A 550,651-nucleotide genomic window follows, 5' to 3' on the forward strand; every position below is an offset into this window, starting at 1 on the left:
TTTTTTCAACTACAGGGTGTGCAAGGGACGGAAGTGTTCCACAAAGGTTGTGGACACCTGCTGAAATTGGTTACCTTCATCCAGGCTTGTCTTCTGAGTATCATACGATGGGCCATTTGCCTGAAGCCAGATTCGGCCACGTCAACGGCTGTGTCGATCATGTGATCGGATGTGGCCTTACCATCAACTACAATCTCTTTTGTCTCATCTTGGAATTCCACTGTCAAATGTCTAGTCAGTCTGGACAGCCTCAGCTCCCTATCAAGCCTTGCCGTCATTACCAATGTGTTAGCTGCTCTTACTGTAAGGGAAACTGAAGGCAGCACTTTCCTGCCTATTGCTTCCAATTTGCAGCCTTTTTATCCGGGGTGCTGTCAACCTTGAAGAATGGTTAGTCAGCTTTTTCTTTGCTGCAACCATGGAAACAGGCTTCTGGTTGCCCCTTACGCAAAGAGGGCTGCATCAGGTGCTTTATATTTGTTTTCCGGGAGAGGTTAGACCATGAGGGAGTAGACAAGGCATTCGATCAAATCTTTTCTCCTGCTTTCTATAGTGTGTCTAAAATTGGTACAGTCGTCACTGTTTTTTGCATTTTTCCCTGTGCTCATAGAGCACCAACTTCTTTTCCTCAAAGGCAACCTCTGATGAAATAGGTCTACCGCCTTAGCTATTATAGTGTGGAACTATATGAGATCATTTGGTGGTGAAGTAGCCCCTGGGGAGTCCCGTCTCTGTTGTTTTTCTATTACATACTCATCACATTCACTATGTTGTTCTGGTGCATCCCAAGGCAGCTCTCCTTCCTCAGGGTCATTGTCTGGATCTGAGAAGTCCTTGTACGGGTCATATGCTAGGTCTTGTATATATGGATCATCCTGCTAATCCGACACTGATACTGTGGATGGGCCTGCTCTGTCCCGATCCCTTGGATATGGGGGTCTTTTAGGTGATACATTTCATGGTATGGACCTGTCACGTGATGTGGCACGTGGTATAGGAGAATGTTTACGGTTTTGAGGCCTACTGGGTGGTGGGGCTCTGCCCAGAGGTGGTGGTGATCCCCAAGATGATACGTGTGAAAGCGTCATTAGCTGGCACCGAGATGATGTGCCTCGTGATCTGCCATCCACTCTTGTTGGAGATGAACTCCTGTGCCTATTTTCCCTTGTTTTTGGTGGTGAGAAACGCCCCAGTCCCTGTAGAAGGTACTTAGAATCAGGATCTTTGTTGTCTGTTTAATTTCTCTAAGATCCTTTGCATAGATGGCATAAGTGCCGGGTCAAAGGGGTCAGAGACTTCCTATGTGGTAGGCTGTCAAGGTGGACTGTTTTGTTTTGGTGTAGTGGTTTCTTCGCCAATTTCCTCAATATCAGAAAACTCGTCCTGGAGTATGATATCTGGCAGTTCCGCCATCTCCTTGATAGGGGACAGGTTCAGTGTAGGTATTGTCAGCATTTCCTTCTGCCTTCCTTCCGTGGACAGAGCTCCTTCCTGCTGCACATTGGCTGTTTCTTCTTTCCCTCTGTCAACAGTGATTTTCCCTTTGACGGGACATCCGTCAACGGTCTTTCAGCACTAATCTTTGTGGACGGCTCTTCCATCGAGGAGGTGCTGGTTAACGGTTTAGTTGATGACAGCTTTGTGGATGAACAATGTTTCTCCCTTACCATAGATTCTTTCGCTGGTGACGAAGATTTCGAGGACGAGGTCTTGCTTGTGGACGAGGAAACCTTAATCGTCGTTGTGGATAGATGTCCCTCCCTGGACGGCTTGGATGCCAATGGCACACTCTCTTTCGTGGGTGTACCGTCGCTCGTGGACAGAGAACCCGTTGACGGTGGGCACGTGGACCACTGTCCCAAAGATGAGAGCTTAGGGGCAGGTTCCTTTCATTTAGAAGACGTTTTCCCCTCATGGTGGTGGCTCTTCAGGCTTTCAGTGCCCATAGGAGTCATAAGTGAGGCATTTTCACTCTTTTTCTTGCTAAAGAAGCTATTTTTTTGGAAGCTTGCTTCTCAGTACTTTTATGAGATCAGGCAGGGGCTGTCTTTGCAGATTCCTCATCTGAAGACTGACATTTGGTTTCCAGATGTAACAGGTGCCTCCTATGTCTGTCTAGTAAGATTTTGTTTGAGAAGGCATTACATATCTCATAATGTTGAACATCATGAGGGTACAAACAGTAAATAGACTGTTCATGTGGGTCCCTCATATATACCATCTTTATCTTGCAACTACTGCAGTACTTGAAGAGGGAAGGCTTCTTGATGGATCCTTTCACTGGTTCTGCGATGGCTCTGAGGTGCTTTCACTGAACGATAAAGGACGAATTGTGACTTTCCTGAGGCGAGGAAACACACAATGAGTAGCACTCACACTTTGTGTGCTAATGCAGATGGAAAAGTAGATACAATTTGTAGAAATCTGCCAAAAAATGATGAAAGCTCAGACAGCTGTAGAGGATTCCCCTTGTCTGGTAGACTACAGTAAATAATCTGAAGATGGCTGCCTGGGGTGGAGCTTAAACCCTGCCACCTCATTGGTTGCAGTCACAAAGGACAAATGTGAGTTGGAGCGACTACACAAGTGTGTGCCTTTCAGGTATAATGGACGATCTGTATTGCTTTTTTCCTTTGGGAAAAATGTATATATTTATTTATTTTAAATTACTGGGGATTCCCAGTCTGACGATGGGGAATAGTCAAGCACGGGGAAAGATCCAATACTGGAGAAATTGAGAATCCCCTGGCTTCTTGGTGAGACTCCTGGGGAACCTCATGGTGCTCTAAACAGGCTTCTCGATGCAGCCCTGTAACGAGGGGCCAACTCCTGTGAAGTAACTGCCTATGAGAGGTTCTATGTATTCAAGGAGACTTTGCAGCTCTATGCCCCAATTCCTCTCTTTGTGATGTCGGTTGGGGAATTGGGTAACTGCCTGAGGGACCCGAACACTCCTCGTATAAGCTGTCCTGTGCTCCTTGTTCCTGTATGCAAGGTAGAATTGTATCTAGTTGATCCACTAGTGACTGCATTGAGGCTAACACCTGGAGGGACAGAAACGCCTGCTGGTTGATAGCAGGTGGCTGTGGAAGCATAGGCCTGGCAGGTGTCTGAGGCTGTTTAATTAGTTGCGGCAGGGCCTCCAGGGTAGGCAAACATGGTGTAGGAAGCGCCGGTGAGTGCATCGGCACTGGCAAGCATATTCATTTTCCTCGCAGAGACAGGTGTCCTGGGTCTGAATAATCACCCTGAGAATTCGGGTGAATAACCCTGCTCAAACTCAGTCTCTGTGGTGCTCAAGGATTTGTTTTGGCAGCACTGAGAATGGTGAAATGGAAGGTGAGTCCCTACCAATGGTTGGGGTTTTCATTACTGCTTTATTAGTAAGTTGCTGTTGATCCTTACCAGTCTTGAAAGACTGAAATGATTTCAGAGGGATTTTAATCACTATGGGCTCATCCGGAGCGGCCTCCGTGCTTTTCCCCTACCTTCGAGAATATTACTCACCTGGAGATGTTGTCAGTGGTTGCTGTCTGGATGTTTTTTAAAATTTTTTATGGTCCAACAACAGCTTCATCAACGGGGGCCCAATTGCCTTTTTATGGCATCGACAAAGGTCTTGCTCTTCGCCATTGTCGTCGACAAGGTCGTCGTCATGACCCCTTTCTTGGTCACCTTTTTTGTCATCAAGGAGGAGGTTCCCGTCACAAGTCATCAGCGGTATGCCATGTGCGGTTAGTGACGGAGTCATTATCATGCCACCCGTTCTCATCAACAAGGACTTTGTCGACAGAGTTGTCACTGGCTTTGGCATCAACGAGGTTCTCCTCGTCGTCGTTGACGTGGTTGTCGTCTTTGTCATCGATGAGGTTTTTCCCAATGTCGCTGACGAGGATGTCGTAGATGGTATAGTGGACGTGGTTACCGTTTTCGATGCAGGTTTTGCCTCTTTATGTTTCACATCGCTTGTTGATGGTGGTTTCGTGGACAAGCTCGTCCATAATGCCATTGACAACAGTCGGACGGATTTGATGGAGAGATTTGATTTTTCTCCTTTTCTCTTTTTAGCGAAAGATGGTAATTTCTCAGACCTTCCCCTTTCAGGCACTAGGGACTTGTCAGCCTTTGCAGCTCCCCACTTTTAGAGGACTCAGACTCAGAAGGGGGGTATTTACCTTCATTCAACCAACATACCAGGTGCCTTTTCATAGGCCGATGTGTCCAGGTCCGCTCGGTTTCTGTCTTAGATGGATTTGGTGCCTGGATAGGCTCTGGGATCCTTGTCCTATGTGTTGGAGTCCTCGTTTGAGATGGCTGCCATTGGCATATACAGGAACCAACACCCAGGAACCATCCGGGCCAACCTATCTACATGATAAAGACCCTAGTGGTCGAACCATGTGTCGACTGACCACAATAGACTATGGCCCTCATTACGACCCTGGCGGAAATCGAAAAACGATGGCGGAAATGCAATACCGCCATCGAATAGCGCTCGGTGCGACTATGACCCGTCACCGCAAAGTACGAAGCCATTAGCGACACCGTAGTGAACGCCAACGCTAACTGCACCAAGCACGCGCGCGCGCGCCATGCCAAACCGCAAACACCACCATGGTGCAACGGTACGCCAATTCCGACCCTAGCGGACATGTACCTAACGCCATCAGGCATGGCGTAATGTACCATTCCGCCATGGCGAGAAGTACGGCATCGCGAATCAACCGTAAACGGCCCCACTGAGTGCCTGTACACCGCTCCCTGCCCACAAAGTACAACTCCCCGTAGGTGCAATGAAGCCACAATGCAACCATTGAAATGTACAAGTCACCCATGCATGCCAACGAACAAAAGAAACACAACAGGGGCCAATGGGAGCTGCAGGGCACAGATGGCACGAATACAGAAGCCATCCCAATGGACATGACCACAGTCCCCCACCAAGAAACGCACGCAAACACAGGCACCTGTGACCAGCAATATTCCGAAAATCACATCATTCCACCAGTCCACCTGGCTGACCGGCATCTGTCACACAAAACCCAATCCCCCGCCCCTGAGCATGACAACATTCAAACTGTCATATTGCCAGCCCCCATCCCTGACCTCACTGGGCTTCGTAGGCAAACGCGGCCAGTACAGTACCACGCAACTAAACCCCGAAGCCGGAACCCGATGCAGATCTCCTCACAATACATCGCCCCCCAAATTGGCATATGCCACATCACTTGCAAAGAAAAACGCTACACGGGCCAAATCCGAATAGAAATTTAATGCACATCAAAATCACCAAGCCCATACAGCCATCAGGCCATGAACTCCAAAACACCAATCACCATTGTGGGCTGCTTCCGCAAGAAATGACCAGCCACTACCTGTGTGTCGCCCTGTTCCCCCATGGTACACAGAGCCACAATCACGTACGAAAAGGCAACATGGAAGCGCACAGAACCGCAGGCCCGTCCCAATGGGGAGGCACTAGTCCAGCTGAAAGGCCGAAATGTTGCTCCGAGCCACCAGTACTGCGTAAGGGCATGTGGCCCATTGGCGATCGTCCCATAAGATCATAATGCTGCTCCACTGATTAACACGAAGCAGCAGGTGTCGGGAGTAAAATCCATCTGCAGGAGTGGCATACAGATGGCAGTGGCAAAAGGGGAGGAGATACCTGTCAACCAAAAGAAAAGAAAAAGAACAGAATGGCCATCAGAACTACATTCCAACTACTCACTTCAATGATCACACGAAATCCACAGCCATATGCATGCTAGCCCAACCAAAAGGATCATCACCACCCCAAAACCACTTGCGACTCATAGCCATCTATATCAAGGTGCAAACACCATCACAAACGAGTGTACCTGTGCATGCGTCTGTCAAAACAGATTCCATCAGATGGGAATGTTAACGTGCATGGACACAAGTGTCTGAGGGCGCCTCGAGACAGGGAGGGCTCAACAAGGCCAGATGGACGATGGTCCCACAATGGCAGCCCTGCATCACATAGCGTAGGGGAGGCGGATAGATCCCAAGAAGCCCTGTACATGGCAAACTCTGTATCAAATCACCTGCCCATGCATCCATCCATCATTCCCTCATCCCGGGATCAAAATGCCTGAATAATTACTCACATAACATTAGAAACATCCATTGAGTCCGTGCGTTATGCAGCCTGCTAAATCCACAGTGCCCCAGCCCGTAATTCCAGTGTTGTGAAGTAACATGTTTTTGGGAACGGACGGCCTCATCGCCCACGTAGCTATTGCGCATCCCAAACTATTCATATCAATCATTGCTCCCTCGCCATGGGCCCTGTCTCAAGGACATAGAACAATAGAACGTTACATTTGCAGTCAGACCTGTGGGCATCTCCTCGCCGCTAGCTGGAAACCGAAAGCGCCGCCCCTCGAATTCCTCATTTGCAACATCACGTCGAAAAGGCATCTGTGGCCGTTTGAAATCACTAATTATTCCATCGAGTGCGGCTGTGTGTGAAAATGGCAACTGCCTTCACCCACGAATGGGATGCACTGCCCGTCGTTGAACCTCGGTGCAGTGATGCATGAGGGTCCACCGTTACTCGAGTACTACGTTCCACTGACCCCTCACAAGTCAGTTCGCGACTGCACAGATAGTATGTGAAACAATGGGACCACAGCAGAATGAACATATCAACCAATCTTACACGGCCATCGGGTACAAATACATGATTGCAATAGCAAGATACAATTCCCCGATTTGCAGCGTTGTGCGCGGGACGTGCTCGGCCAAAGGGGAGAGCAGTTTGCACAGGTGGAATCAATCACCACAGGTGGAGGCCATACAGCCTGAAAACACATGAATTGCACAGCCAGTCTCCTCCCACAACCACACCGAAATGCTACCGGCAGGACTCGCGATGTTGGCCCTGGGGGACCTGATAGCACTGCAAGCGCTCCGACTCCAAGAAGAAGACGAACACCAACTACAACCAGCCGCACGGAGGAGACGCAGGAGGAGGAGGAGGCCAAGGCAGGGCCAGCAAGGGCTGCCAGCACAGCCACTACCACCACGCAGGCAGCCCGCAATCCCACGCCTCCGAGCACATCCGTTCAACCTCACTGATGAGCAGATCCACACCCTCTACCGTCTGGACCGGGACACCATAACCGCCATTGTGGACATGACACAGGCTGACCTTGTCAGCATGATAGATAGCCCAACCGCCATCCCACCCCTACTGAAGGTGGTGTCTGTACTCCACTTCCTGGCCACAGGCATCTACCAGCACACAGTCGGACAGTTGCATGGCATTTCTCAGCCACTGTTCTCACGGACACTATTGCAAGTGCTCGATGCCCTCCTGAAGCACGCAGACGACTACATCTCTCTACCACGCTCGGAGCAGGAAATAACCAACACAAAAGTGAGATTCCATGCACTTGCCGGCATACCGGGTTGCATTGGTGCCATCGACTGCACCCATGTTGAATTGGTCGTCCCACATGCCATGGAGGCCCAGTACCGCAACCGAAAACAATTTCATTCCCTGAATGTACAGATGGTGTGTGACTCCAACAGGATCATTACACATTGTTGTGCCCGATTCCCTGGATCAACCCATGATTCGATGGTCTTGAGGAACTCTACAATACCACGCTACATGGAGCGACACGCAGGGAACAGATCCTGGCTACTCGGTGAGTCTCATTACATGCATGATGATGTGGGGTATGTGAATTGGCATTGACCTGCCAGGAAGGGGGGGGGGGGGTGTGCGTACGTATCAATGGCATTCCACATCATACGTTTCTCGTCCTCATACAGGTGATGCTGGATATCCACTGAAGAGATGGCTCCTCACACCAGTCCGGAACCCACGGGACCAGCATGAGGAGGACTACAACCATGCCCACTCACGTACCCGTGTAGTCATTGAACAGGCATTCGGCCTACTGAAGACCCGTTTCCGCTGCCTCAGCAGGTCTGGCGGGGCACTCCTGTACCGCCATGAGAAGGTTGCAAAGATGGTGATGGCATGTGTCATGCTCCACAACATGTGCGTACGTAGAAATGTGCCCATGCCCCCTGACGCAGAACTGCAAGCACCTGATGATGGTCATGATGAGGGTGGGGATGTGGCAGCACCTCATGGAGTCTGCGAGGCACCGGAGGCCCGTGACATTCGTCAGCATCTCATTGATGTATGCTTCTAGCACTCACGCCTGGTGGCTGATACATGGACACGGGACTCGTGGCACTGCGTGTGTCTGGGACATGCACAATATGGACTGTACGCCTATGATGGCCTAGTACACAAAGATCAATGTCCACACTTCTCATTGGTTGATCGTGCACTTTTTATGGCATATGTGATATCATGTTGAACACCCTATCGACCCGCCACCCAAGTGAGCCCAACACACCCCCTCCACCCTCCTACCTCCCCCCCGAACACCAGTGTCCAGAGATGCTCATTGTAAGTGGGCTGTCGCTATTGCATGCCCCCTCTGCGGGTATCAGGGGCACCCCTGCCTGTGGAGCGCAGGTTCCTCCCAGATCTACGTTGGGGGCTGCCCTGGACGGAACTTGCAACGGATGATGTGTCTGCCTGCTCACGTCCATGCATGTCCCTAAGGGTTTGCGAGAGCTCAGTGAGCACACGGCGCACTGCGGCAAGTTCGGCACATACGTCTTTGGACGTCGCATGCAGTTCCCCCCTCAGGCTCTCGGTGCTTCTCTCAATTTGTGCCCTTAGCGTCTCTGTACCTCTCGCCATTTCTGCCCTAAGTGTCTCAGTTGATGTATCTATGTCTGCCTTAGTGCCCCCACATTCATCGGCATGGTCCTTGAGGAGTGTGGCCAGTTGCTGCTGTTGTTCGATCAACTGGTCGAGGGACTGTTGCCTCTGCTGGGCCATGGCCATTTGCGGGGGTGTCACAGAGGGGCTGTTGTCCTCATGTTGCCTTGCCACAGGGCTTGTGGGGGATGGCCAGTCGTCGTCTGGTGGGTGCCCCTGCGTGGTATCCTCATGTTGTACGGGATGGAACAGACAGGGGGATTGGGACAGGTCATGGATGGATCTGACTTCGGCATCCCCGTTTTCTGTGTCCGAGCATGCTGCCATCAATGGGGTGTCACCTATGGTGCTGCTGCCACCAGAGGCAGTGCCTTCTGTGGCATCCATTGGGGGGACCTGTGGTGGTGGTGTTGTGGGCATGCTGGCTGCTGGGGTGCCTGTTGATGTTCCCTCCTCTGTGCTGCCACCTGATTTGTGCTGCTGCCGTGTCTTGATGCGTGCAGCTGAGGTGGAGGGTCTCTGGCCGTTGGTCTTGGCCCTCTTTGCAGGTGTGCTGGTAGGGGTGTCCTGTAGCTCGTCGTTTGGATCGGACCCTGTGGTGGAGTAAAGGAGGGCGAGGGTTATTGATGGGTCTGTGGGAATTGGAATGGCATTGTATCACATGCATTGGGGTGGTACCTGAGGGTGATTTGGGTCGGGGCCTTGGAGGTGCTTTGATTTGTGTGTGGAGTGAGGGTGCAGTTGTCTGGCAGCCTGCAGTTAGGGTGTGCCTGCTGCACGTGTAGTGCGTGTATTAGGGGTTTTTAATTATTTATGTATTTATTGTGGGTTTTAACGTGCGCTTGCAGGCCGATGTGTGTGGACGTTCTCCTGGACATGTGTTTCTGTTGCACTATGTGGACGCATGGTACTTCACATGGATGGACTGTGTGGATTTGGCATTGTTTTATCTGGCCCACCTACCTGAATCTTCGGATGTCTGCACTCCTTTCTCCATCCCTCCGACTCCCTCTATGCTCTCCATTCCGATGGTGGAGGCACAGATTTCTTCCCAGGGGGTCAACTTGATGGGTGATTCAGGACCTCCCCCGGTGGCTGTGGCAATGTTGCGGTTGGCAGAGAGTATGCTGCGGACGCGTATCCGCAGGTCGTCCCATCGCTTGCGGCATTGCTGTGGGGTGCGGGGTGCGGTCCCCACCGCACTTACCCGCTGTGCCACCAGAGCCCATATGGCCTTCTTGTTTGCAAGTGCCGTCCTGGTCATTTGCGTGCAGAAGACGACGGCAGCATTCTCCTGGAGGGTCTCTGTTAGCACGGTGAGTTCCTAACGGGAGAAGTGGACCTGCCGCTTGCGGTCGCACGCTTTCTTCGCTACTTTTCCCATTTTTCTTGGTTTCGCTAGGGTGGTTGACGGGTTGGGGTGTGTTTCAGGGTAGTGATTTTAGTGGTTGTGTGGTTTTAGTGTATTTATAGGTGTACGCCGGGATGTTTCCCGTTCCGGGCCCATGTTTTAACTTCCGTTTCCGTATATTTCCGGCCACCGTACTTTCCGGTAGGCGCACACTGCGGTGACCGCTAAGAGGGGTGGCGGTATTGCACCTAGGGCGCCGTACGGCGGCGGTGTGGGCCGTTTTGGGGTCATTTCCGCCATCGCGGACTTTGCACTTCCGCCATGCCGTGGTGCTCGTGCCCGATGGGTCGGAATGGGCCGCACTTTGCTCCTTCGTGCAATGGCGGAAACGCTATTTACGCTGTGGCGCTCCGGTCAGTCGCTTTCCGCCAGGGTCGTAATGAGGGCCTATATGTCTTATTGCAAATAAATACCAGTGAAATCTCTGAAAAAACTGTGCAGATATTCATCCTTTTTAGAAAAACAAGTGCGAGGTAATCGGGACTGTGCATTTACTCTTTACAAAAGGAGGTGGGGGCACCACCTCCTACTACCCGTGCCCTTGCAGCTATCTCAACCAACTAACCAACCAACTAACCATATTTCAGGGTGAAGCATTGGAAGTGTTCCAAACTAAGGCCTTTTCCATGAATGTTTTATTATATGGTCTAATACTGAGATTATCAAGGATTGCCAGCCTGTTGGCGGGGAACATTCAAAGCATGCAAATCCATGAAAGATCCAATGCTGGCGGAATGCAATTGATCAATTTCCCGAACTGGCAGGGTATTTTATGGGGGGTACTTTTAAATTGCAAGTGGTCATTTTCTCAGGAAACTTGAAACCTATGTCTTAATCTTCTAGAGACAATGTGGCAACTTTATGTGGGCAGTGTCAAAATGGGGTGGTAATTGATTGAGATAGGGGAACGGCATGGCATGGAAATGTGCTGAACTGGCAAACTGTTAAACTGGTATGGTATTATTAAAACAAACATACTAGTTCTTTTTGGAAACTTGTCTGGTGCAATGTTCTAGGAGCTAACGTGAAAGAAGCATTTTCTTTTTCTGGAGTTTAATGTGAAAGTGCTATAGTAGTCTGCTCATTGGGACACTGTTATAGTTCTTTTTTCAGGCAATGCAAAACTAGCACAGTAAGCCTCTGGGGCAGGTTAAGCTGGTTTGGCAATTTCTGGGACAGTGAGAAACTGGCATTTTTTGTAGGCAATGTTAAATTATTATGGAGCAGTCCTTGAGGCAACATTTCTCAATGTTTTATACATTTTCTGGCTAGAGAGCTTGAAATATCTGTAACATTCCCAGACATATTAAAATAAATATTTATTACTATTAAATAAAGTGTATGACAGTTTTTTGTAAGCCTACATTATTATGAGGGGCAATTATCGAGGATACAATGTTATGTTATAAGGGGATTTTATAACATGCACGTATACTTGAGGATTTGATTGTACTGCTGCACAGCCTGGGGAGAAGGAGGACTAGCATAAAGCTAGATAAAGCTATGGAAAGGAGGCGGGCAGAAAGAGTGCCTACCCGGGTATGACCTACGGAAATGGGGTGCGTGTAGAAGGAGAAGCAGAGAAGATCTCAGATGGAACAAGGCAGAAAAACAAGTTACTTCTTACCTTGTAACGTTCTTTCGATGGGATGTTCCTCCGACGTATTCCTTATCTTGATAGATTTCTTCGAGCTTGCTGGCCTCGGAAATTTTTTTCAGTAGAGGGCGCTGCGCGTCGGCGTCCCTCGAGTTGGTGTCCCTCGACAGCCTCCATATCGGTGCCGACGCCATCATGCATATAAATAGACTTGCGCAGCGTCCGTTGCTCAGTTCCATTTTGAAGCTTAAGAATAGCTGTGCATGATTTGGTTATTGACCTTGAAAGAGTCTAAGCTGCAACTACAAGGGAAGTTTTACTGAGGGGATAGATAGGAGGGGCGATAAGGAATACGTCGGAGGAACATCCCATCGAAAGAACGTTACAAGGTAAGAAGTAACTTGTTCTTCGAAGGGATTGTGTCCTCTGACTTATTCCTTGGGCCTCATTACGACCCAGGCGTAAAAGGTTAACGCCGTCGTTAACCCTTAACGCCTGATTCTGATTTTAACGGCTGCTTTTAGCAGCCGTTAAAATCCATGGCGCTAACCTGCCATGATGCTAATTACGCCACCGTAATTTACGGTGGCGTAATTAGCGCCTTCCCCATTCCCATTATGCCCTATGGGGCAAAAATGGGAATGGGGAAGGGAAAATGGGAAATGGGGATTTGCCGCCCCACTCACCTTGGAATGGGGCGGTAAATCCGCCATCCACCATGGTGTAAACGTAGTTTACACCATGGTGGTAATGTTGGCGCAATTAGCGCCTGGGTCGTAATGACCCCCCTTATCTTGATAGACTCCCATAGCAGTGGTGTGTAAACAGAGGTGGGAGTAAAATAGCCACATTCCCCGTTAAGAATGAATAGAGTGTAACACAGCTTTGCCAAATCTAGTCTCTTGGGTAGAGGAGGAATCCAGATTGTAGAATTTTGTAAAGGTATGTGCGGACGACCATGTGGCAGCCGCACATATGTCTCGAATCGGTACCCCTCTTTGGAGGGCCGAAGAGGCTGCGATACCCCTGGTTGAATGAGCCCTAAGATTTTGAGGGGCTCTTTCCCTGCCAATTTGTAGCATTCTAGAATGGCTAAAATAATCCATCTGGAAATGGTCTGTTTTGTTATTGGCAATCCTAATTTGTGCCCTGTGTAACCTATGAACAGTTGGTCTACTTGCCCAATCCTAGCAAGTCTGCTGATATAAAAACTCAAGGCTCGCCTTGGATCCAGCCTATGTAGCCTCTCTTCCTCTTTCCCAGGATGAGGAGGAGGATAGAATGAAGGTAAGGTTATCTTCTGAGTGATGTGGAATTCAGAGACTACCTTTGGGAGGAAATTAGGCTTCACTTGTAGGACAACTTTGTCTTTGTGAAAAATTGTATGAGGGGGTTTACAAGATAGAGCTTGTAATTCTCTCACCCTCCTGGCAGATGTCAAAGCCACTAATAAAACAGTTTTAAGGGTGAGAAATCTTAACGAACAAGAGTGGAGTGGTTCAAAAGGAGTGCGCATCAGTAAATTTAAGACTAAATTTAAGTCCCACAAGGGAACTTGGAACTGTCTCGGGGGATAAACATTAGTTAACCCCTTCAGAAATTGTATTACTAGGGGTAATTTGAAATATGATGCCTCCTCCGCCGTACGCTTGAAGATCGATAGCGCTGCGAGGTAGCCCTTCATCGTACCAACTTGAAGACCTGAATTCGCCAAATAGAGTAGAAAAGATAACACCATTGGTGTACCGCATGAGAAGGGTTTTTTGTTTTTTTTTCTCTACACCAGCTGCAAAACTTGTTCCAACGGCAGCGGTATGAAGTCTTTGTTGCTGGCCTTCTAGCCGGAAGCAACACCTCCATGACGTCATCTGAGAGGTCCCAATCCTTGTATCTCAACCTTTCAGAAACCAAGCGTGAAGGTTGAGGGTTCTGATGTCTGGATGGAGAACCTGACCTCCCTTCTGCGAGAGAAGATCCTCCCTGTGTGGAAGACGAATCGGAGGGCAGATAGACATGTCCAGAAGGTCCGGGTACCACATTCTCCTGGCCCAGTCTGGGGCAATTAGGATCATAGTCTTCCGGAATCTTCTCAACCTCCTGATCATCTGAGGAATGACAGGGAATGGAGAAAACGCGTACAGAAGTGGAAACTCCCAGTCCACTACAAACGCGTCCCCCAGAGCTCCTAAAAAAAAAACTGATGGAACTTCCTGTTGATACTAGTTGCAAACAGATCCACTTGAGGGGTTCCCCAAAGGGCGAAGATCTCTTGAAGGACTTCCTGAGCTATCTCCCACTCGTGAGAGACTGTGCTCTGCCTGCTCAGAGTGTCCGCTGTCAAGTTCTTCTCTCCGGCTAAGTGAACTGCCGATAGAGAGAATTCTTCTTGAATTGCCCAAAACCAGAGCTGCATCGCCTCTCTGCACAGTGGCAGTGATCCTACGCCTCCTCTTTTGTTGAGGTAGTGCATGGCCACTGTGTTGTCCGTCATTATTAGGACATTTTTCCCTTGTACAGATGGCAGAAAAGACTTCCGCGCTAGTCTGATAGCTCTCAGCTCCAACAGGTTGATATGTAGTCTGGACTCCGATGGAGACCAACGACCGTTGATGGTCAAGTCGTTCGCATGGGCTCCCCACCCCATGAGTGAGGCATCTGTGACAACTGTTATCTCCGGCCATGGTTGCCAAAACAGTTCTCCTTTCAAAATGTTCTCCCGACAGGCCCACCACTGAAGGTCTCGAGCCACTTTGTCCAGAACCTGAAGGAGATCTGTCATTCTTCCTGAGAATTGTGACCACTGAGTTCTTAGTGCCCACTGGAGGTGATCTCATTCTCAGGCGAGCCTCTGGCACAAGGAAGATGCAGGATGCCATGAGGCCTAGCAACCTCAAAAAGTCGAAGGCTGGGAGACGTTGGGCATTTTGAAACTTGGTGACCATCTGCAGACTATCTTGAGCCCTCACCTCTGGTGGCGAGGCTTTCCCCAGGGAAGTTTCCAGGACCACTCCGATGAACTGGAGTCTCTGTGATGGTATCATCTGTGACTTCTTTAAATTGAGGGAGAAGCCCAGTTTGTGAAGGAAGTGGCAGACATAATCTAGTTGGATCTGAGCTTTTTCCGAAGATACCGCCCTGATCAACCAATCGTCTAGGTAGGGGTAGACGTGGATCCCTTCCCTCCTTAGACTTGCAGCCACTCCCGACATTAGCTTGGTGAAGACCCTCGGGGCGGAGGTCAGCCCAAATGGCAAAACTTGAAATTGATAATGAGAGTTGCCAATTGCGAACCTCAGGTATTTCCTGTGTTTGAGATGGATTGGCACATAGAAATAAGCATCCTGAAGGACCAGAGATACCAGCCAGTCCTGCAGCTGGAGGGCCTGAAGGATCTGAGAGAGAGTTACCATCTTGAACTTGTCCTTCCAGAGGAACTTGTTCAATTCTCGTAAGTCCAAGATAGGTCTCAGTCCTCCGTCCTTCTTCGGTATTAGAAAGTAGGGGGAGTACCAACCCTTGTTCCTCTCCGCTACAGGTACCAGTTCTATGGCACCTTTCTCTAGCAGGTCTAGAATCTCCTGCAAAATGAGCGGATCTGGAAACCTCAAAGAGTTGTTCCCCGGTGGATGACTCTGAGGGGTGCGTAGAAAAGGCAGGCAGTAACCTTGGGCAACTGTCTCCAATGCCCAAGCATCTGACGTAATAACCTGCCATTCTGTCAGATGTTGAGTTAGCCTGCCTGTAAGGGAGAATTCTCTCTTTAGGCTGAATTTCCTAACCTAGTGAGTCCCCCAGCAGCTTTGCTGGATTTCTGGAGTTTGTTTTTTTCTCCTGCCAAGAGTGAGACTCTTTTTCTCCCACTCTTGGACATGATTTATGGTGTTCCTTTGACTGTTTATGTGTTATATGGGCTATGGAGTCCTTTACTCCATAGGGTCTCATGTGTTTTTACTATGTGTGTTACACAGCACCCTCTGTGTAGTAACACAGGGGTGTCATAGTGACACCCCACCATAGACTCCATACCATGGGACTGACTACTGTCTCCCAGGACATGTAAAGTCACCATTGGCTTTAATAGTCCCAAATTATGAACAGAAACCAGTACAAACCATCATATTGTGGACGTACTGGTCGGGGCAATTCGATTGCCCCGGGGTCTGTTAGTCGAGGGGGCACGTCTCCGTCTCCCCTGATCGAGTTTTGGCTGGTGGCAGTGGATACTACTTTTTATATTCGACCGCGAATATATCCCTATGGGATTTTCCCATTGTTCGAGGCTACCAACTTTAATTATTTAATTGTCATAGCCTCGAACATACCGCCGGTTTATTTATTTAATATTAATTCGCCGGTTGGTATTTTTTGCCAGGACTCGATTCTAAAATGGCGTTTGTGTTCTCTTCTGTGACTCCAACCCAAGTCGAGCCCTTTGTTCCACTTTTTGGCGGGCTTCTCCACAGAAGCCTCCAAAAGTGGTGCCACTGTGTCTGGGTACCACAGGGGGTGTGGGGGGGGGGGGTTTAGGCACCCTGGACTGAGTTACCTTGGTAACTCAAGTCGCACTCTTGTGTGATTGGCCCAAATGGTGAGCCGGTCGGCTCACCACTTAGCATGTTTGATTGACAGCTAGGCTAAGTGAATGGGGTGTGCTGCATAAAAGCAGGGCTTTGGGGACTGGAACTTCAGAAGTCGCCACAGGACCTGAGAATGCGACGAGGGAGAAGCTGAGCCGACGTACCACGACGACACCACCAGTGGAGCCCTGCGGAACCGACTCACCACTTCGCGACGACAGAGAAGATCTCCCGGCTGGAGAGGCTTCTTCCCCTGACTGGTGGGCACAACCAGTTTACCTTCATCTCTTCGCATCCCAGGCCGTCTTGTGGTCGAATTGCCCGTGGCAAGCACCCCGGCAACCGGATAACCACTTACCACTGGACCGCAAATAAAAGGACCGCTCCTGTAACGCTCACCTGATTCTCGCAGAGGCGCCGGTCTTGACTGGGCGACTACCGTATCTTCAAAGGTGATGTGCAGCACCCGGTTGGCTCTTTGGGCTGGACCTCTGTGCCCTGTATGCCTGACGTGCAGAGTAAGCTGTCTTAGGTAAGTGAATGCCGAGCTCTCCATCTGCCTCGGGGCAGGGTGCTGTAACCAGTTTCTTCACTGGATAGGTAGCGCAGGCCTCTTGACTTCAGAGGACTGCTGTCCGTCGTTTACTGCACGAACGGTAAGTTTCGAGTAACTCAAATGTCTTTAAAGTCTTTAATAACGATGTCTCTTGTTTTGCAGGGTTCCGGCGATGGCGGATGACGGGCTGAAGTGAGTTGAAGATGGAGCCCGTGTGATGAATAGAAGCGCCTGGAAGCACGTAAGTAAGCGCTTGTTGCCAGCTTCACGATGCGCTCTAACTGTCTTTTTATTTTGCAGGTACAAGTTGGGAGCGGCTGCAGGGTGCCGGGATACCCACTGGGTTAGATGTGGAAAGGAGTAATGGCACGTGAGTATTAAAGTTCCCCAATGTCTTTAAACGCACCTTGTTTTGTCTTTCAGATGCGGGATGCAGCGCCGACGGCCTCCGGAGCGTGCGAAGAGTTGGTAAGCTTTTGTCTTTCAGATGCCGGAATGCAGTGTGAAGACATCCGGAGCGCACGAAGAGTAGGTAAGCCTTTGCCTTTCAGATGCCGGAATGCTAACCTGTTCTTTCTTGTCTTTATAGGTGTTGCTGAAGACTGGATTCAGGATGGTAAGCCTTTGCCTTTCAGATGCCGGAATGCTAACCTGTTCTTTCTTGTCTTTATAGGTGTTGCTGAAGACTGGATTCAGGATGGTAAGCCTTTTTCCTTAGGCCCAGGACCGGATGCAGAAGACACGATGAGCGTTCTGCTGCAGAGGGTGCAAAATAACGCAAAGCAAGATTCATCCACCGGGTGTGGTTTAAATAGCCTCCTGTAGTGCTTAGGTGTCTCCTTCCACAGCCACGCCTAAGTAAGAAAAGAGTTCCTGGTAAGAAAAGAGTTCCTGCCTTCCAGAAGAGTTCCAGTGTTCTGAATCTAGGGAGTGGCTCCAGCCCCACCCAACAGGAAAAGTAGTTCCAAACAGAAGAGGATCAGAGGCTCAACTGGCAGGCAAGTAAGCAGCATGGTCTGCTGCAGGTAAGTCCACCCAAGCATTATGAGCCCGGCGCTTCCAGCGCTGGGACTGGGCATATTTATGAGCCTGGTGCCACTGGCGCCAGGACTGGGTCCAAAAGGTCCCAATTGGGACTGGCTGGCACTCGGAACCTGGGTTATGGATCTGCTTCCAAGGGAGTTGGGAAAACCTTGACCTTTTGGAAGCAGAGATCATGACAGTACCCCCCCTCAAGGCCCCTCCCAAACCGGGCTTCTCCGGGGGTTTTGGCTTGTCAGGAAATGGTCGGTGAAATCTTTTGATTAGTCGAGGAGCGTGGACATATTCAGCAGGTTCCCAGGATCTCTCTTGGGGGCCGTAGCCTTTCCAGTCAATTAGGTAGAATAGTTTAGATTTGGAGATCTTGGAGTGCAGAATGCTTTTGACTTCAAACTCGAGTTCTCCATCAACTAGGATAGGTTTTGGAGATTTGGTTAGTCGGGTTTGAGGTTGCACGGGTTTTAATAGAGAGACGTGGAAGACCGGATGTATCTTCATGTGCGGGGGCAAGTCCAACTTGACCGCTACTGAGTTTACTATGGTAGTGATGGAATAGGGACCAAGGTATCTTGGGTTGAATGTGCGTGGCCCTTTTAGAGATAGATATTTGGTGGATAACCAGACTTGATCCCCTACTTGATAGTGAGGGGCTTCCTTCCGATGTTGATCTGCTCCTTTCTTGTATTGTTCTTTAGCCCTTTGAAGGTGAGAAACAGCTTCCTTAAAGGCTTGGGTGATTGTAGAATGCAGGTAGTCTACTGCTGGTGTTTCAAGATCTTGGAGGGGATCCAACTCCGAGGTTCGAGGGTGACTGCCGTACAAAAGAAAAAACGGGGTTTTCCCAGTTCCCGAATGGACAGAGTTATTGTAGGCATACTCGGCTATCCAAAGGATATCTTTCCAAGTTTTTTCAGTTTGTTGCAGCATGCAGCGTAAATACTGTTCCAGAGTTTGATTGGTCCTCTCGGTTTGTCCGTCGGTCTGAGGGTGGTGACTGGTCGATAGTCTCACATCAATTTGAGCTGACCGACAGCAACTTCGCCAAAAATGAGAAATAAATTGACTACCTCGATCCGAAATTAGAACCGAAGGAAAACCGTGCAGTCGGATGATGTTTTCGAGAAATTCTCGGGCCAGAGTTGCTACTGTTGGCAAGCCTTTGAGCGGAATGAAATGCGCCATCTTGGAGAATAAGTCCACGATTACTAGAATCGTATTGTATCCGGAGCATGGAGGTAGATCGGTGATGAAGTCCATAGAAAGCGTATGCCAAGGGCGAGGTGGGATGTCAATAGGGCGTAAGAGGCCTGCTGGTCTTTCCTTTTGACTCTTGTTTTGGGCGCATACTCCACAGGACATTATAAAGTCTCTGATATCTTTTTTCCAAGACGGCCACCAGAAGTAGCGCTTGATCTTTTCTGAGGTCTTGGCTATACCGGGATGACCTTCCATTAAAGAGTCGTGATAACAAGAGATTACTTTTTTCTGTAAATCTGTGCTGGGTAGGTATAATCGTTCTTGGAAATACAATAAGTTGTCCTTTACTGCAAAGTCCTTTCCCTGCAGATGCCAATTCTGTATGTCTGCTGGAGTTACAAGTTGCTTGGCTTTATCCTTAACTTCCTCTATGGATCCTGTGGCGATTACACCCAGAATTCTTTGTTCGGGAATGATTGGTACAGGTTTAGGGTTGATCAAGTGTTCTTCCACTCCCATCCGAGAAAGGGCATCGGCTTTACCGTTCTTTGTACCAGGTCGATAGGTAATTATGAAGTCAAACTCGGCAAAGAATAATGCCCAACGGAGTTGTCTAGAGGATTGGGCTTTTGCAGTTTTCAAATATTGCAGGTTTCGGTGATCCGTAATCACAGTAACGGTGTGTCGGGCCCCCAGCAGATAATGCCGCCAAGCCTTAAAGGCAGACTTGATAGCCAGAAGTTCCTTGTCAGTAATCGTGTAATTGACTTCAGGAGGCGAAAATTTGCGGGACCAAAATGCCACGGGATGCAACTGATTGGTTACCGGGTCCTTTTGTGATAGAACTGCCCCCATGGCAAGGCTTGAAGCATCAGTTTCCACGATGTAGGGGAGTTCGGGGCGAGGGTGTTTTAAGATTGGTGCAGAGATAAATTTAGTCTTCAAATCCTGGAAAGCTTGTTCCGCCTCGGTAGACCATTCAAAACGTTTGTTTTTCTTTAACAAGGCAGTGATGGGCTGGACTATTCGAGAGAACTCGGGGATAAACCTGCGGTAAAAGTTAGCGAAGCCTAACATGCTTTGCACACCTTTTACGGAGGATGGTGATGGCCATTTGAGAACTGCATCGACCTTCTTTGAATCCATACGCACTCCGCCAGGTGATAATATGAATCCCAAGAATTCAACTTCAGTCACGTTGAAAACACATTTTTCCAACTTAGCGAAAAGTTTGTGTTGACGCAATCTTTCGAGGACCATTTTCACGTGTTTCCGATGTTCAGATTCCGATGAAGAATAAACGAGAATGTCGTCGATGTAAACAACAACACACACATCTATGAGCTCTCTGAGGACATTGTTCATAAAATATTGAAAGGCGGCCGGGGCATTGCAAAGTCCGAAGGGCATGACCTGATATTCAAATAGCCCATACTTGGTGCGGAAGGCCGTCTTCCATTCATCGCCCTCTTTTACTCGTACCAAGTGGTAAGCTCCTCTAAGATCCAGCTTTGTATATATGCATGCTTTTCTGACTTGGTCCAGGAGTTCAGGGATCAAAGGTAACGGATATCTATTCTTAACGGTGATCTGGTTCAGGGAGCGATAATCGATACAAGTTCTAAGGTCTCCTTCCTTTTTTGGAACGAAGAACAAAGCTGAAGAGGCAGGGGACTTGGAAGGACGAATAAACCCATTTGCCAGGTATTGATCCAGGTATTGTCGAAGGTGAAGGTTCTCAGGCTCGGCGAGGGCATAAATTCTACTACAAGGAGGAGTAGATCCAGGTATCAGGTCTATCTGGCAGTCATAAGACCTATGAGGAGGTAGAGAGTTAGCCTGCTCCTTCCGGAAAACATCTTGGTATTCTAGGTATTCGGGAGGTAACTGGGGAGTCTCTGAAGAAATTGCTGCCAGTGCAACACCAGGTGGAGGGTGACAAGTAGAGACACATTCTGGAAACTGGACCGTTCTTGCTCGCCAATCGATCAGAGGATTGTGTTTCTCTAACCAAGGTATTCCTAGAATAATCTGGAACTGAGGGGCCTTGATCACATCGAACACGATCTTCTCATGGTGTCCATCTTGACTTACTAGCATCACCTCTTGAGTGGTATGCGTTACTGGCCCGGAGGCTATCTCCGTACCATCCACCGTTGTAATGACGTCCTTTACTGCCTTGGGACAAAGAGTTAGATTCATCCTCAAAACCATTTCATGATCCACATAATTGCCGATGGCACCGCTGTCGACGTAAGCTTCAATTGCATGTAATCGATCCGGATTATCAGGGCTAATGAGGACCATAGGTATCACGAAATGCGAGGTCACGGAACTGGTTTTCACGCTCGGCAAGAGGACCTCTATTCTTGTCGGGCGAGGTCGTTTCCCTGCTCAGAGTTTGTAACTGTGGTAACTGCAGCTCCTACTGCCTTCTTGGCAGGTTTCACCGGACAGTCTCGAAGAAAGTGCCCTGAGTTTCCGCAATATAGGCATAATTGCAACTGTTTTCTCCTTTCCCGCTCCCTTTGTGTTAGAGGACCTTTCAGACCCCCTATTTGCATGGGTTCCCCGGAGTCTACTCCCTTGGAAGGAGTTGGTGGTTTGGAAAATACTCGAGCATCAAACTTGGAACGATCGGCCTTCCTGTTCTGCAGTCTGTGATCTATTTGAACGACCAAGTCTATATAATCCGAACAGTCTTGTGGGGGGTTCACTACTTGGGCTAAAACGTCTTTGAGCTCTCCACGTAGACCTCTATAAAACAGCGTAATCCTTTTGTCCTCAGGCCATTGAGTTTCCACTATTAGTCTATTGAAAGATGCAATATAAGCCAAAAGGTCTTGATTACCCTGTCGCAACGAAAGAAGCTCATTGTCCAAGGCCTGCCCCTGTGCATGTCTTGCGAACAGTTTTTCCATACTAAGCTGAAAGGCTTGAAAATCATGGAGAACCGGATCATCTTGATTAACTAGAGGGATCGACCAGTCTGCCGCATTGCCACTAAGGTACGAAAGTACAAAAGCTACTTTAGCTTGATCAGTTGGAAAAGCTGCTGGCCGGCATAAGAAGTGCAACCGGCACTGATTGATAAATACCGCAAACCTCTTTGGGTCACCAGAAAATCGTTCGGGCGGAGCCAGAGGTACTTTCCCAGGTAGGTTGATCTGCACTGGATTCATAGAGGATGTTGAAGGAAGATTTGCCCCTGATGCGGGTAGCGGGGTCTGTCCGGCTTGTGACTGTAGCAATTGTCTAGCAAGATCATCTGTCCTCTCCTTGGAAATAATTAGTTCCCTTCTTAGAGCGTTCGTTTCCTGACGAGCTGCATGCACTTCTGCCCTTAGTTCCCCAAGTAACCGGGCTAGGTGGTCAGTATCCGAGGTTTCCATAGCGCCTGGGCGAGAGTTTTGCGGTAGTCTTTGCGTTCTGTAACGCTCACCTGATTCTCGCAGAGGCGCCGGTCTTGACTGGGCAACTACCGTATCTTCAAAGGTGATGTGCAGCACCCGGTTGGCTCTTTGGGCTGGACCTCTGTGCCCTGTATGCCTGACGTACAGAGTAAGCTGTCTTAGGTAAGTGAATGCCGAGCTCTCCATCTGCCTCGGGGCTGGGTGCTGTAACCAGTTTCTTCACTGGATAGGTAGCGCAGGCCTCTTGACTTCAGAGGACTGCTGTCCGTCGTTTACTGCACGAACGGTAAGTTTCGAGTAACTCAAATGTCTTTAAAGTCTTTAATAACGATGTCTCTTGTTTTGCAGGGTTCCGGCGATGGCGGATGACGGGCTGAAGTGAGTTGAAGATGGAGCCCGTGTGATGAATAGAAGCGCCTGGAAGCACGTAAGTAAGCGCTTGTTGCCAGCTTCACGATGCGCTCTAACTGTCTTTTTATTTTGCAGGTACAAGTTCGGAGCGGCTGCAGGGTGCCGGGATACCCACTGGGTTAGATGTGGAAAGGAGTAATGGCACGTGAGTATTAAAGTTCCCCAATGTCTTTAAACGCACCTTGTTTTGTCTTTCAGATGCGGGATGCAGCGCCGACGGCCTCCGGAGCGTGCGAAGAGTTGGTAAGCTTTTGTCTTTCAGATGCCGGAATGCAGTGTGAAGACATCCGGAGCGCACGAAGAGTAGGTAAGCCTTTGCCTTTCAGATGCCGGAATGCTAACCTGTTCTTTCTTGCCTTTATAGGTGTTGCTGAAGACTGGATTCAGGATGGTAAGCCTTTGCCTTTCAGATGCCGGAATGCTAACCTGTTCTTTCTTGTCTTTATAGGTGTTGCTGAAGACTGGATTCAGGATGGTAAGCCTTTTTCCTTAGGCCCAGGACCGGATGCAGAAGACACGATGAGCGTTCTGCTGCAGAGGGTGCAGAATAACGCAAAGCAAGATTCATCCACCGGGTGTGGTTTAAATAGCCTCCTGTAGTGCTTAGTGTGTCTCCTTCCACAGCCACGCCTAAGTAAGAAAAGAGTTCCTGGTAAGAAAAGAGTTCCTGCCTTCCAGAAGAGTTCCAGTGTTCTGAATCTAGGGAGTGGCTCCAGCCCCACCCAACAGGAAAAGTAGTTCCAAACAGAAGAGGATCAGAGGCTCAACTGGCAGGCAAGTAAGCAGCATGGTCTGCTGCAGGTAAGTCCACCCAAGCATTATGAGCCCGGCGCTTCCAGCGCTGGGACTGGGCATATTTATGAGCCTGGTGCCACTGGCGCCAGGACTGGGTCCAAAAGGTCCCAATTGGGACTGGCTGGCACTCGGAACCTGGGTTATGGATCTGCTTCCAAGGGAGTTGGGAAAACCTTGACCTTTTGGAAGCAGAGATCATGACAGCTCCTTTTACCTGAGAACTCCGCGGCTGGTTTCTTCCCTGGCAGTGCAACGGACTCCTGTCTTCCTCCCCGACGAGATCCTCTCTTCCCCGGACGAAGCACCGACTTGCATCCGCTGCCAGGAACAACTGCCCCCGCTGGAGTATTCTCATCACTTTAAGGTACCGTGTCCGCCAGGCCTCCCTTTCCAAAGATTGCTACAAGGTAATAATAACCCCTTAACCTTCTGGACTGGGCTGGCCGCCTTGACCCTCTAACTGGTCCCTTTCTTTTGGTCCAACTCTTTTTGAACCTTTGCAAGACTCTTGTGCACTGCAACCGTGTGACCTTGGACACATTTCGTTTTGATCCTCTTAAAGTGGAACCGGCCTACTGACTCTAAACTCACGGTTTTACTTTGCCTTACTCTCTTGTCGTGTTCTTAAGAAAAGTGTTGGTATCCGTTTCAATTTATACTCTGCTTTTCTGTCCCTTTTTAAACAAATTATTAGAGTTCCATCTGTGTTAAGCGCTCACCGCTGTCTGAAAATAAGTGGGGCTTTACTAAAGAATTGTCTAATATTATTTTGAGGGAGTGTATATCTTTTAGTGACCGTGTTTTTGAATTGCTTACTATTAGTGCCTGTGTGTTTTTCTAGATGTGGTTTTAAATAAATAATTTTATCTCTTTTACACCAAGCTCTGGTCAGTGTTTACTTGTTCTACTGTGTTCTTTTTGACCTATTGTGAATACTCTGTATACTGCCTAACTCTTCTTGAGGGAGGTCTGACTGCTCAGCCACAGCTACCAAGTGAATCTGTGTGATACAGACTGCTACCAAGTGTGTTTACTGCCAAACGCCTGTAGTCTTAAATCTTTTGCAGTGGTCCCAGAGGGAACTGCACAGGTTTCTGCCTAACTCTGCCCCCTAATGGTGTCTTGTGAGGAGAGTCCTCAGAGTGGTTTAGAGGCGGCTGATGCAGATGCCGAGGGTAAAGAGGCCCCTGCTGCTGCTAAGAAGGGTTGATTATTGATGCACACCTCGAAATTAATGGCAATAAAGGGTACATTCAATAAATGTTAGAAGTTAATTTTAGGTGCGGGGAGGAACTGGGGCCATGGCACAAGACCCCAACAAATAAGAGACAAATAGGATGAGGATTCAACATGGGAACCCTCCCGTCCCCTGCACACTTTCAGGTGTTTGGACTAAGTCCACTAGTGTAATTTAATATTAATACAAAGAACATATAAACCAGGAAATCCAGTTTTATGTTTTTATAGTAAGATTTATGTCTTGGGTATCAAATACATATTATCAAAAGAAGAAACATTTACAAATTCAAGAAGCAAAAACAGTGCAAGAATAGGTCACAACAAATTTAAGGAGACAGTGGAATCCAATTCATGTGGCGACGCGTTTCGAGGATACTTTCCTCTTCTTTATATGGCCAAAATTGAATTCTTAATACAAAAGGGAAAAAGAAGGAAAAACATTTGTTCAAGTTTTTTACCTTAAGACAGTTCATGTTACTCATGCTATACATTTCAATGTCATTTGTTTGGCAGAACAAACATTATTGCTAGAGTAGATATAATCCACCCTGTACCCCTAGGGCACTCTCATTCCTGTTTCAATTCAGGGTGAGGGGAGGGGGGAAGGTTCAGAACGACGATTCTAGACCAGTGCGGGAAAGGTAGTCACTCAAGGAGTTTAAGAAGAATAAAGTTTGGAAGAAAACCATATAAGACACAATATAGAGAGGTAAATCTTGAGTAAAAATGAATTACCGGTGAAAAATGTATTCAGGAACACCGGGTACAGATTTTGATCATAGGTAATGAATCAGACAATATGTAGACCCTCCACAGGTAGGTTAAGCCACTGTAGTCAAAGAGAACACAGACGAAAAAAAAGAGAGCATGTAAGTCTAAAGAAAACTGTATTTAGGAGAAAATTGAACAATAGGCACTTGTTAAAATATTGTACCTGTGAAGTGTGCAGGAAAAAGGTAACAAATGCGGAAAACACCAAATATTCAAACGACATGAAAGTCAAATAGACTCAGGGTCATTCACGTGTACCACTATGTAACTTCTGTTCAACGATTGACATAGGTCGGTAGAATACTCTAGAAAATATAATGACAGACATCGGAAAAATAATTTAAAGGCATGTGCTTATTCAGTACTGTCCGAAACTAGGATAAACGCTGGTAAGTGGAATACCTTTAAGTATTAGCTTTGAAGTTACAATGCGTAGGCTGCAAGGCACAACGGGCTGGTGATGCGGTTTCTAGGCCATGCGGCTCGAAAAAATGTCGATCTGAATGAGAAGATGTTCAGGCTAAATGGCTCGATGTACTTGTAGACTGCAGGTCCAAGTATACGAGTGGAAATCTGTGGAAAGTGAGGCAGGGAGTTAGCCCGGCTCAAGGGTGAGTGAATAGTTCAGATAGATATCTCAGTTGGAAAGAGTATAGACAGCTGTATGCGCTTACCTGCACGGGGGGAGGCAGTTCAGAACGACTGCTGCCGCCGGTCAACGCGTCCTAGCAGCTATGGAAACGGCGCAAGTTCTAAAGGATCTAGTTTACGGCCCCTGCTGCTGCTGCCGCTTTTGTACTTTTAACCCGTCCACCTCGGGTGAATCGTTTTTGGCCTATTTGAGCCGGCTGTCCTCTGCCTTTTCCGAATGCGGAATAAAAACGAAAGGACCAACCTCTCCAAGAGGTTCCTGAGGGGCGATAGGGAGTTTGGCAGATTGCAGCTCCAAGGGATTTCACTGCTGCCTTGGATGTTTTTAACCTCTCTAGGCTGTCATCAGCCTTCTTACCAAATAAAGAAGAGCCGTCAAAGGGCATATTCAAAAGTCTGGCCTGTACATCTGGTGCAATACCAGACATTCGCAACCACGCAAATCTGCAGATTGTAGTACTTGCTGCCATGGCCCTGCTGATACTGTCAGCAGAATCAATGCCAGTTTGAAGGGATTCGCACATTGCGTCTTTACCATCTTTAATGATGTTCAGAAAAGCTTCCCTTTCTTCTCCTTCCGGGAGACAGTCAGCCGCAGACGAAGCACACTCCCAAAGTGTATGGCTGAATCTTGCGAGCGTACAAGTAGCATTAATGGATTTAAGCGCCATGCTACACGCAGAAAAGACCTTTTTTGACATAGCGTCAAATCTCTTATCATCCCTGTCTTGTGGAAGAGTAGGGTATACAGATCTACTGTTCAATGAAGTTGCTGTCTGTACAACCAGTCTCTCTGGAGTTGGATGTTTGGACAAATATTCAGGGTCAGAAGCAGATACCCTATATTTGGCAGATAGTTTTTTGTTAACTGCCGGGATAACCTCAGGAGTTTCCCAGTTGGCTGATATTTTACTCTGCAATTCAGTATGAAAGGGAACCACAGGATCTTCCTGTGGGCCTTTAATTAAAATGTCTGTAAGATCATCTTGTTTAAAAGAAGGTGAAGGTGTAGACCAACCCATGAATTCTGTTATTCTGGCCTTTAAAATTCTGTAAGGGGTCTCAGCATGTTCCCCTGGGTCTGGTTTAGCAAATTCTACTTCTGGGGAAGTATCTAAACCACTTGCATCATGCAAGGATTCTTGAAGGTCCTTCAATCTATTCTCTTCAGAGATAAATTCCTCTGGTACAGGTGTTGTAGTCCTTTGCAACCAAAAAGGTCTTTCATGATCAGAATCCTCCCCTTCCTCATAAATAGAGGACAAGGCTCTGAAATAATCTGACCTTGGGAATGGCTTAAAACCCATTTCTAGAGCAGAAGGGGCCAAGCTTGTAGTAACCGGTTGAGAAAACGTCAAAGTTGTAGACGCGGAAGTCAAAGACTTCGATGAAACCGAAAAAGGCATCAAAAAGGTATGAAGAGACCTCGAAGAACTCGAGAGGATCGGAATGATACTCGGAATCGTCGAGGTTATCGACGACATTCTCGAGGTCATGGTCGAAGCCCTCGGTAAGTCTACTGACTGAGAAGTAGTGACAGCAGTAGGTTTGTCCTTTATCAGCGTCGACATCGGCGTCGAAGACGGCGTCGATTCGACCGATCTGTGTGACGATGGGCCCTTCGATAATGGCTTCGATGACACAGATTTATGAGTCGAAGGGACTTTCGATGACTGCATCGATGACGCAGTCTTACTGCCTTTGCTCGAGGGTCCATGACGCTCTCGGGCAGTTTCTTTCGCCGGGTGCAACGACTCGCAGAGTTTCAATTTTTCGGGTCTTTCACCCAGGGTATCACCTTTAGCCGTCTCCGAGTGGGTGGAGGCCGCTTTCTCGAAGACGCTAAGCATCTTTTTATGGAATTCCTCCCACTTAGCTGGAGAGCTGTGTTTCGTGGGGCAGGTGACCCTTTCCGGGGAAACAGAAGAAGACGAAGAAGAGGGTGATCTACGACGCCTCTTTTTCGAGTGTTTGGATCTCGAAGACTGACAGGAACCGCTTCAAGACCTCGAACGGGAATGTTTCCTGTGACGGCGAGGAGACGAATGTCTCGACCCTGCTGAGGAAACCTTCGAAGGAGTAGAAGTTTTAAGAGTCTTACCTCTTTCGAGCTTCCCCTTACGCTCCTTCAAGGCTTTCGCCGTCATGGACATGCAGTCCTCGCATTCTGAACAATGGTGCTCCGATCCTAGGCACCACAAACAGATCCTGTGAGGATCCGTCAACGACATTTTCTTTCCACAATCACAACACTTTTTGAAGCCGGACCGCGAGGTTGACGGTTCGGATGAGGAAGCCATCGAATAAAGTATGATATCTTCGAGGAATAAGTAGAATCTACTTGAAGAACGAACTGAGCAACACGATTCCGAGGCTCACGGAGCGCGGAAAAACAGAACTGAGCAACGGACGCTGCGTGTGTCTATTTATATGCATGATGACGTCGGCACCGATACGGAGGCTGTCGAGGGACACCAACTCGAGGGACGTCGACGAGCAGCGCCCTCTACTGAAAAAAAATTCTGAGGCCAGCAAGCTGGAAGACATCTATCAAGATAAGGAATACTTCGGAGGGCACAATCCCTTCGAAGGAGAAATTACTTATCATTAGTGTTCTTTCTATGGATTCTTCTCCTGCAGATTCCTCATTAGATAGATAAGCTTCCAGAGTCAGCTGCTTGGAAACTTTTTTGGGTGGAGGTGTAGTATGACTCGACATAGATCGTCGACTCCTCTTGACTCAACCATGCTACTCGTCAACTCCAGACGTGATGTGAACCATATATATATATATATATATATATATATATATATATATATATATATATAGAGAGAGAGAGATATATATATGGGATACATTACTCACCGTAATCGTATTTCTGATGCTTGTATCTGCTTAGATTCACATGCTGTGCATAGGCCGACATCTAGTGGAAGCTGCGGATTATTACAGTTTGTTTTTCGAAACTCGAAAATGGGCGTCGACACAGGCGTGCCAGTAATACTATCCCTAGTGTGACGTCCACTGTACCCAAGATCCCTCACGTGTCTAGGATCCTCAGATTGTATTTTTTCTGACATGAGGAAGCATGAGGAGTAGCGTGAGTACTGATAATCCAAGCAGATAGACAGAAAGGTAAGACTACCAGCAATCATGCGCCTTCTCTCGGAGGGGAGGAAGGGTGGGTCGCATGTGAATCTAAGCAGATACAAGCATCAGAAATACGATTACGGTGAGTAATGTATCCCTTCTGAGGCTTGTGGAATCTGCTTAGATCACATGCTGTGCATAGATTAGCGAGCAGTACCAGAAGAAGGAGGTGGGATGTGAGAAGAGTCATGAGGAAACAGGTGTCTCAGAACCGCTTGTCCCACTTGTGTATCTGTCTTGGAATGAGTGTCAATGCAGTAATGCTGAGTAAAAGTGTGAATAGAGCTCCAAGTAGCTGCTTTGCAAATGGTGTCGAGGGGAACATTTGCAATGAAAGCCAGAGTGGCCCCAATGCCTCTAGTAGAGTGGGCTCTTGGCGTAAAAGGCAGAGTTTTTTCAGAAAGAGAGTAACACAGCTGTATACAGTTGATAATCCACTTCGAGATAGCGCCCTTAGAGACGCGATCTCCCTCTCTGCCTGTAGCTACGGAGACAAACAGTTGATCTGTTTTCCTTAGCGGTCTGGTTGTGTTTACATAGTAGAGGACCGCCCTACGCACATCTAGGGTGTGTAGTTTCACTCAGCCGAGCTTTGCGGGTTCTGGAAGAAAGCCGGAAGCTCGATGGACTGGTTTACATGGAATTTAGATATAAATTTAGGTGAGAACCTAGGGTGTGTGCGTAAAACCAGTTTGTCTTTGTGGATAGTAAAGAAAGGATCCTGCACTGACAGAGCCTGAATTTCACTGACCCTTCTTATAGAGGTAATGGCTACTAAGAAGGCCGTTTTATAAGTCAGGTGTTTGAGACTACTTTTATGCATGGGTTCGAAAGGGGGGCCCATGAGCTTAGCTAGCACCACATTGAGGTCCCATCCTGGCGGTGGGTTCGAAATAGGAGGGTGAAGTCTCTTTACTCCTTCCATGAAGGCTTTAACTACTGGTACTTTCCACCACGATACCTTGTTATGGGATGTGGTGTAAGCCGAGAGGGCTGCCAGGTGTACTTTCAGAGAGTTAAAAACCAAACCTGCGTCCAGCAGGTGGAGCATGTATGTTACAACGTTGGAAGGAGTGCAATCAACTGGGTTGATTTGTTTATTCTGGCACCAAATAACGAATCTCTTCCACTTGTCAAAGTAACAGTGCCTTGTGTTTGGTTTCCTGGATTCTTTTAGGATGTCCATACACCTCTGTGGTAAATTGAGATGGCCAAACTCTATGACTTCAGGAGCCATGCTGCCAGGTTCATTGAGTTGGGTTCCTGGTGCACTGTTTGACCTTGTTGCTGGGACAGTAGGTTGTACCAGGCTGGGAGTTTGATGGGCTCGCACACCGCCATCCTGCGTAGGTGTGGAAACCATGGTTGTCTCGCCCACATGGGAGCAACTAGGATGAGCGTCATCGATTCCTTGTTCATCTTGTACACCACCTTCCTGATGAGAGGAGTTGGTGGAAAAGCGTACGCAAACATCCCTGACCAGTTCATCCACAGGGCGTTCCCTTGGGAGTCTGGCTGGGGGAACCTGGATGCAAATCCTGGGCATTGTTTGTTTTCGCTTGTGGCGAATAGGTCTATAGTGGGGAAACCCCACTGAGAGAAGAGATCCTCTACGATATCTCTGTGAAGGACCCATTCGTGTTCTTCTGGGAGGGAGTCTCTGCTTAGGGCATCCGCTAGGGAATTGAGCTCCCCTGGAACATGTTGTGATGACAGGAAGATGTTCCGTCTGAGTGCCCATATCCAGATTTTCTGGGCAAGCTTGGACAGATTTGGCGAACAAGTCCCTCCTTGTTTGTTCAGATAGAACATGGCTGTCGTGCTGTCCGTCCGGATCTGCACCGACAAGTTTAGCAGATGGGGCTCGAACGCCCGAATCGCTCGGAATACTGCCAGAAGTTCCAGCAGGTTGATGTGGTTCTTGGCTACTGAGTGAGACCAGAGACCCTGAGCTGTGTGGTGGAGATGGTGAGCTCCCCACCCAGTCAGGCATGCATCTGTAGTCACCACTGCTTGTACTTCGGGATCGTAAAAGGGTTTTCCCCTTGCGAGATTCTCTCTTGTCCACCAGTGTAAGCTCTGTACGAGTGTTGGCGAAACGACCACTAGATCGTCCCACTGACCACTTGCCTGAGACCACTGTTTCGCCAACCATTCCTGCATGGGACGCATGCGCAGACGCGCGTGGGGGACCAGGTAAATGCATGACGCCATCATGCCCAGTAACCGCATTGCTTTGCGTACCGTTATTTGTTGACCTGACTGATAATGTGGAATCTGCAGTAGTATATTCCGAATTCTCTCTTCCGAAGGGAAGGTCAACCCTTTCTGAGTATCTAGGATTGCTCCTAGGAACTGTTTTGAGGTGCTTGGCACCAGACTTGACTTCTTCTCGTTGATAGAGAAGCCTAATTCGTGGAGGAGGTCGATAGTCCTCTGAATGTTTGACCTGCAAATTCCTGGGGTTTCCCCCGTTATGAGCCAGTCGTCCAGATAAGGGTACACTGGGATTGCCTCCCTGCGTAGGTGTGCAGCTGCCACCGCCAGTACCTTGGTGAATACCCTTGGTGCTGAAGCTATCCCGAAGGGCAGTACCTTGAATTGGTAGTGGCGACTGTCTACCTTGAAGCGCAAGTATTTTCTGTGGGCTGGGAGCATGGAAATATGAAAATAAGCATCTTTCATATCCAAGGTTGCCATGTACTCCCCCTTTTTTAGGAGGGGGATTACCTCTTGTAGCATGGTCATACGGAATTTTTGGGGCTTGACATACTTGTTGGCAGGCCGTAAGTCCAGTACTGGGCGCATTGTCAAATCTTTCTTTGGCACAAGGAAGTAAGTTGAATAGATACCCTTGTTTACCTGGTGTCCTGGGACGAGTTCTATCGCGTCCTTTTCTAGCAGAATGGCGATCTCCTCGAGAAGGATCTTCTGATGTTCTAAGGAGTGTATTCTTTGTCGTGGAGGGTGGTTCCGGGGACGCTGCAGTAATTCTATACAATATCCTGTGGACACTGTTGACAGCACCCATCTGTCTGAGGTGATCCCTTCCAAGCCTGGGTGAAGTTGGAAATGCGTCCCCCTACTGGGGTTGCGTGAGAAGGGACCCTGAACTGAGCGTCACTGCTTTGGTGGAGGCGTGCCCCCTCCCTTGTTGGGGCTGCCTCTGCCTCTTCCACGACCTCTCTTGTTACCCCTGCCGTAACTTTGGGTAGACTGCTGGTTGTTGTTCCATTGTGTACCCTGTCCTTGGGCATAGTTGCCTCTTTGTGAATTTTGGCCGCGTGGGCGACGAAAATTACTATTCCCCCTCTGGTTAGGGGGTTTGTTGGTAAACTGGCCAAGGGATTTGAGAGTCTCGTACTCGACCTTGGCATTCTTAAGTGCGTCTTCGACCGCTTTCACAAACAATAGATCGGGTTCCACCGGCTTGTCTATTAATGAAGCCTGGGTTTCTGTTTTGAACCCTGACTGCCGTAACCACGCATGTCTCTTGATAACAGTACCTTCTGCTATCAATCTTCCTGCGTTGTCCGCGGCGTCGAAAGTTGCTTTTAATATGCAGCCAGACACGGCTCTCCCTTCTGCCGAGATCCGAGCCAACTGGCCCTTTAACGGTTCAGGAGCAGAGGCTATGAGCGCCGCGACCTCTTCCCATTGATGGCAGTTGTAACTTGCCAACAGGGTGGTGGAGTTTGCGATCCTTGCTTGGTAGGCGGACGTTGAGGCTACCTTCCTGCCAAACCCGTACAGTCTTTTGCTCTCCTTGTCGGGAGGAGCTTCTGACGACGATAAGGGTGTCCCAGCCCTCTTCCGAGTGTTGGTAACCACTATGGAGTCTGGTTTAAGATGTCCTCTTATATACAGAGGGTCAGACTGGGCTGCCCGAAAAAGTTTTTCGACTCTGGGGTTGACGGCTCTGGTGAGGTTAGGATTCACCAGGGATGGATCTATTCTACGTTGGATGGATTTAAGGATAGGGATGGTCTGAGCGACCGGCCTCCTCTCTCCCACCAACTCTTCTGCGAAGTCCCTTTCCTCCTGTACACCGTGGGTGTCGATGTGAAAATGTTCTGCTGCACGAGCGAGAACTTCATTAAGGAGGGGCTGGTTATCAACTGGCGAGTCGGTAACTGGGGCTTCGCTCTCTACCGGGGAATCTACTCTGTAAATTTCCTGCTCATCTTCTACCTCCTCCAGGTCCTCATCATCCGCATAGTATTCAGTCCCGGTGAACTCCTGGTCCCCTTCAGGGAAAGGCTGTCCTTGGTATCTGGGGTGTGGAGTAGAGTATGGAGTAGAGTAAGGCTGCACCTCGAAGGGTTCAGGTCTTTCGAACCGGGCCTTTTTACTTAGGGGGATAGGATCAGAGGAGCCTGAGGGTGTGGCCCCTTGAGGGTCATACGAAAGGAAATGTTCTGGGTTTTTGTCATAAAAATCAGCTAAGGAAGACATCCTTGACATGACCCTGTCTATGTCTTCACTGGACCATTCTTTGGAACAGGGTATGACTTTAGTAGGCAACTTAGAGGACTTATCAAGGGTACCCTTGCTGGATGTTGATGTCCCAGTAGATTTATGTGTGTCTGTCTGCTTAGGGTGGAAGGATGGTCTTACAGGAGTGGAAGGCTGTGCTTTCCACTGTTTCCCCCCCTCCCCGTGCGTGGAAAAATGTTTTCCCTGCCCCTTGGAGGCCCCAGAGACTTTCGACGCCTGGCATCGAGGGTCGGGAGAGGTAACTTGTTTCGAGCGTGGGGCCTCGCTGGTGTTAACTGCGGCCTCGGTCTCCTGGAGCGCGGCCTGGGGGTGGAAGTCGTCTTCGTCTTCCGACGATCGAACTTCCGTTAATCTAGGGAGCGAGGCACTCTTGGCAAGAGTGGATGATTGCCTTGCGTCATGAGGCGATCTCGATCGAGAGCGCCCAGAGGACACCGAGTCGGACCGTTCTATCTGTGCCTCTTTCAAGTATGGCTAAGGCCAGGGGACTCCGCAAGATGCTTCCGACCAGTATGGCGGAAAAAAACAATCTGAGGATCCTAGACGCGTGAGGGATCTTGGGTACAGTGGACGTCACACTAGGGATAGTATTACTGGCACGCCTGTGTCGACGCCCATTTTCGAGTTTCGAAAAACAAACTGTAATACTCCGCAGCTTCCACTAGATGTCGGACTATGCACAGCATGTGATCTAAGCAGATTCCACAAGCCTCAGAAATATATATATATATATAGATATATATATAGATATATATATAGATATATATATATTTCATCACTACATCCAGTACCTCAGTTCGCCACCTTTTTTCCCTGGCGTTCAGCAGCCGTGCAGGAACAATTCATAGGATTCGGCTTCAAGACAGCCAAAAAACATTTTTAAAATGTATCATTTATTTTTTGTGAGGAACAGAACATACTAGAAGCAACCTGCGAACAGTACTTATAAAATGAGGCATCAAATTGTGCCTCGCACATAATCACCATAACCTCGTCTCATTAGAAGAGAACAACCCGATTTAGAAAGCAGACCAGTTTCAAAGCAGGGCATAATGCGAGGGTGATGAGGAATCTGCGGCAGAAGAATCCATAGAAAGAACATTACCTATAAGTGGTTTCTCCTTCAATGGATTGCATTCTTCTGCAGATCCCTGATCAGGTAGACTCCCAACTCAGTACAGAGTGCAAAGACAGGATGAAAGCCCTCAGACAAGGAAGCTCGGCAATACCGCTCTCCGAATCGAGCATCCGAACCGCATGCCACATCTAACCAGTAATGCTTTGTGAACGTGTGGAGCGACATATTTCCTTCACCAGCAAACCGCTCTGCGATGCGGGTGATGCTGCCACAACCATGGTGGAATATGCTCTGATGCCTGGTGGCAGATCCTTTTTTTTGTTCTTTTTTGTGGTGGAAGATCTTTACCTGCTCTCTGATAACAGAGAATTACCCAGCAAGCGATTGTCTGTTTGGCACAGCTAGATCCTTCCTGGACAGAGAGAAAGCCACAAAATGTTGGTTGTCACGCCTACATTCTGGTTTCCTAGCTACGTAAAAAGCTGGGTGCCCTCTTAGGGTCCAGGCTGTGTAGCCTTTCCTCATCCTTAGAGGATAAAAAAAAACGGCAAATCAATGCTATGGGACACGTGGAATTCAGAAACCACTTTTTGGCAGAAATTTCGGACGCACCTTGAGCGTAGCCTTCTCCTTGAAAAATCATATGAAAGGTGGCCTGAAGCTCACTTACATGTCTTGCTGGAGTGATTTCCACCAGGAAAGCCATTTTCAGGGTAAGCAGCCTGATAGGGCAAGAATGCACAGACTCAAACAGAGCCACCATCAAAAATGTCAAAAGCAAGTTTAGGTCCCAGTCCGGAACCAAAAACAGAGTAGACGGCAACTTATTTACAAGGCCTTTCAGGGATTAGGTCCTTACCACAATCGTGAAAAAGGATCCTTGATCCGCCGACCTCTTAAACACAGACAAAGCCGCCAAATAGCCATTGACTGTGCCTATCTGAAGGCCTGCAGAGGACAGTGACAGAAGGAACTCCATCACTGTAGTGGTGGGACAAGCGATAGGGTCCCACCACTACATTCCCTACACCACACCTCCAGTTATCTCGACCTGCACGCATACAAAGATCTTGTAGAAGGTCTGTGTGCAGGTAATAGCACCTCAAATACCTTTTCTGAGAGGTCCCAGTCATCATAACTCATCCCCTCAAGTGCCACGATCGAAGGTTTAAGGATTCTGCATTCGGGTGAAACACCCAACCTTCGGACTCGTATTGGAGGTCTGGTCGTCAAGGCAACCAGAGAGGTGGGTATATGATCAAATCCAGAAGTTCTGAGTACCATGTTCTTCTTGGCCAATCCAGGCTGATCAAGACCATGGTGGTTCAAAGCCTCAACCTGAGAACCCAGAGTGACAGGTATCTGACGGGACACATAGTGGAGGTTGAAGACCCACTCAACAAGGAACACGTCCCCATTGCACCCTCTGCTCGGAATTCCCTCAAGCAAAACTGTCTGCACTTCCCATTTGTCCTTGTAGCAAATAGATCCACTGTTGGGGTACCCCACTGAGCGAAGGTCTTTTCAAGTACTTTTCAAGAACCTCCTGGCACACTTGCCACTCACGTGAGACTGTGCTCTGCCTGCTCCGAGCATCCACCAACACATTCTCCACTCCTGCTAAATGGACAACTGAAGCACAGATCCCAACCCTTAAGGGCTTGGGGCCTCAGTGGCCAAAAGGGTTCCCAAGCCATCATGTTTTTCTCTCTGTCGGCCCAACAAGAGAGGTCGCTGGCCACTGACCTTGACACCTTGAGAATGTTCTTCATGGTATCAATGTATTATGACCACTGATCCCTCAACAGCAGCTGCTGCAGAGATGGCATTCACAGTCTGGCCTATGGCACCAAAAAATGCAGGAAGCCATGAGAACTAAGAGGCAGAGGAAGGAAGCCTCTGGTAGAATGTCGTAGCTCTGGAAAATCTCAGCCCTTTGCCAGACACTGGTGACACTTTCTCCGGTGGGAAAAGCCTTCCCCACCCATGTATCGAGGACTGTTCCGATGAATTGGAGCTTCTGTTCTGGCGTGACATGGGACTTCTGGAAATTTAGGGAGAAGCCCAAATCCTGAAGCAGAGTGCGGGTTTCCTCGAGCTGCGTCGATAACAGCTACAGAGACCTTTCCCAGATCAGCCAGTCGCCCTGGTATGGGAATATGTGAACACCGGTTCTCCTGAGGTGCACCACCAACACTGGTGTAAACCAGTGGTGTGGAAGTTAAGACAAAGGGGAGCCCCTTAAAGTGGAAGTTAAGACATAGGGGAGCCCCTTAAATTGATAGCGAGTGTCCCCGATCATGAATCTCAAGAACTGCTTGTGCTTCCGATGAATTGGCACATGAAAATACGATCCAGCAACACCAACCAGTCTTGGAGTTGCGGAGCCTGGATAATTTCATTCAATATCCCCATCCTGAACTTGTCCTTCTCCAGGAACTTGTCCAAGGCCCTGAGGTCCAGCATGGGATGGATCCTCAACCTTTTTTGGGTACCAGAAAATAGCAAGAGTACCAACTGATCCTCTCTGCTCGGGTGTCACCTCTTCTACTGCACCATTCAACAACAGGGCTCTCAGTTCTTCCTAGAGCTCCACTTCTGGTGGTCTGTCAGGTAGTTTTCTTAAGAAAGGTAGAGAGTACATCCATTTGACATCCTGCAAAGCCCAGGCATCGATTGTTATCTCCTTCCGCCTGTCCCAGTGCTTGGAAATTCTCCCTCCAGCCAGAGGAACATGTGAGGAGAACTCAAAGCGGCTTAGTGGGAGGGACACGAAAAATTCCTCTGCCCTTGCCTGGCTTCCGGGAGCTGTGCCCTCTTTCCAAACAGAGTGTACCGTCTGTACCCTACCTTTAGAGGAGAAGCTGAAAGACTGCTTTGCTGCTTGCTGCACAGCTAGGCCCGTTGACTTGGAGGCTAACTAGGAGTCCTTGAACTTCTCCAAAGATTCGTCGGCCTTCAGGCAGAACAGGTGCTCACTATCGAAAGCTATGTCCTGAGGTTTAGCTTGGAGATTGGGTGAGAGTTCTTAACTGTGACGATAAACTGACCTCCTTAAAACAGTGGGCGGTCCCACTGCAGGGACTACGTAATCCGCAGTGTCCAGGCCTGACTGCAGTGTTTGGCATGACACCTCCTTGCCATCGTCAATGATACGTAGAAACCCATCCCTCATTTCACCAGTTGGGATTTGTTCTGCCACTTCCGCCACAAGCCTCCACAGTCCATGAGAACATTTGGCGTATGCACACGATGCATTGACTGCCTTCAGGGCCATGATCCCTGGGGCGAAGATTTTTTTGGCCAGGGCATCCGTGTTCTTGCATTCCCTCTCTGTATGAAGCTTGGAGGTTGATGTGGCTTGTCTAGAGGTCACTGTAGAGGATTGTACCACTAGTCCTTCTGGCATGGCGTGGGATAACTGGAAGGGTAAATCCCTCTTTGCCGGCTTGTATTTTTTTGTGAGTTCTGCATTCACAGCTGGGACATCCGTTAATTCATAGGCAGACAGGGGTTTAGCCGGGGAGCCTAGATCCAAGGCTTCGACTACCCTTTTGACAGTCCTTCTGTACTGTGCATTGGGGTGGCCATAATGAGGGCCTGTTGCAGATCCAGTTCGGGAGATTCAACTAACCTGCTTGCGTCATGCAATTTTCCGGCCAGAGCAAGCAAATCTACTTGATCACAGAAGGAATCATATTCTCCAGCCACCTAACCATAGGCTCAAAGCCATAAAACACTTGGTCCCCCTGGACATCGCAAATCAACCACTGATCGAGATTCGGGAACAAAGGAACTTTTGACTTTCAGCTCTGACTTCGACGCCGATGGAGTCGTTCCTACCAGGCCTATCAGCGCTGCTGCCCCTCAAAGCTACAGCTGGTTTCTGGGTCATCATGGTTGAGCGCAAGGGTGTAAGACCAGACATGGCTCCGTTGGGCCTGAACCTCTGGGCATAACTAGTGCCCTATTCGGATGCAGTGTCAAGACCGGAGTCGTATCGGCCGTGGCTTTCTGGAAAAGCCGGAGCATTTGCTCTTTGAACGCCTCCCACTCTTATCTCGACATGACCGATGACAGGCAGATCTTACTGTGTTTTTCTAACTAAATGGAGTCATGTCTGCATTGATGACGTCTCTTGTCCTTATGTGAAGATAAAGATGACGAAGGGCTTCGGGAGTGGAAACGTTTCTTCACCTTCTTGTGGTGCCTGTCCTCTTTTTCAGGATTGGGGCCGTCGGTCTCTTGGCCCGACGACCTGACGGTTGAACATGCCAGGGACATCGATAGAGGCTTCCCATGCACTGATTTCACCGATCACTTCCTAAGGGATTTCAGCTTCATTTGTTGGCAGGGAACCGCACTCCTCAATATCGTGACACCACAAGCAGATGTCATGCTTGTCGGTGATCAACATTTTCAAGTTGCAGTCCTGCCAACATTTGAATACCGAAGCCTTAGGGCCCGACATTTTGACGAATGTCAAATGGAACATTTCTCTCATGAGAACGTTCTGAAAATCAGCGTGCTGAGTGCGTGGAAAAAGGAACTGAGGTACAGGGGCGTAATGACGTAATATATATACAGCCAATGTCACTTCTGAAGTCGCCGAGTGGCGCGGGCGTGTCAAGAGGAGTCGATGGTGGATGTCAAGTCATACTATGCCCCCTTTCGATAAAGTTTCCAAGCAGATGATGCTGGAAGGATATCTATCTGATGAGAAATCTGCGGGAGAATGCAATCCATTGAAAGCCTCATTACGAGTTTGGCCGTGCAAAAAGAAATGGAGGTAAATAATTTACTGTAGAATTGTTCTCTGGGATATAGAGGTATCATCTCTACTTAACCTCCAGCTATTAACTGCAGCAAAATTACTGCTTGTGTTAACTCCTCCAAAATCCCAATCAAGTCCTATACACTCCAAAAATAGGGACAAAGTCACTGTTATTCCAGTGTCAGTAATTTCGCCAGACCAAGTAGAGGTAATGTTAAACCAGTTCGGCAGTAACTCGTCAGAATGAATGGCAATCTTGTGATGAAGACCAAAGAGATTTGAATAAGATCCTGAAATGGGCAGGGAGAAGGTGGAGAAATAGAAGAGGGGGAGTGGCAGGAGCAAACTTCAAGGATTTAGCAATAAGACAAGCAGCTGTCTTTTGAACTTTCTGCAGGTGATTTAGGCGTCTCCCAGGGAGTCCAGACGACACTGCACTAGCACTGTAACTGCAGAGGTGCGCGCAAAAGGGGAGAGGAAGTGGAATATTTGATAAAGGAGATGAAGCCAATGAAAGAAGAAGGAGACTACCTGATCTATTTGGGCAATGAAAGTGAGAGAGAGAGAGAGAGAGAGAGAGGAGAGATGGAGAGAGACAGAGACAGAGTCTAGTTTGACCCCATCCTTTTTAACAGAAGAGATAGGGGGTAATGGAAGCAGATGCGGGCTCAGGAGGGTGAAGGGGCCACTGACGATCATCACCTGTTTTGCCAGAAGTGAGCTTTAGAGAACTGGGGCTCATGCAGTTTGTGATGGCCAGCATACAATTCTGAGGTGGACTAGGAGCTGAGTGTCATTGCTTTTTGTGAAAAAAGAAAACCTATAAAATTTGAACAATTGCAGGGGTCCCCGGGTCTTCGCTGGCGGCTCCCACTCATTTTCAAAGAAAAGCATCAGCGGGGTTTCCAAGGAATCGTTTTCTTAAAAAGCAGCAGCAGGAGACACAAGGGCAAGCCCCTGTGAACTCAGTCCCAGTAGGACAAGACCCAGCGACCCCGACAATTGTTGCTGGGGGGGGGGGGGTCGCCAAATCTTGCCCTGGTGCCCTCCACCACTCATTTAAAAAAAGTAGCATCAGCGGCCGTCAGAGCAACAAGACACGGGGACCCCTGGAATTGTTGCTGGTGGGGGGTTTTGCCGGGCCTTGCCCTGTCGGCCCCCCAGGTCATTAAAAAAAGCAGCAATGGGGGACACATGTGCAAGACCCGGGGACCTTTGAATGTGTTGCAAGCCCAGTTTATGAGACTTTCAGCTCTGAGTGAGTACTCTACCCGGCAGGCATTCGGCTGAAGTCGAATAGCTGGATTTTGGCCAAATTACAGCTGAGTTCTCACTCGCAAAGACTAAATTCGGTATAAGGGGGGAGGGGAGTAATGCTGTTACAAGCTGTTAATTCAGTCATAGTGACATCTGACCCTGGGAGTGTGGGGGCGTGGGGGGAACACTCTTGAAACTCCACTGGAAAAATACCAGAAGAAAGAGTATGACCCAAGATAGCACTGAAGTTAAGTAAGTTAAGTAAGCTAAAGAGATTGTTTTTATGTCATTGAATGTGAGTGGTTTGTGCGATAAGGAACAAGTTACTTACCTGTAACTGTTGTTCTCCAGCATGGGTCTGGCATGGATTCACATGCTCATGAATATTCCCCGTCGTCAGGCTGGGAATCCTCGGTAAAGAAAAAATCAGTATCAGTTTCGTTTCTGATCTGTCTTTCGTAGTAGTAACCAATCACTGATCTCGGCGTCATACTGACCACAGCCAATGACTGCCCTCTACCTAAGCCCTGCCTCTGGCAGCCATCTTCAGATTTGGTAGCACGTGAAGAGGCAGTATGACCAAGTGAAGAGCCGCAGAGGGGTAGGCGGGAGGGTTCGCATGTGAATCCATGCCAGACCCATGCTGGAGAACAACAGTTACAGGTAAGTAACTTGTTCCTTCTCCAGCATGGGGTCTGGCATGGATTCACATGCTCATGAATATAAGAATAAATAGCAGTACACACATGCACAACCACGGGAGGTGGCAAAAGGCTCAACATAAAGCAATACAAAAAAAAACTCAACATTAAGCATCTCTTACCTCCTCACCAGGCTCACCTTCAGGCGAACAGGTTGCGCAGCACTGCTTGGCCGACCCTGGACTCCTCCCTGGAATCCCGATCGACGCAGTAGAATCTCGTGAAGGTGTGCGTCGACCTCCACGTAGCAGCCCTGCAGATGCCCAGCAGGGGCACACCAGATAAGAACGCCGTAGTAGCAGCGATCGCTCTGGTCGAATGGGCTCTCGGACGGCCTGGCAGCGGTCGGTTAGCCAACCAGTGGCAGTGCATGATGCAGCCGGAGAGCCATCTGGAAATAGAAGACTTCGAGAGAGCCTTCCCTTGATTCACAGGTCCAAAGTTCACAAACAGCTGTGATGTCCTCCGGAAACTCTTCATGCGGTCCACGTAGAACTTCAGCGCTCTAGCCATATCCAGCGAGTGCAAAGTCCTCTCGGCCGGCGACGAAGCAGACGGGAAGAAAACAGGTAACACCAAGGGCTCATTAAGATGGAAGTCCGACGGCACCTTGGGCATAAAGGAGGGGTGCGTCCTAAGCACCACCCTCGAGGCATGGTAAGTCAAGTATGGTGCTTTGCAGGATAGGGCCTGGATCTCTCCCACTCGTCGTGCGGAGGTAATGGCCACCAGGAATGCAGTCTTCCACGACACAAACTTCATCGGTGCGGAGTGCCTCGGCTCGTATGGGGGCCCCATGAGCCTGGTCAGCACCACGTTAAGTTCCCACGCCGGAGCCTGGGCCTTCACCGGCGGGAACGACCGGAACAGTCCTTTCATAAACTCTTTTACCAGTCGATGGGACCACAGGGACGTCCGTCCTGTGGTTCTGGTATATCTGGAGATCGCCGCCAGATGAATCTTAATGGAGGCATGGGCTAGCCCAGCCTTTGCCAGCGATAGCAGGTACGGCAGCACTTGAGGGGCCGTAATCCGTAGGGGGTTGATCTTCTGTGCTCGGCACCAGATAGAGAACCTCTTCCACTTATGACTGTAGCATTTGAGAGTCGAGGACGCCCTGGCCTTTGCAAGAACCTCTCTTCAATCGGCCGGTATATCGTAGCCTCCAAACTCTAGCGCTGCAGGAGCCAAGCCTGCAGGTTCAGCGACGCCGGGTCGTGGTGGAAGATGGCGCCTCCTTCTCTGGAGAGAAGGTCCGCGTCCGCTGACAGCTTGATGGGAGGGGACGTTGACAAGTCCAGAAGGTCCGGGAACCAGATCTGCCTCGGCCACGCCGGTGCAACGAGGATCATCCTGCACCGGGACCTCTTGAGCTGGCTGATGAGTCGAAGCAGCAACGGCAACGCAGAGAACGCATACAGGTATAGGCCATCCCAGGGGAACGAGAACGCATCGCCCATGCTTCTCGGCTGGGGAAACCTGCTGGCGAACCTCTTGCACTTCGATTTCGTCGCTGTTGTGAACAGGTCGATTTGGGGTTTGCCCCATCGTCGGAAGAGTTGATCCACCTGATCCTGGCGCAGTTCCCACTCGTGACACGCGCGCAGCTCCCTGCTGAGCGAGTCGGCGATGGTGTTGCTTTCTCCTGCCAGGTGGAAGGGAACCAGGAACATCCCCTGGGCGACCGCCCAGTGCCACAGATCCTGTGCCTCCTTGGATAGGGCTGGGGATCTGGTGCCTCCCTGCTTCCGTATGTAAAACATTGTCGTGGTGTTGTCCGTGAAGATCTGCACCACCTTGCCCTTGAGCGACAGGAGGAACGATTTGAGAGCCCAGAACACGGCTCGGAGTTCCGGGACGTTGATGTGCAGGAGCCTCTCCTCCGGGAGCCAGAGGCCTCTTGCGTGGAGATCTCTGGTGTGGGCACCCCAACCTTCCAGGGAGGCGTCCGTCGTCACCGTCTCCTGGTACGCCGGCGTCTGAAAGTCCTTGCCCGCCGTGAGGTGCGCTCGAACGCCCCACCACTGAATCGCCCGCCGGAACACCTCGTTGAGGGGGACCCTGTCTTCGAAGGTGCCTGTCGCCTGCATCCAACGGGCGTCGAGAAATTCTTGAAGAGGGCGCATCCGTAGTCTGCAGAGACGCACCAGGTAGATGCAGGAGGACATCATCCCCAGGAGGGACTTGAGGGACCTCACCCTGGCCACGTCCGTGGCTAGCAGGCGCTGCACTTTGCCTAGAATGGTCTTCGTTCGTTTTTCCGACGGGGCCGCCAGGCGCCTCACTGTATTGAGCTTCGCTCCCAGAAACAGGGCCACCTGCGACGGCACCAGGTGGGACTTTGGGTAGTTTATGGCGAATCCCAGGTCTGTGAGTAGCTGGACGGTCCTCGCAGTGTGTTCGACGGTGAGTTCCCTCGTTCTTGAGCGGATGAGCCAGTCGTCCAGGTAGGGGTAGACGTGAATCCCCTGCCGGCGCAGCCGGGCCGCCACTGGTGCTAGGCACTTGGTAAAGACCCTGGGGCCGACTTCAATCTGAACGGCAGTGCTCTGAATTGGTAGTGGCGTCCCTGGACGACGAACCTGAGAACTTTCGGTGACTTTTGAGGATGGGAACGTGGAAGTATGCATTCTCCAGGTTCAACGACGATAGAAAGTCGCCTTCCTCCAGCTGTCCCAGTACGTGCTGGAGGGTGACCATCCTGAACTTTTGTGATCTGATGTATTTGTTCAAACGACGAAGGTCCAGGATGGGGCGCCAGCCGCCCGTCTTCTTCCTGACGAGGAAGTACCTTGAGTACACCCCGGAGCCCCGGAGCCTCTTCGGGACAAGCTCGATGGCGCCTTTCCTGAGCATCGCCCGTACTTCTAACAGCAGTTGCGGGATGTGATTTTCCTTCCTGGCCACAGGTGGAACGTGAGGGCACTTCTTCAGGAATTCGATAGAGTGTCCTCTTGCCAGGGTATCCAGCACCCAACGGTCGGTGGAGATGGACTTCCACACGCCGACGAAATTCGTCAGCTGGCCTCCCACCGGGGTGCTTCGGTGGGGGCCCGAGACCACGGCCGGTTCAGTCCTACTTGGAGGTGGTGGCCTTGCCGCCCTGGCCACCTTGAAGACGGCGGCGAGGCGCTCCCTGCTTGCCGCGACCCCTGTAGGCCTCCTGAGACGAGGAGCGTGCCGCCTGGCGGTAGGACGACGAGCCACCGCTGGATCCCTTGGAGGCACCCTGTCTGCCTCCGGAGCTCCGAAAGGGCCGTCGTTGCTGAAGGGCTCCTAGGGCGCGGGCCGTCTCTGTGTCCGTTTATATGGCTTGGAGGGATTCGTCCACCGCCTTCCCGAACAAGTTGCTGCCGTCGAACGGCATGTCCAACACCCTGGTCTGGACGTCCTGACGGAAGTCGGTCGCCCGGAGCCAACTCCGTCGTCGTAGGCAAACACCGTTGCCCAGCTGGCAGAACCCGGTATCGGCAATATCGGTTGCCACCGTTATGGCGTGGTCTGACGCCACCTCGCCCTCTTGCAGTATTTCCAGGGCCTCGGACCTCTTGCCGTCCGGCAGGAAGTCCAATATGGGGGCCAGCTTAAACCAGAGCTCCCTCTCGTAACGGGCCACGATCGCCAGGGCGTTGGCCGCTTTGATCGGCGTCGCCGCAGACGAAATGACCCGCCGCCCCATGGCGTCCAACTTCTTTCCCTCGCCGTCCGGCGGGGAATTCGACGTCGAGGCTCCTGGCCCCGCCGCTTTCTTCTTCGCTGCCGCCGAGACGACCGAGTCTGGCGTTGGCTGGGCCCTGAGGCACAGGGGAGAGGTTTCGGGGACCCGGTAGTTCTTCTCGTACCGGTCCTGTTTGGCTGGTGCTGTGGAGGGGTTTTTGAGAACCGACAGGCCCTCCTCCCAGATGTCATCGATTAGAGGCACCGCAATGACAGTCTTCCTCTTGGCCTCCCGGCGCTGATAGAGGAAACCTTCCTTTTTCTGCTCCTCCGGGCAGAGCTGGAACAATTCGGACGCCCTGGCGATCATGGCGTGGAATGAGCCAATCTCGTTGGGCGGCGAGGCCCGTGCGACGGGAGACGGGAGACCCGTTCCGTCGTCGCCCTCAGAACCCGTCGTCGAGCCCAACGCACCGTCATCTCCCGACTCGTGGGAAGATGAGGAGGGAACTGTAGGCCTTACGGGGGCGAGCGGAGGAGAGGGTTGGGTCCTCCGTCGTTTGTTCTGAGGACTTCCCGACGGGCCAGGCTGCGGGTCCTCCGGCCTGGGCCGTGGGAACCTCGTCCTTATCTCAGAGCATAAGGACTGGATCGCAGACAAAATGGCCGCCGAGCCATCCTGAGGCCTAGGTTCCGGCTGCGCCGGAAGGGAAGGCTGCTCTTCCTCGCCATCGTCGTCTTCCTCGGTTATCTCCCGAGGATCTTCCTTATGGGATCGAACCTTCTCGAATTGGACTTCGAGGTTCCTCACGGCCTCGGTCAGTTCCTCCTCCGAGGCTGACTCCGAGCTCGAGGAGGCTACCGTGCCCCCCCTCGCTTCTTCCATCATGGCGGCCACGACGATGGGCTGAAAAGAGGATTCCCTCCTTGGCGGCAGGGAAACTCTAGTCCCGGAGGCAGTCTCTGCTGGCGGGGTCTCTGCCGGCTTGGCCAGAGTCGCCGCGATCGCCTCGATAGAGGCCTTTGCCTGCTGGGTAGGGGCCTTCACCACCTTAGGTGCGTCTCGGGCCTTCTCTTTCGGGGAGGGGTGACGCCTCGCTCCCCCTCTTCCGAGATCGGACGGGGCTTCTCACGAAGCTTACCCGGGGTCTCGGACTTCCTCTTCCCCAAACCGTAGCGCTGGCTCGTGGTTGACGGTGCCGGGGAAGGTGCACCCTGCCTGGCGACCGAAGAGCCCGACCTTTCGGCGCTCCCGGAGCCAGCGGACTCGCGGCGCTTGGCCTGGTGTTGGGCCCTCGTCGCCGGGGCGCCCGCACAGGACTTAGAAGCCCGCTCGGACCCTTTCTTCTTCTTCTCACCCGTTGAGCCCTTCTCCAACCAGCTGGCGAGACGGGATCGACGGTCCCTCATGGTCTGCTCCGACAAGTTCTTGCAGAACTGGCAGTCCTTCTCTACATGAGTCTTGTCCCCATGAAGACAGTAGAGGCATCGCGAATGTTCGTCTTCCTTAAACACATTCTGCAGCCCGCATCCAGGGCAGCTGCGAAACAGCTTGGATCCGGGCGACAAACTCGCATCCTGGGCCATCTCGAAGTAGGCCGCGAATCTTCTGGAATCCTCCAAGAAGTTGATTCGATGAAATCTTCACCCTTGAGGAGCATAGGAAAATCCTGCAACGGGTAGCCGTTAACAGGAGCAGAAACGGTGGAGCTTGAGGCTCGATTAACCAAAAAAATGTGAAAATTCACCTGAAAAAGCGCGAAACACGCAGTAAAAGCTCGAGAGCTAAGCACGAGGACTCCCAACACTTGAACGTGCGGTAAAAATCTGAAGATGGCTGCCAGAGGCGGAGCTTAGGTAGAGGGCAGTCATTGGCTGTGGTCAGTATGACGCAGAGATCAGTGATTGGTTACTACTACGAAAGACAGATCAGAAACGAAACTGATACTGATTTTTTCTTTACCGAGGATTCCCAGCCTGACGACGGGGAATATTCATGAGCATGTGAGACCCCATGCTGGAGAAAATCAAATGAGGTACAGTGGCAAAATTCTGAGCACAGCACCACCCAGATACAGTCATGCTCCAGGAAACCGTTTTGGCCAACTGCTGCAAGATTCTAAACAAAAGGCAATACACAGTAGTAGAACATGCAGTCGCCATAAAACACTACCATTACTAATCACAAACTGGGTTAAAGACATGAGTGGCAGATATATCCTGGCAAAGGGTCTCTATGGGGGAACAACTGACACTCCTTAACGTATATGATCCACCCGCTGAATTGTATTTACACCTACTATAAGAATATTACTAGAATATAATGCTGACTAGACTTAGGGATGATTTTAATGATGCCATGGGTAAACAGGCTGACAGGTGGACAACCACCAATAGGAAGAATCACAAGCAGACTAAGCTATTTTCATTTACACAAGCCATGGGGCTGAAAGGTGCACAGAGAGAACTTTATCTAGATGGAAGGGTTTATTCATTTCACTCAGGTGTGCTGCTCCTTTGTCCAGATTAGATGCTAGGTCACCGGAATTCACATGGTGAAAAGAATATAATATCCACCATGGGGAATTGCCGATCACTCCCCCATCATAGGCACTGTAACGGAAAACGGGAACAGAGGGACCAGAACTTGGCATCTTAATGCATACCATTTGGGAGATACAGAAAGTGAAACGGAGGAATACTCTAGCCTCTACAAAGGTTCTGTTCATGGCGCCCTTTCCAACTTGGAGTCATGTAAGTCAGTTCTGAGAAGGAGAAATATATCCAAGACTGCAGCTAAACATAAAGAAAGAGTGAAGAGAGTGTTTGAAGTGATATTGCAGAAGACATACATAACAAGTGGGTCCTTCAAAGCCCTCAGAGAGCTTGAAAAATACAGGCAAAATATAAAATAGCCGCGAATGACACGGCTAAGCAGGCATATTGGGATGCAAAGAGTCTGCCTACAGAATGGGGGATAAATCTGGGAACATTGTTGCTTGCATGGAAAGGAGAAATTAACCTCTCTGCCGCAAATGGCAGAAGAACAAACAGCAGAGTAAGAAAAAGACATCACGATAACACAAGTCGAAGATGCAATAAATGCCTTGCAATCTGAGGGATCTATGTGATTAATGTGAATTTAAAATGCCTAAAAAAAAATGTCGAATTCCTTTCTTTTTGCATGTAACTGCAATTATATGCGGGAGGCTGGGGCTGCAGCCCTCTCCATAGACCCCTCATATTTGTTATTAACCTAACCCCCGCCACCCCATATAATTGTAGTCAAATGTACAGTAAAAACATCGAAACATTTTTTTTCGGAATTTCCAGCTGCGCAGTAATGGGGTGATAGATACCCGATCTGGGAAAGTCTTAGGTTCTAATGGATATGCGGCAGATATGTGGAAAAAGTTGGGGTGGGGCATCAGCTAGTGTCCCCTTTATATGTACAAGGCAAGTAAGGACATCAGATCTCTGCCCTTAGACTTAGGAGCTGCCGAGATTGTTTTGATACATAGAAAAGGGAAACCCCCAGACTCGTGTTCAGCATACTCCCCCATTTCACTGTTCAACAGAGAATCCAAAGTACTGTCCAAAACTTTGGCCGGTAGGTCCATTAAAAGAGCATCCGGTCTAATATACTTTGTCTAATCTGGGTTTCTTACAGCGTGTGCCATTCAAATGAATATAAGAATGCTCCATAACGCCTTATTAACGGGAGAGGTTCTTGAGGCGCCAGCGGGGATAATGGCACTGGAATGAGATTCAGACATAATTAACTGTCATCGGTTCAATTACTTTATAAAGATCCTTTAGCCAGAGTTCTGGGGAATGGCCACATATCTAAATGCTTCCCCTAGAGCGGCACAAGGTTAGATGTCTCCTCTCCCCACTCCTGTTTATGGTAGCAATGAAACCCCTAGAAAAGTGGATTAGGAGCAACATCGAGGGATTTAGATGGCCGGGAGGCTAGTAATCGTCTCTCTTTATATGCTGATGATCTTCTGATATTCCTGGGCACACCGGCAACACTTGGGCCCAGAGCTATGAATATGATGAAGGAATATGGCAAATGGAATACACTCAAGTTTGTGTTGCTGCCTGTGGTGGAGGGGGTTGTGCAGGGGGGAGAGAAGAGCAAGCAACATCAGAACCCTACATCTTAAAGTTTGCAAGGAACCAATTTAAATATCTAAGGATCTAAACATGTAAAAACGAAGAGAAACGTATAGCCGAAAATATAAACCCCATTATTATCACACTCAAAGGTGATGCTGTTCACTGGTCGACACTGCCAATCACAGCGATGGGCCAATCTATTTAATTATAATTCTTCTTTTATAACGCTATTCCCCCTCACCGATTTAAGAGGATCTCTCTCCCCAGACTCGCATATGTCCTGCAAAACACCTCAGGAAAGGTTCCAGCAGCAATTTTCCAACAAATGGAAGGGCTAGCCAAGAAGGTATTTTGGGCTGAAGGAATCCTGCAAGTGGCAATCAAAACCCTATATCAATTCAGCATGGGAAGGGGCTATCGGACAGCCCTGGACACCCACAAATATTCCTGGGCCTTTAAGCTTGCAGTAGCCAACAAATTGTTACACAATGCACAATCTAAAGACTATCGAAAGTTAGATATTTAATTCATGAGAGGCTCATCACCATGTCAGGTGTTTTAAAAATCTCTACACAAAACAATCATACCTCAAGCGACCAAACAGATTTTACGAGCAAGGTTTGAGACACTAAAGGTTATGGGATGGAAGGGCAGGATTACACTACAAGCACTACAGGATTACACTATGGAACAACCATGGCATCTCAGAGGTGAAAAAATAGGGGTCTTCCCCAGTTGGGAAGAGATCATTTTCAAAAATATAGACGACATTTGGGAGGAAAATCGAATGTTATCCTTTGGAGAATTATAGAATAGATACCGTTTGGACCTCAGAGAGCAATTTGCTTATATCAGACTGAGATCTGCTATAAAGAAGCAAATCTGAAATCTGCAGAAAGCAAATTGCTTCCCTCCCGAAGTTAACCTGGTAACTAATGACATCCTAGCCAAACCCATTGCAACATTATACCAAGCTACACTAATCTTCTGCGCCCCTCCACTATTCCAACTCTGACTTAAATGGGAAAACAACGTTTGTCATCTCGAGGAGGAGGAATGGATGGAGGCCTTAATGTTAAACAATGGAGCAGGAATCAGCAACAGATTCTATCTTATCCAATTCAAAATAATACATAGGGTGTATAATACCAGAGCTCCTGTGTAGATGGGTAACACGCCTCAAATGTCTGGCTGACAAGAGTTCCTTTTTTCCATGCAATATGGTCATGTCCCAAAATCCAAGAATTCTGGGAAAGGGTGTTCACTAATATTGATAGGGCCCTATTGGCAGCACCGACCAAATGCTCAGAATTGGACTGCTAAACATCTGGAATGAGGGGGAGACTAATAAACATGTGAGACTGTTAGTGACAGCTGCTATTATGGTAGCTAAAAGAGATGTTGCAGCAAAATGGGACACAGGCGAGAAGCCAAGCTTGATGGAATGCGAGATTGGGGAAGATTAATGTTGCTCTCTGGGAAAGCGGGTATACAGAAAAGAATTTCCACACAAGCAAATGAAAACATGGGGGAAATGGCAGGAGCTTTCCAATGATTAATAAAGTCACTTCAAAGATTGGGGAAAACAAGTGTGAGTAACGTGCCTCACACATTAGAGGTAACACAGGTTACGATAATGCAGGAGGTGAAGGGTGTCAATCTAGTTTGTATAGTTTTGTTGAATCTGTTTTGTTTATGTGATGACCAGCTCATGATATTTTCGAATAAGGTTAAAAGCTTTGCAAAATTACACAAGTGTAAGAAGTGACACCCCCACACAATTGTAAATATCAAATATCACGTCCTGGGGAATTATAAAGGAGGTGTCAATCGGGGGGATTTGTATGATTTTTGTTGCAGTTATTACATGAAAATACCAATAAAATGGTGTTATAAAAAAAGAAGGGAGATTGTTATGCTCTGTTCAATTATATTCTGTTGGCAGATTCAAGAATAAGGAAGGACAAAAAGAGAAGTTACCTATGAGTTGCAACTGCAAAGATCATCTAAAAGAATCCCTGTAGCACTTTGTTCTACATATGAGGACAAGAATATGGCTACTTGGAATAAGGGATGGGAGGATACACAATGCCAAACCTACAGTTGCATGTCTGTTGGCAGCCATAAATCCAACTATAGGAAACATGGTGAGGCTCTTAAAAGCAGTACTGAAGAGAAAAGCAATAGTGTCAGAGGAAGTGACCAGTTTAAATTAGAAACTACCAATGATAATGAACTAAAGTAGCAATATATTGAAACATCTGTGGTGCAGTCCCCTACCTGCTGTTGGGGATTGCCAGGACAGTTACCTAGGTCAGGTGCCACCCGAAGCCAGTGGATATTGGACCCAGGGGTGGGATGTGTAGAATCCCTTGGTCACAAACGTCCTGGTTATTGGCCCTTGGCAGGGGACCGTCACATTTCTTTACCATAAAACACCGGCAAGGCTCTGTTCCAGGGCTGGGCAAACTACCTGGGAACCGTAAGTGTTGATCCAGATCCTCCCTACACACAAATAGAAGGCCTCCATCTCCCCAAGTGACCAAGCATGAAACAGAGCCTAGCCACACCCAAATCCCCAACCGTTGAACATAAGGTTTTCCCTTTAAGGAGAATTTTAGTTACTTAGCTGTAACTGTATTTCTCCAGCATTGGTATCTTTCATAGATTCACAAGCTTGAATATTCCCTGTCGTCAGACTGGGAATCCTCAGTGATTTAAATAATTATTAAAAAATTAAATATAAATACATTATTTCCATAGAAATACAATGTAGATTGCCCCCTATGGCCTATGAGCCATTCACTTGTGTAGTCCCTCCACCTCACTTTGGTCCTTATGGCCCTAACCAGTGAGGTGGCAGGATTTAAGCTCCGCCCCCGGCAGCCATCTTCAGATTTTGAGCCATAGAAGACTACAGGAATAGATGGCTGCAGGAAGATGGGACAGCCTCTCAGGGGCGCATATGAATCTATGAAAGATACCAATGCCGGAGAAGACAATGCATTACTTACCGTAAAAGCATTTCTGATGGTTGTATCTGCTTAGATTCACATGCTGTGCATAGGTCCGACATCCAGTGGTCACTGCGGAGTATTTCATTTTGTTTTTCGTAGTCGAAAAGGGGACGTCGACAAGGCGTGTCTGTAACACTATCCCTATAGTGACGTGCGTTGTACCCACAATCCCTCACGCGTCGAGGTCCCTCTGTTTGTATTTTTCTGCCCTGAGGGAGCCTTCTAGACGTGAGTGGGTACAGAAAAGAGAGAAATATAGTAGAGGATGTCTATGTTCCTTCCATCCGAGCGGGGAGGAAGGGTGGGCGCATGTGAATCTAAGCAGATACAACCATCAGAAATGCTTTTACGGTAAGTAATGCATTGTCTTCTGATGTTTGTTAATCTGCTTAGAATCACATGCTGTGCATAGACTAGCGAGCAGTACCCAGAGTTGGCGGTGGGTTATGAGAAGGAACAGTAGAGAAAAGATGTCTTAATACTGCCTGTCCCACCTGGGGGTCAGATCTAGAGTGTGCATCTAGACAGTAGTGTTTTGTAAAGGTGTGCACAGAACTCCAGGTAGCCGCTTTGCAGATGGACTCAAGGGGAACATTTGCAATGAACGCTATGGAAGCCCCAGTGCCTCGAGTGGAATGTGCTCTTGGCTTGAAGGGTAGTTCTCTCTTAGCAAGAGTGTAACAGAGAGTGATGCATTGAACAATCCATCTACATATAGTGGACTTTGAAACTGCATCTCCTTCTCTTCCTGCCGCCACAGAGACAAAGAACTGATTAGTCTTTCTCAGTGGTCTGGTTCTTTCCATGTAGAACATGACAGCTCTGCGTACATCTAGTGTATGCAGACTTTTTTCTCCCAAGCTGGAAGGGTTTTGAAAGAACGTTGGTAGTTCTATTGACTGGTTTACATGAAATTTCGAGATGAATTTTGGTGCAAACCTTGGGTGTGTGCGTAGAACCACCTTATCCTTGTGAACTGTACGAAGGGGTCTAGTACAGAAAGAGCCAGTAGTTCACTTACTCTCCTAATGGAGGTGATAGCTATTAGGAAAGCAGTCTTAAGAGTGAGGTCTTTAAGAGTTGCCTTGTGCATGGGTTCGAAAGGAGGGCCCATGAGTCTAGAAAGTACCACATTTAAGTCCCATCCGGGAGCTGGGTTAGCTATCGGAGGGTGTATTCTCTTTACCCCCTCCATGAAGGCCTTGATAACTGGTATCTTCCACCACGACACTTTAAGTTGGGAAGTGGTGTATGCAGAAAGTGCCGCTAGGTGGACTTTAATGGAATTGAAGACTAGACCTGAATCCAGTAAATGGGTCAAGTACAGAACAATGTTAGTGGGAGAGCAGTCAACCGGGTTGATGCTCTTACCTCTACACCAGATGACAAATCTTTTCCACTTGCTAGAATAGCAGTGGCGAGTATTAGGTTTTCTGGCTTCCCTGAGGATGTCCATACATCTCTGCGGGAGTTGTAAATGTCCAAATTCTATGATCTCAGGAGCCAGGCTGCTAAATTCATGGTCTGAGGGCATGGATGCAGTGTCCTGCCCTTGTCCTGTGACAGCATGTTGTACGGGCAGGGAAGTTTCACTGGGGGAGATAGGGACATCTCCATCAAGTGAGCGAACCATGGCTGCCGGGCCCACATTGGGGCCACTAGTATCATGGTAACCTGCTCCTGGTGCATCTTGTGTACCACTTTGTTGAGAAGGGGAGTCGGGGGAAAGGCGTAAACAAATTTCCCTGACCATTGAATCGACAGACCGTTCCCCTTGGACTGGTTCTGGGGGTACCTGGAGGCGTAACTTTGGCATTGTTAGTTCTCCAGAGTTGCGAACAGGTCTATTTCCGGGAACCCCCATTGCGTGAAGACGTCTAAGACGATGTCTTCGTGCAATTGCCATTCGTACACTTCGGGTAGGGGGAAGTCTCTGCTGAGTTTGTCTGCTAGCAGATTGAGTTCCCCTGGTACATGTTGTGATAGTAGAAACATGTTGTGTTTGAGAGCCCACTTCCATATATTCTGGGACAGCTTGGACAGTCCTGGAGAGTGAGTGCCCCCTTGCTTGTTGAGGTAGTACATGGCTGTGGTGCTGTCTGTGAGGACCATCACTGTCTTTCCTTGTAGGTGTTCCTGAAAGGCTTTCAGTGCTTTGAACACCGCTAGTAGTTCCAGCAGGTTTATATGCTGGGATGCTAGGCTCGGAGTCCACGCTCCGTGAGCAGTCTGATGGTATAGGTGAGCCCCCCATCCTGTAAGGGATGCGTCTGTGGTTAGAGTGGCTTCCACTGCGGGTGTGGCAAAAGTTTTCCCTAATAACAGGTTTTCTTTTGTCCACCACCGTAGCGAGAGAACCAAGGCCTGCGAGACCACCACTAGATCGTCCCATTGTCCGCTGGCCTGACACCACTGGCTGTAGAGCCACTCTTGCATTGGGCGCATGCGCAGGCGCGCGTGAGGTACCAAATAAATACATGACGCCATCATCCCTAGCAAGCGCATTGCTTTGCGTACCGTCACCTCTCGACCTGCCACATAATGGGTGATCTGAAACAGCATGTTTTGGACCCTCTCGTTGGAGGGGAAGACGAGGCCGTCCTTTGTTCGAATTAGAGCCCCTAGGAATTGTTTGATTTGGCTGGGGTCTAAGCTGGACTTCTTTTCGTTGATGGAGAAGCCCAGTTGGGACAAAAGGTCTACGGTCTTTTGGGTATTGGAGAAGCATGTTTCGTAAGAATCCCCTGTTATTAGCCAGTCGTCGAGGTAAGGGTATACCGGGATGGATAACCTGCGTAGGTGGGCCGCTGCCACTGCCAGTACTTTCGTGAATACCCTTGGTGCAGATGCTATCCCGAAGGGTAGTACTCTGAACTGGTAGTGCTTGTTCTCTATCTTGAACCTGAGGTATTTTCTGTGCGCTGGCGACATTAAAATATGAAAGTATGCATCTTTCATGTCTAGTGTTGTCATGTAATCCCCTTGTGATAACAGTGGGATTACTTCCTGCAAGGTCACCATACGAAACTTTTGGGGTTTGACAAACTTGTTCGCTGGGCGCAGATCTAATACAGGGCGCATGGTTAAGTCCTTTTTGGGTACAAGGAAGTACACTGAATACATACCTTCTGTTACCTGAGATAGGGGGACAGCCTCTATAGCTTCTTTTTTCAGTAGCTCTTCTACTTCTTGAAGAAGAATGGTGAGGTGTTCCGGTGTCATGCGTCGGTTCCGTGGGGGTCTGTACTTCGGGGAACCGTTGAATTCGATGCAGTATCCGTGGGCTATGGTGGATAAAACCCAGCGGTCTGACGATATTTCCTCCCATGCTGATAGGAACGATGTTAGCCGGCCCCCGACGGTGATGCATGGGAGGGGACCCGAATCTTCGGGTCATTTGTTGGTATTGGGCATGGAACCTTTGGGGCTGGAGCCGCGACCTCTTCCTTTGCCACGGCGTTGGCCTCTTTGACTGAACTGGTTGTTACCCTGGTTAGAGGGCCAGTTGGTAGCAGAGTAAAATTGCTGTTGGTTTTGCTGGCGTTGGCCACGAAAGGAGCGTCTATTGCCATAGCCGCGTCTGTTAGGGGGCCTAGAAATTTGGTCAAGAGTCTTGATGGTATCAAACTCCTTCTTCGCATGTTCTAGGGCCTCATCAACTGCTTTCCCAAACAGATGTGTTTGTTCTATGGGCTTATTTATCAGGGAAGCCTGGGTTTCCGGCTTAAATCCCGAATTGCGCAGCCAGACATGGTGTTTGAGAAGTATTCCCTGAACCAGGGAACGGCCAGCCGTCTCTGCGGCATCTAAGGAGTTCTTTACGATGCCCTGGTTTACAAGAGTTCCCTCTGAGATGATAGCTAACAGGCGTGAACGCAGGGGTTCTGGTGCGTCCTCTGCTTCGCTGCGCAGCTTGCTCCACTGTGCATCTGCGTAGCTAGCTAGTAGGGAATTGTTATTTGCAATCCTAGTTGAGAAGGCTGCGGAGGTTGTGATTCTCTTCCCAAGTGCATAGAGCTTCTTGCCCTCTTTGTCAGGTGGTGCCTCACTAGTGGATAGTGGTACCCCCGCTCTTTTCCTTGTATTAGTAACTACAAGGGAGTCCGGAATAGAATGTCCTCTGATGTACAAGGGGTCAGAGGACGAAGGGCTGAAGAGCTTTTCTATCCGAGGGTTGACCCCTCTGACTAATGCAGGATTGGAAAGGGAAGGAGTTATTCTTCTCTTTATAGAAGCCAGGAGCGGAATAGACTGACTAACAGGGGCTTTTTCTTTAATAACTTTTTCTACAAAGTCTATGTCAGGAAGAGTTTCCCCTGTGTCTATTTCAAAATGCGCTGCTGCCTTGCGCAATAGTACATTAAGTGAAGGTTGGTCATCTATGGGAGAGGTGTTTCCAATAGGTGAATCCTTGGGAGGAGAAGGGTGAAAGGCATCAGGGTCTGAGTGCACTGATGGGGATTGCCAAGGCTGCACTGATGGGGATTGCCAGGGCTGCGAGGTAGCTGTATCTTCTTCAAAAACTCCTGCACTAGTGTAAGGATCTTCTTCAAACCCCTCTTCCTCATGTTCTTCCTCTCCACCCAAACCCTCCTCATCTTCCTGGAGGTATTGCTCCTCTTCAGTGAGGTCATATACGTCTGCAGAAAGGGGAAACAGCCTAGGGATCTTGACCCTAGGGTCATCCTGGGGCCATTCTCTTGGTCTTTTGTGTGTGGGTGGGTTTTGGCTTCCCAAAAACCTTTCCATTTTCTCCATACAAGAATGGAGTCTTTCAAGGGTCTCATGGGGGACCCCTGAATAGTCGAGAGGGGGGAAATCAGTGTTTTCACCTTCCAAACGCTTAGAACGCTCCCACAACGTCGAAGAAAGGTTTCCGTCGCCCTCAGAAAAGCCCTCCGGTAGTTCAGAAGTGCCCTTAGATGAAGGGGGCAGTTCCTGGCTACTCTTGTGCTTTTTCGGCGTTTCTATAGCTTTTTGTGCAGTATTCGACGTCTGTTTCGTCGTCTGCTTACGTTTGTCTTCGGAAACAATTCTCGCCAGGCTCTCGACAACGAGTTCGTCAGTAGAGGGCTCTGGTGTCGACGTTGCCTGTGTTACGCGTTGTTTCTCGACGGCCGCTCTATGGAGCGTTACGTCGGATGATTTTGAGGTAGCGCCCGTGTTTGATGAAAGCCCAATCGCTGGTCGCGGCTGCGTTTGCGGGTGGGGCTTGAGACCCTTACGGTCTGAGGTAGACGCCGGAGTGTCCTGCGTCCCCTTCGGCGCTGATGGATCCTTTGTCTTCGACGAAGAAGAGCCGTGGGTTGTGTGCTTAGGCCTATGGGGTCTATGTGCGTCCTTGTCGCCGGGGTGTTCATCCCCATAAGCAGGGCGTGAGCCGAGCCCGTCGGGGCCGGGGATGGACGTCGAGGAGCGCGAGCGCTCCTTCTGGGGGTTAATGACTTCCGTAACGGACGTCGAGTTATCACCCTCCTCGTCACTTTCTGTAACAGCGGCGGCGGGTGAGGAAACTGACTTCGACATAGCGTAGTCCGCCCACCTCTTAACTTTCCGTTCTTTAAGAGTTCTTCGTTTCAAGAGCTTACAGGCCGCGCAGCTGTCCTCCTTATGATCGAGGGGCAAGCAACGATTACAGAGCTTGTGTTTATCCTTCCAAGTGTATTTGCCCCTACAGCGTGGGCAAAACTTAAAAGGTGTCCTCTCCATAGCTGAGGCAATAATAACTGGTGATAACAACCCCAACGGAAAGATAGGGGAGAAAGAAAGACATTCTCAAAGAGAAGATAAAAGTTCGAACCCCCACTCTCCCTACTGTATGTTGGCCGGCGAGGCCAGGCCACGTGTTCGGCAGCGCCGAAGGATCCCCTCCGTCTCTTCCCCTCCGTCGAAAACTTGCTCGGCGGAGAAACAGCTCCACAGCTAACGTCGAGTGGAGGGATCTTTAACAATATAATAAGTATAATTAAGGACCGAGGTCCGTAGTAAGTATTTTGCAATGTCTCTCTAGGAGCACCGCGTAAGCCGACCAGAAGCTGGGCGGAAAAAAACAATCTGAGGGACCTCGACGCGTGAGGGATTGTGGGTACAACGCACGTCACTATAGGGATAGTGTTACAGACACGCCTTGTCGACGTCCCCTTTTCGACTACGAAAAACAAAATGCAGTACTCCGCAGTGACCACTGGATGTCGGACCTATGCACAGCATGTGATTCTAAGCAGATTAACAAACATCAGAAATACAGTTACAGGTAAGTAACTAAAACTTCTCCAGCATTGGATCTTTCATAGATTCAGATGCTTGAATAGAATACCAAGCAGTTAGGCCATGCTCATACCTTATGAACATTCTACAGATCCTTCTACTCGCCTCATTATACAACAAGTAACAGGTTACATTATCAGGGAAGGCGGAAAGAGAAGGCTGCTCCTACCTTACGCAAAGAGATGGTGGAAAAACGCTTGTCCCACTGCTCACTCTTTGCTGGTATCTTCTGCTAGGCAGTAATGTTTGGCGAACATATGCAGAGTGCTCCAGGTTGCAGCTCTGCAGATGTCTTTCAATGGTACTCCAGCGTGAAATGCAACCGAAGCTGCCCTCCCTCTGGTGGAGTGATCTGAAGGAGGTCTAGCAAGTGTATCGTCTTTAGACTGATGGGTGTGACTGATAAATTGGGAAACCCAACGCGCAAAACTCTGCTTTGAAATGTGTTTTCCTTTAGTCCGGCCAGCAAATGCGATGAAGAGTCTAGTTGAGGAGCGGAATTCTTTAGTTCTCTGAATGTAGAACTTTAGGACACTTGCAACATCGAGTGAGTGTAAGGATCTCTCTGCATCGGATGAGTGATTCATGAAGAAGGTAGGAAGTACAATGTGCTCAGTGAGCGGCATTTCTGACAGTAGCTTAGGTTAAAATTTCGGGTGCGTCCTTAGTATGATGCAGTCTCTAAGAAACAAGGTGAAAGGAGGCTCTGAAAACAGGGCTTGCAGCTCGCTAATCCTCCTGGCTGACGTGGTAGTTACTAAGAAAGCTGCTTTCCAGGGTAAAAACTTTGAGTCAGAGCTGTGAATTGGTTCGTATGGTTGCTCCATGAGCGCTGCTAGGACCGTGTTCAGGCTCCGGGCAGGAACTGGTGTAGGAGTTGCCGGGAAAGTACGCATCAGTCCTTTTAAGAATATTTTGACAGCCTGTTTGGTGAGCAAAGATTGTTGACCTGGGTTAGTCGTGTATGCCAATATGGCAGACAAATGCACCTTGATGGATGAAAGGGAAAGCCCTGCTTTCGCTAGTCTGACCTAGTTCCCCCTTGTTTGTTCGTTTAGTGCATCAAGGCCGTGTTGTCTGAACGGTCACCGCCTGCCCTGAAAGTACCGGCAGGAAGGCTTTCATCACCCATTGAATTACCCTGAGCTCTAACACATTGATGTGCAGTTGAGATTCTTGGGTGGACGAAGTGCCTTTGGTTTGTAGATCTGCTAAGTGCGCTCCCCAGCCCGATAGCGAGGCATCCGTCCTGAGGAGAAGGGTTGAAGTTGGAGCTTGGAAAGGCTTTCCCGTATGCAGGTTTTGAGGTATGCTCCACCATAGGAGGGCTTTGTGAAAAGTAGCTGGTAGTTGTATGGTATCCTCCCATGACCCGATTGCCTGCTTCCATTGGTGGTCCAGGGTCTCTTGGATTGGCCTCATGTGCAGTCTGCAATTTGGTATGAGGCATATGCATGAGTACATGATGCCCAGAAGAGATTTGAGGGAGAGGACCATGGTCGTCCCGTTGCTTTGAAACCATGAAGACCGATGAGTTAGTGCAGATATTCTGTCTGCTGACGTTCTTACTCTGGGTATGCTGGTGTTGAGTTCTGCTCCCAGAAACAGCACTGTCTTGCTGGGAACGGGGCAGATTTCTACTTGTTTATCAAGAAGCCTAACTCTTTCAAGAGTTTTATTGTTCTGTCCACTGCGACACATGCCAGTTTGGGAGGACACGAAACTGAAAATGTGACTCCCCTACGGCGAACCTGAGGAATTGCCTGTGGGCAGGATGAATGTAAATGTGGAAATACGCGTCCTCCAAGTCGAGGATTGCCAGGAAGTTGTACTGGTTGAGCCAAGGGCGAACGCTCTGAAGAGACGTCATCTTGAATTTGATGCGCTTGATAAACTTGTTGAGAGCTCTCAAATCCAGAATCGGTCTCCACTGACCGTTTTTCTTCTTCACCAGAAAAAAACTAGAGTAGAAGCCTCTTGCCATTTGTTGGTATGGTACCAACTCTATAGCTGCTCTTAGGAGTAGCTTGTGAACCTCCAGCATGACCTGCTTCAGATGATGCACCTTGCGCGGAACGGGGGCAAGAAATGGAGGTTGGTCCAGGAATTCGATGGTGTGACCTTTGCGAACGTTGGTAAAAACGGCTTGCTCTGCCTCCCACCGGGGAGCGTCATGAGAGGTGAGGAGGAGGATTGTCCGTTTTGCTTGATCTGGGTCTTGGCGTGGTTGGAGCCACGCTTGCCCTTATGGGTGTACCTGTTTGTTGACTGATGGTATCTGTCTTGAAAGGTGTAACTGTGCGTTTTTTGATTGTAGGAGGGGCGGCTGAAACCCTTGTATTTTGAGGACGCACCTCGAATGATCGAAAGGATCTACAATCTTTGTCTTTGTCCTTAAGGGAACTGATGGCTTGTGCCATATCAGTGTCAGCCTTTATACCCTTTAGATGGTCGTCAATCTTCTTTCCAAAGAGGTCTTGCCCATCGAAGGGCATATCTAATATCTGAGCCTGAACCTCTGGTCTAAAGTTCGTAGCCTTCATCCAGGCTTGCCTCCTCAAGACTGTACCATGGGCCATTTGTCTGAAACCCGACTATGCTATGTCAACAGCCGTGTCGATCATATGGTCGGAGGTAGCCTCACCATCTGATATGATTGCTTTGGCATCTTCTTGCAGATCCGTAGGCAAATGCTTGGTCAGTTTGGACATACGGAGATCCAGCCGTGCAGTCATGGCCAGTGCATTTCCAGCCCTAATGGTGACAGAGGCCGACGATGATACCTTCCGGCCCATGGTTTCCAATTTACGCCCTTCTTTGTCAGGTGGAGCTGAAAGAGGCGATGATGGATTAGCCAACCTTTTCCTGGCTGCAACCGTTATGACGGAATCCGGTTTTTTATGTCCTCATAATGTTTGCTCCAGTGTCCCATATCGTGTCCAAAAGAGGGATCGTAGTGACTGTCCTTCTACGTTTGTCTCTATGGTCATAGAGCACCGTTTTTTCTCTTCTGATGCAACTTGTAAATTAAAGAGGTCCGCTGCTTTACCAATAATGGTATAAAAAGACACTAGATCAATGGGGGTGAAGCGTCTCCTGAGGAGTCCTTCTTCTTAGGCTTCGCTACAATGTAATCGTCCCACTCGCTCTGCGCCTCTGGCTCCTCGGTAATCTCCCCTTCTTCAGGGTCTGAAAAATCCCTGAAAGGATCTTCCTGCCAGTCGGAAACGGATGCAGTGGATGGAACTATCATGGGGTTCCTTGTGGGTGGTCTCATAGGATCCCTTGTGGGTGGTCTTGGTGTAGGCGATGATCTAGAGGGGGAGACCCTTGTCGGCAAAGCAATGAGCGTCCTGCTCCTGGACCTGAGGGGAGATTTTGGCAAATGTGCTTTCTTCTGAGGTCTGCTCCTGTTAGGAGAGCTTCTTGTAGAATTATGGGGCAGTGAAAACTGCCTTCGAGGAGATCTTTCCATCGGTGTAGAGGAACAATGCCTCTGTCTCTGATGCCTGTTAAATTCATCAATGATCCACTACATCGAAAGCATGAGTTTTGGATCATATGGGTCTGTGGGTTCCTCTGGGGTGGGATGCCAGGGAGGACCATTCTCCTTGGGAGTGATGGTCAGTTTCTCAGGAATGAGTTCGGAATCTGAGAAATCCTCCTGTAGGATGATGTCAGGAAGTTCTGCCATCTTATTTAAAGGAGATAGTTGGGCTCCTATTGGCAGAATGAGGGCTTCCGGTGTATGTAGGCCTGTGTCCATTGGCGCAAACGATTCCCTTTCCTTGAAAGGCTTGTTTGGGATATCCATGGACGGTGCCTTGGACTTATTCTTCTCCGTCGGCGAGGGGTCAATAGTCGTCGGCGGTGCTTTCGTCGACAGTGGTTTGGACTTCGTCGAGGGTTTCATGGATGAAGAAGGCTTCGTGGACGACAAAGGCTTCGTGGACGGGTGGTGCTCCTTAACGGTCGACGATAGCTTTGTTGACCAGTGGTGAGATTCTTTCGTCGACGATTGCTTGGATGTGGCCAATTTCGACGATGATGCCTTAGTCGTGGACGACGAGGATTGGAGAGTTGTCATTGATGTCTTGGGTTTCGTCGACGGTTTACTCGTCGACAGGCCTTTATCGCCGGTGCTGCTCGTAGACAGCATTTTCTATGACGACTGCCCCCCCCCCTGGAATTTTTTAAAACGTCTCCTTACCTTTGGAAGAGGTTTTCTCGTCAGGGTGCTTTTTCTTTTGGTCTCCAGAACCAAGGGATGGTGATAGAGCTGTCAATTCCATCTTTTTCCTGCTCCTATGTGAAGGAGAGGAGTTTCTTAGGCCCTTCGTTTTGAGGTTTGCCTCTCTCAAGGCTTCATAGACAGTACAGGAGCTGTCTTAGCTGATTCTTCATCAGAAGAGTGTCCTCTAGATTCCAAATGTAGAAGTAGTCTTCCATGTCTGTCCTGGAGATTTTGTTAGAAAAAGTCTTACAAATATCACATTTGTGAATGTCATGTGGATAGAGACAGTAAATGCACTGCTCATGAGGGTCTTTCGTGTAGACCAGCTTCTTCTTGCATCTTACACAGTCCCTGAAAAGGGAAGGTTTCTTGGTAGTAGGTTCCTCTGACATGGTGTGGAGAGAGGATTCACTTGACTATTTCGAGTGAAAACAAGTGTTTTCTGAGCCCAGAAACACTGTAGAGGACGAGTTTGATCAGGAGATCAGGATAAAGCTGTTTATTGAGAAAAATTATTAAGCTAACAGCAAAGAAAAATCGAAAAGCTCAGAGAGCTGAGGATTCCCTCTAGTCTGTTAGACTGCAGTGAAAAATCTGAAGATGGCTGCCGGGGGCGGAGCTTAAACCCTGCCACCTCATTGGTTAGGGTCATAAGGACCAAAGTGAGGTGGAGGGACTACACAGTGAATGGCTCATTGGCCATAAGGGGCAATCTACATTGTATTTCTATGGAAATAATGTATTTATATTTAATTTTTTAATAATTATTTAAATCACTGAGGATTCCCAATCTGACGACAGAGAATATTCAAGCATCTGAATCTATGAAAGATCCAATGGTGCAGAGCCTGTTTAACTAATTACAGGGGTCAGCGAGGACAGCTTTTCGATTACCCCTTCACTCAGTATGCTGGGAAGACTTTCATTGGAAAACCCTGGGAATGGTGGCGAGTGCAGTGGTCCCAAGGATAGTTTTTCAAGCCTACGAAATTCAAGCACACACACACACACACACACACACACACTCACCAGAGAAGCAATGGTTCCATTGCAATGGTTCCCAGTCATAAAATGTAATGCCCCGCTCCCTGCATGCACCTGGCCAGACCTGACTCACACCATACTGGAAGTTTTCCCATGTGGTTTGCAACCAATGACTCACATGCTAGGGACACCACAGTCATCAGTCTAGTGCTGATAGCCTCAAAGGTGAACTGAACCACAGGAATAGAATGCAAGATGGAGGACAAGCGAGATGTAAAATTAGGGTCCATGAATGCCCCGAGCTTCCTGCAGCCCCACCTGTGCTCAGAGGAAGTAGAGATTCACAGCTCTCATTCTATCAATTTTCACAGTTGCAAATCATCAGGTTAAGACCCATCCTGTGGGAAGAAGGAACCTGCTATGAAAACAGCCAGCCTCAAGTGCTATGTGTAGGTTGAGGAGCAGGAGGCTCAGCAGTGGAGGAGGCTGGAAGCATGAGGGTGGCGGTGTAGCAGAGGATGGAGTGTTGGAAGAGGCTGGTGGTTGTGGAAGTGGCAAGCTGAAGAGGGCAGAAATATTGAGGACAGAAACTGAGAAGAAGGAGGTCGTAGTAGATGGAAAGTCCAAGGAGGTGGTGGTAACATAAGGGAAAATTGTAGTATTAGGAGCAATCCAGTAGCAAATGGCTACATCAAGAGTGGAGAGCATAAGGAAAAAGGTTGTAGCATCAGGCGGAACCCCGGAAGAGATTGTTATATCAAGCGTAGCTGCTGGAGAAACACAGCATGTGGTGGTTACATCAAGGGTGGAGAGTACTCAGAAGGAGGGGCGGGTAACCACCATCAGGGACAGAGGAAGAAGAGGAGGATGTAGTAGCAATAGAGATCTAGAAGTACACAATAACACCAGGAAGGCAAAGAGCATAGAAGGAGGTGGTAGTAGGAGCAAAGCAGGAGGAAAGGGTAAGATCAAGAGCGGAGATGGGACCAATGGCAGTGACAGCAGTAAGAGAGGACGAGCCAGAAGTAGTAACATCTGAGGTAGGACAAGTCCAGGTGGAGGGGGAAAGGACAACCTTGTGACCCAGATAAAGAGAGATGGAACAAAACTATGAGGAGGAGGTGGAGATAAAGGACAAGGGGGTAGTACCCCCACTGGGACCCAGATAAAGAGAGCAGCACAGAGGGGGTTGGAGAATGTGAGAAAGACCAAAAGCTGAAGGAGACCATAATACCAGGGATTAGGAAGGATGCATAGGAAGGTTCCAGTGGGCCAAACTGGTTTTAGGCAGGATCAGAGAGTGGGCGTAGAAATGAGACAGCAGCAGGGAGGTTATGTAGAAGCTATAGGGAAGAAGACTTAAGGACACAAGTCTGATGCCTGAGGGCTCTGGCGCATAATAAATGGACAAATAAATAACCCAGATTCCATACTCTAGCTCTGGAGCCATTCTATTGACTTGGCATTGGGCGGTAGTGAGACAAACTGAGATTTTGTCTCCTCGACAGTCAGTAATTTTGGACGGACCAGCTGAAGTCCTTGGCCTATAAAACGTAGTTGCTAGTGATTTCACCTCTTTATATCTAGCATAATGAATTCTTGTGGCTGGTTTTCATCATTAATGTGATCCCTTTCTAGCTCTCCATGCAAACAAAATCAGGAAACGCCTAGTTATATGATTTGGCGCCAGAGACAGTCTTTGGGCAAGGGAACCCAGAAAGACACAACTAGGTAGAAGAAAGAAGAGGGTTTGGACACTGTTGAATCGTGAGATTCTGTCACTTCTCCCAAAGCAGGAGCCTTTCCTCATGAGATTAGGGAGGTGAGCCCGCTACGCAACACCTTCCCTAGGGGTAGAGGCAAGCAAGACCTCACCAGGAGAAACTCCCCCTTTGGGGACAAGGACTGCCGTTCGAGTGAGGAACTCCCTAGGTCAAATATCAATTCCCCCTCTTCAATAAGATACTATGAAGGAAGTTATGAAGAACAAATTGAACATTAATGTCTATGAGCAAAAGCTTAAAAGAAACTGGGATGAAGAAGATCATTCAAACCATATTGAATGTAAATCCGAAAGGAAAGAAGGACTTGTACAACATACTAGGGAAGGCCTATGAGTATGTAATAAAACAGGAAGGTGGAGCCCTGGTAACAGAGAGAGACCGGGAGTTTCAAATCACCTAGCGCTGCCCCGCTCAGAGCCCTGGATGAGCAGTGTCCAATGGGAGGACGAGAATCCAGCAAACCCACCGAAGAGAGGCTTTGGGAAAAGGAATGCGCTATGAATGCTGAAAGGAGGAACGAGCATCCCGAGTGGAAAAGGGATTGAAGCAAGTCATCAACACACAACGTTGGAAAGAGAAAGAGATAGAAAATGCTGAAGTGAAGAGAGGGCGAACCAAGAGACGCCCTGAACTTGAAAGGAGGAAAAGTGGTGGTGTGACCATAGAGGAGGCACGGTGGAGCTATGGATCCATAAGCAATGTCAATACCACGGCTGAAGAGCTATCGCAGAAGGAAGCGAGTGAAAGAGGAATGAAACAGCAGTCCCAGACGTTGATAAAAAGGCGAGAAGCCTATCTGACATGAAGAGACGAAGATTCCAGTCCACATAGGATCCCAGTGGCGTTGCCCCTAAAAAACACAGGTAAGTGGGAAAACAGGAGACCCAGGAGGGGGACACACTCCTACTCGCGCCAGTCAAAGGAAGTATTGAAAATACTAAGGAATAGACATTCATTACTGGAAAGCTCCAAGTAGACCCAGTCAAAAGGAAGTACTGAACATACAGAGAGATAAAGATAAAGAGAGATAGAGAGAGAGAGGGAGAGAGAGAGAGAGAGAGAGAGAGAGAGAGAGAGAGAGAATTATAAGATGCTAATGGAGAGTGAGATTAATTATTGGAAAGCTCATACTTGTCCCAGTCAAAAGGAAGTACTGAAAATATCAAGAGAAAGTGAAAATCATTACTGGAACACTCTAACTAGTCCCAGTGTGGAGGAATTTATAAAAAGGAAGTGAGAAACAATATTGGGACTTTACAGCGTGTGTTGATGAGGATGAAAAGTCAATAATAAGAGACTGGAAGAAAGTTTGTGACAGTAAAGAGAAAAGTGTTTAAACATTCTATGACAGAAATGAGATAAGAAAGGGAGAAGAAGAACAAATGAGACAGAGAAAGCAAGTGAAGGAACATATTAAGACCTGGAAGAATCCAGTACCTAAACTGCATAACTTGATGAGAGTGGTGGCAAATAGATATTTACGAATTGCATATTGAACTGAACTTGGGATGAACCCATATAATAGGAGAAGGGAGTCATTCTCCTGTACTTTAGTACTTGTAATAGTGGTAGGGTCAGAATAGGTTAGCTTTGGACAGAGGACTGAATCTGATTTAAGACTTCCACTGATTGACCTGCACCTTAGTTAGTTTGTTAGGTAGGGAACACCCATAGGTCAGGGAATGTTAGGAGTTTGCATCTTTCTGTTCAATAGAACAGTCGTGTTTGGCAACGGCGAGAGCCGTTGTTGCTGCATGGACATTGTTTTCTGCAACACTAAAAGTCGATGGCCATAAGAAGGAAGGATAGGCACGGCGCGCCGTAAGAGGGGAATGCAGCGCAGTGAAGTTGTGGCAGATGAGGACTGGGGAGCGGGAAGCGGGCAAAGAGCATGTTGACATCTTTGCTGGGAAGGTAAGCGACAATTGCTTCTTGGTATCGTGTTATATCTGAAGCAACCTTTAGTGTTACCTGAGTTTTCTGAAACAAAAGTGGTGCCATAGCAATGGCTGACTTCACCTCTCACCCATAATATCATCTGCATAGTGGCCCGACAACTGCTCTGAGGAGCGGGGAAGTGTTGCTGATGCTGTGATAGACGATACTCTGAGTAATATTTTACATGCCGCAATTTCAGCAATCGATTCCTGGCAGCAACAAACCAGTGACAGCACGCAAAGGGGTCAACAGAAGGGGGCAACAAAAGGCTGGGAAGAACGGGAGGAAGATTGGCTCTGTAAAGAACACCACTCATCTGGTGTTGAGCATGGGAGGCCCCGAGGACCACCCGGAGGAACATGCCATAGGCAAAAGTGTTGGGACAACCCCTAGGACAAATCGTCCATTGGAGGAAGTAGAGAAATCATTCCTCGTTCTGTTGTGAGGCATCAGAGTGTCTCACTGGCTCGCCAAACTTGTTGACTCTGTAGATCCTCTGGCTGATTCCACGATTATAACCATCAAAGAATCTGGGCCGGTAAAAGGGAAAACTCCAACGACAAAGGCAACAGATTGAGGGATCCCATTATTTAATAGTTCTCTAATGAGGACCTCCCTGACTAACACCTCTAACTTGGCTATCCATATCACCTTACAGACATTGGTAAGACTATATGACATCTTACGTGAGGATATAAAATATCTTGTGTACTCAGTGTCGGAGATAAAAGTGATGATGGAAGATAAAACCATTCACAAGGAAAGGGAAGCTCTTACAACCAATGTGTGTTATGTTGAGAACTCAGCACCTGTCAGCGACTCGAGGTGCATGCAGGAGAAAGGGCAAATGAGAGATCTAAGGGCCATTCAGAATAAGGGCTCAGAAATGAGAAAGCCTTATGTAGGTGATTCAGTCGGCCCTCCGTCCTCGGGTGAATGTCTTGAAATAATAAGGGACAAGGAGAAACAGCAGCCTCAGATGATAAGAGCAAGGCATAACCAACAAAGATGTAGGGAGAAAAAGAAAAAAGAAACAACAAAAGCAAATAAAAGGTGTCACTCCAGGAAATTCCTGAGAAATTTGAATTTAGAGGATGTGGACAAAAGAATACTACCTCGAGGAGCTGATGAAAGGGGAAGAGGAACTACCCCAAATAAAAAAGAAGGGCAGTTAAGTGTGGATACCTCTGGCGATAGTAACATGGACAAATCTCAGGAAGACATGGTCGACCTAATAGTGGTTCCAACTGGAAACCCTGAGGTGGTAAAGAACACAATGTTAAATCCAAAAAAGAGATGCCAAAAGAAAAATACTGCCGAGAACAGAGAATATAGCATCCTGCCCTTTCTAACACAAATTCCAAGGGCGGCACAAGAAGTTGGAAAGAATTTGGGAAAACATACTCTTGAGGCAAAGGTAATTGATGTGGGGGAAAGGGCCAGTACAAATTCTGAAGTCCTGGAGAGTGGGGCAAGCACTTTTTGCGGATAGAGCCACTGAGATCTGGACAAAATAGCAGGTCATGTGTTGGAAGGGTGTCTGAGTCTATTTCGTCACCAAAAGGACTGGGGGCCAATCAGAAGGAAGTGTGGGGATTACTTGGCACCCAGACTTAATTAAAGACTCTGAATTGGTTTCCTTTGTGGATGGAACCTCTAAGGAGAAGAAAAAACATTACCTGGGTTCCATATCTGGCAGTGAGGAGAAAGTTGGCATTAAATGGCACATTGCGGCCTTGAAGGGCCCAGACTTCTTGAATTCTTTAACATGTATGGTGAAGGAAATGGTTTAAGAGACAAGTCTAGGTATTTTCCTGAGGAAGTAGGGAGCCTAAATCTCCTGAAGCCTCAACCTCCCCCTCAAGGGTTGACAGTCCCAAAGGCTGGGAATAATTACTCTGGTCACCCTGTGTTGGTTTTGTCGGCACTTGCAAAGTGAAATGTAAAATTAGTACTGAATAGATCGTTTGTATTGGAACTAATTATGAACATCTTTTGTCTTTGTTCGATTCGGTCTAGTGACATTGACCGGGTGGAATTCATGCACGCTGACCGTACAGACATAGTACTACTACATTTGAAAAGCAAAATGATTTATGACTTACTATTAAGCGAGGCAAACTCCTTTGGGAAGTTAGTTTTGCCATTGCCCCTTATGAAGGCCACAAAGAGATGGCTATATCGTTGCCAACAACTGAATCTGGTCAGCAGGCAAGGGTTGATTTGAAAGTTCCTTTAACCTGTATAAGTGGAAATAACAAGGAGAGGTCGGTGAAGATATGGCTTGGTAGAGAAAGAGTGAAAGAAAATGTGGAAGATTGGTCATAGGTGGCATCTGTGCTTGCGCCAACAGACAGAGGGAAGAAGTCTGTACTTTAGGTGGTAGTTATTAGAGGTCCAAATTGCTGTCTTGGAACAGTTGGAGGCACACATGTTTTATAAATCCATTTCGATATAGTGGCACTCCAGGAGGTCTGGTTAACATAAATTCCTAACATTAATGATTACACGATGGTCCTAAGGGAGCCGGTAAAGGGGGCTATGGGTCGCCAAAGTGGTGGACTCCTCTTTGGAATTTAAAAGTATTTTTGTCGAACGATAGAAAAAATATCTCTTGATTCTAAAGACCTCCTGGTCTTAAACTTTAAACTATCTTGGAGGAACACGAAAGGTGGGCAGGACATGGAAGTATTTTCAGTGAGCATATAATGGAATGCAGCTAGAAAGGAAGAGGACGAGTAGTTTGAGAGTATGAATGCTTTATTGACCAACTGGCATTGCAGAAGATCACTACCAAGGATAGTTGTATCGAAAGGAAATAAGGTAGCGTGGATTTGATGCTCTTGTTGCGCTCTACCCTATTGAAGTGATTCGTGATTAAGATGCTTTACTTGCTAGAAACTCTTAAAGAAAACATCAATACACTGAGTTGTGATTATACAATCAGTTTTATACAGTTTAATGTAATGGTTGTTGGTCAGCCGACACGTGTTTCGACAAAGAGTCGTTTTCAAGGCTATCTCTTTTATTATTACTCGCTTTAACCTGGTGCCATGAATCACTCAGTTAGATCTGGATGTGGCTGTCGATACTGTTGGTTTTTAAACGCAGATTAGTGGTGTGGAGCCTAACACAGGCGCTCTTTTCAACAGCACTAAGTACCGATCAGGGATTGAGCCCTCTAAATCAGGTCCTCCATTACTATCATCCACCCAAAGGGATTTATGAAAGTTGTTCCGAAATGGCGGGCCACTAAATGATGCTTTATTAGCACATCTAACCATACAACTCAATACCGTCATAGAAATAAATCTGCGTTTAAAAACCAACAGTATCGACAGCCACATCCAGATCTGAGTGATTCATGCCACCAAGTTAAAGCGAGTAATAATAAAAGAGATAGGGCCCCATTACACGGAATGCGGTAAGGGTTTACCGGTACCGGTAGGGGCACTGGTACCAGTAAACCCTTACAGCCTTACTACGAGGTCCCTTTGCGGGACCCGAACTCAACGGCTGGTTTTACCAGCCGTTAAGGAACGGGCCTGCAAAGGGACCTTGTTGCTAATTACGGTACCGCAATTTGCGGTACCATAATTAGCTCCTTCCCCATTCCCATTGAGCCCTATGGGGGCAAAAATGGGAATGGGGAAGTGCCTTGGTGAATGGGGAATTACCGCCCCCACTCACCTTGGAGTAGGGCGGTAATTCCGCCATCCACCAAGGCGGACACGGTAAAATACCGGCGGCAACCATGGCGCTAATAGCCCCATGGTTACCGCATACCGTGTAATGAGGCCCGTAGCCTTGAAAACGACTCTTTGTCGAAACACGTGTTGGCTGACCAGCAACCATTACATTAAACTGTATAAAACTGAATGTATAATCACAAATCAATGTATTGATGTTTTCTTAAGGAGTTTCTAGCAGGTATAGCATCTGAATCACTAATCACTTCAATAGGGTAGAACGTGACAAGAGCATCAAATCCACGCTACCTTTTCCACTTTACCAGGTGTTAGTGGGTACACCTGGCCCTTGATGCCAGCAACGCAGCTCGATCCCACCCATACTTCAGGGGTAGGCAAAGCGCATACTGAGGCCTTTTACCCGCCCTCATACTGTTCTTGAAAGGAAATAAAGGTGGGGGAGAATGGTATAAATTGAAAGAACAAAAAGAGGAAGTTTGATAAAAACAACAAAACCTCTGCTATTTCCAGAGAAAGGGGAAGAAAGTGGGCTGGTCTTATGTCTACTTAGAATATGCACAAGTTGAACGGGAACATTGCTGGTGATTTGGTTGGGGAAGTGACATGGAGGAGGGGTGCAACTAAGTCCACTTTGGTCTACATTTATGTTTCAGAAAATGTTCTAGGTGTGGGGAACACAATGCACATAACACAGTGCCTAGTTAGCGATTGCTCATACCGCTCGGTTTCTCTCTCTCTGCAGGGATATAGAGCAGAGTCAAGTATGGCTTTGTGAATTTAGAAATAAACACCCCAAAAGAACCACATCAGTTGGTCAAATTCCATGATGTGTAAGCTTAATGAATACGTAAGGTGAATAAAGGACAATTATATACATAATAATAAAGACATCAATTGGACAAAAATCCTGTCCGATCTTCAGAAGAAAAGGTTTTATGAAACCGGTAAAGTTAAACACAATGGAATGATTGGAAGAAAGGGATATGACCCAACTGTACAAGAAAAGAAGAATTTACTGAGCCGAGCAATTTGCAGTGTCCAGAAAACAACTAGCTGCCCCTAACTGAGAGAGAGTGAAATAAAGAAACTGGATGAAGTATTACAGAATGCATTTGGCAAATGTGGCTGCAAAAGAAATGTTGGGCCTTGTTACAAAGTTTAACACAACAAAGTTTTGGAGCGCAATAAATAGCCTGGATGGGACTAAGCAAAGGGGCGATGAGGTCACTGCTAAGATTATCTCGGAGGGAACGTGGAATGAATCTATGGGGGAAAAATGCAGTTCATGCCAGAGACACGCCCAAGTTTCAATGTTGACATGTTGCCAAGATGGACAGTAACATGGAACTGGGATGACCTGGAGACGCTAATTAAAAAAATCTAAATCATCCAGCGTATCAGGCACAAATGGGGTACCAAACCTATTATATAGGTCAAACTGTCATCGATGGGCATACAAACTATGACGGGAGTTCCCAACCATCAGAAAAACAGGGCAAATTCTAGAATCTTGGAGGAAAGCTTACGTCGTTCCCATATTAAAAAAGTAGACACGAAGAGTCCGGGCAATTACAGAACAATTGCGATATTAGACTCTTCATCCAAGCTATTTGCCGGTTTACCATTGAAGACTTAACATCTTGGGCCAACAGTGTCGGCAAGCCGAATAAACAGCAGACAGGCTTTCGGAAGAACTGTGGAACCACATTAAATGGTTTCATCTTTAAAAGCAGTTTGCATGGCAAGAAAGGGTTACAAATATGCGAAAGAGAAGCTGCCACCAGCCCTGTCCAAGGCACATCTGCACTTCTACAAAAAAATCCTTTGAGAGAGTCTAGGACCTTTGGAAACAAAAGGAAGACCCAAGCACACTGTACTGCAAGGTACCTTGTACACTTGTAACATGTTGCAGAAACTTTGCAACATAGGAAAGTACTAAGGGAACCAATGTCTCCCAGTACTGACTGTCTTTAAGAGCATGTCAGTTTCCCCATAACAAAGTGAGCGAAAACCCAGCGGAGTGCAGCAGGAAGCATAAGAGAACAATAATGACAATCACAAATATAAAAGCTAGGATCTATGTCCCTTGGATTTTGGGAAAACAGCTTCTATAAACTTCAAATGATTGGTATTTTATTTTATTTTTTAATGTGATATAGATTGAAAATAAATTCAAACTTTACTACACATAATAAACAGATTATATACATTAATAACAGATCAAACAAAGAACAAGCAATCAACAGATATTATACAGGAGAAAAGAAAAAACGAAAATATTTAAATGGGCAGATAATACTCAATCTAATGTTTCATTTAAAAATATCTATATAGAGCTATCTTTTCCCGAAGTTCTGTACAGACTTATAAGCACGAGATAATAATAATAAGCATCTTTCCAAAAAGCTACTCATTTCAAAATCGTGTAAAGCTGAAATTAGCGATATACCTACCGCAAGTCCATATGTAACATGTGTTTTCTTGGGATTGCGATTCTCAAATTACTCAGATCAGTGAGCCCAGTCTTACCTCAATTTGTTGCCAGACATTATAAAGTGCTATAAACAAATGCATATTGCAGGTGTTAGTGCAATATAACCAAAATGGCGTTTCACAGATGGTTAAGGGATTATGTACAAATTTGCCCAGGTGTAATAATATTGTACAAGTTAATGTCTGACATTCAGTTAAAATGTGTTTGGCTGTCTCCAGATATTCTGCTGATTTACACAGACGGCAGACTCGCTCTTGGGCAGGAATATTTTCCCTAACTCCCAAGTTACTCAGGGTGGGTAGTTGTTCCAATCTGAACAAGATGATAAAGTGTCTGAGGCCCTCATTACGACCCTGGCGGAAATCGAAAAACGATGGCGGAAATGCAATACCGCCATCGAATAGCGCTCGGTGCGACTATGACCCGTCACCGCAAAGTACGAAGCCATTAGCGACACCGTAGTGAACGCCAACGCTAACTGCACCAAGCACGCGCGCGCGCGCCATGCCAAACCGCAAACACCACCATGGTGCAACGGTACGCCAATTCCGACCCTAGCGGACATGTACCTAACGCCATCAGGCATGGCGGAATGTACCATTCCGCCATGGCGAGAAGTACGGCATCGCGAATCAACCGTAAACGGCCCCACTGAGTGCCTGTACACCGCTCCCTGCCCACAAAGTACAACTCCCCGTAGGTGCAATGAAGCCACAATGCAACCATTGAAATGTACAAGTCACCCATGCATGCCAACGAACAAAAGAAACACAACAGGGGCCAATGGGAGCTGCAGGGCACAGATGGCACGAATACAGAAGCCATCCCAATGGACACGACCACAGTCCCCCACCAAGAAACGCACGCAAACACAGGCACCTGTGACCAGCAATATACCGAAAACCACATCATTCAACCAGTCCACCTGGCTGACCGGCATCTGTTACACAAAACCCAATCCCCCGCCCCTGAGCATGACAACATTCAAACTGGCATATTGGCAGCCCCCATCCCTGACCTCACTGGGCTTCGTAGGCAAACGCGCACAGCACAGTACCACGCAACGAAACCCCGAAGCTGGAACCCAATGCAGATCTCCTCACAATACATCGCCCCCCAAATAGGCATATGCCACATCACTTGCAAAGAAAAACGCTACACGGGCCAAATCAGAATAGATATTTATGCACATCAAAATCACCAAGCACATACAGCCATCAGGCCATGAAATCCAAAACACCAATCACCATTGTGGGCTGCTTCCGCAAGAAATGACCAGCCACTACCTGTGTGTCGCCCTGTTCCCCCATGGTACACAGAGCCACATTCACGTCCGATAAGGCAACATGGAAGCGCACAGAACCGCAGGGCCGTCCCAATGGGGAGGCACTAGTCCAGCTGAAAGGCCGAAATGTTGCTCCGAGCCACCAGTACTGCGTAAGGGCATGTGGCCCATTGGCGATCGTCCCATAAGATCGTAATGCTGCTCCACTGATTAACACGAAGCAGCAGGTGTCGGGAGTAAAATCCATCTGCAGGAGTGGCATACAGATGGCAGTGGCAAAAGGGGAGGAGATACCTGTCAACCAAAAGAAAAGAAAAAGAACAGAATGGCCATCAGAACTACATACCAACAACTCACTTCAATGATCACACGAAATCCACAGCCATATGCATGCTAGCCCACTCCAAAGGAACATCACCACCCCAAAACCACTTGCGACTCATAACCATCTATATCGAGGTGCAAACACCATCGCAAACGAGTGTCTGAGGGCGCCTCGAGACAGGGAGGGCTCAACAAGGCCAGATGGACGATGGTCCCACTATGGCAGCCCTGCATCACATAGCGTAGGGGAGGCGGATAGATCCCAAGAAGCCCTGTACATGGCTAACTCTGTATCAAATCACCTGCCCATGCATCCATCCATCATTCCCTCATCCCGGGATCAAAATGCCTGAATAATTACTCACATGACATTAGAAACATCCATTGAGTCTGTGCGTTATGCAGCCTGCTAAATCCACAGTGCCCCAGCCCGTAATTCCAGTGTTGTGAAGTAACATGTATTTGGGAACGGACGGCCTCATCGCCCACGTAGCTATTGCGCATCCCAAACTATTCATATCAATCATTGCTCCCTCGCCATGGGCCCTGTCTCAAGGACATAGAACAATAGAACGTTACATTTGCAGTCAGACCTGTGGGCATCTCCTCGCCGCTAGCTGGAAACCGAAAGCGCCGCCCTTCGAATTCCTCATTTGCAACATCACGTCGAAAAGGCATCTGTGGCCGTTTGAAATCACTAATCATCCCATCGAGTGCGGCTGTGTGTGAAAATGGCAACTGCCTTCACCCACGAATGGGACGCCCCGCCCGTCGTTGCAACTCGGTACAGTGATGCATGAGGGCCCACCGTTACTCGAGTACTACGTCCCACTGACCCCTCACAAATCTGTTCGCGACTGCACAGATAGTATGTGAAACAATGGGACCACAGCAGAATGAACATATCAACCAATCTTACACGGCCATCGGGTACTAATACATGATTGCAATAGCAAGATACAATTCCCCGAATTGCAGCGTTGTGCGCGGGACGTGCTCGGCCAAAGGGGAGAGCAGTTTGCACAGGTGGAATCAATCACCACAGGTGGAGGCCATACAGCCTGAAAACACATAAATTGCACAGCCAGTCTCCTCCCACAACCACACCGAAATGCTACCGGCAGGACTCGCGATGTTGGCCCTGGGGGACCTGATAGCACTGCAAGTGCTCCGACTCCAAGAAGTAGACGAACACCAACTACAACCAGCCGCACGGAGGAGACGCAGGAGGAGGAGGAGGCCAAGGCAGGGCCAACAAGGCCCACCAGCACAGCCACTACCACCACGCAGGCAGCCCGCAATTCAACGCCTCCGAGCACATCCGTTCAACCTCACTGATGAGCAGATCCACACCCTCTACCGTCTGGACCGGGACACCATAGCCGCCATTGTGGACATGACACAGGCTGACCTTGTCAGCATGATAGATAGCCCAACCGCCATCCCACCCCTACTGAAGGTGGTGTCTGTACTCCACTTCCTGGCCACAGGCACCTACCAGCACACAGTCGGACAGTTGCATGGCATTTCTCAGCCACTGTTCTCACGGACACTATTGCAAGTGCTCGATGCCCTCCTGAAGCACGCAGACGACTACATCTCTCTACCACGCTCGGAGCAGGAAATAACCAACACAAAAGTGGGATTCCATGCACTTGCCGGCATACCGGGTTGCATTGGTGCCATCGACTGCACCCATGTTGAATTGGTCGTCCCACATGCCATGGAGGCCCAGTACCGCAACCGAAAACAATTTCATTCCCTGAATGTACAGATGGTGTGTGACTCCAACAGGATCATTACACATTGTTGTGCCCGATTCCCTGGATCAACCCATGATTCTATGGTCTTGAGGAACTCTACAATACCACGCTACATGGAACGACACGCAGGGAACAGATCCTGGCTACTCGGTGAGTCTCATTACATGCATGATGATGTGGGGTATGTGAATTGGCATTGACCTGCCAGGAAGGGGGGGGGGGTGTGCGTACGTATCAATGGCATTCCACATCATACGTTTCTCGTCCACATACAGGTGATGCTGGATATCCACTGAAGAGATGGCTCCTCACACCAGTCCGGAACCCACGGGACCAGCATGAGGAGGACTACAACCATGCCCACTCACGTACCCGTGTAGTCATAGAACAGGCATTCGGCCTACTGAAGACCCGTTTCCGCTGCCTCAGCAGGTCTGGCGGGGCACTCCTGTACCGCCATGAGAAGGTTGCAAAGATGGTGATGGCATGTGTCATGCTCCACAACATGTGCGTACGTAGAAATGTGCCCATGCCCCCTGACGCAGAACTGCAAGCACCTGATGATGGTCATGATGAGGGTGGGGATGTGGCAGCACCTCATGGAGTCTGCGAGGCACCGGAGGGCCGTGACATTCGTCAGCATCTCATTGATGTATGCTTCTAGCACTCACGCCTGGTGGCTGATGCATGGACACGGGACTCGTGGCACTGCGTGTGTCTGGGACATGCACAATATGGACTGTACGCCTATGATGGCCTAGTACACAAAGATCAATGTCCACACTTCTCATTGGTTGATCGTGCACTTTTTATGGCATATGTGATATCATGTTGAACACCCTATCGACCCGCCACCCAAGTGAGCCCAACACACCCCCTCCACCCTCCTACCTCCCACCCGAACACCAGTGTCCAAAGATGCTCATTGTCAGTGGGCTGTCGCTATTGCATGCCCCCTCTGCGGGTATCAGGGGCACCCCTGCCTGTGGAGCGCAGGTTCCTTCCAGATCTACGTTGGGGGCTGCCCTGGACGGAACTTGCAACGGATGATGTGTCTGCCTGCTCACGTCCATGCATGTCCCTAAGGGTTTGCGAGAGCTCAGTGAGCACACGGCGCACTGCGGCAAGTTCGGCACATACGTCTTTGGACGTCGCATGCAGTTCCCCCCTCAGGCTCTCGGTGCTACTCTCCATTTGGACTCTCAGGCTCTCGGTGCTACTCTCCATTTGGACTCTCAGGCTCTCGGTGCTACTCTCAATTTGTGCCCTTAGCGTCTCTGTACCTCTCTCCATTTCTGCCCTAAGTGTCTCTGTTGATGTTTCTATGTCTGCCTTGGTGCCCCCACATTCATCGGCATGGCCCTTGAGGAGTGTGGCCATTTGCTGCTGTTGGACGATTAACTTGTCGAGGGACTGTTGCCTCTGCTGGGCCATGGCCATTTGCGGTGGTGTCACAGAGGGGCTGTTGTCCTCATGTTGCCTTGCCACAGGGCTTGTGGGGGATGGCCAGTCGTCGTCTTGTGGCTGCACCTGCGTGGTATCCTCATGTTGTACGGGAGGGGACAGACAGGGGGATTGGGACAGGTCATGGATGGATCTGACCTCGACATCCCCGTCTTCTGTGTCCGAGCATGCTGCCATCAATGGGGTGTCACCTATGGTGCTGCTGCCACCAGAGGCAGTGCCTTCTGTGGCATCCATTGGGGGGACCTGTGGTGGTGGTGTTGTGGCCATGCTGGCTGCTGGGGTGCCTGTTGATGTTCCCTCCTCTGTGCTGCCACCTGATTTGTGCTGCTGCCGTGTCTTGATGCGTGCAGCTGAGGTGGAGGGTCTCTGGCCGTTGGTCTTGGCCCTCTTTGCAGGTGTGCTGGTAGGGGTGTCCTGTAGCTCGTCGTTTGGATCGGACCCTGTGGTGGAGTAAAGGAGGGCGAGGGTTATTGATGGGTCAGTGGGAATTGGAATGGCATTGTATCACATGCATTGGGGTGGTACCTGAGGGTGATTTGGGTCGGGGTCTTGGAGGTGCTTTGATTTGTGTGTGGAGTGAGGGTGCAGTTGTTTGGCAGCCTGCAGTTAGGGTGTGCCTGCTGCACGTGTAGTGCGTGTATTAGGGGTTTTTAATTATTTATGTATTTATTGTGGGTTTTGACGTGCGCTTTCAGGCCGATGTGTGTGGACGTTCTCCTGGACATGTGTTTCTGTTGCACTATGTGGACGCATGGTACTTCACATGGTTGGACTTTGTGGATTTGGCATTGTTTTATCTGGCCCACCTACCTGAATCTTCGGATGTCTGCACTCCTTTCTCCATCCCTCCGACTCCCTCTATGCTCTCCATTCCGATGGTGGAGGCACAGATTTCTTCCCAGGGGGTCAACTTGATGGGTGATTCAGGACCTCCCCCGGTGGCTGTGGCAATGTTGCGGTTGGCAGAGAGTATGCTGCGGACGCGTATCCGCAGGTCGTCCCATCGCTTGCGGCATTGCTGTGGGGTGCGGGGTGCGGTCCCCACCGCACTTACCCGCTGTGCCACCAGAGCCCATATGGCCTTCTTGTTTGCAAGTGCCGTCCTGGTCATTTGCGTGGAGAAGACGACGGCTGCATTCTCCTGGAGGGTCTCTGTTAGCACGGTGAGTTCCTCACGGGAGAAGTGGACCTGCCGCTTGCGGTCGCACGCTTTCTTCGCTACTTTTCCCATTTTTCGTGGTTTCGCTAGGGTGGTTGACGGGTTGGGGTGTGTTTCAGGGTAGTGATTTTAGTGGTTGTGTGGTTTTGGTGTTTTTATAGGTGTACGCCGGGATGTTTCCCGTTCCGGGCCCATGTTTTAACTTCCGTTTCCGTATATTTCCGGGCACCGTACTTTCCGGTAGGCGCACACTGCGGTGACCGCTAAGTGGGGTGGCGGTATTGCACCTAGGGCGCCGTACGGCGGCGGTGTGGGCCGTTTTGGGGTCATTTCCGCCATCGCGGACTTTGCACTTCCGCCGTGGCGTGGTGCTCGTGCCCGATGGGTCGGAATGGGCCGCACTTTGCTCCTTCGTACAATGGCGGAAACGCTATTTACGCTGTGGCGCTCCGGTCAGTCGCTTTCCGCAAGGGTCGTAATGAGGGCCTGAGTCTTTTGGCGGGACAGAGATTCAGATACGCTTGGGGCTTCATAAAGGTGTATAATCTGTACTTTATAAATTGGTAGCTCTTTAAAGTACTCAGATGTGCAAAGTTCTCGAGCCAGTCCCACAGGTCCACCCTTTTCCTAAGTGCATTTTGGACTTCCTTGGTAAAGGATACCCCTCTATGTGTCCAACCTATGTCTGCAAGAAATGTTGTCATAGATTTAAATAGGGGTGAAGTCGTATGCTTTTTAATCACTTCCTGGTGAATCACAGACAGTAAGGGATTGGTACAACAGCTAGTCATCTTGAGATAGAGCCCTGCCCTCCTTTTGAGTACCAATGCTTTCAGGAAAGGGAGACCCAGCTCCAGTCAAGGCCATAGGAACTCCAGAGGACAACCCCAGTATCCGGTGCCAGAATTTGCCCTCCATCACTTGAAGCCAAGCCAAATCGGAGGAAAGGAGGGCCTCAAGGCCGTAAATGATCATCGGAGTAAACACTTGAATATATAAGTGACGTGTCCCCCAGAGAGTGAAGCCACCTTGCTTGTTAGTGAATGCAGAAATCAATGCAGTAACCTGCATCGCCCTGATTTTGCACCCTTGTTTGCAGTAATGGTAATCGCCATTAGGTTAAATTTCCACTCCGAGATAACGGTAGGAGGGAGCATAAGGTATATTGTTTTGGTCCACCATCAGGTCAACTCGGGATGCTCTTTTCCCGGTGAATCTGAGCACTTTGGTCTTATCTAAGTTGATAGTCAGGCCATTGGCTCTAGCGTATTCCCAAAAGAGTGGTAGCGGAGCGCCGAAGCCCACGAATGGTGTTATCAAACACCACCAAGTCGTCAGCGTACGCCAGTACTACGCAAGGTGCCTCACCAATTTTAGGAGGGCAATTGTGGACCTCAGCTAATGCTGCCGGGATGTCGTGCACATAAAGATTATAAATGAGGGGTGCAGTAACACATCCCTGTTTTACCCCCCTATTTTGGACTACTTTTTTGGTCATGTTGCCTTCATGGTTTAATCTGAGTCGGGCAGTGGTGTTCTGGTGCAAGAGTCTCAGATAGTATAAGAGACCTGCCGGGCATCCCATTGATTCAAGCTTCACCCAAAGTCTAGCTCTGGGGATAGAATCAAAGGCAGCCTTGAAGTCAATGTATAAGGCATACAGTGGGGGCTGCCCCTTATTGAGGGCCTGTGTGCGGAGTATATCCATCACCAGTAGATTGTGCGAGGTAGAGAAGTCTCGCCGAAATCCACACTGAAATCTACTGAGCATATTAGCCTCATCTACCCATTTCTGCACTTCACCTGTAATGTCTAGCATAGAGAGGAGCCTGTAGTTACTAGGGTCTGCACGATTGCCCTTTTTCAAAATAGGAATGAGGATTGCTGTTTGCCAAGATTGGGGAATTGTCCCCTGTGCTAAGATCTTTTCAAAGAGTAGGGAGAATAAGTCAGCCCAGAATTCAGGGTAATTCTTAATTACTACATTATCCAGCCCCTTGGGGCCAGGGGCTCTAGAAGACTTAAGAGCTATTATTTTCTTCAGGATGGCCGCAGGTGAAATGTCAAAAAGCGGATGGATCGGGGCCTTATGCGGGGATATGACAAAAGACTCTGTCTCCCCTGAATCACGGCCTAAGAGAAATTTTACCCAAACTTCCTCACTAATAGGGTTGGCTAATAGGCCTTTATCCTTCTCCCTAGTCTCATTTAAGAGTAACCAGATACTGCGAGAGTTCCTAGAGCAGATAGTCTGCACTAGCCTTTGATGGGCACTATTTCTATCTGCTTTTTTTATGATCTTAATGCTAGTTCTATATCTACTTTTGGCTTTTCTTAATCTCTCGCAGTAAAGGACTACCTCTCAACCCTCTCTTAGCGTCCCTAATTCCTTTACTGTAGGGAGGTTTAATGCCCTCTGTTTTTAACATGTAGCCCATTTTCGCCGTGGCATGTTTACCCGAAAATGCCAGAATCCAATCTTCAATGGCATTAACGGTCATGAAGTTGAAATCAGGAAAGCCAACGGAGAAAAAAGGTTTGAGGGCTTCAGTGGCCGATCTTATGTTCTTTTCTGACCAGGTTATTCTAGACCCCGCACTTGGTGTTAATACTGCCAATGGTCAATGAGGAAATGGGAGGACTTGGAAGACGGAGCGAGTAATGGAGCATGGTCACTCCAGTTGTTATTAGTCACTCTCATATCAGCAATTTAAGACTGCATCTCGGGGGACATAAATATGTAGTCCAAAGTGCTGGATGATGTTCCATTTGTCCAAGTATGTTTCAAATGAAGTATCTAGGCTTCCTAATCACTAACAGAGCACAGTTTAGTTCACTGCCAATAAGATTGAAACAAAAACAAGCGCAACTAGTTGCCCAAAGTAGGGACATTTTGTTGAAATATTGAAGATATACACTAAAACCGACTATAAGCCACTACAACGGGACGATTACACCTATGGGCTGGAACTAGGAAAAATAGATTGGTCTAAAATGGTACAGCTAGAAAGCACCTTCTGGAAAAGGTTATTAAATGACCTATGTCGAGCCTGGATGTTCTAATTTGGCATGAGTTGGACTTGGTCTCATGGAGGAGACTTATACAAATTGCCAAACGGAGGCTATACATTAAGGTTTTGGTCCCTCCACAAGGAATTCTTTGATTGAGAATCTTAAAATAGTTTTGGAAAGGAAGAACAGGGTACCAATATTTAAATGTGTGGGTGAGTGTGAACTAATACCGGAGGATGCAGGAATGAATAAGGATATCATGGCCAGCAACCCAGCGAAGGTATATAGAAAAATCTAGTTAGACTAAAGGAGTGAAGACCAGGACTTACTCACCAAATATAGGCTACACTCCTTGTTGGCAAAACAACATAGACTCTACATGAAGCTTCCCAAATATATTGAAAATTCCCAGACTACAAATGTAGGTATGTTTACATGATATTCATATTTAATCTGTTGGGCACTTTGGGGAGATGAGGAGAACAAGAGGTACACCAGCAAACGAATGGTCATCTAGATTATGCAAAGAAAACGTGTTGGAGAGTTTAAAGCATTGGGTGTCTCACTGTACAGTGGCCAAACCTCTTAGGATAAAACACCTGGGGAGATTTGTGGCAAAAGAGGAGAGTTTGGCGGAGGAATGGTTTTGCAATTAGTTAATGGAGGGGAGACATGTATCTTTGATGCTTGCCGTTGTAAGATTTTTAAGAGCTATACATTCCCTGTAGATGAAAATGTCTATTTATAAATGAGTAGTCTTGTCAACATTGTTTTAAGGATACTATGGTATACAAGATGAAATGATATGAAAGATCATGAGCTTTATTTTTTGGAAATGTGTACATTTTTCTTTTTACGGGTGTTCAAGTTTTTTGTAAACTAACGACACAAAATACATTTTAAGAAAATAAAAAGGAAAATCAGAGTCCATGTCCTTCTCTGGACCAGTCACAGCACCCAAAAAGGCAGAAGTAGGCAAGTGAAGAAACATTCCAGAGACCTGCTGAAAGGTATGACTTTTGCTTTTGGATAAGACCATTGTGAATGTTATTTCATTATTATATCATGGGGTAAGATCCCACTCTTAGAGTTATAGTCCCTAATAAACAGTATTCTAATTTGAGAATATTTGGTATGGTGTTACTTTGATCCCAGATTTCCTAAATTAAACGTCCTATCCATTCAAACAGGCAAAACTCAGTCACAATTTATGAATTGTGCTTAGAGATGCAGAACTGTGATTTAAAGGTACCTGGAAAAGGGTGTGCCAGAATCAGCCGGATGGAAATTAACATGCCTAGAATAGTCAGAAGAACGTGTCCACTGGTAATACTGAGTACTGAGTTGGCATTGGTGTGTGATCATGAGATCATTGGAAAGAAACAACCGTCTGTGAAATGTTGTCTTTGTCACTCCAGTGTCCTTTTGCTTCCCATAGGCACTTCTCCCGAAACACACTTTACTGTTTTGATTCAAAATAACGCGGGAAGTAAAGCTGTCTCATAATTTCTACTGGCTCAATAACGTTATCCTGTTCTCTTGTTTCAATTGTAATCAATGTTAAACTTTTAGTAGAAAAAATATAAAAAATGTATTTCCTTAAACTGTAGAAATGCTGACTTGAAGGCAGACGATGAAGATTTTAAGAACAATACAATCTACCGTGCAGGTTTCCTGGCTGTACTTCTTTTGACAAACCTCTAGCATTTTTCGATTCTGTCACTCAAAACGTCTGCAATTAATTACCTTAAAAAATGTCATGTTAAAATAAAATGCTTCCTGGTGTACACTTGACATTCCCATTCACAAACACCTGCTCCAAGAAGCTGAAAAGTGATGCAAATGCACCAAGCCTTTCGCAGTCAAGTATAATGGTTACATTGGTCCCATAAGCTCCTAACTGCTACTGTCAAATCCAACTGTTATTTTACCTATATTGCTAAAGTGGATGGTCATAATCGGTTACTCTTTCAAAAAATAGAACACTCCTTCAAACCCCCTTCCTCTGCAACAAATCCTCCACTCCTGCCACTTGCCTCCAAGACATCACAATTCTTTATCAACAAGATATTCATCCTCTTACCCGCTATCACAAATCCACCTGTAGGTAGTACCTGCTTTCAGAATGTCTAACTCCCCTGTGGGATTCACTCTCTCATTTAACTCACTACACAAATTCGTGGATACATGTACACTGGTAGTTAGAGTGATGACATTACTTCTCCCCAGTTCATTAAGAATCGTATTGCCTCTGCACTGGCAGTTTTACATACATTATTAACTCTATGAGTGTTGTTCCTTTTCTCTCTTGCCAAACCCCCTGCTTCTCAAAAAGGACAATTTGTACAGCTGTTCCCCATCAATTACATCCCATTACTTCCTTCCTCTTCCTGGGTACAATACTGGAATCTCCGTCTGGCTATAAATAACCTTCTTTGTAACTGTAGCTGTGCTGGCCTTTGCTTGATGTACAGTACTAAAACACCTCCCTTACATTGTGGAAAGTGTATTGAGTATTCTAAATGGTGGGAAGTATTGGATTTCTTTGCAGCATTGCACACACTCACTGAGATCTCTTTTTTCATCTCAGAATGCTAAATGGGTATAGAAGGTGGAGTGCTTGTCTAGTTCAGATCCTCCATGACCGGACAGTCACAGTTCGTAAAGATGAAATTCTCCCACACCCCTTTTCTTTCTGCTCATTGTGGTGTTCCTCGGCCTACCATCATCACCCACACTTTAAAAAAAATACATGGAGCCATTTTAAGTATTTAATGAGGCATGGGATCACTGCACCAAAGTACACTGAATATATCCACCATTACTTAAAGATTTAATTTGACCACTTCACCCAGCTCCCTTATTTGACCTTAAACTCGATCAACCTAAAGCCAAGTACTTGTTAGTTGTTAGTTTTCACTCCAACATCTGTGCATAAAGTTCAGGATAGTTTATCTACTCTTGCCACGGACAATATCACTATTCAACTTTGCAAAACGTCTTGGCTCTTTCCTAGATTCTTCTCTCAACTTCTAAACACATATACACAAAAAGGACCAGTCTGCTACTCAATTTAAACTTCTCGTGTATTCCCCCTCTTTGATTTTCTCCTGAATAACCAGTTCTTTGCTCTCCCTCATATTGATGGCGGTACAGCTGTTTGTCATCTTAAGTCATCTTAAATCTGCTTTTCTGCAGACGTGTATATTGAAGGGGTGGTGACGTTTGAAAACATTACACCTATCCACTGTGGTCTCCATTGACATCCACCACCTGCACGTATCCAATTTTAAATCAGCTGCCTAATGTTCAAGGCTCTGCAACGTAGTCATTCACATGCTTTCACGAGCAAACGTTACATCTGGAGGTCTGAGAGTTTCACACTTTGCTGAATCACTTCTCCTCAAAATTCCTTTGACAGAATCATCTAAACCTCGCAGGATCATGGCACACATATGGCTCCCAAATCCGCAACATTCGTATTTGTCTTTCAGCACCATTGTGGTCTTTTGGCTGAAAAAACGCTGGTTTCTGGGGCTCATTAGGTCCCAGCTAAGTCACCCTATGGACTAACGGATGTGTTCTATTTTCTTTAATCGATCTACATTCCTACCTCAATCAGTGGGACTTTTGATTACTCTTTTAAATGTTTTCATTTCAAGACTTTGTATAAGCCTTCCACTTAGTTCATGATATATATATATATATATATTCCTAAAACAAATACTAATGAGAGAAGATATACAAATAAAAAGAACATGCCGAGGCTGAGATGGGGAAAAGGGGAAAATAGTGCCACATACTCTGGTGGTCGTTTAGATGACCATCTAAAAGACGATCAAATTACTATTTACCACAATCACCATTTTAATGCACTTATGCATGTCCGGCGCAGTGTTTTTATGTGCTGCTGCCTGCTCCTACAACCACACGTGTTGCCCACTCCCACTTTGACCGCCTTGCTTCTTTCTGTCACATAATAGCAGGCAGCCAGCAGGACCATGTCCAAGGGGAGAAGACCGAACTTGTAAGACAAAGGGCTCATGGTCCTAATAGATCCTGTTGCGAAGGAGGTGCCATATCTTATTGGGAGGATTACGCCAAGACCCCCACCCAACGTACTCCAAACTCTGAAAGGCCCTCTTGGCCAGCGTCAATGTCAAGACAACCACCTCATCCAAGGGAAGACAAATCCAGAAGGGCTGGCAGGACCTTAGGAGACGTGTTTCTTTAACTATTGCAAGGAGAGTCTACAACAATGATTATGTAAGAGGCAAATGCAATGACCATGTCGATGGGAAAAAAGAGGAAAAAAAATTTGAATTTTCATCAAAATGGGAAAATACAAATCAGACTCTGCGTGACCGAAACAATTACAAATCTACGTGGACAAGAAAAGATAGAATCAACTCTACTGACAGATGGGAAGATCCAAGGAAATTGCAAACGTACCATCAGAAGCAAAAAGGTGCCGAAGGACCGTGGAAGTGGCTGGCTGAAACGTTTGGACGCTCCCATAGCAGCGACCAGAAAGTCCTTTCCAAGAGTCTCCGGCGTCTAGTGTGAAACTGGCCCTAAATTTGACCAAGAAAGATCTGGTAATGGCATCCTGGAATATCAGAGGTTTTAATCACCTGACTCGCCCGAGCGACATTAATTTAGGAAGTTTTGACATTCTATGTCTACAGGAAACATGGTTAGGTTAGTAGATTGTCCAACATTAGACGGATTTACAATTGAAATCTCGCCAGCTTGCAGATCGTTATTGGGTAGACCATCTGCGGGCCTATTAACAGCTATTCGCATTGGCTCCGGTATTACACCAAAGACTAAAATCATGGAAGCCTATGGTATGCTTGGTACCCTTACCTCATGGCAGCGCTATGATCCCGAATCAGCTAAATGGATTACAACAGACCTTGCAATTATAAATCTATATTGGAACCCGGAGAGAACAACAATAAGACACTTCTGTGATAAAGTAACGGAAGTTATTGATATCATCTTCGCAGATGGTAACATCGAGAACCTCATAATTTGCGGAGATTTAAACGCTAAATGCAAAACCGAAGTAACATCTGAAAAAGCATTACAGACTTACTCTTCTGCTGATAAAAGAGGGTGTGCATGGTCTAAGTTGATGAAATCAAGAAATCTCTTTAATACTGCTACATTAAAAGATCAGGGATCCCAGATTCCAACGTGGGAAAAAGATAATTCTTCCGCTACCTTAGATTACATCTATGTAACTGAAAGTTTGATCCCCTATGTCTCATCTTTCAGAGTTGTGAAAACTTTAGAAAGTGATCACAATTTGTTAGAGTTAACTTGGAGATCAACGGCTCCGGAAAGGTCTATATATACAGCGGAAGTAGAGTCAAATGAACAACAATCCAGATTGCGCCTTACGGCGGAAAATATAAGAACTATAAAAGACAGGCTGAGTACGGATCGTCAACACAGTACAACGAGCTCTATTGCTTAAAGGCCAGATTACATTCCTCTATTGCTTCCTTACAGGGTGGCCTTCTCAGGAGGTAAGGGAAAAAAATCTGTACATAACCACGCCTATGATCGGTTGGTGGTTCTAAAGAGGCGTGAAGTAAGAAATTTTAATGACTTGGCGGTAAGGCACCAAACAGTGGAGGCATGGGCTGATTATTATGAGGGCACATCCCACTACAAATCATGGATAAAACATCATGTGGCGAGTTTGTACCAGAAGGACGCTGAAGCGATGCAAAGGTCTCTTGTATCAAAAAATACAAGAGATTTTTGGAACTTATTAAAAGCTACCAACGGTCAAAGTGCTCCCTCTACAGCAAATGCAGTCTCGGAACAAAATTGGTTAGTGCACTTCACTGCACTTTTTCAATCACCTTCAACGACTGTAGATAAAAAAAACTCAGTCCTCAGATGACGATTGGATCCCGCTGACAAACATGGAGGATATACTGAGAGTAATATCACAACTAAAAACCTCAAGAGCCCCAGGCCCTGACGGACTGTCCAATATTGACATTAAACAACATCCGGATGAATGGGCCGCAGTATTAAGGGAAATTTTCATTCACTGTCATAAAATAAAACAAATTCCAGTATCTTGGACAGAAGCAGTGGTGGTACCAATTTATAAAAAAGGCCCTAAAGAAAATCCTTCTAACTATAGGCCTATCGCACTATTGGACATCCTGGGGAAAATATTTGCATCCCTATTATTAACCCACTTTCAGAAGTGGGTTAAGATTTCCCCAGCGGCCGACCATTTTCAGACGGGATTTCAGAAGGGTACAGGGACGATAATCAACATCTTTATCTTAAACATCATTAAAGCAAGGATGAAATCCGGCACTCCTAAAGTCCATCTGGCTCTGGTGGACCTGTCAAAGGCCTTTGATACTGTGGATCGTGAGAAACTGTGGGCCAAACTGAGAGCCTGGAATTGTCCGGCGCAAATTTTGGATCCAATCATGGCTTTACATACTCAAACATCAATGCGGGTCTGATTAAGTCAGCAAGGTCATTTATCACACTAAATCCCTACAAATAGTGGGGTCAAGCAAGGCTGCCCTCTAGCACCGGCTTTATTAATCGCCTTTATAGGAGATTTTCAGTATACTGAGGGAAAAATTCGCTCATTTCCACCAAAAGTGGGATTGTCACAAGTGTCCAGACTATGGTATGCGGATGACCTAATTTTGATGGACCAGACAAAAATTGGTCTCCAGCGGCAACTATCAAACCTTTATGCCTACATGAGTAAAAATAATTTAGAAATTAATGTTCAGAAAACCAAAATCTTGATTTTTACCAAATCGTCAACTAACCGAAAAACACCATTGGCTTGGTTTTTGGAAAACAGAAAATTGGAAGTGGTCAATGAATATAAATATCTTGGAGTATGGATAGACAATTCCCTGAAAGAAAACACCACTATGGAAGCTATGTGGGACAAAGCCAGAAATCTGACAGCTCAATTAAAAGCTGTAGACAGAAAGTTTGGAAAATTTTCATGGACACCGGCTTTGAATTTCTACAAGGCAAAAATAGTGCCGGCTTTAACGTACTGAATGTGTGCAAACTTAAGCCTTCCAGAAGAATTATGGCAAAGACTGGAAGGCTTTTTTATATGGAAGTCGGTATTGGGTCTCCCAAAATCAGCACCGATAGCGGCGATTCGTAGAGACCTTGGCCTTACGTCCCTTGCAGCATCAGTGGAGCATGGTGCTCTTCAACTTTTCAGAAAAATTGTACGCCCAAATGCCCTCCCAATTTTTCGAGTGGTAGCAGACGAAATTCAAAGAGGCGGGTGTAAGCCTCTAACTGCCTGGGTCAAGAAACGAAAAGATAAATTGGAAGAGATAACCTGCACGGAAGAACTCCTGATTGTTAACCCAAGCAGAGTAAAAGAAAAACTATTGCAGCAAGATTGGATCTGGACAAACGAAAACATTTCGTCATATAAACTGTTGAAAGACCTTCCACCTGGCCACAATAAACCAAAAATTCCACTGAAATACTGTGAAAAATTTCCGGAAAAAGCTTTAAGAAAAATGTTCATGCAAGCTCGGCTAAACACTCTTCATACAAGGGAAATTTTATATATTAGATCAAAATCCCTTACAGCCTCATGCCGACTATGTGAAAATCCTGACCAATTGGAAACTGTCAGACACCTTCTGACGTCTTGTCCAGCGATGTTTCTAGAAAGAGAGACGTACTTGACACCGCTATTATCCCATTCATCGACATTAACTGAAGAGGTGGGCTGGTGTTGGCTCATTTCTGGCGATTCCGCCAGATGGTCGAGGGCTGCCGCAAAACTACTGGACATTGCTTTAAAAAAGGCAAACCTGGAAAACTACTTGACAGGCTAAACGAGTTCACTCCAGTCGGATGATGACAGGGCAAAACCCGCCCACGGAATGACCTGTGACTTTTGAAAGAAAGAAAGAAATGGAGAGCGGTGTGTCAAGTCGTCTACTTAAAAACTGTTCATGAAAAGAATTTTAAAAAGACTGTTTTTGTAAAAAACTTTTTGATTAAATGCAAATAAAAAAAATAAAAACAAATGCAACGAACTTGTGGGGCAGGACTAGAGACCTACTACCAACAACCGGGACCACTGCACTTTACAATGGAAAAATAATATTGAGAAAGGGGGACAGAGCACCCAATTTCGGGACAGTCCCAGCAAAACCAGGACGTCTGGTTAGGGTACAGGAAAGTTATTTGCAAGAAGGTTTGAACGTGTGTATGTGTGAGGGATTGGTGTGTAAGAGTGGGTATGTAATAGGTAGCATGGCAGAACTGGGTGCTTTTACCTTTTCATAGCATATAATGACAATAATTAGACTTACAAAGCTGTGTTTGGCATATGATAGCAATACATGTGCACGTGAAGCTGTACAAAGCACATCATTGCAGTATATAGTCATATATTTTAACTGACCGTAAAATATTTACAAAGCAGGCCATCACTGGATGAAATAGACTGTCCATGGGTAAAATATGCTCTATCATATCAGATATGGGAAGGGTACACGACGCTGGAGATGTGCATATTTGGCTGTATTGTTTAGTAGAAACTGGGCACTCTAAATGAGGCTGTTACTGACAAATCTGGCTGTTCCTGGCATATGATGGTTGTAACTGGGTAACCTGTCACATAAGGCTGTACTTGGACTCTGTCTGCTTTTCAGCATAATACTCTTTCTGGGGCAAATAGGTCTCGTCTTGGTCATACGAGGCGATATCTTCAGAGATATTCTAGACATGAGTTGGATTTACTTGACACATTATGATTTTACAGTGTACAGAAAACTGAACATAGGAGCCTGTATCTGGGTGCAAGATTATTTCAGGGCACCCACGCCTGATTTTGTGCATTTAAAGTTATTGTAGGGTATGTTATGAGGCTTTGGGCCATTTGGTCCTGGGCAACGATTGCTGTGCTAAGTGTGTTTCAGACATATTACGGTTGCAAAGCGGTTATATCATGACAATGACCTGGCTGATGTGTAAGGCACTTAAATCGTCTTTTATTTGCACGAGTAGCTTTTATGTTAATGCATGTGATGTCACTGGGATTAAACTTCATGCAACATCAATTCCGGTGGCATCATCTCAGTCAGAGTTCAGGTGATGTCACAGGAGGGGGTGCCAAGAGGTGCGTGATGCCACTTTTGCTACCCCTGGCATTTTGGAGAATTGGCATCACTTTTGATGCCTTGTACGCTCAGAAATAAACGACTGGATCGCAGTATTTAACGATTTCCTTGAGACAGCCTTATCGTCACTTTTTTCTACAAATGATTGTTGGCATCATGGAAAGAGTAGATGCAATTCCCTCTCCTGTAGAACCAACGAAATCTAGACTAGTGCTGTGTTTAGTGTTGAGGCATGTGATGTAGTGTTATTCCCACTGCCAAGTGGCACACCAGGATTTTCGTTGAGGAAGAAAGGAGGCAGAAATTATCAGGGCGCGGTCAGGGCTCCTTACACGGCTGCCACCGTTTGGTTTTCACTGCACGGGCAGATATTTTCCCAGCCCGGTATGAGCAAAGAACTGAGCGAATGTGACAATACTCTGCCCACTTCAAAACATTTCAGCAACACTTAACCCGCTGCGCTATCTTTGCGCTATCTTTGCAGCTTGCTGGTTTGTGCTTAGCACAAAACATTCAAAGAATCCAACATCGGCTGTGGATTGCTGATAAACTGCACAAAATCACTGCATGGCACAGTTAACCTACATGTCTTAAAAGCCAATCGCATTTTATCTCCAGCATTATTGGCACTTCACACACATTTCGGATGTATGGTCAGTAAGAAACAGAAAACTTTGCCCCCTATACTTTGCCCTACTCCTTCTTACCGTTGCTCTTCGCTCTCATATTGCCCACCAGATCGGACAGCAGACCTCAACACTCACACGCTTTTGGCGGCGGTGTCACTCACCCTGGAATCACTTCACTTCACGTTCCCGTCTTCACTCACCCAACAAGCACCTAAGCAGTCCATATACTACAATGGGCTCCCACCTGCCAAAAACAAAATCGTATGTTTTCACCCATCTTGGGGACACAAAAGGCAAGTTTGAGAGGTATGGGACAGACAGCCGGTAAAGAGGAGCTTATGGAAGTACAACCTCCCTGCTCTCTTATCCAACCACCCAGCTCCCAAACGGATCTGACCTTTTCTGCCGGGCTGGGGAGGCAGGTGGTGGGTGATAACACGGATGCTCTCTCTTCTTTCACTGGGTCTCACAATCTGTGTATGTTTAGGTAAGAGGCACAACATTCCTATATTCTCATGCAGCCCTAACCTGGCCCAGCCCTTGGCATACGATGCCAAAACCCAGCATATGCTACAAGAACTGGGGCCTTTGACAGCAACACCTGCCACATTTTGTGAGTACCTCAGGACGTGATGGGAAACCCTACTAATGGCAGGAGTATTTGGGCAATCATACCAATGCAAGGCAAATTATGTGAGTACTTGGCCATATGAAGACAATGCTTGCAAGTAACTGGCAAGTGGTGGGAACATATGGAACTATGACAGCAATGTGGTACCTGGCCATACAATGCCAATTCCTGACAAATGGGCATATGCGGCCAGTATCTAGCAAATGATCTGAATACCAGCAATTTACAGTCACACTAACTGGCAAACAGAGTAAGTATTCTGGCATATAATGGCAATAGATGGCACATGGGGGGGGAGTATGTGGCTATGTGCTGTCAATAGCTAGCCCATTGCGTGAGTACCTGGTCACATGAAGACACTAACTGGCAAATAGGATTTGTATTGATTTAAGAACATGGTCTCATTTTGAATACAAGTTGGCCATAACGGAGAGCAGAGGAAGTCCTAGTTTAAGGTGCCTTTGCATAAGAGAATTATTGGATTATATGAACTATGAAATGTGGTGAAGGAGGAAGATTAGGAACATAAACCAGGGACAGAGACTGGAGGACTTTAAAACAATTTTTAAATTAAGAGCTTAAGGCAAGTATTTACATCTTTGCAAATTACATAGTGTAATTCCGAGGACAGAAAGCAGGAGAGATGGGTTGTGCGGGTAGTTTAAATAGGAGAGAGAGTAGGTTGGGGTGGTGGTTCTTCCATTGCTAGCAGGTGGAGTTTAAATCTCATTTTGAAGAGTTCAAGTGAAGAGATGGGTTTCATGGCAAGAGGAAGAGCATTTCAGTGGAAAGGAGCAAGTATTATTATTATGGTATTCTTTGAGCGCTGACCGAGCTTCGAGAAGCAACAGCGTGCTTCACAGAGGTATACAACAATACAGATATATAACGGAGGACTTTTCAGAGGTAACAACAGAATAGATATAGAGCAGGGGGTGGGATACAGAGGGGGGGTACAGCTGTACTGGGTGGAGGGGAGGAGACGGGCCGGCAGGGTCTAGTGAGTCAGGTGGCGTGAGCGGCGATGCAATGGCCTAGGTGTTGAGGTAGGGAAGAGGAGCAAAAGCGCAAGGAGGCACAGGGTGGGCCGAGATGGGAAGCAGAGTGTTAGAGAGGGAGAGTACAGTGAAATTAATCATCCAGTGAGGTAGTGGGGCGGGGCAAGAACATTGATGTATTTATAGATAAGTAGCAGGAATGTAAAGAGAGAGAATGATTTGCATGTCCAGTCATCCAGGGGGTGACGTTAAACTAAGGTAGGGGAGGATCTGGCTAGGTTGAAAAGGGTGCATAATGCAAATGTAAGGTCTTTATTGAGAGGTGCAAAAGGGCAGAGAGGTAGACCAAGAGTAGGCTTGCATATTAGTCCCGTTTGCTGAGCACAAGAGTAGAGATAAGGGTTTTAGTTGATTGGTGTGTGAGGTGTGGGCAGATTTTTCTAATGTTTAGGAGGTAGAGTCTCCCATCAGTGGTATGGGCCATGGTGAACTGTAAAGTTTCAGGTCACTGTCAAAGAGCATCCGAAAGTTGCAAGCCATGGGTAATGGAATGAGAAGGTCAGGTAGGAAAATGACGGGAGAAGGGAGAGTGGGTTTGGCGTTGGAAGAAGGTAGAAAGATGACTTCCATATTTTAAGAGATTAGCATGAGGCAACACAGAGCCAGCCAGTAGCAGATGGCAGATATGCAGTTGGTTATTGGCTCGATATTGCATGGAGGGAGGAGGGTAACACAAATATTTGAAGCTTGAAGGAGAGCTGAGTGTTGTCCACATAACACTGGAAGTTAGGAGAGAAGGCAGAGATCAAATGGGCTAGAGGGGCAAGGTAGATGTTGAAAAGCCAAGGTGAGAGGATAGAGCCCTGAGGGACACCACATGTGGAGAGTGAGATGGAGGAGAGAAAAGGGCCCAGTTGAACCTGATCAGGTCGGTCAAAGAGGAAGCAGGTCAACCAGTACAGAGCCAGGTCTGTGATGCCAAGTGTATCACAGAGCCGATTTATAAGGGTGGCAGGAAAGAGAGATAGGTTGAATGTTTTGTATGTTCCTTAACCATTTGCGGTGCAAAGGGTGAATTGGAGCCCAGGATTGGTTGGCAGTTCGTAGGATACATGGACGTTTAGTGGGGAATGTGAGGGAGAAGTAAAAGACAGAGCAGAATGCGGGGAGACAATACGAGGCGGAGAATGAGAAAGGGCTTTGGAGAGATAGACGGGTGGACAAGTGTCCTATATTTGAGTGAAATTATTAGAGAAGAGGCAAGCTCATCAGCAGAGAGAGGAGGATATGGATTGTTTTTAGGGTATCAGGTAATAAAATTGTGGCAAAAATGCTATGGTTTGACCTGGTAAATGTGTACCCCATTATACCATTTAAGGGGAGCAAGGGTTGCGGTGGTGTCCCCGCTCCCCTTAAATGGTATAATAGGTCCAGGGGTTGCGGGGGTGTCCCCTGCATCCTTTACATGATTGTGGCAGCAAAACCACGGCTTTTCTGTAGCAATATTTTGTATACAGGGCCATTTCTGCCGCGATTTTAAGACATGGAACCGTTTTTAGGGAGAAGATTTTGCAGTGAATTCCAGCTGGCAGCAGACGCTGCGGTAAGCGCCAGCCGACTTAAAATATTTGTTGTGTTTTTAGCAGGGACAGTTAAGACTTTTCTCATGTACTGTGCAGATGTGAGGTTTTTATATGATTTAGCTCATTTTATCAAGGCGGCCCTGGAGGTGGTTTATGAAAACAGGACACTGGTAACGTGAAATGTATAATGATTTTTAAATATTATGTTTTTATGATGATACTGTATAACAGGGTAACTTTTATTGCTGTTTTTGTAATTGTGAGTGTTTTAATGGACTGTGCAGATGAATAAAATAATTAACTAGTACTTCAAACTTCCCTCATCTTTCGATTATGTCACTCAAAACGTCCGCAATGAATGACGTTCAAAAATATAATGTTAAAATGCAATGCTTCCTGGTATACACATGACATTCCCATTCACAAACACCTGCTCCAAGTAGCGAAACGTGATGACAATGCACAAAGCCTTCCACTGCCATATATAATGGGCACACTGGTGCCTTAGGTTCCTAGTTGATACTGCCAAATCCAACTGTTACATGCCCTATATTGGTAAAGTAGATGATCACTCTTTCAAACAATAAGACTTTTTCAAACCCCTCCCTCCCCCAAAATATCCTACATTTTATGCAACCTGTCTCCAAAACATCACAGTTCTTTATCAACAAGATATTTATCCTCCAAACTGCTATCACTGTCACAAATCCACCTACAGGTAATACCTTCTTTCAGAATGTCTAGCCCCTTTGTGGAATTCTCTCTCTCATGCACACTGGTAATTACAGCAATGACATTCCTTCTCCCCAGTTCGTATTGCCTCTGTACCTGGCAGTATTAAATACATTCTTGTTTCAATCTCTCAGTGTTTTTTCTTTTCTCTCTTGCCAAACTCCCTGCTCTTCAAAAAGGCCAATTTTGATTGCTCTGATCCCAACAATTACACCCCATTACTTCAGTGGAAGGGCGTAAATATTTCCCCCCCAATAGGTCTTACCGACCGAGGTAGCGAAGGAGCCCGAACCTATTAAGAGGGCTTGGGGGGTGGGGAGTGAGATCTCTCCTCGAGAATTTATTTTTAATTAATGGGCTAAAATGTTTCATTTTACAGCACTTTTTGAAAACATGGGTAAAAAAGGCAAACTGTTTGAAATTGGTTTTGTAGGGTAACTCATGAAAATAATCCAGTGGATGCAAGTCACCAAGGTGCAAAGGAGCATTTCTCTAACATATTTTCATGATTTCTTTGCCCACAATATGTGTAGGTATAAAAACATGTTCTCGCTGGCTGTGCCCATGCATTTCCATACTGGCTGCACCAATATACGTCAGTATTCCCATATAAGAACATGCTCATGTTTGCTTTGTGCATAATTCCAGTAATGATGCTATAAGAAAATATGTCCACGCTGGTTCTGCCAAAATATGCCAATAGCCCCACAACATACTCCTGTTGGCTTTACCAAAATGCATGCTGCAGTGTGAAAATATATCCCAACTAGTTGCATTAAAATGCCAGTCTAGCTACATAATAACACTTATCATGCTTGCTTTATTGAAGATGTCAATACAAAATGTCATCCCACTATAATAAATGGCTAGACTAGCTGCACCAAAATGCCAGTCCAGCCACGTAAGAACACTTATCATGCTTGCTTTATCAAAGACCCCCAATGCAAAATGTCATGCCACAGTAAGAAATGGCTTAACTGGCTGCATTAAAATGGCAGTCTAGCTATATAATATCACTTATGTTTGCTTTATCAGAGATACCCAGTAGAAAATGCCATGCCTCCCCCCTGGTGCATCAGCGCCACGCACTCACATATAATCACATTCATTATGAATGTGATTGCGTGTGTGTGCGAGTCACTGGGATCCAAGGGGACAGCCATGGCATTTTTACTGGACATATATGCCATGCCTGCCCTCTTGTGCCCCCAGTGCCTTGCAGGCACACAATCAATTGTGTGCATGCGAAGTGCTGGGGGGGGGGCAGGCATGGCATTTCTTACTGGGTATCTATCATAGATGTCCAGTAAAAAAAATACCATGCCTGTCCCCCCTGGTCCCCACAGCGCCTCACAGAAGCACACAATCAACTTGATTATGTGTGTGTGTGTGAGGCGCTGTGGGGCCCAGGAAGGCAGACATGACATTTTTTACTAGACATCTATCATGGATGACCAGTAAAAATAATACAATTCTTGTCTCCTTGCATGGCTCATTGAGCATGCACGGCTGAGGAACAGAAACAGTTCAGCCAGCCAAGGAGTGCTGCCTCAGCTGTAAAAAGCAGCCAAGGGAGCGCTCAGTGTTTCACTGGGCTGGCTCCTCAACTCCTCCATAATGGGCGAGGTGGGCAGTGGGACGACGCTCCCTTGCCCATTATTGACGAGCCGCCCCTGCATTACTTCCTTACCCATCTCAGGTACAATTGTGGAATCTCTATCTGGCCAAAAACAATCTTCTGTGTGGCTGCCAACCTGGTCTCCTACGACACCCCTCTTACATTGTGGAAAGTACATTGAGTATCTGCTTCCTTGCCATATTGGATGTCTTTGCAGCATTTCACACGATCACTAAGATCCCTCTTTCCGTCTCGCAGTGCTGCATGGGTATAAGTGGCTGGGTGCTGGACTATTTCAGATTCTTCCTCAATGGGCGGTCCCAGGAAATTCTCCCACTCGCCTTTTCTTTCTGTTTATTGCAGTGTTTCTCAGTTTCAATCATCTTTTATTTGTTTGAATTGGTTTATTTGAATAAAAATGTGCACAATAGCAAACACAAAAAACAGAAACATAATTGACCATTGCAATACCATTATACAAAACATTTGCAAATTAATAATATGTTCATCCCACACGTTTCTATTTCCCAGCTGTGTGCGAAGCTGTGCCTTTCGTTGTTCTTGGAATAAGGAGAGATCCTGTTATTGGAGCTGCCTTGAGTCTTTTCGATATTGCCATTAAGGAGCAAGGGAGGGCTTTACTACAAAAACTCTGAAGCAGTGTGTTTCGTGGTTGAGAGGCAGCAGCGGCTATTGCGAAGCCAGGAACTCCGTATCCCCTCCCAGTTAGAAAGAACTGTATGTGTTGTTGTTTTGGCGCTCCAATTATGATTGAAGTTGTCCTTCCTTAGACTCACTTTAGAAACGTTTGGAAGACTCTTTGGGAGTTTGGGAGTGTGTCATGATATTTGGCACATAGCCCTACTCTCTCCTCGTTTAGTACTATTAATATAACGGAACACAGCGATTTACAGCCTCCAATACTCAGCATTATGTTTTTCTTTACTTTTATGACATTTTACGTTAAAAGAAATGTGTGCTAATATACCACGTGATTTATTATAGTGTGGGACTGATGGTGCTTTTTGTGGCATTTTCCACAGGTATAATTTAAGTAGAGGAAAAATGGTAATGTCACAATACTACCAACCAGGTTACATCTCGGGTGCTGGAATACTAGTTGCCGTTAATTTACCACTTCCGCTGTATCAGGAGGTGTGCTCCTTAGAGATTTCCACACATGATTGATCTAGTGAAGAGACGACAGGAGTGGAGATGTTGGAGAACGTAAAAGCTGACTCCATACTTGCATACCATACCTGACCCTACTGTTAAGAAGTTAAACAAGAAGATTACATCTTTCTTCTTTCCAAGAAAGCGCTCAAGTGATCTTTCGTCTTCATCTACATCATTAACTGTGAACTCCTCTGAGCCAAGAGTGAATCTGGCTTCTTTGTCAAAGTCACCATAAGAAACAGTTCGGGACAAGGCCACAATCTGTAATAATGATGATTTCGAGGAGGTTAGTGCGGTGGACTGCACCTGATTGGGCAGATTGTGCTGACAAATCAGCTTCTGAATCTAACTCTTCTTTTTTTGGTTCATCTCCTCCTCCTGAATTTTTTAGATGTCCATCCATTGATGTTCCCAGTTTTCGTTGGAATGTTAAAGCCAATTCAGTTGTCCTTGAATCACTATTGTTTACATTTAACAACATTAAACTGCATGCGGCTGCAAAATAATTTTTATTCCAACATGAAGCTTCCAATGCCATTGTAGCTTCGAATCCTGTTCAACTTACTCATGTTGATATAAATGATGTAGCTACGGTGGTAAAGGTTCAGAGTTCATGTAATGACATTAACAATTTATACATGAACCCTAAAACTTGTGGCGCGGTTCGATCATCTGGGGGGGGGGTGCCAAGAGTTGAAGTCAATTAACACTGTTCAGGTTGCTCTGGCTCCTGAGAATCAATGTGCAGTGATTTGTATATCATCACAGTCCTCTTCTTCTACTAACTATACTGACCCTGGGTAGACATATTTGTAGCCACTAATCAGAATTCCATCTTACCCATTATAGTGACTCGTACATCTATGAAGACATTACAGTCTAAGAAAGGCGAGCATATTAGGAAAACAATGAATTGCTTCACTCCAAGAAATAATAGTAGTGCCTTGAAACACTTTTTAAATACCTTTGTGAACCAATTTATTGTAAAGACTATTTTGGCAAAATCGGCATCAAATGATACTCAGACTGCATCTGTTAAAGTTCCTTCTGTTACCCCTCTTTCTGTTACAAGTACACCTAAACTAAATATTCAATCCAAATCTGACGTAGTGGTTAAACATTGGCAAGCGAAATATTGTTGTCTTTCCACTAAACAATTGTTAAAGGACTTATCATCTTGGGGCTCATATGGAACTTTTGCTTAACCCTGTTGTGGTCAAACCGAGCAGATGGCATAGATTCCTTGGGTTTGAGTGGGCTTGAATTGGGAGTGCCGCTTAAGGATGCCAACTCAGCATTAGTACCACAAAGCGTACATCAATTGAGGCTGGGGGAAGGGCAGAGTGTTAATTTTGTGGGTAAAATACCTGCTTTTACTAGTTCTTTAAAGCACTTACTCTGCCCTTCTCTTGGAATTCAGAGGCAAGGTGAGATGCGGACCCCTCTTCCACCTAGATTAGAAGAGCAAATGCAGTTTGGCTACGTAGAGGAGGGGGGATGAATTTGGTTACTTTGAGGTCCCCAAATATGCCTAATACTCAAATAGTCGCCCCTGATGTGATGTATCAGGGTGGACTTGCTTTTTTTCAGAGGGCGGATGGGGTTAGTGGTTTGAGGAAACCAGTTTCCTCTGAGCGGTTTCCATTAGGTTCAGAAACCTTGCAGGGTAGGGGGGGGTTAAAGTAATAATAGGGGCAGCAACAAGATCATATGGCAGGCAGCTCCTCATTGAATGGTGAGGACTATCCCTATGCAATATTATTGGAAAGTCTTCTACCTGAAAACAGATGCGTGATTTTTAGGCGGCATGCGATTTTACAGCTGCTCTCTGCGATTCCTAGTTTGTCAAATATTACAAGCAGTGACTTGCAGAGAGTTGATTTTATTGATCGGAACAGGACCAATCGAGTATTTGATTTAATTATGCGGGAAAAGGAGATTATTCGAAAATTTTGTTTTGATCTCTCGCATCATAAAGAGACTAGCAAATTAGCCTTTAAGGAAAGAGGAAGGGATGGAGATAGCATCCCAAGCCTAGAAATTCAATATTTGAAACAAAAAATACAAACCTCTGTAGAAACTAATAATTGGTCCAGGCTATTGAACACTATGCAGCAAAAATGAACACCTGCTGCTGCAGAAGCGAATTTGAACGCTCAGTTTAACTTGTTATCATTGGACACATGGGGCCACAGAAATTTTTCTTTTCTAATCCAGATCTAGACCAAAAACTCCAATCATTTTTTATTATTGCCCTACAGGAAACCAGGTTAACTCAGCCGCTAGTTTAGATGGATTTTGATGTTTCTTGTCAGTTAGCCAAGCACGCAGATGTTGGTCGACCAGCAGTGGATTACTTACTTGTATTACTTCTATCGGTGTGACAGTTGTCAGCTCTCATGATGTATGTCTTGGCACGATGGCCACCCACATCAGAATTTTAAAAGTTGACCCTGCTGACTTCCTCATTTTGAATGTCTACTGGCATTGTGGTTTGGGGAATCTTGATGACATATTAGATTGTTTATCAGAAGCTGTTCAGATGGACACATCCTGTTAGTATGTGATCTGAACTCGGATTGTATTTTCCCAGAACTTTGGGAAGAGGTTTGTAAGAGAGGTGAGTGGGGTACGCAAAAATATTGTTGGTTGTTGTGTATGGATGCTTTAAGTTTGAGTTTGTTAAATGATTGTTTTTGTGCTCCAGCAAATGTGGCTTCCACATAGACAAATGGTCACACACATTGTACTCTGGATTATGTTTTCTTTGATGGATGGATGTCATGAAGGTGCTCTAAATGTGAAGTTACTTCCAATGTTTATAGTGACCATTCCATGTTGGAAGATACATTTTACATTGATTGGGGGGAAGCAGATCAGTCCGCTAGGGGTTTGAGTTACTGCTCAATTAATTGTGCTGATGATAGGATTTCTTGGAATGTGTCTGTGGCCAAGAGAGTCAATGTTAAACTAAATAGTTTCTTGGATGCCTCTTTGTTAGGCTGGAAACTATATACTTTGCTGATTGTTTTGGACATTTTGGGAATTCACTTTTGGTAAGCAGTAGGGTCATGGGTACAAATAATCATGGAAGTAATCATGCTCGACAATTGCACACTTATGATATGGAACTTGTAATCAGGTACAGATTCGTAAGATTCGCCAATCTTATAAAAATTGGCTACTTCAATCACGTGTCACAAGGATACAAACGGACATGGATGCAATGCTTAAAGAACAAGAAAGCTCAGGCCTTTTGGAAGTTAATCAATGCTATTGATACCCCACAATATATGATGCAGTTTCTTAGTCAGCCTATGTAACACATTTTAGCCAGGCTTTTTCTGGCCAGGCTGAGGAAGGGACTGGGTTTGTGAATGAATTTGGTAATCAAGGTGAATTTAGTCCCTTGCACTTTGGGTATGCAATTGTATTAGACAGTCTTGCTAAAATTAGCGTTTCCCAGTCTCCTGGGCTCAATGGTTTATCCAACGTTTTATTTAAGTGTGATCATTTTGTGTGGGCACAGGTATTATCAATATTGTTTCAAAACATTGTGGTTAAGGGTGTACTTCCTGTTATATGGTCCATTGCTTACATAGTTCCGATTTATAAAAGAGGAGAGGGATCGAACCCCTTAGCCTATCGCCGATGCAGACAGCAAAGTTTTTGTTTCTATACTACTGTCCCATTTAGAGACCTGGATTGCTGCTACTAAGTGTTAGGAATCAACCTACCACTAGGCTCCGTTCACGCACACAGGGTTTAAGGGGCTCTGCTAATCTACAAGATACCTCGCCATATAGCAGGAAACATACTCTCTTCGCACCCAGGTCTCACGTAACTGCCAAACGCCTCGTTCTGCATAGGAACCTGCGCCGTTTTACACATAGTCCTAACGTACACTACATTTCCCAGAAGGCTCAGCATATGGGACGTTACGGGCGTTCCTGGCGGTTGGCCTGGAAACTGTGGCGCCTGTGATATTTTCGTCATCACGTTCACATTCCTGTCATGTAACTTGGTGATACTTAGTCCCCGTTTGCTTTGGATTCAGCGCTTCTGATTTACGCAGAAGTGAGCTTTGTTTCCTGCTTCGTAAACAGTTTGGATTCCTGCTGCCTTGACCTCGGATTTCGTTTTTTGGATTTGTCCTTGCTTTATCCTTGTCTGCTTGTTTGCCTGGATTATTTCGGAACTCTGGCTCCTCGACCTCGGAACGTTTTCCTGGATTGCCTGGCTACTTCCTTGTCTGCTTCGTGTGCTGCTCGTACTGTGCAGTGTTTTCTGTGCTTCCTACGGATCAAGTGTACCGGACCTGTTTGACCTTCTCTTCACTATGACCTTTCAAGTTAGGTGCCTGTATCCCAGCGTAACTTCAGCCCTTTAGCGTTTTCCCCAGACATACACCTTGGACTAGAGACTTCACTTTGGGTGTATTTTCTGTGCGTCCTCGTTTCATCGGTTTTTCCATGTGGAACTAGTGACTCTACGAAGGCGTCCTCGTGTCATCGGGCACAGTTGGGCTGTTGCTACCTGGATACGGCATCTCTTGATTAACCTCTCTTGCTGACTTCCTGGGGTCCATGAATTTAGGAGGATAGATTTCCTTGTACTTCTTACCGGTTCCTGTTTTCCTACCATAAAAGGTTGGTTCTAATACTTAGTACTCTACGACTGTTGCCTTGCATTGTGCTGATAATTAATCGGGGTGTTTTCTATAGGTTTCTGGAGTTGGCTGACATCCCTTGCTGTTTGATCCTCGGGGCGGACATCCCTTGCTGTTTGATCCTCGGGGCGTCTTCTGGGTTCCTCCGGACTATTCGTGGATTTCCATCTTTCAAAGAATGTCTCAGTCTGTCTGATATTTGGCGGCCAGTCAGTGACATTGTTAGGAAGATATCTTCGGCTACACTAAGTGGTCAAGTATTTGCCGAGGAAATCTGACATAATCAGAAGCCTTAAATGAAAATCCAAGACACCCTAGCACAACTCATGCAGTTGGTTGCAGATTTACGCAATGATATGGCTACGGCTCAAGCTAATACGGAACAGCGTATTAACGCTTTGCAAGCGGGGTTGCAACCCCCTGTCGCAATGCCTTCAGGCTCTGACCAACCCGAGGCTTCTGGGTTCCAGCCACAGAACCCGGGCCCAGTTATCATGACCACACAATTCCCGCTGTCTCCTCCGGAAAGGTTTACACGAGATCCGAAGTCATTCAGGTCTTTTCTAAATCAATGTCGATTGCATTTTTTGTGCCGACCCACGTCCTTTCCGTATCACACAACTAAAGCTGCGTTCCTCCTCTCCCATCTTGGTGGAACGGCAGCATCTTGGGCCAATCCGCTTTTGGAGTCGGGAAGCCCACTCTTGTTTGATTGCGACGCCCTTATCCAGGCCATGAGCAGAGTGTTTGACACAAGGTACAAGACCCAGGCCACGGATCTAGAATTATTGGGGTTGCAACAAGGAACCTTACCTCTTCTATCATATCTAGCCAAGTTCAATCAGTTAGTTGCTGAGACTGGCTGGCCAGAGGAAAAGAAGGGAGCTCTTTTTTATAAAGGGCTATCTGATTTTAGGTCTACCTTGGTTGGTGCGGCATAACCCTATTGTGGACTGGGGGTTGGGCACCAGTGAATTTGTCTCGGTTCATTGTGAAAAATCATGTTTGGGGTTTTCTACCACAGTGAACAGTCCTTGTCGACACATGTTGGTTCATGCATCAGCTATTGGAGCAGTCTTGCCTTCTTTTTTACCCCCTGAATATGAATCTTACAGGGACGTGTTTGATGTGAAGGGTGCGGAGACGCTGCCTCCTCACAGGGCCTACGACTGCCCTATCGATCTAGTTCCAGGAGGCAAAATACCTACGGGAAGAATATACTCCTTGACCCAGAAGGAAGATGTGATCCTTAAGGAATATATTGACAAATCCCTCAAGTCCGGTTTCATACGACCTTCACGTTCACCGGCATCAGCTCCATTATTCTTTGTTCCAAAGAAAGAGGGGGAGCCCCGCCCATGCATTGATTACCGGGCATTAAACTCGGTTACTAAAAGAAATCAATACGCATCCGGAAGTGCCTGCGAAGTGTGGCTGTTGGGCTGTGTTCGCTGCTTCGCTGCCCTTTGGATCTTTTTTCCCGCAGTGCCGTCGGCAAGAAGAAGGACTCGATTTGAATTTTGCGCGTAACGCGCACCTTATTGGACTAATGTGGACCTTCACACTGGGTATTTGTTGAGGACTCTGCACCCCATACTTTAGTGTCCGCGGGTTTCCCGCGGGTTTTGTATGTTGGGCAACCCATTGACTCTATTCTCTTCTCTTTCCCCCTTTAGCCACGCCCCCCTGAACCCGCCCGTTTGCCCGCCCACAAACTCACCGACCACTTCCTTAATTGCACTCGGACCCGCGCATCCGGCGCGCGCATCCGGAAGTGCCTGCGAAGTGTGGCTGTTGGGCTGTGTTCGCTGCTTCGCTGCCCTTTGGATCTTTTTTCCCGCAGTGCCGTCGGCAAGAAGAAGGACTCGATTTGAATTTTGCACGTAACGCGCATCTTATTGGACTAATGTGGACCTTCACACTGGGTATTTGTTGAGGACTCTGCACCCCATACTTTAGTGTCCGCGGGTTTCCCGCGGGTTTTGTATGTTGGGCAACCCATTGACGCTATTCTCTTCTCTTTCCCCCTTTAGCCACGCCCCCCTGAACCCGCCCGTTTGCCCGCCCACAAACTCACCGACCACTTCCTTAATTGCACTCGGACCCGCGCATCCGGCGCGCGCATCCGGAAGTGCCTGCGAAGTGTGGCTGTTGGGCTGTTAGGCGGTAAGGTGGCTTGGAGGTAGGGTTACTTTTTGTGCCCCTAATATAGATTGTCAAATATTGCTTGGAGGGGGTTATAGCGAGCTAAAGTGGTGTGATTGCATTGCCCTTTATTTCCTAGTCTATAATTGCAATCAGAACTGTTTTGGTCATGGCAGAGGGGCTTCGCAGCATAAAAAAAAAAGAGTCCCAAACTAATCCTAAAAAAACAGAGGCGGACTCTAATGTAGTAAAATCGTCCGCTGCAATGCCCTTAAATCGGCCTGAAAAAGAGATGAACAAAGAATGACTCCAATCATAGCAGTACATTGTTGCCTGAAAATCTTACAATGGCCCTAAAATCAGAAAGCAATGTTGAGAATAAAGTTATTCTCACACCTGCCTCTTTTGAGTATAACAAAAATCAGGAATGGAAAAATAGATTGGATTCTAAGAAACCTGCTTCTTTGTCAACGAAATATACGACAGAGAATTTTCAATGTGATGATTTACAGAAATCTAATAAGGATGCCCCTGTCGATATAACCCCTGAAGACCTTGAGGAACAAATTCTCCTGAAAAAACGGTCGGTGTATATTGACTGTGAGACTCCTAAAACTACTTTGGCCGGAAAAAACATGGATTCCAAAATTAAACCAGTATACATGTCGGTCAAAGAAGTGAATGAAAGCTCCTCAAAGGATTGGGAAATTGTTGATTGTAACTCTGATCAGAGTCTTGACAGAGATGAAATAAAAAAAATAATGGGAATTGAGCAATTTGATCTGCGTACTGCAGATGTCTCCATATTAGCCCCGGCAATTGAAATAGAATTAGGCAAACGGATTCGTCTATCCATCGAACCCTCAACTCCAGTGAATAGAAGTAAGTATGGGATTGAGAATGTGTTCCTATTTAATAATCCCCAAGCATACACCTATTCTGTACCTTCACACTTTAGTGCACAGAAGGAAGCACGTATTCTTGGGGGAATTAACACTCCGAGTAATAACAACATAGGAGGGCCCCCCTTGATGGTAAATAGCTCCCCGATCCTGGAACAACCAATGATCCCTACTTGCCAATATCCTTCTAGTCATGAAGGAAATAGAGTACCTAGTCTCGATTCCAACGAGTCTACTCACTGTAAGATTCGTCCACAGCCTAACTGTCCTACCGCTGAACAAGAAAAATGGAATGCCGAACTGCAGCACTCTTTCGAATCTTTTCCGGTCATGACCAGAATTCTTAATTTACTTGATAAAGGCCATGAGCAGACTCATGAGGCAATAAAATTCCTACAGATTCAAATGTCTGACCTCACGAGTTCTCTTGGCAAAATGGAGGGCATGATATTTGCCTGCCATATGTTTTCTTCCATCTTAAACAAAAAAGATTCGATGGCCCATGTTCAAACTATAGGCACTCAAACTAAATTGTTCTCAGAGGTAGTGACAGAAGAACCATCTATTAAATTAGAAAACAGTAAGGTTGTGAACCCAAAGGTAGTGAACTTGGAAAACACCAATGAATCTAACCTTGCTGTCTTGACTACCCTTGTAAAGGAAATGGCAACTAATCTTGCCACACTTTCCAAGTCAATCATCAAGGAACCGCTGATAACCCCGTGTGTAGAAGAAAGTGTTCCTCCAGACAGTCCTTCAGCTTTAACTGATCTTATTGATCTAACTGGAATAGATCATATCCCTCAGGAAACAATAGAAACACATGATATTGAAGAGGTGCATTATCAAACTCCTCCCATTGCCCTTACTAGAAAACAAAGAAGGGCTTTTGCTCGGGCTCAAAAGAGAAATCTTCTAACCAAACTACAAAAGGGAAAACAGAAAAAAAAAACAAAGAACCAATCACGTGACAAAAATGATACTCATAACACACATATTAAAGATATTTGCAATCTTTCAGAGGGAGATAATATCATTGACTTAAATCAGTTGAGCGAGGAATCTAAGGCCCTGCTGAATCTTTCAGAGCCAGATTTGAATACTGAACTACCAAAGCCCCCTGCAAATCTTTATTAAAAAACAAAAAAATTAATGAAAATGAGGATTTGTTTAATGAACCAGCTTGGCAAGAATCTAACAAATCACGATCTAAGGCAAACAAGGGAAAGGATAAAGAGGAGAAGGGACATATTGACCTCGGGGTGGTGGCTAACTCAACTGCAGGGCCCCCACACTGCGTTCAAACTGACCTCTCCAAATATTATCCAATGTTGAAAATTAAAAAAACTGCGAAAGTGATTTTGGGTAAAGCTAATGGACAAAGAGAAAATAAAATACTCACTTGTCCTAATAATCCAACTGAATCCCAAAATAAAAATTTGGAGGGTGTAAGTTCAAGCGAGCCGGAAGAAATAACCTCAGATAATAATGTTGACCCTAGTAATCAATTAATTACTCATGAAACTGAGAACTTAGTTCATCAAAGTACTAGCCCAAAGTTACCAATCTTGAGTTTGCAACGTCCACAAGTCAATGAGTGCTCCAAATTGACCAATCTGAAATCCATTACGGATAATCAGGAATCCCTGACTAACCATAATTATGGCGACCTAAAATCTGCTATAATTATGGGCTGGGAAAGCGATGAAGCTCGCTATGGTAAGGCTCGCTTGAACCGCACCTTTATGATGACTGTTTTTCAGGATATCCCTGCCCTACGAATTATTAGATCTGACGACATAGATTGGGTGAAATTGGCTGATATTAACAACAATTGAATGATTTGTAAATTTATGTCTCCTTTTATTATGAAGATGTTATGGGATCACTCCGATGACTTGGCATTTATTGGTTTAACTGCATTATTTTTTTCATCTTTTGATGACGCACAAAGTTACCTAGAAACTACTCCTCTAAGCGTCGAAAGTGTCACTGATAATGTAACCCAGGGTACTTCTGTAAATATTGATGCTAATACTATGAAACAATTCATGTCATTCATGTCTGCTTTAAAGGAGATGTCTTGGAGGGACCCAATTAACATCACGCAATCAAACCAACAAAAGGCAATGAAACATTCGTAGCCCACTCCGACTCCACATTTTTTCGTGGAATTCTTGTGGTATAAATAACTTCAAAAAATGGTATCACCTAAATCAGCTCAATCGACCTGATCTCATTTTCATTCAAGAGACCATGAATCAATCCTCCTTCTTTATAGACGGATACTCAGCATATATTCAGATTGCAAGGCGAGGCAGCGAAGGTCGTCCTTCTGGCGGCCTGGCTATATTGGTTAATTCTGCCCTTCAATGCTCTTTGGAGAAGATTAGTAGTTCAGATTCCATCTTAGCAATCATTATGAAAGATGATTTGGATCCCTCTATTATTCTTTTATTGGTCTGTATTTATTGGAATAAATTGTCTACACCAATTGAGATCATTATTGAGGAAATGCATGATGTATTAGAAAAGGGACTGATATTATACCCCACGGCGAGAATTATCGTAGGTGGTGACTTCAACTGCTACTGCTATGAAATAGGTGTTCATAAAAATGCAATTAGGGAAAAGCACTCAATTACTTCCCAAAAGCTCGGAACTATATGGAATTCATTTTTCCTTGAATGGGATATTCAAACTCCTTATTTCGCTCTAGACGATTATTCCTATACATGGACTAGAGCAAACCTCAATTCTCTCATTGATTATTTTTTCATCTCTTCGAGTTTATATTCGAATATAGATGCCCTTAAAATTATTGATCCATTTCTAGGAGACCATATGATTATTTCCATGCAGATGAACATTCCTTTGGCTCGTTTCAAAGACAATTCTTTTCTATCTCTGGTAGAAACTGACCGGCCTCACTATACAGTGAGATGGAATCCTAAAGTGTGTGCAATATTTATTCGGAATCTAGAATGTGATCCTGGTATCTTCTCACATCTTTCACCGTCCAGCTTTTCACTCATTCATTTAGATCATCTAAATTCTACTAGAATTCAAATCCACCTAGATGCTATGCTTCATTCAAGGGATAAGCACGAAAAAGCTATCCAGGTTCATGCGCACAAATTTAACAATCAAGTCGCTCACTTAAAATCGCAAAAAAATCACGAAATTCGTCAGATTAATAGAACCTTTCTCTCTGACTTCACTCGTGATAAATTGATCAAAGCAGTAAGACAAAGATTCCGTAATAAATTAAAATGGCTAAAAAGACATCTTCTCTATGCAGATAATCAAAAATTATTCTACCATCTACTAAAGCACGACTCAAGGAAAACCTGGAATATTCTTCGTTCTATCACCTCGGAAACCACAACTAATTTTGATTCTGTAATCTCTGCCGGAAATTGGGTATCGTATGTAAAACTCAAATATACCATGCCCGAGCGCTTTCACTTCCTAAAGGGTAGTGAACCACGCTTGGAATTTGATTCTCCTTCATTATGGTCCATAGAAGACATCATAGATGCCATCGGTAGATTGAAGCCCTCTAAAGCGCCTGGTCCCGATGGTATTCCATCTTGTGTGTATAAATCGAACCCAGTATTCTGGGCCCACATCCTTAAAATCAAATTTGATCTGATTTTACAAACAGGACATATCCCCATAACATGGTCTTCTGCGTTAGTTATTCCAATTTATAAAAAGGGCTCTCCGGATTGTCCCTCTAATTATCGCCCTATTGCCTTAACTGATTCCTCTTCCAAAATATTTTCTATTCTACTCATCCAACAATTACAAACTTATATGAACGATAAAAATATGTTGTCTATTTATCAGGGAGGATTCAGAAAACTCATTGGTTGTCAGTTAAACGCCACAATTCTTTCTCATCTCCAGGCTCATTCCTTGGCTAGTCACTCAGGGCCAATTTATATGGCTAGTTTGGATTTGACCGCAGCATTTGATTGTGTTATTCGTGAAATCTTGTGGAAAAAAATGATCCATCTTGGCATTCCGACTAAATTAGTTGCCTTGATTGCAATACTCCACAAAAACACAAATTATCGCATGCGACTTACCAAGGAAGGAGCCCTGACTGACCCCATTCCTACAGAGATCGGGGTGAAACAAGGCTGTAATATGGCAGCGATATTGTTCAATTTGTATTTGTTAGGATTGGACGAGAAATGGATTGCTGGGGAATGCTATTCTGTGAAGTTTGGTTCTCTGAACTTAGATTGGTTAGGCTTTGCTGATGATTTGCTATTTTTTGATCGAACGCCCTTTGGTCTCCAACGAAAGCTGGACTTATTCTTGGAATTCGCTTCCAATCATAATCTCACGCCTAATCCAACGAAAACTTTTATATTGATTTTCTCCAAAAAAAAATTAGGATGTCATCGATATTCTTGGCATATGAACAATGTCAAAATTGAATACTCTCCGATGCTTCGCTATTTGGGATATCCTTTAGCTGATCAATATTCAATTACAATGTGGAAAAACTATCTTAACCAAAAAGTTAGGGGGCTGACATCTCAGATGAAAATTATTCATCAGAAATATTGTATGTTCTCCTTAATACCTTTAATTCAATTTTATCTGCAGAAGGTTGAACCTGTTATTCTATACTCCCTGGACATTTGTACATATGATTTAGATGCCTACTTAAATATCTTACAGGGGAAATTATGGAAAACAGTTCTGGGACTATCACTGTCGATCCCTAACGTTATGATTTGCCACGAATTAAACTTACTACAATTGTCAGTAAAACACACATGGCGTAAAATTATCAATCTATCCAAGATCTATAATCCACCGAAAAACACTCTTTATGTTAAACTGAATCAATTATTGAGTGAATCACATATTAAATCACTCAACACCTACTCGCTTAAACTTACTAAAATATTACTTCTTATCAATGAAACTCCGTTATCCATGAGTATGGGGTTACCAAGCCAAAAACTTAAATTTCAAAGATTTTTTTGGTGTATAATGCTGGATGAAATGGGTAAATATACTTCCTTCAAAGAATACAATGAAGTCCGCGGCAGATGGGGAATCCGAATAAAATATCTCTTACAGTTCCCTTCAGCTCGCTCAAGGAACATTTATATGCGCTTTCGACTCAACCAATTTCACACCCGCGAACGATTCAAACATTGGACTGGTTATCTAAATAGCAACACTGACACTAGTTGCCGTTTCTGTAAAAATTGCATAGTACTAGAAACCCTTAAACACTTAGTGATTAGCTGTCCATTCTTTGAAGGTCATCGCATTCAATTTTTTGAGTACTTCTACTCAAATTGTGTAACCGCAAAGGAACTCTTATGGAAACGCTGTATGGAAGGTTTTAGTCAGAATCTTACTCTCCGTCTAACTAACTTGCTGGCATTTATAGAATCGAAGTTGGCAGAAGACCTGTAGGCCAAACAAAAACGAGTAAATCCTACTATTAGATCATGTAGATGGGTGAGAATGAACACTTAATATAATAATATCAAACGGCATTATTATGACTCCTAGGTAATCACATTAAGTACCGAATTGTAACCTTATTTTTTTAATGTTATTTGGATGTTGTTTTCAGAATTTGTTCGATTGTGTTTGTCTCTATTTTCTTTCAATTGTATTTTTTAATTTTCTTAGTTTTACTAATCAAATGGAAATTCGATACTATCATTTTTTGTTTATTCAAAATGATGTCAAAGTTTCTTTGTTAGGGAAAGCCTTCTCTTCTTTTTAATTGTCAAGGTGTAATGTTATGTCTTAAATTATTGGTGCTTAGTATTTTTTATTTTAATGTCAAATCTATTTGTAAAGGTTTTTACTTCAATAAACCAAATAAAAATTAAAAAAAAAAAAAGAAATCAATACCCCATTCCACTAATCTCTGTCCTTCTGGATCAGTTAGGTTCTGCAGCGTTATTCACCAAATTGGACCTGGGAGGGGCTTACAATTTGGTTTGGATCCGGCATGGGGATGAATGGAAAACGGCATTTAAAACCAAATATGGATTATTCGAGTATTGGGTAATGCCATTTGGGTTGTGTAATGCTCCTGCTACGTTTCAACATTTCATTAATGACATTTTCAGTGACATGATGGATCGTTTTGTTGTTGTATATCTTGATGATATTCTGATATACTCAGCTTCAGTGGAGGCCCATGTTCTACATGTCACACAAGTGTTACGCCTGCGCGAGAACTCTTTATACGCCAAACTGGAGAAATGTATTTTCCATGTTACCAGTGTTCAATTCCTTGGGTATGAGATCTCAGACAAAGACGTTCAAATGTGCCAGAGCAAAGTCAAGGCGGTTTTAGATTGGCCAGTACCTAAAACCCTGAAAGCTTTGCAATCATTCCTTGGTTTTGCAAATTTTTATCGACGTTTCATCAAGTCTTTCTCCAAAATTGCAGCTCCCCTCAGTCGTCTTACCAGCTGTAAGAATAAATTTGAATGGAATTCCGAAGCTGATCAGGCCTTTGAAATGCTGAAACAGGCTTTTACCACGGCTCCGGTTTTGCAGCACCCTGATCTCAAGAAACCCTTTGTGGTGGAGGCGGACGCTTCCGATTCAGCCTTAGGCGCAGTGTTGTCTCAAGTATGTCCTGATACGGGTTTGTTGCATCCGGTTGCTTACCATTCTCGAAAACTGTCTTCATACGAATGCAATTATACTGTCACGGAGAAAGAGCTGCTGGCAGTTTGTGATGCCTTCTTGACTTGGAGACATCATCTGCTAGGCACCAGCACACCCGTCACTGTGTATACAGATCACAGAAATCTTCTTGCCCTTCAATCAGTCAAATGCTCTACGGCCAGACATGCACGTTGGCATGAATTATTTTCCCAATTTTCTTTTGTTATCACGTATCGACCTGGTTCGTTACACACCAAGGCGGACGCCTTGTCGCATCTGGATGGTGATTTCACCAGACGTAGACCTACGGGATCTGTGCTGCTACCTAATCAAGTCGTTTGTGCTTGTACACTTCAGGATTCTATGAAGGTCGCCATTCAAGATTGGGTTAAGAAGAATCCGCAGCTATAAACTAACGAAGAATTTCAGGTCGTTCACTCCCTTCCTTATGTTCAGGGAAAACTATCTCCCGGACACCCCTACAAGACAAAAGGCTTTGGCGTGGTGTCACGATTCTAAGCTGGCCGCACACCCGGGTATAAAGAAAACATTTGAGCTCCTCCATCGCTGGTGTTGGTGGCCAGGGATGCTCAAAGATGTTCAACTTCATGTTTCCTCTTGTGCCGTTTGTGCCCAAGCAAAATGTTTACGCAGTAAACCAGTGGGTTTGTTGCATCCATTACCGATCCCTGAACATCCTTGGTCCATGATCTCTATGGATTTTATAGTCGAATTGCCGTCCGTACAAGGCCATGATACCATATGGGTGGTTATTGACTATTTCACGAAATACACCTTGTTTGTTCCATGTTGTGGTCTTCCGACAGCTCCTGTTTTAGAAGATGTGTTTCTGAAGCACGTATTTCGTCCCTTTGGATTACCGTCCATCGTAGTGACGGATCGTGGTTCGCAGTTCACTTCTCGATTTTGGCGAGCTCTGACCGGTTGTTTTGGAATTGAAGACCGTTACTCGAGCGCCTATCACCCCCAAACTGATGGGCAAACGGAAAGATTGAACGCTACTCTGGAACAGTATCTCCGTTGTTTGATGATTCATCATCAAGATTCCTGGTTGTCGGCCCTACCATTGGCTGAGTTTGCCTACAATAACGCAGTTCATACGGCCACGGGTACCTCTCCTTTCTTCGCTACTTATGGTCGTCATCCTCGGGCCTTTCCAAGTCCTTTGACAATGACACCTTGCAACCCTGCCGCGGCTACCTGTGCCAACGGATTAAAAAGGACCCATGAGCTCATCAAGCAGCATCTTGTGGAAGCTCAGGCTCGTTGCAAGTCTTACGCTGATGCTCATCGTTCTGCCTCTTCCTCTTATTCAATTGGGATGAAAGTTTGATTGGCTACTAAACATCTCCGCCTACCTGGATGTGCGTCTTTGCAACCACGCTACGTTGGTCCTTATGAAATCACCGCCATAATCAATCCTGTGGTCGTTCGGCTTGCTTTGCCTAGTTCCTGGAAAATTCATCCTGTGTTTCATGTGTCCTTGCTCAAACCTGTACATGCAAATCTTCGGCTACTTCCTCGTTCTAGACCAGTGGCAGTTGGGAATTCTGATGAGTATGAGGTTAGTGGCATTTTGGACACTAAGGTCAGGAGGGGTGTGAGGATGTATTTGGTGGATTGGAAGGGTTATGGGCCGGAAGACAGCACATGGGAACCAGCTGGGAATATACATGCACCTGCTCTTGTTTCTGATTTCTGGTCTATCCGTAGAGTGAGGTGCTCTTTGGGAGAGGGTACTGTTAGGATTCCACCTACCACTAGGCTCCGTTCACGCACACGGGGTTTAAGGGGCTCTGCTAATCTACAAGATACCTCGCAATATAGCAGGAAACATATTCTCTTCGCACCCAGGTCTCACGTAACTGCCAAACGCCTCGTTCTGCATAAGAACCTGCGCCGTTTTACACATAGTCCTAACGTACACTACATTTCCCAGAAGGCTCAGCATATGGGACGTTACGGGCGTTCCTGGCGGTTGGCCTGGAAACTGTGGCGCCCGTGATGTTTTCGTCATCACGTTCGCATTCCTGTCATGTGACTTGGTGATACTTAGTCCCCGTTTGCTTTGGATTCAGCGCTTCCGATTTACGCAGAAGTGCGCTTTGTTTCCTGCTTTGTAAACCGTTTGGATTCCTGCTGCCTTGACCTCGGATTTCGTTTTTTGGATTTGTCCTTGCTTTATCCTTGTCTGCTTGTTTGCTTGGATTATTTCGGAACTCTGGCTCCTCGACCTCGGAACGTTTTCCTGGATTGCCTGGCTACTTCCTTGTCTGCTTCGTGTGCTGCTTGTACTGTGCAGTGTTTTCTGTGCTTCCTACGGATCAAGTGTACCGGACCTGTTCGACCTTCTCTTCACTACGACCTTTCAAGTTAGGTGCCTGTATCCCAGCGTAACTTCAGCCCTTTACCGTTTTCCCCCAGACATACACCTTGGACTAGAGACTTCACTTTGGGTGTATTTTCTGTGCGTCCTCGTTTCGTCGGGTTCTCCATGTGGAACTAGTGACTCTACGAAGGCGTCCTTGTGTTGTTGGGCACAGTTGGGCTGTTGCTACCTGGATACGGCATCTCTTGATTAACCTCTCTTGCTGACTTCCTGGGGTCCATGAATTTAGGAGGATAGATTTCCTTGTACTTCTTACCAGCTCCTGTTTTCCTACCATAAAAGGTTGGTTCTAATACTTAGTACTCTACGACTGTTGCCTTGCATGGTGCTGATAATTAATCGAGGTGTTTTCTATAGGTTTCTGGAGTTGGCTGACATCCCTTGCTGTTTGATCCTCGGGGTGGACATCCCTTGCTGTTTGATCCTCGGGGTGTCTTCTGGGTTCCTCCGGACTATTCGTGGATTTCCATCTTTCAAAGAATGTCTCAGTCTGTCTGATATTTGGCGGCCAGTCAGTGACATTGTTAGGAAGATATCTTCGGCTACACTACGTGGTCAAGTATTTGCCGAGGAAATCTGACACTAAGAGACAGGCAAAATGGCAAGTTGGGTTTAGGCGTAACATGGGGATGACTCTTAATGGCTTAATGCTGAATTGTTTACAACATTTAGCCTGGAGCAGGAACTATTATTCTATTTATGTTGCCTCTCTCGATCTTACCGCGTATTGGACCGCTCACTCCTATGGTCAAAATCACATTCGTGGGGCATTCCATCAGGCTTACTAAAATTAATTATTGGATTATACTCTAATACTAACATCCAGGTATGTCTGAATTATACCGGTGGCCTCTTTAGGACTATTCCAACTGTCAGTGGAGTCAGGCAGGGATGTGTTCTTGCTCACTGCCTGTTTAATTTATACATGGCAGACATTGACGAGTATTTGACCCCAGTTGCTTTTAGTTCACGCAAGTTATATGATTTAAGAACAAGTTGGTTGGCCTACGCAGATGATTATCTGATATGTGACTGTACTGCTGTGGGCCTCCAACGTCTAATTAATGCATTTGAGCACTACATAGACATTCATGCTTTGAAAGTTAATCCTGAAAACACCAAGGTGATTCAATTTACCAACCGCAGGAATATGAGTAAATTATGTTGGAAACTTGGGGGCATTCCACGTAAAACTGTAAATGCGTTGACCTATCATTGGTTTCTAACTCTGCCATTCACTATTATGAAAGTAAAATTGTCCCTAAACTATTGTATGGTATTGAGACTTACCCTTTGTGTGTCTTGGATTTCCTCCCTGTTGTTGAAGCAATGATATGGGGAAGAACGTTAAGACTCCCGTACTCTTTACCAGTAGATGCCATCAGATATGAACTGGGAATTACATCACTAAGAGCGGCGGCCTTTGATTTGGTAGAGCATAAAACTGTATGCCACCATCTCACCGCCTCAGCTCACTTCTCAACCAAAGCATGTGACTGGATCTCCTCATTCCTTCAGGAGAGAGTAATGAAGGTCTTCTCAGACTCCGCTAATGCCACACCCAGCCCTATCAAATGTGGAGTACCACAGGGCTCCTGCATAGCCCCCATACTATACAACCTTTTCACAAGACCTCTGTTCAGGATACTTGACACTCGTGGCATCTCATATACCAATTATGCAGGTGATACACAGGTTCTCATCCCCCTGTCGGGTGATTACACTACAGACCTGAACACCCTTAACAGTATCTAGTCCACCATTCAATCCTGGATGGCAGAGAATTGGCTCTGCCTTAATAGTGATAAGACCGAACTCTCCATCCACACTGGGCAAACTTGATAAAAAGTACCAAACCTTCACCATTGATAACATTCCCATCACAGTTTCTCAAACTATTAAAACACTGGGTGTGTACCTCGAACCCAGCCTCACCACGGCCAGACAGGTCAATGCCGTCGCCTCCTCCACAGCATATCACTCCAAACTCATCAATGCCATTAGGCCCTCCCTATCCCAGCAAAACTGCATCTCAATAGCCAGAGCCATCATCGGATCCAGACTGGACTATTGCAATGCCCTGTTCATTGGAACCTCTCAAAAAAACCTTGCCAAACTCCAGATGCCCAAAATAATGCCTTAAGGCCTGCTACAGGCATCTCGCGCAAGGAACACATCTCAGGGGTCAGGAGACAGGTACACTGGCTCCCCATCAAGGAAAGGGTGGTTTTCAAAACCTTGGCCCTAACACATAAATGTCTTCATGATCAGGCTCCTCCATATCTTGCACAAAGGATCACCAAACAAACAGCTTCCAGACCCTCGAGGACAGCCTATGCCAACCGCATCACGGTTCCTCACCCGCGCAGAGTACGTGCAGGAGCCACCAGTTTCCCCACTATGGCTGCAACCCTATGGAACAACCTCCCAGCTCAGATTAGAACAATAAACTCACACACAGCATTCCGCAAGGCCCTAAAAACCCAGCTCTTTATCTAAAGAGCATATCCCCATTAGATCTGTACTACTTTGTCACCATGTATATGAAATCTATCTGTATTGCATTCTGTTACCTGGATAAGAGTATGAGTGAACAACTGTAATGTTCAAATTGTAACAACTGTAACTTTACAAATGTATCTAAGTGAATGTATCTATGCATAATTTCTTGGGCCGCTTATTGTAACTCGCAAGCAAGCCTCTGTAAACTTCCTTAAAGCGCCTCGTTGCCTCTGGGCTGTAGTGTGCTCTACAAACACAAAATAAATAAGGAACAAGTTACTTACCTGTAACTGTTGTTCTCCAGCATGGGTAGGGCATGGATTAACATGCTCATGAATATTCCCCGGCATCAGGCTGGGAATCCTCGGTAAAGAAAAATCAGTATCAGTTTCGTTTCTGATCTGTCTTTCGTAGTAGCAACCAATCACTGATCTCTGCGTCATACTGACCACAGCCAATGACTGCCCTCTACCTAAGCCCCGCCTCTGGCAGCCATCTTCAGATTTGGTAGCACGTGAAGTGGCAGTATGACCAAGTGAAGAGCCGCAGAGCGGTAGGCGGGAGCGTTCGCATGTGAATCCATGCCAGACCCATGCTGGAGAACAACAGTTACAGGTAAGTAACTTGTTCCGTCTCCAGCATGGGGTATGGCATGGATTCACATGCTCATTAATATAAGAATACATAGCAGTACACACATGCACAACCAGGGGGGGTGGCAAAAGGCTCAACATGAAGCAATACAAAAAACTCAACATCAAGCATCTCTTACCTCCTCACCAGGCTCACCTTAAGCGAACAGGTTGCGCAGCACTGCTTGGCCGACCCTGGACTCCTCCCTGGAATCCCGATCGACGCAGTAGAATCTCTTGAAGGTGTGCGTCGACCTCCACGTAGCAGCCCTGCAGATGTCCAGCAGGGGCACACCAGATAAGAACGCCGTAGTAGCAGCGATCGCTCTGGTCGAATGGGCTCTCGGACGGCCTGGCAGCGGTCGGTTAGCCAACCGGTGGCAGTGCATGATGCAGCCGGAGAGCCATCTGGAAATAGAAGACTTCGAGAGAGCCTTCCCTTGATTCACAGGTCCAAAGTTCACGAATAGCTGTGATGTCCTCCGAAAACTCTTTGTGCGGTCCATGTAGAACTTCAGCGCTCTAGCCACATCCAGCGAGTGCAAAGTCCTCTCGGCCGGCGACAAAGGAGACGGGAAGAAAACAGGTAACACCAGGGGCTCGTTAAGATGGAAGTCCGACGGCACCTTGGGCATAAAGGAGGGGTGCGTACTAAGCACCACCCTCGAGGCATGGAAAGTCAAGTACGGTGCTTTGCAGGATAGGGCCTGGATCTCTCCCACTCGTCGTGCGGAGGTAATGGCCACCAGGAATGCAGTCTTCCACGACACAAACTTCATCTGTGTGGAGTGCATCGGCTCGAATGGGGGCCCCATGAGCCTGGTCAGCACCACGTTAAGTTCCCACGCCGGGGCCGGGGCCTTCACCGGCGGGAACGACCGGAACAGTCTTTTCATAAACGCTTTTACCAGTCGATGGGACCACAGGGACGTCCGTCCTGTGGTTCTGGTATATCTGGAGATCGCCGCCAGATGAATCTTAATGGAGGCATGGGCTAGCCCAGCCTTTGCCAGCGATAGCAGGTACGGCAGCACTTGAGGGGCCGTAATCCATAGGGGGTTGATCTTCTGTGCTCGGCACCAGATAGAGAACCTCTTCCACTTATGACCGTAGCATTTGAGAGTCGAGGACGCCCTGGCCTTTGCAAGAACCTCTCTGCACTAGGCCGGTATATCGTAGCCTCCAAACTCTAGCGCTGCAGGAGCCAAGCCTGCAGGTTCAGCGACGCCGGGTCGTGGTGGAAGATGGCGCCTCCTTCTCTAGAGAGAAGGTCCGCGTGCGCCGAAATCTTGATGGGAGGGGACGTTGACAAGTCCAGAAGGTCCGGGAGCCAGATCTGCCTCGGCCACGCCGGTGCGACGAGGATCATCCTGCACTGGGACCTCTTGAGCTGGTTGATGAGTCGAAGCAGCAACGGCAACGGAGGGAACGCATACAGGTATAGGCCGTCCCAGGGGAACGAGAACGCATCGCCCATGCTTCTCGGCTGGGGAAACCTGCTGGCGAACCTCTTGCACTTTGAGTTCGCCGCTGTTGCGAAAAGGTCGATTTGGGGTTTGCCCCATCGTCAGAAGAGTTGATCCACCTGATCCTGGCGCAGTTCCCACGCATATTTAAGTAACTTTGGGTCTCACCCTAAGTTACTAGGGGAATCCAGACGTGGACCCCTTGCTCACTATTCTTAGAGAGGCACAGATCCACCCTACTGATGAGGTCCAACCAGACCGAAACACGTGTCTGGGGTTTCTGTTGGTACTCTTGTTCAGAGGAGAATTGCCTCGCATTTCGGTGCTGGACTGCCCCAGGGCAGGACAAAGACTGATATGTTTGGGATATTTCTTCTCTGTGAAAGATAGTGAGCTAAAGACTCTGGGTAAGTCCCTCGTAACCAGGACTAATGTCTGGCAGAGGGACTCCCAGGACCCCCCTTGTTAAATCTGCATATTTAAGTAACTTTGGGTCTCACCCTAAGTTACTAGGGGAATCCAGACGTGGACCCCTTGCTCACTATTCTTAGAGAGGCACAGATCCACCCTACTGATGAGGTCCAACCAGACCGAAACACGTGTCTGGGGTTTCTGTTGGTACTCTTGTTCAGAGGAGAATTGCCTCGCATTTCGGTGCTGGACTGCCCCAGGGCAGGACAAAGACTGATATGTTTGGGATATTTCTTCTCTGTGAAAGATAGTGAGCTAAAGACTCTGGGTAAGTCCCTCGTAACCAGGACTAATGTCTGGCAGAGGGACTCCCAGGACCCCCCTTGTTAAATCTGCATATTTAAGTAACTTTGGGTCTCACCCTAAGTTACTAGGGGAATCCAGACGTGGACCCCTTGCTCACTATTCTTAGAGAGGCACAGATCCACCCTACTGATGAGGTCCAACCAGACCGAAACACGTGTCTGGGGTTTCTGTTGGTACTCTTGTTCAGAGGAGAATTGCCTCGCATTTCGGTGCTGGACTGCCCCAGGGCAGGACAAAGACTGATATGTTTGGGATATTTCTTCTCTGTGAAAGATAGTGAGCTAAAGACTCTGGGTAAGTCCCTCGTAACCAGGACTAATGTCTGGCAGAGGGACTCCCAGGACCCCCCTTGTTAAATCTGCATATTTAAGTAACTTTGGGTCTCACCCTAAGTTACTAGGGGAATCCAGACGTGGACCCCTTGCTCACTATTCTTAGAGAGGCACAGATCCACCCTACTGATGAGGTCCAACCAGACCGAAACACGTGTCTGGGGTTTCTGTTGGTACTCTTGTTCAGAGGAGAATTGCCTCGCATTTCGGTGCTGGACTGCCCCAGGGCAGGACAAAGACTGATATGTTTGGGATATTTCTTCTCTGTGAAAGATAGTGAGCTAAAGACTCTGGGTAAGTCCCTCGTAACCAGGACTAATGTCTGGCAGAGGGACTCCCAGGACCCCCCTTGTTAAATCTGCAGTTCCCACTCATGACACGCGCGCAGCTCCCTGCTGAGCAAGTCGGCGATGGTGTTTCTTTCTCCTGCCAGGTGGAAGGGAACCAGGAACATCCCCTGGGCGACCACCCAGTGCCACAGATCCTGTGCCTCCTTGGATAGGGCTGGGGATCTGGTGCCTCCCTGCTTCCGTATGTAAAACATTGTCGTGGTGTTGTCTGTGAAGATCCGCACCACCTTGCCCTTGAGCGACGGGAGGAACGATTTGAGAGCCCAGAACACGGCTCGGAGTTCCAGGACGTTGATGTGCAGGAGCCTCTCCTCAGGGAGCCAGAGGCCTCTTGCGTGGAGATCTCCGGTGTGGGCGCCCCAACCTTCCAGGGAGGCGTCTGTCGTCACCGTCTCCTGGTACGCCGGCGTCTGAAAGTCCTTGCCCGCCGTGAGGTGCGCTCGAACGCCCCACCACTGAATCGCCCGCCGGAACACCTCGTTGAGGGGGACCCTGTCTTCGAAGGTGCCCGTCGCCTGCATCCAACGGGCATCGAGAAATTCTTGAAGAGGGCGCATCCGTAGTCTGCAGAGGCGCACCAGGTAGATGCAAGAGGACATCATCCCCAGGAGGGACTTGATGGACCTCACCCTGGCCATGTCCGTGGCTAGCAGGCGCTGCACTTTGCCTAGAATGGTCTCCGTCCGTTCTTCCGACGGAGCCGCCAGGCGCCTCACTGTATCGAACTTCGCTCCCAGAAACAGGGCCACCTGCGACGGCACCAGGTGGGACTTTAGGTCATTTATGGCGAATCCCAGGTCTGTGAGTAGCTGGACGGTCCTCGCAGTGTGTTCTACGGCGAGTTCCCTCGTCCTTGAGCGGATGAACCAGTCGTCCAGGTAGGGGTAGACGTGAATCCCCTGCAGGCACAGCCGCGCCGCCACAGGTGCTAGGCACTTGGTAAAGACCCTGGGGGCCGACTTCACGCCTTTCCTGAGCATCGCCCGTACTTCCAACAGCAGTTGCGGGACGTGACTTTCCTTCCTGGCCACAGGTGGAACGTGAGGGCACTTCTTCAGGAATTCGATAGAGTGTCCTCTTGCCAGGCTATCCAGCACACAACGGTCGGTGGAGATGGACTTCCACACGCTGACGAACTTCGTCAGCCGGCCTCCCACCGGGGTGCTTCGGTGGGGGCCCGAGACCACGGCCGGTTCAGTCCTGCTTGGAGGTGGTGGCCTTGCCGCCCTGGCCACCTTGCCGACGGCGGCGAGGCGCTCCCTGCTTGCCGCGAACCCTGTAGGCCTCCTGAGACGAGGAGCGTGCCGCCTGGCGGTAGGACGACGAGCCACCGCTGGATCCCTTGGAGGCACCCTGTCTGCCTCCGGAGCTCCGAAAGGGCCGTCGTTGCTGAAGGGCTCCTAGGGCGCGGGCCGTCTCTGTGTCCGTCTTTATGGCTTGGAGGGATTCGTCCACCGCCTTCCCGAACAAGTTGCTGCCATCGAACGGCATGTCCAACACCCTGGTCTGGACGTCCTGACGGAAGTCGGTCGCCCGGAGCCAACCCCGTCGTCGTAGGCAAACACCGTTGCCCAGCTGGCGGAACCCGGTATTGGCAATATCGGTTACCACCGTTATGGCGTGGTCCGACGCCACCTCGCCTTCTTGAAGTATTTCCAGGGCCTCGGACCTCTTGTCGTCCGGTAGGAAGTCCAATATGGGGGCCAGCTTAAACCAGAGCTCCCTGTCGTAACGGGCCACGATCGCCAGAGCGTTGGCCACTTTGATCGGCGTCACCGCCGACGAAATGACCCGCCGCCCCATGGCCTCCAACTTCTTTCCCTCGCCGTCCGGCGGGGAATTCGACGTTGAGGCTCCTGACCCCGCCGCTTTCTTCTGCGCTGCCGCCGAGACGACCGAGTCTGGCGTTGGCTGGGCCCTGAGGCACAGGGGAGGGGTTTCTCGTACCGGTCCCGTTTGGCTGGTGCCGTGGAGGGGTTCTTTAGAACCGACAGGCCCTCCTCCCAGATGTCATCGATTAGAGGCACCGCGATGACAGTCTTCCTCTTGGCCTCCCGGCGCTGATAGAGGAAACCTTCCTTTTTCTGCTCCTCCGGGCAGAGCTGGAACAATTTGGACGCCCTGGCGATCATGGCGTGGAATGAGCCAATCTCGTAGGGCGGCGAGGCCCGTGCGACGGGAGACGGGAGACCCGTTCCGTCGTCGTCGCCCTCAGAACCCGTCGTCGAGCCCATCGCACCGTCATCTCCCGACTCGTGGGAGGATAAGGAGGGAACTGTAGGCCTTACGGGGGCGAGTGGAGGAGAGGGTTGGGTCCTCCGTCGTTTGTTCTGAGGACTTCCCGACGGGCCAGGTTGGGGGTCCTCCGGCCTGGGCCGTGGTAATCTCGTCCTTATCTCAGAGCATAAGGACTGGATCGCAGACAAAATGGCCACCGAGCTATCCTGAGGCCTAGGTTCCGGCTGCGCCGGAAGGGAAGGCTGCTCTTCCTCGCCATCGTCGTCTTCCTCGGTTATCTCCCGAGGATCTTCCGTACGGGATCGAACCTTCTCGAATTGGACTTCGAGATTCCTCACGGCCTCGTCAGTTCCTCCTCCGAGGCTGACTCCGAGCTCGAGGAGGCTACCGTGCCCCCCCCTCGCTTCTTCCATCATGGTGGCCATGACGATGGGCTGAAAAGAGGATTCCCTCCTTGGCGGCAGGGAAACTCTAGTCCCGGAGACAGTCTCCGCTGGCGGGGTCTCTGCCGGCTTGGCCAGAGTCGCCGCGATCGCCTCGATAGAGGCCTTTGCCTGCTGTGTAGGGGCCTTCACCACCTTAGGTGCGTCCCGGGCCTTCTCCTTAGGGGGAGGGGCGACGCCTCGCTCCCCCTCTTCTGAGATCGGACGGGGCTTCTCCCGAAGCTTACCCGGGGTCTCGGACTTCCTCTTCCCCGAACCGGAGCGCTGGCTCGTGGTTGACGGTGCCGGGGAAGGCGCGTCCTGCCTGGCGACCGAAGAGCCCAACCTTTCGGCGCTCCCGGAGCCAGCAGACTCGCGGCGCTTGGCCTGGTGTTGGGCCCCCATCGCCGGGGCGCCCGCACAGGACTTAGAAGCCCGCTCAGACCCTTTCTTCTTCTTCTCACCCGTTGAGCCCTTCTCCAACCAGCTGGCGAGACGGGATCGACGGTCCCTCATGGTCCGCTCCGACAAGTTCTTGCAGAACTGGCAGTCCTTCTCTACATGAGTCTTGTCCCCATAAAGACAGTAGAGGCATCGCGAATGTTCGTCTTCCTTAAACACATTCTGCAGCCTGCATCCAGGGCAGCTGCAAAACAGCTTGGGTCCGGGTGACGAACTCGCATCCTGGGCCATCTCGAAGTAGGCCGCGAATCTTCTGGAATCCTCCAAGAAGTTGATTCGACGAAATCTTCACCCTTGAGGGGCGTTGGAAAATCCCGTAACGGGTAGCCATTAACGGGAGTAGAAACGGTGGAGCTTGAGGCTCGATTAACCGAAAAAATGTGAAAATTCACCTGAAAAAGCGCGAAACACGCAGTAAAAGCTCGAGAGCTAAGCACAAGGACTCCCAACACTTGAACGTGCGGGAAAAATCTGAAGATGGCTGCCAGAGGCGGGGCTTAGGTAGAGGACAGTCATTGGCTGTGGTCAGTATGACGCAGAGATCAGTGATTGGTTACTACTACGAAAGACAGATCAGAAACGAAACTGATACTGATTTTTCTTTAACGAGGATTCCCACCCTGACGACGGGGAATATTCATGAGCATGTGAATCCATGCCAGACCCCATGCTGGAGAAATAAATAAATAAAATAAGAGTCGGGGCACAATGGAGGCTATTATCTTTGCTTCGTAAAATCTTGTGCCCTACAGAGGGACCTTTGTATGCAGATCTTAAGCATATCTTGGACGAACATGGTTGTGTCTGGATGAAGGCCGTCTATAATGCTTGTATTGCAATTCTTGATGCCAGTCATAGTTCTATAGATGGACTAGTGGATCGCCTTGGTAAAGTAAAGCTATTTCTTTATCAGCAGGATTGGATTAATGCCATGGACTCTATGCACACTTATACATCTTTAGCTCATTTACAGGGTGACCACAAAAACTGGGAATTTTCACACCCTTTCCCAGCATCTATCCTGATGGGCTCACTGGGTCCAGTTGTATTTGCTTTCGCTGGAATCTGATTCATACTAAGCAGATTCTAGGGAAATATGGTATGAGTCTGAATGACTTAGTTTATTGTTGCTTTTGTAATAAAAGTGAACATTCTGAAAATGTAATACATTGGCTAACCATATGTTCAGCATAAATGTGCAACTTGAATTTTTTAAGAAAGTTATTACTTGAAACAGTGAAGAGGGGTTTAGTTTCCTGTGGCATACATGTTTAGCTGGGCGTATAACATCAGTAGTAGTGGCAGTACTGGCTTCATAACCTTTTTGAAGCTGAATGTGTTTTCTCCTGATTAGTTTTAACAGGAATTTGCAGCTGTAATGGAACAAGGTGAACGTATTGGCTTCTCATCAGTGGTCTTAATAATGATGATTTGTGATTTTTAAATTGTATTTAACGTAATTTTGTTATGGTAATGATTGCGATATATGATATGTATTTTCCATTTTTTTTCTCTTGATGTGTTTCTATTGTATTAATATGAGATTTTGGGAAATTATAATTCCTTTTACCATTGAATGTATTTTTTATTCTTTTCTTGTAGTATTGTATTAAAGGTTGAATGTATTTTTAACCAAACAATAAAAAAAAGAATTCACATTAAAATGAGTCTTTAAAATAAACGTATTTACAAGATCACCATTTCAAATTAATACGATACAAATATTTGATCACTGCTAAAGACAGAGATAATTTAATGGCCTGCTTAAAGCTGTTGCCAAAATTCATTTGAAGAGAGACAATCTATTTTATGAACAAATCTTCCAAATAGAGTAATCCTCAAATTGGTTAAAACTGGACACTGAATTATTGAGTGATATAGAGATTATCTAGTACTCTGCTCACAATACATAAAACTGGGATATTTTTCTTTTAACTTCAAGTAAATGGTTATAATTCCTCTCGCTGGCAACAGGTTGAGCATAAACCGTAAAAATGAGTTCTCTAGTAAGCATTAGGAAACTTGCATAAGATGTCAAAGTTTGTTTTCGCCCCAAAGTCAATGGCCTGACACTGCTAATCTCTTAATATCCTCGATGGTATTAATCCAGTCACTTTCAAATGGTTTCTATTTCACTTTGAAGGGCTGTTGGATTAGAACACCAGCTATTTCCCCAATAGAAGCTAAGAAACTAAAAAGGACAACAAGCCATATTTCCCTTTATTCAATGCAGTTTGGAGATCCTTGTACAATGATTCCACCGAGATCCTTGTACAATGATTCCACCGGTCGAGATGAACAAATTACTTACCCCTGGTAATGTTCTTTGGACTGAATGTTCCTCCCACATATGCCTCATTTTTGATATATTCGTAAGTCTGCTTGCAGCTTCAGAAACTTTTCTCCATAGTATTGGGTGCCATGCACACTCGAGTCATGGCCCTCAATGGCCTTGGTCCTGTCCTTGGGCATGGCCTTGATGCTGGTATAAGAAGCTCGCGTGTTGGTGCCTGTTGCCTCAGTTATAGTTTTTTCCCCCAATGACCCCCTCCCCCAATGCTCAGCTGTGTTAAGGGTATGACCCGGGCATTGAAAGGAAGGAAGGTGTAATAAATATGGACATTCTCGCTAAGATAGAGGGATAGGATGGGAGGGTGATGAGGAATATGTGGGAGGAACATCCAGTCGAAAGAACATTACTAGGGTTAAGTAATTTGCTATTCAAATGGAGTGTGTCCTCACACTTAATCCTCCTCTTTAATAGTCTCCCAAAGAAGTTTGATGAAGGAGGTGGGCGAGGGAATTTATTGAGGCGATATGCGCCAAGGTGGCGGGCCCACCCTGTGGCTAACGGGCCGTGGCCCAAGTTAAGGGCCTGAGAGAAGCGACCATATCGCCATTAGCACCTGTGTAGCATGCTACGTGGGTGCTAATGGTTTTTGTTTTAAAATGGAAAGTATTTTCTGTATGTGCACGGGAAACTTCACAGCGTCCCGCTCACAGAGATAAAATACTGTACCAACATGGCCACCATGGAATAGGAAGGCGGGCTCCTTATGGAGCCTCTCTTCCATTTCTATGGCGGCCATAGCAAGGACAGGAGCAGCTGCAGCGGTGGGACTCGCCGTCGCAGCTAACAGGTAAGTGAAATTGGGGGTGGGATTAGAAAAAAAGCGGGGCTGGTGGGGGGAGATGGCAGGCGGGGAGCTGGCCGTCAGGTGGCATAAAACGCAGGCTTTCACTGGTAGTGTCAGCCCGCGTTCCTAGCCAACTGATTAGCTGGCTCCCCCGCCCAGGGTGCTAATACTGATTAGTGCTGTTAAAGGTACAGTCTTGTCAAATATTGCCTCTTGACCTGACATTGAATCCAAGCAATAGTATTTGCTGAAAGTGTGCCAAGAGGACCAAGTTGCTGCACTGCAAATGTCCTGTATGGGCACCCTACGCTGAAGAGCCGAAGAAGTGGGCACTTCTCGGGTAGAATGCGCTCTTAAGACATTGGGCAGATCTTTGCCAGCTAAGTAATGCATACAATTATACAGAGAGAGATGGTTTGTTTGATGATGCCCTGTCCCAATTTGTGACATGAATAGCCCATGAAGAGTTGAGTTGATCATCTCGCCTGATTTTGGACATTCTGGTAATATAGAAGCTTAATGCCCCCTTTGGGTCTAAGCAATGTAACCTCCCCTCCTCCTTAAAAGGATGAGAAGGCGGGTAAAAAGCAGACAAGACGGTCTTCTGAGCCAAATGGAACTCTGATTCTACTTTCAGTAAGAAAGAAGGATGCACCCTCAAAACTACTTTATCTTAAAAAATGGAAGTAAAGAGTGGTTTAGAAGAAATAGTCTGACACATACTGACTCTGCGGGCTGATGTAATTGCAATTAGAAAAATAGTCTTAAGGGGTAACAATTTAAGTGGACAAGACTGCAAGTATTCAAAAGGTGCTCCCATTCGAAACAACACCAGATTTCAGTCCCAAAACAGAACAATAAAAGGACTGGGGAAAGATATTTGTCAATCCCTTTAGGAATTGAACTACTGTATGGACTTTGAAATAGAAACCCAGATCTGGCGAACGCTTAAACATGGAAAGTGCCGCTCAATAACCCTTTATGGTGGAAACCTGAAGTCCCCGATTGGCCAGATGCAGTAAAAATGATAGTACAGAATGCATTTTGCAAGTAAAAGGATCAATACTCTTATCCCTGCACCAGCTGCAGAATGTAGTCCAACCGCAGCAGTACAGAGATTTAGTTGCTGGCCTTCTGGGCAAAAGCAACACCTCAATTACATCTTCCGGAAGATCCCAGTCTTTGTAGCTTATCCTTTCAGAAACAAGGCGTGAAGATTCAGAGTCCTAATCTCTGGATGAAGAAGGCGACCTCCCTACTGCGGGAGAAAATCCTCTCTTTGAGGAAGATGAATTGGACGGCAGATGGCAATTTTTTAGACGTTCCGGGTATCACGTTCTCCTGAATCAATCCAGAGCAATCAGGATCATGGATTTTCCGAACTTCTCAACCTCCTGATAACATGTGGACTGACAGGACTGGTGGAAATGCGTAAAGAAGTGGAAATTCCCAGTCCATTACGAACGTGTCCCCTAGAGTTCCTCAATGAGGAAAATCCCTGGAGCAGAATAGGTTGCACTTTCTGTTGACACTGAACACATTCCCCAAAGGGTGAATATCTTTAAAAGACTTCCTGAGCTAACTCTTGCTCGTGGGAGACAGTACTCTGCCTGCTCAGAGAGATTGCCACTTGTTTGCCTAGGTGAACTGCCAGTAGAGAGATTCATTCTCTTAGTGCCCAGAACTAGAGCTGCATTGCCTCTCTGCACAGTGGCAGTGACCATACACCCACTCTTTTGTTGAGGTAATACATGGACACTGTGTTGTCTGTGATTATCAGGATAGTCTTCCACCGTACAGAAGGCACAAAGCTCTCAGCTCTAAAAGGTTTATGTGAAGTCTGTACTACGACGGAGACCCAAGACCGCTGATAGACAGGTCGCTCATGTGGGCTCCCCACCCTGTGCGGGAGGCGTCTGTCACACAGTTATCTACGGCCATGGTTGCCAAACAGGTTCCCCTTTCATCAAGTTATCTGACAGGCCCATCACACGAGATCGTGTGTGACCTTGTTCGGGACCTGAACAAGGTCTGTCATTCTGCCGGAGAACTGTGATCACTGGGATTGGAGGGCCCATTGAGGGGACCTCATTCTCAAATGGGCTTCACCAGAAAAATGTAGGACACCATGAGGCCGAGCAACCTCAAAAAATGGAAGGCCGGAAGATATTGGGCACTCTGAAAGCATTGGACCATCTCAACTCGGAGGGCAAGGTTTACCGAGGACAACTGCAGGATCATTCCAAAAAATTGAAGCTTCTTTCATAGATGGTGTCAAGTGCAACTTCTTGAAATTCATGGAGAAGCCCAGCCTGTGGAAGAAGTGGCAAGTCTGACTGAGATGATCCTGGTCTTGCTCAGAAGAACAAGCTCTGATCAGATAATTGTCTAGGTAGAAATAGATGTGAATCCCTGCCCTCCTTAGACGTGCTGCCACCACCGCCATGAGCTTGGTGAAAATCCTCAGGGCCGAGGTGAGGCCAAATGGCCGAACCTGAAACTGAGAGGGAGAACCGGCAATGTCGACCCTCAGGTACTTTCTGTGCTAGGGATGAATTGGCGCATGAAATTAAGCTTCCAAAGACACCAACCAATTCTGGAGTCGAAGGTCCTGAAGTATCTTCAAAAGAGTAACCATCTTGAACTTGTCCTTCCTGAGGAACTTGTTCAGGCAACTTAATTTGGGTTGCAGTCCTCTGTCTTTCTTGGGGATTAGAAAATAAGGCGAGTACCAACCTTGATTCCTCTCCTCTACAGGTACTGACTCTATCACACCTTTCTCCAACAGGATGAGAATCTCCTGTAAGAGGAGCGGATCCAGATTCTTCAAGGCTTGGCCTCTTGGAGGACAATCCGGGAGTCTTTTTAGGAAAGGGAGGCAGTAGCCGTGAGCCACTGTCTGCAGTGCCCAAGCATCAGTGGTTATTCCTCGCCAACTCTCAAAATGCTAAATCAGCCTGCCCCCCACTACAGTCCTGTGAGCCAAGGACTCAAATGAGTTTTGGGGTTGCAGCTGAAGCCGAGGGCAAAGAAGCAGAGGCTGAGAGAGGAGTTTTCCCTCCTCGTCCTCGTGAGCCACAGGCAGCTCTTCTTTGGCCCCTAGGTGCGGCCTCTTCCTCTACCAATTGAGGAGTAGAAACGAAAATGCCAACCCCTCTAACTGCGGGAAGACCCTTGGAATTGTTGAGGCTGACGTATCGCTGCTCCCAGTGATTTAGCTGCCACATTGGATGCCTGTAATTGTTCTAGGCTCTCAACGGCCTTGGAGCCAAAAAGCTGTGAGCCATCAAATGGCATGTCCAAGAGTCTTCACTGGACATCTGGTGCGAAACCTGACTTTCTTAACCAAGCGAATCTTCTGGTGACAGAACTCGCCACCACAGCTCTGCTTACCGAGTCTAGTCCAGACTGGAGGGATTGGAGGGATTGGAATATGGCATCTTTGCCATCTTGCACCAGGTTAAGAAGCCCCTTTCTCTCCTCCCCCTCAGGGATATGCTGCACAGCCAAAGGTATTATTTCCCACAAGGTGCGCGTATACTTGCGCATGGCACAAGTCGCATTAATGGCCTTCAGGGCCATGCTGCCTGCAGAAAACACCTTCTTCCCATAGCTGTCAAACCTTTTATTGTCTCTATACGGGGGCATAGTAGGATAGGCTTCAGCCTTAGAAGTTGACATGGCTGCCTGGACCACCGAGCTTACAAGAGTTGGGTATTTTGATAGGAAACTTGATCTACTGTGGCAGACCTCTATTACTTGGCCAGATTCTTGTGTCGTATTCAGTTTTAACAGTTTTCCAACAATCTAGTTCTCAATGTGGTTTGGAAGGGTAACACAGGCTCCCTTGGGGGCCCCCTACCCAGAATGTCTGTAAGGTTATCCTTTTCCAGGATTGCCACAGGTTTTCCCTATTCTTGATATTCTGTGACCTTACCCATCACTGATCTATATGGGGGTCTGCATGACTTGAAGAGTCAGGAGTGGCTGAAATCTGTCTCAGTGAGGTGTCTAAAGCCACTAGCATCCTTCAGAGTGTCCACAAGATTTTGCAACCTGGACTCCTCTGAGGTTAACTCATCAGGTACATTGGGAGTGCCATACCCCAAGCCAAAAAGTACATCCTCTTCTTCCTCCTCAAAATCGACACTATGGTCTTAAAGAAGTCGGCCTTGGGTAAAGGCTTATAAGACTTGACAAATCAATAGAAAGCTTTGAAGTCTTCGAGGACATTAATAGCGTCGAAGGCACCGTGGGTGTTAACAAATTTAACGGCTTCACCAGCAACACTGGCTTCGATGGGCCAGGTACCCGCTCCTTTACAGGAGTCAAGGAGGAAGACTTAGGCTTGAATTTGTGAAGAGACAAAGACTCCTTCGACAGATGTCGAAGAGACTTACTCCTCGGTGTGCGAGTAGTGGTCTCAGAAGACAGCCTGATGGTATTACCAGACGCAGTGGGGTCTGAAGCCTTCTTGGGCTCTTTCGAAGGGGCGATTGGAGCCGCCTTTTGAAAAACATCCAGCATCTGGAGACAAAATCTGGAGTCTAACAAAGACGACTGCGTACAATGGCGTTGTTTCATCGTCTGTGTGATGAGGACGAAGACAAATGACGAGATATGGCTCTCAAGCACATCAAACGTTTGGAGCGTTTTTTCACAGGGGAATCCTCTCTGGAATCGTCCGACACACTCTTGTAACGCTCACCTGATTCTCGCAGAGGCGCCGGTCTTGACTGGGCGACTACCGTATCTTCAAAGGTGATGTGTAGCACCCGGTTGGCTCTTTGGGCTGGACCTCTGTGCACTGTATGCCTGACGTGTAGAGTAAGATGTCTGCAGATAGAAAATATGGGGTTAATGAACTGGGGTTATTGGGGTGTCCCTATCTCTTTCCTCTTCTCCTCTCCTGTAGACCCCCAAAGGTTAACGCTCTCACCTTAGGTAAGTGAATGCCGAGCTCTCCATCTGCCTCGGGGCAGGGTGCTGTAACCAGTTTCTTCACTGGATAGGTAGCGCAGGCCTCTTGACTTCAGAGGACTGCTGTCCGTCGTTTACTGCACGAACGGTAAGTTTCGAGTCATTCAAATGTCTTTAAAGTCTTTAGTAATGATGTCTCTTGTTTTGCAGGGTTCCGGCGATGGCGGATGGCGGGCTGAAGTGAGTTGAAGATGGAGCCCGTGTGATGAATAGAAGCACCTGGAAGCACGTAAGTAAGCGCTTGTTGCCTGCTTCACTATGCGCTCTAACTGTCTTTTTATTTTGCAGGTACGAGTTCGGAGCGGCTGCAGGGTGCCGGAATACCCACTTGATTAGATGTGGAAAGGAGTAATGGCACGTGAGTATTAAAGTTCCCCAATGTCTTTAAACGCACCTTGTTTTGTCTTTCAGATGCGGGATGCAGCGCCGAAGGCCTCCGGAGCGTGCGAAGAGTTGGTAAACTTTTGTCTTTCAGATGCCGGAATGCAGTGTGAAGACCTCCGGAGCGCACGAAGAGTAGGTAAGCCTTTGCCTTTCAGATGCCGGAATGCTAACCTGTTCTTTCTTGTCTTTATAGGTGTTGCTGAAGACTGGATTCAGGATGGTAAGCCTTTTTCCTTAGGCCCAGGACCGGATGCAGAAGACACGATGAGCGTTCTGCTGCAGAGGTTGCAGAATAACGCAAAGCAAGATTCATCCACCGGGTGTGGTTTAAATAGCCTCCTGTAGTGCTTAGGTGTCTCCTTCCACAGCCACGCCTAAGTAAGAAAAGAGTTCCTGGTAAGAAAAGAGTTCCTGCCTTCCAGAAGAGTTCCAGTGTTCTGAATCTAGGGAGTGGCTCCAGCCCCACCCAACAGGAAAAGTAGTTCCAAACAGAAGAGGATCAGAGGCTCAACTGGCAGGCAAGTAAGCAGCATGGTCTGCTGAAGGTAAGTCCACCCAAGCATTATGAGCCCGGCGCTTCCAGCGCTGGGACTGGGCATATTTATGAGCCTGGTGCCACTGGCGCCAGGACTGGGTCCAAAAGGTCCCAATTGGGACTGGTTGGCACTCGGAACCTGGGTTATGGATCTGCTTCCAAGGGAGTTGGGAAAACCCTGACCTTTTGGAAGCAGAGATCATGACAGTACCCCCCCTCAAGGCCCCTCCCAAACCGGGCTTCTCCGGGGGTTTTGGCTTGTCAGGAAATGTTCGGTGAAATCTTTTGATTAGGCGAGGAGCGTGGACATATTCAGCAGGTTCCCAGGATCTCTCTTGGGGGCCGTAGCCTTTCCAGTCAATTAGGTAGAATAGTTTAGATTTGGAGATCTTGGAGTCCAGAATGCTTTTGACTTCAAACTCGAGTTCTCCATCCACTAGGATAGGTTTTGGAGATTTGGTTAGTCGGGTTTGAGGTTGCACGGGTTTTAATAGAGAGACGTGGAAGACCGGATGTATCTTCATGTGCGGGGGCAAGTCCAACTTGACCGCTACTGGGTTTACTATGGTAGTGATGGAATAGGGACCAAGGTATCTTGGGTTGAATGTGCGTGGCCCTTTTAGAGATAGATATTTGGTGGATAACCAGACTTGATCCCCTACTTGATAGTGAGGGGCTTCCTTCCGATGTTGATCTGCTCCTTTCTTGTATTGTTCTTTAGCCCTTTGAAGGTGAGAAACAGCTTCCTTAAAGGCTTGGGTGATTGTAGAATGCAGGTAGTCTACTGCTGGTGTTTCAAGATCTTGGAGGGGATCCAACTCCGAGGTTCGAGGGTGACTGCCGTACAAAAGAAAAAACGGGGTTTTCCCAGTTCCCGAATGGACAGAGTTATTGTAGGCATACTCGGCTATCCAAAGGATATCTTTCCAAGTTTTTTCAGTTTGTTGCAGCATGCACCGTAAATACTGTTCCAGAGTTTGATTGGTCCTCTCGGTTTGTCCGTCGGTCTGAGGGTGGTGACTGGTCGATAGTCTCACATCAATTTGAGCCGACCGACAGCAACTTCGCCAAAAATGAGAAATAAATTGACTACCTCGATCCGAAATTAGAACCGAAGGAAAACCGTGCAGTCAGACGATGTTTTCGAGAAATTCTCGGGCCAGAGTTGCTGCTGTTGGCAAGCCTTTGAGCGGAATAAAATGCGCCATCTTGGAGAATAAGTCCACGATTACTAGAATCGTATTGTATCCGGAGCATGGAGGTAGATCGGTGATGAAGTCCATAGAAAGCGTATGCCAAGGGCGAGGTGGGATGTCAATAGGGCGTAAGAGGCCTGCTGGTCTTTCCTTTTGACTCTTGTTTTGGGCGCATACTCCACAGGACATTATAAAGTCTCTGATATCTTTTTTCCAAGACGGCCACCAGAAGTAGCGCTTGATCTTTTCTGAGGTCTTGGCTATACCGGGATGACCTTCCATTAAAGAGTCGTGATAACAAGAGATTACTTTTTTCTGTAAATCTGTGCTGGGTAGGTATAATCGTTCTTGGAAATACAATAAGTTGTCCTTTACTGCAAAGTCCTTTCCCTGCAGATGCCAATTCTGTATGTCTGCTGGAGTTACAAGTTGCCTGGCTTTATCCTTAACTTCCTCTATGGATTCTGTGGAGATTACACCCAGAATTCTTTGTTCGGGAATGATTGGTACAGGTTTAGGGTTGACCAAGTGTTCTTCCACTCCCATCCGAGAAAGGGCATCGGCTTTACCGTTCTTTGTACCAGGTCGATAGGTAATTATGAAGTCAAACTCGGCAAAGAATAATGCCCAACGGAGTTGTCTAGAGGATTGGGCTTTTGCGGTCTTCAAATATTGCAGGTTTCGGTGATCCGTAATCACAGTAACGGTGTGTCGGGCCCCCAGCAGATAATGCCGCCAAGCCTTAAAGGCAGACTTGATAGCCAGAAGTTCCTTGTCAGTAATCGTGTAATTGATTTCAGGAGGCGAGAATTTGCGGGACCAAAATGCCACGGGATGCAACTGATTGGTTACCGGGTCCTTTTGTGATAGAACTGCCCCCATGGCAAGGCTTGAAGCATCAGTTTCCACGATGTAGGGGAGTTCGGGGCGAGGGTGTTTTAAGATTGGTGCAGAGATAAATTTAGTCTTCAAATCCTGGAAAGCTTGTTCCGCCTCGGTAGACCATTCAAAACGTTTGTTTTTCTTTAACAAGGCAGTGATGGGCTGGACTATTCGAGAGAATTCGGGGATAAACCTGCGGTAAAAGTTAGCGAAGCCTAACATGCTTTGCACACCTTTTACGGAGGATGGTGATGGCCATTTGAGAACTGCATCGACCTTCTTTGAATCCATACGCACTCCGCCAGGTGATAATATGAATCCCAAGAATTCAACTTCAGTCACGTTGAAAACACATTTTTCCAACTTAGCGAAAAGTTTGTGTTGACGCAATCTTTCGAGGACCATTTTCACGTGTTTCCGATGTTCAGATTCCGATGAAGAATAATCGAGGATGTCATCAATGTAAACAACAACACATACTTCTATGAGCTCTCTGAGGTCATCGTTCATAAAATATTGAAAGGCGGCCGGGGCATTGCAAAGTCCGAAGGGCATGACCTGATATTCAAATAGCCCATACTTGGTGCGGAAGGCCGTCTTCCATTCATCGCCCTCTTTTACTCGTACCAAGTGGTAAGCTCCTCTAAGATCCAGCTTTGTATATATGCATGCTTTTCTGACTTGGTCCAGGAGTTCAGGGATCAAAGGTAACGGATATCTATTCTTAACGGTGATCTGGTTCAGGGAGCGATAATCGATACAAGTTCTAAGGTCTCCTTCCTTTTTTGGAACGAAGAACAAAGCTGAAGAAGCAGGGGACTTGGAAGGACGAATAAACCCATTTGCCAGGTATTGATCCAGGTATTGTCGAAGGTGAAGGTTCTCAGGCTCGGTGAGGGCATAAATTCTACTACAAGGAGGAGTAGATCCAGGTATCAGGTCTATCTGGCAGTCATAAGACCTATGAGGAGGTAGAGAGTTAGCCTGATCCTTCCGGAAAACATCTTGGTATTCTAGGTATTCGGGAGGTAACTGGGGAGTCTCTGAAGAAATTGCGGCCAGTGCAACACCAGGTGGAGGGTGACAAGTAGAGACACATTCTGGAAACTGGACCGTTCTTGCTCGCCAATCGATCAGAGGATTGTGTTTCTCTAACCAAGGTATTCCTAGAATAATCTGAAACTGAGGGGCCTTGATCACATCGAACACGATCTTCTCATGGTGTCCATCTTGACTTACTAGCGTCACCTCTTGAGTGGTATGCGTTACTGGCCCGGAGGCTATCTCCGTACCATCCACCGTAGTAATGACGTCCTTTACAGCCTTGGGACAAAGAGTTAGATTCATCCTCAAAACCATTTCATGATCCACATAATTGCCGATGGCACCGCTGTCGACGTAAGCTTCAATTGCATGTAATCGATCTGGATTATCAGGGCTAATGAGGACCATAGGTATCACGAAATGCGAGGTCACGGAACTGGTTTTCACGCTCGGCAAGAGGACCTCTATTCTTGTCGGGCGAGGTCGTTTCCCTGCTCAGAGTTTGTAACTTTGGTAACTGCAGCTCCTACTGCCTTCTTGGCAGGTTTCACCGGACAGTCTCGAAGAAAGTGCCCTGAGTTTCCGCAATATAGGCATAATTGCAACTGTTTCCTCCTTTCCCGCTCCCTTTGTGTTAGAGGACCTTTCAGACCCCCTATTTGCATGGGTTCCCCGGAGTCTACTCCTTTGGAAGGAGTTGGCAGTTTGGAAAATACTCGAGCATCAAACTTGGAACGATCGGCCTTCCTGTTCTGCAGCCTGTGATCTATTTGAACGACCAAGTCTATATAATCCGAACAGTCTTGTGGGGGATTCACTACTTGGGCTAAAACGTCTTTGAGCTCTCCACGTAGACCTCTATAAAACAGCGTAATCCTTTTGTCCTCAGGCCATTGAGTTTCCACTATTAGTCTATTGAAAGATGCAATATAAGCCAAAAGGTCTTGATTACCCTGTCGCAACGAAAGAAGCTCATTGTCCAAGGCCTGCCCCTGTGAATGTCTTGCGAACAGTTTTTCCATACTAAGCTGAAAGGCTTGAAAATCCTGGAGAACCGGATCATCTTGATTAACTAGAGGGATCGACCAGTCTGCCGCATTGCCACTAAGGTACGAAAGTACAAAAGCTACTTTTGCTTGATCAGTTGGAAAGGCTGCTGGCCGGCATAAGAAGTGCAACCGGCACTGATTGATAAATACTGCAAACCTCTTTGGGTCACCAGAAAATTGTTCGGGCGGAGCCAGAGGTACATTCCCAGGTAGGCTGATCTGCACTGGATTCATAGAGGATGTTGAAGGAAGATTTGCCCCTGATGCGGGTAACGGGGTCTGTCCGGCTTGTGACTGTAGCACTTGTCTAGCAAGATTGTCTGTTCTCTCCTTGGAAATAATTAGTTCCCTTCTTAGAGCATTCGTTTCCTGACGAGCTGCATGCACTTCTGCCCTTAGTTCCCCAAGTAACCGGGCTAGGGGGTCAGTATCCGAGGTTTCCATAGCGCCTGGGCGAGAGTTTTGCGGTAGTCTTTGCGTTCTGTAACGCTCACCTGATTCTCGCAGAGGCGCCGGTCTTGACTGGGCGACTACCGTATCTTCAAAGGTGATGTGTAGCACCCGGTTGGCTCTTTGGGCTGGACCTCTGTGCACTGTATGCCTGACGTGTAGAGTAAGATGTCTGCAGATAGAAAATATGGGGTTAATGAACTGGGGTTATTGGGGTGTCCCTATCTCTTTCCTCTTCTCCTCTCCTGTAGACCCCCAAAGGTTAACTCTCTCACCTTAGGTAAGTGAATGCCGAGCTCTCCATCTGCCTCGGGGCAGGGTGCTGTAACCAGTTTCTTCACTGGATAGGTAGCGCAGGCCTCTTGACTTCAGAGGACTGCTGTCCGTCGTTTACTGCACGAACGGTAAGTTTCGAGTCATTCAAATGTCTTTAAAGTCTTTAGTAATGATGTCTCTTGTTTTGCAGGGTTCCGGCGATGGCGGATGGCGGGCTGAAGTGAGTTGAAGATGGAGCCCGTGTGATGAATAGAAGCACCTGGAAGCACGTAAGTAAGCGCTTGTTGCCTGCTTCACTATGCGCTCTAACTGTCTTTTTATTTTGCAGGTACGAGTTCGGAGCGGCTGCAGGGTGCCGGAATACCCACTGGATTAGATGTGGAAAGGAGTAATGGCACGTGAGTATTAAAGTTCCCCAATGTCTTTAAACGCACCTTGTTTTGTCTTTCAGATGCGGGATGCAGCGCCGAAGGCCTCCGGAGCGTGCGAAGAGTTGGTAAACTTTTGTCTTTCAGATGCCGGAATGCAGTGTGAAGACCTCCGGAGCGCACGAAGAGTAGGTAAGCCTTTGCCTTTCAGATGCCGGAATGCTAACCTGTTCTTTCTTGTCTTTATAGGTGTTGCTGAAGACTGGATTCAGGATGGTAAGCCTTTTTCCTTAGGCCCAGGACCGGATGCAGAAGACACGATGAGCGTTCTGCTGCAGAGGTTGCAGAATAACGCAAAGCAAGATTCATCCACCGGGTGTGGTTTAAATAGCCTCCTGTAGTGCTTAGGTGTCTCCTTCCACAGCCACGCCTAAGTAAGAAAAGAGTTCCTGGTAAGAAAAGAGTTCCTGCCTTCCAGAAGAGTTCCAGTGTTCTGAATCTAGGGAGTGGCTCCAGCCCCACCCAACAGGAAAAGTAGTTCCAAACAGAAGAGGATCAGAGGCTCAACTGGCAGGCAAGTAAGCAGCATGGTCTGCTGAAGGTAAGTCCACCCAAGCATTATGAGACCGGCGCTTCCAGCGCTGGGACTGGGCATATTTATGAGCCTGGTGCCACTGGCGCCAGGACTGGGTCCAAAAGGTCCCAATTGGGACTGGTTGGCACTCGGAACCTGGGTTATGGATCTGCTTCCAAGGGAGTTGGGAAAACCCTGACCTTTTGGAAGCAGAGATCATGACAGTTCTGTTTGGAAGGTGTAAAGGGGCCTACCTGCCACGAGTTTCCCCTTTTTTTTCCTTAAAGGCCTTCACTGTCATTGACTGACAGGAACCGTAGTCGTCGACTCTGTGGTCCACACACAGACACCAAAGGCAGATCCGATGTGGGTCTGAAATTGACATTTTAGTGCCCCAATTTGAGCACCATTTGAAACTGGTCTTCAGTGTAGACATTCTCGACGAACTTCGAAATTTGAAAATATGCAATGAGAAATTGCTGAAGCGATGAACCCCTCAAAGCCTGCTGAGCATGAAGAAAAAACAGAACTGAAGCAATGGGTGTCACGCAAGCTTCTTAAACCAGCATCAAGGGCCAAGGACAGGACAGAGGCCGTCGAGGTCCACGGCTCGACGATGTCTGGCACCTGATACTATGGATAAAAATTTGGGAAGCTGCAATCAGACTTACAAATATATCAGATGAGGAATATGTGAGAGGACGCAATCCATTTGCAATAATATGTTTATACAGCAGGAATAATTTCCATTTAAAACAGCCGTCTAATGAGCATAGGCCTAGCTCATAGCGTACTCTCGCTGTTGGGATGGAATTGGGTAACCGCAGAGTTTGTCTCCAAATAGAACCTTTTATTTTATCCAATGCCATGCTCTGTACCTGATGCAAAACTTCAGATCCATAAAGTATCTGTTCTCTGTTATTGCCTACTTTGTAAGTTATTTCTATTCACAATGACACCTTGTTCTTAAATAAAATACAAATAAAATCCTATTTGCTGTACCTTTACGGAATGTAAGCAGGACTTGGCACTTTTGGAAACTGGATAGAATGGAATATTACCAATTGCAACATTAGATAGCCAGCTCGGCGGGGAGGGAAGCAGCGGGGAGAGATCTTCCTATGTTTGAAAAATGTATTACCACACACACCAGTAACAAACAATTAGTGTCAAAATTGTACTTGATTTTACAGGGAGAGGACACAGCTCAAACTTGAGGATATATGCATAGTTTGGAAAAGACATTTGGGATTGATATACCAAGGGATCATTGGGCACTTTTATGGGCAAATATCCCTAAACTGACATGGTCAATCCAGGTTAAAGAAGCTTGGTTTAAAATTATGTTCCAATGGCACTATACCCCAGAGAAGTTGCATCAAATATACCCAACGAGCACGGACCAGTGTTGGAGGGACCGTGGCTTAAAAGGTGACTGGAAACACATATGTTGGAACTGCCGGTAATTGAGGGATTTTGGGAAGAGGTTACCACCCAGATAAAGTCGATACTACATTTGGATTTAGTTCTGACTCTGAAGGAATGGATGTGTGGGTTATTTGATTCTGGGGTCGGCATGCCCTCTAGGGCACATATCAAAGCAGTAATGTTGATGATTATAGCGGCATGGTTGGTTAGTGAGAAAAGTTGGAAACAGAAAAAATCGCTAACATAAAGGGATTGGTTGTTTAAATTGTGGGGCTTTATGTCAATGGAAGGGATGACGTATTAGATACAAGGGGAAATAAGTACATTTCAACATGACTGGTCAATGGTTTTGGACTTCCTTAGAGGAGACTATGTACGTCAATGGTGCCCACAAAAACTGAAAATGTTGGACGTTATATAATAGAATGTATCCTGCAATCTTCCAGAATGGTAAAATGGAACAGGACTCTTGCTTCTGTAGGATGAGGGCAGGGTGTTAGGGGGGAGGGGGAGTTTAGTTTAGTTTATTTACGTGTATAGCGCACCCCACCCAAGGGTATCTGGGCGGTAAAGCTTAGGTACATGGTAAGTTACAGTAACAATTTAAGTACAAAAATTCACAAAAAATCAGTTTCAGCGAATGAGGTGGGTTACAAATCACCTTGCAAACACGAACAACATGATTCATAAAAGAATCAGCTAGGCAATCAATCATATTTACAAAGAACAATGCTTTTTACAGTGAAAAATACTTACAGGTACAGGTAATAGGCTGGTTCACACAATGGGGAATGAGAAAAATTGAGTTGCCATTGTTGTGTTGTGCTAATGAAATTTTTGGCATATAATTTTTGACACTGTGAGGTGGCATGATTTTAAGATGTATATGACTATGTTATGTGTATATGTTTTTTAAACAAATGAGTGTATTACTTGTGCTGAAGAGAGATTAATATATTAAAAATGATATTTTTTTGGTAATACTGCCTTTGATGATTATTGAGAACACATAATGCAGCCCATATTTGTTTAGTGGTTGCTACAAGAAATTGCTGTCTGAGGGTATATACTGTTTGATGTAGTTTGTTATATGTTCCTTCCTTTTGTTTAAATACAGGTAATAGTCCTCAATCATAATTAACAGATTACAGATTAATATACAATACAATCAATGTACAAGCTCCGTGCCAGTGATCAGTTAGATTATGCGGTGAGATACCTTGAACAGAATAGCAGGAGCGATGGACATGCTAGGTAGTCGTTTGAGCTAAGAGCCATGCTTTGGTCTTGGCTCTGAAGGACCAGAATGATGGCTCTGCTCTAATGTCAGAGGGGAGGGAATTCCAGCATTTGGCCGCTAATACTGGGAAGCTGGACCCTCCAGCTGTTTTTAAGTTATAACTTGGGATCTTGTGGGTCTGTTGGTCTGATGTCTCGAGCATTTAACTGACAGGTATTTATGAGCCGTGTTCGCCAGACACTTGTGGGTAATGACAAGTGACAGTAGTGTGATTCTTTTGCGAATGAGAAGCTAACAGGCTTCTCTTCTAAAGGAGGAAATGTGGCTGGAAAGAGGGATATTGAGGGCCGATCTTAAGGCATTGTTCTGAAGAACTTAAAGTTTGTTTAGGTTCCGCGCGGATGATCCCAGGAATAGAGTGTTACAGTAGTCAAGCTTTGAGAGGATCAGTGTTCTAGCTAAGGTAATGACACTGTTGGTAGATAAGTGGTCCCGGGTAGCGGGCCGACATAGGGTGCGCGGCCCGTCTTCCAGGGGGAAGAACACCAACAATCGCTGAGGGCCCCATCCGCCCATACCCTGGTGTCTCCACCTGGGAGAATTGCTCTCACCGAATTCAGCAGCCTGGGACTTCCTGATTTACAGCCCCCAGACAGTCGGCCAAACCCCCCCGGGGGCTCTGACTTGGAATCTAGAACCACACAAACTATCTGGCCTCCCAGGACCCTGCCGGAAGGAATCCAAATTAGCAATCTCCTTAACCATAGTAATCCACTGTGCTCTCTCTCGCACTGCATTGTTTTCACCTATACAGCACGAGACCCCTTGGTCTCCTATCCAGCTGGTAGCCACGGCCCAGCCGACAGCCCCGTTGGTAGAAGGCTGGTCTGGATACCGATATTTGTTTCCTGTTTCAAGTTTTGTTCTAGTTTCTTTTGTTGGTTCATCTTGGTCAGAGGGAGAGGGGGAGCTGGAGTTGAGGAGAGGGCTGGAAGCAGGGGGGAATCGGGCATCAAGACACAAGATGAAAAGGGGCTCATCCCTTTGCACGGAACCACCATAACAACGGCAATTTGTCCCACCGGGGGGTCTCCAGCCCTGCAAATAGTAAAATGCAGGGTAAATCAGCTATCCAACCTAACCACAAATGGCCCGGCCGAATAGGGAGCTCTCGATCCTGACCTGGAACGTCCAGGGTCTGAATGCCCCTCGGAAAAGGAAATCCGTGGAGCACAGGCTCGCCCAACTGGCACCCGACATTGTATGCTTGCAGGAGACACACCTCCTCAGGATGGACGAGCGCCGTATAGCCCTTCAATGCTACACAAAACGGTACTTTGCCTCTGCTGGTCTCAAGAAGAGAGGGTCGCCATACTGTTAAGCCGAGACTTACCCTTAACAAACATTACCATCAAGAGGGATCCAGAGGGACGGTACCTTCTGCTGAAAGATCTACTAGTTGAGCTTCCCATCACTATAGCAGACATATACTGCCCAAACACAGCGCAAAGCCCATTCCTTCGCAACCTCCTCCCTATACTCCTCTCCTTCACTGAAGGTCGGCTGCTCAAAGGGGGTGATTTCAATTTGACTCCAGACCCAAACCTGGACAAAATGCTCCCTCCATCCAAGGAGGACTTTGGTAAGGCTCTCGTCATGGCAGAATTCCTGAGGGAAACCGACACTATAGATGCATGGAGATGGGCCAACATGGGGGCAAGGGATTACACTTTCTTCTCCCACGCCCACCTGGGGCATTCTAGAATCGGCCTACTGCTACTCTCCAGCGCTCTCATCCCCTGCGTCAAATCCATCCAAATTGGACACAGAGCCCTTTCTGACCATGCACCAGTCACAATAAATCTGAGGGTAGAGAGCTTCCCTGAGCCGCCTCAGCGGCAATGGAAACTACAAGACCAGATCTTGACAGACATCGAGATCAGAACGGAAATGGCAGCAGCCCTCAAGAACTACTTTAGGGAGAATACCGCCGAAGACACATCAATTGCCAGGATCTGGGATGCCATGAAGCCCGTCATTAGGGGCACGGCAAACGACTGTACTGCCCGGCTCAGATGGCTGCGCAAGCTGCAACAAGACGCACTTGAGGCGGAAGTGACAGAAGCGGAACACATCCTCAAACAAGGACAGAATAGGAAAGCGAGCCGCATGCTCTAAAAAGCGAAACGCTCCCTAGAAATGCACTTAGCAGACAAGGCGGCCAGAGCACTAACATATACCAAACAGTTCTACTATGTGCACAGCAACAAAGCAAACCGGCTCCTGGTCCACAAACTGAAAAAGCTGCAATCGAGAAACACTATCAATGTCTCCAGAATGCACAAGGGACTCCTCGCTACTCCAACACGGAGCAAATAGAAATCATGACGGCACATCACAAGGGTATCATGTCGGGCACCCCACGGCCGCACCTGCACAAGCCAAATACCTAGCAGGAGCACACCCGGATGGCCCACACCCACAACTGAAGGCTCTAGAAGCCCCTATCTCGGCAGAAGAAGTGAGCGAAGTCATAGCAGGACTGAAGAACTCAACCTCAGGTCCGGATGGGCTCACGGAAATGTTCATATATACTCGCACCCCAACTGGCGTCCCTCTTTAATTTGTTCCTATTATCGGGGACGACCACCCCCTCAATGGAAGAGTCCTTAACCGTGTTGCTACTGAAAGCTGGAAGGGACCGGAGTCACTGTGCCTCCTACAGACCCATCACCCTCCTGAACTATGACGCAAACATTTTCACCAAAACCCTTGCAACCAGGCTGGCTTCCCTGCTTCCAGCCATTATCCACCCGGACCAGACCGGATTCATTCCCAGCCGTAGCACCCATGATAATATAAGGAGAACCATAAACATCATCGAATCAGCCAGCAGGAAGGGGCTGGAACTGAAGGTACTATCCCTCGACGCTCATAAAGCATTTGACATGCTCGATTGGGGTTACATCCAAAAAACATTACGACATTTTGGCTTTGGTAAGAATTCCATAAAATGGACACTAGCGAACTATCAGCATCCCTCCACCAGACTAAGAATCAATTGGTCCAGGTCTGACACAATCAACATCTCAAGAGGCACAAGGAAAGGATGTCCCCTGTCCCCCCTAGTCTTCGCCCTCTCCATGGAGCCATTCGCGAACAGGGTACGACAAAATGCAGAGATCCAAGGCCTGACAATCAAGGCCCAAACATATGAAGCCACCCTGTACGCCGATGACGTCCTCCTCACGCTGACCAAGCCAAGGGAATCTATGAAGGCCCTATGGAGGGAATTGATGGAATTTGGGGAAGCATCGGGATTCAAGGTCAACCTATCCAAGTTGACAGCACTGAGCATTAACCTGCCTAGATCTCTTACTACAGACTTGGAAAAACAATATCTTATACCCTGGGCGAAAAAGCAACTACCATACCTAGGGGTCCAGCTGCCATGCGCACCCAGTAGACTATACAAAGCCAACTTCCCGGCGCTTCTCAAAGAATTCAAGAGCGACCTGATACGATGGCAGAAACAAGAGATCTCCTGGTTCGGGAGAATCAAGGCCCTGAAAATGAACCTTATTCCTAGACTACTTTACCAGTGCTCAGCCTTACCCACCACCACCCCGAAACAAGCTGTCCAGAAGTTGCAAAAAAAATTATGAGGTACATTTGGGAAGGTAAAAAGCCACGAATCCCAAGGAAACTCATGCTCCGAGGAAGGGCGATGGGCAGATTGGGAGCGCCTGATGTTGCCAGATAGATCCTGGCTGCACAGCTCTCGTATGCGTTCGCCTGGCTGCCCTCCACCCCAAAACTCCACTGGCTGGAGCTGGAAGAGGCCTGGAACCCAGCCCCGATAAACTCTCTACCACACATGAAACGCCCCAGCGAATGCGAGGGCAGGGGGCCTCTGTCGGCAACCGGAAACATGGTGGCGAGCTGGAGGAAGGCGGCGCGGCTGTGGAAAGTCAGCCGCACAACAGGCCCACTCACCCCGGTCTAGAGGAACACGGAATTCACACCGGGCTACAATCCCAAGAACTTCATGAGGTGGAGAAAAGGAGGACTGGAGAGGGTGCAAGACTTTTATGAGGAGGGAAACCCCCTGGATTTCGAGGCCTGCAAGATGAAATTTAACGTTCCGGAAAACGAGAGGTTCAGATACACCCAGCTTTGTCACTGGCTCTCGAACAGGGACATGAAGCACTTCGGAAGCAGAGACCTCACAGCCCTGGAACACACCCTCACAGCATCCCCCCCAAAGGGCAGAATATCAACCCTCTACAAGATCCTCGACAGAACGGACCCGACCCGGAAGGAGCCGTACATGCTCAAACGGGAGAAAGACATTGGGAGGCCCATTGAACGGAGGAGCGGGACCACATCTGGACGAGAGCACATAGAAGCTCGAAATGTGTATCCAACAAGGAGGGGGCATTCAAGGTATGTTACAGGTGGTACTGGACCCCAGAAACGCTCAATAAATGCAATCCGTCAATCCCATCGACGTGCTGGAGAGGATGCCCAGACAAAGGCTCACTATACCATCTGTTCTGGACATGCCCCAAGGCCACCCAATTTTGGAAATCCGTGTTAGATCAAATCAACAAGATCACAGGCCTGACAATCCCATGGGACCCGGGTATTGTCCGACTAGGATCGAGCGGCGAGGGCCAATTCCCTCTATCAGGGCACAGAGCTGAACTATGCGCCCACCTGCTAACAGCTGCAAAGATTTCTGTGGCTAGGCATTGGAAAAATCCAGAGGGCCCGGCAGTACAAATGTGGTGGACGAAATGTTGGGACATAATTGCAGCGGAAAAAATAACTGCCCTCCGGTTTGGGAATAGAGACAAATTCTTCCAGACGTGGGCCCCTTTCCTGGACTACACTCAGAAATACCCAGGCCCGACAACCACCCGCTCTACGATGGATGGATAAAGCTGACTGAACAATGAGGTCGGAGGGGCACAACAGAGGTGTTGACCGGGGGAGTTCCTCCCCTGCTCGAAAGCCCAGAGACAAAACAATGAAAGCCCAGGCCTCTGTGGAACCCTTCTTCCGCCCCCTACACGAGCCTGAAGCATGAACAATCCCCCTGCTCACCTTCACCCAACTGAGAGCTAAAATCTTCGCACCTCCCCCCTCCTGGCCTTCCCCACGAACATTTCTCTGACCTGCTGTTGTTGTTTATGTTCTTTCTGTTTATTAAACGTACTTATAAGCACTGTAACGCTGCTCGCAGCGCTCTCAACTCATATGCCAGAAGTTATATGATGCGTGTATAAAATCAATAAAAATATATTTGGGAAAAAAGAAAGGCTGTAAACCGTGGAAGAGGCTGTAGAGTTGACCTGTTTTTTTGCGCTAGAGTGGAGTCTAAGTAGATCCCAGTGTTTTGACTTCATTTGAGGCTTTTATGGTGTTGCCATCAACGATAAATGCAGCATAGGATTTGTCTAATTTGTTTAAGCAAGCTTGGGAACCAATGATCAGTAGTTCAGTTTTATCATTGTTTAAACAAAGACTGTGAGTGGCCATAGAAGCTTGGATATCTAGATAGATGCCGTTGATCATTTTGCTGTCTTTAGTGCAGCATCAAGTGAGTGTGATGAGAATCTGGGTGTCATCCACATAATTGGTGTAGGTGACACCCAGATTGTCGAGACGGTCGAAGAGCAGCTTCGTAAATATATTGTAGAGTGTGGGCGAGACGCACAATCCTTGTGGAACTCCGCAAATGATGGGGACTCGAGGCGCAGAAGCTGAGGGTGAGAAGACCCTGGTGGTTCTCTTAGAGAGGAAGGATTGGATCCAATTTGCTGCACTTGGTGAGAATGCAGCTGCTGAGGTTAGGTGTTGAGTAAGGATTTTATGGTCTACCAAGTCAAAGGCTGCTGATAGATCTAAGAGAAGGGGGGTGGCTAACTTGCCTTTGTCTTTAAGTTTGCCCATCTGTATCTTTACATCTAACAGCGCCGTCTCAATGCTGTGTCTAGGTCTGTGGGAGGAGGTGGGTAGGGTAGAAAATGTTTATTACCTAAATGCTAATAAAAACACGTAAAAAAAAATCCTATTTGCCAGTTAGTGTCATCATGTGCCCAGGTACTCCAGCAAACGGGCTAAATATTGACCCCACATATCCACATACTCCCACCATGGGCCATCTATTGCCATTATATTTAATTTAATTTATTAATAATGTGTTACAGTTTATATTTAAACTTTTCACATACTGATAAATTATATAAGATCAAATATAAATACATTATAGAATATAAAACTAATAAAAGAAAACTGCATAAGGAGAATAAAAAAAGAAAAACCTATTACATATTACATATTAATACTGACTAACTAAAGGAGATTTAAGTTACCATTAGGCTCATCTTAGTTTAAGACTTATTGCTCTTACTGTTCTTCTGATCATTAGACATTAATAACGATTACCCATATTGAGGTACATGGAACAAAGGATCATAAGTCTCTGCAGAAGTCAATGCCATAGTGTTTAACAGGTTCATACAAAGATATTCAGAGTTCTTTCAATTTCCAACCATACTCTAAAGGTGGCAATCTGCAGCTGCTTACTTTGATTGCCATTATATGCTCAATTACCTACACTGTTTGCCAGTTAGTGTCACTGTAAACACTGGTATTCAGATAATCTGCTAGATACTGGCATCATATGCCTATATTCTCATGGTTTTAAATGGCCAGGTAGATACTCCCACCACTTGACAGTTACTTGCAAGCATTGTCATCATATGTCCAAGTACTCGCATCATTTACCTTGCATTGGTATGATTGCCCAAATACTGCTGTCATTTCTAAGATTTCTTATCATGTATCCAGGTACACACAATATGTGCCAGGTTTTGGCATTATATCTCAAGAACTTGCATCATATGTCTGTAGGTATCAAATGACCAAGCACTCACACTTCTTCCAGGTATTGCCATCATGTATCCAGTTACTCACACAAGTTTCCTAGGTACTGACACTATTTGCCAGGTGTTGCTAGGTATTGCTATTAGAGGACCACATTCGCAAACCACTGAAAAGTGAATGCAAGAAAGGTGTTCCTTGCTGTCTCTTCCAGCATGAGGTTCCTCTATTTTTGAAGATGGGTGGGGCCAGGCTCAGGATGCATGAGAGAGTAGGAATATTGCGCTCCTCACCTAAACATACACATATTGCGTGACCCAGTGAAAGAAGAGTGACACATCCCTGTTATCTCTCACTATCAGCCTCCCCAGGATTGCAAAAAGGCAGAGACCTCTGGGAGGTGGGTAACAGAGCAGGGATGCTGTACTTCTATCGAATTCCTCTCTGCTGTCTTTGTGCACCCAGCAGAGCGGAGGATGAGGAGCCGGAGGATGAGGAGCAGGTGCTAGTGGATCTAGGTCACCTGACCTAAGCCCTGCCCACCTGTCAATCACTTTAAACTGTTGGTGCCTTCCTGGTTGCTGCTCTTCTTTTTCCCTACTTAAGCAGCCCTCCAGCCTCTTTTCCTTTGCAGATGGGGAGCAGGTGCAAGTGGATCTAGGTCCCAGGCCTAAGCACCACCCACCTTCTTAGCCCTGCCTCTTCCTATCAGCTCTTAACTCTTAGATCAAGGGCCTCTCTCGCCCGGGCATCCAGATAAAATGCAATTCCTGTTTGGACCTATTTGGGCCAGGAGTACCCAGGGCCCAAACTCCTGCTCAGACAGCAGGTAAACATGCACCAACATGTGTTTTCTCCTTGTGTCTCCACAGGCCATCCCCACCATCATCAGGCAATACCAACGTCAAGTTCTCCAGTGCTGGGGAGAGGACAGGTGCTCCGTGGCACAGTAAGTTGTGCATTTGTAAAAGTTTTATTCTCGAGCTGCTGCAAGTGTGTGCTCGCTCCCCCCTCTCTGTGTGCCGGTTGCTTCCTTGTTTATTGGCCCTCCCTTCATACCACTGCGCTCCCATTGGTTGGCGGGCACTTTAAATGGGCCACCCAAGGCACCCCCCCTGCCGTGGCAGCTCTCTTGCCCTTGGACCAGAGGCTAAGGACAGCTCCTGGGGTGTCTGCCGGGGTAGCACCTATCCAGCAGCCGTCGACCTGCTGCGACTGATGAGGTAAATTGTTGTATTGTGCTTTGCTCAAAAACTTAGCCTTTTTCCCCCTTTCTGTGTGTGTTGTATTGTGCTGTGCTCAAATACTTAGCACACAACTTGGCCGTGTGTGCTCCCTTGCTTCTCTAGCCGCGTGCGCTCCCTCGCAACATAGGTTCCTGCATCCTGTTCCTTCCCCCTGCGTTTCCCTTCCTACTTCTCGCATCTCAGCCCTTCCCTTTTCAATCTATTGTGTAATATTCTGACATTGCCTCGTGCTCCACTGTTTTTCTGGGATTAATCTGAATTGCCTGCATTTTTCTTCTAGGTTCATGTTGTGTTCTGTGCCGTGTTAACTGTATTGACTTTGTGTTTGCTCTCTAAAGTTCTTGATATTGTGTTGCTGACCACGGTTTGTGGCATCACATAGCAATTGCCTGCATTCTTCCCTTATAGGTTCCCTGCTGACCTCTGTGTTTTGCTTTTGTTCCTGTATTGCATCTGCTTTCTTACTTCCAGGTTCCCTGTTGTGCTTTGTACTTTGCTTTGGTTCTGTACTACATCTGCATTCTCTACTTTGTTCTGCTCTTTTCTTTTGATTGTTCTGTACTGCATCTGATTTGTAGGTCCGTTGTTTTTTGTTGTGCCCCCTCCCTTTCATGTCCCCCCTGTGCCTCTCTCCTATCTGCCCCCCCACGCTACCTTGCCTCCCACCTCCCCTGCCTGGACTCCCCTCTCTCTACACCTCGCCCTCTTACCTTCCTGCACCCCCATGGTGCTCTCTGTCTCACCTACTTTTTCTAACTGCTTTTCTATCGACTATCCTATCCCACTCACAGTCTTGCAGAAAAAAGCTCAAAAGGGACATCCTGGTCTCCAACCCAGGCCTCCCTATTGCTGATACGTATACCAGTGCTTCCTCCAGACAGACCCTTACCGACATACTCTTTGTCGCTCTCTATCCAGGCCTATGGACCCCCCACCCCAATATGGTCTCTGTTCGCTCTCCTTTATCCTCTTCTCCCATTAATGGCGGCACCCGGTGGAAGGCCCTCCTGGCCCCCTTCCACTCCTCTAAGACTGTCATTAATGTCTACTTAAATGGCACTGTCTTGGTCCAATGTCCTCCGGCCAATCTCCTCCTCTTTGATAGATGCTTACTATGGCTATCAACATCCTTTCCTCTCCTGCTATCCCTTCTTACCCCTCTCTAGCCCCTCTGCCACCTCCTTCCTCGGCCACCTCTTCAGCACCCCCTGCTACTTATCTTGCCACCCTGTTGTCTCCCCCCTCTGCCACCCCTCTGGCACTCTCATCTCCCTCTCTGACTACCCTGCTTTCTCGTCCTTCCTGCTCTGCCCATCCTCAGGCACCTCCCAAAACTTCCACAGGGTGCACCTCTGGCCTGTACCCCCTCCCCGGAAGTCCTTTAAATTTGGCAACCTGCTCCACATCGCCACTCTCAACTCTCGTTCAGCTGTCAAACACTCACCTGACATCTGCCGTCTCCTGGAAGAGCTTGATTTGGATGTACTCGGTCTCACCGAGACTTGTTTCATGGCCAGCTCTGTCACAGGTTTCGACACTCTCCTTCCCTATGGCTACAAGATCCTCTCCGAACCCAGAACCAACCGTCCCGGTCGGGGTGAAGCCTTGATTTTACCAGAGCGGATCCCTGCTTCTATCATTTCCATGCAGCACAACTCCTCCTTTGAATGCCTGGTCTGCAGGCTATCCATGTCTCCTGGCCTCTCTCTCACTGTGGCCACTATCTACAGGCCGACTGGCTAGGTTGCCCTCTTGCTCTCTGAATGGGATGACCTCTCCTCCTTGCTCCTTGCCTCTACCTCTCAACTTTTCCTTGGAGATTTGAACATCCACCTGGATGCTACTAGCCCTTCTTCAGGACTCTTTCGCAATGCGATTCTCTTTCTATTGTTCCCTCTGGCCCGACTCACTCTGCAGCGCACACCCTGGATGTTCCGATCTCCTTAGACCTCCCCTTCTCTAACCCTCTCACCACTCCCCTCTCTTGGAGTGATCACTTTCTCCTTTCTTCCCACCTCTCTGTCTCTTCTCCACAGGTCAAGCCAACTCCAGCACTGCCACCAGCATTCCCGGTCATCCGACCCATGAAACGTGTGTCAGTTGAGGCTTTCACCACTACTTTCTCTCCTCCTCCTGCACCTTTGGCTGATGCACACCCTGACACAGCCCTCTCTAACCTTCATCTCTCGATCTCTAACACTCTGGATGTCCTTGCCCCTGTCATGAGGATCTGCTTTAAGCCCACATCCAAGTGGAACTCTTGGTACGATCCCAACCTTGCTGCCCTTGAACGCAAGTGTAGGGCGGCGGAGAGGAAGTGGAGGGCATCGGGCGCACCTCGTGACAAACTGACTTGCTGCCTGCTAAGGCAGTACAGACTCTCTGTACTGTCTAAGAAGAGAGCCTACATCCAAGCCTGCATCTCTCCGGCATCTAACAACTCGGCTAAAATTTTCAAAATCTGCAAGGAGCTGGTCAATCCTGCTGCTGTTTCTACCTTTCCTGTTCCCTCCCAGTCCCTCTGCACCGCCTTGGCCTCGCAATTCACTACTAAAACTCAGGATGTCCTGTCCACCCTCTCTTCCTCTACCTCCTCTTCCCCCTCCTCTACCACTCCTGACTCGTCTGAGGCCGTCCCTCCTTCTCCTTTCTCCTGTTCACCCCTGACAATGTTTCTAGACAAGTCTGATCTATGACAGTCTCGTCAAAGCAGGTTCTCCCCTGCTCATCCAGAACAATCAAGGACCACATCAACACCCTTGCTCCAGCCTTGGCCGATTACTGCAATCACTCCTGTGCCACTGGAACTTTCCCCTAAGCACTTTCTTGTGCACCCCCTTCTAAAGAAGCCCTTGGCCAATCCATCCTCTCTGGCTAACTATCGCCCGATCTCCATCACTCCTATTTGGACAAACTCTTGGAAAAGCTGGCCATCTCCCAGCTTAATCTACATACTGAATCTGTTAGTTGCCTCCATGACCACCAGTCTGTCTTCAGAGCTGCCAGAATCACGGAAACTGCTCTCCTGAACACCTGTGAAGACTTGCTCTCCAATCTTGACTCTAATCTCCCTTATGTCATCATTCTCCTCAATCTATCCTCTGCTTTTGACATGGTCAACCATGCCATCCTGCTCAATCGTCTCCGCAACAACCTTGGTATTACTGATCAGGCCCTGGCCTGGTTGACCTCCTTTCTCACTGACCGACCCTCTCAGGTCCAAATGGGATATTTCCTCCCTCTCTCTACTTGTAGTGTTGACCAGGGGTCTAACCTCTCTCCCCGGATCTTCAACTACTATCTGGCACCTCTTGCCCACCGCTTCGCTACTTTCTGCTCCAATTCTCAATGTTATGCCGTTGACACTCTGCTCTCTTTTAGGCTCCCCTCAGCCACCTCTGCTTCTTCTTTCATACCAGACTGTCTGGCCGCAGTTCAGGAATGGTGTGCCGCCAATGATCTCTGCCTTAATGCCAGTAAGACTTAGATCATCCTCATTGGGATACCTGCTCCCTCCTTTCCTCTCTCCCTGTGGCCGCCCACTCTGCACAGTCTTCCTGCTCCTTCCTGTAAAGCTAAGAACATTGGTGTCATTTGCGACTCTACCCTCTCCTTCTCTCCTCACATCTCTGACGTCTCTAAGAAGTCAAACTATCAGCTGCACCTCCTCAGAGGTATTCTTCCTTTTCTCACTTTCCCCCTGAAGTTCACTTGAGCAGAACCACCTCCAGATCCGGAAGCAACTCAAGACCTTCCTTTTCACTTCCACTTTCTCTCTTCCTCTCCCCTGCTGATGCACCTGACTACTCTGCGGGTACTGGTCACCTGGTCACCCTCTGAACCTGTGCGCAGACTCGTGGATGTCCAGTTTTTTTTATTTTTATTTTTTATTTAAAATGATTTAGTTTATTTCGAAACTTTTCATTTCATTACATTTCATTTTCGAATTTACAAATTTACAATGTTAAGATGCAAAGTCTTGACGTTCTAATTCTCTAAATTCATAGCGTTGAATATTTCTCCAGAATTGAATAATCGTATATGTTAGTTTTTGTTATTTCCTAATAGGATTTGTTCCCATCGATCTTTAGGACTTAAAACTAGTGATGGATTCAAATACATTCCTTTGAACAGATTTCTTTTTTCAAACAAATCTTCACATTCCATCATAACATGGTAGATGGATTCAGTCTGGTCGTGCTGTTTACAGAATATACAAACCGCCTCAGCCTTTGTAATCGGTCTAGTCTTGGACAGATACTCACAGGTAGGGAGCAAGTTGAGACGTAACCTCAAAACTTGATCTCTGATATGTTTATCCGGAAATTGTCTCAGATATTCAGGAAGCTGATTAACCACTCTTATCTGGATATCACAGTTGAGGTTCATACTGTATTGTCTCTTTTCTTGCATTGTACTAATCCACTCATTTAGGAGTATTCTCTTTTTCGCATGTTGCAGTCTTTGGAACAACATTTCCATCTAGATCTCCTCCTTCTCAAGACTTTTTTCCATTTTCTTTTTCCAATTGCATGTCCAGTTGCATTTGAACTGCCTCTGGGCTTCCCAGCACTTAAGTGTCTGTATCTGCAACCCTACACTCCCTTCTCTCTGCACCTATGAGCCACCGGCTGGCTGCACGTGTGAGTTAACTGCACTTTCCCCTTCACCTCCTCCCTGGCACTTCTACCCTTCTCCGCACTTGCACGATCTGAATGACACAAGGCCTAGTACGATCATTAGTTTGTCCTCCCTTTGTTTCCCCCTCCTTGTCCTGTCGCGCCTAAAAACACTTGTGCACAGGCGCATTATAAATGCCACATCATATCACCCTGTCAACATACCTCTCAACCTTTTGTGTCCCCAAGGTGGGTGAAAACATGCAATTTTGTTTTTGGCAGGTGGGAACCCATAAAATTGTCTCGACTGATTAGTTGCTTTGTTGGGGACTGGGGACGCGTTAGGGGCTTGGCAGGAAAGTGAGGTGTTTGCAGGGTAGGTGATACCATCCAAAAGAGAGTAGAGGTCTGCTGTCCAATCTGCTGATTAATATGAGAGCGAATTGCAAAAGTAAGAAGCTGTGGGCACAAATGATGTTGGGGCAAAGCTAATATAGTCTTCTATTTCTTTCTGACTGTACATCCGAAATGATATGTGTGAAGTGCTAATGATGCTGGAGATAAAATACTAAAGGTGCAGTTTATCAGGAATCCACAGATGTTGAATTGGGGATCCACAGCCGATGTTGGATTCTTTGAATGTTGAGTGCAAAGTGCAAACCAGAAAGCTGCAAAGGTAAAGCAACAGGTTGAGTGAGTGTTCCTAAAATGATTTCAAGTGGGTAGGGTATTGTCTCGATTCGCTCATTTCCATGCTCATACTGAGCTGGGGGAATTTCCACCTGTGTAGTGAAAATCAAAGTTGGCATCCACTCATTCTCTCATGTCTGCCTCCTGATCCTTTCTGCCTTCTTTCTTCCACAGCCAAAATCCTGGTGCAACACTAGGCAGTGGGAATAACACTGCATCACATGCCTCAACTCTAGACACTGTACTAGTCCTAAATTCGTTGTTTCTATGGGTGAAGGAATTTTATCTACTCTTTCCATGATGCTAACAATCATTTGTAGAGAAGAGTGATGAGAAAGCTGTCTCGAGGGAATCATCACTAAAAGCTGCACTGAAGTCTTGTATTTCTGCAGCAGGACTGCAGGATGCAGCAGACCAGGCACCAAGTGGGGAGTAACGCTGAAATTAACTAAAGGTACTGGGGGCCATTCTGTATTACTGCCTATGTTGCCATTATAGTCTTCCATACCCCAAAGAGATTATTCCACTACAGGCTAGAGCAGTTGCAGCTGGTGAATTTGTAACATTGAGGGGTGTAAATATTTTCCCTGAATTGAACCAAGCGGGCACACATAAACTAACAGTATGATTTTGGCTGGTGCTTCCCTCACGTTTTTTTTTTTTTAAATGGGTTGCAACTGCACATTTTTCACAGGAAAACAATGGTTGACAATGCAGTAGGTACATTCAGTTCTGCAGGGCAAAATATGAAACACTCCAACAGTAAACAGGAATATTTCGTAACCGGGTTTGATGCTGGCTGTCACCAACGAAAAACCAGGAGGCCTCGCTCAACAATATAAGCCAATATTGCCCCACTTTGAAGCAGCTTCTGCCCAAACCAAATAATGAGGTCTGTGCCCCCTTCATGATTTTTGTGACCACAGTAAGTTATTAGGCTGGTCTTGAATAAATAAATGCCAGCATTACCCCTGTGAAACACATTCTCATGCTGCTGGTGCCCAAAAAGAGGCCGGTTCTCTGCACACCATTCATGCTTCTAGTGCCTAAATCAGATACTTCAGTCTCTTTCAATATATTCCATCGCCACCCCCAGTTGTGCATCATGTGGCTCTCAGTGGGCAAAAACTGCATCTTTGCTCCAGCCACATACACACACAAATGCATACATTTAAAAATACAATAGTTTTTTGTTTTATCAAAACCTCTATACAAATATAATACAAAAACATTACACATAAATTACAAGTTACATACATAAAATTCATGTAAAAAAATCTATCAGTATTTACATAATGTTCCTTAAAATTCCATTGCTTTTATAAACTAACATATCAAGCCATGGCAGCTATGTTTTAAAAGACGACCTTTCAAGCATCCAGTTTCCCCCTGAAAATGGATCAACCTTTGATAACAAAGTATTAAAACAATTATTTATTTAATTTGCGATCTGTCCCACAAGCGGCCCCACAGATTATCTACATCTACTGTTCTAAAATCACGTACTAATTGGCCGAAGCCATCTGAGCGCAAATCCTTCATTTCCTGACACTCCAGGATCAAATGTCTCCAATTCTCAGGTCTAGTCATATCTTTACATATTCAATAGTTGCTATTTTCCTTCTCTATTCCCCTCCTTGGACCTCAAATATCCAAAGTACGATGTTGATTTAGCCTATTAAGTAAATATGTCTATTCACAGGGTTGGAAAAATGTTCTATGTATTTAGGCAGATTAACTCTTGATCTTGTTATTTTAGCAGATTCGCGTAGTAGAGCATATCTGCATTTATTACCAAGCGGTTTCACCCAATCATAATCTTTGATTTTTACCTTCATTTTTGTCAAATTCAAAGCCAATGACTTCATGGTGGAGCCTATTTCGCCGAGAAAATCCCTGCACTCTATACAAAACCCTATTAAGCACGAATGAGGATTCTGTGACTAGGATCTCCTTCAGCTTCTCATATGGTAAATCTCTAGGAGGGTTCATTATTTTGTACAGTGTCAATATTTTCTTTCCCCAAATGATGGAATCAATGGGCTGGAGTCCAAACTCAAGCCTAATTACTACTGCTAGGTAGACACCTGCTTCCATTAAAAACCTTCAATCTTTGTTGTTCCCTCCTCATATATGTGCTCATCTACCTACCTCCAATCCGTAGGTTAGGGGTGGTACCACCTTTTTTTATATAGAGGCTTTTAAGAGGGGCCAACGAAAACAATATTTCGTACAGATTTTTTTCATCTGTGCCAAAAGTGCCAATAACTTGACAGTAAGTCTCTTCATCAAGTTGGCAGAGTTCTTGACACTCAAAATCGAGTAAACAAGATATCTAATTTGATTGCATGTATACATTCTTGATTGCTTGAAGAACTAGGAGAATTTTATCATTTTCATGGTGTTTTTAAAAGACAAAAGGGAAGATGTTGCATTAATTGATAAAATATTCCATACTAAATAATTTTCGACACAACTCAATAGCCTCTGTAGGCCAATTGGAGTTGTGTCTAGTAGTACTACATTGTCAGCAAATGCCATGATATACCAATACAGATGACCAATCTTATATGGGAAAGCACAAACGTTGCTCAATTCCTCCTCTAGGCTGCTCAGATAGAGATTGAAAAGACAGGATGCTAACACACTTCCCTTTCTCAACCCTATTTCGGAAGCTATCTTTCGAGCCAAGCCCCCTCTCATATTGTGCCTTACTTGCAAGATTGTTCTTGAATGTAATGTTATCAGTATATTCAACAATCCAGGCGGTACACCTTTCTTCCACAGCTTGTTCCATGGGCTATTTTGATCAATACGATCGAAAGCAAACTGTAGGTCCCACGAATGCAATGCAGACCCTGTTTATTTTATTTATCTAATTTTGATTTTTGCATTTATTTCAGCGCACGAAGCCCTAACGCATCTAGGAGCTAGTTACTGAAAGTGCATGTTACATGGTATAGTTCACAAAGTGCAAGAATACACATATAGGTTACAGCGTGTCTGTATAAATACTGGCACAGCCTCACCTCATAGTGGGGGACTGTTTCAAGCATGCACAAAGCCACAATGGGTAAGCATATATATAATGGCACAGCCTCACCTCATGGTGCGGGGGACTGTTTCGAGCATGTACACAGGCATAAGAGTCACAATGGGAACGCATATACATACTGACACAGCAACGCCTCATGGTGACGCATGCAGATGGGCAAAACGTCACAATAGGTGAGCAGGTCCATACTGGCGCAGCCTCACCTCCAGCACGCAGACAGGCCTAAGAGTCACAATGGATCAGCGTATACATATTGGAACAGCATCTATCGTATTGCTGGGCAGATGAACAGCAGTCAGGAGCAGCAGATGTTATTTGCCGCCAGCGTGGAGCGTTGCGGTGTACAAGCTTGGTGGAATCTGTGGCCTGTTACGGTGTGAGGTCGAAATGGAAAGAGTGGAAAGTCACATACTGGGAAGGTCGCGCCAGGAGTGCTGGGCACACATTGGTGGGGCAGTGCGTCGTATCGAATGGCAGTTGGTACGATGGTCACAGTAAAGTGAGGAAGATGGATATGCATCAGTGGGGAGGCGCAGGGCTACTGGGGCCACAACAGTGTCGCAGGGAAGCATATTGCACATTTATGTGGATGTGTGGAGAGCCTTAGGATGTACCTGGGAGGCTCGGAGGAGCAGGGGCAAGAATAATATAGTGGATGAGGTTAGGGTATGCCCAATAACAGCTGTAGTAGAGATGGGAGCGGTGGAGACAGATGAGGAGACGCTCATTTTACCTGCAGGATTTATTTGCAAGACTGGGACTGCATCTAATAAGCCCCGCTGGTAGGATGGAGGTCGCAAGGGCTTTTTGGATGGAAGGAGGAAAGCTTTGATGAAAAGGGCAGCAGGACAGGCCAGACATTCATCTGCAAGGGCCTTATTCTGGGGCCTTGCTCATGTGCCGGCTTTGACTGCCGTCTTCCAGGGCAGAGTGAAACATGAATTGGAGACGCCCAGTCAGGGGTCTCCTTGGTGGATTCCATTGCCCCTGTTATTGGTACAGCCCAGTTTAAAATAAAGCTAACTTCTGAAAATAAGAATCCGTTAAGATTGCTCTGTAGCCAGTAAGATACTGCAGTGGTTTGAGCACTCGCTGCTGTAATCGGTGTGCGATCCGCAGGTCACAGGTATGAATCCCAACATGGCCAACTCAGCCTTTCATCCTTTCCACAAAGTCAACAAATGAGTACCAACTTCGATTGGGTAATATTGTATGTACATATGTTTAATGTAAAGCTCTTTGGCGAAAGTGCTATATGAATAACAGATCATTATAAGAATTCATTGGGTAACCAAATGAACAACTTAAAAGTACAGCTCAATGCACACTTTCACAGAGTCATGCAAATTAGATGAAGAGCTCGCCTGTCAAACTAATTAAAAAGCACACTCGAATTACCTCTGAGTCAAATACACACATCTACACTATTAAACAACCTTATAAAATGGTTAAACAAAGTGAAATGGGCTTGTATCGGATTCTAAGGCAATTATCCTCAATGTGGAGGATGCACAGCTCATTGTGTACTTTGATGCAGTTGGGTGTGGTTATGCAAATTACCTAACTATGCAAATGTTTGGAGGGCGGGCCTGGGAATATGAGAAAAGCACCAGAACTCGGGGGCACTGCCAGGCCTTTGTGGGGTAGCTCCAGGGTGATAATTTGGAGACGCCTCTTAGCTGCCCCGTGCAAGCGGCCTCCTCACGCCTCTCTCATCTTCTTTCCCAGCTTGGTGAGGGCGCGAGGAGCCGGGGTATGCAAGGAGGCGGGCCGCGCTGCCTGCCTCGCCCAGACCCCCCATTCAGAGGCATGGGGCCAGCTCCTCCTCCACTGAGCACGGTTCCAGGCGAAAGGCCGCCGCAGAGGGGCAAAAACAAACTTGTTGGTCCTGGATTGTTGTTTCAGGATTTTTAATATGAAAGCGTTCAGTGAGCAGCCCACACCCTTACTAAAGCCTGTTTGGAACACAGACAACTGCTTTGTATTAGAGGCCCAGTGTTCCAAATCCATAAAAACCAAGGAGGCATATCATTTTCCAGTAGAAACTTATCAGCTTTTTTTTTTCAACATTGTTTTTATTGTTTTGACATAACAAGCTATACAAGTTACGAACATTGCATGGGTTTCCGCTTGTTATAATGTTTAAGAGAAGAAAAGGCAAAAGAACAAAAACATCACAAACATAACTGAGATATCGCAAATCATGAGATTTCATCGGAGTACCAGTCCAAAGTAACAACTAGGGAGGGGGGGGGGGTCTGGGAGTGATTGGGGGAAGACTGCTTTATTCAGCGTTGGCGAATCGACGAGGTTTCGAAATTACTTTGTAGCTGGGTGTAGGATGGATTCTCTCTATAGAGACTCTGCTAAGTTCGTGACTCCAGTCTGTTTAATCTTTGGTGACTTGGGGGTGTTCAGGGGTCTCTACCACTTCTCGGCCCTCACTTCAGTTTCCTTCCTTTCAGTCCTGGGTTTCCATCCAGCGCAGCGTCGGGGGCTGTCTCGCCAAACCAGGGAATTGCTGCACGAAGTCTAGAAAGGGGGCCCCAAGTACGTTCAAATTTGGGCTTGTTGCCAAGTCTAATAGCCGTGACTTTCTCAGATGCCACAATGTCCCAGCATTTGGCCCACCACATTTGCGTAGACGGGCCCTCTGGATTTTTCCAAAGTCTGGCAATGGAAATTTTAGCGGCAGTGAGGAGATGGGAGCAGAGATCCGCCATGGCGCCTGACAGGGGGCATTGGCCATCTCCGGTCGCCCCGAGCAGCACGATTCCTGGGTCCCATGGTATGGAGAGTCCAGTAATTCCCCTGATCTGGTCCAGGACCTTTCTCCAGAATTGGATGGCTTTCGGACAGGTCCAAAGGAGGTGGAACAGGGTTCCTCGGTCCGGGCATCCCCTCCAGCACTGGGCGGGGATGGCTGCATTGCATTTGTTTAGAATTTTGGTGGTAAGGTACCACCTGTAGCAAACTTTAAACGCACTTTCTTTATTAGTCACACACTTTGAGCTCTTTTGTGCGCAAGACCAGATGTGCTGCCATTCCTCGGGTTCAATCGGTCTACCGATGTCTTCTTCCCATTTAAGCATATAGGGCTCTTTTATCGAGGGATAAGTCCTGTCCAGAATTTTGTACAGGGTGGAGATTTTCCCTTTTGGGGGACTTGCAGACAGAGTGTGCTCTAGTGCCGATAACTCTCTGCTGCCATGCTTCCTGACTTGCTCGCTCGACATCCAGTGCCTCAGTTGTGTGTAACGAAACCTTTCCGTTTCCGGGATCTTGAACTTTGTTTTGCACTCCTCGAAGTCTAGTGGGCGGGCGTTCTAGAAGAAGTTTGCTAAGGTCTCCGGGCCCCCGGCTCTCCACGCCCCGAACTGGTTTGGTGCGATTCCCGGGGAGTAGTCTGGGTTGTCCCAGACCGGAGTAAGGGGTCCCATTGTGCTCCTGCATTTCCATAGGCGGGCTGCCTTTCTCCAGCTGGCCACCGTGTTCCTGGTTTATGGTAATGGGCCCTCGTCTTGGGGCACCTTGGGATCTTTGCTGTGGGGCAGCCGTTCAATTGGGGTTTTGCTCCAGTCTTCTTCAAGCTGCAGCCACCGGGGGTGGTTGGTTTGGAGCTTCCAGGAGAATGCAGGGCCAGCTGGGCTGCTAGGCAGTACCTCGCCACGTCTGGGACCCCCAGCGCAGCACTCCGGAGCATGATGCGTTTTGGGATTCTTGACTTCCTTCCTTCCCAGACGAGACTCAGCACTTCCCCCTGCAGCTTACGCAGGGCCTTCTCTCGGATCGCCACTGCGCAAAATATAGCAGCCGTGGGGTTAGGTTCATTTTTATCGCTGTGATCCGGCCAAACCAAGAGATCTCCTGGTCTCTCCAGTGGCTGATGTCTCTTTTCAGTTCTTTAAAAAGTGCCGGGAAGTTGGACTTATACACCTTCTCGGTTTTGTTGGGGATCTGGACTCCCAGGTAGCTGATACTGCCCTTTGCCCAGGGGATTTGGAGCTCACCTTCCAGTGTGTTTTTAATCTTCTTTGGGATGTTGATGCCCATGGCCACGGATTTGTGGATATTTACTGTGAACCCCGAGGCTGCTCGGAATTCTTCGAGGGATTGCCATAAGGCCCTTATGGATTCTGTTGTTCGAGTGAGCGTGAGCAGCACGTCGTCTGCATATAATGCTATTTTGTATGACTCCTCTTTGACCGTGAGCCCGTGTGTTGATGGGTTCAGGTGGATCCTTTCCGTGAATGGCTCCATTGATAGGGCAAAGATAAGGGGGGAGAGTGGGCATCCCTGTCTTGTGCCTCTGGTTATTTTAATTTTGTTGGATTTGGCTCCGTTGAGTCGCAATCTCTTGTGGGGACTTTGGTAAATGGCTAGGACCCACTTTGCGAAGTTCTGGGCCGAAGCCAAAATGTCTTAGGATTTCCTTCAAGTACCCCCAATCCACCATGTCGAAAGCCTTGTGTGCATCAAGGGAGAGGACTGTCATCTTTAAACCCATCCTATTTGCTGAGTCTATGATGTTGATAGTTCTGCGGATATTGTCCTGGGTTCCCCGTCCCGGAATGAAGCCTGCTTGGTCCGGGTTGTTCATCCCTGGGAGGAGCGGGGCCAGCCTGTTCACCAGGATTTTGGCGAATATCTTTGCATTGTTGTTTGCATTCGATCTTTCCCCAGTTTCGGGATTAGCACTGTTATGGACTCGTTTATGGATGCAGTAGTAGAGCCAGTGGATAGGAATGAATTGTATAGACTTGCCAGGTGGGGGGCTAGCAGGTGAGCAAACTTCTTAAACTTCTTATAGAATTTCGTGGTCAGCCCGTCTGGCCCAGGTGTGGTATTTTTCGCTGAATTCTTCCACCGATATTGGGCCCTCCAGATCGGACATTAGGTGAGATGGTTGCGGCTTTGGGATTGAGGCTAAGAACTGGGCGATGGAGGGTCCTGGGGTTGGAGGTCCCCCCATGATTTCCTCGTGATGTTGGACCATTATCTCAAGCTTTTCCGGGTCTAGGCTGTGTAGGGAGCCATTTTTGTCCAGCAGAGCTTGGATATGGTTCCTGGTTTGGAGTTTTTTCAGTTTGTGAGCTAGGAGCTGGTTCGCTTTGTTGCTATTAAGATAGTAGAACTGTTACATATAGGTTAGTGTTCTGGCGGCCTGGTCTGCTAGGTGCATCTCCAGCTCTTTGCTTTTTTTAGCTCACAATTCGTTGCCTTGGTGAAGCGTTGTTTAAGCTTGTTTTCCAGTTCCACTAGCCGCTCCTCCAGTTTTCGTTGCTTCAGCAGATTTTGCCACCTGAGTCTGCCTGTGGTGTTCATTGCCACCCCTCGGATCACCGGTTTCATGGCGTCCCACACTGTCGCCATCGAGGAGTCTGGGGTTGTATTCTCCGCAAAGTAGTTTTGGATCGCCTCGGCGAGGTTGGAACTAGCCACTCTGTCGGTTAAGACATAGTCCTGCAGTTTCCACTGCCGCTGGACAGGTTCCGGGGCTCCGTGGAGGAGCAGTGTCATCGTGGCCGGCGCATGGTCTGAGATCGCAATGTGCCCAATTTGGGTTTCTTCCACGCAGGGAGTGATGGCGCTGGCGACTAATAGGAGGTCAATCTGTGAATACCCACTGTGGACGAGAAGAAGGAATAGTCCCTTTCTCCCTGGTTGCGCAGTCTCTAGATGTTTATGGTTTCGGTTTCCCGGAGGAATTCGGCTAAGGCAAGGGATCTGCTGAAGTCTTCCGTAGAGGCTGGAAGCGTCTTATCCATATTCGGATCTGGGGGGAGGTTAAAGTCACCCACGATTATTAAGTGTCCGGTGGAGAAGGCGGTGATGGTCGGGAGAAGGTTGCAGAGAAATTGGCCTTGGTCTTTATTTGGACCATAGAGTGCTACTAGGGTGATCGCCAGTTCGACTAGGAGGCCTTTTAGGAGCAGGAATCTTTCTTCCGGGTCTCTTTTAACGGTGATCCGGGTTAACAGTAGGTCTCGGCTTAACAGGATTCCGACTCCCCTTTTTTTCTGTGTGGCTGAGGCAAAGTAGCATTTCGGGTAGTGTCGGAAACTGACCCGTTTTTCATCTCCTCCTATCAGGTGGGTTTCCTGGAGGAAGACAACGTCGGCTGCTAGTTGGTCCAGTCTGTGTTCCACCGACTTCCGCTTTCTTGGCGCATTGAGACCCTGAACATTCCAAGTTGTGATGGTGAGTGATTTGTTTAATGAACCCATCCTTTGAGCCCAGGGGAATTCAGCTCATGGTCTTCCCCAGAGGTTGAATAGTCCGAAGTACTCGGTGCCTTTTGGCAGCAGTCCCCCCCTTTTTAAGGGACTCCCCCCTCCCCACCCCTCAAACAGTAACAAGGTTTCCGGACCAGCCCTCGACCAACGGGGCAATTGGCCGGACCGGTGTAACAGCTTCAATGGAGGCATGGCATGCCTCTTCAGTTGGCCAGAAAAATGCAGGTTGAAGATATTCGGCCTTAGTCCGATGGCGGGATTGGAGCTCCATTTCCAGCCTCGTGAGGGTGGCCCGCCCTGGTTTAGGGAGGCGGATGGGCGAGAGCAGGTAATTAGTTCTTTCGGAGGAGCCACCGGGGAAATTCGGTTCCGTTACCCTCCGGGACAGCGATCAGTTCTGGGGAGAGCGCCAAGTCTCCCCCCCGCATAAAGGCTGTGGTTGGAGGGGAATTCTTCCTTAAAGGTTGTTGTCCCGTTTTGTCTTACTCGGCGGGCCTCTGGGTGTGCGGCAGCCCGTCAGCCTGGTCCATGACCCAGAGGGGCCTCTGTGGGGTCTCCCCGAGGCTTCCCCGGCCCCTTCGGGTATCTCCCCCTCGGCATCCGGGTTCATAAGGCACTCGGCTTCCTTGAGGGAGGGGATTAGTCGTGGCTTGCCCTCCCAGTTGAAGATTAGGGTTGTGGGGAACGCCCATCGGTAGGTTATTTTCCTGTCCCGTAGCCATTCGGTGAGTGGCCTGAGGGCTTTCCTTTTGGCAAGTGTGGCTGCTGCTAGCTCCTGGTACAAGGATATTTCGGCATCTCTGAACCCGATGCGGGCTGAGCTTCTAGCTTCCCTCCTGATTTCTTCCTTGACACTGTAGAAATGGACTCTTGCTAGGACGTCTGGCGGGGAGGTTGTATTTTGTCTGGTTCTAACCCTGTGAACCCTGTCCAGCTCCAGGGGGGGCTCCGTCTGGGAGCGTGAGTATGAAGCGGAATAAGTCGTTGACATAGTGGTCAAGTTCTTCTTCGGGGACCGAGCACGGGATTCCTCTCAGTCGGTTGTTATTCTGCCTAGACCTATTTTCCGCTTCTTCTTGCTTATTTTCCAGGGCTTCACATCTGGCCTCCAACGCGGCAAGTCTGTCCGCCCCCTCTCCGATCTCGAACGTTTGCTTGCACAGGGTTGTTTCTATTTCTTCTGTCCTGGTTTCGACTTCCCCTACTCTCCTGTCTAGGGACGAAATTTTGCCTTTCAATTCTTCTGTCCCTTTTTGGTATTCCTTGTTTATGGCAGATAGAAGCTCCTGGAGGTCAGCTTTAGTGACAGCTTGGGCTGGCATCTCAGTATTGGGGTCAGAGGGTGCTCCTGCAATGTCTTGATGCTCCCCTTTCTTCGTCTTCTGCCCCGTGGATGCTGCCAGCAAGGTCGCTATGTCTGTGTGTTTTGGTGTTTTTGGGTTCCTGGACATTGTGCCTTGTATGTGTAGTGGGGGCGCAGAGCCGCCTCGCCCCCTCCTTAGTGGGCTGTTTTTTTTTTTAGTCTCGTTCACCAGGGAGACCCTGGGGGTAAGCTGGCCCGCCTTGTGGCTCTACTTTTAGGTGCTTGGCTTAATTGGTCGCTTTATTGTGTTGTTTTGTAGGGGCCCTGGTGAGGAGCGGACAGGCTACCAGCCGAGGTCAGGGTGCCCCGCCTCTATGGGAGCCAGGGAGAGTCGTCGGATTGCCGGATGAGGGTATGCTGGAGTCCACGGGCCTCGGCACAGGATGAGGGAGGAGGGGCCCAACCTCCTATGTGCATTCAGGTGGGGGCCCCGCTTCTGTGGCAGACCGCTGCCACCAGGGCCCCGCGTGCTCTCCCCTGGGAGCTAGGGGTGGGAAGCAGATGGGTTGGACCGCGGCAGGCTTTATTGATTGCGCCAGTAGCCGCCCTACCTTGCTCCAACTCGAGCCCTAGAACGTGTGACGCTTAGGGTGCAGTCCTTCGCAGCTCCGGGGCTCCACTGACTCTGGGCTGAATCAAGGCGGCGGCTTCCCACATCATCAGCCCGCCCGCGGGGGCTTGTCGGGATCCGCTGGACTTATAGGCAGGGGAGAAGAGGCCGAGGAGACCCGTCCCGACCCTCTCCGTGGTGGACCCTCCTTCGTCGCCGCCGGATGAACTCCGTGCTCAGTTTTGCAGCGCTGCAATGTTCCCAGTTGAGGCAGCCCCCGTGCTCCTCTCTTTGCTGGCTGGTGTGCTGCCCTCCCGCGGGGAGTCGATGGTAGGCCCCTCTGCTCCACCTCCAGTGCCTCCGATAGGCGTCTGTCCCCCTGCAGGAGCGGGCTGCCCGGAATTACTGCTAGGGTTGAGGAAGCAGGGGGATCTGGGGTTGAGGGGGGGCGGCGGAACGCCGCTCTGATTATCTCTGCTGCAGGGATTCGTTTGCAGCCGGTAGCCCAATCCTCTCCCGGGCTCTGGATGCAGTGCTGTCTGCTTGGGCCCGTATGGTGGGTTCCCGTGGGGGAAGGGGGACACCCACTGCGCCGCCACCGGGTCCCGTCACTGCCACCAGCCGGGGTGCTGCCCCGCCACAGAACGGCGCCGGGGGACTCCGCAGCTCCTCGCCTTGGTGGAATCACTCACCGCCGGCTCCCGATCTTGCTGCTGCAGCTCCCGCTCAGATCTGGTCATCCACCGTAGGAGGGGCGGACCGCGTAATACAGCAGGCCGCCATCTTGAGGTCGCGCTGATGCTGCACCTTCTCGCCAGGCTGCCTCGACAGAACTCGGACCCCCACCGGGTTAAGGCAAAATTTTTAAGGCAATAGTTGGGGAAACCCTTGGGCTCTGCTGAGTGCCGGTTTTGCTTCCTAGAACCTGAGTTTTACCGGGGCATCTTCGGTTTAACGCGGTCGCGGCTGGGAGCTCTCACCGGACCAAACCGCTCATCATGGCGCCAAGCCACGCCCCCCACTTATCAGCTTTTTTAAATGTTAGCACAATTTAACTGTAGCGCCATGAATCGAGCAAGCGAGATTCATTAAGTATTTGTTCAGATAACAAGTTGAAATGTGCCCCTAAGAACTGGAGGTTCCTTTCAACATGTAGTTGGCCGGCTCATCACCCATGACTCTTTAATTCCTACAAATATGTTTGCAATATCATCATGTGTGAAGTCACAACCCCAAGCCGTCAGTTTATAGATATTAAACACTAGCAGGTTTCTCGAGATGTAAGCAAACTTGATGTCCATATAAGAGATGCAGGTGTGGTACCTTACTGGGTATTTTTCAGAGTCTTTGATAAGGTCCCAACCTCTCCTAGCATCTTTTTTTTACCAATGTTTCCAGCGTTTTAGTACTGCTGTGACAAACTAGAGTTGCCTTATACCTTTTGCACCATTTCCTATATTTTTGCCTTAGCCATTTAACAGCATCCTGTAAATCCTGCGATCTGCATCTAAATTATCTTTCACATATTTTATTTTCCTTCTAAATTGTCTCTTTTTTAACCACACATTTTTCATCAAGTGCATGCTTGTTTGAAATAAATGGTAGAGAATATACTGGACCTTTTTTTTTAACTTGCTGCTTAGCAAACTGGATAGTATCATAGAGTAATTGTCTATTGAAAGGACACGCTCTGTTACAATATCTTACTTATTTCTCGGCCATTTCTCAATTCTCTATTCAATTCTCCTATGAGATGATTTTAATCTCTTCCCCTGCAAATTACTCTTCAAGCAAATAAGGGATTGGTTACATTGAACCAGGGCTATCGTCAACCCTAACCGAAGAATGAGCATTACATGATCACTTCTTGTGCTTGCCCTTGTTTGTAGGGAACCTATCAAGCTGAACAATGGCTGGGAGAGGAAAAGATATTGAAAAGTAGATCAACTCGAACCCTGATTCCCTGATTCCAAGTAGGTTTCGCTGGGATATCTTGTTTTGCATTTCCATTCCCTTTCAGGAGATTCCGGCTTTCCATACTTTTCAACCATGCCTTGGCTCTTGCTACCACCTTTTGGTTCATTTCAGCGGTCAGCAATCCTTCTCTCATAAACCTTTCATTGTGGAAACACCAACAATTGAGGTCACCCCCAATGATGACCCAATCAAAGGCAGTGGCAGAATACCAATCCAATTAAAGATTACAGAGTGCTGTCACTATTCTCCTTGTGCTAACCCTCACTGAATTCCAGTATATGTTTACCACTAATAGGAGAGTACCGGCCCATCCCAAGCCAATTGCTAATATGGATTCTCCCTCAGATGGCCATTCCTTGATCTTGAAGCCCTCCACATTGGCAACCCCTGTAAGGAGTCCCCCAAAGGGTCTGCTCATGTTGCCTTAAAAAAAAATGGTAGGACCATCAAGAGTAGGTTTTGCACACAACCACACTTCCTGCAGTAAAGCAATTGTAAAGTTCCCTATATTCTCATCTATAAATTGGTTCTGTAAGCAACTGTTGAAACCTCTCGCATTCCAAAACATGATTCCCACAGAATTACTGCTAAAGATTCAGTTGCTGGTATAAATTCTCTGTCTTGGTGGATAAAGAGGTAGACAGCCAACTCCAGTCCTATATTTTCACACTCTCCACTTCTGTTTTGACCCGCCATTTGACTTGCCTTGACCCATTCTTTTGGATAGTACACCTTATGTTCTGATGCAAAAGATTTGTAGCACTGAGGCCCACCCTGTTGTTATTGGACCCAGTAAAACGGCTGCTTTCTAGAAATGTATCTTTCACTATCAATAACTGGTTAGCTAGATAGATCTCAAAATCCAGTGGCAGGAGTGATGTAGTCTCCTTGAAGATCAGATTACATACTATTTTGGAATTCACATGGATAAGTACCAAATCCAAACAGTCGTTACACACAAATTCCACTTGTACATCACTAGATTCAAGTACTGCCAATGCAGGCACCATTGCAAATAATGTAAATATCGTACAACAATTCAGAATCAAGTTGCATTGCTCTATAAAAATACATCTATCGCAATTGTTAAGTTCTTCTGCGGAACTGTGCACCTTAGTGGTTTAGAAGAAAGGTCCATCTTTAACTTCCTGTTCAAACCCACTTGAGATAACTAGCTATACATTGTGCTTATCTTCTACAATATAGCTCCCGGATTCAGTTGTTTGGAATTCAAAATAATATCAGATGTAGATTCTGATTGAGATGGGTGATCCTGGCTTGGTGTAATAGCGCTTGTTTCTGATTTGGTAAAACTGAGTTCAGCTGCAGAGGATATGATTTTTCTGTCCGATAACGATATTTCAACCCCCTCCTGTTGCTGTATTAGGTAGGGAAATATTTATTCCCTTTTGCCATTACTCCTAGTATTCGCCTACTCATTTTCTGCTTTTTTGGGGGCCTTATCTGTCCTCTTCATTTTAGTTAATTAGTATGTAAGTCATAGGCCTTTGCTTCAGGGCCTTTGATAAAGGTTTCTCCTGGAATTCCCAGCACCCCATTTGCTGCAATGTCCAGATTTCTAAGGAATTTTTGAGAATTACATTTACAAACACATAATTTGGATACTTTTTGCTCTGAGTTGTTTCTTGTTCACCCTTCCCTTGTGAATTCTTGATGGAGGAAGAGTTTTATTTTTTTAATCTAGTATTTCTTCCAAAAAAAACTGATAATTCTCCATTTGTTGAGGCAGAGGCACTTGCAATTGCAGTTTGAATCATCAGCAGTGAAGTCACCTGTAGCTCTCTCTCCATGGGCTTATGCTCAAAAGAGTGGGCAGACTCCCCAAAAGTCATGCTTTCACTATGCATGGGATTGGTGCAGTGAGACAATGTTTTCCACGTCCCTTGTCTGCCTCACTGAAGACTGCAATACAACGTGTATCCTGGCCGTAAAATGCGATTCCATCTGCATGAAGAACTGGTAGTTATTGGATGTACTACTCTCATTGTTGCCTCCTACTTGGAGGTTCTGAACCCTTTGCTCACCATTGGTCTTGCTGGTTGAAATAAGCGTTTTTTTAGCAGACGATAAGGAGTTAAACAGATGGGCTGTGTTAGATAGGGATCTCTTCTTTTTCCCATCTCACTTGGGTTTGCAGGCTGCTGCACAAATTCAGAAAAGAGTTCTCAATTTCTGAAAGTGGCCTGTCCTCTTGAAGATTGTACAAGCCTTGATTCATTATGAATGCATGCGTATACATACACAGAAACACATTCACATAACAACATAAATGCAAACAGAAATACTTTAATTGTATGTTTTTTCTTTGTTATGAGCCTAAAAGCCAGGAATGGTTAAATATGTCACAACTGACATTGGACAATTTGAAATTTCCTTAAACTTCCCTACACATCATAATAAGTTCAAAACGTATACAGCTCCTCTGATAAAGCCATCGGTGTGTGTCATCGTTGGACAAAGGTGTGCATCACGTATACAGCTTTTTGTTTTTTCACATCAAACTATCATCTGTAACACTTCAGGAGAGCTGAGATTTTTTTTTAGAAGAAACGGCTACTCCTGCTTTGTTTGCCGTGCTTGTTGCCAGAGGTGCAACTATGCCAACACTTCTGGGGGTCAGGGATAGGCTAACACTTCAAATAGTGGCTTTTTCAATTGCTAGTTCATGGTGCGTGGCAATCTGCATTTTACCATTTTACCATAATCCCATGAGTGACACTACAATTTGTTTGTGTATGAGGTGTCACTGGGCAGTCAGAAGGGAGGTCCAGGACAACTGAATGGAAACGGGCCCCGGTTTGCTTCTGGTTTCACCTGACCTAGTATCACTTAGCCTAGCATCATATTGTATGGTATAATAAGGCACAGAAGCTGGAAAAATAATGTTTTACAATTATATGAACAAATAAATGTGACCCCCTCTGATGTTTCAACAAAAGGGAAATGGGTTTCTGCAGTAATTGGGTGGTTTGATAGGCAAGACATGATAACAATAACAACCTCAAAATCATTCTAGCTCCTACCCTAACAGACATAATCTCAACACGCAATTCCAGCACCAAAACAACACAGGTTACACAATGCAACGTATGCCACCTGAAGAGACAGGTTTACACTAACTTTTCCTACTCACCACAGAGACCAATGCAATTCTCCACACTCCTTACACACCACTCTAACAGACACCAACGATGACCACACAGAGAATTTACATAAGTAACCTAGGGCGTACATTAACCGCTGCTCCAAGTAACTCATAAAATATCTACAACGTACACACTACAAAAAATCATATATTTTCAGATCTGCACAACATTGCAACAAATCAACCATATCCTGCTCCACCTAATCCGACACCAGCAGCCTATACCACCTCTTGCAGATCATAAAGCACCAAGAACCTGTAACAACAGCAGGTCTGCAATACAGGACTAAATAACATAGCATTACAGGGCATTTTAAAGAGTTTCATTCATTCGCCTGTCGGGAGTTATTCTGGATAGTCCACCCAACTTCAGTGATTGGCACAGGAGGAAATTAACATTGATTCTACCACAGTTCTTCCTCGATAATAAAATCTCGGGTGAGCCAACTGCCTAGAGAGTTTGTCTAACTTCTTGTCAAATGATAGTTTCAGGGCCACCAACAGAGCACAAGCAGACACCAATTGTTTCATAAAACTATGAAATCTGCACCATTTTAAGGAGGTTTTGATATAACAGTGTGAGCCTAATAATTTCTAAGGACTCCAGTTTTTGCAGTTAGAGCACAGAGAGATTTAACTATTTCCCCAAGATCACCCACTTTGGTTAAATAAGAAAGCCGGTATATCAGCTCATTCTGCAATTTAGGCACCCAATCACATACTTTCTAAGCTTTACTTGCTACAAATATTTATGTTTTTGTTTCCAAGGAATATAATAATACTGTATTATAGTGATTACTTGCAAAATACACACATTGCACAGTAAAATAACCTGGCAATATGTAAACTCTCATAGAAAAAAGTTAAGTCAAATGAAGATCATTGTGGCTTAATTTCCACATCCTGAATGGAAAACTCCAATTCCCAGAATGGAAAATAATGGAAGTTCAAACATTTCATGTTTTACATCAAAGTATTTTTAGCACTTTGATACACACGCTAAAATACATTTTGTAGTAGGAACATCCGAGTATAGAGATTGTCCCAAACTTCCAGCTTGTTGTTACACATGATGTTTACAACATTTTCACTATCCAAATAAAAGAAAACCCTTGTTTTGCATGTCAAGCTTGTAGATATAATGATTATTAATTAATCATTAAAAGGAGTGTCATGGAGTGTCATGAAGTTCCCTGCCTGGAGCTTCATCTCTTGACCACGAGCCAGGCAACTCAGGGAGCCGAGTGACGAACTGTTAGGGAGAATTCTCTGTTTAGGCTGAATTTCCTAACCTAGTGAGTCCCCGAGCAGCTTTGCTGGATTTTTGAGGTTTATTTTTTTCTCCTGCCAAGAGTGAGACTCTTTTACCCTCACTCTTGGACATGATTTGAGTGTGTTTCTTTGGATCTAGATGTGTTTAATGGGCTATGGGGTCTTTTACCCCATTGGGATTCATGTGTTTTTGTGATGTGTGTTACACAGCACCCTCAGTGCAGTGACACAGGGGTGTCATATTGATCCCCCAGTATAGACTCCATACTCTGGGACTGACTACTGTCTCCCAGGGCATGTAAAGTCACCATTGACTTTACTAGTCTTAAATTCTGAACAGAACCAGTACAAACCATCATATTGTGGACGTACTGGCTGGGGCAATTCGATTGCCCCAGGGTCTGTTAGTCGAGGGGGCACGTCTCCGTCCCCCCTGATCGAGTTTTGGCTGGTGGCAGTGGATACTACTTTTTATATTCAATCGCAAATATTTTCCTATGGGATTTCCCATTGTTTTAGGCTACTATCTTTATTTAATTATTTACGGTAGCCTCGAACATACCGCCGGTTTATTTAATTAATATTAATTCTCCGGTTGGTATTTTTTGCCAAAACTTGATTCTAAAATGGCGTTTGTGTTCTCTTCTGTGACTCCAACCCAAGTCGAGCCCTTTGTTCCACTTTTTGGCGGGCTTCTCCACAGAAGCCCTCCAAAGTGGTGCCATTCTGTCTGGGGTACTTAGGAGGGATGGAGGGGAATTTAGGCACCCTGGACTGAGTTGCCTAGGCAACTCAAGTCGCACTCCATCCTGATTGGCCCAAGTGGTGAGCCGGCCGGCTCACCACTTAGCATGTTTGAGTGACAGCTAGGCTGAGTGAATGGGGGTTTGCTGCATAAAAGCAGGGCTTTGGGGACTGGAACTTCAGAAGTCGCCACAGGACCTAAGAATCCGACGAGGGAGAAGCTGAGCTGACCTGCCACGACACCACCACCGGTGGAGCCCTGCTGGACCGCCTCACCACTTTTTCCCAACGACAGAGGAGATCTCCCGCCGGAGAGTCTTCTTCCTTTGACTGGTGGGGATAACCAGTTTCACCGTCTTTTCGCCTTCCCGACGTACCTCGTGGCCGCCTTGCCTGTGCCAAGCACCCCGGCAACCGGGATACCACGTTTTACCACGACCGCGAAACAAAGGTACCACCTTTAACTGGAAAACTCTGCGGCTGGTTTCTGCCCTGGTAGTGCAACGACCTTCATCTTTCCTCCAAGTCGAGATCTTCTCTTCCCCTGGACGACGACGCAACTTGCACCCACTACCAGGAACAACTGCCACCGCTGGAGGATCCTTCCCACTTAAGGTACCGTGTCCCGCCTGGCTTCCCTTGCTACCGACTGTACGGGGTAGATTTGGCCCTGGCTTTCGAACCTGGGTTAGCCTGGGACACTCTGGCTAAACTTCCCTAAGCCTCTCTAAACTCTTTTTGAACCCTCTGCAAGACTTTCAAAGCCTAGTGTAACTGTGTGATCTTGGGCACATTTGTGCTCTGCTCTCTCCAAGAGTGGGCCCAGCCTTTGGACTTTGGCTCACCAGTGACTTTTGCTCTTCTGCCTTGCTAACAGTGTTCCTGAATCTTAGAGTGGTGTACCTTTCCATATTCTGTCTTTTTCCCTCCCTTTCTCACAAACTTATTGGAGTGCCACCTAGTTAAGCGCTCACCTCTGTATAAAATAAGTGGTGTTTTACAGTGACTATCTGATAAGGGAAAAGGGGTGTATATATTACAATAGTAACTGTGTTTAGAATATTTTACAATAAGAGTGCTGGAGTGTTTCAAACCGTGTGTTTTTAAATAAATAATTATATACTTTGATACCAAAGCTCTGGTCAGTGTTTGCTTGTATTATTGTACCCGAGTGCCTATTGTGTATACTTTGCATACTGCCAAACTCTTCTTGAGGGAAGTCTGACTGCTCAGCCACAGCTACCAGGTAAATCTGGGTAGTGCAGACTGCTACCAAGTGGGTTTACTGCCAACACCTGTAGTCTTAAATCTTTTGCAGTGGTCCCTAAGGGAACTGCACAGGTTTCTGCCTAACACTGGTGTACAGCGGTGGGATTTGTATTGAGTATACACTTTAGAGTGCTTGAGGATACCTTAGTACAACTAACCACAAAGCTTAGCACTGAAAAAGTAATCTTTCTAACATGTCAACTATGGAAAATTATAGTCAAGAGTCCCTTGCTACAAAAATTGCTGATTGTTTAAGAGTATTATGTAAGCATAAGAACCACCTCCTGACTAAAGGCAAGAAAATGGAATTAATAGAAAGGTTGTTAGCTAACCAAAGTCTGGATGATGGTTCTGAGGAACCTACCATGACAGAAAATGTAGATAACAGTATAGAAATTGATATTGATCACAATGTTGATAATCTTGAGGAAGAGTCAGAAGAGGAGGGTGAGGCTGTTGTGACTGTCCCCCCTATGCCTCTGCCTGCTCTACCTGCTGTACCTACTGGGCCTTTGCCAAGTCCCACACTTAGTCCTCAATATCTCGAAATAGAGAAAATGAAACTTGAACTAGAGTTCAAGAGACTGAATACTCTGGCTGAACAGAGACATCAGGAAATTAATCAAGAACTAAGGCTAAGGGAAATGGAGCTCAAGCATAAGCTAGAAATGAAGAAATTATCTGTCGAAAATGCTTCTCTCTCTGGCTCCTCTAGAAGTTCCAGTCCTAAAAGACCCCGGATGCCTGTAGAATTGGTTGGTATGTATGAGCCTAAGTTGGACGTGTTGGATTGGTTGTCTCTGTTTGAATATAATCATGGGCTCCAGAACATCACAGGAAATGACTTACTCACCTGGTTGTTCTCTAGGCTTCCCCCTGTTGCAACTGATGTGGTAATGGAGTTGGGGGAGGAGGATAGGAAAGAGTATGAATGTGTGAAACTAGCTCTGATAGCTAGATTTGGGAAGACCCCTTCCCAGTATCTTAAGAGGTTTAGAACCCTCAAAAAGCATGATGTTACCCCTTGAGCTACCTGGGTGAGTGAAGGGTTGAAAAACTTAGAGGGATGGATTAAGGGTTACAAAGTGAACACTTATGAAGGTATGAAGAACCTTTTCATGTAGGAGTCAATTTATGATGCCTGCTCTCCTGAGCTCAGACAGCACTTGGCTGATTCAAAGGAATTAGATTCCCGAAAGCTAGCTAAGGCTGCTGACTTGTGGGTTGCCAACAGGGCCACTCACAAGGATTCTGGGGTAACTCAGAAAAAGGATGAGGGGAAACAGCCTAAAAAGGACTCCAAAGAGAATTCTAATACTGCAAATTCCAAAGAGGGCCCCAAACAAAACCAGAAGGGTAAGCCACCAGGGAAACCACAGCAGAATAGTGTCTCCTCTGGTGCCAAACCAGAGGGAGGTCAGAACAAGCCTCCATTCCAGAAGGCATTTGGTAAATGCTTTGTTTGTGGCTCTACTGACCATGTGAAAGGAGATCCCAGATGCAAGGGTAAACCTTCAGGGATCCAACTTGCCTCCCTAGCCTTCGCTCCAGAAGAGGAAGTCCCCATGGCAAGTGGAAACTTTCTACTGCTGGCTGATGAACCCTTTGGTGTCTCAGCCAGTGTTTCTTTAGTCTCTCTGGGGTTGTGGGAACAACATAATTTAGATGTGTATAATTCTATCCCAGATAATACTAAAGAGTATTATAAAGACAGTGTCCGGGTGAATGGTCAGGAGACTCCTGCCATTAGAGACACTGGGGCCAGCATAACTGTGGTGGATGAATCATTTTTCAAGGCAGAGGATGTTGCTAATGCACCCAAATGCCTCACCAAGTTAGCTGGAGGGCCTGTGCAGATGTGTCCCCAGTTACCAGTTCTCATCCAGTGTAATGACATGGCTGTAAAAATACCTGTCAGTGTACAATGTGAAGTGCCAGGTAAGGTTCCGTTGGGTAATGACCTGAAAGCTCTTGGAGTTGTGTCACATACCCCCAGAAACCCTAGTAAAAGGTTACAGGAGTTCACAAAACCTGCAAGAGAGAAAACCCTGCGAGGATTATCTCAGGAGATGATGACAGAGATCACTCCTTTACCACTGGAGCAACTCACTGCAGTAACTACCAGATCAGGAGCAAAGGGGCAACCCAAGACTCCTAGGAAAAAGTCAGCAGCAAGCACTCCAGTGCTTCCAACAGTTACACCTGTAACTCCACCTCCAGCTGAGGCTGAGAGGGAGGTACAACCCTGTATGGTTGAACTAGACTCTGAAGAAGAGCTAGTGGGAGGCCAAGAACTTATTGGAGATCTAGACCCTGAGGACCATCCTGAGCTGCAGTCTTTACTGGCAGAAGGTGGGCCCAGCAGGGCAGCTTTCCGTAAGGGACAAAGAGAATGTCCAACTCTGGAGGGTCTCCGCCAACAGGCAGCTGCTCAGGCTGATGGGCAAGAGCCTGGGAAGTATAGGTTGAACTGGGAAGATGGCCTCTTCTACAGTAAACCAACTGAGTCTGAAACTGGAGACTACAAACGCCTTGTAGTACCTCAAGAAAACAGACAACAGTTCTTGCACTTAGCCCACGAGATTCCTTTGGCTGGTCACTTGAGCTTCAAGAAGACCAAGGAAAGGCTCTCACTCTACTTCTATTGGCCAAAAATGGGGGCCGAAGTAGATAAATTTTGCAAGAGCTGCCATACCTGCCAAACTTCTGGTAAGGTTGGCGCCAAGAATGTGGCTCCCTTAGTGCCTCTCCCAGTTGTGGGAGTCCCATTTGAGAGGGTAGGGATTGACATTGTTGGTTCCCTTGACCCCCCTACCTCCTCAGGCAACAGGTTTATCCTTGTTGTAGTAGACCATGCTACTAGATACCCTGAGGCAATTCCTATGAGGACTGTTACAGCTCCGGCTGTGGCTAAGGCCCTCCTTGGTATTTTTACCAGGGTTGGGTTTCCTAAGGAAGTAATAACCGACAGGGGGTCAAACTTTATGTCCCACTACATGAAAGCCATGTGGAAAACCTGTGGAGTTACTTACAAGTTCTCAACCGCCTACCACCCCCAAACCAATGGGTTGGTAGAAAGATTTAACAGAACCATGAAGAGCATGATAGGTGCTTTAGAGGAACCTCTGAAAAGAAAGTGGGACCTTCTACTGCCATGCCTTCTCTTTGCTTAGAGAGAAGTCCCTCGGGAGGGAGTAGGTTATTCTCCCTTTGAACTTTCCTATGGCCATCCGGTCAGAGGTCCATTGGCCCTGATTAAGGAGGGTTTGGAAGGCGCTCCTCCCCTCAAGCCAGTCAGAGTGACTGACTATGTGATAGGTCTCCGAAGGAGAATGTCACACATGATGACAGAAGCTAGTGATAACCTGAAAGCTGGACAAGCTTTGGTCAAGCATTGGCATGATCAAAAGTCTAACATGGTTGAGTTCACTCAAGACCAGCTAGTTCTCGGTATGCTCCCAACAAGGCAGAGGGCCTTGCAAGACAAATGGATGGGACCCTTCAAAGTTGTGGGAAAACTTGGAGAGGTCAACTATCTGGTGGATCTGGGCAGACCCAGGGAAGATCCTAGAGTCTTCCACACCAACCGACTGAAAGCGTTCATCTCCAACCCTGAAGTAGGAGCCTTGCTTCTAGCTTCAGCAGCAGAGGAAGAAGAGAGTGAGACTCTCCCTGATCTCCTCAGAGGTGTACCTTTGGATGAAAAAATTGAAGGAGTCAATCTCTCTTCAGATCTGACACCTGAGCAACAAGAGGAGTGCAAATCTATGTTAAATCAGTTTGCCTCCCTGTTCTCACTCTCACCAGGCTTGACCCGTTGGGGACAGCACGAGATACTCACTGGTGACTGTCTGCCAGTCAAAAGCAGAGGATACCGAATGTCAGAAAATGTGAGAACCCATATCAAGGGGGAGGTCAAGAAGATGCTTGATCTCGGGGTAATAGAACCCTCTACTAGTCCATGGTCTAGCCCAGTGGTGTTAGTAACAAAGGCAGGATCCAAAGACTTGAGATTCTGTGTTGACTATAGAGCTCTTAATGCAGTCACCAAGACTGATGCCCACCCTTTACCCAGGACAGTTGAGTTGGTGGATAAACTTGGTGCAGCCAAGTACCTCAGCATATTTGACCTTACGTCAGGCTATTGGCAAATAGCCTTGACAGACCATGCCAAGGAGAAAACTGCATTTTCCATGCCAGTTGGCTTGTACCAGTTTAAGGTCATGCCTTTTGGATTAAAAAATGCACCTGCTACATTCCAAAGGATGGTAAATCAAGTTCTGGCTGGGATGGAGGACTTCTGCATGGCATACTTGGATGACATTGCAGTCTTCAGCCACTCCTGGGAAGATCATGTGAACCACCTAGGGCATGTTTTGCAGGCTCTTGGACAGGCCAATTTGACTATCAAGGCAAGTAAATGCCAGATAGGTCAAAGCAAGGTGGTCTACCTTGGGCATGAGGTAGGAGGTGGAGAAATACGGCCTTTGCTCAGCAAGATTGAAGCTGTGCAAAATTGGACAACACCTACTACTCAAACCCAAGTGAGAGCTTTCCTAGGCCTCACTGGGTATTACAGGAATTTCATTGAGAACTATGGGACCATAGCTTCTCCACTGAATGTAATCTCCTCTCCAAAATTCCCTAAAAAGGTCAAATGGAATGAGGAGTGCAATCAGGCCTTTGAAAAACTGAAGAAAGCTCTTTGCCAAGCTCCAGTATTGAGAGCTCCTGACTACCACCAAACTTTCATTGTACAAACTGATGCTTCCAATGTAGGTATAGGTGCAGTTCTAAGCCAATGTCATGATCCGCCCCTGGAAGCTATGGCACGACTGGAAAGCACTGCCACGAAGAACCTGACAGTAACGGCCTAGCCCTCAATCAACATGGCGGCCACCGTTACTTAAACTAGCCCCGCCCACCTACCCGCGCGTTGTATCTGTGATTTTCTACGATACGCTCGCTCGGCTACTCCTCCGAGTAGCCTCCTCCCAGCCTTCTACAGTTTTCTACCCGCGCATTACTCTACTTGCTCAGCCTACGATTTAGCCTTGCTTCCTCTTTTCTGCGGCGTCTGCCGCTCGTCATTTCTATCTGTTTCCTTACCTTCGGCGCCTCGCCGTTCTGTCACGCGGTCTCCTCCGCCACTCTCGCGCCTCCTCGCGTTCTCCTCTATTCGCTTCGGGATTCTGTCTATCCTTTGGGTTAGGGACTATACCTGGCTTCTACGCTCTCTCTCTCTCCTTCTATCCTTTCTGCTTATCGCTCTCTTTGGAAATTGCTACGGATCCTTCTGTAACAGCTTACAGTAGTCTACAACTTCTCCCAGTAAACCGGACACTTTATTTGTACACTACTCCTGGGGCTTTGCCTGTTTGCTTCCTTATTTGATCCTGAGAAGAGAAAGTCACCCCAGAACCTTACTGGCCAGCCTCTTGCAACTATACTCTACGCGAGTATCCTTCCTGGAACAGTCTGCAGAATTTTTTGGTGCCATCCATCAGCTTTTTCCCTGTCTTTTGGGGCTTGGCTCCTCGGGGCCCCCCTCAAGACAGGTCCCACTCCCTGTCGAGGTGGCCTCCGAGGGAGCCAGGCCTTACTTGCATGACAGGAAGTCAAAGGAGAAACCATCTAAGGAACATCCCAAGGTACTACGGAAGAAGCCATCCTGTGTCCAAGAAAGCCAAGAAGAATCTTCAGGTGAGGAGCAGGGGGCGGAAGGTGATCAACGTGACAGAATACAATGCCCGAACGTAACCATGGCTTCCTTGGAACAGTACCAGGAGTTGGTTGCCGCCTTACAGGGTTTAACCATAGAAGTTCAAGCCCTGAAAACTGAGAACGCCGCTTTACGCCAAGAAGTGGTCCTCCGTAGAGATGACCAAGGGGACTTGCCGCCTATGCCTCTTACATTTGGAAAGTATGATGGTTATCCCAGCGGTCTAAAGGAATTCTTAGACGCCTGCCAAGTTCACTTCATCTTTCGACCTCATGCATTTAAAGCTGCCAGAGCTAGGGTCGGTTTCCTTATCAGCAACCTAACGGGGAATGCCTTGGCTTGGGCCACCCCTTTGGTGACCAGAAACGATCCCGCTCTGACCAACTATGACCAGTTTGTGGATCTCTTCAAAGGGAGAATCGATCGACCTGAGGTCCTATACACCTCTCTTGAGGCAATACTCGATGTGAAACAGGGGAACACAGACATGCAGACCTACATATCCCGATTTCTGAGACTAGCGGCGAAGACAGACTGGCCTGATTCGGCTAAGCAAACGATATTTAGGAGAGGTCTCCAGGACGAACTAAAGGACGAGTTGGCTAGGGTAGCTCGCCCACCGTCGTTCCAAGATCTCATGACACTGACCCTACAATTGGAATACCGGCTATCTGAACGCCGACAGGAAAGAAGGAGACCTCGGCTCAATCTACCGTCACCTAGCCCTGCTCCCTATCCTCCCAAAGACATGCCTACATCAGAAGAACCAATGCAGATAGGAACAGCCCGAGGTCCTTTGACGCCTGCAGAACGCAAAAGAAGGAGAGACTCCGGTCTCTGTTTATATTGCGGTTCCTCGAAGCATTTACTCAGGGACTGCCCTGAAGTACCTCCACGAAGAAAGGAAAACTCCAACCCTCGGTCCTTTGCAAGGGTGGTCTTGGGGGAACAAGAAGCAGCCCTTGCAACCTTACCCGACCCTCGGAACTAAGGGAAGACAACAGTCTGATGATCTTTCGGGTTCAACTATGGACTACAGAATCCTCCCCCATAGAAGTTCTTGCTATGCTGGACTGCGGAGCCGCAGGAAACTTTATGGATATTGAATGGGCTAAGGCACAACGAATCGCCATTAGACGTAAGGAGAAACCTATCCCTGTAGAAGGGGTAGACGGTGAACCCTTGTCTTCAGGCCCCATAGATTCCGAGACTTTACCCTTACACTTGGTCGTGGGAGAACACCATGAATCTATGATATTTGACCTAATTCGAGCAGCACATTTTCCTTTGGTGATAGGTATTCCGTGGCTTAGGCGTCACAACCCTCAGATCAATTGGACTACCAATATTGTGCGTTTTGACTCTACTTATTGTAAGGACCACTGTACCATCAATCCCCCTTCCCAGGGAGAGAACAAGGAGCACCGAGCACCCCAGCTTAAGGTGGTAGCTGCCATTCCCCTGCTATACCAGGAATATGCTGAGGTGTTTCAGGACACTGTACCCAAGCTCTTACCTCCCAATCGACCAGAGGACTGTGCCTTAGATCTCCATCCAGGGTCCATGGTTCCCTTTGGTAGAATGTATCCTTTGTCTCCTTCCGAAAAACTAGCCTTACGGATCTACTTGGACGATAACCTTCAGAACGGACTCATTCAGGAATCCCGATCGTCAGGGGGAGCTTCGTTATTCTTCATCCCCGAAAAAGACACCACCGAATTGCGCCTTGTATAGATTACAGGGGACTCAACCAGATCACTGTTCGTGACCGCTATCCTATGCCTTTAATCAGAGACATTCTGGAAGCGGTCAGAGGGGCCTCTTATTTCACGAAACTAGACCTCAGGGGAGCCTATCATCTTCTCAGGATAAGGACAGGCGACGAATGGAAGACCGCATTTCGTACCCCATTTGGGTTATATGAATACCGTGTCATGCCCTTTGGTCTCGTGAATGCCCCAGCTGTCTTCCAAAGATTTATAGATAAGATCTTTTCTGACATGTTGTTTGTGTCTGTTGTCATTTATCTGGATGACATCCTTATCTACTCTGCAAGGCTTCAAGAACACCAAGAACATGTTAGACAGGTGCTACACCGACTCCAGTCTAACCACCTTCTGGTAAAACCCGAGAAATGCCAGTTCGAAGTAACATCTGTTTCTTATCTAGGCTATATCCTATCCAAGGAAGGAATCCAGATGGAACCCGAGAAGATTAGAGCTATCATCGAATGGAAAGAACCTAGAGGAATAAAGGAGGTTCAAATATTCTTGGGTTTAGCCAATTTCTATCGCCAGTTCATCCCTAACTTTTCCGACCTGATGTTACCTATTACAGGTCTTCTCAAGAAGGGAGTTAAGTACGTTTTTGGTCCAGAACAGAAGATGGCATTTTTACGCCTTAAGGAGTTATTTACTTCGGCTCCCATACTTGTACAACCTGATCAAACAAAACCCTTTATCGTGGAAACAGACGCATCTGGAGGAGCACTGGGAGCCGTACTTCTACAAAGAACGGACGATGGCCTCAAACATCCAGTCGCCTATTACTCAAGGACTCTGACGAAAAGTGAACGTAATTACTCAGTTCAAGAAAGAGAATTACTTGCCATAAAATCAGCCTGTCAAGAGTGGAGGCACCTACTCCTGGGAGCAGCCTATCCTTTCCAAATACTTACAGATCACCGCAACCTCCGGGTGTTGCAGCAGATGGAGTGCACCAATGCTCGACATGCCAGATGGGCCTATTACTTTTCCCAATTTGAGTTCACCATTTCATATGTACCTGGTACTGAAAACAAGATGGCAGATGCACTCTCCAGATGCCAAGGAGAGGAAATCAACCTACCGAAAGAGCATGACCTCTTGTTCCCAAACCTGAAGATTATGGCTAGGGTCGTGCCACTTCTACAAGATCTGGTAACCCAATACAGTCATCTACCGGCCATACCAGCCTCTGTCACACAGGCCAATGACGGTCTATACTACCATGGTACAGAGCTGTTTCTCCCTTCCAGAGAGCTTCAAGAACAGATATTATCATGGTGCCACGATACCCCCCTGGCGGGACACCCAGGTATCAAGAAGACACAGGAACTCATAAGCCGCAGATTCTGGTGGGCAGGACTACCCAAGGATGTAAAAAGATATGTAACCACCTGCCCCGTATGCGCCGCCAACAAATACCAAACAGGGAAACCTTTGGGCCAGTTGCAGCAGCCCATCCTACCCACTAGACCCTGGGAACTGATTTCCATGGATTTTATTGTTGACCTGCCGGAATCCGAGAATAAGACAGCAATTATGGTCACTGTAGATACCTGCAGCAAGATGGCCCATTTTTCTGCACTTCCAGGTCTTCCGTCAGCTCCAGAGACGGCTTCGATCTTTCTCAGAGACTTCTTTCGTCTCCATGGATTGCCTCGGACCATCATTTCGGACTGCGGAACCCAATTCACCTCCAAATTCTGGACATTACTATGTCACCAATTAGGTATCAGCCGAGCACTTTCCTCTGGGTTTCACCCCCAAACAAACGGTCAGACCGAGAGACTCAATGCTGGGTTGGAGCAATATTTGAGGTGTTTCTGTAGCCACAAACAAGAAAGATGGTCAGCCTTTCTCTCTCAGGCCGAATTCGCCTATAATAACAATTACCACACGTCCATTTGCATGAGTCCATTCTACTGCACTTACGGGTATCATCCACAACAACTGCCCTGGACCGGAATGCAACCTACCAGATCTCCCGCCATAGACGACAGGTTGTCTGAACTCAAGGAAGTTCATAGAATGGCTAGAGAAGCACTGGAAGGCAGTCAGCTCACACAGGAAGGATGGGCGGATAGAAGTCGACGGTCCAACCCAGAATGGAAGCCAGGACAGAGAGTCTGGTTGTCTACCAAACATCTTCCTAGATGGATACACACAGGCAAGTTTGCAACTCGATTCCTGGGTCCTTATCCCATCATCAGACAGATCAACCCCGTAGCTTATGAACTACGCTTACCTAAGGGTCTTCAAAGAGTACATCCAGTCTTCCACACCTCATTACTCAAGGAATACAAGGAGGATCCTTTTCACAGCAAGACTCAGAAGACTAAGACTCCGGAGGTAAAGGAATCCCAAGAATACGAGGTTGATTACTTAGTGGATTCACGTTACCACCGAGGGAGACACCAATATCTGGTCCATTGGAAAGGTTATTCCGAAGATGAAAGGACGTGGGAACCCAGGTACCATCTTCACGCACCCAGACTCGTAAGAAGGTTTCATCTGAGGTATCCAGGAAAACCAGGGGGTTCCGGGGAGGGAGAGGCCATACTGTCATGATCCGCCCCTGGAAGCTATGGCACGACTGGAAAGCACTGCCACGAAGAACCTGACAGTAACGGCCTAGCCCTCAACCAACATGGCGGCCACCGTTACTTAAACTAGCCCCGCCCACCTACCCGCGCGTTGTATCTGTGATTTTTTACGATACGCTCGCTCGGCTACTCCTCCGAGTAGCCTCCTCCCAGCCTCTACAGTTTTCTACCCGCGCATTACTCTACTTGCTCAGCCTACGATTTAGCCTTGCTTCCTCTTTTCTGCGGCGTCTGCCGCTCGTCATTTCTATCTGTTTCCTTACCTTCGGCGCCTCGCCGTTCCGTCTCGCGGTCTCCTCCGCCACTCTCGCGCCTCCTCGCGTTCTCCTCTATTCGCTTTGGGGTTCTGTCTATCCTTTGGGTTAGGGACTATACCTGGCTTCTACGTTCTCTCTCTCCTTCTATCCTTTCTGCTTCATCGCTCTCTTTGGAAATTGCTACAGATCCTTCTGTAACAGCTTACAGTAGTCTACAACTTCTCCCAGTACACCGGACACTTTATTTGTACACTATTCCTGGGGCTTTGCCTGTTTGCTTCCTTATTTGATCCTGAGAAGAGAAAGTCACCCCAGAACTTTACTGGCCAGCCTCTTGCAACTATACTCTACGCGAGTATCCTTCCTGGAATAGTCTGCAGGGTTTTTTGGTGCCATCCATCGGCTTTTTCCCTGTCTTTTGGGGCTTGGCTCCTCGGGGCCCCCCTCAAGACAGGTCCCCCCCTCAAGACTGGATGAGAAGGGTAGGGAGCACCCCATTTGCTTCATCAGCCGTAAGCTGAAGGATCCTGAGTCAAGGTGGGCAACAATAGAAAGAGAATGCTTTGCTATTGTGTGGGCACTGAAGAAGTTTAGGCCATGCTTGTATGGTTCTACTTTTGTCATTCAGACTGACCACCAACCCTTGGAATGGTTAATGCAAATGAAGGGAGAAAATCCAAAACTATTGAGATGGTCAATCTGCCAGCAAGGGTTTGATTTCACCATTGAGCACAGGTCAGGGTGTCACCATCAAAATGCTGATGGACTCTCTAGGATGTAGGTCATCGACTAGAGGTATGAGGTTCATCCAGGAGTGGATTAAATCCTCCTGTCCCTTAGTCTGGGGGGGACGAGTGTTAGGGAGAATTCTCTGTTTAGGCTGAATTTCCTAACCTAGTGAGTCCCCCAGCAGCTTTGCTGGATTTTTGGGGTTTATTTTTTTCTCCTGCCAAGAGTGAGACTCTTTTACCCTCACTCTTGGACCTGATTTGAGTGTGTTTCTTTGGATCTAGATGTGTTTAATGGGCTATGGGGTCTTTTACCCCATAGGGCTTCATGTGTTTTTGTGATGTGTGTTACACAACACCCTCAGTGCAGTGACACAGGGGTGTCATAGTGACCCCCCAGTATAGACTCCATACCCTGGGACTGACTACTGTCTCCCAGGGCATGTAAAGTCACCATTGACTTTACTAGTCTTAAATTCTGAACAGAACCAGTACAAACCATCATATTGTGGACGTACTGGCTGGGGCAATTCGATTGCCCCAGGGTCTGTTAGTCGAGGGGGCACGTGTCGTCCCCCCGATCGAGTTTTGGCTGGTGGCAGTGGATACTACTTTTTATATTCAACCGCAAATATTTTCCTATGGGATTTCCCATTGTTTTAGGCTACTATCTTTATTTAATTATTTACGGTAGCCTCGAACATACCGCCGGTTTATTTAATTAATATTAGTTCTCCGGTTGGTATTTTTTGCCAAAACTTGATTCTAAAATGGCGTTTGTGTTCTCTTCTGTGACTCCAACCCAAGTCGAGCCCTTTGTTCCACTTTTTGGCGGGCTTCTCCACAGAAGCCCTCCAAAGTGGTGCCACTCTGTCTGGGGTACTTAGGAGGGGTGGAGGGGAATTTAGGCACCCTGGACTGAGTTGCCTAGGCAACTCAAGTCGCACTCCATCCTGATTGGCCCAAGTGGTGAGCCGGCCAGCTCACCACTTAGCATGTTTGAGTGACAGCTAGGCTGAGTGAATGGGGGTTTGCTGCATAAAAGCAGGGCTTTGGGGACTGGAACTTCAGAAGTCGCCACAGGACCTAAGAATCCGACGAGGGAGAAGCTGAGCCGACCTGCCACGACACCACCACCGGTGGTGCCCTGCTGGACCGCTTCACCACTTTTTCCCAACGACAGAGGAGATCTCCCGCCGGAGAGTCTTCTTCCTTTGACTGGTGGGGATAACCAGTTTCACCGTCTTTTCGCCTTCCCGACGTACCACCTGGCCGCCTTGCCTGTGCCAAGCACCCCGGCAACCGGGATACCCCATTTTACCACGACCGCGAAACAAAGGTACCACCTTTAACCGGAAAACTCTGTGGCTGGTTTCTGCCCTGGTAGTGCAACGACATTCATCTTTCCTCCAAGTCGAGATCTTCTCTTCCCCTGGACGATGACGCAACTTGCACCCACTACCAGGAACAACTGCCAGCGCTGGAGGATCCTTCCCACTTAAGGTACCGTGTCCCGCCTGGCTTCCCTTGCTACCGACTGTACGGGGTAGATTTAGCCCCCGGCTTTCGAACCTGGGTTAGCCTTGGACACTCTGGCTAAACTTTCCTAAGCCTCTCTAAACTCTTTTTGAACCCTCTGCAAGACTTTCAAAGCCTAGTGTAACTGTGTGATCTTGGGCACATTTGTGCTCTGCTCTCTCCAAGAGTGGGCCCAGCCTTTGGACTTTGGCTCACCAGTGACTTTTGCTCTTCTGCCTTGCTAACAGTGTTCCTGAATCTTAGAGTGGTGTACCTTTCCATATTCTGTCTTTTTCCCTCCCTTTCTCACAAACTTATTGGAGTGCCACCTAGTTAAGCGCTCACCTCTGTATAAAATAAGTGGTGTTTTACAGTGACTATCTGATAAGGGAAAAGGGGTGTATATATTACAATAGTAACTGTGTTTAGAATATTTTACAATAAGAGTGCTGGAGTGTTTCAAACCGTGTGTTTTTAAATAAATAATTATATACTTTGATACCAAAGCTCTGGTCAGTGTTTGTTTGTATTATTGTACCCGAGTGCCTATTGTGTATACTTAGCATACTGCCTAACTCTTCTTGAGGGAAGTCTGACTGCTCAGCCACAGCTACCAGGTAAATCTGGGTAGTGCAGACTGCTACCAAGTGGGTTTACTGCCAACACCTGTAGTCTTAAATCTTTTGCAGTGGTCCCTAAGGGAACTGCACAGGTTTCTGCCTAACACTGGTGTACAGCGGTGGGATTTGTATTGAGTATACACTTTAGAGTGCTTGAGGATACCTTAGTACAACTAACCATAAAGCTTAGCACTGAAAAAGTAATCTTTCTAACATGTCAACTATGGAAAATTATAGTCAAGAGTCCCTTGCTACAAAAATTGCTGATTGTTTAAGAGTATTATGTAAGCATAAGAACCACCTCCTGACTAAAGGCAAGAAAATGGAATTAATAGAAAGGTTGTTAGCTAACCAAAGTCTGGATGATGGTTCTGAGGAACCTACCATGACAGAAAATGTAGATAACAGTATAGAAATTGATATTGATCACAATGTTGATAATCTTGAGGAAGAGTCAGAAGAGGAGGGTGAGGCTGTTGTGACTGTCCCCCCTATGCCTCTGCCTGCTCTACCTGCTGTACCTACTGGGCCTTTGCCAAGTCCCACACTTAGTCCTCAATATCTCGAAATAGAGAAAATGAAACTTGAACTAGAGTTCAAGAGACTGAATACTCTGGCTGAACAGAGACATCAGGAAATGAATCAAGAACTAAGGCTAAGGGAAATGGAGCTCAAGCATAAGCTAGAAATGAAGAAATGATCTGTCGAAAATGCTTCTCTCTCTGGCTCCTCTAGAAGTTCCAGTCCTAAAAGACCCCGGATGCCTGTAGAATTGGTTGGTATGTATGAGCCTAAGTTGGACGTGTTGGATTGGTTGTCTCTGTTTGAATACAATCATGGGCTCCAGAACATCACAGGAAATGACTTACTCACCTGGTTGTTCTCTAGGCTTCCCCCTGTTGCAACTGATGTGGTAATGGAGTTGGGGGAGGAGGATAGGAAAGAGTATGAATGTGTGAAACTAGCTCTGATAGCTAGATTTGGGAAGACCCCTTCCCAGTATCTTAAGAGGTTTAGAACCCTCAAAAAGCATGATGTTACCCCTTGAGCTACCTGGGTGAGTGAAGGGTTGGAAAACTTAGAGGGATGGATTAAGGGTTACAAAGTGAACACTTATGAAGGTATGAAGAACCTTTTCATGTAGGAGTCAATTTATGATGCCTGCTCTCCTGAGCTCAGAGAGCACTTGGCTGATTCAAAGGAATTAGATTCCCGAAAGCTAGCTAAGGCTGCTGACTTGTGGGTTGCCAACAGGGCCACTCACAAGGATTCTGGGGTAACTCAGAAAAAGGATGAGGGGAAACAGCCTAAAAAGGACTCCAAAGAGAATTCTAATACTGCAAATTCCAAAGAGGGCCCCAAACAAAACCAGAAGGGTAAGCCACCAGGGAAACCACAGCAGAATAGTGTCTCCTCTGGTGCCAAACCAGAGGGAGGTCAGAACAAGCCTCCATTCCAGAAGGCATTTGGTAAATGCTTTGTTTGTGGCTCTACTGACCATGTGAAAGGAGATCACAGATGCAAGGGTAAACCTTCAGGGATCCAACTTGCCTCCCTAGCCTTCGCTCCAGAAGAGGAAGTCCCCATGGCAAGTGGAAACTTTCTACTGCTGGCTGATGAACCCATTGGTGTCTCAGCCAGTGTTTCTTTAGTCTCTCTGGGGTTGTGGGAACAACATAATTTAGATGTGTATAATTCTATCCCAGATAATACTAAAGAGTATTATAAAGACAGTGTCCGGGTGAATGGTCAGGAGACTCCTGCCATTAGAGACACTGGGGCCATCATAACTGTGGTGGATGAATCATTTTTCAAGGCAGAGGATGTTGCTAATGCACCCAAATGCCTCACCAAGTTAGCTGGAGGGCCTGTGCAGATGTGTCCCCAGTTACCAGTTCTCATCCAGTGTAATGACATGGCTGTAAAAATACCTGTCAGTGTACAATGTGAAGTGCCAGGTAAGGTTCCGTTGGGTAATGACCTGAAAGCTCTTGGAGTTGTGTCACATACCCCCATAAACCCTAGTAAAAGGTTACAGGAGTTCACAAAACCTGCAAGAGAGAAAACCCTGCGAGGATTATCTCAGGAGATGATGACAGAGATCACTCCTTTACCACTGGAGCAACTCACTGCAGTAACTACCAGATCAGGAGCAAAGGGGCAACCCAAGACTCCTAGGAAAAAGTCAGCAGCAAGCACTCCAGTGCTTCCAACAGTTACACCTGTAACTCCACCTCCAGCTGAGGCTGAGAGGGAGGTACAACCCTGTATGGTTGAACTAGACTCTGAAGAAGAGCTAGTGGGAGGCCAAGAACTTATTGGAGATCTAGACCCTGAGGACCATCCTGAGCTGCAGTCTTTACTGGCAGAAGGTGGGCCCAGCAGGGCAGCTTTCCGTAAGGGACAAAGAGAATGTCCAACTCTGGAGGGTCTCCGCCAACAGGCAGCTGCTCAGGCTGATGGGCAAGAGCCTGGGAAGTATAGGTTGAACTGGGAAGATGGCCTCTTCTACAGTAAACCAACTGAGTCTGAAACTGGAGACTACAAACGCCTTGTAGTACCTCAAGAAAACAGACAACAGTTCTTGCACTTAGCCCACGAGATTCCTTTGGCTGGTCACTTGAGCTTCAAGAAGACCAAGGAAAGGCTCTCACTCTACTTCTATTGGCCAAAAATGGGGGCCGAAGTAGATAAATTTTGCAAGAGCTGCCATACCTGCCAAACTTCTGGTAAGGTTGGTGCCAAGAATGTGGCTCCCTTAGTGCCTCTCCCAGTTGTGGGAGTCCCATTTGAGAGGGTAGGGATTGACATTGTTGGTTCCCTTGACCCCCCTACCTCCTCAGGCAACAGGTTTATCTTTGTTGTAGTAGACCATGCTACTTGATACCCTGAGGCAATTCCTATGAGGACTGTTACAGCTCCGGCTGTGGCTAAGGCCCTCCTTGGTATTTTTACCAGGGTTGGGTTTCCTAAGGAAGTAATAACCGACAGGGGGTCAAACTTTATGTCCCACTACATGAAAGCCATGTGGAAAACCTGTGGAGTTACTTACAAGTTCTCAACCGCCTACCACCCCCAAACCAATGGATTGGTAGAAAGATTTAACAGAACCATGAAGAGCATGATAGGTGCTTTAGAGGAACCTCTGAAAAGAAAGTGGGACCTTCTACTGCCATGCCTTCTCTTTGCTTATAGAGAAGTCCCTCGGGAGGGAGTAGGTTATTCTCCCTTTGAACTTTCCTATGGCCATCCGGTCAGAGGTCCATTGGCCCTGATTAAGGAGGGGTTGGAAGGCGCTCCTCCCCTCAAGCCAGTCAGAGTGACTGACTATGTGATAGGTCTCCGAGGGAGAATGTCACACATGATGACAGAAGCTAGTGATAACCTGAAAGCTGGACAAGCTTTGGTCAAGCATTGGCATGATCAAAAGTCTAACATGGTTGAGTTCACTCAAGACCAGCTAGTTCTCGGTATGCTCCCAACAAGGCAGAGGGCCTTGCAAGACAAATGAATGGGACCCTTCAAAGTTGTGGGAAAACTTGGAGAGGTCAACTATCTGGTGGATCTGGGCAGACCCAGGGAAGATCCTAGAGTCTTCCACACCAACCGACTGAAAGCGTACATCTCCAGACCTGAAGTAGGAGCCTTGCTTCTAGCTTCAGCAGCAGAGGAAGAAGAGAGTGAGACTCTCCCTGATCTCCTCAGAGGTGTACCTTTGGATGAAAAAATTGAAGGAGTCAATCTCTCTTCAGATCTGACACCTGAGCAACAAGAGGAGTGCAAATCTATGTTAAATCAGTTTGCCTCCCTGTTCTCACTCTCACCAGGCTTGACCCGTTGGGGACAGCACGAGATACTCACTGGTGACTGTCTGCCAGTCAAAAGCAGAGGATACCGAATGTCAGAAAATGTGAGAACCCATATCAAGGGGGAGGTCAAGAAGATGCTTGATCTCGGGGTAATAGAACCCTCTACTAGTCCATGGTCTAGCCCAGTGGTGTTAGTACCAAAGGCAGGATCCAAAGACTTGAGATTCTGTGTTGACTATAGAGCTCTTAATGCAGTCACCAAGACTGATGCCCACCCTTTACCCAGGACAGTTGAGTTGGTGGATAAACTTGGTGCAGCCAAGTACCTCAGCATATTTGACCTTACGTCAGGCTATTGGCAAATAGCCTTGACAGACCATGCCAAGGAGAAAACTGCATTTTCCATGCCAGTTGGCTTGTACCAGTTTAAGGTCATGCCTTTTGGATTAAAAAATGCACCTGCTACATTCCAAAGGATGGTAAATCAAGTTCTGGCTGGGATGGAGGACTTCTGCATGGCATACTTGGATGACATTGCAGTCTTCAGCCACTCCTGGGAAGATCATGTGAACCACCTAGGGCATGTTTTGCAGGCTCTTGGACAGGCCAATTTGACTATCAAGGCAAGTAAATGCCAGATAGGTCAAAGCAAGGTGGTCTACCTTGGGCATGAGGTAGGAGGTGGAGAAATACGGCCTTTGCTCAGCAAGATTGAAGCTGTGCAAAATTGGACAACACCTACTACTCAAACCCAAGTGAGAGCTTTCCTAGGCCTCACTGGGTATTACAGGAATTTCATTGAGAACTATGGGACCATAGCTTCTCCACTGAATGTAATCTCCTCTCCAAAATTCCCTAAAAAGGTCAAATGGAATGAGGAGTGCAATCAGGCCTTTGAAAAACTGAAGAAAGCTCTTTGCCAAGCTCCAGTATTGAGAGCTCCTGACTACCACCAAACTTTCATTGTACAAACTGATGCTTCCAATGTAGGTATAGGTGCAGTTCTAAGCCAATGTCATGATCCGCCCCTGGAAGCTATGGCACGACTGGAAAGCACTGCCACGAAGAACCTGACAGTAACGGCCTAGCCCTCAATCAACATGGCGGCCACCGTTACTTAAACTAGCCCCGCCCACCTACCCGCGCGTTGTATCTGTGATTTTCTACGATACGCTCGCTCGGCTACTCCTCCGAGTAGCCTCCTCCCAGCCTTCTACAGTTTTCTACCCGCGCATTACTCTACTTGCTCAGCCTACGATTTAGCCTTGCTTCCTCTTTTCTGCGGCGTCTGCCGCTCGTCATTTCTATCTGTTTCCTTACCTTCGGCGCCTCGCCGTTCTGTCTCGCGGTCTCCTCCGCCACTCTCGCGCCTCCTCGCGTTCTCCTCTATTCGCTTCGGGATTCTGTCTATCCTTTGGGTTAGGGACTATACCTGGCTTCTACGCTCTCTCTCTCTCCTTCTATCCTTTCTGCTTATCGCTCTCTTTGGAAATTGCTATGGATCCTTCTGTAACAGCTTACAGTAGTCTACAACTTCTCCCAGTACACCGGACACTTTATTTGTACACTACTCCTGGGGCTTTGCCTGTTTGCTTCCTTATTTGATCCTGAGAAGAGAAAGTCACCCCAGAACCTTACTGGCCAGCCTCTTGCAACTATACTCTACGCGAGTATCCTTCCTGGAACAGTCTGCAGAATTTTTTGGTGCCATCCATCAGCTTTTTCCCTGTCTTTTGGGGCTTGGCTCCTCGGGGCCCCCCTCAAGACAGGTCCCACTCCCTGTCGAGGTGGCCTCCGAGGGAGCCAGGCCTTACTTGCATGACAGGAAGTCAAAGGAGAAACCATCTAAGGAACATCCCAAGGTACTACGGAAGAAGCCATCCTGTGTCCAAGAAAGCCAAGAAGAATCTTCAGGTGAGGAGCAGGGGGCGGAAGGTGATCAACGTGACAGAATACAATGCCCGAACGTAACCATGGCTTCCTTGGAACAGTACCAGGAGTTGGTTGCCGCCTTACAGGGTTTAACCATAGAAGTTCAAGCCCTGAAAACTGAGAACGCCGCTTTACGCCAAGAAGTGGTCCTCCGTAGAGATGACCAAGGGGACTTACCGCCTATGCCTCTTACATTTGGAAAGTATGATGGTTATCCCAGCGGTCTAAAAGAATTTTTAGACGCCTGCCAAGTTCACTTCATCTTTCGACCTCATGCATTTAAAGCTGCCAGAGCTAGGGTCGGTTTCCTTATCAGCAACCTAACGGGGAATGCCTTGGCTTGGGCCACCCCTTTGGTGACCAGAAACGATCCCGCTCTGACCAACTATGACCAGTTTGTGGATCTCTTCAAAGGGAGAATCGATCGACCTGAGGTCCTATACACCTCTCTTGAGGCAATACTCGATGTGAAACAGGGGAACACAGACATGCAGACCTACATATCCCGATTTCTGAGAATAGCGGCGAAGACAGACTGGCCTGATTCGGCTAAGCAAACAATATTTAGGAGAGGTCTCCAGAACGAACTAAAGGACGAGTTGGCTAGGGTAGCTCGCCCACCGTCGTTCCAAGATCTCATGACACTGACCCTACAATTGGAATACCGGCTATCTGAACGCCGACAGGAAAGAAGGAGACCTCGGCTCAATCTACCGTCACCTAGCCCTGCTCCCTATCCTCCCAAAGACATGCCTACATCAGAAGAACCAATGCAGATAGGAACAGCCCGAGGTCCTTTGACGCCTGCAGAACGCAAAAGAAGGAGAGACTCCGGTCTCTGTTTATATTGCGGTTCCTTGAAGCATTTACTCAGGGACTGCCCTGAAGTACCTCCACGAAGAAAGGAAAACTCCAACCCTCGGTCCTTTGCAAGGGTGGTCTCGGGGGAACAAGAAGCAGCCCTTGCAACCTTACCCGACCCTCGGAACTAAGGGAAGACAACAGTCTGATGATCTTTCGGGTTCAACTATGGACTACAGAATCCTCCCCCATAGAAGTTCTTGCTATGCTGGACTGCGGAGCCGCAGGAAACTTTATGGATATTGAATGGGCTAAGGCACAACGAATCGCCATTAGACGTAAGGAGAAACCTATCCCTGTAGAAGGGGTAGACGGTGAACCCTTGTCTTCAGGCCCCATAGATTCCGAGACTTTACCCTTACACTTGGTCTTGGGAGAACACCATGAATCTATGATATTTGACCTAATTCGAGCAGCACATTTTCCTTTGGTGATAGGTATTCCGTGGCTTAGGCGTCACAACCCTCAGATCAATTGGACTACCAATATTGTGCGTTTTGACTCGACTTATTGTAAGGACCACTGTACCATCAATCCCCCTACCCAGGGAGAGAACAAGGAGCACCGAGCACCCCAGCTTAAGGTGGTAGCTGCCATTCCCCTGCTATACCAGGAATATGCTGAGGTGTTTCAGGACACTGTACCCAAGCTCTTACCTCCCAATCGACCAGAGGACTGTGCCTTAGATCTCCATCCAGGTTCCATGGTTCCCTTTGGTAGAATGTATCCTTTGTCTCCTTCCGAAAAACTAGCCTTACGGATCTACTTGGACGATAACCTTCAGAACGGACTCATTCAGGAATCCCGATCGTCAGGGGGAGCTTCGTTATTCTTCATCCCCGAAAAAGACACCACCGAATTGCGCCTTGTATAGATTACAGGGGACTCAACCAGATCACTGTTCGTGACCGCTATCCTATGCCTTTAATCAGAGACATTCTGGAAGCGGTCAGAGGGGCCTCTTATTTCACGAAACTAGACCTCAGGGGAGCCTATCATCTTCTCAGGATAAGGACAGGCGACGAATGGAAGACCGCATTTCGTACCCCATTTGGGTTATATGAATACCGTGTCATGCCCTTTGGTCTCGTGAATGCCCCAGCTGTCTTCCAAAGATTTATAGATAAGATCTTTTCTGACATGTTGTTTGTGTCTGTTGTCATTTATCTGGATGACATCCTTATCTACTCTGCAAGGCTTCAAGAACACCAAGAACATGTTAGACAGGTGCTACACCGACTCCAGTCTAACCACCTTCTGGTAAAACCCGAGAAATGCCAGTTCGAAGTAACATCTGTTTCTTATCTAGGCTATATCCTATCCAAGGAAGGAATCCAGATGGAACCCGAGAAGATTAGAGCTATCATCGAATGGAAAGAACCTAGAGGAATAAAGGAGGTTCAAATATTCTTGGGTTTAGCCAATTTCTATCGCCAGTTCATCCCTAACTTTTCCGACCTGATGTTACCTATTACAGGTCTTCTCAAGAAGGGAGTTAAGTACGTTTTCGGTCCAGAACAGAAGATGGCATTTTTACGCCTTAAGGAGTTATTTACTTCGGCTCCCATACTTGTACAACCTGATCAAACAAAACCCTTTATCGTGGAAACAGACGCATCTGGAGGAGCACTGGGAGCCGTACTTCTACAAAGAACGGACGATGGCCTCAAACATCCAGTCGCCTATTACTCAAGGACTCTGACGAAAAGTGAACGTAATTACTCAGTTCAAGAAAGAGAATTACTTGCCATAAAATCAGCCTGTCAAGAGTGGAGGCACCTACTCCTGGGAGCAGCCTATCCTTTCCAAATACTTACAGATCACCGCAACCTCCGGGTGTTGCAGCAGATGGAGTGCACCAATGCTCGACATGCCAGATGGGCCTATTACTTTTCCCAATTTGAGTTCACCATTTCATATGTACCTGGTACTGAAAACAAGATGGCAGATGCACTCTCCAGATGCCAAGGAGAGGAAATCAACCTACCGAAAGAGCATGACCTCTTGTTCCCAAACCTGAAGATTATGGCTAGGGTCGTGCCACTTCTACAAGATCTGGTAACCCAATACAGTCATCTACCGGCCATACCAGCCTCTGTCACACAGGCCAATGACGGTCTATACTACCATGGTACAGAGCTGTTTCTCCCTTCCAGAGAGCTTCAAGAACAGATACTATCATGGTGCCACGATACCCCCCTGGCGGGACACCCAGGTATCAAGAAGACACAGGAACTCATAAGCCGCAGATTCTGGTGGGCAGGACTACCCAAGGATGTAAAAAGATATGTAACCACCTGCCCCGTATGCGCCGCCAACAAATACCAAACAGGGAAACCTTTGGGCCAGGGGCCAGTTGCAGCAGCCCATCCTACCCACTAGACCCTGGGAACTGATTTCCATGGATTTTATTGTTGACCTGCCGGAATCCGAGAATAAGACAGCAATTATGGTCACTGTAGATACCTGCAGCAAGATGGCCCATTTTTCTGCACTTCCAGGTCTTCCGTCCGCTCCAGAGACGGCTTCGATCTTTCTCAGAGACTTCTTTCGTCTCCATGGATTGCCTCGGACCATCATTTCGGACCGCGGAACCCAATTCACCTCCAAATTCTGGACATTACTATGTCACCAATTAGGTATCAGCCGAGCACTTTCCTCTGGGTTTCACCCCCAAACAAACGGTCAGACCGAGAGACTCAATGCTGGGTTGGAGCAATATTTGAGGTGTTTCTGTAGCCACAAACAAGAAAGATGGTCAGCCTTTCTCTCTCAGGCCGAATTCGCCTATAATAACAATTACCACACGTCCATTTGCATGAGTCCATTCTACTGCACTTACGGGTATCATCCACAACAACTGCCCTGGACCGGAATGCAACCTACCAGATCTCCCGCCATAGACGACAGGTTGTCTGAACTCAAGGAAGTTCATAGAATGGCTAGAGAAGCACTGGAAGGCAGTCAGCTCACACAGGAAGGATGGGCGGATAGAAGTCGACGGTCCAACCCAGAATGGAAGCCAGGACAGAGAGTCTGGTTGTCTACCAAACATCTTCCTAGATGGATACACACAGGCAAGTTTGCAACTCGATTCCTGGGTCCTTATCCCATCATCAGACAGATCAACCCCGTAGCTTATGAACTACGCTTACCTAAGGGTCTTCAAAGAGTAAATCCAGTCTTCCACACCTCAGTACTCAAGGAATACAAGGAGGATCCTTTTCACAGCAAGACTCAGAAGACTAAGACTCCGGAGGTAAAGGAATCCCAAGAATACGAGGTTGATTACTTAGTGGATTCACGTTACCACCGAGGGAGACTCCAATATCTGGTCCATTGGAAAGGTTATTCCGAAGATGAAAGGACGTGGGAACCCAGGTACCATCTTCACGCACCCAGACTCGTAAGAAGGTTTCATCTGAGGTATCCAGGAAAACCAGGGGGTTCCGGGGAGGGAGAGGCCATACTGTCATGATCCGCCCCTGGAAGCTATGGCACGACTGGAAAGCACTGCCACGAAGAACCTGACAGTAACGGCCTAGCCCTCAACCAACATGGCGGCCACCGTTACTTAAACTAGCCCCGCCCACCTACCCGCGCGTTGTATCTGTGATTTTTTACGATACGCTCGCTCGGCTACTCCTCCGAGTAGCCTCCTCCCAGCCTCTGCAGTTTTCTACCCGCGCATTACTCTACTTGCTCAGCCTACGATTTAGCCTTGCTTCCTCTTTTCTGCGGCGTCTGCCGCTCGTCATTTCTATCTGTTTCCTTACCTTCGGCGCCTCGCCGTTCCGTCTCGCGGTCTCCTCCGCCACTCTCGCGCCTCCTCGCGTTCTCCTCTATTCGCTTCGGGGTTCTGTCTATCCTTTGGGTTAGGGACTATACCTGGCTTCTACGTTCTCTCTCTCCTTCTATCCTTTCTGCTTCATCGCTCTCTTTGGAAATTGCTACAGATCCTTCTGTAACAGCTTACAGTAGTCTACAACTTCTCCCAGTACACCGGACACTTTATTTGTACACTATTCCTGGGGCTTTGCCTGTTTGCTTCCTTATTTGATCCTGAGAAGAGAAAGTCACCCCAGAACTTTACTGGCCAGCCTCTTGCAACTATACTCTACGCGAGTATCCTTCCTGGAATAGTCTGCAGGGTTTTTTGGTGCCATCCATCGGCTTTTTCCCTGTCTTTTGGGGCTTGGCTCCTCGGGGCCCCCCTCAAGACAGGTCCCCCCCTCAAGACTGGATGAGAAGGGTAGGGAGCACCCCATTTGCTTCATCAGCCGTAAGCTGAAGGATCCTGAGTCAAGGTGGGCAACAATAGAAAGAGAATGCTTTGCTATTGTGTGGGCACTGAAGAAGTTTAGGCCATGCTTGTATGGTTCTACTTTTGTCATTCAGACTGACCACCAACCCTTGAGATGGTTAATGCAAATGAAGGGAGAAAATCCAAAACTATTGAGATGGTCAATCTGCCAGCAAGGGTTTGATTTCACCATTGAGCACAGGTCAGGGTGTCACCATCAAAATGCTGATGGACTCTCTAGGATGTAGGTCATCGACTAGAGGTATGAGGTTCATCCAGGAGTGGATTAAATCCTCCTGTCCCTTAGTCTGGGGGGGACGAGTGTTAGGGAGAATTCTCTGTTTAGGCTGAATTTCCTAACCTAGTGAGTCCCCCAGCAGCTTTGCTGGATTTTTGGGGTTTATTTTTTTCTCCTGCCAAGAGTGAGACTCTTTTACCCTCACTCTTGGACCTGATTTGAGTGTGTTTCTTTGGATCTAGATGTGTTTAATGGGCTATGGGGTCTTTTACCCCATAGGGCTTCATGTGTTTTTGTGATGTGTGTTACACAACACCCTCAGTGCAGTGACACAGGGGTGTCATAGTGACCCCCCAGTATAGACTCCATACCCTGGGACTGACTACTGTCTCCCAGGGCATGTAAAGTCACCATTGACTTTACTAGTCTTAAATTCTGAACAGAACCAGTACAAACCATCATATTGTGGACGTACTGGCTGGGGCAATTCGATTGCCCCAGGGTCTGTTAGTCGAGGGGGCACGTGTCGTCCCCCCGATCGAGTTTTGGCTGGTGGCAGTGGATACTACTTTTTATATTCAACCGCAAATATTTTCCTATGGGATTTCCCATTGTTTTAGGCTACTATCTTTATTTAATTATTTACGGTAGCCTCGAACATACCGCCGGTTTATTTAATTAATATTAATTCTCCGGTTGTTATTTTTTGCCAAAACTTGATTCTAAAATGGCGTTTGTGTTCTCTTCTGTGACTCCAACCCAAGTCGAGCCCTTTGTTCCACTTTTTGGCGGGCTTCTCCACAGAAGCCCTCCAAAGTGGTGCCACTCTGTCTGGGGTACTTAGGAGGGGTGGAGGGGAATTTAGGCACCCTGGACTGAGTTGCCTAGGCAACTCAAGTCGCACTCCATCCTGATTGGCCCAAGTGGTGAGCCGGCCGGCTCACCACTTAGCATGTTTGAGTGACAGCTAGGCTGAGTGAATGGGGGTTTGCTGCATAAAAGCAGGGCTTTGGGGACTGGAACTTCAGAAGTTGCCACAGGACCTAAGAATCCGACGAGGGAGAAGCTGAGCCGACCTGCCACGACACCACCACCGGTGGTGCCCTGCTGGACCGCTTCACCACTTTTTCCCAACGACAGAGGAGATCTCCCACCGGAGAGTCTTCTTCCTTTGACTGGTGGGGATAACCAGTTTCAATGTCTTTTCGCCTTCCCGACGTACCACCTGGCCGCCTTGCCTGTGCCAAGCACCCCGGCAACCGGGATACCCCATTTTACCACGACCGCGAAACAAAGGTACCACCTTTAACCGGAAAACTCTGCGGCTGGTTTCTGCCCTGGTAGTGCAACGACATTCATCTTTCCTCCAAGTAGAGATCTTCTCTTCCCCTGGACGATGACGCAACTTGCACCCACTACCAGGAACAACTGCCAGCGCTGGAGGATCCTTCCCACTTAAGGTACCGTGTCCCGCCTGGCTTCCCTTGCTACCGACTGTACGGGGTAGATTTAGCCCCCGGCTTTCGAACCTGGGTTAGCCTTGGACACTCTGGCTAAACTTTCCTAAGCCTCTCTAAACTCTTTTTGAACCCTCTGCAAGACTTTCAAAGCCTAGTGTAACTGTGTGATCTTGGGCACATTTGTGCTCTGCTCTCTCTAAGAGTGGGCCCAGCCTTTGGACTTTGGCTCACCAGTGACTTTTGCTCTTCTGCCTTGCTAACAGTGTTCCTGAATCTTAGAGTGGTGTACCTTTCCATATTCTATCTTTTTCCCTCCCTTTCTCACAAACTTATTGGAGTGCCATCTAGCTAAGCGCTCACCTCTGTATGAAAGTAAGTGGTGTTTTACAGTGACTATCTGATAAGGGAAAAGGGGTGTATATATTACAATAGTAACTGTGTTTAGAATATTTTACAATAAGAGTGCTGGAGTGTTTCAAACCGTGTGTTTTTAAATAAATAATTATATACTTTGATACCAAAACTCTGGTCAGTGTTTGCTTGTATTATTGTACCTGAGTGCCTATTGTGTATACTTTGCATACTGCCTAACTCTTCTTGAGGGAAGTCTGACTGCTCAGCCACATCTACCAGGTAAATCTGGGTGGTGCAGACTGCCACCAAGTGGGTTTACTGCCAACACCTGTAGTCTTAAATCTTTTGCAGTGGTCCCTAAGGGAACTGCACAGGTTTCTGCCTAACACGAACCAACAATATAAAAATACATTTCCCATAATTAGTTAAACCTGGCAAAATACCCAGTCCGGTCACTTAAGCCAGGGACAGCATCAGGAAACCTGTCTCAGGGTCCAAATACCGACGTGGTTTCAGGCAAGCCACCCTCATGTGGACATCCCCCGCAATTCCCTTCTCTCCCAACTGGAAAAATGGAATGGATCAAGGAAATTAAATTATCCCTACCTGGAAATAGGAAAGCCCTCCAAGGACAGGAAGACCCTAGGGGAATCCTAAACACCTCTAGAGTCCACCTAACACACTTGGTGTACCAACAGCAGCACAGCAGGATATCCTCCACACAAGCAGCCAATGCAGCCTCTTTGTGCACACAGTTTGAAATGGCCATCAGGACTCTCATAGGTTTAAGCAAGCCCTAAAGTTTCATTCTGAATATAAGGAAGGAACAAGTTACTTACTTGTAACTGTTGTTCTCCAGCATGGGTCTGGCATGGATTCACATGCTCATGAATATTCCCCGTCGTCAGGCTGGGAATCCTCGGTAAAGAAAAAAATCAGTTTCAGTTTCGTTTCTGAACTGTCTTTCTCCTAATTACCAATCACTGGTCTCTGGGTCATACTGCCCCCAGCCAATGACTGCCCTCTACCTAAGCCCCTCCTCTGGCAGCCATCTTCAGATTTGGTAGCACGTAAAGTGGCAGTAGGACCAAGTGAAGAGCCGCAGAGGGGTAGGAGGGAGGGTTCGCATCTGAATCCATGCCAGACCCATGCTGGAGAACAACAGTTACAGGTAAGTAACTTGTTCCTTCTCCAGCATGGGGTCTGGCATGGATTCACATGCTCATGAATTTAAGAATACATAGCAGTTCACACATGCACAACCACGGGAGGTGGCAAGGCTCAACATTAAGCTTTCATCACTCAACATTAAGCATCTCTTACCTCCTCACCAGGCCCACCTTCAGACAAACAGGTTGCGCAGCACTACCTGGCCGACTCTGGACTCCTCCCTGGAATCCCGTTCGACGCAGTAGAAACTCGTGAAGGTGTGAGTCGACCTCCACGTAGCAGCCCTGCAGCTGTCCAGCAGGGGCACACCAAATAGGAACGCCGTGGTAGCAGCGATCGCTATGGTCGAATGGGCTCTCAGACGGCCGGGCAACGCTCGGTTTGCCAACCGGTGACAGTGCATGATGCAGCTGGAGAGCCATCTGGAAATGGAAGCCTTTGAGAGGGCCGTCCCTTGGTTCAAAGGTCCAAAGTTCACAAACAGCTGCAATGTCTTCCGAAAACCCTTCATGCGGTCCACGCAGAACTTTAGCACTCTAGCTACATCCAGCGAGTGCAAAGTCTCTCGGCGGGCGATGAAGACGACGGGAAGAAACCAGGTAACACCAAGGGCTCGTTGAGGTGGAAGTACGACGGCACCTTGGGCATGAAGGAGGGGTGCGTCCTCAGCACCACCCTAGTCTTGTTACAAGTCAGGTATGGGGCTTTACAAGAGAGGAAACAAACAGGGAAGTAAGTGGGCACCACTAGTTTAGAAATGTTTATATATCCAGGTAGATGTAGAGGTAAAAAATGTATAATAGTAGATATTTGAATGGAGCTGGCTGTGACAAGTCTGGAGACACCCGGACTTCAAAATACACCAACAGCTGAAGACCAAGTAAGAATACAAGGTCACACAACCGCTCTCAAAAAGGGCCTGGATCCGGGCATTCAATCAAGACATTCAAAAATATAGTTCTTATCAGGGTATCACAGGAGTACTTCAAGGTTGGTAAATAATAAAGATGAGGTTGTCAGTTGATTTTCATATAGTATTTTATCGGAAGAATAAAGCTGTCACTAATATTTCCTTAGTGAGGGAGCATTTGCCGCAACCCATATATATTTCAGACTAAAGCCAATGCATTTCGGAAAATTTTTCCTTCATCAGGGCAAGTCTATGTAATTCAACATTGAAAAAATAATATGCCGATTATAATACACACAATACAAACAGTGATATAAATAATGAAAACATACCGATCAGTAGCAAGTCCACATATGTTCATAAAATAGAGAAAAACAAAAATGTAACATAGTAAGTGGATTAATGGTAACCAAATACAAAATGAGAATCAGAACAACAACTGGTTTTACCTTGGAAGATTTGTATGGGAGCTGACAAGCGTTAAAGCTGCCCACAGTAGGGTGCAGCGGTGCGGCATGCAGCAGGCAGCCGTAATGTTAACACGTACGTGTTTCAGAGTGAAATCTGTTTGGAAACAAAGGTCGGGTTCAGAATGTCAGCGTGTCTGACAGGATCTTTGATAAAGGCAGAGTGAAATGGAAATGCTAGCGAAAATCGCGGCGAGAAAGTCGCGTACCTTAACGCATCTGGAGCACAGAAAAGCTCCTGCGTGTAGCCGCCGTGCTTAAATTCCACTGAGCAGTGTTTAGGCGGTTGCCTGGACGACTGCTCGTGTTATAGCACACGTGACTCACGAGCGCCATTAAGTGGCCGGTGCTCGCGGATCACGCTGCATTACAGGTGTGGGCCTGCAACATTACACAAATTAACCAATTTAGAGGCATGCTAGGGTGAAATGCATCCTAAAAATCAAATTTAGCTAGAACCTAAAATGTGGAGATTTTCATAGAAATAGAAAAAACACTCAAGTAAGATGAACATGGGTGATGACATATCTAAAATATTGGAAGTAAAGCAGAAAACAAAACAAAATACAAAATGCAAAATACAAGTTTTAGCGGGATGCACTATGTTGAAAATTAGTGCATAGGCAAGGCTGGTACAAATATGTGCAGTCATGAAAAGTAAAGAAAGGTCAACAGACAGAATTCATTAGGCATATCCTCGTCCAAAGTGGTGTTACCCATAGGAGGCAGCACCTTGGGTCCCAGACCAAGGTCCGGGAGGTTGGACGAGGAGAATACAAAGATCACAAGCAATCCTAGTGATGCATGATGTCTTAAACGTTTTAAACATATTGGTCAGTATTGGTATGAGCACAACAGGAACATCAACAGCCAGCACAATAAGCGTGCAGAAATGGATTCAAATACAACAATGGTAATTTATCTCTTTGTTCAAACCAACGGGGTCCAAACTACAGAGTTTATCGATCCAGAATGTTTCTCTACGATTAAGACGTAGGCCCAAGTCCTCGTGGGGATTGTTTCTGGTTAGAACCTCTAACACCAGGAATTTGATCTGTGACAAATTATGGTTATTCGTGGCCCAATGTCGTGCCACAGCAGAGTTTGGATTGGAAGTTCGGATGCAGGATCGGTGTTCGTTCCATCGGATCTTTGCAGCTCTGGTGGATTGGCCCACGTAATATTTTCCACAAGGGCATTTAATGCCGTAAATGATGTTGGTGCTGTCACAGGTACCAAATGTTTTTAGAAAAATCTTTTTGCCTGTTCGTGGGTGAAAGATAACGTTTCCTTTAATTACCGAGTTGCAGTTAATGCAATGGAGGCAGGGGAATGTACCCATGCGCTGTGTGGACATTTTGGTTGGAGGTAACCTTATCTGGACAAGTTCATCCCTAAGATTCCTGCTCCTCTGGAAGGCAAATACTGGTGGTTCACTAAATAGATCCTGGACTCTTGTGTCGTTCTTAAAAATGTTCCAATGTTTCTAGATTGTGTTCTTGATTTTGTTACTTTGAATTGAAAATTTCGACACATACACCGGTGATTTCAATTCTCTAACCGGTTTCTTTAAAGCAGAGAGTAGGGTGTCCCGATCGAGGCTATTGATTCTATTAGCAGCAAGATCCAGTTCCTCCTGGCGGTAGCCTCTCTGAAGAAATTTCTCTTTCATTACCAGTTTTTGTGCAATGCAGTCTTCAGGGTCACTAACAATCCTTTTTACTCGTAGTAGTTGGCTGAATGGTAGATTCCTGAGAAGGCTGGGTTGATGGAAACTCAGCCTGTGGAGAAGATTATTACGATCGGTTGGTTTCCGGAATAATGTAGTCTTGTAGGTCATATCTTTCACTGTAATTTGCACATCAAGAAATGTAATTTTCTCTCGTGATTCTCTGGTAAACTGTATCCGTGGGTCAATGCTATTGATGTATTCATGGAACTCATCGAATCGTTGCTCAGTGCCTGTCCATACACCGAAGATATCGTCGATATACAGGTCCACATGTGGATGTCCTTCTTCCATTCTTGTTTGGTCAGTATGTGATCCATCTCATATTTAAACATGAAACAGTTGGCGTAAGTTGGTGCCATGGTGGCACCCATAGAGGTGCCTGAAGTTTGTAAATAAAACTTATTGCAGTATTGAAAATAGGAATTTTCAGAGATGAATTGCAACAAAGCTAGGATAAATTCTTTTTGTGCGCGTACATCCGGTGATTGAAGTAACAGCCATTCAACGGCTTCAATGCTCATACCAATACTGACCAATATGTTTAAAACGTTTAAGACATTATGCATCACTAGGATTGCTTGTGATCTTTGTATTCTCCTCGTCCAACCTCCCGGACCTTGGTCTGGGACCCAAGGTGCTGCCTCCTGTGGGCAACACCACTTTGGACGAGGATATGCCTAATGAATTCTGTCTGTTGACCTTTCTTTACTTTTCATGACTGCGCATATTTGTACCAGCCTTGCCTATGCACTCATTTTCAACATAGTGCATCCCGCTAAAACTTGTATTTTGCATTTTGTATTTTGTTTTGTTTTCTGCTTTACTTCCAATATTTTAGATACATCCACACTTGTCTGTTTATTTCATCACCCATGTTCATCATAATTGAGTTTTTTTTCTATTTCTATGAAAATCTCCACATTTTAGGTTCTAGCTAAATTTGATTTTTAGGATGCATTTCACCCTAGCATGCCTCTAAATTGGTTAATTTGTGTAATGTTGCAGGCCCACACCAGTAATGCAGCGTGATCCGCGAGCACCGACCACTTAATGGCGCTTGTGAGTCACGTGTGCTATAACACGAGTGGTCGTCCAGGCAACCGCCTAAACACTGCTCAGTGGAATTTAAGCACGGCGGCTACACGCAGGAGCTTTTCTGTGCTCCAGATGCGTTAAGGTACGCGACTTTCTCGCCGCGATTTTCGCTAGCATTTCCATTTCACTCTGCCTTTATCACAGATCCTGTCAGACACGCTGACATTCTGAACCCGACCTTTGTTTCCAAACAGATTTCACTCTGAAACACGTACGTGTTAACATTACGGCTGCCTGCTGCATGCCGCACCCTACTGTGGGCAGCTTTAACGCTTGTCAGCTCCCATACAAATCTTCCAAGGTAAAACCAGTTGTTGTTCTGATTCTCATTTTGTATTTGGTTACCATTAATCCACTTACTATGTTACATTTTTGTTTTTCTCTATTTTATGAACATGTGTGGACTTGCTACTGATCGGTATGTTTTCATTATTTATATCACTGTTTGTATTGTGTGTATTATAATCGGCATATTATTTTTTCAATGTTGAATTACATAGACTTGCCCTGATGAAGGAAACATTTTCCGAAATGCATTGGCTTTAGTCTGAAATATATATGGGTTGCGGCAAATGCTCCCTCACTAAGGAAATATTAGTGACAGCTTTATTCTTCCGATAAAATACTATATGAAAATCAACTGACAACCTCATCTTTATTATTTACCAACCTTGAAGTACTCCTGTGATACCCTGATAAGAACTATATTTTTGAATGTCTTGATTGAATGCCCGGATCCGGGCCCTTTTTGAGAGCGGTTGTGTGACCTTGTATTCTTACTTGGTCTTTAGCTGTTGCTTAACAAGAGAGGGCCTGGATCTCTCCCACTCGTCGTGCGGAGATGATGGCCACAAGAAACGCTGTTTTCCACAACAGGAACTTCAACTGTGCCGAATGCAGAGGCTCGAATGGCGGCCCCATGAGCCTGGTGAGCACCACGTTGAGTTCCCACGCCGGAGCCTGAGCCTTCACCGGCGGGAAGGATCGGAACAGTCCCTTCATGAACTCCTTCACCAGGCGATGAGACCACAGGGATGAGCGCCCCGGAGTTCTGGTGTAACGGGAGATAGCCGCCAGATGGATGTTGATGGAGGCATGTGCCAGCCCCGCCTTGGCCTGCGATAGCAAGTACGGCAGCACTTGTGGGGCTGTAATCTGCAGAGGGTTAATCTTCTGTGCACGGAACAAGACAGAGAACCTCTTCCATTTCTGTCCGTAGCACTTGAGAGTTGAGGACGCCCTGGCCTTTGCAAGCACCTCCTTGCAGTCTGCCGGGATATCGTACCCTCCAAACTCTAGTGCTGCAGGAGCCAGGCCTGCAAGTTCAGCAACCCCGGGTCGTGGAGGAGGATGGCGTCTCCTTCTCTGAAGAGGAGATCCGCATCCGTCAGCAGCTTGACTGGGGGGGACGCTGACATGTCCAGAAGGTCCGGGAACCATATCTGTCTCAGCCACGACGGTGCGACTAAGATCATCCTGCACCGGGACCGTCTGAGTTGGTTGATGAGTCGCAGCAGCAACGGCAATGGCAGGAACGCATAGAGGAACAGGCCATCCCAGGGGAATGAGAAGGCATCGCCGATGCTCCCTGGCTGGGGAAACCTGCTGGCGCACCGCCGGCACGTGGCGTTCGTCGTCATTGCGAATAAGTCGATCTGGGGATTGCCCCATCGTTGGAATTGCAGATCCACTTGATCCTGCCGCAGTTCCCACTCGTGGCATGAGCGTAGCTCCCTGCTGAATGAGTCTGCGATGGTGTTCTTTATTCCTGCCAGGTGGAAGGGTACCTGAAACATCCCTTGGGCAACGGCCCAATGCCACAGATCCTGGGCCTCCTTGGATAGGGCTGTGGATCTGGTGCCTCCCTGCTTCTGGATGTAGAACATTGTGGTGGTGTTGTCGGTGAAGATCCTCACCACCTTGCCCTTGAGGGATGGAAGGAACGACCTGAGGGCTCAGAACACGGCTTGGAGCTCCAAGACGTTGATGTGTAGCGACTTCTCCTCCAGGAGCCAAAGCCCTCTTGCGTGGAGATCTCCGGTGTGCGCTCCCCATCCCTCCAGGGAGGCATCCGTCATCACCATCTCCTGGTGTGCAGAGGTCTGGAAGTCAATCCCCGCCGCGAGATGCGCGTGGGTGCCCCACCAGCAGATCACTTGGCGGAAGGTCTCATTGAGCGAGATCCTGTCTTCAAAGCTGCCCGCCGCTTGCATCCAACGGGCGTCGAGGAACTCTTGCAGTGGACGCATCCGCAGCCTGCACAGGCGCACGAGGTAGATGCACAAGGACATCATGCCGAGAAGGGACCTGATGGACCTCACCCTGCCCACGTCCATGGCCGACAGTCGTTGCACCTTGCCCAGGGTGGCCTTCGTCCTTTCCTCCAACGGAGAGGCCAATCACGCCACTGTGTCGAGCCTGGCTCCCAGAAACGGTGCGACTTGTGACAGGACCAAGTGGGATTTTGCGTAGTTGATGGAAAATCCCAGATCCGTGAGCAGCTGGACAGTCTTCACTGTGTGTCCGATGGCGAGTTCTCTTGTCCTTGCTCGGATGAGACAATCGTCCAGGTAGGGGTAGACGTGGATCCCCTGCAGGCGCAGCCGCACCGCTACCGGTGCTAGGCACTTGGTGAATACCCTGGGCGCCAACTTCAATCCGAAGGGGAGGGCCTTGAACTGGTAGTGCTGGCCTCGGACTACGAATCTGAGGAACTTTCCATGTCCTCTTAGAATGGGGATGTGGAAGTAAGCATCCTCCAAGTCCAGCGACGATGGGATGTCGCCCTCCTCCAGCTGTCTCAGCACGTGCTGGAGAGTGACCATCTGGAACTTTTGGGACTTGATGTGCTTGTTTAATCGACGAAGGTCCAGGATGGGTCGCCAGCCGCCGGTCTTCTTCCTTACAAGGAAGTATTGCGAGTACACTCCGGAGCCCCTCAGCCTTTTTGGGTCGAGCTCGATGGCTCCTTTCTTCAGCATCGCCCTTACTTCCAGCAGCAGTTGAGGGACGTGGTTTTCCTTCCTTTGCCAGGGGAGGAATGCGGGACACTTTTTTAGAAACTTGAGAGTGTGCCCGCAGGCGAGGGTATCCAGCACCCATCGGTCAGTGGAGATGGACTCCCACACGCTGACGAACTTCGCCAGCCGGCCTCCCACCGGGGTGCTCAGGTGGGGGCCCAACGCTACGGCCGGTTCAGTCCTGCTTGGCAGTGGCCTTGCCGCCTTGGCCTCCTTGATGATGACGAGATCCTCCTGACTTGCCACGTCCTCTGCAGGCCTCCTGTGACGAGGAGCGGGCCACCTGGCGGTACTGTAACGCTCACCTGATTCCCGCAGAGGCGCCGGTCTTGACTGGCCGAATACCGTATCTTCAAAGGTGATGTGTAACACACGGTTGGCTCTTTGGGCTGGACCTCTGTGCACTGTATGTCTGACTCGAAGAGTAAGATGTCTGCAGATAGAAAATATGGGATTAATGAACTGGGGTTATTGGGTGTCTCTCTCTTCTTCCCTTTCTCTTCTCCTGTAGAACCCCAAAGGTTAACGCTCTCACCTTAGGTAAGTGAACGCTGAGCTCTCCATCTGCCTCGGGGCAGGGTGCCGTAACCAGTTTCTTCACTGGATAAGGGTGCAGGCCTCTTGACCTCAGAGGACTGCTGTCCGTCGTTTACTGCACGAACGGTAAGTTCCGAGTATTTCAAATGTCTTTAAAAGTCTTTTGTAATGATGTCTCTTGTTTTGCAGGGTTCCGGCGATGGCGGATGACGGGCTGAAGTGAGTTGAGGATGGAACCCGTGTGAGGAATAGAAGCGCCTGGAAGCGCGTAAGTAAGCGCTTGTTGCCTGCTTCACGATGCGCACTAACTGTCCTTTTATCTTGCAGGTACAAGTTCGGAGCTGCTGAAGGGTGCCGGAATACCCACTGGGTTCGGCGTGGGAAGGAGTAATGGCACGTGAGTAATAAAGTTACCCAATGTCTTTAAACGCACCTTCTTTTGTCTTTCAGATGCGGGATGCAGCGCCGAAGGCCTCCGGAGCGTGCGAAGAGTTGGTAAGCTTTTGTCTTTCAGATGCCGGAATGCAGTGCGAAGACCTCCGGAGCACGCAAAGAGTAGGTAAGCCTTTGTCTTTCAGATGCCGGAATGCAGCGCGAGGCGTTGGTGACAGCCGATGGACCAGGTAAGAGAAGCGCTGTCACTGAAGACTGTAGTGCTAACCTGTTCCTTCTTGTCTTTATAGGTGTTGCTGAAGACTGGATTCAGGATGGTAAGCCTTTTTCCCTTAGGCCCAGGATCAGATGCAGAAGACACGATGAGCGTTCTGCTGCAGAGGATACAGAATAACGCAAAGCAAGATTCATCCATCGGGTGTGGTTTAAATAGCCTCCTGTAGTGCTTAGGTGTCTCCTTCCACAGCCTCGCCTAGGTAAGAAAAGAGTTCCTGCTTTCCAGAAGAGTTCCAGTGTTCTCAACCTAGGGAGTGGCTCCTGCCCCACCCAACAGGAAAAGTAGTCCCAAACAGAAGAGGATTAGAGGCTCAACTGGCAGGTAAGTAAGCAGCATGGTCTGCTGCAGGTAAGTCCACCCAAGCAGTATGAGCCCGGCGCTTCCAGCGCTGGGACTGGGCATATTTATGAGCCTGGTGCCACTGGCGCCAGGACAGGGTCCAAAAGGTCCCAATTGGGACTGGTTGGCACTCGGAACCTGGGTTATGGGTCTGCTTCCAAGGGAGTTGGGTAAGTCCTGACCTTTTGGAAGCAGAGATCATGACAGCACCCCCCCTCAAGGCCCCTCCCAAACCGGGCTTCTCCGGGGGTGGGGGTTTGGGCTTGTCAGGGAATGTTCGATGAAATCTTTTGATTAGACGAGGAGCGTGGACATATTCTGCAGGTTCCCAGGATCTTTCTTGGGGGCCGTAGCCTTTCCAGTCAATTAGGTAAAATAGTTTAGCTTTGGAGATCTTGGAGTCCAGGATGCTTTTGACTTCAAACTCGAGTTCTCCATCAACTAGGATAGGTTTTGGAGATTGAGTTAGTCGGGTTTGAGGTTGCACGGGTTTTAATAGAGAGACGTGGAAGACCGGATGTATCTTCATGTGAGGGGGCAAGTCCAACTTGACCGCTACTGGGTTTACTATGGTAGTGATGGAATAGGGACCAAGGTATCTTGGGTTGAATGTGCGTGGTCCTTTTAGAGGTAGATATTTGGTGGATAACCAGACTTGATCTCCTACTTGATATTGGGGGGCTTCCTTCCGATGTTGATCTGCTCCTTTCTTCTATTGTTCCTTAGCCCTTTGAAGGTGAGAAACGGCTTCCTTAAAGGCTTGGGTGATTGTAGAATGCAGGTAGTCTACTGCTGGTGTTCCAAGATCTTGGAGTGGATCCAACTCCGAGGGTGACTGCCGTATAGAAGAAAAAACGGGGTTTTCCCAGTTCCCGAGTGGACAGAGTTATTGTAGGCATATTCGGCTATCCAAAGGATATCTTTCCAAGTTTTTTCAGTTTGTTGCAGCATTCAGCGTGAATACTGTTCCAGAGTTTGATTGGTCCTCTCGGTTTGTCCGTCGGTTTGAGGGTGGTGACTGGTCGATAGTCTCACATCAATTTGAGCCGACCGACAGCAACTTCGCCAAAAATGAGAAATAAATTGACTACCTCGATCCGAAATTAGAACTGAAGGAAAACCGTGCAGTCGGACGATGTTTTCGAGAAATTCTCGGGCCAGAGTTATTGCTGTTGGCAAGCCTTTGAGTGGAATGAAATGCGCCATCTTGGAGAATAAGTCCACGATTACTAGGATCGTATTGTATCCGGAGCATGGAGGTAGATCGGTGATGAAGTCCATAGAAAGCGTATGCCAAGGGCGAGGTGGGATGTCAATAGGGCGTAAGAGGCCGGCTGGTTTTTCCTTTTGACTCTTGTTTTGGGCGCATACTCCACAGGACATTATAAAGTCTCTGATATCTTTTTTCCAAGACGGCCACCAGAAGTAGCACTTGATCTTTTCTGAGGTTTTGGCCATACCGGGATGTCCTTCCATTAAGGAATCGTGATAACAAGAGATTACCTTTTTCTGTAAATCTGTGCTGGGCAGGTATAATCGTTCTTGGAAATACAATAAGTTGTCCTTCACTGCAAAGTCCTTTCCCTGCAGATGCCAATTCTGTATGTCTGCTGGAGTTACAAGTTGCCTGGCTTTATCCTTAACTTCCTCTATGGATTGTGTGGTGATTACACCCAGAATTATTTGTTCGGGAATGATAGGTACAGGTTGAGGGTTGATCAAGTGTTCTTCCACTCCCATCCGAGAAAGGGCATCAGCTTTACCGTTTTTTGTACCAGGTCGATAGGTAATTATGAAGTCAAACTCGGCAAAGAATAGTGCCCAACGGAGTTGTCTAGAGGATTGGGCTTTTGCGGTTTTCAAATATTGCAGGTTTCGGTGATCCGTAATCACAGTAAGGGTGTGTCGGGCCCCCAGAAGATAATGCCGCCAAGCTTTAAAGGCAGACTTGATAGCCAGAAGTTCCTTATCAGTAATAGTGTAATTGATTTCAGGAGGCGAGAATTTGCGGGACCAAAATGCCACAGGATGCAACTGATTGGTTACTGGGTCCTTTTGTGATAGAACTGCCCCCATGGCAAGGCTCGAAGCATCAGTTTCAACGATGTAGGGGAGTTCGGGGCGAGGATGTTTTAAAATTGGTGCAGAGATAAATTTAGTCTTCGAATTCTGGAAAGCTTGCTCCGCCTCGGTAGACCATTCAAAACGTTTGTTTTTCTTTAACATGGCGGTGATGGGCTGGACTATTCGAGAGAATTCGGGGATAAACCTGCGGTAAAAGTTAGCGAAGCCTAACATGCTTTGAACACCTTTTACGGAGGATGGTGATGGCCATTTGAGAATTGCATCGACCTTCTTTGAATCCATACGCACTCCGCTAGGTGATAATATGAATCCCAAGAACTCAACTTCAGTCACGTTGAAAACACATTTTTCCAACTTGGCGAAAAGTTTGTGTTGACGCAATCTCTCGAGGACCATTTTCACGTGTTTCCGATGTTCAGATTCCGATGAAGAATAAACGAGGATGTCGTCAATGTAAACAACAACACACACATCTATGAGCTCTCTGAGGACATCGTTCATAAAATATAGAAAGGCGGCCGGGGCATTGCAAAGTCCGAAGGGCATGACCTGATATTCAAATAGCCCATACTTGGTGTGGAAGGCCGTCTTCCATTCATCGCCCTCTTTTACTCGTACCAAGTGGTAGGCTCCTCTAAGATCCAGCTTTGTATATATGCATGCTTTTCTGACTTGGTCCAGGAGTTCAGGGATCAAAGGTAACGGATATCTATTCTTAACGGTGATCTGGTTCAGGGCGCGATAATCTATACAAGTTCTAAGGTCCCCTTCTTTTTTTGGAACGAAGAACAAAGCTGAAGAAGCAGGGGACTTGGAAGGACGAATAAACCCATTCGCTAGGTATTGATCCAGGTATTGTCGGAGGTGAAGGTTCTCAGGCTCGGTGAGGGCATAAATTCTACTACAAGGAGGAGTAGATCCAGGTATCAGGTCTATCTGGCAGTCATAAGACCTATGAGGAGGTACAGAGTTAGCCTGATCCTTCCGGAAAACATCTTGGAATTCTAGGTATTCGGGAGGTAACTGGGGAGTCTCCGAAGAAATTGCTGCCAGTGCAACACCAGGTGGAGGGTGACAAGTAGAGACACATTCTGGAAACTGAACCGTTCTTGCTCGCCAATCGATCTGAGGATTGTGTTTCTCTAATCAAGGTATTCCTAGAATAATCTGGAACTGAGGGGCCTTGATCACATCGAACACGATCTTCTCATGGTGTCCATCTTGACTTACTAGCGTCACTTCTTGAGTGGTATGCGTTACTGGTCCGGAGGCTATCTCCGTACCATCCACTGTAGTAATGACGTCCTTTACAGCCTTGGGACAAAGAGTTAGATTCATCCTCAAAACCATTTCATGATCCACATAATTGCCGATGGCACCGCTGTCGACGTAAGCTTCAATCGCATGTAATCGATCCGGATGATCAGGGCTAATGAGGACCATAGGTATCACGAAATGCGAGGTCACGGAACTGGTTTTAACGCTCGGCAAGAGGACCTCTATTCTTGTCGGGCGAGGTCGTTTCCCTGCTCAGAGTTTGTGACCTTGGTAACTGCAGCTCCTACTGCCTTCTTGGCTGGTTTCACCGGACAGTCTCGAAGAAAGTGCCCTGAGTTTCTGCAATAGAGGCATAATTGCAACTGTTTTCTCCTTTCCCGCTCCTTTTGTGTTAGTGGTCCTTTCAGGCCCCCTATTTGCATGGGTTCCCCGGAGTCTACTCCTTTGGAAGGAGTAGGTGGTTTGGAAAATACTCGAGCATCAAACTTGGAACGATCGGCCTTCCTGTTCTGCAGTCTGTGATCTATTTGAACGACTAAGTCTATATAGTCCGAACAGTCTTGCGGGGGATTCACTACTTGGGCTAACACATCTTTGAGCTCTCCACGTAGACCTCTATAAAACAGCGTAATCCTTTTGTCCTCAGGCCATTGAGTTTCCACTATCAGTCTGTTGAAAGACGCAATATAAGCCAAAAGGTCTTGATTACCCTGTCGCAACGAAAGAAGCTCATTGTCCAAGGCCTGCCCCTGTGAATGTCTTGCGAACAGTTTTTCCATACTGAGCTGAAAAGCTTGAAAATCATGGAGAACCGGATCATCTTGATTAACTAGAGGGATCGACCAGTCTGCCGCATTGCCACTAAGGTACGAAAGCACGAAAGCTACTTTAGCTTGATCAGTTGGAAAGGCTGCTGGCCGGCATAAGAAATGCAACCGGCACTGATTAATAAATACTGCAAACCTCTTTGGGTCACCAGAAAATCGTTCGGGCGGAGCCAGAGGTACATTCCCAGGTAGGTTGATTTGCACTGGATTCATAGAGGCTGTTGAAGGAAGATTTGCCCCTGATGCGGGTAATGGGGTCTGTCCGGCTTGTGACTGTAGCAATTGTCTAGCGAGATCGTCTGTTCGCTCCTTGGAAATAATCAGTTCCCTTCTTAGAGCGTTCGTTTCCTGACGGGCTGCATGCACTTCTGTTCTTAGTTCCCCAAGTAACTGGGCTAGCTGGTCGGTATCCGAGGTTTCCATAGCGCCTGGGCGGGAGTTTTGCGGTAGGCTTTGCGTTCTGTAACGCTCACCTGATTCCCGCAGAGGCGCCGGTCTTGACTGGGTGAATGCCGTATCTTCAAAGGTGATGTGTAACACACGGTTGGCTCTTTGGGCTGGACCTCTGTGCACTGTATGTCTGACTCGAAGAGTAAGATGTCTGCAGATAGAAAATATGGGATTAATGAACTGGGGTTATTGGGTGTCTCTCTCTTCTTCCCTTTCTCTTCTCCTGTAGAACCCCAAAGGTTAACGCTCTCACCTTAGGTAAGTGAACGCCGAGCTCTCCATCTGCCTCGGGGCAGGGTGCCGTAACCAGTTTCTTCACTGGATAAGGGTGCAGGCCTCTTGACCTCAGAGGACTGCTGTCCGTCGTTTACTGCACGAACGGTAAGTTCCGAGTATTTCAAATGTCTTTAAAAGTCTTTTGTAATGATGTCTCTTGTTTTGCAGGGTTCCGGCGATGGCGGATGACGGGCTGAAGTGAGTTGAGGATGGAACCCGTGTGAGGAATAGAAGCGCCTGGAAGCACGTAAGTAAGCGCTTGTTGCCTGCATCACGATGCGCACTAACTGTCCTTTTATCTTGCAGGTACAAGTTCGGAGCTGCTGAAGGGTGCCGGAATACCCACTGGGTTCGGCGTGGGAAGGAGTAATGGCACGTGAGTAATAAAGTTACCCAATGTCTTTAAACGCACCTTCTTTTGTCTTTCAGATGCGGGATGCAGCGCCGAAGGCCTCCGGAGCGTGCGAAGAGTTGGTAAGCTTTTGTCTTTCAGATGCCGGAATGCAGTGCGAAGACCTCCGGAGCACGCGAAGAGTAGGTAAGCCTTTGTCTTTCAGATGCCGGAATGCAGCGCGAGGCGTTGGTGACAGCCGATGGACCAGGTAAGAGAAGCGCTGTCACTGAAGACCGTAGTGCTAACCTGTTCCTTCTTGTCTTTATAGGTGTTGCTGAAGACTGGATTCAGGATGGTAAGCCTTTTTCCCTTAGGCCCAGGATCAGATGCAGAAGACACGATGAGCGTTCTGCTGCAGAGGATGCAGAATAACGCAAAGCAAGATTCATCCATCGGGTGTGGTTTAAATAGCCTCCTGTAGTGCTTAGGTGTCTCCTTCCACAGCCTCGCCTAGGTAAGAAAAGAGTTCCTGCTTTCCAGAAGAGTTCCAGTGTTCTCAACCTAGGGAGTGGCTCCTGCCCCACCCAACAGGAAAAGTAGTCCCAAACAGAAGAGGATTAGAGGCTCAACTGGCAGGTAAGTAAGCAGCATGGTCTGCTGCAGGTAAGTCCACCCAAGCAGTATGAGCCCGGCGCTTCCAGCGCTGGGACTGGGCATTTTTATGAGCCTGGTGCCACTGGCGCCAGGACAGGGTCCAAAAGGTCCCAATTGGGACTGGTTGGCACTCGGAACCTGGGTTATGGGTCTGCTTCCAAGGGAGTTGGGTAAGTCCTGACCTTTTGGAAGCAGAGATCATGACAGCTACGTCGAGGAGCCGCCGCCGAATCCTTTGGAGGCACCTTGCTTGCCTCTGGAGTTCCGAAAGGGTGGCCGTCGTTGTTGTAAAACTCCCAAGGCCCGTGCCGTTTCAGTGTCGGCCTTGATGGCCTGAAGTGACTCGTCCACTGTTTTGCCAAACAGGTTGTTTCCATCGAAAGGCATGTCCAAAACTCTGGTTTGCACGTCCTGGTGGAAATCGGTTGCCTTGAGCCAACCACACCGGCGAAGGCAAACACTGTTGCCCATCTGGCTGAAGCCGATGTCAGCAATGTCCGTGGCCACCGTTATGGCGTGGTCCGACACCACCTCGCCTTCCTGCAGTATCTCCAGGGCCTCAGCCCTCTTGTCATCCGGAAGGAAGTCAAGCAGAGGAGCGATCTTAAACCACAGCTCCCTGTCATAGCGGGCCACAATCGCGAGGGCGTTGGTCGCTTTAATTGTCGTCGCCGCCGATGAGATGACCCATTGTCCCATGCAATCCAATTTCTTCCCTTCGCCGTCCGGCGGGGAGGTCGAAGTTGAAGCCGTCGCTCCCGCCGCTTTCTTCTTGGCCGCCGCCTAGACGACCGAATCCGGGTTCGGCTGCGCCCTAAGGAACATGGGGGCGGAATCCAGGACCCGGTACTTCTTCTTGTACCGGTCTCTCTTGGCAGGGGTCGTGGACGGGTTCTTGAGGATCCAGCCCCTCATCCCAGATGTCGTCAAGCAACAGGACCGAGAGGAACGTCTTCCTCTTGGCCTCTGTTAGGGAGAATTCTCATTTATGGCTAATTTCCCTCCCCTAGCGTGTCCCCTAGCAGCTCTGCTGGACTTCTGGAGTTTATTTCTTTTACTTGGTAAGAGTGTGAGCTTTTTCCCCCACTCTTACCCATGTTTTGCCATGTGTCTTTTACCTGTCTTTGTGATTGTGGGCTCTGGAGTACTCCAATTCAGTAGCCCCCTTCTTTTATGTGTTACACAGCACCTTCAGTGCAGTGGCACAGGGTTGTCTTTTTAGACTTCCCACCGACTTCATTTCTGGGGCTGACTACAGTCCCCCAGAAAGGGGTAAAGTTGCCATTAACTTTACTTAGTCAAATTACCACAGATCCAGTACACCCCATCTTCCATGGAGTACTGGAAAGGGTTACTTCGTATCCCTTTGTATCTGTACCTCCTAGAGCATTGTTTTGCTCTTTTAACATTTAGACTTGGCTGGTGGCAGTGGTATCTACCCTAACTTTTCTACCGCGATTATATTAGATAAACGTGGTATTGTTTTAGGCTATTATATTAGGCTCGAACTTAAACCCGCTTGACCAAATACTTTTTCGTTTGGCTCCGGTCAGGTTTATTCATCCATTTCTTTTTGTTAAAGTCCTTCTTGTGTCTTACTTGGAACGGCAAACCAGGTTTGCCTCCTTTGTTCACCGTCTTTTGGCGAGCTGCTGCTCAGAAGCCCTCTTCCAGGCGCCTGGGTGTCTAGGTGGGCTGAATGTGAGGGAGGGGTGTAGTCACCCCCTGCACAGGGTATCCTAGGAAACCCAAGTCGCACTTTACCATGATTGGCTGAGGTGGTTGTCCGGGCTGGACAACCCCCCTGCTGCGTGATTGACAGCCAGGCTGTGTGAATGAGGGTTTTTCGCATAAAAGGCACTTCTCTTGGGCTAGAAGTCAGAGAGTCTCCACTGGAACTACAAGGAACCGAAGAGAAGCTGAGAAGAAGTCGACTGCTGCAACTACCCCATCCCGGTGAAGCCCTGCCGCAGTTCTGAGCTATTTACCCTTCGACGACCAGAGAAGATCCAGTCCGGAGTCTTCTTCCCTTGGGCTTGGTGGGGATAACCAGCTCATCTTCCACAGCCAGCGGATTCTCTTCTTGGTCGAAATCGCTGCACACTGCTGTAGTGGTCCGGATAGCTGTCTGAAGAGCCTCTCCTGTTTTTAAGGAGCGCACCTTTTATTCGTCGTCGCTGTTGCCGGCTTCATCCCTGTGTAGTGCAGACCCCTCCAGTCGTTGTCCTTCACATCGAAGCTCCAGGAACGGTGGGTCTGCAGGAAACCAACAGGAACAACTGCCAGGGCACCAGCTTCTCCATTGAATAAGGTACTGTGTTCTGCTTGAGGAATTAGGGTGAATCCCTTTTCTTCATCTCCAAGGCTTGCCCTTGTCTTCTCTCCTTCTTATAACTTTTGCTTCCGAACATTGACAATATCAAAGTACTCTTGGTCACGTTGAATCGTGAACTGTTTGACTGTGTGATCCTCGACAACAGGCACCCGGTGTCACTTGACCCTGGCTCCGGCCCTTTGACTCTTGAATTCCTGTCTATGAGTGTTCTTCGATTCTGTCTGCCTGACTATAATATTTGTGAAGAAGTGAGGAATCTATTCAAGGAACTTGTAGATTAGAACTCTGCGCCCTCTGTATTAGTACAAACTCTTTGATTCTAAGGTCGCATTGACCCGGGTAACAATGGAGTCCTTGATTCCTCTACTCCATTAGGAAGGGGCAATTTTGAAGAAGGTTAACCTTCGGGTATACTCATGCGCCCAATTGTTTAATTTCTATTGAAAGAATGCTTTCACACAGTGTCGATTCTGTTAAGAATGTAATGCCCTATGGTGATGACACGTGTTTCAACGTATAAAACGTCATTCTCAAATCAGGGCTTCAAAGTAAAAAATGTATAATGAACATTCACAATGACCAAATTAAATAAGTAATTAAAGCATAATAAGTTGCAATTAACACGATCATTGCCACATTATTTGGTAATTATTTGCTACTATTTCCCTTATGGCCGCCATGTTATGGGCTAATCTACTTGTATTTCAATGTGAAGTGCGTGTTGCTAGTCCCATTGACCTCTGTTGATTGTACACGCTAAGGTATAACGTTCTTTGCTGGTTCTTGATCACTAAAATCTTGCTTTCGATTCAAATTATTGATTCTCAAAAATTGTAGGTACTACAATTTGTATTTAGATGTATAACTCCAAAAGAAAAATTATTTTATTTTTAACATCGCGCTTAATCAAATACTCGTGTGGCTTGCTCCCGCTATATAAGATTTGCTTGGTATTAAGAGAAATAGAGTTCTATTACTCTGATGGATATTTCATGGTCTCCCATGTGTTTTAGGGGCAAGTTCCCTTTGTTTTACAAATAACATGCTTAATTGATGTTTTCATTCTTTATTCACCAAATAATGTGGCAATGATCGTGTTAATTGCAACTTATTATGCTTTAATTACTTATTTAATTTGGTCAATTAAAATTGTGAATGTTCATTACACATTTTTTACTTTGAAGCCCTGATTTGAGAAAGAAGTTTTATACGTCGAAACATGTGTCATCACCATAGGGCATTAAATTCTTAACAGAATCGACACTGTGTGAAAGCATTATTTTCAATAGAAATTAAACAATTGGGCGCATGAGTATACCCGATGGGTAACCTTCTTCAAAACTAACTATAATATTGCCTATGATTTTTGCCTCCAACTCCCTCTGGGTATCTCAGGTGCTAAGTGTGTTTTTGCCCCGGTAGCATTTCATGTCACGGATACGCGATTATTTAGTAGAGCAAACTGTCAAAAAGTGATCGCAATCATATTCACGGTAACGTGTCTTGTTTCATAACACCGGTCTATTCAAACACAGGGTACTTACCTTGAGTCATACCGTACAAAGTGAAATGGTTAGTTGTAGTATATTTTACGTGTGGTTTTGAATTTAATAGAAGTGTTGTGTTTATAACAAATGGATTAAAAATAAATGTACTTATATTTTTCCACCTGAAACCTTGAGTCAGTGTTTGCTTGAGTCAGAGTAATTGTGGTCCCTTTGTGTAATCTCTGCTACTGCTCATATACTCTTGAGATAGGCCTGGCTGCTCCGCTACTGCTACCACTTTAACATAGTAGTACAGGCTTGTACCAAAGGTAAAACTTGAATTGACACCTGTAGTCTTAATTGTGTGTAGTGGTCCCTTAGGGCACTGCACAGGATTCTGCCTAACAGCCTCACACCGTTCATAGAGGAAACCTTCCTTCTTCTGTTCCACCGGGCAGAGCTGAAAGAGCTCGGATGCCCTGGCGATCATGGCATGGAAGGATCCAATTTCGTCGGGCGGGGAACTCCGGGGGTGGTGATGGAAGGCCCATCCCGTCGTCACCACTGTCGTCATCCGTCCCCGTCGTAGCCGTCTCTGTTCCCATGTCATCCCTCGGATCCGGGGAAGGAGAAGAAGGCCTTGAGGGCCGCGTAGGCTGGAAGGGCAGTGGGGGATGAGTTCTCCTCTGTTTGCTTGGAGGGCTTCCCAATGGTCCAGGCTCTGCTGGGTCGTCCATTGGGGGTAAGGGCAATGTTGTCCTTATCTCTGTGCACGAGGCCTGGATAGCCATCAAGATTGCTCCTGAGCTGTCCTGTGCCCAGGCAAAGGTTGCGACGGGCACGACGTTGGTGAGTGGAATCCTCCGCCTCCACGGGAACCTCGTCGGCGTAACCGTCGCTTTCTTTGTCCGCCTTGTCGGGATCCCTCCCATGGGACCGGACTTCCTCAGACCTCTTGTCCAGGATCTTTACAACTTCAGCCAGTTCCTCTTCAGAGGCTGTATCTGTGTCCGTGATGGCCACCGCCCCACCCTCTTTTTCCACCAGGGTTTTCACGGGGGTCTTATCGATGGGCTGAAAAGAGGATTCCCTCCGTGGTGGCAGGGAAACTTTGGGCCCCGAGGTCGCCTCCACTGGGGTAGCCTCCACAGGCTTCACCAGGGCCGCCACAACTCCCTTGATAGAGGCCTTAGCCGGGTGAATCAAAGCCTTAACGACTTTGGACACGCTTGAGGCCTTCACCTTGGGGGGTAAGGGTCGCCGCCTTGCTCCCCCTCGGCTTTCTCTGTCGGGATCGACCGGGGCTTCTCCTGAAGCTTACCTGGGTTCTCCGACTTCCTTTTCCTCGAGCCAGAGCGTTGGCTCGTGGTTGATGGCATCGTTGAAAGTGCGCCCTGCCTGGCAGCAGAGGAGCCCGACCGTTCGGCACTCCCGGTGCCTCGGGACTCGCAGTGCTTTGCCTTTTGTTGGGCCCCCGTCGCTGGAGCGCCCTCAAAGGTCTTAGAAGACCGCTCGGACCTCTTCTTCTTCTCACCTGCTGCTGGACTCTTCCCCTCCAGCCAGTTCGTGAGGCGGATCCGCCGATCCTTCATGGTCCGTTCCGACATGTTCTTGCAAAACGCACAGTCCTTCTCCACGTGCGTTTTGTCTTCGTGAAGGCAGTAGAGGCATCTAGAATGCTCGTCCTCCTTGAAGACATTCTGCAATCCGCATCCAGTGCAGCTCCTGAACAGCTTGGATCCGGGTGTCGTGCTTCCTTTTTCCTGGGCCATGTCCACGCAGGGTAGGCCTCAAAGAATGTTCTGGAATCCTCCAAGAAGCAGGACTCAACGAAAACTTCGCCCTTGAGGGGCGTAGAAAATTCTGAAACGGGTCCCTGTTGATCGGAAGTAGAAACGGTGGAGCTTGAGGCTCGACTGATCGAAAAAATGAGGTTTAAGTCTTTGAAAAATCATAAAGCACAGTAAAAGCTCGAGAGCTATAGCACGAGGACTCCCAACACTTGAACGTGTGGTAAAAATCTAAAGATGGCTGCCAGAGGAGGGGCTTCATTAGAGAGCCGTAATTGGCTGGGGGCAGTATGACCCAGAGACCAGTGATTGCTTATTAGGAGAAAGACAGTTCAGAAACGAAACTGAAACTGATTTTTTTCTTTACCGAGGATTCCCAGCCTGACGACGGGGAATATTCATGAGCATGTGAATCCATGACAGACCCCATGCTGGAGAAGTGAGAGAGCCCAGTCAATCCTAACCTGCACACCCCTTAGGCTCACAGCTGCAGGCCATTAGCCCTAGTTTCAATCAAGGGGAGAGGGATTATCATATAAGCCAGGCAACAAAGTTTAGTGTGGTGGCTGACAGGTTTACGTGACTCCTGTTTGGAGAAGGTTGGAGTGTGAAGACTGCTGGAGAGGAGAGGTGCAGCAGTGACGTTTGAGATTGGAGACTGGAAAAGTGGCAGCAGGAGAGAGGCGGAGGTGTTCACTAGAGAAGACAAGACAAGAAGCAGTGACAGTTATAGGGGAGGGAAACGAGGCAAAGAGGGAGGAAGCAAAACCAGAAGTGGAGTGGAAGACGATAGTATGGAAGAGAGGAAAGGGGGTGACAGTAAAACCCAGAGTGGAGTGGAAGGCAGTAGGAGGAACAGGGGAAAGGGGGACAGCAGTAAAAGCAGGACTGGTGTGGAAGGTGATAGTAGGAACAGAGGACAGAAGGGGGAAATAAAACAAGGAGTGGAATTGAAGGAAGGGGTAACATTAGATGGTTGGAGGGAGAAAGTAAGACCCTGAGTGGAGTGGAAGGTGGTGACAACAGGCTAAGATGGTTGTAAGGAGAGAGTGAGACATCAGCAGAAGGAGGGGATAGGTGAGAGTGAAAGGACAGAGGATGATACATTTTCAGATGGAGAGAGTGAAGAAGATTGTCTAGGGGTTGACAAATATTGGATGAAAAAGGAGAAAGTAATAAAGGAGATTGGGATTTTATTATGATATTGAAAAAAAAGACGAAGACCCAGAAACAGACTAGTCAGCTAGAGCTAGGAATTTTAGGAGGGCCAAGTCAGGCCCTAGACAAGTCTAACAGGTAGGAAGACGTTCCAGTGCAGGTCATGGGGCCTAGTGACAGTTCAGTGAGGAGGTGAGACGAACAGAGTCAGGAAAGAGTGTTAGTAGGGATTTGTCCTTCGGCCTCTCTCCTGGCTGGACCCAATGCCCTCTATGAGAGAGCCATGAGGGTCCTGCAGACTATCAATGACTGGCTTAGTCACGGAGTTCAGGACTCTGTAAATCCAACACCTAGGTTCAAAGGAGCAGAAGGAACAAGTTACTTACCTGTAACTGTTGTTCTCCAGCATGGGTCTGGCATGGATTCACATGCTCATGAAAATTCCCCGTCGTCAGGCAGGGAATCCTCGGTAAAGAAAAATCAGTATCAGTTTCGTTTCTGATCTGTCTTTCGTAGTAGTAACCAATCACTGATCTCTGCGTCATACTGACCATAGCCAATGACTGCCATCTCCCTAAGCCCCGCCTCTGGCAGCCATCTTCAGATTTGGTAGCACGTGAAGTGGCAGTATGACCAAGTGAAGGTAAGTAACTTGTTCCTTCTCCAGCATGGGGTCTGGCATGGATTCACATGCTCATGAATAAAAGAATACATAGCAGCACACACATGCACAACCACGGGAGGTGGCAACCGGCTCAACATTAAGCAATACAACAACTCAACATTAAGCATCTCTTACCTTCTCACCAGGCTCACCTTAGGCGAACAGGTTGCGCATCACTGCTTGGCCGACCCTGGACTCCTCCCTGGAATCCCAGTCGACGCAGTAGAATTTCGTGAAGGTGTGCGTCGACCTCCACGTAGCAGCCCTGCAGATGTCCAGCAGGGGAACACCAGATAGGAATGCCGTGGTAGCTGCGATCGCTCTGGTGGAATGGGCTCTCGGACGGCCGGGCAGCGGTAGGTTTGCCAACCGATGACAGTACATGATACAGCCGGAGAGCCATCTGGAAATGGAAGCCTTTGAGAGAGCCTTCCCCTGATTGACAGGTCCAAAGTTCACAAAAAGTTGTGACGTCTTCCGAAAACTCTTCGTGCGGTCCACGTAGAACTTCAGCGCTCTAGCCACATCCAGCAAGTGCAAAGTCCTTTCAGCCGGCGACGAAGGCGACAGGAAGAAAACAGGCAACACCAAGGGTTCATTGAGGTGGAAGTCCGACGGCACCTTGGGAATGAAGGAGGGGTGCGCCCTGAGCACTACCCTCGTGTCGTGAAAAGTCAAGCACGGGGGCTTGCAGGAAAGGGCCTGGATCTCTCCCACTCGTCGTGCGGAGGTGATGGCCACAAGAAACGTTGTTTTCCACGACAAGAACTTCAACAGAGCGCAGAGGCTCGAACGGAGGTCCCATGAGCTTGGTCAGCACCACGTTGAACTCCCACGCCGGGGCCAGAGCCTTCACTGGCGGGAACGATCTGAACAGTCCCTTCATGAATTCTTTCACCAGACGATGAGACCACAAAGACGTCCGTCCCGTGGTTCTGGTGTATCGGGAGATCGCGGCAAGATGAATCTTGATGGAAGCGTGCGCCAGTCCAGCCTTGGCCAGCGTCAGTAAGTACGGCAGCACTTGAGGAGCCGTAATCCGTAGAGGGTTAATCTTCTGTGCATGGCACCAGACAGAGAACCTCTTCCATTTGTGTCCGTAGCATTTAAGAGTTGAGGACGCCCTAGCCTTTGCAAGAACCTCTCTGCAGTCGGCCGGTATGTCGTAACCTCCAAACTCTAGCGCTGCAGGAGCCATGCCTGCAAGTTCAGCGACTTCGGGTCGTGATGGAGGATGGCGCCTCCTTCCCTGGAGAGAAGATCCGCGTCCACTGGCAGCTTGATTGACAGGGACGCTGACAAGTCCAGAAGGTCCGGGAACCATATCTGCCTCGGCCACGCAGGTGCGACAAGGATCATCCTGCACCGTGACCTCTTGAGCTGGTTGATGAGCCGGATCAGCAACGGCAATGGAGGGAACGTGTATAGAAACAGGCCCTCCCAGGGGAACGAGAAAGCATCGCCCATGCTCCTCGGCTGGGGAAACCTGCTGGCGAACCTCTGGCACTTGGAGTTCGTCGCCGTCGCGAACAGATCGATCTGGGGAGTGCCCCACCGTCAGAAGAGGCGGTCCACTAGATCCTGTCGTAGTTCCCACTCGTGGCACGAGCGCAGCTCTCTGCTGAGCGAGTCGGCGATGGTGTTTTTTATTCCTGCCAGATGAAACGGCACCAGAAACATCCCTTGGGCGACGGCCTAATGCCACAGATCCTGCGCCTCCTTGGACAGGGCTGGGGATCTGGTACCGCCCTGCTTCCTGATGTAGAACATGGTGGTGGTGTTGTCGGTGAAGATCCTCACCACCTTGCCCTTGAGGGATGGAAGAAAGGACCTCAGGGCCCAAAACACTGCCCGGAGCTCCAGGACCTTGATATAGAGGTACTTCTCCATCGGAAGCCAAAGGCCTCTCGTGTGCAGATTTTCGGTGTGCACTCCCCACCCTTCCAGGGAGGCATCCGTGGTCACTGTCTTCTGGTGGCCCGGGGTCTGGAAGTCCATGCCCGCCGTCAGATGCGCGCGGGTGCCCCACCACCGGATCGCTCGTCGGAAGCTCTCGTCGAGTGTGATCCTGTCCTCGAAGCTGCCCGTCGTCTGAATCCAGTGAGCGTCCAGGAACTCCTGTAACGGTCGCATCCGAAGCCTGCACAGGTGGATGAGATAAATGCAAGAAGACATCAATCCGAGGAGGGATTTGATGGACCTCACCCTGGCCGCGTCCGCAACCAGCATCCGCTGCACCTTGCTCAAGATGGCCCTCGTCCTTTCCTCCAACGGAGAGGCCAGAAGTGCCACTGTGTCGAGTTTCGCTCCCAGAAACAGCGCGTCTTGCGCAGGCTCCAGGTGGGACTTGGCGTAGTTTATGGAGAATCCCAGGTCCGTGAGTAGTTGGACGGTCCTCGCTGTGTGCTCCGCGGCGAGTTCCCTTGTCTTTGCTCGGATGAGCCAGTCGTCCAGGTAGGGGTAGACGTGGATCCCCTCCAGGCGCAGCCGCGCCGCCACCGGTGCGAGGCACTTGGTGAACACCCTGGGTGCCGACCTCAATCCGAAGAGAAGGGCTCTGAACTGGTAGTGACGCGCTTGGACCATGAATCTGAGAAACTTTCAGTGTCCCTTTAGGATGGGGATATGGAAGTAAGCATCCTCCAAATCCAACGACGACAGGAAATCGCCCTCCTCCAGCTGACCCAGGACGTGCTGGAGGGTGACCATCCGGAACTTCTGTGCCTTGATGAATTTGTTCAGTCGTCGTAGGTCCAGGAGGGACGCCATCCTCCTGTCTTCTTCTTCACGAGGAAGTATCTTGAGTAAACTCCGGAGCCCCGAAGCTTCTTTGGGACGAGCTCGATGGCGCCTTTCTTGAGCATCGCCTTTACCTCCAAGAGAAGTTGAGGGACGTGAGGTTCCTTCCTGGCCACGGGGGGGACGCGCGGGCACTTCTTTAGAAACTCGAGCGCGTGACCTGGGCCAGGGCGTCCAGCACCCAACACTCGGTGAAGATGGACTCCCACACGCTGACGAAGTTCGCCAGCCGGCCTCCCACCGGGGTGCTTTGGTGGTGGCCCGACCCCACGGCCGGTTCAGTCCTGCTTCGACGAGGCTTTGCCGCCCTGTCCTCCTTAGCGACGACGGCGGGGTCCGCCCGACTTGCCTCGTCCCCTGTAGGCTTCCTGTGACGACGAACGGGCCGCTTGACGATAATAATAATAATTTGACGATAGGTGGAAAATCCGCCGCCGGAACCTTTGGAGGCACCCTGCTCCGAAAGGGCGGCCGTCGTTGCTGGAGAACACCAAGAGCCCGGGCCGTCTCCGTGTCCGTCTTGATTGGTTGTAGGGAATCGTCCACTGTTTTCCCAAAACAGGTTGCTCCCGTCGAACGGCATGTCCAAGACTCTGGTCTGCACGTCCTGCAGGAAGTCCGTTGCCTTGAGCCATCCACGCCGTCTAAGGCACACGCCGTTGCCCAACTGGCGAAACCCAGTGTCAGCGATGTCCGTCGCTATCGTAATGGCGTGGTCCGACGCCACTTCTCCTTCCTGCAAGATCTCTAGGGCCTCCGCCCTCTTGTCGTCTGGTAGGAAGTCCAGCAGGGGGGCGATTTTGTACCACAACTCCCTGTCGTCACGGGCTACGATAGCCAAGGCGTTGGCAGCCTTAATCGTCGTCGCTGCCGATGAGATGACTCTGCGTCCCATCGTGTCCAATTTCTTTCCCTCGCCGTCCGGCGGGGAGGTTGACGTAGAGGCCGAAGCCCCCCCGCTTTCTTCCTGGCCACCGCGGAGACGACCGAGTCCGGGGTCGGCTGTGCCCGAAGGCACAAGGGGGCCGCGTCCGGGACCCGGTACTTCTTCTCGTACCGATCCCTTCTCGCAGGCGTTGTGGATGGGTTCTTGAGGAGGGCGAGACCCTCATCCCAGATATCGTCCAGTAGAGGTACAGCGAGGACCGTCTTCCTCTTGGTCTCGCGCCGTTGATAAAGGAAACCTTCCTTCTTCTTTTCTTCCGGGCAGAGCTGGAAAAGCTCGGATGCCCTGGCGATCATGGCATGAAACGATCCAATCTCGTCGGGCGGGGAAGCCCGGGAGAGGAGGTGACGACGGGAGATCCTCGTCGTAAACCTCGTCGTCTGTACCCGTCGCGGCCGTGTCCGTCCCCGTATCATCCCCACGGGTCGTGGACGGGGAGGAGGGCTGAGCAGGGCGCGATGGTTGAAAAGGAGGTGGAGGATGAATCCTTCTTCTCTTAGGAGGAGGGCTCCCAGAAGGGCCTGGCTCCGGGTCCCCCGTCGGGAGCGGTTCCTCCGTTGGTGGTAACGGCAATCTCGTCCTTATCTCCGAGCATAAGGACTGTATAGCCAACAAAATGGCCGCCGAGTTGTCTTGCGGCACTGGATGAGGGGATTCCGACAGGCGGTCAGGAGCCTCGTCGGCACCCTCGACGTTATCGTCGTCACCGACGTCGGGGTCCCTCCCGACGGGCTGGTCTTCTTCCACGCCAACGCTGTGGCTTAAGACTTCGATCAGCTCCTCTTCAGAGGTTGAGGCCGAATCCACGACGACCTCCTACCCCCCCTTTTTCTTCTCCGTCGGAGGTTTCACGGGGGTCCTGTCAATGGGCATGAAAGAGGACTCCCTCCGCGGTGGCAGGGAGACTCTGGGCCCCGAGGTCGCCTCCACTGGTGTAGCCTCCACAGGCTGCGCCAGGGCCGCCGCGACTGTCTCGATAAAGGCCTTGGCAGGGTGGATCAAGGCTTTCACCACCTTAGGTGCGCTCACCGCCTTCTCCTTGGGGGGAGGGTCACCGCCTCGCTCCCCCTCCGATGGGGCCTTCAAGCTCGACCGGGTTCTCTCCAGGAGCTTCGCCGGGTGCTTGGCCTTCCTCTTACCCAAGCCAGAGCGTTGGCTCGTGGTTGATGGCGCCGGGGAGGATACGCACTGCCTGGCAACCGTAGAGCCCGACCGTTCGGCGCTCCCGGTGCCAGCGGACTTGCGGTGCTTGGCCTTCTGTTGGGCCCCCGTCGCCGGGGCGCCCTCAAAGGTCTTAGAAGACCGCTCGGACTTCTTCTTTTTCTCGCCTGACGGGCTCTTCCCTTCCAGCCAGTTGGCAAGACGCAGATGGCGGTCCTTCATGGTCCGCTCTGACATATTGCCGCAAAACGCACAGTCCTTCTCCACGTGCGTCTTGTCCTCATGCAGGCAGTAGAGGCAAAGGGAGTGTTCGTCCTCCTTAAAGACATTCTGAAGCAGGCAACCAGGGCAGACCCTGAACAGCTTTCCGGGCGTCGAGCTTCCCTTCTCCTGGGCCATGTCCGAGATGGGCCTGAGAACCTTCTGTGAGTCCTCCAAAAGCGTGGCTCGACGAAATCTTCACCCTTGAGGGGCGTAGAAGAATCCGACACGGGTCCCTGCTGATCCGATAAAGAAACGGTGGAGCTTGAGGCTCTTTTGACCGAAAAAGAGAAAATTGTCCTATGAAAAAATGCGAAAAAAGCACTAAAGCTCGAGAGCAATAGCATGAGGATCCCAACACTTGAACGTGCGGTAAAAATCTGAAGATGGCTGCCAGAGGCGGGGCTTAGGGAGATGGCAGTCATTGGCTGTGGTCAGTATGACGCAGAGATCAGTGATTGGTTACTACTACGAAAGACAGATCAGAAACAAAACTGATACTGATTTTTCTTTAACGAGGATTCCCAGCCTGACGACGGGGAATATTCAGGAGCATGTGAATCCATGCCAGACCCCATGCTGGAGAAATAAATAAATAAAATAAGAGTCGGGGCACAATGGAGGCTATTATCTTTGCTTCGTAAAATCTCGTGCCCTACAGAGGGACCTTTGTATGCAGATCTTAAGCATATCTTGGACGAACATGGTTGTGTCTGGATGAAGGCCGTCTATAATGCTTGTATTGCAATTCTTGATGCCAGTCATAGTTCTATAGATGGACTAGTGGATCGCCCTGGTAAAGTAAAGCTATTTCTTTATCAGCAGGATTGGATTAATGCCATGGACTCTATGCACACTTATACATCTTTAGCTCATTTACAGGGTGACCACAAAAACTGGGAATTTTCACACCCTTTCCCAGCATCTATCCTGATGGGCTCACTGGGTCCAGTTGTATTTGCTTTCGCTGGAATCTGATTCATACTAAGCAGATTCTAGGGAAATATGGTATGAGTCTGAATGACTTAGTTTATTGTTGCTTTTGTAATAAAAGTGAACATTCTGAAAATGTAATACATTGGCTAACCATATGTTCAGCATAAATGTGCAACTTGAATTTTTTAAGAAGGTTCTTACTTGAAACAGTGCAGAGGGGTTTAGTTTGCTGTGGCATACATGTTTAGCTGGGCGTACAACATCAGTAGTAGTGGCAGTACTGGCTTCATAACCTTTTTGAAGCTGAATGTGTTTTCTCCTGATTAGTTTTAACAGGAATTTGCAGCTGTAATGGAACAAGGTGAACGTATTGGCTTCTCATCAGTGGTCTTAATAATGATGATTTGTGATTTTTAAATTATATTTAACGTAATTTTGTTATGGTAATGATTGCGATATATGATATGTATTTTCCATTTTTTTCTCTTGATGTGTTTCTATTGTATTAATATGAGATTTTGGGAAATTATAATTCCTTTTACCATTGAATGTATTTTTTATTCTTTTCTTGTAGTATTGTATTAAAGGTTGAATGTATTTTTAACCAAACAAAAAAAAAAAGGAATTCACATTAAAATGAGTCTTTAAAATAAACGTATTTACAAGATCACCATTTCAAATTAATACGATACAAATATTTGATCACTGCTAAAGACAGAGATAATATAATGGCCTGCTTAAAGCTGTTGCCAAAATTCATTTGAAGAGAGACAATGGCCCTCATTACGACCCTGGCGGAAAGCGACTGACCGGAGCGCCACAGCGTAAATAGCGTTTCCGCCATTGCACGAAGGAGCAAAGTGCGGCCCATTCCGACCCATCGGGCACGAGCACCACGGCATGGCGGAAGTGCAAAGTCCGCGATGGCGGAAATGACCCCAAAACGGCCCACACCGCCGCCGTACGGCGCCCTAGGTGCAATACCGCCACCCCTCTTAGCGGTCACCGCAGTGTGCGCCTACCGGAAAGTACGGTGGCCGGAAATATACGGAAACGGAAGTTAAAACATGGGCCCGGAACGGGAAACATCCCGGCGTACACCTATAAATACACTAAAACCACACAACCACTAAAATCACTACCCTGAAACACACCCCAACCCGTCAACCACCCTAGCGAAACCAAGAAAAATGGGAAAAGTAGCGAAGAAAGCGTGCGACCGCAAGCGGCAGGTCCACTTCTCCCGTGAGGAACTCACCGTGCTAACAGAGACCCTCCAGGAGAATGCTGCCGTCGTCTTCTGCACGCAAATGACCAGGACGGCACTTGCAAACAAGAAGGCCATATGGGCTCTGGTGGCACAGCGGGTAAGTGCGGTGGGGACCGCACCCCGCACCCCACAGCAATGCTGCAAGCGATGGGACGACCTGCGGATACGCGTCCGCAGCATACTCTCTGCCAACCGCAACATTGCCACAGCCACCGGGGGAGGTCCTGAATCACCCATCAAGTTGACCCCCTGGGAAGAAATCTGTGCCTCCACCATCGGAATGGAGAGCATAGAGGGAGTCGGAGGGATGGAGAAAGGAGTGCAGACATCCGAAGATTCAGGTAGGTGGGCCAGATAAAACAATGCCAAATCCACACAGTCCATCCATGTGAAGTACCATGCGTCCACATAGTGCAACAGAAACACATGTCCAGGAGAACGTCCACACACATCGGCCTGCAAGCGCACGTTAAAACCCACAATAAATACATAAATAATTAAAAACCCCTAATACACGCACTACACGTGCAGCAGGCACACCCTAACTGCAGGCTGCCAGACAACTGCACCCTCACTCCACACACAAATCAAAGCACCTCCAAGGCCCCGACCCAAATCACCCTCAGGTACCACCCCAATGCATGTGATACAATGCCATTCCAATTCCCACAGACCCATCAATAACCCTCGCCCTCCTTTACTCCACCACAGGGTCCGATCCAAACGACGAGCTACAGGACACCCCTACCAGCACACCTGCAAAGAGGGCCAAGACCAACGGCCAGAGACCCTCCACCTCAGCTGCACGCATCAAGACACGGCAGCAGCACAAATCAGGTGGCAGCACAGAGGAGGGAACATCAACAGGCACCCCAGCAGCCAGCATGCCCACAACACCACCACCACAGGTCCCCCCAATGGATGCCACAGAAGGCACTGCCTCTGGTGGCAGCAGCACCATAGGTGACACCCCATTGATGGCAGCATGCTCGGACACAGAAAACGGGGATGCCGAAGTCAGATCCATCCATGACCTGTCCCAATCCCCCTGTCTGTTCCATCCCGTACAACATGAGGATACCACGCAGGGGCACCCACCAGACGACGACTGGCCATCCCCCACAAGCCCTGTGGCAAGGCAACATGAGGACAACAGCCCCTCTGTGACACCCCCGCAAATGGCCATGGCCCAGCAGAGGCAACAGTCCCTCGACCAGTTGATCGAACAACAGCAGCAACTGGCCACACTCCTCAAGGACCATGCCGATGAATGTGGGGGCACTAAGGCAGACATAGAAACATCAACTGAGACACTTAGGGCAGAAATGGAGAGAGGTACAGAGACGCTAAGGGCACAAATTGAGAGAAGCACCGAGAGCCTGAGGGGGGAACTGCATGCGACGTCCAAAGACGTATGTGCCGAACTTGCCGCAGTGCGCCGTGTGCTCACTGAGCTCTCGCAAACCCTTAGGGACATGCATGGACGTGAGCAGGCAGACACATCATCCGTTGCAAGTTCCGTCCAGGGCAGCCCCCAACGTAGATCTGGGAGGAACCTGCGCTCCACAGGCAGGGGTGCCCCTGATACCCGCAGAGGGGGCATGCAATAGCGACAGCCCACTTACAATGAGCATCTCTGGACACTGGTGTTCGGGGGGGAGGTAGGAGGGTGGAGGGGGTGTGTTGGGCTCACTTGGGTGGCGGGTCGATAGGGTGTTCAACATGATATCACATATGCCATAAAAAGTGCACGATCAACCAATGAGAAGTGTGGACATTGATCTTTGTGTACTAGGCCATCATAGGCGTACAGTCCATATTGTGCATGTCCCAGACACACGCAGTGCCACGAGTCCCTTGTCCATGTATCAGCCACCAGGCGTGAGTGCTAGAAGCATACATCAATGAGATGCTGACGAATGTCACGGGCCTCCGGTGCCTCGCAGACTCCATGAGGTGCTGCCACATCCCCACCCTCATCATGACCATCATCAGGTGCTTGCAGTTCTGCGTCAGGGGGCATGGGCACATTTCTACGTACGCACATGTTGTGGAGCATGACACATGCCATCACCATCTTTGCAACCTTCTCATGGCGGTACAGGAGTGCCCCGCCAGACCTGCTGAGGCAGAGGAAACGGGTCTTCAGTAGGCCAAATGCCTGTTCAATGACTACACGGGTACGTGAGTGGGCATGGTTGTAGTCCTCCTCATGCTGGTCCCGTGGGTTCCGGACTGGTGTGAGGAGCCATCTCTTCAGTGGATATCCAGCATCACCTGTATGTGGACGAGAAACGTATGATGTGGAATGCCATTGATACGTACGCACACACCCCCCCCTTCCTGGCAGGTCAATGCCAATTCACATACCCCACATCATCATGCATGTAATGAGACTCACCGAGTAGCCAGGATCTGTTCCCTGCGTGTCGCTCCATGTAGCGTGGTATTGTAGAGTTCCTCAAGACCATCGAATCATGGGTTGATCCAGGGAATCGGGCACAACAATGTGTAATGATCCTGTTGGAGTCACACACCATCTGTACATTCAGGGAATGAAATTGTTTTCGGTTGCGGTACTGGGCCTCCATGGCATGTGGGACGACCAATTCAACATGGGTGCAGTCGATGGCACCAATGCAACCCGGTATGCCGGCAAGTGCATGGAATCCCACTTTTGTGTTGGTTATTTCCTGCTCCGAGCGTGGTAGAGAGATGTAGTCGTCTGCGTGCTTCAGGAGGGCATCGAGCACTTGCAATAGTGTCCGTGAGAACAGTGGCTGAGAAATGCCATGCAACTGTCCGACTGTGTGCTGGTAGGTGCCTGTGGCCAGGAAGTGGAGTACAGACACCACCTTCAGTAGGGGTGGGATGGCGGTTGGGCTATCTATCATGCTGACAAGGTCAGCCTGTGTCATGTCCACAATGGCGGTTATGGTGTCCCGGTCCAGACGGTAGAGGGTGTGGATCTGCTCATCAGTGAGGTTGAACGGATGTGCTCGGAGGCGTGGGATTGCGGGCTGCCTGCGTGGTGGTAGTGGCTGTGCTGGCAGCCCTTGCTGGCCCTGCCTTGGCCTCCTCCTCCTCCTGCGTCTCCTCCGTGCGGCTGGTTGTAGTTGGTGTTCGTCTTCTTCTTGGAGTCGGAGCGCTTGCAGTGCTATCAGGTCCCCCAGGGCCAACATCGCGAGTCCTGCCGGTAGCATTTCGGTGTGGTTGTGGGAGGAGACTGGCTGTGCAATTTATGTGTTTTCAGGCTGTATGGCCTCCACCTGTGGTGATTGATTCCACCTGTGCAAACTGCTCTCCCCTTTGGCCGAGCACGTCCCGCGCACAACGCTGCAATTCGGGGAATTGTATCTTGCTATTGCAATCATGTATTTGTACCCGATGGCCGTGTAAGATTGGTTGATATGTTCAATCTGCTGTGGTCCCATTGTTTCACATACTATCTGTGCAGTCGCGAACTGACTTGTGAGGGGTCAGTGGAACGTAGTACTCGAGTAACGGTGGACCCTCATGCATCACTGCACCGAGGTTCAACGACGGGCGGGGCGTCCCATTCGTGGGTGAAGGCAGTTGCCATTTTCACACACAGCCGCACTCGATGGAATAATTAGTGATTTCAAACGGCCACAGATGCCTTTTCGACGTGATGTTGCAAATGAGGAATTCGAGGGGCGGCGCTTTCGGTTTCCAGCTAGCGGCGAGGAGATGCCCACAGGTCTGACTGCAAATGTAACGTTCTATTGTTCTATGTCCTTGAGACAGGGCCCATGGCGAGGGAGCAATGATTGATATGAATAGTTTGGGATGCGCAATAGCTACGTGGGCGATGAGGCCGTCCGTTCCCAAAAACATGTTACTTCACAACACTGGAATTACGGGCTGGGGCACTGTGGATTTAGCAGGCTGCATAACGCACGGACTCAATGGATGTTTCTAATGTTATGTGAGTAATTATTCAGGCATTTTGATCCCGGGATGAGGGAATGATGGATGGATGCATGGGCAGGTGATTTGATACAGAGTTTGCCATGTACAGGGCTTCTTGGGATCTATCCGCCTCCCCTACGCTATGTGATGCAGGGCTGCCATTGTGGGACCATCGTCCATCTGGCCTTGTTGAGCCCTCCCTGTCTCGAGGCGCCCTCAGACACTTGTGTCCATGCACGTTAACATTCCCATCTGATGGAATCTGTTTTGACAGACGCATGCACAGGTACACTCGTTTGTGATGGTGTTTGCACCTCGATATAGATGGCTATGAGTCGCAAGTGGTTTTGGGGTGGTGATGATCCTTTTGGTTGGGCTAGCATGCATATGGCTGTGGATTTCGTGTGATCATTGAAGTGAGTAGTTGGAATGTAGTTCTGATGGCCATTCTGTTCTTTTTCTTTTCTTTTGGTTGACAGGTATCTCCTCCCCTTTTGCCACTGCCATCTGTATGCCACTCCTGCAGATGGATTTTACTCCCGACACCTGCTGCTTCGTGTTAATCAGTGGAGCAGCATTATGATCTTATGGGACGATCGCCAATGGGCCACATGCCCTTACGCAGTACTGGTGGCTCGGAGCAACATTTCGGCCTTTCAGCTGGACTAGTGCCTCCCCATTGGGACGGGCCTGCGGTTCTGTGCGCTTCCATGTTGCCTTTTCGTACGTGATTGTGGCTCTGTGTACCATGGGGGAACAGGGCGACACACAGGTAGTGGCTGGTCATTTCTTGCGGAAGCAGCCCACAATGGTGATTGGTGTTTTGGAGTTCATGGCCTGATGGCTGTATGGGCTTGGTGATTTTGATGTGCATTAAATTTCTATTCGGATTTGGCCCGTGTAGCGTTTTTCTTTGCAAGTGATGTGGCATATGCCAATTTGGGGGGCGATGTATTGTGAGGAGATCTGCATCGGGTTCCGGCTTCGGGGTTTAGTTGCGTGGTACTGTACTGGCCGCGTTTGCCTACGAAGCCCAGTGAGGTCAGGAATGGGGGCTGGCAATATGACAGTTTGAATGTTGTCATGCTCAGGGGCGGGGGATTGGGTTTTGTGTGACAGATGCCGGTCTGCCAGGTGGACTGGTGGAATGATGTGATTTTCTGAATATTGCTGGTCACAGGTGCCTGTGTTTGCGTGCGTTTCTTGGTGGGGGACTGTGGTCATGTCCATTGGGATGGCTTCTGTATTCGTGCCATCTGTGCCCTGCAGCTCCCATTGGCCCCTGTTGTGTTTCTTTTGTTCGTTGGCATGCATGGGTGACTTGTACATTTCAATGGTTGCATTGTGGCTTCATTGCACCTACGGGGAGTTGTACTTTGTGGGCAGGGAGCGGTGTACAGGCACTCAGTGGGGCCGTTTACGGTTGATTCGCGATGCCGTACTTCTCGCCATGGCGGAATGGTACATTACGCCATGCCTGATGGCGTTAGGTACATGTCCGCTAGGGTCGGAATTGGCGTACCGTTGCACCATGGTGGTGTTTGCGGTTTGGCATGGCGCGCGCGCGCGTGCTTGGTGCAGTTAGCGTTGGCGTTCACTACGGTGTCGCTAATGGCTTCGTACTTTGCGGTGACGGGTCATAGTCGCACCGAGCGCTATTCGATGGCGGTATTGCATTTCCGCCATCGTTTTTCGATTTCCGCCAGGGTCATAATGAGGGCCAATCTATTTTATGAACAAATGTTCCAAATAGAGTAATCCTCAAATTGGTTAAAACTGGACACTGAATTATTGAGTGATATAGAGATTATCTAGTACTCTGCTCATAATACATAAAACTGGGATATTTTTCTTTTAACTTCAAGTAAATGGTTATAGTTCCTCTCGCTGGCAACAGGTTGAGCACAAACCGTAAAAATTAGTTCTCTAGTAAGCATTCTTTACCGAGGATTCCCAGCCTGACGACGGGGAATATTCATGAGCATGTGAATTCAGGCCAGCCCCATGCTGGAGAAGAGCTTGGTACATCCTGGAGTATGTATTAACATGGAGGACTGAGGTAACTCATCTTAGACTTTGCAACAGTGATGGTTTAGGCTTGAAAACCTGACTACTTAGCCTGAGAATGCAAAAAAACGGAGTGAAAGGCATTTGTGAAACAACGCCATCCTATATGTTATTTGTTTGGGGAATATCATGTTCATGTTTAAATTGGCCTACCCCTATACACAGTGCCTAATAAACTTGTTGAATTTTGAGTATCTGATCTTGGCGTGCTTCTTGTTCCCAAATGACCAATCTATGAAAGAGCTTTATTTCTTTGCTCAATTGAATTGTCTTGGTAGCAGTAAGGTAACGGATGAGGCAGAAGCAGGGGAAAAATGTCCCAGAATGCTCTGAAATTTTCTCCAGCATGGAGCCCTGTGGAGGGCTACCTGTCCCTCCACCCCAGTGCGACACTTCACGGTCGGTAAGATGCTATCTAGATGGGAGGAACATTCAAGATGATACAGGTTGGGATATTTTATTTCTGGGAACATGGAAAACTGAAAAAGGCATTTCGATATTCGAATGAGATAATTACCATTCTGCTCCAACTTCTCTTGAACTGTTTTTACCATTGCGAATTGGCATGTAAATGTTGCAAAGGATTTTTCAACATCGCTCAAATGCTTTAGATTGTCTTCTTTTGCGAACATTTGTAACTGTACCTTTTGCTCCTATAATAAAAAGCAGACATGTTGTGCCGTAATTTGTATTAATTTTAAAACAGATGAAAATGTGTTAATGTAATATCCTACGTTTTTTATAATATCATTTCAGATGGCATGTTATTTCACGCACACATGGGCAAATACAACAAATATTAACAAGGAAAAATCTAATTATACTTAATTTACCTGTGGAAGGGGCAACCAAACAGCTCAATATATTAGCAACCTCACCCTATGCCATTACTTTGCCCCTCTCAGCCATTTTAGCACTCAGGAGCTGAGGTATATATGCTTCTCCAATTAGGGAGCTCGAACGTGGGCTTCACCTCATGGTATTGCCACTTTCCGAGACACTGATAACTAGGACACCACCATCTTCCTTCAGGGCTGGCTCATTTGTTTCCAGTGTAAATATGCAAGTCCAGCGTCATAAAGGTGTGTGCAAGTATGAGATTAGAAAACTCTTTTAAACTGGCAGCAGAACTCTGGTAGAGAACATAGGGGGTCACGTGTTTTCCATGGTGTGACATTGTAGTTAGAGCATATGTAGTTCAGGGAGTGTACAGGCTTTGTGCTGCATAGAAAAAACACATGTGCAGCAGAGCATATCCACCATTGCTAAAGGCTGCAGATGTTGCCCTTATAGGGTTCTAGGCCGCAGTTCTGAACTAAGGACATTTGGTTGAATTTTGTTTTGCAGACAGGCAGAAGCTCCAAGCAGCCAAGGGTGGGATGGAGAGAGGTGCCAAACAGTGTTCAGCTAATTGTTGCAAGGGAGAAAACTTCTTAGGTGCCTGAAATAAGGGCCGAGACAGCCAGTGTCTTCCCAGACGATAAACAAATGAATATATAATAGTTGTGAAGGGCACAGTGAGATGCATGCAAAGGACTAGACAGCAGCATAGCCAAAATGAAGAACTAGAAGTGCATCCACTGAGAACAGGACATTTGGTCCGGAGTTAAAATTGCCATGTTGAAACAGATAAATAGAAGAAATTAATTTCCAGCAGGAGGGCTGCACACATGTTTTTTCACACACCTATTCATTGTGAGAAGATAACTAGAAGATCACACCCAGAGTTGGCAGCATGTCTCAAGACTGGTGTTTTAGAGCAAGGGAGGAAGGCCAAAAGGCCAATCACAGAAAAAGAATTGTGCTGTTTCATAGGATGCAATAATGTTTTGACCTCACTGATTTCCACTCACTACACAGTTGCTCTGTCTCGGTGGAATGCTGCATCCCGAGCTGTCTCAGGTGTCACTGTCCAATAAGGGCAGAGCTTTTTTACAAATCTTATTATGAAGAGTGCCAATGAGAGTGTGACATTTTCAGCTATGAAATAATGTCATGTTTGAGGGGTGGAATTTTCAATGATCACATGAAGGGAAACCTCAAACCACCATGTTAAATGTGTAGTGTTCTTTAGGGGCTTCATGACGAATAGCCAATTGAAATGCTAGAATTAGAATTAATGTTACCTTTAGAGAATATGTTAAACCTGCAGTTTTCTGCTTCAAATGTTGTAGCCCGGAATGGGCTTTTTGATTTTTTTGCAGTTCAGTAACACGAAAATGTCTGCCATTCTCCCGGCCGAATTTGCAAATAAAAAGCATTTATTTCTTGCAAGCTCTGCACTCCATTTTCAATTACTTTTGTGCTATTTTCTGGAATACCTTGGGGTAATGCACCTTTACATTTGAAGGAGCCCAACAAGATTTCCAGGACCCTGAAGAGCCGGGTGCTCCCTGCCGCACACCTTGGGGGCATGGTGTCGGCCTGCAGAGACCAGTTTGTGTGATCACAACCAGGGGGGTGAGCAGATGTAGAGTTGCCCGACAGTCTGCCTGATCACTTAGGTGGGCCCCCGATCTGGGTGGTGCAGGCAGTTGAGACAGGAGACTCAGCATCGAGGGGACTCTTAGTTCCCATATCACGTGAGGGAAGTCTCGCATGAAAACACAGTATTGTGAATGTTTTTTGTCTATTGTTGTTGGTTAGTTTGTTGTTTAATTAGTTAGTAGACTAAATGGAAGATAACTTCTCCATTGGGGGAAAGACAGCGCCGTACTGTATGTGATTTTAATGAGACATTGTAGGGATCTCCTCCGTTCTGGGGAAAGATGACAACATGAGTAGAATAGAGTTATGAATTGATGTGGGATCTCCTCTTGTAAGGGGAAAGACAGCGCTGTGTTGAAGTAGAAAGGGATTCCTCCGTCCCGTACCTCTGTGGGAGGGGCGAGAGGAAGTTATTGTTGTAACTATGATTTGTTGAAATATTATTGGAGTGGCATATTTAGAGGTTTCGGCCAAGGTTTGTTTGAGTGGTGTATGTAGAAGTCTTTATGTTTGGATGTGAATGATTTGGTTCATATGAGCAATGTGTGAGTAAGAAGAGCTGGGTTTGGGGTGTGTGTGTGGATGCTTTTGAGAAGAAAAAGAAAACTGGTTTATAATTGGATTTTTTGCAAATTGGTTCATTGGTGGGATGAAGCATTGTTAGGCATATTCGATTTTTTGTAAATTGGGGTTTGTTGGGACAAATTCGTCTTTTGTAAATTGATTTATTGGTGGAATGTAGAGGTTTGGGAGTGTATGACATTGCTAGGACAGTGTCATTAGATCTTGAGTAGGGAAGGGTGGAATTCTATTAACACAATGGATACTCCATTATACATGTATGAGATAGAATAGGGATAAAATACTAAAATACCACGCTGAGTGGGTGTAGGGAACAGCAGGAAAAATGTTTAAATCTTGGCCCACAGAGTGCATGCATGCAAAACATGTTTGGAACATATGTATACATATTTATTGTCCACACACAAAGAAAAAAAACTGAAGAGTATACAAAGGATATTGGAATTGTGGAAAATGTTTGAGGAAGTGGAGGACGCTCCTAACAATGAGACAGACAAAATTAATAGGGAAATTAGAGTGCCTTCAGCACGCCCCCTTATGGGTGCTTTCTCCTGCAGCCTGCTGCAGGATATACCAATACCCACTATGCACATGTAGGTGACGATAAAAAAGGGCCGACAAGGAAACCAGCAGGGCAATTCGAAAAACATCAACAGACACTGTCGGCAATTCAACATCAAACACTATTCAGAAAAAGGGAAGCACGCGTGAATGCAGATAGATGATGTATTAAAAGAAACAGAAGAGGAGCTTGTCGGAGCCGCACAGGAGCAGGAGGAGGGGCAGTGTGCAACGGTAGCAGCAGACAAGTGGACATCAGGAACAATTGTTTAAAAGTGACACTACACCTGTCAAAGATCTCCCTAAGTAGAGGTAGTGGATAGTGATTCAGCATGTGTTGACCCGTAGGCAGAAAGCAATGATGGTGGGAGTGTAACAGAAGATGCAGGGGACAGGTTTTTTTTGGAGGACATAAGCAGGGTATCATGGCCCGAGGAGGGCAGAGATAGAATACCATCATGGTCGGGGTGGCTCAGGAAAAGGCCCACCAAAATAGCAGGAAAAGGCCCACCAAAATAGCTGTAGTAAGAAGCAAGAAGGAAGAGGAGAAGGTACAGCAGCAAATTCAGGGGACACAGTTTTCCTTATTACAGAAAGGGCCAGGGGGGCCGCAGTATATACCTTGGCCCAATATGGATAAAGAGAATTTAATTAACAGCTTACCGTCCCTCACAGCGGGGTAAGCAAGTGGATTTACACCCTTGAGAAACAGACAGCAGCGATTACCCTGGCTGTAGGGGATATGAAAAGCTTGTTCGCCTGGTTATTGAGTGAACAAACAGGTGCACTTTGGAAAAAGGTAGGATATGCCAGAGTTACATTAAAAAGTGATGATCATCATGGTGTGCCATTTGATAACTGTTGAGCACACATATGGCAAATATGAGGGGAAATTTACCCAGACACCTCAGACATCCAGTCTATCTTCGCTCGCACTATGAGACCAGATGAGGACCCTGCACTGTATATTCAGCAGATACAGGAGAGGTGGCAGTTAGAAACACAATCATTATATCCACCTTTTTTATCATATATGTGTGAAAGGGCTCCCCGAAACGGTACAGGGAGAATTTGGGAAGGTGGTAGGCATTGAGACAAAAGGATGAGCCGAGATACAAGCGCACAGGTATCCCCCACATGTTCCACAAGTAGGATATTTTCCACCAGGAGGATATTTCCCACAAGCAAGGGGTGGCTTCCAGAGACGAAGGGGAACTAAATTTGGATATGGCGGCGCAAGACCGAGGCTCGGAAGGCCATGCTTTATTTGTGGGAGAATGGGACACTTTGCACGAGAGTGTAGAAGCAGGAACCAGGCACAATTTGGCCCTGGGGGTACCCCTATAGACCTGAACATGATGTATGCCAAGCAACCACAGATGCAACCCCAACAGATGACATTCCCATTACCATCATACCAGATGCACCCAACTACCCAGATGCCCCCAGCTTCCCAAACTATACAGAGTATGACCCAACAGCAGCAGTTTCCCTAATACCCACAACACAATGCCCTCCAGGCATAAGCGCAGGCATCCGCTCATCAATTCGACAGAAATGTGTTACCCCAAGGCGCAGTACCACATTAGAATGGAGTAACAGTGTTGGGAGGAAACTCTTTCACATTCCTAGGCACAAATATGACTGCCTCATAGGACAGCACACAGAGTGCTCTGATGTGCAGAGTTCTGTCAGTAACTGCAGACATGGAAGAGGAACCACAGGTTGCAGTGACAATAGGTGACAGAACATTTTCATTTTTGTTTGACACAGGGGATTGTATTAAAGAAGGGAGGTTTCCTTTGTTGGACAAAATAATGGACAAGTAGGGGTTTTATGGGGCTGTTGTAACGGTTCCTTTCACTAAAGATTTGCCCCTTACCATAGGTACACAAGAGGTTGTAGCACCCTTGTTGTATTCAAAACAGACACTGATTAACATCTAGGGCTGAGATATTATGAGCAAACTAAACATGACAATCTCAGTTTCCGAAACGGGCATTGTGTGTTCCACCCCAGGTGTGTACTACACGTGGGTCGCTGCAATCATGAAAGCATTTTGCACCTATAGAGCTCTGCAAGATGCACCACTTCATCCAGAATTATTCCTTTATGTGGTAGAGATACTGTTAGGATGGGTGCCCAGGACCAATGACCACACATTTAGATTATCCACAGGGTTTCTGTTCAGATCAGCATTTCACAAGGAAGTGGCGCCAGGCACCACTATCACAATACATTTAGAAGCAGCCATAACAAAGAAAGACCAAGTCGTTTTTCATGGTACAAACGATGATGGCATTGAATAGCGCACAGTTTTATGCATAGACCCAGCACAACGCTTGACAGACGTGACTGTCTAACAGCTTTTTACAGATGATGACAACATAGGAGAGATGGTGTTTCAGATATGCATACCATGTCAGGTGGTTGTAGAACACAGAGAGGTTTCCCAAAAAATATGTCTTACCAAAGCACTATCAGCCTATCTACAAGAAGATCTGAACAGAGTGCCTAAAGAAATATCGACCAGCGGACCCCATGATGTGGGTCTCTTGATAGGAATAGGGGCCGTTTGGATCAAGCTGAAACAGGGGCAATTCTGCCCTGTGTCAAACAGTACCCCTTGTCACAGGAAGCAGATGAAGTGATTTATGAAAGTATTTTACCATTGTGACGACAGGACATCATACAGCCATCAGACTCCCCATGTAACACGGCTATATAGCCAGTGTAAAAGGTGAAAGGGGTTGTCTTGGAGGATGGTGCTGGACCTCCTCCTTTTAAACAACATTGTAGACACAGAGTTTCCGGTGATACCAAATCCAGCCACCTTTTTGTGTAACATATCCAAAGAAGCAACTTACTTCACAGTAGTTGATCTTAAGAATACATTCTTTTCCATTACGGTGCATCCAGATTCCCAGCACCTTACCTCCTTCACCTACTGCGGGCAAAGGTTCTGAGTTTAGGGCCCTTTACGAACATGCATGCAATGGATGGGTTCACAGAATAACTGAGTCCAAATAACCAAACCAATTCAGGAAGATGGCAAAGTACAGTTTTATGAAACAACAAAGGAAATAGAAGCAGGTGGGTTAGGAAAAACTGAAAGGAGAGTTCACTTCCAGTGGCTAAAAACATATGTAATCATTAATAGTTTTGAAATAAAAACAGTGTACATTAGAATTCACTAAAATTGTATGAAAACCAACCCTAGTATTGGTTTCTCATGGGTTTAGACACATCTTCAAATTACCACGTGTGTGGCCAGGTTAACTTTACAATATCTGTTGTACATTCAATTATATCCTAGTTTTTAACCATATTGAAACAACATAGGGTTATTTTGCAAATGCTTCTGTGATTATTTGCATCTGTTTGAACACTGACTTTAGGTTAGACAATACAATTTCTCAACATGTTTTAGTTCACAAAGCAGGTGTTAAATCTGGAGCATTCATCAGGAGAGAGACCCTGGTTCATGTACAAGCGTTTAGAGTACGCTAGGATCTGAACAGAGGAGCCAGCGTGGAGTTCCTTATCTTCCTTTCCCCATCAGGAAAAAAAAAACTTGTGTGGGCTGCCAATTCTCAAAATACTAGTGCAACTCTAATAGTGAGACTACCACCTAAATAGGTATAAAGTTACCTGTGTTGGTGTGTTAAGAGGGCGAAGCCAAGCATAATAGCTGGAGGCAGGTACTCTGTGTGTCCTTCCTTCTGCCTAATTAATAGAAAAGCTGATATTAGGTCTGCTTTATTTATCGCTAAAAACCAAGTCAGTGGGGATCTCCCCACAAGCTACATGAGACAATTGGCCACACGTAGTATATGGCCCGGATTCATGACTCACCTCTCTATGGAGGATCGGAGTTCCCAGTTCTAACTGTGGGACGGGAGTATGGGGTGGACTTCTGTTTTAGGATTGTAGACTTGAGTCGTACAGGGCATGGCCCGTAAATCCAGGGTGCATCAAATAAAAGAGGGGTACAGTTGGTAAGCTAGTACGTCCTCCAACCTACTGGGGATCGGAATAGGCTTAAGAGGAACATCTAAGTACACATTGTATAGGAACTAGGATTGTGATTGTCTGCCCACTGTCAGGTGGGCAATATATGCCTACCTCTAAAACATATCATCTTCAAAAACATCAAGAACACGGTTTCTGATTGGTCTTAAAACTATAAGGTCCTTTGTTATATGGACCTCTACAATTGGTTGGCACACTTGTGCCATGTCTGGAACATTCGTTTCATTTAGCAGCAGATAAGCCCAGACCCAGGTGTAAGGAGGTGGCCCTGACTCTAGCTCCCCACGCAATTAGCCCAACATCTCTCATCGCCCATGCCTTCTGCCATAAAGATTGACTTTGAACTTGGCCTTCCAAAGTATCCTTGTCTCTGGGAATACATGGGAGTGCAGGCACTCACTATCGTTGTCCTAGGACGTTTGACTCTATTTTCATCCTTCGCTCACGTGACAGGAGACCACGATTTGGTCCATTTTGCAGCTTTTAAATGTCTTAAATGAATAAAACTTTGTACTCTTGGCGTTCTTTCCTTGCACCTTAACAAGGGATGATTCATCCTTTGTACTTTTGCTCCTTTCCAGATTAGATAGCTGACCTTGGCTGTTTCAGTCTTGACTTCAGGCCAGACAACCTCGCCATGTAGCTCCACGATTTCAGTGTATTCTTGCTGCAACACAATTTTCCCTTTCTTCTTCATGGGTCCTGGCTAACTAAAATTCATGATACCGATGTCCAGCTTCTATACAATGGCAGCTTTGCCTGCATTCTATTCACTACATGTAGCCAGCTTCTAAAGTGACTTAGTCTACCTTGCGTTTCAGGGTCTGTACAATTATTGAACGGTTTGTTTGTTAGTTTATTTTATTATTTATAATGCGCAACATACCCGGGGGTAACAGGGCGCAGCAGTTACAAGTATATGCAGGGCTTAGTTGCAACAGAAAAGGTATAAAATCTACATACAAGTCCTTAATTACAAGAGGGTATATACAGATGGTACCTATTTACAGGCATAGGATACAAGAGGGGTATATACAAATGATACAGATATCTTACAGAAGCAGTATGTACAAGGTTTAGGTGTTTAAAGATATAACCGGGGGGGCGGACATAAGTACAAGTATACAGGCAATGAGTGGGGCAGTTGTAGTTACCACAACGGTAGCAGGGCGAGAGAAGCCAGGAAGGATACACTCCATGCAGGCATAAAGATACTGTATCAGTGAGTCCTAGCTGCTTGGTGAGCAGGAGTTATCATTTACTGGTCATTAGATTTCAGCCACATAATGATGTTGGATCTGAAGTTTTGGTAGGATTGGTCTATTCTAAGTGTGGGAGGCAGGGAGTTCCACAGTTTGGCTGCTTTCACGGGGAAGCGGTTGCCTCCGATTGTGGAATGTTTGAAACTAGATATGGAGAGGCAATCTCTGTTAGCTGATCTAGGTGGTCTCAAGGTGGTCTGTTTATGGAATCTCTCGGCCAGGTAGATGGGGGCAGCATTGTTGAGATTTGTGGGTGAGCGGCAAGGTTTTTAGGAGGATTTTGTCGTTGGTTGGGAGCCAGTTGTTCTGTCGGCTGCTCTCGGAGATGTGATCTCTTCTGGTGATGCCTAATGCCGCTCTAAGGGCATTGTTTTGTAATGTTTGGATTCTTCAGATAGTGGCTTTAGTCGATCCTAAGTAGAGGGCATTGCAATAGTCCAGGCGAGACAGGAGGAGGGCTCTTGCCAGGATGGTTCAGCTACTGTCAGAGAGAAATGGCTTGCCGGTGCGAATAAGTTTGCATGTGTAAGCCGTGGAGGACGCTAAAGAATTGACCTGTTTTGCAAATGAGAGGTTTGAGTGAAGATAAAAGCCTAGTGGTTTTACCTTGTGTTCTACTTTAATAATGTTGCCATCAATTATGAAAGAGGAATAGTCAGAGCCTAATTTTTTAAGGTTAGTGGGGGTGGCCAAGTTCGGTTTTGTCATAATTCAGGCATAGACCAGGCGTGGCCATCCATGCCTGGATAATGATGTACACTCTGTTCAACAAGGCCAAATCCTTTTCATAATCCCCTGAAAGCGGGAGGAGGATCTGGTTATCATCTGCATAGTTAGTGTAGGTGATACCGAGATGATCCAGATCATCGAAAAGGGGTTCAGTAAAAATGGTGTAGAGTGTGGGCGAGACGCAAGATCCCTAATTTACACCACAGGTGATGGTTATGGGGTCGACAGCTGCTAGAGGCGAGAAGACCCTCATTGTTCTACCATTTAAGAAGGATCTAATCCAGATAACAGCGTTGTCAGAGAAGTGTGCTGCTGTGTCAAGGTGGTTACATAAAATAGTGTGGTCAACAAGGTCAAACGCAGCCGAGAGATCTAGGAGGAGGAGTAGGGCTGATTTACCATTATCTCTAAGCTCATCAACTTGGGTCTTGAGATCGATGAGGGCTGTCTCCGTTCCATGTTGTGGATGGAAGCCTGATTGTCTGGCTCCTAGTAGGTGGTGTAATTCCAGGTGCTTTTGGATTTGTATATAGGCTACCTTGTCCAGAATTTTTAGAAGGAAGGGGACTGTAGTAATTGGCCTATAATTGGTAGGTGTAGATGGGTCAAGAGTAGGTTTTTTTAGGAGTGGGAGTACCCAGGATTGTTTAAGGTTGGTAGGGATGGTACCAGTAGAGAAGGACGCGTTAATAAGTGTTGTTATGAAGGGTGATAGGCATGTGCGGCATCCTTGATGAGCTGCGCAGTCCAGAGATCGCCCTGACAGTTGGAGGGTTTAAGGGACAGAATAATTCTTTCCACTTCGGGAATAGAAACTTTGGGGAAGTTGAATCGGGTGGATTCATCAGCATTGGTATTCCCATTTATTTTGGATGGAGGACGGTCATTTAGAGAAGCTCTTTTACAGGAAATTTTGTTTTGTAGGGTGGATATTTTATTGGCTTAAGCATGTTGGATATCTGAACACCATTTTTTTTGTAACTTCTTTTTATTGATTTTACAACATTGAAAAAAAAATAAAGAACATTCCCCAACTCCCCCCCCCCCAATTCCCACCCCCCCAAAGGCATCTCCAATTTGTCTGTAGATCATTTAAACCATGAATGAAAACACCCAGGTGACCAAAATACAGTGACGAAAACAGAGTCCCCCCTCCCAATCCCCCCTCCCTGGTGCAGCTCTGTTTTAACTATAGTCCTTTGCCCTCGTGAGTCCACCGCCCACCCCTACTGCAAGTCCAGTAAACGCAGACGCTGGGGCTGCCAGCCAATTCGAAAGTCATCTTTAAGAAATAGCAAGTTTTCCTCCCAGTCCCCTGCAAATCCGAGAGAGCCGGCACCTCCCTGCTCTTCCATCTCTGTGCTATTATCAACATAGCAGCTAATGTCAAGATCGCTCTAGCCTTCCCCCGGGATTTAATCTCCCGCCCATCTGTGGAGGGTCACCTCTGGGGGCCTGCTGCCTCCCAAGCCGAATGCCTGTTCCTGAACCCCCTGGACATCCATCCATCCAAAAAGGTCGAATTTTTGGGCAGGACCACCAGATATGCTGCGTCGTTCCCTCCTCCCCACACCCTCTCCAGCAAACCCCAGAGGCAGTGGGATATATCCCCTTCAGACGGGCCGGGGTGTAGTGCCAGCCATACAGAACCTTATACCACATCTCCTGCAGCTGGGAGGCTTTAACCAGTTTAGGGATTGTCTTCCAAAGTCTACCCCATTCCTCCCGTTCGATCGGCCTACCGAGGATCTGTTCCCTTCGCAGCATATATTTCCATGGGGGCCTGTCAGGCGTTTCATCCAAAATCCTATATAGGTTGGAAATCAGGCCTTTGGAACCATCATTCGAGAGAAGAAACTTCTCAAACGCGTTTTCTCCATCGTTGCAGCTAGTTTGTTCACAGGATGCAAAACCCAGTGGCGTAACTGCACATATCGAAGCCTCTCCCCCTCCCCCACACCAAATTCTCTCTTGCACTCCTCGAAGGAGAGAATCTTCCCCCCTAAACAGATCTCCCAACCATCTACATCCACCCTCCTGCTATTGTTTAAAGGTGCCTCGTTCTATCCCTGGGGTAAACTCCCCGTTGCCAAACAGAGGCGTGAAGGGGGAGGGAAAGGTTGTGATACCCTTAGCCTTCACAAGTTTATCCCAATTCTCCACCATTAACGATGTGATGGTACTTTCGTACAGATGCCTGGGTCTGTGCTGTTTCAGGAGCCATAGGACCTCAGCTAGCCTGCGGTGCGCCACTGCTCTGTCCATTGCCACCCATTGCTTAGACTGTGTGACCTCCCCCTCCCGCAACCAATCCCGGACGACCCGTAATTGCGTCGCCTCATAATAGCGTAGAAAGTTAGGCAGAGCCAAGCCCCCCTCTCGTTTCGGAGCCATTAGAAAACGCCTACTATGTTAGGCTGAAACCTGTGCAGTTCCCTTAGGGAACACTGCAAAAGATTTAGGACTACAGGTGTTAGCAGTAAACCCACTTGGTAGCAGCCTGTACCACCCAGATTTACCTGATAGCTGTGGCTGAGCAGTCAGACTTCCCTCAAGAAGAGTTAGGCAGTATGCAAAGTATACACAATAGGCACTCGGGTACATTAATACAAGCAAACACTGACCAGAGCTTTGGTATCAAAGTATATAATTATTTATTTAAAAACACACGGTTTGAAACACTCCAGCACTCTTATTGTAAAATATTCTAAACACAGTTACTATTGTAATATATACACCCCTTTTCCCTTATCAGATAGTCACTGTAAAACACCACTTATTTTCATACAGAGGTGAGCGCTTAACTAGATGGCACTCCAATAAGTTTGTGAGAAAGGGAGGGAAAAAGACAGAATATGGGAAGGTACACCACTCTAAGATTCAGGAACACTGTTAGCAAGGCAGAAGAGCAAAAGTCACTGGTGAGCCAAAGTCCAAAGGCTAGGCCCACTCTTTGAGAGAGCAGAGCACAAATGCGCCCAAGATCACACAGTTACACTAGGCTTAGAAAGTCTTGCAGAGAGTTCAAAAAGAGTTTAGAGGGGCTTAGGAAAGTTTAGCCAGGGTGTCCCAGGCTAACCCAGGTTCGAAAGCCGGGGGCTAAATCTACCCCATACAGTCGGTAGCAAGGGAAGCCAGGTGGGACACGGTACCTTAAGTGGGAAGGATCCTCCAGCGGTGGCAGTTGTTCCTGGCAGTGGGTGCAAGTCGCGTCGTCGTCCAGGGGAAGAGAAGATCTCAACTTGGAGGAAAGATGAAGGTCGTTGCACTGCCAGGGAAGAAACCAGCCGTGGAGTTCTCCGGTTAAAGGTGGTACCTTTGTTTCCCGGTCGTGGTAAAACGTGGTATCCCGGTTGCCAGGGTGCTTGGCACAGGCAAGGCGGCTATGAGATACGTCGGGAAGGCGAAAAGACGGTGAAACTGGTTATCCACACCAGTCAAAGGAAGAAGACTCTCCGGCGGGAGATCTCCTCTGTCGTTGGGAAAAGTGGTGAGACGGTCCAGCAGGGCTCCACCGGTGGTGGGGTCGTGGCAGGTCGGCTCAGCTTCTCCCTCGTCGGATTCTTAGGTCCTGTGGCGACTTCTGAAGTTCCAGTCCCCAAAGCCCTGCTTTTATGCAGAAAACCCCCATTCACTCAGCCTAGCTGTCACTCAAACATGCTAAGTGGTGAGCCGGCCGGCTCACCACTTGGGCCAATCAGGACGGAGTGCGACTTGAGTTGCCTAGGCAACTCAGTCCAGGGTGCCTAAATCCCTCTCCACCCCTCCTAAGTACCCGAGACAGAGTGGCATCACTTTGGAGGGCTTCTGTGGAGAAGCCTGCCAAAAAGTGGAACAAAGGGCTCGACTTGGGTTGGAGTCACAGAAGAGAACACAAACGCCATTTTAGAATCAAGTTTTGGCAAAAAATACCAACCGGAGAATTAATATTAATTAAATAAAACAGCGGTATGTTCGAGGCTACCGTAAATAATTAAATAAAGATAGCCTAAAACAATGGGAAATCCCATAGGAAAATATTCGCGGTTGAATATAAAAAGTAGTATCCACTGCCACCAGCCAAAACTCGATCAGGGGGGACGGAGACGTGCCCCCTCGACTAACAGACCCTGGGGCAATTGAATTGCCCCAGCCAGTACGTCCACAATATGATGGTTTGTACTGGTTCTGTTCAGAATTTAAGACTAGTAAAGTCAATGGTGACTTTACATGCCCTGGGAGACAGTAGTCAGTCCCAGGGTATGGAGTCTATACTGGGGGGTCACTATGACACCCCTGTGTTACTGCACTGAGGGTGCTGTGTAACACACATCACAAAAACACATGAAGCCCTATGGAGTAAAAGACCCCATAGCCCATTAAACACATCTAGATTCAAAGAAACACACTCAAATCATGTCCAAGAGTGAGGGTAAAAGAGTCTCACTCTTGGCAGGAGAAAAAAAATAAACCCTAAAAAATCCAGCAAAGCTGCTGGGGGACTCACTAGGTTAGGAAATTCAGCCTAAACAGAGAATTCTCCCTAACACTCGCCCCCCCCCCCCAGACTAAGGGACAGGAGGATTTAATCCACTCCTGGATGAACCTCATACCTCTAGTCGATGACATACATCCTAGAGAGTCCATCAGCATTTTGATGGTGACACCTTGACCTATGTTTTATGGCCCAATCAAAGGTTTTCCTTTGTAAACTATATGACCTACAAACCCTTTGAGGAACATCAGTCTTTTTAAAGTTATAGGGGATCTGGTTGACCAGTCCCTCAGAAGTTGTTACAACTTCTGAACCTGTGTTAGGCTTTTTCAAGGGGTCCTTATAAAGGATTCCCTTAGATCTAGAAGGGCCTCCAAGGTTCCTCACCACCTCTCTTGGGGGAGCAGGTTGGGTCTTAGGCCTCTTGGCTGGAGGGGTTGGGGTTAGGCAATGCACCTGCTTCCCCTTCCTCTTAGATCTAACCTTACCTACTTTAGGAGTTTCCCCCCCTAACACTAGGATTTGAGTTGGGGTCTTCAGTAGAAGGTCCAACAGTCTGAAGGGTTTTGGCCTTAGACTTTTCTTTCCTGGTTTTCCACCAGCATGGAGAATTACCAGTTTTCTCAGGCCTAGGTAAGTGTCCAGTAGGTCTACCTCCTCTTCCTCAGAAGCAGGGGGAGTCACAGACTCTGAAACTGGGGGAACAATGATGGAGCTTGGTTGGGGCTCCCATTTCCCTAATGTACTAGCCTGAAATGTGCCTGGGTTAGAGGTCAACTTACTAACACCAGGGCTTGTAGTGGGGGTCTCAGTAGAGGTTCCCACAGGCTTAGAGTGGTCCCTTAAGGTGGCCTCTCTAGCCAATTTGGTTAGGTTCTGGGTCTCCATACTGGGAGGCCTGGGGGTATGTGACACTGCTCCTAGAGTTCTCAGGTCATTCCCCAACAGGACCTTCCCAGGCACCTCAGTCTGAACACTGACAGGGATCCTCACTGTCATGTTGTTACACTGAATGAGGCCTGGTAGAATATGAACCATCTGGACAGGGCCTCCAGACATTTTAGTGGGACCTTTGGGTGCTTTTGCCACATCCTCAGGTTGAAAGAAGCTTTCATCCACTACTGTTCTGCTGGCCCCAGTGTCTCTCCTGGCAGGAGTATCCTGGCCATTGACAAGGACACTGTCCACATAATACACCTTAGAGTTAACAGGTAGGGAGTTATACACAACCCTATTCTGGGGACTAACCAGACCCATAGGCTCTAAGTTTACAGTTCCTTGAAGACCCAAGGGTTCTTCAGCAAAGAGTTCAAAGTGGGCACTAGCCATCTGTACTTCATCCTCAGGAGTGAAGGCTAAGGAGGCTGTGCTGATCCCTGCAGGTTTACTCTTGCATCTGGGATCCCCTTTGATATGGTCAGTAGCCTTACAGATATAGCATTGTCCAAATGCTCTCTGAAAGGGTGGCTTGTTCTGACCTCCTTCTGGTTGTTGACCAGAAGGTACACTAGCCTGATTCGGTTTACCCTGGGGCTTACCCTGGCTAGTTGGTTGTTTGTGGCCCTCTTTGGTATGGGAGGTATTAGCATTCTCTGGATTCACTTTAGGTGGCTGCTTTCCCTCATCCTTTTTCTGAGTGACCCCTGAATCCTTGTGAGTGGCCCTGTTGGCAACCCACAAGTCAGCAGCCTTAGCTAGTTTTCTGGAATCTAGTTCCTTTGAATCAGCCAAGTGCTGTCTGAGCTCAGGAGAGCAGGCATCATAAATTGACTCCAACATAAAAAGATTTTTCATACCTTCATAAGTGTTAACCTTGTAACCCTTAATCCATCCCTCTAAGTTTTTCAAACACTCACTCACCCAGGTAGCCCAAGGGGTACCATCATTCTTTTTGAGGGTCCTAAACCTCTTAAGATACTGGGAAGGGGTCTTCCCAAATCTAGCTATCAGAGCTAGTTTCACACATTCATACTCTTTCCTATCCTCCTCCCCCAACTCCATTACCACATCAGTTGCAACAGGGGGAAGCCTAGAGAACAACCAGGTGAGTAAGTCATTTCCTGTGATGTTCTGGAGCCCATGATTATATTCAAACAGAGACAACCAATCCAACACATCCAACTTAGGCTCATACATACCAACCAATTCTTTAGGCATCCGGGGTCTTTTAGGACTGGAACTTCTAGAGGAGCCAGAGAGAGAAGCATTTTCGACAGATAATTTCTTCATTTCTAGCTCATGCTTGAGCTCCATTTCCCTTAGCCTTAGTTCTTGATTCAGTTCCTGATGTCTCTGTTCAGCCTGAGTATTCAGTCTCTTGAACTCTAGTTCAAGTTTCATTTTCTCTAATTCAAGATATTGAGGACTAAGTGTGGGACTGTTTTGATCTTGATGGTCGTGCAGATTAATAGTGCCTCCATCCCCAAGTACCACACAGACAATTGGTATACAAAGTCTGTGCAGTCTTTGAGGCCACAGGTTTTTTGTTTGTGAGCCGTCAGGTCTGGAACCGGGAACTGCCAGAAGGACCCCTTGAGCGCTGTAAGGCAATGAGTGGTTATCAGATAATGTGCGATTGTTACAAGGTATACCCAACAGTGATATAAAGCACCTCTTACCTAGAAATACGGAAGGTGACACCCTGATGGAAGAGGCAGTGAAACCCAGGACAGAGGGCTTGGTGAGCTTCTCGGTGTGGAATGTGGGTGATATCCAAACCCTGGATGGCGGCACACACGTGGCTTGTGGTAATGTAGGTCAGGCAAACGCCTAGCAGAAGGCCTATGGCCAAAGTCACTGAATCCAAAAATGAAATCCGTAAGACAGTCCAATTCAGTAAACAGAGTCCGAGGTCTGGTAACGTGTAAGAAGCAAGAAGCAGACAAAGCAGTCCGGTAGACAAGGCAATCCAGTAGACAATATCCGAGGTCGTAGTAACGAGATTCAAGCATGATATGATATGATATGGCATTTGTAACGCGCCTATACACAGGTGTTTCAAGGCGCGACGAGGCAGGGAGGGGAGGAAACAAGGGGAGACAGACAACGATCCTACTAGGCCAGGTGTCATTCAGATCGCGCAAGTGCAGGGGTGGGGGAAAAGTGCAGGGGGAAGGGGAGGGGGAACAAACGCCGTAAAGTCCTGAAGGTAAAGAGCTGTGAAGCAACGCTATCAATTTCAGGATGCCTTTTAAGCCAATAGGGAAGGTCATCTGATGCTGGAATGATCATATGACGTGCGTCCGGTGATGCAGTCACGTGAGATGTTGTTGTCACGTGACGTTTGGCCTGATCACGTGACGTGTAGATCTTCGTTGACAACGTGTAACGTTGCGGGCCAGCAGATGTTTCCATTGTAGACGCCAGCGATGCGAAGGCCGGTAAACACCTGATCCAAATGACCATGTCCTGGCATAACGGGTGAGAGGCCGCAACCTCCGTAAGCCAGAATGTGTGCGTGGGATACCCTTGTTTTGAAGTGTAGAGGGGTTAGTACGTATGTGGTTAGCACGTGTGCCTGTGGGTTGTCTGGCAGGAACAGGGCATGTCGTGGGAAACGTAACAGATTCCCCCCTCAAAGGCCCACGGCCCCGTGGGCTGGAAGGGTTATCCCTATGAAAACGGGCAACCAGAACCGGAGCGTGTACATTACGGGAAGGGATCCAAGAGCGATCCTCAGGGCCATAACCCACCCAGTCCACAAGATACTGAAGACGACCCCTGAAGAAACGAGAACCCAAAATGGCCCTGACCTCATACTCATCGGGAGAGGAGACAGAAACAGAGGCAGGAGGGGCATTGAGTCGGGTAGGGGCAGGACAGAGTTTGAGGAGCGAGGCATGGAACACAGGGTGGATCTGCCAAGCGGGTGGAAGGGAAAGGCGAAAAGCCACAGGATTCAGGATCTTAGAAATTCTGTAGGGGCCGACAAAACGCGGCAGCAGTTTGCGACATCCAGGAATGTGCAAATGGCGAGTCGAGAGCCAAACCCGGTCCCCCACACGATACTCAGGGGCTGCTACCCGCTTCCTGTCCGCTTTGGCTTTCATTACCACCTGAGCCTCCCGTAGATGGATAAGAGTTTGGGCATGGACTGTGACCAAATTGCGGGCGCAGGCATCGGCAGCAGGAGTGGTGGAGGGCAAATCAGGAAGGGGAAGGGTACGAGGATGTTGGCCATACAAAGAGTAAAAGGGGGAAAAGCCAGTAGACGAGTGCCATGAGTTGTTATATGCAAATTCAGCTAAATGGAGTAGGTTAGCCACGAATCCTGGTACTGGAGAGTAAGACAGCGTGAATACTGCTCCAGGGCCTGATTCACCCTCTCAGTTTGCCCGTCAGTTTCAGGATGATAGGCAGAGGAGAAGCGAGAATCAATACCCAGTAGTCCAGTAAGGGCCCACCAGAAACAGGACGTGAACTGGGAACCCCGATCTGAAATAATAACCTGTGGGAGACCAAAGAGACAGAAAACGGATTGGAAAAACAGTCGGGCCAATGTGGGGGCAGAAGGTATTCCTGGGCAAGTTATAAAGCGAGCCATTTTTGTATAGGAATCAACGATCACCCAGATTGTGTTGTAACCCCGTCTGCGAGGAAGATCAGTGATCAGGTCCATAGAGATCGTGTGCCAAGGCTTGGGTGGGACCGGTAGCGGCTGAAGCAATCCCAGAGGTCGATCTCTAGATGGTTTGCATTGGGCGCAGATCGAACAAGTGTTAACGTAATTCTTAACATCTCTTCTCATTGAAGGCCACCAGCACCACCGCTGTAGCAATTCTAGGGTGCGCTTTTGCCCCGGGTGACCGTTGATTGCAGCGTCATGAGACCAGGCGAGTGCCTGATTGCGAACCTCACTAGTGGGGAGGAAAAGTTTACCTTGAATAAATGGCAACCCCTCCTGAAGTAGAACGTCCCATTCTGTCAAGGCATGAGGGTGTTGGGAGACCCAGTGTTTGATAGTGGTAAGAATGGGAGGGGATGGCGTGCATACACAGATGATGTGACCTTTTTCTAACACTGCATCAGGAAACAGAGGCAAAGAATCCCCCCCAGGGGAACGAGAAAGTGCATCCGCCTTACCATGGGAGAGGCCAGGCCTATGTTTCACGATGAAATCGAAAGCGGAAAAAAATAAATGCCAACGCACATGCCTACTGTTTGTGCACTTCAATGTGGCTAGGTCTTGCAGGTTCTTATGGTGAGTATATATCACTGTCTGATGTTTTGCCCCAAGGAGATGATGACGCCATGTCTGGAGGGCATCTTTTATGGCTAACAATTCCTTTTCGGTCACCGTATAATGGGATTCGGCTGATGTGAACTTCCGGGAATGATAAGAGACTGGATGTAAGTGGCCGGTAGATGGACAGGGTTGTGAAAGAACTGCCCCTAATGCGAAAGAGGAGGCGTCGGCTTCTAGGATAAACGGGAGTTCTGGGTCTGGGTGTTGTAACACCGGAGCTGTGGTAAACCTAGACTTGAGGGTATCAAACGCCTTCTGATGTTCGGGTGTCCAAGAAAACGGAACAAGAGGGCTGGTTAAGGTCGTGAGTGGTGTAACAATGGCAGAAAAACCGGCGATAAAACGCTGGTAAAAATTAGCAAAACCAAGGAAGGATTGGAGTTGTTTTATGTTGGTCGGGGCAGGCCATTCTACAACGGCTCTGACTTTTGATGAATTCATGGAAAGACCGCCGGGCGTAATATGAAATCCCAAGAAGTCCACCTCCTTTGAGTGAAACAAACACTTCTCTGGTTTAGCAAATAAGGCGTTGTCTTGGAGGCGAGATAGGACCTCTCTGACATGCATGACCTGTTCTTCCAGGGAGGATGAATATATCAGTATGTCATCCAGATACACCACGACATAAATGTCAAGGATGTCAGAAAAGACTTTGTTAATGAAGCGCTGAAAAGTGGCAGGGGCGTTGCATAACCCAAAGGGCATTACCGTATATTCATACAACCCTTGTCGGGAGCAAAACGCTGTCTTCCATTCGTCTCCCTGGCGCATACGGATTAGATTATACGCCCCCCTTAGATCTAACTTAGTGAAAATGGAAGCACGCGTCAGCCTATCTAGCAGGGTGGATATAAGCGGAATAGGGTACCTATTCTTTATAGTGATGGCATTCAACCGCCTATAGTCTATGCATGGACATAGGTCGCCTTCCTTTTTGGGCACAAAACAAATAGGGCTGGCAGCGGGAGAAAAAGAAGGACGGATATGGCCTAATTGTAAGGCTTGTTGGATATAATCTTTCAAAGCCGTTTCTTCAGAAGGAGATAAAGAATATATCCTTCCCTTTGGTATAGGTGCGCCAGGAATCAGATCAATGGGGCAATCGTAAGGCCTATGCGGGGGTAGACCCTCCGCCGTAGCTTTGTCGAAAACCTGTATATAGTCGTGATATTCAACAGGAATGCTGGTCAACACAGCTCCCACGGTATGTGCTGGAGTGCACGGCTCTACGTCTTCCAGTCGGGAAGAGGCCATGGCCCCAAGAATAGCAGAGGGAGAGGTTAGCGAGTCGGGTTCTGTTAAGCAAAAGTGTTGGCATATGTTTGACTCAAACGTTACCTGCCCAGTTTCCCAATTGATCAAGGGATTATGTTGTCTTAACCAGGGAATATCGAGTATGATGCCGAATTGGGGGGTGGTGATAAGGTCGAAAGACATGATTTCTTTGTGGGTATTCTGAATCACCACTTCCAAAGGAGCAGTCTGGTATCTGATCAGGCCAGAAGACAAGGAGGTGCCGTCAACTGCTTGTACATGCTCAGGATGTTCTTTCTGAACCAGAGGCAGATTGAGATGACGAGCTCGTGTGATGTCTATAAAACAGCCAGTGGCCCCTGAGTCAATCACGATGCGTACATCATGCTCAATGTCCCTAGTGGGTTTCAACAATGCATGGACCACTATGGGCCTGATGGAGCCGAACATGGGTTCAGTGGGGGTCAATGATGGGCTCGCCGGTACCCCCGCTCTCAAGGGCGAGCCTTCGGAAAATCCAGAGTCTTGTTTTTAGGTTGACGGGGGCATTCTTTTACATAATGCCCACTTATACCACAGTAAAAACGAGCGTTACTGGTTCTCCTGCGTTCTCGCTCAGCTGGGGTTATAGGACTTCGAATGCCACCGATTTGCATACGTTCAGCGCCAGTGGCAGACGAACCTGGAGGAGGCAGGTTAGAAAAGGACGTCTCTGTTTTACGCTCGGTTCTACGAGCGTCTAACTGTAGGGTGAGATCAACCAGGTCAGAGAAAACGGAAGGTAGGGATGGAACCACGGCGAGTGCATCTTTCATGGTATTGCATAATCCTCTGTAAAAAACAATGGCCTTTTTCTGTTCTGGCCAGGATGTCTCCGCGGCGAGTTGGTTAAACCGAGTGATGTACTCAATTAGGGAATGTTTACCCTGTGACAATTCTAAGAGTTCCAGGTCTCGTGATTGTGCCCTATATCGAGTATCGAACACCTTTGCCATTTCAGTCACTAGAAGTTCAAAATCGTATAAAACAGGATGATCGTTCTCCAAGAATGGATTTGCCCATGTGGCTGCTGCGCCAGATAGATGGGATAGAAGGAAGGCGGCCTTGGTAACAGAGTCAGGGAAGGCCTGGGGTCTACATAAGAAGTGAAGTTTACATTGATTGATGAAGGTACGGTATTTACGTGGGTCGCCTTGATAGCGTTCTGGGGCAGCCAGAGGAAAAGAGGTCGGGAGTGACACAGGAGTGGGAGCAGGAGGTGGAGTAGGGGCAGGCTGGACAGGAGGGTTGGAATCCCCAAACTCGGCGTCAGCAGGCAATGGTTGGTGTGTGCTTTGTAAAGCGTCAAGACGATGGTGGATAGCAGAGGTGGCGGCGGCCATGTCGGTCCTAAGCACGACCAGATGGCTTCACAGACTGTTAAGATCTTCATGGTCGTGCAGATTAATAGTGCCTCCGTCCCCAAGTACCACACAGACAATTGGTATAGAATGTCTGTGCAGTCTTTGAGGCCACAGGTTTTTTGTTTGTGAGCCGTCAGGTCTGGAACCGGAAACTGCCAGAAGGACCCCTTGAGCGCTGTAAGGCAATGAGTGGTTATCAGATAATGTGCGATTGTTACAAGGTATACCCAACAGTGATATAAAGCACCTCTTACCTAGAAATACGGAAGGTGACACCCTGATGGAAGAGGCAGTGAAACCCGGGACAGAGGGCTTGGTGAGCTTCTCGGTGTGGAATGTGGGTGGTATCCAAACCCTGGATGGCGGCACACACGTGGCTTGTGGTAATGTAGGTCAGGCAAACGCCTAGCAGAAGGCCAATGGCCAAAGTCACTGAATTCAAAAACGAAATCCGTAAGACAGTCCAATTCAGTAAACAGAGTCCGAGGTCTGGTAACGTGTAAGAAGCAAGAAGCAGACAAAGCAGTCCGGTAGACAAGGCAATCCAGTAGACAATATCCGAGGTCGTAGTAACGAGATTCAAGCATGCGAACAAACGCCGTAAAGTCCTGAAGGTAAACAGCTGTGAAGCAATGCTATCAATTTCAGGACGCCTTTTAAGCCAATAGGGAAGGTCACCTGATGCTGGAATGATCATATGACGTGCGTCAGGTGATGCAGTCACGTGAGATGTTGTTGTCACGTGACGTTTGGCCTGATCACGTGACGTGTAGATCTTCGTTGACAACGTGTAACGTTGCGGGCCAGCAGATGTTTCCATTGTAGACGCCAGCGATGCGAAGGCCGGTAAACACCTGATCCAAATGACCATGTCCTGGCATAACGGGTGAGAGGCCGCAACCTCCGTAAGCCAGAATGTGTGCGTGGGATACCCTTGTTTTGAAGTGTAGAGGGGTTAGTACGTATGTGGTTAGCACGTGTGCCTGTGGGTTGTCTGGCAGGAACAGGGCATGTCGTGGGAAACGTAACAGATTCCCCCCTCAAAGGCCCACGGCCCCGTGGGCTGGAAGGGTTATCCCTATGAAAACGGGCAACCAGAACCGGAGCGTGTACATTACGGGAAGGGATCCAAGAGCGATCCTCAGGGCCATAACCCACCCAGTCCACAAGATACTGAAGACGACCCCTGAAGAAACGAGAACCCAAAATGGCCCTGACCTCATACTCATCGGGAGAGGAGACAGAAACAGAGGCAGGAGGGGCATTGAGTCGGGTAGGGGCAGGACAGAGTTTGAGGAGCGAGGCATGGAACACAGGGTGGATCTGCCAAGCGGGTGGAAGGGAAAGGCGAAAAGCCACAGGATTCAGGATCTTAGAAATTCTGTAGGGGCCGACAAAACGCGGCAGCAGTTTGCGACATCCAGGAATGTGCAAATGGCGAGTCGAGAGCCAAACCCGGTCCCCCACACGATACTCAGGGGCTGCTACCCGCTTCCTGTCCGCTTTGGCTTTCATTACCACCTGAGCCTCCCGTAGATGGATAAGAGTTTGGGCATGGACTGTGACCAAATTGCGGGCGCAGGCATCGGCAGCAGGAGTGGTGGAGGGCAAATCAGGAAGGGGAAGGGTACGAGGATGTTGGCCATACAAAGAGTAAAAGGGGGAAAAGCCAGTAGACGAGTGCCATGAGTTGTTATATGCAAATTCAGCTAAATGGAGTAGGTTAGCCACGAATCCTGGTACTGGAGAGTAAGACAGCGTGAATACTGCTCCAGGGCCTGATTCACCCTCTCAGTTTGCCCGTCAGTTTCAGGATGATAGGCAGAGGAGAAGCGAGAATCAATACCCAGTAGTCCAGTAAGGGCCCACCAGAAACAGGACGTGAACTGGGAACCCCGATCTGAAATAATAACCTGTGGGAGACCAAAGAGACAGAAAACGGATTGGAAAAACAGTCGGGCCAATGTGGGGGCAGAAGGTATTCCTGGGCAAGTTATAAAGCGAGCCATTTTTGTATAGGAATCAACGATCACCCAGATTGTGTTGTAACCCCGTCTGCGAGGAAGATCAGTGATCAGGTCCATAGAGATCGTGTGCCAAGGCTTGGGTGGGACCGGTAGCGGCTGAAGCAATCCCAGAGGTCGATCTCTAGATGGTTTGCATTGGGCGCAGATCGAACAAGTGTTAACGTAATTCTTAACATCTCTTCTCATTGAAGGCCACCAGCACCACCGCTGTAGCAATTCTAGGGTGCGCTTTTGCCCCGGGTGACCGTTGATTGCAGCGTCATGAGACCAGGCGAGTGCCTGATTGCGAACCTCACTAGTGGGGAGGAAAAGTTTACCTTGAATAAATGGCAACCCCTCCTGAAGTAGAACGTCCCATTCTGTCAAGGCATGAGGGTGTTGGGAGACCCAGTGTTTGATAGTGGTAAGAATGGGAGGGGATGGCGTGCATACACAGATGATGTGACCTTTTTCTAACACTGCATCAGGAAACAGAGGCAAAGAATCCCCCCCAGGGGAACGAGAAAGTGCATCCGCCTTACCATGGGAGAGGCCAGGCCTATGTTTCACGATGAAATCGAAAGCGGAAAAAAATAAATGCCAACGCACATGCCTACTGTTTGTGCACTTCAATGTGGCTAGGTCTTGCAGGTTCTTATGGTGAGTATATATCACTGTCTGATGTTTTGCCCCAAGGAGATGATGACGCCATGTCTGGAGGGCATCTTTTATGGCTAACAATTCCTTTTCGGTCACCGTATAATGGGATTCGGCTGATGTGAACTTCCGGGAATGATAAGAGACTGGATGTAAGTGGCCGGTAGATGGACAGGGTTGTGAAAGAACTGCCCCTAATGCGAAAGAGGAGGCGTCGGCTTCTAGGATAAACGGGAGTTCTGGGTCTGGGTGTTGTAACACCGGAGCTGTGGTAAACCTAGACTTGAGGGTATCAAACGCCTTCTGATGTTCGGGTGTCCAAGAAAACGGAACAAGAGGGCTGGTTAAGGTCGTGAGTGGTGTAACAATGGCAGAAAAACCGGCGATAAAACGCTGGTAAAAATTAGCAAAACCAAGGAAGGATTGGAGTTGTTTTATGTTGGTCGGGGCAGGCCATTCTACAACGGCTCTGACTTTTGATGAATTCATGGAAAGACCGCCGGGCGTAATATGAAATCCCAAGAAGTCCACCTCCTTTGAGTGAAACAAACACTTCTCTGGTTTAGCAAATAAGGCGTTGTCTTGGAGGCGAGATAGGACCTCTCTGACATGCATGACCTGTTCTTCCAGGGAGGATGAATATATCAGTATGTCATCCAGATACACCACGACATAAATGTCAAGGATGTCAGAAAAGACTTTGTTAATGAAGCGCTGAAAAGTGGCAGGGGCGTTGCATAACCCAAAGGGCATTACCGTATATTCATACAACCCTTGTCGGGAGCAAAACGCTGTCTTCCATTCGTCTCCCTGGCGCATACGGATTAGATTATACGCCCCCCTTAGATCTAACTTAGTGAAAATGGAAGCACGCGTCAGCCTATCTAGCAGGGTGGATATAAGCGGAATAGGGTACCTATTCTTTATAGTGATGGCATTCAACCGCCTATAGTCTATGCATGGACATAGGTCGCCTTCCTTTTTGGGCACAAAACAAATAGGGCTGGCAGCGGGAGAAAAAGAAGGACGGATATGGCCTAATTGTAAGGCTTGTTGGATATAATCTTTCAAAGCCGTTTCTTCAGAAGGAGATAAAGAATATATCCTTCCCTTTGGTATAGGTGCGCCAGGAATCAGATCAATGGGGCAATCGTAAGGCCTATGCGGGGGTAGACCCTCCGCCGTAGCTTTGTCGAAAACCTGTATATAGTCGTGATATTCAACAGGAATGCTGGTCAACACAGCTCCCACGGTATGTGCTGGAGTGCACGGCTCTACGTCTTCCAGTCGGGAAGAGGCCATGGCCCCAAGAATAGCAGAGGGAGAGGTTAGCGAGTCGGGTTCTGTTAAGCAAAAGTGTTGGCATATGTTTGACTCAAACGTTACCTGCCCAGTTTCCCAATTGATCAAGGGATTATGTTGTCTTAACCAGGGAATATCGAGTATGATGCCGAATTGGGGGGTGGTGATAAGGTCGAAAGACATGATTTCTTTGTGGGTATTCTGAATCACCACTTCCAAAGGAGCAGTCTGGTATCTGATCAGGCCAGAAGACAAGGAGGTGCCGTCAACTGCTTGTACATGCTCAGGATGTTCTTTCTGAACCAGAGGCAGATTGAGATGACGAGCTCGTGTGATGTCTATAAAACAGCCAGTGGCCCCTGAGTCAATCACGATGCGTACATCATGCTCAATGTCCCTAGTGGGTTTCAACAATGCATGGACCACTATGGGCCTGATGGAGCCGAACATGGGTTCAGTGGGGGTCAATGATGGGCTCGCCGGTACCCCCGCTCTCAAGGGCGAGCCTTCGGAAAATCCAGAGTCTTGTTTTTAGGTTGACGGGGGCATTCTTTTACATAATGCCCACTTATACCACAGTAAAAACGAGCGTTACTGGTTCTCCTGCGTTCTCGCTCAGCTGGGGTTATAGGACTTCGAATGCCACCGATTTGCATACGTTCAGCGCCAGTGGCAGACGAACCTGGAGGAGGCAGGTTAGAAAAGGACGTCTCTGTTTTACGCTCGGTTCTACGAGCGTCTAACTGTAGGGTGAGATCAACCAGGTCAGAGAAAACGGAAGGTAGGGATGGAACCACGGCGAGTGCATCTTTCATGGTATTGCATAATCCTCTGTAAAAAACAATGGCCTTTTTCTGTTCTGGCCAGGATGTCTCCGCGGCGAGTTGGTTAAACCGAGTGATGTACTCAATTAGGGAATGTTTACCCTGTGACAATTCTAAGAGTTCCAGGTCTCGTGATTGTGCCCTATATCGAGTATCGAACACCTTTGCCATTTCAGTCACTAGAAGTTCAAAATCGTATAAAACAGGATGATCGTTCTCCAAGAATGGATTTGCCCATGTGGCTGCTGCGCCAGATAGATGGGATAGAAGGAAGGCGGCCTTGGTAACAGAGTCAGGGAAGGCCTGGGGTCTACATAAGAAGTGAAGTTTACATTGATTGATGAAGGTACGGTATTTACGTGGGTCGCCTTGATAGCGTTCTGGGGCAGCCAGAGGAAAAGAGGTCGGGAGTGACACAGGAGTGGGAGCAGGAGGTGGAGTAGGGGCAGGCTGGACAGGAGGGTTGGAATCCCCAAACTCGGCGTCAGCAGGCAATGGTTGGTGTGTGCTTTGTAAAGCGTCAAGACGATGGTGGATAGCAGAGGTGGCGGCGGCCATGTCGGTCCTAAGCACGACCAGATGGCTTCACAGACTGTTAAGATCTTCATGGTCGTGCAGATTAATAGTGCCTCCGTCCCCAAGTACCACACAGACAATTGGTATAGAATGTCTGTGCAGTCTTTGAGGCCACAGGTTTTTTGTTTGTGAGCCGTCAGGTCTGGAACCGGAAACTGCCAGAAGGACCCCTTGAGCGCTGTAAGGCAATGAGTGGTTATCAGATAATGTGCGATTGTTACAAGGTATACCCAACAGTGATATAAAGCACCTCTTACCTAGAAATACGGAAGGTGACACCCTGATGGAAGAGGCAGTGAAACCCGGGACAGAGGGCTTGGTGAGCTTCTCGGTGTGGAATGTGGGTGGTATCCAAACCCTGGATGGCGGCACACACGTGGCTTGTGGTAATGTAGGTCAGGCAAACGCCTAGCAGAAGGCCAATGGCCAAAGTCACTGAATTCAAAAACGAAATCCGTAAGACAGTCCAATTCAGTAAACAGAGTCCGAGGTCTGGTAACGTGTAAGAAGCAAGAAGCAGACAAAGCAGTCCGGTAGACAAGGCAATCCAGTAGACAATATCCGAGGTCGTAGTAACGAGATTCAAGCATGCGAACAAACGCCGTAAAGTCCTGAAGGTAAACAGCTGTGAAGCAATGCTATCAATTTCAGGACGCCTTTTAAGCCAATAGGGAAGGTCACCTGATGCTGGAATGATCATATGACGTGCGTCAGGTGATGCAGTCACGTGAGATGTTGTTGTCACGTGACGTTTGGCCTGATCACGTGACGTGTAGATCTTCGTTGACAACGTGTAACGTTGCGGGCCAGCAGATGTTTCCATTGTAGACGCCAGCGATGCGAAGGCCGGTAAACACCTGATCCAAATGACCATGTCCTGGCATAACGGGTGAGAGGCCGCAACCTCCGTAAGCCAGAATGTGTGCGTGGGATACCCTTGTTTTGAAGTGTAGAGGGGTTAGTACGTATGTGGTTAGCACGTGTGCCTGTGGGTTGTCTGGCAGGAACAGGGCATGTCTTGGGAAACGTAACAGGGACTTGGCAAAGGCCCAGTAGGTACAGCAGGTAGAGCAGACAGAGGCCTAGGGGGGACAGTCACAGCAGCCTCAACCTCCTCTTTTGACTCTTCCTCAAGATTATCAACATTTTGATCAACATCAATCTCTATACTGTTATCAACATTTTCTGGCATGGTAGGTTCCTCTGAACCATCATCCAGACTTTGGTTAGCTAACAACCTTTCTATCAATTCCATTTTCTTGCCTTTAGTCAGGAGATTCTTATGCTTACATAGAACTCTTAAACAATCAGCAGTTTTTGTAGCAAGGGACTCTTGACTATAAGTTTCCATAGTTGACATGTTAGAAAGATTACTTTTTCAGTGCTAAGCTTTGTGGTTAGTTGTACTAAGGTATCCTAAAGCACTCTAAAATGTATACTCAATACAAATCCCACCGCTGTACACCAGTGTTAGGCAGAAACCTGTACAGTTCCCTTAGGGAACAATGCAAAAGATTTAGGACTACAGGTGTTAGCAGTAAACCCACTTGGTAGCAGTCTGTACCACCCAGATTTACCTGGTAGCTGTGGCTGAGCAGTCAGACTTCTCTCAAGAAGAGTTAGGCAGTATGCAAAGTATACACAATAGGCACTCAGACACAATAATACAAGCAAACACTGACCAGAGCTTTGGTATCAAAGTATATAATTATTTATTTAAAACACACTGTTTGAAACACTCCAGCACTCTTGTTGTAAAATATTCTAAACACAGTTACTATTGTAATATATACACCCCTTTTTCCTTATCAGATAAGTCACAGTAAAACACCACTTATTTTCAAACAGAGGTGAGCGCTTAACTAGATGGCACTCCAATAAGTTTGTGAGAAAGGGAGGGAAAAAGACAGAATATGGGAAGGTACACCACTCTAAGATTCGGGAACACTGTTAGCAAGGCAGAAGAGCAAAAGTCACTGGTGAGCCAAAGTCCAAAGGCTAGGCCCACTCTTAGAGAGAGCAGAGCACAAATGCGCCCAAGATCACACAGTTACACTAGGCTTAGAAAGTCTAGCAGAGAGTTCAAAAAGAGTTTAGAGGGGCTTAGGAAAGTTTAGCCAGGGTGTCCCAGGCTAACCCAGGTTCGAAAGCCGGGGGCTAAATCTACCCCATATAGTCGGTAGCAAGGGAAGCCAGGTGGGACACGGTACCTTAAGTGGAAAGGATCTTCCAGCGGTGCCAGTTGTTCCTGGCAGTGGGTGCAAGTCGCGTCTTCGTCCAGGGGAAGAGAAGATCTCGACTTGGAGGAAAGATGAAGGTCGTTGCACTGCCAGGGAAGAAACCAGCCGTGGAGTTTTCCGGTTAAAGGTGGTACCTTTGTTTCCCGGTCGTGGTAAAACGTGGTATCCGGTTGCCGGGGTGCTTGGCACAGGCAAGGCAGCCACGAGGTATGTCGGGATGGCGAAAAGACGGTGAAACTGGTTATCCCCACCAGTCAAAGGAAGAAGACTCTCCGGCGGGAGATCTCCTCTGTCTGTCGAAAAGTGGTGAGACGGTCCAGAAGGGCTCCCCCGGTGGTGGCGTCTTGGCAGTTCGGCTCAGCTTCTCCCTCGTCGGATTCTTAGGTCCTGTGGCGACTTCTGAAGTTCCAGTCCCCAAAGCCCTGCTTTTATGCAGAAAACCCCCATTCACTCAGCCTAGCTGTCACTCAAACATGCTAAGTGGTGAGCCGGCCGGCTCACCACTTGGGCCAATCAGGACGGAGTGCGACTTGAGTTGCCTGGGCAACTCAGTCCAGGTGCCTAAAGCCCCCTCCAGCCCTCCTAAGTACCCCAGACAGAGTGGCACCACTTTGGAGGGCTTCTGTGGAGAAGCCCGCCAAAAAGTGGAACAAAGGGCTCGACTTGGGTTGGAGTCACAGAAGAGAACACAAACGCCATTTTAGAATCAAGTTTTGGCAAAAAATACCAACCGGAGAATTAATATTCATTAAATAAACCGGCGGTATGTTCGAGGCTACCGTAAATAATTAAATAAAGATAGTAGCCTAAAACAACGGGAAATCCCATAGGAAAATATTTGCGGTTGAATATAAAAAGTAGTATCCACTCCCACCAGCCAAAACTCGATCAGGGGGGATGGAGACGTGCCCCCTCGACTAACAGACCCCGGGGCAATTGAATTGCCCCAGCCAGTACGTCCACAATATGATGGTTTGTACTGGTTCTGTTCAGAATTTAAGACTAGTAAAGTCAATGGTGACTTTACGTGCCCTGGGAGACAGTAGTCAGTCCCAGGGTATTGAGTCTATACTAGGGGGTCACTATGAAACCCCTGTGTTACTGCACTGAGGGTGCTGTGTAACACACATCACAAAAACACATGAAGCCCTATGGAGTAAAAGACCTGGAGTAAAAGACCCCATAGCCCATTAAACACATCTAGATTCAAAGAAACACACTCAAATCATGTCCAAGAGTGAGGGTAAAAGAGTCTCACTCTTGGCAGGAGAAAAAAATAAACCCCAAAAATCCAGCAAAGCTGCTGGGGGACTCACTAGGTTAGGAAATTCAGCCTAAACAGAGAATTCTCCCTAACATACTAACCCACGTTTTTTTCCCGTTCCACACAAAGTCTGTAGTTAACGGGTCTAGTTTCTTGAAGAAGACCGTGGGGACTGCCTGAGGTATTGCCTGAAAAAGATACAGCAGGCGCGGTAGAGTTACCATTTTAGTCGTCACCACCCTGCCCAACCATGAGATCAGGAGGTTCCTCCACCTGCGGAAGTCCAGTTCAATGTCCTTTAACAAAGGTAGGTAATTAGCTCGATACCACCCTGCCAGGGTCGGGGTAATTCTCACTCCTAGGTATCGGATTCCCCCTGGACTCCACAGAAAAGGATTAGCCTCCCGTAGAATATCACGCTCCTCCCCCTTCATAGTCAGATTCAAAAGTTCCTATTTGGCAAGATAAATTTTGAGACCGGAGGCCTCACCAAATGCCCCCAGCAATTCCCTACTTGCTCGGATGGACTCCACTGGGACTGTCAATGTTAACAAGAGGTCATCTGCAAATGCTGCTACCTTCTGATCCACCCCCCTGAATGGGATACCCTTAATCCCCACCGCTTCCCTAATTGCCTGCAAAAGGGGTTCGAGGTAAATAGCGTAAAGCATAGGGGACAGAGGGCAGCCCTGCTTAGTACCCCTGCCCACTCTAAAAGGCCTGGACATAGCTCCGTTCACCGCTATCCTCATGCTGGGTGTCTGATAGTTAGCTTGTACCATACGCAAGAATTTCCCCCAATACCCATCTTCCTCATCACTTTAAACAGGAAAGACCACTCCACGCGGTCAAAAGCCTTCTCGGCATCCAGAGATAAAAGGACCGTGGGAGTGTTTGTTCTATGAGACTTTTCCATCAGGTGGGCCACCCTCCGTATGTTGTCCGCAGTCTGTCGACTCTTTATAAACCCCGCCTGGTCCGGATGGATCAGCTCCGGCAGGAAATCCTCGAGCCTAGCTGCCAACACCTTTGTAAAAATCTTGGCGTTGATATTAATCAACGCAATGGGCCTGTAGGACGTCCGCTCCTCCAGGTTCTTATTGGGTTTCAAAATAAGGGATAGCCTGGCCTCTTCCATGGAGGGGGTTATTGTCCCTGTGGCTCTAAACGTATTAAAGAGGGTGGTTAAATGCGGAACCAGAACGTTTGCAAAAGTTTTGTAAAACGCTGCAGTATAGCCGTCTGGGCCTGGGGCTTTATTGATAGGAAGACCCCTAATCACTTTCAGTACCTCCTCTTCCCTGATCTCCCCGTCTAACCTCTCTGCTGCCTCCTTCCCCAGCTGCTCAAGCTCAACCTTATTTAAGACTCTGCCTGAAGACCGTCCCGTGGGGTCTGCGATGTGCACAGGGTCTCATAGAAGGACACCAAAGCCTCTCGAATCTCTCCCGCCTCCGTCACTCTCTTTCCCGAATCGGTAAGTAAGGCCGTGATCGCGTTTTTGGATCTCGCACACCTGAGCAGCATCGCGAGGAGGGTATCCGCTTTATTTGCTTTGGCATAAAAATGTTGGCGCACTCCCAAGAGAGCTCCCTCAGCCCTCTTGGTCCTAAGTAGCTCCAGCTGACCCAGTGCTCTGCGATAATCCCTCATACGACCCTAGACGGGGTCGGTCCCCCCTTTTGCCTCGCCAATTCGACTTCCTCTTCCAGACGAGCCTCCAGCGCCTTCAATTGCTTCTCTCTATGCGATGCTGCCGCTATTAATTCCCCCCTCAGCGTAGCCTTAAAGGCGTCCCATCTGATCTCTTCTCTTGTGTCCTCCCTTTGGTTTAAGAAGAAGAAGTCCCTAATCTTTTCCTCGATCTCCTGCCTGATTACCGGGTCTCTAAGTAGGTGTCCTGGGTACCTCCACGTCCAAACCCCTCTCTCCCTGGGCCCTAAATCCATAATCATAGAAACCACCTTACGGTCCGCTATGCCAATTGGGCCTGTCGCCACCTCCTGCACCCAACCTATCAGGCTCGAAGATGCCCAGATGTAGTCGATCCTGGATTGGGATCCGTGGACCCCCAACAGGAAAGTGTACCCTTCTTCCTCCCCCTTGATCTCCTGCCAGACATCTCTCAACCCCGCCCCATGGATCCTATTTATTAAATCCGAGGACATCACTGCCCCCCCCGCCCCTATCCGAGTGTCCAGACCGGTCCCACCTTATTTCCAAGCTATATTGAGGTCACCCAGTAAGATGATTGGACCCCGGGCATTGTCCGCAAGCTTGTCCAGGACGCGCTTCAAAAAGTGTTCCTGGCCCACATTGGGCGCATAGACCACTGCTACGGTACAAGGGCTACCCTGGTGCGACCCCCATGCAATTAAATACCTGCCCTCCTTGTCCCGTATGACCTCGGAGATCCTAAGACCTACTGAGGATTTGATACCCCGTGCCACCGCCCCCGCCCTAGTCCCACCCGAGGCATGAAAAATCTGGTCGTAACCCTGTAGTTTAAGGCTCCCCTGATCCTTAGGTCTCAGGTGTGTCTCTTGCAACCCCAAGATGTCAGGATTCTCCTTTTTCATAAACTGTTCTAACTTCTTCCTCTTAAGGGGGGTATCTAAACCCCTGACGTTATGTGTTAGCCACTTTATCATGGGGAACAATATTTCAGTAAATTAAGCACTCTGCGGCCACCCGCAACCCCATCCACCTGACTTGTCTGGGGCCGATGTCTGGCTGCCAGCCCTCCCGTGTCCCCTTCGCCTCGAAAATGAGAGCCTCTGCCCCCGATCCGTACTCCCCCGTTCCGCTGCCCTTTCCCTCCCCCCCTCCTCCCAGTCCACCCCCCCGAAGGGCATGCCCTTCCCGCCTCCCTCTCGCTCCCCTCTTTGGGTATACCCACCCTTTCTGACTCAAAGATGGATGCTCCATCCCCCCCGCCTATTTCACCTGTCAGTTGCCCACCACCCATAAAGCAAACCAGGGATTAGGATCCTTCTTGTGCCGACCCTCCCGCCTCCCCTGGGGACCGCCCGTCACTCCCCACGGGTGGTTTATGACCCCGCTTCGGCCTCCTCCTCTTCTCCCCCACCGTCGACCAGGACCAAGGCCTTGGTTCCGAGCCAGATACTGCCCCCCTCCTCCCTGGTCCCGCAGGAGCATCCTCTAAATCCAGGCGCAATATGCTCGCTCCTTCCTGCAATTACGTTATGCGCCTCTGAGCTCCTTCCCACTCGAACACCAGACCAAATGGAAATGTCCATCTGTACTTAATGCCTTTCCCATTCAAAGCTTTAAGGACCGGACCCATTTGCCACCTCTTTGTGAGGGTACTGTTCGCCAGATCCTGGAACAGGGCTATACACTTTCCCTGGTATTGGATTGGCTCTTGTCTCCTTGCCTCCCGGAGGACTGCTTCTTTTTGGGCATACCTAGCAAATGCTGCCAAAACATCCCTGGGCCTAGATTGAGACCCTACGTTGCCCCTGCCCACCCTGTGGACGTGGTCAAGCTCAATCTCCTCCGGGGGCGCAATCCCCAAGATCTCCGCGAAGATGGATTGGGCTACTCCTTTTAAGTCTCTGTCCTGGACCGATTCAAGCATTTTGATTCGGATGTTAACTCGACGAGATCTATTCTCCATGTCCTCCCTTTGTATTTCCACGTTGTGCGTGGCTGTGTCAAGTCTCTCAATAGCCTCACCACTGGCCATCACCTCGTTAGCCAGGTCTTGCAGGCCTCTCTCCAAAAGATCTGTCCTCTCGCCCTGCTGCCGCAGCTCCTGCTTTATTTCCCCCATAGCCGCATTCAGGTCAGACCTAAGGAGCTGGAATTGTTCCTGGAAGGTTTTTGTGAGACTGGTATGCAAAGTGTGCGTCTCCCCCCTAAAATCTTGCCTCAAAATGGCAGCTGCGCCATCCTCTTCTGCCGGAGAGACACTCTTGGACAGATCCTCCCCAGCAGGTCTAGTCGAGCGCCTCGCCTCCTGCACCGGCCAGATGTTAGGGAGAGTCCTCCGGGCCTCGCCAAGTTCTGACTGCGCTTTCCCACTTTTGCCTTTATTCTTCGTGGCCAGGCCGGCGGGGGGCTGAAAGTGAGGCACACCGCCAGATGCTTGCGCACAGGGGACCAGCGTACCCCAAATCCTTACTGCAAATAATGAGATCCCGTAGCCCACTAGGTCACCGTTCCACCTTCCGTGAGCCACGCGTGGGCCCACCAGCAGTAATGATGCCGAGAAGAAAGCCTCTCCAACTCGTGCGGGTCACTCGCATAGAGCTCCTTACTTGATCCGCTGGGGCCGGGGTGCCAGAAACTTCCTCTGTCAGCCTGATCCCCCTAGATGAGGCCTCCAGGAAGGACCGCGCCGCTGGTGCCTCCTCCCCCACTCGGGGGGACTCCTCTCCGCGCCCGGGGGAACCACGCTCTCCAACCCCCGAGCGGGACTGTCCACTGGCCGATGTAGGGCCCTTTTCCGGGCCGCTCCCCCTCAGCTAAGCCAGTGAGCTCAGCCAGCCGGACCGGGGCGCCAGAAACTTCCCCTGTCAGCCTGCTCCCCTTAGATGGGGCCTCCAGGAAGGTCTACGCCGCTGGTGCCTCCTCCCCCACTCGGGGGGACTCCTCTCCGCGCCCGGAGGAACCACGCTCTCCAACCTCCGAGCGGGACTGTCCATTGGCTGACGTAGGGCCCTCTTCCGGCCCGCTCCCCCTCAGCTAAGCCAGCGAGCTCAGCCTGCCGCAGACCGCCCACCGCTCCCACACGGGGCCCGCTCTGCCGCTCCCCACTGCGCCGCCTCAGACACGGGGAGCGCCACACAGCTCCCACAGCCGGGTCCAAAACTGCACAGCGGCACCCGCCGGTCTCTCACCGTCCCTGTACCGGGGCCGACAGGGCTCCGCTCCGCCTCCCGACGAGCCCAGGTGAGCCGCTCCCCGACACTCTACCTGCGGTGTTCGGTGCAAACCGGACTCCTTAGGGCCTCTGCGCTAGCCGGGGCCGGGGTGGGGTACTCCACCCGCCGCCTTTCAGCTTCTCAAGCCGGGGCAAGCCTCCTCCCGCCTCTAAGCCTCCGCACTTGCCATGGGCTCGCAGGTCTCCTCCGTCCACAAAGTGAATGCTTCTCCCGTCGCAGCGGAACCTCTGAGCCCAGAATTCAGCTCCCAATCGCCCTGGAACACCGGGTGGTGGGCGTCCTCCCGTGTGGGTAGCTGGGAGCTCCGCAGGAACGTCTAACTCCTACGGGCGGCCATCTTTGAATGTGAACACCATTTTTTATCTTTAGTGCATGTGTCAGGTAATGCTACAGGGGTCTCTGTAACGCTCACCTGGCTCCCACGGAGGCGCTGACCTGGTCTGGATTGCTGTGACCTCTTCAAGCGTGATGCGCAGGATTCGAAACACCGACTGAACTGGACCCCCAAATCTGGCTTGTCTGGCCCGTAGAAAAATCTTTCTGTAGGTGGAGAAAGGGGATTAACTGTCTGCAGAGTATGGTGATTGCTTCCCACCTCCCCTTTGCTCTTCTCTGACCACCTCCGAAATCCCCAATCAAGGCTCACCTTAATGTTTGAATGGATGAGCTCTCCATCCTGCTTCTGGTGCAGGGGCGCTTATTTGACCAGTTACTTCACTGGTTTCGGAAGGCGAAATGCCGTAAGTATGCAGTTTAAAAAAGTTCCAGAGTAGAGTCTTCTCTTTGTTTGCTTTTCTTAACCTGCGATCTGTCCTTATTTTCAGGTGCAGAGTGGAAGTGATGCTTCGAGGGATATTGCCGGAGATAAACTCAGGTGAGTTCGTGATAAAATAATCCCTTTAAATGTCTTTGAATCCCTCTATTAATGTCTTTCTTTTTTCCCCTTAGGGGCCGGGGTGCGGTACCAGGCCAAGAAGTGGCGCCGACCCGAAATGAGGAGTGATTCCGTCAAATTTGGCCAGGTAAGTCTTGTGACGGAAAATCAGGCTTTCCTCATTTGTTCCTCCTGCTCACCTTTTGTCTCTTCTTCTCCCCTGCAGGTGCAGAGATGTGGCGGAATGCCCAGAAGGTTGCGGTGGATAGTGAAGAGCCCACGAGGCAGGTGAGTGATGCGCGGCGCTGCAACAAGTAGCGCGATGCTTTTAAAGAATGTCTATCTTCAGGATCGCTGGCGTGATGGTTCCGGACACAGGTAGGAAGTTAGATTAAGTTCTTGGTTTTCACCTTTTCTCTTCCCTTCCTTCCCTTCAGGTATCCCAAGATCGAGGCGGGCGTGGCTGGAGGCAAGATGCAGGAGCAGGCACGGTGAGCTTTCAGCTGCTAGATGCAGAGCAACGCGAAGCACGTGTGGCAGTCCGGGCGTGGTTTAAATAGCCTTGGAAGAAGTTCCAGGTAAGTATTCTTCCACCGTCCCCACCCAAGTAAAATAGATCCTTTGATAAAATAGTCCCTCCTAAGCCTCATTTGGCTTGAGGCTTCATGCAGCATGGTCTGCCTCAGGTAAGTGCACCAAACACCCTCTTTTATGAGCCTGGCGCCTATGACGCCAGGACTGATGTCCAACATGAGCCTGGCGCCAAAGGCGCCAGGACAAAGTCCAAAGAGCCCCTATTAGGGGGCGCTGGGCTTTTACCCGAGGGCATGATGCCTGCTCCCAGGGGTGCTGGGCCTGTCCTGGTGCTCCGGGGGTAGGCATCATGACAGTCTCTATTTCTTTAAGAATGGTGAATAGTTCCTTCATATTGGACTTGGCTTGGGATATGCGTGGGTCGAAGACATTTTTCTTTTTTATAGAGGGAAGACAGTTTGGTGAGTTTAAGTTTGTTAGCTTCTGATGAAAGTTTTTTCCAGGCAACCTCACAGTTTCTTTTTTGTTGCCTTAGGTTTTTTAGGGAGGTTGTAAACCATTTATTCAAGTGAGTTTTCGGCTTGCTTGGTCTAAGTTTGAGGGGGGCGATCTGGTCCAAAGAGATGGTTATAATTTTGTTGTATTCCACGACCAGGTTCTCGGGATCGGTGTTGTCTGGGAGCAGGTTGAGGGTGGGAAGTAAGGCCGGGATAAGTCTATCCACAGTAATAGTCTTTTTGTTTCTAGTTAGTGTGGGTGGAGCCCTAAGGGCAGGTGGAGGTGGGGGTGTGTTTGTAGAAAGCATGAATGACAAGGTGATGGTCAGCCCAGGCTAGAGGTGAGATGGAGAGGATGTTGGCCTGACAGTTGTGGTCTGCCACTCAGTGAAGTGTTCTACCTTTGTTGTGGTTGGGAGAGTATTGCTTCTTTGGGTGAATCCAAGTTCTGTGAGGATGTTAGCTGTAGTTAGGGCAAGCTGGTCTGATGGGTCATTAAAGCCCATATTAAAGTTTCCAAGTAGAAATACTTGCGTTGAGCTTTTGAGATTGCTGGACAGGATAGTGTTAATATTGTCCTCAATTGTCCTGGGAGGGCCTGGGGGGCGGGGGGGATATATCAGGTGGATATTAAGGGTTTGGGCTTTGGTAAGTGGTACTTTAACTGATAATAGTTTGCATGAGTGGACGTCGATTGTGGTGGATAATCTCATAGAGAGGCTACATTTGTAAATAATAGCGATGCCTCCTCCTCTGGATATTAGTCTGTCATGAGTAGCCGTCAGGGACTGCTAGCATAAGCATAGGACCTGCAGCGGGGTGTAGCCATGTCTCAGTGATGGCGAGGAAATCTAGGTTGTCTCTCTGGATCAGGTCAGCAATTTCCATGGCATGTTCTACTAGGGATCTGGAGTTTATTAGAGCTCCTTTGATCTGAGGGCTCAAAGCAAATGTTGTTGTCGGTTGGGGGGCTTGTGAAGGTTTGGGTGTGCCGTCCTTGGCTGTGTTGTTTATTGACGTAGGGCCACAGTTGTGAGCTGGGTTTGTGCTTGTGGTCGTTCGGCTAGAGTTTTAGGAGACCTATAATGGTAGGGAGAGAGCTGACAGGAGGCTCGTATATTTTGGTTAACCTAGCTCTAAGGCGTATGTTCCTAGCCGTAGTTGGGCAGGGAAGGCTTGGTAGGAGATTTTTAGAATCTTTCATATCTATGTATAGTTTAGTGGTAGTATTAATCGAAATAGTGGAGGACGTCGAAGTAGGTGGAGTCTCAAGGGTTGGTGTGTGGTGTAATATGATGTAGAACGTAATGCTTTGTATAAGGACTGTGATGTAGACAGTCTGGCTGGTAGCTGTAGGCAGCATACTAGTAAATGGTAGAGATAAACTTTCTGTGGAATATGTAGCTGAGGTAGGTGGCAAACTAATAGAGGTATTAGTGTTAGGACAGGGGATCACTCTTAAAAGGTGAGGTCAGTGCTTGGGCCTTGTGCCAGGCTTAGAAATAAGGTTTGTAAGGTATGTCTGATAATTATCTTCCAAGACCCGTTCAGTGTGATGAGACACCACTACGCCCAAATAAGTAAATTTAGATTGGGCCCATGCGAATCCCATGGTATCGGGAGGGGGGAGTGTGCTGGGAGTGAGCGGAAAGAGGGTTGATTTAGAGCAGTTCACCGTGAGACCAGAGATACGTCCAAAGAGGGCAATATCTTCCAGTATTGGGGCCAGATTAATTTCGGGGGAGCGAATATAGAGGAGAGCATCATCAGCATACAGAGAGACTATATCTGAGGAACCGGCAGTACGTAGACCCCTATGCGCATGGTTTTGGCGAAGCATGTCCACAAACGGCTCCATTGCCACAGCGAAGATTAAGGGTGAGAAGGGGCAACCCTGTCTAGTGCCCCTAGCTATATGGAAGAGGGGGGAACAACGGTCCTCAGTACGGACTCTGGCAACGGGGTTGGAGTAAAGTAGCCTGACCCAGGAGACAAAGGTGGGGCCAAATTTGCATTTGTCGAGTACCCGCCAAAGATAGCTCCACGAGACCGAATCAAAAGCTTTTTGCATATCAAGTGTCGCGGCCACCGCGTGCACACCCGGGCTCACTCTACTTATAATGTTGAAAAGGCGTCTCAAATTCAAGGAGGTGGAGCGGCCCGGGATGAACCCCGCCTGGTCTGGGTGGATGATATGTGGCATGAAGGGGACAAGTCGTAGAGCGAGTAATTTTGCATAAATCTTGACGTCACAATTGATCAATGAGAGTGGGTGGTAAGAGCCGCATTGAGTGGGGGGTTTATTGGGTTTTAGTAGGACTGTTATGGTGGCTTCGCGGAGTGAGGGGGGGAACTGGCCTACCTCCACCGACTCCTCCCAGAGAGCAGCCAGACGAGGGAGTAGGAGTGATTTGAAATGCTTATAAAACTCGACAGGTATACCATCTGATCCTGGGGATTTGCCTGAAGATAGGGAGTCTATAGCCTCCGAGAACTCCTCAGGGGTGAATGGATTCTCGAGGGATCCGATGGTATCGGGAGAAAGGACCGAAAGGGGGAGTTTATCAAGGTAAGCATCGATTTCTGCCGTAGTGGCGTTGTCTGAGTGTGCATATAGGGATTGATAGAAGGAAAGGAATTCGGCATTGACATCTCCAGGGGAGGTGGCCAGGGATCCATCAGGTCTCTCAATTCCGGGAATGGGTGGGGCACCAAACTCACGGCGGAGAAGTCTAGCTAGGAGACGGCTAGGGCGTTCACCCTCACCATACCTCCTCCCCCGCCTGGGATTATCAAGAAACCTCAGCTCGCGGTCCGCGAGCGCATGAAAGGTGTCCAATCCAGTGCCAATTAACGCAAGGATTTCAGGGGTTGGGTCTAGAGTATACTGGGCCTCCAGCGCAGATAATGTGGCCTCGCTCTCGGCGATTTCCCTACGAATAGTTTTGAGGATACCATTTTCCTTGGAAAGGGCAATGCCTCTGATGTAGACCTTAAAGGACTCCCAGAGAGTGGCCTGTGAAGACACGGAGTTGGTGTTGATCGAAGAACTCCTCGATCGCCGACTCCATCTCCGAGCTAAAGACCGGATCGAGGAGAGAAAGTGGCTTCATTTTCCAGTGTCTGGTTCAGTCCCGGTCTGGGCCCCAACATAGGGTGACAGTCACCGGGGAGTGATCAGATAGGGTCCTGGGGAGGATTGCCATACCAGATAAGCTCCTTATCAGACCATCGGATATCAACCATCTGTCAATCCGAGAAAAGGAATCGTGAACCGAGGAATAAAAGGAATAAGAGCGGGAGTCGGGCTAGAGGAGCCTCCATGCGTCAAACAGGGCCAAGCAGGGAAGGGAGGAAAGTGTAGTATATGCAGCTCTGGAGAGTTGACGGGGTCTGGAACCAGATCTGTCAAGATCCACGTCGAATATCGTGTTGAAATCGCCTCCCCAGAGAATCGGTATCAGAGGGAAGCCATCTAAGAGAGTTATAAGGTGGTGTAAAATTCGGGATCGTCAATGTTGGGACCGTATATATTTAGCAGGACAACTTCACTATTCTGTAGGGTACCATGGAGTAGCACGTATCTGCCCAGGGGATCAATTATCGTAGCAATGGGGATGAATCTAAGGCTCCTGTGAATAAGGGTCATAACCCCGCGGCTCTGGCTCTGGGTAGAGTAGGTGGTAAAGTACCTTTGGGGACCCCATGTTTTAGCAAATTTTTCACAATACTCTGTGCATGCATGCGTCTCCTGAAGGAACAGGATTTTAGTCCTGTGTCGCTCGGCCTGAAGTTGTAGTAGCCTCATTTTCTTGTAATTACCCAGCCCCCGTACATTCCAGCTCATAAATGTCAAAGTTTCCTCACTCAACCCTCCAGGGGTAGCCATAGAGGAATACGGGTGGATGGAAATGTGCACCCCATGGACGGTGCCCAGTGCGGTCAGATCTGTAACGCCGACGGGACCATGGTGCTTCGGACTCTACCTTCTCTGCGAATACCAAGCTTTTTTTAACGTATAACCCCATTCCCTCCTCCCCCTCCCACATCCCTCCCCCAAACAGAGGGATGATCACCCCATAACCCAACAACCAAAACCAACACAATGGCATCGACGCCTGGGGGGCCTGCGAACTGGCCTGGCGGCGATGCTCCGAACCATGAGGCAATTTTAGGATAAACATAATGCCCGACAATAATATCTATTCCCACCCAGGGGAGGTCCCATGGGGGAAGGGGCGGGCATGGTCAACAGATAATGAACCAATATAACGGGATTGTAAGAAGTAAATACCCGATCAACTGGACCGAGATAGTGTATGGGCTCAGCTACAGAAACTGAGAGAGTGCCCTAATGACATAGGAGCACCGGGAAGGGGAGACTGAGCCAAGGAGAGCCCAGAAGCGAGCGGGGGAGCCCAGGGCGAGATCAGACAGCCTAACAGGAGACTGTCGAGTGTACGCCGCAGCTGCCCGGGAGGGCCACAAGGGTGCCCAATTGGCTAGTGGGCTATGAGCGTCCAGTAGGGTCTCCCAATGAAAGGTGATCGCCTGGAACGTCGTTATCTCAATCAATACAATGGTAGTGGATAAATAGCATTAAACGTAGTGTAGTTCGAAAAGACAGTGAACACTGGGACCAAGGGGCTTCAACGGACCTCCCGGGGAATCAAGAGAGCAAAAAAATGCATGTAGCGGGTACCTGGAGCACATCAAAGGGGGATCAGACCGCACCAACGACTGCCCAACAGCCCGACCACATTGTGATAGGTCAGTGAGTCAGGAAGCAATAACAACAGTGAGAAACAGCAAAGACAATAACATTATTTGTTACAGGTGCGACCAAGTCACCCCATGGGAACCACATCAGGTAATGCCGGAATGTCAGAAGTCCAGATAAGTTCTGAGGCAGGATATAACGGCATCCATTCAACAATTAGCCTAAGCTGTGGCGAGCCAATGGCGGTGCCTGTTACGAGTACATTTCAGCCGGGAAAGTGTTCATCTATGAACCACGAGGCCTCCTCAGGCAGCGTGAAGAAGTACACACGGTTTGCATGCTCAATACGCAGTTTGGCGGGATATAACATGGCATATTTAACCTGGAGGTCGCGTAGTCTCCTCTTCACCGCCAGGAAGGTCTTGCGTTCACGCTGAACCGCCACCGAAAAATCCAGATATAGGTGGATCCTGGCTGCGCCTAAGAGGAGGTCCCCCTTGGCCCTCGCCGCCCTGAGGAGGGCATCACGGTCGCGAAAATTTAAGACCCTGGCTATGATCGGCCGTGGAGGTGCTCCAGGTTTGGGTTTCGCCGTGAGTGAACGGTGGGCCCTCTTGATCGCAAACTGTGGGGAGAGTTTTGGGGAGTCCAGGAGTTGGAGTAGCATGCCCTCCACGTAATCCTCCATGGGTTCTTGTATACCATCCTTTGGCACCCCGACAATGCGGAGGTTGTTGCGCCTCGAGCGAGATTCAAGGTCCTCGTTCTTCTTCTCCACCTCAGTAACGCGGGCGGATAGCGTGGAGTCCTCCGCACGGAGGGAACCCAGGCCGTCCTCGGCGGTGCCCACCCGTGCCTCAATCTCAGCAACACGACCATCAGTTCTCTCCATATGTGCTTTAATAGAGGATATCGTGCCGTTCATGTCATCCAGTTTACTATGAATTGTGGTGAACCCCTCGCGGATAAACTCCATCATTTTCTGGGAGTCGGATGGTTCCAGCGCCAGTGAGGGGGAAGGTTCCTGTGTAGATGCCTCCGTCCCGGGGCCTCCCGAGGGTTTTGTGAAAATATTGATAGAGGATTGCTTCTTGGCGGTTTGTGTCGACATGTTGCCGGTGGGGGGATAAATTTAAGTCCAGGAGAACAAACAGGAGAGTGGATAGGGCCACAAGGGGAGGCACCAGGATCGAGCAGGCGGCGTATGAGCGGAGGCCGAGCCGAGCACCAGGAAAGAAGGAATATGGCGTCTCCGCTGGGGGGCCTCCCGGGCCAGCCAATCTATGCAGGAGCCAGTGAACAGCAAGCGGACCCAAGAAATTCTCAAGAAATTCTGTAGGGGGTCGGGGCCCAAGAAGCAATGACCAGCAGGAGAGGCAGAAGGAGCCGGGGTCTTGGGTGTTGATGTAGTGTAGGGGAACACCACTGTATGAGGCAGTAAGACGGATGGTCGTTGAGGGCAAGTGGAGGGGCCCGGGGCCCTGGAACAACCGTAGCAATAGGCCCAACAGCCGGGTGGTTCGGTGGGAGACAGTTGAGGTTGTCTCCGTGTCAGTATAGAAGGTAGTCAAACCGTCTGCCACAGCCAGAAGGCTTAAGGAGGAACTGGCCACAAGGTCCTGGAGGGGGGTCCCCCGTTGGGGTCAGGATGGAGCTGGTGGCTGGGGGAGAGACCAGTGGAGGGGTATATCCCTGTATGAGGCAGTAAGGCGGTCGGCTCCCAGTCTGGTAGGCGGAGAACGCCAAGGGCAGGTGGGGGGGGGGGCGGAGCCCTGGAACAGTGGCGCGGGCAGCGTTGGAAGTCAGTAGCCACAGCGCACCCAGGCGCAGCAGAAGGTCCAGCCGATGGGTGGCTCGGCAAGGGTAGACGCCTCAGGTTATCCCCGAGCCAATTTACAAGGCCGGTGAGACCCCCAACCACAGGCAAAAGGTCCGGGGGGAAACGAGGTACAGGGCCCCAGCGGGGATCTGCCGTTGGTGGTGCAATGAATTTGGTGGGTGCCGTGGCCTGGGGACGGACCCGGCGGGGGTAGACCCTGAGCTGGCACACCAGGGGAGAGAGAGTAGAGTCGCCGTGACCAGCCAGCCCAGCGCGTAGCGCCCGCAACCAGCCACGAGGGCAGGGGTCCAGCACAGGTAGTGGGATATTACAGAACCCACCGCGTATCAGGGGGCTCGAGCGCCGCCCAAGGCCTCCGGGATTGAGGAGGCGTAGGTCCGGGTCAGCTGCCAGTGAGGCGAATGCTGTGGAGGTCGGGGCCCGGGACAACTCACCGCCCGGAGTCGGATCAATGGAGGCTCAATCATAGACAGCACGCCGCCCAGGATGGGGCAGCGGAGCGGAACGCTCTGGAATCCAGCGAAGGTCCCGTCTCACGAGGCGGAGGAAGAGGCCGCAGCGTAGGCCAGCTGCTCTCATATAAGGCGGGAGAGGGCGGCCGCGCAGGGCGAGTAGAGCGCCCCTCCCCCACAGTAGGCCGCGAGCCGCGGGACACAGGTGCGATCACCCGGAACCAAGAGCGGGGCCAGGGAAGCACCCGCTCCCGTCCCGCCCGCGATGGGCTGTAGCTCCGCAGCAGGAGCGGCTCCGTGGGCGGCGCTCGGGCAGCAGACGCCCGGTCCCACCAGCAGTCCCAATGATGGGTCGGTTGTTCATGTCGCAGGGACAAACAGGAGAATTTCAGCAAAAAGGTGCCTCACGGAACGGAACGGAGCAGAGCATCAGGCGGCCATCTTCTCTGAGCGCAACAGCGCCCCCCCTCTTCATTAATCATTTCTAATACAATCATCAAGTTTCTTTATGTTTGTAATTGTAAAATCTGTTCAATCATAGCAATAAAGAGTCTTCTTATCACTGTGCCGTTTTTTGGATCCTGCAAGAAAGTGTGAATAATAATATCTCTTCTGAAAAGAGCAGGGTAAGACTGAAGTAAGAACACAAAACTATCGACAGGAACCATAAGTTTAATCACTTAAAACAAATATATATAATGTTTAAGAGTGTTATTGGTTTCAAGCAAACATACATAGAGAGCAAAAAGAAACCTTTAACAATTTCGTTCCATTCCTTATAAAAAACAAATTGTAACATCATATACCCATATCGTTTGCCAAATAAAAGAAAATCCCAAGAATATCATGAGCACGAGTCATTTTCAGAATCCAACCGGATTTTCCCCCAAAACAAGTAAAAATAAATTAAAAGACCCAACCCTAGGCAATATACAAAATCCTATCCCACTAATAAAAGGCCAGGGGAATAAAATAAAAAGAGAGAAAGCCACTCCCTAAAGAAAAACAAGGAGAAATGTTTACATCTATTATCTCAATTTGGCTTTCCCCCTCTTAAAATAAGCTCCACAAATGTCATAGTAGCCACTACAAGCCCCACTCTTTCTCCCAGTAAATCCAATTCCTACAAATCTTCCGCTGTTAGAGATCTTGTTTTACTTAGTTGATCTCCTAGGTAAAAGGTTCAGAGTTCAGTTAATACTGTACAGGAGGTAGCTAAATGAGCTAGCGATTCCACTTGGTTCTTACCCTTACAATATCTACAGCAGGGATCCACCACTTTTATTTGATGTCTCTTTAATTGGACTTCTTTTGTTGGCATGACGCTCAAACGACATCTCTGCAAAAGATCTCTAAACTATGCCAAAGGGAACTTCCACAGGTACTTCAGTACATTATTCAGCCCTTTCTTCTCTTTCCACCAACCATAACTTGCAGAATCCCTATCTCTAGCTCCAATGGTGTGAAGCCAATCTGCCTTTTGCAATTTATCTTTCACTTTAAGAGGATTAACAATCAACACCTCCAGATCAATATGGTGGTGTTGTAAGACTTTCAATTTTCAATTTCCATTCTTTCACCACTTTTTCCTCTGGGTGGATTAGAGTTCACAAAATAGCGAAGAGCTGACCCCTGTCTGGTTTTACACATTTAAGATACAATGATATTGATTTCCATAGAACTATGGACGTCATAGGCTGCAGGCAGAGTTCATGTTGAATGGCTGCCACTGGCAGTGAATTTGGAGTCTCAAAACCCTGCGCCAAAAGTAGCCCTCTATTAGAGCACATACTTTCCAAGTAAGGTTTAGTAAGGATTCTGCACCATATGTTAGTACTTGGACCACCTTCTGCTTATATAAGGAGGTTATTGCACTTAACGGGAACCTGCCGTATCTCCTGTGAAGGGATGCCCCTTGTGTAGAAAGGTTTTTCAATGTATCCCTTAAATATATGTACTGGCCACTTTCATTCAAGTTCTTATTTAGCATGGTCCCCAAGTAAAGAATGGATTCAACATGTTCTAGGGGTTGAGCATCTACCTTCCACCTAAAGGTCTCCTTCCTTATCCTACCTGCGGACGTCATAGTCAGCACCTTTGATTTCTTTACATTTATTTTCATGCCATTTATTCTTAGGTAGTCATTGAATGCATCAATTCTTCGCTGAAGACCTATGGCAGTCAGGTCCAGGAAGACAATGCCATCTGCGTATAAGAGCCAGGGTACCTCAAAGTTGTTCAGCTTGGGGGGGGAAGGCTCTAATGTCTATCTGGGATTTACCCAGGTCCGATATATACAGGCTGAATAACAGTGGCGCTAACGTGCATCCCTGCTTCAGCCCACAGAAGGTATACATCTTCTGCAACAAGGTCCCATTAGCCGTTAACCTTACTTGAATCGATGTCCCAGTGTAGAGCGAGTGTATACACTAACACATCAGACGGGCAGTTCCAGCTCCTCAATTTGGCCCACAAAAGTTGCCTGTCTACCCCCATCAAAAGCCTGTTCTAGGTCTATAAATGCCATATAGATACAGGATTTTGACTGTACCGCCTTCAGTTTCAACAGATTAAGGATAAACAGATTGAGGGGTGTCCCTGTTTATGAAGTGGGTAGGGACACCCCGACTGCCCTGGATCTAGTCTTCCATTACTGGTCGTTCAGGTATTTAGGTCGTGCAGTACAACCGAAACAAAACGCTTCCCCAATGAATCAAGGAGGGCGGTAGTTCTTCAGTTTGCCTCTATCATCCTTCTTGAAGATCAGGACTACTAAGGCCTCTCTCCAAGGGCAGGGCACCTGTTTGTTGATCATGACTTACTTAAATAATGCTACCATTAATAAAGCCCAGGAGTCGATGTTCGCTTTTAAGATGTAATTTGAGAGGCCATCAGGGCCAGCAGCCCTGGGAGAGCTGAGTTTAGCATGTTCCTGGCCTCCAACAAGTCAAATTCAAAGGACCAGACCTTTCTCATTGGTGGCCCCTTGGTTACAGAGCTCCCCTACCCTTTGACAAAAAGTGTTGAGTAGTGGCTAACCCAACCTTCTTCGGTTACCTGCCCCATCATGTGGATTTCCCTAAAATTGCCACCATTGTTTATTAAGTCTCACATGTATCTGGGATTCTTTCCACAAACAGCCTTCAGCATCTTTTCAACTTCTTTTTGCATTCTCAGCGCGTTTGTGGCCTTTAACCAATTTATATACGTTTATCTACATCTCCTCAATCCTTCCCACATCCTTTCTCACGCTTCAGGCATTTGACCTCCTTTCTAAAATCTTTCCTTACCCTTACTAACTTCTGGTCATACGCATGTTTAGGCGTTATACATGTTGTTCCTCCCTTATCAACCACTTGCTCAAAGGCTTTCAAAATCCACATGTATTCTACTAATTCAGGATTTCCAGCAGTCGCATGAATGTATTGGCTCGGAATAGTGGCTACTTCACTTTGTTTTATCTTTAGCCTACATTTCCCCCAAGCAAGATCAACTGCAGGCATTTTTCCCTTTCAAATGTGAGATAAGATAACCTAAATGTGGTGGTCAAAAGGTTATGGTCTCTATGGGCAAGTTGAAGCACTTCAAACCTCTCCACCCTTTCCCCAATGCTTCTAAAAACAAAGCAATTATCAGAGGCAGGCACTTTGGGATCCATTCCCCCACGTGTCTGCCCACGGTAGGTCACCCTCTGTCTGACCATTTAGCATCCATAATTCCTGCATGCCCATTTCACAAAACCATTTTCTTGCCCCCCCTTCAATTGTGATATTGATAGGGGCACACCCTCGCTAGACAATAGTGGTATGTTGAGGTCTCCACAGATCACAATGTGCGGGTTCACCCATTCCATCAGGACTTCATCCACCAAAGCCATAATTGATTTATTGAACTCCTCAAAGGGGAATTTGTTGAACTACGGTAAACAATAATCAGCAGGAGGTTGGGGTTGCTAGACCCAGGCTGCCTACCCAACTTTAATATTTTCACTTAGGGATTAGGGATAAGATGGTTATATATCACAAAACCCTTATCTGCCTTAATCAAAGTTAGCAAACCAAAAAAAGGGCCGGCCGCTCTCCCCCTTACAAGCAGGATTGAGGAAAGTTTCATACTCCTCACAAGGCGGTTTGGCCCTCAAACACGTCCCCTGAAGACATAAAATATCATAAAGCCCCAAAACCTTCGATTCCTCTGCAAACATACATTTAAACCCTTGAGCATTCCAAGATCCTTTCCAGGTTTTTTCTTGGGAACAATATTCAGCAGTCTAAATAGAGTTTGGCATTGCCAATGCACCTGCCAACCAACTCCCGACTATTGGTGGTTAATTTATTGTCTTTCTTTTGTAGACAGTTTTCCACAGTAAATTTAGCAGATGACAAGTCTTTCATCGCAGAGTTTGGCTGATGTACTATGGAAGATTTTCCTTCCCCTCTTGCCCAGCCCTTTGATCGACTAAAGGATGTGGTGAGCTTTTTCCTTTTAACTTCTGCACAACTCCCACTTACAGACGAATCCTAGCAGTAGTCACCAAGTTCGTAACCCAAAGGTAATAGTTTCTTACAGTGTTCCAATAAGGCCTCTTTGATTGGATGCGATTCCAGGTGAAGGATAACCCAATTGTTTGTTTTTCCAGATACACATTCCACCACCCGAATGTCCTCACTTGTTATGTATCTTAAGCCTGGAATCTATTTTATTAGCTACAATATATTACACGTATTCAGTATTAGGGCTTCCAGGTCAGATACAATTCTTTCCAGACAAACTTTCAGAACATTAGTCCGCAAATGGCAGGCAGAATATTCTGCACCATCTTTTCCCCCTCTAGGCAGACTTTTTGAATTTGCTTTCAGAAAGGTTATGTGGGGCTCTTGTCTACCATGTGCCTGCTGGTCCCCAGTGAGCCCCATAATGACAGCCGTTTTTCCTCCAGGATTTGGAAAATGGAGCATGTTGACTTAAGTTCGGTTTCATACTTTTATCTCTCACTGGCCCACCACTCTTGGGCATCAAATTAGAGATAGTTTGTGCTTCTTGCCTCTCTATCTCAATCCAATGTTCCCTGCTCAAGTTATTGGATTCCTCATCCTCTTCTCTATCTAGGATCTCTATGATGTCACTCAAACATCCTTCTGAAGACAAGTCTCTCCCCATTGACCCAAAACATGGAATTGGAGACCCTGTCTTACCACTGTATCCTTTGGTATTATTAGTTCAATTTGGGGCCTCTTTGATGCTTGATTGGCTTCCTCTCGTAAGGGAGTTTTTATGTTGCGAAAGAACGCTCTTGAACCATTCAATTTCCGTATTGGGGGCTGTTTTATGTTTTAAAAATTTTTCTCCCCCGGCACTTGGTCTTTTTTTCTGCTTCCTCCCTCCTGATCACTCAGGGTCACAGGTTTGAATATTGAAAATCTGTTAGCTTGGCGAGCCGCAGCTTCAATCATCGGCCCATCTTTCGCCAATTCTTTTTCTGAATTTTGCCTTGGGTTTGGGGCTTCCTGGGGGACAACCCCCTAGGCAATTAATGGGGGTGGATTTTTTTCAGCACTATGATGCTGCTTTACTTTCCAATGAGATCACATCCATTTGCCATCTTCAATAATGGCTTCCATCAAGGCCACTTTGTCAGTTGTCACAAGCCAAGCGAGATCGCAAAGACAGGCCTGCTATTGGGTGGAAGTTTCAGCTTCGGTGTCAAACCTCACCTCTACCTTACTCACAAAGTCTTCAAGACTTGTCATTTTAGTATGGGCCATGGCAATCAAGATAGCCTGATCCTGTAGGGTGGAGTTAATTGATTCATAAGGTTTGCAAAATGGAGCCATCGATATAGTTAGCGCGGCCATCACTGTGTTTGCATGTGGGCCAAATCCACTCGGATTGTCGCGATTCCTCTGTAGCTGACTTCTTCAACTTCACTATAATGAGATTGTGGGTTCGAATCCGATGAAGTTGAACTATATGGAGCTTCTGAGGGCTCTTGTGGCTGCTCCTCCCATTCTAGGCTTTGTCTGCTGGCCTGGCTCCTCTCCATGCTTTTACCAACTTCCCTTACCCTAAGCCTATTTTCAGGTTTGGCCAAGGCATTGGGTTTAATGTGGGCATGCGTTTCCTCCTCACTTGGACTCATCTAGCCCAGACACATCTTCTCATTTGCCGCCAGTTTTTTCTTCTTCGCCCCAGCTCCATATGGGGCAAAATGGTAGGAGAAGCTTCCTTCTCAGAGATTATGCAATCATCACTTAGTGCTTCCAAACGATCTCTTACGGATGAAAGACTTTTCCTCCTCTGCAAGTTGATTTTTTCAGTAAGGGCGGACAGATCCATTGCTAACTGCACCACTAATTCAGAGTTTCGGAGTTCAGACGCCTCTTCAGCAAAAACCAGAAAGTTTTTTCCCAGGTTTGGGGCTCCTTCATTATTTGCAGTCCTCCCTTCCTGCCGGATTACATATGGCAGCTGTTGGGTTTATTTCCAAATTTTGACTGGTGGAGCTTTCTCCTGCCACCAGATGATTATGGCCAGCTGCCGTCACATTAGGGTAGGAAACCCACGACACTCTCCGAGTAGGCCTACCAGCATCAACACTCTCCTCTTCAAGTGGAGATAAGAATTCTCTTAGCGTTGATGCGTCTAAATCCATAATTGTTGTTTTCACCTTCTCCTCGACCTCCAATACCCCCACCAACGGGGCTTTATAAGCACAGCTGGCTCATTAACCAGGGTGTCATTGCATACTTCTAGGGTGCCCAGCAGACATAGATCTTGCATGCTGAGCCACAAATTTTCTCCGCTAATTTGCACTGCTTCAACTAGCGGTCCAGTTTGATGGATTTTGTTGGCTGGGGGCTTTCAGAAGGCTTTGTCCATAAATAACTTATGGGGGTAGAACGAGGTGCACTAGGGGACTTACTGGCGGCAAGAGGCATAGCAGTTAATCTTACCTGGAGTCTTGTCCGGGCCCGGCGGGTTGGAAGCCGGGACATGCTTCCAGAACCATCCACGGACATGCTGTAAAACCTCGCCTTTTTTCCAAATGTATCTGAGGATATAGGAGGTCGGACCCAGCTTGGGGAACGTTTTCAGATTTTGTGTTTCCTTTCACCGGCTCGCCTCATCGCCCTCGCAAGGACTTCAAAGACTGCAGCACCTCTGCAGTAGCTTTGCGGTTCGCTCCACGTTGTGATGCAGATAATGTAGGGAAACTCCACCTCCAAAAAACGATAGCCAGCGAGGGAAGACTCTGCTCTCCAAAGACTGCAACACCTCTGTATTCTCCACAAACTGAACCTGGATACTGATCTCGTTTCCAATTTATGATCAAGAACTGACTTTTAGGCATATCTCTGATGCATTATTTTCTGCTTCAATATGTATTTCATTTCAAAATACCTGGAATTCTCTGCAAGTCTTTTCACTCTCTGCTACAATATCTCTAAGGAGTGTCCATTGAATTCCAGTCCAAATAATATATATATTAATCACTCATTGTTTTATCGTCCATCTTTTTTGTCATCGATCGTGTCTGCACACACTGAATTTCTTCTTCTTGTCTTGCTTCTGGATCAGTAACGGTGGGAGGGAAGGTCTCGCCTTTATAAATCTTCACATCATCCAGGTGCAGCCAAGCTCTTCTTCCTTGTATCTTGGCAGCAGAAGGGGACACTTCTTCAATGATAAAAGGGCTATGAAAATGTGGCTCATGCAACATTCTGGCAAACATTTTAATGAGAACTAGGTCCCCAACATATAACTTAGGTGGTGGTAATAGTTTGCTTGGATTGGTTGCTGAATTATCTTCTTCTGTGTTCTTAGACCGACCCCCCTAGCGCTTGTCTTGATCTGAAATGAAAGAAATACTAGAGGTCATACATGTCAAATAATCATGCATCTCATCACCTGAAGTTTTTGCTACACTCTGGGCATCACTTCTACTCCTAGACGGAGGTGTGAGGGGCGTTCTCATTCAAAGCCCTGTAACTAGCTTGTCTGGGGTGAGGTGGTGGTCCGATCCTGGCTGATTCCCAAGGGCATATAAGGCTATGGGTAGGCAATACATCCATCCCTTTTTCAAAGTCAATTTCATCTTAGCAATCCTTTCCTTGAGGAGGCCATTGAGTCTCTCACATACTCTGTTCGCTTGCGGGTGATAAAGCAGAAGAAAACTTGTGCTTTATGTTCAATAGAAGCCCTATCTGTTCAAATAGCTCATTGACAAAATGTGGCCCATTATCGGATCGTAGCACACACACCCCACCTCGGGAATACCTTGCGCACTAAAAAATTTGCTGGGCAAGTGGCATCAGGTTGTGTACACTGATCTGCCTCGATCCACCTAGAAAAGGGACACACCACCTCTTATAGATACCTATATCCATTACATACAGCATATCGACATAGTCGATATGTAAATGCTGAAATTGACCACTTGGTCAGGGTATTACCCCTCTAATCATTCCCAGTGTATGCCCAACAGTAAGCTTTTGACACATGATGGAGTTCACCATAACTAGTGCAACATGTTCCAACAAATTAGCAATGAACCATTCTTCTGCAATTGTAGCAGCAAGACTTTCTCTAGTTACATGCACGGGGTAATGCAGCTGTTCAAGCACGACTTTCAATATATGTACTGGCATCACTGGCTTTCCAGTGCTGTCCTGTCGCCATAATGTTTCTGTGGGGGATAAAGAACACTTCCTTGAATCTCTATTCATTGGCTTACTGACAACGCATTAAACCCCTCTTGCACTAACATCGTTGTAACTAAATTATCCTTAATAAACTCAATATCAAAACTCGAAATTTCTGGAGAATATGCAACCCTTTTGGCTAAAATCTGTTTGCTTAGTATGCGCTGCGCATTTAACAACCACTATGGGCACTGGGAGTTGTACTGCCTTAATGAGCCTATCCAATAAGGATGCATGCTGCACTGGAGAGCCATCTGCACTGAGGTAGCCCCTCCTTTTCCAATGTGGTAACCCTGTATGTACAGTTGACGTCACGTAGGCGGACTCACTTCACACCCTCACTTCCTTCCCTTCAAGTTTCTCAAGTGTGACAATAAGCGCTACTAATTCTGCTGCTTACGCTGAAAAGTGAGACTGTAGCCTTAAACTAGCCACTACTTATAATTCTCCATTTAATCTGTGTCTTACTACTGCAGCGCATGAATGCCTTTCCCCACTAGTCTGATCAATTTTCAAAGAACCATCAATAAAGAGAATCTCCCCTCCCGCAAAGGCATTCTCTTTCACACGGGGCATATAATCATAAAATTCAACATAATTAGCACAGTCATGTACATGATCACCTTCTTCTACTGGCTCAGTTATGAATGTGGCAGGGTTCACTATTTTACATCTTACAATTTTAATTGCTGGGTTAGAAATAATTAACTCATAAGCTGAAGCACTTTGGGATGTCAATGTGCCCTTGGGTTTCTCTAAAATGGTAAATAGAGCATGCTCCACAAAGAGGGTCATAGAGCAGCCCATGACAATACTTGTAGACTTCTCAATTGCGAACGCAGCAGCTGCCAAAGATTCTTGGCAAGGGAAGTGTCCTCTCATAACTGGGTCTAAAATCCCACTGCAATATGCCAAAGGTTTGTACCCTAATATGGTCCTCTGTGTAAGCACTGCTGTCATGACCGTCCCATTTGTGTGTGAAAACAAATACAATTCCTCAGCATAATTGCGAATTCCTAAAACAGGGGCTGTGCAAATTGCTTTTTTCAACTATTCAAATCCTTCCTCCATTTCTTTACTCCATTCTAGTTTTGTTTTACCAACTTGTACTTTCTTTAATGCGTGCAGAAGTGGCTTTGTATATGTGCTATAATCAAACACCCATTCAATCTTTTTTGGCGAAACGTAAACAAAGTCAAGTCTTGTGAGTCCTTGTGCAACAGGATTGAGAAAAACGCGTTTTTCAAATCGATCACAGTGAAATATCGAGCTTCACCGGGATACTGCACAATATTGTCGCCGGATTAGGAACAAAAGGAAACTCTGCATCTACAATCTGGTTAAACGCTCTCGTATCCTGGATAAATCTCCACGACCCCCCTTTAGATTTCTTAATCGGATACACCGCTGTATTACACGATGATTCTGATGGCACCAGAATCCCCTGATTCTTCAGTGCTGAAATATACCTTCATCAGCTTCTCGAGACATGGGGTACTGTTTTGCTCGAGGTAAAGTCCACCTGGTTTAAGCTTTATTGTAACCGTTCCTATCCCCTTCAATAAACCTACCTCATAAGGGCCTGTGGTCCAAAGGACACATGGCACCTTTTCCAAATCTTCCTAAAAGAATGCTTGTCTTTGCCGCATTGTCGCCATTCGCTGTGGGACTTCCCTTTTCTCTATCCTTATCCAGTATGTAATGCTCATGAAGAACATCACTTCATCACTTCGGTCTTCCACGAACATATCATCATTGTTAAGATGGATTTCTGAACTCTGTCCTGGAGGGGAAGAGGTTCAGAAGGCCAGCCTAGTTTTTTGGAACAGGGTAACCTCTGGACAAGCCAGACCAATCATGGTAGCGATGGCGGTGGTCAAGACTAGGTCTCAAGAGGGGTGAGGGTGACTGAAAGTCCACAACGAGCACACAAAGCAAGGACACTTACAAATTACTCCAGGCAGGTGTTATATTAAAAATATAGACACATTTATTACAAGGCCTTTGTAACATCGACCATAGTAAAGAATCCCGGTAAAACTCAAGTAAACCAACACATCACAATCAATACAATATATATACAAGACCGAGGGGTCTAACGAGTTAGAAGCACGAAATATGCAGACCACCTAGATGGGGAGTAAAACAGGCAGTGCAAGTAATCGGTAGGCCCAGTTCGACATCAGAGACCACCTAACTAGAAGGAAGTCCAAGCCCTACGAAGAGTGGAGCCTTGTACTCAAAAGTACCTGCACACGTGGGTGCCAACGGGCCAAGGAGTGTCTCTTCGGGGAAATCAGGCAGTTCAGAGAGGTGAACAAACGATGGCGAACAGACCTCTGCTACTCAAGCGCGGCCTCCACTTGTGGGCAGAAGCAGGGCGCGAGTACGGCGAAAGGGGTGCTGTTTTCAACAGCGGGGGAAAGCCACAGGCTCCTGCAGGAGGGAGACCGGTTCAGGGTATTGACTACTCACCGGTCCCCGATGCAGGCAGACCCAGGCTTCTCCGGGTTAGTTTCTTCGCTGGCAGGTTCAGATGCGATCAGAGGGACGTCTCGGCGCCGTGCAGATTCCGCGGCAGCAGCAGTCAGGGTCGAGGGTGTCCCAAATGCAGCGAACATGCACAGTTTGTTACTACAGCAGGGCAACTTGGCAGCCGCTTGTATTCCAGACCCAATGTACACGTCTCACTTCAGACCTGGGAACGCCAAGTGTACGAATCGTGTGAGAGTGTCGAGGGCTCGCATTTCAGCAGCAGCCAGACGGCGGTAACAGAGCAAGGTTCCTGTGTAGGCTGGTTAGTCCGCTGGATAGTCCAGGGATGCTTCTGAAGGCTTACGTACAGGAGTTGGTGAAGATGCCGAGAATAGTTGTTCCCACTATTCTAAAGGGTCGAAGCGCCAGTACAGGCCTTCTCGTACGATCAGAGGCAAAGGGATCTCACAGGACGACAGCAGTGCAGGGTGCCAAACCTTCAGCGGGTCACCAGCTATTCCTCGACTCAACTTCTTAGTTATAGAATACTTGGCTCCTTTATCCTTCGTTCGTGAGAACTCAGGAGATCGACATGGTAGTGGTGTTTCCAGCCTCCTCTTATCCAGAGTTCCCTTCGCGCCAAAACGGAGAGGACCCAATGGGAGATCTGCTCACAAAACACTCTCACCATACATCGACCTATCACGGACCACGGTGGTCCCAGGCATTCAAGACACACTAGACTCTCCGGCACCCAGGATGTGTATTGGGACCAGACATCCCAGCCCACAATCTGGAGGCTCACAACAGGCCTGTAGAAGCCCGCGAAAGCATCTGTGTTTCACGGGAAAGTACAGGCCCAAATAAGGATGGCCCCGGGTCGGCTCGACCTGGGGAAGGTGAAGGGGCAAGACGGTCAGCAGACAGGACAAAGAACCTCGTGGTCTGGCCCTTTTGGAAGCCAGGCCACCCATTTTGGCCAAACGCGAGAAGCGCGGTTAACAGGGCAAAAGGGAGTTCAAAACACAAAGAAACGATCGCTGCCACCAGTCCCGTCCGTGACATACTTGCACAGTTCGTTATAAATCCATCGAGAGTTTCTAGGGCCTGTAGAATGACTAGAGACCCAAGAGTGCAGTAACTTAGCTTACAGTGCCCTCTTGTGTCATGTTGCGCGAAAGCTTCAACATGAGAAAAGAACTACGGAAAACAACGTTTCCCGGTACTGACTGTTTTAAGGGCATGTCAGTTTCCCCGTAAGAATGGAGCGAAAGCCCAGAGGAGTGCGGCGGAAGGCTGCGCTTCTCTGGCAAAGTCTAGATCAGGGTGTAAAACAACAGCAAAAAGTTTGGGGGTTGCCACATGGAAGGAAAATTACCTACAATATGAAATCGTTCCTAACAATCATCAGTTATGTCAGTCAATCTATAGCCTTTCTCAGGAGCTATCAATGTTCTCCATGGTCTACCCTCATCGTCTACTCCTTCGAGCATTGCAATTTGCCTTCATAGTATGGCTGCTTCCAACTCTATAGGAATAGTCTGTCCACCTTCCTCATTCCTAGGTATTTGTGGTCTAAACAGAAATTCATCAGGTATTCTCACAATCTTTCCCACCAGGCCAGGTAGCCATGTCAACAAAATGCTCACCTCATATAGAAGAAGGAACAAGTTACTTACCTGTAACTGTTGTTCTCCAGCATGGGTCTGGCATGGATTCACATGCTCATGAATATTCCCCGTCGTCAGGCTTGGAATCCTCGGTAAAGAAAAAATCAGTTTCGGTTTCGTTTCTGAACTGTCTTTCTACTAATAACCAATCACTGGTCTCTGGGTCATACTGCCCCCAGCCAATGACTGCCCTATACCTGAGCCCCTCCTCTGGCAGCCATCTTCAGATTTGGTAGCATGTAAAGTGGCAGTAGGACCAAGAGAAGAGCCGCAGAGGGGTAGGTGGGAGGGTTTGCATGTGAATCCATGCCAGACCCATGCTGGAGAACAACAGTTACAGGTAAGTAACTTGTTCCTTCTCCAGCATGGGGTCTGGCATGGATTCACATGTTCATGAATATAAGAATACATAGCAGTACACACATGCACAACCACGGGAGGTGGCAAAAGGCTCAACATTAAGCATTACATAAACTCAACATTAAGCAACTCTTACCTCCTCACCAGGCCCACCTTCAGGCGAACAGGTTGCGCAGCACTGCTTGGCCGACTCTGGACTCCTCCCTGGAATCCTGGTTGACGCAGTAGAATCTCGTGAAGGTGTGCGTCGACCTCCATGTAGCAGCCCTGCAGATGTCCAGCAGGGGCACACCAGACAAGAACGCCGTAATAGCAGCGACCGCTCTGGTCGAATGGGCTCTCGGACGGCCGGGCAACGGTCGGTTGGCCAACCGATGACAGTGCATGATGCAGCCGGAGAGCCATCTGGAAATGGAAGCCTTCGAGAGAGCCTTCCCTTGGTTCACAGGTCCAAAGTTCACAAATAGCTGTGATGTCTTCCGAAAACTCTTCGTCCGGTCCACGTAGAACTTAAGCGCTCTAGCTACATCCAGCAAGTGCAAAGTCCTCTCGGCCGGCGACGAAGGCGACAGAAAGAAAACTGGCAACACCAAGGGCTTGTTAAGATGGAAGTCCGACGGCACCTTGGGCATGAAAGAGGGGTGCGTCCTCAGCACCACCCTCATATCGTGAAAAGTCAAGTATGGAGGCTTGCAGGATAGGGCCTTAATCTCTCCCACGCGTCGTGCGGAGGTGATGGCCACAAGAAACACTGTCTTCCACGACAGGAACTTCAACAGAGCCGAATGCAAAGGCTCGAATGGTGGCCCCATGAGCCTGGTCAGCACCACGTTGAGCTCCCACGCCGGGGCTGAAGCCTTCACTGATGGGAAGGTTCGGAACAGTCCCTTCATAAATTCGTTCACCAGTCAATAAGACTACAAGGATGGCCGTCCTGCAGTTCTGGTGTATCGGGAGATTGCTGCAAGATGTATCTTGATGGAAGCGTGAGCTAGTCCAGCTTTGGCCAGCGACAGTAGGTATGGTAGCATTTGAGGTGGCGTAATCCGTAGAGGGTTGATCTTCTGTGCACGGCACCAGACAGAGAACCTCTTCCACTTATGTCCGTAGCACTTGAGAGTTGAAGACGCCCTGGCCTTTGCAAGAACCTATCTGCAGTCAGCCGGGATATCATACCCTCCAAACTCTAGTCCTGCAGGAGCCAGGCCTGCAAGTTCAGCGACTCCGGGTCGTAATGAAGAATGGCGCCTCCCTCTCTGGAGAGAAGATCTGCGTCTGTCGACAGCTTGGCTGGTGGGGACGCTGAGAGCTACAGAAGGTCCGGGAACCAGATCTGTCTCTGCCACGCCGGTGCGACAAGGATCATCCTGCGGTGGGACCTCTTCAGCTGACTGATGAGTCGAAGCAGCAGCGGCAACGGAGGAAACGCATACAGGAACAGGCCGTCCCAGGGGAACGAGAAAGCATCGCCCATGCTCCTTGGCTGGGGGAACCTGCTGGCGAACCTCTGGCACTTGGAGTTTGTCGCCGTCGCGAACAGGTCGATCTGGGGTTTGCCCCATCGTTGGCAAAGCCAATCCACTTGATCCTGGCGTAGTTCCCACTCGTGGCACGAACGCAGCTCCCTGCTGAGTGAGTCAGCAATGGTGTTTTTTTATTCCTGCCAGATGGAAGGGAACCAGAAACATCCCCTGGGCGACGGCCCAGTGCCACAGATCCTGGGCCTCTTTGCATAGGGCTGGGGATCTGGTGCCTCCCTGCTTCCGGATGTAGAACATCGTGGTGGTGTTGTCGGTGAAGATCCTCATGACCTTGCCCTTGCGGGCGCAACGACTTGAGCACCCAGAACACGGCGCAGAGCTCCAAGATGTTGATGTGGAGAGACCTCTCCTCCGGGAGCCAAAGGCCTCTTGCGTGGAGATCTCTGGTGTGTGCACCCCATGCCTCAAGGGAGGCGTCCGTCGTCACCGTCTCCTGATGTGCTGGGGTCTGGAAGTCCGTGCCCGCCGTGAGGTGTGCACGGGTGCCCCACTACTGAATCGCCTGACGGAAAATCTCGTTGAGCGGGATCTTGTCTTCGAAGCTGCCCGCCGCTTGCATCCAGGGGGCATCGAGGAACTCCTGTAGAGGACGCATCTGTAGCCTGCACAGGCGCACTAGATAGATGCATGAGGACATCATACCGAGGTGGGACTTGATGGATCTCACCCTGGCCACGTCCGTGGCTAGCAGGCGCTGCACCTTGCCTAAGATGGCCTTCGTCCTTTCCTCCGACGGAGACGCCAATCGTTGCACTGTATCGAGCTTCGCTCCCAGAAACAGTGCCACCTGCGACGGAACCAAATGGGATTTCGGGTAGTTGATGGAGAAACCCAGCTCCGTGAGTAAGCGGACGGTCTCCGCCGTGTGCTCGACTGCGAGTTCTCTTGTCCTTGCACAGATGAGCCAGTCGTCCAGGTAGGGGTAGACGTGGATCCCCTGCAGGCGCAGCCGCGCCGCCACTGGTGCTAGGCACTTGGTGAACACCTTGGGTGCCAACTTCAATCCGAATGGCAGAGCTCTGAATTGGTAGTGGCGTCCTTGGACTACGAATCTGAGGAACTTTTGGTGTCCTTTTAGGATGGGGATGTGGAAGTAAGCATCCTCCAAGTCCAACGACGATAGGAAGTCGCCCTCCTCCAGCTGTCCAAGCACGTGCTGGAGAGTGACCATCCTCAACTTCTGTGCCTTGATGTATTTGTTCAACTGACGTAGGTCCAGGATGGGGCGCCAACCGCCTGTCTTCTTTCTGACGAGGAAGTATCTTGAGTATACTCCGGAGCCCCGGAGCATCTTGGGGACAAGCTCGATGGCACCCTTCTTGAGCATCGCTTTTACCTCCAACAGCAGTTGAGGGATGTGATTTTCTTTCCTGGCCACGGGAGGAATGCAGGGACACTTCTTTTGGAATTTGAGAGTGTGCCTGTGTGCCAGGGCATCCAGCACCCAACGGTTGGTGGAGATTGACTCCCACACGGTGACGAACGTCGCTAGCCGGCCTCCCACTGGGGTGCTTCGGTGGGGGCCCGACGCTACGGCCGGTTCAAACTTGCTTGGAGGCGGCCTTGCCGCCTTGGCCTCCTTGGCGACGACACTGAGATCCTCCTTGCTTGCCGCGACCTCTGTAAGCCTCCTGGGACGAGGAGCGGGCCACCTGGCGGTACGTAGAGGAGCCACCGCCTGATCCCTTGGAGGCCCATTGTCTGCCTCCGGCGCACCGAAGGGCCGTCGATGCTGAAGGACTGCCAGGGCTCGGGCCGTCTCTGTGTCGGCCTTGATGGCCTGCAGAGACTCATCCACCGTTTTCCCAAACAGGTTGTTGCCGTCGAACGGCATGTCCAAAACCCTGGTCTGCACGTTCCGACAGAGGTCTGTCGCCTTGAGCCAGCCACGTCGTCGAAGGCAAACACTGATGCCTAACTGGCGAAACCCGGTGTCGGCAATGTCCGTTGCCACCGTTATGGCGTGGTCCAACGCCACCTTACCCTCCTACAGAATCTCCAGGGCCTCCGCCCTCTTGTCCTCTGGTAGGAAGTCCAGTAGGGGAGCTATCATAGCTCCCTGTCGTAATGGGTCACAATCGCTAAGGCGTTGGCTGCCTTAATTGTTGTCGCCGCGACGAGATGATCCGCCACCCCATGGCGTCCAATTTCTTACCCTTACCGTCAGGTGGGGAAGTAGAGGTTGAGGCTGTCGCCCCCGCCGCCTTCTTCTTGGCATCCGCTGAGACGACCGAAACCGGTGTAGGTTGAGCCCTGAGGCACAAAAGGGTGGTGTCGGGGACCCGGTACTTCTTCTCGTACCTGTCCCTCTTGGCAGGCGTTGTGGATGGGTTCTTCAGGATCGCAAGTCCCTCGTCCCAGATATCGTCGAGTAACAGTACCGCAAGGACCGTCTTTCTCTTGGCCTCATGCCGTTGATAGAGCAAACCCTCCTTCTACTGTTCCTCGGGGCAGAGCTGGAAGAGCTCGGATGCCCTGGCGATCATGGCGTGAAAGGGGCCAATTTCATCGGGCGGGGAAGCCCGAGGGAGTGGTGATGGAAGGTCCATCCCGTCGTCACCACTGTCGTCATCCGTCACCGTCGTCGAATCTGTCGACGTGTCATCCCTGGGGTCCGGTGAGGGGGATGAGGGCTCCACGGGTCGTGGGGGCATGAAGGGCGGGGAGGGATGGACTCTCCTCCGCTTGTTCGGAGGGTTTCCCGACGGGCCTGGTTCTGGATCGTCTGCCAGGGTTCGTGGTAATCTCATCCTTATCTCCGTGCATAAGGTTTGGATTGCCATCAAAATGGCTGCCGAGTTGTTCTGAGGCTCAGGCAATGGCTGCGACGGGCGGGAAGGCTGCTCCTCCACCGGGGCCTCGTTGGCGCCACCGTCGCTTTCTTCGACCAACTCTTCGGGATCCCTCCCGTGGGATCGTACCTTCTCGAACTTCTTGTTAAGGTTCTTCATGGTTTCCACCAGCTCCTCCTCAGAGGCTGAATCCGTGTCCGTGATGGCCACCGCCACCCTCCCCCTCTTTTTCCACCGGGGTCTTCACGGGGGTCTTGTCGATGGGCTGGAAAGAGGATTCCCTCTGTGGTGGCAGGGAAACTCCGGGCCCCGAGGTCACCTCCGCTGGTGTAGCCTCCACAGGCTTCGCCAGTGTTGCCGCGACTCCCTCTATAGAGGCCTTACCCGGGTGAATCAAGGCCTTCACCACCTTGGGCGCGCTTGAGGCCTTCAACTTGGGGGGAGGTCACCGCCTCGCTCCCCCTCGGCTGAATCCTTCGAGATTGACCAGGGCCTCTCCCGAAGCTTACCCGGGTTCTCGGATTTCCTCTTCCCCGAACCAGAGCATTGGCTCGTGGTTGATGGTGCCGGGGAAGGCACGCCCTGCCTGGTAGCCAAAGAGCCCGATCGTTCGGCGCTCCCGGTGCCCCCGGACTCGTGGTGCTTAGCCTTCTGTTGGGCCCCCGTCGCCGGGGCGCCCTCACAGGACTTAGAAGACCGCTCTGACCTTTTCTTCTTCTCACCTGCTGGGCCCTTCTCCAGCCAGCTGGCGAGGCGGGTACGACGATCCCTCATGGTCCGTTCCGATAGGTTCTTGCAGAACGCACAGTCCTTCTCCACATGCGTCTTGTCCTCATGAAGACAGTAGAGACATCTCGAATGCTCGTCCTCCTTGAAAACATTCTGTAACCTTCATCCAGGGCAGTTCCTGAACAGCTTGGATCCGGGCGTTGAGCTTCCCATGTCCTGGGCCATGTCCATGGTAGGCCTCAGATCTTCTGGAATCCTCCAAGAAGCGTAACTCGATGAAAACTTCACCCTTGAGGGGCGTAGAAAATTCCGAAACGGGTCCCCGTCGATCGGAAGTAGAATCGGTGGAGCTTGAGGCTCGATTGACTGAAAATATAAGAGTAAACTCTTCAAAAGAACGCAAAACGCAGTAAAAGCCTGAGAGCTACAGCACGAGGACTCCCAACACTTGAACATGCGGTAAACATCTGAAGATGGCTGCCAGAGGAGGGGCTTAGGTAGAGGGCAGTCATTGGCTGGGGGCAGTATGACCCAGAGACCAGTGATTGGTTATTAGAAGAAAGACAGTTCAGAAACGAAACTGAAACTGATTTTTTCTTTACCGAGGATTCCCAGCCTGACGACGGGGAATATTCATGAGCATGTGAATCCATGCCAGACCCCATGCTGGAGAATCTTTGGATCTACTGGAACGCCTCAAAGAGCTACTTGGCCTGTAAATGCCAATATAAACTCTCCCACGTTTAAATAGTGTATTCCTGGAGTGGATCACGCTATTCCTTGAATGAAATTGTCATGTTAAGTTTCGTCATTAAATATCTTCCCAAAATATTAACCAGTGTCTGTCGTTAATATAACAAGGGAATGGACATGTCTCATTCTCCTATGGAGACTGGTAATTTATCAGTAAAAGGAACTCAACTAGTAGCTCCAGAGAGCCCTTGAGCATTCATGTAAATACCTGACATTGGATATTTTCCCTCTCGTATGCACAAACGCGTTGCTCCAGTGTCTACAAGAAAAGAAAACGATTTACCTCCTATCGTCACATCGACCCTTGGTTCCTCTTGGGGGTCTGGTGTCACAGATAGTACTGAACACATCAAGTCACCCTGTGAGCTGTCCTATTGTGGATACAGGCTCATCCCTGTTCCTGTGAAAGGATTTCCTCCTACCACAGTGACACCTCCTATTCTGGGTGTCAGTACTTGTCCTGTGTTTGCATATTGATGTGTCTGCATAGGGGCTTGTTGCGACTGCGTTTGTGGTGGACTTCTTTGTGCTTGTCCCTGCTGTGGTACCTGTTGCACTTGTGGCGCTTGTGTCTGATAAGGCATGTGATCCTAGGCAAAGCCTTCTCTGGTCTGTGTGCTATATGATGGAGGGTAAGCTGTCCCATTCTGTACATTCCCTTGGCTCCCACATATTGCGCAATATGTCCTGTCATTACACAATTCCAACATACTGGAGGAACTCTCCTATTAGTCCCTTGATTATATCCCCCCTGAGCATTCTGGTTCTCATTCTGTGTACCTTGAAACCTACCTTGATTATTTTGAAATCCACCTCCTCTTTCTCTATAACCCATACCTCTGCCTCGTGGTGTAAACCCATATATAGGGTGCAGATTATTCGCCTGCAATGCACCCATTGCTTCCTGCATGCCCAATCCTTCTCCACTTGTCAATACCGCTCCTTCTGTGGCAAATTCTGACAATTTTTTCGGAACTAATTTGGCTTCCTCTATTTTTCAATGAAATAATAAAGTGCAACAAGTGCGTATAACAGACCCAAACACAAAACATGGCAGTTGGGTGGTTGATTTCGACCAATACAGTAAAAACAATAAGAGCATGTGTTGTCATCAAGATTGTGCAGATAAGTGCATAGTGACAAGTGAAACAATTTTTAGAAAAAGGATATGCGGCCCATGTGGTATTTATTTTTTCAATTTAGACGTTGGCAGAAGTTTTGAGAGAATATGGAACAAATATAGAGAACAGCTAAATTAGCATTTGATCCCATGTTGTCCATACAGTTAGTCAAAATAGGTAAAAAAAACGTTGTAATGTACCTTAAATCTGGAATTCCCTTTACAATCACTGGAAGGGGAAAAATGTGAAAGAAAAACACTATTTTAGAGAGGCTGGAAAGCAATTACATGGTGCGAAAAACAAGGAAATGGATTACTTGAGTGAGTTAGTAAGTGTAGGCGGAGGAACTAAACACACTTACCCATTTATCGGTGTAAGGTTAAGTTAAATATTGTCATGGGCTCCACTGCAATTAGAATGGGGTTGCATTAGCAGTGTGATAAAGCAGAGAGGACAGCTTTGAACAACCAAAATTGGTACTTATATTTGTGTTGGAGGTAATAATAATTCGTGATCACATACCTATATTGTGCTGTTGCAATGCAGGCATTAAGTTGAAGGTTTCAATAAACCCGCTAAAGATGTAAGTTGTGTAAGTTAATCGATGGCCAGTCATCCGATCCAAGTAGAAGAGAAAAGAAACAGACACACTAATTAGGGTATGTGATTGGACTGTCTAGACAGTCAGGTGTACTCGCGTAGACCCTCTGAATACTCAACGGGTCTACGCGAAAGAGCTGAGTTTACCAGCGTTTCCGCTGTGTATGAGGAACTGGAGCCAGCCATCCACGGCTCCTGCTGTGTGTTATAACATAAGGGATGCGTAAAGCGAAGCCGTGTATGGCAGCGCGTGCAATCTTAGCCGGCATCTTAGGTGTGCTCACTTAGACTATAAATGAATGGTGAGCTGCAGGACAGAATGTTAAGATTGACAGATTAAGATGTGCTCGATAAAGGGCGCCTATCTCCAATGTATACAATTGTAATGCAGAAAAAGACAGGAGCAAGAAAACCATTTGACCTGATTAGAAAAAGAGAAAAATTAGAGAAAAATTCCTTAACTGAAGTAACATGGAACCCTGCATATATTAAAGCCGAGGTCACATGCCCAACATCTTATGGCATAGAATTGACCGAGGTGGCAACCATATAAATTGACCACTGTAAGTGTAATTACCGTGGGTATGGCAAACTGGTGAATGAATCACTGCTCAGTGCTGGAATAATATTGTGTTCTGGTTGGCGAATGTAAAAACGAAAAATAACGAACCTGCTGGTTGCAGGCATCTTGCAATTAGCCTGATTGCTAATTATGCATGCATGATCAATTCAATGCTGCATTGGCGAGACAAGATAATTGACTTGAGTCAAACAAGCTAAATGGATGGCCAACAGTGGATAAGGGATTAGGTTACATATTTGAAAAAATCATGGCAGGGAAAACAAGAAAGCACAAACCATTTAAAATTCATAGCTGCTTGATCACAAAAATACAGATAGTTCATGGTCCGTATTGAGGCCATGTGCGACTGTACGATATTGGCAGATACGGCGGGCTTCTAGTTGCCTTAATTTAAGGACAAGGTTGCCTCCACGTTGGGGTAAGGTAACTTTAGCCATCCCAGCAAATTGGATCAGTGCTTTGTTGTCCATTTGGTGGACTTGTTGCCAATGTACGGACAAGGGGTATTTGGAATCAATTTGAGAAATGGATGACAGGTGCTCCCTTATTCTGATTTTAAAAGGGCGAATAGTACTGCCAATATAGTGCCGTCCACATGTACATAAGATGCAGTAGACAAACAAGTTACTCTCTTACCTGGTAACGTTCTTTTTCGTTGGGATGGTCCGACGACGTATTCCATATCTATGACAGGTAATGTCCACAGCTGTGCTGCTTCAGAAAATTTTCGGCGTCTGCGTCCTGCGTCGATGACATCGATGCGCCGTCCCCGAGGACCGCCTCCGACGGCCGACGTCACCCGATGTGATAAGTAGGACGCGCGACGCCCGTAGCCTCAGTTGTAGTTTTTTCCCCAGAACGTGTGACACCAGTTTTCTGCCAGTCAGACACACAAGGCCTTGCGGAACGCAAGCTGCAATCGCATCAGAAATTCTGCAGCAGGGAAGGTAGGGAGGGAGCGATATAGAATACGTCGTCGGACCATCCCATCAAGGAGGTGGGAAAAGAATTTAGAACACAAATTTAGCATGCCCAATCAAATAGCGGAATAAAGGACTGCCTTGCCAAAGGCCAGATCCTGCCCTCGGATGGAATCGAGGGAGTAGTGACGTACAAAAGTATGTACCGAAGCCAAGGTGGCTGCATCACAGATGTGACGAATAGGAACACACCTCTGCAGGGCAGTAGACGCAGCCACACCCCTGGTAGAATGGGTCCGCAAGCCAGCTGGAGGGTCCTTACCCGCCAAGCAGTAACACTCGGAGAGAGCTAAAATAATCCAACAAGACAAAGTCTGTTTCGTCACAGCTTGTCCCAAACGCTTTCCAGCGTAACCAATGAAAAGTTGATTGTCCACTCTGACCCGGGACATACGCGAAATATAAGAGCTCAACGCTCTCCTAGGATCAAGCCTATGGAGCCTCTCCTCTTCCTTACCAGGATGTGGAGGAGGATAGAATGCCGGAAGAACCACCTTCTGGCTCAAATGAAATTCCGAAACCACCTTCAGAAGAAAGGAAGGACGAACTCGAAGGACAACCCTGTCCTTATGAAACACAGTGAAGGGTGGCTTAACTGAAAGTGCCTGTAACTCACTCACTCTGCGAGCGGAAGTAACCGCAACCAAAAACACTGTTTTAAGTCTTAACAGTCTCAAAGGGCAAGAATGCAAAGGCTCAAACGGAGCACCCATAAGAAACTTAAGAACAAGGTTCAAATCCCAACCAGGCACCAGAAAAGGTGACAGAGGGAAAACATTAGTGAGCCCTTTCAAAAACTGAGAAATTAAAGGAATCTTAAAATAGGAACATTCTTCAGACGAGCGCTTAAATATGGACAGCGCCGCCAGGTAACCTTTAATGGTACCCACTTGCAAGCCCCTGTGGGCCAAGAAAAGCAAAAAAGACAGAACCATGGGAATGTCATACTCAAAAGGATCCACATTCTGAACCTACGCCAACGGCAACGGTACAGAGACTTTGTTGCGGGCCGTCTGGCCGAGAGCAACACCTCCAACACGTCTTCAGGGAGGTCCCAATCCTTATACCTCAACCTTTCAGAAGCCACGCGTGAAGGTTGAGGGATCTGACCTCTGGATGGAGAACCTGATCCCCCTCCCGTGAGAGCAGATCGTCTTGGTAGGGAAGACGACGTGGAGCAATGAGGATCATCCGGGAACCGAACCTCCGTAACCTCTGCAGTACTTGCGGGATGACGGGGACTGGAGGAAACGCGTACAGCAGTGGGAATGACCACTCCACCACGAACGCGTCTCCTAAGGCTCCTTTTGGGGGAAATTCCCGCGAGCAGAACCTTTCGCACTTCCGGTTGACACTGGAGGCGAAGAGATCCACTTGAGGGGTCCCCCAAAGGGCGAAGATCTCCAGGAGAATCTCCTGAGCCAGCTCCCACTCGGGAGAGATCGTGCTCTGCCTGCTCAGAGCGTCTGCCGTCTCGTTGTCGTCTCCGGCCAGATGAACAGCCAAGATCGAAACTTCCTGTTGGATGGCCCAGAACTCGAGCTGCATCGCCTCCCTGCACAGAGGAAGTGACCCTGCCCCCCCTTTTTGTTGAGGTAGTGCATGGCCACCATGTTGTCCGTTAGGATCAGGACACTCTTTCCTCGCACAGTCGGCAGAAAAGCCTTCAGGGCTAGCCTGACGGCCCTCAGATCCAACAGATTGATATGTAGTCCGTCACAATCGTCACCTCCAGCCAGGGAAGCCAAAACGGGGCCCCCTTCATCAGATTGCCTTTGACGGCCCACCACAGAAGGTCCTGGGCGACCGAGGGCAGCACCTGAACAGGGTCCGACATCCTGCCAGAAGATTGCGACCACTGCATCTTGAGTGCCCACTGCAAAAATCTCATCCGCAGACGAGCCTCTGACACCAGAAGAATGCAGGATGCCATGAGGCTGAGCAACCTCAAGAACTCGAACGCCGGGAGCGTCTGGGCAAGTTGAAACTTGTGCACCATCTGCTGAATGTGAAGAGCCCTCACCTGGGGAGGAAAACATAGCCCCAGGGATGTGTCGAGCACTGATCCGATGTAATGGAGCCGCTGTGTTGGCGTCAAATGGGACTTCTTTAAATTGAGGGAGAAGCCCAGCTTGTGAAGGCAGTGGCAGGTGACGGACAGATGATCCAGGACCTGCTCGGGAGAGCTCCCCCTGATCAACCAATCGTCCAGGTAGGGGTAGACGTGAATCCCCCCTTTCCTGAGATGCGCTGCCACCACCACCATGAGCTTGGTGAAAACCCTTGGGGCGGAGGTCAATCTGAACGGCAGGACCCGAAACTGAAAGTGCGAGTTGCCAACCGTGAACCTCAGGTACTTCTTGTGCTTGAGATGGATCGGCACATGGAAGTAAGCGTCCTTGAGGTCGAGAGACACCAACCAGTCCTGAAGTTGAAGGGCCTGGTGGACTTGAGAGAGAGTAACCATCTTGAACTTGTCCTTCCTGAGGAGTTTATTCAAACCGCGCAAGTCCATGATGGGTCTCAAACCCCCGTCTTTCTTCAAAATCAAAAAATAAGGGGAATACCATCCCTTGTTCCTCTCCGCTACAGGCACCAGTTCTATGGCGACTTTCTCCAGCAGGGCTTCAATTTCCTGCGCAAGGAGCGGATCCGGACTTTTCAAAGAGAGGTTCCCAGGTGGATTGTCGTGAGGCCTCTGCCGAAAGGGAAGACAGTAGGAGTGGGTTATGATCTCCAGAACCCACACATCTGAAGTAATGGCACGCCACTCTACAAGATGCTGCGCCAGCCTTCCCCCAACCGGCGAACCATGGGACCTGGCCTCATGACTGAGTGGTAGCGGCTGCAGCGTTGCCTGAGGGCAAAGAGGCAACTGCCCGAGCGGCCTTAGCACCTCGAGTACCCTGTTTTCCACCTCTGGCACTCTTACGGTGGCCTCTTTGACTGACAGCTCCTCTCGCTTTACTGAAGGACGAGTAATAGCGAAAGGAACCTCCCCTCCATTGTTGTCCCCTAGGACGAAAAGGCGTAGGTTGTTGAACTGCAGTCCCCAACGACTTCGGTGCAGCTTTGGAGGTCTGCAACCTCTCAAGGCTCTCGTCAGCCTTGCTGCCAAAAATATGTTCACCGTCAAAGGGCATGTTGAGGAGCCGGGACTGCACATCAAGAGCGAACACCGACTTCCTCAACCACGCAAACCTGCGTATTACGGTGCTCGCCGCCATGGACCGGCTGACACAATCTGCCATGTCCAAACCCGATTGAACCGCCTCACACATGGCATCCTTGCCATCCTGAACCATAGCAATGAAACCATCCCGTTTGTCCCCTTCGGGAATATGTTCAGCCGCTAATGCAACACAGTTCCACAGAGTGTGTATGAAACGAGACAAGGCACATACGGAGTTGGCCGCCTGAAGCGCCATACCCCCTGAAGAAAACACTTTCTTCGCCCAGCCATCAAAACGTGTGTCGTCACTATCCAGAGGGATGGTAGGATACAACGCCTGCTTTGCCGGGGCCGTAGCCGCCTGCACCACCAAACTCTCCGGAGTGGGTGCCTGGACAAGTAGCAGGGGTCGCTACTGGCTGGAAGGTATTTTCGCGACAAAGACTTGCCCACTGCCGGGAGACTCTCCGGAGCAGTCCAAGCCGCCGCCACCCTTCTCTGCAGAGCCATATGAAACGGCAGTACCGGGTCAGTGGGGGGACCAAGATCAAGAATGTCCGTGAGATCATCCTGAACAAACTCCTCTGGGGGAGCCGACCATCCCAAGTACTTGGTGACCCGAGACATAAGGCGCCGGTACGAAGAATCGGCATGAGTGCCAGGCTCCGGCCCACAAAACTCCACCTCCGGAGAGGTGTCCAGTCCACTGGCATCATACAGTGACTGCCTCAGGTCATCAAATTGGCTATGGCCCGAGAGAAGCTCATCAGGCAACATAACCGGAACCAAGCCCTCATCAGAGCCCTAATCACCCTCTGAAATGTACTCCAGGCGGTGAGAGGAAGACACTTGAGGACCAAAGCTATGCCTGACCTTAGCCAGAGCCTTTCTAGGGGCTACCCCTGTGCCATGGGGCCCCTCCGACACCACCGCCTCGAAAGGCGTCGAGGGCGCCGAACGAGTCGGCGTCGGCATTGAGCGAATCGGCGTCGACCGAATCGGCGTCGACGTCAGCCGCAGCGCCGCCAGCACCGGCGGCGTCGACACAGGCCTCGAAGTCAGGGCTCCGAGCGTGTCCTTCGACGACCTAGGCGCCGACAGCTTTGATGACCCCCTCGAAAGCGGAGCCTCGAGAGAAGTCGTCGATGACCTCGGCGCCACAGGCGTCAATGTCTTCCTCGAAGACGTCACAGGATCACGCGGTCTCGAGCGCGTCGAGGACCGGTACCTGGAACGGGCATGGCGAGAATGGTTACCCTTGTCCGAGCGGGACCTCTCCCGCGAACCGTGCTGACCACCCGAACCCGAAGGCGTGCAGGCGGTGTCTCTCGACCGATCACGACCGATCCCACTCAGAGGCGCGGACAGACCGGTGCCCTGCGATTCCAGAATCGCCAACATCTTCTTCCCGAAGGAAGCCCATTCCTCCGGTGTCGCTTGCATGGTGGGATAAGCGACCCGCCGACGGGCGGAGTCCTCGGAAGAGGACGGGGAAGGTGACCGATGCCAGCGCTTCTGGGAATGGCTCGAAGAGGCAGAGGAGTGGCGAGACCGACTCCTGGAAGGAGACCCACTGGACCTCTGATGATGACGAGGAGAGTCGCCTCTCGAATCATCCGTCGAAAGCCCCGCAGACCTCGACTTCCTGTTCTTAGACACCCTACCTACTGACAACTTCTTCTTGCGCTCCCGCAAGGCCTTGGCCGTGAGCGACTGGCAGTCGACACAGTCGTCCGTGTCGTGGGCCTCCCCGAGGCACCAGAGGCAGGCGTTGTGCGAGTCCGTTACCGACATCTTGGACCCACAGTCCCCGCATTTCTTGAAGCCCGGACGCGGTGTTGAAGACGTGGTAGACATCGGCACGAACATGTTGTTTTCACAAAAACCGAACAGGTTCAAAGAACCAAGAAGAATACAACAAACTCTAAAGAGTGGAGGCGTACCGAGATTCAAGAAGCGAACAAGTTCGCGGAAAAAAAGGAACTGAGGCTACGGGCGTCGTGCGTCCTACTTATCACATCGGGTGACGTCGGCCGTCGGAGGAGGTCCTCGGGGACGGCGCATCAACGTCATCGATAAAGGATGCAGACGCCGAAAATTTTCTGAAGTAGCACAGCTGTAGACATTACCTGTCATAGATATGGAATACGACGGAGGACCCAATCCCCTCGAAACAAAATTTTGTGTTACAGTTAATGAAAGAGTTGATCTTGTGCGTGCCCAATTGGCCAAAGTCAATTTTAGAAGTCTCATATGCAAAGGCACACATTGAGCACGCCCCACATTTGTGAAAACCTTTGTTGAGTGGCTGGTCTAGCCAGGTGTGTTTGTATTGTTCAGTAGGCATAAAGGATGGAGAAAGAATATTCTTAAGATTGTTAGCTTTGGTGTAGATAAAGTTGGGTGCAGAATCCAACCATGGAATGATATCTCTGTCTAACTGAAGGAGATGCCAATGTCTTTTGACTGTATTATACATATTAGAACTATCTGCATTGTATCTGGTGATAAATTTGAGTTTTTGACTGTGTGTACTATGTGAGCGTATTTTAGGAGTAAGCAAGTCCCTTCTCTTCATGCATTTGACCTTGTGTTCGGCTTTGTCAAGTAAACTTTTATCGTACCCTCTTGCCAGAAATCTTTGTCGTATTAATGCACATTCCGTAGAGAAATCCGCATTTAACAAGCAATAGCGTCTGTCACAGATAAATTCACCTTTGGGTATGTTAGATGTAACTGATTTCTTGCGACAACTAGTCGCGTGCAAGACTGCGTTGACTGATGTAGACTTACAGTAAGTCTTGGTTGCGAATTTGTTGTCAGAAATACTAATTGATAAATCCAAAAAGTTGATGCTAGTATAGCTGAAGGTATGTGTGAATTGAATGCCCCAATTGTTAGTATTTAAATAAAGCACAAATTCATTAAGACAGTAAGTAGGACCTTCCAATATCAGAATCACATCGTCTAAATATCTTTTCCACATATAAATATGCGGCAAAAATATAGCATTGGAGAAAGCAATCTGCTGCTCATAGTGGTGCATAAAAATATTTGCAAGAGTTGGAGCGTAACTAGCTCCCATCGCTATACCTATTAGTTGTCTATAGTAGGTATTGTTGAATAAAAACACATTGTTGGAGAGTGCACATGATAACAGATCTTTAACCATCTCAATATGTTCGAAGAATGAAGCCGAATGTTCGCGAAAAATATAGTCAACACTGGCAACTGCCTGCTGGTGGTCGACTGAAGTATATAAGGCTTTCACATCAAGCGTCACTAACAACAGATATGGCAACACTGGAAGCCGATCAAGTATGTGCAAAATATGCATGGTGTCACGAATAAATGTAGGAATGGTGTTTACCAGGGCTGCAAGACATTCATTAATATAAATTGAAATGGGCTCGAAAATGCAAATCAATTGATCTCTATATTGTTTGTATGCGCAGTGTGTTTGCAAACCAACCCCTCCTTGTAACAAGTATCCAGTGGGTAACTTGGCAGGTTCCCACTACTGCATTTACCTGCAGCCCATCCAAACCTATCAAACTTACTCAGTCCTTGCACTGAACCTCAATTGTCCTTTTCTGCCACTCTCCCTTTACTTCCTCTATTTTTCTATTCTCATCTTTCTTCTCGCTTTTCTCTTGTAATAACCGACAATACTGCACCATTGTCAATTGTATCTCATCCCATGGTTTCGCTTCCATCCCTACTTGTTTCTTCATCTGCCTCTGTACTGGCTCAGACAATTCCTGACATAAAATGTGATAAAATATTGCCACTGTCTTCTCCCATGTCTCGCGAGTTTCAAGTTGCTATTTCTTCTGAATGTAAGCAATAGGGTCTTCATCTTCCTTCATCTTACGTGTCATAATTGTACCCATATCGGATGTATCAGGATACTGTACCCTAAGTGCCCTCCAAACATCTGCTCTACAATTATTAAACAGCGCCCCATCATGCGCTGTGTTTTGTGCAGTCACACTTGAGTATCTCGCTCTCCTCCATATGTCATCAGCCCTCTCTCCAAGGATGGCTGCTACAGGACCTTTTGTGTCCGCTATGGCCAACATATTTCCTCCTGTCATTTTTTCATTTTTTCTAATTCGTATATCTATTCCCCAGCACTCGAAGTCAAACTAGGGAGCTTACATTTTAAGTTATCCTTGTCCATTTATGGCCATGGAATATATTGCGGTCTTGCTCCCCCCTTTTTTAACAAAGGAAACTGCGTAAACCCCATCCCATAGTCGGATTCCACTATTAGTCGATCCATGGCAGGTATAATCATCCCTGTCCGTCTCCTTGTGGGTAATGACCTTAACCGGATTACATATGGTGGTGACTCACCCTTCTCACTATGCAATCGTCCTTAGGGCACACTCAGGATATGCTATGGGATCTGGTGTTCTAGCTTAAGGTTTTTCCAAATGCAACCATCTCACTTCCTTATCCATTTGCAGAATTCCTTCAGGGGCGCACACGCTTCCTACTTCGGTCTCAAGACCGGACTCTCGTTGTTTGTCTGGCATGTCTAGTCCCCAACTAGTGTGCCTATCATGCCCTTCACCCTTATCCAAGTTCAGTCTGCTCAAAGACAGCGCTCGATGTTCATCAGGATTGCCTCCTTACTTCGTGATTGAGGTACTGGGGATCGATCTCTGTTCCCTCGAGTTACATACTCGTTACTTCGTCTTAATTGCTGATAGACCTTATCAGTCCTTTCTCCAATGATTTCCGCATCAAATCTTTCTACTTCTAATGCTACTTTAGATACTGCTGGTGTTACTTCCTTTATCAAGAGAATCTCTTCTACTCTGTTCCATCGTATTTCTGGGCTCAACCTAAGGAACAAGTTACTTACCTGTAACTGTTGTTCTCCAGCATGGGTCCTGCATGGATTCACATGCTCATGAATATTCCCCGTCGTCAGGCTGGGAATCCTCGGTAAAGAAAAAATCTGTTTCAGTTTCGTTTCCGAACTGTCTTTCTTCTAGTAACCAATCACTGATCTCTGGGTCATACTGCCCCCAGCCAATGACTGTCCTCTACCTAAGCCCCTCCTCTGGCAGCCATCTTCAGATTTGGTAGCACGTAAAGTGGCAGTAGGACCGAGAGAAGAGCCGCAGAGGGGTAGGCGGGAGGGTTCCCATGTGAATCCATGCCAGACCCATGCTGGAGAACAACAGTTACAGGTAAGTAACTTGTTCCTTCTCCAATATGGGGTCTGGCATGGATTCACATGCTCATGAATACAAGAATACATAGCAGTACACACATGCACAACCACGGGGGGTGGCAAGGCTCAACATTAAGCATTTCAACAACTCAACATTAAGCATCTCTTACCTCCTCACCAGGCTCACCTTCAGGCGAACAGGTGGCGCAGCACTGCCTGGCCGACTCTGGACTCCTCCCTGGAATCCCGGTCGACGCAGTAGAATCCCGTGAAGGTGTGCGTCGGCCTCCACGTAGCAGCCCAGCAGATGTCCAGCAGGGGCACACCAGAGACTAACGCCATGGTAGCAGTGATCAGTCTGGTTGAATGGGCTCTCGGACGGCTGGGCAATGGCGGTTTGCCAACCGGTGACAGTGCATAATGCAGCCGGAGAGCCATCCGGAAATGGAAGCCTTCGAGAGGGCCTTCCCTTGGTTCACAGGTCCAAAGTTCACAAACAGCTGTGATGTCTTCCGAAAACTCTTTGTGCGGTCCACATAGAACTTCAGCGCTCTAGCCACATCCAGAGAGTGCAAAGTCCTCTCAGCTGGCAACGAAGGCGACGGGGAGAAAACAGGTAACACCAAGGGCTCGTTGAGATGGAAGTCCGATGGCACCTTGGGCATGAAGGAGGGGTGCGTCCTCAGCACCACGCTGGTCTTGTGGAATGTCAGGTATGGAGGTTTACAGGAGAGGGCCTGGATCTCTCCCACTCATCGTGCAGAGGTAATGGCCACAAGAAACGCTGTCTTCCACGAGAGGAACTTCAACGGGTGCCGATGGCACCCCATGAGCCCCATGGCGGCCCCATGAGCCTGGTCAGCACCACGTTGAGTTCCCACGCCGACGGGCCCTCACCGGCAGGAACGATCGGAAAGGTCCTTTCATGAACTCCTTCAACAGGCGATGAGACCATAGATATGACCGCCCCAGAGTTCTGGTGTAGCGGGAAATAGCCGCCAGATGGATCTTGATGGAGGCATGTGCCAGCCCCGCCTTGGCCAGCGATAGCAAGTACGGCAGCACTTGAGGGGACATAATCCGCAGAGGATTAATCTTCTGTGCACGGCACCAGACAGAGAACCTCTTCCATTTGTGTCGATAGTACTTTAGAGTCGAGGATGCCCAGGCATTTGCAAGCACCTCCTTGCAGTCTGCCGGGATATCGTACCCTCCGTACTCTAGTGCTGCAGGAGTCAGGCCTGCAGGTTCAGCGACCCCTGATCGTGGTGGAGGATGGCGCCTCCTTCTCTGGCGAGAAGATCCATGTCCGTCGGCATTTTGACTGGGGGGGACGCTGACATGTCCAGAAGGTCCGGGAACCAAATCTGCCTCGGCCACGCCAGTGCGACGAGGATCATCCTGCACCGGAACTGTCTTGAGTTGACTGATGAGTCGCAGCAGCAACGGCAACGGTGGGAACGCATACAGGAACAGGCCATCCCAGGGGAATGAGAAGGCATTGCCCATGCTCCTCGGCTGAGGAAACCTGCTGGCGAACCTCTGGCACTTGGCGTTCGTCGCCGTCGTGAATAGGTCGATCTGGGGATTGCCCCATCGTCGGAATAGGAGATCCACTTGATACTGCCGCAGCTCCCACTCGTGGCACGAGCGCAGCTCCCTGCTGAGTGAGTCAGCAATGGTGTTCTTTATTCTTGCCAGATGGAAGGGTACCAGAAACATCCCTTGGGCGACAGCCCAGTGCTACAGATCCTATGCTTCCTTGGATAGGGCTGGGGATCTGGTGTCCCCCCTGCTTCTGGATGTGGAACATCGTGGTGGTGTTGTCGGTGAAGACTCTTACCACCTTGCCCTTGAGGGACAGAAGGAACAACCTGAGGGCCCAGAACACGGCTCGCAGCTCCAGGACATTGATGTGTAGTGACCTCTCCTCCGGGAGCCAAAGGCCTCTTGCGTGGAGATCTCCGGTATGTGCCCCCCATCCCTCCAGGGAAGCGTCCGTCGTCACCGTTTCCTGATGTGCCGGGGTGTGGAAGTCCATACCCGCCGCTAGATGTGCTCGGGTGCCCCACCACTGGATCACTTGGCGGAAAGTCTCGTTGAGTGAGATCCTGTCTTCGAAACTGCCCCACGCTTGCATCCAACGGGCGTCGAGGAACTCCTGCAGTGGTCGCATCCGCAGCCTGCATAGGTGCACGAGGTAGATGCACGGTCAACGGCCATTGTACCTTGCCCAAGATGGCCTTCGTCCTTTCCTCCGACGGTGAAGCCAATCACGCCACTGTGTCAAGTCTGGCTCCCAGGAACAGAGCGACGTGCGACGGCACCAAGTGGGATTTTGTGAAGTTGATTGAGAATTCCAGAAACGTGAGCAGTTGGACGGTCTTCGCTGTGTGATCGACGGCGAGATCTCTTGACTTTGCTCGGATGAGCCAGTCGTCCAGGTTGGGGTAGACGTGGATCCCCTGCAGGTGCAGCCACGCCGCCACTAGTGCCGGGCACTTGGTGAATACCCTGGGCGCCAACTTCAATCCGAAGGGAAGGGCCTTGAACTAATAGTGGCGCCCCTGGACCACGAATCGTAGGAATTTGCAATGTCACTTTAGAATGCGGATGTGTACTTGTTTAGACGGCAAAGGTCCAGGATGGGTCGCCAACCTCCGGTCTTCTTCCGGAGGAGGAAGTACCGCGAGTACACTCTGGTGCCCCGGAGCCTTTTTGGGACGAGTTCTATGGCACCCTTTCTTAGAATCTCTCGTACCTCCAGGTGTAGTTGTTCGACATGGTTTTCCTTCCTGGCCATGGGTGATATACAGGGACACATTCTCTGAAATTCCAGAATGTGCCCCCGGGCCAGGGCATCTAGCACCCAACGGTTGGTGGAGATGGACTCCCACATGCCGACGAATTTCACCAGCCGGCCTCCCACCGGAGTGCTCGGGTGGGGGCCCGACGCCACGGCCGGTTCAGTCCTGCTTCCTCGTGGCCTTGCCGCCTTGGCCTCCTTGGCGACGATGACGCGATCCTCCTGTCTTGACGCGTCCTCTGTAGGCTTCCTGCGACGAGGAGCGGGCCGCTTGGCGGTATGACGAGGAACCACCGCCGAATACTTTGGAGGCACCTTGCTTGCCTGTTGTTGCAGAACACCCAAGGCCCGAGCTCTCTCGTTGTCTGCCTTGATGGCCTGCAGTGATTCGTCCACTGTCTTGCCGAACAGGTTGTTCCTGTCGAAAGGCATGTCCAGAACCTTGGTCTGCACGTCCTGGTGAAAGTCGGTGGCCTTGAGCCAACCGCACCGGTGAAGGCAAACGCTGTTGCCCATCTGACGAAAGCCTGTGTCGGCGATGTCCGTGGCCACCGTAATGGCGTGGTCCGATGCCACCTCGCCTTCCTGTAGGATTTTCAGGCCCTCAGCCCTCTTGTCGTCCAGGAGGAAGTCCAGCAGGGGAGCGATCTTGAACTACAGCTCCCTGTCGTAGTGTGCCACAATCTCGAGGGCGATGGCCGCTTTAATAGTCGTCACCACCGACGAGAGGACCCGTCGTCCCATGGCGTCCAGCTTCTTCCCCTCGCCGTCTGGGTGGGATGTAGAAGTTGAGGCCATCGCTCCTGCCGATTTCTTCTTGCCCACCACAGAGACCACCGAATCCGGGGAACGGCTGTGCTCAGAGGCACATAGGGGCAGAGTCCAGGACCCGGTACTTCTTCTCATACCAGTCTCTCCTAGCGGGAGCCATGGCTGGGTTCTTCAGGAGTGCCAGCCCCTCGTCCCAGATGTCGTCCAGTAACGGGACTGAGAGGACAGTCTTCCTCTTGGCCTCCTGTCGTTGGCAGAGGAAGCCCTCCTTCTTCTGTTCTTCGGGGCAGAGCTGGAAGAGCTTGGATGCCCTGGCGATCATGGCGTGGAAGGAGCCAATTTCGTCGGGGGGGAGGCCCGGGGAGGTGGTGATGGGAGGTCCATCCCGTCATCACCATCGTCGTCGTCCGTCCCCGTCTCATCCCTCAGAGGAGGGGATGGGGTGAAGGCTGGAAGGGGGAGGAGGATGGACTCGTCTCTGCTTGTTAGGTGGGCTCCCCGATGGTCCAGGCCGTCGGTGGGGGGTAAGGGCATCCTTGTCCTTATCTCCGTACATAGGGCCTGTATAGCCATCAAGATAGCTCCTGAATTGTGCCCTGGTACAGGTACCGGCTGCAACGGGCCGAATGCTGGGGTGTGGGGCCCTTGGTGGCCCTATCCTCCTCATCGGCTACCCCGTTGCTCTCTTCGTTGGCCTCGTCGGGATGGGCCTGGATTCTTTAGACTTCCTGTCCAGGATCCTTTGGACGCTAGCCAACTCATCCTCAGAAGTGGTATCCGTGTCCGTTATGTCTACCGTGCCCCCTCCTTTCTCCTGCTGGGGTTTCACAGGGGTCTACTCGATAGGCAGAAAAGGAGATTCCCTCTGGGGTGGCAGGGAAACTCTAGCCCCTTGAGCCGTCTCCACTGGGAAGCCTCCGTAGGTTTTGCCAGGGCCGCCGCGACTCCTTCAATCGAGACCGTGGCCGGGTGAATCAGGGCCTTCACGACCTTGGGAGCGCCTGAGGCCTTCACCTTGGGGGGAGGGTCACCGCCTCGCTCCCCCTCGGCTGTCTCTGTCAGGATCAACCGGGCCTTCTCCCGAAGCTTACCCAGGTTCTCGAACTTCCTCTTCACCGAGCCAGAGCGTTGGCTCGTGGTTTATGGCGTCAGTGATAATGCACCCTGCCTGGCAGCCGAGGAGCCCAACCGATCGGTGCTCCCGGGGCCTGCGGACTCGCAGTGCTTAGCCTTTTGTTGGGCCCCTGTTGCCGGAGCGCTCTCAGAACTCTTAGAAGACCGCTCAGACTTCTTCCTCTTCTCATCTGCTGCTGGGCTCTTCCCCTCCAGCCAGTTGGTGAGCCGAGTACGACGATCCTTCATTGTCCGTTCGGACATGTTCTTACAAAATGCACAATCCTTCTCCACGTGCGATTTGTCATTGTGAAGGCAGTAGAGGCACTGAGATTGCTCATCCTCCTTAAAGACGTTCTGTAGTCCGCATCCAGGGCAGCTCCTGAACAGCTTGGATCCAACAGGCGTCATGCTTCCTTTGTCCTGGGCCATGTCCACGAGGGGTAGGCCTCAAAGATCTACTGGAATCCTCCAAGAAGTGGAAACTCGATGAAAAAATGCTCTTGAGGGGCGCTGAAAATTCCGAAAACGGGTCCCTGTTGATCAGAAGTAGAATCGGTGGAGCTTGAGGCTCGATTGACTGAAAATATAAGAGTAAACTCTTCGAAAAACGCAAAACGCACTAAAAGCCCGAGAGCTACAGCACGAGGACTCCCAACACTTAAACATGCGGTAAAAATCTGAAGATGGCTGCCAGAGTAGGGGCTTAGGTAGAGGGCAGTAATTGGCTGGGGGCAGTATGACCCAGAGATGAGTGTTTGGTTACTAGTAGAAAGACAGTTCAGAAACGAAACTGAAACTGATTTTTTCTTTACCGAGGATTCCCAGCCTGAGGACGGGGAATATTCATGAGCATGTGAATCCATGCCAGACCCCATACTGGAGAATTTGTTCTTTATGAATGAGACGGGCGTCGAGACCTCGCTGTCTCCTTTTCCGTTCTATTTCTTCATCTACCTCCTTTTGCTTTCTCGCATCTCTTCTGATTCTTTCTTCCTCTTGCCTTCATTCTTCTCCTCTCCTTACTCCTTCCCTTCTTTCCTCTTCTTCTCTTTGTCTCTGTCATCCTTTTTCCCTTAATCTTTGTGCTTCTTCCTCCTCTCTCTTTCTTTCCTTTCCCGCTGTCTATTGTCATACTTTCCTTGTTCTTCTGTCCATTCTTCTATTTTTTCCTGCTCCTCCTTATATATCTGCTCTTGTCACTCCCTGCTTTTCGTTTTCTGCTAATTTTTTTTCAATCTCTTCTCTCGCTCTTTATCCGTTCTTTCTTGTTCGTCGTTATCTTCTCTTTGCCTAACTTCTTCAATCCGTTTTCCATCTATTTTAAGTAATATCTGTCCTCCCATCCATTTGTTTTGTACAAGCGCTATCTCGTCAGCCTTATCCTTCTCTCCTTTCGATCCCTTAATCGCCTTGTCTATTTCTGTCGACAAATTTGACTGCTCACTCTTTTCTTCTTTGACTTGTATGATCTTAGCAATGTCTACCTTTCTCTTATTCTGCTCCGGACTATCGTCACTACTAAAAGCGGGAGGGGGTTCATATATTAGATTGCTATTCCCCATTGCTGCTCTCAACTCCTTTAAAGGTTACACCCCTATTTCTTCCGTAGTAACACCCTTTGCTTCAGGTGCGGTAAGGGAAGCTGAGGGCTCAATGCCTTCCTCCTCATGCTGATTAAGCATCCACTCCTCAGGTGGTGGGTCTTCTCTTTCCTCTTGATACATCATCCAGAGCTCTAAAATCGCTAATCTTTTCTCTAATTTCTTCCCTGTGTACGCAGCGTGCAAGTATGTGGTCATGTGTTGCAATACCACTTTTGACAATTATCCCGCTTGTAGCCACGGCATGAACATTTTATCTTCTGTGCCTTTTACCCATTCCGCACTATACTGTCTGAGCTTGAGCATATGCTTTGGCAGTGTCTTACATAGGTGCATGCGAGGTGTATCCCCAATAATGACAAGTCTCACTTCACTGGTGATACTTACCAGATTTTCTTTTTATAACACTGTTTATTGAGTTTTATACAAACAAAACAATATGAACGTGAAAATGAATAAGAGGCAGCAGGGTCAGAAGATGTATCATACATATCAACAATCGTAAGCGTTTCTTAACAGTACCGAGACCCACTGGCATCAGTGGGGGAAGGGAGGGACGGAGGGAGGCAAGGGGGACAAGGAGGGGAGGAGGGTGGGGGCTCAATAATCGTCCATCCATTTCCCTCATATTTTCTAGAATTTTTTAGGGCAACCTCTCGCTTTGTAAATGTGGTGTTCCATGGATGCAGACCTGCTTACTTCATTGGACCATCGGTTTAGGCACAGTGCTTCTGCCGAGCCCCAGGTTGCGGCAATCATTTCCCCACTCCAAATGCCACAGCAAGGAATGATTTTTCGTGTTTGGTGAAGTCCACCTTTCCCCAGATCCCTAACAATATCAAGTTCGGGTCCTTTGGAATTGGGGACCCCAGCGTATTTAAAATCCTGTTAGTGCATTCCACCCAGAAGGTCTGTAACACGTCACAGGCATGTGGGAGTCCATCTCCACCAACCGTTGGGTGCTAGATGCCCTGGCCCGGGGGCACATGGAAAAAGGTACCCTCTCTGTGTTTGCATCGAAGACAGGCCCATCGTCCGTCCCACCCCACTTGGCCAGCATTCTTCGAGAGTAGAAAGAATGGTGCAGTATTCTGAGCTATATCAGCCTCAAATTAGCATCAATGCCTATATCTCGGGGAAACATCAATGTCCACCCATTCCTCTGATTCCAACCTGCCCAGATCTCTTTCCCATTTTTCTTTCAGCCTAGTGAGTTCCTTTAGTGCCAAAAGAGTTAATAGCTTGGTAAAGCGTGGAGGTGACCCTGGAAGGGATGCGGTCAGGGAGAACGTTAGTTTCTAGGTGGGACCAGGGGGCACCAGGGGGCTACATCAGCCAGGTTCGGAAACTGTGCATTCATGCGTGAGCAAGCTGTGTGTGCCTAAAGCCGTCCATGGGTTGTAAACCAAATTTCTCTTTCAGGGTTTCAAACTCTAGAAGGCGCCCCTCTTGGACTATGTGTGCTAAAGTGCATATTCCTTGATTTTCCCAGTTTCTAAAACATCCCATTCTTTGTATTACTGGGAGGTGCGCATTGTACGATAGGGGTTGGGCTAGTGTTGGTTTTGTTCCCCACCAAATGTGTCGGCGTGCCTCCTTCCAAATGCGGCAGATATGGAGTGGCATGCTTGGTATTCCCGACACTCTCCCATTGTCAGGGTATAAAGCCTGGAGGGGTGAGATGGTTTGCATAGCACATAGTTCCATGCAGATATGTGGGAGTGTGGAGTCGCCGTGTCGCCAATCATTTGCTACCCCCGTTTGTGCGGCCAAGTAGTACATGCAAATGCATGGCAGTGCTATGCAGCCCTCCCATACTGAGTGCTGCAGTGTTGCGAGAGCGATTCTGGGTTGTTTCCCTCCCCAACGCAGTGTTCATAGGTTCTTGTCTATTATTGAGAAGGTTTCGAGGGGTATAGGGAGTGGAGCGTTCTGTGGGACGTTGTTAGGCACACCACACACAATTAAGACTACAAGTATAAGTACAAATTCACCTTTGGTACAAGCCTGTACTACACAGTAAAGTGGTAGCGATGGCTGAGCAGCCAGACTTATCTCAAGAGTAAAGTGAGCAGTATCAGAAGTTACACAAAGGACAGCAATTACTATGGTTGAAACAAACACTGATTCAAGGTTTCTGAGTAAAAGAATATACATTTATTTACACCATCAGTTATAAAACAGTTCACTCATATAAAGCAGCAGAAAATCACAATATTGATACACTACAAGAACCCCCAATCAATTCTGGACAAGTTGAGCTCAAAATGAAGTGTGAGCAAAATGGCACTCCAGCAATTTAAAAGGGAGGAAAAGACAAGGTTATCCAAAATCAACAACACCAATAAGTGATAGGCAGGGCAATGTAGAAAAGACTTACTACAACCAAGATTCAAGTCAATAGGCCTGAGCCAATGTTAATGGTTCCGAGTCTTTGCAGAGGATCACACAGTTCAGAGTAGTTTGCGGTTAAGTCTTTGCCAAGAGTTCAAAACGAAGTTGGTCGGAAGAAAAGTTATTCAAAGGATAATAGAAGGACAAGCCTTAGGAGAGCAAAAGATTTTAAACACTTTCACTGTGGTGGGACGGAACGAACGACCGAGTTTGCACAGTACCTTAAATGAAGAAAATTGCTGTAGCTGAGGCGGTTGTTCCTGGCAGTTCCTGCAGGCTCACGGTTCCTGAAGCGACTGTCATGGTGACAAGAAGGAGGAAGACTGGAGGGTCCTGCACTGCCCAGGGAAGAAGCCAGCAGCAAAGCAAAGTATCAAATAAAAGGTGCGCTCCTTAAAACCCAAACAGGTTCTGTTCCTCCTGGCTATCCGGTTCACTGCAGCGAGGCACAGCAAATTCGACCAGGAGAGGAAGGCCGGCGTTTGGTGTTTGGTGAGCTGGTTGGTCCCACCAAGCTCAAGGGAAGAAGATTCCTTGCAGATCTTCTCTGTCGTGGGAGTTTCGGGCGATCCGGACCTGCAGCAGGGTTTCACCAGCATGTCCAGTAATTGTAGCAGTCGTCTTCCTTTACTTCTTGTTGGTTCTCTCGTTCCAGTGGCGATTCTGCCTACCAAGTCCCAGAGACTTGCTTTTAAGCAGTTTTCCCCCATTCACACAGCCTGGCTGTCAATCACACAGCAAGGTAGATGTCCTGGGAGGACAGCCACCTAGCCAATCAAACTAGAGTGCGACTTGGGTCTCCAAGGAGACCCTGTGCAAGGGGCCTCAAACCCCTACCTCACAACCTGTCCACCCAGACACTCAGGTGCCTAAGGAGGGCTTCTGTGCAGAAGCCCGCCAAAGGACGGAGAACAAAGGAACCAAACCTGGTTTGGCGTGCAGAGTAATACACGAGAAAGACCTTTACAAAAAGAAATGGTGAATAAACCCGACCGGAACCAAATAAAAACAAATGGGGTTCAGCAGGTTAGAGTTTGAGGCTACCACCATAGCCTCTAACGTTACCGAGGCTATTTTCATAGCTCGCAGTAGAATAAAAATGGTAGATACCACTGCCACCAGCCAAATCTTAGAGAAAGGGGAACGAAATAATGTTCCATGTGAAACAGACAAAAAGGGATAACTATTAACCCTTCCAGTACTCTATGGGAAGATAGTTTGTACTGGGTCTGTAAGTTTAAAAAGACTAGTAAAGTCAATGGCAACTTTACATGTTCTGGGAGACAGTAGTCAGTCCCAGAAAATTGAGTTTAAAGTGGGAAGTCTAAAAAGACGACCCTGTGTCACTGCACTAAATGTGCTGTGTGACACAAAGTAAAAAGATGATGCCTATGGAGTAGGTGAGACTCCATATTCCATGAACACAAAATGTACAACACACAGCAAAACACATGTAAAAGTGGGAAAAAAGGCTCACACTCTTACCAGGTGAAAAAAGTAAATCCTAGAAATCCAGCAAAGCTGCTGAGGGACTCAATAGGTAAAGGAAATTAGCCATTCTGGAGAATTCTCCCTAACAGAAGTACAGGAGTCTTGGAAGCATCATCATTTTGGACACTGCGGCCCTGCCCATTAATGACAGTGGGAGAGACTGCCAGTGAGAGATGTCCCTAGCAAATCTATCCATCATTGGTTGTAGGTTAAGCCGAAGGAAATCATCCAGAGTTGGACTAATACGTATGCCTAGATATGTGAAGCCCAGGATGGAAATATGATACGGACAAGGCTCAGGGATTGCGGCATCACCCCCTTGAATCGGGAAGTATAGTCTTCTGGTTGTTCACTCTGAGGCCTGCGAAGTTTTGATATTCTCTAAGAGTTTGGGACACAATCGGGCAGGAGACTACAAGGTTGCTGAGGTCGATGAGGAGATCGTCCGCATATAGCGAGAGTCGATCCTCTCCTCCTCCCGGCCAGGGGAATACAGAACAGTTTCTATCCGTTCTAAGTTTGATCGCCAGTGGTTCGATAGCAAGAAGGAATAATAGGGGGGGGAGAAGGGGCAGCGCTGTCTGGTACCACGACCCAGTGGGAACATTCTGGATGACCTGCCATTCACTCTCACAGTTGTTTCAGGGGATTCATTGAAAGCTTAACCCAAGACAGGAAACCTTGCCCGAAGTTTATCCGTCTCATGATTTCCCACAGGGCCTCCCACCCAACCGAGTCGAATGCATTTTTAAAATCGATCACTAGCAAGGCTAGCAGGTCCGATATCTCAGGGGCACGGTCCATGTTAGGCATGAATCTGCACTGGTCCGGGGGAACGAGGGATTCAATCACCCCGAGCAATCATTAGCCTGGTCTTGCGTATGGATTTCAGAAATATAGGCCTATAAGAGGCGCAATATTCCGCGGGTTTCCCTGGTTTAGGAATCACCACTATGCATGTTATCCTAAGGTCTTGGGGAAGTTTCCCCTGTTCCTTGCTCCGAAGAAACATATGGTGCATGTGTCCGGTTAATGTGCTGCCAAGGTGTTTCCAAGTTTCCACTGGACAGCTGTTCGGCCCGGAGTCTTCCCATTTTGGAGCTGCGCTAACGGGACTTGCACCTCGTTCTCTGTAATCTCTAAGTCGAGCTGTTTGTCCTGCTGTTTAGGGAGTTGCAGGATTGCGATCGGGTCGAGAAAGTTGGAGTGGTCGGGCATGGGGCACTCCAGAGGGGGGGAGTAGAGTTGATTGTAATAACTAGCGTAGGCCTCTGCAATGTCGGAATCCACCATCAATAGTTCTCCATCAGCCAACCGGATGGCTCGTACTTGTCCCTTGCTTTGTTCGCGTCACTCTAGCCAGGCCAGCGTCTTGCTTGCCTTATCCCCTTTTTCATAGATTTGGCTCTGGACTGACCAATGAGTGGTCCAGGCATTGTCTAGGGGTATGTTTCTTAAGGCCTTGTGTGCTGTTATCAGGGCCTCTTGTGAGGTCTTAGTTCCTAGCTCAAGGAGCTTTTCCTCCTGCTTAGACACCCGTCTTTCTGCATCCACAATCCCCTGGGTGTGGTGCTTATGATAAACTGACAACAAAGAGATAGATTCCCCTTGAAGGACTGTTTTGTATGCCTCCCACCTCATGATTGGGCAGTCCATGGATCCCTTGTTTAGATCGAAATATTGTGTGGTCTTATCCAAGAGCCCCGCCACGATTTCGGGCAACCCCAAGTAATATGTATTCAGGTGCCAGGTGGCGTCTGGTTTGTGATGTGTGCCTTTCAGAGTTATCAGCAGGGGGAGTGGTCTGAAATTTCTCTTGCTAAGAATTCTGCGGATGTGAGCCTGTGGGACATATTCCGAGGGATGAAAGCATAGTCGATTCTCAAAAAGTGTTCTGTGTGCATTGCAATAAAACGAGAACCCAGTGTCGGTGGCGTGCAATGTCCTCCAGGTGTCAGACAGTCATATTGCCTCTGCGAAGGTGTATAGTGTGGTCGGGCACCTCAGATCCTATTTCCCCTGTGTGATCTGTCACTGGTGACCTCCACAACCTTGATAAAGTCCCCTCCCAGGCCCATGAATCTGCTCGTTCTTCCAGCAATATCGTTTGTAGCTCACTGAGGAGCTGCTTTGTAATTGTGGTGGGGCCTATGCTGCAATAAGGCCCCACTGCTCCTCCCACATGTCTCCGAGCACTACCACAAATTGGCCACGGGAATCGGCCTGTACTTTTTTGATCTGAAAAGGCACGTGTTTATGAATAAGTATCATTGTGCCTCTGGCACCCCTCGAGAACCCGGCCTGGTATGTGTGTGGATCGTTGGATTTCTTTTTAAAAAACACAACCTGTACCAATCAGATGGGTCTCTGTGAGTAAGGCTACATTGGGGGAGTATCGATTGAGGTATTGGAGCACTAACTTTCATTTGATGCTGGAGTCAAGGACATTAACATTCAGGGTCAACAAGGACAGCTGGCCAGCTTGTGTCATGTTCGCGTGTTCAGTGTGTCGTGACATCAAGAAGGATCATGGATCATGCAGGCCCTTCCAACCCAAATGTCCCACCCAGCCCCGTGTCTATTTGTGTACACACTGTGCCGATCCCACTGCTGCCATATAACTGAATAACAAACCATAACTGTCCAGGTACTCTAGTCCCAAAGAATGGGGTTTTTGTGTTTGCTGCTCTGGGGGTAACGCAGCCTTTTTTTCCACAGGCTTTGATGGAGGGTGGCTGTGCCCCTTGGCACCCATGTGTACTAACTGTGCCCCATAAACACCCCCACCCTGTACTTCCCCCCAGCCAGAAGCACCTGTCGCCCTAACACATAAAAACTATAAACTCATGAAAACCTGTCTGGGGAACTCCCCAGGGGTTAGTCAACTGCTCTTCGCCCCCATCCGGAGCTGCCAGTCTTAGGATTCCATTGCAAACGTTGAGTGTATCGTGGCTGGGGAAAGGGGGGAGAAAGCAGGGATGGTCTCTCCTTTGAAGTAGGTCTGGACTACTGTAGATCTCATCTCATGTAGTTAATCCTCAGGCATTTCCTGCGTGTCCAGGTGAGTTGTCATCAGTGTCTTCCTTACGTGGTGTGAGGGTTTGCCCTTGGTTCATGCTGTCTCGGCCATCTTCCTTTCGCGGTGTGTGATACCTCGGGCGCGGGGAGGACAGAACCTGTGTCTCCAGCCATTCACAGGTCTCCCGCGGATTATGGAACACATGGAATGTCTTATTGTGGTATAGCTTCAGGGTGGACGGGAAGAAGAGTGCGTATTTAATGTTGAAGGACGCAATTTTCCTTTTTATAGAGTCATAGGACTGACAGGATTTCTGGGCTTCTCTCGTATAATCAGGAAAGAACCCAATTCAATTTCCATTATACGTAATTGGGCCAGTTGCTTGTGCCATATGGAGCAGTGTATCTCAATCCCTATAGTTCATAAGTCTGGCAATCACTGTGCGTGGGGGGCTCCGGATACCGGTCTGCTGCTGATAGGTGCCATGAAGTCTGAGAGCCAGCTTTCCAGGAAGAATTCCATGGACGGTCCTTCTTCCTTCTCTGGAAGGCCCAGGATGCACAGATTGTTGCAGTGGGATCTGCGTTTGCTGTCTTCTGCTCTACCTTCCAGGGTTGTGAGCTTCTTCGCCATGTGTTCCAGGCATTCTTCCAGCTTTCTAACTGTATCCTCGGTAACTAAAATCCGCTGTTCTGTTTCCCCCACTCGGGATGTGAAATTCCGCAGGTCTTGCCGCAGGAAGGAGATTTCAGAGGTTAGCCCGTCAATTTTAGTCTCCACCGACGTCCTGGATTCCGCAATAGCCACCATAATGTCTGTGAGTGATGGGATCTGACTTGTCTCGCGAGTTGTGGCGCCATCTCCCACGTTGTCTTCGGAGTCGGGGGCCTTTTTCCGGGGTGCTCATAGTGTACTTATCAATTTTGTTCTGTATTGTCCCTTTGCGAAGCATGTGTTTCCCCATCAGTGTCAATTCAGTAGGCTGATCCAAGGACAAACGTCTTTCTTGTCCCCAGGCCAGTATCTGCAGCCCGGTTGTGTGGTAGGGTGGACAGTTCGGGGACACGTAGGCAGATGAATTGGCTCCACACCAGGGCTGGAGGCCAATCGGATGTGGCCCGTTATCGTAGTCAACCTTAGAGGGTTCAGGGAGCGGGGTCTGTAATTTGCACTCTTTGTTCCATTCAACGGTGGTCCGATTATAATGTGTATGTCTGCTGGGGGTAGGGTGGGGGTTTCTCGTAGTATCGGAGGCCTCATGATCCTTTGCCGCTCAGAGCCTGCTCTACAACCCCTGGTGTGGCACCCCCAGTCCCAGGCATTTCACTGGTTCTCTCCGGGGTCTTCCTTTCTCCAGCTCGGCGTTCAAGGAACCAGGCTGTATCTCCACCTCGGACCAGTCACTGGGTATGGTTGAGTGTATCCCAATATGGCTGCTGTCGCTGTGAGCTCCCTTTCTGCTGCGTGTCAGGTGCCTCGTAGGGCTGCAGGATCGGGACACAATCCACCAGCACGCCCCCCGGCTGCACCAGTTTCCACCCGCTCCCGGAGCGAGGCAACTCAGCCCTTTCAATGGTCACAGGGAGGGGAGGGGCCTTCTCAGAATGAGGTGACTACAGCATTCAGCCAACCTCGATGCAGCTGCTCAACTCCCAGACCATCCGTCCAGAATGTTGCCGGTGGTGGGGATTTCAATTCTGGGGCATCCAATGTGCTCTTTTGTAAAATCGTTGCTTGAATAAAGTCAGATCCAGTGTCTCATGGGTGTCGCACACCCACTCAGGGCCCGCCAGATCTCACTTACTTGAGTGGCGCGCTCTTCAGTCACCTATCACATAAGGCGGGCGGCACGGTCACTTGTGTCCTGCCTATACAGTGTGCACCAGTGTCTGTAAAACTGTTCTGTGGCCGCGGTCCTCTCCAACATATCAAGCTCCCCTCCCGCCCAGTTGGGTGGTAGGAGGTATTTCTGTGCTGAGGTGATCCCGGCCCTAGCATGCCTTCAGGGCCTCCATCATATGGGAGCAGTCCTGAGCGTGCCCCAGTCCTCAGCACCCAGGGCACCCGGCTGTGACCCGTGCGGTCTACCGTTGTTTTGACTCTGCTATTGGGCCCTAGATGCACCACGCGAGTAGTGCAGTGTGGTTGCTGACAGTCGCGGCGCCACTGCACAGGTGCAACTGGTGACTCGTCTCGGCCGGTCGGGCACCACCACAGGTCTACACCGCTGCGGTCAGATTGAGTTCAGAGGGGGGGGCCAATGACCGTCCGCCAAGGTGCAGGGTCAGCGGCCCGATCTAGGCGACAGGTTTTGTCATTCCATCCACGGCACAGTGATGCTCCTCCTCTCTGCGGGGGTTGCGGGCTTCCCTCGGCGCAGACTTGTAGCGAGTGTTCTTATGGTGCTACGAGCCCAAATCGGCTCTGATTTTCCTCAGAACTTCGAGAGAGTAATGAGGGTACATTCCCCTTTCCTCGGGTATCGTTTCCACTCGGTTTTCTCCCCTCAAAAGGCAGAATATTTACAGGATATGGGCAGCCCCGACAGAGCAGTGGGTTTCTACGTCTGCATCCGACGGCTGCTCAACAGCGCCACCTGATACTTACTAGATTGTTAAATTAAACCTTATACTTTGGCTTAAATCACCACTTTTCAATGTTTTTAAAACAACAAATATGAGGAAGCACCATCAATCGCTGCTCAAGCCTCTTATTTCAATAGCCTGTCTTTTCTCCTGATTGACATATCTATTCTCTCGATTGGTGCCAATCGCTTTGCTATACTCAAACCCTGTTGTTACTCACCTTTTTCTTGTTTTTACAATAATTTGTATTAGTTTTACAACTGGATATTGCAATCAACATTTCAACAAAACCCCCAACTGCCCCCACCCTCCCTGTAACCTCCCACTACCCCTGAATGGCGGATGTCTCCCTTGCGTTCATCTTTTATTGTTCTCTTGTTCAGGTTATAATAGGTTCAGGATTCGGATCTTGTGCAGGCTCCATTGTAGCATGTAATCGCTCTGCAGATATGTCAAGATGGTGCCCCAGTTGGACTGGAATTCTTCTGGAGTTCCCTGAATTTTATATGTCATCCACTCCAGCGAGATGATATTCCATACTTTCTGAAGCCATTGAACTTGTGTTGGGGAATCTTTCTGTTTTCAGAGTTGTGCTATTGTTAGCCAGGCCGCTATGATTAGCAACATTATGCCTTTCTGCTGCTTTCTAGTGTTCGTTCTCTGTGCCGGGATCCAGAGGCCCGCCAGCCACACCCTTTCCTCTAGGGCCTCTGTTCCTGGTACAATTTTCCCTATTTGTTCTTTTATATCCTTCCAGAAGTTAGTCAAGGTTGGGCAGCTCCACCAGATGTATTTCCAGTCTACCTGTTGTCAGCCACGCCAGCAGTTCTCATTGGAGGTAGGATAAATGGTATGCAGTCTTACGGGGGTAAGGTGCCATTGGAGAAGGATTTTTTGCCATGTTCTCAGTTGTATCGACCGCGCAAGTTGGATTTTATGCCATACTATTTTCCATTGGTTTCGTGGCATTGCCTCTCCCAATGTCTTCTCCCACTTTCTCATGTAGTTCCACTGCACCTATTCTCTCTGCTCATTCAGGATATTGTATAGATTCGATACTAGTTTGCGGGACCCTGAGTTTGTTGTCATGAAGGTTTCAAATTTTGTCCGCGGTCTTGTGGTGGCCTCACTGTTAGCCGGGGTCGCCAGCCAGTGTGTAAATTGAAGGTGGTGGTATGCATCGGATGGTTTTAGTCCCAGTTCTTGGATGCATTCCTTGAATGTCATGATTGCTGTCCCCTTGTACATATCTTGAATTTTGGTGCATCCCACTTGTTTCCAAGTGACGAAAGCATTGCGGTCCACCCCTGGTTGAAAGTCTGGGTTTCCAAACATCGGTGTGAAGGGCGACGGGTATATCGTCAGCTTCCCTCGTTTGACCGCTGTGTTCCATGCATCCAAGCCTGCCCCCAAGACTTTGCTGATTCTGGTGTTAGGATGCCCATATCTTTTGTCTCTCCAGAGTAGATTTGAAAGAGGGGCGCCGGCCACTGCCTCATCTTGTTTCGTCCAGATGTGTAGGGGTGTGTGGGCCACCCACTCCTTTATTACTTGTAGTTGTGTGGTTTCATAGTATTTCCTGAAGTGGGGAAGTGCCAGTCACCCTTCTTGTTTCTGTGCTGTTAGCGTCGTTATGTCTATTCTTGGCTGACCAGGATTAACTGCACACAGTACAGTTAATGCGTGGGGACGGGCAGAGTTAATCCCTACCGGAGAGGACCCCGTCCTCGCTGTATCTTCGGTGTCTGCCGTATGGTGGTGCTTGAAGCCGCCTGGTTCGCTGGAGTCGCTGCCTGCCGCCCGCACCGCCTGCATGGCTGGTCCCGCCCACAGGGAGGCCCGTGCACTGCGAGGAGCCACAGGCCCCGCGTTAATTACTCTGGAGCTGTAGAGCGGCCCGGGGAATCTCGTCCGTGACCCCGTCCAAGTTAGAGCGCGCAGGGTCCAATTTCACCCGTTGTTTTTGCGGGTAGGTCCAGGATAACTGCTGCGATCCGTACAGCTGGTCTAGTAGCTCGGCAGTAGTAGGATGTATTTTCAAAAGGATTATATGCCGGAGAGGAGCTCCACTCTTAGGTGGCCATCTTGTTGCGCAACAGCGCCCCCCCAGCCCCTGGCTTTTTTGTGTTTGTTTGCTCCGGTTAGCTGCGGGGATGTCCCCCGCAAACCACTGTCACTGTAGCGAGCGGGGTGTTGCGGGGGAGACCCCCCAGCCCCATACTGACCCCACCAAAACACCTGAACGCATACCACAAAGAGTTCAAACTTTTGGTAGTTAGAACTTTTTGTGCTGTGTGTTTTAGGTCTTTTGGTGGGGTCGGTAATTTTTATTCGAACACTTTGCCCGAAACCCTTCAAAAGGCACGGGTTGCGCTTGTTAAGATTTTCATTTAGTACGATATTTAGAAAGCACATGGTTTACATTCAGAGCACCTTTCGTTCAACCCGTGGTATAAGATGTTCATCATTCACTTTAAAAAAGTCATGTTTAAAAAGTTTTTTCTCCCACATGCAACCACTCCGATACAAAGTATTCTTAGGTATTTAAATTTGTACAATGGATTGAACCAGAGACCTTCGAAAATGTGTTTCTTCAAACACGGGACCACTCCGATACAATGTATTTCTCGCTTAGCTCAATGTAATGCTCACGCACCAGGTTTATCAATAGAAAGAAACTCACCGGTTACGTTCAAAGGCTTCACAGAAGTCTGCATCAAGCAGCCTTCTGCTCCTCACGTCCGAGGTTTCACACCTGCCCCTAAGATACTGCTGTGTCCACGTCTCAGCAGAGGGAAAGAAGCATCCTGAGGGAACATAAAAGGGACACCCAGCTCCCTTCGTAACGTTCGATTTCCCGCACAGAGTCCCAGCTCCCTCGCCACACTTGCGCCGGCCTTCCTGCTGCTGTTCCACGTATAGGCTTCCCCGTTGTCTCCCCCTCTCATACTGCTGGGCTGGTCTCCATGTATACACTTGTAGCCCCTTGTCAGGTTGTGCAGGTGTGAGTATTCAATTAGCCCTGTTTGACCACAAATAATGGGACATGCCAGATCCTGACAGCCCTAAGCAGGCATCTTCTTCATCCTAGTACCCAGAGTGGTTATAGAGCATGGTCTTCATTGCGCTTAGTTGCTTCTTCTTCGTCCTAGTACTGTCAAGTGTCAAATGGGAAGAAATGAGGGTAACAGGCTTGTAAGAGCCCATGAAGATGGGAGAAGGGTTGGGATGGTCACTAACAGAAAATGGGGGATACATGTCTCGCCCAAGGACACCCCACTTCCATTCCCCAAGCATCCTCCACCCAGGTGATTCTCCCTTGCTTCTCCACCCCCAGGGTCGGGATTCAATAGCGATTGCCTTTCTCTGGTCACCTGCAAAGAGGATCCAAGGGATTCAGGAGTAAGACTACCCTTGGGTTTCTCACAAAGAATACACAATTCTACCTGACAATTTTGGCCTCAAAATTTGAAGGGCTTCCTAAGCACATCTTGTGACTATCACTCAATCATGCTTCCACTAATTTTAGTGCTTCCGTCCAAGGTATTAGAAACCAGCATCACTGGAAAGTGCTTGTTATCACGCGGTTTCTTGTTTTTCTTCTTTCTAGATCAGCATTTCATGTAATCCATAGGCTTCCATTACACATGCACCCCGACCTAAGGAATAACTTTCCCTCTACCTCAACCCCATCATATCTTCTCAGTTTGTTAGTTCTGTTATATCCATTTCCTATTCCTGCTTCTCTCATGCCCTCACTTTTTGCCCTTCTTTTCCTCAGCCTACCATGATTTGGTTACCCCAGGCTAAGACACATTATGCCACTTTCTTGGACAAGGTACAGGGGTAATAAGACCAGTACAGTGGTAAATGGCGTAGCATAAAAGCTTCATGTTAATGATAGGTTGGCTTCACAGTCATTGCCAATAGACATATTAAAATGCCAAATGATCATCACACTTTCTGTCAGAAAGTTACATTCTCTATACATAACTGAAAGGATATCACCAAGAGTCCATGAAAATGGCAGCAATCACACTATATAAAACAAAATAACCAAAACATAGTTTACATTTTGGACTCACTCCAATTCATGCTGGCAACTGAGGATGAAGGTGTGCAAGCTGTTCATATTTTTACTACTCATGTTGTCACTGTTCTTGAATTTGTCGTTAACATTTTTCATTTGGCACACACCAGGCCTAAACTCCCACAACACCAGAACCAGGATGGTATTGCCATCTTCCCGCCCTCTCCCCGCCTCGCTGACCCACAATTGGTGTTTTTGTTGGGGTGGCCTAACCTCGCACAATACCAGAACCAGGACGGAATTGGCATCTGCAGGCCTGTGTATGCAGGTCCTGCTAATTCTGTCCTGGTAAGGTGAGTGTGACACTGCCCCTGTTCCATTTTAGTTCTATTTTGGTTTCTTTTTCCTTCATTTTGCACTGCTCATTGCCCCAGGCTGCTTCCCTCCTAGATCCCTCCCTTGTCCACTTCCTGCATTCTCCCCACCTTGCAACCCGTGATTGGTGTTTTTTGTTGAGGTAGCTTCCCTCTTAACAGAGGAACCCAGGGCAGCCTTGCCCAGGCAGCTATCAGTTAAGGGCCAGAGGCAAAGAGCAGATCCCCTCGGGGCAGCTCCCATCTCTGTTTTCCCATGTTCATGCCTGACAAGTCACCCTGCTGTGACAACCAGGTAAGGTGGTATGGGCGGGAAGCACAACTATTACTGTGCTCAAGAAAACCCTGACACTCTTATATAACTACGATTGTGAACTATGCTACCCTCCAGAGTTAGCCATTGTATTTAACTGTGCTGCCCTCCAAAGTTAGCCATTGTAGTGCACCCTATAGTTAGCCATTACGCTGCATCCTATATTTAGCCATTCTAGTCTGCTCTATAGTTAGCCATTGTGTTAAACTGTGCTGCCCTTCAAATTTAGCAATTGTACCGCGTCCTTTATTTAGCCACTGTCTTGAACTGTGCTGCGTTCTATAGTTGGCTTGTGTTGAACTGTGCTTCACCCTATAGTTAGCCATTGTTCTGCGCCCTATAGATAGCCATTTACAAGTTGGAGTTTTGGGGGTAGGAATTGTGACGCACTTGGATTGTTGGGGTAGGAAATATATTGCACGTGGATGGATTTTGGGGGTAGGAAATGGGACACACTTAGATGGGTTTTTGGGGGAGGAAATATGATGCACTTAGATGAATTGTTGGGGGTTGGAAATGTGACGCACTCAATGGATTTTAGGGGGGTAGGAATGGTGTTGCACTCTCTCGCTAGTCTGTCCATTTAGGCAGATGTTTTATGATCTTCAGCACTCTGAAGATCATAGGGAGAACTGGCACAATGCACCTGAAATCCTATAAGGACAGACTGTTAATTGCAACAAAGGATGTATTATGATTCCCCCTTCTGTGTTTAAAGATCTGTCAGGATAGCTTGCCACTGCTCCGGGGCCTTGGTACTGGACCTGACAGTTTCCTGATATTAGCCCATGTATACGCTTATAATACCTGTAGGGCCAGCCATTGGGTTGTACGTAGATATGCGGGTAGCCTGGCATTGCGACTAGAAGAAAGCACATGCAGGTAAACACATTAGAGCATGTACGCCTTATAATGTTTAGCCCGCCCATGACGCTTGAAGGTATATGTTGGTAACCTCCCTCATGATATGATATATGATATGATATGGCATTTATAATGCGCCTATACACAAGTGTTTCAAGGCGCGATGAGGCAAGGGAAGGGAACAGAGGGAAGACAGAGACAACGATCTTACTAGGCCAGGTGACATTGAGATCACGCAAGTGCAAGGGAGGGGTGAAGGAGAAAGGTGCGAGGGGCAAGGAGGAGGGGAAGTGCAGTACATAGGATAACAGCAAATAAACAGAAACAATAAATAGGAACAAATAAAATGCCTTGCCCGTATAACTGCTTAGGTTAGCCATTGTAACGCAAAGTGGCTATATGCAGGAATCCTTTATATTGCACTTAGTAGACTCCTTTGGTTAGCATTTGTAAAACTTGGAAGATATGTAATAAGACTATAAAGGTAACCCGTCTCTTGCGCCGATAGAATACAATTTTACAGTTTCTATGGTAGCCTGTCCTTCCAAGATTATGTTCTCGGACAGCCAGTCTATTGCACTTGGTAGACTTGAGGGTAGCCTGTCCATAGTGCCTATAAAAGTCTACAAAGGTGGCTGTTTTCTCTTCCCCACAGAAGATTGGATGACACAGCAACATCAAAGATAAGATCCATCTGAGCTTAAGGTATGTATAAACGCACCACTTTGGTGGACATCTGCCGCAGGCACAGCTATCCATCCACACACTTTAGAATGCACCTACGACTATGACAAATTCTGTCAAGCTGGTCACATAACCGCTTCTCACTGAAACATCTGACTTGCCTCAACAACTCTGCCATTAGAATAAAGCAACAACCTACAATAAATTTCAGTCTAGCTGGGTACATATATTAATTTCTGTTTGTTGATGTTTTCATTGTTGCTAATTAATATCTGTGTTCTCAGCACCTTGCCGGACTTTCAATGAATTGGCACGCAGATTTGCTGAGCGGAAGGAACAAATCGAACATGTCCATCTGCTTTGCCCTCTGCGCATCCTAAAGACATTTTTATGGTTTGGTCGAAAAATCAATGGATTCCTATTGAATCTGCATGACATGTGTGAGGTATTTACAATGGTCCAAACAAGTAATAAAAGAAGAAATGAATGAGATTCTGGCTGTTTTAACACCTTTTTCCAGCACTGTGTTAAAAATGTTACATTTTGCACCGTGCAAACAGGGGTGGTCCTCTACATGCAATTTACACCTTAATTTAAAGTGAGCACCTATAGGTTTATTTTATAACTACATTTGTGAGTTGATGATATTTAGCTGTTAGTAGTTATTTGGCTGGGGCCTGGAATTGTTTGGCTGATAATGGATGACATGTTGTTAATTTGATTTTATGTTTTTCTTCACCCTGTCTGAATCTCTGGATGCTCTGTGTTTTTGTTCTGGGTCTACTGTGCTGAGACAGTTCCTAGCAATGGAACCCTGTGTTTATCTGGCACTACTTTCCTCTCACCCTGCTGCTCTGCTATACCCTATGTGCCTTTGCCCCCAGTAGGGAGCAGAATCTGTGGGCTTGGCAGTTGGTCCCTTCAATTATAGCATATATCGGCCCAGACACAGTTTTCCCAGAAAGGAAAAGTTACCCACCATAGTAACTTGTGTACTCCTAGTGCATAGTCACCTTTCTTCCATATTTTATGTTAGTCAGTCCCACGGTGATGGGAACGGTACATTTTTGCACAGCAAATTATACATTTCCTCAGAGTCTTAAATTTGGGGGCGGAGTATGTGCACGCATGGAGCGTTCCCCAACGCATGCCGACTCCGTCCACTGGCAACACCCACCAGTCAGTATTTCCCACGTTACATGGTAGCACATACAATGGTAACTTTTTAAGGGGGTGAAATGATGGGGCATATGGAGGAAAAGTGGACTATGGACTAAAAGTACAGTAGTCAATAGGGTGAGTAGCATTTGCTTACTTCTACGTCCCGTCCGATTCCCTCCATTCTTTATGGAGACTATCAAAGATTCTACCCCCATAGTGGCAGGGCCGACCTTAAGCAAAGAGGTTCTACAGGACCATCTCACCAAAGCTAGCATCTGCTCTGATACTTATGTCCATGCAGTAGTGATTACGTGAGGCGGAAGCTGAAGACCAGGTTGTCATCTTGGCCCATACCAAAGACCTTTAGCTAGAAAGCCAATACTGTGGCCTTAACATGGACACCATGTGTGTGAAGACGTTTTGGTGTGTGTTTATTTTGCACAGAGTAGGCCTCTTATGGATGCTACAATCTAGTGTGCAACGGTCGCCTTTGAAATGGATGAGATCAGTTGGGCTCAACCACTGGTGATGGACAGATTAACTGATTTTCTGGTGCAATTAGTTCTGTGTAGGGCTCTCCTAAAATCTAGATGTGCAAAACCCACTCTGCTTGAGACTGTGGTTTTGGAAAAAAAACACTGGTAAAGTGATTTCCTAATTAAGGTGGAAGGATGAGACTACATTTGTTAGGAATGTATGATAGTGGTGCATGACCAACTTGTCTTTATGAACATAGTGTACGGTTCAGAAGCTGCCAGTGCTCACATTTCTCTGATGTGTCTGACTGGAGTCCTCACCACAAGGAATGACACTTTCCATGTAGCTAGTCATATGTCTGGTGATGCCATGCGCTTGAACAATTTGTGAGAAATAACTGCCAGAACCAAGATCAAGTACAACACTAGGTGCTGCAGTGCTTTCATTGGGGGATACAGTCACAACAATCCATCAAAATGACAGCGAATAACCAGATTGGCTGTAGAGAAAGCTGGTCTATCAATTTATTTATATTTTATTTATATGCTTATAGCACGCCAAACGCCTGGAGGCATCAGGGCGCGTCAACATAAAACATACAAACAATCAACACGATTACAGCAGGTACTTACAGAATATATTGCTAGGCTCGGGTGGGCTCATTTGAACAAATGCCCCTGTAAGCACTTATAGTTGCTAAATATGTGCGGCATTACTCTAACCGAATGCCTCCACTCACTAAATATGACATGTCTTACATGAAAGACAGCACGTAATCGAGCAAGCACTTCAGAGGATTAATGTTCCACATGGTGGTCCAGTGACTGAACCTGATACACTTACTCCTATAATGTGAGCACATGAAAGGCTTCCTAGCAGCCTGAATGATTTTCAGTTTCTCATGTGAAAGCCCCAACTCACTTATTGTTAGCACATCAGTAACGAACTTACTTAGATCAGCGATAGGTGATAGGGTGGATGAGTGATGAAATGTCCCTTTCTGCTGGTATAGTATCTTTAGAAACAATTTAAAAAAAAAGATTGGGCCCTACATGACCAGCTCTATCAGATCTGAGAACCTGGTCCTTGATGGCCAGTCAGGTGTCAGGAGGATCAATGATAATCAGTGAGTCAGGTGCCACTTGTGATGTTCTTTGGAATGAGTGGATCAAGGGAAAGGTGTAGAGGCTCACCTCGCACCATGGGCTTTGAGAAGCATCCGCCGGTGAAAGATTTACATTGGCCCCTCTAGATGCATTTCCACTTGCATTTCACATTTCTCTCTGATGTAAATAAGTGTAGATGAGGAATATCATCCAAATTATGGGAGAATGGATTACCCACACCAGTCTTCACATTCTGTGCCCCTGGCAGGTGTATAGCCCCCAGGAAGATGGAGTGCTTCAAAGTCCATTCCCAAATGCGAACCGCCAGCCTGCAATGAACAGGAGACAAAACACAGCAAAGGTTGTGCTGTCTGTCTGAAAGAGTACTGCTTTCCACTCCAGAGATGGTAGAAATGCAATCAACACCAACTGGATTGCTCTGAGTTCCAGGGCATTGATGAGATCCAGTTGGTCCTGGGAAGACCAAAGGCTGTGAAGGTCACCCCCACGCCATCATGGATGTGTCTGTGGTAAGGACTGCCGCAAATGGGCAGCCTTAGAAAAGAAAGATTTGCCTACATGGACCACACTAAGAGATTCGGATGTAAGGATTTTGGGATTGGAATGAGAGCTGGCTGAGGGTCCAACACTTGATTCAAATGTTCTACCAAGTGCAATGATATCCTCCAAAACTAAATACAAGCATCCAGACCTGCAATAATACACACCACCATGAATTCAAGGAGCGACGGAAACCACTATGCTGAGATATTCAGTTGAATGTCTTTTGCACTACTTGTGTGAGTGGAAAACACATCCTCTGGCTTTATCCCATAGCAGACCAATAAACAGAATGTCCTGTGCCAGCTAAAGGCGGGATTTCTCTTTACTTGTACTATTTACTAAGAGGCCCAGTTCAAACTGCAAGACCAGGAGAGTAGTAAGGACTGCCCTCTCTTGGCCTGCTGATGGGGCCTGAATCACCCAATCATCCAGTTACTGGTAGATAAGAATACCGGACCAAATTAGGTGAGCCCCAACTGCAGCCATTCACTTTGTAAAGACTTTATGGACTGCATTTAGTTGGAATAACAAAACCCTACGCATGCGATGTATGCATCTCCCAAAGACAGCCACAAAAACCGCCCCAAGTGTGCATATAAACCTGTATTAGTTAACGCTGCCCTCGTTGAGATCCAGACACAAGCCAAGTAGTTAGGGCTACCCTCGCTTGGTCAGCTGACGCAGCCTGAATCATTCAATTGTCCAGGTACGGGTAGATATGAATACCTGACTGAAGTAGGTGAGCCCTGACCCCGGTCAATAAATCTGAAGACTATGCAGGCTGCATTTAGACAGAATAGCAAAACCCTGCACATACAAAATGCACATCTCCCAACGACAGGTGCAAAAACCCTGCTAAATTGCATCTCCTAACGACAGGCGCAAAAACTTTGGTGGCCAATTTGAAAAAGAAGGGACGCATCCTTCAAGTCCACCATGTACAACCAAACTCCTCGCCGGAGTGCTGAATGGTGGGTAAAAATAGGTTGAGAGGTGGGAGGTCGGCACTGTCCTCAGGCTATTTTGGACAGTGAAGAGTCGGGAGTAGTATCACTGCCTGGCTGGGCCGCAGGAATATGTTACAGAGCTCTCATTGTCAGAGGTTTGGTCAATTCCTGGGCGAAGAATGTCTGAGCCTGCCTGATGTAAGCGTGGAGAGGATGGCAGCGGACTAGAACAGATAGTCTGCACCATCCGGATACCACAGAGATATTAAACTGATGCCTCGAAAGGTTGCACTATCCTGCCACAAAATCCAAAATCTTGCCTCTGATCGGATATGGGTGGACCCTGACGAGTATGTAATTTTTGCTTCTCCTCCCTATGGTAAGGTGTGGTGCTTGGCAGCTGATAAAATCCCTTATTATCCATGCGTTGCTTCTTTCTGGGTATGCCGGGAACATATGAGGTTTTTTATATCTCATTTTAAGGAATCCCCTGGAACACGAATGGTCCTAAATCTTAAGTTCTGCCTGGCTGAAGACATGGGCTAAAAGGTCTTCTGAGGGTGTTTTGTCAGTATCCAGTGATAATATTGCAGGAAATAATAAAGAATGAATTTACAAAAATGAAAAAAATTGCAAGAAATAATAGAGCAGGTAAAAAATACCTAACAGAAGAAAAAATATTGAAATAAAGAAACGAAAATGTAATGATAGTGGTGGGTTTTAGGTGTAAAAAAAGAAACAGATTTAGGTTAAAATTGGGGAGGGAGACTAGGAGAGTTTAGGAGTAGGAGGGGTAAGGGGGGTTTGCCCCCCCGAAATTAGGTATTTTTACAATGTCCACTGTAAAAGGCATTTCGAAATTTTTTCAGGCAATATTTTTTGCACTCTGTAATTGTACGTCTCTGTTATTTCTGCAATGAACTCACAGTGAACCGTTTTGTCTTGACCGTAACCGACATGGCCGTAATGGTGGATACCTTTTTCTTAGTACGTTCCTCATCCATCGATGTGCAAAAGGTATTTGTCCTGAACGTCCTGGGAAAACTTAAAAGAGCACATCCACACTAATCTTTTCATGTGCGTGCCATTACATATACCTTGTAGCGCAGTGTATATATGGTGAGACAATGCTTCAAGAAGGTTTTGGGCTAGGGACTTTGTATCTGCAAAACAAGCGTGAAATGCTCCTTGTTTTCTGTCAGCAAATCATCTTGGAAATCGGCGAGCCCCTTACAAAGAGCTTTTTTGGAAGCTGCAAGCAAGACATGATCGTTAGACTGCCTTAAACAGAGGTATTTGCATATACCTATTTTCCCAAAGCATCCAGAAGTTTCTTTTCATTTCATGGAGGAACTGAAAATGAGGTGTCTGAGGAGGAGGTAGGTGAGGTCGCGAACCCCTTGTGAGAAAAGACCACTGCCGCTACGACTGAAAATGAGGGAAGTGAATACACCATCAGGTTTACCTCAGCAGAACCCAACTGCCTGTTCCTTAGGTCCAGATGCTTAATGGCCAGTATTTCTGAGTGAGGGTTTGGTCCAATCATTAGTAGCCTCGGCCAGCACATCCTTCTGCATGGACCTAAGAAGGTCCACTGGCACTGGGAGATTTATAAATTCCATCACACCCTTAATCCTCTCGTGGAAAGGTTTAGCCAAGGGAAGAAGCTCCTCCTTTGCACTATCTAGCAGTGGATTCTCCGCTCCCAGTTCACTAGGAGACTCGCCCGGCACCGGCATATACATTTTAATGGGTTATTTATAACGCTCTTAATACCCAGGGGTTTCTAAGCGCGGACCCGAGGATCAAACCTGTGTTGCACAGGGTCGGCTTGCTTCCAAGGCGAGCGCGTTGCCCTTGAGCTATCCTCCTGAGAGCTGAATATTTTCATTGATGGATAAATTGACAAAACTGGACTAGGAGCCAGCATCTTAAGATTTAACAGCATGGGTATCAGTGGAGGAGGTGAAGCCACGGGAGGTACCGCAGGTGTTTCTGGCATGGAAGCTTAAAGCCCTGGTGGCGTGGAAGTTGTTGGAGCTAGCATACTAGGAGCAGAGTGCTATGGAAGTACCAGATCCTTAATCAAGCCTTTGAAGTAGGAAGTCATGGCTTCATCAACTTCTGGAATCGACTGAAGAATTTATCGTCGCATGCTGCCTGTGACTGGGCCAGGGCCGATATAGAGGTCCATGAAGTCGAAGAGGACCAAGTCCACAAGGTCATTTGACTCGGATTCCAGTATGGTTGGCTTGAATGGCTGCCACAAGAGTTCTCATAGCGCATTGCCGAAGATGATGTGTACTGAATGGAACAGGACACAGTTGTCACTGTTGAATGAGCTCCTGTACACCGTAGGTTGGAGTGGAATGGTGGGCTGACTTGGTCTTGGCGACTCCTCACCAAAGGACTCCTGAGGAGACCCAACCAAGTCTTGTAGTGGGACATAGCCGACACTGAGTCGGTAGTTATCAAAATGGCACCAGCTTTTCAACTCAGAAGACGCTGCCATCTTGTGAGTCAATGACTGTGCTGCAGTGGAGGATTTCTTGGGTTTACTGGATTCTCCCCTGTCCCTCACTAAAGACTCAGCCAAGCCTCCAGACAGAGGTCTGGTAGAAGCAGTGAGGTTTTCGTAGATCGCTTTGGTAATAGGCATACAGCCCACGAAGCAAGCTGCCTCTGTGCAAGTCCTTGACTAGGGCTCTTCAAAGCTATTAGCTGGAGTGATGGTCAGGTTTTGTAACAGATGTAAGCTCTTGTGGGATACTCAGTGTGAGCACTGGTAAGAGCAGAAGAGGCCTGAGGTTGCCCCCGGTACGACTGAAGCCCTTGAGTTGGCCCTCCCAGATGCAAAAACCTCTGGGAAGGAGTCCCCACACCAGCTGAAGATATAGGAAACTCACTTAAATGTTCTCCTCGTGACTCCATGAAACACGGACACTGAGGTGTTGAGATGAAGGTGTGCCAAAGATCTCTTCCCAGCACACCAAACGTTTTGTAAGCACCTGGTGAGAAAGGGTGTCGCAGGGCACGCACCCGTCCCACTGATGGTCAGGACCCAGGCCCTACCAACACAAGGGGGCTGGATCTTGTGCTGAAAAATGGCACAAGCACAACCTGCAACAGGAAAACTCTGGTTTCATCGCAGGCATAAACTTGGAAAACCGGCAGGCGAAAAGAAACGCTGAGGAGCCGTTTGCTGTGCGAACGACCCTGTGCATGTGGAAAAGGGACAGGCAGGTGTTGCAAGTAGGCAACGTGTGTTGGGGCACGCCCTGCGTGTTTGAACACTGCCCCTAAATTTAGAATGTATGGCCCACCCACATGGGATGGACATCCATACATATGGATAAAAGGGGACAGGACGTAAGAGTACTGCTGATTTCATGACTCTTAACACAGAATGTAATCCTGTCTTTTCTGTCCCATTTATCTTTGGCTCGAAGCTCACTCAGGCCATGGAAGTAGATGACATATGATACTGGCTGCCATTTCCTTGGCGTCCGTGGTGGTTGTGGCTGAGTTTATCATGATCATCCTCTGTACCAACAGTCAATGCCTTGCACTCGCCTTGAAGTTTATATTTATATGCTTAGAATAGCCTGAAGAATGGCTTGTTACAGTGCGCATATCATAAAGGCGTCAGAATGGGTGTGGCCAGTTTTGTGCTTCAGTAGCAAACTTTAGTGTGATATAAATCAAGCCACCTGCATTTTGCATGCCACTACGACAACCAAAATACTTTATCTTATAAGACCCAATAACAACATATGAATCCTTTAGTTGTACATCCTTGTGAAACTGGTACTTTTACCTTATAAACGTTTATATGAGACTGCGATATTTACTTCTTTTTCATTAATAGCGTTGGCTACCGCAGATTTGCAGCGTCTTGCAACAAAAAATAATAGGTAACAATATAACTGAAGCGAGTTGATCGACTTACTTTTTCCACAAATCTGTGTGAAGTTCATCTATGCAAATATATAGAATTGGCACAAGAGAACAATGTTTGTCTTGTGCCACAATCCACTCCTCACCAACCCAGCTCCATTAATAAAAATTGATATTTCCTATATGTATAATGCAGTTTCGTTTTTAAAGAGCTCAAAATAAGAACTTGGAACAGTGCTTCTAAATACTTATTTAAAGTACATGAAACATAGGCGCAGCTCTTTTTATATACTTCCGAATCTTGTTAAATGCGCTCTGTTTTCGTTTTTACTCATCTTTGGTTGAGTGCTTTCCATTCAGACAGTTCTATTTTCAATTAAACTTCCATTAAAGAAATTCCAGTTGATTTGTCTTGAGCACCTAATTCCCGGGCTTACAAGTGCTATACATGATCAAGCATCAAACGATAACAGAAGGGGCCCATAATCATAAGAAATTGCGAACGTAAGGTTAGCATAATAGGATATACAGCATTAATTTGTCATGTTTTATAAGGTATGAAATTAACACATTGCAATAAACAGAAAATACTAACGGGTCAGGTAAAAAACAACCATTGCAGCTGGTTAGTCTATGAATTTTCATATAAGTCTATCCTCATGAAAATCCATAATGCCATCATAAAATTGGAAATAGAAGTCTCAAAAAAATCATATCTCGCGATAATACATGTTTAAATGTACCTATAACCTGTTTAAAAAAACATTTGTTTGGGGATATGGATGGGTAAAACGGTTGAGAATTAAGAAGAAGGGTTTTGAAGGCTTTCTTTGTCAAACCTAGCTGCCTCCATAGGATTAACATCCGCGTAACATAGCTTGCAGGTTTCGTGACCAGGACATCTAGCTCAAGTGTGTCGCGTTGATGGAACCTGTCTAATGAAGGAGAAACTGGATGCTGTCTATCACCTGTTGGAAGGATCCCAGCACCGGTCCTATGCAGCTGCATATAGCACAATGAAGTTTCAACCAACTAGTGTCGATCTCCTTGGTGACAACATAACGTGGAAATGGTTTCCAAAATATAATTAGGAGGGACATGAAATTTAAAGATAACAGTCTTTTCTTCTTGGCACCAAATAGCTCATGTTTCTTAACACTTGTAAAACAAAAAGGCATTAAAAAGGGTAGGCTTCTAAATAAAGAAAATAGTGGCAAATGCCCACAAGTAAACAAACAATATGATGACGACGTTTTGTTGACTTTTCCCAAAAAGCCTGTGAACAAATTCGTACATCAGGTAGTTTAGGGGGAGGTTCGGTCGTCACTTGGTTAAAGGCGGGATGCAGACATAAAAAAGAGGTGCTTGCAATCAACATCAAAAAAAGACGGGCCTCATCACGAGTTGGGCGGTATTCCAGCATATTTTCCGTCAAACGCTACTTGCACTAACGCCGCAATGCTTGGCGGAAAGTACACCAGATCATGAGTCTGCGTGCACGCACACAGGGACATGGCGTTACCGCAAATAGCGCTTGGCGGAAAAAGTGTCCTGAAACCCATAAATCCAGCGTGCATTGCTCTACTGCCGAACCGCAGCGCTATTAGCGCGCGGGAAACATGTCACCGCCGGAACGGGAAATAAAGTGCCGGCCATTTTGGAAATCACAATCCACCGAGGGAGTTGGAGGAGCAGAGGCTGGCACCAGTACCCAGGAGGCTGCAGGTGAGAATCCCCCCCCCCCCCCTGAAAATGCATGAATCTGTAAGGGCCACGCCTCCAGACCCTGAGTGAATGTATGTGAATGCAATGTGTGTGAGGCACTGCAGCCACCCATTACTGGCCCCTCGTACCACTGTACCCTAGCGCCCCCTTGTACCATAAGTATGTACAATGTATCAACCTAAGGGCCAGGGGAAAGAAATCCATGGCCATGGCACAGCAACATGATGTGTGAATGTGCATGAAAGCCCCCCCGCACAGCAATATGGGAGGTGTGCATCCCAACATGTCCAAGCAGTGTACCTCCACTGTACTACGTTCCACCAACCACAACATGGTGACTCACTAAAATGCAATGGCCAAGCATGATAGAAACTGTGTCCAAACCCACTGTAAGGCATGATATGCATGATACAAGTCTAAGCTGCCCTCAACTCATACAACACCCTATGTACGCCTCAGGCACAAAGCGTTCATCACAGGCCGATGACGATGGGGAAGAAGCAACAACATCCAGCCAAAGGTCTCAACGCGCTTCTACCAACACGACCACCCTGCAAAAGGACCGGCAAGAAAAAAGAAGACGCAGGACACATCTAAGTTCACCCCACCGTAGCCCAATGACACAGGTCCATTGTCCACATGGCCGCAGGGTGACAGCGCCTCAAACACCAGAAGCCACCACGGGCGCTCAGGATGTGGAGGGAGCCACCACTGGAACTGACTCTGATGAGGCCCACACACACACACACAGCAGCACGACACACTACACTGCTGTCGTCACCCAGCCTCAGTGTCACATAGGAGATGGGTACCCCCCAGGGGAGCCCAGAGCAAGCGCCAGTGGATGCACACACTCCACATGTACGTGTGTCATGCCCGCACACCTGAGCCAGATGTGGACACACCATTTTATGGCTCCCCTGAGGATAGGCACTCCAATCGCAGCAGCCTCATCAGCACTGGCACCATGTCCCCCAAAAGCCCCTTTCCCACCCTATGCAGAGCTGTCACTACGATCCCCAGCACACCTGAAAGACCCATCGTCACGGGAGTAGCAGTGATGGGGTGGCTGGATGTCATGGAGGCCTGACAGCTGCGAATTGAGGCCATGTCGACAGAGTACACCCGCCACATTAAGACAATTAGCTGTGCCACACGGAATGCAGCAAAGTCCATGGCACGTGACAATGAACAGACCCATAGAGTCATGGAGGGCTGAACAGCAGCCCTGACAGTTTGTGCTCAAAGGGTACGGGATCTGTGCAAGGTCCAATCCACACATGCTGAGCAGATGCAGGAGTCAAACAATCTGCTCCGCCAGCAGCTGCAGGTCTCAGGAGCAATACCATCTGCCTCAACAACACCCACAGAGGGATCCCTGGGGGCTTCGCCCAGGTGCTGTTCCCTGCAAAATCTCCCCCGCCGTTCACCAGAAGGACTCAGCTGGGGGAAGCGCCCACGTACATCCTAGACCGACGTGGCACAGTTGTGCCAAGCCCTGGGCACATGGGCCCACTAGCACTAGGTGTTCTGAGGGGGGTGGGAGGGATTGTGTGATGGGGAGCATACAGGGGGATTGTGTGATGGGTGTTCTGAGCGTTTGGGGGGATTGTGTGATGGGGAGTTCACAGGGGGGAGGAGGGATTGTGTGATGGGGTGTTCTGAGGGAGGTGGGGGGGGATTGTGTGATGGGGAGTTCACAGGAGAGCAGGGGAGTTGGTAAATAAATTAATTAATCCCGTTCATAATGCATACAAAGCATGGACATTCATGATTGAGTTGAAGTGCTCCTTATTTTACAAGTGATATGTGTCAAATGCATCAATCCACTGGATCAAAAATAATTGTCAATCGAGGCCTGTCTGGCCAACCTCCCCTCCCTCACCCCATCCCTGTGTGCATGTGGCTCCGGCTTCGGTCACAATTTCATCATCACTCCCATCCCCAGGTGGCTGGCCATCGGCATCAGGGGGCAGTGACACATGCCTGCAACAGCAAATGTTGTGCAGCATGGCACAGATAAGTCCTATTTTGCCAACCTTCTCTGGTGCGTACATCAAGGCTCCTCTCGCACGGTCTAGGCACCGGAGCATGCCTTCAGCAATCCGAATGCCATTTCCACACAAATGTGTGTACGCTCATGGGCAATGTTGTATGCCAACTCTGCTGGGGTGTGTGGATTTTGCGCGTAGTCGTGAGCCATGTGTACTGCGGATATCCAGAATAACCTGCAGGGGAGAGAATGCGGACATTAGGACAAGGTTGGTTCTGTGGGTGCACAAGGCTCAGACATCAGTCATATTGGCAGCTGAGTCAAGTATGTGTTGGAAAGGCTAATGCTAGCTCGGTGCATTGTTCTCATACATCCTTCAACTTTCGAGACATGCATGGGCTGAGGTTTACATGCATCAGTGTATCCATTGAAATGCAAATGCTTATGTGTGTCACACTCATGTAGTGCACTTACGCTATTTTACATATGGATACTTTCATTGTGGTGTGTACTGTGCAAGGTGCTGTTTTCAATCAATGGGCTACTTACTGCAAGCACCACCCCTGTATCTGCATGCAACTGTACTCTCGTCCCTTGTGTCATGATGAGGGTACCCTTATATCTATATCTACATGTTCAGGCGACATGTTGTTAGGCCTTTTGTTGTGGCATTCACTATGGCTGGTTTTGCATAACCTACTTGCCACATTCATGTACATTTGGCCAGGGATGTGAAAGTACAATCAGGGCTCACTATCTCAGGGATGGTCATTGTCGTGACTACAACTACTTATGTATGGTGGTTTGGTGGTAGTGCCTACAGTAGGTCTATATTGGCATGACTGCTGTTGGCCAGGGTGGGATATCTATTCTGTGGCAGGGTGAGGAGCAGCACTGCGACACACACAAGATGCTTTGTGGTAGTTGCCCTTCAATATGTGAGTGTACTTTCACAAGTGTGTGCCATTCAGGGTGTGTTGTACTGTGTGGTACGTGTGCAAGGGTTTTCGTGCGGGGGACATTCATAGAAATGGTGCTGTGCTAGTGCTGTGTTTCTCCTGCTTGCATGCAGGGATTCCTGTGTGTATGCCCCCAACCCAATTTGGCATGCATTTCTGACGGCATTTGTACTCACCCAACATCCATGTGTTTTGGCCTAGGTGCCTCTCCATGTAGGCTGGTAGGGTACTGTTCTGCAGGACCATGGAGTCGTGGATGGATCCTGGATAGCGGGCACAGCAGTGGGTGAAGCTTAGGTCGGGGCTACACGTCTGCAAGTTCATGGAATGGTAACTCTTACGGTTCCTCGAGGCTGCCTCAGGTTCCTGGGGTGCTACTAGCGCTGCATGTGTGCAGTCTAGGGCTGCTATGACGTTGGGGACTTGGGCAATGGCATGGAACTGTGCTTTGAGCTGGTTGACCTGTACCTGTGTGGCTGGCAATGCAATGTGCTCATTGACATGGAGCAGCAGTGCATCCAGCACCTGTCCCAGCACGGCACTGAAGGTGCACTGGGCCATACCATGCATCATGGCAACGGTGTGTTGGAAACTGCCAGTCCCAAGGTACTTTAAAACAGAGACAAGCTTGACAAGTGGGGGCACAGCAGTGCTGATGGCTATACGGCTGCCTATGTTAGCCTGGATTGTGTCCGGCAACTGGGTGATGGTTGCCCTGTCCAGGCTGTACTCGGTGAGCAGCTGCCCCTCAATCAGGGCCCAGGGTGTTGGCCTGACTCTGGGGATGGCTGGCCGCCTTGCTGGTGCTATTCTCCTCCTCCTCCTCCTTCTCCTCATCCCCACCACCCCCTGTGCTTCAAGGGCCCTGGGCGGGCTGGCTGGCAGGCCTATGTAGCTCCAGCCGCAGCAGGTACATATCCACATCAAGGCTCCCAGCTGCAAATGGCAAAAATATGTTGGGAAGGGTGTGTTGTGCATGGGTGGGTCTTTAGTAGGCCTCTGCTGTGCATTGTTTTCACCTGGGCCCTTATTGCCGTCTCCTCCCTGCTCCTTATGCTGTAATGGTGTTGGGGAGGGTGTGTTGTGCATGGGCGGTCTTTAGTAGGCCTCTGTTGTGCATTGTTTTCGCCTGGGCCCTTATTGCTGTCTTCTTCCTTCTCCGGATGCTCTAATGGTGTTGGGGAGGGTGTGTTGTGCATGGGTCGGTCTTTAGTAGTCCTCTGCTGTGCATTGTTTTAACCTGAGCCCTTATTGCTATCTCCTGCCTGCATATGATACTGTAATGGTGTTGGGGAGGGTGTGTTGTGCATGGGTGGGTCTTTAGTAGTCCTCTGCTGTGCATTGTTTTCACCTGAGCCCTTATTGCTATCTCCTGCCTGCTTATGATGCTGTAATGGTGTTGGGGAGGGTGTGTTGTGCATGGGTGGGTCTTTAGTAGGCCTCTGCAGTGCATTGTTTTCACCTGGTTTGCTGTCTCATGTGTTCTTTTACCTCCAACGTTTGGCCTGGGGTATTTTTGGTGGATTTTCTGATAGTTTTCTGGCGCCAAGAGCACCAACGCTGGACTTGCTATGGCTCTGTAATTGCGCGTTTGGTTGCCAGCGCTAGTACAGTCGATGCTATTAACGCCAGCTGCATTGACGCCGGCTGTAATAGCGCCAGCGGAATTGACACTCGTGATCCGGCGGAGCAATATTGGCGGTGCTAATACCATTTCTGCTGGATTTAAGGATTACCGGCTATAACTCGTGATGAGGCACGGCTGATTTGTGGCAAAAGCCCTAAGCAGCCCTTTCCGAAGTGAAAGACTGCTATTGGATACAAAACAGTTGAAACCAGCATTGAATTCACAGCATTGAGATCTGCACTTAAAAGCCAGGGTGTTATGGGCACTGGCAAGATTACTTGCTGGTAATCCTCATTACATGTAGTCCCACTCTTCCTCAACATCGTCCCTACTTACTGGTGACGTCAGCTACTGAAACAGACTCTCCATAGCACCCTTTCCAAATCAAGATACAAGGGAGAAACCAGCTTTGCCTTATTCCCTCCATTATGTATTTTTTCTTTTTTGGTTTGCATCATTTGACCTATAAGAACCACCCAATTCCTTACTACAACCTGTTTTAATACCAAGCTGGCATCATACAGGGTGGGTTGGTGGTATGTAGGACTGTGACGAAGAAGTCTATGACTGAATTTAATAAAGATTACAGCTAAGTAATCAAGGCATTACCTCCTCCCCCATCTTCCACGTCACAGTACTTATGTGATGACTTATCAAATAGTATTCCAGTAAGAAAAGGAACACAGACAACATTTATGCTTCAGACTGTGTGATTCATTCAGAGATTCAGTCGGAAAAAGAAACAAGAACTGCAGTCCCCCAACAATGTATTATGTTTGATAAATGTAGTGGGAACTGCTCCTGTTGCTGCTTGCAAAATCTCCTTAATTGATGCACCTCTATACTTGGCCAAAAAACAGCTGCTCCTTACATATACATCTTTCCTGAATAGAGGAAGGAAGACATGTCTCAGAAAGCTTGTAGGCTGTGAAGCGGCCAACTAACTGCATCTGCATCTTGCAGAAAGTGAAGACTTGCATCCCTAGTTAGATGTTCCACCCGGCACAAACATAGAATAGACTGGTAGGAATGATTGTGTTCACTAAAGGTACAGTGGGAGGGCTCTACACACATCTAGGGGATGTGGTTCATCCACTGACTCTGGAGGATGTTACCCCAGGAAGACAGGATGACCTATCTCCAGGCTTATAAATGTGGTAATGACTGTCAGAGAAAAGGCGAATGGAGTCGAAAAATGCCCTTAATACATAGAGAATGAAAGCATGGTTCATGACAAACCCAAGCTTCCATTTATGCAATCCTTCAAAGACAATCAAGGATGTGATTTTTGTCCAGAGCAATTTCAAAGCAATCTTAGAAATGGATTTGAATGGGAGCTCTAGTAAGACATTTTAGACCAAAGAGCGATTCTATCAAGGAACAAGTGTTCATGTAGCTGGATTCCTTAACTCGGCCCTCTGAGTGACCAACTACCTTACTGGACAACCCAAACCCAAAATGATATTGAAAGATTTATACAAAAACAATCTCTTAAAATATCTAGAATCGTTATTGGGTAGAGATCCAGAGGGGTGTACTCTTCTTTAAGAACACCTGTGTGAGGAGAGGATGTCAAAAGATTAGATCAAACAAGGCGATGGATGCTTACTTTGCTTCTTTTTTTTAAAACTTTGGTTTTCATTATCATTTTTTAATAAAACAAACAATAAAAACTGAGTGACCCCTTACCCCGCCCACCCCAACCCCAGCCCACCCCCCTACCCCGTGCTCCAGATCCGTGCATTTGTCTAGGGAGGCTCCTAATGTTCTCTCCGTATCCTGTGTCTCGGAGATGATGCGATTAGTGACCATGTCGCCGACTGACTTAGCGCCGCCATTCCCCGGGTCGTGGGTCCCCAGGTCGATTGTCATGCATCTCGGGACTAGTCCCGCCCCGCTCAGGCCGGGATATATACCTCGGATTCAGTGAACGTCCCAACCCCAGGATTGTTGCACTCCATACCAGTTCGTGAGAAATGAACTAGTATCATTGTTCACCATAACAGTCAGTTTGTCCATCAAAAACATGTTTTTCACCTTTTTCAGCCAATCTTCCTTTGAGGGGGTTTCCGGGCTTTTCCATTTCTGAGCGAGAGCCACTCTGCCCGCCCTCAGCATGGTTTCCCACATCCTTGGATATCGTATAGTTCTGTTTCCTCTGGGGGGAGACCCAATAACATCGTTAGGGGATTAAGTGGTAAACGTTCCTCTGTTACTTCCTCTATCCAGCCCCTCACCGACCCCAGTAGGCCTGTACTTTCGGGCAGTGCCACCACATGTGGCCTCTGGAGCCTGTCTGGCCGCATCCCCTCGGGCACCTTGGTGACACCCCTGGGAACATCTTTGACAGTTTTGCCGGGTATCTGTGCTACCCCTGTAAGATCTTAAAATTATGCTCCATGTCTGAGGTGAATAAGTTCCCATGAAATGCTAGTTTGAATATTCTAGCCCAGGCGTCCCCCGAGATCTCTTCTGCCGCCAGATCATTGCAGAACGTGCAGAAGCTCCTCCTACCCTGAAGGTTATAAGTATTTAAAATGTTATATATACTAGATACCACACCCTTTCTTGAGGTCGCCGAGTCGAGGAGCTTCTCGAAGGGGGTTAACTATCTCCTCAGGCTTAGACCCCATGACTGGTCGCAGAGGATGCCCTTAAAGCGGAGGTATTCGAAAATGGAAAGAGACCCTCGTCCGAGAGCGTCCCTCAGGTCCTCATAGGATAGGAATTCGCCCTCTCTGAACATCTGCCCAGCCCATTACATTCCCATGTCTGACCAGGTTTGGGAGTGCCGGAACCCTTTACTACCCAAGTTGAGGGGGTGGCCCCAGAGAGAAGTCATCGGGGATGGCCATGTGGTAAGGTATGCAGTCCGGGGGCCCTCTTTCCAGATGTCCCAGAGAACTCCCAGGGTCGGGGGGGTTTTTAGGTGTTTCGAGATCGTCTTGCGTTGGGCCCATAAGAGGTCACGCACCTTTAGAGGGTGGGCGTCCATATCTTCTAGGTATGACCAATACGTTCCCAGTCCCTCTTTCATGTGCTCGAGGAGGACGCGCAGTTGGGCGGCGCAGAAATAAAGGTGAAAATCCGGCAACCCAAATCCCCCCTCCTCCCTCGGTAGAGTAAGGGTGGCCCTCCCGGTCCTTGGGGTTTTCCCCTGCCATACAAAGTCTTGTAATGCATTTTGTAGTTCTCTAAAAGTCTGTGCTGGGATAGTGGTTGGGAGAGCTGTGAAAAGGTACAGGAGCCAAGGCAATATGTTCATCTTTACTGCAGTCATCCGGCCATACCATAAGAGGATCATCTTACCCCATCTCCTCAGATCAGATGTGATCTCTGCCATTATGGGGTCATAGTTAGTGGTGCCCAATTTCGATATGTCTCTGGTGAGAAGGACCCCCAGGTACCGTAAAGTGACCTTCCCCACTGTAATCCCATGAAACCTGTCCAGGGGGTCCAGCTCTGGGTCTATTGTTCTCATTGGGAGCAAGACAGATTTTGCGGTGTTAATTTTCAGGCCCGAGAAGCACCCAAACGCAACCACCAGGGTCAGGAAGGGGGGGAGCGAGGAGCCATGGTCTACGAGATAGGCTAAAATATCATCCGCGAACAGGGACAGCTTGAATTCAACCTCACCCCTTCTAATTCCATTGATGTCCGGGTGAGCTCTGATCGCTATGGCTAATGCCTCCATCGTAAGGACATATATCAGGGGGGAGAGTGGGCAACCCTGCCTTGTCCCTCGGGAGAGGGGGAATGATTCGGACAGCTTCCCATTCACCTGAACCCTTGCTGTGGGGGCTCTGTAGAGGGCAGTTACCCAACTCATAATGTGAGTCCCGAAGCCCATTCTTTGGAGGAGGAATTCCATATATCTCCACTCGACCCTATCAAATGCTTTCTCCGAGTTTAGGGAGAGGACACATGCATCGAGCTCCGATGTTTGGGCTAAGTGAAACAGGTCTATTGTTTTGAGAATATTATCTGACCCTTGCCTTCCCCTAGTGAAGCCCACCTGGTCTCCATGGACTAGTTTCGGCATTATGCCCTCCATCTGCATCCCCACCATCTTGGCCAGGATCTTAACGTTAATGTTTAACAGTGATATGGGGCGGTAGGAGGAACATTCTGTGGGGTCCTTCCCTTCCTTGGGCAAAACTGCTATTACGGCCCCCATCATGGACTCGGGGAGGATGTCCCCCTCCAGCACGGCGTTGAAAACTCTCAATAGGTAAGGGGCCAGGTAGGAGCGAAATCTCTTGCAAAAATAAACAGTAAAGCCACCTTCATCCCACTAATCACCTTGTCCACTTCATCCTTGCTCATCGCGCCCTCCAACCCCTCTGCCATCTCCCTCGTTAAGGATGGGATCTGTATGGAGTTCAGGAAGTCTTCTATCTGGGTATCATCTCCGTCATATTCTGACGAATAGAGTGTCTTGTAGCATTGGCGAAAGGCCTCTCCAATATGGGGAGAGTCGCAGCCAAGGGACCCCTGGGCATCCCTCACCTGCTTCACCCTTCTACCTCTCTGGAACTCCCTCAACTTCCAGACTAGGATCCTATCCGCTTTGTCCCCTTTATCATAATATTTTTGTTTGACCATTTTCAGACTCCTCTCCGTTTTGTGTAGGAGTAGGTCTTTTAGCTGGAGCATGTAGTCCTCCAGTGTGGCCACCCGGTCGCGCTCCAGGGCCTGATCCGGGGAGCCCCCCGGCTGGAGACGGGCTATTTTTCTCGCAGGGCTTTCTCCTGGGCCTCTCTCACCCTTCTCTTCCGAGCTCCTATTTTTATGAGGACTCCTCGTAAGGTTGCCTTGAAGGCATCCCAAAGCGTGTGCGTGTCCACCTTCCCGTTATCATTAAGCTCAAAGAACTCTGTTATGGCTTCCAGGACATCCTGGGCGTGAACCTCGTCTCTTAATAGGGCATCATTACATTTCCAGCGTCCTCTGCATTCTCCACACTAACCCACCGCTAAGGTAATTCGGACCATGTCGTGGTCTGACCAAGGGACAGGGTCTATCCTATAGCCTGCGACATATGGACGGAGGATCTCGTCCACAAATATGTAATCTATCCTAGAGAACGAGTTGTGGATGGTCGAGTAGTAAGTAAAGGAGGGGACATCTGTTCTGGGGGTCGGGATTGTATCCACCAGGCTCAGATCCTCATTGACCCTCTGAAAGTTTCACGCCATGGCTTCATCTGCGGGTCTGAGGTTTTGGGGGCCTACCCGCTTTCTATCTTTGGTTGGGGCTAGAACCATATTGTAATCCCCCCCACCACCAACGGGCCTTGTACAAACAGTTTGAGCCTGTCCCTTTCTTATTCCCAGAAATGGGCTTGTCCTTCGTTTGGGCCATACACTACTGCCAGGGTTAGGGGGGAGCCCTGTAGGGAGCCCCGTACAAACAGGTATCGGCCCTCGAGGTCTTTCAGTATGGCCTCTTTCTCGAAGCCTACGTTCCTTGCTACCAGTATGGCCACCCCTCTTTTCTTTACCTTATGGGAAGCGTGGAATACCTCTTCGATTCCCGCCCCCCTCGCATTTTAGGTTCTTTCCCCCTCGCCCAGTGTGTCTCTTGCAAGAAAAGCAGGTCTAGTTTCGCCCTCCTGAATTCCCTACAAATCAGGGACCTCTTTGTTCAGCCCCCACACATTCAGGGTACCCACACCCAAGGCCGGCCGGCCATCAGCCATAATCTATGTTTCCTTCTCTATTGGTCAACAGCATCGCATCGTTATTCCCTTCTCGCTCCCATTGTCTCACCGTTTGGACACTTTTAAAACATTGCCCCAACTGCCCCCCAAGCCCCCTCCCAAACAAACAAACCCCAACTAATTTGTGTGCCCCCACCCCCCTCCCCGGCGTCCAGCCAGTTAATTCCACCATTCCTGGCATTTTGGCTGGACCACCAGCCTGCCCTCCCCGGCCAGGCGTTCATTGCTAAGTTCATTTATGTGAGCCCCCCCCAGCTTTGTCCCCTTGGTTGCCCCCGCTTTACTTGCTTTTCAAGGGGACTCTAGTTTCGGCTTAACCTCCAATTCTTCAGGTTCTGACCTGCAAGTGGTCAAGTCGCTCCGATCGTCTCCGTGTTCCTCATTCTCGGACCTTTGCTGGTTGGGTCCCCTAGGTGCTCATCCCTCAGAGTCGTTCTGCTCTCCTTCCTTCGCCGGAGAAGGCGTGTTCATTTTTCTAATTTTCCTTGCGCTGGTCTTTTTTCTTCTTCCACCCGACGGGCCCGGGTCGTTTGCTCTGCCCTGAACCGGCCCTGTTGGTCCCCTTAGGGGGGTTGGTTCTGTCACGTGGTCCTGGATGGCCACCTTGATGTCCTCCTCGGTGATCAACATCGTCCGCTGGCCCAAGTATTCGAAGGATAGGGAGAAGGGGTAGCCCCATCTGTATCGTACCCCCTTCTCTTTCAGCAGATGAGTAAGGGGGCGGCACATCCTACGTTTGGACAGTGTATATGCAGATATATCCTGAAAAATGGAGACCTGGGAATTGTTGTAGGTAATCCCCTGAGCTTTCCTGGCGGCCTCCAGCACCCGTGTCGTTTCCAAGTAGTAATGGAACCGGACCAGAATCGACCGGGATCCCCCTGCCCGTTCTCCTGCTCTGTGCACCCGATCAAAAGTGAGTTCAGTAGTCATCTCTTCCTCAAAGAGGTGGGCAATAATGTCTCGCACCACTCGAGTGACCTCTCTCTCCATCTCCCCCTCCGCCTCGGGAACCCCCGAAAAATCTAAGGTTGTTCCTCCGTTCCCTGTTTTCAAAATCGTCCATTTGTCTTGATCTCTCCTCCTCCCTGTTCTCAAGGGCAGATAGCCTCATATTTGTCTCTACCTCTAGGGTTGCTGATGACGATTGGTTGGTTTCAATCTGAAGGAGCCTGTCCTCGACTTTGTCAACCCGTTGATCCATTTTTTCGAATTTTTGGGCAATGTTGCAGCGCATGTCCCTTATCTCCTGTAGAATTGAGGCGAAGCCCCTCTCCATTGCCGCCGTTGAGGGTGCCGAGGCTTCCAAGTGGGACGGGCCGTTATCATGGGGTCCTGCCTCTTGGTAATGATATTTTTGTAGATTCTTTTGCCAGTTCATCTGATTACCGCCCGGGCTCGCCGTAGGGTATGCCTTGGTTCTGTGGGGGCCACGGGATCACCTCGTAGGCCGGCCGGTGCTGTGTTGGTGGAGGCACCCTCGGGGGGAGGGGGGCAAACAGGGACTTCGGTGGTCCTTCGCGGCTCTTGGGGAATCGCTACCAGGCGGGCACACGCCCTGCCAACTTCTGGCGGGGGCCTCGCACCCAGTGCAGGTGCCCCAGGGCCTTCAGCGTCTTCTGTGCACTCCGGGGAGGGGAGGTTGCTCCGTTCGCTGCGGGGGGGTCTCGTCCTGTTTATGATATTGGCGGGGGCCCGTCCGAGCCCACTCTCCTACTGTCTGTTCCTCCTCTGGTGGTGGGGTCGGGAGCCGGACCCTGGCGAAGGAAGAGGGGAGGGGGCGCCCCTCCCATGGGCGTGCAGCGGTGCGGACTCGAGGGTCCCCTCGCCTAGTGCCAAAGTGCTGGTCGCCTCTCGGGGCTGGCAGGCGCGGTGGCGGAGGGGGGATTTAACGGCCCCGGCACCGCCACCCCTTCTTCTCCGGGGCCTGGTCCAGTGGAATACGCCTTCCTCCTATCCGGGCACGGGTCGTAGTGTAGGGAGGCCGCCGACTCGATCGGGGCTCGTGGGCCCGGCCCGCGGGGGGTTCGGTGTCCCCTTTCTGTGGTCCACTCACTTGGGGGCTGGGTGCCAGTCGCGACGGGGGGAGGGGTGGTCCCTCCCGCGCAGTCCCCCAGGTTCGGCGGGCCTCGGCTACTCCTCTGGCCCCGTGGCCGCTCAGGTCTCCCGTGGCGTCTTCGCTGCTGAGGCTGCGGTTCCGGTTCTCTGCCTTTCGGGGGTCCCCGAACGTCGCTGTTTCTCTCAGGGGCGGCCCCGGGAGTTCACTGCCAGCTCAGGCTCTTTTGTTCTCCTTGGGGGGGTCTCGGGGAGGGCTCAATCCTCATTGCGACTTGGCTTCGGCGGGAGCTCGGGAATCAGGCAACCATTGCCTGTGCGCCCCCTGGTGGCCTCTATTTTGCTTCTTTATTACATATGTGAAGTAACTAACAATTACATCATTGTTATTGTGCTTCAAAAAGGGGCTTCCTGCAGTCCTTTTTACTTATCATATGCAGGTTCCTGGCATTAGCGTCCTTCCATAATGTGCTCAGTACCAGCGTCTTCGTATTGAGGCATCTGCAAGAAAATGTGGAACAACTATCATCCAGAGCGGCTTCCACCTTTAATCACTGCTTGACCCTCTGATTGGTTGCTCAGGCCCTCCTTTCTTCCCAAGCCTCCCTAAAGGGGGTGTCTATATCACAGGGTTTCTGTGGGATCCGAGTTGTGCATATACGTGCTCTCCGTTCCCTCCAAACCTTTGGGGGTTGTGGTGGCACCTGCTCTGCCCACCTGACAACCTGTGCCATCCTCTCCAGTCATGCTGGGTTGACGTCCTATAAACATGGCCATCCAAGGTCCATGCAGCTCCTCTGAAACTATTAAAATCCAAAAAGGGGATGTTCTGTCTTATCTTATTTTATGAGGGTCTCTTACAGGAACCCTTATGCATACAGAAACTAGGGGAATTAGATAGGGAGAGAAAATATTCAGAGGAGTTTTCCCCTCCACCAAGTTGAAGGAAGAGTTCTGTCTCCCTGAGATTCAAATATGAAATACTACCTCCTTAACACAAATAGGGTCCTGTTATATCTTGTGTTTCCCAGCCTTGGTCCTACATGAATGTTTGCTTAATAGAATGTCTGGTGGAATGAATTCATGTGGAATGTTGTGGTGTGAATGCTCCTGGAGATTCGGTGTAAGTCAGTTGAAGAGAGTCTGGCCCACAGTAAGGGCGCTGGTGGATGTTCTCCCTCTATGTAACTTACCTTCCTTCATATCCTGAACTTGTACCCTGACCCTAAGTAAAGGTCTTACCTGCAGAGTGGCTCCTGACTCATCTGTCCGAGAGAAGATCTCACCAGGTCCTTTGACTCTAAAAATGAGACAAGACCCTTGAGGAAACACCCATTCAATCTTCTCCCCGGAGAAAAATTCTTTTAGAAAAATAAGACAAGGATCCAGAGCAAACGGTACAGACAAGTATAACATCGAAACCCTTGGACCCTGCAGAACTACCCCGCTATAGTGAAAACCCCACAAAGCAGTCTAAGGAAAACTTTCAGGGGATTGATCAACATCTACACTCCTCTATTCCTTTTATCAAGGAGGTTGAGTGTTTGTCCTGTAAACAGATAGGACATTCTGCAAACATTCCATTCTCCAGAGAATCCAAATGTTATTCTTGTGGAGAAATGGGACATTCAACCCAACACTGTTGTTTGAATTCCTTATCACCTCTCAATTCCCCACAGAGAAAAAACCTAGGGATAAAGCAATCCACAGGCACAGAGAAAACTGAGGGGCCGCTCACCTCTATTTTATGTGCACAAAACCCATCCCCAATTGTGAAGGAAGAAGGTCTACTCACCCCCCTCTCTCTAAGAGAGGGAAGTCCCAACCCTACAGTTAAAAACAATATTTATATGCATGACACCAAACTCTTTATGAGGTCCCCACCATCATACAACATACAAAGGTTTGGGCTCAGCTCGATACTGGGAGTAAGGGATGTGCCATCCACCCATGACTCCTATTATTTGGGTGGGCAGTGTCCTTCAAGGGGCCGGTACATTGCATTCATGATGACATTGAAAATCTCCCCTCTACTCCAATATCTGTGACCATTTTTGGGAAAGCCTAGCTATGGAGGCAGCGGTTGTACCTAACCTACCAAAAGATGCAGTCTTGGGTAATACTATTCCACAAGTACACCAATGGTTAGCTAAGATAGCCCAAGAATGTATGGCAGTACCAATTTTACTTGAAGAAGTCAGAATAAACACCAATTTTTGATCTTCTGGCAAATGGGTGGCCCAACAAGAATGTTCCAAAGCCTCTAACAATCCCAGTACTACCTTTTCACCCCTAGATACTTGGGAAAGGGACCCCGATCCTTTGCAACAGCCGATATGGGATTGGGCAACAAATGGGGAAGTTCCAACAAACCACATATTGACCACTAGTACCCAAGGTAAAATCAAATAAATCCAATTTAGGGAAGATGGGGAAGTCAAACTCATAAGGAAAAGGGTATGTGACGAATTGTGGGATTCAGTCACTTCTCCACAGAGGGGATCCTTTCCTTGGGAGGCTAGGTAGGTAAGCCTGCTATGCAATATTCCCCCATAGGGATGACGGAAAGCAGGATCTCACAGCAAGAGACTCCTCTTTTGGGAATAAGGATACCCGTTACGCAGAGGAACTCCCTAAAAATCTATCTCTTAGACCAAAAGTAACATCAGGGCCTCGGAAATCCCCAAGACCATACCAGTTGACAGAAAACTAGAATCGCATATATTTGCTATTGTGATCTTTTGGAAAATGACAGGTACCTGCCTAGTACTGAGACAAGGAAAACTCGAGGAGTTATAAAGAACAAGCACCTGTTAAACACTGGGACAAAGAATTGCAAAGGAGTAATAATGAGTAGGACTCAAACACAAAGAAAGAACTCCCACAAGAGGCTGGGGAAGCCCCAGAGTAGCATCATAAAAGTGGGAGGAGTAAGATAGCAGGAGAGAGAGTTTCAAACCAACTGGCAGCGGGAAGCTGGTACCTCGGGAAGAACGCTGCTTAGCAAGCAAGCAGCTGGAGAAAGGAGGAGCACAAGGTGCACAGAACACGAGACAGGCTGCAGAGAGTCTGTCAGCTTGGTGAAAGTCCTAGAAGGGACATTCGAGAAGGGCTGGAGGAGCTCCACTACTGACGTGCCTGACCTGAAGCATGCATGCGACGGACCCATGACAGTCTGTCAAATGAATGAGAGAGAACCGAGAGAGAGAGCGGTGGTGGCCAGGGTGGGGAGAGAGGGAAGGCTCCTTTCCTCGCTGATACCACACATGGACACCGAAGCGTGTCGAAGGAGGGAACAGATGCAAGCAGAGGAGCCGTCCTGACCAAGCATGGAGATGAGCAGAAGGAGAACGCCAACCCGGTGATTCAGCCCCAAGTGTGATTAGAAGGAGAGAAGGGAGAATATGTGAAGTGATTATGTGAGTGAAAGGAGGTTGTCTGAGTTAGAAATGTGTGGAGTGGTAGCATTAGTGTGGACAGGGCTTTAAGTGAGCCGGAGCGTGCCGGGGTCGGGCCCCGGCAGTCTCCTAAGAGTGGGGTTGAGCCGGGGCCCCCGTCCTACCACAACATTGGTGGGACACATTATCCCACCGCAGCCGCAACGGGAGATGCGCCCACCATTAAGTCAGGCAAGCTGACACAGCGATGCTGTGGCTGGCTGGCACTTCTGTCAGACACTGAATTCCTTTGGTGACCCCTCGCACGAGGGGTCACCAGAGGAAGTTACTGTCTCTTTGTTTCCCCCACCCCCTCCCCAGGTCACCGAGGCGTCTTTAACCCTCGGCGTACCTTGAAAGTCCTCAACATATTTCGAGGTTTGTGGGGGATGGCTTGGGCGGTGCACAGTTCAAGCCATCTTTTGTGGGGCTTTGCTGACAGACAAAGACGCCTCAGGCTTTGTCCGCCATCAAGGCGTTATGGAGGATGGATTGATTTGTGTGCTTTTCAAGCCATTTTTTATAAACCTAGAAATGTTTTAAAAAGATGGCTTGAAAGTACGCACAGATATATATATAAAGGTTATATGCTGGACCTCCCCTGGATCTCGTACGCAGGGTGGCCCTTAATCATGCTGTGACCATTGTCATCTTGAATCCTTGCTTACATTTCCTGTTCCCTGCAACATTATGTGTTTTACTGACCTCTGCAACTGTACTTGCTCTTCCCTCTGCTTCTCTGCTCTTTTTCACTGTTTTATTCTCTGTTCTCTCCTCCTCTCCTTTCTCCCTTCTCCCGCCCTCCCTTACTTTTTTCTATGCACTTACTCTATCAGAATTGTCCCTGGACCTAGTATGATAGCAACAAATGTTTGTCTCCTCCCCCTTCCCTTACTTGTTTTCTCCCTCCCCCCCCTCCAGCACTATCCGAAATGTGGTCAGGCCTAGTACGATAGTCGCTTGTTTTGTTCCTCTCCCTCCTTTGTCCTCCCCATCTCCCTCACCTCTTGTTAATCTCCGGCTCTACCAGAAATGTCATCAGGCCTAGTACTTTAGTTGCCCGTCTGTTCCCATTTCCCCTCACCCCCTCCCTTCCTATCTGTGTCAAAGCTCTTGAACTATTGGAAATGTCACCAGGCCGAGTACGACGGTTAATTTCACATTCTTGTTGTTCATGGCCTGTAAGAATGTCATTGTATTTTCCCTTGTTCCCTCCCTTGCCTTGAAGCGCTTTGAAACACATTGTGTATAGGCGCTATATAAATAAACTATCATATCATGACAGCAAAGGTAAAGAGAGCGGGAGAACTGGGGAACGTATGTCATAGTAGTCAAAGTTCAAAAAACAAATACAACGATTTGGGTAATCGTACTCTTCTCAGTGGGAGACCGTATACTAAGAAAAGTGAGAATCTTTCCTGGGCCCAGAATACTCGTCCCAGTGGGGAATCAAGTATTAAGAGCAGTAATATTTATTCAAGGACTCCACATACTCGTCCAGGTGAAAGAACAAATACTAAACAGAAAAATGAATATAACAATTAGAGTAATCGTACTCGTCTCAGTGAGAGACCATATGCTAAGAAGAGTGAGGAATCAAGTATTAAGAAGAGCAATACCACTGCTCATCCCAGTGGAAAGGTCGAAATCCAAGAAAGCTGTAAACACTCTGGGACTCAGCCTACTCGTCCCAGTAGAAATTCTGAAAACCGGGAGAGTGACAAAGGCTCTGGCAACCAGTCTATTTGTAACGATATAAAGAAGAAAGCCAAGAAAGTAACAGACATTGAGAAGGCCAATCCTATAGTGGAACAAAGATTTGAGGAGAAGGGGAGAACAAGGGAACCCCCTTTGTCTAACGTAATATTCCCAAAGGGCAAACCAGTGAAGCAAAGAAAGAGAACCTATGCAACAAGTGTGTCTTCTATCGGGAAATAGACAGCCAAAAGAATAAAGTGAAGCAAGATTTAATATCCTTAAAGGCACGCCATAAAGAGAGACTTTCAGATACACTTGGTGGAAAGGTTGCAAGAAGGATCACAAATACTCGAACCTGGAGGAGAAGAGGTTTAACAGAGTTAAAAAAGGAACAAACAGATAGTGGAAGGCTGAATCTGAGAGCCGACGCACAGGAACAGGAGTATCAAGTTTCAGGTTGCATTCTTGCTGCCATTCAATTTGTGACCACCACACAAGATCCAAACATATTTCAGCAGGCTAGCAGTAAGAAAACAGAAGAATAAAATGTGAATCCAAGTTTACTGACTCCATTTTAATGAGTTAACATGCCAACCATATAAATAAATGAGAGGAATTGAGGTTTATCTAAATGAAATGGAACAAAAGGAAAAAGAAGAGATCCAAAAGAAAGACATAGTAAAGGGACATTGAAATGTAGTGAAGGACACTGAAAGAAAAAATAATAGAAAAGAAAAAAAAAGATAGTGGAAGGCTAGTGGAAGGCTATCTCAAGATCTTATATTGATGCTGAATCTATGAGAAGGAAGTCATTCTTCTGGACTAGTTGCTATTCCATTTTAGTGGCACAGTCAGGATAGATTTGTTTTCTTGGACGGAGGACAGAAGGTAGAGAAACACATAGACTAGGAAAGGAAGGGCGTTTTCACTTATTATTTGAATAAAATCCTTCTAAAATGACTAAAACTGGTCTGCCTCCTCCTTCTGACCTACCACATAGACTTCAAACGTGTCTTGTTATGGTTTTGACACTCCATTTCCTACCAGGTGTCCCAGGTATTTAATGTGGAAAAGCACAACTTCTGTTTTCTTCTGATTAATTCTAAAGCTGGCACGTTAGTGCAGAAAAAAAATCAGTTCTAGATTACATAAATGTGATTCCCAAGTCGTGCTATGGACGATTTTGTCATCTAAATAGGCTGCAGCATACGACTGATGCCCTAGCAGCAGTTTGTTCATGAGCCTTTGAAAAGTGCCTGGTGCACCATGCAATCTAAAGGGGAGGACTGGAAATAGTTCTCTGGGAGTAGCAAACACTGTTTTATCTATGTCTTCCCCATGGAGTGATATTGTGCTTTCTTTAAGTCAATGGTGGTCATGTATTTGGCATTCCCCAGGCAATCCAGCAGGTCTTCTACACGATGCGTAAGATATGTGTTGAACCTGGAGATTCTGTTGAGATGGCAATATTCCATGCAGAGCTGAATGCTGCCACTGTGTTTTGGCACCAGAAAAATAGGGAAACACCATAGACTTTTGTTTTTTTTTTTGTTTTGTTTTTTTTTTTTGTCCACCACCATAGACTTTTGGGTGGCTCTAGAACCCCTAGGGCCAACATGCTTTCTATTAATTTTTCAACAGCTTAAACCACCTGGGCCCGTGGCATTTAATGGAGTTGCAATATCACAATACGGTTTGGTATGGTGTGGATGGAGTGGTAGGCCCCTGTGCTACATCCCGGTAGGGAAGAGAGCAAGAGATCATGTTTCCAAACTGTTTGAGCAGTGTGTATAGTTCCTCTTTCTGGGTAGAGTCCAGGCCTAGATTGACCTGTAAAGGCTCTATGCTCGCTTACACCGTATTCAAGGGCATTTCTGCGGTGTCCATAGGTTCCACAGCCCACTGATTAGGGTCATCATGATTAGTAGTTCCTCCCATTTCATTAGTAGGTTAACATGGTAGGTTTATACCTGATGCCTGTGGTTGTCCTAAATAACTTTATACATCACGGGCCCCAGATGGTATAACGATCCCCGCCATGTGGCCAGTAACTTGTTCATGGTGGTAGGGAGGCTCACTATTACTTTGTCCCCCAGCTGGAAGGTTCTTAATCTGGTACCCTTGTTTTAATACTTTTCCTGTAGTTGTTGTACCAGTTGGAGTTTCGTTCTTGTTCCTTCTTGTAACTTCTCCAAATGACTGGATAGTTTGTGTGCAAATTCTGTCATGGAGATCTCCTAAGTGGCTTGGTTTTCCCATTCCTTTTAAAGCAAGTCCAAAGAAGTTTGAGGTCTCCTCCAAAATAATAGATCAAACGGTGTGAATCCTGTAAAAGATTACGGGTTGTTTCTTAGTGTTATTAGTATTAGCTGGACCTAACAACCCCAATTTTGTTTCCCGGGTTTAAGGGTCTTGCACAGCATTTATTTTATGGTCTGATAGTACTTCTCCACGAGCCCATCCATTTGAGGATGGTATACTGCAGTTTTGAAGTGCTCCATAGGTAAGGCTTGATATATCAGCTTAAACACTGCAGAGGAGAAATTGGTACCTTGGTCCGTGACTTTCTCTCTACGCATAACCACTCTGGCCATGAAAGGAATGAGGACATCATATACTTGTTGGGCTGAGATGTCGATCAAAGGAAAATCCTCGGAGTAACGTATGTCGTAGTCCTCAATGACTAAAAGGTACTGATGGCCTCTACTGGAGGGGTCCAATGGCCCAACATGTCCATTCCTATTCTATGGGAAGGATCCTGAATCATAAGCATGGGTCGCAAAGGTGGCCGGGGTATGATGGCTCTGTTCTTCAGTTGGCACTTTGGGCGACATAACCGTTAGGTTTCCTCATAAACCCCCAGTCAGACAAAAAATTGGAGCACCTTTCACGTGTTCTTCTTTGGGTAACGCTTCATACAATAACATTTCCATGGGTTCCGGCTTTACTCTTTGCAGACAACTTCTTGCTATATAACCCCTTTCTCAGCACTCATAAAACTGTGGTTGTTGTGGTGCCAGGTTGCAGAGAAAGGGTAGAGATCCCATGGCTTCTCCCCTCTCTCCGGGGTTTCACCACATCAGTTTACCTTCTTTGAGAACTTGGAAGGGAGTTCCATACCCCAAAGACACAAGGAATAGCAGGCAGGCTGGCGTTAATCAGTCAGTTTCTGACTGCCACTGTAACCAGGTGGCCCATAACAACTTTTTGATATGCAGAGGCACTGTTGATGGCTTAAGTTAGTCTAATGTGATGTGTCATTTTATCCACAATTGCATGAAGCCAGGACAGGCCTCTAAGTATTGTTCAAGGACAATACGGTCAGCCATTTCCGCAGTGGGGGTGGCCTTCTCGAGCCATTTGTCCACCAGGTCTTTCACACAGTAAAATAATTTCAGATTCAATCAAGTCTCCCTGAACTTTTCCTCATCATATGTCAAAGGCTCGAGAACGTTAATTTAATATTGACTTAAGGTGTATCACCTGTTGAATTTCCCACCTGATATGCACTTTGCATTTCTCCCATCATGAGAGGGCCTGTGCATTGACCACATTGGTCCCGGAGGCACGACACATTGCACATTCCCTTTTCGAAGTTGACAAAGAAGTGGAATGGGTCCTCTCCCTGTGCCTATTTTTGCAGCACAGTTGTGGGGTTCTTGGGTTGATGTCGGGTGGTGGTTGCAACCAGTAGTTGAGCATGGTGCATCTGTATGGCCTGTTGAAATGTCGGACGGTCAGCCTGTGCTGGATGACTTTAAAGCTGGAATGCCTGCTGCAATTTTGTTTGCCTTCTATGAGGGCTTTGAGTAGATTCTCCATGGCGTTCGTCGATATCCCAGTACTGCTGCCACTTGTGAAGAGGGGATTTCGAAAGACTAGACCAAATGTTGATGAATGCTTACCTTGCTTCTTTATTCCATGCATGAGGTAAATCCCTTTTACTTGTCTTTTGCAGCTTCCTGCCGTTAGCGTTCTTCCTTAAGTTCCCCAGGCAAGCTCCTCCTCAGGTACAGCGCATTTGTATTATGGCATATGCGAGAATATGTAGAACAACCATCATTCAGAGCTGCTTCCAACTTTAATCCCTGCCCACCCCTCTGATTGGTTGCTGCGGTCCTCCTATCTCTCCAATCATCCCCTTATGGGTATATCTATCTCCCTGGGTTTGTGGGGTTAAGCAGATATGAGCCCCCCATTCCGTCCCCTCTTCCAGGGTTGTCTCGGCTCTTGCTCCACTCACCCGATGCCTGGCATCACCCTCTCGGGTTATGGCAGGTTAACATCGTCAGTTCCCGGGATTATGGTCAAAAACAGCCGTCCAAGGCCCCTGTGGCTCCCCGCTGAACCGCAGAGCATTACGGCGCCTGGCACACTGACTCTTCTTCCCGCATCAGCTTCTCCATCTAGCACCAGTCCTCTCAGCCACCAGTGTCTCTGTGGTGTTTGCCTGTCCCGGCAGATTCGGCATCCACATCACAGTAAACAAGCTTCCTCCTCGCCTTTAGGTGTTCAGCATCCCGTACTTCTTCACAACCAGTTAGTAAAGTGATGCCAGTGTCGTTTGTATTCCTGTAATGTTGCTGGTTTCCTGGCTGAATGGATACAGGAAGCAACTGCCTTGGAGCAAAAAAGTAATTGAAGTTCGAATCTTCCACTATCGATGCTGCTTAGCAAAGACTCTGAAATATCAAGTCTTGTGGGACGGGAGGCGAAGAGGGGGTGGGTGGTCAAGCTTTACCTCAATCTTCCTCCGTACCTCCAGGATAAGGCAAATAGGGGGAAATTCATGAATCCCTTACTGCGGTCATGAGATTAACAGTGTGACCGCTCACCAAGCACTGAGGTAAGAATCCTGTGAGACAAAGATCAGACCTGATGATTCTTTTGAGGGGTTGGGGGAGTGGTACACAAGTACTGTAGGGGGTACCGAATAGGTAAAAATATTGTTGCTATAGATAGGACTGTGAACGGCAGGGAACTAAGGAAATAAACAACCTTCTCAGATGGTTCATCAGCATATTCTACCTTGCCGGAAGATATGGATGTCACAGATTCCAATGCAGCCTCTGCCTATTAGCATATCTCGTGGGCTACTATTGTTGTAAAGCACGCTCCCCCTTTATTGATTCAGGTAATATATGGTGACTTGATTGTCCGTCCTAAACGAGGAAGACAGATTGTGGTAAGGAAAGGGGTGGTTCTTGCAGGTGACACGAGTAGCAAAGCAAAAAAGGAAACAAACACAAAGCGGACTAAGGCAAAGTCAAGTTCTGTGTTCTATGTTGGTTTGGAAAGGGTGCTATGGTGTGTCTGTCCCAGGATCTGATGCATCACATAAGTAAGGACTGTGACAAGGAAGATGGACTACAGTGTAATGGAGGAATACCTGATTGTGATGGGCGTCATGCAAGGCCATGCACTTTGTAGAATCAACTGTACAGAGTCTCAGAATCTTTTTACAAAGCCTTGGTGCAGCAGAAGCACATACACACCAATCGTTTTATTAATTCTCTTGAGTAATCATTATATGTTTAATTGTTTCTGTATTGTGAACTAAAACTGCATTAAATGAATCTATTGCTTATAGACACAATCATGTGTTAAACTAAAATGAAAAGTCTGATTTGTAAAAGAGTAGAAAACCTTTAGTCGCGCAATGTGATATGTGGAATGTAGAGTAATTGGAAAAATGATATGGGAGTATTTTTGTAATAAAAGTTTGTAATAAACTATATGTTACAAGAAAAAAAAATGAATCTATTGCTTATAAAAGTATTCACTAAAACAAATACAGGTATGTTGCATATGGATAACACAAAGACAAAATCACAATTTATACATCATATAATTCACAGTACATACATATAATGACTTGCATAAGTTAATACATAGGAAAAGAAAACTCATATTTTACATATTGCAAGTGCCTATACCAGGAGAATGTAAAGACAAGGAGGTCCTGACGTGGACAGTGTCTTCGGCTGCCTCAGTCAGAAAGGAAAGGAATGCAGAAGAAATTGGAATGCAGGAGAAACTTTCAACTGAGAGAACATGCATTGGCAATGCCAACAATTTTTGGCTTTCCCAAAAGGAACTCCATCAGTTACACAGGCCTCCTTCAAGACACCCAATAGAGAGACCAGGGAGATGGCATTCCATAAAAAAGGAGCGCTAACTAAGGTGAGGAGTGCAGCCTCTCTGGACCCCTTTCAGTGTGCATTATTTTTTGTGTGTCACATTCCAAACATCTTTAGCAATATCATATGCAAGGAGAGGGGGAAAGAGTGGTAGCCGCTCTTGGGGTTGAATATTTCTAATCATACTATATAATAAAAGGCGAGATGTATGTTTGTCCGAAGCCTGCTTCACCTGTTACCACCACCAGAGGGAGCGCTAGCCTTACGCATACAATAAGACTTCAAGTTGAACAGTAGAGACTGCCCGTTTCACATGTGATCACCACTAGCGGGAGCAGTTGCCTTACGCATACAAGAATAAGACTTCAAGTTCATCTTCCAGGCAAACAAAATGTGTATTTCAACAATGATAACATACATATGAAGATGCTCAAAACTATCCCATAGAATTTCAAAACGAGTTGGCTCCATCGGGAATGCCTCTTCATAAGTTGAAAATTAAAGTTGGCAGCATTATTATGAAATATACTTCAAATAAATATATAGGTTTTGTCAGTTAATTTAGTTACAATGTACTTATGTATTATGGAATCATTCAATGCAATATTTCTCGGTATGTATTATTGTACCAATAATATTCTTAATTCATATTTTTTTTTCTTTTTTTAAAATCAATTTTTATTGGTATTTAATGGTAAGAGAGAGCTTTAACAGCATGTAAACTTTTGGGCAGATGCCCATCATAACACCACAATCAAACCATAAATCCCTGAGGTTTTCACCCCCCAACCCTCTCCCCCCAAACCCATTGACTCAAACACTGCTTGTCCCTAGCACTTCTCCTGGGGCAACTCCGACCGGGCTAACGGCCGTCAGTGGTTAGCCGACTCCCCCAAGACTGAGGCAAAGTGTCATATACTAAGGGTGGTTTCGGGCCGGGTCATGGGACCCCGCGGTTCTCCAGGCGTTTCCTCTGTGTGGCCGAATGCCTCCATAAACTGCAGCCAGTCCATCTCAATCTGGGCACTTGAGCCCTGTATGGCCGCTGTGAGTCTTTCCATGAAGTAGATATCCTTAGCCACCGTTACCCACTCTCTTTTTGTTGGTAGTGCGGCCCTGTTCCATGTTCTAGCCCCAGCCGCTCGGGCCGCCAAGAGTAACGAGTGTGTCAGGTCCGGGAGTTTTTCCCAGTGTTAATCCCTTAGCTGAAGGCCAAACATTAACAGGATAGGATCTTGTGGATAAATCCCCTCTCCCGCCTCCCTTAGCCAGCTCAGGACCTCTGACCAGAAAGCTTGGACCTTCCTGCATGACCACCACATATGCCAGTAGTCGGCTTTCTCTCCACATCCATGCCAGCACTCCGGGTCAACGTCCGGGAACATCCTTGAGAGGGTGATCGGGTCATACTGCCACCTATGAAGAAGTTTGACAGCATGTGTCTTGTATTGGCAGGAGATAGATGTCTTAAAAGCCCTGCTGCAGATGCGTCCCCAGAACCCATCCCCAACTGCACAGCCCAGGTCCTTTTCCCATTTCCTTCTAAGACTTTTGGTTGTGCCTTCTAGGGGGCTCATGAGGGCTCCGTAAAGGAGGGAGATGAGTCCTTTCATTTCTACGTGGGAGTCTAGAATTATTTCGACCGGGGTGAGCTTTCTTTGTATACAGGGCTTTAATTTTGGTTTCATTAGGACACCCTTGATTCTTAAGTATAGGAGCGGGGAGAGGCTACCAATTCCCAGGGCCTCCTCAAGCTCCTGAATGGTTAATAAGGTGTCCTCTGTCACCAGCTGACCGACTCTGGCTAGTCGCGCCTCGAAACCAGGACTGGTAATGTTCATGGCCTGGGATTTCCTCTAGAACCGTTGTGGACCAAATGTGGCTCAGTGGCGAGTGCCAGGTGGTTACCTTCTCTCTCGTTCCCTTTCCTGCCAGTGCTTTCCACATTTTTCCGAGTATGGGGTGGTCCTTGATTCTTTTTGGTAACTTCTTCAGTGGGACCCATAGCCATTCCCCCACCGTTACAGGGTGCAGGTAGAAGTTTTCAAGATAGACCCATTGTTTGTTGGGGTCCTCCCTAAGGTGTGGGGCCAAGGCCCTAAGCTGGGCCGCTCTATGATATGTTCGCAAGTCTGGGAGGGCTACTCCCCCTCTTTCCTTGGGGAGGGTGAGAGTTTCATATCCTATTCTGGGTCTCTGGCCCTGCCATATGAATTTGGTTATTCGCTTTTTGGCTTCACTGAGGTAGGATTCCGGGGCCTCCAACGGGAGCATCTGGAAAACATATAACACCCTGGGGAAGAGATTCATTTTTATGGCATTTATTCTTCCCATCCATGAGATCTGCCCCTTCGCACAAGCCTCCATGTCCCTGAAGAGTTTATCAAACAGAGGGGGGTAGTTCGCCTGGCTCAGGTCTTCGTTGGGTCTTACTATATTAATCCCCAAGTATTTTATACCCTCGGTGCAGACTTGGAGGCCCAATGGGGTCAATTCGGCAAGGTTCCTTTCCGCATGTGGAGCAAAGGGAAAAATCATGGACTTGCTTATGTTTACCCTGAAGCCTGAGAAGTGACCGAACTGCTCGATGACCTGCAAGGCGGCCAGGACCGATCTGGCGGGGTCCCTCAGATGTAGCAGAATATCGTCTGCGTAGAGGCCTAGTTTGAAGTTACGGTCTCCTATGTCTATACCTCGCACCATCCGGGAGCCTCTAAGGTATTCCGCCAAGATCTCCATGGTCATGGCGAACAGGAGTGGGGAGAGGGGGCAGCCTTGTCTCATCCCTCTCTGAAGGGCAAATATGCGTGACAGGTGGCCATTGACCGTGACTCTAGCAGAGGGGGCTGCGTATAGGGTCATAATGGCTTGTCTAATAACTACCCCAAAGCCCAGCTTTTCAAGTACCCTATGCAAGAACCCCCAGTCCACCCGGTCGAAGGCCTTTTCGGCGTCGATAGACACCAGAACCGGGTTATCCCCCTTCAGTGCCGCCTCCCTCATGACATGCAAGGTCTTTTGAAGGGTGTCCGCCCCTGCCTCCATTATATAAAGCCCACCTGGTCCGAGTGGATTAACCCCGGCATAAGGCCATCTAACCTTGTGGCAATGATCCTGGTGAATAGTTTTGCATCCACGTTCAGGAGAGAGATCGGTCTGTATGATCGACAGTCTGTCGGGTCCTTCCCCTCCTTCGGGATCACGGTAATCAAGGCTTTACCAAATGAAGGGGGTGCCCTCCCTGTGGCCATGATGTTAGAGAATAGACTTGCCAGGAATCCCGCCAGGTGGCTCGAAAAGGCCTTGTAAAAGCCTGCCATGTACCCATCTTCTCCCGGGGCCCTTCCCAGCTTCAGGCCTGATATTGCCTTGAGTACCTCCTCCTTTGTTATCGGGGCTTCCAGAGCAGCCACTTCTGGGCTTTGAAGGGTGGGGAGGGTAACCCCACTGAGGTATGCATCGAGTGTTTCCTTCTCTGCCTCCCCCGTCCTTCCCATAGAGGGTTTCGTAGAAGCCTGCAAAACTTTCAGCTATGCCTTCGGGATCTGAACTTTCCCCCTCATCCCCACTCCCAATTCTAGTCACCCATCTCTCGGCCCGTTGACCTCGGAGTTTGGCTGCTAACATAGCGTCCGCCTTATCGCCTTTTTCATAATATCTTTGGCGTAAGTGTTGGAGACCTGCCACAATTCTTCCCATCTCTAGTTCCCTTAGGTCTTGTCTCTTGCTTCTTGCAGTACCCAGATCCCTCTCCCTCTCCGCCTCCCCCTTCCCCTCGGACCTCTCCAGTACGAGAATCTCAGACCTCAGCCTGTGAGCCACGAGCATCCTCGCCCTCTTTTTGGAAGCCCCTTCGCTGATCAGCCTACCCCTCCAGGTTGCCTTGGCCGCGTCCCATACTATCCCCCGGTCGACTTCTCCAGTATCATTTAGCTCAAAGTATTATTTAATCGCTGCTATCATCTCCTCTTTAAAGACCGCATCCCTAAGGAGGAAGTCGTTACATCTCCATAGGGAATTCCTGGGTTTTAGGCCCAATATGCTAATGTCGGACCAGACCAGGTCATGGTCCGACCAGCTAACTGGGCGGATCTCTGAGGCCTCTATTCTACTCATGTACTGATGTCTCGTATAAAGATAGTCTATTCTAGTCCTCGTACCATGGGCTGCGGAGTAGAAGGTGTACCCCCTCTCCGTTGGATGGAGCTCCCTCCATATGTCCACCAGACCCTTCTCCCACATTAGGTCCCGGAGCCCCCCATCAGGTCGTCCCCCTCCACTGCCTGGTGGGATAGCCTTACCACTATGGTCCCATTCCGCCCACATGTTGAAGTCCCCCGCCCCAAGAGGAGGAGCCCTTCCGCTCTGGTCAACACCTCCGCAAGGACTTCTTGGATAAATCCCATCTGCCCCACATTGGGGCAGTATATGACTGCAAGGTTACCTTATGAGTTATGTAGGTTGCCTGATACTATCATGGCTCTCCCATCTTCCCTTCCCCACCGGGATACCTCGGTCAGCTTATGATGCCTGTGCAGCACTATTCCGACACCCCCCCTCTTGAGGTGGCCGGATGCCCAGAAGGTCTGGCCCACATGGGATCCCGGGATCGCCCTCTCCTCCCCCCTGACCGTTCTGGTTTCTTGTACAAAGAGAATATCAGCTCTCACATTTTTCATTTCCCTCCCCAGAAGGGGGCGCTTTGTTGGGGAGTTAAGCCCCTTAACGTTGAGGGAGCCTAATCTAAGGGACTCAGCCCGGCCCTTTCTCTCATTGTGTATCATTGGTTCTTTGCCTTGCGTTCATCTTTTCCCCGGTCCTGTGGGAGTTGCCCTGTTCCCTTTTGGAGCTGGATTTGGTCTGGGCCCGAGGGCCTCTAGCCCCACTGCCCTCCCTTCCCCCCTCTCCCCTCCCTTCCCCGTACAGGACGCCTGCCAACGGGCAAGCCACCAGGATGAGTGAGTGTCCGTACCCCGCAGGTCTCTCAAAGAACTCTGTGTCCCCAGCCGGAATTGTCAAACTGGTGTCCTTGCATTCCCTGAAGGTAAGGCATTGTTCGCCTAGTCCTCCCCAGCCTCCGACGTGGGGGTGTTTGGTTTCCTGAATTTTCTTCTGCCCTTTGTCTTCTTCTTTGTGGACCAGGGGCCCTCTGGTTGTCTCCGGGGTTCAGGCCCTGCTTGTGTGCCTTCTTCGTTCCCTCCCTCTGGAGTATCACTCATGAGCACCTGGAGGACTTGTGTGGCTTCTTTGCCGCTGGTCACCCTGTAGTCTACGCCAGATCGCTCGAAAGAGAGGGTGAATGGGAACGACCATCTGTACCTTATGTCCTGGCTCGTGAGCCACTGGGTGGGTGGGCGACAATCCCTTCTGTGGGTGAGCGTGAGGGTTGAGAGGTCTTGGTAGATCCTAATTGTGTCCCCTTCAAAGATGAAGCTCTCAAGCCGTTTTGCTTTCTCCAGGACCTCCATTTTTTCTCTATACCAGAGGAAACGCAGCACTATGGACCTTGGGCCCCCTTCTCTGCCTCCCCCACCTCGATGTGCTCTTTCAAGCTGGACCTCCTTGCCCCCTTCTAGTGTAAAGAGTTGGTTAATCAGACCTTGAACCTTCCTCCCCACAACGGCCACAGTCTCCCATCTTTGCTGGGTGACCCCCATTATGCGTAGGTTATTTCTGCGCTCCCTATTTTCTAAATCGTCCATCTTCAAAGTTATATCCTCATCTCTCATTTCAAGGTCTGTTAGCCTCGCCTCATATTTCATATCCAACAGATCTGTCTGGAGGTGATTATTTTCCATTCCCTCCATTTTTTCTTCCAGGGTGTCCACTCTTCCTCTGAGGTCCACTATAGAAGCCTGTATGTCGGTGCAAATAGCCTTGATTTCTTGAAGGATGTCCTTGAGGTCATCCTTCATTACCATTGCGGAGGGGGGGTCGCTGCCTGAGGGCATGGTGGCTCTGTGGGCCTCACTCGGAGCTGTTGGAGAGCGGCGAAAGCGTTGGAGGGAAGAGATTGCCTGGGGGCTGCTCCAGGATGTCCCTCTTTTCGGTGCCTTTTGGTATAGTGCCTCTAGCAGGGTGGGCCCGTAGGGATCTCAGAGTTCGGTGGGGCGAACCCAGCCCCTCCACGTTGTCGGGGTGTCAAGTGTCTGGCCAGAGGCCTTGGTCTGGTGCTGGGGGGCCTGTGGGGCCTCCAGGAAATGAGGCTGAGGCCTGCTTGGTTTTGAGGGCCTACGCAGTATAGGCCGGGGGAGAGGTGGTACCGCAGGGGTGTTGGGAGCCTCCTTGTTCCTTTTCTGTTTTTTTTAGTTTTTTTTTTAGGGGGAGCCAGAGGAGGGGTTGTATCCCAGGTCTGGGCCGCTGGAGATTGGGGGGGGGCACCCCAGCACAGTTTCCTCAAATGTCCCCCTCGCTCCTCTGCCTCCTCACCTCCTTTCCGTGCTGTTCTCTGGACCGGCCGATGCTCTGGGCCCAGGTTCCTCTTCTCACTGGAGCCAACGCGTAAGTATGGCTCCACTGGCCTCCTCACTCCGGTGTGGGCCGAGGGGCTGGGCGTCCTCCTACGGTCGTAGGCCCCAATCTGTGAAACATGGGCAGCGATCCCCCTATTTTGTTCTGAGGGGAGGGCAACTGTGCCGCAGTGTGGGACGCCTACGGGGTCCCCTGTGCCCGGTGGATCAGCTTGCCGGCATCACCGTGGATCTCCTGTAGGGGCCACCCAGGTCTGGTGCGAGGTGGTGGGAGCTCCCGCTCCGCTCGGGTGGGCAGCTCCTATGGAGGTCGCTGGGGTTGGCTTCCCCTCGGCTGCCCCTGTGTGCCGTTTGTGCATGGGGGGGGCTCGGATGGTGCTTCCCTCCGCCGCCGGCCCCTGTGAGTCTTCGTCGGGGTTGAGCTTGGCGCAATGCGCCACTCGTCCGGAGCTGTGGACGCAGGGCTGTCACCACCCGCGCCGGTCCTCTAGGCGTGTTTTGTGGGTGTGGGGGGGTCCCCAACACCTTGGGCACCACCCCGGTCACCAGGGGGGGCAATTGCGCGGCCAGGTGTGACACGCACAGGGCCACGGGCGCGGGGAGTCCGCTGTCTTCGGCGTTCCTCTGGGGGCTTCCCCCTGGCCCCTCGACCCGGGGTTGTGCTGGGTTGGTCCCTTGGGCAGCGCCCTCGGTAGGGCTGAGCGCCCAGGGTGCAGGTCCTCTCGGGCTTCGATACAAAAATCCCGGCCGGGGATTCGAAGGGCACACTCGGCCCTGCGAGGCAGGAGGAGCGCGAGTCTTACACGACTTGCATGCTCCGCGCCCCCTGGCGGTCTCCCTTCATGCATGTTTTAAACTTTATTTTACTTCAATTTACTTTATTTTATGATCTCATGTCTACTTCACTGTTTATATTTTTCATTCTTTATTCTGAAAAAAAATGTTTTTTTCAATCTATTAACATAAATTATATTAAAATATACCACATGATATATTAACACTCTGAAAATATCTTCCTTTACGCACTTTAGCCCATGTACACAGGCTTTTACACTAGTCTATTTATATGAGGTTCCAACTTACACATCTGCCTTAGTGATGTGTAATTTTTCCCTCCTTTTGTATGTTTCTGGCATTGTGATCTGCTGAATTTGTTGTGTTTGCCGCTGCATTCAATTTAATGGAAAGTGTCCCAGATGTTGAGTCTCGACAGAACAATGCCTGTTTTGTTCTGCTCTATTTTGTGTTTAGTACTTTAATGAGTGTTCTTTAGCCATGGAATCATGTTAAATGGGGTGTTTGAGACGACACTTAGGACAGATATGTGGCTTTGCGTCATGGAATAGGCTCTGGTCTTTCCTCTCAAACTTCCCCACCACCTATTTTATAACTAAGCTAGTGAGCAAGGCAAATAAGAGAACCTCAGCCCCAGATTTAGCAGGGCCGCCTAAGCGTTGGAGGCCTCTGGTTTGATTGCTCCTAGTGGAAGCAGAGAAGTGATGAGGAAACAGGCAGCAAGTTAGAAACTGCCTGTGAACGGAACACAGAAAATGGAAGAACCATAGACTTAAAGAATCTTCAAACTAAAGCATCTGCAAGGGGAAGAAAGCTGACGTATTTAGTCCACCAGATGTGGAAACTGAACCAGTATAAAATTGACAGTATGAGGAGCTTGAAGAGCTTCCTGTGGGAAAGGGCTGAACATGGAAAGGTGTGGATCAGAAAGAGGTCTGAGCCAGAAAAACTCAAAGAACTTCATTTTCTACTTGGCAGCTCTGAAATTCAGCAATAATAGCATAACAGCAACTTGTGATATTACACTCTTGCGTCAGCGAGTAGACAGTTGAAATATCACTGATTCCTCAGGAACCTGGAACAAGGGACACCATCTATTACTGATGAATGGAAGACATGTCCTCGAAATGGCTTATGAACATTGTTGCCAAAGAAAATAGGGGAATACGCATTTTACTGTCCTGGCCAATCTTGCTCTCATTTCATTCCCATTTCGATTATTGGAAGACAATGAAGACAATGGAGAATAGAACCTATTTAAGGATTTTCACTCAAGAACATTCAGTGACATCCCAGGCACCTTTCTCAGAAATGTACTTTGCTTTACGGTCATGGAACTCTGGCTCCACTGCTAACAAATTAGCAGGACCCTTAAGAAAATACTCTGCAGGAGCCCAGGTCATCTTGCAAAAGAAATCAATTAGACATGCCTGGTCAACATTAGCCTACCGATCCCACACACCCACTCCCACTCCCACCCATATAAGGTTATTTTTCGTTTTGATACTGACACTGCTCTCTGGGACCAAAGGGATCAAAAGTCCTAGTAGGTGATGAGGTATTCCAATATCAACCCCACTATGGAGTGAAAAAACTGTTAGAAAAAACCCGAATTGAAAAGAAATTGATTTAGAAAGACCACTCGCAGACCGCTCCAAGCAGACTTTCCAATTCGAACCATCACGCCCCTTCCGCACACGGGGCCTGGAAGAGGAATCAAGGAAATCCCAGGTGAGTGGTTGTGTGTGCATGTGTATTTGTTTGTTTGTTCGTATGTCTGTGTGCTGGGGGAGAAGGGGAATGTTTGTGATGAGGGGGGTAAATGTAACTGTGTTTGTGTGTGTGTGTGTGTTTGTGTGTGTGTATCTGGTGAGGGATTGAGGGGGAAGGCTTGGGGTGGAGGGAGGCAGTGGCTGAGGCACAGGAGTTTGTGGGTAAAACCCCTGACTTCTAAGAAATCCTGCCAATGCAGGTGGCGGCGGGCAGAGAAATGGCTTGCTTGGAAGGCTGGGGGGTGAGAGCTCCCACAGGAAGGTGGTATTTCCGCTTTTTAGAGGGCTGTCCATAATCGGCCGAAACAAATCAGTCTTCTCTGTATACCGCCTTCAGAAAGCATAAATATCAGATTGAACCACTACTGAAAAACTGTGGTAGTGCCCTTATGGTTTGTAGTAATAGTGTTGGCCCATTCCCATAGACGGCCATGTAACTTAGTCTGCATCAGGCCTGTGGTGCTCAAGCCTGCTGTATCCAGGTATAATACATGGCAGCCTGCAATATCCGTATAAAAGCCTGGAAATAACTTTTGTATTAAAGGCTAGTTGTGACATCACAACTTACCTGTAATAAGGAAATGACATCACAACTGCTCCATAAACAGTTATTAAGCTTCAGTTGTGACATCACAATGCCTGCTGCTTTAGCCAGCAAAGGTCAGAATTCCAGCTATCACTGCAGCAGTTAATTAAACCATTACAAGCTTCTCAAATTCCTTACTTGTTAGTTTTCTTTGGCACTTTAAAGCTATTAATTGCCAAGAAACTGTTTATGGTACAATGTTTCATTTATGAACTGCTGAAGTTTAACACATGTGAGCAAGAACATGCATGTTATTACTTATCCTAAAGTACAAAATGAAAATGTTTTTTCAATGCATTTTATCAAAATGTGTAAACAATTTTTTGCAACACATTCAAAGCTGTATATTAGCTTTTCCGAAGCAATAGAGATTCAACATTAATCATATGGACCAGCAAATCTAAGATCTCATACATCAGATTAAGCATGAGGTCAGGTGCTAAAGGGGATGAAAGTGTGTGGCCATGTATTATTCGATATATATATAAAAGTGAAAATGTGTGGGTTTGTGGCAAAGCGTGTCCTCTATACAATTCCACACCATTTCACCAATCTCCACCACATTTTGCACAGTCACCTGTTAGTGCCCTCCGGACATTACTGGCTACATGACATTTTGACACCCCACCCCTTTCCCCAGATTTCAGCAGCAGAAATTAACATTTGGGTGTGGGTTTGTGGCTTTGTGTATGTTCCCTATACAATTCCACACTGTTTCACCAATCTGCACCATATTTTACACGGTCATCTGTTAGGACCCTCTGGACATTACTGGCTACATGACATCTCGACACCCCTTTCCCTGGATTTCAGAAAAAGTCTCTGGGTTTGTGGGTTTATGGCTTCGCGTATTGTTCCTATACAATTCCACACCCATTCACCAATCTGCAACTAAATGTTGCAGTCTCCTGTTAGGACCCTCTGGACATTACTGGCTACATAAAATCTGGAAACCCCACCCATTTCCCTGGATTTCAGCAAAAGTGAAAATGTGTGGGTGGGTTTGTGGCTTCGAATATGTTCCCTATACACTTCCACACCGTTCACCAATACGCACCAAATTTTGCACAGTCACCTGTTAGGACCCCCCAGACATTACTGGCTACATAAAATCTGGAAACCCCACCCATTTCCCCGGATTTCAGCAAAAGTCAAAATGTATGGGTTTGTGGCTTGGCGAAGCGTTCTTCCTTATACAATTCTACACCGTTTCCCCAATCTGCACAAAAATGTGCACAGTTACCTGTACCTATGAGGGAATGAAAGCCTGGGCAATGCCGTGTATATCAGCTAGTAATTAATAAAAACAACCAAACATGTGACACTATTAGTAATCGAAAAGATACTCCACAAGCGACAAAAGTACTTGGATGTTCCAACATCATTCATTTTACAATTTGATGAGATAGCTCTCAAAAACCACTTCTTCATGGTTAAAGGGTGTTACTATGCACAAATAGCGGGCACAGCGATGGGAGCTACTTTTGAGCCCAGTCTTGCCAATTTATATGTGGCTGATTTAGAGGGAACACAGATTTACGTCAACACAAATCCCTTTGGAAACAAACTAGAGATGTGGTTAAGATACATAGACAATGTGTTTGTGATTTTCAATGGCAATGCACTTGTCAATGGCTAAATCAACAAAATCCCTTTCAGAAGTATACGTACAATCTAAACAGAGATCAGATTCACTTCTTAGACCTGGAGATTTTCACCCAGGGGAATGGCCTAAGCAAGTCAGTATTCCAAAGACCCACTGACCGCAACAGTCTCCTGATGTTAAATAGCGAGAAAATCTCCCCTTTGGGTATTTTCTGAGATATAGGCCTAACTGTTCAGAACTACAGGAATACAAATTACACCTACCCGCAAGAGGTTACCCCCAAAAAGTTCTGAGATAGGCTTCAAAGAGAGCACAGAAAATACCCCTTGATGTCACACTCTCACAACAGCAACACACTGAAAATGAACAACACAAAATGACTGTCATTTTGAGTTACTCACCGCTATTCAATCGAATAAAGAGGGAATTAAAAAGCTATCACCAATTTTTAATGTGGGAGATTTCGAGTGGTCTCCACCCAGATTTGCGGCTGAATGCAGAAAGAATATTGGAGATCATTTGGCATATGCATATGACACCTTAGTGATCAACATCTCTTTAGAAAATATACGAGAACTATGATCCAACACACGTCTCATAGGACATGCCTCATGTGGAGCATGCTCGGTATGTGCACAAACAAGCCGCATCAACACAATAAACATAGGTCTAAAATACCCCTGGGTGCAGAGAGATTTTACAAACTGTAATTTGAAGAATGTTCTATATGTGATCACATGTTTGTGTAACCTTAAAAACATTGGTATGACAAACTGAATAATAAAAAACTGTATTACTGAACATAAATCCTGTATTAGAACTAAAAAAGATGAAAGCTCCATTAGCCCAACATTTCATGCAATACAACCACCCATCGTATAGCCTGACATGGAACATTAGAACAAGTTAAAAAACCAGCAAGGGGAGGCAATCTAACATTTCTGCTTCTGTTTAGAGAACAAAAATAGATTTTTTGATTACTCACAGACAAGACTGGGCTCAATGAGGAAATCCATTGGCATTTCCTAGCCACAAGATAATCCTCTTATCGAGTCCTTAATCTTTAATCTTAATACTTTTGGATACCCGGTTCAAGGCTATACAGTGTTTTGCAGCATGTGCCTAGCTTAGTTCTACAGTGTAACCCTCTTTTACTCCATAATCAGAGAGGTACAATGTCCCCATTAATTAGAGATGTACGTTTCATGAATTCTTTTAAAATGTTAAATACATTTTTATTAATAATTCTAAACATTACAATTAATTAAAGAATACATTAGTTGGTTCCACGGAAGAATTCATAAAACTTAGTTACTACAGAACATTTCTTTTTTTTTTATAAATAAAATAAATTATAGTTAACAAACCAATAATTATATTTCAAACTAATGCTTATAAGATTGAAAATATTATCAAGATGGGATAAGACTGACAGGGGAGACGAACAAGACAAACTTAAATACAAAAAAGGGAAAGAAGAGGGGTAGGGGACTAGCACAATTCAAAGTAAGATTAGTATTTTACATTAAGTATGATGTAAAGATATTGCATGTGGCATTACATTTGGGTAGGTTTTTACAAGACAAATCATACATTTTTTCTATTGCATGGAAAAAACAAATGGAATTCCACCAAAGATTGTGTGTCAGTTTTTGTGAACTTTTCTAGTTTGAAGCTATAAGTAGGAAGGCAATATAAAGAAAAAAAATAACAAATCTGGTGAAGGGATATAAGTCATAAAAGGATTCCCTAAAACACCAATCATTAAATTGGATAACGTTAATGGTTCTTGAAATGAAAACATATTTTGTAAACAATTCCACATTTTTTTCCAAAATGAGATGACAAATTTGCACTTGAATATAGTATGAATGAAATCAGCGGATGGGGATTGACAAGACCAGCATACATTTGGGATAGTATTGGAAATGTATGATATCCTGAGTGGTGTTAGGTAAGCTCTAAGTAGAATGAAATAGTGCGATTGTGTTAAGTTAGCGACAACAGACATGGAAAATCATTGTTCCTATATCTTTACCCAAATATCTGGTGAAATTTGCAGATCCCAATCTAATTCCCATTGTGTACTAGTTTTAGAGGTGGGACATTTACTTTGTTTGGGTTGGTTGAGAATATAGTCAAATTTAGAAGCTTTAGTGGAAGGAGAACATAGTATTCATTCTATATATTTAGAAGCAGTGTTTTGGCAATAAGAAGGAATAGCGTTTACGTTTAAAGTTCACAAAGGTGGTTTAAGTCATGTGGTCAGAATGACTTGAGATTGAAATGAGTACATACCTGGGGAAAAGGTACAGGCAAATTATCTAGAAAAAGGTGTGTAACCAGGAACATTCCAGCAGAATACCATATTTGCAGCTAATCATGTTTAGGTGTGAATGGGAAGCATTTGTTGAACCATAAGAAGGCATTGGAGGCATCGTGAACAATGGACGAGCAAGATAATAAGCTATTCCAAGCTTTTTTTAAAGAATGTAAAAGAGGGAGTTTTTTAATACCAGGCCATGAAGATGTCTGAAGGAAATGAGACAAAGAGAGGGGGGCTGTACATTTAGATTCTAATTTGATCCAGGTAGGGGCAGCTTTCAAATTGGGGTCGTAGAACTGAAATAAAATGATTTGTCATAGTAAAAAGAATCTCTGATTTTTGGGAAAATCTTGGAATTTACTTCCCCCCAACCCCCCCCGTTATTTCTATTTGCTTTGAGTTTATTAAAGTCAGACAAAAGAATATCAATTTTCCTAAAAAGGGAAGTTGATAGGAATAATGGAATCATAGAAAGATAATAGAGGATAATGGGTCCAAGTGTCATTTTGACGGAGTCTAGACGACCCCACCAGGACAACAATAGGAGACCAATTATTGATATAAGAATGTATTTTATCTAAAATTATATTTTGGTTTAAAGTTAGGGTAGAAGTAATATATTTAGCTATAGGGATGCCCAGATATTTAATAGATGTTAGGCACCACTTAATTCCATATAAGGGAATATTAGACCTTATGCTAAAGTGGGTAAATGGGAACATTTTAGATTGATCAATATTTAGTTTGTAGCCAGAGACTCTAGAAAATTGATCAATAGAGCCATAAGAGCTGGGATAGAGGTGGAGGGTTCAGATGAATAAAGAACAATGTCATCCGCATAGGCAAAGAAATTGATAGAGATGTCTTTTATAGTAATTCCTTTGATATTGCCATCAAAAGTAATGCTTTAAAAGAGGGTTCTAGAGCTAGGATAAATAGTAATGGGCATAAAGGGCAGCCTTGCATAGTCCTGCGAGATATCGGAAACGATTGAGAAAAGGTATTATTTATAAAAAGTCTGGTAGATGGTGAAGAATAAAGAAGTGCAATGAATCTAGAGAATGTAGGGCTAAATTAGAGGGTAGGAAAAAGACAAAAGGGGAGGGAACAGAACAAGTAAGGTAATAACTGCAGCAATCCTTTTTGAATGAAGAAGCAGCATAGGAACAATAAGAAAATATGACCAAAGAGAAAATTAGATAATCATTAGAAGCTGCCATAGGCAAGAATAAAGATGGTCCACTGTAGACCTATGAGCCAAACAGAGCTGGCTAAGTAAGAAGATTAACAAAGTTGCCCATAATGATGAAATAGTGGTTGCAAAACCTATGAATGAACAAGCTACAAATGCTGTAAAATAAAGATGTAACTTTAACTGACTGGGGCCTCCCCCTCTGGATCAATTTGCTTGATAGGAGATCTGGATTTGTCTCTATGTTTGTCCGGGATATGGAAAGAATTTAAAGGCGGATTATGATCGGATCTACTCCTAGAATGATGTGTGTTACCAAATTTGAACTTATTACGACTGGATAAATTGTGAACATGAAGTGGCTGTTGCAGACCAGGATCTGTTGTCGATGAGGACGCTGTGCAGGAGGAAGTGTTCATATCGGAAGATTGAAGAGATTTAATCAGAGCATATAACTCATTAGGATCCGAGTACTCTTTGGTGATGCCATGAGGTGGTGCCATAAGCATTCTTGAGGGTTCCAGTAGTCCATATTTAATGTTCAGAGTCTTCAAAGCTGGTCTCATGTCCAAAAATCTTTTTCTTTTGTCCTGGGTGGTTTTTGAGAAATCTGGAGGGATACATATGTTTGTGATGTTTTGATAAATAGCTTAAGGTTTATAATTGTAAACCAAATGCACAAAACATTAAATAAAAAAAAATCAAAATAAATATTTGATTTCCTTGGAAGGTTAGACGAGATTGTTTTTTGGCTGCTAGGAGGATTTGTTGTGCTTGTTAATGACGCAGCACACAGGCAATGAGTGGTCTTGGGGATAAGCTGTTTCTGGCAAAACATGGTTTAATTCTGTGTGCCCTTTGAAATTCGAGAGGAGGAGAGAATGGGATATTCAAATGTTTAGGAAGCCACTCTGTTAAGAATTTAATGGGGCCAATCTGCTCTGAATTTTCTGGCACTCCATAAATTCTGATATTATATCTCCTTTTTCTATCCTCTAAATTGGAGAAGTTTATGCTGCATATAATTGAGACCCTCCATTCTATGTTCAGTAAAAGACATACGCTCCTCAAATTCAGTTAATCTTGAACTGATTGTTTTAATTTCATTTTTGAAACCATTAAAGTCATTCTGTAGAGTTAAGGATCTGGAGCCTAAAACTGATATGGTTGATTGAATAGTGGAGAGCTCAATTAAAACTTTCTCCACACCTTTTTTTTTTTTTAACTTTGTTTTTATTGACAGTATACATACAAGGAAGGGTGCATTCGCAGTCCCATCCTGCCATATAATAAACGAACAACATTGTCAACCTTTTTTCTTTTTTTTTACTCATGATCCCACCCCCCTCCCCCTCCCTCTCCACCCCCCCAACTTTTGCACCATACCAAGTCTCGAGGTCTTGCGGGGTATAGAAATCGCTGAGAGCACCTTTAAACATTACTATATACATTGTTGCAAATGTTGACATCATGGGGTCTGCTTGAGTCAAGGGAACCTGAGGGTCAAGAACCAACTCCAGAAGCAGTACCAATAGGGCTACACAGGGTACATAAGAAAGCCTACTTTTTATAGACGCATCGAAATACAGTCATCGTGAAGGAGCACTGCCATCCATTCCTGGGTAAAATCTGAGATTGTGTCATTTCTCACTGCTGTGAGCTTTTCATAAGTGAAAATCGCCCGTAGTTTACAAAGCCACTCCTCCTTGGATGGTGCAAGCGCGCTTTTCCACTTTTGGGCCAGCGCTAGCCTCCCCGCCCTCAGCATGGCCCCAATGACCCTCGGGAAAGCGTTCTGTTCCGACTCCGGCGTGGGGACGCCCAGGAGGATCTCCAGGGGAGGAGGGAAGGGGCGAACCCCTCTATGTCTTTTATCCAGCTGAGGAGTTCCGACCAATACACCTGAATAACCGGGCATCCCCACCACATGTGCAGCCACGTGCCCCTTTGGAGACACATCCTCGGGCAGAAGGGGGAGGCCTCCACAAACATTTTAGACAGGGTAGCCGGGGGGCGATGCCAGGAGTGGAGAATCTTAAAGCTGTGCTCCATGGCAGCAGTGTACAGGGAACCCGTGAATATTGATTTAAATATTGCCCTCCATGTGTGATCATCCAGCGTCATATTTAACCTCTCCTCCCAGATTCGCTTAAAGGGCTGTCTGCCCTCCAAATTAGCCGTTATCAATGCCCTGTAGAACTTAGACAGGGAGCCCTTCCGGGTGGCGCTTTTAGCTATAACATCTTCAAAGGGGGTAAGGGGGCGTTTCAGGCTGTCAGCCCACCGTGGGTGTGTCAGGATTCCCTTTAGGCGAAGATATTCAAAGATCGAGGGCGGCTTGTCGCCCAGCGCCTCACACAGTTGGTCGTAATCTATGAAACCCTCCTCACGGGATAGGTGGGAGACCCTCTCCAAACCCATGTCCGACCACGCTTGAGTGTCTCGGAAACCTCTGGTGTCTAGGTTAACAGGAGGTCCCCACAGGGAGGTCAGGGGGGACGGCCAGGATGACAGTACTTTGTTGTCTTTACTTGGCTTCCAAGCTGCCCATAGGACCGCTAATGTAGGGTGTGTTCTAAGGTGGGAAGGTAGGGTTCTGGGAGAAGCCCATAATAGATCTCTGACTTTTTTTGGGTGTGTGTGGGTGTCTTCTATATACGTCCAATACGTCCTCATGTCTTCCCTCATGTGTTCCAGCATCACCCGGAGTTGAGCCGCTTTATAATACAACCTAAAGTCAGGGAGACCGAACCCACCGTGTGATTTCGGGAGGGTCAAGGTAGAGAACTTAACTCTCGCTCTTTTCCTATCCCATATAAACTGTAGTATTCGAGATTGCAAAACCTCGAAAAAGGCCTCAGGGATCACCACAGGGAGGGCCGCGAAGAGGTACAACAAGCGGGGCAGTACATTCATTTTGACCGTGACCATACGCCCAAACCAGGAGAGCGTGAGTGGTGCCCAGCGCTTGAGATCGTTGCTAATCTTGGCCAAAATTTCAGGGAAGTTACACTGATATAGTAGTGAGAGGTCCCTGGGAATACAAGTACCCAAATACCCAGTGGACACTCGTTCTATTCTTACCCCTAATATTTCAGAGCTGTTCCCAATATCGTGCTCCCGTAGACCCATAGGCATAATGCTTGACTTAGACGCGTTCACCTTAAGTCCCGAAAATGCCCCATAATAATTTATGAGGTCGAATAATCTGGGCAGTGAAACCTGGAGGTTGGTCAGGTAGCCCAGGATGTCGTCTGCAAATAATGAGAGTTTAAAGTCGCAGTCTTCGCAGCGTATCCCTGAGATTTCTGGATCTGCTCTGATCGCTATTGCCAGAGGCTCCATTGCCAAAGCATATAAAAGAGGTGAGAGGGGACAGCCCTGTCAGGTTCCTCTGGACAGTGCCAGGGGATCCGATGTGCCACCATTGACCAGAACCCTTGCTTTAGGACCATTATATAGTGCTGAGACCCACCTACAGAAGTTTTCCCCCAGGCCCATTTTCTGAAGAACTCTGCCCATGTAAGGCCATTCGACACGGTCGAAGGCTTTTTCGGAGTCCAGTGCCAGCAAATAGCCCTCCACCCCCTGTCTTGATGCTTCGTGCATGAGGTCCAGAGTCTTCCGTATATTATCCGAGCCCTGGCGTCCCGGAATGAAGCCTACCTGGTCACCGTGTATTAAGGAGGGGAGGAGCTTTGCCAATCTGCTCGCCAGAAGTTTAGCCAGGATTTTAACATCCACGTTAAGGAGGGATATAGGTCGATACGATTGGCACTGGGAGGGGTCCTTCCCTTCCTTGGGGATCACCACTATCAATGCGGACATCATCGAGGGTGGGAGGCTGCCACGATCCATAGCCGAGTTAAACATCTTGGCCATAAACGGGGCCAACGTAGACCGGTAGGTCTTATAAAATTTGACTGTGAACCCATCGTCCCCAGGGGCTGTACCACTTTTCAAGGAGGATATGGCGTCTATTATCTCCTCCGGGGTTATGGGGAGTTCTAACGTGCTTGCTTTTTCTGGGGTGAGGCCGGGAATTGGGAGCGAGTCCAAAAAGCTATCTATCTCGGTTCCGTCTCCTGCATACTCCGAGCAATACAGGTGCTGATAATAGAGCCGAAACTGTTCCGCAATTTTACTGTCTCTAACCGTCGAGTCCCCTTCCGGAGAGCGGATGGAGTTCACCCTTCTACTGTTTCTGAGTTCGCGGAGCCTCCAAGCTAGTATTTTGTCCGCTTTTTCCCCTTTTTCCATATATTTCTGCTTCAGAAAGGCCAGCTTTCTTTCCGTTTGACCCATCTGGAGATCGGCCAACTCTGCGCGCAGCCTTTGAAGCTCCTCCCATTGTCCGGGGAACATTTGCGTCTTTAATTTCCCTCCCGGTTGGATAGCCTCTATCTTTCCTTTCAATAGTTTCTCCTCATGGTCCCTCTCCCTCTTTTTCCTCGAGCCTGTTGCAATGAGAACGCCTCTAATGGTTGCCTTGAATGCCTCCCAGACACCCTCTGCCCCTACCTCCCCATTATCATTTATGGAAAAATATTCTGTAATATCTGTTAGGAGGGATTGGCGCACCTCTTTGTCATGCAGTAGGAGATCGTTACATCTCCATAGGGAGCCAGGCGGCGGGGCCGGGGGGATACCAAGTTTTATTCTGACCAAGTCATGGTCCGTCCAGGGAACAACCTCTACCCCTGAGTCCGTGACCTCTCCCCGGAGCGTGGTATCCACTAGAATATAATCAATGCGGGAAAATGTAGCGTGTGGTCTGGAGAAAAATGTAAACTCAGGGTCATGTCCTTGCTTAGTGCAGTGTGTATCACTCAAACCTAGATCTTCGTTAACTGTTTGGAATACCTCAGCCATTTTTTTATGGAGTCTCTGGTTGGGACATGGATTGGGCGATTTCCTGTCTCTTTCAGGGCTAAGAACCATATTAAAATCCCCTCCAACCATTAAGGTGCCCTCTGAGAAGGCTATAATTTTCTCTCTCATTCCCATCCAAAAGCCATCCTGGGCCTCATTTGGGGCATATACACAAACCAGGGTAAACAACCGGCCCCTCACCTCCCCCTTGACCATGAGATATCTCCCTTCCGGATCTGCCCTCTGGGCTTTGAGTACAAAATGTGCCCCCGGGGAAACCAGTAATGCTACTCCCCGCTTCTTAGTTGGGAAGGAAGCTGAATAAGTTTGTTCAATCGTCTTGGCTCTCAATTTCGGTTCTTTGCCCCTAACCCAGTGAGTTTCCTGCACAAAAAGAAAATGGAGTCGGAGCCTTGTAAACTCCCTCACCAGCATCGACCTCTTGGCGGGGGAGTTAAGCCCCCGTACATTTAACGAGCCCACTGTCAAAAATTGTAGAGAGTCATCCATTATAGCGATGGTAGAAGCTCATGTCTCTCTCCACAGAGCAACTAATTTCAGTGCTCCCGCAGTACTTCCGTCCCCCGCTATACTTGAAAGACCAACTTATAGTGACGTAACCAACCCAAGAACTTGGCTTGCCCCAACTCAAACCCCGATGAACACACCCCAACTTCCTCCACCCCCCTCCCCCCTCCCCCCTGAACGCCTGGTGAACCAGCGGCTTCATCCTGTCGCTGAGCCAGGCCACCAATGTCTCCCCCCTCCGGGCTCTTGAACTCTCCAAATACCCACAACTTGAGCCCCCCCACCCCCTCATGCGTCCAAACCGCAAACCCTCTTACAGCGCTCCCCCTTTCAGATTAGAGTACAAACTTGGCCATGAAGCATCCTTTGGCTCCTCAAGTGTCTGGTTGGCCAGGGGACGCCGGGGCCACTCTCCTGAACTTCCTGTGACCTGGGACTTTACGTCTCTCCTGTGAAGCCTTTATCCTTTTCGGGCCGACCGGGTCTCTTACACTCTCTTGCTCTCCCAAGTCCTTGTGCGGTTCACCCAGGAGCTCTCCCGACACCCTGCGAATATCATCCTCCGTAACCAGAGCGTATTTGTATCCCTCCAGCTCGAAGGAAAGTGAAAAGGGGTATCCCCATCTGTATCGAACCCCCTTGGTCTGGAGCATTTTCGTTAGTGGGGAGCACATTCGCCTCCTCGCCAGGGTGAGGGCGGACGAATCTTGATACACCGATATCCGGGCCCCCTCCCAGTCAACCGGGCCCTTCTTACGTGCCAGTTCTAGTATTTTGCTTTTCTCCGCGAAATAATGGAATCGCACGAGGATGGACCTTGGTCTTCTGTTGGCCGCCCCCGCTCTGTGGGCTCTGTCAATAGTTGGCTCGTTCGTATTTGCACCCTCAAAAAGAGTTCCCACTACCGCATTCACAGCTTTGATGATGTCCATTTGCGTTTCCCCCTCCCTTTCAGGAAAGCCCAGAAAGCGCAGATTACAGCGGCGTTCCCGGTTCTCCAAGTCGTCAAGCTTTAGGGAGCATTTCTCTTCTCTCCTCTTGAGCTCCGACAGGCGCATGTCAAATTGAGTTTCAAATATGTCATTAGAGGCTATGTTATTTTCGAGCGTTTGGACCCTATCGTCTATATTGTCCACCTTTTTATCGAGGGTGTCTAGCCGTATCGCTATGTCCGCTCTGAATCCTCTTATATCCTCTAATAGGGCTGCCATACCTTTAGTGACCGAACTAGTATCAGACAATTCCTGGTGAGTCGAGGCAGCCATCTCGGGGCCGGGCGGCGGGCTCAGAGCTTGACGTCGAAATCTCTGGAGGGCTTCCTTCCAGTTCATGGGCTCACCCCAGCCATCTCCAGTAGGTCTCCACCTGAACGGTTCAAATTGAGTGAGCCGCTTCGCTGTGCCACTTTGGAACTCCAGAGGGGAGACAACTAGGGGTGTACACAGTAGTATGCCCAAACTTCGTGTACACTGTTCGGACGGGGGGTTACTGGAAGCCCATCTCCAGGCCGCGGACTGCAGGGGGCAGTCACTCTCCACCTCCGCCTTCTATCGGGGTACTTTTTCTTAAAGTGCTCTCCTGGAGGTGGCCACTGTGGTGGGGCCCAGCAGCTGGCGGCAGGTAGCCGGGTTAATCCCCCTCCGCCCTGATTGCTGATTCGTGAGTTGGGGCCCTCCCCTCTAGACGCAGAGGGTCCCCGGGTTGTAGTTCTCCGCTCCCCGGCAGTACCGGGGGGTGGGGGGAGTCCGCCGGAAAGAAGACGAATAGTCTGCTGGGGGGGGGGGCGGTGCTCCGGCTCCCTCACCCCACACGTAGAGGCCCGCGCTCCCGGGGTCGCCCGGCGAGGGCTAGACGGGCGGGTGTCAACAGTCAAGTTGGGGCCTTCTGAGCCCTCAGCGTGTGCCTGCTTGGTACTCTCTCGGGCCTCTGTGTAAGGGATCTGGCTATATAGCGTTGTCCGCCCTACCAGGTGGCAGGTCCGGGCGAACAAAGGGGACCCAAGTCCCTCCCAGCCCTCACCTGGGCGTCAGCGGGGGAGTGGACGCTCCCGCACGTCGTCCGGCACCGACGCGGACCCCGGCTCCTCGCCACCTAGTGTGCCGCTGAGCCCGCTCTCCTTCCCGCTGCAGCTCCTCAGCCTCCCGTGATACGTGCTCCGGTTCGGCTTCTCCCGGGGGGCCAGTCTAGCCGCTATGACTTCCAACGCTGTCCTCGCCAACTCTCCTTTGGGCCCCAGCTCGGCCGCGGCTCTCCGTTGATTTCTCGCGGAGCTGCGGCGCGGGTGGGGGCGGGGCCCTTTCCCCCTCCACTCTGCAAACGCCAGAACTCGGCGAAAACTGCACGCCTGATGCTCAGAGTTGGGGCGTTCGGGGGCTCCAGGGCATTTGCAGGCCGCGGGGGGGTCAGTGTCTCACTTTTGGGGGTCAGGGGGGGCTCAAGTCCCTCTGACGGCGCCCTACGGGGGAGACCAGTGCGGATGCGTCAGTGCATCTCTGCGCCCCCTGGTGGTCCTCTTCTCCACACCTTTATTGATAGAAGTGAGATATATTGAGGAATTCGAATAATTGTGGTACGCCATATCTGGTGTAGTGGAAAATCTAATTACACTTTAACCAGGCAAGAGCAGTAAAAATCAGTATGAAGTGAATACATTCCAATAGGTAGTACCAGTATAAGTCATTGGGTGTCAGTAGCAAGCAGGCCAAAGCAAGTTAAAGCAACCATGAACTCTTGTAATGCCACACGCTGTGAGTTCCATCGAGGGATTCAGTAGAGCAGCTGAGTGAAATGCTGAGGGCAAACAAGGCGGTCAGTAACAAAGTAACATACAGCAAAGGCAAAGGAACTCACCAAAGTTCAGTCTGGCAGCCAATCCAGCTGCCGTACTCTATTATGGGTTTCTGTCAGCTGTCAGGCCTTCAAGCCGTCACTGCCGCCTTGGACACAGGTTGAAGTGCAGACACATTGAAAGCACACAGAGGTAGGGAAAAATGATACCGGGCGGTGCCCCAGCCAAGAAAATGAGTGTGAGGCAGAAGTCAGGTTAAAATTAGCACATTATGGCCATAATTAATGTACTTGTTGAGCACTGTCAGGCGAGCTCACAGGCTACGCGTCCATCCCGCTTGGTCGTAAGCCATGGCTCCCTGTTTTCATTAAGTTTAACTGCAAGTAGACTCACGCAGTTATGAACAGTACGTCATGACGTTGTTATGCCATATGCCAGGGGACAACGTCATGACCAAAGTTGTTCTCTCAAATGGTAGGCGTTATACAGATGATACGTGCCCTTAGGGCTTGCTTATCAGGGAAGCATGTTTCCCTTCTTTTTAACCGAATTCATTCACAATAGATATACAATGGCTCTACCATGAACGGCACATCATGACGTCATCACGCTTTGTGTGAAGTGTCGCGAAGACACGCTTATACACTTCCAAAATGGCGGGTGCACATTCCACTAGTTCAGAGCTCTAAGTGAAGCACAGCAGCTCTAGGTAACTGCCTCCTCAGCTTCTGTAGACAGTCACCCTTGCCAACACTCTGAATTCAACAAGAGTTCTGGCCTAGGCCTTACTAGAAGCATTTTTTTAAATTCAGAACCAGCAGGCAGTTCGCACGAATGGCTACCCTTGCTACAATTAACAACAGACTTTAAACAGACTTTAAACACAAGCAATTTGAAGTGGACTAAGAAATACTTATAGGTAATTTGTCCATCCTGATAAAACCAACGTTAAGCAAATCTGACCACATAACAAATCCACACTTTCTAAGCAATATATTCAAGGTCCTTGTTTTTATGTTCCCCCAACACAGAAATGAAATAAACCCACCCAGATGTGGAATGCACTGTTGTAGTTCCCGACGCAAAACCAGACACAGCAGCCGACTTGACAGTCCTGATAATTGCAAGATAATTTAATTGCAGAAACCGGTCGACCCTGTGGAGTTGCCGTGTTCTTCACTATCTCGCATCTGGCCTACTACGCACCCATGTATGCAATGAGAGGCGCAGGCAGGAGATGTGGTCTAACACATCTTTATTCAACTCTAACAAACAGGAACTGACTCTCCCACACTCCTGGCCTGCTCCTCCCCTTCCTGTGTGTCCGTGTCCCTCCCCACATGACATGAGGCAGTAACGACCCCAACCCGCCCCGATACTAAACACGAAGTTCCACTTTAGTTAATTTGTTCTATGAGCCTGTGAGGTTTCTTACGTGTTCTTTGGGGTCGCTGATCTGTCTGTTCATTACATTCCTGAGTTACTTGAGTTAGCCAGGGCAATGTCTCAGCACTGGAGTCCTCTCTGTCCCCTTCATAGGATGCGTCCCACTCTGTGAGATGAGTGGGTGAGGAGGGGCTGATGATGGGCATGATTCCGGGCATCCGCTGGAAGGGTGAGGAGTTCCTCGTGGTGGTTCTCCTGTCACCTTCAGCGGTGATGAGGGATCCCTTCACTTCAATGACAGTGAGGGGTTCCTCATCAAAAGCGACCATGTTCCTGCGACTTTGGTTTTGCCTTGCGACAACGACGTCCCCTGGTTCGAGGTAATTTTCCTTTGCTCTCCTTTTTTGATCCGAATCTCTCTTCATTTCGGCTTTCCTTCGACAATCTTGCTCTCGCATCTCCTGATCGCCGCTGTATCTTTGGTCTTCCTGCGTTATGTAGGGGAGCCGGGTTCTTATGTTTTTCCCAAACATTACTTCAGAAGGTGTCTTCCAGGTGGTGCTGTGTGGGGTGTTTCTATAGTCTCTCATTAGTTAACACAGCATTTTCTCCAGCGATTTGAGTAGTGCGTTCAATGTTGCTCATGAACCGCTCTACGGTGCCATTTGCCTGATGCCATAATGGTGCTATTTTCCTGTGATGGAAACCCATATATTCAGAAAATGTCTTGAAGTCCTGCCCCGTGAAAGGAGGCCTATTGTCCGTTTTTACGATTTTTGGGATGCCATAGATTGCGAACATTTTATCGAAGGCGGGAATGGCGTGATGGGCTGACGAGGCGGCACTATTTGGATTTCTGGGAATCGTGAGTATTCGTCGACTACCACTATGATGTCTTTGCCCCCTTCCAGTGGCCCGAAATAGTCCACAGCAATTTCTTCCAAGCTCCTTCTGGTAGTGTGGTCATGCATAGTGGTCCTGGTCTGGTGTGGGGATTTATTACTGCGCAGGTGGGGCAATTCTTGAGTAGCTCCTCCACCTGGGTGTCGAGATGAGGGAACCATAGTTTTTGCCTCAGCATCCTTTTTGAGGACACTATGCCCCTGTGCCCTTCGTGTGCCAGTTCTAGGACCTTTTTTCTTAAGCTGCGAGGGATCACTAGTTTGGTGCCCTTAAGTAGTAAACCCTCCTCGGACTTGGCGAGTTCATCTTTGACCGCCAGGAGACATGCAATGTTTTGTTTGGTATCCTCCCCTGTACTTTCCATCAGTTTCCGTGCTTGCTTCCAGTGTCCGGTCTACAGACACCTCAGAATGATCTGCAGTCCTTGATCTGCATTGCACTCCTATGCTCTCTGGTGCGTGTCAAGGCCTTTTGGTGTGTTTCCCTGTATCAGGTATCTGATGTGATAAAATGTTTGCACGCCCAGACGACAGCTAGTCCTTCTTTCTCGGCCTGTGAGTATGCTTGTTTAGTCTTATATAAACTCTGGCTAGCATAGGATACGATGTGCTTGGATTGGCTCTCTCTCTCGTCTAGTTGGGTCAAAATGGCTCAGAGGCCGACTGGGCTTGCATCCACTATCAGCTCTGTGGTTTTTGTCGGGTCAAAGTATGCCATGTTCTCAGTAATGTGGCCGTGCCAGGGGGGGAATACTTTACAAGATTGCACAAGCTGTGTGCACAGTTCTTATGGCATTCTGGCGGTGTATGCAAAAAATGGTCGGACATGACACTCCCATACGATAGAGGCGGGTTCACTGCCCCAGACCTGATGCTGTACTGGCTGGTGGCACAAGCTCAATACGCCTCCTATTGGTATCCTGGGCCCCCTCCTCGCCCCCATGTCAAGCTGGAGATCCTGGCGGCAGCAGGCACTAACATAATGTCACTAATACTACACCAGCAGTATGTACCGGATTCGCCCATCGACCCGGTCGGAACTACTGTGTATGCTTGGGGTTGAATATTTGAGGTTGGCGCTGAACAGCAGCCCTACTACAAGTGGCTCCCTGCCTGGAGATTCCCTGGGCTGGAACCCATGCATGACATAGCCCTGGCACGACACTGGGAAACCCTGGGGTACCTCGCTCTTACGGACTTCTATCCTGGTTGGCAGTTTATAACTCCACAGACATGGAGGCCGGCCCATTCAGGCTCGGCACTGGAATATCTGCAGTTCGACAGGCTCCGCGCAGCCTTCAGGACTGCTTGGCCAGGTTTCCCTGACGATCCCCCGGATTCCCCAGGGATTGCATACATTGCTAACTCGGGTGGCGCCCGAGGGGTGGTCTCTTCATTATACAAGCTGTTGCTGTTGGGTTCCCCGACCCAACCCTCCAGAGCCTGTGATGAATTGGCGACCGAGCTGGAAGTGGAGCTCACCAATCACTTATGGGGGAAAATGTGCTCACATACCAACAGAGTCTCCCTTAACTTTCGCTACCGCACCATACAATACAAACTGTTAAACAGGCTGTACTACACTCCACACAGGATCTCTAAGTTTGCTCAAACCACCCCACAATCTTGCCCCCGCTGCGGAGCAGAGGATGCTGATCACCTACACATGTTCAGGGAGTGCCCGAGGCTGGCGGAATTCTGGGGTAAGATCCTCGAGACACTGTCTGAAATCAGTGACACTGTTATTGATCCAGACCCGATGGGAGTTCTGTTTGGGGTGTGGCAGGCTGAGTGGGCTAAACATATGGCCAAATTCCTGAATGTGGACTGCATAGTGGCCAAGAAGTGTGTCCTTCAGAGCTGGAAGAACCACTCTCCCCCCACAATCCAGAAGTGGTTGAACCTCGTAATTGGTCTCGTAATTGTGAAGAGGAGTACCTCAGCACGATCCCAACTCGCTCTTGCCCTAAAAACATTTGGACTGCTTTCAACAGTTACCTTCATAGCCTGGAGGGGAACTCCTCCAAGAGTGGTACCTCCCGGGCCTTTCACTGACATGTTAACACCTTATAGTGCACTGTGATGTATCATTTCCCATCTGTTGTTAAATCATTGTCTCTTTCTGCCACTGTACTCATCTATGCATGTATTGAACCCACTGATTGCTCTGATGTATGTGTTTGCTATATGCCTCTGCCAATAACATTTTTTAAAAAAATTACAAAAAGTATGCCATGTTCTTGGCATCCGCGATGCAATCCTTTATGAGCTGGAACGCTTACTGGCATTTCTCAGACCACTTGAACTCCGAGTTTTGAGAGTGCCCTGAGGGGTTCACTGACCGATGCAAAGTCTTTTATGTATCGTGTACAGTAGCTTGCTAGACCTAAGAAAGATCTGAGGTCGGTCGTGGTTCATGGAGGTTCCGCGTCAGTGAGTGCACTGACCTTTTCTGGGTCCGGTGTCATTCCCTTACCGGAAAAGATGTGGCCAAAGAAACAAAGTGTCTGTTTCCTAAATTCACATTTGTCCTTGTTTAGGGTGAGTTGTGCCTCCTCGAGGGCAATGCACACTCGCATGAGTGTATTATTGTGCTGCTCTTGGGTCTGCCCAAAGACTAAGAGATTGTCACTGTAGTTCAGACAGTTGGGTATGTGCTTTATCCCATTGTGGATCTCTGATTGAAAAGTTTCTGCCGCAGACGAGACCCCAAAACTGAGCCGCTTATATCTGTACAAGCCCAGATGTGTGGCGAATGTGGTGATATATCGAGACGCCTTGTGAAGTTCCAATTTATGGTACCCTTTATTGAGGTCCAGCTTGGAGAAGATGGTAGCTCCATTGAGGAGGTGCACCATGTCGGTGATGTGTAGTGCTTGGTGGCGCTCTCTTATGATGGCTTTGTTCCGCCGTCGCATGTCCACGCATATGCCAATGTCTGATGAGTCCTTTTTTGGTGCGGGTACTATGGGGGACACCCAAGGAGTGGGTCCTTCTGCTGGCTCAATAATGTCCGCCTCCAGTAGTTTGTTCAGTTCATTTTCAACCTGCTTATGTATGTTTATGGGGATACCCCTGTAGTGCTGCACCACTGGAGTGACTCTGGTGTCAATGTGCAGTTCTATTTGGCGACTGTCAGGAAACTGCCTTGGTCCCGACACTCAGGCAAAATTAAGGCTCATTTACGGGCTAGTTTCCCTATCCATGGCTTCCCCTCTCGTTTACACTCTCAGTGTATTGCGCCACGTACATCTCACTCCATGAGAATCCGCCGTTTAGCAGGTAAACAGCGTTGCAAGTTACCCGGGAGTCGCAGTCCTTCCGCGTTTATTCAGTCACGTGTCTTTTCACGTTAAGCCTTGGTTCACCCTGTCACATGACTAATGTTTCCTACTTATGCCTCGCCCCTCCTTCAATCCCTGCTTCTGAATTTGTTTTCTACGGCCATTGCTACTTTGTCTGGAACTACTTTCTTGATTACCTACTCGGCTACGCGCCACTGAATCGTCTTGTCCTGCTCCTTGTCTGTCTGTTCGCAATATCCAGTTTACGACCTTGGAATGCTTTTTGACCAGCTACGCCTGCTGATTCTGTACCTCTTTCTGCCTGCACGGATATCGACCCGGAACTCTTGACCATTCTACTTGCTCAGCGTGCGGTTCATGCACTCATCTATAACCGTCCCCGCACAAACTTACCTTGTGACTCTTTCCACCGCGTGTGCCTGGACTGCTTCCTGGGAACTCTGCTAGGCGTCCTCGTGCCGGCGGGTGTTAGAGGATCATTTCTTCGCTGGAACTTGGACTGCTTCCTGGGAACTCTGCTAGGCGTCCTCGTGCCGGCGGGTGTTACTTCACCTCATTGGTACAAGGACTGTTAACAGAGGGTAGGTCCTTACCTCTCCATTCATCCCAAAGCCTACTTCATCCTGCAGTACCCACTCTTGGACATATGGTAAGGTGTTGTCTTGCTTGTCTTGTTTTGTCATACTGCTACTTTCCTTGGTTAATTCAACCCAATTATTATCCTGTTATCCATTTCATAGGATACGCCTGTTACTTATCTCAGGAACATAGATCTTAATACTGGAACATTACCTGCTAACCTAAAGGTACTTTTCCTTGATTTTGTCCTGTCAGTTGTTCATGTGCATAAATTGGTATTAATCTTGACCTTCCTTTGCAGGTCAGCGGTATCCTGTGGCGTCCATCCATCTTTGGGTCAAATAACTCCTCAGGCGATTGTTTTTACATCCCTGAGGGATACATTGGCAGAAATAACTTGTCGGCTACACAACGTGTTCAACTGCCGGAGCAGAATTCCAACCAGGAATCCTTCAGAGTTCTGCCATATTCAGAAGCCTCTTTTCTGAATGGACGTTTCCACAGACCCGTTGACCACTCTGGCCCAGATAGTGGCAGACCTAAGGGCTGATATGACAGCCGCTCATGAAGCCACTCAATGAAATCTTCTTGAATTTCGTGCCAGTATGCAACCTACTGGGGCAAGCACCTCAGGGACTGCAGCACCCTCAGCTTCTGCCCCAAGCGGTCCTTCCAATAGACAGGAAGGGACCCCTGTGTTCATGGCTGCTCAGTTCCCTCTTGCCCCACCGGAACATTTTCATGGTGACCCTAAACATTACCGTACCTTCATCAATCAGTGTAAACTACACTTTTTGTGCCGACCTTCCTCATTTCCAGATTCTACCACCAAATCAGCTTTCATTCTGTCCTATTTGGGTGGTACAGCAGTGGTTTGGGCAAATCCGTTACTGGAACAGGAAAGTCCATTGCTTCATGATTGTGATGCATTAATCACGGCCATTTCACGGGTATTCGATACCAGATACAAAACCCAAGCTAATGATCTGGAGCTTTTGTCTTTGCAGCAAAGGGACACCCCTTTGCTGGCTTATCTTGCTCGTTTCAATCAATTGGTCGCAGAGACAGGGTGGCCTGATGAAAAGAAGGCCGCTTTGTTTTATAAGGGTTTGTCGGACACATTGAAAGATGTCCTAGCCACGGTTCCGGTGGTGCCCTCCACGTTCCCCGAATTATTGGACCCTGTTTTGCAATTAGACACCTGGAGGTCGGAAAGGAAGGGGGGGGGGAAAGGAACAAGTTACTTACCTGTAACTGTTGTTCTCCAGCATGGGTCGGGCATGGATTCACATGCTAATAAATATTCCCCGTCGTCAGGCCGGGAATCCTCGGTACAGAAAAAAATCAGTATCAGTTTCGTTTCTGATCTGTCTTTCCTAGTAGTAACCAATCACTGATCTCTGGGTCATACTGCCCCCAGCCAATGACTGCCCTCTCCCTAAGCCCCGCCCCTGGCAGCCATCCTCAGATTTGGTAGCACGTAAAGTGGCAGTATGACCAAGTGAAGATCCGCAGAGGGGTAGGCGGGAGGGTTCGCATGTGAATCCATGCCAGACTCATGCTGGAGAACAACAGTTACAGGTAAGTAACTTGTTCCTTCTCCAGCATGGGGTCTGGCATGGATTAACATGCTCATGAATATAAGAATACACAACCACAGGAGGTGGCAACAGGCTCAACATTAAGCAATACAACAACTCAACATTAAGCAACTCTTACCTCCTCACCAGACTCACCTTAGGCGAACAGGTTGCGCAGCACTGCTTGGCCGACCCTGGACTCCTCTCTGGAGTCCCGATCGACGCAGTAGAATCTTGTGAAGGTGTGCGTCGGCCTCCACATAGCAGCCCTGCAGATGTCCAGCAGGGGCACACCAGACAGGAACGCTGTAGTAGCAGCGATCGCTCTGGTCGAATGGGCTCTCGGACGGGCGGGCAGCGGTCGGTTTGCCAACCGGTGACAGTGCATGATACAGCCGGAGAGCCATCTGGAAATGGAAGCCTTCGAGAGAGCCTTCCCCTAGTTCACAGGTCCAAAGTTCACAAAAAGCTGTGACGTCTTCCGAAAAATTCTTCGTGTGGTCCACGTAGAACTTCAGAGCTCTAGCCACATCCAGCGAGTGCAAAGTCCTCTCGGCCAGCGTCGAAGGCGACGGGAAGAAAACCAGTAACACCAAGGGCTCGTTAAGATGGAAGTCCGACGGCACCTTGGGCATGAAGGAGGGGTGTGTCCTCAGCACCACCCTTGTGTCGTGAAAAGTCAAGTATGGAGGCATGCAGGATAGGGCCTGAATCTCTCCCACTCGTCGTGCGGAGATGATGGCCACGAGAAATGCTGTCTTCCACGACAGGAACTTCAACGGCGCCAAATGCATAGGCTCGAATGGGGCCCCCATGAGCCTGGTGAGCACCACGTTGAGCTCCCACGCCGGGGCAGGGGCCTTCACCGGCGGGAACGATCGAAATAGTCCCTTCATAAATTCCTTCACCAGGCGATGATACCACAAGGACGCCCGCCCTGTAGTTCTGGTGTGTCTGGAGATGGCAGCCAGATGTATTTTGATGGAGGCGTGGGCTAGTCCAGCTTTGGCCAACGACAGTAGGTACGGCAGTACTTGAGGGACTGTAATCCGCAGAGGGTTAATCTTCTGTGCGCGGCACCAGACAGAGAACCTCTTCCACTTATGCCCATAGCACTTGAGAGTTGAGGACGCCCTGGCCTTTGCAAGAACCTCTCTGCAGTCAGCCGGGATATCGTACCCTCCAACCTTAAGTGCTGCAGGAGCCAGGCCTGCAAGTTCAGCGACTCCGGGTCATGGTGAAGAATAGCGCCTCCTTCTCTGGAGAGAAGATCCGCGTCCGCCGGCAGCTTGACTGGTGTGGACGCTGACAAGTCCAGAAGGTCCGGGAACCAGATCTGTCTCGGCCACGCCGGCGCGACGAGGATCATCCTGCACCGGGATCTCTTGAGCTGGTTGATGAGCCTGAGCAGCAGTGGAAACGGAGGGAATGCATAGAGGAACAGGTCGTCCCAGGGGAATGAGAAAGCATCACCCATGCTCCTCGGCTGGGGAAACCTGCTGGCGAACCTCTGGCACTTGGAGTTCGTCGCTGTCGCGATGGGGTTTGCCCCATTGCTGGAAGAGTCGGTCCACTTGATCCTGGCGTAGTTCCCACTCGTGGCACGAGCGCAATGGTGTTTTTTATCCCTGCCAGATGAAAAGGCACCAGAAACATCCCTTGGCCGACGGCCCAATGCCACAGATCCTGGGCTTCCTTGGATAGGGCCGGGGATCTAGTTCCGCCCTGCTTCCTGATGTAGAACATCGTGGTGGTGTTGTCGGTGAAAATCCTCACCACCTTGCCCTTGAGGGACGGAAGAAAGGATGAAAGGACCTGAGGGCCCAGAACACTGCACGGAGCTCCAAGATGTTGATGTGAAGCGGCTTCTCCTCCAGGAGCCAAAGGCCTCTCGCGTGAAGATCTCCGGTGTGCGCTCCCCACCCTTCCAGGGAGGCATCCGTCATCACTGTTACCTGGTGAGCTGGGGTCTGAAAGTCTGCGCCCGCCGTCAGATGAGTGCGGGTGCCCTACTACCGGATCGCTTGTCAGAAGGTCTCGTTGAGTGGGATCCTGTCCTCGAACCTGCCCGTCGCTTGGATCCAGCGGGCGTCGAGGAACTCTTGTAGAGGGCGCATCCGAAGTCTGCAAAGGCGTACAAGATATAAACAGGAGGACATCATCCAGAGTAGGGACTTGATGGATCTTACCCTGGCCACGTCCGTGGCCAGTAGACGCTGCACCTTGCCCAGGATGGCCTTCGTCCTTTCCCCCGACGGCGAGGCCAGCCGCGCCACTGTGTCGAGCTTGGCTCCCAGAAACAGGGCGACTTGTGAAGGGACCAGGTGGGACTTGGGAAAGTTGATGGAGAACCCCAGGTCCGTGAGCAGCTGGACGGTCTTCGCTGTGTGCTCTACGGCGAGCTCCCTTGTCCTTGCTCGGATGAGCCAGTCGTCCAGGTAGGGGTAGATGTGGATCCCCTGCAGGCGCAGCCGCGCCGCCACTGGTGCGAGGCACTTGGTGATCACCCTGGGTCCGACTTCAATCCGTATGGGAGGGCCTTGAACTGGTATTGCCGTCCTTGGACCACGAACTTGAGAAACTTTCGGTGTCCTTTTAGAATGGGGATGTGGAAGTAGGCATCCTCCAAGTCCGACAACGACAGGAAATCGCCCTCCTCCAGCTGTCCCAGCACGTGCTGGAGGGTGACCATCCGGAACTTCTGTGCCTTGATGTACTTGTTCAGTCGTCGCAGGTCCAGGATGGGGCGCCATCCTCCTGTCTTCTTTTTGACGAGGAAGTACCTTGAGTAAACTCCAGAGCCCCAAAGCCTCTTTGGGACGAGCTCGATGGCACCTTTCTTGAGCATCGCCCTTACTTCCAACAGTAGTCGAGGGACGGGATTTTCCTTCCTGGCCACGGGTGGAACGCGAGGGCACTTTGTTAGAAACTCGAGAGCGTGCCCCTGGGCCAGGGCATCCAGCACCCAACGGTCAGTGGAGATGGACTCCCACACGCTGACGAATTTCCTCCCACCGGGGTGCTTCGGTGGGGCCCGACGCCACAGTCGGTTCAGTCCTGTTTTGAGGCCGCCTTGCCACCTTGGCCTCCCTGGCGACGACGGCGGGATCCACCCGACTTGCCTCGTCCCCTATAGGCCTCCTGCGACGAAGAACGGGCCGCTTGACGGTAGGTAGAGGAGCCGCCGCCGGAACTTTTGGAGGCCCCTTGCTTGCCTCCGGCGCTCCGAAAGGACGGCCGTCGTTGCTGGAAAACTCCCAGGGCCCGGGCCGTCTCCGTGTCCGTTTTGATGGCTTGTAGGGACTCATCGACTGTTTTCCCAAACAGGTTGCTCCCATCGAAGGGCATGTTCAACACTTTGGCCTGTATGTCCTGGCGGAAATCCGTCGCCATGAGCCATCCGAGGCAAACGCTGTTGCCCAACTGGCGGAAACCGGTGTCAGCGATGTCCGTTGCCACCGTTATGGCGTGGTCCGATGCCACTTTGCCTTCCTGCAATATTTCCAGGGCCCCCGCCCTCTTGTCGTCCGGTAGGAAGTTGATGAAATCTCACCGTACGCAGGTAAGAGGGCTATAAGTATTTATTTGCGAGACCCCGCAGGCCTCCTGCTTCAGCCTCCCCAAGCTAACGGCCACCGTGGAATGTTGACTGCTGAACATGCATCAACATTCCACAAGTGCCGCTGCACGAGCCCGTGCATATTACACATATCCTCTTCCCTTGCATAACAAAAATGTTAACAACCTGTGACAGGATAAATCGCAAACAGATTGAACAATGGAAACATGAACATAAGATTATATAACTTATCATTAATACAAATTGCATTCATGGATATAGAAGTATTGACCACAAGGGTGCGATGCACCATAAAATGTAAATTTCACGTTTAACAAATGTAATCTCTAAACCTTATAGGGGGGCCACACCTCCTGGCCAGACGACCCCCTTCTTGTCCTACATCAGGTTGCTTATCAGAAGCATTTTGACACTCCACATTCACTTCTGCACCCAAAGGACCTGGAAGTGGGACAAGCTCTTCCTGTTCAAGGCTGATCACTTGTGAACCCACAGGATCATAATCCAGCACAGTTTCCTGAGATTCCGGATCAGACTCCACACCTGCCCTCTCCACGCGTTTGCAGCCATCCACCACCACCCGTCTCTTACTCCAGACAGAGCCATCCTCCAATTGCACATGGCCTTTTCCAACCTTAACAACCCTCCTTGAGGGCAAAAACTTGCTGTAACCTTTGTGAACCATCCTGGGATTTCGTATGTGCACCTCATCCCCAGGCTTAACGTTCAACTACTTTCGAAACTTTTGTGAAGACCCCATGGCCTCCTGGCGCGCCAAAATGCTGCGATGAAAAGCCTGCAATTCCATATCACATGGCCCTCCACCACCCATAGCCAGGGTTCTCAACATTGTACCTGCTTTCCTGCCCCTCATAAGCTCAAATGGAGATCTACCCGTAACCGTGGCTGGGGTTCTGCGATATGCAGCCAGATATTGTGTCACCACTTCCTGCCAATCCAAACCATTGGCCAAAGCCAATTGTATAGCTGACTTAATAGTACCATTGGCCCTCTCCACTAATCCATTAGCAGAAGGATTGTACAGGGCTGTTCTATAATGGGAAATGGCATGCTGTTCCAAAAATTCTCTCATCGCTCTAGAAGTGAACTGCACCCCATTATCTGTAACTAGACTTGCAGGTAATCCCTCGCGATCAAAAACTTTCCTCAAGAAAGCAATAACAGAATTGGTTGTGACACAGGAACACGCCGCCACCTCAATCCACCTGGATGTATAGTCCACCAACACCAACATATATCTAGATTCAGGCTCTAAACACTCAAACTGACCCATGATGTCTAAAGCCAATTTCGACCATACTTGCTCAGGAACCTCTACAGGATGTACAGGTTGTGGATGCAGTACCTTGCTTTTATCGCTGACAGAGCATGCCTGACAGTCTTTCACCACTTGTTCAACATCCTTGTCCATGGCCCGCCACCAGTACTCCTCCCTGAGTCTCCTCTTAGTCAAAGATCGACCCAAATGACCAACATGTGCCAATTCCACCATTCTACCTCTCAGACTCACAGGGGGTATCAACCTACTTCCCCTAGACACACCCCATGGACCCTCGGCTAATTCATGTAAAACTTGGGCATAACCTTTCCCTTCAGGCCTGTCCTTAACCGTGTGCCAACCTTTCACTAGACATTCCTTAATCCAATTTAACTCAAGATCGGCCTCAGACTCCTGATCCCACAACTACTTCTCCACCGCAGAAGCCACAAAAGCAACCTGACATTCCTGCAAATCTTCCTCTTTCACCAAGGCTGCCTGACTGCCCGCTTCCACAACAGGCAAACGGGACAAGCAGTCTGCCACAACATTAAACTTCCCCGGAAAATACTGCAATGAAAAATTGTAATCCTGTAGCTGTACTGACCATTTCGCAATCCTCGGGGATACCGCCATGACTCCCTTGGTAGAAAACACTTGCACCAACGGTTTATGGTCCGTTCTGACAATATAGGGTATGCCCCACAAAAACGTTCTGAAGTGTTTTGAAGCCCATAACACTGCCAAAGTCTCTCTCTCAACTACCGAGTACCTGGTTTCCACATCTCTCAAAGTCCTCGAGGCAAAGGCCACTGGCATCCATTCACCATTTATCCATTGCTCCAGCACTGCCCCCAGACCCACCTCACTTGCATCCACAGTCAGAGCAGTTTTATTTTTCGGGTCAAACGACTTCAGGCAAGGAGCATTCTCCACATCCCTCTTGACCAACTCAAATTCCGCTGCACACTCCTGAGACCACGCAAATCTTACACACTTCCTCATGAGAGCTCTCATGGCCACCGTTTTTTCAGCATAATTGGATACAAATTTAACATAGTACTCCGCAAGGCCCAAAAAGGCCCTTAGCTGATCCTTATTGACCGGAGCTGGTGTATCCCTCAACACCTGTACCAACTCCCTTTTGGGGCTCACACCTCGTGAACTCAATATATGTCCCAAGTATGTGACCTCCTCCACTCCTACCTGACACTTGGTTAACTTTACAGTCAGACCTTTGTCCTTAAGAATCTGCATGACCCTCCTCACCCTGACATCATGTTCCTCCCTGCTACTGCCCCAGACCAGAATGTCATCTTGAAAATAGCTGACTCCCAACACCCCTCCAAACATCTGCTGCATCAACCTCTGGAACACAGCCGAAGCCGAAGCAAGGCCATATGGCATGCGACAGAATCTGTATGCCCCAAACGGAGTCACAAATGAAGTAAGCGGTCTAGACTCAACATGCAGGTCAATTTGATGGTACGCTGTTGACAGATCAAAAGTTGAAAAATACTTGGCATCTCCTAATGTCAACAACAACTCGTTAATATTCGGCAAGGGATGCCGATCCACCCATATGCTGGAATTCAGTTCCCGGAGATCTACAGACATTCTGATGCTCCGATCACCCTTCTTAACTAAAACCACGGGAAACAACCACTCTGAGGACTCAATGGGCTCAATTATCCCTGCTGACTGCAACTTAGCCAATTCCGCCTTGAATGCCTCCCTCGCCGCTACTGGCACTCCCCTCACTTTATGTACTTTGGGAACTGCACCCTTCTTCAAAACAATGCGATGTGTAAAACCTCTGAGCTTACCAATTGTGTCTGAAAATACCTCGGGAAACTCACTCATGAGCACTGTAGGAGTAACCATTATGTCATTTTGTCCCGCTCTATCCATGACACTGAGAACCGGTTCCTTCTCACCCGGATGAATCTGTATTTTTAGTGCTGCCTGCTCATCCCAACCCAACACACTTGTGCCCTTTGAGGCCACATACAATTTACCCAAGGTTTGCCTCCCCTTGAAAGAAAAATTCGACCAATTGTAGCCAAGTAGGTGGATGGGACTCTGCCCATATGCACATGGTTTGATGTCCGCAGCCAACAAAGTAGAAATCTGTTTACCCAAAACTTCTTGATACACATCCGGGGCCACCAGTCTATAAGGTGACCCCGAATCCACAAGCATATCCACAGGGTGCTGATCCACCAATACCGACACCCATGGACCCTTCCGCCCACTTCCCTCCACATGTAATATGACACTTTGATTAGAGCCACCTCCTGATGCCCCTTCTAACAACATGGTAGAGTCTTCTGAAGCCACACTAGCGACTATCTGCCCCTTACACATGCTTGCAAAGTGGCCCAAACGCTTACATTTCCTGCATTCAACATTGCACGCAGGACAAGATTTAGAATCAGCCGTGTGACTCGACCAGCCACAATTTTTGCACCCCTCCTTACTCTTAGATGCTCTCTCCCTTGCACCACAGCACTATCCAAACCTTTCTTGTTCCTTGATACTACGGCATGCACCATCTCCCTATTCATATCCCTCTCAGTAACAATGTGTACACTGGTCTTAGAAGCTTCAATTGCTCTGGCAATCTCCAACACCTTATCAAGTGAAGGATCACTCTCTATCCATAACCTTTCTCTGATTTTCTGATTAGATGTCTTCATCATAACCTGATCCCTTATGTGTTCCTCGCCATTGCCGGGAAACCCGCATGTAGCCATGAGTGCACGTAGTGCCGTAACATAAGTATCTATGCTTTCCGTGGAACCTTGCGCCCTAGAGAAAAACGTATACCGCTCTAAATCCACATTAACTCGTTTACCAAAACGCATTTGCAGCTTCTTCAAAGCAGTCTCCTAAGTACTAATAACCATTTCTCCCTCACCTCCCCCTTGAACCATTACATTATCCCCAGGCAGATGACGAAAAACTCTCAACCCCTCAGTACGATACAATTCAGCAATACAGCCTCCTTTTCATCATCGTTGAACTTTGCCCCACCAGCAGCCCTCAAATATACTTTGAAGGCATCCACCCACTGCTCCCAAGGAGCAACAGGCTCTCTAGGATTTGGCAGAAAAGCAGGCGGAGGCCTGGCAGCCGTATGTAACATGGCTGGACGAAAAGCCTTGTTCCTTATGCCCCCAACAGGAACTTGCCCCCCCCCCTGTGAGATCCTTAAGACTTCTTGTTCCCTTTAGATGGTCCCTCACTGTTACCTTGTGCACGTGCACCCACACGTAAATGCAGTACAACCGTGAATAGGCACTGGGTGAGTCAAAACCAATCAAGTGATGTAAAGGCAGACTTCCAGGGATCACAGCCCAAACCAGATGCACTCAACTTCACCTGCCAGGGCTCCACAGCAGTTATATGCCCAACCTTACCACCAATAGCCTCTCTGGTGGCACGTGAAAGATGCCTTGTGGCAACTCAGGCTCCCAGGTGTCCATGGACTGCATTTGTATGAGGCTCCTGCCTCCTCCGAATGACCGAACAGCAGCAGTCAGCTCATATCAGAGGCACGCCGCGCAGCGCCACCGCAGCCCCTCCTCCCTCCCTCAGAAGGCCAGCAGTGAACTGCCCGATGCGCATACGCTGCCAGGGGCGGAGCTATCGGCCGGCGCACAGTGTCCTACGCCGAACACAACGCAGGGATGCAGGCCTGCGTACAGCGTGACAGCTGCTCCTCCTCCGAGGCCCCGACTGGATCCAAAGCAGCGAGACTGGGTGGCGACTTCCTACCACAACGACGTCGCCCTCCTGCAACCGCTACTCCCCCCGGAACACGGGGTAGCCAGCAGCCGCCCCCACAATCGGCTTGCCCTCCTACGATGTGCCGATTGTGCTCCTGGCAGCCAATCGCCGTGGGGAACCGCACGCCCACCAGCGAAGCCCACCTGTGGCCACCGCTGCCCCTAACGATGAAGGGGTAGGCGGCAGACGGCTCCCAATGGATCCAAGGCCAATCCGCGTCCTCCCACAGCAACACCGGGGCGGGCAGGCAGCACCAAACAGCCGGCCGGCGCACACGTGGAACGGGGTCAAGCAAAATCCTCATCGCCAATGATGAAATCTCACCGTACGCAGGTAAGAGGGTTATAAGTATTTATTTGCGAGACCCCGCAGGCCTCCTGCTTCAGCCTCCCCAAGCTAACGGCCACCGTGGAATGTTGACTGCTGAACATGCATCAACATTCCACAAGTGCCCCTGCACGAGCCCGTGCATATTACAACAGAAGTCCAACAAAGGAGCGATCTTATACCACAGCTCCCTGTCGTAGCGGGCAACAATCGCCAAGGCGTTGGCCGCCTTGATCGTCGTCGGTGCTGACGAGATGACCCGTCGTCCCATCGCATCCAGTTTTTTTCCCTCACTGTCCGGTGGGGAAGTCGATGTTGAGGCCGATGCCCCCCCCGCCTTCTTCCTGGCTGCCGCAGAGACGACCGAATCCGGGGTCGGCTGTGCCCTAAGGCACAGAGGGGCTGCGTCGGGGACCCGGTACTTCTTCTCGTACCAGTCCCTTTTTGCCAGCGTCGTGGACGGGTTCTTGAGAAGGGAAAGTCCCTCGTTCCAGATGTCATCCAGCAATGGCACGGCGAGGACCGTCTTCCTCTTGGCCTTGCGCCGTTGATAGAGGAACCCCTCCTTCTTCTTCTCTTCAGGGCAGAGCTGGAAAAGCTCGGATGCCCTGGCGATCATAACATGGAACGATCCAATCTCATCGGGTGGGGGGGCCCAAGGAGGGGGGGAAGACGGGAGGTCCACCCCGTCGTTGCCGTCGTCGTCGTCAGTGCCCTTCGTGGCCATGTCCGTACCTGTGTCATCCCCGGTGACCGTGGAGGGGGGCGAAGGTTGAGCAGTCCGTGAGGGTTGAAAAGGCGGAGGAGGATGTGTCCTTCTCCTCTTAAGTGGTGGACTTCCCGACGGGCCTGGCTCTGACTCCTCCGTCGGGGGCAGAGGCAATCTCATCCTTATTTCCGTACATAAGGATTGTATTGCCATCAAAATGGCCGCCGAGTTGTCCTGCGGCACTGGCTGCGACGGGCGCGACGGTTGATCTGGAACCTCGTCGGCATCGCCGTCGCTCTCGTCGTCCCCGTCGTCGGGTTTCTTCCCGATGGGCTGGGCCTCCTCCATGCCCACGTTGTGGCTCTCCAAGACTTCGATCAGTTCCTCCTCAGAGGCTGTGTCCGTATCCACGATAGCCATCGGCCCCCCCCTCTTTCTCCGCCGGGGACTTCACGGGGGTCTTCTCGATGGGCTTGAAAGAGGCCTCCCTCCGCGGTGGCAGGGAAACTCTGGGCCCCGAGGTCGCTTTCACTGGTGCAACCTCCACAGGCTGCGCCAGGGCTGTCGCGACTTTCCCGATAGAGGCCTTGGTCGGGTGAATCAAGGCCTTTGCCACCGACTGTGCGCTTGAGGCCTTCACCTCGCCTCGCTCCCCTTCTGCTGGAACCTTCGAGATTGACCGGGGCCTCTCCAGAAGCTTGGCCGGGTTCTCGGATTTCCTCTTACCCGAGCCATAGCGTTGGCTCGTGGTTGATGGCGCCGGGGAGGATGCGCCCTGCCTGGCAGCCAAGGAGCCCGACCGTTCGGCACTCCCGGTGCCCGCGGACTTGCGGTGCTTAGCCTTCTGTTGGGCCCCCATCGCCGGGGCGCCCTCACAGGACTTAGAAGACCGCTCGGACTTCTTTTTCTTCTCACCTGACAGGCTTTTTCCCTCCAGCCAGTTGGCGAGACGAAGATGGCGATCCCTCATGTTCCGCTCCGACATGTTCCCGCAAAACGCAGTCCTTCTCCACGTGCGGTTTGTCCTCATAAATACAGTAGAGGCACAAAGAGTGTTCGTATTCCTTGAACACATTCTGTAGCTGGCATCCAGGGCAGGCCCTGAACAGCTTCCCGGGCATCGAGCTTCCTTTCTCCTGGGCCTTGTCCGGGGTAGGCCTCAGAAACTTCTGGACTCCTCCAAAAGCGTAACTCGACGAAATCTTCACCCTTGAGGGGCGTAGAAAACTCCGAAACGGGTCCCCGTTGATCGGATGTAGAAACGGTGGAGCTTGAGGCTCTATTTAACCGAAAAATTAGAAATTCTCTTTGAAAAAGCGCGAAAACGCAGCAAAAGCTCGAGAGCTATAGCACAAGGACTCTCAACACTTGAACGTGTGGTAACAATCTGAGGATGGCTGCCAGGGGCGGGGCTTAGGGAGAGGGCAGTCATTGGCTGGGGGCAGTATGAGCCAGAGATCAGTGATTCGTTACTACTAGGAAAGACAGATCAGAAACGAAACTGATACTGATTTTTTTCTGTACCGAGGATTCCTGGCCTGACGACGGGGAATATTCATGAGCATGTGAATCCATGCCAGGCCCCATGCTGGAGAAGAGACGTATTTCTCGCTCCGCCTCCTGTTCATGTACCATCCGCGGTGGAGGGGGAACCCATGCAGATCGGGGCAATTCGGGGTCCTTTGTCCTCCAAGGAAAGAGAACAACGCAAGAAGAACAATTTGTGTTTCTATTGCGGTTTCGCTGAGCATTTCCTAAGAGAATGCCCAAAAAACCTAAGAAGCAGGGAAATGCCAAAGCCCGACAATAGAGGGAACCCCTTTGCCGAGCAAGAATCATCAGTGTTCCTGCCTATCAGTACCTTTTGTTTTACATGCTAACTTGACTGTTCCGTCTGGGAATTCATGGTCGGTTCAGGCTGTTTTAGACTCTGGCGCTACCGGGAACTACATTGATGCACAATATGTACAAGACTGGAACATCCCGGTCACCCGCAAGGATCATCCCAAGCTTGTCAGCACCGTGGATGGTACCACATTGTTATCAGGACTGATCACCGAACGTACCATCACCCTTGTCATGACCCTCGCCTCAGGGCATGTGGAGGAGATACATTTTGATGTTATTGCGACACCTCAATTCAAACTCATTCTAGGCTTGCCATGGTTGGTGTTACATAACCCCTTAGTGGACTGGCAATCCGGTGTAGTCAGGTTCACATCTAGTCATTGTGGAAATCAATGTTTTGCTTCCAAATCCGAAATGACCAGTCCATGTTTTCCGTTGTTGGATGCAGCTACAGTGATCGGGTGTGTTACCTCTGTTACTCTACCCAAGGAATACGAAAGGTTTCGGGATGTCTTTGATAAGGTAGAGGCAGAGAAGTTACCACCGCATCGCCCTTACGATTGTCCCATCGATCTTGTGGAAGGGGCCAGGATTCCCTCAGGGAGGGTTTATTCCCTGATACAAATAAGAGAATGTGGTTCTGAAAGAATATCTGGACAAAGCCCTTGAAAACGGTTTTATACGTCCATCTCATTCTGCGGCTGCTTCTCCCCTCCTATTTGTGCCCAAGAATGAGGGGGATCTGCGTCCATGTATTGATTATCGGGAGCTCAATGCTGTGACCATACGTAATCAATATCCGCTACCTCTCATATCGGTTATGCTAGATCAATTCGGTAACTCAGAATACTTCCCGAAATTGGATCTAAGGGGTGCTTACAATCTCATCAGGATGAAGGAAGGGGATGAGTGGAAAACGGCCTTTAAAACCAAATATAGCCTGTTTGAGTACTTGGTTATGCCATTCGGACTTTGTAATGCACCGGCCACTTTCCAGAGGTTCATAAATGACGTACTGATCGACATGCTTAATAGATATGTAGTTGTTTATTTGGATGATATCCTGGTATATTCTCCATCATACCAAAAACACGTCCAGCATGTATATACTGTCCTACAACGGTTAAAAGAAAACCGCCTGTATGCTAAACTTGATAAATGTTTGTTCCATGTTAAAGAAGTGGAGTTTCTAGGATATGACATCACTAACATGGGGATCAAGATGAGTGATATCAAAGTGAAAGCCATGTTGGAATGGCCTACACCCACCTCAGTTAAAGCCTTGCAGCTGTTCCTTGGTTTCGCAAATTTTTACCGGCGGTTTATCCGGTCTTTTTCAGAAACCGTCGCTCCATTGACAGCGTTAACCAGTAATACACGTCAGTTCATATGGATTAAGCAGGCCCAACTAGCATTTGAGGCCTTGAAGGTGGCCTTCACGACCGCACCAGTCTTACTACACCCTGATCCCGGACTTCCATTTCATGTGGAGGCTGATGCCTCGGAAGTTGCGGTTGAGGCGGTCCTCTCTCAAGTTTGCAACGATACTGGTTTGTTACATCCAGTAGCTTATCACTCAATGAAACTAACACAGTACGAGCAGAATTATACAGTCACTGAACGTGAACTCCTAACGGTGAGGGACGCGTTCGTAGTCTGGACACATCATCTCCTCGGTACTGTTTCTCCCGTACAGGTGTACACTGATCATCGGAATCTACTTGCATTACAGTCATTGAAATGCACCGCAGCCTGTCATGCCAGATGGCACGAATTCTTCTCCATGTACAATTTCGTGTTAACTTACCGTCCTGGGCAGTTGAACTCTAAGGCTGATGCCCTTTCACGGGTTCACGGTTCTCCCTCCGAGTCATGGAATGGCACCTTGCTACTTGATAACCAGGTGGTCTGTTCTTGCACCTTGAAACCTACATTGAAAACATTAATACAGGAGTGGGTGGCTAAGGACCTTAAATAAATCCAGGAATATAACATGGATGTAATCAAGAAACTACCATATGTTCATGGCCGTGTCTACATTCCCGATTCGGTTACGAGACATGTGGCCTTACAATGGTGTCACGATTCTTTGGTGGCTGCACATCCTGGCCAATGTAAAACCCTAGAATTACTACAACGTTGGTGCTGGTGGCCCTCTATGCACAAGGACGTATCTGCCTACATATCCTCATGTTCTATATGTGCCCAGTGTAAAGGTACTACAACCAAACCGATGGGTCTCTTGCAGCCTCTTCCTATTCCTGAACGTCCGTGGTCCATGATTTTAATGGATTTCATTGTGGAACTCCCTCCGGACATGGGTTATGACACCATATGGGTGGTCATTGATTACTTTACCAAATTAGGTTTGTTTATTCCATGCAAGGGAATACCTACCGCTCCTGCCCTTGCAGATCTGTTTCTACACAACATCTTCCGTCTATTTGGTCTTCCGGATGTGACAGTATCAGACCGGGGGACGCAGTTCACCTCCCGTTTTTGGAAACACCTTACCACTTCCATTGGTATTGTCAGTCAGTCAAACAAGTTTATTCGGATGTATAAAAACAACCATTAAACGACAAAATACACATTATAACACAAATCCAAGTTACAGTTTGAAGAATCCATCATACCCAAGATAAACAAGATCAGAACACGTAAAAGGAAATGCAATCTTTGCACCATACCCCAACACCATAGATCAGAAAATATTTAGAGTGGAAAAAGGGGTCAACCCCAAGGACCCCATTACGTTACACATGGTCCCTTAACTTGACCAAGTGGTCACAAGACTAATTGTCCGCCCTTGTCACTCAGACGCGGCCCCCCACATGCCTTTTACCCAGAGGAGTACAGTTCGCTCCCGACAGGACAGTACAATGTGTGACGGGTCCAGGTGGGGCGACGGCTCCCAAATAGGGGCACGAGCTAATTGTAATCCCACTATATGAGGCCCGCACATAACCCCCAGATCTTCTCAAAACTTCCTTGACCATTTGACCATTCCTGAAGACAATTTTAACAGAGTCAGAGGGGTTTATACCTTCGCCTTCCAGTCTGATGCACCCCACCAACGCTTCCCTGGTCACAAAGGGACAGTTCCCAACAGAACGTAGCCAGTGGAGACATTTGTTTTCCCCCCAAGTACAGGACTCTTGGGGCTGCGCCCCCTTGGACAGAAGCCACGTGCTCCGCTCCCTCCCTCCCTAGGAGGATTGATTGTCAGGACGCTTGGGGGACTCTCCCCCATCACAATTGGTTCGATGCTCCCAGTGGGGTGGCCCCTCTCTGCGTTAGGGTGCATCGGCTGGACAACCCGGGTAGGGCTCATTGATGCATTGGCGGTCCTTTCGCAGGGTGGAATAATTGGAGGTAGCTGAGGGGGGTTGAGTCCCTTGCCAACTGGGAGCATACTGGAAGACTCCCTCGGCGTGTCCCCTCCACCCTTCCCCTCCCCTCTTATCCCCCGGGCATCAATCAGTACCAACAGCAGTTTCTTGATGATTGCAATTTCAGAGAGCACTTGTGCACAGGAGCAACAGCCGACAGTATACACCTCCTTCTGTGGTGGAACGGTGGAAGAATAGCTACCGTGGGTGACGGGTTTGAGAGCCCTGAAGGGGGTTAGATGAGAAAAGGAGCAGGACCCTGAGATCGATGCTAGTAAAGTCTCGCTCCATGAGCTACAGGTGGAGATATGCGGGCGGTTATCTTCAGTTGCTCCAGTGGTTTCTGTGTCCAATAGATCCAAAGTGGTAGCAGCTGTGGCTGGGGGTGAGCAGACGAAAATAGGGCCCGAGGTAGGTGGGAGAACAGGTGGCTGATGTAGGCTTACAATGGGCGAACTGGGTTGGGGGTGACAGAAACAACAGGTGCCAGGGATGCAAATGGAAGAACTGACACATCACCAACCCCCCCTATGCCTGTGCCAGAGGCATTGGCCAGAGGCATGGCTTCAAAGTTCCCAGAATCGGTGGGCAGAGATTCTTGACAGACAGTGTCTTCGAGCTTCTGAGTTGGGAGGGTTCCTTTGCAGCTCTCAGAGGCAGTGTCTGTAAACGAGAAGTCCGCAATAAAGGCCTTAGCTCCAGTTATTCCTCCTTGGTGGCTCTGACGCTTAATGACCGCAATTTTACGCACTGACTGCTCAATACTAATGGGGGCAGGCTCAGAGCAGCACAGGAGCGGGGTGAAAGGCAGGATGGAAGAGGGTTTCTTAGGTTGAACATGGCCCTTGTGGGACCTTAATGACTTTAATAGGCGCATGGCAGTTCCCCCGAGCCAAGACCTCAATCACAATAACATTCCGGACATTTACTCCTCCTTTTGCTCCTTCAGGCACAGTCACAGAAGTAAGCACTCCCCTGCACTTACTTTCCCTCCAGCCGCAACCGGAAAGTGCCTCCCACCACGGACGCCGAACACCTGCGGCGCCAAACACCGGGCCCTTGCCCCGCTGAAGACCACTATTCTAGTGCATATCATCCCCAAACTGATGGTCAGACTGAACGTCCTAATGCTACATTAGAACAATATCTGCGTTGTCTGACCCTTCAATACCAGGAAACTTGGTTCTCTGTTCTTGTTCATGCTGAATTTGCCTACAACAACTCCTTCTATGCATCCACTGGTACCACACCCCTTCATGCTTTGTACGGCCAAAATCCACGGACCATTCCCATGGACCTAGCCCCAGACAGCACCAATCCTGCTGTTCATGCCTGCCTTCGGGACCTCTCTGCTGTGCATAAAGCAGTCAGTGGTCATCTAACAGAGGCCCAGGAAAGATCTAAAGCTTATGCTGACCGACACCGCCAGGAGGCTCCCAAACATTCCATTGGTTCAAAGGTGTGGTTGTCCGCTAAAAACCTCCGTATTCCGGGTCGTAAATGCCTATTGCCTCGCTTTTTGGGGCCATTTCTGGTACAGGCATTGATTAATGCTGTGGTGGTCAGGTTGGAGTTGCCTAAGTCTTGGAAAATACATCCTGTATTTCATGTATCGTTATTCAAGCCTTGTGTGGACTCCACTAGATTGCCTGTTCGCCCTTCCCCTGTTATGGTTCAGGGTTCTGAGGAGTACGAAGTTAATGCCATTCTGGACTCCAAGGTATCCTAGGACACTAGGCTGTTTCTGGTGGACTGGAAAGGCTATGGACCAGGAAATCGGACCTGGGAACCCGCTTCTAATATCCATGCCAGGCTTCTCATGTCCCGATTTCTTGCTTCAAGTAGGGGGGTGTCATCATTGGGGGAGGATGCGGTCAGAAAACCGCCTCAGTCCCGACACTCAGGCAAAATGAAGGCTCATTTACGGGCTAGGTTCCCTATCCATGGCTTCCCCTCTCTTTTACAATCTCAGTGTATTGCGCCACATACATCTCACTCCATGAGAATCCGCCGTTTAGCAGGTAAACGGTGTTGGAAGTTACCATGGAGACGTGGTCCTTCCGCGTTCATTCAGTCACGTGTCTTTTCATGTTTTTTTTTTTTAAGTTTTTATTATTTTGAAAACAAATAAACAATACAAACCAAACTTGCAGCATTATTTACAACAGACTCGTGAACATCAATTAATGCACATTACTTCTCCCCAAATCCCTCCCCCCTCAAGAGCTTGTTTGCGTTTCTCGTTCTGTATCTGCTGCGTGTGGCCGGGTATCGCTTCCTTCCGATGCTGCAGAATCCATTATTGTGCCAAACAGTCCTGTTATTAACACTCTCCATGCCATCAGGTTACCCACTTCTTCTTCCCCGCACTTGCTACATGCCTCCTGCCATACTACCGTTTCAGCCTCCGCCCATTTTTGCAAATCCCGCCACCATACCTCAACCCGTGGCCTGTGGCACTGCTTCCAGCCCATGGCAATCCTTCTTTTTGCAAGCACATATGGCAGGTCCCTCAATTTCCCAACATGTTTAGTATTCCGTGGTCTGGGAAACCCTCCCCACAGGCAGGCCCAGGCCGTATCTATGTTGAGCATGACCCCTTTATCTGCTAGTTTTTGTGCCACTTCCCCCCAAAAACCTTCAATCACTGCGCAAGACCAGAACATGTGTGTCATATCAGCATCTTCTTCATCGCATTTTGGGCATGCTTGTCTTCCTGCGTTTACAAACTTAGATATTCTCTTCGCGGTCATATAGGCTCTATGCGTTATGTATAACTGTATCTGCTGCAATCTGGCGTTTCTGGACACCTTCTTGTGGTATCCCATAGCACGCTCCCACATCACATCGGTCATCTGTGCCCCCACCTCCGCTTCCCAGTCCAGCCTCAAATGAGTCAAATCCTTCCCCACCCGGGTCATCACCATCTCATACAATCTAGAGATCTCATGCCCTCCTTCTGATATGTCATATATTGTTCCCATTATGACGTCTGGCTCCTCCGCCAGTACAGTCTCTGGCCAGGTTTTACGAATAATCTGCACTAGCCTTAAATATGTGACATATTGGCCTCTGTGCAAGCCTGCCTCTTCTCCCAGTTCTTCGAAATCCTTAAAGATTCCCTCTTGCCATACAACTCCCAATGTGACCAGCCCGACCGATTCCCAATAGGTCCTGATTATCATTCTGAGTTGGCTGTCTCCCCCAGCCAAGGCGACTAGCGGCACCTGTGGGGAACACGGGTACGGGTTCTCAATCAGTCGGCATACTCTGCGCCACATCTTCCACCCAAGCAACATCATACCCGGGCGTTCTTTCATTTCAAGTCTAGGCACCCAGATAATCTCCTTTAAGTAAAACGGAGTGCAGTCCTGTCCAAACAGCCTAAATTCAGGAGTTACCTCATCAGAAAGCCATTTGGTTACATATTGCAACTGACCAGCTACATAATAGGCCTCAAAATTTGGCAGCTTAACGCCCCCTCTATCATGGAAGTTCTGCAGCTTCCATAGCGCCACTCTATTGCGAGTGCCATGCCATAGGAAGTCTCTGCACATGCTATTCAGTTTGACAAAAAACTTTTTGGGTATCAAGTATGGTATATTACTGAAGAAATGTAACAGCCTGGGTAGGACCACCATTTTGAGCATCGCCCCCCGTCCCATCATCGCCAGCGGCAACTTCTCCCAAAACTTCATACTTGTTAGGATTTTTCCCACAGCCACCCCAGTATTATGCAAGTGCTCCTCCTCCACCGTATGGTACACCTCAATTCCGAGGTAGCGGAAGGAATCAACCGCCCATGGTACGGACAACACCGGCAACCGCTCCAGAGGGGCTCCTCTGTAGCTTCCCAATGGGAACATGCTCGATTTTTGGGGGTTCACCGCTATGCCGGACAGTTCTGCATACCTATCCATAACCTCTAGAATATATTGAAGATTTTCCTCCGGATATTTCAAGTATAGTAGTAAATCGTCAGCATACAAGGATATTAGATGTTTCTCTCCCCCTACCTCAATACCAACCATGTCATATTGTTGTCTGAGGTACACTGCCAGGGGCTCCAGGGCTAGAATGTATAACATCGGGGACCAGGGGTACCCTTGTCTGGTGCCCCTACTGAGTTGCCATCTCTCAGATATCACAGATCCTGTGCGCACCCTGGCCAGTGGTTCACTGTATAGTAATTTTGCTCACCTAACATAGCCCGGCCCCATCCCGTATTCTTTCAGGGCCTCCAACAACCATGGCCACCTCACTGAGTCAAAAGCTTTGACTGCATCTAGGGACACCACCGCCATTTCCCCCTCGTTCCTGTTTCCCTCTTCAATCACTCGGTGGAGTCGCCTATGGTTGTGGGTTATATTCCTGCTGGGGACATAACCTGTCTGGTCTGGGTGTATCAGTTTGCTAATAACTCTACACAGCCTATTGGCCAGGACCGCCGTCAATATCTTGCTATCCTGGTTCAACATTGACAAAGGACTATAGGAGCCGCAGCTATGCCCTGGCTTGTTGGGCTTAGGAAGCGGCACAATTAACACTTCTCTAAGCAATTCCGACAGCCGGCCCATCTCAAAAGACTCATTGAGCATCTCTAGCATAGGGGGGAGTACTTCCCCTCTATATGTTTTACAAAACTCGCCAGGGAAACCGTCCGCGCCTGGGGTCTTACAGGTGGGTAGCTACTTCACCACCTCCTCCAATTCTTCTAAGGTAATCGGTGCGTCCAGCTCCTCCCTTTCTTCAGCACTAATCTTAGGTAATTCCATGTCTTTTACAGTTTCTCTAATCTCCTCTCGATTGTCCCCTCTTCTGTCCTCATATAATGTCCTATAATAGTCTAAGAATGCCTCGTTGACTCCCTCTTGGTTGTCAATCACCTCCCTGTCTTCTCTAGTTATTGTCCTAATCGGGGGCCTGGGGGTTTCGCTCTTATATAACCACGCCAACAAGCGGCCAGTTTTATCCCCACCTGCATGTTGCCTCTCAACATACTTCTTATAGTTAAGGTTGAAGAGCCTTTCCCAAAGCTCTGCACACCTCTGTTGTAGTTCGAGTACAAGTTCCGCATCCCCTCCCGCCCTGTTGCTTTCCCGTTCCAGTTTCTCTTCCGCTTCCTCTAGCTCCGTTAAGACCCCACCCTGTAGGCCTTTTGATTTAGCAATAGCAGCACCCCGCAATACCACCTTAAAGGCTTCCCAGAGCGTGCACGCTGAGCCAACGCTGCCTGTGTTAACCTCAAAGTACTGTATGATCGCATCCCTGATATCTTCCATGAAGACCGGGTCCCGGAGCGCCTCCGCCCGGAGGCGCCATGTCGGTATCCGCGTCCTGGGGCGGCAGCACCGCCAACTCAGAACCAGAGGCGAGTGGTCCGACAGGACCCTCGCTCTATAGTCTATTTGGGTGGTCTCTATCACCACATCTGGCGTGGCAAAAAAGTAATCAAGTCTCGTGTGCAGTTGCTGCGGAGCTGAGTAATGCGAGTACTGTGTTTCAATAGGGTGTTTCAGCCTCCAAACATCTGCCAACCCGAAGTCGTCTAGTAATGTCTGCAATACCCTGGCTGCTGAGGTGGGCCTATCAATCTTATCATCAGATCTGTCTGCCTTTGGGTTGAGCACGCAGTTGAAATCCCCTCCCCAGAAAACCGTTCCTCCCATACACGCGCCCAGATGAGTACACAGGGTTCTAAAATATGCCGCAGTATTTTGGTTGGGGGCATACGTTTTTATAATGCACACCTCTCTATTCTCCACCAAAGCCTTTAACATGACCAACCTCCCCTCCATGTCCACCACTTCTTGTGTAAGTTGGAGCGGAACGTGCGGTGCCACCCAGACCAGCACTCCCCTAGCGTAGGCAGAATACGGAGAGCCTACTACAGTACCTCTCCACTTCTTCCCCACCAGTTCCAGTTTTTGCCGGGTCAAATGTGTTTCCTGCAACAACGCAATATCAATCTTCTGTCTTTTCAAGTACATCATTACTTTGTTTCTCTTTAAGTAACTATTGAGTCCCCTGACATTCCATGTTAGGATCTTAAGGTCCCCAATGGCTCCTGAGTGTCTTCTTGCCTTCCGTGTAGCGAATCCCCCTTGCCCACGTGATACAGATACAGCTCTCCATCTTTACTTGTAGCTTCTTGTACCAGCTCAACCTATCCATAACTATGTACACAACAAATTCCCAACTTCCCTCCCCTCCCTCCACCCGTCCCTTCCCCAACACCACACACCCCAACTGCTGCCCAGCTCCGTACTCGGAACTCAGGCACCCCCACATCTAACCCTGCAAGCACCAAACAATGCACAGAGCTCAGTAGGGTGAAGTCGCCCTAATGGCCACTTAACTAAGATTATTGTGGGGTAAAGAGATCCGCTCTGTAAGGCTCCCATTACTTCAATAATAATTACAGTGCTCATAACATCTGGTGCAATAGTCTGACCTTCTCTACTGAAGGCTGTGCAAATGACTATATTCAAGTCCCACGGGTCCGTGCCGCACCATCTTGTGGCACCTTCCTCGTGCATTACTTATCTCTTCCGTGCTCTCTCTCCGTCCGAACTTTTGACTCCTGGGGACATCCCTGCGCATCGAGCCATCCCATGGCATCCTCCGGGGTCTCAAAAAACAAAGTTTTGTGTTTATGTATAACTTTCAATTTTGCCGGATACAGTAACATGTATTTGTGGCCCCCCTCTCTCAGTCTCCTCTTTACCGTCCCAAAGTTCATGCGGCTACGCTGCACAGACAGGGTATAGTCCGGGTAGGCCGTGATGTGTGCCGCTCCTCGTATAATCGTTCCTCCCTTGCGGAAGTGTTCCAATATCCTCTCCCGGTCCTGGTAATTAAGAATTTTGGCTATCACCGGCCTATGCGGGTTTCCTGGCAGCGGCCTCCTTGTTAGAGCTCTATGTGCCCTTTCCACCGCAAATCCTTGAGATAGGGCTCCTCCGGGTATCTCTTGCAGTAGCATGGACTCAATAAACTCTGTGGGATCGTGGCCCTCCAATCCCTCCGGTAGGCCCACAATGCGGATGTTGTTTCGTCGGGCACGTCCTTCCGCCTCCTCCGCTCTGCTCTCCAAGTTGCCCACTCTCTGTATCAGGGCATGCAATTCGGCCTTATGGGAGGCACAATCCGCGGTATTCGGGCTAACTTCCTTCTCAAGGGACTCTGTGCGCTCCACCAAGGCCCTGACGTCCTGTCGGAGTAGATTAACATCCTCCTGCACCTCTCCGACCTTAAGGTCCAGCGCAGTTTTCAGTTCAGTGACAGCTAATTCGAGTTTAGATTCCCAGGCCGCCTTTAGGTCTGCAATCGCTGCTAGGACGTCTTGGTTAGCGCCTGTTGTCGTCATGCTGCCTGCAGGCCGCTTATCCTTGCTCTTGGTATTGTCTTGACCAGGGGACGTCTTAGCGAAGTCGTCCAGGGTGGGCTGCTTCGGCCTCACCGTTCTATTCGACATGACCCAGAGGACCTGTGTTCTGCACAAGTGACAACAGCGCACCCAGTACGCCTCTTTCGCTCGATCACCGTGCGGCCTGCTCCTTCCTTTGTTCCGGACATTGGTCGGCCATTTTGTGTCGTCTTTTGTCTCCGGCGCTCCTTATCCTTTCTGCACAGATCTCTGCCGCCGTTCTTCCTACACCTTCCAAAAGTTCACTAAGCGTGGCCCAATCATTCACACACCGACATGTGTATTTTCAGCAGTCGTCGGCCCATCGTTGCGCACTTTTACGCCCGGATCATTTCAGGATCTCGGGAGCTCCTCCAGATCACGTCCTCCTACATGGCCCTCGTAGCCACGCCCCCACGTGTCTTTTCATGTTAAGCCTTGGTTCACCCTGTCACGTGACTAATGTTTCCTACTTATGCCTCGCCCCTCCTTCAATCCCTGCTTCTAAATTTGTTTTCTACGGCCATTGCTACTTTGTCTGGAACTACTTTCTTGATTACCTACTCGGCTACGCTCCACGGAATCGTCTTGTCCTGCTCCTTGTCGGTCTGTTCGCAATATCCAGTTTACGACCTTGGAACGCTTTTTGACCCGCTACGCCTTCTGATTCTGTACCTCTTTCTGCCTGCATGGATATCGAACCGGAACTCTTGACCATTCTACTTGCTCAGCATGCGGTTCATGCACTCATCTATAACCGTCCCCGCACAAACTTACCTTGTGACTCTTTCCACCGCGTGTGCCTGGACTACTTTCAGGAAACTATTAGGCGTCCTCGTGCCGGCGGGTGTTAGGAGGATCATTTCTTTGCTGGAACTTGGACTGCTTCCTGGGAACTCTGCTAGGCGTCCTTGTGCCGGCGGGTGTTAGGAGAATCATTTCTTCGCTGGAACTTGGACTGCTTCCTGGGAAATCTGCTAGGCATCCTCGTGCCGGCGGGTGTTAGGAGGAGCATGCTTCACCTCATTGGTACAAGGACTGTGTAACAGAGTGTAGGTCCTTACCTCTCCATTCATCCCAAAGCCTACTTCATCCTGCAGTACCCACTCTTGGACATATGGTAAGGTGTTCGTCTTGCTTGTCTTGTTTTGTCATACTGCTACTTCCCTTCAACCCAATTATTATCCTGTTATCCATTTCATAGGATACGCCTATTACTTATCTCAGGAACATAGATCTTAATACTGGAACATTACCTGCTAACCTAAAGGTACTTTTCCTTGATTTTGTCCTGTCAGTTGTTCATGTGCATACGTTGGTATTAATCTTGACCTTTCTTTGCAGGTCAGCGGTATTCTGTGGCGTCCATCCATCTTTGGGTCAATTAACTCCTCAGGCGATTGTTTTTACATCCCTGAGGGGTACATTGGCAGAAAGAACTCGTCGGCTACACGACGGGTTCAACTGCCGGAGCAGAACTCCAACCAGGAATCCTTCAGAGTTCTGACAGCGATCTTTCAATTTTCCTAATCCTTTGAAAAGTGCTGGAAAGACTTGTTCAATGTTTGCGGTAGGATCCAAGTATTTGTGCACTATGAGTCTATAAAGAATATGGATGAAGCCCATTTCAATCGTGGCCTTGTAGCTCACAATGCATCCACTGTCTGTGGCAGCTTCCAGGACATGCATGGGGATGTCTTTTGCTTGTCCTTTGTAGCTGCACGATGCTGTGAAGAACCCCTTGCAGGCTAAGGGTGTCTTTGAGCCGTAAGGAAATATGAGTGCTTTGGCTGGTTGTAGTCGGGGGCTATGTGGTATATTATTGTATACTTCTTCACTCATGACATTTACGGTGGCTGCGGTGTCAACCAAAAATTCTGCCGCCGTCTCTTTGACTTGTATGATCAGAGTCAGGCTATGCTCTTTTGCTGTCGGGTTGCCCAGGGCATATAGATATCCCCTTTTCTGTGGTTCTTCTGTGGGTTTCTCGCTTCTTCTGGCATTGTCGTCTGACGATGCTCATGAGACGCTCTTTGACTGTGATTGTTCCACTAGATATCTGACATATCTTCTGGGTGGCCTCCTTGATCTGAATGTTGTGGGTGTATTGTCTCTCCAGTCACTCGATGTTCATTCCCTTCTTTTGTCTGGTCTTCCCTGTATCTGCGGTGCGTAATGTCATGTGATGGACCCGTGGAGCGAGGTGGACTTTGCAGTCTTTGCTCTCTTTCTGGTGCTGGCTGTCCGCTTCTTCATTCGCCTCGTATTTTACTGCGGTATATGAGACATACCGCCCTGTCTTGGTCCCCCCCCACAGGCGGAGCACTGTTGGCCGATGGCTGCGCATTGTCCTTCATGCAGGTATTCATGACCGCATCTTTAGCAGAAAGGGTCAGTGTTGCCTTTTGAGGCCCCTTCCAATTTGTTGATGCACTCCTGTTTTCCATGATTTATTTTGATGTCGTCCAGTCCTTCTACTTGTGATGCTAAAGCAGCATCTGAGCGAGCCATGCGTAAAATCTCTTCCAGACTCCGTGGCTTCTGCAGCAGTCGTTTCCTCAGGTCTGCGCTCTCACATCCGACTATGATCTGCGAGCGTAACGCCTCTTCATTGGAATACTTGTCGAAATCACATCACGAAAGCATCCATGGTCTCGCCTTTTGTTTGTTTTGTGGTCTGAAAGATGTGTCTCTCGTAATCCACTTTTGTGTGTGGCGTGAAATAGTCTGTGAGTGTTGTTTTCAGGACAGTGTAGGTGTCAGTGTCACTTTCAGGGAGCTCATCTACAATGTCTCTTACATTCGAGCCTATGGCGAAAGTTAGTAGGCTGTGCTTTTTTTGGTCGTCAACCGGGCCCACTGCTTTTAGACACCTCAAAATCTTTCAACCACCTTTTCGTGGGCCCAGAGTGCTGGTGTCACTGAGTTCGAAAGTTGGGTTAGTAGGCAGTCCGACATTCTGGGTGGGAGTGCTTAGGCCGGTGTTAATGGTACCGTCAATTAATCATTTTCCGATATTATTTTTGGCCTGGTGGGGTTTCTACTTGCTTGTCACTTTCTCCCCAGACTGACCTTGTGTGCGATTGTTACGCTCACCTGGTTCCCACAGGGGCGTCGAACGGACCCGGACAGCTGCGGTCTCCACCAACGTGAAGCGTAGTGCAGAGATGACAGTCTGGACTGGCCCGCCTAATCTCATCTGCTTGACCCATAGAAGTATTCTCCTGCAAGTGGAGAAAGGGATTTAGCCCCGTGGATTTTAGTGATGGTCCCTCCCCACTGTTCTCGTTCTCCCCACTAGTCACCTCCGATATTCCCAATTAGTATCCTCACCTTATGTTTTTAAATGATGAGCTCTCCATCCTGCGTGGCATGCAGGGGGGCGTAGATACCAGTTACTTCACTGGTTTGGGGTGCTGGAAGAGTTCCGGAGGAATATTGACTCCGGGGTTTATAAAGTTCAAAGAGTTCAATATGTCCGATGTTCACTCTTGCATCCCCTTGTTCAATTGCAGCTAAAAATATTGTCTGGAGGCTGCTGATGGCGTTCAGGTAAGAGTCTGTATTACCCAACACTGTCCGGTAAAAGTTGCGTGAGTTTAACTTGTTGTTTTCTCTCCCTCTATAGATGCGGCATAAGAAGATGTGCCGTATTGAAGGGTAATGCCTCCGGTGGTAAATCAGGTACGCCTGGTGGTAAGTGATTGTATTTGTCGGCTCTCTAGGCTCACCTTGTTATTCCTTTGTTTTCCCCCAGGTTTTGGAGTTTGCCGAAGAAAATGATGGAGGCAGCGCCGAGTCGAAAGATGCTGTGGACTGATGAGTATGGTGCGGCGCTGCAGCTGGTGATGCGACGCGTGCTGAAGTAATGTCCTTTCAAGCTCGGAGTCGTGCAAGATCCAGAATCAGGTAAGGAATTAAAATAATGTCCGTGATCTAACCTTTTCTCCTTCTTTCCCCTTTTTCTAGGAGCTCCGGATTCGAGGCGGGCGTGGCAGAAGACTGGATGCTGGCTTGCAGGCACGGTGAGCGTTACGCTGCTGAATGCAGAATAACGCGAAGCGTGCGTTGCTGGTCGGGCGTGGTTTAAATAGCCTCAAAAGTAGTCCCAGGTAAGAAGTCCCTAGAACCACACCCGAGTAAAAAATAGTCCCTGTAGTAAAATAGTCCCCTCCAGGCTTCACGTTGGCCTGGATTCATTTGCAGCATGGTCTGCCTGAGGTAAGTAATGACTATGAGCCTGGTGCCTTAGGCGCTAGGACTGATTTCTATTATGAGCCTGGTGCCTAAGGCCCCTAGCCGGGGCTGCTGAGGTTTTAATAAATGTCTGGATGCCTGCTTCCGGGGCTGATGGGCTTGGTCCCGATGCCCGGGGGTAGGCATCATGACAGCGATGGGGTATCTTCTTGCTGGCCCTGTTTGGCCCACTTGGTTCCAGCTTCAGTGACCGCTCAAGATCCCACGTGTTCAGGAGACCTGGATAGGCCCTGTTCCAGGTGGGTGTCTGATGATGTGTCTTTATTTTGTGGCTTCCGTGACACATGAAACGACTGGTGCCTTGATCAGTCCTTGCTCCAATTTGGCAGTCTCCTACCTTTCCTGTGCCTCTGTGACTGTAGAGGCGGGTTGTGCTGCCAGCTGTAGTGTGTGGATGTTAGGGAGTGGTTTACTCTTGTTGTTTCCGCTGCCCTTTTGTGTGCGCCTTGAGGTCTTCGTGTTCCCAACCAGCTTTATGTGGAGCAGATGGGAACGTTGCCGTTGGCGGGACAAAACGTTCTCTAACCGCCCGGATGCGCGTTGCAGTGGGGAGCCTTCACGCTCTTACCCACTTGTTGGATCTGTTGCCGTTGGCGGGAGCCAACATTCTCTAACCGCCCGGTTGTGTGTTGCACTCTTACCCACTTACCCACTTGTTGGATCTGTTGCCATTGGCGGGAGAAAATCTTCTCTAGCCGGCCGGAAGTGCTATTTCAGCGGGGAGCCTTTGCGCTACTACCCGCGGGTGTGCCTTGTTGCCGTCAGCAGAGATGATACTCTTACCGCCCGTATGATGTGCGATGTGTGGCCAGCTGGCAGGGAGCATATGAGCTCCCACCCGCCTTTCCTGCTCGCCTGATCTCCGTTCGCGGAGCCGACAGCACGCAGCTCTAGTGGCATCGTTTTCCGCAGCCACGAGCGCGGGTGCACTGACAAGGGAAAACACTGGTTCTGAAGAAGAAAAACAAATCCTGATTCGTCGCCAATGTGGAGTTGCTGTGTTCTTCGCTATTTCGCATCAGGCCTACTACGCTCCCATGCAAGCAATGAGAGGCGGAGGCAGGAGATGTGGTCCAACACGTCCTTATTCAACTCTAGCAAACAGGAACTGACTCTTCCCCGACTCCTGGCCCGCTCCTCCCCTTCCCGTGTGCCCATGTCCCTCCCCACGTGACATGAGGCAGTGACGACACCACAGACCCCACCATGATGGGATATCCTAGAAATATATTGAGGAGTGTCGTCGTCAATGGAGCCCCTTTCCTTTTTTGTCTACAGTATTTTTTCTGTGTCTGCTGGCTTGGACGAGGAGCCCCCACCACTAACCTTTAATAACATTACTACTGTCGTCCATGGTCAGCTGTGGACTTTGGCATAAGTAACAAGTATATCTGCAAGTAAGAATTGGTTTGCTTTCAACTTCTGGTGCAGTATCTCTTGCGATTTCTCAGCGACAGGCTGCCAGTGCATTTATTTACTTGTCATTTATGATCACCTCACGCAAGCAGACAAACTACCCTTTCCCGCTATAATGGTTTACTGAGTGTACTGTGTCTGCTTGAACTTACTCCCTTACATATTATTTACAGAAGCGACACCTTTAAGGCTGAACTGTAGTTGTGTTAAAAGTGTGCTGACGGAGATGCGAAGACGTACTGATCCCAACGCATTTACGATTTTGTTTGAACTCTTTGTGGGGAGCGGCTAATCTCAAATTCTGTCCCAATTCAAAAAAGGTGTTTCTCATCTGCTAATCTTCTGTTCTTTTTGCCGTTGGTAACCCACACTATGCCAATCGGCAAAGCCCTAAGAAATAAGACAAAATGCAAATAAACACAAAAATGACAAAAATATATAACCTGCGCAGCGGACCTGTATGCATGACCTCAGAGCACCCAAACTTGATTTTTCACCCCAGTTGGGGAAGTCAAATAAACAGTAAGAAAACACGTCATTAGGAACTTTAGATCAGGTAACTATTGCACAAGTCCACTAAAATAAAGCAACGTATGGAGTGCCTGAACTATTAGCTCAGGACGGATCCAGTTAAGTTTTTACCTCCCCCAAAGTAGTTCAAGGCTTGAGGGCGGCATTTGAAAACGAATTGCAGAATACTCTAACAGCAACGAACATAAAAAAGAAAATAAACTATTTCTTTACAAAGAAGAAGTGCTGGAGTTTGGCAGACGCTGACCTCTATGAAATTAATGAAGGCTTTATCTTGTCGAGCAGAGCTGATCTTGGGCTGGAGGCCTTGGTGGGGGCCCCTAATAATTCAAGCCCAGGGGGTACTGTGCCTCCCACTGTTACGTCCCTTTACACAATCTACAGTTGTATAGTGCAATCTCAGCAGACAGCATTTCCAGCCTGACATTTGTTTTACATCTGAAATGGAACCTGTAACTCAGAAAGGAATAAACGACTCAACATTACCAGCTTTCGTCTTGACGTCCTTGGTTAACCTGTCTGAATTACCATTCAGGCATTTTAATGGAATTAACGAAGGAAGTTGGTGACTGTGACTCGTCTTTTGTGGGCCTGAAATCAGCAATAAATTAAACTGTAATAGTTTCCATCAAGGAGTTGAAAATGGAAGTAAAAAAGCAGGAGCTTAACAGAAACACCTTGCACAGCAAAATCATCAAATCCAATCAATTGATGGAAAGAATGAATGGACATCTACTAGTCCTTTCTGACAACGCTTATCAGCGCAGGACCAATGATGATGGAATTGTGCCTACACCAACAACAGAGAGACAATTCATGTTTTGGACAATACTCCGCTCTCAGAATCAGTCCTAGAAGAATTCAGGAGAATGGCTCATGCGGCCAACATCTCTCAAGGTGACGAAGAAAGGATTGTGGATTTAACTGAAGCTAAGGATACGTTGACCCTCCCGATAAATGTAATAAAAAAAGACCAGATGTAACGGCAGGAAAAAGCGTAAGAGGAAAAACAAGGTTAAAGGCGGGGGTCCTAACACCTCAATAGACTATCTTGAACCAAAACCTAAGTATCAAAGAGGTCAAAAAATGAAAAACTCACTAAAAATAAATTTTTACCGAGCCATGTCATCTTCTAATGAAGACTCAACTATAGATTTGCAAAGCCTTGTGGTTACCCTCAGGAATTCAGAAAAGCAAACCACTACCTCTGAAGGCATGGAGAAGCAAGGAGGTCAGTGTCAGATGCAAATTTCTTAAAGTATTCCCGTTGGCTCTTTGACAAATGATCTTTCTGGACATGTTCATAAAGTCACTATCGGAGTACAAACTGTAAAAGCTAAGGAACCAATGAAGTGGGGGCCTACTTTTTATAGCGGAAATAAATCCCTCAATTTCTTTAACATCAATAGTAAATCAACCCTCAGAAAGAGAGTTAGGATATAAAGACCCTACTGGACCTGTCTGTAAAGCTACCATCAAAATTCAAACAGAACAAGTTCAGGAACGTATAAAGTGGGAGCCGATATTCTATTGTTGTTAAAAAAAATCAAACTCCTGCCTCTACTCTTGCAACATCATCAGCAAATCAAGTTCTAGAGAGTGACTTGAGAGTGAATGAAAACAAATCACGATCCAACCTGGAGATTGTGCCAACAGAGAATTAAACTCATTGTCAGTCTTCTCTTCAAAAAGACTCCCAGGGGGTTTGGAACATGAATGATGTCCAGTAGTGGCTCTACTAGAGCCAGAGTTAGATTCCTTAGCCAGTGAATCTTTTGCCATTCCTAGGGTATGGCTGAAACAATCAAAAAAAGAAAGGACACTAAGGCATTAAATCGTAGTGCTATTTCATCACCCTTAAAGAAAATTCCTGCTCTGTATCTCTTTTCAACGAATGACAGAGTATGTCCGTTTTCCGCATGGGAACTGACATATATAGCTGAAATGGGTTTAAAAACAAGGCTAGGCGCAAACGCATTATTAGCGGTTAGCGCTGAGCTAAGAAATGTAGGTTTCGAGATTTCTTCGGAACTAATCAGCTATAATGTCCAGAATAATAACCACAGGAAAGAGTTGAGAGGAGAGGATAGAGCAATAAATCAAGCTGGCTTTTCGTCTTTGTTATAATACCTTGATACAACTTGGTTAAATCCATAACCAACCAAGTACCAACAATGGTAGCAGCTCTTTTGTTGTTTTTCTGGCTTTTCTTCCACTACAAGATCACAAAATTCTAGAACAACAACGCAAGCCTCAGGAGAGTCAATTTTGTTGAATAAGACTAAGACAAAGGTCTGGTCCCCGTTACCTGATATTCTGAGCCAAAGCTTTCAGAAGTTAGGGGTGACGAGGAAAATGTCCAGTCAATAGAGATCTCTGACTGTTGAGTTGTAACACGCGGGGCTCCGGTTCTTTTAAGAACAAAGTAACGAGGAAGGCTATATTTGGAAGCTAAGACCTAATATTATTTCAAGAAACCTGGCTACCCATGAATTTAAGATAGATGGTTTCTTTATAGTGAAGTAGTTAGCGATCCAGTGTAAGGCAGGGCGACCTACAGGAGGCCTCCTGATCGCTTTGCAGAATTCAATAGGTAACAATCTCAAATGAATTCCCACTTTAACTCAAGGCCTGTTAGCAGTCAAACTAAGTATGAGAGGAAGTTTGCCTCAGGTGGAAATTGTGGTCATTAATATTTATTGGAACCCTGCCTGCTTGAATTTAAGAGCCTTTTTGGAGTCACTGTCAGAACTGCTGTAGAAAGTGAGACTTTCATATGGATCCGCAGGTATAATACTGGCAGGAGACTTAAATTCACAATGTATAACTTCACAATGGATGGGGCTGAATACATTACACAGAAAGCCCACTGTAAATGGTAGGAAATGGTGGGCCTTCTTCTCTAACTGGAATCTTGTAATTTCAAATGGGAATGTGCAGCGGGGCATTCCTCCAGCGTTAACTTGGAAGGGGGGACCCTGCTGGTTTAATCATAGACTACTTATTCCTTTCTGAAGATCTGTTTGCTTGGTGTACAGCCTTTCGGGTCGTAGATGGTGGTAATAGCGACCATGATATGCTGAAAGGCATTTTGTCCCATATAACACCAAGGCTGGAAATAGGTTATCGCTCAGATTTGAGGGTGAACAATGACAAAAATAGAATAGTAAAATTCAGAAAGGGAGGTGCCTCTTTGAATAACAACCTATTAAGAGCTGTTAATGATTTGTCTCAGTGGCAGCTGAGTAGAGCATGTGACCCAAACAATTTTGGGGATTTTTTGTGGGACCTAGACTTGCCTGGTACTTATGGCCTACTAAAACGTCAAACCCATAAACATTCCTTTGATGAGGAAACATGACTCCGGAAAAGAACCCTGAAGCAATCAATTTGGGGCCTAAAATATACAACTGAAACTAAGCAAGCATATCAACTCGAATTGAAGACCCTGAGCAACAACTTCAAACATTGGTCTCGTTCTCATATATACTTACGCCATCAACAAGATGGGGAATCAATGCTGAGTGCCTTGGCTAATAATAACTCACAAAACTTCTGGTCCTTGGTTAATTGCCCCTAGGCTTCGCAGTGTAGTCTCCAAAGCAATGTTATTTCGGAGACAACTTGGTGTAATTATTTTGGTTCCATCTATAAAAGACCTTTAACATCTATGTTTAAAATGAGACTACACATAGCATGGAGGCTGAACCTGAGTGAAGATCTTATATCCAATCTAATTATGAAATCTTCATCATCCAGGGAAGCAGGCCCAAATGGTTTGACCAATTCCATACTCAAATTGAATGTAGATCTCTGGTCTAAAACCTTGTTGGTCCTGTTTAGTGAGGTTCTGAATAGTGGGGTTCATCCAGAATCGTGGAAATCTGCTGTTATCATCCCTATCTACAAGAAGGGTGATCGGGCGAATCCTCCTAATTACTGCCCGATCGCCCTCCTGGATGCGGATGGAAATAATTTTGCAGGGTCAGTACTGAGGGCATTGGAAGCCTCGGCCATAGATAAGAATATTCTACCTAAGCAGCAAATAGGCTTCAGAAGGGGACTTTCTACCTTTCTCAATGGCCTAGTAATGTCTATCATGTCAAATAAGTTCTGGATGAAGGGTGGCCCCATATTATATGGGGCATGTATAGATCTCTCCAGGGCTTTTGACATGATCAACAGGGAACGCCTTTGGTCAACGTTGGAGGCATGGGGTTTGCCTGAATCCCTGCTAGCAATAATAGCGAGTCTACATAAGGGTTCACATTTACGAGTAAAACTAAATGTGCAGGGTGATATGTCTGCCCTGGTCACTACTTGGAGAGGGGTGAGGCAGGGGTGTATTATTGCACCCTGCCTCTTTAATCTCTACCTTGCTAACTTACTGGAAGCTCTTGATCAACAATCGCTGGTCAGTCCTAAGAATGATCTGCAGCCTATACATTGTATTGCCTGCGTGGATGATATAGTCTTTCTCGACTATACGCCAATAGGCTTATAGTCGATATCCACCTGGTCCGCCAGGCCAATCGCTAGCTTGTTCTTTCCCCATGCTTATGTCATAAAGGTGCAAGTGTTTAGAATGCTTCTGAAGATCCGCCCTCTCCTATAACATGGGTCCACCGGAGTTAGGCATTGGCAACTCGTGACAAACAGCACTCTCAAAGTTTTTATGCTTCTGATCTTCAAATGCGGTTCATTGGTTATAGACGGCCTGCGAAAAAACAAAGTCCCTCTCCAAGCATCCTGATCCCCAATGATAGACGTGAATCACTACATGGTCCTGCTGTTCACTGCCAACTGCCTTGCTGTTGGGTTGTTTGTTTTATTCTGTGCCGCACGGCTTCTGGGCTTTGTAATCCTGGAAAAGAGGAAAAAGAATACTGTCCAAAACAGACAAGTCATGGCAGGTATGGGTGATAACAAGTGGTACTTGATGTCTGCATCCAGGCACAGGTGGAAAGGACAGAGACTGGGGCACTCCCAACTTCCTCACCACCCTTGGACTGGTTGTTCTGATTGTCCAAGAACATCTTAAAGGAGGGGCCGACAGGCTACCAGAAACTAAGGTAATGGTATTCTCTAAGTGCAAGAGACTGGTTACTTTTATACACTTACTACATGTCTTCCAGGTTCTCTATATGTTAGCCCAAGAGTATAGCAAGTCCAATTTCAAGGATACCTATGACTGCTGTGCGTTACCAAGTTTAACCTAAGTAGTTGTAAGTGCAGTGGAGGGTTACCAGCCTATATCTTAAGAGTATTGGGGAGCGCTCAATTTTATGAGACATAAATGCTCTAACGCCGATGTTTGATTGTGTGCAAAGCATGGAGTAGGGTTAAGTTAGGAGGGAGGGACATGCGTATGAGAGGTTTCCAGTGATGTTTGTAAAGTGATGTGGGTAGGGTGGGATGGCTGGCATCCGCCATAGGGTTTGTGTATGAGGTTTCAGTGATTAATTTGAGTAAAGCGGGCCGCTGCAACAACAGCCGGCATCCATCAGGTGTTGTTTCAGACAGACAAGGAGGCTGGTGCTTGTGAAAAGACTATGGTGATGGCAATGAGTTGTGGAAGAGGGTTTCAAGTTATTGTAGGGAATAGCTAAGTTTTGAGAGTCTTTCTGAAGTCGAGGTGGTTATCAATGCGGCAGATGTGGAGAGGAAGCGAGTTCCAGATGGTAGGGGCTTTGATGGAGAAAGAGGATCCTCCCAATCTGGTGGAATTGTAATGGAGGATGTGAGAAACCTGAAGGTGTCTCACTTACTGGTCCCCGGGGATCTGTCATCCAGGTGGCCATGACACGGCCATCGCTATTGGATCCAGTTCCTGGGGGTGGACCCAGTTTCTCGGGGAGTGGAAGTAGGACACTGATGGGTGAGCCGCGGTATCCCCCTTCCCCATCCTGCCACGTAGGATACTCAGACACTCTACCCCCCACCCCGTTTCCCGACACAAACACTTTTGCACACCACCAAAGACAACAGACTAACACCAGAGCCGTATACCTAACATGTCCCAACACAAGGGTCAGGAGAGTCAGGCAATTGACCAGAATCTCACACACTTGACGGCCCTTTCCCGTCCCCACAGGGATAAAAGGTAGAGCACGAGAGCACACTACGAGCAAGGCAGACCGCACGACAAGACAGCTATGCCAGGGCGACAGTTCAAGACGAGGAGAAAGACGGCGAGAATCGAAGGGGTAACAAGGAGAGAAGCAACCTTGCCCTTTCCGACCCAGACCCGCGAAGCCTCCGTGGAAAGAATCGTAAAACAGTGAACAATAGCCAATGTGTGTTGCAGCAGATGTCAACGGTACACAGAGTACACCTACGCTTATAAGCGGGACGGAAAGGGACGCTTGCTACCGTGGTATTGTCCATGACTCCAGATACAAGGAAAGCCAAGCGGTTCATCACAGCTGGTGAGTCGAGGGGAGAACCGATAAGAAACCAAACTCTGTTGAACGAAAGTTGCAAAAGATAAGTTAAGGGGAATTCAAAGAACTGTTAACGTCTTAAGGGAAAAACCAGCTGCAGAAAGGTTCGACACCACGTGGGTGCTCATTTGAGAGACTTTGGTTGATTCCCTGTTTTTGAAACTATCGATACCAGAAGGCCTTAGGAGAGGTGCAAGGAAAAGGTCAGAGTGGTCAAACAGGGGTCTACCAAAATCCCCTGTAAAGTCGAAAGCCTTTAACCGGCACGTAACTGAAAAGCTAAGGGAGATGAATCCTGAGAAAGAACTGTGTGGTTGGCAAGAGTGAACCCGACAGAGGGATGCCAATAAAAAAGGCAAAGCCTGATGCCTCAATGAGCATTGTGTTAACAAAGAGTGAACCTGACAGAGGGATGTCCACAGTGAGCTGTTTAAGAAGACATTAAGACTTGTGAATGCCATAGGTGAAATTGATCTGGCAAAAGTCGTAGTGAACCCGACGGAGGAGGGCAAACATTTGAGAAGGATCTGAGCCCGGAAGAGGGGGACCCAAGGGTGAAAAGCCATCACCCACGGACGAAAGCCGTAGTAAACTCGACGGAGGGAGGCAAACATTAGAGAAGGGTCTGAGGCCGGAAGAGGGGGATCCAGGTGATGAAAAGCCATCACCCACTGACACAGAAAGTAACGGATAAAATTGTTTGAATACATACCATAGTGATCCTTATGGAGGGAGGCTGATTTTCGAGAGGGGCCCTAGCCCGGAGGAGGGGGACCCAGGGGTGAAGAATCATCACCCCAAGTGCAATCAGAAAGGAACTTTTGTTTATTTGTCAACATACCAGGCCCTCAGAAGCAAGATACTTAACCACCGAAGGTCCTGATATCGTTAAGAACCTTTTGTCGATCTGAGGCCGGAAGAGAGGGATCCAGGGGTGAAACGTCATCACCCAATGTACGTACAGAAAGGAACTTTTTGTTTATTATTTTGAACACATCAGGTCCTCGAATGCAAGAGAGTTTTTGTAGAAAAGAGACTTAATCACTGGAGGTCCTCAGACCTGAGAACGGAACTGTAGTGTCGTGCTGGAAAAGCTTGAGCGTGTGTTGTGCTCCGGAGTCCCACCTTGTCCTGTGCTAAAAACCTGGGGAAGGGAGACCCCCTGTTACCACATCCTGACTTATTATTTGTGAACACTTCTTTCTTTCTTGTGAACCCTATCCCACAATCTTTTTGTATTTAGTTGTAAGGATTGGTAATATTTTCTTTTTACTACAGGCCGTTTTATTTGACAAGACGCCACTAGGACTGCCTTATTATTATGTGATGGTCATAGCTTGCTCCCATCTTAGATTTAGGTTTTGATTCAGTGTTTTTCAACCTACCTATACAGTTGAATAAATACCCTTGAACTGTGATCACTTGTGTCTGTCTTTACTGTTTGATACCATGCCTTCCTTACAGTACCCATGTGAAGATGCTGTCCAGCCAATCTTTTGCTTGCACTCCATTGACCTTGCCACCATGAGTTCCTTACAGGGATAACGAGAAGAAGGGCAGAGCCGGATCTGAGATTTCTGGTGGGCTGATATTGTATGAGTTTATCATGGAGGAATTCGGGTCCGGAGTTGTGGGTGGCACAGTGGGTGATGCACATGGCTTTAAAGGTAGTTTGTCGAATGATAGGAAGCCAGTGTAGCACTCTGAGTGCGGGAGTGATAGGTTCTCTTGGTTAGAGGACAATGGGGAGACAGGGTTTTGGACTCTTTGGAGTTTCCTGAACTGGAATGCTGGGGCACCTAGATAGAGGCAGTTTGCATACTTTAATCGGGAGAGGATGATGGCAAGGGTAGCAGAGATTCAGTGTGGGTAGGTGAGGTACGGGAAGATTTGCATGAGGATACGAAAGAAGCCGGTTCTGGACACAGAGTTGATCTGTTGGGCGAGGGTTAGTCAGGCATGCATCCTAGGTTTAGTTGTCAACCAGCGGTCAATATCAGAAAGGCAGGCAGAGAGGTCTGGGCAGGCGGACGCTGGCGATTTTGGGATCTTGTGGATCTTGTGGTTGTCAGTGTAGTTGTAACACACAAGGTTATGAGATCGGATGAGTGCGGGCAGAGAGCTAAAGTAGATATTGAAGAGATGGGGGGACAGGGAGGATCCCTGAGGAACCCCTTTCGGAACTGGGCAAGAGAGGGAGGAGAAAGGTGGGAGGAGCATGATTTGTGAGCAATTCGAGACAAAGGAGCAGATCTATGTTAGGGCGCAGTTCTTAATTCGAGGGAGTGTAGCCTGTCTGTGAGCATGATGTGGTCAGTGGTATCAAAGGCGGCAGATCGGTCGAGAAGGATGAGCGCTGCACATCCTTCCACATCTGCTGTTCTTTTTAAGTCATCCCAAACCGACACACGGGAAGACTCAGTTCTTCAGAGTGGTCTAAGCTAGTTTTGACTGGGTCAAGAAGGTTGTTGGATTCTGTGAAGAGGCAGAGTTGTTCATATGCTGTGCGATCCAGGAGTTTGGCAATGAAGCAGGTGTTGGAAAAGGCTGGTAGTTTTCGGGAATGAGTGGGTCTAGCAAGGTTTTTTTGAGAAGTTTGATGTAGGAGGTTTTGAAGGCTTTTGGGAACATTCCTGACGAGAGGGATTGGTTAAGGATTGACTGTGAAATGCTGCCTGCGCAGGTTGTAGTTAGTATGTTCTTGGGGAGTGTGGGGGGGCATATGTCTGCAGGAGAGCCAGATGGCTGACTTTGCTTTAAGAGCGTGAGGAAATCGATGGGAGACATGGGGGAAACGAGGAGAAGACTGGCATAGGCAGGTGGGTCTGAGTTCGGGTGGAGAGCGGGGAGGGGTAGGGGGAATCAGTGCTATTTTAGAAAGGATGGCTCGGTGTCTATCAATAGCGATATTGTGTAAGTGATTGGACAGTTCTTCTAATAGAGATTGGGAGGTAGGGGGTATGAGGTTGAACAACTTTGCGTCTTGAATTCTGAGATTATTCTGTGCAGTTCCATGCTTGAGTTGCAGGCGTTGAGGATTCGGTTCCCGTATAATTTATTTTTTAGTTTTCCTGATTTCTGACCCGTAGGCCCTTGTCAGTCTTGCTAAAGACAATTTGTTTTGAGGAGTGGGGTTGGTTCTCCAAGTCCGCTGCAGTTTGGTGCTGAGAGCTATGATAGATTTGAGGTGGGATGTGTACCATTTGGGGCTGTGGCCCAGTCTCTGGGAGGTATGTTTCGTTGGAGTGAGGCGGATGAGGGTACCGGAAAGCAAGCGGTCAAAGTGTTCAATGGGGGAGGACTTTGCTGGAGGGAGAGTGCGGGGAGTGAGTTGAGGAGTGAATTGGCTAGATTCAGGTTAATCGTGACTTTATACCAGAGAGGGGTGTGGGATGGAGTAGTTGGAGATGGCAATCAAGAGAGCAGGGATAGGGGGGCTTCAGTGGTCAGGGGGAAGAAGAAGATTGCAGAGTGATCTGTCCAGATTAGGAGATAGGGGGTGGAAATAAGGTTTGTGGTGCAGAATATCAAATCTAGGGTGTGGCTTGTGGTGTGAGTGAGGACGGATATGAGTTGTTTCAAGTTGAGGGATTTAAGGTTATCCATGAGTGAGCGGGTCATGGGGCTTGAAGGGGTGTCAAACCAGATGTTGAAGTCTCCTAGTATGGTGAGCAAAGGATGCTAATTTAATGTGGTCGATAGTGCATCACTCAGGGAGTCTGCAAAGTTCCTCTTGTAGCCAGGGGATCTGTATAGGAGTAGAAAGCTGTGGGAGGTGGATGGAGAGAGGTGGAATTTTACAAGCAATGAGTCACAATCAGTGCTGCAGGCTAAGGCGCCTTTAAGTAGGGGTGGGATCTGGTGTTTATGTAGGATGGCCAGCCCTCCTCCTCCTCTTCTGGTTCTGTTCTGAATGATCAGGTTGTACACAGGGGGGAGGCCTCAGGTGTAATAGGTTTGTAATCGTCTGCACACCAGGTCTCTGTGATGAAGAGGATGTCTGGGTTTTCATTTGAGATAAAGTCAAAGATGTTACATTTTTTGGAAGACAGACCTGACATCTAAGAGAATGCAAGAGAGCTGGTTTGGTTTCCTGAGGGAAGAGGTGTTACGTGTAATGGTTGGGGTCGGAGTGTGTGTTGCTAGAGAAGGAAGATGAGAGGGAGGGCCTGACTGGGCTACGATCCTGAGACAGGGGGGCGGCCGGGTGTTAGGTCAAACGATGGGGTGGGAGCGGAAGGAGGGCCGATGGGGCTTGGTGGTTTTGGGGGGAGGGGAATTGAGCTTGCACCGGGTTAGGGTCGGGTGGGGCGATATGGGTGGAGTAGAGAGGGGGAAGTGGTCAGGAGTTGGGAACTAGGATGGAGCAGCAGAGAGGAGACGGGGCTTCTGAGGCAGCCAAGACCAAAGCCCTTGTGTGGCGTTTGTGTGGCCAGAGGGGTGTGGGTGCGTGGGGGGGTTCGAGAGTGGTGTGTTGAACAGGGAAGCCCTTGCTGCAGTTAGCGATGGGAAGTGTGAGTTGGTGGGGGTGGGCTGTGGAGGAGAAGTGGGAGGAGGGAGAGGTGGAATAGAGGACAGGAGTGTGTGGAGGTGGTTAAGTGGGAGTGGCTGGGAGTAGAGGAGGGGGGCTGGAGGGGTCTATGTTTTCATTTCTGTCTCACCAGCATGCAGCTCTGAGTTGGGAGGGGCGAGGTCTGCATTGCAGCTGGGTGGGTGGGTGATTGGCGTATTTGGTTTTGGGGGTAGGAGAGAATTTAACTGGGTGTGGAGAAGGGGATAGAGGGGGCTGCGTGTGCGGTTGGGGGAATAGGGGCAGGCTGTTTAAGGAAGAAGGGAGAGGTTACTTAGGTGGGTCATTAGTTAGGTTTCTGGAGTGCCAACTTGCCACTCTGAGCTGGGATGGGTGAGGCACGGTCTCTAGAGCTGGGAAAGATACGCCTAGAAGCAAATCCTGCAGCATGAGGTGTACCTGGGATTTGAGACTTACAGTAGTGGGAAAATGCCCTAGGTTCTAGATACACAGCAGTGGGGAAATGCATCTAGATTCAAAGCACACAGAAGTGGAGAAAATGCACCTATATTCAAGATATACAGCAATGGGGAAATGCATCTAAAGTCAAAGCACACAGCAGTGGAGAAAAAGCACCTAGATTGAACATACACAGTATTCAAGATACAGAAGTGGAGAAAACGTACCTAGATTCAAGATACACAGTAGTGGGGAAACACACCTATGTTCAAAACACACAGCAGTGGAGAAAAAGCACCTCGATTCAAGATACACAATAGTGGGGAAATGCACCTAGATTCAAGATACACAGCAGTCGAGAAATGCAACTAGGCTCAAAGCACACAGCAGTGGAGAAAAAGCACCTCGATTCAAGATACACAGTAGTGGGAAAATTCACCTATATCCAAGATACACAGCAGTCGAGAAATGCAACTAGGCTCAAAGCACAGAGCAGTGGAGAAAAAGCACCTCGATTTAAGATACACAGTAGTGCAGTAGTGGGGAATGCACCTAGATTCAAGATACACAGTAGTGGGGAAATGCAACTAGGTTCAAAGCACACGGCAGTGGAGAAAAAGTACCTGGATTCAGGATACACAGCAGTGGGGAAATGCAACTAGATTCAAGATACTGTGAAGAATCCTACGGATCCCCCACTAAAAACCTGCCTAAAGTCAAACGCTTAGTGATCCTGACCTTGGGGGTGGTGTATTGCGGGAGGATCACCTAGGAGGAGACATGGCCCAGGGTAGTGAGGAGGTCCCATGGGATGAGAGACAGTATTTGTCCTCTGAAAGAAAATGCATTGTTGGATTAACAAAACAGGTAATGGCATATTGCCATTATAAGTCCCCGACCCACATATAAGATCTGTGACCCAGGGTACAAGTTATGTTAATTCTGAGCAAACCATGTCGATAGAGAGATCTTTCAAAGTATCTTAAGCCAAACATCCTCCTTACTCCCTAAGGTATAGTGTGAAAGGATCTAGAGAAAATGCCCTAAAACTAAAGTCTTCCTCTAAAACAACTAATTCCAAAAGTCCATCCTTTAATTTAAGGGAAATAAATCTACGCTTAAAATCAACTCAGAAGTTAAAAGAAGGGGGCTACAAGTCCCATACTGGGACAAAGAAGAGGGCTAAAGAGGCATGCTATTATAGTAGTCAGGCAATTAAGCCTAACAGACCACACCAGAAGGAACCTGCCAGTCATGAAAGGCCCTCTCAGGTGCAAGCAATTGGAAGGAGTGGAAGGAGCTGGAACTGGGTCTGGAATGCAGGCAGTAGCAGTAGTAGCAGAAGGAAGAAGGCACAAGACTGTCAGACCAAGCAGAAGTGGAAGAACAAAAAGAGGGGCCCGTTTCCCCAAACTCTGAAGTGCATAGGCTGTGCAGCGGAAGACGTGCAGGAGAGCTGTCTTTCTTCATGTGAGCCTGATTGCCGTGGTTGCCGAGCTGCAGACGTGCAGGAGACCGAGGCAGGAAGCAATTGTCAAGCCGTGAGTCTCAGGAGCTAAATGAGCTCCAAAAACGGGTGGTCAGGCCAGAGACACCTTTTCAGGAGAAGGGTATGAGTCCTCAGTGAGCCAGCAGCAGTAGAGGTTGTGGCAGAAGTCGGGTAAGCAGTGTGACCCGCTAAGTAAGTGTCTAAGAAGCTACTGAGTGAAGCATGGTATTCTAACACATTGCGCATAAGACTTTAAGCGAGTAGAAGTTGTTTGTTGCATCTAAAATACCATGAACAATGGAAATGTAGCACTCGTGTATAACGTGAAAAGTCTTTTACTGGCGTGAGAAGCGAACGTTTCCAAAACACATTGTTCCATTATTAAAAGACTATCACTGCTTGAAGGCGTGGTCGAGTTTCCCTAATTAAGGAGAGGGAACACTGCTAAGACCATTACCGAATACCTAACCTTGACAATACAAGAGTTACAATCTTTAACTTGTGAAACCTACATCAAAGAATGGTTCTGTGTGCCTTTTTGTGATTCCCAAAGGAGGCCTGAACACTGCATCCTTTACTTTCACACGGGAATACAATTATATATCAATATTTAAACCTTGAACACTATATGAAAAAGTGGTTGTGTGTGCTTAATTTTGATTTTCAAAGAAAGACTGAATTCTATTATTTGTCCTAACATGGCATACCTTTCATTTAAAGAAGTTAAAATGTGTAACAGTTGAAGAAAACAAGCATTAGCCAAGCCAAGAGTCTGCCCCTTTTCACACCGAAACCAAACTTTCCCATAGTTAAGAAGCAATCTAACTGTACTGTGAAGATGATAACAATTAATTGGCCTAAGATACAAGTGTGCAAGTATTACCTGAAGCTAGGAGAGTGGCACCAAGGCTTCTGGATAATTAATCGGGCTGATAACTGGAAGAAAGGTGCAGGTAAAGTTGGGGAAAGGAAACTGGCTGCTTGTAAATACTATTTTGAAGTTGACACAACCTGTAGTGCCAAACACTGTGGAAGAGAGAGAAAAGTGAGTCTAAAAGGCAAACAAAGGCTGTTACTGTGGCAGACAGACAAGAGAGGCAAAGAGGCTGCCCCTATTGAAGAGAGTTTTTCAGACAGAGTGTGCCTTGCCTACTTGAAGTTGCTAAAGTACTTTGAAGTGCATCTTGTCAAAGCCTGTCTATAAGTACAAAACACTGAAGCTGTGGTAGTAATTACAAGTACTGAAACAGTGGAGGTATATCTGGTTGTCAGTGGATGCAACATTGTAGTAGTCCAAATCAAGTGTAATACTGTGAGAAAAAGATGAATGTTCTCATAGGGAATCAAGTAGAAGTGAAGTTGTTATAGTGGAAGCAGCAGCACTAAGAAGTCATCCTGACACATATACCATTGTGAATTCTAAAGTTATAACCAAGAGAATACTAACTGTGAACCAAGAACTGTGTATCACTGGTAGTTGTGGATATTGCATTTCTTTTGAACTGTGGCAAGTCTTTGTGAGGAAGGTGACAAAGCAAAGTGGCCAGGTTGGCATTGGTGCTATTTGCAGAAGGTGGAAAGTGGATATTTCACCAAGAAGAGATGTCCTAGTAGACTTTGGTTAACACACATTTACATTGACTTTGAAATATCAAGAACTGATCTGAGACATTTTCTGTCTTTGGTTGAACACAAACAGATCTGACTTAGAATTCGGGCGAAGAGAAATCACCCAGGACATTAGAAGGTTATTCAGAGACTGTGAATGTTGTACATGTGATGTTACATTGCCATATATTTTATTTGTGTATGTGTTGCTTAGTGTGAGGGTGTCATGATGCCTACCCCCGGGGAACCAGACCAGGTCCAGCAACCCCGGAAGCAGGCATCAAGTTGTTTTGAGCAAGCCATAAAGCCCCTGTTAGGGGCTGTTTGGGTGCGGTCCTGGCGCCTATGGTGCCAGGCTCATATGGAGAGACAGTCCTGGCGCCATAGGCGCCAGGCTCATAGAGTAAACTTACCTGATGCAGACCATGCTGCAAGCTTACCTGGTGCAGACCATGCTGCAGAACTCCAAGCCAAATGAGGCTTGGAAGGGACTATTTTACCTAGGGACTATTTTTTTACTCGGGTGGAGCTGGAGAAGAATACTCATCTGGGACTACTTTGGAGGCTATTTAAACCACGCCCGAAGAGTAGCACACGCTTCTCGTTATTCTGCATCCAGCAGCGTAACGCTCACCGTGTCTGCAAGCCTGCATCCAGTCTTCTGCCACACCCGCCTCGAGTCTGCAGCTCCGAGAAAAAGGGAGGAACAGAAGGAGAAAGGTTAGAATAAGAGCAAACCTTCGATCCTTACCTGGATTCCGGATCCACCGCACCTTCGAACTGGAAGAAAGAAGCATTTACGCGCGCCGCCTCGCATGCTGCAGCACCGCGCTGAACTCACCGGCCCTCGCAGCATCCTCACGATCCACCGCATCCATCTGCACGTTCCGCCGCATTCTGGCACCTAAGGGGAACACAAGAACAGCAAAGGTGAGCCAAGGAAATAAACAGAGGCAATAGTAACTACCCCCATAGATTTACCTGATTACCACCGGGGATACTATTCCTCTTCACGGGTCGGCGCAGTCTCCATTGCATCCTCGCAGCACCCCGGCCACTAAGGGGAACAAAAGGACGACAAGGTGAGACAACGGGACAATAAGGGGAACTCTTCTCACCGCAATAGACTTACCTAATTTTACCGCTGGAGGCATAATTCCTCGAACTTCATATTTTCTCGCCACACCTGAATAAGGGAACAGACAGCTTACATTCTGGCCTTATTTTATTGAACTGTGTAGGATAAGCCAAATCCTTACCTGAACTTAGTCAGCTTCCACGAGGAACTCTTCGCTGGGGTCAAGCTGCAAACTGCAAGGAATCGGACAAGGGTGAAAGTCAGACATGTGAACTCTTACGAACTACATATTTTTTGGAGTCATTATTGTTCTGGAACTCACCGATTCCTTCGAGCCAGTGAAGCAACTGGTTATCAACGCGCCCCTGTGCTCAATGCAGGATGGAGAGCTCATCTTTTCAAACCATCAGGTGAGACTATAGGAGGGGACATCAGAGGTGATCTGTGGGGAGAACAGCGGGGGTGGGGGAATTTACACTCGACTCCACGGGTGGTTAATTCTCTTTCTCCATTTGCAGAAGGATATTCCTACGGGCCAAGCAAACGAAGCTAGGTGGGTCAGTCCAGTCCGTCATCTCTGCCCTACGCCTCACGTTGGTGGAGACCGCAGCTGTCCAGTTCAGATCGACGCCTCTGTGGGAGCCAGGTGAGCGTAACAGAGGGCCAGTTATCCTGTGTTAGAGTGTTTCCCCTTAGCTTTAGTTAGGTAGGGAAATCCTCAGCAGAATAGGGGTAGTGAGGCAATTTTGAATACATTTTCTTTAAGAATATAATTCATATGATAACAAATCATCAAACAGTTGTCCGCCTCACATTACTGACCACTCACAATGCACAGCAGTGGAGAAAATGCACCTAGTTTCAGGATCCAAAGTAGTGGGAAAATGAACCTAGATTCAAGATACAACATCAGTGGAGAAAATGCACCTAGAAAGTAAATCTCACATGGATTCAACAGTATAATGAAAGAACACTTAGCTAAAACTTGAGCAATGTAATGAAAACCAGTTGCACACTAGGCTAGATGCAAGTTTGTATAAGATAGATTAGGTAATAAGAGTGGTGGGGTTTTACTGGAGTACAGTAATGGCTGTACTCCCCACCCAGACCACACTTACCTTATCAGTCGCTGTAGGTTGTGTGCGTCAGGCATCCCAGGCGAACACGGGCAAACACAGTGGAGCTGCTCTTTGCCTCTGGCCCTTAATCAGGCTGCCCTAACTCTGACCAGTGAAGAGATGTTCCTGGATGTTGGAGACCAGTCAGCACGGGTGGAAGGCACGAGCTAGGCTGTGTAGCGTGGCCAATGGGAAGTAAAGGAGGGCATTGGATGGTCTGAGGAAAGCAGGATGAAGAGGGGCTGGCAGCCAAACATTGAAAACAAATGCAGGGATGCACACGGAGCACAGCAAAGGTAAAATGTGCACCAAAAGCACCAAAGTGCTGCCAGGAAACTTTATCAAGCGGGAGCAGCGGGAAGATGGAGTGCAGGACACAGGTGGATTGCTTTAAAAGCACTGCAGTCCAGAAAATGCTTCCAGTCGTGTGGCCGTGTAGCATGGCAAATGGGAAGTAAAGGAGGGCGTGAAATGATCTGAGGAATGCAGGATGTGGAGGGTTTAGGAGCTGAAAAGTGCAAACAAATGGGATGCACACGGAGCACAGTAAAGGTAAACCGGTATATCTGAGGTTCGCAGAGGTTTATTAACTTTCTTAAAAAGCATTGTATTGCACATTTTCTCCACAGATCCCTCTCAACTTATTTTAGCAAACCTTTTGATTACCATCAACATGAAAATGTATCATTGAAAGCGACGTGAATGGCAATGGTCGCCTGAGTATTTAGAAAAGGTAATAGACGGTCCATGTTGTATGTCCTCTCTGTGTTGCCCCATACTCCTTACTGGGGGATAGGTGCACTAGTGGGAGTATCAGTATTGGTATTGTTGTTTGCCTTAAGGAATATGGAATTGATTGGTGTTCCTATATGTGTTTTTATTTGACAGTGCTGCTCAGATGCCATTTGGAGGCATGTTTCGAATTGTGGTCCTAAATCAATAGAATCGTGGAATTTTTTCTATAAATGTGGAGGAGCGTATCATGCTTAAATAGCAGGTATCTTTATGAATTTTGCCTGTGTTTTACAGACTGACACAATGATGCTATATATGTTGTAGTATTGGTGGTTGTAATAATGCAGTAATAGCATTGATGAAGTAATTGGTGACAGAGGTTTCTCCTTTTTTTCTCTCTTTTTCAAAATATGTTTAGTATTTAAACAGCACAGTGAGTGATTTTATGTAAAGTTCAACCAAAATACAAGAATCAGAAATTAACTATGAACTAAGAAGCACATCCCCTGATGAATGTTCTACCAACGTGGTGCTATGAACATAAACATGTTGGGATTATGACATTTTGAGACATTATTTGGAATGAGATGTCACTTTTGTCCTATTGTGTCTTTGTGATTAACTGCTAAATGGCTTCTATTGCTAGTGGTGTGTAATTGTACTGTTTTCAGTGTACTGTCCATCCGTGGGTCTACACTAATGAGAGAGTATAGCAATACATCATTAAAATATTTTTTCAAAACATTACTGTACTTTCAACAGTCCAACTGGATACATTATTTTCCATGGGATGGTGGCACTAGCACTTGACATTTATCCATGCATTCACCCATCCACCTTAGCTATAATATGAATATAGCATGTCTACATGTCAATGTCCGTTTCTGATTCTTTTGTGGGTCTGCTCAAGGCTTCCACTTTGAGATTCAAATCTGGTCAGAATTTAATAAAATAGTGGCACACGCCAATTTTAAATCATTACTTTTGGCAGATACAATTTCATTAATGAAGAATGTTGATATCTCCTGTTAAGGATTTCAATCAGGCGACGCACACCTTAGACTCAGCCCAGTATGCAGCGTACAATTGAAATGCTTATGTTTTAGATTAGATTAGATTAAATATTGAGATGGTACACCCCCTTTTCAAATACCCCGGGCCACAATGGACTATGAACCAGGCTGGTTGGTAAAATATAATATTTATTTATTTATTTGAAAATGAAAAGAAATTATACCATTTTGAATATGGGGCAGCAATCACCAATGGGGTGATAATAACAATAGGAATGTAAGCCATGCACTTAGTTAACCTTCTAGTGATACACCTACAACCTACAAAACATCAGGAAATAGGAGCACGTTTTGATTTTAGGTAAGATAGCACTTGAGTTAGAATATCCCCCTGCAAGGTTCCCTCAACCCACAAATAATCAATTGTGAGTGGATAAACAGAAACAGCAGGTAATCAGGAATGATAAATGGAAAACAGAATTGCAATCAGACCTTCCCTCCCCAAACAAGAGAGAAAAACAGATTTTAAACCCTGGCAATGCTAAAAATGACACTCGGAAATGGATGAATGAGATAATGAATGTGTGCAAAAACCTTGAAACAAATACAGTTCTTCACTACAGAAACAATGTAAAGGTGCAAACAATCACAAGCAATGTATAACCAAGAACATACAGTTTGAAAATGAGTGGCAGGTTTTAAAATATGTTTGCAGCAAATAACATGTTGGAAAATTAGCAAACTTTTGCAATTCCTGCCTGAAATTACCAAAACGGTTTTTACTAAAAACGGGTGAAATATTGTAAATCGGTTCTTGTGTTGGGGTGTAGCTATAGATCATAGGTACAACATGGAAGTGAAATCAGGTCTCTAGCTGGAAAATTGAGTGAGTTATGCAAGATAGAGTGAAGTTCGTTTTTAGGAAAATAGAGCAGAGAAAAATAGAAAAGCGGCTTTAAAATGGATTGCAAATTTTACTTAAACTGGATTTAATGACTAAGAAAAAGAGAATGCCACCAGTGAATCTCCACAGTTACTCGGCCGTTGTAACTCTTCACGTGGTGTACCCAGTTTCCTTTATGGAAAATTAATTTATTTAATCAAAATCGCTAATGGCTTATGTTCTAGCAAAACAAAAATGAAGAGAAAATCGGCGCTGACACTAGGAATCAAAGGCAGGGTTTCACAGATAATGCTGACAATGTTCACAAGATATCGGGGTCAGAATAGGATAGCTTAGAGATTGGGATAGGACAAAGCAAGGCAAGGTATACTATGGTTTTCTATGGTTCCTATTGATACTCACAGTCCACTTTTTAGTTTTTGGATTTTGGCCAGTCAGCGTTCTGGTCACCACGCAGATTTGGTCTAACAAAGGACAGCCAGAACAAAATCAGCGGGACAGGATCAGCTGGGCATGGACTGGTTACCGAGTAGCACTTACGGACTAACAATTCTGGTTACTGGATAATATAGGTCATCAGGGTAGCAGGATGGCAGCAGCATGCAGTGAATGGCGGCAAGCCAAGCTAGATCAGGATGCCAAAGGTACCACAGTTTTCTCCTGGTTAATGGGAGATTAGTTTTTTTTATATTAGAGGCCTTGCTGGGAATGGGGGCAGCAATGCTTGGCCTTGTAGTTGGGATCTGGAGTCTGGATAGATGACAGGAACAGGACGCTGGCGCAGGAAAATCAGAAAGAGTGTCTGTATAGGATCTTGTCAGAGACCCTTATTTATAGTGCAAAATGACATCATCTGGATAGAGGCTGGGCAGTGTTAACTACACACGCCCCTAAACTACTTGGATTGGGCAAGGGTGCTAGTCTCTGCCTTGCTCTCAACTGGTTGGGTTTCTAAGGGAATGATGTCAGGTTTATGAGGTGAGGTTTACAATGTCCAGAAACTCCCACATTTACTTTACTGAGAACCCGATTTTGCCAAAAACATACATTTGTACACTTGCAATCTCTTGGCAAATTCTACACACAGGCTACATGTTATGTGCAGCACAGATCAGTCCAATCCTCAGGTCTGTGCGACCTTGTTTCGCCCTTCGAATATATTTTGGTAATTTTACACATGAAAGATTTGGCCTAAAATTCCAGAACTTTATACACAGATGTGCATTATCCCCAGGGATGTATGTACAACATTTTATGTTGGCAACATTAATACTTTCCTTGGAATCTGTCATATTTTATAACTTCTGTTCCCCATGCGGCAATGAGTTCTTCCAAGTTTTAAAAGAAAGCCCATAAAATTAGATTTGAAACTGCAAACTTTTTACAATTTTACTAATTCTTGTTGCAGAGATAAAAAGTATTTAAAGTTTCTTTATAAAATAGTCTTTGTAACCAAAAGGCAGTCCATTGATCTTTTTTTTTCTTCCTCCAACTGCAAGCAACTGTCATTTCCTTCAAGGCAAGGGGGTTTTCCCATCTTAATTGAAGGTTTTAGTGCCCCTTACACTTGACAGGTTAGTGTCCCGGAACTTCTATTGTCTCAGCCTGGAGCACATCCGAATGTCTGACGAGCGTGAAAACTTTCTTCGTCCTAGCCCATTCAAAGTTTTTCAAGCTGGCAATTTTCACCTACGTGTCCTGGATTTATGGTGTCTCCCCCCTTCCTTGGGGAAGTTTCATGGCTGGCAACTGGAATGACTGGTGTTTCTGAGAGCTTGCAAATCCAGCCCATGTGTTTTAAACTCTTTCATTTATTATTTTGGGTCCTGAATTAAACAAACCTGTGAAAGAAGATAGCCTATGTGTGTATTATCACCACTAACATAATCCCTTTACATTGTTAAGTAAGCAGGCTTTCCATCACAATTTATTTTTAAAGAGGCCAATGTTTTTCTTCAGTCAGCAAAGCCCATTTTTCCACATGTGTAAAAAGCTGATAGCATTTCTTTCTTTAAATTCGGTTTGCAGCTCCTTCAGCTGCCCACATTGTTTTTGCAGCTGTAGTCATTTCCTTCAATGCAGGAGTTTTATCTAAAGTATAGATACATTTACACTTGACCTGGCTCAGAGAGTTAAAGTCTCTTTGAACCGCTGAGCCTGGATACATTTGGTAAAGAAATAAACGCGTGTTCCCGTGCAAGTGAAAATTAACTTGCTTCTTGATTTCCCTCAAAGTTGGTTTGACTGGGCCTGTCACTCAGGAATTATGCCTGGTCTTAGTGAAGCACAGTGAAATATCCTGGGCATGGCAGCGCCTTTTTACCCACAGTGGTTTCAGAATGAACAGATGGAATTAGCGTCAATGCAGCATTTTGAAAGGGTGAAAATGTTTCATTTTGAAGGGGATTTTTGGCTTTTACAGCAAAGCAACGCTGCTTTTTCACTTGATTCCATTGATAGGTTTCAGAACACACTGGCATACTTTTTCAGGGTGTCCCCTTGTTCCATTTTGCCTGAAGTGTGCTAGGCAGGATGGTGCAGCCATTTTTTTTGTTGCTGCCAAAACGCAGTTTTTGAGGTCCTGGTGCGCACAGGAGCCAGCGCAGCCAGGTTGCTGTTTCTGGCGCAAATGCGGCTTAGTGATGTGGGGCAATGCCGTTGAGTTGGTCAATATATCCCACACTCCCACGAAAAGGCCTTTATGTAATATAGATTTCAGTTATTTGGTTCATCTAGAATGGTCAAAGTGGTGGCTGAAGAGTGAAGCAACTTTTTAAAATGGCACCAATAAACATGCACCCAGGTTTGCATGGTGGACCCGCACTTTTTTCATAATCTTGTTTTCCAAAATACCTGGCAGTCTCATCTTACTTTGTGGTTTGCAGTTAAGCTGTATCGGGGGCCATCGCAAGGGATGTCTGTCATGGATAACAAAACATGTCGGATAGCTAGTACTTTAAAAACATTAACAACAAGCATAATACATTTTACACTATACAAGATATGCAAAGAGCATGGAATATATTGATTTTTGTGTGCAAGAATATACATTTTTTAAATAAAAAAGTGAGTACCAAATTTACAATTATCGTTAGACACGATTCTATTTAAGTATTTAATTAGATTTCTGTAGTGTCCTGTTATTTCTCAACTTATCCCTGCTCTTTTAAAACGTGACCTAAAGATGATACATGTACAAAGTAACTATGTATTTGCAAATTGAGAACTAATCCAGTGGTATATGCATGAATTTGATGTGCCAAGAGTCATAATTTCTAATATTATTGGAAATGAGCCACTAGACAGTGCCCAGATATTAAATATTGAAGGCGCAATATCTCAAAACCTTTTCATACTCAATCAATATTTTCCACTACTTCTATTACTGTCCTACTACCAGAGCTGCCCGTTTACCCCAGTATGTATGAGTGATAATCCAGTTGCTGTTTCTATTCCAAATAATACTGCCTAATGGACTGAGAGAGGAAGGGTCGAGAGGGGAGGCGGGGGAGGTGGTTTCGGTAGATGCACGGGGAACACGCCCTAATGTGGGTGTGGTTGTTGTATAACAGCTGAAAATTCAAAAATAAAGTTCTTAAAAAAAACAAATAATACTGACTCAGCCTTTCATCCACACTTAGTGGAGGAATTCATTAACTATTTCTATCGGGTACTAACACATTCAACAAGTTGTTTTTGCACTTTGCAGTCATTCCTCACCTGCATAGACCTTATACTTTCTTTATTGATGGTTTAGGAGTGTTCGCAGAGCATATATGCCTGAGTTGTTCTTGAAACTGGAGTTCAAACACTGAAGCACAACAAATGTGCCTATAGCAAAGTGGTCGCCAAAATGTGTGGCTATACCAAACCACCTCACTACCCACTAAGGGTGCCACCGATAGTGTCCTTGTTGGGGAGCATGTGGCAGGGTAGTAATGGGGGACTGTGCAAGGCAGTATGAAAATAGAGTATTGACACTCCCTTTGGTAGAATTACTAAGCAGTTCTGGCATTTTGTGTAGGTGGATGAGAGGCTACAATGTGTGTACCCACCGAAACTCCACATGTTCAAAAAATGTACTCTTTTGAAATTACATAGAAATGTCGGTATACCGTTCTTTTGCCGCGGGATTTTTCGTCGCGGGACTTTTCATCGCCGTTTTTTGATCGAAAAAAAAATCATTGTTTTTTTTGGGGGGGGGGGATTAAAAATCAAATAAATATTTGCGGGTGAAAGGGAATAATTAAAAAAAAGGGGGCTTTGGGAGGGTAAGCCCCCCGGAAAAACAAAAAAAAACGATGAAAAGTCCTGCGACGAAAAATGGAAGGAATGTAAATATGTGAGGCTTTGGAGGATTCACATTATAGTGTGAGGAAGGAGCAATGTGTGTTGTGTCGCAAACTCACATTGAGCATAACCCTGGAGTACCATCCCAACAATTCACATCTATTCAAAACACGATTAATTGTACCCAGAAAACCAGGCACTTCAAAATTTAAAAAACAGTGCAAAATGTTAAGCATGCTAACTTTTCCATTGGCCGTATGATACCATGGTGTCCGTCACTTTCCATGAGATATGACATTTCTCATTAATCCCAGAGCTAGCACTCTGGTGAGTTCTCGTACATTTAAAGTGATGTATCAGAGTCCAGTGGGTCTGCAGATGGGTAGACAAACAAGGAGATCACTTAACTGAAGTAGATGCCATTGACTATTATCTTCTGTTATCTAATAGTGCTTATATTTGACAAAGTACTGCATTGGAAATTGATAATTGGGCAGGATGTCCCACTGAATTGTGAGTCAACTCTTAACAGCGTGACAGGGTCTGAGACATGTCCCTGTCAAGGGGCATGGAGATCCCTCTCAACCTGGGGCAGAAGGCCTACCAGGGTGTTCACCGGAGCCAGTCCTGGCCTAGAGGCTAAGTGTTGGAGTTGGGAGGGTCTCTGTGTCTGTCCCTTCTACAATCTGGCAAACCTGCAAGGGGCTTCAAGACTCCAGAGCGATCTGCACCTCAAACCGACAGGACAGATGCTCTCCGGGACACAAATATGAGCTATGCAATTGATTGTACCTGAAAGCATGTGCATGGTGAGGTACTGGTTGGTATGAGAAAGTGGCACTTGGGTGTTTGAGTTTGTGCAAGTTGAGTGAGTGAGACTAACTGAGGGATAGTAAAGGATTGAATGGGAAGGTGACTAGGAAAGTGGCAGGAGGGTGAGTGTGGGCAAAAGGGTGGGTGGAGTAGAGCGGAGGGGGAGTAGACGTATAGCAGAGAGGGGCAAGTAGTAGAGCAGAGAGGGGGGAGTAGTGGCAGAAAGCAGAGACAGAGAAGAGTAGAAGTAGAAAGGAGAACATTGGAAGGATAGCGATAGGATGAGAGAGGGAGAGAGAAGAAGTGAGAGGATGAGGGGGAGACAGTACTAGGCAGGGAAAGGAAGAAGAGAACGTTAGGGTGAGGAGTACAGGGTCGTGCAAGGAAAGGACCAAATGAGACCTGGGTGGATGGATGGAGACTATTCTTTCTAACATTTTTTCTTGGGGCAACCAGGGCGCTCAGGTAAGGATTCACCTAGATTGTTCCCAAAGGAAGCGAGACATTTGCCATTAGGCCATCATGACCAGTCAGTCAGAAAATTGACAGTAGGGGTTGATGATCTCTAGTAATCAACTTGGAGTATATGGGCACATGGGCTAGGGAGAGAACTTAGGGGAGAGAGAGAGGGAGGGACAGCCAATAGTGAGCCCCTTCTCAATTATGTCATTACATACCTTTATACTGTCTTCTTGAAGCCATCTGTTACACCAGAAGCCACCACACCCCTTCATGTACCATCTGAGCTAGACATGGCAATTTAATTATTTCCATATTTATGTTCGCTTGTATTGCTTATCAAAGTTATAGTGGCTTCAGAGACATTCCACAATCTGCCCGCCCACATCACTAGACATCTTGGCAAATGGTGTGTCTCACTCAGCAAAGCCAGATAGTCAAAATACACAACCAAAAACGAATAGACCATCCATCCTCCACCTACATGTTACATAACTAGTAATTGAATTCAGCACAATGTCCCACCAGCGTGTGGTACAAGTCTTAGACAATGGCACAACAGCCTACTTTTCCTCGTCAATTTCCTACTCAAGGGTATAGAAGCTTCAATGTAATCTCACAATGGGCCCACTCACACCCTCAAGACATCTTTACACATGCTATGTCTTGCTGGGCAAAGCCAGATGGTCAAAATACACACACATATAGACCATCCAGTTCCGGTCTATATATTGCATAACTGCATCAAGCGATCATTCCACAGAAAAGCACTTGGTAATTGAATACAGCAGGCTGTTCCACTGGGATATGTTGCACGTCCTATACAATGGATCATTGGCCCTCATTTAACTTTAAACGTCCTTCTCAAAGGGATTCAAGCTTCAATAACATGCCTCCAGGTCTCACAATCTGCACTCGCCACTCCCGATTGGTGAGAAATTGGATGCATGTGGTGCACTGACCTCCACACGCACCGCGTGTGTGCGCAGCCCATTGCTAATTGAAGAGATTGGCCTGGAATCAGTGGCGGCTAATTGACAAGCACTAGCTTTAGGCGGGAGGTTTTGGAGGTAGTGCATGCATCAGCATGTCTGCTTTACAAGCCCCCATCAGCCACTAGTCAAATCAATTAAAGATGCCTCAGCCAATCCCAGCAACCGAATGCAACCTCAACTGATTACAATTCTTTGGAGGTGTACACATGGGCGTCGTTCTGAAATGTTAGCCGCATTAACTACTATTGTGCATGTATGGGAACAGGAAGCTGAGCTGCCTGGCGAGAACTTCACGCTGACATTCCTCCCCATTCAAGTTCTTCTTTGCCCACTGTGCCCTAATGGTAAGGCCATGCCCCTCGTGTAGGTGGGAGGGCGGCACACTCTAAAATAGTCAAAGTGAAGAAAAGTAAAGTTGCAGTCACTTTATCCTGGGACAGGAGCATTGTAAACAGTAAACAGCATAAACAAGTCGTCCGCATTAGTTCGCACCTACTGTGCCATAAACAACAATTCTGCCTCAGTGTTTTCCTCCTTGCAAGGCCGAGTGAAAGCAGCACCAGAAATTCAGTTGGGCCGCTATCTTTACTATGACTTTCACTTTGTTAAGCCCCCAGGCCCCAGTCTCTATACTGTGTACTCCTGGGTTTAAGCGATATATAGTCCTGCCAAACCACGAGTGAGGGTACTGATGGTTGTGGGCACTGGTTTTTAGGGGTGCTCTCTCTAAATATTAACATTCTAATAACAAATGTCTGTTTAGTGGACACGGGTTACAGACTGCATTCTATTGGCCAGAACTGCGTCCATTCTACTCCAACTGCCACCAGCCCTCCGTATCTGAAAACGAAGGCTTAAGTTCAGTGATCCTGGCAAAGATGCTTTTGCAGTTACCCTGCTTGGTGTATGGCTCAGTGGACTAATGTACACACTACAGGGGCTTGTGTCTGACCTCATGGTCACAGGTTAAACTCCTGGCAGTCCCACTCAGCCCTTCATCCTTCAGAGGTCGACAAAATGAGTACCATTTAGTTGTGTAACAATAAACATGTGTTATCTGTCTATAGCGCCAAGATACCGCTGTGGGAGTAAACATGTGCGCTACACAAATACACGTGATGTTATGTTATGTGTATTATACCCTCAAAAGAATTAGCAAGTGGTCCATTTTCAAAAGGAAGATTTGCCAGCAGGAGATCCTGCAGAATGGGATGCAAGATGTGTGGGTACTCTCAGAGGGGGACTGATGGTAGAAACATCCACTGCCGATCCAGCCTTTGTCCCCTCTTCCCAAGGCTGGGGATACCCACATAACCTCCCATCAGGTAAAGTACCTTTCTCACAACTGCTTTGTAATCATTCTGCTTTAGGCACTGTTGTACTAAACCAGTCACAGCACGTAAAGCACTACCACCCCATCAGGCAGTAGGTCCAAGTACTCTAAGTCTCCTCCCAAGCACGAAAAGCCCTCTCCCTAGACACTTCATCAGTCAGAAACACCCAACTCATCAAAGTGTTTTGTGTAATTAACTTGCTCTGAGGAATAAATGCTACATAACAAAGAAAGAAACATTTAAGGCAGGAGCAACAAAGAGCGAGAAGTAAAAGAGAAAAATTAAGAGGAAACAAAAGAAAGGAAAGAAGAAAGGGAGAACAATCTGATATATATACACAAACGTCAATCACTTGCCCATAAAACGTGGACCCTTTGACCCTTCTTTTAATCTAATATACTTCCATCATGTTTCTTTATAACTCCAATGTTATTATATAGGTGAGTGCACCATTCCAATGTAATAATAAAAAGACAGACGTGAATCTTCCTTTATGTTTGAAATTTAAACACACTAGGTAATGAAGGATAATACCGCAAAGCTTTTAAGATTATTGAGACAGCAGCTTGCTAGAAAGCTTTACAGCCTAACTTTTTGTTGCTTTCGTCCCACATGGATAGACCAGCAGGAGGGAGGAATGAGGAGCAGAGTGCAGAGGCTATTTCTGGAGAAGGTGAGTTATTGTCTAGGAAGTGAACATGGTACTGTGGTGTGAGTGCATGTGAAAGTGTGGCAAATGTGGCTAGGAAAAGGAGAGGGAAGTGAAAGTATGAATGCAAGAGAGTGTGTGAGAAAGAGGAGAGTGAAGTGGAAGTATGGGGGAAGGAGTTGTAGTGAGTGGCTTGATAGTAGAGGTGTGGGCGGAGGCATGTTAGTGTGGAAGGAGGAGTAATAGTTTGGATGGAGTAGTAGTAGTTTGGAGGGAGCAGTGGTATTTTGAAGGGAAAAGTACTAGTGTGGAGGACAGAGTAGTAGTAAGGAGAAGAAAAGGATAAGAACAAAGGGCGGAGGCAAGATCTAGAAGGTATCAGAGGAATCAGAGGAACCAAACAGGAATAGAGTAGAGGCAGGTGGACTGGAAGAAGAAGTGTAGAAGAGAGGCAAAGAGAGAGAGAGAAGACCGAATCAAGCAGAGTGAGCCTGAAAGGCAAATATCCCACACCCATTTAGATCACTAACAGTTGGCTAGAGTATGGAAAGTTAGGAAGTCCTGGGGGGAGTTTAGTAAGATACGGCCAAGGGCCTTTCAGTTAACATCTCAGTTCGTTTAGAGAATTGGCGTACCAAGGGTGAAACATTTGCTATATACTATCCTGGCAGGAAGCACTTCTCGGTTAGGGAAGCAATGCACGGAGACAAGAGAGAGGGATGGCCCTTGGGCCATTCATGCTTCCATAAAAACCCTTCAACCGCCTCTGAGATTTGAGATCTGAGGAGTGATTCTTGTGCCATCTGTGACAATCATAACATAATATATCTTTGGGACAGCCTTAGAACATCTGTATTTTATAATGCTACTTTACTAACTCTACTTACCACATACACATTTGATTTTTTCCAATGTTTTTTCTGTTGTTGGTGGATTGTACTTATGATTTACTGCTGATTTGTATGGCACCAATGAATCATTCTTTTATCCTTTTCGGTCAACTCTACAAACTACTTGTCCTTTTAATGTATCAATTATATTTCCGGTTTGGAAAAAATCCAAGACAATACAGCCATACTAATGAACTTACTGCAAAAACAAGTTAATAGAGATAAGGAACCTCCGATTCCTAATCATGATAGGGGATGCCTTAATCCAGCTGACTGGTAAAAATGCAATAAACGAAAAGTCACTAAACAAGCAATAATGTATGTAGACCTTACATCTGAAAAGAAAAGGAAGGGGTAATGCACCTAATAATAAAGATTTTCCGTAATAACTTACTAGAAATTCTTGATTCTATTAAAGACACGGAGGCGAGCATTATGCTTCTCTTTCTTTTAATTATTTTATGCACTTAATATAACAAAGGTCATTCTAAAGTGCATAGGTAAAATATGTAACATCAAACTTGTTCAAAATACATAAAAAGTTCACAATATGAACACAATGACGTGGAAAAGAAAAACTTCAAGTCCCATGATGATCCGAAGGTCATCAGTGTCTTTGGTCACGTGGTACTGTCCCACCAATGGATACTCAGATGGACCCATAAACAGTCCTGAACAAGAAATAACTTCCTCTTTCGAGGCTACGAACTTGCTGATTTCGATAATATAGATCTAAACTTCATTTAACCAGATGAAAGGATCTGTTGGCACGCACATCAGGTGGACTTGTCTGCAGATGCTGTCAAACAAAATAAAAATATATTAACTCTTGCGTATGACAACTCTAGTTCCCTTAAAGGGGTGGGAGAAAAAAGCATCTTATTATTGTTACACAAACTGGAAAGGTTTTGCAAAAAATTCCAGTCGCAGTCCACGCGCTGCATCTCTGACCCAGGCGTCTCCTGACAAAGCATCCCAGGCTTCTGAAAAGAATGTTAGCCTCCCCCCAATGGGTGTGAGTGGCGCTGGCGCTGTAATCATTAGACTGACCTGCGGGTTGTTGTGCTCCGTTCCTCGGTCCTCTCCTCCAGTAGCGGCCTCTGTTACGTCCTCTGGAGGGGGAAAAGGTGTCGGCACGATCTTGCCAGGTGTTCTGTTGCTGGTAATGAGGTCTTCTGTCGAATGCATAACGGCCGGAAGAACGACCTTGCCCTCGACCGGCCCTGGTGAAAACCTTAGCAGAGAAAACCCTCTTGATAGAGGCCTGGGCTTTATCCAGTGCAGTGAAAGTGCCAACAAACTTGGACATCTCGTTCATAAAAGAATCGCCAAATAGTAGCCCATGCGCGACGGCGCCGGACTCCGTGTTTGCTAATTCTGCCAGCTTTGCATCAATCTTATATAGTATGCCCTTCCTGCACTCAGTGGAATTAGCGCAGCTTGCATTTCCCAGTAGGCAAATGGCTCTTTGGGCCCAACCGGAGAGAATAGCCGGATCGATCGAAGTTGAGGAGGTGGAGGCTCCCTCTGCCAGGTCCAATATTTATGCGAGGGGACCAGCTACGTCCAATAGTTTATCCTGGCAGGATTTCCAGGCTCTGTCTATGCCATTTCTAGGGTCTTTCACATGCTTCGCCACGAATGTGATAATTTTTTAGTCCAATTTTGGTGTCATAGCCACTTTCTGTGGTATTTCAGGTCGTGGACATTCTGCTCTGAGCCTTGCTCTTATCTCTTTTTCCAGAGGCTTACGCAGCCTGTTAAACATATAGTCCATTGTCCTGACTGATGGTTCCCAGTCTGTGGACCTGGGATGTATCAAATCTTCCGGGGCGAACATCCCCTCGGTAGGGTGCTGTTCTTCGGAAATTCCCTTGGGGATGGGGACCGCCGCACTCCCCGAGGTTGAGGGTTTAGAATTCCAATTCTCAGTATCATCTTCTGAAGAAGAGTGTGATGATTCATCATCATATGTTCTCGGATTTACTCCATCTACAATGCCCTGATTTTCTCCCTCTGGGCTAGAGGGTCTAACACCCCTGTTTCTTTCCTCGGGGGTAGAGGGTCTTTCAAAGGAAGGGGTTACCTTCCTGGTCATGAAGGCTTGTTTCAGCCTGGAGAAGGCGTCAGATAGGGCAGCTGTGGCAGGAAGCAATTGGCTCGGGGGGGTCAGAGAGCTTTTGCCCTTACGAGCCGGACTACTTCCCCCTTGAGTAAGGTGTTTCCTTTTCTGGGTCCTCTTTCCTCTCTTAGGGGAATGCTCCCTCATGCGCTCTTCCATGTCTTCCAGGCACAGCTGTATTGGCAAGATCATACCAGTTACCGCCTTTTGTATGATGTTTTCAACAGCGGACCCTAGGACCTTTTGTAGGCTCCTTTCCATTGCCACCTCATCAATGTAGCAACAGTCATCTTCTCCTTCAGACCATTCCTGGTTTTGTTGAGGGGAATATTGTGCTGCCATGTCAAATCAAAATAACACCTTACCCTCTTTTTTATTTTATTTTTATTTTATATCCTGGGCTTGACTACCTTCTCTCACTGCCCAGATGTTTCAATATGCCAGACTTATTTTGTCTGAGTAAATCCAGTGTAGATAACACACTTTCAATATCTGGCTAAGGGGCTAAGCAGACCAAACTATATGCTATGGATGCTGCTAGCTTCCCTCTTATTTTCCTTATTTTTTAGAATTGTTTGTGTAATTCACTAGGCTCCTCTTGCTCCGGTGCTCGCACTCGCATTAATCGTTCCTCTCGCAACAGAAATGCTCGCGCGAGCGCCGGAGCTTGAGAAAAGGACCAGTGAGAGCAGGAGCTCCCCCTGGTGCCGCGGGCGTGTCCCGCCCTTCATGAGGCGCGTATTCCTCGCCAGAGCCCGCGAGCAACACCGGGCCGGGGAGGCGAACAATAAAATGCAAAATGAAGGCGGCGCTGCGGCTCCTCGCCGCCGCGAATCAACAGAATCACGATCTGTGAAACGAAACGATCGTGTTATCTCCGTTGACACCGACGTCAGCAGGAAGCAGCTAGTGTTGGTGAACAACGAAGGGGAATACAACAAGAAAAAACGCTCTAAATCATTCGCGAGGCGAATCGTACACTAGCATTAGTACTTTCACACCGCAACAAATGCTCGTACAAACAGCGTTACACTAATATCAACCAACACTGCAAATAAACAGTTCTGAACAAGAAATGACTTATCTCTTGCTGTGAGCAGCAAAGAAAGAGGAAGTTATTTCTTGTTCAGGACTGTTTATGGGTCCATCTGAGTATCAGACAGTACCACGCCAAAGACACTGATGACCTTCGGAACATCATGGGACTTGAAGTTTTTTCACGTTATTGTGTTGATATTGTGAACTTTTTATGTATTTTGAACAAGTTTGATGTTTCATATTTTACCTATGCACTTTAGAATGAACTTTGTTATATTAAGTGCATAAAATACCTTGCTGCTGAGCTTTCTTAATATAAATAATTAAAAGAAAGAGAAGCATAATGTGAGCCTCCGGTCTTGACATCGAATATTAAATCATCAACATCAAACACATTGACTAGTTACATAAGTAATAATGGAAGTATACCACCTTCTTTCCTGTACAGACGTGCAGCAAAGCCTCACCTGTGACATTGTGTGGGTGACACTTCTTTGCAGGTAGAAAAATGGAATGAGATTGTATTGAATGAAATGTAAGACTTAGCCAAAAATAATAAAGAGCTTTTAAACATCAGAATGCAATCACAGCCCATGGTAGTTCTCCATGGTAGTTCTCCATTGGGTTAGGTGCGGTAAGAGGGATGTGCAGCGAAAAAAAAACAAAGGCTGTGGGAGTTTCCACAGAGGAGATGGTTTATAATCTTGAAGGATTATTTGCGACTACTATGATTTCTTCAGTCGGTGAGGCAGGTCGAACAGTGTGCTGGTACAGACGGACCTTCGTAACGACTTAGGGGTGCAATACTCACCCTTGGACACTGAACGCAAAAGTAGAGTCAGGGTGCTTAGAGTCAGCAGACCTTTTTGAGATGGGAATAGTTTCTACCTGAATAGATCTAGGTTATTGGAACTTTTTCATACAATCATTCCTCTGTGCTTCATTAGAAGCGATGACGTAAGAACTGTGGATATCTGCGAAAATGTCACGCATGCCACGTCTATTCGGCATTTTCAAGTGGAAAACTCCATTGATTACATTATTGAACATTGTCCATCCTTTTTAAAGATTGGTTACGAATGTATAGTAATGGAAGTTGAAGGTGGGCGGGAAGGCAGGCCCTGTGTATCCAAGACAACATGCCACACACAGAAGGGCAAGCCTATCTACAGAGGGAGGATAGGGCAACACAATGGTACGGTGGTGATCAGGACAACGTCACTACAACTCATCCAAACAGAAGTGGGGGGGGCAGAGAAGGCGACCTGATCTTGGGAGTTAAATAACCCTTGCTAGTTGAGGAAATCACATGTGCCTCTCCGAATATTCTTATAGAAAGAATAATACATCTTAGAGAGTCCTCTAAGGTAGGGGCAAAAGAAATCATTATTATAAATGTATACGTCCCCCTTATATGGGCTCTCATAGAACTGTGCTGAAGGAAGTGGAAGAAATTATTAACACCCACTGGGTTGGGCTCTGGTCCTGTCCTTATATGAGGGGACTTCAACTCTAGGGTTCCGAGAGATGTAGACTGGAAGAAATGGTAGCTTACTATATAGTGCAGGCTTTAGCATGATTAACAGAGCCTGCCCATCTGACTCCCCTCCAAAGTTCACTAGAGCTTGTTACAACAGCTCCAGTATTATAGACTACATATTTATTGCAAATGCTCCATCCTTGATTGTAGACGTGTGTGTTCCAACAGCAGGAAAGTGACCACCACCCTATCAGAGACACATCAAGTGTAATGTCTAGTCTGGGATACTTAATGTTAATTCTGCATTAAACCGGATATCCTGGTGTGAGGACAAGATTTGGGTGGCTACTGAAGTGGCCCTGGAATTCCTCTGTGTTTATGCCCTAGATAGTGTGTGCTCAGAGTATAATAAGGCCCTAGAGGCTGCGCGCCACTTAATATCCAAGTACAAATATTAAGCATACTATCCTCCCTCTGACCATTAGCCGCTCTAGTGTAGATATTGGCTTGAAGTAGCTACATCGCTATACTTACGATAGGCACATCAAAGATAAAAAAGGACTGTACCTAGCGAACTCCATAGCTTGGACAGCAACAGCTTAACTCGACTGAGCATGCTATTTTGATGAACGACATGAAGAACAGTTACCATAAATGGTTAAAGTGTCACAAGTATCAGGTGGAATGCACCCAGTGGTGTGACATGATTCAATCAACTCTTGCTAACAACAATCCCATATTTTGGAAAATCAACAACGGAAACAAACCTCTGGTGAGAGACATAAATGAAGTCTGAGCAGGACTGGGCCACATACATTGAGTCAACACTGGGAGGGAACAAGCCGCAGAACTCGATGGTTGATTTACCTACCACGGACTGGACCCTTGGGAAAGGACCAACTGACATCGTCATCTTGATCCAGGCTAGCAAATCTTCCAGACCACCTGGCCCAGACAGCCTCTGAAATGTTCTAATCAAGACTGACACAAACGTCTGGGCAGATGGCGAGACATCATCATTTACCAGTCTCTAAAAAAGGCTGTTGCGCTGATCCACAAAATGAATGGTTACTAGCGATGCTGGATGCACCAGATAAAATCTTCACCAGGGTGCTACCTGAGGAGCTGGGAGCTTGGGCAGAGGCTAAGAATATAATTCAATTTAAACCAGAAAAGCCTACAACACTACGATCAACGGCGTAGCCTTAGTTACCACCATGCAGGAGGCTTGGTTGATACACAAACCTTCAGTGTATGTGGCCTTTATAGATTTTAGTGCAGCTTTGGAACTGTTGTTGGGGAAGGTTGTGATGGAAGCTGCGCAGCTGGAACATTCTGCTAGGTTTGCTAAATATGATCATCCACCTTCACGAGCAAACAAGGGTCAAGGTCCGCTGGGATCAACAAGGTGGGGTGACTAGCTGGATAACAACACAGAAGGGGCTTAAACAGCGATGCATCCTCGCACCAATGTTATTCAACCTCTATTTGTTAGACCTAGCGGGGGTAATCACAAATTCCAAGTCCATCCCTCCCAAATTGAGCGATACCCCTTAACAGTGGCCGGCTTATGCGGATGACCTTGCCCTTCTTGACCTTACACCAGGAGGTCTCCAGCTCTCCCTGAGTTCTTTGAAATCATACTCTGTAGCCAACTCCCTAAAAGTAAAGATCTCAAACTAAAATCATGTTTTTCAGCCCATCGCAAAAGAAAGTGAAAAGGCTGAAAAGGAATATGAGTGGAGAGCATAATCGAAGTAGTCGGACTACAAATATCTGGGTATTACACTAGACTCTAAACTCTGGGGAGTACTACATCTAGACCGATTAAAAACTAAGACTGCTCAGATTGCCGGTGCAATTAGTTCCTTTGCACTTAAGGGAGGGGGATACTCTGTGGTAGTCTCGATTAAGCTCCATCAAGTGAAAATACTACTCACTATATTGTACGTGGCTGAGATATGGGCTTTCGGGAATATGCCGTAGGTAATAAAACTGGAGTCTATTACCCTCAGGAGACTGCTGAGATTATCTCCCCACTCAGCCATGGAAATTATTTACCTAGAATTTGACATATTACCGATTCTTGTGAAACTTACATTGAGTTGCTTGGTCACATATTGGAAGCTTGTTGATGCACCTGAAGAATCTCTGAACAGGCTGATGTATGGAACCCTACAGAACACATCATCTCTTATGCCAACTAGCCACATTGTGCAGATCAAGCTTATGGCCGACAGGTGGCTCGGCCTAGCTCCTGAGAACGTGCTCTCCATGTCGCTCCCTTACTATAGGAAAACCATGAAAGCACTTATTGTTGCAGAGCAGGGAGCAGCTCATTGTCAATTTAGCTACCAAAACTAACGCTGCCTTGTACCTTTGACACATCCAGGATCGGGAAGTAAGGCCTAGCTATATTCAACACTTTGAGGGAAATTCACATGTTTGCGATTACTTAAAATTAAAATGTTATTCTGTGAAGACCCTGGAGATTATTGGAGCATGGTAACATACCCCAAGGAATGAAAGATTCTGTCGATTCTGTGGGGAGGAACAACTAGAAACTGTTAAACATTTGTTGACTGATTGTCCTTCACTGTTGAAGTTACAGACATCAGCATTGAGATCTGCCGGATTGGAGGGGCAACACACGGCTGATGCTCTTTGGAATATATTTATGAGCGGCACACATGAAGCCTGTTTAATCTACATCATTAAACTTTGGGAAAGGGTTGCTATCATCCTGGACATTATTGAACAATGTTAAATGGTGACAGCAGTAGTTTGAAGCAGGGCTTGTTGAAAGACTAGGAGTAAGCAGTTTGGCACTGTTACCTTGTTTGCTAAGATGTCTTGATGTTTGTATAACTGCAAAGTTTTTAAACGATGATTGAAGTTGGAATCCTTTTGTTTTTTTTTTACAATGTTGATGTTTTTATAAATGTAAATAGTTCAAAGTTAATATTCTCAACTATATAATACTATAAAATAAAATTAAAATAAAATTACACTTATATCGATCCCTTGCTCTTTTCACTCCTTATGTTTTTTCTCTACTACAATGACTCCTATACGCTCTTTAATTTGGCTACATCTATAGCACATATATTGAGTCCTTGGCTTTTGAACAGCCAACGTATCTAGACATTTGAAATGACACAATCTAGCCAATGGGATGACCCGGTCAATCATGTCCACGATACTTAAGATACATTTTTGGCATTTACACAGTCTATCAACCAGGCTGCATTATTTGCGTGCATGTGTACATATTAATGCTAATACTAAAGAGGGCTTTTTTCACTGCATTCAACAATGCAACAGTATATTTGTATCCAATATAAAACATTTCTAATGCATTAACTCAGTGATACAGACAAGTGGACATGCATTGAATGTATCTGACAACTGTGCATGCAGTTTACATGTGATTGTATGTTATTCAGTTTGCATGTGTTCTGCATGTAAAGCATCGCAGAGTCCTCAACAGTAGACAGTTGCCCTTGGGATTGATAGGCTATGTTAAAACAGTCCATTCCCCTTTATAGCTGCAATCCACAGAATACAGCAGAATCCCACAAAAAGCTAGTCCAGCTTTTACTTAGCTCCGGATATAGCAGAGTTCTCTGCGCCTGAACACACTGCATTGTAAAGCTTCTATAATGTCTTAAACTAGTCATCTCTGCTAGTAAATGAACAGTTAGCTACATTTTAATTACTATTCACATGCAATGTAATGCGCTTTTATTTCCATGTTTGCCCAGACTGCGGTCTTCTGAAGGGTCATCCACCCGACAGTGTTTCAATACCATATGAATGGAAGTAAGAACTATTCAAATATCAATTAGCATAACATATTATGATGCATTGCAAAACTAATATATGTTTTCAATTAATGTCCTCACCATTTCACCCAAGGTCTTCTGTAAAGTGTATTTGGAGATCTAAAAGGGAAAAAAAGTAACATCTATATAAATAAAAATGTAAATGTTCCTTTGTTCAAAATCTTAAATCTCCGAAAGTTCTTCACCGATTGCTTTGAAATTTTGACACAACGTTGCATTCAAATAGGCCGTGTTTTTATATACCTACTATACATAGATGTCACACCTGTGACAGGTAAAAACATACTTTATCTGAAAAACAGCGGCATCTGTTGGACATAAAAGCAACACACGCTATACTAAACATTTTACTGCAAAACAGCGCCATCTGTTGGACGTAAAAGCAACACATGCTATACTAAATATTTTACGATTCCATTTCAATGTTTCCGTGGCTCAAATACGTGCTGAGGAAGCAGCAGAGCGACGTGCGGCCAGTCTTCAGGATGCACGGTTGCGAGTACGGTGATCGTGTTCTGCAGCTTTAGACCTGCTTCGTTTTGAACAGAATGAACGCGACAGGCTGTGGGATGTATTTACCCATGCATCCGAGCCCTACCTCAAAACTGTGCAGTACTGACATGAAAACATCATGATGGCCAGAGCTTCCCAGAAAATGCACAGGGAAATGCAGGAAGAATAGGCTGCCACCCATTTTTGCCGATGTTATGGGCACAGAAGGACACTGCCTAAAACCACCATTGGACTACCCGCACAGTAGTCTGAAACCATTGGGAATGGCAATGCTGATTGCCAAATGCAACCTAGAATTGTGGGGAATTCATTTTCTTAAATCCCAAAAATGGGTGCAGTACCAGTACTCACCACTATCCAAAAGCCGGCAGTTTAAAACCACCCTGTGTTTCTCTGAAGGCAAGTCAAACTGTCTATTTTAAACATTGCAACACATCTAAAAACTCACTGGACACCAGCAGACATTTGGTAGAATGGAGTGTTGTGTGCCTACAAAATCTGGGAAATGAAGAGCCCAAAACAATGCTTATAACAAAACTGCTATGGAGTCAGCAGTTTAAGTTGCACTGGATTTAAAGACACTAAAATCGAAAATGTTTAGATTAAATGAGTGACCTATGTTTGGTGTCACATGCCTTTGTAACTGTTTAAATGTCATAGTTTTAAACTTAGAATCAGCCTTCTAGCTCCATATGTGAAAATGTTTAGTTTTATTTGAATGCAGAAACTGGGGAACAGAAATGACAGCTTAAAGAGATTCCAATTTGCCTGGCAACTACCCCCATCAGGAGTGAAACTTGAGTCACAGCTGTGTTCCCAGGCCTAGCTGCCCTTTTGCTGCTCACACTAAGGATATGCCATCTATCTGATAATTGAATTACCTGTGCTCTGCAGGAAAGTGAACAAAGCCCTGTCCTGGCTCAGGCAAAGGTTTTATTGGCAGGAGTCGTAAATGGTCGTAAAAAGTGGCTTCCTCCTGAGGAAAGGGGAGGGGCACTGCCTGTGAGAGCAAGCTGGCTTGGCAGAACTGGAAAAACCAGAAATTCAACCTTGTGCTGAGGGTAAACCACACCCCTTTGTAGCCAGAATATTGTTTAGAAAAAGATGAATAACTCATAGTACGGACATGTGAAAATTTTATAAATGACACCATAATTCTTGTGATTTTTCTGCCCACATTTTAAGAGGTTTTTCGACCCGGTGGCATGTTCAGGGGGGTTTTAGCGGAAAAGTGGATATTACTCTAAATGTATGCATGTTAAAAGTCTGAAACTTCATCAGTTAATGTCCATACTCCCTACGCACATGTATGTAAAGTTGGGTCAATGTCAGAAATTGAAAAATCAGTTAAAAAGTCAATTATCTGCCATTTCTGAATGCAAGCTCTTAGAAACAGCAGATTTGGACAGAGACATGGCTAAATTCAGCCACACCATGTATATGTAATTGCAAACAACTGTGTAACTCTGAAATATGTCTTTTATTATCAAATATAGAATGTGTGCAATCTGACAGAGGAGTGTCCTATCTGCAAGCCATAAAATGACATCCCTCTGACTCACAGTTCATTCCCCAATCAAATGATAAATGGAAGTTTGACCAATTAGAAGCTGAGAGAGAGGTAGGGTCAGTGATGCTAGAACACACCCACATTCTAAACACATAAAAGCAGACAGACAGGACAGATAGGGACCTTCAATTCCATTTGCTGCAACGCGCTCTGCCGGACCATACAACATCCAGAGATCCAGACTTCAAATTCATCAAACCTCCAGAGAGCCAAACTAGAGACTTCAATCTATCCAGAACTAGAGACCCAGACCAGAGAACCAGAGAGAGCTGACCCAGATCACTGTGAAGTGCAGAGACCAGAGGCGAGTTTAAAACCTGACCAGATCCATGGCGAGGCCCATTTCACTCAAGAATATAGTGTGAGTACCTAGAAAACTGTACAGATCCAATCTCTTAGTTAAAATAATATAATTCAACCTATTTTAATCTAAGTAGAACTGTCTCCTAACTGTCACCTGTCATTTGTAAAGCTGTCACTTGTCATTTTTTAGTTGCAAGCTGCACTTGTCTTTTTGAACTTTAAAATTTCAAATCTGAAAAACGACCTTCACAAAATCGCTCATATCTCTGCAACCGTTTGTGCTAGAGACTTGCAGTAACTTTCATTTTGAAGCTGAGATCCTAGGCTTTCCTATAGAGATAGTCCTTGTGGTTCCTCTGTAATAGCGCTCGGCGCATCCGCGAATTTTACCGCGATTTGCAAATTTCTTCACATGTAAAAACTGCTGCTGCTTGCCTTCCATTTGCCAGAAATTCGTTTAACCTGCTAACTATCCCTGCCTCATTGCTAGTGTGAGCCTGGACTAATATTAACTAGATACCACTCACCCTGAACCTCTGAAAGGGAATTAAAAGCATTTCCAGCATATTACTCATCCATTGCTAGCACATATCAAAGCATTTGCCTGTGTTTTCAAAACTCCTATCTGTTTTCTGTGGTGTAAGCTTGCTGGGGTGAACTGATTTACAGTGATTGCATTTCTGAGAACTGTGTGCTTTCCTCCCATTCCCTTGCATTGCATAAAGAGGGGGGGAGTGAATAGCCAGAGAAAAGTGATTACATTGTTTTGTTAAAATCATATTGAGTATTTTCTATACTGCATTTCATTCATTCAACCTTGCATTTCCTTGAACCCTATAAAGCATTCTCTACCACATTATACTTCTGTACCTATTTACCAGTGTGCTACCTTATCCATTTCATCTCAACTCCTTAGTAATTATAAAGAAGTGTGCTAGTGCCAGATTCTCTGTTGTTAATCTGTATCATATCAGATTAAGTGTGATATTCAATTATTAATTTATTATAAAGTGTCATATATATATCTATTGTTTAAATTATCAAATAAACCCTTTTAACTTGCAAAACAGAACTACTTCTTGGCTCAGTGGGGTCAGGGGGATTCCAAGAGAGGGGTGTTATATAGGGGTAGTCATCCAGAATGCATGAACTGGACCTAAAGATATATCAATAAGGGTTTTCATTCAGTATTCTAGACTAGGCGTTAACTTAGCTGTAGTGCTGAATTGAATCCTCTTACAAATTGGGGGCTCGTGCCGGACGTTTGGGTTAGAATACCACTTGTGCAGCTTAATACAGTGTGCTAACTGACGGGATACATACATCCGGTCGGATCACCACGCTGCATTACGCTGTGAAGCATTCCTCAAAAGGGACACTCCAAGAAAAGTTCTGTTGTGCAAAAATAAAATACAAACTTCTGTAAGTCAGGACAGAGACCAATCTCTAGAATGACGACCTTAGTAGACATGAAAATAGCCAGAGAGCACCTCTTGCATAAGCTATTTGTGAGAGGTGAATGGACCGAACAGGGCCAGGATGTGTGGTTGCAGGCCATCACACAACAGGTCACTGAAACAGGGTCAGATATATATAGAGATCAGGGTCCCTTACATGTGGCCCTGAGTGAACTATATATGGCTCCTAAAGCCAAAGAGGAACACAATAAGATTGCCAGGATAGCAGCATACCTGTACCTATATATGGGAGACATGCAGGATAGATGTGCTGAAAGCCAAAATCTGGCAAATAGGCAACAGATGGCGTTAGAGAAGGTCCAATCTGACCTGGTCTCTTCTGAGCAGAGGCTGCAGAGGAGCCAGGAGTCAGAAGATGATAGTAGGCAGCACATCATTAAAATAAAGAAGGATATGGATGTGCTGCAACAGGAAAAGGTAGAACAGGATACCAGATTTCTGGCCTTGCAGAAGGAATACCAAGAAGGTTTGGACTCCCTACTGTAAAACCAGAAAAAGCTGGAGCAACAACTGGACTTCAACAGGGTATGTGCTGAGCAGGTAGTCACCCTGCAAGGCCACCTAGATAGAGTGAAGGCAGAGAGCAACAAACTAATTCTGAAAGACCTGGATACCCAGGCAGAGTTTGATCAGGAGCGCCAGAATGCTGGTGCCTTCCAAAGGCAAAGGGACGACCTGGCGGCACAGATGCAGGCTCTTAGTCAGGAAAGGGATACCTTAGGCCAGGAAGTCTGCCATTTAAAAAGAAAAATGGAAGAAAATCACCTGGCCCACAAGGGACTGGGTGACCTCCAAAAAGAACACCAGAACTTGCTAGAGCACACCAGGAGGGTGGAGGATGCTCTAGCAAGAAAGGAGCAGGCCAATAGGGACACAGCTCAGGAGGTAACCCTCCTGCAGCAAAGACTGGCCCAGTTCTCCAGGACCAACCAGGAAGCACAGAGGGAAAATGAGGCCCTCTGTCAACACAATGATAGGCTCCAACAACAGGTAGCGATGCAGGAGAGACTGATAGAGTCGAGTAAGGCCTTAACAGAGGAACTGAAAGCACAAATGCAGGCTCTTGCATTGCAACAGGGAGCAGGGGCGGATAGAGATGAGGTCCGCTGGGAAAGAGAGACTCCTGACCATAACCGCAGGAGCCCTAACACCAGGGGCCTTCATCTCCCCCAGTCCCTGGACTCTACCACCCCCATGTCCCCTGGCGCACATGAGCACAGGGCCGCAGGGATGGCAGATTACTATCCAGCTAAGAGTATGGGGCTCATAGGCCAGTACCACTCAGGAATGGAGGGGTGGGCATCCGGGTATGGGCACCCAAGTACAGTACAGTTCAATGGGGAACCCCAGGAGAGTAGGCCCATTAAGGGCATCCTGAAAACCTCTGCCCAGTTAGGTCAGTGGAGGGGGTACCCATCAAATCCTGGCAGCAAGGAGGAATCTGAAGACTCCTCTGAACTGCGCAGGACACAGGAGACCAGGTCCCCACATTCTGCCAGCCATTCCCAGGCTCGCAGAATCCGGGAAAACCTGGAAGAACAGACGGGAACCTCTGGGAGCAGTGCCTCTGAGTCCGAGGAAGAATGGACAAGGGTTACCCGAACCAAAAAGGCCAATAAGGCAAAAAGGGCCTTGCTTAAGGACCCCTTAAAGCAGATTAAGGCGATCAGGAGCGTCATCACGCCTTACCATAAGAACGCTAAGTATTCTGTTTGGGAGCACTTAGAGTTGTTTGAACAAATGATGGAGACTTTCCATTTGAAGGACAGCCAAAGCTGTATTCAATATGTAAAGTGGACACTCTCCCCGGAATACTCCAGTTTCTTTGCGGGGCTGGAGGACCAAAATCATTTAAGATGGTCCACATATAAGGCGGCCATCCTGAAACATTTTTCTGTTCACAGAAATCCTCAAGAGGCTCGCAAGGCAGCCTACAATTTGCAATGTGGGGAGGATCAGGCCCCACAAGAATTTGTGCAGGAGTTAAAGCGTGCTTTTGTACAGACCACAAGAAGGGTGCGCACGGATAGCAGGGAATTTATAAATACGTTTTTCCATGCCTTGCCCAAATATATCATGACCCAGCTCGTGAGGGATTTTCACGAGAAAAGATCTTTAGACTGGGTCATTGAACAGGCTACCCGGATCTATGAGGTGCAGAAACCGATAGATAGCAAAAGTAATGCCCAGAAAAACCCCAAAGCCAACAGCACCCCTGCTGCTGCCAAGGTGGCAGAGGTAAAGGTCACCCCCGTTTTGGATTTGGAGATGGGGGGGCCGAAAAACCTACCTGCACCTAATAATGCTAGGCCCAGAAGGTCTTCGGGCCAGTCACAGACAGGGAGCCAAGGAGGCAGCCCCACAAATGGGGTCCCTCGCTCTCCTGATTATGTAAGTCCCCGTTACAAGGGAAATCGACCCATCCTGGGTTATGTGTGGACTCCTCCAGCCCAAGGGGGGGGATCCAGCCAAGCACCTAACCCAGGGAACTTCCCTCCAAACTTCCCACAGGAGGGCAGAAATTTACCAAACCCTGGGCAGAACTTTTTCCCCAGATATCCACCCGACTTTCAGCCCCAAAACCATCCATCCTTCTTTCCCCAATTCCCTGAGCCCAGACCACTGAATCCGGGAGAGGGGAGGCCAAGGGTGGAGGGGTACCCAAATCTTCCCAACCCGGGGTATTACCAGAGGAGGGACAGCTACCCTTCCCGGGATCAGCCCAGGGGAGAAAACAGGGCCCCGTATCAGCCTGAGCGGGTTTCCCAGTTAGAGCGCCAGGTTCAAAACATGGCGCGGGACCTGGGTCACATACTGAGGGCTCAGCAGAACCCTCAGATGGGCGTGCCGGCGCAGAACGCACCCAACTCTGGACCTGGTGCTCCAGAACAATGACGGGGGCAGCACCCCGATAATTCACCGGTTCCCAGGGAGGAGGCACAAAGGGAAGGGGGGTGTAAAGCCTTGGAGGAAGCTTCCTTCCTCACTTGTAAACAGCCCCTGGAAACCCAGGAACCGGAAACAAAATCTCTTGCCCCTGAAAGTCTGCCTCCCAAGGAGCAGAGGGGGGGTAGGAGAAACAAAAGACCCAAACAGACTCAGTTTGAGGAGGAGGTACAGATCTTCCAATTTGAGGGAGAGGGATCCTCAGAGGATCCTGGGAAAAGGATCTTCTCCTTCAGAGAGGGGGGAACTCCTCCCAAAGAAAAATGGGTCCCTAGGGATGCAAATCCAGACTGGGGAGATGTGGAGACTGAGCTACCGCCGCCCACCATCTCATCCCAGAACCAACAGCAAGAAAATCCCCGGGTTCAAACCCATACTGGGGACTGCCTCCAAAGCGGGGGGGGCGGCCCAGAACCGGAGCCAGGGGAACCCACACTGGCTCTGATCTCCAGTTGCCAAATTTTTCTTTCAGATTCCCAAGGCTCTCCACAGAATTCTGCCCAAAATTCTTCTCTCGCGATGTCCAAAACCAGAAAGTTAGCCCACCAGTTGTCCAAAAATGTACATTATCTGTGCCCCCTTGAGGAGAAGGAGGGAAGATATTATGCCCCGGTACAAGTACAGGGGCAGGGTACAATCTCGGCACTGGTGGACACTGGATCTCAAGCTACCCTTCTGTCCAGAAGGGCCTTTGATGAACTGAATGCAGGAAGGGGAGAGGATTACCAAATTCCTCTCACCTCTCTTCCGGGACAACTACAGAACTTTGACGGGAAGGAAATTCCCGTTGAGGGGACTGCAGACTTGGACATTAAAATTGGGCGACACAAGCTGAAACACCCGGTCATAGTTGTGACCCCAGAGGGCACCCCTTGTTTACTAGGGAATGACCTCCTGAGAAGGTTGTCACCCCTAATAGATTGTGTAAACAAGGTCCTCTGGACCCAGACTAGCCGACCAATAAAATTAAAACAGAGTGTCAACCATGTTAGTTTAAACGGCACCTGCCACATGGTTGAACAAAAATCTGACCAAGTAGAATTTCACTTCCAGAATAGCCAAATTCCAGACGTGACAGTAATAGCAGTAGGACAACAGACTGGTGATGCAGGGTCCTCTCTATTTCTGAAAATCAACCTTCCTTCCAGTCTAAAGTGGTATTCCACACTGGAAGGAAACACTCTGAAATTCTATACCAATCCACAATCTGAAACTCCCACTCCTATAGTCCAGAAAGATGTGAAATCAGCTCAGAGCCTGGCTGATATTCAGCAAATTGGAGAGCAGTTGTTCATCCCTGTTCAGTTAAATGATGGGAAGGACTCTGTTCTCGCTCGAGTGTGTATGAACAACGGTAAGAGCTTCATCAGCGAAGCCATGTTCCGCCAACTCCCAAAAGATCCAGCCATTCCCACCTTCAAACTGATAGACGAATGGGAAATGGACCTGGAAGCACCTAATTCCAAACATCTCCTGCCAAGCAGGTGTATGCTCAAAATCTCCATTGGCAACAAGAGCATAGTCCACAATTGTTGGGTCGTGCGAGACGTCCCTGCCGCCTTTTACTTAGGCAGTGACATTCTCAATCGCTTTGCCATTAGTTTGGACCTAATAAACTTCAAAGCTTGGTCCCGATTAGCGGATAATCCCATGGGCTTTGATGATCCAGAAAAAGCATTTAGGTCAGCTCAATTGCTACCGTATGCAGTTGAAATTCAGGTTAAAGAGGAAGTCACCATCCCAGAAAGGACTCGACAATTCTCCCTGGAAGTGAAAGTCAAAAGGGGACAAGAGTTGAAAAACCCTGATGCTTACATACATCTAAATGCTTCTCTCCAACAGCAAGGGTTGGGGGTAAACCCAACTCCATTAGTCAACATAGAACATGACACCATTCCAATAGAGGTGGATAACAGCGACTTAAAGAGTATTACTCTAGCCGCAGGCACCATTATTGGAATGGCGGTTGATGACCGACATTTTTCCATCGACTTATTAAATGAACTGTTAGGACCAATCCCCAAGGACTGTTTTGACAGTGACAGTGAGGACAATACAACACCAGACAGGATTTTTACCCGGCATGGGGGGAACTTCCTGGTGTACACTTCCTGCCCCTATGGTAAGGAAGATGTGACTTGTGACTTCAGGAGGGATGAGGTGATTTTCCAGGTCCATGAGGGCTGCCTTTCCCACCTGAAGCCTCCGGTCCAAATCAGCACTCTGACCAGGGACTTCTCCACCCAGCTGGAGGAGGCCGCGGAGATAGCCAGACCAGAAGTCTTTCCAGGCTTCAGGCAGATGGTGGAAGAGAGAGTCAACCTAGCTGATGCCTGTGTGACTCTGGAACAAAAGCAAAAGTTGAAACAAGTTTTCTTGGATTTCCAAGATCTCTTTGCGGTAGACTCATATGACTGTGGTCGCACTGACATCCACACAACAACAATCCCCACGGACCCTGGCATGACTCCTGTGTTTGTGAAGCAATATCGCTTGCCTCTCGCATCAATGGAGTCCCTTACCGAAATAATTAAGAACCTTGAGTCCCGGGGAATAATCCGTCCCGTCCACAGCACCTTCAATAATCCGGTGCTGGGAATATTGAAGCCAAACGGCCAGTGGAGACTCTGCGCCGACCTTAGGGAGCTCAACAAACGGGTCCATACTTCCCGATGGCCTCTGCCCTACATTGACCAAGGGCTGGCCCAGATCCAGGGGTCACAGGTATTCACTGCAATAGACCTGACCAATGGATACTGGACTGTGCCTGTCAGTAGGGAGGACCAATACAAGCTGGCTTTTACCTTTGGGGGCCAGCAGTACACCTGGACCCGGACTCCCTTCGGATACCTCAACTCCGGCAATGAATTCAACATTTTTCTACACAAGGCCATGCCCGACTTGGGTGCAAGGGGTAACCTGGCTTATGTAGATGATGTCCTCATCAAAAGTTCATCTGTGGAGGAACACATAGCGGAGATCCGTTATGTTCTGACGCAGTTGAGGGCCGCCGGAGCAAAACTTTCCTTTCAGAAAGCACAGTGGTGTAGAACCCGTGTTAATTTCTTGGGGCATGAGATTACTCCTCAGGGTCTCTGTCCCCAGGAAAAGAAAGTGGAAGCACTTCAGAAACTGAAAGACCCCACAACTCTGCGAGAACTAAGGAGCCTCCTTGGACTGACTAATTACAGCAGAAAGTTCATTGAGGGCTACGCAGAGATCACCAGACCCCTGATTCATCTCCTGAAGGGGGGGGTCAAGTGGGAATGGGGTCCAGAACAAGCCGAGGCAGTAAAACAACTCAAAAGAAGCCTCTCACAAGCGCCTTGCCTAGCTTACCCGGTCAGAAACAAGGAGTTCTTCCTGGAGACAGGGTTCTCTAATACGTGCTTGACGGCAGTATTATATCAAAAGCATGACAAGGTCAATAAAGTAATCTCCTATGCGAGCAAAACTTTATCCTCTGTGGAGGAAAAATTCAACGATTGTGAGAAGGCACTCCTGGCAACGGTGTGGGCATTGAAGAATTACCGCCCGTTTATCCAGGGGGAACACATCATAGTAGAGACTCCACACCAGCCTCTGCAATATCTCCAAAGTGACAGAATCCGGGCCGGAAATGTGAGTAATTCCCGAATTACTTCCTGGATTCTGTCAATGCAAGGCTTTCCTGTGGAGGTCAGATATGGCCAAAACAAGAAGAGTCCCCTCGCGCAAGGTCTGGCTGACTTGCATGATTGTGCCAGAGAAAACTGTCTCGAGGACGAAAGTCTAAAAATAAAGGACAACATGGAGGCATACCTTAATTCCCCCCACAAAGTCTTTGAAGAAGACAAGTGTGAGGGAATGCCCACTGTGTATGTGGATGGATGCTCTTACCATGTTGACAACGACGGGGAGAAAGAACTAGTAGCCGGCGTAGGGAATGCATGGGTGAATGAGTCCCCAGAACCCTCCGCTGGATACAAAATTGGTCCCCGAAGTAGTCAGGTGGCAGAATTGATGGCTGTGCATCATGCCATCCTCACTGCTGTCCAGCATCAACTCCACGAACTGGTCATAATCACAGATTCGGATTATGTACGGAACGGGTTCGTGGAGCACCTGGTTAATTGGAAAACCAGAGGCATGTTATGTGCTAACAACAAACCCTTGAAACATGGGAAGTTGATCCAAAACATTGATGATCTGGTCACATCGAATGAGATGACCATCTATTGGAAAAAGATTAAGGGTCATTCCAAAGTAGAGGGACCAGACAAAACTGGAAATGACTTAGCTGATCAGCTGGCCAAAACCGGGGCCATCCAAGGGGATCTAATTGAGATTGAGTCCCTGTTGGGGGAAATCCAGGTCACTGCCATCACTAGGTCCCAGACAAATGCTCACAACGACCTTTCAATTGCACAATGGAGTAAGGAGACCCCTGATGCTGATTTGATTACTGCTCAGAAGGGGGATCCAATTATTGGTAAATTTTACCAGCACCTTGAGGACCCTGAGAACTTTCCCCTGACGGATACCGATTACATTGGGAAAGAGGACCTAAGAGTGTTGATGAAATGTCCAAAAATGTTCCGGAGCCAAGACGGTTTGCTGGTAAGGAAATCCAAAGCTGGCCACGATCAGTGGGTGGTTCCTACCTCATTCCGAAGCCTGATGTTAAGTCACGCCCATGATGCGGCCACTGCCGGTCATAGGGGGTTTCACACAACATTGGAAATCTTAAGAGAGGTTGCATACTGGCCACACATGGGCCAGGACCTCAACCAATATTTGAAGGGTTGTCTTGTGTGTGCACAATTTCAGCCGACATCCCTCACACACCGGGCGCCTTTACAAAAGAGGGGGATGACCCTGCCATGGTCAGATTTACAAATCGACTTTGTAGGCCCTGTGATTCGCTCGGCTAGGGGGAATAAGTACATGTTGACTGTGACATGCTTGTTTACCAAGTGGGTGGAATGTCTCCCAGCCCCAAATTGCAAGGCGGAAACTGCAGCTGCCTTGATGATTAACCACATCTTTTCCCGTTTTGGTCTACCTCAAAGGATTGAGTCAGACAGAGGTAGCCACTTCACCAGTGAAGTAATGACAAAGATGTGGGAGATATTGGGGGTCAAGAGAAAGCTGCATATTGCTTATAGACCAGCTTCTTCTGGGGCAGTAGAGAGATATAACCGGACAATTGTGAGCATATTAAAGAAGTTTGTGGCAGATTCTGGGCCAAGTTGGGATATCCGATTACCTCTGGTCCTAATGGCCATCAGATCTACCCCTTCATCTGCAACCAAAATGTCACCATTTGAGTTGATGACTGGGCGCAAGATGGTGCTTCCTCAGCATTTGCTCTACAGGACCCAAGAGCAGACACTGATAAATGCCTCCACTACTCATGAGTATGTAGAGAATTTAAGGAAACACCTCCAACATGCTTTTGCTTATGCTCAGCGGAATCTAGAAAGATCAGCTGATAGCATGAAGACCCATTATGACCTGAAAACTTCCAGGAAGGAATATCAGGTGGGGGACCGGGTCTATCTATACAACTTCCAAAGGAACCAGGCCAAGCAGCGCAAATTTTTGCCTACATGGAAAGGACCCTTTGAGATCATCGACAAGATCTCACCTGTGGCCTACAAAATCCACATCCCCAAAGGCGGTTCGGCAGAGGGGGAAGACAAGTGGGTCCACATAAACCAGTTGAAATGTTGCCATCCCAGGCACACTCTGCAACAACTGGAGGAATCCTCTGGAATCCTAGCGGGTACTGTATCAGACTAATTCAGTTCCAATCATAAAACATACCACATCTAGTCTCTAAAATATTGTGATTTGCATGAAACTGTCTCTTAGTTATACTGTTTTTTTTTTTCAAAATAAGAATGTAATGTTTCGTGATGATGAAATGCATATGCTGCCCCACTATCTCAACGGTGGTGGAAAAACGTCTATGAATAGGTATTGCCGCTCTTCCTTTGTCGTCCTAGGAGAAAGAAAACCTTGAGACGGGCCAAGGAGGACGATCCGGAGACCGGGAGCTGAGACGCAACGGGCTCGGGGTACCGCCCAATATTCCCATCAGGACCGGCGAGGAGAACCGATCGATCCGACCGGATGGAGGAAAAGATGCTGAACTGTGCCATCTATTGGAAGAAGATGAGGAAACATCCCAGATCTTGCGAGTCCCATCAGTGAAACCGAATGGCCATCGCAAGAGGGGGGCTTGTGGGATGTATTTACCCATGCATCCGAGCCCTACCTCAAAACTGTGCAGTACTGACATGAAAACATCATGATGGCCAGAGCTTCCCAGAAAATGCACAGGGAAATGCAGGAAGAATAGGCTGCCACCCATTTTTGCCGATGTTATGGGCACAGAAGGACACTGCCTAAAACCACCATTGGACTACCCGCACAGTAGTCTGAAACCATTGGGAATGGCAATGCTGATTGCCAAATGCAACCTAGAATTGTGGGGAATTAATTTTCTTAAATCCCAAAAATGGGTGCAGTACCAGTACTCACCACTATCCAAAAGCCGGCAGTTTAAAACCACCCTGTGTTTCTCTGAAGGCAAGTCAAACTGTCTATTTTAAACATTGCAACACATCTAAAAACTCACTGGACACCAGCAGACATTTGGTAGAATGGAGTGTTGTGTGCCTACAAAATCTGGGAAATGAAGAGCCCAAAACAATGCTTATAACAAAACTGCTATGGAGTCAGCAGTTTAAGTTGCACTGGATTTAAAGACACTAAAATCGAAAATGTTTAGATTAAATGAGTGACCTATGTTTGGTGTCACATGCCTTTGTAACTGTTTAAATGTCATAGTTTTAAACTTAGAATCAGCCTTCTAGCTGCATATGTGAAAATGTTTAGTTTTATTTGAATGCAGAAACTGGGGAACAGAAATGACAGCTTAAAGAGATTCCAATTTGCCTGGCAACTACCCCCATCAGGAGTGAAACTTGAGTCACAGCTGTGTTCCCAGGCCTAGCTGCCCTTTTGCTGCTCACACTAAGGATATGCCATCTATCTGATAATTGAATTACCTGTGCTCTGCAGGAAAGTGAACAAAGCCCTGTCCTGGCTCAGGCAAAGGTTTTATTGGCAGGAGTCGTAAATGGTCGTAAAAAGTGGCTTCCTCCTGAGGAAAGGGGAGGGGCACTGCCTGTGAGAGCAAGCTGGCTTGGCAGAACTGGAAAAACCAGAAATTCAACCTTGTGCTGAGGGTAAACCACACCCCTTTGTAGCCAGAATATTGTTTAGAAAAAGATGAATAACTCATAGTACGGACATGTGAAAATTTTATAAATGACACCATAATTCTTGTGATTTTTCTGCCCACATTTTAAGAGGTTTTTCGACCCGGTGGCATGTTCAGGGGGGTTTTAGCGGAAAAGTGGATATTACTCTAAATGTATGCATGTTAAAAGTCTGAAACTTCATCAGTTAATGTCCATACTCCCTACGCACATGTATGTAAAGTTGGGTCAATGTCAGAAATTGAAAAATCAGTTAAAAAGTCAATTATCTGCCATTTCTGAATGCAAGCTCTTAGAAACAGCAGATTTGGACAGAGACATGGCTAAATTCAGCCACACCATGTATATGTAATTTCAAACAACTGTGTAACTCTGAAATATGTCTTTTATTATCAAATATAGAATGTGTGCAATCTGACAGAGGAGTGTCCTATCTGCAAGCCATAAAATGACATCCCTCTGACTCACAGTTCATTCCCCAATCAAATGATAAATGGAAGTTTGACCAATTAGAAGCTGAGAGAGAGGTAGGGTCAGTGATGCTAGAACACACCCACATTCTAAACACATAAAAGCAGACAGACAGGACAGATAGGGACCTTCAATTCCATTTGCTGCAACGCGCTCTGCCGGACCATACAACATCCAGAGATCCAGACTTCAAATTCATCAAACCTCCAGAGAGCCAAACTAGAGACTTCAATCTATCCAGAACTAGAGACCCAGACCAGAGAACCAGAGAGAGCTGACCCAGATCACTGTGAAGTGCAGAGACCAGAGGCGAGTTTAAAACCTGACCAGATCCATGGCGAGGCCCATTTCACTCAAGAATATAGTGTGAGTACCTAGAAAACTGTGCAGATCCAATCTCTTAGTTAAAATAATATAATTCAACCTATTTTAATCTAAGTAGAACTGTCTCCTAACTGTCACCTGTCATTTGTAAAGCTGTCACTTGTCATTTTTTAGTTGCAAGCTGCACTTGTCTTTTTGAACTTTAAAATTTCAAATCTGAAAAACGACCTTCACAAAATCGCTCATATCTCCGCAACCGTTTGTGCTAGAGACTTGCAGTAACTTTCATTTTGAGGCTGGGATCCTAGGCTTTCCGCGCTCGGCGCATCCGCGAATTTTACCGCGATTTGCAAATTTCTTCACATGTAAAAACTGCTGCTGCTTGCCTTCCATTTGCCAGAAATTCGTTTAACCTGCTAACTATCCCTGCCTCATTGCTAGTGTGAGCCTGGACTAATATTAACTAGATACCACTCACCCTGAACCTCTGAAAGGGAATTAAAAGCATTTCCAGCATATTTCTCATCCATTGCTAGCACATATCAAAGCATTTGCCTGTGTTTTCAAAACTCCTATCTGTTTTCTGTGGTGTAAGCTTGCTGGGGTGAACTGATTTACAGTGATTGCATTTCTGAGAACTGTGTGCTTTCCTCCCATTCCCTTGCATTGCATAAAGAGGGGGGGAGTGAATAGCCAGAGAAAAGTGATTACATTGTTTTGTTGAAATCATATTGAGTATTTTCTATACTGCATTTCATTCATTCAACCTTGCATTTCCTTGAACCCTATAAAGCATTCTCTACCACATTATACTTCTGTACCTATTTACCAGTGTGCTACCTTATCCATTTCATCTCAACTCCTTAGTAATTATAAAGAAGTGTGCTAGTGCCAGATTCTCTGTTGTTAATCTGTATCATATCAGATTAAGTGTGATATTCAATTATTAATTTATTATAAAGTGTCATATATATATCTATTGTTTAAATTATCAAATAAACCCTTTTAACTTGCAAAACAGAACTACTTCTTGGCTCAGTGGGGTCAGGGGGATTCCAAGAGAGGGGTGTTATATAGGGGTAGTCATCCAGAACGCATGAACTGGACCTAAAGATATATCAATAAGGGTTTTCATTCAGTATTCTAGACTAGGCGTTAACTTAGCTGCAGTGCTGAATTGAATCCTCTTACAAGGCAAAGAGTGGGTGAAAGACGTCAACGAGAAACAGCAGATCAGCGTCACACACGACTCCAAGCCCAGCAATCACGCAATTACAATCGCCTTGCATTCCGGTACAACCCAGCTGATGATTATAGTTTGAGCAGGCATGTTCTCATTGGTATCATGACTGAAGTGTGTCCTTATTGCAAGGCTCTGAAATTTAATGGAGAAACAAAAGGAATGTGTTGCGCCGCCGGGAAAATTAAACTACCTCAACTTGGAGAACCGCCAGAACCATTGTGAAATTAAACATATTAGAAACGTGCGCTTTTTCTTTTCTTTCTTTTCCATTTAACCAGACTGAGCCACAGCAACGCGTGGCCGGGGACAGCTAGTTTTAAAAAAAGAGATTTAGATAGTGTTTGATACTGACAAGAGGAAACTAATTGGGCATGGAACACAAGCAATAATAACCAAAAACCACAATTATGAGAGATTGTGACTGGAATTATCAAATACTTCTGAAAAAGATTAAGCTAGAATGTATTTTAAAAACTGTGTGTATTTTAAAAGGTGTCTGTAATGACAGCTGTAACCTCTTCAATAAACAATATTTTTAAGGTTTATGTCTCTGACCTTCAAAAACTGCAGGCATTTATAAAGATTGTGACAAGTTTTTTGGAGTGTGGTCCTTTTATTACAGGTGCTACATTATCAGGAACTACTAGAAATGTTACCGCTCCCAGTAGAGCTAGCATTAATAAAGTGCAAAGCCCAAACAGGAGGGCGAGATTTTATCTCACTAGGAAACGAAAGAGCAGACAGAGCTTTTGTTCCAGAGTTCTAGCGGGTCTGAGGTGAACCAGGACTTGGAGTGTCTGATGGGTTTCGCTCTACGCGGCATGAGGAGGGAAATAGTGTATTGGCTTAGCTAAGGGTGAGGCGTATAGGTCTACAAGAATTTTTGGATCACTGTAGAAGGGAGGCTTAAGATTGGGGGTTTCCAGGAAGGACAGCATACGCTCTTTGGTAAGCTTATGTGAGTTATGTGCTAGTGCAGGTGACAGTGGTACGGTTCCATGTCATTTCATCGTCAGGCATTTCAAAGCCTGCAATTTAAACATGTTTTTTTGGGGGGTCCACCCCGCCCAGTCCCGCTGTCCGGAACCTATTTGTACCTATACCCAACCCCCCAACCACTTATCTGCCCTTTCCCACCCCCCCCCCCAAAAATGTGATGAACTGTGAAACAAGTTTAAACTGCAGACTTTGAAATGCCTGACGATGAAAGAACGTTGTACCAGTGGTACAGTGGAAGAATACGTTTCTTGGGGTGGGGGATAGAGAAGTGGATGACATGATGGTCTGACCAGGGGCATTCGGTGCTGGAGTTGATTACGGTCGGGCAGTTGAGGTCTGCAAACCAGTCCAAAGTACGACCGTCGGAGTGGGTGAGATTGCTAATGCAATGGCTAAAGCCTAAGGTTTCAAGTACTTTATAGAGTGACAGGGCCTGGAAGTCCTCGGGATCGTTGAGGCTGAGGTTAAAGTCACTCATTAGGATAATTTTGGAGAAATTCTTGATGTTATCTCCTAGGACATGGAGGAGGTCTTTGTGAAAGCCCGACATGGGGCTGGGAGGGCGGTAAACAATATGGATAGTGATGGTACATGTGGGTGAGGTGGTCCGTTTAAGGGACAGGATACCTCCATTCCCTTCTACGGATGTGTTGACCTGCCTGATAGGGAGTGAATCTTTGGCTATGATGGCTACTCCACCTCCTCTGGCTTTAGGGCGGTCTTTCCGATAGATAGTGTAATCAGTGGGAAGGGCTAGGGTGAGGGCAGGGCCAGGTGTGTCGTGGAGCCAAGTTTCAGCGATTGCTAGAGCATAAAGGTTATGAGAGGTGAGTAGGTCATTGATGCCAAGGGTGTGTGCAGGAAGGGAGCGGGCGTTGATTAGAGTGCAGTTCAGAAGAGGAGACTTGCCAGGGAGGGGCTCTTATTCCTTAGCTTGGTCTGGGTCATATCGGCTTGAGGGATCAACTGTGTAATGTCGGGATGGTTGTTTTGCAGAGTGGCAGGAGGGCGGCTGGCGGTGGTGGGTTCCATATTGGGAGAGCTACTCTTAACGAGGGCCGAGACAAGGCCGGCACTTGCTAGATGTTGCTATAAATCGGTTTAGGGCTACTATCCATTGTCTTTGTGTTTTAGGTGAGATCTGGGCACAGTAACATTTTTAGCAGAATTGGTATCCATGGGCAAAGAAACATTTATAGCACAAATGGCATTGGCAGGAGCAATTATAGCATTGGTATTCACGGCAAAGAAACATTTATAGCATACATGGCACTGGCAGGAGCAATTATAGCATTGGTATTCATGGGCAAGGAAGCATATTTAGCACAATGGCATTGGCATTGGTCTTAAAGGGCACAGTAAAAATGTTTGCAAAATTAGTATTGGCAGGAGCAATTATCGCATTGGTATTCAAGGCCAACAAAACATTTTTAGCACAAATGGCCTAGGCAGGAGCAATTATAGCATTGGTATTCATGGGCAAAGAAACATTTATAGCACAAATGGCAATGGCAGGAGCAGTTGTAGGGACTGGACTGGTAGAGTGAGGTTAACTAGAAGCAGCAAGAGCAAGGAACGGGAATAGCCAGCTGAGGGAGTATGTAGAATTCAGGCGAATTACAGCCCGCACTCCAATCATTCCCATTGGGTGTCAAACCGAAACAGGGTGAGGAGCGATATAGGAATGTATTTTAAACAACATCACTACGTTCTGAGTAAAGTCGTTAACAAGAAAGAATAGTTACCATTCGTTTTCTAAAAAGTTAGTTTACCTGCAAAGCTTTTAGATCTTGTTTCAGACCGGCAATTTCTTTTTCTTTTGTTTCTGCTATGAGTTGATATTGGCCCTTGAAAAAAATACAGAAAGCTGTAACATTCTTGCGAGGCAACAACTTGTGTTTCTATTTTGTTGAAAACACTTACATTATTGTAAAGGTTTTATCCATGCAGGTGACATTAAAGAGGAAGAGGTTGTTATATTACCTAAATTATTGGATCGACCCAAGAATTCTCTTTTCATGGATTTGAACATGCTGGCAATGGAATGCTTGTGCCCAGTTTGTAATTACTGGCATCACAGAGAATTGCCAAACCTACTACAGACAGACCCACAAGAACCGCATAAACAAACCGAATCACCATCCTTAAGACCCTGAGGACTCGCGCAGGAGGATCTAGCTTCCCTGTCATTGCCGCGACCCACTGGAACTCCCTACCACTGCACCTTAGAAGTATTGACTCGCACACAGCCTTCCGGAAAGCTATCAAAACTATGTTGTTTGTATAAACTAGACCCGACTGGCCTTGTTGCCTTTTATTGCTGTATGCTACCTCTACCCATGCTTTGTAACCCTCTCGGCTAATGTATGATATATGTAACAACACAAACACTTATGTACTTGCTTCACCTCGTCTGTTAGACCTTTGCTCTCTGTAGCCCTGAGCAAAGCCTTCTTACCTGTAACTAAGACACTTTCTTGCAACAACGCCTCGACGCCCTTGTGCTGTAGTGCGTTTTACAAATCCAAAAAATAAATAAAAATAAATACAATTGCATTGCTTTATTAGGTGAAATAAATGTGAGTAAAGAGGACATAGTCAGGAATCCTGATGAAATAAAATAAAAGCTATGGTCACATGACTGCACCATCACTCGCACTTTAAAAAGTAAATGCAAGCTATTCCTTCATTTGGCTTTCGAAGATAAATTATTAAACCAATTGTCAAACTATTTGATAACATTTCCGGATGCAACGTGGAGTTTTTTTATTATGAGAATTAAATTTAATCTGCTGCTGACGTTAGATGTTTTGGTCAGAAAACACAAGCTGGTTAACACGCTAAAGAGTTGCAGACTGCATAATGACTAATAAGCTTGAGACCTTGGAGCACCTATTTATAGAACCCCATTTTACAGTTAAAAAGGGAAGCTCATTTTGCCAGATTTGTACACAACATATCCAGTATACAAGCTAAACATTTTTGAAAACGTATTTTATGTGTGAAACTAACATCAATTGCAGCCAACGGTTATGAGCAAAAACTATTTGGTGAGGGAAATTAAGAGTTACTCACCATAGTGACTAACATACTCCTAGTCCATAGTCCCCTTTCCTCCATAATGTATGCCCGTCGCTCGCTTGTGAAAGGATCAGAACCTTTTTTCTTCCAAAAAAGAGCATTTCCCCTTTACATTTCCAGCCGCACATAGGCGCAGAGCCTGGCCTCAGTCTCCTTGTATGTGCCAGACAGCTATACTAGCCTGACCTAATTATACTGGGAGGAGGAAGGAGGGTCGCATGGAGGAAAGGGGACTATGGACTAGGAGTATGTTAGCCACTACAGTGAGTAACTCTTAATTACGCCTACGTCCCGTCCCTTTTCCTCCATACTGTATAGGCGAATACAACCGATAGCGCCCTAAGGGAAGAGTGACATTGATCACTTAGCAAAGAAATTCTTGAGGACAGCTTGTCCAAATTGGGCATCTGCCCTGGCACTAACATCTAGACAGTAGCGCTTGCAAAAAGCCGATGGCGAGGCCCATGTGGCTGCCTTACTAATGACCTGCCATGACACCTGTCTCTGGAAAGCTACAGCTGCTTCTTTAGCCCTTAAGGCATGTGCATGCATATTTTGGTGGCATGACTTTTTCTGCAGTTTTTAGGACTCAGCGATGTCCTCCACCTTCCAATGCGCTATTGGCACCTTAGAGGTTTGCCCTCCGGGGCCCGAACCGCTTAATGTGACTAGAAGGGACAATCGACTTCCTGAACTAATTAGACCTGTCAAGTTAGAATTTAAGAGTTCTTCTGATGTCTAGGCAGTCCAACGATTTCTCTGCCTCCGACTTAGGGTCCAGAAAGAAGGTTGAGTCGGTAGGAATGGTGGGTGTGTTCTAATGACCACCGAAAATTGGGGCTAATAATCCAAGGAGCTAAGGACTGTTATTGAGAAACATAGGGCCTCATTACGGCCCTGGCGCTGACGGAATCAAGGGGGCCGGTACGGGACCGGCCCCCTTCATTCCGACAGGGCTGATTACGAGGTTCCCTTCGCGGGACCCGGATCGGACGACTGGTAAAACTAGATGTCTTTTCCGGGTCCCGCGAGGGGAAGAGGGAGGTAACAATGGGACACTTGTAATGTGCCCGTTGTTACCTCCCTCCCCATTTCCATTGAGCCCTACGGGGATAATTATTTTATTATTATTATTATTATTCCCATTGAGCACTATGGGGGCTCAAATGGGAATGGGGAATGGTTCCTGCAAGGAGGACTTACCAGGTCCTCCTATGTCGGAATGACCCGGTAAGTCCCCATTGCAGGAACCCGGTAATGGGGCCTGGTTTGGAGGCAGCCATGGTGCTAACAGCACCATGGCTGCCTCCAAACTCGTAATGAGGCCCATACACTATTTGTTAAAGGGGGTGGTGTGAAAGCCTGCAATGATTACAGCAAATTACACTAGCCCGAGGTCAACAAACAGAAACTGCATATACAGAGCTATAGTACCAAAGTGCTTCACCCTAAACTGATACATATCCTTTCAATTATGTACATATATAAAACCTGCAGATAAGGGCGGAGGAGTGGTGCTTTGGGACACATTAAAATACAAAGTTGAAGTCAAGAAGCAATTAGAGGACACTAAGTTCTATAAACAACTTGCGGGTAATCCCACAAATGGAATAAAAGATGAAATTAGAAGTCTCCTCCTTCATGCTCACACCGAAGGTTGGATTTACGATAACGAAAAATCTTTTCTTACCACAAGTGCCCCCACTATTCCGGCTTTTTTACTGTCTTCCTAAGATTCATAAGAACGCCCTCAACCCTCCCGGGCGCCCTATTGTTGCTGCTATCGGTTCTTTGTTAGTACCATTGTCAATCTATACAGACTTCTTTCTCAGACCGTTCGTCCTCAAGATGAGATCATGTGTGCAAGATACCACCTGCATGATAAAAATCATCTATAATCTCACTTCAGAATTTAGTGACATTTTGGTCACTCTAGATGTAGAATCCCTTTACACTAGTATCCCTCAACTCCGCTGCATTGAAATTATACATACATACCTGGAAAAAAGAGAAGATTGATCTGTGCCCTCAAATTTCATCTGTGAATGCATCAAAATCGCCTTAGTGAACAATTTCTTCATGGTAGAAGATACCTATTATCAACAACTCCATGGCACCAGTATGGGTGCAACGTTTGCTCCAGATCTAGCAAAATTATTTATGGACAACCTGGAACAAGAATCAGTATATCATGAGAGCAACCCATTCAAAACACAAATAAAAGCCTGGCATTGCTACATTGACGATGTGTTCATGCTGTGGCGAGGTGATGCAACTTCCCTGTGCGAATTTCTGTTATGGATAAATTCACGAGATCCATGTATTAAATTTACAATGAACTTCGATCCTAAACAAATAGCCTTCTTAGATCTGGTTATTTACAAAACACCCACTGGTGATCTTAAAACCACTTTATACAAGAAACCGACAGATAAAAATACTCTTCTGTCATGCAAAAGTTTTCACCCACAATCTCTGCGCGAAAATCTACCGTTCGGACAATTTTTGAGAATTAGGCGCAATTGTTCGACAAAAGAAGAATTTGACACCAACAGCCAAAATCTATCCCTCAGGTTAAAAAAACGCCGGTATCCATCTTACATTATCCGAAGATCTACGAAAAGAGCACGAAATATCAATAGATCTGACTGCCTAGAGAAACAAATAAAGGTCCAAGAAGACAAAATAACATGTGTCTCCACGTATTCACCTATCAGCAACGACCTACGTCGCTGCATTCTAAAAAATTGGCCTCTTATCCAAACCGAAGATTTTTCCATCCACAAACCACGTTTTGCTTTTAAGCGCATGCCAAATTTGCGTGATAAGTTGGTCCACACTTACAAAATCCCGCAAAAACTGCCTACTTCCCCACAAACAACACTGTGGCAGCTACCACCGGTTCGTGGTCACTTTAAATGTGGGAATTGTTCAGTCTGTGATTTGACAAAAAACATCAAGTCCGTTATTCTCAACGGTCGTACATGGTATCTAAATAATTTCACAAATTGTAACACACCGTGGGCCATTTACGCCATTACATGTCCATGTGGCTTGATATATATTGGTAAAACCAAGAGACCCATTAAACAGCGCATCTGTGAACACCGCTCTTGTGTAAAGAATTCGGTACCCGAGAAACCTCTGGTATCCCATTTTTTGAAGGCTAAACATACCGCCAAAGATATACAATGGTACATCATCCAAACAGTGCCGGCCCACCCTCGAGGTGGAGACAGGGATCGGAAGCTGAAACAACTAGAGCAGAAATGGATCTATAATTTAAATACCGTACAAGCAGGCCTAAACGTTGGAATTGAGTGGAGCCTGTTTCTCCAAAAATGACCTTCCACAACCTAGTACGTTTTCTTTCAACACGACGTAAACTTGCATACATGATTTAATATCTATTTATTCATGCCAATCCCTTTAAAATCCTTGAAACATATTTGATAATTATCTAAATCCCGAGATAAATGTGCTTGCTGTTATGCATGCATTCATGCTACAAACATCTTGTGTTTTTTCAATCTTACACTCCGGGCGTCTGCCCTAACAAAACAATTCTGCATCATTGCAATATGTTTGGTCCTTAGTGTGCATCTATGCCACAATATCTTGGGCTTTTTTGCCCTCGTATCTCGGACACTTCCGTTCCCGAAAAACTTTTAAAATTTCGCTCTTTCTTGGCCCACATGCCATTATAGTGACACTCCCTCTTAACTGTACATATTGTTTTGCCAGTTTTGATGAAATAGCGGCACCTCGTGAGCTCGACATAACTATATGTTTCAACTGTTTTATTGCAAACGGTCCGCCATTTTTTATTTAAAGATGGCTGCTCAGTCTTGAAAAACGACTCGGAAGCTGCGGTCTAGTTGCACGCAGCCCCTCTATCAAACCATTTCCGGATACGATAACCGTGGATGCATTTGATTCAACACGGCGTCTAGTTACATCGAATCGAAGAGCGGGTCTTTGATTTAACAATGCTAACATTTACAGAAGGTAAGCTAAGCCGCGGCACGCTTACTCGTTTCAAGTTTCTCACACTTAACACGAAGTCTGGTAAAAATATCTAACTCTTCGTTTTGATACAGCCCGGCATCATGAAACGCTAAGTAACACGCTGACCAAGCGTACAGACTTTTAACTGCCTCGTTTACGGGAACACCAACACAAGGTATTTATACACAATATGTCATCTAAATGCCATTAGCTTCTGCATGTAGTTAATAACATCTTGTTCACATGCTGGCTCTATGGTTACACATATCAGGTGCCAGCATGACACCACTGCAATATCAGCAATAAGTATGCACTGATTTGCGTGCGAGCACCTTCAAATACAAATAACACACCCATGTGCAGAATTCTGCGTGACACTCACGAAAATAATACTAATTTGCTTATAGTTAAAAATAATAAGAAATATTTTGTAAAGTGCAAAGTTCCCCAAGTCACTTTTATTTTTTGTTCATTTCAGCTCCAATCACTGCTAGACTACACAGTGATAGAAGCCGAATTTGGTTCAACTATTCTCCCTATTCGCAACCATACACGTTATCAAAGCAATTGAAAGGTTAGTGCAATGAGTTGTAAGTGCATTTCAATAGAGATATGTCACCCTTAAGTTCGGTTTTACATTTTTACGTTACCAATCTGCCGTTTTTTGTGCCTTTTGGTTTTTAGATTGCTATAACAAGAAAAGTTATTTGACGGTTCCTCACCCTTAATTCTGACACTGTTGATGTGATGCCACCATCTTTCGTCCTGAAGACGGGTTCAGTATACTTCTATTAGCGGTTAAAATCGGCTATAGATTCTCCCCAAGTATCATCACTGCTTCCCAGAAACACAATCCTCTGTGTCGACGGAGTCAAGGACTAGCAATTATCATTTAATAATTATGAAAATCATTATGTGTTCACTACACATTATTACTAACATCACAATGTTGCCACTCTATGAAATTTGTGGTTCTGTTCAATTATTGAAAAACATGACCGTCACATGAGTTTGCTTTTTATGTGATATTTTTTCTTTGTTAACAAAATGCATTTTTGTCTATTGTCTTACACGGAAAATGTTCCAAGTGTTTTTATATATATTGATTAAAATGTTCATCTCTATTCCCTCTGCCTGGATCTATTGACCGACATGTTAAGTAGTACTTTTTACAACTAAGCACATCTAATGCGTGTATAGGTGGGTAGCTGTTTGTTGTGGCACCTTCTGTTACTTGTTCATATATAATTCTGAACACAATTTCACATCACGTATAAAACTCTCGGTCAGGTATATTGATGATGTTTTTTCTGATTTGGCATGCCAATGAACCTACTTTGATGGAATTTGTCGGCTATCTGAATGAGAATGCTTTTGGTATCCAGTTCACAGGCACTGTACACCCTAAGGAAATTGACTTTTTAGACATACACCGTTATGTCAAAAATGATAAGTTCATGTCTACCACTCATAGGAAGCCTACAGAGGCTAACTCAGTTTTGTTGGCCAACAGTTCCCATAAACCTATTGTAATTAGAAACATCCCACTTGGGGAATACATTAGGGCACAAAGGAATTGTAAAGAAACGTTTGAATTTGAAAAAGAATGTAAGGTTTTAGATGAGAGATTTAGACAACAATGGTATACCCATGAAACACTCACACAAGCTAAAAAGAAGAGTGTTGGTTTAGATGGGAAAGAGCTATTATAACCAAAACCTAAGAAAGCATCATAGTTACAGACTGTGAGAATGATTCTATGTCAAGACCGGAGGCTCACATTAGGCTTCTCTTTCTTTATTCACTTCACATAGAAAGAGCTCAGCAGCAAGTTTTGATGCACCCACACCAGCTGGCAACATCCATAGCTGACCAGGGTGCAAAAAAAACATACACGAACAACATTAAAGCTTAACAAACGTCACAAAAACTCTAGTCCATAGAGAAAAAAGTCACTCAAAACAGGAAACTCCATTTTCCAGCAAGCTATGTCCAAGTTCCTGAAAAGGTCACCAAAACATGTGACCCCAATCCTCCAATAGTAGTAGGTAAGCCCCTCCAAATGGGCACCAATAGTGTATTTCCCCCTCTTTCTTTGCTGCTCACAGCAAGATAAGATCTTTTCATTTTATCTTGTCTTATTAGCTTATTTTGTACATATATATATATCTTATATATCATTCAAACTGTTTTATATATACTATTACTAACGTAGCTAGCGTTATATTGTTTACATTTAATGCGTTTATTTTAAACTACGCATTTTCGCGTAGCCCGTGTGTAGGTTCCTCTCTTACTTGTGGGAACATGTTGTACTGGTTTTATTTCTCATTCCGACGCCACCTTCCGCTTCAGGCCGGCGTCGGAAATAGTCCTTTCATATCAGAGCTTCCCTCCGAGCACCAACGCTGCCCACAGCTACCTTCTTCTTTCCTCGGAACCCCTGCGTGCGCCTCCCCTGATCTCAATTTCATTCCGTGAGACCGGCGGAGGGTATTCCGGGCAGGTGCCAATACGCGCGAGGACACAAGCGGGAGCCCTTGCTTCCTCTTGGTCATTTTTTCTACTCTGGCGCTCGTGCTGCGTATTTCCGTTGATTTACAATGGATTTTACGAGCGCGAGCGTCGGAGTAAAGGATTTGCAGTGTTTTACAGCAGTATCTGTACTTCTATCATTGGAATCATAATATATATATATATATATATATATATATAGGAAATAAGGATTACTCCTTAAACAATTAAGAGTGGGTTGGAGAGAAAAACCACCCACTAAAAAACACCAACAACAAAAAAAGAGAGGTGCAATTGTATTATAATGGCAGCTCAATACTCCCCGCATGCAGATCAAGCCTGATCTGAGGAGGAGAGTTATGAATTTAATGATGTGGCTATGGCAGATAGTTTAAGAGGATTTTAGGATCCTCTGTAGAAACTACTATAAAGAAGGTTGTCTGCGATTTGTTATTACCCATTCAACACCGTTTAGACAGCATGGAGGAGCATCTTCAAACGGCGCCTCAGCTGGGAAGGAAAAGAGCCCAGAAAAGAAAGCACCTGTCAGATGGGTGATGTACACCGGCTTGCAAGAGTAAGGACTCTTTTACTCCCCCGAGCCAGCCTAACCAAGCCACAGCTGCCATCTCGGACGGCTTCTCCAGGCTTAAAAAAGCCTTTCTTACCAGGAAGGAAGCCCCTTCAGATAACATACCCTCTCACCCCCAAGGAAGACAATACGGGTGGCAGACCCTTGAGCCCGAAGGAAGACCTGCAGAGCAATAATGATGATGACTGTATTGAGGGAGAGAGCCAGTATGATGACCAGACCCCCCTATCCTCAGAGGAGGACGACCATACCATAGGGTCTAGACCCAATTCCCAGGCAGGCACTCAGAAATCATCCCACTCTCCAGAGTATGATCAATCCGGAAAGATTTGATCCACCCCAGATCAACAGACTGGGAACCGTCACCAAGAGCTACTGAATACATTAAGACCAGACTGCATCGGCCACTGGAAAAGGAGGTGAGCCAAACTCTGCTCAGAGTGTCCTCGGCCAGAGATTCCCGACAAGGTGGCCTTGACCCCTGAATTAGACACCAAGATGATCACCTTTCTGGGGAAGAACTTTAAGGATCCAAAGAAGGGCAATGACCGGGCCTGGCATTCTTGTCAAGACAAGGTCCTTGACATCACAGGACCCCTGGCAAAAATTATGGATCTGGCCGAAGAGGCCATTGACATGGGCAATCCGATTCACCCCACTATTCTGGCAGGATGGTCCCAAAGGGCACTCTGCATGCTAGGAAAAGGAAACGGAACGCAGAAAGAGCATTCTGCTGAAAATTGGACCAAAATTGGGCGAGCTGGCAGATTCCGAGTCGGGACCAGCAGTTCAGGGACTCTTACTTGGCGATCCCTTTGTTAAAGAAATGTCAAAGTTCGTTGGCACTTTCACTGCCCTGAACAAGACGCAAGCCTCCATTAAGAGAGTATTTGCATCCAACATTTTTCATCGGGCCGGACGAGGCAGAGGTTGCTCCTCCGGCCGATACTCTTGACAGGAGACCCCAACATGGAAGAGACCAACAAAACTCCTGGCAAGAGCGTTGGGAAACCTTCTTCCCTTCCAGGGGACGCGGCTGGAGGAGAGCAGCCAGATATCCTGCCCAACAGCCTACAGGTCAGTGCAAACATAACAGCTCCAGCGCTGCAATCTCCCATAAGGGGGAGAATAGCTTTCTTTGCGCAGGCCTGGGACTCATTATCAGGGGATGCTTGGATTCGAAGCTCAGCGCAAGGTTTGCGTCTAGAGTTTTTTGCTCAGCCGTTTCAAGCTGATCGCCCCACGCAGATAGTCATGTCCAAAGAGGACGCAGCAGCGATAGACAGCGAAGTACTTCAGCTCCACTAGAAGAGGGCCATATGCCCGTGCTCGAGTCCGGGCGGTTTTTTCAGCCCTATATTTCTGGTTTGCAGAAAACAAAAAGTGCGCCCGGTAATAAATCTCAAGGTGTTAAACGATTTCGTAGTATACCGCCATTTCAAGATGGAAGGGATCCACGTGCTCAGAGACATCCTGAGGCCAAACGACTGGCTGATTCGCCTAGACCTCAAGGATGCCTATTTGGCAGTACCCATTCATCAGACAAACGTAAGCTACCTCAGGTTTACTTGGAGGGAGCAGGACTGGGAGTGTACGAGCCTGCCCTTCGGGCTCTCTTCGGCCCCCTGGGCATTTACCAAACTCCTGCGGCCAGTCGTGGCTCATCTCAGAGAAAAGGATGTCAGACTGATTATATATCTAGAAGACATTATTCTCATGGCTCAATCCCAGGCCCTGGTTCAACAGCAAGCCTGTCTCGCCATAGATCTCTTGCACAACCTCGGTTTTCTCATAAATTGAGAAAAATCCTTTCTTTGCCCCTCCAGGAACCTAGAATTCCTGAGATTCCTTGTGTACACACAAACCTCACAACTCTGCCTGCCTATCGCTAAGATACACGCCACGCGGCTGGAAATGTGCAGGCTGCTGCAGAGGAATGTCATCTCCCTTTGGGAGTTAGCGAGGGTAATAGGCCTATTGTCCTCTTCTATACAGGCAATATTTCTAGGTCCCCTTCACTACCGGGAGTTACAGAGGCTGAAAGGCAGTCATCTCAGGCGCAGCCTTTCCTACTCTCAATGCCTGACTCTATCGCCACAGGCAAGGACGGAGCTCATCTGGTGGCTCACACATATGGAATAATAGAGTCAGACGCCAGCTGCTCAGGCTGGGGAGCAAGATGCGGCGCAGTGGCCACGGGGGGAACTTTGTCCTCTCAGCAACTGGATATGTACATAAATTGCCTGGAGCTTCTAGCAGACTCCTTTGCCGTGTGATCTTTCGCCAGAGGCAAAGTGAGCTGCTGTATCTTACTGAAGATGGACAACATTTCTGCAGTAAGATACATCAATCATCTTGGTGGCACCAAGTCAAAACCGCTAGCGGAACTAGCCAAGGATGTTTGGCATTTCTGCCTGGAACACCGCATTTCAGTCACGGCAGAGTACCTTCCAGGTTTCAGAAACATGGTCGCGGATTGACACTCATGCCACTCCATCGACTACAGCGATTGGAGACTCAACACAGAGATTTTCTGCTGGCTCCAACGAATATGGGGCCCCATGACCAAGGATCTCTTTGCTTCCCGCCTCAACACTCAGCTGCCAGACTTTTACAGCTGGAGACCGGACCCAGCAGCCGCGGCGACAGATGCATTCCTACAGCAGTAGACAGGGGAATTCTTTACACCTTTCCCCCCTTCACCATGATAGCGAGGACCCTGGCGAAGGCCCGTCAGAAAAAAGCAGAGCTGGTCCTCATAGCCCCGGTCTGGACATCTCAGACCTGGTATACAGTTCTTCTGGCAACAACAAATACACTAGAAAGACACTGTGGAAAGCTTAAACGGCCCTGAGATACATCCCCAATTTCCAGCATGCGATAGCTTCTTGACTTTGGAATCTCGTTGCCTCCATGCTATGTCCCTTTTGAGGAGAGCAGAACACTAACTTTTGTGTACCCACAACTGTTACATCAAACAATCATAAAGACTAAATCAATTGATTACAAAACTTTATTATATTACTACGTAAAAAAACACATACACAATAGTTAAAATACAACACAATGCAGAATAACTCCTGCCTAAAAAAGATTCTTTCTTGCTGTTTCACAAAGTGCAAACGTGCATACTCACAGTCAATATTGCATCCAACCACTATCTAAATAAAACACCATTCGACCCACACTTATAACAACCACATCTATTGAATACTCAAGTAAGGGAGCTCCCAACTTGTGGGTTGCTCACTTTTGACAACTCGTATTCTAGTTAGGCGAATCCTTGTATCTGCAAACACAAGGTTCTAATCTAACACCCAACATGTTTCGTTCTTTTCCGACAAAAATGCTACAAATATGAGAACTTCTTCATGGGAAACTTTGACAAATAGGTCTTCTCTCTCTTGCACACTCCTCACAGTAGTGTTCTTCTGAAACCTTAAGGGAAACAGCATGAAAAAACAGCCATTAGTAATGCTGTGTACTTATTCAACCAGCCTTCACTTAAAGGAGCTAAAAAGTCTCCTACAGTTGGCTCACCGTGGTGGCATTAAACAATTACACTTCCAACGATTTAGTAGGTGCGTCTTCAAAGTAGACTGCGATCTGTTGATACAAACACACCATTCAGTCACAACCTCGTAGCTTGAGCTATGCATAAAAAAATTTAATTCCAAATTAGGGTTATTTCAGAAGGCTGCCCATAGGGATATTAATCCAAATCTATCTCACACTCGCTTAAAAGACACTCAAATGTGGAGACCAGGTTAAATACCCAATTTAAACATGATGGCTTTCTCTATTACAACCAACCGTATTCAGCAAATTGCCTAATGAGTCCAAACAGCTCTGTTGTTGACTCAGTGAAGAAAAATATTTAAACCCATATTGCGTTCCACTGATTACGATCACTGGTGCCTGATTCTGCGGCGCATTCAGGAACCTTTAGCATTATCTGAGTTCTAAATCTTTACAGCTATTTCTACCGTGTGTGAAAATTTTAGAGCAGCTTCACTTACTCTTAGCTGTTGTGCCTCTTAACGCTGAGAGCCTTCGTTGTGCCTCGTAGGCTCTTGTTTTCGGTCAATCCTCGTTCGGAAAGCCAGGTCGCCTCACATGTAAGCGGTCTCCTCACTGGCAGTGCAATTTTACAGCTGGACTGCTCCGTACCGCTGAATACCTTAACACAAGTGTGGAACAAAAAGGGTGACGTTAATTGCCTCCTTCGTTAACTTCCCTGCTAATACCAGACAAGTTCTTAAAAATAGGGTGGGGGCCAGTTACAAACAAGCAGCGTAGCTGTCTCCAACTATTAGAAACTTACTGGAGTTGTATTGCGGTCCTCTCGTCATTTCCGTATCTGGCGTGAACGCGTGTCTTCAGTCACTTGATTCACTGGTGTTGGAGAAGGGGACGGCTTTTAAAAGCAGCCTCTGTCCCAGCTGGCTATAATTAAACCACTTAACCCTAATTGCCTTGTCTTCCAGACTTCGACCTACGATGTCTTTTCTTAAAGACGAAGAACGGAGCACAACATCTAAGTAGTGTGGGATGTTTTTATCCACGCATCCAAGCCCTACCTCAAAACTGTGCAGTACTGACATGGAAAACATCATCATGGCCAGAGCTTCCGAGAAAATGCACAGGGAAATGCATGAAGAATAGGCTGCCACTCATTTTTGCCGATGTTATGGGCACAGAAGGGCACTGCCTAAAACCACCATTGGACTACCCACACAGTAGTCTGAAACCATTGGGAATGGCAATGCTGATTGCCAAAAGCAAACCCATAACTGTTGGGAATTCATTTTCTTAAATCCCAAAAAGGGGTGCAGTACCAGTACTCACCACTATCAGAAAGCCGGCGTTTTAAAACCACCAGATTTTACTTTTTTGTAGAAAACTGAATAAATGAACCCAAAGCAGGCCAAAGAAAGACTTACTGAGAGGTGGATCCAATGTAAAGTTATATTCTGAAGTGACTTGAAGGTTTATAACAAGACTGGCTTAGTAAATTTGGACTGAAAGACACTAAAAATCTAAATGTTTAAAAGAAATGAGTGACCTACTTTTGAGTGTCACATAGGTTGCAATTGTTTAAATGTCATAGTTTTAAACTTAGAATCAGCATCCTAGCTGCATATGTAAACATTGTCTTGACTTAAACTGGGTAACAAAAAGTGATATGTAGCTAAAAACTGGCTTAAAGAGATTCCAATTTTGCCTGGCAACTACCCCCCATCAGGAGTGAAACTTGAGTCACAGCTGTGTTCCCAGGCCTATCTGCCTTTTGCTGGCCACACTAAGGATATGCCATCTCTCTGATAATTGAATTAAGGGGAGCCCCCACAGAATACAGGAGCTCTGAACAAAGCCCTGTCCTGACTCAGGCAAATGTTTTATTGGCGGGAGTCGTAAATGGAGCTTCCTCCTGGAAGGACAGGGGAGGGGCACTGCCTGTGAGAGCAAGCTGGCTTGGCAGAACTGGAAAAACCAGAAATTCAACCTTGTGCTGGGGGGAAACCACACCCCTTTGGGGCCAGAACATAACTCTAAAAAGATGAATAACTCATAGTACGGACTTGTGAAAATTATTTAAATGATACCATAATTCTTGTGATTTTTCTGCCCACATTTTAAGACGTGTTAGGACCCGGTGGTATGTTCAGGGGGGTTTTGGCGGAAAAGAGGATATTACTCAAAATGTGTGCATGTGAAAAATCTGACACTTCATCAACTAATGTCCATACTCCTTGCGCACATGTGTGTAAATTTGGGTTAATGTCCGACATTGCAAAATCAGTTAAAAAGTGAAATATGTGCCATTTCTGAATGCAAGCCCCCAGGAAGAGCAGAGTTTGAACAGGGGATACCTCCTGTGATATGTGAAGGGTGCATGTCATTTTAAACAAATGTGTACCTGTGCAAATATGTTTTTTGAGCAAATATAGATTGTGTGTAAAGTTGACAGGGGTGGGTTCTCTGTATCATAAACAGACCTCATCATGATGACACCTCATTTCATTCCCCCAATCAAGTGGAAGCGGATGAAGTGGCCAATGACAAGTGGAGAGGGGTAGGGGCTAGTGATGCTGCACACACACCCATTTTAAAAACAGATAAAAGCAGACAGACAGGACAGATAGGGACCTTCAAATCCATTTGCAGCTGGAAGCTCTGCCGGAAAATCCATACTTTACCTCCATCAATCTCTAGAGAAAGCTGTGCAGAAAGATCCAGACTTTAAATCCATCAATCTCCAGAATCCAGAGAGGCTAGAGTGAGAGCTGACCCAGATCACTGTTAGCAGAACCAGAGACCCAGACCAGACCAGACCAGAGTCCAGTCTAAAACCTGACCAGATCCGTGGCGAGGCCCATTTAATTCAAGAATATAGTGTGAGTACCTAGCAAACTGTGCAGAACCAATCTCTTAGTTAAAATAGTATAATTCAATCTATTTTAATCTAAGTAGAACTGTCTCCTGTCACCTGTCATTTGTAAAGCTGTCACCTGCCATTTTCTAGTTGCTAGCTGTCACTTGTCTTTTTGAACTTTAAAATTTCAAATCTGAAAAATGACCTTTATTTAATCGCTCATATCTCCGTGACCATTTGTCTTAGAGACTTGCAGTAACTTTCATCTGGAAGCTGAGATCCTAGGCTGTCCTAGGACCCCAAAACGATAGTGATAGTCCTTGTAGTTCCTCTGTAATCGCGCCCGGCGCACCCGCGAATTTTGCCACGATTTGCAAGTTTCTCCACGTGTAAAAATCTGCTGCTGCTTGCCTTCCGTTAAAGAAAAGTTTGTTTAACCTGCTAATCATCCCTGAATCATTGCTAGTGTGAGCCTGGACTAATATTAACTAGATACCACTCACCCTGAACTCCTAGAGGGAATTAAAAGCATTTTAGCATATTTTTCACTTCATTGCCAGCACATATAAAAGCATTTTGGGCCTGTGTTTCCAACTTCTGTAGTCTAAGCTTGCTGGGTGAACTGAATTACAGTTGATTGCATTTCTGAGAACTGTGTGCTTTCCTTCCATTTCCTTGCATTGCATAAAGGGGGGAGGGGATTGCCAGAGAAAAGTGATTACATTGTTTTGTTGAACGCATATTGAGTATTTTCTGTACTGCATTTTCATTCCGCCTTGCATCCATTTGAAACCATAAAAGTATTGTTGCTATCTTATTCATCCTATAACCACTCATCATTGATTATAAAGAAGTGTGCTAGTGCCAGACTATCCATTATTGATTACTGATCAGATTAAGTGTGATATTCAATTATTAATTTATTCTACAGTGTGATATATATATCTATTGTTTAAATTCTCAAATAAACCTTTAACTTGCAAAACAGAACTACTTCTTGGCTCAGTGGGGTCAGGAGGATTCCAAGAGAGGGGTGTTATATAGGGGTAGTCATCCAGAACGCATGAACTGGACATAAAGATATATTAATAAGGGTTTCCATTCAGTATCCCACACTAGGCATTGACTTAGCTGTAGTGTTGAATTGAATCCTCTTACAAATTGGGGGCTCGTCCGGGATGTTTGGGTTAGATCTATCACTTGTGCAGATTAATACAGTGTGCCAGCTGACCCGATACACATATCCGGTCGGATCACACGCTGTGTTACGCTGTAAAGCACTCCTCAAAGGAACGCTCTAAGAAAAGGGTCTGTTTTGCAAAAATAAAATACTAATTTCTGTAAGTCAGGACAGAGACCAATCTCTAGAATGACGACTTTGGTAGATATGAAAATAGCCAGAGAGCACTTCTTACATAAGTTATTTGTGAGAGGTGAGTGGACTCACCAGGACCAGACGGTCTGGTTGCAGGCCATCACGCAACAGGTCACTGAAACAGGGTCAGATATATGGGGAGATCAGGGTCCCCTACATGTGGCCCTGAGTGAACTATACATGGCTCCTAAAGCTAAGGATGAACAAGACAAGATGGTTAGGATAGCCGCATACCTGTACCTATATATGGGAGACATGCAGGATAAATGTACTGAAAGCCAAGATCTGGCGAATAAGCGACAGATGGCGTTAGAGAAGGTCCAATCTGACCTGGTCTCTTCTGAGCAGAGGCTGCAGGGGAGCCAGGAGTCAGAAAATGAGAGTAGACAGCACATCATTAAAATAAAGAGGGATATGGACATCCTGCAACAGGAAAAGGCTGACCAGGATACCAGATTTCTGGCCTTGCAGAAGGAGTACCAAGAAGGTTTGGACTCCCTACTGCAGAGCCAGAAAAAGCTGGAGCAACAATTAGACTTTAACAGGGCATGCACGGAGCAGGTAGCCACCCTGCAAAGTCATCTAGATAGAGTGAAGGCAGAGAGCAACAAGCTGATTTTGAAAGACCTGGATACCCAGGCAGAGTTTGATGAAGAACGCCAGAAAGCTGGTGCCTTTCAAAGGCAGAGGGACGACCTGGCGGCACAAATGCAGGCTCTTAGCCAGGAAAGAGACGCCTTAGGCCAGGAAGTCTGCCATTTAAAAAGAAAAACAGAAGAAAATCACCTGGCCCACCAGGGACTGGGTGACCTCCAAAAAGAACACCAGGACTGGCTAGAGCACACCAGGAGGGTGGAGGAGGCTCTGGCAAGACAGGAGCAGGCCAATAGGGACACAGCTCAGGAGGTAACCCTCCTGCAGCAAAGACTGGCCCAGTGCTCCAGGACCAATCAGGAAACGCAGAGAGAGAATGAGGCTCTCTGCCAGCACAATGATAGGCTCCAACAACAGGTAGCGATGCAGGAGAGACTGATAGAGTCTAGTAAGGCCTTAACTGAGGAACTGAAGGCGCAGGCTCTTGCATTGCAACAGGGAGCAGGGGCGGATAGAGACCAAGTTCGCTGGGAAAGGGAAACTCCTGAGCATAACCTCAGGAGCCCTAGTACCAGAGGCCTTTATCTCTCTCAGTCCCTGGACTCTGCCACCCCCATGTCCCCTGGCGCACATGAGCACAGGGCCACAGGGATGGCAGATTACTATCCAGCCAGAAGCATGGGGCTCATAGGCCAGTACCACCCAGGAATGGAGGGGCGGGCATCCGAGTATGGGCACCCAAGCACAGTGCAATTTAGTGGGGAACCCCAGGAGAGTAGGCCCATTAAGGGCATCCTGAAAACCTCTGCCCAGTTAGGTCAGTGGGGGGGGGGGTACCCATCAAATCCTGGCAGCAAGGAGGGATCTGAAGACTCCTCTGAGCGGTACAGGACACAGGAGACCAGGTCCCCACATTCTGCCAGCCATTCCCAGGCTCGCAGAATCCGGGAAAACCTGGAAGAACAGACGGGAACCTCTGGGAGCAGTGCCTCTGAGTCAGAAGATGAATGGACCAGGGTTACCCGGACCAAAAGGGCCAATAAGACAAAAAGGGCCTTGCTTAAGGACCCCTTAAAGCAGATTAAGGCAATCAGGAGCGTCATCACGCCGTATCATAAGAATGCCAAGTATTCTGTTTGGGAGCACTTAGAGTTGTTTGAGCAAATGATGGAGACTTTCCATTTGAAGGACAGCCAAAGCTGTATTCAATATGTAAAGTGGACCTTCTCCCCGGAATACTCCAGTTTCTTTGTGGGGCTGGAGGACCAAAATCATTTAAGATGGTCCACCTATAAGGCGGCCATCCTGAAACATTTTTCTACTCATAGAAATCCTCAAGAGGCTCGCAAGGCAGCCTACAATTTACAATGTGGGGAGGATCAGGCCCCACAAGAATTTGTGCAGGAGTTAAAGCGTGCTTTTGCACAGACCACAAGAAGGGTGCGCACGGATAGCAGAGAATTTATTAATACGTTTTTCCATGCCTTGCCCAAATACATAATGACCCAGCTCGTGAGGGATTTTCACGAGAAAAGATCTTTAGACTGGGTCATTGAACAGGCGACCCGGATCTATGAGGTGCAGAAGCCAATAGAAAATAAAAATAATGCGCCCAAAAACCCCAAAGCCAACAACACCCCTGCTGCTGCCAAGGTGGCAGAGGTAAAGGTCACCCCGTTTTAGAGTTGGAGATGGGGGGGCTTAAAAACCTACCTGCACCTAATAATGCTAGGCCCAGAAGGTCCTCGGGCCAGTCACAGACAGGGGGCCAGGGAGGCAGCCCCACAAATGGGGTCCCTCGCTCGCCTGATTATGTAAGCCCCCGGTACAAGGGAAACAGACCCATCCTGGGTTATGTGTGGACTCCTCCAGCCCAAGGGGGGGGATCCAGCCAAGCACCTAACCCAGAGAACTTCCCTCCCAACTTCTCACAGGAGGGCAGAAACTCACCAAACCCTGGGCAGAACTTCTTCCCCAGGTATCCACCCAACTTCCAGCCCCAAAATCATCCATCCTTCTTTCCCCAATTCCCTGAGCCCAGACAACCGAATCCGGGAGAGGGGAGGCCAAGGGTGGAGGGGTACCCAAATCTTCCCAACCCGGGGTATTACCAGAGGAGGGACAGCTACCCTTCCCGGGATCAGCCCAGGGGAGAAAACAGGGCCCCGTATCAGCCTGAGCGGGTTTCCCAGTTAGAGCGCCAGGTCCAAAATATGGCACGGGATCTGGGTCAAATACTGAGGGCGCAGCAGAACCCTCAGATGGGCATGCCAGCACAGAATGCCCCAAACTCTGGACCTGGTACTCCAGAACAATGACGGGGGCAGCACCCCGATAACTCGCCGGTTCCCAGGGAGGAGGCACAAAGGGAAGGGGGGTGTAAAGCCTTGGAGGAAGCTTTCTTCCTCACTTGTAAACAGCCCCTGGAAACCCAGGAACCGGAAACAAAATCTCTTGCCCCTGAAAGTCTGCCTCCTAAGGAGCAGAGGGGGGGTAGGAGAAACAAAAGACCCAAACAGACTCAGTTTGAGGAGGAGGTACAGATCTTCCAATTTGAGGGAGAGGGATCCTCAGAGGATCCTGGGAAAAGGATCTTCTCCTTCAGAGAGGGGGGAACTCCTCCCAAAGAAAAATGGGTCCCTAGGGATGCAAATCCAGACTGGGGAGATGTGGAGACTGAGCTACCGCCGCCCACCATCTCATCCCAGAACCAACAGCAAGAAAATCCCCTGGTTCAAACCCATCCTGGTGACTGCCTCCAAAAAGGGGGGGGGCGGCCCGGAACCGGAGCCAGGGGAACCCACAATGGCTCTGATCTCCAGTTGCCAACTTTTTCTTTCAGATTCCCAAGGATCTCCACAGAATTCTGCCCAAATTTCTTCTCTTGAAATGTCCAAAACCAGAAAGTTAGCCCACCAGTTGTCCAAAAATGTGCATTATCTGTGCCCCCTTGAGGAGAAGGAGGGAAGATATTATGCCCCGGTACGAGTACAGGGACAGGGTACAATTTCAGCACTGGTGGACACGGGATCTCAAGCTACCCTTCTGTCCAGAAAGGCCTTTGATGAACTGAATGCAGGAAGGGGAGGGAATTACCAAATTCCTCTCACCTCACTTCCTGGACAACTCCAGAACTTTGACGGGAAGGAAATTCCCGTTGAGGGGACTGCAGACTTGGACATTAAAATTGGGCGACACAAGTTGAAACACCCGGTCATAGTTGTGACTCCAGAGGGCACCCCTTGTTTACTAGGGAATGACCTCCTGAGAAGGTTGTCACCCCTAATAGATTGTGTAAACAAGGTCCTCTGGACCCAGACTAGCCGACCCATAAAACTAAAACAGAGTGTCAACCATGTTAGTTTAAACGGCACCTGCCACATGGTTGAACAAAAACCTGACCAAGTAGAATTTCACTTCCAGAACAACCAAATTCCAGACGTTACAGTAATAGCAGTAGGACAACAGACTGGTGATGGAGGGTCCTCTCTATTTCTGAAAATCAACCTTCCTTCCAGTCTAAAGTGGTATTCCACGCTGGAAGGAAATACTCTGAGATTCTATACTAATCCACAATCAGAAACTCCCACTCCTATAGTCCAGAAAGATGTGAAATCAGCTCAGAGCCTGGCTGATATTCAGCAAATTGGAGAGCAGTTGTTCATCCCTGTCCAATTAAATGATGGGAAGGACTCTGTTCTCGCTCGAGTGTGTGTGAACAACGGTAAGAGCTTCATCGGCGAAGCCATGTTCCGCCAACTCCCAAAAGATCCAGCCATTCCCACATTCAAACTGATAGACAAATGGGAACTGGACCTGGAAGCGCCTAATTCCAAACATCTCCTGCCAAGCAGGTGTATGCTCAAAATTTCCATTGGCAACAAGAGCATAGTCCACAATTGTTGGGTCGTGCGAGATGTCCCTGCCGCCTTTTACTTAGGCAGTGACATTCTCAATCGCTTTGCCATTAGTTTGGACCTAATAAACTTCAAAGCTTGGTCCCGATTAGCGGATAATCCCATGGGCTTTGATGATCCAGAAAAAGCATTTAGGTCAGCTCAAGTGCTACCTTATGCAGTTGAAATTCAGATTAAAGAGGAAGTCACCATCCCAGAAAGGACCCGACAATTCTCCCTGGAAGTGAAAGTTAAAAGAGGACAACATTTGCAAAACCCTGATGCTTATATACATCTAAATGCTTCTCTCCAACTGCAAGGGTTAGGGGTAAACCCAACTCCATTAGTCAACATAGAACATGACACCATTCCAATAGAGGTGGATAACAGCGACTTAAAGAGTATTACTCTAGCCGCAGGCACCATTATTGGAATGGCGGTGGATGACCGACATTTTTCCATCGATTTAGGTAATGAACTGTTAGGGCCAATCCCCAAGGACTGCTTTGACAGTGACAGTGATGACAATACAACACCAGACAGGATTTTTACCCGGCATGGGGGGAACTTCCTGGTGTACACTTCCTGCCCCTATGGTAAGGAAGATGTGACTTGTGACTTCAGGAGGGATGAGGTGATTTTCCAGGTCCATGAGGGCTGCCTTTCCCACCTGACGCCTCCAGTCCAAATCAGCACTCTGACCAGGGACTTCTCCACCCAGCTGGAGGAGGCCGCGGAGATAGCCAAACCAGAAGTCTTTCCAGGCTTCAGGCAGATGGTGGAAGAGAGAGTCAACCTAGCTGATGCCTGTGTGACTCTGGAACAAAAGCAAAAGTTGAAACAAGTTTTCTTGGATTTCCAAGATCTCTTTGCGGTAGACTCATATGACTGCGGTCGCACTGACATCCACACAACAACAATCCCCACGGACCCTGGCATGACTCCAGTGTTTGTGAAGCAATATCGCTTGCCTCTCGCATCAATGGAGTCCCTTACTGAAATAATTAAGAACCTTGAGTCCCGGGGAATAATCCGTCCAGTCCACAGCACCTTCAATAATCCGGTGCTGGGAATATTGAAGCCAAACGGCCAGTGGAGACTCTGCGCCGACCTCAGGGAGCTCAACAAACGGGTCCATACTTCCCGATGGCCTCTGCCCTACATTGACCAAGGGCTGGCCCAGATCCAGGGGTCACAGGTATTCACTGCAATAGACCTGACCAATGGATACTGGACCGTGCCGGTCAGTAGGGAGGACCAATACAAACTGGCTTTTACCTTTGGGGGCCAGCAGTACACATGGACCCGGACTCCCTTCGGATACCTCAACTCCGGCAATGAATTCAACATTTTCCTACATAAGGCCATGCCCGACCTGGGTGCGAGGGGTAACCTAGCTTATGTAGATGATGTCCTCATCAAAAGTTCATCTGTGGAGGAACACATAGCGGAGATCCGTTATGTTCTGACGCAGTTGAGGGCCGCCGGAGCAAAACTTTCCTTTCAGAAAGCACAGTGGTGTAGAACCCGTGATTACTCCTCAGGGTCTCTGTCCCCAGGAAAAGAAAGTGGAAGCCCTCCAAAAACTGAAAGACCCCACAACTCTGTGGGAACTAAGGAGCCTCCTTGGACTGACTAATTACAGCAGAAAGTTCATTGAGGGCTACGCAGAGATCACCAGACCCCTGATTCATCTCCTGAAGGGGGGGGTCAAGTGGGAATGGGGTCCAGAACAATCCGAGGCAGTAAGACAACTCAAAAGAAGCCTCTCACAAGCGCCTTGCCTAGCTTACCCTGTCAGAAACAAGGAGTTCTTCCTGGAGACGGGGTTCTCTAATACGTGCTTGACGGCAGTATTATACCAAAAGCATGACAAGGTCAATAAAGTAATCTCCTATGCGAGCAAAACTTTATCCTCTGTGGAGGAAAAATTCAACGATTGTGAGAAGGCACTCCTGGCAACGGTGTGGGCGTTGAAGAATTACCGCCCGTTTATCCATGGGGAACACGTCATAGTGGAGACTCCACACCAGCCTTTGCAATATCTCCAAAGTGATAGAATCCGGGCTGGAAATGTGAGTAATTCCCGAATTACTTCCTGGATTCTGTCAATGCAAGGCTTTCCTGTGGAGGTCAGATATGGCCAAAACAAGAAGAGTCCCCTCGCGCAAGGTCTGGCTGACTTGCATGATTGTGCCAGAGAAAACTGTCTCGAGGACGAAAGTCTGAAAATCAAGGACAACATGGAGGCATACCTTAATTCCCCACACAAAGTCTTTGAAGAGGACAAGTGTGAGGGAATGCCCACTGTCTATGTGGATGGATGCTCTTACCATGTTGACAACAACGGGGAAAAAGAACAGGTGGCCGGCCTAGGGAATGCATGGGTGAAGGAGTTCCCAGAACCCTCCGCTGGGTACAAAATTGGTCCCCGAAGTAGTCAGGTGGCAGAGTTGATGGCTGTGCATCAGGCCATCCTCACTGCTGTCCAGCATCAACTCCACGAACTGGTCATAATCACAGATTCGGATTATGTACGGAACGGGTTCGTGGAGCACCTGGTTAATTGGAAAACCAGAGGCATGTTATGTGCTAACAACAAACCCTTGAAACATGGGAAGTTGATCCAAAACATTGATGATCTGGTCACCTCGAATGAGATGACCATCTATTGGAAAAAGATCAAGGGTCATTCCAAAGTAGAGGGACCAGACAAAACTGGAAATGACTTAGCTGATCAGCTGGCCAAAACCGGGGCCATCCAAGGGGATCGCATTGAGATTGAGTCCCTGTTGGGGGAAATCCAGGTCACTGCTATCACTAGGTCCCAGACAAATGCTCACAACGACCTTTCGATTGCACAATGGAGTAAGGAGACCCCTGATGCTGATTTGATTACCGCTCAGAAGGGGGATCCAATAATTGGTAAATTTTACCAGCACCTTGAGGACCCTGAGAACTTTCCCCTGACGGATACCGATTACACTGGGAAAGAGGACCTAAGAGTGTTGATGAAATGTCCAAAAATGTTCCGAATCCAAGACGGTTTGCTGGTAAGGAAATCCAAAGCTGGCCACGATCAGTGGGTGGTTCCTACCTCATTCCGAAGCCTGATGTTAAGTCACGCCCATGATGCGGCCACCGCCGGTCATAGGGGGTTTCACACAACATTGGAAATCTTAAGAGAGGTTGCATACTGGCCACACATGGGGCAGGACCTCGACCAATACTTGAAGGGGTGTCTTGTGTGTGCACAATTTCATCCAACATCCCTCACGCACCGTGCGCCTCTCCAAAAGAGGGGGATGACCCTGCCATGGTCAGATTTACAAATCGACTTCGTAGGCCCCGTGATTCGCTCTGCTAAGGGGAATAAGTACATGTTGACTGTGACATGCTTGTTTACCAAGTGGGTGGAATGTCTCCCAGCCCCAAATTGCAAGGCAGAAACAGCAGCTGCCCTGATGATTAACCACATCTTTTCCCGTTTCGGGCTACCTCAAAGGATTGAGTCAGACAGAGGTAGCCACTTCACCAGTGAAGTAATGACAAAGATGTGGGAGATACTGGGGGTCAAAAGGAAGTTACATATTGCTTACAGGCCAGCTTCTTCTGGGGCAGTAGAGAGATATAACCGAACCATTGTGAGCATATTAAAGAAGTTTGTGGCAGATTCTGGGCCAAGTTGGGATAGCCGATTACCTCTGGTCCTAATGGCCATCAGATCTACCCCTTCATCTGCAACCAAAATGTCACCATTTGAGTTGATGACTGGACGCAAGATGGTGCTTCCTCAGCATTTGCTCTACAGGACCCAAGAGCAGACACTAATAAATGCCTCCACAACTCATGAGTATGTGGAGAATTTAAGGAAACACCTTCAACATGCTTTTGCTTACGCTCAGCGGAATCTAGAAAGATCAGCTGATAGCATGAAGACCCATTATGACCTGAAAATTTCCAGGAAGGAATATCAGGTGGGAGACCGGGTCTATCTATACAACTTCCAAAGGAACCAGGCCAAGCAGCGCAAATTTTTGCCTTCATGGAAGGGACCCTTTGAGATCATCGACAAGATCTCCCCTGTGGCCTACAAGATCCGCATCCCCAAAGGCGGTTTGGCAGAGGGGGAAGACAAGTGGGTCCACATAAACCAGTTGAAATGTTGCCATCCCAGGCACACTCTGCAACAACTGGAGGAATCCTCTGGAATCCTAGAGGGTACTGTCTCAGATTAATTCAGTTCCAACCATAAAACCTACCACATCTAGTCTCTAAAATATTGTGATTTGCATGAAACTGTCTCTTAGTTATACTGTTTTTTTTTCAAAATAAGAATGTAATGTTTCGTTATGATGAAATGCATATGCTGCCCCACTATCTCAACAGTGGTGGGAAAATGTCCATGAATAGGTATTGCCGCTCTTCCTTTGTCGTCCTAGGAGAAAGAAAACCGGGAGACGGGCCAAGGAAGACGATCCGGAGACCGGGAGCAGAGACGCAACGGGCCCGGTGTACCGCCCAATATTCCCATCAGGACCGGCGAGGAGAACCGATCGATCAGTACTGGATGGAGAAAAAGATGCTGAACTGTGCCATCTATTGGAAGAAGATGAGGAAACATCCCAGGTCTTGCGAGTCCCATTAGTGAAATAGAATGGCCATCGCAAGAGGGGGGCTTGTGGGATGTTTTTATCCACGCATCCAAGCCCTACCTCAAAACTGTGCAGTACTGACATGGAAAACATCATGATGGCCAGAGCTTCCCAGAAAATGCACAGGGAAATGCATGAAGAATAGGCTGCCACTCATTTTTGCCGATGTTATGGGCACAGAAGGGCACTGCCTAAAACCACCATTGGACTACCCACACAGTAGTCTGAAACCATTGGGAATGGCAATGCTGATTGCCAAAAGCAAACCCAAAACTGTTGGGAATTCATTTTCTTAAATCCCAAAAAGGGGTGCAGTACCAGTACTCACCACTATCAGAAAGCCGGCGTTTTAAAACCACCAGATTTTACTTTTTTGTAGAAAACTGAATAAATGAACCCAAAGCAGGCCAAAGAAAGACTTACTGAGAGGTGGATCCAATGTAAAGTTATATTCTGAAGTGACTTGAAGGTTTATAACAAGACTGGCTTAGTAAATTTGGACTGAAAGACACTAAAAATCTAAACGTTTAAAAGAAATGAGTGACCTACTTTTGAGTGTCACATAGGTTGCAATTGTTTAAATGTCATAGTTTTAAACTTAGAATCAGCATCCTAGCTGCATATGTAAACATTGTCTTGACTTAAACTGGGTAACAAAAAGTGACATGTAGCTAAAAACTGGCTTAAAGAGATTCCAATTTTGCCTGGCAACTACCCCCCATCAGGAGTGAAACTTGAGTCACAGCTGTGTTCCCAGGCCTATCTGCCTTTTGCTGGCCACACTAAGGATATGCCATCTCTCTGATAATTGAATTAAGGGGAGCCCCCACAGAATACAGGAGCTCTGAACAAAGCCCTGTCCTGACTCAGGCAAATGTTTTATTGGCGGGAGTCGTAAATGGAGCTTCCTCCTGGAAGGACAGGGGAGGGGCACTGCCTGTGAGAGCAAGCTGGCTTGGCAGAACTGGAAAAACCAGAAATTCAACCTTGTGCTGGGGGGAAACCACACCCCTTTGGGGCCAGAACATAACTCTAAAAAGATGAATAACTCATAGTACGGACTTGTGAAAATTATTTAAATGATACCATAATTCTTGTGATTTTTCTGCCCACATTTTAAGACGTGTTAGGACCCGGTGGTATGTTCAGGGGGGTTTTGGCGGAAAAGAGGATATTACTCAAAATGTGTGCATGTGAAAAATCTGTCACTTCATCAACTAATGTCCATACTCCTTGCGCACATGTGTGTAAATTTGGGTTAATGTCCGACATTGCAAAATCAGTTAAAAAGTGAAATATGTGCCATTTCTGAATGCAAGCCCCCAGGAAGAGCAGAGTTTGAACAGGGGATACCTCCTGTGATATGTGAAGGGTGCATGTAATTTTAAACAAATGTGTACCTGTGCAAATATGTTTTTTGAGCAAATATAGATTGTGTGTAAAGTTGACAGGGGTGGGTTCTCTGTATCATAAACAGACCTCATCATGATGACACTTCATTTCATTCCCCCAATCAAGTGGAAGCGGATGAAGTGGCCAATGACAAGTGGAGAGGGGTAGGGGCTAGTGATGCTGCACACACACCCATTTTAAAAACAGATAAAAGCAGACAGACAGGACAGATAGGGACCTTCAAATCCATTTGCAGCTGGAAGCTCTGCCGGAAAATCCATACTTTACCTCCATCAATCTCTAGAGAAAGCTGTGCAGAAAGATCCAGACTTTAAATCCATCAATCTCCAGAATCCAGAGAGGCTAGAGAGAGAGCTGACCCAGATCACTGTTAGCAGAACCAGAGACCCAGACCAGACCAGACCAGAGTCCAGTCTAAAACCTGACCAGATCCGTGGCGAGGCCCATTTAATTCAAGAATATAGTGTGAGTACCTAGCAAACTGTGCAGAACCAATCTCTTAGTTAAAATAGTATAATTCAATCTATTTTAATCTAAGTAGAACTGTCTCCTAACTGTCACCTGTCATTTGTAAAGCTGTCACCTGCCATTTTCTAGTTGCTAGCTGTCACTTGTCTTTTTGAACTTTAAAATTTCAAATCTGAAAAACGACCTTTATTTAATCGCTCATATCTCCGTGACCGTTTGTCTTAGAGACTTGCAGTAACTTTCATCTGGAACTGAGATCCTAGGCTGTCCTAGGACCCCAATACGATAGTGATAGTCCTTGTTGTTCCTCTGTAATCGCGCCCGGCGCACCTGCGAATTTTACCGCGATTTGCAAGTTTCTCCACGTGTAAAAATCTGCTGCTGCTTGCCTTCCGTTAAAGAAAAGTTTGTTTAACCTGCTAATCACCCCTGAATCATTGCTAGTGTGAGCCTGGACTAATATTAACTAGATACCACTCACCCTGAACTCCTAGAGGGAATTAAAAGCATTTTAGCATATTTTTCACTTCATTGCCAGCACATATAAAAGCATTTTGGGCCTGTGTTTCCAACTTCTGTAGTCTAAGCTTGCTGGGTGAACTGAATTACAGTTGATTGCATTTCTGAGAACTGTGTTATTTCCTTCCATTTCCTTGCATTGCATAAAGGGGGGAGGGGATTGCCAGAGAAAAGTGATTACATTGTTTTGTTGAACGCATATTGAGTATTTTCTGTACTGCATTTTCATTCCGCCTTTCATCCATTTGAAACCATAAAAGTATTGTTGTTATCTTATTCATCCTATAACCACTCATCATTGATTATAAAGAAGTGTGCTGGTGCCAGACTATCCATTATTGATTACTGATCAGATTAAGTGTGATATTCAATTATTAATTTATTCTACAGTGTGATATATATATCTATTGTTTAAATTCTCAAATAAACCTTTAACTTGCAAAACAGAACTACTTCTTGGCTCAGTGGGGTCAGGAGGATTCCAAGAGAGGGGTGTTATATAGGGGTAGTCATCCAGAACGCATGTACTGGACATAAAGATATATTAATAAGGGTTTCCATTCAGTATCCCAGACTAGGCATTGACTTAGCTGTAGTGTTGAATTGAATCCTCTTACAGTAGTCGTTGTCTAAGGTCGTAGATGCAGTTAATGAGTTCGCTAAAGCAATTAAATGGATACTGATTTCTTATGGTTAAACCTTTATTTACAACGTATTTACTTAGAAAGAAAGGAAAGCATTTTTTTGGGGGCCGACACCTAACGCGTAGAAGTACATTAAAAGGCCGCTAAGGGATTTAATTAAACTCGACTGCCTCCTGGTTAACACACCTAGGTATGTGGTGATGAAAAAACACTGTCATGCCCTCAAAAGCACTCGCTCCATAGTGCTTTTAACAGACTCTAATATTCGACACGGTATAGTATACAGCAGCCCTTTTAAATGCCACGATATGCAATAACTACACCAATATGTCCTTATGGATGTACTAGGTACAATTTGTCCTGTGACTTACACAGGCTTGTCTTGAGAACAACATGTAAATATTCTCAATAAACATACCGCGCAACTAGATGGCCAAAGTTCTGGGCTGACACTCTAACCGAAACTGGTCCAATCTACAGCTTCGTTCAGCCCTGTAACTGCCGTTTTGCACAAGTAAATCAGCCATTGTTCTTTTGCCACTAATCTCTTGGTTGATGATTTGGTGCTATTGAAAGGTGGTATACGAAGCAACATGGTCCATTTAAGGTCATCCGTACCATGGTCCAACATTATAAAGTGATTTACCATTGGGGCAGTAGAAACCTTGTTCCTAATACAGCTTCTGTGTTCAGTGATTCTCACTCTGATTTTACGCTTGGTCATACCTATATACAGTTTGCCACACGGGCACCATATTGCAAAAATGACATTACTGGTATTGCAAGTGGTTAATGTCACTTGTGACCAAGGCTTCTCCAAGCCAAGGTCTACTTGGGTGGTCCTACTGGTTAAATGGCAATTGACACAGTGTCCACAGGGTGAGTGTCCTACTACTTTCGGTAGAGCCCACAATTCAGTAATGCTCTTCTGAGGTTGATTACCTCTAGAGATGTTGTTTTTCGTGAGAAGATCTTTAAGATTGGCCCCTCTCTTGAATGCACATAAAGGGGCTTCCAGTGGACATTCTCCACCCGCAAGAATATGCCAATTCTTCCTAATGATCTTAATGACTTGGTTGGCTGAAGGGGTATAAGTGCTAACAAACCCTATCCCTTTATTTTCCTTTGTTCTGTCATTGTATTCTAATAAAGCCTCTCGATTATTATTTTTAGATCTTTTAAGTGCTCGTCGCACTATTTTCCTCGGGTAATTCCTAGCATATAATTTGGAGCTTAAAGTTGCGGCTTCAGCCAAAAAGATCTTTTTCGTTGAGCTGTTCCGTTTGAGGTGCAAAAATTGACCGAAAGGAAGATTTTCCCTAGTGTGTCGCAGATGGCAACTGTCAAACACCAGAAGGGAGTTGCGGTCAGTTGGTTTGTGAAACGGTTTCACCTGGAGAATGTTCTGACAGATATCAACCCAAATTGTAATATCAAGAAAGTTGATTTCCAAATTGCTCTGTGTGGAAGTGAACTTGAGAAATTGGTTTTGACAATTAATCCACTCCATAAATTCATTAAAACGAGCGATTGACCCCTCCCACACAATCAAAATATCATCAATATAGCGTCATCACAACCCCAGTTGGGAAAAGAAAGGATTTGTGGTGCTATAGATGATCTGTCGTTCGAAGCTTTCAACAAACAAAATGGCTGCTGACGGGGCTACTGACGACCCCATTGCTGTGCCATGGGACTGATGATAAAGCTGGCCATTAAAACTGAAATAATTTTCAGTTAGAGCCATCTCTGCACACCACAGAATGAAACTATTAGGTGTGTTACCCTTGGTTCTTTTAGTGAGTAATATTTCCTCTAACACCTGCAAAGTCTCTTGCTGAGGTATACAGGTGTAGAGTGACAGTAAATCTAAACTGACAAGCAGTTGTTTAGTTGGATCGAACTGCATATTTTCCACAATGTTAATGATTTCAGTAGTGTCTTGTACGAAAGAAAACATAGTGCTCACATACGGTTTCAGGTATCTGTCCGCAAACTTAGACAGTGGTTCGAGCAGAGCGCCTGTGCCCGAAACTATCGGGCGGCCTGGTGGATCCGTCAATGACTTGTGAATTTTTGGGAGGATGTAGAATTTCAGTACTGTAGGGTTGATTACCACTAGGTATTCACTCTCCTGTAAGCAAATCCATTCCCTTGAACGAGTGTTTAACACTTTGCTTATGATTAATGTAGACAATCTATTTGTTGGATCTTCTGAAATAGGTTGGTAAAACTCTCTGTCTTCCAGTTGGCGGTGGCATTCTGTTATGTATGCTTGTCGGTTCATCATTACTATGGCGCCACCTTTATCGGCTTTCCGTAAGATAATATCAGGATTGGTGGCTAAACTCTTCATAGCTGTCTTCTCAGAATTAGACAAATTCTGGAATGGGCATTTATATGTTCGAGTTTCTAACTGGTGTAAGTCATGCCAGATTCTCTTAGTGAACACTACCGCTTTGGGGGTATAACTCTCGACTGGAGGGTTGAAAGTGGATTTATTTCTAAACCCACTCTCATTGTCCTGATCATCATAAGTGTTATGGGAAAAGAATTGTTGCAGATGTATTTTGCGTAATAGTTGTTCAATTTCGACATGCGTTCTAAATTTGTCGTAATTAACAGTTGGTACAAAACCAAAACCCCTATTTATTAACGTCACTTCATCCACTCTAGGGGAATAAGAGGACAGAGTAACTAATAGGGTCTGCTGCTGCGAAGCAGCCTCGGGGCTTCGTCCTAATTGTCTGGGTTTTGGCGTTGTTCTAAAAAACCTTGAGGCTGTTGGGGAAGGCCTCTGCCTGTGTTCCCCCGATTACCCTGATTACCAGAATAGAAATTACTCCTATTCCGTGCATTCCTCCCTGTTCGTCTTTGGTTCCTGCCACGATTACGAGAATCCTTATAACCTCTCTGGTTGGAAAAGCTATTGTTACTTGAACCACCAGAGCTGAATGAGGTGTTCCCAAAATTGACTTGTCTAGTTTAATTCTGTCCTCCTTGCTGGTGTCGCGCAAAGGGATCATAGCCTTCTTTCATGTACCGAAATCCATTTTCATGCTAAAATTGAAGTAAGTCCTTCTTCATTCTTGCTACACGGTCCTGGGTACAGAATTCTTTAAATTCTGTAATCTCTTTAATGATTTCTTCCAGCCATTTTTATATGTTTCGAGTGATATCCATTTTTTTATTTCCTCCTCCATTTCATCGAGGTCACTGGATATTTTAATGGTCATTTCTCGGGCCGTATCGATAATGAGTATTGTCCAATCACGGCCACACTTGTTCGCTATATAGCTCCATTGGATAATATACTCTATTATCCAAGAACAAGCATGGCTCGTTACGTGCCACTAGGCCTTGCGGTAAAGTACCTGATCGCAAATACTCGATCATAATCGAACCGTGTAGTTCGGTACATATCAGGCTTTTTCTAAGCTGTAGCAGCTTGTCCCAATTGCTGAGATTAGCCACCAATGACCCTTCACCTTCATCTGAAAAGAGTGTGGATTGTGCCAAAAGTTCAAGGACATATTTGTCATCATAACTTTTAGTACACTCGGCTGCCACGTTCACACCTTTCAAAAGAACCTATCAGTCAAACAAATGCAGTAGACCACTCGATTTAGCTCTATCTCGACTGCCCAATTCATGCAAGCTCAAAGAACTCACGGTCGGACCTTCTGATGTGTGGCAAACAGATACTGTGCCTATTTACAAGGTCTTGTGGGAGTAACCTGCTCCAACAACAACAAATACACTAGAAAGACACTGGGGAAAGCTTAAACGGCCCGAGATACATCCCCAATTTCCAGCATGTGATAGCTTCTTGACTTTGGAATCTCGTTGCCTCCATGCTATGTCCCTTTTGAGGAGAGCAGAACACTAACTTTTGTGTACCCACAACTGTTACATCAAACAATCATAAAGACTAAATCAATTGATTACAAAACTTTATAATATTACTATGTAAAACAACACATACACAATAGTTAAAATACAACACAATGCAGAATAACTCCTGCCTAAAAAAGATTCTTGCTTGCTGTTTCACAAAGTGCAAACGTGCATACTCACAGTCAATATTGCATCCAACCACTATCTGACAAAAACACCATTCGACCCACACTTATAACAACCACATCTATCGAATACTCAATAAAGGGGCTCCCACTTCTATCCCAGTCTCCAGATCTTCTAGCAGGTCCGGCGGGCCAATGTCATCCCCCTTCTCCTCATCGAATCTTTAATCCTAGCGGCTTGGAGGATTTCAGGTCAACATGGATGGTCCCAGGCATCTCTCTCAGGGCAGTCAGCCTCATTGAGGAAAGCTGAGCTACCTACAAGAGGTACTGTAACTCTTGGAGCGCCTGGACGCGCTGCTGTTTGGACCGAGAACTCCATCCGGTTTCAGCACCTATAGAAGAGATTTTGAACTTTCTGGCTTCATTAGTAGAGCGGGGCCTCACCTACAGGACTGTTAATGCCTGCCGCTCGGCAATTTCAGCTGGCCACGACCTCCTGGAAGGCCTACCAACAGGCGAACATCACCTAGTGTGCAGGCTGATTAATGGTATCCGCCTCTCGGTACCGCCTTCGTCCCGTTACAATACTCTATGGGACGTTAATAGAGTACTACATCTTTTTCTTTCCTGGCCTCATAATGAGGAGTTATCCCACACTGCCCTTTCCAGTAAGCTCACTAGGCTTTTATGCTTAGTCTCCTGCAGAAGAGTCTCAGTCGTCAGAGTGCTCGATGCAGCAGGCAGGTCGTTTTCGCCTGACGGCATAGTATTTCATATATCCAGGAGGACCAAATGCAATTCTAAAGTAATTACATATCCGGCCTTTACAGAACAGCCTAAGCTTTGCCTCGTCAGGTGCTTGAAGGTCTATGAAGAGGTGACCGCACCACTGAGGACCTCTCCTAACAGGCAACTTTCGATAGCACTTTGTAAGCCACATAAAGCGGTTTCCGCACCAACACTGGCGCGTTGGGTGTGCTGGACACTCTCCCAGGCAGGGATAGATAGGAACTTCTTTGGCGCCCACTCCGTGAGAGGGGCTATGGCCTCCAAAGCCTTTCAAGTGAGAGTTTGATTAGAGGACATCATGAAGATGGCTGACTGAGCAGGCAAGTCTATTTTTAAACAATTCTACCTAAAGCTGGTAGAGCAACCTCATCCATATTGGTAAGTAAGCTTTAAACAAGAATAATGTGAGCCTCCGGTCTTGACATAGAATAAAGATTTTTCAGAATAACTTCCTTAGAAAGTCTTCATTCTATTAAAGACACGTAGGCGAGCATTATCCCGCCCGGCTGGAGAAATACAGGGCGCATACCACGCTTATAAATTATTGTATTACATGCCATGTAAGAGTTGTTTAATTGAATACTGTTTTCTCTCCCACCCTTGTACACTGAATAGGGTTAATCTATACATCAGGTAACCATTGATTATCTCTTTCTTAGTGACTTCGGACAAGCCAAAATGACGCACTTTAGAGTTCCGCAGACGTCCGCTGTCGGCTGCTACAGTTTGATGTTCCTTTCCTTGATTTGAGTCTAAGTTTGCAGCCTCAAAAGAGGCGGAAATACACTATTGGTCCCTATTTGCAGGGGCTTACCTACTGCTATTGGAGGAATGGGGTCACATGTTTTGGTGAACTTTTTCAGGAACTTGGACATAGCTTGCTGGGAAGAACAAGTTACTTACCAAACTGGTAACGTTCTTTCGATGGGATGTTCCTCCGACGTATTCCACATCTATGACAGTTGTGTCCCACAGCTGTGCACTTCGGAAACTTTTCAGCAGAGGGCGTCCTGTGTCGATCCGATGTCCCTCGAGGGCCTCAGTCGAGGGTCGACGTCACCGGACGTTATATATAGGACGCGTGGCGACTGTTGCCTCCGTTTAGTTTTTTTCTCTCAGAACGTGTGACACCAGTCTCCTGCCAGTATAACAGCCTACAGCCTTGCGGAATGGAAGCTGTAATCACAGAGGAAATTCTCCGTAGGGTCAGGCTGGGTGGGCGATGTGGAATACTTTGGAGGAACATCCCATCGAAAGAACGTTACCAGTTTGGTAAGTAACTTGTTCTTCGAAGGGATTGTGTCCTCCGACGTATTCCACATCTATGACAGACTCCCAAAGCAGTACCACACTTATGGAGGAGGGAAAGAATTTAGAATGTGAAATTTAGAGTGCCCAATCAAATGGCTGAATAGAGGACTGCCTTACCAAAGGCCAAATCCTGCCCATGGATGGAGTCCAGGGAATAGTGTTTTAGAAAAGTATGGACAGAGGCCCATGTGGCTGCTTCACAAATATTGCGAATAGGAACACCCCTTTGTAGAGCAGTGGAGGCAGCCACACCCCTAGAAGCGTGAGCCTGTAAGCCTACCGGAGGGTCACTCCCCGCCAAATGGTAGCATTCAGAGATAGTCAAAACAATCCATCTGGACAAGGTCTGTTTGGAAACACCCTGACCCAAGCGGTGTCCAGCATAACCTACAACGAGCTGATCGTCCACTCTAACCCGGGACATCAGTGAAAGATAAAAGCTCAAAACTCTCCTAGGATCCAACATATGGAGCCTCTACTCTTCCTTACCAGGATGTGGAGGAGGATAAAAATCCGGAAGAACCAGCTTCTGGCTCAAATGAAATTCAGTATTACCTAAACCAGGTAAATTCCCAAAACGTATTTTCTCGGGGGATCAGAACTCAAAGGGAATTCATTCAAAGAGAAAACAACAGAGAGTGAGTCTTATTACCCCTCTTTCCGTTGCCCTAATGTGTAACCGTGACGCTCAATTACAGACTAGACACATCCCATCTTACTACTAAGGGACATCATGAACCCAATACAGGCGCCGAATTAGAAAAAATAAATTCACTTTTAATATTGATGTGGATAAAAACAAGGGGCGACAAATGCCCTACAGACAACATTACACAATTAAACAATTTAAACGAGACAGAATTTGTTAAAAACCTTATTTCACTATGACAAAACAAGGTACAAATGTACTCATGGAACAAGGGGGTGCAAACAAACACAAAATGCTTTGTTTATATATGAATCCCACAGTTAAATCATGAGGGTATTTCAGATAGATGTCGACATGTTTCGGCCGTTTTTTGTTTCAGACACTATCTCTAGTGTCTTAGATCTCTCTTTTCTTAGGCCATATTCAGGACACGATTCCTTCAGAAGGTCAACAAAGACTTTATACCCCAGGGTTGATCAGCATGACCACTTTCTACAAGAAATATATAAAAAACACATACCACATATGAGTGCAGGCCTCAATTATTGCAAGGGTTCAAGCGAAGTCATAGACATTAATACACATTACAAAGTGTGTGTGTCAACGCACTCGCGATACTGATATTAAAACCATATTACACAGACAAACATGAATGCACAGGCGTCACTGCGACAAGCAATATAGCATCAGAGCAAGGTAAGCGAGCTATTCTAAATTTAGCTCTTTTATTTAATTCAGTGCTCAGTAGTAGTAGAGACTCTACGAATACTTCTCCGGTCAAGAGTATTCAGAACAAGGCCAGGATAATTTCTGTTCCTATCTAAAGAAACTCTGATTAGGTCACATGTATCACATTTAACTAGTGAGCAAGAGCGAGGTGAGTCAAAAACCTAGCCCTGAAAACCCAGAATACATATGGTAAGAAAAAAAGGGGGGAGGGAGAAGAGGGAAGGGGGACAAGAAAAGAGAACAAAGCTATATTTCATCAAGCATATCATTATTACATGTCACATCATTAACTTGACTGTCAATAACTCGAGAAACTACGCTTTCAATTTAAAAAATGCATCAGGTATTCAATGTCACACCACTCTCCACAAACTGTGGCAGGGTGTTTCAAAACTTACTTTAGTAATGTAGAGACAAGTTACATATTGGTCCCGAACCCAGGTGTGCCAACTACCACTAGGGACCTCGTGTCTTTTGCACTTTTTCTCTTTGAATGAATTCCCTTTGAGTTCTAATCCCTCGAGAAAAAAAGTTTGGGAATTTACCTGGTTTAGGTAATACTGTTTAGAACAGCCCTTTGGATGGCAGTTATACTTGTAAATTGACCTTTGTGTGTAGGATTGATATATATGCACTTTTGATACACTTTGATGAAATGGAAAACGTTAATACGTTAGCCTTTTCCGACAAATACTTTCAGAGGTTGATAGGCCTTCCCTCGATTGTATCCACTGACCCTCAAAGGGATGTTCCCTTGACCGAATCAAATGACTGACATCTTGACTCAAAAAAGGAAGAAACTTATTCGGACTGAGTCACATGGTCAGATGATGCTTGCTTATTTAAAAGCAGGCATCATTCCAGAAGGCCTACAAATTAAAAATATTCCTCGCGTTTTCATTGATAACCCGAAATTTATAGGCCAGTTTAGTGCAGTAGGCAACAAATGTTCTAGAGACTTCCTGATCCTCATCATAGATACCTCTGTTGAAGAGGCAGATAAACAAAAGGAAGAAATTACAACCCTAGAAATTTAAATCAAGGGAAATGAGTTGATTCAAAATATCAAAGAAAAACTTGAGAAAATAGATGAGGAAATTAAAAAATCTCACTCTAGACAAAAAGATCTGGAAATATAAGAAAGATGTCACCAACTATAAAGAAACTATCCCCTATCCTTATTTAGTTGAGTCCTACTACACTGACCAAAACAAAATGGCACAAAATAGAGGGCAATTTGGAGGACGAAAAAATAAATATGTCCCGTTTGTGAAACGTGTGTTAAATAAGTGCAAAAGACACAAGGTCCCTAGTGGTAGTTGGCACACCTGGGTTCGGGACCAATATGTAACTTGTCTCTACATTACTAAAGTACGTTTTGAAATACCCTGCCACAGTTTGTGGAGAGTGGTGTGACATTGAATACCTGATGCATTTTTTAAATTGAAAGCATAGGTTCTCGAGTTATTGACAGTCAAGTTAATGATGTGACATGTAATAATGATATGCTTGATGAAATATAGCTTTGTTCTCTTTTCTTGTCCCCCTTCGCTCTTCTCCCATCCCCTCCTTTTTTTTATTACCCTATGTATTCTGGGTTTTCAGGGCTAGGTTTTTGACTCACCTAGCTCTTGCTCACTAGTTAAATGTGATACATGTGACCTGATGAGAGTTTCTTTAGATAGGAACAGACATTATCCTGGCCTTGTTCTGAATACTCTTGACCGGAGAAGTATTCGTAGAGTCTCTGCTACTACTGAGCACTGAATTAAATAAAAGAGCTACATTTAGAATAGCTCGCTTACCTTGCCCTGATGCTATATTGCTTGTCGCAGTGACGCCTGTGCATTCATGTTTGTCTGTGTAATATGGTTTTAATATCAGTATCGCGAGTGCGTTGACACGCACACTTTGTAATGTGTATTATTGTCTATGAATTCGCTTGAACCCTTGCAATAATTGAGGCCTGCACTCATATGTGGTATGTGTTTTTTTATATATTTCTTGTAGAAAGTGGTCATGCTGAACAACTCTGGGGTATAAAGTCTTTGTTGACCTTTTGAAGGAATGGTGTCCTGAAGATGGCCTAAGAAAAGAGAGATCTAAGACACTAGAGATAGTGTCTGAAACAAAAAAACGGCCGAAACATGTCGACATCTATCTGAAATACCCTCATGATTTAACTGTGGGATTCATATATAAACAAAGCATTTTGTGTTTGTTTGCACCCCCTTGTTCCATGAGTACATTTGTACCTTGTTTTGTCATAGTGAAATAAGGTTTTTAACAAATTCTGTCTCGTTTAAATTGTTTAATAGCGTAATGTTGTCTGTATGGCATTTGTCGCCCCTTGTTTTTATCCACATAAATATTAAAAGTGAATTTATTTTTTCTAATTTGGCACCTGTATTGGGTTCATAATGTCCCTTAGTAGTAAGATGGGATGTGTCTAGTCTGTAATTGAGCGTCACAGTGACACATTAGGGCAACGGAAAGAGGGGTAATCAGACTCACTCTCTGTTGTTTTCAAATGAAATTCAGACACAACCTTCGGAAGAAAAGAAGGTCGCACCCTCAGGACAACCCTGTCCTTATGGAAAACAGTAAAGGGTGGCTTGGCAGAAAGTGCCTGCAATTCACTCACTCTGCGTGCGGAGGTAACCGCAACTAAAAACACAGTTTTAAAAGACAACAGTCTCAGCGGACAAGAGTGTAAGGGCTCAAACGGAGCTCCCATCAGGAACTTTAAAACCAAATTCAAATCCCAACCCGGCACCTGGGAAGGGGACGGTGGAAACACATTAGACAGTCCTTTCAGAAACTGTGAAATCAAAGGAATCTTAAAGTAAGAACACTCTTCAGATGAGCGCTTAAATATAGACAGCGCCGCCAGGAAACCCTTAATGGTACCCACTTGAAGGCCCTTGTGGGCTAAAGAAAGCAAAAAAGACAACACCATAGGAATGGAACATTAGAAAGGATCCACATTCTAACCCCTGCACCAGTCGCAGAACTTACGCCAATGGTACAGGGATTTTGTTGCGGGTCGCCTGGACGAAAGCAACACTTCCATCATGTCATCCGGGAGGTCCCAATCCGGGCATCTCAACCTTTCAGATACCAAGCGTGAAGGTTGAGAGACCTGACCTCTGGATGGAGAACCTGACCCCCCTCCTGTGAGAGCAGATCGTCTCGGTAGGGAAGACGGCGTGGAGAGCAGATGGACATGTCGAGAAGGTCTGGGTACCACGCTCTCCTGGCCCAATCCGGAGCAATGAGGATCAATCGGGAACTGAACCTCCGCAACACCTGAGGAATGACGGGGACTGGAGGAAACGCGTACAACAGTGGGAAGGACCAATCCACTACGAACGCGTCCCCTAAGGCTCCTTTTGGTAGAAATTCCCGCAAGCAGAATCTCTCGCACTTCCGGTTGACACTGGTGGCAAAGAGATCCACTTGTCCCCAAAGGGCGAAGATCACAAAAAGAACTTCCTAAGCCAACTCCCACTCGTGAGCGACTGTGCTCTGCCTGATCAGAGCGTCTGCCGCTGTGTTTTCGTCTCCGGCCAGATGAAATGCCGAGATCGAGATTTCCTGTTGGATGGCCCAGAACCAGAGCTGCATCGCCTCCCTGCGCAACGGGAGTGACCCTGGCCCCCTTTTTGTTGAGTTAATGCATGGCCACTGTGTTGTCCGTCATAATCAGGACAGTCTTCCCCCACACAGACGGCAGAAAAGCCTTCAGGGCCAGCCTGATGGCTCTTAGCTCTAACAGATTGATGTGGAGTTTGGACTCCGACGGAGACCAACGGCCGCTGGCCGTCAACCCGTTGGCATAAGCGCCCCATCCTGTGAGGGAGGCATCCATCACAATCATCATCTCCGGCCATGGTTGTCAAAACGGTGCCCCCTTCATCAGATTTCCTTCGTCGGCCCACCATAGAAGATCCTGGGCGACCGAGATCGGAATTTGAACGGGATCCGATATCTTGCTGGAGAACTGCGACCACTGCATCTTGAGAGACCACTGCAGGGATTTCATCCGCAGTCTGGCCTCTGGCACCAGAAAAATGCATGATGCCATGAGGCCAAGCAACCTTAAGAATTCGAAAGCCGGGAGACTCTGGGCACGTTGAAACTTGTCCACCATTTGCAGAATGTGATGAGCCCTCACCTGGGGAGGCGAACACTGCCCCAGGTACATGTCGAGCACTGCTCCGATATATTGGAGCCGCTGGGAAGGTGTCAAATGCGACTTCTTTAAATTTAGGGAGAAGCCCAGCTTGTGAAGGGAATGGCAGGTGACAGACAGATGATCCAGGGCGCGCCCCGATCAAGCAAACGTCCAGGTAGTGGTAGATGTGAATCCCCCCTCTCCTGAGGTACGCTGCCACCACTACCATCAGCTTGGTGAAGACCCTCGGGCGGAGGTCAAACCGAACGGCAGGACCCGAAACTGAAAGTGCAAGTCGCCAGCCACAAACCTCAGGTACTTCCTGTGTTTGGGAGAATGGGCACATGAAAGTAAGCATCCTTGAGGTCCAGAGTCACCAACCAATCCTGAAGTTGAAGGGCCTGGAGGACTTCAGAAAGAGAGACCATCTTGAACTTGTCCTTCCTGAGAAGCTTGTTCAACCAACGCAAGTCCATGATGGGTCTCAATCGCCCGTCTTTCTTTGGGATCAAAAAATAAGGGGAATAGCATCCCTTGTTCCTCTCCGCTACAGGCACCAGTTCTATGGCCCCTTTCTCCAGCAGGGATAGGATTTCCTGTGCAAGGAGCGGATCCGGACTGTTCAAAGAGAGCTTCCCCGGTGGATTTTCGTGAGGCCGCCAAAGGAAGGGAAGGCAGTAGCCATGGGCTATGATATCCAGAACCCACACATCTGAAGTAATGGCACGCCACTCTCCAAGATGCTGCGCAAGTCTGCCCCCAACCGGCGAACCATGGAACATGGCCTCATGACTGAGCGGACGCGGCTGCAGCAGTGCCTGAGGGCAAAGAGGCAACTGCCCGAGCGCCTTTGGCACCCCGAGTACCCTGTTTTCCACCACGGGTACTCTTACGGTTGCCCCTTTGACTGGCAGCTCCCCCAAATCTACCAAAAGAGGAGTAGAAACGAAAGGAACCTCCCCTCCATTGCTGTCCCCTAGGATGAAAAGGCGGAGGTTGACGTACTGCAGCGCTCAAAGACTTCGCTGCAGCTTTGGAGGTCTGCAACCTCTCAAGGCTCTCGTCAGCCTTGCTGCCAAATAAATGAACGCCATCAAAGGGCATGTTCAGAAGATGGGATTGCACATCAGGAGCAAACTCCGACTTCCCCAACCATGCAAACCTGCGTAGTATGGTGCTCGCAGACACAGTCTGCCATGTCCAACCCCGACTGAAGGGATTCACACATAACATCCTTGCCGTCAGACACGATGGCTAGGAAGCCATCCCTTTCCTCCCCCTCGGGAATATGCTCAGCCGCGTAGCAAATATATGTCCACAGAGTGTGTGGAAATCTTGCCAGGGCACATGTGGAGTTGACAGCTTTCAGTGCCATGCTCCCTGATGAAAAGACCTTCCGAGCCCATCCGTCGAAGCGCTTGTCGTCTCTATCCAGAGGTATGGTAGGGTACGCCTGCTGCCTCGAGGTGGCCGTAGCCACCTGAACCACCAACCTCTCAGGAGTGGGGTGAGTAGAAAATAGCTGGGGTCGCTAACAGATGGGTGGTACTTTTTCACCAAATTATTATTGACCGCTGGAAGCGATTCCGGGGCCTGCCAAGCCGATGACACCCTTTTTTGCAATGTAAGATGGAAGGGCAATACCGGGTCAGAGGGGAGACCTTGGTCCAAGATGTCAGTAAGGTCATCCTGAATAAAATCCTCAGGAGGACTGGACCACCCCAGGTATTTCCAATCCCTAGACATGAGCCGCCTATAGGAAGAGTATGCATGAGCCCCCAGCTCAGGCTTTCCAAACTCAACCTCCGGAGAAGTATACAGGCCACTGGCGTCATGTAGGGACTGCCGCAACTCCTCCAATGGACTGTCACCCAACAATCCCGGAGCATCATCCTGAGAAACAGGATCTTCAATGTCTGATCTTTGCTCCTCTTGAAAAATTACAGGCAAAGGCTTGGAAAACCCAGCCAAATTGACAGAAGAGGGCCTGGAGCCCAATACCGGCCTCCCAGACATAGAGGAAGCTGCAGGAAACTCCTCGGACACATGACACCCAAAAAGCGCAGAGGGCGCCGAGAGCCTCGACGGAAGAGCCTCGACGCCTAGGGCTTCGACGCCAGAATCTGTGTCGAGGGTGTCGACGCTGAGACCTTCGGCGTTGACGCCGCCACAGGTGTGGGCTCATAGGACGGTACAGCATCGTCCGAGTGCGACTGGCCCAGCGCCGAACAAGTCGATAACAGCGTCAATACCTCCTCAGGCTGCACCGGTCTCACTGGGGACGAGGAACATGACTTGGATGCACGTCTCTTGCGACTGCTTTTGTCCGCACTGGACCTCGAGGGCTCCCGGTGCGAGTCGCGGCGCGAGCCCGAGTCCGAAGGCGTGCGAGCCACGGATCGAGAGCCTTCTCTGCCGGCCTCGTGAGAAGGCGCGACAGGAACCGTGCCTTGCGACTGGAAAATCGCCATCATTTGCTCTTTAAACACCGCCCACTCCTCTGGCGTCGAGGACTTCGTGGGACAGGCGACCTTAAGCACGGCACCATCCTCCAAAGAGGATGGGGAAGGCGACCAGTGTCGGCGCTTCCGAGAGTGCCGCAAAGACGAGGAATGGCGGGAACCACTCCGGGAGCGAGAGCCTCGAGCTTCCTCCTGACACGGAGAGTCGCCCCTCGAGTCGTCGGTGGAAACCCTAGACTTCGATCCGGTCTTCCAGGACTTTTTCGATGGCTTACCTGCATGGAGCTTCCCCTTCCTTTCACGCAAGGCTGTTAGAGACTGGCATTTGGAGCAGTCGTCGGTGTCGTGCAACTCACCCAGGGACCATAAGCAAATAGGGTGCGGGTCGGTCAACGACATCTTGGACTTGCAGTCCTGGCAAGTCTTGAACCCGGACCTTGGAGTCGGATGGGTCGAAGAAATAGACATCATAAGCGATTCAGAGAATCCAAGAGGCGCGCCGAGTTTTACGAAGCTAACACGTTCGCTGTCGGAAGAAATGGAACTGAGGCAGCGGGCGCTGTGCGTCCTATATATAACATCCGGTGACGTCGACCCTCGACAGAGGCCCTAGAGGGACATCGGCTCAACGCCATCGACGCAGGACGTCCTCTGCTGAAAAGTTTCCGAAGTGCACAGCTGTGGGACATGTTAGACAGAATTATATGCAGTACCCTCTGGGAACAACACACACAATTAAGACTACAAGTGACAGTACAAATTCACCTTTGGTACAAGCCTGTACTACACAGCTAAAGTGGTAGCAGTGGCTGAGCAGCCAGACCTATCTCAAGAGTAAGTGAGCAGTATCAAATAGTTACACAAAGGACAGCAATTACTATGATTCAGGCAAACACTGGCTCAAGGTTTTCAAGTAAAAGAATATACATTTATTTTACTCTTCAGTTGTATAATATTTCACTATTCTAAGCAGTTTAAAAATCACACTCTTAATACACCACACAACTCCCAATAAGTTCCAGACAAGTTAAGCTCACAAAATGAAGTGGGAGCAAAATGGCACTCCAGCAATTTAAAAGAGAGGGAAATACAAAGTTAATAGAAATTGAACCACACCAACAGGTAAGTACTCAGGGCAATTGAACAAGAGGAACTACGATGATAGAATAAGGTTGAAAAGGATTAGGGCCAAAGTCAATAGGACAAAAGTCTTTTGCTCAAGATCACATGGTCCAGGGTAGTTTGCGGTAAAGTTCGTGCCACGGATTCCGGATGAGGTTGGTTGGCAGAAAAGTCAGTTCAAAGAGAAGAGAAGGACAAGCCCTCGGATTGGAGAAAGATTTCAAAAACGTTTACCGCGGTTGAACGTAACGGACAACCGGATTGGCACAGTACCTTAAAACAGAGAAGAAGCTGTAGCTGAGGCGGACGTTCCTGGTATTTCCTGCAGGCTCAATGTTCCTGAATTGACTGTTGGACTGACAAGAAGTAGGAAGACTGGAGGGTCCTGCACCACCCAGGGAAGAAACCAGCAGCAGAGCGAAACAATCAATAAAGGGTGTGCTCCTTAAAACCCAAGCAGGGTCCGACCTTCTGGCTATCTGGCCCACTGTAGCTCTGTACAGCGAATTTGACCAGAGGAGGGGTCCTGGCTTGCAGTTTGGGCAAACTGGTTGGTCCCACCAGCTCAAGGGAAGAAGTTTCCTGGAGGATCTTCTCTGTCGTCGGATTCTGAAGATTCGGACCTGCAGCAGGGCTTCACCGAGCGGTTCAGTTGTGGTAGGGGTCCTCTTCCATCAGCTCCTTGTGGGTTCTTTCGTTCCAGTGGCGACTCTGCCTTTCCAGTCCCAGAGACCTGCTTTTTATGCTGTTTTCCTCCATTCACACAGCCTGGCTGTCAATCACAAGGAGGGTGGCTGTCCTGGCAAGGACAGTCACCCAGCCAATAAAACAGGAGTGCGACTTGGGTTACCAAGGGAACCCATGGCAGGGGTCCTAAAACACCTCCCTCACATCCTGCCTACCCTGACTTTCAGGCACCTTAAGGAGGGCTTGTGCAGAAGCCTGCGAAAAGACGGCGAACAAAGGGACCAAACCTGGTTTGGCGCGCAGAGTAAAACACGAGAAAGACATTTACAAAAAGAAATGGCGTATAAACCCAGCCAGAACCGTAATAAAATATATATGGTCAAGCGGGTTTATGTTTGAGGCTAATATAATAGCCTAAAACAATACCATGGTTATATAAGATAACCGCTGTATAATAAAAAGGGTAGTTACCACTGCCACCAGCCAAGTCTTTATGCAAAGGGAGCGAAACAATGCTCCAAGAGACACAGACAAAAAGGGATAAGAATTAACCCTTTCCAATACTGCATGTAAGATGGGGTGTAATGGGTCTGTGGTTTAAAGTGACTATTATAAAGTTAATGGCAACTTTATCTTTTCTGGGGGATGGTAGTCAGCCCCAGAAAATGGAGTCAGTGGGAAGTCTCAAAGACAACCCTGTGTCACTGCACTGAAGGTGCTATCTAACACACATGGAAAAATGATGCTATGGAGCAGGTGAGGCTCCATTGCCCAAGATCACACAAAAAGTATAAACACACACAGCAAAACACATGTGAGAGTGGGAAAAAGGCTCACACTCTTACCAGGTAAGGGAAATCAGCCATTTATGAGAATTCTCCCTAACAGGACACAACTGTCATAGATGTGGAATACGTCGGAGGACACAATCCCTTTGAAATGGAGTTTCCTGTGTTGAGTGACTTTTTTCTCTATGGACTAGAGTTTTTGTGACATTTGTTAAGCTTTAATGTTGTTCATGTATGTTTTTTCTGCACCCTGGTCAGCTATGGATGTTGCCAGCTGGTGTGGGTGCATCAAAACTTGCTGCTGAGCTCTTTCTATGTGAAGCAAATAAAGAAAGAGAAGCATAATGCTTGCCTCTGTGTCTTTAATAGAATTAAGACTTTTAAGGAAGTTATTCTGGAAAATCTTTGTTACCCAATACTTAGCGGATAATAGAAAATTGTATAGAATATTTCACAAACATTGGCATATACTCACCTTGGATTCTGATTTGCAAGTGCAATATGTGCCAATACGCACATGAATGTAAGTGCATTACAAATAACATTAAGGAAGAACTGAGAATATCGGAGTTCATCAATTGCAGAACAAACATGGATGTGTGTTATAGTGTGCGTATGTGGTTTAAAGTACATTGGGAGCATAATACAGGAGCTCAGAATACGTATAAGGGAGCATTTGAGCGCTCTGAATAAAAAGGATCCAAATTGCCCTTATCCACTCATTGGCAGGAATACCATCAAATGGATAATAAGGCAGACTTGAAAAGCTTACCAAAAGACCCCTGAAGGGGTGACAGAAAGCGAGCATTGAGGAGGGCTGAGGCAAAAGCTGGCTGCAAATACAGGGCGGTGTGTAAATGTCTGAACTCAGATCATGAGATGGGGTTCTTTCTATAAGATTAATTGATAGCATTGGGAGGGACAATCTTCTCGATCTAAGTGGTTATAACCTATTACAGGCTGTGGTATTATGTATACCATACTATTCATTTTTTATTTTTTAACCTGTGGGTTAACTTACACAAAGTTTGATAAGTACGCACAACATGCTACAATGTATATTTAACTGATCCTGGACTGTGTATTAAAATGTGTACCAACTGTGTTACATTTATGGAACACCATATGAGCTTTATATAAACAACATTGACCCTATTTCAACTATGGAATACAATATGTAAACTGTATAATTAGTCTTCCCCGTTTGAGATTACAAGTGCATTGTGACAATGGTGTGGGTTTTACTACTACATTGTCTGGTAGCCCTGTGGACTGCAACCACCAGTATTGTAACATTACACTTGCACATGAGGCTTGTCTATCACAAATATGACAATTTAGGGTATGGTCTTGGACAATAGCTTTAGACAACGACAGAGGGCCTAATTATGAGATTTGCGGTAAAAAAACGGCCATTACCGGCATGCCGGTAATAAAGCGTCCGAGTAGCCTTGACGCCGCAAATAGCGGCCGATTACGAGAGTGCATGCACGCGCGTGGCGGCATGCCGATAACATTCGTACCGCCATGCCGCTAACGACCCTCAAACCCCTGATAGCGGCATCATGTAATGCGCTGATGCCGCCTCCACCTCTGACCACCCCTAAACAACAGACCCGGCAATACCATTAATGGTATTACCGGGTACGTTAATACCGGACCCGGAAGTAACGTCATTGCGCCGGAACGGGAAATGCACCGGCTGCCATCTTTAAAAATACAATCCATTGCAATCCTCCAAACACAGGACCTGGACTGATTACAGAGCACAAACAATCTGTATACAATGGAAAATGCTACCAGGAAAGGATCCCCCCGGCAGCGCAAGCAGCGATTCTCAGATGAAGAGCTCAACATGTTAGCGGACACACTGGTTGAGCATGCGGATGAAGTGTTTGCTGCAGACCTGAGGCGTCCTGCCCAAATCTGCAAGAAGGAAATATGGGAGGAAGTGGCCAGGAAGGTCAGTGCGGTCGGCACCACCGCCCGCACTGTCAAAGATGTAAAGAAGCGGTGGGACGACCTACGCCTCCGCATCAAAAATATTTTGTCTGCCAACCGCAGTCTGGGGCTGGCAACAGGCGGTGGCGACCACTCTCCCACCAAACTCATCAGGTGGGAAGAGACATGCAGCACGACTATAAATATGGAGGGAATCGAAGGATTCAGAGATGTTGAGGTGGGAGTACCGTCATCCGCAAATGAAGGTGAGTGTCCCCACAAACCATAGATAACCAAAGCATGATGTAGGCCAACTAATGTGATAGTGAAGAAAGGCAATGCATGACCTATCATACACACATGGACATAACCCTGTTCAGATGGTGGCCCAACCACTATCAGATTAACATGCATGCTGCATGCCAATTTCATAGACACCCTATTTCATAGACACCCTACACACAGCACGCAAACCCCAACACAACGGTAGGCCCACAGCAGACACCACCACAAAAATGTGAGAACCCGACGTATGCCAATATAAACCCCCATATTACAAGCACCCTGACCACCACAACTAGAAGAATGCAATGCATAAAATGGGAATAACTGCACTAACACCAATGTATGCATGATGCACGTACTGCCATCACTGATGTCCTGCCTCTCTTGGTCCCCCACAGGCACGGATGCACAGATGCTGACAGTGACGGACAGGTAGCAGCCGCACAGGCCAGGACACCTGTTAAATAATCGAGGCCCAGGGATGATGGCACCAGGGCATCAACATCGAGGGCCATTCCGACGCCCAAACTGCCACACAAAACACCACCATCAACACAGGCTAAGCCACAGGACAGCCAAACAGCACCTGAGACACCAAATGAGGAAACTGCAACACAGGAGGTGTCCACTGTGGTGGAAGCAGAGGCAGACGGGACACAGTCGCCCGTCACCAGCTCCATCGGGGAGGCAGCTGCCCCATCACCCGATAGTGATGCCGAGGGAGAGTGCCATGTTGAAGAGCACACACACAGGGACGACAACCTGTATGGGGATGGTGCACATACCCCAAGCCCCCAGGCCACCCCCCAGCACGCCACACAGGGCACCACAAGCGGAACTCCAGAAGGCACCCCTCAGCACCAGTCCGGAGGACAGGGGAGTCGAGGGGTCTGGTCCACATCAGAGGACAGACCTGCATTGGGCCCTCCTGCAAGTGCTCCGTCCACCTCCACAGCCATTCATGACATTTAGGGGCGCATGACGCGTATGGAGGGGCGCCAGGAGCAGATGACCAAGCTTGTTCGGCAGTATGTGGCAGAGGGGGAGTTGACCCGGCGCCAATTCCGTGAGAACACTGCGTCAATTGTAGAGGCAATGAACAGGAGCACACAGCTGATCAGTGAGGGGTTAGCAGCAGTAACCCAGGTCTTGGGCAGGATTGCAGATAACTATGAGCAGCGGCGTCCTGCACCAACAGAGTCACAACAAGGCACATCCACATCATCTGCCACACCAGCCAGCTCGACCCAAACCAGCCCTGTGAGGTTGACCAGGCGCAGCACACGGCGCTCAGAAATGCAGCCCCCAGATCCAAAGATATGCCGCCAGTAGCAGGGGCACCCAGCATGTGCTGACTCCATTTGCACCCAAAAACATTTATTGAACATCATGTGTGGGGTGTTTGGGTGGAGGGGGGACGGGGTGTTGGGGGTAAGGAGGGGGCAGGAGGGGTGTGGGCGTTTTGGGGGGAGGGGGTGTGTGGGGAAGTTGGGGGGGAGGGGGTTTTGGGGGATAGGGTGAGGGTCATTTGAAATTGATGTTTACATTTAAATACAAAAAAATATCATGAGTCGAAATTGGTTCTTTGGCGTCTGTTTATTCAATGCATGACAGTGCACAGTGGCCATCTACTCCCACACCCTGCGGCCACATACACACCATCCCAGTGTACAGCATTCATTGCACCCTCTGCATCCCAGTGTCTCAGTAATAACCCTCTACCACTGATTGGCGCACTGCACGTCCATCTGGTGCATCGGAACCTGGCCGATGTGCTACATCTCCTCCCTCCTCATCCTCATCCTCACCACGTGTTTGCTCGTCAACGTCAGGTGGCAGAGGTACGTCTTGCCAGATGCACATGTTGTGCAGAATGGCACAGACCATGATGATCTTTCCCACCTTCTCAGGCCCGTAGAGGAGTGCGCCACAAGACCTGCTGAGGCAGTGGAACCGTCCTTCAATAGGCCGAAGGTCTGCTCAATCACAACACGGGTACGGGTATGAGCCCGATTGTAGTCCTCTTTGCGCCTGTTCTGTGGATTCCTGACAGGGGTGAGGAGGCACGGCTTCAGGGGATAGCCAGCATCACCTGCATAGCAGCACAATAAGGTATGAGTGAGGGTATTTCTTCGATGACACCTGTACTTAGCCAGTTCATTGTTCATGTTGGTAAGCAGGATATCTCAGAAGGCAGCCATTGGCTACACCTATGCACAACGGACTGGTCTGTTTACGACTTGGCCAGGACATGGTGGAGGGCATGTGTGACATACAGGACTGAGGGTCCTTCACATCGGACTCACCACTCAACCAGATGGTGTGAGAGGGATCATGATGTAGGCACCAGTGAGGGAGTGTCAGGTGATGTGACAAATGTCATGTTGGCCAATGTTTGGTGGTTTAGGCTCATGTCCACCATGTCACATGTACTTTGCACTCCCATGCTTGCAGCCATTTGATGACGCCATGCACATGTCCCAGGATGTCTGCACACATGTGAATATGCCACAATGTGTTGGGTGGTATGGTACACAGGTGTGGGCTTGCGTTCCTATGATGATGCAGGGTGTCTGCTTGCATGGTGGTACTTATGTACTGTGGATGCCTTCCACTCAAATCACACTCATATAGGTGATGTTGACTACTTGGTAGGTAGGCCTACTAGCTGTCTTGTCACAAGTTTGCCATTGCGCTGTCATTCATCTGTTCATTTGGCCATGGCGGCATGCAGCGCAACTGTGGTGGAGGGACAGTGACAATCAGTGGATTCCCTGTGTGGGATTTATCCATGTGCACTTGTAGAGGAGGTCCCAAATAAAGCCTGCACTCCAGTCGCCCATTTTGAAGTACCAGGAACGTTCACACCAAAATATGTGACGTATGACGAGCAAATAAACCAGCAGAGAGCCGCAGTAGGGCTCTGCCCAATACCTATCAGAAGAGCAACACCTATTGAAGTACAGATACCCAGAAAACCATGGACAGTAAGGTATCCATTAAGGAAACCCTACCAGCAAATGAGACGAAATGAAGATTCCCAAAGTACTGTCCCGGAAGAAACCAAAAAGGTCTTAATGGAAGATGAATGGTGACGTCACGAGGACCCGGACAGACTCAGAAGAAATAACGACCCGAGAATGACATAAAGAAACGAAACGCCATGAGTAAGGCTATTGTGGAGCTAGACAAAGGAATGAGGTCCAAAATGTAAGAGAGTTAAGCTGTAAGCAAAACGAACACAGTCGATCAGTTTACACCTGTACATATGCTTGGAACCGCAAGAAAGCTAAGTAAACAGTGCGGCTTGCTATGCTAAGTAGAAGAATAGTGCGGCAAGCGCCATTATACATAAATCTACCTCAAACGAAGTACTTTAGTATAAGTATATTCCACTTTGCAGACAAAGCAGAATCAACCCAGGTTACTAAAGGCCGAATGAGCAGAGATTCAGACAAAACAAGAAGAGACGGCTGAATCGAAACTCGGCAGAAGCAACTCGTGCCAGGGAAGTCAAGGTCATACCAATAGACGAGACGAACAGTAGCTACATATAATTAAAACTAAGAACAGAATATCCTGTCTCCGAAAGGTCAAGATAAGGAGGTGTAAGCAGGTGGCAAGCTAAATAAGAATCAAATACACAAATTGAGAGAAACAAGACAAATTAACGGTGTGGGAAGCACGTGACCAGCCGAGCGAGAAGAAGCACGGGTTCACACCAAGAGATATCAGATCTTTTCCAGACAGAAGATGCAGTTTCGAGTCGAACCACAGTGAAATAATTGACACATAGTTGCTGAAGCGATGATTGATTGTTACCATAATTGTAACCATAATTGGAGAAAGGCCGGGTAACTAAGGGACACCCCGCACCTGGCCGACCATTCTGCATGCTGCTAAGCGAAGTGGAAGAATTTGCATGGGGTTGGTGCCAACCCAATCAAAAGGGACCAAATAATCTAGGGTCCTATAGTTAGTAGAGCCAATAGAACGTCGTACTTTAGGTGACGTCTACAGTAGTCTGTTAGGGAGAATTCTCTGTTTAGGCTGAATTTCCTAACCTATTGAGTCCCCCAGCAGCTTTGCTGGATTTTTGGGGTTTATTTTTTTCTCCTGCCAAGAGTGAGACTCTTTTACCCTCACTCTTGGTCATGATTTGAGTGTGTCTCTTTGATTCTAGATGTGTTTTATGGGCTATGGGGTCTTTTACTCCATAGGGCTTCATGTGTTTTTGTGATGTGTGTTACACAGCACCCTCAGTGCAGTAACACAGGGGTGTCATAGTGACCCCCCAGTATAGACTCCATACCCTGGAACTGACTACTGTCCCCCAGGCCATGTAAAGTCACCATTGACTTTACTAGTCTCAAAATCTGAACAGAACCAGTACAAACCATCATATTGTGGACGTACTGGCCGGGGCAATTCGATTGCCCCGGGGTCTGTTAGTCGAGGGGGCACGTCTCCGTCCCCCCTGATCGAGTTTTGGCTGGTGGCAGTGGATACTACTTTTTATATTCGACCGCGAATATATCCCTATGGGATTTCCCATTGTTCGAGGCTACCAACTTTAATTATTTAATTCCTATAGCCTCGAACATACCGCTGGTTTATTTATTTAATATTAATTCTCCGGTTGGTATTTTTTGCCAAGACTCGGTTCTAAAATGGCGTTTGTCTTCTCTTCTGTGACTCCAACCCAAGTCGAGCCCTTTGTTCCACTTTTTGGTGGGCTTCTCCACAGAAGCCTCCAAAAGTGGTGCCACCCTGTCTGGGTACCACAGGGGGTGTAGGAGGGGGTTTAGGCACCCTGGACTGAGTTGCCTAGGCAACTCAAGTCGCACTCCGTCCTGATTGGCCCAAGTGGTGAGCCGGCCGGCTCACCACTTAGCATGTTTGAGTGACAGCTAGACTGAGTGAATGAGGGTTTTCTGCATCAAAGCAGGGCTTTGGGGACGTCTCACCACTTTTCCCAATGACAGAGGAGATCTCCAGCCCGGAGAGTCTTCTTCCTTCAACTGGTGGGGATAACCAGTCTGCTTCCTTTTTTGCTTCCTGGAACATCTTGTGGCCGCCTTGCCTGTGCCAAGCACCCCGGCAACCGGGATACCACGTTTTACCACTACCGCGAATCAAAGGGTAGTACCTTAAACCGGAAAACTCAGCGGCTGGTTTCTTCCCTGGCAGTGCAACGACCTTCATCTTTCCTCCACGTCGAGATCTTCTCTTCCCCTGGACGACGCTGCGACTTGCACCCGCTGCCAGGAACAACTGCCCCCGCTGGAGGATCCTTTCCACCTAAGGTACCGTGTTCCGCCTGGCTTCCCTTGCAACCGACTGTACAGGGTAGATTTAGCCCCCGGCTTTCGAACCTGGGTTAGCCTGGGAACACCCTGGCTAAACATTTCTAAGCCCAACTAAAACCTCTCTGAACTCCCTGCAAGACTTTTTAAGCCTATTGTCATTGTGTGATCTTGGGTGCATTTGTGCCCTGCTCTCTCCAAGAGTGGACCCGCCCTATGGACTTTGGCTCACAAGTAACTTTTGACTTTCCTGCCTTGCCTAAGAGTTCCTAAGTATTAGTGTGGTGTAATTTTCTATATTCTGCCTTTTTCCCTCCCTTTTTCGTTAACTTATTGGAGTGCCATCTATAGTTAAGTGCTCACCTCTGTCTGGAAATAAGTGGTGTTAACTAAGACTTGCTCTTGGACTGGTGATTCCTGCAACTGGACTTCTGAAACTGTACGGCGTCGGCAAGAGGAAGCTTGCACTGCCGTGAAACGCGCTGCTGAAAGAGCCCGCGTTGCAGAGTGACTGTTTTACACTCCATTGGAATTCATTTAGCCCTGCCCAGATTGCTCCGCCTCCCGTCTCCCGCCTCCCGCCCGCCCTCCTCCCACAGCCTCTTCCTCAAAAGCACTGGTGCACGCGCATCTCGTGCGCGCATCCGAAGTGCTCCGGAAGTGTGGCTGTTGGGCTGGGAGCTCTTGGACTGGTGATTCCTGCAACGGGACTCCTGAAACTGTACGGCGTCAGCAAGAGGAGGCTTGCACTGCCGTGAAACGTGCTGCTGAAAGAGCCTGCGTTGCAGAGTGACTGTTTTACACTCCATTGGAATTAATTTAGGTGATTATTGCTAACTTGCAAAACCGTGGGTTTTGCCGTGGGTTTTGCTGTGTCCTGTTGAGCCGTGAGGGTGTAACGAACTCCCTATTCTCTTTCCTTTCTCCCAGCCCTGCCCAGATTGCTCCGCCTCCCGTCACCCGCCTCCCGCTCGCCCTCCTCCCACAGCCTCTTCCTCAAAAGCACTGGTGCACGCGCATCTCGCGCGCGCATCCGAAGTGCTCCGGAAGTGTGGCTGTTGGGCTGTTCGGCGGAGCGGCGGAAGTAAGGAGCCCCCCCTTTTTTTCCATCTAACAAGTTAAACCCGTGTGCATTGAGCAACGGGATTGTTAACATCAACATTCTAAAGCATATGACTAATCTGCGGGGCTGTTAAGAGCATTGTGTTCCAATTCATGGTCATCTTCCATTTGCCCTTTCTGTAAATAAGCAATATATTACTATCTTTGTGCTTGCTTAGGAATGGTGAATGGGCTAAGAAGTGGTAGGAAACTGAATGATCTACAAAGCAGTGCAATGTCCAGTAATACTGAGCATGAGACTAAGCCTGTACTATCTGCTGCACCATTACTCAAGTCTCCTGCCTTGTCATCAGTGGTCATGAGACTAGATGCTGAAGAACAAATAGGTGTAACCTCAATTATACCACCTTTAGATGTAAGACTTGGGACTCTGGAAGAAATGGGTATTACCTCTAAATTTAACGTGCCCATCCTGATACACTGTACCAATCATGATAGTACTTTAACAAACAAGAAATTTAAGTTAAAGGACCTAAACAATAGTAATCAAATGGGCACTTCACAATCTACTCTGTCACAAACTTGCAACAATGGTATATACAGTCCTACCAATATAATTAATAATGATGATACGGTTGATTGTTCATTGATAGGCCCGACAATTGAGGCAGAACTAGGTAAACGTATACGTCTCTCTCTTGGCCCTTCCACACCAGCTAATCAACGACTGATTGGACGTGAGGACGTATTTATGTTGACCACTCCTGCCAAAAAAAAAGAAAAAAAAAAATAACAATAATACTCTACCTAATTACAATTCTGATGTTCTTGGTGGTGAAAAGTCCAAATTGGTATGGGAAACTGATTATATTTCAGATGCATCACTTATCAAACCCATGGTAAGTTCCCCAAATGCAAGGAGTGCTCAAATTGCACTCAATGAACGAATGACAATAGACATTCAGGAATTTCAATCAAGCCTGAATGATAGAGATAAGGAAATCTCTGATAACGAGGTCCGCTCAGAGAATATTACTCTTAATGTCCCATCATTAAGTCCTGATTTCCCGGTATTGGCGAGAATCTTGGACCTACTTGATAAAGGGCATGAGCGCTCGCATTACGAGATAGGCATTATGAGAACAGCAATTGGTGAACTCACTAATAAAACAAACAGAATTGAGGGTCTCTTGTTTGCATGTGATGCTGTTGCCACTCTATCTGAAAGACATACTACCAGGAAGATCATGATTGATAGTGCTAACCAATTTGATGGGATTTTTGGTATCCCACAAAAACAAACACGATCCTTTGCCAGTGTGTTGACACCAATTACACAACACTCTACTTATACACAGACTGAAGGGAACGATGAAGAGATATCTAAAGTGTTAACTTCTGTTCAAAGGATTGAATGTCATCTGGAGCAATTGAAGGTTGACTTTGGCTTTATACCTTCGTTGAGACAGATTCCTTTTCGTGCAGAGGAGGTAAGTGACAATGTTATAGAACTAAATAGTCCCTCCCCTCTGACTGACCTGATTAGTCCCTCCCCTTTGACTGACCTGATTGATCTTTCTGAAGAGTGTCTAGTCAGTAATTCACCTATTCAACTTGATCAAAAAGAAAATGATGCCCTACCTAAGCATAAGACCGTTCTAACCCGTAAAGAAAAGAGACTAGCTGGGAGGGCAACGAAAAGGAGGGCTAAAGCATTGGCACTGACAAAAAAACATGCAAGGGCAGCGTTAATTGACTCAACAAAAATTCCGACCAGTATGCTAGAGAATGAAGTGGTCATTGACCTCTCTCAGTTGGATGATGAATCAAAAGCTTTATTGGACTTAAATCGTCCTAACACTAACCAGGAATTGAATAAGACAACCAATAAAATAGGGTCTAAAAAGAATGATAGCAAGACCACCACTGGAAAAGGGGGGATAAAGGATTGCAAAAACATAACACCAAATAGTCCGATCCAACTTGGTATCCTGACTGGGGGGTCACAGCTGTCTCTCTCTCAGTTTTACCCTATTTCTCATAAGCAAACTTCCTATAACAAAAGCAAAATGATTAAAAAAGAAACAAGTGAAACTGAGCTGAAGACAGTGGATGTAGGTACGGTTGTTAAATTTTCAGGTGATGAGCCATGGATGATGGGTGTGCTGGGAAATGATCCAGCAAAACCAAAACGGCTAACGCACAATATGAATGCGTTACCCATTATCAATGAAGTGTCATCTAGTAATACTGTGAAACATAATGTTCATGCCTCTGGGTTACCTATGAACATGATGGTCCGGCCTATAGATGGTATAACAACTGACCTAAATGCTAAACAAAATGATATCATTCATGACTTTGATCTTATTAAAGACCCACCTTTTATATTGGGTTGGGAAAGTGATCCAAAAATCAATACTAGACATAACTTGAATCGCTCTTCACTTTTGAAAGCCTTCCATACCATCCCTTGTCTGAGAACAATTGGTTCGGAGGATATTGACTGGGTTAGATTGGCTACTATTCAGAGTGACAGGATGACCTGCAGATTTTATTCTAGGCTGATTATGAAGCTGGTTTGGGAGCAAAGAGTACATTTTGCATATGTAGGGCTAACTCCCTTCCTTCTATACTCTGAATCAGAGACAAAAAGCTTTTTGGAAAAACCGGTTGCCATTACTGCTATAGTAAATCAAAACATGGAGCAGATACAACCAACTTACATTAACGAAGAGTTTGTAAAACAGATATTGGCTATGGCTGCAACCCTGTCGGGGTATAATAACCAGAGTACAGTAGTGACTGCACCCGCCTTGGCTGCACCATCCTAGTCCTACGCAGCATGATCAACCCTTTGAATGCTTTTCCTGGAACAGCTGTGGATTAGCTAACTTTAATAGATGGTGGGGTACAGTGGATGTTAAGGCTTATCCCGCTGTTATCCTACTCCAGGAAACCATGCACTTGACTCACTTTAATCTGCAAGGATATGATTGCTATACTCAGCCTGCGTTAAGAGGGGAGAAGGGCCGACCGTCAGGGGGGCTAGCAATCCTTGTTCACAATGCTTGTAGATTCATTACGAAATGTATATATAAGGATGCTTTTGTACTAGCTGTTGAATTAACTACAGGTACACCATGTAAAAACTCCTTTCTAATCATGTGCATATACTGGAATAGGAGTAAGACAACGTTTATTGAAGCTTGTAGTATACTTGATGCAATTCTTGAAGATGCATTTGCCCCGTCAAACACATTTGGGTGTTGTGGTTGGCGGTGATTTTAATTCCTCCTGTCTGTACGATGACAAGTGTATGGGGCGGAATTTATTAAATGCTAATCACACTATAAAGAATGGTAAACAATGGGTTGACTTCTTCCAAAACTGGGACATTGAGGTAGTCCCCATTGATGAAAAAGGTCCTGTTCACACATGGTCAAGAGGAGGGTTGTATTCACACATTGATGATTTCTTTCAATCCTCGTCTTTACAGATTTCCCATGACTTAATTAATATTAAAAAATTTTAGTGATCACCATGCAATCTCCTTGAAAGTGAGAATAGACAGTTGGTTTTTTGAATCCAACAAGGTATTGACGTTAGTTGAAAATGATCGTGTTGGCCTTTCTGTAGGTTGGAATCCATCTATCTGCCATCAGCTGACAATGAGAATGAAAGCTGATCCGGTGATGAACAGGGTTGTGACTGACTTATGTCTGGATCCAAGTAGTGTCGATACATTATTAGCTGAAAGGATTGAATATCATCTTTCTTCGATGTTAAGGGAAAAAAATGTGATCACGTACAAAAAACACCATTTACATGTCTTTAATATTGAAGTTTTCCGTTTAAAGCAGAATAAGAACTATAAGATTCGACAACTCGCGAAATTGGTACTTGAACCGCATGACTACTATTATTTAAAAAACAATATTCTCTATAGTTATACAACTGCAGTGAATAATCTAAGAACAAAACTCTACCTAGAAGACAATTGTAATATGATGCATAATTTGCTCAAGAGTGATACACGGAAAATATGGTCAATATTGAGGACATTGAATGCCTGTAATGATGGTCCAATGGAAAATGGTATATCAGCTAACGTATGGATTCATTTCATCAGATCAAAATATGATATGCCGAATCAATTCCTAAACTATCCCAGATCTGACATGGGTAAGGACATACCTACAACTTCATCTTGGGGACATGAAGACATATCCAGGGCTATTATGAAGCTAAATCCTTCAAGGGCTACTGGTCCTGATGGCATTCCTGCATGCCTTTATAGATCTGATACCGATCTATGGGCAATAATTTTAAAGTATAGATTTGATGCCATTTTTTTTTACAAGAGATACCAAAATCATGGTGCTCGGCTATTGTCATTCCTATCAATAAAAAAGGTCAAATAGATGACCCTCTCAACTTTAGACCTATTGCTTTAACAGACTCCTCTTCTAAGGTTTTCTGTCTATTAATTCTCGAAGAACTTCAGGAATTTATGACTAAGAATTCCATATTGTCAAATTATCAGACCGGGTTCAGACGTCGTATGGGCTGTTCCTTAAATGCCACCCTATTATCCCATATTCAATTGAATTCAAAACACCATCATTTAGGAGCTGTCTATATTGCAGCGTTAGATCTAAGCACTGCATTTGACACGGTATTACGAGATTTATTATGGGCTAAGATGCTAGCGATGGGTTTCCCACGTCATTTGGTAGCGCTCATTGTCTTATTACACTCACACACCAGTTATAGAGTACGACTAAATAAGGAGGGTGCTCTTACTGAACCTATTCCATCTAAAATTGGGTTAAAACAGGGCTGCACACTGGCAGCTGTCTTATTTAACTTATATATATATGTGATGTAGAGGATTGTTGGGCTAATGAAATTGTCTACCCGATTAAGTTAGGATGCCTTAAAATTAACTACATTGGTTTTGCCGACGATATCCTAATTCTTGACAAAACCCCCTTTGGTCTACAGAATAAGATTAATGCATTTAACATCTTTGCTGCCTCTCATAACCTAAGAGTAAATCATTCTAAGTCATCGATTATTATATTATCTGATGGGAAAAAAAAACAGTGCTCCTATAATTTGTCGATTGATGGAAGACACATTGAAATAGCATCTGAGATCAAATACCTGGGTTATCCTCTAACTGATGACTTTTCTAAATCCTGGTGGTGGGAAAAAATACAAACCAGAATCAAAACTTTGATATCACAAATGGGTATAATCATGGCAAAATATTGCGAATTTTTACTTTTGCCGATCATACAGTTTCATCTCTTAAAAATTGAGCCAATAATTATTTACCTAACTGATATGTGCTTATATGAGGTTGATGACATACTGGACACAGTTCAAGGGATAATATGGAAAAAGGTACTTGGTCTAGCCCTTGCTGTACCGAATGACATTGGTCGACATGAATTGGGTCTCCTACCATTATCTGCTAAAAGGAACTGGCGATTGCTGAACAACTATGTTAAAATACTTGACCCTCCGAGCAATTCTCTTTATGAAGACTTAAAAAACCTGCTGGAAACAGGGAGTGTGAGATCAATAACTGATTATAAGGATAAAATGAATGACTTAATGACAGTATTGGGAATTCTAAAAGAAGACTTAATACTGGGACTACCAAGCTGCAAATGCAAATTGCACTTATATTATTGGTGCTGTCAAGCGGACAGAATAGGGCTATATAGTTCTTATTATGAGTATGCCCAGTATAGAAGAAAGTGGGGGGAGAGGTTGAAATACATTATACAATTTCCATCCTCTGTTGCTCAAAGGTTATATCTTCGCTTCAAACTCAACTTGTATCATACTAATGAAAAGTTACTCCAATGGGGGAAATGTGATGTAAAGTCTATGTTTGGATCATGTCGATTTTGTAATCATGCCAAGGTCTTGGAGACCCTCAAACATTTAGTTATAAATTGTACATTTTTTGAAGACTTGCGTCAATCTAGGTTCGGTAATTTTTTGGATTCTGGTATAATTTTGTCTCGTGAGGCACTATGGCAAAAATGTATGAATGGCAATAGTACTAAACTTATTATGAGATTAACACAGATCCTAACAAATATTGATTCTAAACTAAATGAATTGAAATATTGCGAAATTTGATATTTAAAGAGAGGGAAAAAAAAAAGAAAATAGAATGTGAATTAGCATTATGTGACATTAATTGCTCTAAGTTATTGTTTTATATGTCTTATATGAATTTATAGAAAAATAATTGTTTAATGTATGATTTTTTAAATTGTTTTATATTATGTGACAAATTCTGTATTAAACTTGTAAAGGTTTTTTTACCATATACTATAATAAAAAAAAAAATCTTGTCTGATAAGGAATAAGGGATGTATGTATATAATAGTAACTGTGTTTAGATTTACAATATTAGTGCTGGAGTGTTTCAATAAGTGTGTTTTTAAATAAATAATTATATACCTTGATACCAAAGCCTGGTCAGTGATTGCTTGTGCTATTGTGTCTGAGTGCCTATTGTGTATACTTTACATACTGCCTAACCCTTCTTGAGGGAAGTCTGACTGCTCAGCCACAGCTACCAGGTACATCTGGGTGGTACAGACTGCTACCAAGTGGGTTTACTGCCAACACCTGTAGTCCTAAATCTTTTGCAGTGGTCCCCAAGGGAACTGCACAGGTTTTTGCCTAACACTGGTGTACAGCGGTGGGATTTGTATTAAGTATACACTTTAGAGTGCTTCAGGATACCTTAGTGCAACTAACCACAAAGCTTAGCACTGAAAAAGTAATCTTTCTAACATGTCAACTATGGAAAATTATAGTCAAGAGTCCCTTGCTACAAAAACTGCTGATTGCTTAAGAGTTCTCTGTAAGCATAAGAATCTCCTGACTAAAGGCAAGAAAATGGAATTAATAGAAAGGTTGCTAGCTAACCAAAGTCTGGATGATGGTTCAGAGGAACCTACCATGCCAGAAACAGTAGATAACAGTATAGAGATTGATGTTGATCAAAATGTTGATAATCTTGAGGAAGATTCAGAAGAGGAGGCTGCTGTGACTGTCCCCCCTAGGCCTCTGCCTGCTCTGCCAGCTGTACCTACTGGACCTTTACCAGGTCCCACACTTAGTCCTCAATATCTTGAGCTGGAGAAAATGAAACTTGAATTAGAATTTAAGAGACTAAACACTCTGGCTGAACAAAGACACCAGGAACTGAACCAAGAACTCAGGCCAAGGGAAATGGAGCTCAAGCATGAGCTAGAAATGAAGAAATTATCTGTAGACAATGCTTCTCTCTCTGACTCCTCTAGAAGTTCCAGTCCTAAAAGACCCCGGATGCCTAAGGAGTTGATTGGTATGTATGAGCCTAAATTGGATGTGTTGGATTGGTTGTCTCTGTTTGAATATAATCATGGGCTCCAGAACATCACAGGAAATGACTTACTAACCTTGTTGTTCTCTAGGCCTCCCCCTGTTGCAACTGATGTGGTAATGGAAATGGGGGAGGAGGATAAGAAGGATTACGAATGTGTGAAACTAGCTTTGATAGCTAGATTTGGGAAGACCCCTTCCCAGTATCTTAAGAGGTTTAGGAGCCTCAAAAAGCATGATGGTACCCCTTGGGCTACCTGGGTGAGTAAAGGTTTGAAAAACTTAGAGGGATGGATTAAGGGTTACAAGGTGAACACTTATGAAGGTATGAGAAATTTGTTTATGTTGGAGTCAATTTATGATGCCTGCTCTCCTGAGCTCAGACAGCACTTGGCTGATTCAAAGGAATTAGATTCCAGAAAACTAGCTAAGGCTGCTGACATGTGGGTTGCCAACAGGGCCACTCACAATGATTCTGGGGTAACTCAGAAAAAGGATTAGGGGAAACAGCCTAAAAAGGACTCCAAAGAGAATTCTAATACTGCAAATTCCAAAGAGGGCCCCAAACAAAACCATAAGGGTAAGCCACAAGGGAAACCGAATCAGGCTAGTGTACCTTCTGGTCCCAGACCAGAAGGAGGTCAGATCAGAACAAGCCTCCATTCCAGAGAGCCTTTGGCTCTTGTTATGTTTGTAAGGCCACTGACCATGTGAAAGGAGATCCCAGATGCAAGGGTAAACATTCAGGGATCCAACTTGCCTCCTTAGCCTTCGCTCCAGAAGAGGAAGTCCCAATGGCAAGTGGAAACCTTCTACTGCTGGCTGATGAACCCATGGGAGTCTCAGCCAGTGTTTCCTTAGTCTCTCTGGGGTTGTGGGAACAACAGAATTTAGATGTATATAATTCCATCCCAGATAATACTAAAGAGTATTATAAGGACAGTGTCCAAGTGAATGGTCAGGAGACTCCTGCCATTAGAGACACTGGGGCCAGCATAACTGTGGTGGATGAATCATTTTTCAAGGCAGAGGATGTTGCTAAGGCACCCAAATGCCTCACCAAGTTAGCTGGATGGCCTGTGCAGATGTGTCCCCAGTTGCCAGTTCTCATCCAGTGCAATGATATGACTGTAAAGATACCTGTCAGTGTACAATGCGAGGTGCCAGGAAGGGTTCTGTTGGGTAATGACCTGAAAGCTCTTGGAGTTGTGTCACATACCCCCAGACCTCCTAGTAAAAGGTTACAGGAGCTCACTAAACCTGCACGAGAGAAAACCTTGAGAGGATCTTCTCAGGATGTGATGAAGACAGATATCACTCCTCCTTCACTGGAGCAAACTACTGCAGTCTCAACCAGATCAGGAGCCAAGGGGCAACACAAGACTCCAAGGAAAAAGCCAGCAGCAAGCACTCCAGTGCTTCCAACAAGGACTTCCGCTAGGTTGTCCAAAGTTACACCAGTAACTCCCCCTCCAGCTGAGGCTGAGAGGGTGGGTGAACCCTGTGTGGTTGAACTAGACTCTGAAGAAGAGCTAGTAAGAGGCCAAGACCTTATTGGAGATTTAGATCCAGCTGACCATCCTGAACTGCAGTCTTTACTGGCAGAAGGTGGACCCAGCAGATCAGCTTTCCGTAAGGGCCAAAGAGAATGTCCAACTCTGGAAGGCCTCCGCCAACAGGCAACTTCTCAAGCTGATGGGCAAGAGCCTGGGAATTACAGGTTACACTGGGAAGATGGCCTCTTCTACAGTGAACCAACTGAGTCTGAACCTGGAGACTACAAGTGCCTTGTAGTACTGCAAGAAAACAGACAACAGTTCTTACAACTAGCCCATGAGATACCTTTGGCTGGTCACTTGAGTTTCAAGAAGACCAAGGAAAGGCTCTCTCTCTACATTTATTGGCCAAAAATGGGGGCTGAAGTAGATAAGTACTGTAAGAGCTGCCATACCTGCCAGACTTCTGGTAAGGTGGGTTCCAAGAATGTGGCACCTTTAGTGCCCCTCCCAGTTGTGGGAATCCCATTTGAGAGGGTAGGGATTGACATTGTTGGTCCCCTTCATCCGCCAACCTCCTCAGGCAACAGGTTTATCCTTGTTGTAGTAGACCATGCTACTAGGTACCCTGAGGCAATTCCTATGAGGACTGTTACAGCTCCGGCTGTGGCTAAGACCCTCCTTGGTATTTTTACCAGGGTTGGGTTTCCTAAGGAAGTAATCTCTGACAGGGGGTCAAATTTTATGTCCCACTACATGAAAGCCATGTGGAAAACCTGTGGAGTTACTTACAAGTTCTCAACAGCATACCACCCTCAGAAAAATGGGTTGGTAGAAAGTTTTAACAGAACCATGAAGAGCACGATAGGTGCTTTAGAAGAACCCCTTAAACGAAAGTGGGACCTTCTATTGCCATGCCTTCTCTTTGCTTATAGAGAAGTCCCTCAGGAGGGAGTAGGTTATTCTCCCTTTGAGCTTCTTTATGGCCATCCGGTCAGAGGTCCATTGGCCCTGATCAAGGAAGGGTTGGAGAGTGCTCCTTCCCCCAAACCAGTCAGAGTGTCTGACTATGTGATAGGTCTCCGACGGAGAATGTCACACATGATGGCAGAAGCAAGTGACAACTTGAAAGCTGGACAAGCTCTGGTCAAGCATTGGCATGATCAGAAGGATAACATGGTTGAGTTCACTCAAGACCAGCTAGATCTCGTTATGCTCCCAACAAGGCAGAGGGCCTTGCAAGACAAATGGATGGGACCCTTCAAGGTTGTGGGAAAACTTGGAGAGGTCAACTATCTGGTGGATCTGGGCAGACCCAGGGAAGCTCCCAGAGTCTTCCACACCAACCGCCTCAAAGCCTATGTCTCTAGACCAGAAGTAGGAGCCTTGCTTCTAGCTTCATCGGAAGAGGAGGAGGAGAGTGAAGCTCTACCTGACCTCCTTAGAGGCTTACCTTTGGACGAAAAGGTTGAAGGAGTCAATCTCTCTTCAGATCTGACACCTGAGCAACAAGAGGAGTGCAAATCTATGTTAAATCAATTTGCCTCCCTGTTCTCACTTTCACCAGGCTTGACCCCTTGGGGCCAGCATGATATCCTCACTGGTGACTGTCTGCCAGTCAAAAGCAGAGGGTACAGAATGTCAGAACATGTCAGAACCCACATCAAAGTTGAGGTCAAGAAGATGCTTGATCTCGGGGTAATAGAGTCCTCTACTAGTCCATGGTCTAGCCCAGTTATGTTAGTACCAAAGGCAGGATCCAAAGAGTTGAGATTCTGTGTGGACTATAGAGCTCTTAATGCAGTCACCAAGACTGATGCCCACCCTTTGCCAAGGACAGATGAGTTGGTGGATAGGCTTGGCGCAGCCAAGTACCTCAGCACATTTGACCTTACGTCACGCTATTGGCAAATAGCCCTGACAGACCATGCCAAGGAGAAAACTGCATTTTATACCCCATTTGGCTTATACCAATTCAAGGTTATGCCTTTTGGACTGAAAAATGCACCTGCTACATTTCAAAGGATGGTAAACCAAGTTCTAGCTGGGATGGAGGACTTCTGCATGGCATACTTGGATGACACTGCAGTCTTCAGCCACTCCTAGGAGGAACATGTGAACCACCTGAGACATGTTTTACAGGCTCTTGAGCAGGCCCATCTGACCATAAAGGCAAGCAAGTGCCAAATTGGACAGAGTAAAGTGGTCTACCTTGGGCATGAGGTAGGAGGTGGAGAAATAAGGCCTCTGCTCAGCAAGATTGAAGCTGTGCAGAATTGGACAACACCTACTACTCAAACCCAAGTGAGAGCCTTCCTAGGCCTCACTGGGTATTACAGGAATTTCATAGAGAACTATGGGGCCATAGCTTCTCCACTGAATGTGATCTCCTCTCCTAAATTCCCTAAAAAGGTAAAATGGAATGAGGAGTGCAATCAGGCATTTGAAAACCTGAAGAAAGCTCTGTGCCAAGCACCAGTACTAAGAGCTCCTGACTACCACCAAACTTTCATTGTACAGACTGATGCTTCCAATGTAGGTATAGATGCAGTCCTTAGCCAACTGGATGAGAAGGGTAGGGAGCACCCCATTTGTTTCATCAGCCGTAAGCTGAAGTATCCAGAGAGAAGGTGGGCAACAATCGAAAGAGAAT

At 47.5% G+C, this 550,651-nt stretch overlaps 1 long non-coding RNA gene across 1 annotated transcript; it reads right to left on the reverse strand.

Annotated features, from left to right (window-relative positions):
• Nucleotides 1-239,636: 239,636 nt before the first annotated feature.
• LOC138504764 (uncharacterized) lies at nucleotides 239,637-485,483 on the reverse strand. The gene is made up of 3 exons (XR_011279954.1): nucleotides 485,406-485,483; nucleotides 466,576-466,614; nucleotides 239,637-239,723 (listed from the first exon to the last, which is right to left on the reverse strand). It is a non-coding gene; the product is annotated as an uncharacterized lncRNA (long non-coding RNA).
• Between the last annotated feature and the right edge of the window lie 65,168 nt (nucleotides 485,484-550,651).

The sequence above is a fragment of the Ambystoma mexicanum genome, chromosome 11, assembly GCF_040938575.1.
Source record: "Ambystoma mexicanum isolate Mex_15411 chromosome 11, UKY_AmexF1_1, whole genome shotgun sequence".
In the NCBI taxonomy this organism is placed as follows: Eukaryota; Metazoa; Chordata; class Amphibia; order Caudata; family Ambystomatidae; genus Ambystoma; species Ambystoma mexicanum.